This window comes from Anomalospiza imberbis, chromosome 5 (assembly GCF_031753505.1).
Source record: "Anomalospiza imberbis isolate Cuckoo-Finch-1a 21T00152 chromosome 5, ASM3175350v1, whole genome shotgun sequence".
Lineage (NCBI taxonomy): Eukaryota > Metazoa > Chordata > Aves > Passeriformes > Viduidae > Anomalospiza > Anomalospiza imberbis.
In genome coordinates, this window is record NC_089685.1 from 53,173,372 (window position 1) to 53,750,087 (window position 576,716).

The following is a 576,716-nucleotide window of genomic DNA, read 5'->3' on the forward strand; positions in this document are numbered from 1 at the left end:
CCCCTCCAGTATCTCGCACGTGGTGCAGCTGCCTGCCTGTGAACTGCAACCTTTCAGCAAAGATGAGGGCAATTAGAAAGGGCTTTTCCAGCTTTTTGGAGTTGCCCATGTTAACGGTGGTACGTATTTCGTATTTGAGATCTCATGCACCCTTCCCCCTCTCCCCGCTAAATGTAACTTCGGGAGTCCTTGTCGCTTGCTTGTGTTGTTGGACAGAGCACTGCCCTGTTATGAGAGAGCGCTTGCTCACTCGCTTATTTCCAGGTTTTACTGGTTGGTTTTATGATGTTGCACATGCTGGCTTTTAACTGTTAGATCCTCTCGTTTCGTGCGAATAAAGGTTTTATCATTTTTTAAACCGACGATGGAGTGCCGGAGTGCTGTTGGTTATTCTTCCCCTCGCGGGCTGGGGGCAGGCGCGTTTCCGCCCGGCCCCTTCCTCTTCCGGCCGGCCGCGGGCGCAGCGCGGCGGCGGCGGAGGCGCGGAGGCCGCGGGGTCGGGGGGCCGGGCCGGGGCTCCGTGGGGCGCCGCTTCAGCCCTGCTTTTCCCTCCGCAGGCTCGGCGGCAGCATGTGGCGGCGACCGGCGTGGCAGGTAGGGCCGCGCGGGGCTGCGGCCGCGGCGGCGCGCTCGGGCTGCGGCCGCGGCGGAGCGCGGGCCCGGGTGCCCTCGGGGCGGCGGGGGGAGCAGCAGCTCCAGCCCCTGTGCCCCGCCGGGAGGCTGGAGCGGCTCTGCGGCCGCGGAACTGCGCGCGGCGCTGCCCCGGGAAGGGGCGGGGCGGACGGAGCCGAGCGCCCCGGAGCCCTCGCCCGGCCGTGCCCGCTGGGCCGGGGCCTCGGCGCTGGGTCTGCTCTTCGGGAGAAAGAGTGTGAGCTCTGGAACCCCCTGTTCTAGGAAATGAGCTTTTTTTTTTCAGTTCCTGCACATGGACCTCTAGCAAAAGCGTTTCTGTCTGGGCTTCCCCCCCTCCCCCCGCTCCTTTCTTCTAGGATGGAGTATTTGCTGGAATAATGGCAGTTCCTGTACAGCTTTCTCACTTGTAGTACTAAGAATTTTGTGTCCTAGACTTGCCTTGGGAACAAGGGTGTCAGTGCATCCATTGCTCATTCCAGTGGATGGATGTACTTTTTGGGGACACCTGGTTAATCTCTGAAACGAAGCAGAACCATCAGACCTGTTTGTTTCCAAAGACTAAAGCTCAAACAACTGAACCCCCACTCTTCTACGAGCCTCCTCCCCTCTTATTTACATATTGCAGAAGAACAGTAGTTACTGCATGTCCCAAAAATAACTGCTGGAGGTATACCTTTGGGCCACACTTCTTTCTAGGCAACTCTTTAACCTTGATTTAACCAGGTGCTCTTTAAGTAATCTTACTAGCTTCATTTGGCTGAACAGATTTCTTTCCTCAGGTCCCCCATTAGTTACCTGGAAAAGAACATACTTGCAGAACCTCTGCAAGTGTTCGGAAAATGAAGTGTAAAGGCTTGTGAATGCTGTTCATAGTTTGTGTCGTGGAAACTCACATTTCTCTGTTCCTTCAGGTGCTACGCCAGTTTGTAAGACATGACTCTGATACGGTTAACTCATTGGTACTTGAAAGATGTAAGTACCTCCTGAGATGCAATTTAGTGGTAACTCATTGTGTTTATCTCAGTTTTGGAACATCTGAAATAGGGCAGGAGAGAAGCAGGTGGGAATGGTAGCTCCTCTGTGTAGCACCTAAGAATGTATTGTTTCAAGCACACATAGTCTTGAGTGGCTCCTGCCTGGTCTCTGTCAGGTGAAGCAGCACTGCAGGGGGAAAAGAAGAAAGCCCTGACAAGGACTGTCACTCTCTAGGGCAGGTAATTGTGCTTTATCTGTGGCAGTGGTTTGGGTCTGCTGTTGGCATGGTTTCTAACACCTGCCTTCAGGTGCCTTGTGTGCTTGTTTCTCAGACTTCTGGGTCCCTGGGGCACTTGTGTGTGTGCTGCTGCCCCAGCAGGATTTACTCCAGGTGTACTTCAGCCTTCACTATTCACTTGACATGCTTATTGTGCACAGGGAATACTTCCCTTACCTCTTCCAGTTCTCCTTGAACATGGAGAAGGGATAGACTGTGTCTGCCTAGGCCTGGTAATGGTGCAAAAACTGACTCTCTCATTCAGAGGATGGAGTATCGTAATGCAACTTTGTTTCAAAGGTACTGCTGTGCATTGTGTTTTAGCATTATGAAGCAAATAAAAGTCAAGATAAGTGCAGATTAGTCTCAAGTGATACATGGATGTGAAAGAGATGGAGGAGAAAGAATAAAGAACCTTTGGCTTTTAAAATCAGTTAGTTCACAGTGATAATGACAGGACAGACACCGTCTGCTGGGGCCTGAAAAAGCCAAATGTCACAAGAGCTTAAAAAGTGCTCAGGAGGTGCAGAAAGGTGTGATCCTGGCCCTTTAGAAAAGCTGCTGACTGATGGCTTGCCATGCTTAGAGGCATCATAATTCACCTGTGTGTTTGGTCTCTCTTGTTTCAGCCATGAATCGTGTTCAGCTGCTTGGTCGGGTGGGACAGGACCCTATCATGAGGCAAGTGGAAGGAAAAAATCCTGTTACCATATTTTCCCTTGCAACCAATGAGATGTGGCGGACAGGAGATAGTGAAGTGGGCCAGGGAGGTGAGTCTGCACGAGCAACGTGTCCCATGTCACGGCTGCATGGCCAGCAGCAGCACACTTGCGAACCTCTGGGGTGCAGGAAGGTTCCTTTGAGGTCAGCAGAGATGCTGGTGCGTTTGTGTGTCTCTTACTGATCCCCAGCAGCAAATACTGAAGAGAGATCTGCTGTTGACCTTCCTCAGGAGGAGAGGAGAGTGTTGAGTGGGCAGTTTGTCACTGGTGGGGTTTGTCAGAGGCATGGCAGGTTTAGAACTCTTGTATTTCAGGATGAGAAAAATAAAGAAAAGATAATTTTCTCGTTGATTCTGTCAATTCATGAAACTGTCATCAGTTTGCATCTGCAGAGATCTCATTCTCTAGATTCTATTCAGTGTAGAGTGTCTGAGGGGGAAAAAAATTAATAGCATGAGTACTGCCTTACAGAAAAAGCAATGTCTTCGTTTGAACTGTGCTTCTGCACAAGAATTTGTTTGGACACGGATGGGTGGAACATTTAGTTCCAGAGTTAAGTGGGAGATCACTTATAATTTGAAACTAATTTCTGAGTCTTGTATGACAAAGGAGATTTGGCATCCAGCGCTGTTACTTCTGTGTACCTTAGGTGATGTCAGTCAGAAGACGACATGGCACAGGATCTCTGTCTTCAGACCGGGCCTCAGGGATGTCACCTATCAGTATGTGAGGAAGGGGTAAGTGAAGAACAAATGTGGCTGAGGATTTAATGCCTTAATAATGGATTACTGTAATAATGATGGTGGCCAGGAACTGTAGTAAGTTACAGGTGCCATAAAACAAGTTAGCAGAGCAGCTACAAACAAATACAAAAGCCTATGTACTTTGAATCAGATTCTGAATTCAGCCTTTCATTAGGAAGTGTAGTGATAAGACAAAGAGTCATGGGCTCCAAGTGAAAGAGGGGAAATACAGGTTGGATATATGGATGTAAACCTTACGTCAAGGTAGTGAGGCCCTGGCACAGGTTGCCCAGAGAAGCTGTGGATGCCCCATCCCTGGAAGTGTTCGAAGTCAGGCTGCATGGGGCTTTGAGCAGCCTGATCTAGTGGGTGGTATTCCTGCCCATGGCCAGGGGTTTGGAATGTATGGTCTTAAGGATCCCATTTTAATCCAAACCATTCTATTATTACAGAGTGGAAAACAGCAGCACAGTTCTCTGACCAAAATCAAATTCTTGGTTTTTTTCAGCTCTCGAATCTTCGTTGAAGGGAAGATAGATTATGGTGAATATACAGATAAAAACAATGTGAGGCGACAGGCCACAACAATTATAGCAGGTAAGGAGCAAAGCACCAAGGTGCCCCTTGCCCTTTTAAAATGAAAAGAGGGTGGAGGACCTCTGAAATGAAGCTTGGTTAGTCTTCATCCTCAGTATCCACACTCAGGGATTTTGAGAGAATGGCTAGTGTGTACCAGAAGATTTCCTCTGGCACTCCTTGTGAACACACAGAAAATGAGAGTATCCAGTTGCAAACTGTTGGTGTCATTTGCTTACTCTACAGAATGGTTAAGGATTAGACTTGTGCCTTGGGTTGACACAACAAAGAAAACTAGAAAAATAAACTTTTTCCTTGAGCCTTTAAATAGCCTGAGCATCCTGCAGCATCTTTATTGTAGATAGAGCTGCTCCTGTGTTGCTTTTGAGTGAGGGATAAATTAATTGGGTAGTAGAGCAAACATACCTGTTACACAACTATGTCTAAAAAAACTAGGACAGAGGAGAAGGAGGAAAAAAAGGAAGAAGAACAGTCATATTCCTGGATGTTTCTGCAGCCTCTTTAAAAGCTAGCAGTGCTATAAGGAAGAAGAAAGTATCTTTTTAAATTAATATTCTCTTAATGGTTTCTTGTTCAAGAGACCCAGTCTCAAGACGCTTCAGAAATTCCTTAGTCTTGATGAAGTAGGAGCTTCCCATAGTCCTGCAGGCTGATGACCTGGTATATAGTGTAGTATATAGTGCAGAGTGAACATGACAAAAGAAAGGGAAATAAGCTGTAACTGATGGAGATTGTAGTCAAATAATTAAACCATTATTTTAAAATGTTTATAGTGTCTTTCATTGTTCATCAGCTTTATCACACTTGTTTCATAGTACATATGGCCACCTTGAATTGTCTGCTTTCAGGGGAGATAGAGAAGGAACCTTGTATTGGACACTGTTTTGTTTTATTAACTATTATTCTGTTCCAAAATCCACATCTTAGCAACTTCTTTTAACACAAATACCTGGGCTTCATGGTGTGAAGGCTTTTGCAACAAGGCAAAACAATGCTCAAGATTAATTTTTTAAATTTCTTTTCAGATAATGTGATTTTTCTGAGTGATGGCTCGGTGAGAGAAAAGGTGTGATGTCCTTAGTGCTTGGATCCAGGCCATTTCATTCCTTTGGTTTTTTCAGTGCTTCATAATTCTGTAGTCACATATATTGCTGTAGTTTCTTTAAGAAATAAATAAAATGTTTGTTACCTAGAGAGTACTTCTGTGTGTTTTGTTCTCCCATGTGCTTTCTCTCTGTTATCATCTTTTGGATTACTTTTTTTTTTTCTTCTTAAAAGAAGTACCCCAGGTAGCTGTATCAGTTCTTGAGTGAAGAATATATACATGGAGAGTCACTCTTTGCATCTTCAGCCATTTTCAATCCTTCTGGCCTTGTCTGCCTTAATCTCTCTCCTGTCTTGTGGGGCCTGCCAGCCTGATCCCCTCTCACTTTTGACATCCCTCCTCTGTTCTATAGGTGTCATTCCCTGTTTTTCCTTCTCTAAGCCTGTTGGACAGTGAGTTTAAAGCAGAACCATTGGCTATGACTAGCGCTCAGCTGGAGATTTCTGTCACAGACCCAGAGAAGGCCACCTGTGTATTTGCATCTGCCCCTCTGCTGATCCTAGGTATTGTCTTTCTCCAAACTCTGTTTAAGTCTTGTTTGTGGTGTTAGGTGTAGGATGTCATCGGCCTTCCCACCCCGTCCCTCGTTAGGGTGCTGTGCCCATGGTTTGCCATTAGGAGGAGCTGGAGGAGCGACTGCTTTGGCTTTGCCTTCGGGGAGTCGCCTGGAAAACTTGAAAAACATTCCGGGTCCGGGATTCTTAGTGTGGGAGTGGCTCTTGTTTCACTGCGTTTTGTTGTCAGAGTGAGAATGATTGATGGTATTCTTGGTAAGAAGTTGCTTAACTAAAAGGTGTTTAATTCTACTACATGAAAAAGTGAAAGTGAAATTCCCACTGTAATATGAAATGATGTGAACAGGGAAAGAAAAATATTAGAAGCGACAATTTCTGCCTTCAGAGCTGGTGGGATTTTGTATCTCATCTCTCTCTGATCCCAGTGCAGAACCCATTAATAGTGTGCAGCTCTTCCCCCTACTAAACTCTGGGGGGTTTTTTATGCCCTGTGCACATTGTACTTACAAAAACTTCAATTCTTTCAATTCAGCATCTATTTCTGATTGATGTTAAAGCTCTAACAAGTATCCAAGCCCCTGTCACTGGCATACTGGGGTGTCAGATGCATTGCAAAGGCTTAGCTACTTCAGTGAGTTGTTACCCACAGGAGAATGTCTTCTTAAACAGAAAGTCCTGACTTTAATTCCTTTAACTTCTTGTTTAATCTGAGCCTGTTGTACTGCTGTGAGAATTGTGATGTTGCTCTTGCACAGTAGTGATCCAAGTAGTTTGCGTTTGGTCCACACAAATTTTTCCTGTTTGACAAAAGCTGGGGTTTGTCTGGAGCTTTCTTCTGGAGGCCTTGAGCAAAAGTGCTGAGCTTCTGTTCATTCAATGGTCACCTTGTTTGCACTCTGCCGTGGTGGTGGAGCTCATGGCAGTGTCTGTTTTGGAGTCTGGGAGCTGCCTTTCTCCTCCAGACTCAGAGCAGAAGTGGCAGCAAGGATTCCCTTCACCACCACAATGGAGTGGCCAGAACTCTGCAGCTGCTGAATGGCTCCTGCTAATCTCTGCCCCTGGCTCAAACTGGAGACAGCAGAGCTAGCACAAGGTATTAGGATTAGGTGCCAGCAAAGAAAAATATTTACTCAAGAACTTTGGGTTTTCTTGCCCTTCCAGTTCTATTTAAAGTAGCTAGTGCACTTTTAAAGATTGACCTGCTACAAAGACAACACACACTGACTTTGAGCACACACTGGAAGCAGTGTGCTGAATGTTCAGCACAGCTTAGCAGTAGGGTAGCCCTTCCCAAATGATTCTGCATTGCCCTAGTTGCAGCAAAAATAACCAGTGGCAAAGACTTGCTGTGTGTTCATGCTATGTGTGCTCTGCTACGCTGGGGCAAAGTTAATCTGTAACTAAGTCATTTCACTTGTGAGAAAATCCTGTGTGAAATCAGCATTCCTCTAGCATCTGGTTGGTTTCAGGGTTTTTTTTTATGGATAGGTATTTGTTCTGTGAGGAAATGGAATGGGAATGGTATCACCCGAGTGAAATACAGTGATTCCTTGTTTATAACTAGGCAATTAGTGTTTTCCCACAGTGTCCCCCTGGAAAATGGCATTGTGCTTTTTCTTGTCTGTGTTAGCATCTTGTGTAAACCTGATGAGGCAAACCCTGGCTGCTTGCATCAACCAGGATATTTAGAAGTGTTTGACCTGAAGCAGGAATTTATTTTATGTATTTATGGAGATAATTACAGAAGATAAATATGGATTACTTCTTTTTAAAATGTCAGCCTGTTCACCAAGTATTTGGAGCGTTTCTGAACAGCTCTGAGGCAGGGCTATTCTGGTCTGAAAGGCAGCTCCATGGCACTCAGTTATTCCTGTCAGCCTGCTGTAAGGTGTAGGAAACACTCTTCTTCTCTGCTTGTTTTTGTGGCTGGTTTGAGGAAGACACCACGACATTGTGCCTGTGTCGCACAGCAAAGAATGCTTTCAGCTTTAATTCTTATTGCTCTGCAGTAATTGCTCTGTCCACAGAAATTAGGAGGCATGAAGAAGTAGGAGAAGATGCTTCTGCCAAAGAAATCAAGTCCCACTTCACCAAAATAGCCCTCTTGTTGTCCTCTGTGTTCTGTGGGGTTGGGGGCACTGTGCCTGTGTTCCCAAACACAGGTCACACTTCAGTTCAAGACCAGCAGTGCCTGTGGGGGCCTGGTGAAAGCCCTTGCAGAGGGGCAGGAAATGTAAAGGCAGGAAGGCTGAACTGGGGCTTAGAGAAGCCCCTGGGTACAACAGCAAAGAAGATTCTGGTAAAGGGAGCCTGTATTTCTGTCAGTGTACCAATTATGTGGGTTTAGTAACAGGCTGTCTTCAGGGTTGGCTATTCCACTTTTTTCATGAGTCAGAAAAGGAATGAAATGCCAGGATTGTGGGAAGAAAACTTTACTATTCTCAAGTTCACCTTCTATTTTTGACTCTGAAATTTCCATGGTGGAAGCCTTTTTGCCAAGTAGTTGAGCGTGTCTGAATGTACAAACTAAGACTTGGTGTCTGTTTGTCTTGGCAGTGGCGAGCTTCTCAGCACAGCAGTGTGATTTAAACCTCATTTACACAAGAAATTCGCTTTGTTAGTGCAAGTAAAGTCTTTGCACAACACACAAAGAAATAACTTTCACAGCGTTTCTCTTGAGACATCCTCTTGTGGTGAACGTGTGTCAGTGTGCGTGAGACTTTTCTTCTGCTCATTGCTTAGTCCCATGTAAAAAATACAGCTAATTACCATACCTGGCCATTTCACAAAAATCTCCAGTAGCTACTGTGATTAGAAATTGACTGTTAGTTCATTCTTTATATTCTTAGACCTGAATTTTGTGTCCCGCACTCTCTAAGAGGTGCTGAATTTGTTGAAGATATCTCTGGCTGTGGCAGTTGTCTGTTGCTTTCAAGGGGTAAGATTTTTACTGGTAGCTGGTCAGAAACTTGGCAATTTTCATCCTGTGGGCTCTGTTGCTGTTTGTTCTTTTCTTGCTGGTTGGTTTCTCAAACTGATTTGAACAGAGTGGCTGTAGAAAATGGATGGTTATCTTGATCCTGGTTGTCATAAGTCAGAAAAATGTCACCTGTAAATATTTAATGAACCTTTGTGCCGCTGACCTGATCGAGAACTGAGTAATGATGTGGTTGAAGGAGTTTTGGCTTCTGTAACCCGGATCTGCAAGGAGAAATAGAGCACCTTTCCTTTGCTGGGCTTTGTATTGTTGCTTGCTTTGTTCTTTGATATTTTAAGTAAGTGGTGCTTTTTTGGAGCTCTGCCTTAGCAGCCTCCTCCGTCTTAGCTGGTTTGGTTTCCTCTTTAGGTTTTCTATGTGTGTTTTCTGCATGGGCTCCTTGTAGAAAGAGAGCAGAATTCTCAGTAAACAAAAGCTGAGCTCTTCTCTTCCCGGTATGTGCAGACAGTAACTCCCCACCCTTTTATGTTCTCTTAGATTTTTGGTCAATTTTTGGTGCTGCAGGGTGAGTTCAAACCCACTTCAGAAGAATGGGGTGAGGAAAGGGTCTTAGACAAAAGAAATCAAAAATGCTCTCAGAATTACATGAGTTGGAACTTAATAATACTATTATTGCTGTTCAAAGAGAAAAGTAATGAAGCATGGAGAAATAGCCTTGATTTTCAGCAGGCTGGTAACTATTGAAGTCCACCATTCAATTCCTCCAGGGAGTATGGGATAAAGTTAGGATAGCTGTGTCTGTATCATGTTCTTGTAGGTTTTAAGGTGCTTTCCCCAGTGCCTGATTTCTGGTGTAGTGTCAGTCTGTGGGCAGCAACATGTGACACATTAGACTGCTGTCCCATGTGTTGTATCAGCACACTGAATAATTAATATTCTCTGGAAAAGATTCGTTTTCTCCACTTCTGTCTCTTGTTTCTTGGTGCCTTGTATGTGCTGCCAACCTCTAGCAGAACCTTGCTATTTCAGATTTCCTTTCCCAAGAAGAGCTGGTGCTGCAGCACAAACACATCAGTGTGGTCTCTGTGCCGTTGGCTGCTACCATGCAAAGCAAATTGGTCACATTTCCTTACAAAGTCTTGGGTAATTGTTTCAGAGATGTTGCAGCTCAAAACTTACATGTAGCCTTGAACACTAATTTTAATAATGTGTCAGTAACTGGGCAGGATGCCCAGTTTCCAGTATCATGTTTTATATTTATATTATAGCCCCAGAAATGGCTAGTTTTGTGTGTCAAAATATTTCAGTGGCCAAAGAAGTCTTCCAGCATACTTATGAATTCTCAGCAGCTCTGTGTCTCACAGCAGCAATTGTGCCTCAGTACCAATGATAAAGAGAGAGCTCCTGGGGAAGTGCAGAGGGGAGAGGGACACGGCTTTATTTGGTGCAGGAAGAGTGGAAACCACTGGGGAAAGCAGCGTGCTGTTTACCCAGGGTGCCTCAGTTTGTATGGGTGCTTTACCCAAGGGGCAAGGGCAGAAGTGTGTGCCCGTGCAACTTCTTCCTTAAATAAATATTTCTGCCTGAGAAATGTGTTAGGGTGAGAAAATTCAGCCCAGTATTCTTGGTCAAACACCAGTCCTTGGGAGCCCCTTGTTCTCATCATGCTCAGCAAAGGAAGCGGCACTCAGCCAGTCAGGACCGCCGCCTTCTAAGGTGGCCTTCATTTTGTTGGCTTACAAGGCAAACACGGGTCTCCCTTTAGATTTCTCATATGGGCAAAACACTAATTTAGTGCCCCAGCCCCAAGAAATTATCTAGTCACTGCAGTGATTTTAGAAGGTGCTAATCTCAGTCAGCAGGGTGATGAAGAGCCTTTTGTTAAAGGGATTAGCACAAGGCCACAAAAGCTTTGAGAGGAAGAACACATCCAATGGAAACATGGAGGCTCCTGGATCAGGAACTGACCTTTACAAATTTCACAATCTGCATCTCTGGACTGGCACAACGGAATTGCTTTGATAACAGTGCCTGGCAGTACAAACAAGAAGTTTGTACTTCTGGTTGGGCTTGCCAAAGTGGAAGGTAGCAATTCAGGTACTGGTAATTTTGTTTTAGCTGTTTTCTTTGCTGCTGAAGGTAAATATCAGGCTGACTTCTTTCACAATAATTAACTTAAAATAACTACTTTTTGCAGGAGATCTTTGGTAGTGTAGCTTCTGTTACACTTTTTTTTTCCTAATCAAACTCCAGCGGTTTAATAAACCTTAAAGGAAAAAACATGCTGAAATCACCACAATTCTTCCTATTTTTGTTGCTGTTGTGCCTATTAAATGCTGGGAAATCCTTCTGGCTATGTTTTCCTCAGAGGGCTAGTCTGGGCTCTCCTGAGCGAGGACTGGATGACTTGTGCTGCACAGGGGCTGGCTCTGTGGGTGGATGGAAGTGGCTGCCACAAGAGGTGATGTCTAGGGGAGCTGGAACACGCCAGGAAGTCAGTCCAGTTCTGGCAGCCGCACAAGGCAGCGGGGCACTGCCCATTAGTGTTGAGCTGACCCCGCAGCACCCGGCCGTGCCCGAGCTGCTGCAAGCACTGGGCAGTGCCCGGCTTTTTCAGTCCTAAGTATTTGGCAGCTTGTCGCTTTTAAAGAACAATGGAATGTCAGTGTCGCCCCGGCTTGGCAGGGACACAAGTCTTAAAATACCGTCATTTCCCTTTGCCTGGGATTATTTTTACTGCCGGTTGATGAGCGCTCTGGGACCGAGCTGAGGCAGGCACCAGCGCCCTCCGTGCGGCTGCCCAGAGCTGTGAAGTTCTGGTTTTCAGGAGGTGCGTTCTGACCTGTCTTCGCCGAACGGGAGCCCTGGGCCGCGCTGTCCCGGTCCCCCTGTCCCGGCCGCGGAGCCGGGGCCGCCGCGGGTCCCTGCCTGAGGGCGGGGCGGGGCGGGGCGGCGCGCGCCGGCCGCAGTCTTGTCGCTGCCCCATTGGCCGGCGCGCCCGCCGCTCCGCCGCGCCATTGGCCGCGCGCGCCACGCCCACCTCCGCGGCCGCGGCCTCTCGGGGCCCGCGCGCCCATTGGCCGGCGCCCGGCGGTGCTCGCCCCCGATTGGCGGGCGCGGCGGCGGGGGCGGGGCGGGGGCGCGGCGCGCGGCTGGCGGGGGTGACCCGCGCGGCCACGCCCGCGCGCTGCCGCCGGCCGAGGGAACGCGCGGGGCGGGGGCGAGCGCGCGGCTCCGCGGCCCGGGGCAGCGGCGGGGGCAGGGTCCGGCAGCGGCGCGGCGGGCGGACGGACCGACCGACAGACGGACCGACGGGCCGGCGCGGGTGCCTGCGGCCGCCATGGAGGTGTGCGAGAGCGGCGGGGAGCAGCCGCCGCTGCTGCACTGGGACCGCAAGCTGAGCGAGCTGTGCGAGCCCGCGGACCCCGACACGCTGCTGAGCCGTACGGTGAGGAGCAGCGGGGGCGGGCGGCGGCTGCTGGCGATGCCGGGAGGACGGGGGTGGGATGGCTGAGACGCCGCCGTGGGCGGCCGCGTTTCGGGGGCCGTGGCGGGATTCCTCGGGCTCCCCCGTGGGCGTCCCGGTCGGGTCGGCACCGGGCGGGTTTGGCCAACAGGTGCTCCCCGCGCCCCTCGCCGCGACTGCCGCCCCTCGGGGGCTGCACCCCCGGGGGCCGAGGTGTCCTCGGGCAGGCCTTGGGGTCCCCTGTGCGCCGGGGGGGCTCAACCCCCTCCCCTCGAGCCTGGCGGCGGCTCCCGGTGGCCGGGGTCCCGCAGCCCCCGCTCCGTCCGTCGCCGCTTCCCCCGCCCGGCTGGGGCTTCCTCAGCTCCCTCGGCGTTGCCGCTTCTGTCGGGCAACCGCTCAGGAGTCGCCGGCCGTGTCTTCTTCTTCAAGACCGGACTGTCCCGGCTCCGTCCCTCTCCCCAAGCGCAGGAAGGAAATGACACAAGTTTCGATGTTTTTGTTGTTTGTATTTTGGCTGGAATCCCCATATTTTGGCTTGCGCGAAACGCATAGTTAGGAGAGTTCCGAGGAAACGTGTCTTGTCATCTCTGCTCTGTTGGTTCACTGTTACTCAGGAGGCTTCTCGCAGGCACAGCGATACACCTCTGTAAAGCCCCGTAGGTGTGAATCCCGAGTGGAAGTGTGCCGGAGCACCTCGGGATAGCAGCACAGAGGTCTCCTCCAGTCCGCTGCCGGTGCGAGGCGCGGGGCGGCCACGCTCGGTGTGGTTGTCGAGCACGTGCTTGGATGGCGACCCAGAGTACCATGGTGGTGGCCACTGGCATGTGGCAGTGCCCCAGGGATGGCGCTTGGCAGGGGCTGCCACGGGCTCCGCGTTTCTTCCTTGCACCCAAGAGGGCGATGTGCAAATACAGCCCCGGAGCGAGGCACTCGCTCTTCCTGGGAGCAGCGGTGATCCCGCAGCCACTGCCTCAATGCTGATCTTGGCGTTAGTCTTGTAAGGCAAACAAGGAAAATCTTATTTGTTGTGTGTGGTAGTCTTACTGATCCGGGATCGTGCCCGTCACAAGCTCCAAGCCTCGTTCCAGCAGGAAGCGAGCCTGCTGCACGCCTGACGGTCTTTAAACAGTGTTTGGCTTCTTTGTCTTTGAAAGTCTTGGGCTTTCTTGCGCAATGGGTATCTTCTGGAAGATACGGGGAAAAGCAATCGTGTTATAGTGGCTCGGGCTTTTAAAAGAGCCAGCCGGAGCACTTAACAATGGAAAGCTCTTCCTTCAAACAGCTGTTTTCTTGTGGTTTTTTTTCTTGATCAACAAGAATGTTGTGAATGAAATGAGAGGCTCTTTGGAGAGTGTTCCCCTTCAGATTTTACAGTTGTGCTGGCATACTTCCTCTTGCTCTGTTTGGATCCTTGTGATAAGAATAGAGTTGCCACTCTTCACTTTTGTTTCTTACTCGGTGTTCTCATGTCTTCTTTAATTAGTGCTTTGAAGGAGATCTTACACTTGGGCTAGAAATTGTGGCTGCAGTGACATGGATATGTGTCTTTTCTGCCTTGTCTCAAGGAGCCTGAGAATTAAGTGTGTCTTGATAAAGAAAACATCCTGTTTTTCTGGTGGATAGAAATGGGATGCTTTTCCCTTTTCAGTTTTCAAGTTTTGTTGGGGATCTTCAGCTTCGAATGCTATGAAGATGAGCATTTGTAAGGGGCATTTTGCTGGATCTACGAAATCTCGGGCTGTGATGACCTTTTTTGGGAGTAACTGCGACTGATTTGTTTATGTTTGCTATCTTGCTGATTGGGTCTTTTTAGGAGTTTAAGATTTCTTCAGAGACCCTCTTGAAGCCAAATAAAAAGTATGAAATCAATTTCTCTTTTTGGTTTTTTGCGGAATTCTTCTGAAAGAAGTTTCAGGGAAAAAAGCCCAACTAAATGCTATAAATTAGCTGTAGTGAGATACTGCAATCTTTAAAGAAGAAAAGAATGTTTATGAAATTGACATTCTTTAGAGTGAAAAAACCCCACACTTGGGCCTGTTGAATTTTTTCTTTTGTGAATGTGCCCTGCCATGTGGAGGAAAATACCGTGCTTGATACCATGAAACACAAGGTCTCTATTTACCTCTGGCCAAAACTTCATAGAATCGTTTGAAAAACCCAAAACAAACAAAGCTCTCTGGATGAAACATCTGTTCTTCTCCTGGGCTGTGCTTTCCGTCTGGGAGGACTGGTTTGACTCACTCACTCTGCTGTTTGTAAACTTACTGCAGGGTTTTTCTGGAAAGATGGGGATGATGAGGAGACCCTTCCCGTGCCCCCTCTGCAGGAGTGCCCATGCCCTGTGTTGTCTGTCACCCTCACAGCCAAGCAACACGTGTCCTACAGCATCTTCTGGTCTTCATGCACTCCTGAGGTGCCCCTTAGCTGGATGGGCATGTCTGCATCCAAGGAAACCGTGGGCTTGGAAGAGTCTCTGGGACAGTGAAGCAGCCCTGGGAGCGCCAGCTGGACGGGCAGGGGAGGAGGGAGAAGATGATGATGACTGAGGAGAGAGCTCACAAGCCGGAAGAAGGGTCAGTGTCATTCCAGTCAGACCTGTGTGTACAGACTGGTGAGGGTGAGAATTCCGTGCCAGCTGCCTTTTGTGTATTTTGAGTTGAAATTTAACCTTTCTACGACCAAAAAGGCTGTTCCTGGCTCTTGTTGATTTGACGCTAGCAGACATGTGTGAAAGTATGCATACTTAAAAACTTGACCTCTATTTTAAACTGTTCCAGCCTGCCTTAATTACCAGGGCTGAAATCCAACCTCCTGGGGATTTACATTTCTCTTTAACAGCTGATGATTTCACCAGTGCCTGGAGCTGTGTGAGGAGCCCTTCCCTCACCCCACTGGTGCTGTCAGTGATATCATCAGCTGTACCTGGAGAAAGTGGGGCCTCGAGGAGCTCAGCTCTGCTATTGGCAGGCAGCAATCCTGGAGGTTAAAGTCTCCTTAAGGTCCTCACAGTGCTCACCTGCATGCCAGATAGCTTTATAGCAGTTATTTTTCCAGAGTGGTTTCCCATGGAAGCAAAGGCTGAAAGGTTTCCCAGAGGCGTGTTCACGATATGTGTCACATGTCTGCATTATATAATCTTCAGCTGTGCTGTAGCTTGTTGTGACTGTGTTGGTAGTGCCTGTGCTGGCACTGTGCAAGGCAGTGTTTTTATTATTATTAGTGATGTTATTGTTATTTGGTGTTTTTTTCTGGTGGTTCAACAGAAGGGAAACACAACACCTGGCACTGCCCGAGGGGAGCAGGAGTGTGGCCAGGTGGCAAAACCTCCAGCTTCTGGCTGCTGCTCTTACTTTCCATAACACAGAGGTGGGCCTGAAGTGGGAGAGCTCTGCTGGAGGCCCTGGGGCTCCACTGGAATTGATCTGCGGTTGGACATGGCCCAGCTGGGACCCTGTGACAAGTGTCACATCTGATGTAGATGGATAAGTCTGACACCGTGAAATGCCAGCTACCTGTCCCATTGCTGGCTGGGGGCTGAAAGGCAGGTGATTCTTTGACATTTAAAACCTCCTTATGTAATACTGAGGAGGCAGTTTTATTTTCCCCTGATTTTCATGGCCATTTTAGCACATAGGCTGCTGCTTCTAGATGGTAGCAAAATGCAGCAGAATGCAAACATGGATGTGATCTTGGCTTGGCACATGTCAAACTGCAGCTGCCCTACAGGTATGGGGGCAGCTGGCTCAGATATTTAGGACTAAATTCCTAGATGTCATGTCCTGGGTGTCTGGATGAGAGGTTAACTGGAAGGTAACTTCAAATGCCAAGTAACCCAAATGGGTTATTTGTTAAAGAGCCTGCCTATTGAACTTAGAACTCACGAAAGCATTGAAATTAGTGAAATGTCACATTGCTGCTGCTGTTGCCTGAGTGGTGTCTGAGCCCTGTGATCCTGCTTCCATGTCACTGGCGATGCTGTGGGCAGCTCAGCCCTGGGTCAGGGGTGTAGTGTAGGTTGGAATGAAAGGAGGAGGCTTCCCAGGATGCTGCTACCAAGTTTCTGTCTCCCTGTGAAAGCAAAACCAAAGGTGAGGGTTAATGGTCAGGGTTGTGATTGTCATCTAAGATGAGCTCTGGGAACTCTGAGCTGGCCTTCTTTCCTCCCCATCACAAACCTCTGAACCTCAGCTGCGCTCGCCTGGTGACTCATTTCCTCTGCCACAAAAACGATGGTTGCTGCTACTTCGTGCTTCTAATGACTTCTGCAGAAAAGCTGCTTCTGGATGAGCTGCCAGGGAGTGCCTCGAGCTTTTGGAGTACGGCAGTCGTCATTTTAATGGATGACAGGGCTTGATTTTTACAGCCTGTGCGTATTTAATTGAAAGCTGCGGTTACTGCAGCGGGTGTGAATGTGGAGCTGGCTGTATCTTATTGTGTGGTGAATCTCTGGTGTCACTATAAGTGGATCCAATTTTGTTTCATTTTGGTAGGGGGAGAACTACTTCATTTATTTGCACATGGGGTTTGGTCTGTTGCCCACAAACCATAAAGCTGAAATCCCTCATTCTTTCTTCTTTATACACCTGCAGCTGACTTCACATAAAATATTTGTACAGTCAGTACTTGCAAAGATTTTTCCAAAATTGCAGTGAGGAGGGGAAATGAGAAAGTGAGATATTTAAATAGTTGTATACAGAGCTCATACAAAGCAGTAGTGTTAAATTTTGTCAATGACTTTCCATATCAATAAAAAAGTCAACATCACAACTGCTTAACAGCAAAATTAGTTGTACATGGTGCTTTGCACTGAAAATCATTTCTCCTCCTCATTTTCTTCCCAAATTTAAATAAGAAAACTATTCCAGTTTGCCAAGAGGCATGTCATGTACTTGTAATGGGTCTAACTGATCTACAGTTCCTCTAAAAGTGGACATAAACACAAGTAGGAGACCTTGAAACTTTACCCTGCTGTTTTCTGACAGTTAAAATTAGAAAAATGGGGGTATTGAGTTGCTGGCTGTAACTGTATAGTGAAGTGCTTGATCTGCAGTGAAGACAGGAGCTGGAAAAAATGTTAGTCTGTCCTGGGACCAAGTTTGAAGCGTGGTAGATAGGAATAAGCCAGCATAACGTACAAACCCACTATTTATTCTTTTTCCTAATGGACGTGACTGATGTGCACTGTGCTCTGTAAATGTTTCCTTTGGAAAGCCAGTCCTTACACATGAGGCAGGTTGTGCACGATAGCAGGGCTGAAGGAATTTCACTTCTTACGGTGTTACCAGACAGGGCTTTCCTGTGTCTGGAGTTGTTCAGCTTATCTACAGGGGTGGTGGGAACTCGTGCTCTTTGCAGGTCTTTGTTTGCAATGTGAAGAGTCCTTCTTAGCTAGGGCTAAGTGAATTTCCCCTATCCTGGGATGGGGACTAGTTTTTAGTAAAGCAGTCTTGCTTTTTTAGGATTATCTGTGTCTGTAGAGGAGGCCAGTGTGTGCTGTGCCTTGCTGGCTACTCCTTCCTCCAAAGAGCTGGAAGTTCTGTCTCACTGTGGGCTCATTCTCTCTTGGTCCCTCAGCTCACAAGGTCCCTCTGAGGTATTTGGTTGTTTTGAAGACACTTGGAAAATAGCCCCCTGTCTCTGACTGGGCAAGTTTTACTGCTGGCTTTGCACTTGCAGATAGGTGCTGCTTTTTGGTGCTTTTTTTTCATCCAAATGTTGGTTATCAGGCCTTGCTGTCCTTACTGCTGTCTGTACACCTTCCTCCCTGCATTCCCAAAAGCTGTTTTCCAGCCACTTCATAATACTTGGTTTAAACATCCATCATCTGTATCCTCTGTCTTAGGCTGCTTCTCTCACTTTTGGAGAAGGATCATTTTGTGGGTGAGCCCTTAGCAATTACTGATAGGTGAAACTGCTGTCAGACACAGGGTGTCTGACCTGGCTCGGTGGCATTTGTCACAGGCTGTCTTGGCTGCCAACCCTGAGCTTACAAGGTCCCCCCTTTAACTCCTCTGATTCCCTACAGCATCTTGCCTTTTTCCAAGAGCAGTAGGTTCCTGGTGGGTCCCTGAGGGGTGCTCTCACAGTAGAGCTCTTAGTCTGTGTTTTCAGGAGGGCACATTCTTTTGTGCTGTTGCTCCCTATTCATCCCTCTCCAAATCATGGAGATGCCTTCTGGCTGTGCTTTTTTTTTGTGAGTGACAGGACCTGACAGTGCAGTTCTGCACCTGGATGTAACCACAGGCTGTTGTGGCAGCTGCCTGGGAGCTCATCCAATTTTGAAATGACTTTTTTTTTTGCCAGAAATTAGCTTTCAGGTTTATCAGGTCCCTGACACAGCTTGCCCTGTAGCAGCCCAGGTACTGATGCTGGTGTGAAAGGGCAGGTAGGAATATTTGGCTGGGGAAGGGACAATGGAACTGCATTTTGAGCTACAGGAATGTGCAGTGGGAATAGTCAGAGTAGATTTATGAGTTGTGCTTAGATGCAAGCCTGATGTGCATGTGTGTATTTATTTGATACCAGCAGACTCTGTTTTGGATGTCACTGGAAAGAACAGGGTTTGCCTGGAAGAGGTATTTGTTCAAGGGTCAGCAGGAAAAAGGCTTGTTTGAGAAGGATGTGGGTATGTAGCAGAAAAACAGACAGCCCTGATTTTCAAGGAAGCACTGATGTTGAGTTGGTCCATGGCCCCGCCACCCATCCGTGATGTCAAGTGCTGGTGAAAAGTGGAAGCTGCCTTGGATGCTAAATGATTTTTCTTTCATAAAAGCAAAAGGAATGTCATGCAAAGAATAAGCTTGGCTTAGGGCCACAATTTTGCTGGCAAATATGTTGTTGCCCTTTCAGCTCTCTGATGTGAGTAATAGGCAGTAGAGAAGACAGGTGAAAATGTTGGGGTTTGACAAGGCTTAGCTGAGGTGCACATTCAGTCTGAGATGCTGAGCTTTTCAGAGCAGGGACTTTTTCCTCATTCTCTCTATCTGCGAGCTGTCAGTCACAAATCACAACTGCAGAAAAGAAAGTCACTGGATTGAGTGGAGTGCTAAATGTGTGCTGGAAGAATACACAGTCTCTACCAAATAATAAGCATTCCCTCTCCTGAGGGTGAGTAAGGAAGCAGAGAAGGCAATGTGAGAAAATAAAGTGGGGTTAAATGGGATAGACCTTAATTGCTAGAGCTGTCCCCATAGGTGCCATCCATCCAAATGTGGAGCTGAATACTGCCAGTGACCTCTCCATGTCTTGAAAACTACTACCTTCTATTTTTTTTTTTGCCATCTGCTGCTAACTGGCTTTCAGTCTTCTGTATGTGATCTGGCTCCACTGAGGTGACAGGCAAAAATTTAATGGAAAAACGTGACACCCACTTCATCTCTCTCCTCTCTACCAAAGAAAAACATTCCTCTGCAGCTGTGCTGGGACTGGCTTTGTCCTTTCATGCAATCTGTCAGTCATATGGGGGGAGAAATAGAGACCAGGCTGCACTAATAACCTCTTCAGGGAGCTTTGGGTGTCTTAGGGAGCTTCAGGCCTCCTTCCTTCAGGCCAAACTGGATGTATCCTGAGCAGTGATAAAGGGCAGAAGTTGGTGGAGGCTCCTCTCCTGTAGTGTAGGGGCAAAGAGCAATATTCCTGATGGGCTTTAGTGGCTCACCTGGAGCTGGGCTCACTGCACTCCTGCAGCTCTGCTGGGATGAGCCCAGGCTGTTTGGTGACCCTGCAGCGCTCATCTCCAAGCCCTTGCTGCAGCTGAAGTTGTCTGCAGAGGTAAGGAGTGTTTTTTTGGGTGAGATGGGCTGATCTCCAGTAGACAGGAAAGAAAGACAATTTGCCCTTGTTCTGCACCAAGGATGTTGAGTGCTGCCCCTGATTTTGGATGTGAGCAGAGTCCTTGGTTGTGGCAAAATTCTTTGAAGCACATGGTGACTTATGAAGCAAAAGAAGCATCTTTCAGTTGCTGTGCTTAGGAGCACTGGTTTAATTTCTCTTCTCCAAAGTTTGGATGCTGTGATGTGAAGGTCTGTAGGAAAGAGTGGAAAAAGAGTCAGGCTCTTTACACCACAGCATGGCAGGAGGGTGAGAGGAAATGGACATAGCAGAAGTGAGAGAGCTTCAGACTGGTAAGGAAAAAGGGCTTCACAGTGAGGATAACTGAGCACTGGAGAGAGAGCTGCCCAGGGAGACTGCACCACCTCCTTCCTTAGAAGTTTTTAAGACCTGACTGGCTAAAGCCCTGAGTAAGCTGGTCTTAGCTTAGTGTTGGCCCTGTTTGGGCAGAAGGCTGGGCTAGAGATGACCTGAGCCCCGTTCCAGCTGGACCTGTGCTGTGGTTCCTTTTACAGCAGTCTGGCCTCAAGGCATTGACCTGCTCAGATGGAGGTAAGGCACTGCTGGGCAGCAGACTGGTTTATTTCAAGGCTGTTTGTCTATGCTACCTCATACCTGTGTTATTTCCTTTTTGTGGATAACCCTGAAACTGGGGGTGTGGGAAGAGACCACCTCACGGATTAGCTCATGTGAGTAGCATGGAGGAGGTTTTGTAGACCTAAAACCTGAAAAACATACCAACCAAAAAAACCCAAACTCCATTCCTTGAATACCAAGCAGATCTCTGTTCCTTCATCCTTGCGGCAAATTCTGTGCACAAGAGAATGCTTATTCCAAGGCTGCTTTATTTCCTAATCTTAAGAAAAAAATAGGTTCTTTTCTTGGTTTCAGTAATCCGCTTGCAATGTTTTGATTTTGTGGGGGTTATCTGAAGACATGTGTGTTCTCGTTTATGGAGCCTCTGGTACCCACAGGAGAGATTTGTGTCCAAAAGTCAGGAGCAGCAGAGAACTGATCTTCTCTCCTGGATTTTCTCACCACGAAGCCGTGATGGCACGGTTGCCTTAGAAAGCCTGGGATGTTACGGACACGGTGATGCCTCCAGGAGGGGCTAAGACTAAGAACTTAGAACTAAGGCTGCGGTATTTCTTGCATCCAGACACCTGGCTTTCTGGGATCTGTCCTGGCTAGCAAAGGATGTAGACTGAAGGAAAATATGATGTCTGAACTCTCCACTTTCATAACTGCTAATATGAGGCAGTGGCTGACTTTCTGCAAAACATCTGTCTTTCTCATCATGGGTGTAACTGGCCTCGTCATCAGCACTGATGGTAAGTCTTGTTTGAGCTCCTTGGTGCTGCAGCTCCCTTCCCCTCCTGTGTGCCTCCCCCCTGCACTGCTGGGTGTGTGACTCAGGCCTGGGAGTGGTGTAGGCTTTCAGGCAGGCTGGTAAGATATATTTTTTAGAAAAAGGGCATAAAGCAGAAGGGTTCTTTTTAGAAAAAGAAAAGAACGCAAACTGGCACTGCCTACATACGACTCTTATGCCTTGCGTGGTCCCTGGTGAAATGCTGCAGGGACTGAGGGCTCTCTGGGGATGTCCGTCATGGCTGGCTGTGAGCCATCTGCCCTTCCTCTCACTGCGAAGCATTTCCCCCTTGCCTCTCCAGATGGAGAGTGCCATCCACATGATTCAGTGCCTGGCTGCCCCCTTCCCTCAGGGCACCCCTGCAGGGGCTGGACCCCAGGCTCCCTGGGAGAGGGCAGGAGCTGGCAGCTGCAGGAGGGCTCCAGATGTGCGCGGGTGCTGCTCCCTCCGGATCTGCAGCCGGCTCTCTGCACCGCTCGGGCATGACTGCCTGCAGGAACAGGCATGGCAGGAATGAGCTTTGGCACTGTTCTTAAGGCATGAGCTTTCTGCATGCAGAATTGCTCTCCTCCTCGAGCCTTAGTGCTTTTGCAGTTCTTTTTCAATTCAGCTCATTTGCTCCTCATGGCTTTCAGCAGATGCTGTCGCTTGCCAGAAGACTAAAAGAGAAAAAACAGTATTTTGTACTTGCCCAGGGTGACTTGTGACTTCTCACTTGGCTGTTCTAATTCAGAACAAAATTTCAGCTAAATTTCAATCAGAAAAGTGCTTTGGGGAATCTGCTCTGTGACTTGGGACTGTTTCCCTAATGCCATTGCTTGTTTCTTGGGTTGTTAGAAATATGTTAGAAAAACCACAGGGAAAAGATGAACTTAATTTATGTTGCCAGATTTTTCTCAGCTACAAACACTGCAAGATCAAAATGAACACAAAAAGTGTCACTGACTTTCAAATATATGCAGTTAAAATCTTGATTACTTTGCTAAAAAGTTTAAAGGCATTTCGTGTCCAGAACATCTTTTTTTAGCTTTAATGAAAAAGAACCTTGCTTGAGACAGCTTGCTGGCAAGATTAGTTGGGGATGGGAAAAAACCCTGCTAGGTTTTAAGATGTGGTTTTAGTGCTCAAGAGGGACATTATATGGTGTGGCTGGGATGGAGCCACTGGAGCTACGAGGAAATTGTCTCAAATTCACAGGCATTTGATGGGGGGGAAAGGGAGCTTGGAACTGTAAGCAAGAAACAAGAGTCTGCAGAAACTTGCATTGCTGAAGAGGCTTCTGAAGCGGTTACTGAGTGCAGAAAGCTGTAAAGTCTGGGCGTAAAGGAGACTGGGTTGTGGCTGGGGATGGCCAATTAACGGTGCTGCTGCCATTGTGGTGATGAAAGCATTGAAAAGTATGGTTTGGGGAGATTGTTAAAAACCTGCGTCTTGCAGGTGTCAGTATGTCACAGTTTGGCTGAGGACTTGTCAGTTCTTGACACCTGGATATCTGAAAAAGGCTAATTTGGGAGAATTCCAAGAACAGCAGCAAAAGTAAGTGGTTGAAGTAGCAGGTTTGTGAGAAATTATTACAAACATTAAATATGTATTGCTTTGAAGGTGGACAGGTGTTTGGAGGACATTGAGGAAGTGGTGTGTTAAGAACAGTTTATATTAAGCTAACATTGCTATTCTTGAGGCATCTTTCTCAGTTTCATGCGATGTATGCAATGTCATTTTCAGTAATAGTACCAGAATAGAGTGTCTGAAAACTTTGATTTCAGCTGTGGTTCTCGTAACACACAGATAATGAATATTTCTGTACTCGCAGCAAGATCCCTTCAGAGCTTCGTGCTTAAATTGAAATTATCATAAAGGGGATTAGGAATCTTAAGCTATCATTATGCTGTGCCTTTTTTAAACTGCCAGTGTCCTCTGGTAGTACCTTTCCTCTTATTGTCTGATCTAATGCTTACAGGTTAGAGAAGGGTGAAAACAAATTGGTGTGAAGTAGAGAAGCTGATGATGATCAGCAAAGACTATCCAAGGGGAAAACACAATGTTGGCAAGTGTAAGGGTAGAAAGGAGACTTCTCTAAATGGTGTCATATGAAAATTAGCCACTGTCAGTAATCAGGTTACAAAATGTCTTGGAACCAATATATCTAGATAACTGGAAATCCAGATAGGCTGGAAGGTCCCAGAGGGGAAGTTTGGCTTGTTGACATTGATTTTTGTTGGGTCATGACATTATGAGGAAATAGCTGAAAATATTCAATTAATAGAGTAAAGGGGAGGAAATTAAAACTATGCACTGGAGATCCTGGTACCAAAGATATGTAAAAAAACTTGGATTCTTTTAGTATTCCACAGTTACAGAGTGCAATAATACAGATAGGATTTAACCCTAGTAGGTAGAATTTAGTGGAAACAGTCAGACAGATCTGGTTTCTTTGAGATGAAAAAGAATGATAGTAAATGGAGAAATTTTGCAAGGAGTTGGCTATTTATTTCATTGTATTGGCTGAAAGATTGTACCACAAAGTGTATGGAATTAAAGGACTGACTCAAAGTAGTTGTTAATGGAGAATTGGTGTCAGAGGATAGACTTATTGGGTTCTGCAATAAGGTGCCAGACAGGAGGGTTCTCAAGGTTTTCATCCATGGTCTGGAAGCAAAGTTATGTGACTAGGAATAAAAAAATGTGTCTACCTATGGGACAGGTGAATACATGTTGGAAATCAAGACTTAGCATAATAAAAAAGATGCTAAAATATGCTTGAGTTAAGAAAAATGCTCATTCCTCAATCTTTGAGGCACACCCATGTTCTCTTCTGGCAGTTATATTTCAGCAAATTATCAGATCCTATATAAGGTTACCTCATGGAAACAGTGGATTAGGATGGGGAAGATTAGAAAGGTTTCATAGACCTTTCTAGCTTGAAATGCTATAAACTTTATTGCTGGTTCTGTTGATTCTGGATACTTCAAGGCATAACATACATGACAGCATTTGGTCATTTTCCTGAACTGTTGATTTCAGTGAAGTTTAAATAAGTAATTAATTGCTTCAAGCTGTTTTTGAACTCCTTGTGTTTATCGTGACATCTCTTGGCACATATAAAGGAGGGAAATGTACAAGGCGGATGGAGAAGGATAAGATGAAAGAAGAAAAAAAGACATTAGTCCCAAAATACAGGGTGACCTTTATGTATATTCCCTCTTGAAGTTGAGTTCCAAAGGTGGCCTTGTATTCTCCAAGCCTTTGTTTGGGATTGAGTGGGTAAACACATGAGATTGTTGCCAGTGTGCCAAGGGTCTTCAACCCTGACAAGGGAAGGGCAGAGGAAAAGCAGAAAGCAAGGCTGTTAGGGTGAGGTGTGAGGAAGAAGGGAATGTGTGAGAAGATGGGATAAATATGCAGATAAAAAAGCAAAGTTTGTAGCTTTCATTTTAAAGGTATAAGTAATGGAAGGTGGTGGTTGATATGGTACCAACTTTTACCCCAGTGTTTAACAGTGGAAGATTGTTCTTGTCCCTCTGCCTCTGTGCATCAACTACACACCTGTACTTTTCTACACCATCAGCTGGAGGAAGCTTAAAATCCCCTGGCTGTGGCAGGCCTTACCTCATTAATGCCTGTCCAGAACTTCTGCAGCATTTGAACAAGCCTGCGGGTCTCTATGTGATCCAGGGTCAGTCTCCTTATACTTTATAGGGGAATAGTCTTTAATTTTGACATGCAAATTGAAACAGGAGGAGGAGAGGACATTGGATATTTGGGAAGGGGAAGTAATTTTTCTTCCTTGGCATCTCTGTATTTAGGTAGCTGGCAGACAGAAGATACTGCCTTAAACTGCTTCCATGGCATGGCATAACCTTTCGTAGTGGTAATGCTGTTTTGGTTTTTATCTGGAATATGGTAGAAGCAAAAATATTTTATTCTAGTATAGTGTGGACAGCAGATGTGGTTTGAAAGTGTCCAAAGCTGTATTGGAAACATGTCAATGACCAGGAGAGTGCCCACCTTCTCTAAAGCAGTGTTGCTTCTCCTTCTAGCATGAAGTCCCAGTGCCTGTGATGTGGGTGTCTGTGGGGGAATGTTGCTGCACTCATGGAGTGGCCCCTTCCTGACCTGCTCAGGAAGTGTCTCCTGGAGAATGTCTGGCAAGGAATGAAGCTCCTCAGCCTGATGATCCTGTCAGGCTGGTCAGGCTCCACCAGGAGAGGTTGAAGGTACATGCTGCTGGGAGTCACCTCCAGAGCCTGTCTGGGGATGGAATAAATGAGCAATGCTGGCCGTTCAGCACCACTTAATTTGTGGGGCAAGTTCTCCTCCTGTGACTGCCTTCATCATTCTGCTGTGCAAGGTAACCCGTGGCAGTGGAGGGACAGGACAAGACATGCCTGGCTTTTCAGAGTACTGCCAGAAGGCCTTGGAGGGGTCTCTCTTGACTTACGAGCCCTCTCAAGGCAGGTGTCCCAAAAATCTCAGCTGAGCCCTCTTAAGAGAGGTGTCTCAAAATCTCTTTCCAGCAGGTGTCCCAAAAATCTCAATTCCCACTTCTGCTTAGATCTCCAACAAGAGGTCTGGTGTTTGAGGCAGGCAGGCTGCATTCCATCAGTTTAGTCAAGCAACAGGGAAAAAGGGGAGTCAGAATTCTGTGGAGATGATATGAAGTGAGTGAGCAAATGCCTGAGAAAACCTGGACCAAGTAGGAGTGTGGAGGTAGGTGGGGTAAGGAAATGTGATGCATTGTGTGCAGCCCAGGCTGTGACATCACAGGTCTGCACTGTGTGCCAAAGAGAGATGGCTGTGCTGGTGCTGGGAAACAGCTCTTTGACCAGCTCAGTCACTGGCAGAGGCTGCACTGTGTGTGAGCTTTGAGGCAGTGCTGTGACAATCTGAAATGTGTCTGGGTGATGCTTTGCTTCAGAGCTCTTGCATTAAGCAGAGATATTTGACATCTCAGACTGGAGCTGTACTCATACAGGAGCTGATCTTCCCTCTAGACTTTGGAGGGGAGAGGGGACTGGTGTAGAAGCAGCCCTGAGGTTACACATGGCTTGGTGCTGTCTCATAGCAGCAGGGAGGAGGTTGTTATTTTTTGTCTCTAAACAAGGATTTCTCTGAAGTACAAGGGCACAGTTAATGTAACCAGCACATTCAGGTTCCTCACTGTGGTTATTTGCAAAACAGAGACACTTAAACCCTCTTTTCTTAGCTTAGCCAGGGACCAAGCAAAGACCAGGTTCCTTCAGCATCCTGTATCTTCCCCTGATTTGGTTTGAGGAGTGGTGCCTGTGGTTGCATTGCTCCTTTGGGCTTCTTCTTGGAATCTCCCTGCAAAGCCGCCTGTTTCCAGTTAGTGACGCAGCGCTTGAGGAAGCTGAGCCAAGCCAAACAGGGATGTTCCCCACTTAGGGAGTGAGCAGGGAACCTTAGGAGCTTATGGTCAGTGTAACTGCAGACAGTATATTTAAATGCTCGAGATCCCCGTTAACTTCTCAGAGTCCCCTTTTTAGCAAATGGTCTTTGTGTCCTGGTGGTGTTCCTTTGAAAACTAAACAGGAAAATAAAGTTGGGAGGAAGGAGAGGGTTTTTCCATCCCTCTCTGTCAGGGAGGAAAAAAAAAGGTTATAAAATGTCAATTTTTAAAATAGTTTTATGTGAGGAACATCTTTGCCTCATTTAGGTCTTCTCCACTATAGCCTAATGCTAGTCCACACTGGTGGACAGGCTCATACAAAAGGGCACAAGTGAAACCACGATGGGAGTAAAAAGGGTCTCCATTATTTTACTGGAAAAGGGTATAGCCAGAGGATCTGTTGAGGGGATCCAGGGAAGGGGCAGAGAGATGTAGAAGAGCTGAGAAATGTGTGCTCTTTCAGCCAACTCCTGCCCTAGAAACCATACCGTGTAGGAGGGTGTCACTTCTGCTCCTTACCTTGCTGGCAGGTGCTGGTGGTCTTGTGGAGCTCTCTCATTGTTGGGTTTTTGTGCATCTAACTCAGACCTGCCAGCTCCTGCTGAATATGTTCTAATAGGAAAACCTCCTCCCTTTCCAGATTAAGCTTTGGAGAACTCTTCAGGGGGTTCAGACTAAGGGATAGGGCATAGACTGAACAACAGCCAGATTGACATTAGGGAGAATTAGGGAGAATTAGGGAAGAAAAATTAACAAGAAGCTCTCTTAGCTTATAAATAAAGACTAGTTGTACCGGGAAGAGATTTAAGAAAACAGAAACTGTCTGTAATCTCACTTAAAACAAGAGTTATCAATAGAGGAGGCTGGGTTCCTCTTATTCAGTATTTCTAGTATATGCATGATGAACCTGTGACTTAGCAGCAGAATGTTTATCTGCAGACTGTGCTTTTTTATCTTTCCCTGACAGACATGATGCACTTGTGTGTATCGATGCCACTGTGGGAAGCTGGGCCTGCTGGTCAGAGGCACCTCTGGGAAGTCTGGGTCGCTTGCTTTGGTCAAAGGCTGACTGATAAAGTGTAGTGCAAGCTGGCTCAGCCACTTTGGTTTGGATTCTGGCTGGACTTGGAGGGGTAAGGAGGTTTAAAGGCAAGGAAAAAAAAAAGAAGACAAAATATGCCTTTACCAGGAAGTGATGCAAACCTCAGAAGATCCAAATTCGATTCCCTCTTCAACAGGGGAAGGAGTGTGCTCAGCCTTAGCAAGAAACTGTCATCTGTCCACTGGTGCGTTGTTTTTCTTGGAGGTGTGCAGTGTTTCGGAGACAGTTTCTGTATTTTGGGAAAAGAGTGGGAGTGCACCATCCAAAGCAGAATATATCAGAATGTGGCACTGGCACATTAGCAAAATAAAGTTTAACTAATGTAGCTTAAGTAACTTAAAGAAATTTAGGTGGAAGGTGCATGTTTTGCTTAGTTAGGGTTATGCATAACCACAGGGAAGGTAAAGATCCTGCTTGTTAATGTGGTGGGATTTTGCTAGATGGAAGCATATGTGAAGAAGAAGACATGAAAGTGTGAAACATTTTGAAATCTACTCTTGTATATGCAGTGCTTAAAATGTGCCTTGATAACTCCATAAAAATGAAATCATTCCTGTTACGAGTTTTTGATAGTTATCTGCCAGCTCTGATCCCACAATGGTCGTGGGCAACACAGGAAGTGCACTGCTCTGGAATCTGAGATGTACATGGCTTGTCCTGGTCCTTAGACTTTGCACAGGTGCTGCCTTGCACAGGAGACACAAATTTGGGAACTTGTGGTAGGGCTGGAGCACGAACAGTGCTGCAGCAAGCTGCATCCCAGGCTTGTGAGGCTGTGTAAATAGGGAGGGAGAGGTTTGTACCTCTGAGTACATCTGTGGTGTGGGTAGGTACAGGCTTGGCTGTGGGAGGGCGGCTGAGAGAATGTTTTGCTGCTGCTGTCACAGCTATATATGGAAGACCAGGAAAAAAAAAAAACAAAAAACAAACCCACTGCAGTGGTCAGGCCAAAAGAACTTCAGCTGAAGTTTATTTTCCAATTGCTAAAGCACGTCTGGATTGTTTCTGTAGTAAGAAACAAAGTCAGGTACTTTGTGTCTGGTGGATGGCAGATGGCCCAGAGTGGCATGAGTGGATTGCTCAGTTTGAGGCTGATCTGTTGCCATCCTGAAGTACGTGGCTACCTAGAGTAATCTTTCCTGGTGGGATTTGGGATTTGGGAACATTACATGCCAGAAGCAGATGTTCCCTTCAGCAGGAAGGGTTGAATAATCCTGTGTGTGCGCTGTAACAAAACTGTGCACAGGTTTTGGAGGAGGCAGCATTGCCCCCCCAGAGCTTGCAGTGGCAGCCCTGTTGGTATAGCCTGCAGGATTCTACTGATTTATGGTAACTCTGACACCTCCAGCCCGTTCGGTGACTCAGGGCTGGGGAGAGTAGCCTGCGAAATCTGCTCGGCACTTAAATTTTGTTGTTGCAACATTTGAAGAGACAGCATGTCCTGGTCAGGATGCACTGTAGCCCAAGGCATTTCAGGCTAATCCATGAGATCATAAAGATAGGCAACCACACAAACCACACATTCTTCTCTAGGAAAGAGCTGCTCACCCTGGAGATAGTACAGCTATGCAATGCAAACTTGAACAAGATATCCAGATCAATCGGCTTTCCCCCGTCCTATGATTGTGGCATGACAGTTTAGTGAAATTGGACATCAAAGTGCATCTTCATACACAGAAATTCTGTGAAGCCTTTGATAGAGCTCAAATTGCTCATTCCATGAGTTTAAGAAGAATTCTTAAAGATGTCTGTTGTCTCTCCCAGTTTTGGTTCTTGAGGCTGAAGACAGAGTATCTCTTTTCCAGACTTATACATATGGGGATTGGTAGATTTGCAGATCCCTCACAGAAATACTCAAATTTTTGTTGCATTTTCAATGCCAAATGCTGCTCTAGTTTGAGGAGGTCACTTCTTGCACTACCTTATCTGGAAAATAGATGCTAACATACCTCACTGTGTTTTATGGAATAATTATAGAAAATGAAGAGTTGCCCATATTGTTCGCAAAGATCTGCTGCAAGAATACGGGTCTTATTTTTTTAATGGAAGTGCATTTTTCACTTCAGTGAAGTTCTGTGCACTTGACCTCAGCCAGAATGGTCTAATTGTTGCAATTAAATCACCAAATTCTGTCATTCGTAATACCTGTAAAGGGAGCAGTGCTCTGTGCCACTCAGTGTGATTTAGGTGAAGCAGCCTAAACAACCTACATCATAATGTCTCATTTTATGAAAACTTACACACACCAAATGATGCAGGAAGAATATATGATTTTTTATCATGTCACTGTAAGATTTGGCATGAAAACACCGAATTACTTACATACTTCTACATTCTCTTATGTTTCCAAGAAGAAATATGCTGTCAGGTGATCTGCTGCTGTAAACAATGCAGTTCTGAGAGATGGAGAGAAAAAAGAAATCCCAATTTTGCTGGGAGAGCTTGAGTTGTACAGGGCTGAGTGCTTGGGCTGCTGCTGCTCCAAAGTTGTGGAATCTTGCTGATCTCTTAAATGAGGTCTGTCCAGATTGACCAAACAGGTAGAAATAAAGCAGAAATCACCCATGGGAAGGACAGCAAGAAATGAACCACTGGTTAGGTGTTCTGGCTGTCCACTTTAGAGCTGCTGGCATAACTGAACCTGGAGCAGTTCCCTCATATTGCTCTGCCAAGGTGGTCTTTGTTGGTTTGAATAACCCACGAATCCATCTTGGTGGAACTGGGTTGGAGCCGCTGATGTGGAGTGAAGCTGAGAGAACGGAAACCTCTGGGAAGGATGGTGCCTTCTGTTGAGTATGAGGAATAAACAAAAAAGTTTCTAGCAGAAGGGCACGTATCTCTGCAGGTTATGGCTGTTAAACATTTTTATCTCAGAATTCCAGAGACACAGCAATACTCGGATTTTCCTGGTGGTGGCCTTTTGCATGGTCTGCTGATGCTGTGGGATGCTGGCAAGAGGCTGAACAGCACCTTTTGGTGAAACAGGATGGAAAGTCAGGCTATAAGAAATTGCATATTTATGAACTCCTTCTGCATTTGCAGTCTGGTGTGATGGCTTAAATTGAGTTTTGCAGTTGGAATGTGCCTCTTTGTTGTGCTCAGCCTGAGTTTTAATGACAGAGCTGGCGTAGCTGAGTAGTTTGCATGTGACTTTGGCAGGACTTGCTCAGTTTTCAAGATGTGCTTTCATCCATTGGATATGAGCAGCATTTAGACTCTTGAGCTGTTAAAGATAGGTTGCCAAAGTATGTTTCATAGCTTGATATTGTTATAACACTCCTTCCTGCATATGGGTTTTCAGGCACATCGAGGTTTTCTCAAATGTGTTCCTTCAGCTTTGTTCACACTGGTTTGTGTCGTCTGAGATCCCTGCTTTCTTCACCACTATCAACAGAGAAAAATGGTTTCTTAGAGTTTGAAAAAACCCAAGTGTTACCCAGAAATGAGGATAAGATAAGATTGTGGTCATTTAGGCCGGAGAGCATCCCTTCAAAGTCTAGGAATAGGCAGAGGAGCATTCCATCACAACAGGCTGCCTTATAATTGCTTCCCTTGCCCCTCCCCTTCCCCATCCACTTAAAAGTAGAACTTTGGAAAGAAATAAGAAAGAAAAAAGAGAAGCCGACCCCAAAATGTACCCAGCCAGGGCAGTCTGAGACGGTGGAAGCAGAGGCATGCAATTAAAAAAAGCTGCGTGCGCCCGGTCCTAGACATTCCTGCAGCTGCAGGCTCCTGGCGCGGTGTCCGGGTGGGCTGGAGCCCCGCCAGCCCCCGCCTCGGCAGGGACTCTGCCGCGGAGTGCGCCGTGGCTGGGGGACAGGCGGGGTTATTGCTCCTTCTCCACAGGGCCGTGAAACTGCTGCTGCCTCTGCTCAGAACGTCTCACTTTCCGTCTTTATGTGCCTTGGACGAGCCGCGCTGAAGGAAGAAAGAGCCTCAGAAATGCGTGTGGAAGGCAGATGGAGCGCAGCTCCCCTGCGGCGGGAGCCCACCTCTGCTTCCCACCGTGCCTGCACAGTCCCCGCTCTGTGCGCCCGCGGGGAGCGCCTTCCCAACAAACGGCCCTGTGTTCCCTTTGGATCCGCAGGGGCAGCGCCCACAGGCAGGCTTTTGAGACCCTGGGACCACTGAGCCTTGCGTGTGTGCATCGCTGTAACCAAACCCCGCTGAACCCATGTGGTTTTATTCTGCCACGGGGATGATGTAAATCCAGGGAGGGGATAACGCGTCGGTTGCTGGTGGTTAAATATAAAGTGTGAGAGCATGGCTGGGGCGTTGGTGGGTGAAGTGTGGGGATGCTCTCGCCTCTCTCCGAGGACAACAGCTCCGTGTTTGTGCTTTGGGCTGAGGCAGGCCTGAAGCTGCTCCGAGCACATACTTGGTCTGTCTTTGCACGGGGTTGCTTTTCCATACTGCTGCCTCCGCTTGTCCCTCTCGTGTCTCTGCCGGGGACTGTCATGGGAAGAGGTGACCGGGCTTTGTGCCCCAGTGTTTTAGCTTAACCTTGCCCAGGCAGGCGAGTTAGGCGCCTTGTCCCTTCCTGAGAGCAGGAGTGGCAGGGGTGAAGGCCTGCTCCTGCCATCATGAGAGTGACGGTCCTGCAGGTGTCTGGCACGATGTTATCTTAAACCCGGGCTGTTCTTCTGGATATTTTTCTAGGACTTGTTTATCTGAGTTTTTTGGCAGTGACTAAAGGGTTCAGGTATTTTGGGGCTAGATAGGTATCTGGTACCAAAAGCACCTGGGGTGTTCTGGGTGGCTGTTGGTGACATATTGTCCCCTTCCTCAACATGCCCAGGGCTCTTCCCCATCAGAGGCTCACAAGTGTGCTCTTGTGCCACCACTGGCAGAGGCTGAACAAGGTGAATGACCACAGGACCTTTTTGCTGCTAGAGGTTATCTTGCCAAGGATGAAGCTTGTGTATATCAGTAGAGGTGGCTTGCTGGTGGTGTTCTTGCACCAGTTTCAAAAGTGTGCTCTTGTTTTTGGGAAGAAAAGTGTCATTGCTGTGGGAATTTGAGTGTTGGAAGACAAGATGGGGAACTGTGCACATTCCTCTTCTGCTCCCCAGTTGTGTCTTTGTGTCTTGTTTATTCTTGTCTTATCACTGAAGGCTTCAGAAGGTCTGTGTTGTGGTTCTTGTAAGTCCTGGTAGGGACCCTCTCTGTAGTCCTCCTCAGGTGCTGGATTTTTTTCCCTAAACAAAACACCAACTTCAGAGTGTTCCAGGAGAACACCTGAATATGTGCATGGACATCCCTTAGCAGTGAGAGATTTCACAGCCCTTGGCTGGGTCTGTAGCCCATTTGCTTATTGGCCCAGTGTCCCCTGTTGGAGGTGCAGAGTTGTGGTGTTGTCTGATAATACAATGCATTGCCTAACAATACTGTGATGTGGTGTGAAAAATAAAGCTGTCCAGCTTTTATTCCTGCAGGTATAGCACTGTGTGGAGGGCCTTTAGTTTATAAACAGAAAAGTCAGGAATACAAATTTCTACGCATCAAAAAAGGCTGATTCTCAGCATGTATCCTTGTTTACTGCTTGAACTTTTAAGAATGGATTTTTATCAGAATCAGACAAATCATCTGCTTAAATAAGAATGGCTAGAGCACTAAACCTTTAAAATCATATCAGATTGTCGCTGCTTTTATTTAATATTTTCATTTTAGTTAGGAAATATGCAGTTTGAATTGTTATTAGCATGGGAATCTGGTTTAAATCTATTTCCATGTTCTGTCCTGACCTTTTCTGGCTGGTTTAACAAGTCCTGTGAATAGGGGAGTAGGTCTAACTGCAGCTACATGTACTGGAGATTGAAGCACTGTAGGCAGGATGAGGAGATTGATGATCTTTTCTACCTCTTCCCCCCATCCCACCCACCTGGTAGCTTGTAGAATACCACATACGGGAATTATACTAAAAGCTGGATGGTCCATTTCAATTTCTATTATCTCCATCTGTTTGCAGGCTTTTCTGGGTGTGCTTGGCTGTCCCCATAAAGCTCAAACTGGAGGCTTGTGTAACAGAACCCTTTCATGGAACAAAATTATTAGGTCTTTCTGTAAAATGGTCTACTGTGTTCCTTTTACAAAATGATACCCTACTGGACCTTTTGAAATGTTACGAGATATTTTTATTTCATTATTAGAAAAATAAAGATAACTTAGTGGGGAAAAGAGGGACAGCTGCTCTTTCCAAAAGAAGAGCATTCTCTCTAAAAGAATTTCTCTCCACTGTCCTATGCTTGAGTTCCCATTGTGTGCGTGCTTGCAACTGTTACAACACAGGAGCAATTCAGCTTACAGAAATTCCAGAAATACTGAGTTCTTCTCCTTTGGCATTAGTGCCAGCCATGCTCATTTTGACTTGCCAAAGACCAGATCTTCCAAAGCCATCTGAAACCACAACTTGCTGGTAGAACAGAGCAGTGCTTTTAAATCCCTGGCTGTTTTTGCACACCCAACACTTTTCTGGGGAAGTTTGCGGACTCTGCAAACTTGAACACATTTCACGTTCTTTAGTTTCCTTTGTTAGACTTTGCAGCTCTTGCAACTAGAAAAAAAATTAAAAATAGAGGTATAGAGAGCAGGATGCTCAGCAATTCTGAAAATCTGATGGTTTTAGATTTGGTGTGTCTGAGTCTTTGTATTGTTTTTGCATAAGATGTAATTATTGTGAGCCTTGATTTATAAAATCTTCTAGTTTTTAAAACTTTAGTCTCTGGAGAAGAGAAGCTGCTGAAGGGTCTGGAGTACAGATCTTCTGAGGAGTGGCTGAGGTTGCTGGGTTATTTAGCCTAGAGAAAGGGAGGCCCAGGGGAGACCTTAGTGTTCTCTACAACTACCTGAAAGAAGGTTGGGTCAGTCTGTTCTTCCAGGTGACAAGCAATAGGAAATGGCCTGAAGGTGTACTAGGGTAGGTTTAGATTGGATAATACGATAAAAAAAATGTGGAAGAGGCTGTCAAGTATTGCAACAGTCTGCCCAGGGAAGTGGTTGAGATTATCCACACATAAACATTATGAATGTGAAGCTGTCTTGGTTAGAAGGATGCTGGAAAGCTTTACACAGGAACCATTTGTTCTTGTATGTTAGTTTAATGAATTAAAACTTGTGTGGCTTTTATGTGATTTTTTTTTTTTGACGGAAGCAAAAGACACTCTTTGCTAACCTGCTGAACGCCAGATGCCACTTTCAGTTCATTGGGCCAACATCAGTTCAGTGCTTGATCTTCTGGCACACTGATGCCTGTCCTGGCAACTTGGTTTGATTTCATTTCATGATGCCGAATCTAAGTGGTGTGAAGTCAATCTTGTCATCTGTAGTCAGCTCCAACCCCCACAGGAAGCAGCAGTTTTAGGATCACTTCTCTTTCTTTTTTTTTTTTTTTCCTTCTTTTAGTTAAAAAAGCTTCCTGATACCACACATTTGTCAGTGTCCCTTATGCAACAGCTTTCTGTGTAAAATCCACCACAAGTTTTGAATTCCTCAAGAGTCCCATGGTGTTTTGGTCTCCCTCTCTCCCAGCCCAGATGGTCTGTAGCAGATGCTCATTCGAAATGTTACGCAGGCACCGGTGCCGTGTTAAAAGAATGATCTATATTTAATACATACACAAGCACACACACATACACATGGATAATAAATCTATGTATGTATAGTCCTAGCTGGCTCTGGAGTTACACATTGGTGATAAGCAGTACAAGGTTCCCCTGATTATTTTTCTGGCTCTGTACCTGTGTTTTCCTAGAGCCCAACAGACTCATTTAGCTCTGGGAGAGTTGTCCTCCCTTTGGGTGCTCTCTGCTTGAGCTGTGTAATGCCAGGGGCTGTGCTGGGTTGGTACCTGGCAGCGGGGTCTCGTGTGGCCACGTGCCACAGGTGGTTTACAGGATGCATGGAAGAAATCACAATGCCTGAAATTCCTGAATGCAGATTTTGATTTCTGAGCTCCTGAGCTTGCACTTTACCTCTGGGTAGCCCTCTGAGTCTAAAGTTCTGTATGTGGCGTAGGTGAGGTGGCATCTTGAATCCAGTGTTTGCCCTCACAACAGGAAAGACACCGACGTGCTGGAGCAAGTCCAGGGAAAGGCAGCAGAGGTGGTGAAGGATCTGGAGCACAAATCTTATGAGGAGCAGCTGGGGAAGTTGGGGTTATTTAGTCTAGAGAAAAGGAGGCGCAGGGGTGACCTTCTTGCTCTCTGTACAGCTATCTGAAAGGAAGTCATAGCAATGTGGATTGGGTCTCTTCTCCCAAGGACAGGCAGAAATGGCCTCAAGTTGCCCCAGTGGAGGTTTTAGATTGGAAAATTTTCTTTACCAACAGGGTTGCCAAGCACTGGTACAGGCTGACTAGGGAAGGGACTGAGTCACCATCCCTGGGGATTTTTAAAAGATGTGCAGATGTGGCACTTAAAGACCAGGTTCAATGTTGGACTTGTCAGTGCTGGGTTGGACTTGATGATCTCAAAGGTATTTTCTAACTTAAACAATTGCAAGTGCTTGTGTGTGTGTCTCTCGCACCTGGTCTTTGTGCAGTGTCCAGTGCTGTGCCCTGCAACAAGGGATTTTCTCTATCTCCCAGCTGGCTTTGGTTTTCTTATGATCCTGATAATTTTGGCATTGAATGTGATGCAATCTTCCATGCCCCTACCCTTGAGATCCCTCCCTTGTGACTGGAGAGTATCGCTTCCTTACTGCCCTTGGGTGCGTGGAATGAAGAGGCAAAGGGCGCCTTTGGCTCAGGGGATGAGAGGCCCAGGCCAGCCCAGGTGGTGTGTGATGGCAGCTCCTTCCCAGCCCTCTAACCACCAGGCCATATTTCTTTCCTTAGAAGAAGGAAAATGTGTTAGTAAAGTCTGGAAAAAACACATTTTCCACCTTACTCCCCCCGCTTCTAAACTGTGGAGTAATGGTTGCACAAGCAGGGACTGAGGGGCCCCCGGAGGCACTGGCTGGGTGCTGGGACAGGTCCCGTGTCCGTCCCCAGGCACACCCCCAGGCTGGGCCTCCCCTCCCTGCTCCCCCATTCAGGCACCCAGCCACCTCTGAATAGCTGGAATAGATCTTGGCCATGGCTGGCAGGGGTCTGAGCTAGCGCTGGCCGGGATAGCGGGAATGAGCAGTGACGTGTGCCTGTGCTTATGCAATGTCTGATACTTCCCTGCGCCGTCTCTGGCCCCAGCACGCTGGCAGGCTCTTTCTGCAGCCTCGGGAGAGGCATCTTCCACGCTGCACAGCTCACTCGCTTGCTCAGTATATCCAGTTAATTCAATTTCAGTGCCACAAGTGAAAACGCCTTTGTTTGTGCATTAGGGTTTCGGAGATGTGGAGGGGGAAGATGCTGTGCAGGGCTCTGTGTGTGTGTGTTGGCTGGAGGTGTTGGCTGGAGCACCTTCTGCTGGCATTATTCTTGTAATTAATCTTTAAAACTGGATCAAACTCCTCCTTTCCTTAAATGCTCCCTCTCCTTTCGTTCTGTCAGCTGGTTGCTTTTAAAGCTTTTCTTTATCAAACTAAAAAAGCTTTAAAAACTCTTTTAAAAAAGAAGCTTATTTCTAATGTAAAATAAGAGCACAAGTAACCTTGTTCTCACTGTGTTTGAACAGGGTTGCACATTGCACACTTGTGTTTGCGCTCTTTGTCAGATTTAAAGCAAGAATAAAATTACTTGCCTTTGATTTCTGTGCTACGGGCAGCCTTCTGCTGCTGCAAACTTGGCTCTTGGAAAAGATGATAGGCCGTGAAAGAGATGCCCAGACATATGCAGCTTTACTAACTAGAAGACTTAAAACAGACTTTGAAGTGAGCAACTGCTAAATGACTTCTTTTGAAGCAAATCCCTTCAAGTGGAAGCTCCCTTTTATTTTCCTCATGCACTTCAGCATTCCTCTCGCTTGGGCTCATGGGGATCTCCCATCAGCATTGAAACTGGATGTGGAAATCAAATGTGGACTCTGAAAATTATCACAGTGCTCTGTGCTTGTGAGTCCTTGCAGCTTGTCACAACCACTTGCTTGTGGTGTGGTGTGGCTGCAGCTGCCCCTCCAATCCTGAGGAACAAATCAGTTTCAGAAGGATAGGGGATAGTTTGTGGGCATGTGTTTGCATTTTCAGTCTCTTTCATAGAGAAACCATGAAGTCCAATGCAAGCTTGCCAAATCTTTCCTCCAAGACCCTCTCCCAGCTCCCTGTTGAGCTGGGGCTCTTGCAGTGATGGCAAGTGGTAGGGGCTCCCTGTCCCAGCTAGATGGGACATGTGTTCAGCCCTCACCAGCCCTCTGGTGTGGGAAGGAAAGCTGACTCACTTGTGCAGCAGAGCTGGAGAACCCAGCCTTAAAAATAAACAAGGGAGAAGGCTCTCAGTGGGCTGATGCTGTGGGATGTGCCGGCCACTTGAAGTTCGCCGAGCGCTGTGTTTGGAGCAGGCTTGTGAGCAGGGCCTTGTGTCTGACACGAACAACCTTTGGTCTCAAACCTGCCTTCTTGAACTGTGTTCCCCAGCTGCCTTCCTGATAAGGATATCAGGTTATCTGGAATACAGGAATGCAAAGCCGCATCAGCAGGTTTCCCAGCTCTGGCTTTGCATCGGTTTCTCCAGAACATGCTGCCATTCTAGTAAACAGCCTTGTTTGGCTGCCAGAAGGCCAAAGGAAACAATTATGATGAATTATTTTGACCTTATGTAAATCAAGGGCTATAAAACTTCCCCAGATTGTTTGAATTCCTGCATATCTTTTTAGGACAACCTCTACTCTTCAATTAAGAATGGCTTGGGTCGAAAAATTCACACTGTTCCTTCGTGATTGATTGTTCTCCCTTTTTAAATATTGTGAACCACAATGAATGGATCTGGCTCCAGATGGTGAATTTAGCTGCAAGCTGTAGAGCCATCCTCTTAAGTCTTATTCCCTGTTTCATTACTTAGGAACATTCATGTTCTGCATTTGTTTCCTCTTTGATAAGCTGAATACATTGGTTTCTTCTTATTTGCTTTTATTTTGAGGCAAGATTTCCCTTTCTATAGTGATTCTTGTGATTCTCTGAACTTTCTCCAGTTGATCAACTTCCTTTTTTTTTTTTTTTTTTGAAATTTGGTGGCATAGGAGTGGAGCCGGGCTGTGGCCAGTAGCAGCTGCATCCACCATGAGCACAGAAAAATTTGTGCTTCACACCTCTCTGTCTTCTGAAGTCCTCAAACTCTGGTTTTGCAGGGAGCACAGACTTGTGCAGCAGGTTGTGTGATTGGCCTGAGGCTGTAGTACAAAGCTGTAGCTGGGGATTGAGCTTTACAGGCACACTTCTTTTAAATATGAAAGAAATTTCTAATTTAAGAAACAAACAAAAGAAGTCCTAAATTAATAAAAAGGCAAAACTTTCTGCAATACCTCCCTGCTGTTCTTTGGGTGCTGGCCCCACAGCATGGGATGGCCATGCAAGAGTTCCCAGTGCTTGGCTGCACCAGGAGCTGAGTGAAACCCCAGCACTGGCTGAGGGGCTGAACCTAAAATACAGCAGGGGTCTCTTGCATTTGGAGCATGAGCACACATGAGCAGTAATTCCTCCCCAGGACCCAGTGCTTGTGGTACCCGTCCCACAGATCTTCCTTCAGCCATGTCACAGAGTCCTAGGGTCTGGGCTTCTGATTGTCAGTCGCCCAAGTGTGACTTGGAGCCTTTTGTTTGCACCATAAGATACTTTTATTTTTATTTTTACCTTCAGCTTTACTTAAGACCTGTTTCTTGTTTATGGCTGCTTACTGAGTTCTGTGTTTTGGTTTGGTGACCTGACCTTTTTGTTACTTGCTGCCCCTGCTGAATACTGCATTATCTGCAACCTTCAGTGGTGGTGGCTTTTCCTCTCAGGTCACAGTATTGGAGTCTGGGGCCAAGAACTGATCCCTGTGGGACCCCACTGAAAACATGTGGCACAATCAGCTCATTTGTGTTTCACATCTGGAGATTTCTGATTTCCTTGTCACTCTGAAGGAGGCCTGTGGACTTATCTCACTCTGGCTTTGTTTGTATAGCACCAAGTCAATTGCTTTATGCTACAAGGGGTATTAAGCTTGTAATATTATTTCAGAGTGAGAGAGAATTTAAGCAGCTTTATTATCAGTTATTGTGGAATTATAAGCATGAATTAGATTTCTCTTCCATTTGAAAGTTCTTGGGCTCTTCACTACACTCTTCCCTTTTCCATCTCTTCTCTTCATCAGAAATGAAGTAGGTAGTTTAACTTGCTGTTACTTTGGTTGCCTTGTTTACACTTAAATATTTTTGTATTATTTCTTACAGTCCATTAGTATTGTCTCCTACTGAAAATAGTGTCAAGAGCTCCTTAGAAGCTCTATTTAGACTTTACAGATGGAAGTTTTCTAGGTCTACTAATTAAAATGGCCAACTTTGAGTAGCTGTTTTTATATTCTCTTCCATTATTGTTGGAATAAAAGTCATTTCATTACCATCCTGTGGGATGGCTGTATCATCTGGTCTTATATAAAAAGCAGTAATTCAGAACCGCCCCCTCCCAGGAATATTCAATTAAACATTTTGATCTTCTTTTTTCTCCCCCCTATAACTGCAGCCAAGCAGTCGCCTGATCTATAATTAACATTCCTTTGGATCCTGACAAACTCAGAAGCAATCTTCCTCCCTCCAAATTGCATTTTCTGTTAACTCTTTCTTGTTTTATAGATTCTGATTTACATTAATTCTTGGTAATTTTTCCTTTCTCTCAGTAGCTCAAATATGTAGTATTTATGTTCCCATGGTAAGCAGGTTTGTTTTCCCTGTGTGGTTTTCTCTTCACCTGCCATGGTGAGATGGCAGTGGTTTTGCCTTTCAGGTGGGGAGGGAAAATGAGAGAAAGTCCAGAGCAGTCACAAGAGTAACCACTGTAATACGCTGAGATTTAAATGGCAGTGCACAAAAGCCAGTGACACTTGGCAAAAATACTCAGCTGGGGATGGAGGAAGTTCTGGCACAATCTTAATATGCTGCTTATCTGTCATTGGTTTATTTTATCCCTATCCAGGTGCTGTGACTTTGACTCTTCCTGTTGTTTTCCTTCTGCTCCCTTGCTTTTCTGGCTTTGCTCCTCCGGAGTCTTTGCCTGCAGTTTGCAGCTTCATTCCCAGCTGCTCTTCTTTATGTCCTGCAAGGGGATGAGTAGTTTGGCCTCTCTTTCACCTGCTTGGGAGCAAAGGTGTGGAAATATAAGGTACAGAGAGGAGCTAGAGATGAAGGAGAGGGGTGCTCTGAGTGGGAGAGGGCTAAAAAAAGAAGCTGAAGTGTCAGGTCACAGACAAATAATGGCAACACTGGTTTGAAAGTCCCCTGTATTCCCAGGACTCATGAGGAGAGAGAGCTGCCATACCTCTTGCTAGATAACCTGTTCCACAAGTCCTTGCATCTCTGGAGGGAAGCAGAGAGGAAAAACAAGCACAGAAGTTTGTTTTTGTTTAAGACCTGGTCTTAGGATACAGATGTTTCCATCTACTGCTATCTTGGGTCCTGAACCCTAGTCTGGTACCACTCATGGTTTATTTATTTTTTTTTATAAAACTAAGTGAAGTAATGTTTACTGGCACTGGGACAAAAGGCTTGTCATAGAAAATTGCAATACCAGCTCCCAAGTGTGGGGTATCTTAAAATGATTTTTCCAGACTCATGTTTGTAAGTGTATATGTATTTGATCTTTTTCATATCCTGTCTCCTTTTTTCCTTTCTGGAGATTTCAGCAGGGCTTCAAAACAAACTTTGTTTAGCTTTGATACGAGTGAAAACCAAGTGACCCACCCACTCTCTTGTTTTGACATAAAATGAAATGTGTCTTCCCTCAGAGGAAGGGTCCCAGAGTACCAGTGCTGATGGAAGGTACTGGTCCATACAAAATGAGATGCCAAAACCATTTCTGTGGGTTCCTGTGTGAATTTCTGCAGAGTTAAGGCTGTACAAGTGCAACGTGAGTGCCTGAATATCCATCTCATGGTACAGAGGACCACTGGGGGCGGCTTTAAAATGCTAGGCTTTTTGCTGTGGGATGCATTTGGTAGGGCTGGCTCACCTGAAGCAGCTCCAGTGTCGTGGCTTCAAAAACCATGTTCTCTTTCAGGTACAGGGTAGGGATGTTCTTGGTGTTGTCATCATCAAGTACTGTCACACTGCTTTTCATTTGCTTGCTGGGGCAGTACCAGCTTTGACATTAAACTTGGTGCAAAGTTGCAAACTGGAAATGTTTTGTCAGTCAAGGATGGGAAGTCTGTGATGATAACTGCTGTTGATGAAGTCCTTGCTCTGTGTTCATCCATGGTGTCTGGGCTTAGTGCAATCGCATGGGAAGGGCAAGAGATACATCAGATCAAGCCCTAGGATGCTTCTACTGAAAGCAAGGCAGAGGACTTGTTTGGAAAGGTGTTCTTCAGTGTGGTTGTTTGTTTGACTCTCTGGTGAGATCACACACTGGAAGAGTATTAGACACACAACTGTTTTAGTGCACGGTACTTAATGTGTAACCCTCAGTTGACAGCAGCACTGAACTCAAAGTCCTGCCAGTGTGTTCCTGCTGCCCTGATAGCAGATATCTGTGTGATAGAGACACAGGTCCTGCTGGGCACGGTCTAAACCCTGTGGCAGCTCAGGTCATTGCTAGCCAAAGGCTGCTGATCCTTGAGCTCTGCAAGGGTTGGGCACTTCATCCTCCTGGATAGGGCAATATGACCTGTTGATTTCTTGATTTCTTTACATTTGTTTCACAGAACCACTCCATTTTTTATTCTCCCTCCACTGTGCTCAAACACCTGTTTCTTGAGTTTAAGAAAGGGTTATGTGTGCATGGTGTTTTTTTTTTGTTTTTTTTTTTTTTTTAACTCTACGCACATCTGCAATTTCAAGCATTATGTGTTTGAATTTTTGGTAGTTTTTATAAAAGCTAATTCATATTTTCCATAATCAACTCAGGGTGTCTGCATTTAGGCATTTGATAATCTGACTCTTCAAAACTAAAGAGTGCCTAAATAAACATTGAGGAGCTTAAATTGGTGTTTTTTCAAGCCTTAGCTTCTATTCTTAAAAACAAACAAACAATGCATAAGAACACCCCCCAACCAGTACTATAAATCTGTAAAACAGACTACTAACTCTTTTGTGAAATAAAATGCCCAATCTCTCCTTAAGCTGCTAATACTGATCGTAAAGGCTTAATTATTTTATAATAACAGACAGTTTAATTGAAGAGCAGGATTTTGATGGGTGGTGTGTGGGTTTGCAGCCAGTGTTAGGAAAAAGAAAGAACGATGGCTCCTGCAAGCTGGAACCATGCCATTTAAACTTTGCAACCATTAAAGAAGAAACGCTTTTGAAGGAAAAAATAAGGGGTTTTATTTTAAATGTCAGGTATCATGTCAGTCAGGACTAGCAAGCACTGCTGATAGAGCAGAAGTTGTTTCCTACCTACACCAGTCATACTGGTGAAAGATCCTCCTTTGAAAGATACTAATTTGGTCCTCAGGGAGGAGGCTGTTGAGAACACTTTAAACATGAAACAGCTGAACTGGAGAGCATCTGTGTTCTGCAGGAGGTCCCCTGCACTAATGGGAACCTAGATGTGAAATTATGATTTTTCTGAGGTTTCCTAACAGTATTGGTGGTTATCTTTTCCTCCTTCCTGTTATAATTCTGAAGTCATCTGGGAGTTGGACTTGATGGTCTTTACAGGTTCTTTCCAGCTTGAGATATGCTGTGATCTCTAAGATGCATGCAAGACTTGTGGATTTTGTTTAAAATACAGGAGCTGTGCTGGCTGTGCCAGCTGGGCCAGGCTCATCTGTACCCATCAACAAGGGATGCTGTTGCATGAGACCTGAGATGTATTTTCTTTGCTTTCATGCCGTCCCATTTCCATGTTGAGGGAAGATGTTAAATGAAGCCAAGTGCAGTGTGCCCAAGTGGTGTAAAACACTCCTATATTGTTAAGAACTGTCTCCTGTCAAGAAGGAACTGGAGCAACCATGTTCTTTTAAAAATGGCTGTAAGTTGAACCAACTGTGCAAGAGCAAAATGTGTTATCCCTGCTGCTGAGCTCTTGGGCAGCAGAGAAGGCCATAAATGCCCACCATTGAATTGTAAAATTTATATACACCCTGAAAACTTTCTTCACTGTTTATTTTTTGGCTTAACCCTGTGAGTTACACAGAATACACTAGGTTGATGTAAAACTTGCAGTAAATCCAAGTTCCTTCCATAGAGCCTGCAGGTGTAGCTGGGGTGTAACCAAGCAAATTAATATTACCTCACAGCAAATATTTATGACTGGCACTGCATGGCTGGAGCATGGGGGAAAAAAAACCCAAACAAACCAACCAAACATACTTTGCTTCATTACACATCTTTTAATACATAACTGGTCTCTTTAGGTGTCTTGTGTGGGTGCTAAAAATCATTGGAGACCCCAGTGAGTGAGTTTTGGAAACTGAGTTCCCCTCCCTGTGTGGTGTGAGCCACGCTAGCTGGAGGGGCAGGGATAGGCTTGCCCCTGCCCTTGGTGGCTTGGAGGCTTGTGAGATGCAGATGGGTCAGTCAGGCCTGTCCTGCAGCCTCTGCAGTCACCGGGGGAAGGAATTGTGACCCTGCTGCTCACTGGGTGAGGGGGAGGGAATGGAGACAAGTAATGGAGAGTGTTGGGTGTGCTGTGCTTCTGCTGCTCAAGCTGGCAAAAAAAAAAAAAAAAGATAGGGGGTTTGGGGGGGGAAAGGGGGAAGAACTTAGACAAAAAAGCAGCTACATCTGACCTGAGAGCTTAATCCAAATGCTTACTTGCAACACAGAATTAATAGTGTACTTTGAGGTCTCAGTCAGGGACTCACATGGGGGGAGCCTTTTTGAAGGACTTCCAGCTCACTGACTCACTGCTCTTGCCCCAGTGACTCACTCCTCTGGCTTTGCCTTTTTGGGGAGAGGGTGGGAAATAGCAAAACATGCACCCAGCCTGTTGAAAAGCTAGGCTAGATCCAAGAGCTATGCACTGGCAGAAGGGCAGGGGAGTGTGAGAAGGATTTTCCTATTTTGCATGACTCCTAAGAGGCTTGGGCTAGGAAGGAGCAATAGCATCCTTTTCTCTTCTTGCAGACAGTGGACTTAAAAGACTGAACTTGAGGGTTGTTTCTCACTCTTGCCTCTGCTGCACAAGGGTTTCTTTCTTTCTTCGATTTTTGTCTTTCTTTCTTTTAACCCATATTTAGTCCTCTCTATTTAAGAGTTTCATTCAGGTTTTAGTTATCTTTTTAAATACAAAATATTTTTTTGGTGGGGGTTGTTAAAGAAAAAAGTGAAAGAATATTTTGGAAGACAGGCAAAGGAGTAAGCATGCTTCTTGGAAAATTCCCCTGATAAGTTAAAAAAATGCATGTCTGCTTTGCTGGTTGTGGGGTGGAAATATTTGAGTGTTTGCAATGGAAATGTGTGCATACATGTGTACATAATGGGGTGGATTATAAGATTTGCTCAGCATGAACTTCAGCATTTCCAACTGTGTAACCTGAGCAAGTTGGGAAGATGTGCAGATTTAATTACCATGTAAATCTATTAGCTCTGAATTTCCTGGCATTTGTTTTGCTGATGACACAACCTGTATGTTATTCACTTAGTGGATTTTTTTTTTTTTAATCTGTCCACAATTTTTTAAAGTGCTTAAAGTGAATAAATGCTGATGTGAGAGTCCAAACAATTGTGTCTGCTCTTACAGTGGATCTCATTGCTGGTTTCAAATACCAGTTTTGTGTTATTCTTCATATTCTCCCACAAATGAGGGAATTTCAGTATAGTTACTGAGTAGACATGAAATGATTTTACAGTATAATGAAGACATAAAACCCAGGCTGTTTGTGCCTACAGGTGGATGGTTGGATTTTTTTTTTTTTTAATGAGTGCCTGTTGTGTACCTGACAGTTCCTCCTGTGGAGGGGTGACGGATCCCTTCAGGATGGGGAGATTTCGGGGTGAGCCAGGAGGGAGCCACTAACTCCCAGGAGGGTACTATCTTGAATTTGTGGGTGCTTATAACCCTGGCATGTCGCATGGCAGCCTTGCCCTGGTCTGCTGGGAGAGCTGGGCTTGTTTTGCAGTGTGCAAAAGGTGCTGTCACTGCAGCTCCCCTCTGGCATGGCTCTGCTGGAAAAGGTGGAGATGTGCTGCTACAGCTGGTGTGTGGCACTTGCAGCTGATGCAGTGCATTTTGCAGGCTCATCAAAGCCTGCTACTTGTTTAAAAATTTAAATATAATTGGAAGTGTCATTTTGGGCTCTTGACTTCTTTGCATTCCTTTCTTCATGAGTTCTCAGCAGGTGAGTTTTCTGAAGATGACTTTAATTTTCAGGCATGGTAACATCATCTTGGAACGACCAGCTGGGCTAGCGCTGCTCTCATCTGGCTTCAGGTCAGCTGATGGAGAGGCTAGCACTGCCGTGCACCTAGCAAAACCTGAGTGTTTTGCTCCACAGATCTTCATTTGATCAGACAAGAAGTAAAAAAAGCCCTGGTCCCTGAGGCAGCTGGAGAAAAGGGCCTTTGTGTGGCAGGAACAGGCAGATGCTGTGCAGAGCTGCAGCCCGCGGCACAGCTGGTGTGCAGCCAAATGCTACTTTCGAAGAGCTGTCCAAAAATCCGCTGGGCACCCGGATGTGAGAGCTTTCCTCTGTTTGCTCACTGCAACGGGATGTCTGGAGGTGTTTGTGTTCCCCAAAAACACCCAGGATGTAGGCATGAGCCAATGTCCAGCCAGATGAGTGCTGAAACTCCTCAGGTCTGCAATTTACTTTCTGTATGTAAAAAAGGAGTGCTGCTGTTTTTCTGCTTTGTTTTTCTAGTCAGGGTTCTGGGGGAAGGGGAGGTGGAAGATAAGGTTACATTTGTCCCAAATCCCTGACTTTTTAAAAAGGTTAAAATCCTAGCTGAACACATCTCTTTGCTATGTGGTGAGAACAGTTTAATAATTCAAATAGACTCCTTGTACTAACACATGTCTGCAATTAGTGCTGGGGCTGCCAGTGGGGTGTGAGGATAGCAGGAATCTGGCAGCTGAGCTGTCTACAGAGGAATTAACAACAAAAAGGGAAAAGAAGAAGAAAAAAAGGCAGATTCTTAGTGCAAGTGCTCTTTCCTCTGTTTTTTAAATTTTTGTAAAGGTGAACTCTCTGAGTGAAAGATGCCCAGCTGAAAGCCATAGACAAAAAATTTCTTTCCTTTGCAAACAGGTTCTGAGGGTCAAAGTCTCAGTTTCCTTCCCAAATTGCCCTTTCCTGTTTCTGAGTGCAGGGGTGGTTGCTACTGTGTCAAAATTGAGGGTTATTCTGGGGTTTTCCAGCTATGGAAGTGGCTGCTGACCACTGAGGTGCGTGTGGAAGCAGGGAGGGGGGGAGGAGGAGGAGGAGAGTGGTTGGCATTGGGGGAATGTGCTTTGAAAAGACAGAAGGAGCAGCTTACGTGTAGGTGGAAGTTTTGGGGAGCTGGAGGTCTGGCTGCCCCTGATTGGTTTCTGCTTTAGCTGCTGCTCTGCCTTTTCTTCTTTAGTTCTCTAAGCAAATTCAGCCACATTCAATGAGACAATTGTTTTATTTGGGTCAAAAAGTGATCTAGCTTTAGGCATTCACTGTAGTAGAGAAGTGTAGAGCATCTGAAAGATTCCTGTAAATCAAGGAGTCTGTGATTTTTTTAATCAGAGTCCAGATTCGTAAAGATCTGGACCAGATCCCTAAAATTGTCTGTTTGCTGAGTTCAGTAGCTGCACAGTCTGACCTGTGGCAGTCTCTGTTGGCCAGTGTACAATTTTACATCACAGACCATTAAAAGTAAACTTGATGATTATAGTGAAACTAGAAAATCATTTTAGAAACCAACCATTCATTTGCTCTCAGACAATTCTGTTATAAATGCATATTTTCTTGCTCACAGCTTGCTGCTTTGCAGCTGCACATGAAAAGGAGAAAGCACAAATATTGACAAAGGTGTTGAACATCCTTCCCCACCCTAAGGTCCTCTTTCTCTTTGGTTTTCTGAAGTTGTGTTTCCTCCTTTGCTTTTCCTGAAGTGGTTTTAGTAAAATATTCCTCATTCAGAAGGCAAAAAAAAAAAAAATATGATGAGCCTAAATTCAGTCAAATGGAAAAGTAAAATAACATTTGATAAGCTTTTATTCCATATCAAAACAGTGATAGAAGGCTAATAAAAATCTTTTTATGTGAATTTGCCAAAAATAGCTGAGTAGCCTGTGGCCATGTTTGTTTAAGCTGAGTCTCTTAAGTTATAACATCTAAATAGTATCAGACTAAGTCAACACGTAGGCATGATATTTTCAAGGATGATATCCTGAAATTGGATGACACTGGTGGTAAAGCAGCTGCATGTGGAACCCATGGTACAAATAATGTAGCAGCCATATTCCAGCATCTGCTACTCATCAGTCAGAATAATGCATGCAAGAATTAGAAAGAGGGAAATGCTCCAGCTTTAGAAAAATATGTAAACAAATACAATTGACTCTTGTCATTTCTCCAGATGAAAGGAGGTGTGTAGACTGGAGGGAAAGCATTGTCCCTAAGAAAGGCACTGCTTTTTTATAGGTTCATCCTTGACTTCTTTTGTGGCTGGGAAGTATTTCTGTGCCTTGTTTACACATTAATGGCTGCCTACCTGTTTTATTCAGTGTCTTTATTGATATACCAGGATGTTCAACCACTCTTGTGCATCCTTTTTCTTTTTTCTTTGCAGTGGGGTGTTGTAGTTTATACTTTTATCCTTGTTGGGATGCACCTGGTTGTGAACTGCTAGTGAGTCCTTGGGTATCAAAATTAAAATAAATGACACTTTGTAAGGTGGTCATGACCCTCTTGCAGAGTCCTCTAAGAGTTTATTAGTGTTTGATTTACAGTAAGTAAATATGAAGCTACAAATCTGTTTTGCCATTTGTAAAGGCTTTTCTTGAGCTACTTCGTTACTCCAGCATAGCAGCTGTGGTCCTCTGTTTCTTGCCTTGCATTCAGTCAGTATTTTCTTTTCCTCATTGTCGGTCAGAATTGACTCAAGACTTACTGATTTTGGAAAAAAGGTATGGTTAGCATTTGGAAGAGGTGCTTGACCATCCAGGAACTCATTGAGAGCCAGCTGTGCTCCGGGTTTTCAGCATGAGGCTTCAAGGCCACAGGTGCTGCTGGAGCTGTGAAATGTGAGGGCGTGAGCACACCGCTTCCCTTGTGGGTTTGTACAATATTGACTTGTTTAATTCTTAATTCAGCCTACAGGAAGCTGAATCTTGAATTTCAGTGTTTGTTTCTGCAGGAGAGAGCATGATGAAGAGCCAAGATCAATACTGCTTGCAAAAACTAAACAAATCAAACAAACTTAGACTTTTATAGCATCGTGCCTCAGCCGACAAAGATTCTATATAAGATGGTAGATAATGGCTCATTGTTCAGAAAATCTCATTACAATTCACTGTGCAAGTATTTTGTTACAAAAATAGAATTCTTTGTGTGAATGAGATGAACAGGAATGATTTGTTGCAGTGCAGATTTTTCATCTGTCAAAGATATAGCTTTTTGACATTGGAAAGATGATGAAGGGACAAAGTTTTTGATGGGAACTGCATTGGAGTTTGGAGGAAATAGATTGCAAGGTTTGGTTTGTGCTCATTTTGAATAACAAACAAACATGAAATTACTCCGCTGCATACAGATCTAACATGTGCTGCTGGTGTAATGAATGCAGTGCAATAGATAAAGTGTTAATTAGTACTGGCTGTCAGGAGCTTTAGCTCTGGGGCCTAGAAGCTGGATATGGGCTCTAGGTGGAATGCTACTTCTAAAATAGATACATAAATCAATCAGGAAACCCGTTTTATAGCAAATGTGTTAATTGCTTGGCTGCGGATGTGCATGGACCCATTTTCCTGGAGCACACGGAATGTTCTGCACAGCTAAAATAGTCATATGTGGTGTCAGAGTCTGTGCTGGAATGTGTTTCATTTTTCTTCTGTGCTTCAGTGAGCATTAACCCCCTATATTCTATTCCATACACAACATGTTCTGGTGATAGATCCTGCAGGATCTTTTCACTCTCTCTGAGGGAAATGTGCTTTCCCATTTTTGGTGGTGCACCATCGTGAGTACCTTTGGTGTGGCAGGAGGAGACTGCTTCAGGACATGAGTACCATGCTTCTGTTTTCCATATTTGTTGTAGTTTAATGACAGGCTCTTCTGTTGTAATGTATGCCTCTGAGAGGACTTTTGTTCTAGCTGCTGTAGCTCTTCAGCTTGAAGTAGTGATTGGAGGAGGAGGTTCTTAGACAGGGCTGGTAGATCCTGCTGCTGACTGGCACGGATGCCCAGTGCACATATAGAATTGTTCTCATCTATTCCCTCCTGTGGCTGGCATGACAGACAGGCAAGGAAATAAACTTTCCCCTGCCTTTTTGTCTCCACAGCACTTCACAGAGTTCCTGGATGAATTTTCACCTGATGTCCTAGGCCAGCTCTTGAATGATCCCTTCTTGTCTGAGAAGAATGAAATAATGGAAGTGGAATTGTCTCCGGCATCCCCAGCACCCCTCATCCAGGCTGAGCACAGCTATTCCCTCTGTGGGGACTCCCGACCCCAGTCTCCCTTGACCCACATCTCGACTGATGACAACTTTAACGAAGGTATAACACACTGAGCCATGTTCATTTGTTGTGAGGATGCAGTAACGAAATGTTCCTGGTGGAACTGTGGCTGTGGAAAATGGTGACCCATAGAAAATGATGAAAATCCATAGCATTTTTAACAGCTATCTGTAATTTAGCATTTATAAACATCTGGAGGGGAAAAAGGGGAAAGGGAAGAATGGTGGGAGGAGGAGATCCAGCCTTCTTGTTCTCCTGTGAAGTGGTTGGTGGAGGAGCGAGACCATGAATCTCTGGTAACTGTAAGGAATAATTGCAATGCCAGACTTTGACTATTAATAATTGGTTTATCTTCACCATTAGCTTTACAGTACAAAGCAGTGGAGTGTTAAGCTGCATTACAATAAAAGGGAGAGAGATTAGTGCTTTTGGCTAAGCACTGACCAGCTAAACTGTTTGTGAAGATCCACCAGAGAGGTCTTCAAAGGCTGACAGTTTTGTAGTCCAAAGTGCTCTGTTGGAACAAGATGAAATCTTTTAGAGATTTGACAACTAATAAAACCTGTGAGAAGGATTTTTCAATGTGGGACGGGATTTTCAGAAATGATTGGGAAACATCATCTACAGAAAGTCTTCAGTTTTTCTATTTCCTAGCTGTTTTGTGTGGGTATTTCTAAATTAACACATACTGGAGGTATTAATTGTGGAAGGGAAAACAAGCACAAGGAACATCAGAAACCAAGCTTTTCTGGAAGTTAATAGGACGAAGCTTCAAATTAGGCTAAAAGTGAGGGGAGTTTCCTTTGGGGAAGATTCCTGAAGAAATTCATACTGCTGAGACCACTGTAAGAGAGCTGTAGTCAAATGATGTTTTTAAAAGCCAAGAAACATTAACAAGTGGGTTTAAAAATAGAAAATGAATGGAAAACATTTCGTGTTATTTTCACTCTGCAGAGTGTTTCATAAGAAAGGAGGAGGAGTAGTTCTTGGTGTTCAGGATTTTATTTAATCCTAACCCCATAATCATGCTCATGACCTTTCTGCACCTATTGACTTCAAAACAGTGAAGCTCAGAGAAATACTTAAGGAAATTGCAGTATTAGAGTGAATAGATATTCAAAGGCATCCCCTGATGATTTTTCATTCCTTGAATCTGTGAGAGCAGGAAAAGAGGATTTTGAGGATAGCAGTACTGCAGGGTTTGACACTGGAGATCGAAAGCATCTCTGTTATTAGACAATGAAGGTACACGGTGCTCCTGACAACTCTGATGAAGGAGTAAGGGCACAGACACTGGGAGCACCAGTGTCCTTTTGGGGACCAGAAAGTACAGAGTGTGGACAGGGAGGTTGTATGCTCCAGCATAATCCTGTGCTGCTGGGGAGCTGGGAGGGTTTTGTGGAGTGGCAGGAGCTGAGACATATATGGAATGTCCAAAAAATTTGCATTCTCCAAATACCCATCCCAGTGGGGAGATTGGTGAGCACTTGCAGTGTTCTCATGTTTTTTCCGTGGTGAGCCATGGTTTTTGAGCTTCAGCATGCAGGGAGGCTGAGAAATAGGCTGGCCTTGTTCAGCACATGATCTTCAAGACAGGCTTAAGCCTTTTGGTGTCTCTTTCTGTCTTTTGTTTCCTCTCCCCCTCTTGCCCCAAGTCTTCCACCACCTTATAGGAAATGTTATTTAATGTTTCCTGTCAGCCATTATGGTGGAGTGATTGGTTGCTCTGATTCCATTTTTCTGCCTACTCCTGCAGGGGAACGAGTAATTTCTGCTGTGAGCTGTTTCTTGCTGGCCACTGCCTGCCCATTACTGTGATTTCTGCAGCTGCTGAATTGACCTATTCCTAATTGTAAATTTTATATAAAGTTTTTCTAAAAAGAGCTAGAACTGTAAAACCTAGGAAACTCTTAAGTCTGGGTTTAACTTTTCCGAGAAGTCCTGTCAAGTTCAATGTGAGAACACATTTAAGTGTCCATAAAGTCAAGGTCCAGACACTGACTTTCCCTGCTTTTCTGACTTCACTGTATTGAAGCCATTTCCCCAGCTTTATACAGAATAATTTTTTGAATACTTGCAGCCTGTTGATAGTGTGGGCTCTCTGAAGGTGTCAGTTTTAAAGCACATGTGTGCAAGACATCTGGCATTTAATGCATTATTTGGCTTCTCCCCACAACAAGAATCTATTCTTAGACTCAGTTTTGCATAAAACTAGAGGGAGAGAGATTTACAGGCTTGACCTGCCTGCTTGCAGCTGGCTGATCACTTTTGTTTGCCTGAACTGGTGAATAAGGCATATGGCCTGAGGAGGTCTTCAGGCTGGAACATGAAAACGGAGGCTCTGTCCTGTGTACAAACTATCCACACCAGCTGCACTGCCACTTCTCTCCCACCAGGTTTCTGCTTTCTAGTTTTGAGCCCTGGGGTTTTTGAAACAACTGTCGAGTGGCTGTGGAGAAGGACAGTGGGAAGAAGCTGTGGAGTGGAAAATGTTCTTGAAAGGACTTGAAGAAGCTGGGAATAGGGCTGATGGGTAAGGGAGATCTCATTGCAGCCTTTTGAGGCACAGATTCACTTCTGACAGCTGTAAAGAAATAGGGAAAGAAGCCTAATTTTCTGTTGTGGTCAGTGCAGGTTTGTCTTCAGTTTTCCAGTCTCTGCAGCCTTTTAGAAAGGGAGGGCTGTGGGTTAGGCAGCCAGGAACAAGGCAAGACCCAAGTTTCAGCAGGCACTATGGTTATTCTAGTGACTTAGTGTAGGCTCTTTCCCTGCCCTCCCATGCTTGATCTTGTTACCTGTGGGCACAAACTTTGGGATTGTGGCTGTCCCTTGTTTTGGACATGTGAGATGCATGGGTGACAGCTGAGTACAGGTAATACTGAGGGGCTGGTGTGTAGCAGGAATGTGAAGGCAGAGCCAGCAGCATCCCTGTGGGGCTCTTCATCCTCTGAGATCAGTTCAAGTGCTGGGGGTGTTTTGTGGTGAGTATGTGTTTGATTTTTCTGGTGTTTTTTCACTTTGTGAGCTTGGCAGGGCAGAGACAATGGACAGCTGGCCAGTCATTTGGATGCTGTGCCTCCCCAGATTGTGCCCAGGTTGCTGGGTGCATTCCTTTCCCAGTCCCCAAAGGGCTCTGCTTTTGAGACTAGTCTGGGTCCCCACCTGCCCCTCCTGTTGGTGCTTTCCTGCTCAGGAATGCTTTGAAGTTACTTTTGGATTTGAATAGGCTTGTCTTGGCTGAAGGTTTGACAGACTGATTGCTGAAATGGTGTGTTTCTGTTTTACTCCTAGCTGTGCCAAAACTGGGGCTGGCCCCAGACTGCAACCTGTATTGTTACTGGTTTTTTTTACTGCTGAGGTTATGATTTTCTGTAATGTGCTTTAAAAACTCGAATTTCCTTTTTCAACTTTTAAATTTCAAGTCCATCTACCTACATGGTTTGAAAAAGAAAAACGCAAACCCAAATGAACCAAACAAAACCCCCAACACTATGGCTCCCACTTTTCTCCCTTCAACAATAAATGCATCCTTCATCTCAGGCAGGGCTATGACAAACCCTTGCTTAGGTATGGAGTTCACAAGCAGTAATCAGTGTCATGTGCTGTCTCTTTGCATAGAGGCACCTCTGGGCTTGAGGCTCAGGTTGATCCTCATATATTTTATTTGTATCCATATGTATGCACACATATAATATACATGTGTATATGTGGTGTATATGTGAGTCATAAGAGTTTTATTATTTATATTAGGTTATATTACATATTCTAATTTATTTGCTATATATAGATGGGTACAATCTGTCTGTTTTTGTCCAAATACTGAATCAGTGTAATGTGAACAATGAAAATAGGAATCTCTGCTGCCCTGACTTTAAAGAAAACAGAAATTAAAGAAGAAATTCACTTGTGCTTTCAAAAGTTGCTGACAAAGCTAGACTGGTAATATTTTAGAGCATATTCCTGCGACTTTTTTTCTGCATAATTTTTTTTTTTGGTGTGTTTATTTAGGAAATGAGAAAGCCATTTAGTGTGAGTGGCCTGTATTTGAGTGATTTTTATTTCAATCCTTGTCACCATCTACAGTGTTAAAGTCATAGAATCATAGAATGCTCTTGAGTTGGAAGGGACCTATCAGGATCATCAAGTTCAGTTCCTGGCCCTGCACAGGACACCCCAAGAATCACACCATGTGCCGGAAAGCATCGCTCTGTATGAGAACAACTAAATTCATACCAGAGTACGAGAAGATTTTTGAACTTCTATATATCCAAGGTCCACAGTCTCAATAGGTCACTCTGCATCAACCCTGTAACTCCTACCTGAGCAGCAGCATGTCTGAAAAATGTTTGTTTTGATTTAGAGGTGGGCTTTTACTTATGGTTACTGTTAATAATTGTCAGCTCTATTTGCAGTCTAGCCTCCTTTAGCTTCCAGTTACACATAGATGAGATCTCATTATAGCCTTTGTTTCTTTTAAAGAACCATCTGCTCTCTGAAACCTCTTTCCCTAGGTGTTTGTAGGCTGTGATTAAGTTCCCTCTTGACTGCTGCTTGGATACAGTCTAAATGTCCTCCACTTCCTTGGTGTTTCTCCCTAGGTGGAATCTTCTAGACCTCCAGCTATTGCCATGCCTTTCTCAATACAGGGACCTTTGCAGTTTCTTTTTCAAACTCTTTGTCAAGTGACTACAGGAACTGATTTCCCAGGAATGGTTTCCCTGATGATGCATATTATGGGAATACTCCTCCCACTTCCAGTCCTGCTGTTTGTCAAACCAGTGATCTCATTTTTTCTGTAGTGCTGCACTGACAGCTTGTGCTCACTTAGTTATGTACTGTGAGCATGTGTTGAAGTCGTAATACAGATCTGCCTTCGCAGCATCTGCGTGAGGTGTGAGGAGAAAAACTGGGACCTGAGAGAGAGAACTGTTCTATTTGACAACAGTACTTCCGTGGATAACTTTCTCATACCTTAAAAGAAACAAATCATAATCTTATACAGGACATTGAATGTTATCCAACTTTAAGGCTGTAAATCCAGCTACCACCTCAGTCTGTGCCTGACTCCCATGTATATAAAGGTGATAGGTCTTTGTTTCTATCTTAGTAACTTTGATAGTGATGCAAATTGTCTGTGGGTTTTTACATGGACTCCATGCTGGTCAAAGAGGGGATGCTGGTGTGAACGATGATCATTTGTTATGAAAAAAGCTATTTCTGCTATGCATTGTAATTACTGTGTATCACTGCTGCTCATGTTTGCTCCTTTATTTAATTTTCCCTTCCTGGCACTATGAAAAGGACCCCAATGTTTGGTAGTCAAACAGTATCTCTTTTGTGGCAGCAGTTCTGAGGGCTTCGGTTTCATTATTTGCGGTGGGAGCGTGTGTGCGCGCCGGGAGGGGGAAACGCCATCTGGAAAATCTGTAAGAGGAACTGTTTGTCGATGAATGTGGGCTCTCACCTCCCGAAGGAGAGAGGGGGAGAGGTAGAGGTGTTGGAGTTCAGCATTTCAGGCATAATAAACACGGCTTGTGTCTGACAGGGAGTGTTATGTGAGCCCAGAGCTGGGCACTGAGAACCATCCAAACTCAGGGGAGTGAGAAGGAAGCAGTTATTTATCCAGAAAGGTCCAATTTGCCTTTGGGAGGCTGGAAAGGCTCAGACTGCAAAGCTGGGGATACTGAACTTCCTTCCCTGCAAGTAACATGTCCAGCAGCATGCCCAAAATGTATGCATCAGAATCCCTTTTGGGCTCATGGTGCAGAGGTGCTTCTCTGACAGATCAAGCAGATATTTTCTCCACCAACAACTTCTGAGCCTCTTCCAAGAGGGGCTTTTCCATTGCAGTTAGCTGGCTCCCAGTTGGCAGCTGTTCTGTGGTGGAGAGCTCATGAGCATCCCTAGATCCCACTGCTCAGTGTATAGAGGCACTCCCCTCAGAGGGAGGATTCAGGTGAGGGCTGAACACTTGTCCAAAGGCCAGCTTTGCACACAGGGACCCTTGGTGTAGTTTAGGCACCCTCTGCATCAGAGTGTGTCATTAACATGTGGTGAGCTGAGCCTGAGACTGCAGGTGGTCGTCCATGGCACGGCTGTGCAGAAGCCAGGTGGGCTGTGCATGCAGCCCTCTGGTGCATGGTGGCAGTGTGAGGTCTGCCATGCACCAGAAGGAAGGAATTAGTTGAAGCCCTGTTGTTCAAATCTGTAACACAGCTGAAGAGAGAGGTTATTTAAGTACACTTGGCTGGAGAACACTTTGACTCATTAGGGAACTTCTGATACCTGTGCAGAGCACTTTGACTGATAGTCTGTGGTCTTGTTTTCAGTTTTGTTTTTCTCTACCCATCACTTGAACGGGGAACTTTAGGGAGGAGGCAAAAGCTGCCTTTTCATTTTGGTGATACAGATAAGGGTATATCCTGTGGTGATTCTAGAGGTCTTATTTGCACACTGGTTTGAAATGACATTCAGTGCATGCATCTGTTCTCTGTGATGGAGATCTATAATGGTGGTATGGGCTTTTATTCTCCTTAAAGATTGGATTCAGTGGTACACCCTTCATGTGGGTTGTTTACATAGTGGTGCTATCTTACTTTTTACTGCAGGGGAAAAAAAGGTGAAACCCATGTTGTTTTTCTGGGTACTTGCATTCTCTGTACTTGAGAGGAGTGAGATGCAGAGTGCATCTCTCATTTATTTAAAAACGCACAATAAATGCACATGCAACTTAATTATCCAGCAACAGGTTTCTCTGTAAACTCTAAGAAGAATGCTGAAAAGAATGTGGGGAGCAAGGAACACCATTTTAATTATTTTTATAAGTTTTTCTGTACATTATCAGAAAGGGTGAAATTTAGTGTTGGAGAAGATCTACTTTTTCACAGGAAAAGAGGTGGTATGTTGGACAGGATTGAAGAATTAGTTGAATAAAAATTAAAAAAGGAAATCAAAACTTTCTGGGAACTCTGATGTTAGAAAACTGTACAGTTGAGGTAAGCATTTTTCACCTTGTTTTCCACTTTCCCTACCCTGCCTTTCCATATCATGTTCATGGAACAAGAAGAGAAACAAAATTTTGCAGTTCTTCTGAGAGATATGAATATCCTAGAAAGCTGCACATGCTCTTATTAAAAGACTATGTGGAATTTTTAATTTATGTGTATAAACACAGATATATTAAAATTTTTTTTACAAATACAGAAATGGTATCTATTAATTATGACATGTAAAAACACAGCTGTTGTTGGTTGTGTGCTTTTCACGTGTGCCTAAATCACACACACTGATTACAGCTACAGCTGTGATGCTTGGAGGAGCACATTTCTGTTGACAATCATCATCAAGTCTATAGGAGAAGAGGCACAAGCTTGATGACAGGATAGGCACACAAAAGCTTTCTGAAGAAATGTAATGGTAGTCTTGGACACAGGAGATTTTAGGTGCATGTGTCACAAACCCTGGGTGGCTGTAGTGAATGGGTTTTTTGGGTGGCTGAGTTGAAACTCTGATGTTTAACTTGCAGCAGTGGTAGATGCTCACAGCCCAGCCTGAAAGCTCAGTGCCTGCTGTATTTTGGTCAACTATAATAACAGGGCTAAATAATCTGAAAAATCCAATTCCAGTTGTCTCCAGTTGTTTCTAGTTGGCCATTTAAAATTATTAGTTACTTTTTTGCCTCTCTCCATGTCTCACTTGAATTTTCAGCTCCACTGTGAAACTGAATTCGGGTTGTGGAGTGTTTCCCTAGAAGGTAATTAAATAGCCCTGTGGGAACAAAGTTTGAATTATATTTGGTAAAGGAGAGGTGAGGCTGTGCATGAGACAGTACAAAGAATAAAACATGGAATATCTTCTCAATTAGTGAAGCACCATGCATTCTGCTTGTTGCAGAAATGAAAGCATGGGTTCTGTAGAGAAATTGTTTGGTTATGTTATTAAAACATTCCTATTTTTAGGTGTATTTGATGTGCAAAAGGACACCCAGTTAAACATTCATAGGTATTTCTTAATACCTGGGTGCTTTGCAACCTGAGTGTTCAGTTCACATGTGCAATTTATCAGCACGAGTGCATTGCATGTAGAAGTGTTGGCTGGGATTTTGCCAAGTACTGTGTGGACTCCCTAAATTACATATCCCATGTGCCAAAATGCCGAGCATTTATGGACTTAGGAAAGCGTAGGTAAAGGGGAATGCTACTTATCTAAACAGTCATTGCATGATAGAGTTCTGAGGTTTGTAGAAAATTTCAGCTGACAGCCAGGATCACTTATTCAACAGTGAACTGTTTTGAAGCCTGAGATTTTTCAAGAGAGCCAAAGTGACAATACTTATGATGTGTATTTTCCTAGCCATTTGGAAAGCCAAATCTCTTGTTTAGGCTTTCTTCTCTCTATATCTGAATGACTTGCAGCATATTTTGTTTCACCTTCGAGGCTGCAGTGTTGCCCTATTCATATTTGTCTAGAATTTGTACCATCTTCATGATGGCACAAATTCTAGACAAACATGAATAGGGCAATACTCTCAGCTTCTTGTTTTGGACTGTGGCTCAAAAGTTCACATGTACCTCCTGGATCATGTCAGATATAAATATAAACACCTCTAATGTCTTGACACCAGTCATTTACTCTTACCACAGCACATCTTGCTTGGTTTCCCCTCCCTTTTCCTCCAGTGGGTCTCTTGAGCCAGCTCCTGTTGTCTTTCTCATTTTAGAATTTCACATGCACCTTCTTCCTTGTTCTCATTATTCTGCAAAACCTCCTCTCGTGGTTCTTTATAACCCTCTATCAGAAATACTGTTGCCTTGGAGGGTGTGCCATATCTCTCTGTATGACCGCTGATCTATTAGCCTGCTCCATTTTTTTCCCCTTTGCCTAAGTTTTTCTCATTTTGTGTTACATTCTCAGGGGCTTTGGGAGAAGGGTTGCCACTTTGCTCTGCTAGTACAGTGCTTGGCAGGGTACACTAAGATGCTAAGTAGCTATTGTAGAAGTAAACTAAGAATGATTTTCAGATAATGTCAACCTGCTGTGCTCAGGAGGAGGAGAAAGGAGAGTGGGAAATGTCCTTGCAGGTCCCTTGGAGCAGAGGAGGGATTGTTGGTGACTTCAGAAGCTAGAATGTGTCAAAAGAAAGTAACTCGTAGCACAACACTCCCTGATCTTGGTAGGGAATGTGTAACAGCGACTTGGAAAAAGAGGGGGGGCGGAGAGGAGAGTATATCAAGGTGAGATCTGACCAGTCCTCCATCCTTTCCTTTCACGGGATTATTCATCTGGAATGACAGCTGTCACCATGCATTGTAAGAGGCAGTGTCAGAAAAGTGCCAGATGTGGTTGTTCAGAATTAGTGCTCAGTGCTAAACGCAGCGTGTTGCTGTTGCCTGAAACCGTCTGTAACCCTACAGACTGGTTAGACTGGCTTAAAGCCTCGAATAACTCTGAGCACTTTATGCAGATTTAAGTGGTGATGGCAGGGATGTCAGGTTTATCAGCAAAGTTGGCTTCCAGAGGAGTAAAACGATGGATTCCAGAGGAGTGAAGTGACCAGCCAAAGGCCAGAATATCTTGCTGTCTCAGAGCAGCTGAAAATTCCTGATGAGTCTGGGGGTTAGAGGTGATAAACATCATAAAGTGCAACCTTCGAGGACATGCCCTGTTGTGCTGGTCACCCATGGCTGAATTTCCCTTCTACTTTCATGATGATACAAATTTGAGAAAATTAAGGGCTAATTACTGGCTTCACTAATAGCTCTCATTTATCCATAGCCTTCACAATGGTGCTGCCCCAGGGGTAGATTGACCCAGAGGTGCAAGAGGCAGCAAAGAGAGGATCTGCACAAGGCAAAGTGGGGCCAATTTTGACTCAAGTTATCCAAACAGGCATTTGAAAGTTGCATTTGCCAAGGGATTCTGGATTTCCAGGCAGATACCACTTTATATGTTTTACCTGAATGATGCATACCCAGCAAGCTGGGAGGGAGCTGCGCTTTTGTGTTGTGACTAGAGAGGCTCAGGGAGGGTTGAAAAAGAGCAATGTCCTCTCTCCTGAATTAATGTTTAGACAAGCCTATCTATTTTTTTCCCATAAATATATCTATTTTTGCATTTCCTAGGCAGCTTTGGGAGTAAGCTCTCCAGAAGCTTAAATATGGTGTTTAGTCCTTGCTCTGCAGTTAACCTGGCAGAGCGCTGGCCTCGCTGTTCTTGAGCTTCTGATTACAGGATATGTATTTTTCATTTTTAATTCCTTGGTGTGTCTTTATTCAAATTACCTCCTTCCTTGCCAGTGGTGGAGGTTAGGTCCCACCACAAAGTAATTACTAGCACTGGAGATGTGCATTCTTCTCCCTTCTTCCAGGCACCCAGCTTCTGCCCAGGGCTTGTGTGCTCTGTGTGTGTGTGTGTGGTCTTAATAGCAAGGACACACAGCAACACAGGCTGTAAGTAAGCCCACTCTTATTTTTGTTACCCGTTTGCAGCTGAACTCTGTTGACATCTCACCAGCTTGATACACTCAGCTGTGAATGAAGGGTCTTGTGCAGCCTTGCAGAATGCTGGTGGCACAGCCACAGCCCCATGGCTGCCTCCCAGGATGCTGGTGCAGCACGCAGTTAATTCAGAGCTCTGTTGCTTTTACCAGCCCTACAGTGTATGGTTTTGCTCTCTCTCTTTTAATTTCATATACGCAGTAAAGAATCTGTTTGAAGACAGTAGAAAGCTTTGAAAGAAAGATCAGCACTCTTTTTCCTTTTATGTATATTTGCTTTGAGATTCCAGATGCACTATTCAATGGATATGCCTTTCACAACTACTGCTCAGTCGTGGCAGAGGACTGAGCCACATGCATCTTTCAGATGCAGTGCCCCTGGTATAGGGTATTCTCCTGCAAGAGAAAGACTAAAGTCTTTCAGTTGGACTAGGAAGTTTGCTAAGGCAGAATTGCAATTGACAAAAATGCATTTGATTATTTTGTGTTTTTAGAGGGCGTTGTTAATAGCCTTGTGGAATTGTTTCAAAGGTTGACTCTTGCTAAGTTCTTGGTACTCTATTATACTTGAGACCTGGGAAACAGGACATTTACTTCCTTTTTCAGCAAGTAAATCAGTGAATGGAAATAGGGAGCTAAACTTACCATGCCAACCTTCTTCCAGTTCTTGACAATGCTGGGCAAACCCTTCAGCTTTGTCTAGAAAAAAGTTGCATGGCTTTCTCTGGACTAGGGAGTTTTCAGTAAGTGGAGTTAGGGGATAATTCTGCCAACACGTGATGCACGTTTCATTGCTGTCAGATAAAATATGCATCCTGTACTGTGACTTCCCAGAGGCTCTGTGGAGGAAATTAGCATGATCACCATGGCACTGGTTCTCCTGTGAAACCATCAAAGCCTGTATCCTCTTTTGCACGTGCTAAATGAACCCTTGGGGGAAAAAAATGAAGTTAAGGGTGCGACAAATACTTTGTTCTTAAAAGTATAATCCCACCATTTGAGCTATTTGCTGCCTGCAAGCAGTTGAAGAAGCAGAAGTCCAGCTAAAGGCTATCTCTAGAAGGAGGAATAAACTGAGTCAGCAGGCATTAGGCTGCTTTACCCGGTGGCTTGTTTAGTCTTGTTCTGCTACGCATTAGCAGCTTTCAGCAATGTGCAGTGATTAGTGCTCCGTGTCTTTCCTCGCTGCTCCTCTCTGTATCCTGGGGCTAGGATTAGGTTACAGCCCTGAAATGGCGTGGTTGTTTGCATTGACTGAAAGCTGAATAGTAAGGGCAGAGTTTTGTTGATAGACTAAAATGTCTTCTGTGTTTGTTTCCCTTCTCTGGAGGAGGAATGGCATTATTTTCATTTGTAGTCTTTCTGTTTCTGATCTAAACATGTGGTGTCCAATTTCCTTCCCTGGCAGGTGACCTGGAAAATGAGGAATGGTGTCTGGCTGCAGAGTTGACTCCAGCTGCAATAAAGACTGAGCCAGGGCTTTGTGAGACATCAGGCCTTGCTCCCTCAGTCAGTCTCACCGTCACGGCCACGTCGCTGGAGGGGGAACAGCCCGAGCTACAGACAGATGCCCTGGTACTGCCGACTCTGTTCTCTCTGCACAGTTAGCTGCAGCTTCTCCTAAGGCTGCATATCCTTGTAGCCTCCTTGGTGCCAGAGCTTGGCAGTCCAGGGTGCACGCTGCAGTCTGTTCCAATGGTTTTTAATGTTTGCTGGTGTCCCACTGTTGCTGTAAGAGCTTGTTGTCTGCATCTTTAGCTCTTAATGGTTGGATACACAACTTTATCTTCTGTGCTAGCCCCAAAGCCTGGGGCTCTTGGGTTTCTAGAAATATTTGATTAGTTTCTAATGAACCAATTGCACCTGAACTGACTAATCCATTTGCTCTATCAAGCCTAAGCTAAGTGTCTTTCATAAGAACTTGCTTTCATGCTGCTGTGCCTTTCCTAAGCAGCACAAGACTCCTTGTTTGGATTGATTGGAGAGTTTCCCTGTTTGCCTGCAAAGTTACTTTTGCCAGATATGTGAAGCTCTGACATTTTAAGCTGCTGCTACTTCCAGACCAACCAGCCTCACACGGAGCTTTGTGATGCTTTTCTGACCACAGCTGGAGCAGCCAGCGGGCATTCTTAAGAGCTTAGTTTGGCTGTGGTTGGGTTAAGGAGAACGAACTGCAGCAGCTGTGGCTCACCAGTGTCCCCAGCCAGTAGAGGAAGAGGCATGGCTGTTGTCAGCCCCCAGGATGCAATGTCAGTCCAGGCTGGGGGGAGTTGATATATGCTGAAAATAAATATTTCTACTTGGATGTGGATCAGAAATATGCGCAACAGAAATTATTTTATGAGAAACTGAAAAAAGCTAAGCACAAGTTTCCCATAATTTTCTGCTAGCTTGAATGTGCTGTTCCCAGGACGTAGTCCTGCTGTAGCTTGGGATGCTGTGGTTTGCAGAGTATTGGGACTTGCTGGTGGCTCATTGCTGTTGCATGCATTAGTTGCACAGGTTACTGAGATTTTGGCTGCAGTTAACCTGCTGGTGTGCCAGACTGGCTTCCTCGGGCCAGCACACAGACAGGCTCCGGGCAACAGCTTGGCAGCCTGGTGTCCCAGCCTTGTCAGTGGGGCAAGCCAGGTGTCTTCCAAACTTCAGTCAGCAGTGACTGTCTCTTTTCCTGCTCCTCAGCACTCTGAAAGGAACCTGGGTCCCAAAACCTGGTGCTCAGTGAGTGGCACTTTGCTCTTGCTCCCAGATGACAATGGCCTTTAAGAGGCTCTCCCTGACTCCCAGGGGTGTTTCTGTCCTTGCTCAAACAGACCGTGCAGTCCAGCAAATCCTAGCAGCAGCTCTGTTGCTAAGAGAAGTAATTTGAGTGGGTTACATGTTAGCTGGCAGTCTGAAATGTCATCTCTGAGGCGTAATCTTTTATTTTAGCTAAATATAGTAGTAAGAAAAGCCATAGTTGGAGTAGTCAGGGCAGTATTCTCTGTAGCCTGGTTTAGCAAACTGTGTGAAGCAGTTAAAGCTTTGCCTGTGGCAGAGCAGGAAGACAGGAAACCTCTCCATTTATGGAGAAGTAATCCTTGTGTCCTTCTATTAGGATTTTTAAGATGTGTACTCCAGGTTTTCATACTGTTAATTTCTCTTTTCTAGATGAAACCACTGACCCAGAAAGTTCTTCCAGAGATTAAATTGGAGCCCCATGAAGTGGATCAGTTCCTGAACCTCTCTTCTAAGGAAGGTCTGTTAAATACCAAATGAAAATGTAGGGGTAGATGTCCAGAAAGTACAATAAATGTACTTTACCCTGATTAAATATTTGGATTTCTCATTCACCATGTTAGATTTTAGGCTGAAGCTGTTGTTTTATAGGGATTCAACTCAGGCTATTGAAAAGCCAGAGTCTCTCTAAGCCTTTATGTGAGGCTTTTTTTTCTTTCTTTCTTTTTTCCCCCCCTTTTTCATCAAAAGAAAACGATCCCTTTTTCTCTGTGCGGTATTAATAATTGTACTGAGGGGAGCTTGAATTATTCAAGTACAGGATTGTTTAGGATAGAAAAGAAATCAATTTGAGAAGACTTAGTTAAGATATAAGAAACTTCACTGTTAACCTCTGATGCAAAAGCAGGATGTGAGTTTATATGAAAATAAAGGTTAGGTGAATCTGTTTGTAGCATATTAGTTTTAAGAACAATCATTATCTCTTTGTACTTTCACTCTAATGTGAAAGGAGGAGCAAAGATCCCTACCCTGAAAGCTAAACTTTAAAGTTTTCTTTAAAGTTTTCCAAAGTTTTCTTTAAAGCCAAGAAAACTTTGGAAGAGCCAAATATTTGGTATAAGATCTGAGCAGGGAACTGCATTTCAGTTAGAAACACTTGATATTCTGTTAGTGAATTAATTTCTGTGGGTAAGTAGCACTGCTCTAGGGAGAGAAGCAAATGATGTAGCAGGTGAATAAAGAGAGGCTGTATCTCAACCCAGGTGTAGATTTGTTTGCTCACTTTGTGGGATTAAGGGCCTTTCTGGTTTTCAAATTGTTTCTTCTTCTGTCAACTGCAAGAGCTAACATGTGAGACAAAAAGAGTATTATAGGTTTTTTTATTACTATTTTTTTTTCCATCCTCCCTCACCACCCATTTGATCTTTTCAACTCAAATTTGCAAAGCATAACAGAAGTGGAAGGTGGCAAATTTGCCCTGTATCTTCCTGTTTCAGAATTCAATTGCTGTAAATTTAGCTCAGAGGAAAAGTGACTTAGTTACGGCTGTTTTGAGCATCTGCTAAATTGTCCATTTAATAAGAGTGGGTCATAAGCAGCACTTTGACTGACAATTCTAGAGCAGGTTCTTTTGGCTGCAGTTGAGGTTATCTTACGGCCCTGGATAGGCAGTGTGAAAGAAGTTCCTGTGGTGGCTGCCTGTGCTGCTCCTGCACCATCAGTGCATTGAAGCCTTTGCTGTCACTAGGTTGTCAGTCACTTCTCAGATGTGCCAAATCATGTCCTTAGGAGGCCTTTCTCTCCTTCCTGATCATGTAACTCCTTGGATGTGATCCCTTCCCTTGCAAATACTGGCAGATTGTTTAATCTAATGTTTTAAGTTAGAAAATACTATTGTTTCTGGAGAGAAAGTATGCTGGCTCAGAGCCCCTCTGTTAATGTGGTTTCCCAGGGACAGGGAACTTGTACTTTACATTATACATGAACCTCAAGGCATTTGAAGAAGGAGCAGAAGTGTAGGTAGAAGTGACTGGAGCATATGCACAGAGCCCTGTTTTGTCTGTCAAACCTAAAGATAGCTGCTGCATTTCATTCCTTCTTTGGAGACCTGCATGCTCCGAACCTCTTCCAAGTTGCCACTTCTGCTTGATCCATTTTTTAGCAGACACTCGTAGTTCTGGAAACTGTGTGGTGGTGGTGGTGGCTTTAGTGGCAATTTGAATCGACCCCTTAAACCCTTGTGTTACTTTCTGTCTCTGTTGCCATTTAGCAGTGGATCCCCTGCATTTGCCTCCCACCCCTCCGAGCAGCCATGGCAGTGACTCCGAAGGAGGGCAGAGCCCAGCTCGCTCGCTCCCTCCTTCCAGCCCAATCCAGCTCCAGGCCGCGGCGAAGGTTGCGTCGCGCACAGCTTCGATGCTCTCCAATTCCCCTCTCCTGACTGCACCACATGTGAGTTCAGCTGGCTTTCTCCACCATTTATCTGTGTGTCTTTTTTTTTTTTTAATCTTTTTTAATTACCGTTTTTGACAGAGATTTGCTAACTTTCTGTTGTTGTTTTGATGAATTCATCTCTGGTCAAAACTGCAGATCCAGTAATTCTTGCTCACTGGTCTGTTCTGTTCCCACAGGGAACAGCATGTGCCTCTCCTCCAAGTTGAGACAGGGTTCACTGGTGTTATGAGGTTTATCCCATCATGGACTGTGTTTTGCCTTAGGGCCCAGCCCTGCTGGGTTGACCTGTCTCTGGTAGATCTGCATCTGTCCTCTTGTCATGTCATGAGCAGCTGGTGATCTTTAGGGAGGGATTTTCAGGAGTGTTTCTCATGTGTCTCTTTCCCTGTTTGAGCCAAAGGCAGTTATACTGTTGGCCTCAGTGTGGACAGAGCTGGGCCAAGAACAACAGAGAATCCTCTCCCAAAGATTTGAACTCAGAATGGAAGTTACCTGAAAGGTCTTCCACACATTCCCAGTTGCAGGAAGCTGTTCTAGTAGGCCTAGTCCTGTCTGAAGTGGGAGACCTGCTGCCTCTTCTCCCTAACAACCTTTTCTTCTAGGACTGTGTGCACTTATTATTTTATTTCCTTTCATTTCTATGACCCTTGAAGAAATTACAGGGGACTGGCCCCCTCATCCTGACAGAGGAAGAGAAGAGGACACTGATAGCAGAGGGCTACCCAATCCCTACCAAACTGCCCCTGACAAAAGCGGAGGAGAAAGTTCTAAAGAAAATCCGCAGGAAAATAAAAAACAAGGTAAATGTTAGTTAGCTTTGCTGGGTGGTTCCTATTTGTCCTTCACTTTAAAAAATGCTGAAGAATTCTGCAGTAATGGTCCGTGGTACTGTTGAATGCTGTAAGTTGTCTTTTAACAAAGTGCTTTCCTTTGTTCCTAAACACATCCATCAAATTGTCTGTCAGTGTGAGTGTGCCTCAGTGTAGGTATTTACCTGACCCCACTAACAATGGAGTATTTAGCAGGCAGGGTATCAAGTTGCTGTGGCTTGGCTCCATTAAAAAAAAAAATCAGTACAATCGTACCCTTATGGCAGGCAAAGAGCTCTGTATTCTTTGCATGGTGAGGAGGGTGTTCTTTTCTGTTTCCTATTTTAAAATATGACTCTGTATTTCAGTGCACTCGTCTTTTGATCACTGAATTCAGGGACTTGTAAGGTTGATATCAAGGGTGCCAAATGCCCTACAAGTTTGGTTTTTTCTCCTTCTGGCATGGGGAAGATCCTAGTGATGGGGAAGAATGCAATTTTTCTCAGGCTTGGCCAGCTCACTCGTTCTAGAGGATTTTAGCACATATTTTGTGGTTACTATATTCTGCTACTGCTTTTGCAGATAGAAGTTTAAATTTGGACACACTAAATTGGAATTTGGTCTTGTACCGTGTTTTTAAAAAATGGTCTGAAGCGATCTGATGCATTTCATGTGCTTCTGGCATAGAATCAGAGTCATTTATATTGAGGAGAAATCTGGAGGTCCTTCGGTCAAAGCCCTGGCTTGGAAAGCAGGGTCAGCTTAGAGTAGGTTACTCAGGGTCTTGTCCAGTCACGTTTTACTGCTGCAAAGGGTGATGAGTCCTCTGTATCTCTAGGCACCATGTTCCCATATTAGGCCACTCTTGTAATGAAAACAAATAAACAGAATCCCTAATGTGTGATTGGAATTTCCTTTGCTGCAACTTGTATTTGATGCCTCTTGCCACTTTGCTGTGTGCCTTTGAGAGCTCTGACATCATGTTGGCTGAGATAATTGAAGACAGCAATAAATCAGATTCCCTTCTCAGCCTTCTCTTCTTCAATTTGAACAAGCCCATCTTTTTCTTCCTTTCTGAGATGTCCTGTGCTCTGGCATGTTTATTATAGCAGAGCTCTGCCTCTGGGCCTGCTTCTGTACATGCAGAGGATTTGTTTCTGAGCCACGGACTGCACTTCTGTACTCAGCTGTGGTTTTGCAGCCACTGAACAGAGGGGGAAGAACCACTCCTCTGGACCTGCTAACTACAATCTCCTTGATGCAGACCCACGTTTGGTTGGCTGCTATTCCAGCAGGGACACACTGCTGACAGTTGTTTGACTTGTTCATCAGGACCCCATGTCCTTGTCTGCAAAGTTGCTTTCTAATACATTTGTGGGCTTTTTCTCTCCCGGATGCATGACGTCGTCCTGGGATCATCTTTTGGTATTTGTCCTGGGATATTCTCTCCAGATGTATCTGATTTACTTTTTAAGGTTAGCAGGGGATGATCTTTTTTTGTGTGAGTGAAAGGAGGAGCCTTGCTTCAGAATGTGGATATAGATCAAGTCAGTGCTTTGCTTGCCAGGAATAGGAATGAGAATAAGACAGAATCTTGAATCCAGTAACATTCGGGCTTTTTACCAGTTTATTAATCAGTCTCTGATGCTTTTGTTTTCTGTGCAAATATTTGGTGTTTTTCATCCTTTTTCCTTAGATCTCTGCCCAGGAAAGTAGAAGAAAAAAGAAAGAATACATGGACAGCCTGGAAAAAAAGTAAGCCAGCCTCCTTCCTGTTTCAAGCAGGCCAATAGCGCTAGATGTGGGACTGGGAAGGGATCCAGCTGTGGCTGCTGGGACAGTTCCATGCACAGAGTGCCAGCTGCCATCTCGTGGCAGTGACTGAGAAAAGGCCCTGCTCCTGGCAGCTGCTTGTCGGGGTCAGGACTGTGCCTGCCTGCAGCGGGTCGCTAATGTGCCAGCAAACACTTCACACCTTAAACTAGGCAAGACCCAGCTGTATTGGCCTTCGCCTCAGGCAACTGTATTGGCCTAGTGGACCGGCAGTGTTCAGGGAAAGATGGATCCAGAGTGAGTAAACTCTGTCTTCTAGTGCAGATGAAAACAGAAATAGGAAGTGGGTGAGTCAGTCAGGACTGCCTGGGAAAAAAAGCAGGACTTGGGAAAATAGCATGTGACCCATCGACTTCCCTTAGCAAGCAGGAGCCAAACCCCCAGTTAGTGATTTATATCCCAAATTAATCTTTCTTCCAGGAGATGAATATTCTAGTATTACCCTTATGCAATTCACCAGATGGTTCTGTTAAAACCCTTGTACCATCTTTGGTGATATCCTTGATGTAATTTCCATTTTTTTCTTGTCTCTTTATAGCTCTGTCTCACTTGCTCAGAGTTACTCTTCTGAAATTCCACCTCATGCATACCAGATATCAAGGATATTTTCTTTACCTTTTTTTCTTCTTGAAGCTATTCAGGATGGTTCTATTTGTTTTCTTAGGAGTCACATACTTTACTTGGACCTCTTAAATGTTATATGACAATGTCCTTTAGTTTGGGGATTTCCAGGGACAGTTTGGAAATGGGTAGAATCTTGGGACAGTCTTGAGCACTGTCTTTAATCTCATGGCTTATTAGCCCTCATAGACTTGAAATTTTGAGGCTCTGATTTCAGAAGCATGGCATTTCCCAGACAGCTAATGCAACTTTTGCTTTGTGTTTCACACTATGAAATGTGATTAAATATTACGACTGAAGTTCATTGGTGTAATTGTTTCTTTAAATGTAGGCAAGATCATAGAGCTCTCAGTGAAAGCAAGTTTGGCTTGTTTTATAATCACTCCAATAAATAACTGATGTTTTTATATTTCTCTTTCGTTGTGCTGTCTCCAGAGTTGAGACCTGCTCAAATGAAAACAGTGAGCTGCGTAAGAAGGTTGAAGTCCTGGAGAACACTAACAGGTAAGGTATGGAGATCATCAAACAAAACTTGGTAGCGGGATATTTCCATGAAAAGTGAAAATCTGGAGGTTGAGATCAATTGAAATGTGAACAATACATCAGACAAATGTGAAACATACATCAGACAAAGCTGTATCTGATGGGGTTTATGTTAGAGATGTGGAAGGCCAGTTATTGTGACTGTAGCATGGAGGTTTTGATGTCATGTCTTAAACTGCCTCCCCAGCCTGTGGTGTGCTTGAGAAACCTTTAGGACTCTTCTCTGAGTTCCTCTGCTGCCCAAGGGAATGTAATTTGTAATACAAAACAAAAAAACCCTACAGTCTAGCTGTCCCAATTGTCTTTATTTACTGAAATTTTACCAGGAAGCCTTGAGATGTGACACTTCCAGAAATAACAGTGCTGAAACTCAAGAGTCATTATTAGTTCCTTATGTACTACTAGATGTCATTGCAATTACTGTGCACCCTTCTATCTCACACCCCAGAATTTCCTTCATTTGGAGAGGAAAATCACCTTCTTGCTTTTTCATTTCTGAAAAAAATGGGTGACTCAGTGGTGGCTTTTTCAAAGGACACATGGCAGAAGATGTTGAATAGCTAAGCTTTTAGTTCAGTGTTAACTGAGAGAGTGCAGTGTCAATCCTGGCTTATGCTCAGTGTGGCAAATTCCAGTGAGTAGGTACTAGAGGAGCCCACCCTTAACACTTCCCAGTTAGAGGCATTTGCAGTGATGGCTGAATATTGCCAAGGAGCATGATGGTGACACTGAAGTGTGGGGGGAGGCTGGGTTTTAAAGATAAGTCCCACAATCATGGAAAATGGCCCTAGAGCTCATCTGGCAGCCAGTGCATTGCTAATTGAGTGGCATGTGTTGTTTCTAATCTCTGGATCCAATCTCTAATTTCATGAAGCCAGACCCTGTAGCACTGTGATTTGCTGGAGAGTGTCTCCCACACACTGCTCATGCATAAAGACATCTGCTGCTTACTTGGAGAGAGCCAAGCCATTTCTGTGCCTCTTAACATCGTCCTCTAGGGTTTGACATAAAAGAACCAGGAACTATTCTGTAGATGTCTCACCCAGAATCTGTCCCAGAAGGTACTGAAGCCAACTTCTCTTAAGAAAAGGTGCAGCTGTAGATTATCTCCTTGGCGACATGTTATCAACCCTGGAGTTGTGCTCCCCAGTTAAGGCAAATTTGGCTAGCTGTTTTCATCTCTGATCTGTTGAGGATGCACTCAAGCTTTGTTGGTGTTGTCCATCCTTTCAAAAAGGACCTTTAGCATCTTATCTATTATTTGATTATCTTAATTCTTTCATGCTAAATGCTCTAAAAAGTTTTAGGTAAGTGATACGATCTCCAAATCCTTTGGCCATGTGGGATGGGTTGCATTGTTTCCTTCCCTCTGCAATAGCATTGATATTGATGTGTAATCTCATGCAGAGAAGCAGATGTTCATCCTTCTGTACAGAAATTTTTGTAACTCATGGCAATGCTGTTTTGGCTATTTAGATATCAACTGTGTCTAAAATCTGCTAAGGCTTATGTGTGAAGTACTGAAGAATTTGTTAAAGTGCCTGCTTTCATCAAACCTCAGTTTTGTAACATATCGTGTTATAGAGTTTTTCACCTTAACTCCAAAAAGCCACTTTTCCTATTTACTCTAGAATTGAGCAACTTTCTCATTCAGAGAATGGTTCCAGGCCCTAGTTAAATGTACATTATCCACATCCTACGATGAATTCAAAATGTCACATCTCCTCATTGGTATTTGCACAGAGCCTTGGCATGGCATCCAGAAACTGTTCACATGTTTAAGAACTTGTCTTCACAGCATCCTATAGTTGGAACTTTCATCTCCTACAGACAGTCAGGAATCTAAATTCAGAGAAGTGGTGGTCAAAGTTATTTAGTGTCAGTTTGGTGCATTGGATGCCTGATTTTATATGTTTAGGGCATTATTTCTCAAAGTACCTAGCACAGTTATGCATATATATATCTTATTTAATATAGCCAAAGTAGAGCCTAGTTGACTTTAGCTGTAACTTTGAATATTTGTTTCATTAAAAAATGAAGACATTATTGAACATACTATCTAAAATTAGATCTACAAACATCAAAGCTGTTCTCCCATTATGAAAAATTGTAAGAATGGAAGAAAGAGAACAGGAAAATAAGAGCTATGATTACATCTTAAAATGATGCTTTCAAGTGTAGATGTAGTCAAAGTTGGATTTTTACCTTGTTGAAAAGTTGGGCTATAGTTGCTTACCTAAAAGTTAATGAACATGTATTACTGTCAGTCACTATCAAGTTTGTGTAGTCTAGCTGGATTGAGAGGAACTGAAGAGCAATTTCCAAAACATACAACTATTGAACAGCAGTTTCAGTATGTGCAATCAGATTTTAAGAGTATGTTAATCTATATATAGAAAACATTTGCATAAATGCATACCTAAGACTTCAGGGAAACCCTGATTGCATTTCAAAATCTGGCTCCAAACCATGGAAACACTAGATTTATTTTTTTTTTCTGATAAAAGTGTTCCTTCGTTACTCTTAGTAACATGAAAAAATTTAGAAGCCTCTTCCTTGAAAGCCAGCCTTAGCCTGGGAATCTGGGTTTGAAAAGATGTAATGTCAAAGGTGCAGGTGTGGTCAAAAAATTGCACCCAGGAGCATCTCCCTTGGCATTCACACATCTTAAAAGACAAGGCAGGAGGCTGGGGATCAAGATGCTGGAGTTTTTAATTCTCATTACTCTGAGTGGGTGAGTGCAGCATTTTTGTCAGCTTTAGTATTAGAACACTAGCATATGTTACCACTCCTAATTTGTGTGACTCAGACCCTTAAAAGAAACCCATCCAAGTTCCTTCCTAGGCAGTTTTCTCAAAACTAAGGAAGCACATTATTACGTGTTCATCTGTTTTGTCTTATAGCCACAAGTGAGCCATTGGTTTGAGTAGCATCTAGGCATGTGGGACACTGCTCTCTCAGAAAGCAAAGGGTGTGAGAAGAAGCTAGTGCTGGGTATTGAACTAAGTTGTCCCAGTCACCAAGAAGGCTTGACCCACTCCCATTTTGGCACTGAGACCAAAGGCAGAGACTGCCAGTGATCCAGAGGGCTGCAAACATCCTCTGACACCAACGTTGTCTACCTGGGAGCCCTGTTTGGGCTTAAAAGACAATTTTGAAACATCTGGTCTGGTCTCTTCCTGGAGAAATGATAGACATAGGATCCAGTGCATGTGTAGTTGAGAGTGTCACACATGGACAATGAATGCAGGAGGCTGCCAGAGTGGCTCCCATGGAGTTGCAGTAGCCAGCTGTGTAGATCTGCACTAACAAGCACCTTAAAGGCAACGCCTTGTAAATAAAAACAGGATATTCTTCCATTTCTTCAACTCCCAGTCACCTAAAGATCAAGTTGCAGATCAGTCTGACCCACCAAGGGTTTATTAGCACCAAAGATGCCAGATTTCACTGATTTATTGGTTGCTCTTTCATTTGAGACTGAAAAAGTCATTTCAGCAAATCATTTTCAAGGAGTAAAAGATCTAGGTTTAAGTTGCAATGAGATATTGTGCACCTAACTTCAGACCAACCTTACAATAGTTGACAAAGCTTGGCAGCCCTGGAGTAACTTCTTACTTTCAGACCAAGAAGACATTGGTTTTTATGCTGAAATATCTTTTATGAAATATTGGTAGAGATTTTCTTTGTCATTCAAATGAGGGAAGGTAGTTGATTTAAGTGGTCTTTTAGTTAAAACCTTACTTTGGGATTTGTCCCCTTTCCTACAAATGGGACAGGTAGAGAAGAAATCTCTGTATGTAGAGTTAAAAGGCAGAATAACTTTTCTCTCTCCTTATCAGAATTGGTTTTGTTCCTCCACAATAGGAATAATCCTCTAAAAACTTTTGATTAAGATAAAGTATTTGGTGTCCCTTTGAAGATGTCTTGTTTGGTTGGTTTTTTGTTTGTTTGAATCAATGTTGGATTTTAAACAGAAATAATGACTTGAGGAAGTCTCCCAGGTGGTTCTGTAGTGACAAGTTTTCTCTCCTTAATTAAATTATCACTGGAAGCAGAAGGGAAGGCTTGATTTGGCCCTTTTCACTTTGGTAGTGAAAAGGCCTCTTCAGAAGATGAATATATGTGAATATGCACCAAAACCAAGACATCACAGACAGACCGAGTTTGCTGGCAGCATGTGGAAGGAAGTGCAGGAGTCTTCAGTCACTTTACAGCTTTCCTATGAGGTGCTTCCATTGGCAGGGAAAAGCGTGAAAGCACGATCACACCTCCTACGGAATTGACCCTCTAATTGAATATCCCTGGGAAATGTGTCAGACACAGTGAAAATAATCCCTGTGGGTGCAAACCCCCTTAGCATGCTGTCTTGGGATTGCATTTTCTCCTGTTAGGACTTAGCCTTAGGCAATGTATTCCACTAAAAGCATTTGTGGCCTTTCTGCTGGTACTTAGAGGGAGCATCATAGTTTAGGGAAGTCCCTTTCCTGCAAAGCACAGACGTGCTCCTTTTGCTTCTCCTGGCCCAGATCACCCTTGCAGCTGTCCAGTCACAGGCTTTTGCATGGGAATCTTTTGACCTCAGAATCCAGTCTTCCTCCATTCCAGGTTCAAACAGAGAATAAATGCACCAAGGAGTGTCCCATTTTGGCAGTGGCAGGATAAACAGATGTCATCTCTGATCAGACTTGTTTCTTGTTGTTGCCTTGGTTCTTGCTCACGGTTTGCAAGTGCACCTGTATCCTGTCAGCTCCAAACACCGAGTCCTTGTCTGTTGAGAAGGAAACAGTAGCTCTGCTCAAACAGATAAACGACCTGGGGAAGAAAGACATTTTATGTGAAGGTATTTGGTAAATAAGGTGGAGGATGAATCTTCCTCTGTCTATAGGAGACCTCAGAATACCTGCCTAATTACACTTTCCAAAGAGACTGTTTTGTAATCAGCTCTCTGGGCCCACTCTGCCCAACAGGTTTTTAAAATTGAGCATGAAAAGGCAGAGATGAACAAACTGAGGAGAATTGCCTCTTCTCTGTTGATTTCCTCACCAGCCATTAGCTGTTTTCTCGCTGACGCCTCCACAAAAAGCGGCAAGAATGATCAGCATTTCAAGGCTGCTGCTGCTGCCAGCCCCCGAGCTGAGGAGGAGGAGAGCTCCTTCCTCCTCACTCTACAGAGCTGTTCTGCATCAAGCCCAGTGAGTCAGGCCTGAAATGGGGGAAAGATTTAGCCTTCCAAAACAGCACAGAAAGTTCAGGGTTGAAAGGGCATTGCTGTCTGACACAGCTGGTGGCAGGTGGTGGGAACGCTGTGGGCAAGGTGTTCTGTGGCAGGAAATGATGTGCACAGGTCTGGTGAGCACCGTACCATGCAGTGGATGTCAGGAGGAACTGGGGAGAGATGCCAAAGGGAGCAGGGAATTAGGATGGTCTCATTTAGGTGGTGGACACTGCTTGTATCTCTTAATTTGCCTGTGGTCTCTGTATTACTGAATAAAGGATTGCATTGGGTACCGCTCTCTTTTTAAAATACTGAATTGCAGAGTAAGCCATGCTCTCAAGAGCATTCAAGATACCCTTAACAAGTTGAGAAGGATCTGCTGGCCCAGATAAATCTGTGCTGTGAGAATGCCTTGTGCTCATTTCAGAAAGTATTCCTGAAGTCCTTGAATTCATTAAACCCTAATTAGCAATGAGCATTGATGATTAAAAAAATCTATGAAAATAGGCAGACCAGTGTATATTGAGCTGTGAAGGCACCTCTGGGTCTGTCCTACAATTAGCTTTTAGCCAGTTTGGTCTTAAAATACTCCTTCTATTTTCTCTGACATCCTGACCTTGCCTCTTGCTTTAGCTTTTGACGTAACAGCCTCCAAAACTGTCATCTGGAGTTTCTATGGGGTATCCTCCACAGTAGATTGTGAAAATTACAGGAGAAGTGAAAAGTAAACTTGGGAACAAATAGAAAATTTAGCATCTTGATACAAAATTATACTACATTTGTGTTGAGGGCAGGCATTTGGGTTGCTCATAGATTGTTAAAAAAACTGCTGTAAAAACCTTGTGCCAATCATAATTTGAGATAATTTCCCATTTAAATTGCTTGTATTCTGACTGTAGTAATTGATGCTACAGCAGAAAAAGTAAAAAAAAACCCAAAAACCAAAAAACAAAAAACCAGTCAGAAAGGCTCTTTTGCTCTGGGGCTGTTGAATCCAGCCACAAGATAATTGTCATTGTGGTTGGGACCTCTGAAAGACACAATCAGAGTAGCCACTTGAAGCATCTGCAATTTTTGTCAACTCTTCAGGATTTAACAAATAGCATTAAAGTGTTTTATTTAATAAATGAATGTGAGACGTGAAGACTGTGCTTATGTCTGGTTTTAAGTTCTTGTCTTTAAAAGTCAGCTAGCATGTGTTCTAAACAAATAAATAGCAAGATTTTGGGAAAAGGGGGTTTTGATAACCAACTAGATTACCAGCTAGAGCAGTTGAAGGTTTTGATAACTAACTGAGCAGTTATAAACTTGGTTTTGCATCTTTAAAAATAATGGCAAAACTCCTCCTGAATTAATGACATAGAGTCAGGTTATATATGCAACTGGTCACTTGCATGCAGAGCAGTTTCAGTTGTTAATGTGCCATTTTGTATAGAAAAGAAACACTGAAAATACAATTTTTATTTATAAGAACTTACTGAAAGTACTAGAGAAGTAATTGTTCAGGGACATAAGCTGAGGGAAAAGCAAAAAATCTTGAACATTTCAGTGCTAATACATGTAAAAACTTTGTAAAATTAAAACCATTCCTTGCTAATAATTTTTAAGAAGACTTCAACTATCTCTACCTTATCCTGAATTCTGTAATATTGTCACGTGTGGAATTTCAAACAAAAATAAATCGACTTAACCAACACAGAGGTCAGTGTGTGTGATGCTTGTCTGTTGGCCTTGCTTTCCAGAACACTTCTGCAGCAGTTGCAGAGACTCCAAGCCGTGGTTGCTGGCAAAGTGTCCCGCTCGTGTAAGGCAGCTAGCACACAAACAGGGACCTGTCTTATGGTGAGTGTCCCTAAGGCTGGGAATTCTGAGGGAATGAGAAGCTCTTTCAAGGCACATCTCTTGTTCTGCAAAGCCTCTCAACGGCAATTTTGCAACTTAGGGAACTCCTTTTCATGATTTAACAATTTTGAGAGAGGTGAGACTTGTGCCTGATGAAGATTAATGATTGTGGGAAGGTAGTGGGTTCTGGAGGAGACTGGGCCTGTGCTTTTGCTTGGGTGCTGCAGTGATGAAAGAAGGAGCAATGCTCTTCCAAGGGACCCACTTGATTATTTCCTGCATTATTATTATATGGTGGAAATGGTGTTCTAGGGTTGTAAAATGAAAATGAGGGTGACCTTTGATGCTTGGTGCTTTTGATACCAATAAAAATAAACTTGCTCAAGCAAATCAAAATATGACTGAGGCTGTAAATCTACCTCTGTCCTTTTCAGTAGTAGTAGTCAAGATAAGAAAATGAGTAGAATGAAACATTTGCTTTTCCCTCCTTACACTCAGCTATCAAGTTCCCTTTATACCTAAAGTGCTGTAAATTGATGGAAATCATTTACAAGGCATAAGCTGTTCTTCCAATCTAGCGTCACTGTCACTTGGAAGCAAGACTGGGGCCAGCAGCAGAAATAACCTTGGAAATCCTTAGCAGTGCCTCTAAAACACACATGGCAGCTTTATCTGCATTTCAGCTTTGTGAGTAAAAAAGGCTGCTGGTCAGAATGGTGCAGACATTGAAAATGAACCCCAGCATTGAAATGTGCCCTTTAAAGCACTGAATTGTTTTTGTATAGGTGCCTCTGCTAGGTGTGCAGTGGTGAGGATGGCCTCAAGTGATTTATTTTGATAAAGTATCAGTTCTCATGTGCGCATGTGGGTCAAGTGCACTCACCTCTCCTGCATCCTCCCTTTGCCAGATGGTGGTGCTGTGCTTTGCAGTAGTTTTTGGCAGCTTCTCTCAGAGCTATGGGCCATATCCTTCTGCTACAAAGATGGTGTTGCCCAGGCAGCATTCCTCACCGGAGTCCTACACAGATTCCATTGGTAAGTGACAGCTATTCCAGTCTTGCTCTTTGCTTGGTTGTACTTAAGCACTTGTTTTCCACACCCATTCCTAACCTCCTTCTCAAGCACCTCTTGCATTTCTGCTCCTTAAATGGCCATTTTTTTATATATACCTGTGTTTTTCTAAGAAGGATAGCTTGGCAAACTATACTGATGGCACCAGACTTCATAAAAATGAGCAAAACCTTTTCCCCACTGGCCTGCTTGGTACTTCTGTTTAAAGAATTTTTTGCCTCTGTTTGTGGAACTAAAGTTAGTGGTCTGTGAAAGGTAGCAGGGTTTCTGCTTGGTAGCAAATGTTCATACTTTTAAAATGCACAAATTATTTCAGTGGCTTTTTTCTTTGCCAGTGTCACCAAAGAGTCCAAAGTTGAATGGGAAACTCTTAGTATTACATAACCATAATGAACCAATATAATATCAAAGTTATTATTTAATTTTGTTCTTGTTTTGTGAGTAATTTAGGACTTTATGATCCCTACCTGGACCATTCCTATGGTTTCTTTCTTTAGTTATCAAATTGCCAGTTAATCACTATGAAAAGAAAAGGCCTTTGCAGCTTTGGCTCTGCCCTAACAGTTTCCATTTCCTGAAATGACCAGGGCTGTTCTCTGAGCTGTCTGTTGCTCATCTCATTTTGCATTCTGTCTTTTCATGCAGTGAGGTCAAGGAGTCTACTAATTTATGAAGAGCCTCAACAACTGGAGGAGCCACCAAGCCCAATCTCCTTTGCAGATCACAATGACAGGCAAACAGACACCTCCCAGTTCACAGCACTGTCCCTGGAGGCTGTGCCAGGGACACAGCAGGATGATATCATGCAGTTCACAATAGCCAACGAGACAAGGCTAGAGAAATCAGTGCTGCTGGGCCTGCAGCAGCACAGGTGAGTGCAGGGTAGGCTGCTTGTTCTGTGTCACTCTTGTTCATGCCTGAAGGCCAGAGGTTAGACTAGCAGCTCAGCTGTGCTGGGCACCATGAAGCATGAAGTAAGAGTTTGGCTTTTATCTGGAGAGCCTGTAGGCAAAGCCACTGTTGCTCTGGAGAAGTGGTTGCAGCAGAATTGTAGTAATACAGCTACCGAACTCGGTACTTCTGCCAGAAACCTAACCCCTGTAAGCCTGTTAGTTGGGCGTACCCACTTCTTTAAAGCACTTGCTTGTGTGCTTCCCAAAGGAATAAGCTTTTGGCAGTTGTGTGGAAATGTGAGGTTGTGATTCACTGGAATTTCAATGAGGTTAGGGCATGAAGAGCTGGAGTTTCTCACAGCAGTGATTTTACCAAAGCATTACTGCGGAAAGTTTGCAGGACTCAGTCTCAAGAGACAGACATGTAAAATTTTCTGACTACTTAAGTTCCTACACTGAGTTCCCTCGCTTTTAGTAAAAATGTAAGGGATTTTTTGTTTTCTTTTTTTTAGCATAAATGTAAGTTTTGCAAGCCTCTGAAAAGAGAGTCACTGGTTTAAATACGTGTGCTTCTTTCTGTTGCACCTTTGCTTGCCTAGAGCCAAAGAGATGACTACTTCAGTATAATTCAGTATGTTACCAGACTCAGCTAACTGACAAATACCTACCTGGTAAATACTGAATGGCTCTTTAGCATTAGCCAGATCAAGCAGGATATGTACTTTAAAAAATTACTATTAGCTTTAACCTTTGGTTTTTTGTTCCCTACAGAGTCAACTCCGAACTAGAAGGAAATGAAACACTGAAGATAATTGAAATAGATAGAAGAGTCAATGCCACCTCTTAAAAATAAAAAAGGCCTTTTTTCTTGACTTCCCTCCTTCCCACATATTTTCAACCAAAGTTCCCCTGACTTGTCATCCTCAGTGAACCAAAGTACAAAAGAGAGGGAGTTCAACTTCTGCATTGACTGATGAGGCTGTGACTACAGATGGGATCTCTTGTCTTTGTAACTCCCTTCCTCACGTCGCACACAGTCCCTATCTCTGCTTTTATCCCTTTCCTGTCTAACACTGCAAGGGCAGGACTGAATTATGATGGCAGATGATGCCAGCAGCGTGCCAGTGACTGGTGGGTGTGTGTGCCTGTACATGCACACAGCCTGATCTGAGCACAAAGACGTTCTGGAGAAGGGTGAATTGTGCAAAACTGCTGGGAGCATGTGGGTGATAGGTTTTTTGGGAGAAGGTGATTGAGAGAGAGAGGAGATGCAACATGATGGTGCTTAGAGTCTCACCACAGTTCTGTGCCTACAGGTCTACAGCACTTGAGCCTTTTGGGGGGACAGAGAAGCACATGTGCAGCCTGCTGCTGAAGGGACAAGAAAGGGCCCTGACACTGCTGAGTTCACAGCAGAGGCAGGAGAGGGCTGGTCCATGATGCTGCTGAATTGTCCTCCCCATGCTCTTTCTCTTCTCCCCTCCAGTCTCTTCGTCACTTAGCAGGGTAGGTTTCTCTGTGCATTGAAAGCAGTCCCAGTAGGCTTCCCTGCTTCCACCCTTGAGAAATTAAACAAAGATCAGTCACTGTTTTACCACACACTGTGTGGGAGAATTACACTAGTTTAACTAAATCTGTTTAGAAAGCAGGTTTTGTTACATTTATGCAATATTTTAGATGGATGCCCTTTAGTCTGCTTAAGGCTAATCTATTTAGTTTAAGTCAGTTCCTTCCCAACAAACTAAATCAATGTACGGCTTAAACCAGAAGTGCCTCCTGAGAGGACTGTATGGATTTAATATATTGACTTCTAGCTGGTTGATGAAAATTCTTGCGTAGACCCGGTCTCAGATTGTCTTGTGTTTTCCTTTCCTTGCCATCTTCCTGTTACTGTTGTAAATAGTATTTATTAGCTTTGAAAAATTCTGTTCAGGTAGTTGCAAAGAGAACTGAGCTTTCCTAAACCTGCAAGTGATCTGGGTAGACCCTGAAATTAGACAGGCAAACATCACTGGATACTCATTTCCTTCCCTTAAGCTTGAATTGTCCTAAAATAAAGCCATGTGTCTTATTTTCCTCTTACCTGCTTTTCCAGAGATGTGATCTGAGACCAACTGCTTTGGGTACAGACAGGCCCAGCTCATGCCTAGAGCTGGTGGATCCTGTGTTAACTGTATGCCAAGGCAGCCTCTGATCTGAGGAGCTGATTATGTAGGCAGGAGACCTGTCAGAAGAGGAATGAGATGAGCACGTGGGGAGGTGAAGTGACTGGCCCAGGCTCACTGAGAAAGCCAAGAGCAGCATTCAGTCTGATCCTGGTCCAGTACTCTTCTCCATGCTTTGTTTCTTTGTCCCATGGTGGTGTTGTCTTCAAGTGTCCTCTCTCTCTCTCTCTCTCTCTCTCTCAGTACCCTGGTCATGCCTTTGCCTGAGCTGTGCTTCTTGCAGTTTGTCCCTGCAGGGGCATAGTTGAACTCAGTCAAGAATTTGAGCAGGGTTTTATCTGGTTCCCACAGAAGGGCACTTTTGCTCCATTGAGGATGGATCTAATGTGAAAACCCTAATTCAGCAGGCTAGCATAGCTGCTTAACAGTTTACCAGAAGAAGTCAATTAAAAAAAAAAAGTAATTTGAAGCTCTTTTTTCTTTTATTTTTTTTTCCTAATGATAAATAAGGGAAAAACTAAACTAGCCTTACAAATAATTTTTTACTATGTACAGTAGATATTTCTTGCAACTATTCTATTTTGTAAAATATTGAATTTGTATTTTATTACAGCGGCTGTCGCATCAGCTCCTTTCTTGTTCTTCATTCTCCTTAGACTTTCTTCTTTCAGCATCCTTTTTGCCACCCTCAGGCCTGGCTCAAAATTCAGTGAAATGAAGGGATTTGGTGAATTGGAGGGGACTGTGGATCAGTCCCCTCTGTGCCATTTTAAGAGGGTGTTTCACATCAGTGACAGTGAAACAGGTGCCTGACTCCATGAGCTCGTTCTGGTGTGCAGATATACACTTCTAGGTAATGCCCTATTCTTCTACCCAAGTGCCTTGTTATTTTACCTGAGGTGACAATGAGAGGAGAGGTGCTGTTGTAGTCTGTTCTGCAAGTGTTCCCATCTTGGCATGAGTCAACCTCCACCATAAAGTCTGTCTTCCTTCACAGTGGTCCTGCTGGGTTCTCTGAATCATTCCAGTATCCATGGACAACTTTTGTGTTTGAGGTTTTTTTTTTAATGGTTTAAGGCTTCACATAAACAGTGATCACTTGTGAGTACCACAGGGGGTGGCTGCATTGCTCAGCCACTTGAGGTCAGCAAAGTGACAGGAGAAAGCTGGGATTGACCCCAACTGGTCAGCCTAAGTAGGCAAGGTCATAGTTTAGAAAATTCCTTAAATGGTCTTTTTTTTCCAGAGCACCCTTGGTTTGCCGCCTTTAGAGGCATCCAAGTGGTTAAATGTTTTGCAAAAGAGGCCCCAGGGTGTGAAGCACAACACCACTTACCAGTCTTGCAGTTTGCACTGTGCATTCTGAGCTCCTGCCCATTGCCAGCTAAATGGATCACCTCCCATTTCAGATACAGCTGGCTGACTTCACTGTGTGAAAACCCAAGTGGAATTATTTCTCAGCTCTTAAAGGAGAGATGATTTTGCACAACCAAAATAGCTCCTCCTCTCTGAAACCTAATGCACTGGCCGCCATTAAAACTTTGCCTTTTTTGTTTGTTTGTTTGTTTGTTTAATTTGGGCATATTGGTTCAATTCTGATTGGAAGATAATCAATCATGTTTTCATCATGAGCATTTTAAACTGGCCATGGTCTGGGTCAGGCCTCTATAGTAATCCACCCAAGCCAGTATGGCCATACTGATTTCTTGTAAGTGTTTTTTAATCTATTGCTATAATCTTAATTTGTGTAATCCTTTAAGTTATTTTTAGGTACTCTTTTTAGGATATCTCTTGACCTAGCACACACAGTGCTTGGGGATTTATTGTATTACATGTTACTTTATAATAAGGAAAAGCTTTGCTTCACTTTGGTGTGTTTGTGATCGTTTTTCATCAGGGGCCTTAATAGAACAGGTTTCTCTGCCAAGGAATCCCCTGTCATCACCTACTCACAGGCTGTTGTGTGGCAAGGACCCAGGATCTCCAGAGGGAGTTTGTGCCCGTGTTCTGTACCTAGCAGGGGAGGGAGGGGCAGGGCAAGGTGCCACTGCACTGCCAGCCTCAGCATCCAGGGGTGACCCTGTGGGAATGTTGATGCACTGCAGACCATGTGGAGAAGCAGCTTCTGTGCTCTGAGCTAAGGGCATAGGGCAGGAGTAGTAAGGCATATTCAGGGAGGATGCCAGTAAGTGCTTTTAGTCAGTTCAGCTCAATTGCTTGAGGCCTTAGCCTTCTGCCAGTGTGCTTTTTCTGGTGATCAGTGACTTGGTGCTGTGGAAGCATATGTGTGTGTGTGTATGGACAGGGTAAGCAAAGGCCTTGTGTGCTACATAATTTCCATTTCCAGTAGAGGACTTAAGTGATAAACCTAAGGAGTCCTCAGCTGTAAGGTTATGTTGCTTACCAGCACAATTTTATACACACTAGTAAACTTACCTTTTTGCCTGTAGCTTTAAAGCATGTTTAGATCTGTTGGGTCTTTGCTTCTAGGGAGATAAGCTATGAAGGAATATAGGGCATTATTTTATATATATGTATATTTAAAAAGTCTGAATCACAGGGCATGTGATCTTTCTAACCTTATTACCGGTGTGTAGGTAATGTTGGCTTTTTCCCCCTCCAGGATATTTGTAGTTCTTTGCTGCACTTCTTCCATTTCATCTGTACCACTCAATATTTTTCAGCAGCACAGACCAATGGATTAGGCTGAGGTTCTTAGGCCAGATCCCAGCTGATACAACCAGCATGGTTGTCACACACTGCTCTTGGGGGCTGCAGGTCTGATTTATACTGACCGGGGATCTCTTCCTCCACATCTCTCTGTGTAACAGTGTATCTTGATGTGTTCTTGATTCTTCTAACATAGACCAAAAATTAATCTAAAAACTTTTTTTTTCCCTGCTAAAGAAACCAGCCCACCTGTTCACTCCCATCCCTCCCAACTATCAGTGGTGGATTCTGTCTAGACGCTTTTAGAATGTAGGTCAAGTAAGTGAATGATGCTAATTGCTACGTTGGGAGGGATTTCCACTGAGTATTTGGGCTCTAGATTCTAGCTAATGCCAAGAGGCCATTGTTCAAAACCCACGCAGCTAAGAACAGAGGAATACAGAGTATTTTTATACTCCTGGTGACTAAAATATTTCTTTTTCAAGTCACTAATTAAAAAGGGAACATTTTGTATTCTGAAGGTGAAATGATAGGTCAGTACTTTGTAGCTACTAAAGTTGTACCAGCCTACATAACAGTGTAGTGCTATGATGTGTTGCTGCTTTGCACTATCTAGCATTAAGGTTTAACAACTTTGGGGGTTACAAAGGGGAATGTACTATGTATGTGTTAAGTAAGGTCTTTACAAAGAAAATGTAAGGATTCAATCCATCTTGTAGCTTTCTCATGGCCAATAAAGTGACATTGGGCATTCAGAGAATTTGTTGAAGGTTGATCCTGATTAATACTGCATTGCTTGGGTGAGCAGCATCCATGGAGACTCCAGGATTGAGAGGGAAATTGCAATTTGGTTTTCTCATTTTTATGTCAGGCCTTTTTCTGCTTTACCGAGGTGTGTATATATATATGAATCAAATTCCTGTGTAGAAAAAAAGTGTATTATGCAGGAAACTAATTTGTGATGCTGCTTGGATTTGATGCTGAATGGAGTTTGGATATTCTTTATTAGCAGTTGTCTCTTGTCTGCCCTACAACCAATGTCCAGATTCTTCCTCCAAGAGCTGCAACTAAAGAGGTGAGAACAGAACATGGGAAAGCTGGATTTGTAGACCTGTCTTACAGAAAGAGTGAAAGAAAAGACAGGTGAAGGGACTCCTTTCATCACAGGGAAACCTTCTAGTTCTTGATTCCATAAATCAGCAGTAATAGCCTAAATCAGCAGTGATAGCCTCTTTGATTAGTCACCTGCTAGGTTTAGGTTCACTCCTATTCCCCTTGCTCTTTAATGCTATGCGGTCCTGTTTATGCATATCTGACCTTTATGTTGTATCCCACTTTACCCTCTAAACAGCAGGTAAAAATCTTTCTGAACCTTAGTAGTCCATAATGAAGGGAGTGGAAGAGAGAGAGGGAGAAGCAGAAGCAGGTACTGATTTTTTTTAAACAGAGCTCTGCTCATATCTGACTTCACCATAACAGACTTTAATTCAGTGGTGCTGATATAATGGCATCTTGCTTTCTTCATTTGTACAGTTGGTGAGAACGAGTGTGCACGTGTGCACATCTGTGAACATGTGCATGGTGAATGATCAAAAGGTATCAAAAACACAGAGTTTTCTTAATGTAGTAAGTGTTGCTAAATAAAGGCATCTACCTGAACACACAGGGCACTTCGGGCTTGGTGCAGCAGAAAGTCCAGGCATTTCTTTCTGAAACCTGTTCACATTCCACATCACTGAGCACTTGTGAAACTGTTGTGTGAATTGCTCTGAAGACTGTCCTGTGATTAATTGTCGACTAAATGTTGTTGTACTGTGTCATTTTGTGTGTGTGCATAGACTGTCTGACCTTTCTAGAGACCAGTTCTGGCTTGGTACAAAAAAATAATTATTTTATATTCTGGTATTGTTTTTGGTCTTCAGAATTATGGCGTTGATTGCTTTTGGTTTTTATTTTTTTCCTTTAAGTGGTGTAAATTAGCCTTAAAAGGAGGCCCCTGGGAGCACTGATGCCCTAACCACTCCTTGGGCACAGTGAGATGCCAGGCAGAGGAAGCAGTTTCTTCTCAGAGGGTGGTGCAAGTGCATCCCAGTTTCCCTGAGATTCACTAGGCCTTCCAAGGGTAAATTACCTGGTGGTGCTCTCTTGAAGAGAAGTATCCATGGCCAATTCCATTGCCTTGGGCCGTGCAGGACAGTCACTCTGCTGTGACACCCCTAGGGCACTTAAGCTGGTCTTTCCCTCTCCCTCTGTTCATGTGAATGCAGTATAGGTTTGTGCAAACATTTAAGACCTATCTAAGATGACAGGGACAATGATACTAGCGCAAAAGCACACCCCCCCCCCCCAAAAAAAAAAAAAAAAACCCAAAAAACCAAAAAACTCCCTGGTAAACTTCATTGGGGCCTCTTCTGACTGCAGCTATCTCTATTGCCGTGTCTATTTAACTCTGTGTCTGTGTTCAGTGACCTTTCTATTTTTGTACAAGTGCTGTCATCTGGATATGGTCCCACCTGATTGTTCACACTGCAAGCATGTCCATTGGGTGGAAAGAAATTGCTGTTTTTCCTTTTTAAATCATCTGCCTGATTCTGTGAGAGAACAGACTACCTGCTTTTTTAGCCTAAATATGTATGTAGTGAAGTATGTTATGCTTTTCATTTCTTGCAAATAAATATTTTCTGTAGAAAAAGCAATTGCTACTTGTTTGATTTCCTGATGACTGGAAAAAATCTGGGCCCTCGACTTTCCCAGGTGTGCCAGCATGTGCAATGTGTCCATCTTCAACATGGCAGAACCCTGGTAATTTAGTGATAGAAACAGAATGATGTGGGGTTTTAATGAAGCTGGCTGCCCCTTCCCTTTTTGAGGTGAGCAGAGAATTATATCTCAGTAATGGGTGGAAGTCAGGTGAAGGCCAGCAGCATTTAACAGTGATAATGACACTCAGTGCAACACTGTGCTACAGCCCCATTAACAGTAAATTCTCTGTTCAAGTGGGATCCAGGAAGGCCCTTGCCTTCCCGAGGGGGCATTGCTTCAGCCCAGTGACACCGAGGTGCTGTGTCACCTGCAGTGACAGGGCTTGCTGGGGCTGATCTGTGTGGGCCAAACAGCCCTCTGGAAGGTAAGGCCTTTCCCTGCTCTGCCTTTGCACTTGGCTTCTTTAAACTGGAATGAACTCTTAGAAGAGCACTTTCTGCTTTGCCTTTTTGGGATTGGGTCTTCTGCTGGCCTCGGCTCCTTTCCTTAGCCTCCCTCACCCCTGAGATAATTCAGGAGCTTTCTCCAGCAATTCAGAAGTTGTTCTGCCTCTGTGAGCACTCGACATTCCACCCTACAGCCCAAACCCAGCATCCAGCCAGGGCACAGAGCTGACCTCTGCTGCTTGGAGTAGACATGGAAAAGAAAATGCCTGATTGCTTTCAGTGTGGGGACTCTGTGGCTTTGCTGGTCATCCAAGGAACTTGGCAATGGATGACCTAGAGCAGGTGTAAAAATTACCCTGTGCAGAGCTGGCATCACAAATGGTACAGTAATTTGTTTTATGTCAGTTTTCTACTGGGAGGGAGACCTCGTATATGAGTACCAGGCACCCCTACAACAGCAGCCAAGAATTTGTCTTCCACAGGAAATACTAGCCATGGAAGTAATAGTTCCAGCTTAACTGAAAATGGGAGTGAGACAGATGGCTTTGGTGCATGCTTTCCAAGGCCTCTTAAAGAAGGCTGCTTTAGAGTTTGGGGAAGGCAGCATACCATGGAAATTGGAACACCATGGCCTGCACTAAATTTCTGGCTGATGTGGATTTTCAGAAATGCCTTGATTTGAGGCTAAAGAGGTTAAAGTCGCAAAAGAAATTGGCAGTGAAGGAAGAAAAAAAAGAAGCTCTTCTCCAAGGATCTACCCTCTGAGCCTCTTGCTTTCCAAAGAGGCAATTTCACTTGCCAGGACTATTGATCCAGGGCACTTGTTTGCAGCATCAAGCCACATATAGCATTTTTAGAGGAAAATCGTTAGACTGTGACTGATTGGGAAAGTTATTCTCAGTTTAGTTTTAGCTGAGCTCAGTTCCTCCAAGCAAACAAAACACAGGCTGGTGACTAGCCATCAGTTAAGAATCTCCTCGGATCTTTGTGCAACCCTTAAAGCGCCACACAGCAGGTGATGCTGCGGGGAGTCTGTGCCTGAAAAAGAAACCCCCACACAATGGGGAAATGCTGTGTGATGAGCTGTCAGCCTCCCCACCTATCCGCCTCCAGGACACGCTGTTCTTGGAAAAGCATCTTACTGTTTGAATCCAAGGCTGGATTTTGATGCTCCTTTTTCCTGTTGCAGGGCAGGAGGAAGGATGTCCAAATGCAGCTCGTGATGCCTCTCATGGCATGTTTGGGTAGAAAGTGTTCTCCTTGTGCTGGTAGCTATTGTTGGTACATATTTTACGACAGTACAGACTTCTTCCCTCCCCCCCCCCCCCTTGAAGGTATTTCATGGAAGATTCATTCCTGATGCTCCCTTTCCTGATTTGTTTGCTTTAGGATTTTTTTAGAAACGTGGGCCTCATGCTTGTGGCATGCTGGTGAATTTGGCTTGCCCTATTAATTCCATGCTTCAGATTCCTGGTCTGCAAGGACAGTGGTGGTTTCCTCCTCTCTGTAAATCACACTGAGATTAAGCAAAGCAAGGTGATCCAAAGGAGATAGCAATTGGAAACAAAAGCATATTTCCTTTCTAATGAATAGTAATGCTTGAGTGTCTTGTCTCCCTCCAGTTTGTGCCTCAAAAAGTCAAAGTGATTTATTTGATTTCTCTTTTTCTTGGTGTTGTCCCTTTGTGGGCTTCAAATGGTTACACTTTCATTATTGAATTAGTCTTACAATGTGTTTGCACGAGTTCTATACATTGCTATAAAATTACTATTTTGTGTTTCATAAGGAGGAAATTAAAGTTCTGGCCCCTATCTTTGTCCTGGTACAGCTGAGGGAAGATAAGAATAAGTCCATGACTGTTGGATTGTCTCATTTTCTCTGTCTGAAGAAATGCTTAGGGTCTGGTTAGCCCTCTTTTTTAAACCTCTTTGGTAAAAATCTGGGTTTGATCTGCTCAGCTGAGATGGGTCCCTCCTTGCTGAGCCTCAACATCCCTCAGTTTCCCAATGGATGAGCAGTGCCCTACTAGACCTTCAAATGTTGACCAAAAGGGAATGTTGTTGTGGGTGGATCCAATCTATCAACATTGGATCTGGAAAGGGAAGCTGGCCACTTATGTAACATTAAAAAAAGTATTTATAATTGGAGGAGATGTAAATACATGCATACACATGTCTATGTGTATAAATTTATTTTTATATGTTTTGTATTTTTTTCCTGAAAGTTGAGTGTTGGGGGCTAACCTGGGGATGAATTTTGTGTGGACTTAAGGAATATGGAGCATTTAAAGTAGACTGACTTCTCACTGGCTAGCCTGGCACACTGAAAAAGTAAGGTTGCCTCATACTTTTCTTCCCCAATCCCCCTTTTAATATATCCATCTCTTTTCTATTAGAAAAAGAATTTTCAGTCCCTCCCGTTCAGAATAAAACTTACTGCAGTGCACACAGTCTGTGCACACTGGAGTGTTCAAAATGGGATTTTACAGGCATGTGAGTAATGGAATAAACCTTCCCTTGGCTTTACTCCAAAAGGCTGAAATCCCTCCTTTCACTGCAGTTTCTCTCTCATTCCCACCATCCACTCTGCTATTCATGGCATGCAGTATGGTGAGAAGTTTCCACCCAGGAAAAAGAGCTCCCCACCTGCTGAACCTTGTCAGCTCTCCCAGACAATCAGGGGAGGCACCACGGAGTGGCGTGAGGTGCCCCATTTAACCTGACAGCGCTTAAGAGATGAGAACCCAGACCTGGGAATTCGGATTTTTTGCTAGCATGATAATCCCAGATACTGGCAAAACCTGCTAAAAATCTATTTTTGTGCTCATCCTTTCCCTCCTGGCCCAGTGGTATGTCTGCAGCCACACCTTGGAGCAAACGTGATACTCCTACAAAGTTTCTGCTGCTGCTGCCTTCCTGTACCCACAGGGACTGACAGCTGCACCACAGGTGTAATAGCGTAAGCAGGGCTTTCCCTCACGAGCCTCAGACTCTCTCATAATTGCTCATATTCAGAAAAAAGGCAAAGGAAGTCAATTTAGCTCTTCATGTTGCAAATGAGTCATGCAAATTGCAGCATTCAGAGGAGAAATAGGTAATCCTGGAGCAGAGTGTAAATTTGGTCATGTGGATAAAAGGGTTATTGACAAGCAGGAGCTACAGGAGGGCTTGTGCTGAAGGAGGTGGCTCAGTGGCATGGATGTTCCCTGGAGAGGGGGTAGGAAATCATGATTAGTTGTTAGGCTTTGCTCCAGATGCTCTGGGGGAGGTGGAGCCATTAGCTGGGGCACAGGCCACAGAGCTGTTCTCATGTGGACCAAAGGCTGGGAGAATGAAGCTGTGAGATGATGCACAGTGTTCTGCTCTCCAAGTGCAAAATTAATTTGCAGTTACAGGTTTTTTAGCACATGTCATTGGCATCTTCTCATAGCAACGGGCCACACGATTCTCACCAATGGCAGAACTTCAAAGACAGCACTGATAAGAGAGGGACTTATGGTGCCACTCCCCATCCTTGAAGCTGACTTTGGGCTGGCTCTGAACTGCTCTTTGACAGGTCCTCCCCAAGAAGGTTTAGTTTGGTTCTAAAAAAAAAAAAAAAAAAAAAAAAAAAAAAAAAAAGTCACATGATCTTAGACTGAATGCTTTCACAAGCAACATTTGCTGCTGATTTCCCTGGAAGTTAACCAGAGACTTTCCAGCTGAGATCCCAGCTCTCAGTGGAAAAAGACCAGTGGTTCCAGTAGAGCTCCATGCTGGTTTGTAGATGTCTCTGCACACATCTCAGAGGAGCATCCAGACCTTCCTTTTACAGTCCTGCATAAGAACCTTAGTTTTGCTTCTAATAAGCAAGGGTTCCACATTGCTATATTAAGCTTTATGTGCTTCACTAGTAATTAAAAGTAATCTGGGAATGGTATTGGAAAGGAGTGAGGATCAGGTGTAAGGAATCTGTTGACTGTCATGAGCCTGATTGCCACAGGGTTCAAACAGAAGAGGCAAGGCTGCTTAGGTAGTACAGGAGTTTCTGAAATCTCTTCCTGTAGGGTTTGCTTTTTCCGTAGAGCATAATTGTTCATGGGGCTTTTTTATTTATTTATTTTATGTCTTTCTATTTTGGATTGCATTACCTCAGGGAACTTTTGCATACAGAAAACAAAGCACTGTCTGTGCATAATTCCTGCAATAAATTCTGTATAGCTACAGACCTCAACCTTTTCTGTACTTTTTAATCTTATTGTCACTGTCAGCTCTTGTGCTGAAACATGCTGACGCTTTCCTCTGAAGTTTTCCTTAGTGTCCCCTAATGAAGAAAAGGGAGAAGCTAGGAACAAGGTGAGAGTACAGTAACTTTACGAAGGGGCACCGTGATGCTTGTCAGAAGACGTCTTTGCCGCTGGGGGCTTTGATTCTGAGCGCACCAAACTGAGATCACCGGGGGAACAGATTGGAAGCAATCGGCAGACGAGCAAGCGCGGGTGTAAGAAGACGAGGGCAGCGCTGGGTGCCGCGGGGCACCTGTGCTGGCTCGGGAAGGTGTTTGCCGGGGGCCGCGGGGCGCGGCCGCGGGGCGGGGCGCAGCCGGGCGCGGCCGCGGGGGCGCGGCGCTGCCATTGGCCGGCGGCCGGCGGGGCGTGGCGGCGGGCGTGGCCGGCCAGGAGTTTCCCACAATGCCCCGCTGCAGTGCGGCCGCCGATGGATGCTGCGCGGTCGCGCTGCCATTTGCAGCCGCCGCGGCTCGCAGCGCGCCCCGCGGCCCCGGGAGCTGCGGTCCCCCGGCCGCCGCCGCCCCCCAGCGCCTGCAGCCGCCGGCCGGCCCTCCCCTGCCCCCGCCTCCTCCTCCTTCTCGGCCCCGCTGCCCCGCCGCAATGAACCCCCCCGCCGCGGCCGGCGGGGAGGAGACGGGGGCGGCGGGCGGCGGCGGCGGCTGCCGGGGGGCCGAGGGTGGCGGGGAGGCGGCGGGCGCCGCCGGGATCCCGGAGGAGCAGGGGCTGTCAGCGGCGGACGAGTCGCTGGAGGAGAAGCTGCGGAGCCTCACCTTCAGGAAGCAGGTGTCCTACAGGTGGGTGCCGGCCGGGCGGGCGCCTCTCGGTGGGTGGGCAGGCGGGTCCGGCGGTGCTGTCCTCACGCCGCTGCCTGGCCGCAGCACCGCCGGACACGCCTGGCACCTAAAGGGCTGCTTCTTCGTTCCGAAGTCTGAAAGCTCTCCCAGATCTGCATTCCCTTAAGCTAGCGAGCGAGCGGCTCTCAGCCCTGCTGCTGCTGTCAGGTTTAGGGCGCTCCTCCGGCGCGGCAGCGCCAGGGGAGATGGGGAGCGTGACGGGGAATGTGGGTGAACTTCAGAGTTACTCCGAGCCAGAGTCGGGGCTCTTGTCCGACTGGTTAGGGATTAGGGCTTGCCCTTTTCAGTGAAAACACAGCCGCCCGTGATCCCGGCGCCTCCAAACGCTCCTTTAGGGAATGGGAAAAGCCTTTCTGGCGGCACCGCTGCTCCCGAGATGGGATTTCTCCCGGAGTGCAGTGTCCCCTCCCTCCCTGCTCCCCACCCGCGCCGCTCGCCTTTGCATAAGCCCCAGCGGGTGATAAGATAGGGGGGCTGCTGTGCCCGGCACCCCACGCGTGGCTGCGGGCTGGGGGCCACCAGCAGGCAGCCACCGGGTGCCACTTGCCCTGCTGTGGCCTGAGCAGGACGTCGCTTTCATAATCAGGGTCTTCTGTTTTTATGGCTATGCGTTTGCTTCATGTGTCTGATGTCAAATAAATGTTTTTGTTCCTCTTGTAAATACACCTGCGTGAAGGGGCAGTCGCTGGGGCTTGTCTGCTCTTCTGTTACCAGCTAGGAGCTGCTAATTGCCAGCATCTGCCAAAACGGATTGCTGTCTGAGAAGGTCTATGCCAAAAAGTTTTTGAGTCTTACCTAATTCTAGTTGCAGAGCCCCTGTGGAGGCAGCACACTATCACTAACTAATGTTCTAGTGTGCTTAGGGATGAGCCCTCTCAGCTGGGAGGACAGAAAACACAGAGCTGTTGTCCCTGCAAGAAAAGGGTGTCTCTAGCCACAGGTAAATTAGCTGAAGACTCTCCCCAGCCATGGGGATGCTTAATGTGCTGTCAATTTACAGCTGGGATAACTTAGGAGCTGGTCTAAGCTCTGCATGTGGCAGGGCTTAAAGATGATGTAATTAAACACTCTTCATAGCTGAAGTTTTATATAATACTTGATGTGTGCAGAGAGACATTCCCCATCAAGGCTGATGGTCCCAGCAGTGTGTGAAGTTTGGGATGATTCATCCTAGACTCAGTAAGGTGAGCGATGTGAAAATGAAAACTTACTGAATACCTCTGAAACAAACATTGCATCAGTCAGCTCTTGGTACTTCTGCAGCTCTACCCTGACAATTCTCTTAGCTTGTGCCATTTAGGGGCAAATCCGTTGCAGGTAAAGGCAAAGTCTGAGGTGAGCTGCTGAAACAAAGTGGCTGCTAACAAGACAGGTTTGCTCTTGGGACAGAAAGAAAGGAGTTTGCAATAAGTCTTCTGCCTTTTTGGGGGGTGGCATGGTGGTAGGGAAGAGGAGATAGTAAAATCTGTTTCTTGTGTTCTGATGTCTAGGTTGTTGAGAAATGTGTTAAAATTGTGGGTATTCTTGAAGTTTTCTGTATGGTCAATATTTGTAAGGGTTTTATATTAGATGCTTTTAGGAGGAAATGTAGGGTTTTCTTTTCCTCCTTCTCCCCTCCTTTGTCTATGCAAGCATATAACAACTCCTGAACTTTGAAAGCCTTTTCTTAAGTATCTCTTGATGCATATCAGTCGTTCTACTTGACTTGAGGGTGCAAGAAAGTGCATTTTCTTTGCACCCGTGGATTTCCACACCTTTCCTCATTTATGGCTGGTTTCCTACAGATTTCCTACACTTTATCATTTATCCATAATGAGAACAATCTGGATAGATAGAAGAGTATAAAACTTCCACAGTGGACCTCCAGTGAGTTCTCCACACCCTGCAACCCCAGTCTCTTTAAATTGCTACCATTTCCCTCAGTAAATTATGGTGCTGAAATACATTTGCAAATGTAAATGGCTATATTAGGTCCAGGAAAGCCTATTTACATTGGCACTTGGACTCCCTTACCCACTGGCACAATAGAAATTATTCAAGCTTCATAGAGCCTTTCAAACAGCTCATTTAGGGCTCTCTATGCAGGTGCATTACATTGCCATACACACCTGTAGAGCTGTTTTTATACATTCAGGAAAAAACCCCAACAGCTGGAACTTGCTTAAAATAATAAAGGTGCATGAAAATGCATATAAAATAATAAATCTATTGGTGGCGGTCGAAGGAGTGAAATGGGAGGTCAGGGTATTGTTACAGGGGAAAAAAGGAAGAAAAACTACTGCTGTACCAGTGTTATTAAACTGTAGTTTGCCTGAGTCTGGGCTTAAAGTATGATCTTCTTTTTTAATTTGTTGTTAAACAGCAAATATCCTCATCTCTAATTAGCTGACTTTGTTATTGCATGCAAATAACTTGTTAATTTCTCTAGAAATGTACCAAAACTATGAGTAACATATTCAGAAATCAATGTTTTGTACCAATGTGGCCTATAGCTTGAAATGCAGAAGCTGCTGTATTAAATATGTCATGATTTTGTGTAGCGAATACCCACGTAGGCATGTTTGTCCCCCCGTCAAACCAGCAGGAGGAAAAACTTGCTTTAAATAACACAGGTATGCCTCGTGGGGAGTTTGAGAACTCCCACGACCTTGCCATGCTCCCAGCCATATCCACCTTGCCCCTGGCAGTCCGCAGAGCTCGTTGGGCACCCAGGAGCTCGGCTCGGAGCAGATCTGTGCTCGCTGTGCTCTAACTGGGGACACACGGTGGCACGGTGGGGATGTGCCACTCTCCCGTGTTTTGCAGGAGTTAATGGCTTCAGAGTGGGGCTGTTCCCGTGTCCGTGCGCTCCAAGACCCCTTGAGCGCATCTTCCTTCGCCCCCAGTGCCGGTCCTGCCCGCCGGGACCGGGATCAGCCGGGGAAGGATGGCGGGCTGCAAACAGAACCTTCGATCCCTTGCTGAAGGGTCTCTTGCAGCGCCTGTCACTGTGCAGAGCGAGCGACAGCCAGAGACATCTCCCTTTTCAGGGAGAAATCTCCTTTTCATCTCTTAAACGAGGCCGACCCACATGATGGTTGGATGCTGATATCAGGATGCCAACAGCTAAGCAGCAATTCTTAGCCCTAATTTATTTTTTACCCTGAAGATATGGAGTTAAATATCTTAATGATGTTTTGGCTCTTCTGCTAAAAATCTGAAATATTGGCTCACAAAATGAAATATTTTTTTTTAATAAACTGATAAAACCAAAAGTTCAGTTTCCCGCCTGCTGTGAAAAGATTGGCAAATGAAAACTGAAAAGTGAATTAAATATGTACATCTGCCAGAGAGAAATGCTTTTTACAGTTTGGTTCTCAGAATAGTATTTACCCCATACATTTCTAGACCCAGCAGAATATTTACAAGATATTGGAACAGAAAGCTGTGAGGTAATTTTTTTTCCCTTTAATTTTTATTATTTTGTCATTGCAAAGTTTGTGAGGAACCTTGTGGTGTCTTTTAGATTTGGTAGAGGTTAAAGTTGCTTTCCTGAAGTAATTCTTGATATAAAGAGAAATTCAGATTATACCAAAGATGGATTCTTAGTAAGAAAATACAATAAATATACAATAAAAAACTAAGGTAAGAGGAAGCCTGGAAAATAAAGCATTATCTGGGAGTTTCCTGCAAGTATTTGCACCTCCAAAATCTAATCTGAAATAGTCTTGTCATTTAATTAAGCTTAGAGAAATAGTAAAAGTAATAAATAAATGAATAAAAACCCCAACCAAACAAAAGATCATCCCTAAAAATCAAAACAACACAACCTAAAGAGCAAGCTAACTAGAAACAATCAATAGAGCAAATGGTTTTTGTTTTCTTAATTAATTATTATTTAGAATTTTAGGGAATCTTGATTAGTGGCATTGGAAATAAAAATAAAGTTGTAATTTTTAATGTCCCTCTTGTGAGAGCTCAAGTGATGTTTGGCAAACACTTGTCACAAGAGAGTAGTTTTCCTAGAGAAATGCAGTTTCATTTTGACCAGGGTGAGAAATCCTGACTGAGGCAGTGGGTGGCAGGCTTTAGAAGTTTGGTCCTCCTTGAGCCAGGAATTTCCAAATGTGGGGCTGTAATGAACCCTCTGAGTCCTGTGCCGCTAATTGGCAGCGTCTTGGCAGCGTCTCAGTGCTCGTGCCTTGTCTTTGGCCAGACAGGGAATTCCAGCAGGGAATCGTGCACTGCTCTTTTGGTAATGAGGAGGTTGGAGGCTCTGCTTTCCTTAGCTCCCCTGGCCACCCAGCTCCACTCCTGGAGGAATGAGTCACTGTGAACGGGCACCACCTCAAGTAGGTGGTTTGAGTTTCCTTGGCTGAAGTTTCTCCCCCCGCTTGCCAAATGAATCTGTTTGGGATGTGCCTTGTGTGCTTTCCCGACCCTTTCTCTGAGAGCAGAAGCCAAGAATCGAGCTGGCCGCTCCCCCTGCACCATCAGCAAGAACTGCTTGTCTGCTGTGGCAGTAAGTAACAGGAGTTATAATTAGAGGTGGTTTTGTCACTGCGTTTGAAGGGGAAAAAGTTATGGCAAGGAAATTCTGGGAAATCCTTATTAAACAAACCCTGTCACTGTTGATGAGCATTTAAGTACCTGAGACTTCAGATGGGGGCTAAAGTAGAAATGTAAACTTGGAAACATCCTCATTTTTTTGTTCTTTTGTTTTCAGACATGATAACAGTCATAAGACACACTTCACTTCCCAGTAAATATTAAATATAGACAGGATAATAGAGGTGTCTCCTATTACTAAGGCTTAATTGTTTTATGAAATGTGACAGCATTCACTAGTGTACTGTGAAGTATTATAAATAACTTAAGCTGAATGACATTTGTAAAAATGAAAACACCCAACACAAGCCTTTGATCTTTTGATTGTGTTTTATTTTGCCTAACTTTCTTTGAATCTTAACACATTCTAATGTTATAAATGAGTGCAGCTACTCTGCATGAAAATGATGGATGGGTTTTTATTTTCTACCAAATGTCAAGGAATTAATTCTCACTCTCTGGCCTAATCTCGGAGGATCTGCATGCAACTGTCTTTGTTAGGAGTTGTGGGTAGGTACTGTGCAGTCTTCTTACCACCCACTCATGTAACAGTAACTCAATTTACTTTGTCACCCAAGACTTCCATCACCATTTTTTTGTTTCCTCCCAAAGCAGATGACTGGATGTTTTTGGTACATGAGGGGGCCTTCATGAAGCTATTTGATTTATAAAGCTTTGAGCTGGAAACTCTGTGCTGCAGCAAAATGCAGAAAAATGCTGGGATAGTCAGAAAGAAGAATCCTAACACAGGAAAATCAAGTTGACATTTAAGGTTCCCTCCTGACACTGAGATGTGGCTGCCAGTCTGGCCATCAATGACTCCATGCAGCACAAAGTAAAGGGACTGTCTTTGAATTTAGAGCGTGTCTGACCTTCTCCCTTCTGTATCTGGGCTTAGCAGCACCTCACAAAAGAGATGTTGTGAGTGGTAACTCTGACTAAAATGACACATGAGCTGCAATGGAATTATGTACATTGTCAAAATGAGATAAGTGCATCAGTGATCCGAGAGGGTGAGCCTCTGCGAGCACATAATGAAGCTGTTGTGTAGCACAGGCACGGACCTGTACACTCGGATTGCCCTGCAGGTGGAAAATTTCATTGTGTAAAAAGTGCTGAATCAGGTGCCACATAACTTTGATGAAGTGGAAAACTGATTTTGCTCTCTCTAGTCCTTTGGAATAAATGAGCAGGTAGTCAGTTCTTCTCTCCCGAGTCAGCCATGGGGCTGATGAAATTATCTTCTTGAAGCCTCACCAGAATTTTGATAGATTTGTTTTTTTTTTTTTTTTTTTTTTTTTTTTTTTTTTTTTTTTGATTGTTTGGGTGTTCTGTTTTTAATTTTTTCTTTTTTTAAAATTTGGTAACTTGGCAGAGGTTTTGGGAAGGAGATATGTATAGGCAGCAATCTTCTGTGCTCTTCCTGTTGGTTTATGGTACATGCAGCAGAGCCTGTGCATGAGATAGACACAAGACAGTCAGACAAAAGATTTCACAGATGTTAAGGAAAATAAAATGGTCAGGAATGGCAGCCTCAGATCTTTGAATCTACTTCTAGTTACAGAACTGTCAGTGAGAAACTTTGCCTTAGAATAAATTGTATGTAGGAATTTGGAGATCTTTTTTTGTCTCGCTTTGCAAAGTTCTTGTTTTGATTCTTTAAAAGCTCTTTGTAAGTGGAAGTAATGCATGAACTCAAGTATACTTGACATGCTCACCCACATGTCCAGTGTTGGCCTGGGGACATTTTTTTCTCCTGCTTCTTTTAGTTTTTGAATGATTCTATGATTTGTTTTTCTTAGCAAAGAAAAGTGGTGTGGGATGGGATATATCTGAAAAAAGTGTTAAGAGAAGCCCATGTGTGTGCAGGGAGACTAGAGGGGCCTCTTTGTGGGTTAGTGCTGGGTATTTGGTGGCTGTGTGTGGCCAAAGTGATGTCCCTTCGGTGTGAAAAGTATTTATGGTGGGACATGAGCATGAAGGACTTTGCTGTGTGTTTTAAAAGTTGCAATCATATGGTAAAACCCTCTGTGCTTTCACCAAAAATTTGCTGGGCCCTCTGTGGGCTGAGAAATGAATACCACAGTGTGCTGTGTGCTTGTGGGCCTTAGTGCATGCTCTTTATAAATATCCAGGGAAAAAGATGAAGGGATGTCATTATGTTGCTAATTCCAGTGTATTCAGTTTTCAGCCTTTTTCTGTCCTTTTCTCTAAGGTAATGTGTATTTATGCATGCAAAACATTAATGTGCTTGCTCATGGCAAAGGCCATAGGTCTGATGGAAAGGGCAGTGCCTATAGCTGTGTCCCAGGCTTTTAGGCACATTTCTCTCTCTTTAAAAGCCCCCACATCTCTCTGGTTTCACTTCTCATTTCTGTCTCTGTCTCTGGGTATGGATGTGCTGTGTGCAGCTGCTTCTCTGATGCCATGTTGTGACAGCCCCTGGATTCTCCCGTTACCCTTTCTCTGGGGATGCTGAGCTCCTGGTGAGGCTGCTGCTGATGCATGTGCAGCCCTGTTCATGCTGCCAGCAGGGAAGTTGATTGCCTCTCAGCCAGCTAGTAAAGCCTTTTTTTTTTTCCTACCTGGAAACTTGTGTTTTGCCTATAAAGGAATTCAGGGAGGATTTTGTCCATGAAGATTAAGGTGTGTGCAGCCTCACACTAGCACCACCTTGTCTAATGGGTTGGCTGCTGTGTGCCACATACTAGGACAAACTAGTCCAGTCAGTGCTTGAATTGGTCTCTGAGGAAAACCCTGGGCTTGGCATGAATGTGATTAGGAAAAAAAAAGTGGTTTTTCAAGCTTAAATTTCATCAGAGTTTTTTCACTTACAAAAGACCACAGTCCCCCATCTTAGTCTGCAGAAGAGATCCACAAACAAAGTAGGAGACTATGTAGTGTCAAGGAAGAGGCTGTTTGGTTTTAGACTCCAAAAATATCTAGTGTGCTGGTCAGAGCCTTACCTCAAATTAAAAGTGTAATTCTTGTCCATTGGATGTTGTCTCAGCTTTTTCCACCTGTAGGGCTGTAATCTGTTACAATCCATAACACAGGCAGTGTAGGGCCTGAATTTTTGTAGATACACTTTGAGAAACAGAGGGAAAGAAACATAGAGACTTATTTTCGAGTGCAGATGGAGTCTCTGGGACAAAGTGGGAACAGATCTTCAACTCTAGTGCTTAGAGCAAGACCTCTCATCCAGGCCAAAAAGAGACTGGAAGAGAAAAGGATTGAAACTGCAACTTTCAGAGAAAACCTGAAGGCTGGGGGAGAGGCAGAGGACAGCTGTGCATGAATATTATAATTTGATCTTGCTTGGAGAATAATATACCCAAATATACCTAAAAGGGGCCTGCAGGAAAGCTGGAGAGGAACTTTTTATAAAAGCATGCGGTGACAGAACAAGGGATAATGGCTGTAAGCTGAAAAAAGATGGGTTTAGATATTAGGAAGAAATTCTTTCCTACAAGGGTAGTGAGGCACTGGAACAGGTTGCTCTGAGAAGCTGTGCATGCCCCATCTCTGGAAGTGTCCAAGGCCAGGTTGGAAGGGGCTCTGAGCAACCTGGGATAGTGGAAATTGTCTCAGCCTATGGATGAGGTGTTGGATCAAGACGATTTGTAAGATCCTTTTCAAACCAAAGCATTCTTTGTTTCTGTGAAGCTTTGCCTCTGACTTATTTCATTGAGCAAGTGGGAGGGTTTATTTTTAAAGGTCTTCTGTAGCCTGAGGTTGCCACAGGGCACTAAGTGTTTCTTCTGAATGTCTCAACACCTCCAGTTAATTTAGTGAAATGGCTTAGCATAAAGTTGGGGGAGAGGCTGAGGGAAAAGGGAAGGATTTGTTAGGTGGTTCTGAGGAAGGAATTATCACTAACTACTGTGTTCATGGCAAAGAAAGCAGGTGCAGAGCTGACTTTATCTGTGCTCTGGAATTGAGCCTGGTATTTCCTAATACCTATCTATACTGCATTTTTGAGGAAGCTTGGTAGTTTGAAACACTTGTGCTAGGAAAACCTTGGTAATGAGGTCCTGAATCTTTCAGTTCTGGATTTCCATTCCAATGCAGCTCTGAATGGCACTGCCAGCATCCCTTTCCATTTAACAGCTGTTTGAAAGCTTAGCTAGGTTCAAAACTTACAGTTCCTAATGGGAAAGTGATATTTCATGATTTGGTTCATGCAATTTTTTTTTTTGGGTGGGGGAGTTATAGCATTAAAGTCTACCTATAAAGACTTCCAGCTCACCAGCCCTATGACTATCTAACACTAATCCCCATTGCTGTAGCCAAATAGCCATGCAGTCAGAGAGAAGGGAGGTGTCTAATTGTACTTGGGATTGAGGTATAATTGAGCACTTCATTGCTCCTCCTGGAGCTAAACAAGAGAGATGAGAAAATGCAGGATGCCCTTCCCTCTGCCAATAAGGTGTGAACCACCAGCAACGAGGTCACTTATTGGCAGTGGCAGTGGTGCAGCTGGCAGCCCTGTAACCTCAGCTGGGCTACAGATGCATTGCAGAGATAAATGGTTTTGATGCTTTTGGTGGTCTGACTCCGTGCAAGAGCTCTTGGAGGAGAGATGTGAGCTCTTTTTCTATGTCCAGGGACTTGGAGGAAGGTGGTTAGTGGTCCGAGGTGTGGGTAGTGGAAATGTGGTGGGTGAATACTTTGTCTTGCTTTCTAATATCCTTTTCAGATTTATTCAAAATTATCCATTCCTCCCTCGCTGTTACTAAGGAGTTTGTGTTTAATATGTACATCTAAAATATGTGCATATTAAGGCTATATGATACAGAAGTGTTTGGGGGTATGAGCTGATGCTTTTTAGAGAAGGAGTAAAAAATTATCATGTTTAATAGAGACATAATAATTAGAAGCACTATGCTTATGTAGAACTCGCTTCTGTATTTATAATTTCACCAACTTGAAAGCATTTTAAAATTGTAAAATTTGTTTCAATATTTCTCATTACTTTTAAATGTTCATGAGTTTTGCCTGTCATAAAACCAAACACGAAAGTCCTTAGTAGTCAGGTTATATTTCTTCTAAATTGTATGACTCATCAGGAAGCTTGACCCACTGGGGAGCATTTTCCAAGTGGAGCAGGGATTAAGCTTCAATTGCACAGATTCATCAAAGATGGTGAGTCGAACACCCTAGAATCCCTCTGTGCTCTGAAACTGCTCCCTGATGTTGTGTAATATGCAGGAGAGGGGACTGCCTGTGATGCTCTGAGAGGTGCCATGGGGTTTCTGGGCACCACAGGAGAGGATGAGGAAGCAAAATAGCTTTAAAGCCCGTTAGCATTAAAAGATGATGAGAAAATACCTTCCTGTCATCACTTTATTTCATTAGGTTGCTAATGAGTTTCCTCTAGGGATGACAATGGGGTGGTTCTGATGCTTTTATCCAATTAGTGAGTGATCCCAGGAGTATATCCTTTTGTTGTGAAAACATATCGAGGTTCATTCCTCCTGGAGCATTGCATCCTGCAGGTGCTCTGAAGGCAGTGAAATGCCATGTGAAGGTGCATGCTAGGCCAGGTCCTTCATTACTAATTGCTGATGGTAGCCTGATGTATGGTTTTGAGATGGAGCCCTAGAGGGCAATGGACTCTCTTGTGAAAGTAAGTGAAATGCCAAAGATGTGAATAGAGTTTCATTGTGAGTTTTGAGGTTACTTGTAAGTTGAGACACTGAGAGAATTCGCATTTTAAAAAACCCTCATGTAGATAGGAAACAAAAGATAAGTGCCTTTGATGTTACTGCCTCAAGGGATATCCAGTACCAGGGCCTTGCCAGCTGCTTGTGCTTGTAGGAATCTTTGCTTCTGGCACTGTAGTCACCTCCAGGTTTTAGCTTGATTTAAAATGACATTGAAGAAGGAATTAGCAACAGTACTGATGCAGCTGACATGTTTGGTTGTGGGTGGCCTTCCATTAGTGAAAAGAACTTAAGCTCTTCCTCGTTTTTCATTTTTGTCTCTGCAGGCAGCTGACAGTTTGCAACTGTCACTTCTCTTGCAGGCCACTGCATTTGGCTTTGCAGCAGGTAGTTTTGTCCCTGGCCAGTGTCTACCACGAGAGAATTTCTCTTTCTCTATTTTTTAGTTGCTCTCTAACCTTTTAATTCTATAATTTTCCTTTGTTGCCCTGCCTTCACCCAGACCCCTGTGCTCTGTGTTATTTATATTCCTGGGGCTGTGCAGTGTGTGGTACAATGAACGAAGAACACCGAATTACATGAATGCTGGGTTTCACATTCTACAAGGTTAGATTTAAGTAACTGAAGTTGCTCAAACATTTTTTTCCTGCCTCCAAGGTTAGTGTGAGCTTTATAGTATAGTGCTTTATCTCTGATTCTTTGCCATCAAGTTGCCCGTAAGCTGCCTCCTTCTCCCCTTTAGCGTTGCAATATGGGGAGTTTCCAAGCCCTGCAGTGGTAAGCTGTGTTGCAGAGGAGTTGCATGCTCTTTTAAGGTACAATTGGAATAGAGACTGGTTTTTGACTTCTTTCTATCAGTACAACATGAACCTATGGCAAAAAGGAAGAGGCACTAGTTACCCTCTCCAGCTTTCCAGCTTTTATTTTTTCCAGCTTTTTCAGGTATTGAAGGAATGCTGAGAGGTGTCTGACAAGCCCCACTGATGCATAACAAACAGTGCAGGAGTAGGCTCCCAGTGGGCTGGGTATAGGGTAGGGCTGTGATGCTTGCCTGGACTCTCTTTTGGCTTTGTGAATCTTGATTCATCCTGGACAGCAAACAGCAAAACAGCGTTTTTCATTTCCTTGAGTGTGATATGGACCATATCATCGTTTGATAAATGTGCCGTGTTCCAGAGCGAACAGAAAAATTACTGAGTGTCGGGTTATTTGGCCTCTGTCTTGGCAGCATTTTGTTTCTCTTTTTTCAGCAGAGAGAAGGATGAGTAATGCTGGCTGTGATGCTGGGGCAGCTACGAGTTGGATTGAGGCCAATGAAGCAGTTAAGATGCCCCCTCACAGATTTTACATATGGTGTTTATAAACTGCTACCCCGATGGCCTTCAGTCTAGTGGCCTAGGAGTGGCAGCTCTTTCCCCAAAAATCCCCTTACTGATCAAACCTTATTCCATTTGAGAGGGAGAAAAACCATAACCTTCATCAGGGATGGCTGTAGGCAGTCTGGCCTGGTGGGTTCTGGTACTCTTCAAAGGGAGGACTGGCAGAAGCACAGCTTTTCTGCTTTCCAGAGGAGATACTGCTTGTCTTTCCCTCTGGGAACAGCCTGGGCTTTTCTAGTGCAGAGCAAGCTGCTGTCCATACCCCAGACTCCCGGGGATGTGATGGACATCAACAACATGAGCCAAGCATTATGCATGTTTATCCAAGCCTCTGGGCAGTCTCAGGCCAGAAGCACTCTAAGAATTGCTGTCTGGGACAGGACAAACCCAGAGAGTGTTGTGTGAGGTCCCCTCTTAAAGAATATGTTTAGAAAAATCTCACATGTGATTAAAAAAAGAAAAAGAGATTGAGTGGAGTAAATTCTGCTAATTTTTCCTAATTTTTTTTTTTTTTAATGAAGAACACAAGGCTGAGCTATCTCTGGCTGCAACTGGGTGAGATGTTTAATATGACACACAAGTAATTTTATTTCCTCATATGTAATCTTCTAGAGTCTTCTATTCAAGAGGAAGGAATACATTCTTTCCAATTTTGACCTCATATCTGGTGAAAATGTGAGCGATCAGATAGCAGGGAATTTAAAAGGAAAGCCTAATCTGATCCCTTGGTTGGGCAATATGGTATTTTTTCCCTAATCCCTGGACTGCTCAGTTCACTCTTCTCCCCTTGCCCCCACCTCCTTAGTGCAGAAAGGAAAGCATTAAAATGTCATTCTGCCATCAGCAGATGATGGGTTGAAGCTGTCATTTTCCTGCCCTTACAATAGCTTCTTACAATACCAATTTCCCTCCTTTCTGAAGAAAGATTTTGAGTTTGGTGTTTATGTTAGTACCTGGTCCAGTGAGTCACAGCTGCTGAGCCCGAGTGTGGGGGCTCCTCTCCTTTCATGCTCATGCTATTCTGTGGGAAGAGGAGATGACTAATCTGGGGAGAGAGATGGAAGGAAGAAGGGAGCTGACCTATGGCTTTGGAAGTGCTGGGTTCATTCCTCCTCATTTCCTAACTGGCAGGGGCTGTTTTCTGTTCAGGGAGAGGTGCAGTGCAGACAGAAGCAGGGAGAGGTTCCATCACGCACTGATTATACCCCTCTTCTGACTTAGCAGAAAAAGAAGGTAATTCACTTTCTTTTCAGTCTTTGGCCTTTGTCCTAAGATTACTCAAGTCTTTTGCTTCATGAAAATTGGAGATCATCCCATTTTACATGTGAAGTGCCAAGATACCAAATGGCCTTTCCTTTCTGCCACCAGTGATTTTATTTTACTATAATTTGTGGCTGTGCATCTTATCAGTTATAAAACTGAGCCTGACTGCCTCCTGAAGGATATGGATGTGGGCCTGCTCCATGTGTCTGCTTCTTCCATCTGTTTGTACTGGGAGCTGCAGGTTATAAAAAAAGGATGTGATTATTTCAACCCAGTCTGAGTTTTGGATCCTCCAGCTGTCCAAAGATAGGCTTTTCCAGTGGGTCAGTGGCAATTATAAAATGAGAGAAGGAGAGAAAGGAAGGGTGGAAAGTTGTGTTTAGGGCACACTGCATAATACTTTATAACAAAATTTTTTCCAAGCTTGAAAGAAGCCAATAAGGCTGTGAAATAAAGAGAGAAAGAAAAGAGGGAAGAAAAAAGCTGGGGCACCACAATCAACTCCACCCAATTTGATCCAAAGGGTGAAAAAGAGAAAGATGTGAATTCCTCTCCTGCAGGAGACACAGCTTGCTGTCTCAAGAGGCAGTTCCCTGGCAGGTTAGCACTCCTGCCCACTCCTGCCTGCACCATGAGGATCATGCCCAGAAATCAAGCGTTCTCCTGGGTTTTGCTGTGTCCGAGTTGTGCCTGGACAGCAGCCCCTGTTTCCTACACGGTGGCCCCTTTCCCAGCCACCCCTACCCAAACTCGCAGTGGGAGCTTTTTTGTTTCTGATTCAGTCACTTTGCAAACAGTGTCACAATTTGTCAGGTGCTGAACATGATATTTGCTTGATGGAAATGTTGGCCCTATTGTGAATCAATCCTAACAGCTTCTCACAGCGAGGTTGTAAGACAATGAGACAAATTTACTACACAGGCAGACAAAGCAGCTTCTATTATGTGTGGAATCACAAATAATAGGAGGATAAATGAAAACCAGTGAAAATATCTTCATGATGGGTGGCTGCAGGCACAACAGTGTGCGTCAGCGGCTGACTGGAGTGGTGAAGGCGTTGGGGACAGCCAGGTGAGCCTGGAGGGCTCGTGCCTGATGTGGCTGAGCTGGGGGTGTGTGCTGAAACACAAGGGAGATTTCAAAGCCATTCTGTGAAGAGTCTGCTCAAACAGAGAGGCAGTGGGAAAAAATGTTTGTTTTTTAAAATGGTGACCTTTTACTCATTCTAAGGAAGTTGGGCAGCAAGTAACACTTGTGAAGGTACCACAATATATGCATTGCCTTGTAATTCCAGTCTTCTATAGTAGAGAAGGGTAGCTTAAAAATTCTCAGTGGAATATTCCCATTTAAAAAATATTTTTGACGTAATATTTTCCAACTGAAATCTTCTGGGAAAGATGCAGGTTTGTTTAAAAAAATCTTCCAGCTTGACCAATGTATTTATATATTAATCTTAAAAGTAAAATATAGAATTTTTGATATTATAATTCCCTTTGGTCTTCTTTTTATAATTCCTGAGTTCTTCTTTTCACCCTTATTGAGAAAAGTGATTTTGTTTTGATTTGCAATACGAAAATTTTCCAATGAATGGGAGTGCAAGCCAAAGTTGTTATTTGGTAACACTTGTGAAACTATCTTGGCCATGATTAATTTTTTTATGATAGAAACGTGTTGCAATAACCACATCTAGTGCTGGTCAGCCCTGTGACACTTAGCCTCTTCTGAGCTACCAGAGACTGAAGGAATATGGAAGATGAGTTGTCCTCTGACTGCTAGCAGGAACATCTTGATGTCATGACTAAAACATGTTATCAGAGTTATATTGGGTGGCCATCCAAATTTTTCTAGCTAAAGAGGGAGGTCATTCTCCAGGGATGTCTGAAAGCTGAATGTACATTAATGTATGGTTAATGGTTGTTTTTTTCCTTCTCCTTCTGAGAATGTTCTATATCTGGAAGGCTTCCTCTGCAGCTACTGGTGGAAGTAGCTGGTTAGTAGAAAGATGAGTAGTCACTTACTGGCAACAATTCTTGGCTTACAGAGAGGATGAAAGTGATGTCTGATGTTAGAGCTGAAACAACTTCTTCCCTGAAGAAATGTTGATCTGCTCTTTAGCCATTTCTGCTGCTCCTTTCTGAGCATGGAGCAGTGGGATCAGCAATTACTCTCTCTCAGGGAGGGGGCACCAGGGTGCTGGATCTTGGCAGGATTATAATGATCTCTCCCACCACGCTCTGCTTGCTGAGCACCACAGTGTGCTCAGCTCGACAGGGTGAGAATTTTGTACTGGCCAGATTTCTGTGAGATTTGGCTCTCTGGACTGAGGAGCTCCCATCCAACTGGTCTGGGCAGCAGAAAAGGAAGGGGAGTGTAAGACTGAAGGGTGTTGGTAACTGCAGCCTGGCAACGAATATAAGAGAGAGGTGAAATAGCAAGGAAGAGTTTGTTATAGTAAATTATGTCTGGACAAGGGATTGCTGAATTGCCAGTCACAGAACAGTGTCTGCTTGTACTGGTTTTGCTGTTCCAGACATATGTCTCCCACAGGATTTAAGAACTTTCTTGGGAAGAGACCATGTGAATGTGCAGTTCTTGCCATTAAGACTAATGCATTTCCTTCTAATGGCTCTGTTGTGATGAATCAGTCCCCACATGCACATCTTAGTGGTTGGTGTCACGCCCTGCTGGCTCTGGAAAAATTGTGAGTACTGGTATGTGTGAAAAAGTCAGTATGAGGAGAGGAGGAATTATTTCTGAAGGATAATTTCAGGCTGGGGAGACTACCCCTACTCAATGGTTGTTAGCATGTGAGAGAGTCTTCTCCAGAGGACCATTTTGCCAACATAATTCTGGCTCCAAACTGCCCTCTGGAAAAGCCCATCTCTATTGACTGTAGGCAGTACAAAGAAAGCAGTCTTAAAATTAGTTTTTATGTAGACCCTTCCTACAAACAGGATGAATAGATGTATATGTTAGTGTTTGACAAATGCTTCCAAATTAAAAAAAGGCAAAACATAGAATTTTTCTTGCAAAAAGGTTTTTTTTGGTTTTTGTGGTTTTTTTTTTTGTTTGTTTGTTTTGGTTTTTTTCAGTGTTTTTTTTTTGGTTTTTCTTTTTTTTTTTTTTTTTTGTTTTTTTTTTTTAGATTTTATTTTTGTTACTGTTTTGGGGTTTTTTTGCAAGATATAATTCTGCTTTGAAGTGGAAGTGGTGACTTCTTTTAGTGGATGCTGGCAAGTATGTCAGTTTTATGAAGTGCTGTAATATCTCTACAGCCAAATAGAGATGTTGCCATTTTGCATGCTGTGAGCTGCATCTTGAAAATGAACTACTTTGCCAGCTGCAAGGGCAGCTGGGAGCCACTTGTTCTGTGATTTGGTCCTGGTGCAGGACATGAGAGCAAATCTCTTGCCTCTCTGTGGCGTGTATATCTAGGGGGACACGTTTGTTGTGCTTTCAGTGAGCTACAATAGATTGCCTGGAAAGTAAAATGTACGGATTGCCCATGACTGCTGGTCTCTCATGATTGTTCTTTAAGGGTTCAAAGCCAGCCCTGGCTGCTGAAAGGATCATGTGCTAGAGGCAGGTGCCTCTGTGCAAGTCCTGATGTTATTCCGTGGGACAGCCCCTTTTTTGGTCAGCTTTGCACTTAGCTTAACATTTGCTGTTACTCCAATTCATTTACCTCGACAGAATGGCACAAACAAAACCCGCAGGGGGTAAGGAATGGGGACAAATCATCTTTATTGTGAATATGTGACACCTCCAGCTGTTGATGATTTGCTGAATGGCACCTGGGTGGGTGACATTTGACCTCTTTATTAGTTTTAGTCTTTTCTTCCTTTGATTTGGGAGCCTGAAAAGGTAGAGATGAAATGGAAAAGGACTGAAGAAGGGTAAATCACTTCAGGCATTCAAGTGTGTTTGTGATTATTCTGCAGGAAGAGAGATGACAGATGGTGGTTATTTGGTTTATAAGTAGAAGAAATAATGATGAAACAAGTGAGCTCAGGGGCTTTTTCTTTACTTGCCATACACGATTGTTTTGTGTGTATTTAATAGGGACTTCACTGCTGCAGCAAATCAATGAAGGGGAATATTCAGTAGAATCCAAAGAAGGATTAGTAGGCTTTTATAGGAAAATGAATTGCATTCGTAACAAGTCTGACTACTGAGTACCCACAATGTCACTGGGGCTGCCAATGATTTCTTGCTTCAGGAGCTGAGAATGTGACCTGGAGGGCTGGAAAGGGAGTGTCTGTGCACTGCAACTTTCCATCCTTCACTGGGCATGTGCCACTGCCTGTGTTTCTGTCTGCCTTGCCCTGTATTGGTGGGATATTGAGCAGAGCTCTTGAACTCATTGGGCAGTGATCTGATCAGGCGTGACAGCCGCTAAGGACCTAAACAAATGGCAGAGAAACTAATTCCGTTCCCCTATCTAAAATTCTAATCTTGTTTGTGACATCATAATTGGTTGCCATAGGGACAATTATGGTGTCATAAAAAAAGGATTAATGATGAGTTTAAGTAAAGATTAAGCAGCTGGAACAGATGAACTTTTTAATAACTCCTGCCTCCTCTGAAAGCTACTGTTTTGTGCATAAAAATATAGCTCCAAATAAAGAATGATGGGCTGCATGAAAGTAAATATGCACTGAAGGAACTATTATGCATCCAAAAGGATATTGCTCTAAGTGTCTGGGGTCTGCAGACTGCAGGATGCTGCACTGTAAAGGAAATCTCATCCATGCAGAGAAATGCTAGAATGAGCAAGAGATCTCCTGTTTCATGTGGTCCTTTCCAGGTGTGAAGCTCCACAGTTTGCTTCTCTGCATCTTTTTTTTGGTGTATTTAAACATGAAAAACTATGTGTACTTGGGGTTAATGTTCCACTGTAGTTAGCTTAGAAAATAAGTATGAGGGAAGCGATATGTAAAAGATAAATGAATATTGATGCAAATTAATATATTCACTTGTGAGGATGCTCCAAATTTTAGTGGCTTGTCTGTTTGGAATAGGTTTTGTCAAGAAAATTGGGATTTCTGGAGCTAGCATACTTCAGTATGGGTCATCTAAGCTTTTGCCTGTGCTATAAAAGCTGGGAGTGCTACTTAAGAGAGCAAATCAAGCAGACAGGATTCTTGTGCCCAAGCTGGCAGGATCTGAACTACTGCATTAAATGGTTTGTTCACACGTTTTCCATGTTGCTGATTGTATGCGATTTGTAAAGCAATGATTTGAAAAAGATCGGACTTGTTTCTGCAGCAGGAATGTCCATGCTGGCTGCTTTGTCTTGCACGTTCTCTTGGAGCTGGGCAGGCTCCGTGTGGCTCTGCAAGTCTCGCTGCCTTTGCCTGCCCTGACCCACTCTGGCAGTCAGGTATTAGCAGGAGGGCCATCAACAAGAATTATTAACATCTGACAGGGGATGGAAAAGTCGCGCTTGGGGATGGACTCAGTGGCAAGAAATTACCTGAGGGCTTGTGTGTGGTGTCAGTGCTTTGCTGTCTCTCTTGCTCTTGTTACATTTGCTTGACTCTTTCTGTCTCTCTCATCCTGGCTCTTGGTGCCTCTGTTATAAGCTGGAGAGGAAGGACTGTTTCTGCCTGCATGGGAGGGGAAACGCAGGGCACCTGAGCTTTTCTGGGGATTAGCTCTCTTGCTTATTGCCATGATGTTGGTCTTTGTTGTGACTTTTGGAGAGGTGTAAGAACAGCACTCTTTGGTTGCTGTTCCCAAGTGTTGGAGCAGAGCTGCTCTTGCATCCACTATTGAAGTGCATGGGAATCCTTACCAGAATGCTCTGTCTTGCAGACAGGGACTTGTATGCCAGGTGTTCTTGTGATGTATTCCTGCTGGGATTGCCTCCTGCCTTGGGGTGCTGCTGGCACATGAGGTTGGGTGTCTGTGGCCCTGGCCCTACTTTTGGCTGCTGCGTGCTGAGCACGAGCTTCTCTCTGAAGCATTTTTAGGGAATAATGACACACTCTGGGGACCTATAAAGTGGTCTTCAAAATCCTGTACAGGCATACATTAATCTCTGCAACATCACTGGGGTGGCAGAGGACAGGCTGTTCCCTTACCACAGGAGATGAAATTTAAGAGTAAAGGTTAAACTGTGAATTTTTCAGACGTTTGTAGAGGTGAAACAGTCCTTTCAGAATACCTGCTCAGGAACACAGGAGCTTGGGGCACCTAAGAGGCTTTCTCTGATTTTTAGCCAGGCTGAAGGTTTTACCACTATTATAAGGGATTTCTGTGGGTATAGCGCCGGTAAGTTTGGATGCTCTTCCTCTGACTGCTGCCTTCTCCTTTCATTTATCTCTTCTCTCCCAAAGTCTTTGACCTTCATTCCTCCTGGATGTAGCAGCCCAATGTACAGCATTTCAACTCAGTTTGCTGTTGTGCCTCCAGGCAAAGGATTTGCTGGCCAAGGATCCAGCCCTGCTGTTTTGCAATACTTTGGGAAGAGCAGTTTATAACTGCCATGAGCTGTACTCTGGCCAGTCCTGCCCTCTAAGGTAAATGATACTGAAATCAGCTTGAGAGCAAAAATTTAAACACAATTGGAAGTATTAGAAAGCAGGCATTTTTATTACAGTGCTGGACACCTCTGGGTGATTTTTCCCCTAACTGGATGTGCGTTGTGACATTTTACAACAGGATGTTTATTCCACCATGATTGATCATATTCATTATAACATATTTCCTAGCTAATACATGAACATCACTTTTCCTATAATTAATTTAGATGCCTCTGCCTCTTACTGGAAGTCCTCTTATACTTCTGAAGGGTAATCTAAAGGGGTCTCTGGTAGCTGTATTCACTGAGAGCCCCCAGTATTATGATGTCTTTGCCTTGAACTTCTCTTAGGGCATGTGCTGTTATTTCTTGTTGCATAACTTTGCCACAAAAGCCCCTAAGTTCCCCATTATCTGTTTATCCACTGGTTCTAGCTATGTTTTTCATCCTGTGTGCCTACTTTTACATTCTTTTATCTAATTTTCTAGTTAGTCCTTAAGTTCTATTTTGCATCTTCAAGGCAACTGAAAATTTTTATTCTCCGTGTTTTCTGTCAGTAGGAATATTACAGAGTAGGAGTGTGGCTGCTCTGAGCTGTGCAGGCAGGCTGGAGTTCTGTGCTCCCAAGTCCTGGAGCAGTAAGTGGCATGATGAGGGGCAGAGTGGCAGGATGAGCCCAGGGCAGATGGCTTGTGCCAACACAGACCTCTATAATTTGGGCTTTCGGGGGGAGCTAAACCCCTCTGCTGTCTGGATCTTGCTGGTTCCCTTCTGAAATAGATTATCTAGTTGAGTCTTTTGCTAAATCACAACAGTAATTCCTTGAGGAATGGCTAAAAAGGCACAAACAATTTTATCATCTCCTCCAGACTGAGAAGGTGTGCCCACCACCAGGTGTGGAGATTCAGGCAATTTGAGAATGTAATTCCCAAGGAACTACTTGGTTATTTTTTCCCATCTATGCTTATCCAGTAGTCTGCAAGCTCCTCCCTTCCCACATAGAGATGTGGGGCTCTGACTGCCCTGGGAACACCTTGGCTCAGTGCCAGGCTTCCTCAATATTTGTCCAGCAACCTGGTGCCACCAAGTATAGTGATGGGGACCTGCTGGTAGCTCAGAGGGGTGAATCTGGGAGAAAGCACTGCCCTGGCTTCTTCTCAGATGTGGTTTTCCCCCGTAAATCCCAAGTGCTCCTTTGTAAAATCAGTCATTCTGTTTGTTTTCAACAGGCTGCACCAGGTTCCTTCCTTCGTGGTTACAGCAAAGGCAAGGTATACAGCTGGAAGGAAAAGTGTTCTGTTCTAACTCCTGTGCTATAAAGCACTGAAATAACACTGTTGTGTCTTGGACTGTCTGTGTATGACATGTGGTCAATGAGAGGGCACAACTGTGTGCCTCTGAGCTGGGCAGGAGAACATTATTCATGAGTGATCACATGCAGCTGGCAAATGGTGGAGGCATATGAGGAATTGGACCTTTGGTACCTCGCAATGGAGAACAAACAGGCTGGATCTCCCCTGTGTGCCTGCTGTGCTGCTGGGGCTGGTGATGGAGGTGCTCCTTGTGACAGGAGAGCTTTTGATCTGCCTCTCTGTGGGTGAGGAGCAGGATAGGGCTGTTCCTCCTTTCAAACAGGGTGTGAAGTACATCTCTAGACTAGCACAACTGTTCTCAAAGTCACCTTGCCCTTGCAGAGTTCAGATGCTGCAGGGATGGACACCAGCAGCACTTTCTGCCCCCAGGCTGGGGGTTTTCTAGAGACTGGTCCTGTCTGCCTGGCTGCAAAAGTGCTCCCTGAAAGTGCAGTTCTTGTGATCTCAGGTGGCATTAAACACAGGTTAAGCTAAAAACATGTGGGAGCAGTGGGTCTGGATGCTAACATCTGCCAGAGCACAGAGGAAGTACATGAAGCAAGGGGAATTTCTCTGTCTGTTGATAGGCAAGAATTATGAGCGAGAATACTTCAATTATGTGTTTATATAGAAGTCTTGAGTTCCCTGCTGCTTACCAAAACACAGCCATAACTAAGCCTGTTTCACCTGCTGACATTTAAAACCTGTTGACATTTGCTATGTCAAAATCTCTCCCCTCTTCTCCCCCAGTATTTTTTTCTTTCTCCTAATGAATCAGAAGATTTTTAAAAGTCCCTACCCAAACCTCATAAACAACTTCTTAATTTCTAGACTGTGAGTGTATTTCACTTCAGCTGGGGATGAAGTCCTCTACCACTTATAAATTGCTGAAAAGTCTTTGATATTAGTTTGCTCACAAATGGGTGAAGACACTGTTTTGGTTTTATTAGTGATCTCCATATCAGAGAGGAGACCAGGCTCTCAGGCTAACCTGGAGGTAGGTCTTTGAAAGAAAGCTAGAGGCAAGCAACACCCCAGATCCCATTAATTTCCATAAGATCTGCTCTCCAGCTTTTTTGATTCCTCTGGAAAATTGCTACAGGTTGTTTAATTGGATCCATCTCAGAGGAGCCTTCTGTGGATCAGGGTTTCATGGCTCTAAATAGGGTGTTGATGCTGTCCTTGTTTGAAATGAGGACTTCCCATGGGTGAAGCAATAGCAGTTTATATCTCACCTAAATCTGGGCCTCACATTTTAGAGCTCCCCTTTTTACATATTTTAGAAATATTAAGTAATAAATTTCACTGCAAGATATGTGTAAATGGAAAATTATTTCTGGCTTGTTATTTAATTTCTGAAGTGCTGTTGTTCAGTCTTATGAGATTTTTGATGATGGAAAATGAAAAAAAAGAAAACCCTCTAGCCAAATATCTCTTGAACAGAGCCCCCTTTTCATCTGAATCTGGGAACATGAAAGTACAAATCCGTCTCTTGCTGAAAAATTTCAATTCTGTTCTAATTTGTAATAGGTCTCTAGGTGCTGAAACAATTTTCCTTTCTCTGCAGATTTATCCTGAGCATTTGTCAACAGTTTGGAACTGAATGGATGTTTAAAGTACATTTTTCTCTTTTCTTTCCCCTTACATGTAGTACAAAGAAAAGTCTAAGCCAATTGGTGACCAAAATGAGCCATGGAGATAAAAGTGTTAAATATGAGTCAGACGATCTTGTTTTAGCAGATGAGTCAGCTTTGGTTTTAAGAAAAACATTTAAAATATGATTGGAAAAAAATGCTGAATGGAAATATTTCAGAAGAGTCTCTCTGTCCCTGAGAGAGAAGATGGGAGATTTACTTATCTCCATGCAGAAATCATCACAAAGTGTTAAAAGTAGTAGAAGTGATGAGCTCATACTGAATTCAAGGGTCTTCTTTGGGGATATCGTGCCCAGCATCCCCATTTATGGCAGAGGAAGCAGTTATTCAAAGTGAAAATCAGGGATGCAAACCCAGGTCAGTGAGTCCCTTGATTTTCTAGGCACAGGTGCCAGGAGCATGTGGATGATGGGATTCCAGGGAAGGAGAGAGGCTGAACTACTCTGTCTGAGATGGCTTAGAGGCCTTTGGAACTGGACTTGAGGCAGTGGAGGCTGTTACTGCCCTTGGCTGGTGAAGCCTGCCTACAGAAGGTGGGATGCTGTGGCCACTTTTTGGGGAGGAGACTTCTTTGTGTGTGCACTGAAGCTCAGACATTTTGGTAAGAGGGTAGCGGGTGTTAAGGGGAAGAGAGCATTTAGAGAATGGAAAGACTAAAGAGTTGGCAGACATCTATGAAAGGTTTTTCCTCTCTGGATTTGTTATATCTGCTTCCTGTATTTCAAAGCATTACCTTTTTGAAAAAAGGATGATCGGCCCAAAGGGATAATGTTCAGCTGTAAAGCTGGAAAACACCAGCAGAGAAGAGCAGGTGATGTGTGACACAAAATAGCAAATGAACCAGCTAAAAAGCTATCCAAGTTCCCTGTAAAAAGAACATATTGACAAAAAGCATAAGAGTTGCCATTAGCATGGGATGGACTATTGCTGTGCACTGTAAATGAAGTAAATTTATTCCTGAATCCACTCTGACTTTAAGAGCTTTGCTTGTAGCCAGACAAAATGTTTATTTGAAGAACACAGTAGCTACTTCTTACTCATGGATAAAGATGAACCAGCAAACGGTGGTAATGTATTACTATTATACTTTATCACGGGGTAAGGGTTATTATGTACTCTGCCTGGCTTTGTTACTTGTTATGAAAGGCTACAGCACTCAGAGATGTTAGAAAGCCACAGTGGTTATCTGCTTGCAGCAAAAGCAAGGGATTCTTTATTTACTACTCTAACTCTCAATGCTCATCCCTGGATTTGAAATAAAATTTCAGCAGGATCTGGAAATTGCATGGGTTTTGCTTACTCTGCTTTTACTTGCTGTCATGATGTTCAAATATAGTCAGGTCCTCCATGGAAAAATATAAGCCAAGGAGGAGGGGCTTTTTTTCCCCCCCTCCTATTTTATAAGTAGCTACTCATGTTTTCACCTAAATATAAAAAATGGGAAGGGAACTGAAACCTACTCATATGACAGTTGTTCCAGTGACCTCTCAGGAACCACCTCTTCCCTCCTTCTCCCCCTCATCTTTTTTTTTTTCATTTGGCTGCCCTGGGGCATTCACAGGGTACTCCTCAAGCCTCTCTGGATCTAGTGCTTTCTTGTCTTCATGCTGGGCACCTCCTGAAGTTGACAAGAAAGTCAGACACTGGGTGTTGGGGGCAGGAGCCAGCAGGACTTCTCAGGAATGTGGGATCGGTGGAAAGACAAGCACCCTTGGAACACACGAAGGTTGGAAGCTTTCATGTGTGCTGGTGCACATAAATCTGTGTGGTGCAGGTTGTTGCACATATATCTGTGTGCTCCAGGCTGTCATGTGTGTATTTATATCTCTGTGGGCCATCTATGTGAGCCACGTTAGCTGCAGAGTGTGTGTCAACATGTTTGTGTATGTACAATATTGAGCGAAGAAACAAAGGGGCTCTTTAAAGGGCTCACCCGGTTGGTTTCTGTCAGTTGGAGTGGAGAGCTAAAGAGGAATTTTCTCCTTAAATGTCACCAAGAACCAAGTGGCTTTAGATGTATGGTGTGGAACACTTGAAGTACTGGGGTGTGACAGAGGACTTTGCAGACTCTAAATGATGTTGTGCTTTTAATAACTTCTTGTGAATTCATGCCATGAAGTGCTAGAATTTTAGAGGGGTTATGTGAAGGGTAAGAGGACTGAAATTTGACCTGCCCTCAGAACAAAGTTTGCTTGGTGCTCCTGATCTGTGTAGTTTTCATTCCTCCTGCAGTCGGGGTGTGATGTTCTGGATGATGTTGGCTCTGCTGCCGACCTGCTGGCAGCAGGCATAGAAAGCTGGACCACCTTCAGGATGCCAGGCCACTCAGGAAACCTTTCCTCAGTGCCTGCCCCTTTGGTTACCTGAGTGGATAGACTGAGCACCCATCCCTACTGGTTATCCCCACCTCAGTTTCCAGTGAATGGAATTCTTATGGGATCCCCAAGAGCTGGCTTTCCTATTATCCTCCTTCTTTTGTTGAAATTACCCTGACTTTGAGAGCTGTAAAATTAGTAGCTTCAGAACCCCTCAATTGTATTTGTAACTCTTCATGGTCAAGATGCTTCTTGGTGTGAATGCACACAAATGACAGTGATTTGGAAGACAGGATGATGTGTTTGCAACAGCCTCTGTACAGACTATATTAAATACAGAGTCATTTGGGACAAGGGAACCCCAATTATTAGTTCCTAGCTTTCCCTAATGAATCATAATATTGTGTGTAGATCTTCATAAATCTTACTTGGTTTATAGCTTCACTTGCTCCTTTGAAAGAGGCAGCCCTGCAGAAGGCACTGAACATTGCAAACCCCTCTGCACTGTTTTCTCAGCTGTGAGCCCTCATGCTGTGCAGTGGTTTTCTAACCCATCAGCTCTCTGGTTTCTACTTCTCTTATTCTAAATCTTAGACTTCATTCAACAGGCCTTTATCGAAGTATTTTCCTGTTTCTGTCTCAACAGCATCCCTCACTGACAACAAAGATGGACTTGGTATGAAAGGCTGTAGGATTGATTTGTTCAGTTTTCTGCTCATCTCATGTCTAATTTGGTATCTGTTGGAACACACAGTGACTCCCTGTGATTTCTTCTTTGGCCTGGGCTCCACTGTCCAAATGTGATTTTGAGGCATATTTTCTTGATTATTAAACAGGTGTAGATGACTGTGTGAGCTGCTGTAGCTGTGGTCCAGGACTCTCTGCCTTAATTTTGCATCTATTGTACTTATTTCTCAAGTTTCATTGATTTCTTTTTGTCTTTTTTGTCATTTTTGACAAGAGATGACATTGTAGAACATGAAGTGGTGCTACATTTTATTTCAATTTTGTTGAATGTAATACAATTTTTCTTAGTCATAGTGATTTGCCCAGATAAGTATGCAAGCTCTCAGTGTTTACATTTTGCAAGCTGGGGAGGGTCTAATGCAATCTATCAGGAAATCAGATTTTATATAACTGAATATAATACAACAAAAGTAATCTGTTTTTTTTAATATTAAGGAAAAAATCTTATTTCATGGTTATGAATTTTGAGCCCTAAACTTTAACCTTCTGATAGTATTGTCTGTGAATATATGTTTAAAATTTAATAGCTAGCTAGCAGTGAAATTTTTGGTAAATCCTTCCTGTGTATGGCTGCTTTTCCCCAGTTGTTTACAGTGCCATAAAGTGAGTTCATCTACTATGCAAATTTCTTGTTTTGGTACAAGATGAGGAAGATTTTGGTGGCTAGGCCTATATGCTTTTCTTCAAGTGTGCTGGGAATAGGAAACCTGTTTGGCTTCACCCCTGACAGGTTGTACATCAGAAATACAAATTTGCCCTCTTGCTGTGAGTTGAGTTGTGGCAGGGCTGCTGCTGGAAGTATTGGGTGTTTCAGATGCAGTGTGGTCCAGAGCAAGATCAGCAAGATTGTTTTGTTTTGTTTTCTCCTTTGGCATCTATTCATGTTACCTCAGCTCTCTGAGGAGCTGCAGTAGCTGGGGACTGATGGAGTGACAGTGAAAATTGATAATTCCTGTTTTGAAGGAAGGGAAGAGGAAAGGTGTGTTCCATAACACGCTGTATTAATTGTTTCAGGAGAGGATGTTTGTGTCTTTAGGCTTGCTGTGTCTCAGAGTCTGCTCTACAGCTGAACCTGAAGACAGAGCTGAGGCAAGGAAATGGATGTGTCACCTATTCTGTCTCTAAATAGTGGTGATGATGATAACAGCTTTCTTGGAAATTATGCATATGGGGATGAGAGGTTGAAATGCTGCTGGAGACATCAACCAGCTGATTTTGAAACTGTGGTGTACTTAACCCTCCTGCCCTCAAACACAGAACTCCTCCCCTTTCCCTGAATCCCAGATCTCCAGCTCTATTTCAGGACTTGATTGATCACAAACTTCCTGAAATAAGGGAGAAGGCTCAAGGAGGATGTTAAATTTGGATATTCAAAGATGTTAATTGCAATAGAACCAATTTCCTGATGAGAGCTCTTCTCCACAGAGAAGTCATCTCATCATTGTAGAAACACCACCATAATTAACAGAAGCTGAAGCATTTATTGGCAGCTCATCACAGAGGCCTAGGTTAGTATGTGTCCAGATATTATATCTCCTTCTCTCATTGGTGGGATATCTTCATGCTCAAAGATGAGGTGTCTTGGATCATGTCCTGCCTCTCTGTTACTGCTGATGTCTCAGTTATTCTCTGAACAGCAAATGTGTGGTTCTTTTGTCCAGTTATCCAGACTCAGAATTAGAGTGATTGAACGTCTTTTTGGGTAAAGTAGTCCAGCAACTTTCCAGAGTGTTTAAATTCAACCCAATAAAAATAAATATCCTGGAAAAGTTAAGAGGGCAACCTTTCTCTTATGTCTCTTCTCCCTAGCTCTGTTTCCCTTTGGCGTTTCACGTGTGAGGCTTATGCTGCAAATTTGGACACAGAAGACAAATGCTGTGTGCCTGGCCTCTGAGTGAGGAACAAAATGAATCCAACTCCTGTTATCCAGAAAGCAGACTAGTGCAGGGCAAAACAGAAACCTGTTCTGTGGGAGAAGGTGGCTGGAAGGGTTGCAGTGAAATTAGGGAAATCTTTTACCTGAGATGAGCCAGAGTTTATTTTTCCTTGTAGGTCTCCAGCAGGGTCGCTTGGGTATGCACATCCCAAATAGGTTAGACTTGGAAGCCTTTGGTCAGGGAAGACTCTAATGTTGGAGTAGAAGTGATGCACATGATCTACAGTTGCATGGATCAGGGAAACATCAAAAGACTGTTGCACAGAAAGCAAAGTCATTTGCCTAGCTCCAGGTGTTTCCTGCATTTTGCCAGTGGGTATGAAATGAAGACACACATAATTATGCTTCAGAAATGGGCACTGTTTCTTAACCAGTACACAAGTGCAACAGAAGACTATTTAAAGAGCATCTACATTTGGTACAAAGGATGCAGATTTCCTCATTTAATCTGATCTGTGCACTCCTTGTGCTTCAACCTTCTCCTCAGCCATTTTCCCAACTCCCACCTGATGCTGCCAGAATTAGAAGTCTGTCCCTGTTCCTACCTAAGCAACCCACGGCTCAGCAGGCCCTTTGCCTTTCCCAGTCCCTTTCTGCTCCAGGCAGACAGTTTTCCCTACACATATCCCTGAATGTCAGGAACATGTTCTCTGCTCCCACTGCATCCTCCTTCTGCATGTACATCCCACTCCTCCCCACCTGTTGCTGGTTATGGAAAAGGAACAAAAGCGAGCATGATCGAATGTGCAGAGCTCTGTACGGCAGCAGAGGTGTCAATCTGAGCAAATCCCCAGCTTCAGCAAAAGCCTTCTTTCCCCTGCAGTGCCAGTGTTGCTTTGCAGCTCATGGTCCTTCCTGTGCTGACACAGGCACTGGGACCCAGGGGCTGGAAGGGATCTTTTTGTATCTTGCCTCAGCCTCCTGCTTTATGCCCAGTGACCACTCAAACTACAGAGCATCCATAGTCTGGTAGGAAATTAGGGTACCTGATGGTGCTAAAACCTGATGAGAAGATTTTGTTGGCCTAAACATCTTAAAGCAGGGGTAAATAGTGATATACAAATCCCTCTTCTTGCATGGGACAAAATGTCACTATTCAAAGGAACCAATAGGTTCCTAAACCAGTCCATGGCACACCATGGCTGTGGTCTGCACACAGCATGTGGGTCAGAGCCAGACCCCTGTGCAGCACATGCACTGACCTGCACTGCAGCACTAAGGCCTCTCCCCACCACATGTCTGGTCATGAACGATCTTCTGTGCATGACCAAAGGCTGTACTGGTGGAAGAGGAGAGCTACCTTAGACCTTCTTGTCCTGGTGTCTTCAAGTACCAGCTCAAAATAATCTTGAGAGAAGCCAGAAGTGTAAGTAAAAAGTTGAACTAATTTGGGTGGGTTTTGACTGTCTCTGTCATCCCTGGGTGGGGGAGTGCAAGAACTGTAGGAGGAAGGTTGGATGAGAGAGGGTGGTTGGGTGAGGATTTCAAATATGTGCAGGAGTATGTGCCTTAATGCATTGAGTGTGTTGGAGGTGAGGAACTAGAAAAAGAGAAGTTATCTTAATAAGTCTGAGTCACTGTGTGAGAGGGGGTGGTGGCAGAGAAGTCTTAGTGAGGCAGGGATTCATAAACTGAGGACGACACTGGAAATTTTGCATGGGCTGAACTGTGGTGGGGAAAGGAATGAAAATTGCTGTGCCAAGCTCTTGTGGAGAAGCCTTTGAGCTCTTTGCAGAGCCCACCTATTTCTTTACAGTGTTTACCTTGTGGAGTTTGTGAAAATAGAGCATGCAAACTTTCTGAGGGATTGGAAGTCTAATCTCAAGTAAATGGTGAATGGTTAACTTAATGAATAAATCTTGGACAATTTTTCCCTTGGCCCCTAGACCACCTCTTCCTAGTTCAGGGACAAACCCAAAGGAGGCTTCAGTTGAAATAGTTTCAACTGAATATTTTTCTAAGGTTGTTGAGCTATGAATCTCTGAGCAAAACTGAAGGTAGGAGACTCATGGGGATTGATGAAGACGAAAAAGTCCCCACAATGCTTTACTGCTGACCTGTGCAGTCTGACAGCCCAGAATATACTTTACATAAGGGGGATAGCAAAGCCACTTGGGATTCCCTTGTACACCTCTTCAAAAAAAGCAGCCCCCACAGAGAAATGAAAAAAGCAAATTAGAGGGAGAGAGGAAACTTAGGTTGAATTTAAAAATGGCTTTCCTGAAGAATAAGGACCACGTTTATCAAAGAAAAGAGACTTCTGTCACGGGGCAGATTCATTTAAAGTAGGAATTTGCAACAGTTTCATCCAGAATGAATGAACCTTAGCTCAACTTAGTGTTTTATTCACTTGTCTCTTCTTTCTACTTGTGGGCCTGAGCACACATACATAAATATTCCCAGAGTTGGCTGCCTGAGTGCTGTTTCCAGCACTCTTGTAAGAAGTAATGGGCATGTCAGAAGGATCCAGATCATAAAAAATTATATTTTGGCAGAATACAGACTAGTGGGGATAAAGTTAGCCAAGTTGCACATATGAAGCTTCATCTGAATTATGCCTGAACTTTGCACTTAAAATTGAGGGCTGCTAATTTAAGAAGGTATATTTCTGAAAGAGTCTGGGGGGAAGCCTAGCTGCGTTCCTGATAAATAGAGGCATAAGAGCATCCATGTGTGCTGGGCAAGCAGGGGACCTGTGCAAAGCACAGCAATAGGACAACTAATTGTAAACCACACTGCAACAGCGACTGTTTCTCCAGCAATTTGCCATAGCAATTATTTGCCATAGCTGTTAGTTCTTTCAGTTAAACTCAGACCAGCCCAAGCCTTGAATTAGCTAGAAATCAGCAGTCCAACTGCTTTCAGAATTGTGCTTTTATCCACTGGAGGCAGGCTGAGCAATGCAAAGTCTTCCATGGGGACCATGATTCATATGCCAGTGAACAGCTGCTGCAGATCCCTGGGTATGCCCAAATGATCCTGAAATTGATGCTTCCTCTATGGTGTGAGGTTATTCCTTACAATTCCTCTATGGTGTGACGTTATTTGCTGTGGTGTGGATGAAGGATTAGCTAGTTATTAATTGCAGGTAAATAAGGTCCTCACTTGCTAACCTGCTTTAGTGTTGGGTGCAGTGGGAATTCAGCCTCTTGAAGATCCCCTTCTGCCTTTTCTTTTCTATCTTGAAATTATTAATTTTCTAGGTATTTACTTCCATGCAAATGAGTGAGATAGCATTGCTCTTTCTCTGAATGGTATTTGTTGTACTAAAAATTATGAGGGGAAGAACAACTTCAGAATCTCTGCATTTAGCATATATATATATATATATATATATATATATATATATATGTATATGTATATATGTATATGTATTCCTCCTGAGATGGAAAGCATGGTTAGACAATTAGGCATGCACACAAAGCCATGTGTCTTTAGTCCTTCACCCAGCATCTCTTGCCACTAGTTTTTTTGTTTCTGTTACAAGAAAACACATGAAGGAAAAAAATGGTGTCTCTGAGTGGGAGTTGTCAACTTCTAACTATTGGATTAAGACCAGATGAAACTAGGTTTGCTTGTGACCTACATAGTTCTGGCCTAGATCTCTGGTCCATAGAATGGAAAAAACTTACTTCATTTAAAAAGCTCTAGGCCACTGCAAACATCTTGTCTTTTTGGTGTTTCTCATATATTTAGCCTCTTTTTGTTTCTGCTTTCAGCTTTCATCTCCGAAACACCTTTTCAGGGCTGTTCCCTCACTAATGGCATTAAGATTGCATTGCTGATGTATAGTGAGGTAGGACAATGCTGATAATGCAGACTGTAGGAGAGGGGAGTTGTCATGAGAAGTGTTGGAAAGTTTCATCTAAAATAGCTGGGATTAGGTATCTCTGTTATCACAGCATGGTTCTCAGGCTGCATTATCCTACCTGGTGCTCTCTGCCTTGCTTCTGATTTCTCTCTGGGCAAATCCAGAGAACAGACAGGCCTAATGCATCCCTCTGCATCACAGTGGCTACTTCTGCCAAATTGTGGATTATTGGACTTGGAAAGCTCATAGGACCTGTGGAGAAAGGAAGAGAGGAGGAAAGGATCATTATCAAACATAGTATCTTTTTCATCTCTTTTTCAGAGAAGGAGGGAGGGGTAAAGGGAGGAGAAGGACAGAACAGCCATAAAGGAGAGTTCTGATGCTAGTTTATTTAACAAGCAAAACACAAAGATTAGGGTTCCTATGGCAACTAGCTACCAGCAGAAGCACCTCAAGGATTTGGGGAGGAGAGGGGGGAATGATGGAATGGTTAAGCACAAGGTTCTAACATTTTGGATTAGAAAGACCTTTTACCCAGCTGCAGCAGCATTCTCAGCTTATTTGCTGAAGAACAACATTTATGTATGAAAATGTTCTCAGCACCAGAGGCAGAGGACATGTTCTCCATGTTAGTTGAGTAAGGCCTTAAAGTCAACAGGAATAGCCTTATTGACAGTCCTGTCATGTTCCCTCTCTGAAGAGTCTGAAGGAGAGGAGTGGGAGATGGCAGATGATGAAGGGACATTAGAAGCTGAGTGGCAAGTGCACAAGGGATACAAGCTAAGGTTTGTGGAAATGGTCTCTTACTCTGTCCCCTATTCTGCAAGGCCATAGGAGCCACATCCCTTCTCCTAGATGTGAAAAAGGTTGTAGAGCAAATTTCTTCTCTGGCTTTCAGACCCTGCCATTTCAACAAAATCAGAGAGGATAAATGTATGTACAAACAGCAGAAATCTTTAAAATGTCAGTTTTGTCTGTCTCTTTAAAAAAATTATTTTCTCCAGTGCTGTAGTAGCTCCAAGAGCCTGGGTACTTGTATTTGTTCTCTGCTTGATGCCAGACCTCTTACTGAGAACAACATCTCTCACCAGGTATTGTGGTTTTCTCATTTGGATTTGAAATGCCAAATCATTTGAATCTGGGAGTAAGGGGAGGATGAAGGAGGTTAAGTATAGCCTCTGTTTACATCAGCACAGTACAGAGAAGAACCATCTTTATATGACCTCAATTGCTTGTAGTGAAGGTCCTACTGAACAGTCCCCTAATCAAACCCAACCCCTGGGAGCTGATTGAGTGATTTTCTTAATTGGGTTTTGTCTGTTGATCTCGCTTGTTTTTTTGTCCTTTTTAATAACTTACTATAATCATGCCCCTCTGTCTACTAAAAAAATCCCCTCCACCTCACATTGAGAAAGAATTGTATTTGTCCTTTGGCATCTGGTGGTTGGCATAGCTTTGGTTAGAGCTCGTGTTACTGCTGAGCAGTGGACACAGGGAAGTGCTCCCTGCTCATCCTGGTCTGTGCACTCACAGACATGTACCAGCTTGTGCTAGCAAGGGTGAGAGAGAGTTTGTCAGTCAATTTGCAGGTGAAATCTGAAATTAGGCTCATTTCAGTGTTCATGGAGTAAATAGCAAGTCGTGAACTTGTCCCACCAGAAAGAGCTACTGTTTGAGCTGTGTGATACAGTTCCATGAACATGGGCTATCTTAGGATGAAATCATCAGGAATGAGATGTGTGTGGGGCTTACAGACAGACAAATAGCACAGGAGGATGAAGGGGCTTTAGTTCTGATCAGAAAAAGGTATGCCCAAAATTTTAATAGGTCATAGCTATTAATAAAAGCAATGAACCCAGTACTGTTATAAATTGAGAGGGTGGATGGGGAAGGAAAAATTTAGGAGATGGGAAATATGCAGTAACATGATGAAGGGAGATAGGCTGATATGAGAACCTGAATAGAATTCAGGAAAATGAAATATGATGAGGAGGTTTGAAACTGGGGCAGGAGGAGAAAGGCACAATGGATGCTGTGTGAGTAGGAATGAAGTGGGGGAGTAGGAACTGAGCCAGATGAAAGGGGAAGGGAGGAATGGTGAGTGGAGAAAATGAACAGGGCAAGGAAGGTACAGATTTGTAAGGCAATGGGAGGGAGGAGATTAAATGGGGAAGGTGGGAGAAGGAAGGCAAGCAGAGAACACAAGTGTAACGAGGATACTGAATTAGAGAGGTGTGGGGGGTGGATCTAAAAGGTGAGAGCAGTGAAAGGAGGAGAAAATGTTCTATTACCTAGGGAAAGCAAAAGATTTGAGAGAGAGAGCATTAATTTTAAAGGTGAGATGGATTAATTTTAAAGGGGATGATGGAGAGAGCAGTGGACAACAAAAACTTCAGAAAGAAAAATAGAGCTATAAAACTAACAACAGAAACAAAAAGGTGAGAAAATAAAAGGAGAAGGGTGAAAAAGAAAGAATCTCCAGGGGTGACAGTGTGTTACTTTGCAGACACAGCACCTTCAGAAGCTTCTCAGATACACATGTTCCTGTGAGCTCCCATGTAAGCCTATTTTTATGTTTCCCCTGATCTCCCTGATGGAAGTGGGCAGCCTTTGCCAAAGGAAATAAAATCTGCACAGCTATGGGGTATGACTGTCTAGATGACCTAACAAAAACCTAAAAAAACTAACAGACCTCCACGCTGCCTCTGCCTATAAGTTTACTACGTAAATTTAGGGTGAGGACACAGTTTAATTCCAGTTTCTAATACTTTCCTGCTGTTCAGAGAATACCCTTAGTGTATGTAGCACTGGGTAGTGTGCATATTTTTGAGCAACTTCTGTAATAAAGATTTTATTTTAGTGGTAGGAGCAAATGCTGTCCTCAAGAAGCAGATGTGGTCTGTGTATCTTGAGTGGCTGACAGATGAAATAGTGCAAATAATGCTCAAAATTGTCCTGTGATCAGTACCTGAACTATATTTAAAGGGAGGCTGCTGTCATTCTCTTGCATATCTGCTCTGCCTTGGAACAGCCATGACAAATTGTGACAAGCAACATTATAGGGAAATTCCTGTTAGCTTGGAGTGCCCAGCCAGGAATGGCAAAATAACAGGAGGATGCATGGGATTCTCCTGCAAATCTGCAAATTTGTTCTTGCAGCAAGAGATGTGCCTAGAAATGCTACAACTTCTTAGCCAGAATTCCAAGTATCTTGTGCTCTGAATGAATTCATGAGCATTGCCTGCGGCACACTATTTCTCCCTTGTTCTGGTCTGCCTGCAAAACAGTGTTTTAAGGGAAGCTGGGATGCCTACCCCAGGCACTCATTTGTGGCTGAAATCTGTCAGAAAGGGAAGTGCCAAACACATGCTCCGATTTGTAAGCACCATGAAGGAATCGTTCTAGAGGGGGTTGCAGCCATTCAACCACTCTCCCTACCAGGCCTTTTATAAATTTTTCATTTACAGTCAAAGATTGAGTCAACAGACTAAGTGGTGGATGGGGTGAGGCCTCAGGGATCCTCAGTAAGACAGAAGCTGTCAGGCTGAGCTGTCTGTGAGGAGTTTAATAATAGCATGATGATGTTTCTAAGCAAGGCTTCACTTTCCTAGGCTTAGTTTCAGCCTAGCTGATAGCTCACCTTGCCTCTCTTGATCTCCAATTAGATTTCCTTCTGCAATTGTCACCATCATGAGCATCACTCCTCTGACTTATGCTTTTCCTTTAATCTGGAAACTTTCCACTCCTGTTTCCTCTGTATACTCAATGCTAAATTTCTCCATTAGTAGTAACTTCTGGGTGTTCAGCCCACTTTGAAGTAAAATAGGTTGCTATATTAAAGTTGCATCTGAAATGCAGAATTTCAGTGGTAGGCTGAACATAGGTGGAAATCAATCACATCTTTGGCTAAAGTACAGAAAAATGCTTTTCTGCCTGTGTGAGGGGTGGAGGCTTGTGTGCCTGTCAAGAAGCCCCAACTCTTCTGTAATTTTTGGAAGCGTAGGGGGAAAACATTATACGTATAAAGCCCAAAAATAAGTGGGGAGCAATAAGGAATTGGATTGGGACTATGCTGATCATTGAGTACTGTTTATGTAATTACAGGTAACCATAATTGAAAAGTCTGGATTTATAGGGGAAAAAAATTTCAAAATTTTCTTGTACCTACATTTTTAAGGAACTCTCATATCCCTGCAATAAAATCAAGCCCTCTAGCAAAGTAATTGAAAAACTCTCCTGTGCTGCAAGAAGCCATCAAGTGAGACATTGCCACCTTCCTGGATCCCTGCTGGAGTGGGAATTTGGTAGGGAAAATACCCAGGTGGTCTTGGGGAAATACACAGGGCCATCTGTTGTAAGGAAAGGTGGGAAAATCTCCAGGGTTTCTGCTAACCTGAGTTTGTGGGAAAGACATTGTTGGTCTCAGGGTGGTGATTGCTTTAGTTACAAGTGTGTGAGCAAGACATCAGTCAAGCAGCTGAGGGTTTGACCATGTGGTTAATAGTGCCAGTGCTCAAATAGTGGATATTTTTAAGGAGGTCAATCAGTACAGAAATTAAAGGAATGCAAGATGGTATTTCTAGTCTGATATCCACTACATCTATTAAAGTAAACCAAGATTTATAAAGAAGGTTAATTTGTTCTCTTGCACAATCTCAGAATAGTAGCATAATCTATTGAGACTCCAAGCACTGATCCCGACTAAATTGTCTCCCACACTTTTGGTAATGTGAACTGCTTTGTGCAAGTGTAACAAAGATGGGAAAGGTCAGTTCTCCATCTGATCCCTGTCTTTCTGCTACTGTAAAGGGAACCTGCAGCTTTTCTTCTGTGCGTGGGTTTTATCTGTCCCCAACTGGTATTAGTGCAGATAATGTAAAACCTCTATCAGCTTTATTGGGAGTGCTGCTGGTTTGTGTTGAACCAGCAGTCTTGTGGGTAAATTAGCTTGTTTTTGTTGGACATTAAGTATTTAAAGCTTTCGTTTTAGTGGGTAATTTTTTTGGCTGGTGAAAGGAAAAAATGTTTGAATAATTTTATTCTTTGTTTCATACATAGAGTGTTGAGTGTTTGCCCTCCTGTACTGACTAGGTAAGCAATTTTATAAAAGGGAGGTTTTTTTTTTTGTGGATTTTTTTATTTTTATTTTTATTTTTTTTGGTCCTGATGCAGCTTTTCTTGGTAGCTTTGAGCTACAAGTTTAAGATGAAGCCTCCACCTTATGCAGATTTCTGGAGCTTTTTTAAGAAAAAGTCCTCCTCCCACTCCTCAAAGTTGTGTGGCTTTGTACCACTGTTCTTGCTGTGTGCAGGCTGCCTGTCACAGAGCTGCATGGAGTCTTGGCTTAGGTTCTCTTCTTTTTTCCCTTCCCTGAGGTCTGAGATACTGCTGTTGTGTCGTGACTGGACACTGTCTGTGTGTGAGAACACATGGTGCCAGATTTTCTCTATTTCGGTATTCAATTGAGGATTAGGACAAACAGTTGTTTATTTTCACGCTGCTGTACTCCTGCAGTCTAAAATGGCTTTCAGAAAGAAAATGAGAGAGTCCTGAGGACATCTATGAGTTCATCAGCTCTGAAATGGGAGGTGGCTACTGCAAGGACAAAAGCATTGCAGCATTGCCAATACCTTGGCATGTGCTGGGGCAAACACTTTCCTGCAGCTGCTTTCCTCAGCAGGAAAAATTTTAAATTGCTCCTTGTCTTATTTGTACTGGTGAAGCTTAGTGAGTGAGTACTGAGCCTATATTAGTGTTTGTAGATGGAAGGCACTAAGAATTTCCAAAAATAAAAATTTTATGTTGGAAGGGAAAAAAAATCAACTTGATCTGCAAAGTCCACCTGGATACAATGAATAAGACAAAAAGAGATCAACATCTGCTTCAGTCTGGGAGCAGGTGATTTTGGAGCCTACACCATGTTGGGGTAGCTTTTTGTCATAGGAGGAGAAAATGCACTGAGTCAGGGTTGGGAAGTGGGGTAAGCTGGGCGTGGGGGTGAACCTGCCAAAAGTCTGGGTGAATCATGCACAGGTAATTTCTGTACTGCAGCACTGAAAAGGGGCTCTGGGGAGGGTCAACAGCAAGCAGGTATTCACCAAAGGGGAACTGCATGGAGTATCATACCTCCTTTGGTGATGGGCCAAGCTAACTCAGGTTTTTCCAGCTGGAAGCCTCCTTCTGGCATGTCTGGTGAAGGATAGGTCAGCAAGTTGCCCAGAAGTGTCCAGAACCAACCAGAGATGAGTCTTGAGGCTTTGCTGCTGAGTCAGTGCCTGAGGCAGCCTGAGCCTCCTGCCAGCCATGCAGAGGCAGCAGTGATTCCCCTGCACTCAGGACTGACAGCCTTCACCCTCGGAGAGTGAGCATTTGGGCTTTGCAGAGCTACCTGGGCTTAGTGCAGCTCAGAGGTTCGTGTCATCCTCTGTCCTGCTCCCACATGCTGTACTCAGCAGGGATCTGCTCATGACCCTTTACAGCCCTATTGACCAAGACCCCATCAGCAGATAAATATTTGGAGCTTCACAGTTGCTGCAAAAAAAAAAAAAAAAAAAAAGAAAAAGCTTATAAACTCTGCTTTGCAAACTGCACCAAAGGTTTAATAAAGTGAGTATTTTTAGCATGTCATAAAAATATAAAGCTCCACTCTTATTTTTATCCTTTCAATCTTTGCAAAATTAATTGAAGGCATTTTACCTTGCTTTCCTTTTCTTCCCTGACTTTGAGAAACTAGCTAACTTTAGTACCCAGGAGGGAAGGCATCATCAGATGTTGGCAAACGCTGGCCATGTTGTGTGTCTATTTATAGTAAGTGTGTGTCAAACCACCTTGTCGTTCTTTTCTTAGCATCAGCTGGACGAGCACAGCTATCAATTATCCACGAAGCTAATGATAATACAAGGAAAGCTATGTAAAGCAGGTGTTCAGAGGCCCGAGAAAAAAGGGGGAGGTAGGTGACAGGACACAGAGAATGAGGTTTTAGGAATTGAAAAAAATCCATTTGCTCAGCCTGAAAGCCCTTATTATTTGTAATAATTAGTAATAACAGGGGTGCCTGCACAAAGTCATTGTGACTGCTTTCAGCTGGTATGCCCCTCCCAAGCATGATTTCCCTCATTTATTTTCATTTTGTTGGCAATCAAGGGCAGTGAGTTTTTTCTACCCTTTTTTTTTTTTTTGTTCTTTTTTTTTTCCTCCCCTACTCACTTTGCTTTTAATAGATCTTAAGCTGAGTGTTCTGCTTCCCCCCACTCTGTCCTGGGCTCTGATATTTGGGTTGGTAATAGCAGGTTCTAATTTCTCTGTAAAAAAACTGAGCCTCTGGTATTTCTCACGCTGGGAGATTGCACACACACCTTTGTTTCCTCTTTTGTCTCCATTTCAGAGAGGATCTTTCCTGTAAGGACTCTGGAGGGAGAAGGGAGGAAGGGAAGGGATGTCGTTCCACTCTCTGCCTGTGACAGAGCTGATTGTCAGCTATTTATCAGCTTCTTTTTAATGGCTCGTCTTTGCTGTTTTCATCTCTAAGCACAGGAGAGCAGGACAGTGTGAACTCTGCTCTTGACAGCAGCTCAGGTTCTGACACCATCTGCCACCTAATCCACTTCCAAGGAAGGGGCTGGCGTTTGTGTCCATGTGTGTGCACACATGCCCTCCCCACCTCGCCATACCTCATTTCAGCAGACTCATACTTATCAGCTCACCAGCAACGTTTCTCTTCCAGGAATTAACCTTTGATGATATTACCTCTTTTCTTCCTCCTGCTTTAGATTTCCCTGTTTCAGGGCACTGGTGAGAGGAGGCACTTATCTGTTTTCTACCTAGCCTGGCTATCTCAGGTGTTGGACTTGGATAATTTTTTAAAATTTTCCTGGAAGTTATGAGATACATGGATTTCTTTTGCAAAAGCAGCAGGAAACAGAACAGGTGTACAATGTCAGTGTCAGGCTCCTTGGATAGCTGGTAAGTGGGTTCTTGCAGGAACTGTTGAATTTTAAGCATGAAAAGTTTCATGACATAATGCTTAGTGACATAATGGCCAATCTTGTCCACAAGCATTGAAGGTGTTTCAAGATTTCTGGATTCCTTTCTCTAATCCATGAGGAAAGACAGTTCTCATCACACGTGATGCTGTGGTGTATCTGCTGGTGTTTTTAGATGAGCTGTATCCAGCACAGTTCATTGATTGTACCAGATCGTGTTTGCTCCTGGTGTCCAGTGCTGTGCACATTCAGTGCTGTGGAAAATGGATTGAGAATTGAGATGGAAAGACAAGAGGGGCTTTGGGAATGATAGTGAGGGAGGGAAAAGTATGCATTTAGAAAAGCCAGTTGCTTTACTTGCAATGATTTATTGTGCCATTTTTCTGGGCTAGGGTAATGAATGTCTGAATTAACTTCTGGCAAACTGTATCTCTCTCTACTGCTGGGTGGTTATTGCACCTGAGTGTTGGGACTTCTTCCTCCTGAGTGCTCATGGAGAACCCTTTCTTCCCCCTTTGAAAGAGTCTCCATTGTACAAGAATTGGTCTTTTCCCTGGCTGAGGAGGAAGGAATAATGCTTCCTTCAAAAGTTAACACAATCTTGGGAAAGAGGTCTCTACTTTTGCTGAGCAAGGGACCAAGAATTCAACTTTCCTGCAAAGCTGAGCAGACCTCTGCTGTGTAAAGCTGATGGTTTGATACAGGGCTGCCATCATCTGCCGGGCACTTGAGATCAAGCTCCAAGCTCTCATTGATTCCTGTGAAGATCTGCTTTACATTGTGGTTGTATTTTTTTGCCCCTCCATTTGCCTTTGTAGACCCTCTCCCTCATTGTCCAGGCACATTTGCTTGGTTTGGAAAGACAGGTGTCTGATAAGGAAGGCAGGAGCCTCCCATGAAATGGAAAAAAAAAGTGTAGACTCTCTCCCTCCGAATTGTTATAAATTTGAAATTAAAGGGGGCTCAAGCAAAAATATGGGAGCAGGAATAACAGTTCTTTATTAGGGAAGAAAACAAAAAGATAAAATAAACAATGCATTGAACCAAAACAACACTGACACTCAGAATACAACCTGACACCCTGTTGGTCAGGGTGCTGGCAGCAGTCCAATTGGAATTGTGGCTGCAGTCCTCCTGAGTGTCAGGTGTGGTTCTGTTGGAGCAGTGATCCTGTAGAAAAAGGTGCAGTCTTCCTGCAGTGGAAGAGGCAGCTGTTCCTCTGGGAAATCCAGTGCAGGAAAAGCTGTGCTCGTGTTCCAGAAACTCAAGATTATATCCAGTTAGGAATGCTTGGCTCCTCCCTCTTGGCTCATCCCTCTGAGGATGCCAGCATCCTCACAATGGGATGCTGTAACTTTTATCAGTCATTCAGTGACATTCAATAGCCCATGAACAGAAAATATTTCCCAGAGGGAGGACTGGTTTGTGGAAGAGATAAAGAAAACTGCCCAGTTAAAAGAAGATAACTGCCACACCTCTAAAAATTGGCAATTGAATACATCTTGCCTTGCAATCTAGGACGCACTTACTAATGACAGGATGTTATTTGCCCATGTGAGCATCACACTGAGCTTGGAGCAGAGAAATCCTGCCATTCAGTTGTTCTTCGTTTCATCAAACACACTTAAAGCAAATTAAAAAAAAGAAAAAAGATATAACAATTTTATACTGAATAATGCTCACTAATTAAGAAAGTAGAAGAACTCTATTCAATTAATAGGAGGTAGATTTCTGTATGAAAACCTGGTTTATTGTCAATCTTTGTTAAGCGCATTTTATTTTTCTTGTAACAGAAAAAAAATATTTTTTGTTTCTGTAAGATTACTTGTGGACATGTTTGAAGAATGGTTTATAGTGAGACTGTATTGATGTCTATTGATGAAGGCTGAAAACTTTTCTCCCTTTCCTATTGACAAATTAAAGCAATTTTCTGCACTTCTAAAGGAGGTAATGCAATAATTCTCTACCTCTCTACCTCCAACTAGCAATTTAATATTGATCTGACTAGGAGAGAATATTTGAAACAATTGATTAAAGAACTTATCTTCTAACCCCAGTTTCAGATTTTGTTTGGGATAATTTTCTGTTCACAAGACAGTTGCAAGCTTTGGGTTAATTTTGAAAGTTGGCTCTCCAGAACAAAGTAAGGGGAACTGGAAGAGGTGTGTGATGCTCTGGTTTAGTTTAGAGGATGTTATCCTTCACATTTTACTCGTGTCTGTGTAGTGAAAATAGGAGTGTGCCTATGGAGGAACCTGGCTTCTGAAGTCACACTGTTCTGTTAGAAAATCGTAATTTTTCGGTGAAATATGCATCTCCAAGGCAATGGAAAACATTGTAATGAGAGCTGTGTGTGTGAGAATTGTGCTTCATTTTGAATTCAAAGTATTCAGAGGGTCCTCTTTTTCCTAGTTGGTTTATTTTTCATTGGAAAATATCTTCTAATGACTACTAATTAATCCTGATGTGTATTGGCCATCTAAGATAAAAACAAAAGCTCCTTTCCCTGCTGAGACATCTCTAAGGAATTAGAAAACTCTCACTCCCTTCTGTGCTAGAAAGTTTAGTGAATGGTTGTTTTTTAGCTCTATCTCTGCCTCTGTGCCTCTAGCATTCTGTCTCAGTATGGCAACTGTGTCTCAGAAGCATAGACCTTTTCCAGCCTTCCCTTGAGGTTTTGACAGGCTGGGGAGTTCCCTTAGGCATAGGTAGTCCCCTTGTACCTCCAGCCAAGCTGCAAGGAGCCCAGCTGCTCCTCATGGGAGGTGCAGACTGAACTTGCAGTTGAAAGCTTGGAAAATTCCAAATAAATCCCTGGGAAAACATGTTTGAACTAAATCCAAGCTTTTTGGAGTTCAGTTTCCAGAAAAATTTAATGCATGTAAGAAGAGCAGGGGTGTTCAGAAGACTCTTCAGTCAGCTTGTTGCAGTCAAGCTTATCCCACACTATTATAAATTGAAACCCTAAGGAAAAAAAAGCCCGAACAAATAAAAAAAGAGCCAAGATTCTGTCTCCTCTTACAACATTGGGAGTAAGTGTTGAGTAAAAGGGACAAAGGGGAATGCTGAGTGTGCTTCTGGATCTGGCAGTTCAGAATATTTTTGTCTGGGTTACCTGTATCACATGTTTGGAAGATTCTAGCTGGGTATGTTATTCTTTAGGGAAAGAAATGCTTTTCTTCATTTATTAACTTTATTATTGGAAAAATAATGTAGTTTCTGAATGTATAGATAATTTAAAACATGGTATACTGCCTTTATTTTTTACTTAAGAAAAAAGGAATCATGTTGGATGTCCATGCTGAGACCAATAATCTGATCTGCTGAGCATGGGTGCATGGTCATTTTTGAAAATGTCCCTTTCAAATTTGTTTATTTGTTCAACTGTTTACCTCAAATTAACTTTGAAAATGTCAGTATTAGGGAGTCACATGTTCATTCCCCTTATTTTGGAAATGGCAGATAAAACATACGCTTGCTTGTTTCCTCATCTGTAATATGAATATATATGTTAAATCTGGCTGACATTTCATAAGCTTTTTTTAGGCTGAATAGTTTTAAAAAGTTTGGTCTCCTCTGATTAAAGGTAAAATCACAGGTCAAATTATTAACTGCAACTATATAGGCAATTCAAAGGCATTTTCCCCCACCTGGTCCATAACTGGATGTCTAATGTGCCACAGCTCTTTGAACATAAGAGGCTGGAAGACTGATGTGAATCTTTAATCTATGAAAACTATTTTAACTGTTTCAGAATTTTCAGGCAGCAGTAGGATTTGGTCAGATTCAAAGTGGCAAGCTCCAAGTTGTGTGTTTGTGGTGATCTCGAGGCAAACATCTGTTTGGCAATGAGATTAAATTTAAAATCAAGTTAACCTCATAGGGAAATATTTGTTGCAAGAAAATTTGAGATTTTTACATCAGGAAAAGAACATTACTCCCTACTGCTTACTCTCAGTACTCTGGATTTCTGATCTGCAAGTGCCTATTTTATATAAAGCAACAAAAGAATGTGAGGATAGATCACCTAGACCGGATGATACTCGTCTGGGGTTACTGCAGGGAGTACAGTGTGAGAGAACACTGGTACTGATGAGGACATGTGATATATCCTGAAAAGTCAACAGCTGTTGGTGACAATTGACAAAGCACCAGTGTGGGGTCTGCCTCCAAGCTGGAGCAGCGAGGTGTCGGAAATCAGGGAATGGGCAAGCTGCCGGGTCACTGCAGGGGAACTGAATGAGACTCTTGGGATAGCAAAGGCCAGCACAGTCTGGGGTCAAATTGCCATTTCACTCAAAAGGTGCAATCTTACATCTGTTAGACTTTGCAGATATGAAGTGGCACAGGTGGGACTACATATGAACACAGAATAAGGGCAGTCCAGCATAGCTGACCTGAGTTACTTGATATTTCAGGAGACTTTTTCATTGTGTAAGTTTTCTGTCAGAATTTGGAGTATGCATCATGAAATGCTGACAATAATAATTAAGAAGTGAGTATAACTTCTGCCAGCTCTCATCTCTGCCCTATCATTTTAGTCAGTAGGTTCTTAAATTCCTGTTAGTTTTGGTCTGAAGCAGTTCATACATTTTATATCTCTCCCTGGAGGTGGATAAACACAGCTCATCAGTGTATCTTTGTTCTTTCATTTCTGGGAAATCTGCATGCAGTAGGCTGCTTCATCAAATATTCCTAATACTTGAATAGCCTCAAAAAACCCCCAATGCAACCAAATCCTCTAAGAAAAACACGGCTAGGACATTTTCTCTTAAAACTCCAGATGAGTGTTTGTGCCCATTCCGAATGCTGTAAGCACTTGTAAGCGTACGTGTCTGTGTGTCTGGAAGCATCTGTGCAGTTCACAGCTGCAACCTCCTGCTCTCCTGCTCTCAGCACTGATGTTAAATGGCAATCCAAGGGGCATCTGAACAAGGGAGATGAACAACCCTGTGGACTTTAGACCCTCAACATCCACTACCCTTTATGTGATGGTATCAATACACTGAGATGAAGCAGAATGTCTAAATTTCCATCTGTTTCTGAACCTTTATGCTCTTTGGAGAGGCAAAGTATTTCACAGGGTACTTTTTCATTTGCAGAAAATTCTTGTTTGGAAAAAAAAAAAGACAGGAGAAAATATTTGGTAGAGACAGTTAAGGAGGACAAAAAACTCCATGTAGATTTTGGTGTGCCAGGATCTTTGTATCATGGTGACACTTTAAATGTCAAGTAATGCGTGCTGGCAAAAATGGCCTGAATTCACACAGAGATATGTGCTCTGGAGCTGTGGAGCTCTCTAAGGTATAAAAGTCACTGTGGATATTTCAGTGATGATAAATAAACAGAACATTACTGCATCTGGAAAAGAAAAGGGGGAAAAAAGACAGAAGAGGGGTCTTCTAAGGACCACAGTGGAAGCTAAGTAGAAATTTAAAGTGGGTAACTGGGTTCATCCATTTCTTCTGTATTTTCTCAGGGATCAGTCTCTCCTGTAATGATCTTATTCTGCTTACAGTAGTGGATAAAAGAGGGCAATTTCACTGTAATTAATCAAAAGCAGCACTGAGGTGAGAAATCTTTGCCTAACTCCTACTCTTTCTTTGCCTGCACAGATCTTAAATGAAAATCACCAGGTGTTTCCATATTTACTGAAATTCCCTTAACTCAAGGTTTTCCCTCAGCTTCAAGATAGAAAATATTGGTCTAATCATTGTGAATTGTGAAGGAATCACTGGAGTCCTTTGGCTGGAGGGGAGCTCCTACAAGGAGCAGAGCACTCTACTGCCAAAGGTCTTTATTTTTTATGTTGTTTTAAAGAAAACATTTGAATTGCTGTATATTGTTACTTCTCTTTCCCAGTGACTATGTAGGCAATTGTGAGGAACAGAGAGCAGCTCACATAGCTCTGTGTTCAAGTAGGAAACTGCTATTTTAGATCAGGTTTGAAAAGATTATTTTAAGACTGAAGATTGCGCCCTTAGAAAAAGCATCAGAGGTGTGGGGACTTAGAGTACAGAGATTGGTACATTCAACCCTTTAAGGAGTTTTAGGTTGGGATTTGTGCCCCTCCATGGGGAAAGAAAGAGCCAGTCACCAGGATATTTTGGAAAGACTGTGATGCAGGGGTAGAGCTGTTACTCTCTGTCAAGGTCTGAGATTTTGCTTTCAAAAGATTTTGCATCTGACATCATTGTATTCACCAAGTGGTGCTGGAATGAGTGTGGCTACTTCCAATTTAGTACTAAAAGCACTCAGCAGCTCCTGATGGCAAAAACTCTGCCCAAAGGGAAAACGGTTATGGAACTGTAGTATCTCTCTCACCTTCCCCAAAATGAGGCTGGGAATCAACTCCCATGGGCTGAGCTGGAATGAGTTAAGGCAGGGAGGTGAGCCACATGAAAAGCTGTGGAAGCTCTTGTTATTCAAAAGGATGGGTTTGGTGTCTCACTAGCAATATTGGCAATTCACTGCTCTGTCTCAGGAAGGCTGTTGGATCCAGGCTTGTAACTGCAGCCCCCTGAGGTTTCTCTTCACTTGACAGACAAGGAGGCTGACTCAGTCCAGTATTTAAAGGCTGCCCGACACTTTACTGTACACTCCTGTGTATGCTTTCAGGTGAATATTGTTTCTTCAAAGCAAAATAAGCAGATGATTTTCTTCATAGCTGCTTTAGCTAATAAGGACATCTCTGGAGGATGTTCTAGGTGAAAAAATTGTCATGTAAAATGTTTAGCATAGTGGTATTATTCAAGAGTTCCTTTATTTTTCTCCTCAAGTCTTCATTTATATTACCCTGTACCCAACAGACTTTGTGCTGGGATATGACTTTGATGAAAGATGTCTAATATTGATTAGAAAAAATCTGACCTTTTTCTAGTCCCTGTTTAAGTGGTCATTTATGTTAGGGGTCAGTTCCTAACTTAGTGAACCTGTAAAAATCTGTCTCTATCCTGTATAGCATAGGAAGAGCATTACACAAACAGTGGAACTTTGAGCAGTTTAGGATTACATCCTGTCGGAAAAGACAAAACTGCTGTCATTATAAGGTCAATAAACCCTTGAACTGATCTATACTGGCATTTTTCTGGGTTGCATCCTCTTCTGCCATTCCTTACGTGGGAAGGAAATGGTTTTCTGAAAATGTTTCTGCTGATGCCAGCATTGGTGTTCCTAAACACAAAACAAATTTAAATGGCCTGGACTTCAGTGACAGCTCAGCACTTCTTGGTCCTGGTCAATATGAGGCTTAGTTCTCTTATAATTGATTTGGCATGCATTTGGACCTCTTTGTGAATTTTACTTGTTTCATGTTTGTGTTGCTTGCACTAGAAAAAGATGTGCTGGCAAAGATTTTTGCCTTTCATCCATAGGAGATGCACCTCTTTCTTTGTTTTCTAGCTATCTGGCATTGCTGTTAAAGTATTTTTCTATGAAAAAAATTTTAGTCTGCATTGTCCTTTTTACGAACAGAATTACTGACAAACAACCATAATTGTATTCTTCCTCTTAGGTCAGAGCTGTTGATGCTTTTAAGGGGAAAGGGTAAGAAAGGCTTCAGAAATGCACTTTAATTTAGAGATGCATGTGAATTTGAAGAGATTTACGGTGCTTCTCTTAAAACAATGCAGAGCTGAAGTCTACAGGGCTTGAAATTGGAAGAAGTCTGAGAAAACAAATAGAGCTATTGGACTGTATTGAAAATTATTGTCTGCACAGCTCAGTGAACTGAAGGGAATTGCAGGAATAAAAAAAATACATGCAGCTGAATTCCCAGATTTTTTTCTCCATCGTGAGTGCTTCTCATGGCAGATCACTAATAGGCTAAAATAATTTACATCTCTACAGTGTATCTATCCTCCTTAGCAACCCAGACTTATGCTGTAGAGGCTCTGAGCATTTTCACTTCTCATTTGTGATGCCATTCACAGTTTGCTGCAGACACCTGGGACATGTTGGCCTTACTGGGGAAGTGGTGTGGAGTAGTTATTGTGCAGAGTTATCTGGCAGCTGAAAGACAGCCAAAGTGTTTTAGCAGCCTGGTGGAAGCAGCTATTGAGGCAAACTTTGATTTCATTTAATCTAAAAATACTTCAATCTATTTAATCTAAAAAAAATATGGCAAAAAAACTGGGCAATGCCTGGTACCTCCATGTTTTATACAGTATTTGAGTTCTATCCGTAAGAAAGGAAGATATTTATTTTTTTATATGGTGAAGGCATGTCATTCCTGCCAACCTCGACCTCCAGAAATGCTCCAGGAATAATCCAACTACTGCCTTTGTACAGTTGCTTCTTAGCACCATCAATATCTACCCTGTGAGCAAGAGCTGTGGTATGTTACAGCTTTAGGGATGAGTGGCTAGTGCTTTATTTCCCATACATGTGAGCTTGGAGATAACTGTGAATCCTCCAGGGATTTGGATTTACTATTGATATGCAGACAAATCCCTGAGCCTGACTGGGATTTGCTTGCATTGAGTTTGGATTGCTCAAGGCTGGAGATGGGCTCAAGTGGCAGTATTTAGTCACACTACTTCTGGTCCCTCTGCCAGAGCTGTTTATTTCATGATGCAATTGACATAATGCATCTGTATCTGCTACTGGTTTATTTTTCTGAACAACATTCTTCTTAGTCTAGAAGAAACAAAATTGCATTCTGCTGGGTGAAGATTCTTAGTCTAAAAATGGGTTAAAAAGGACTCGATACGAGTGGTTTTTGGTCTGAAAGGGTGTTACCAGAGATTTATGTGGTGCTAGAACAGTTGGTGCTAAATGCACTCTTGGAAATTGTTTGGAAAGAGGAAATATACTATGGGGTGCTGAAACTTGTCTCTAAGCTATTTAAAATGAGAATTAACTGTGGAGTGGAGGGAAGATCAATTGTAGTGAATGAATGGAGTATAAAATGGGGGTTGCAATTCTGTGTTGATAAGGCTACTTTTCTCCATCTGCACTACATTGCAGTTAACTCAGGCAAGGATGGACTGTGCTTTAGTTATTACCCATTTGGAGAGAGATTTAGTAGTCACTGTAGATAAGTCTCTGAATATTTCTGCTTACTGCTCAAATAGAGCAATAGTAATTTGATCAGTGAAATGGAACAGTTTATGGCTGGGAAAAGACTGAATAGAAGAAGTTTAACCAGCTTGAATGGTTTGGAGAGCAAACAGAAGGCAGGTAGGGAAGGCTAAGTTAGTGTGAGAGCCAAATAAATTTGTCAAACAGCTTTAAAATACGAGGAATAATGTTTACTTACAATTCAATATTATGTGGTGGTTTTCATTGCCACACAGTGTCATGGAGACAAATGTACCTGTGTTAAAAATCCAGATAAATGAACACCAAGAGTCTGCTGGTGAGCAGGGAATGGGAGGATTGGATGCTTTTAAGGGGAAGGAGAACAAAACTCTGCTTTGCTAAAGGCAAGATGGATATGTGGAAGGCAACATAACTTTGGACCTGCCACATTCTCATGCTTTCTCTATTAATGCCCATCACTAATTTGCTGTGAGCAAGAGCTGCTGGCTTTGGTCTGTCTCAGTAAGATTGTTCTCTTATTCTTAGAGTCTGTCTACAGCAGACAGAGGTGAGATTATACTGCTCTTTGCATGGTACAGCTGGGAGCTTGAGTCTGAAGAACAGCTCATCTTGTTGACATGGCACTGAGACTGATCCAAAACCCAAATCCTGCTAGCAGGATTGCTGGATCCTGCTGCCTTCGAGTGGCTTCATGTGAGATCCATTCATGTGAGGTGCTACAGACATGGAGGCACTTGCTGCCACAGAGGTGTCAGGACTGTGTGGGAATTTAAAGCAGATATAGAGACCACTCTTGCTGCACTCTCCTGGCATCTTTCTACAAGCCAGCTTAGTAGCTATGTTACTTGGAACAACCTAATTTCTTTCTTCTCAATAAAATATTATGTAGGGAGCCCATATTTCTTTGTGAGGCCAGTTACCTAAAAATGTATCTACAAGACTCCACATTAAAATACATGAATCTGCTTCTGCCTCAAGCTGTTGTTCTGGAGCCTGCTTTTTTACAGACGGTTCCTGTTATGTTTCATTGTTTTTATTTGTGCTGAAAGCTGAAAATGTAGCTGTCCTCATGCATGTTTTAGTGGTCTAAAACCAGTTAGGAACTACTGAGAAAGTTTACTAAGCTTGAAATAACCCATGTTACCCACATGCTTCTAGTTTTGCTGTTGAAGGCTTAGAAAATCCTTCAAACATCATAAAACTCAGTCTGAAACAAACAATTTTGCTGAGCTGCCAGACAGGGAAATTGTTGCATTTGTCAGATCTCTGATGTGTATGCAAGGACGAAAGAACAGGAATGAAAGCTGGGTTTGCTGTCTTTTTTTCCCCACTTTCCTGATGCTCTAGTCCCAGTTGCAGAGCTGCACAGAATGGTGCTGTCCTCTGCACACTGATGTGGCTCTGTTGTGCCATTGCAGTTTTCTTCAGCTAAAAGCTGATTTATGAGACATTCAGCACTTGCTTTTTATTTTGGCCAAAACGGTAGTGAAATTTTTTGCAAGGCAGTATCATTGATTTTAGCAAGCTCAGTATATATCCACTTGTCCTTCAGCATGTGGCATCCTAGAGATCCATGCCAAAAAATGAGTATGTAGAGAAGCTGGCACATAGTTTCCAGGAAAAACAATAAAAATTTCTTTCTAGTTCTTGTATATGTGTGCAGAGTGCCCTCCATGAGTCCTCTGAGGTTTGTCTTTGATATTAAGGAAGAGTAATGTGGCTTAAAGAAAAAAAAAGACTTATTTTAAAACCTCACCTCTTTGCTACAATTTCCAGATCAAAAGTATTTTTGTTTTTTCCTTAATTTAAAAATTATTTTTCTGTTTGAACATCTTTTCTGACTGGCTGGAGCTGAGGTTAAAGTTGAAGTCAAGCTGGTGCCCCCAATCCTAGCACAAGATGTATACACCTTCCATGAAGAAAACAAAATTGTTGAGTCAAATGATTTTTTTTTTCAGATAGCTTAGTCTACCTTTGATCTCAAAGACCTCACTGTCTAGAAAACTAGAAAAAAGAATTGCTTTGTTTTGCTCATGAAAAAAAAAAAACCCAATCAAAACAAAAACCCCAAACCTCTACAAAAAACAATCCTCAAATCCAAAAACATAGGCAAAACTGACCTTACAAGAAGAAATGTGTGAGGGAGAAGAAAACAAGATGTTGAAGAACAGAATTAATTCTTAGCTGTGCATAAAGCACCAAAATTAAGGTGCATGGGATCAGATTGTATTGTCTCTGATTTTTTGCTGATTTCAGTAAGGTCTTCTGCACCCCTGGGCAGATTTTTGAGGATTATCTTTGGCCATGGAAAGCATCATTTTCTGGCACTGGTGTGTTGGGGTAAAACTGCTGTCTCCACTGTCTGTGAGGTCCAAGGCTGACCTTTCTACCCTGCAACAAATGGTTTCCCACCATCTGTGCAGACAGGGATTGTTGGGCTTGGAACATCCCCCTTCACTTGGTGTCTCCTGCCTCGCACAGACCTCAAAGGCATGTGAGTAACATGTGGGTTGAAATTAGGAGCATTGGGTCAGTGGAGGCTGGTGCTACACGAGCTGTCTCCATCCTCTTCTGTGAGCAGCTGGGAATGGTGTGGGTGGCACCCACTCAGGAGAACATGTTTGACACATTTGTGGGTGCAAATATCAGCCAAAGGAGAATCCAGTGTCCTTTGTCTTCTCTCCTGTATCTTGTCCATCTGCTTGGTACCTCTCACCTTTCTGCTCCAGCAGCAAGGACTTGGAGAACGAAGGTCTTGTTCCTTTACCTGTCTGGAGAGATGTTTTCTTGCCAGCTACCTTAGCCTAGAAAAATAAAAAGCTATAGATTTTGTTACATGTCACTCTCTTCTAAGATGCAGAAAAATAAAGTTTGGGGGATTTTACTGCTTTACTTCACAGTGGGAGTGCCAGATGAGTGGGATTTGTAGTCATTAGCACAAGTAGCAAAGATATTCTCATTTGCCTGAAATGTAAAACCTGGGGAAATCACATGGCAGATTGATTACATGGAGTGCCCTGTTTTCTTTGTTTAAAGTCTGTAAGTTCACACAGGGACCTGCCCTTCTGCCTGCTCATTTTGAGAAGACTTCGAGGTGTACCCAGTGCATAGAGCTGCCTCCAAGCACATTATGTATCATAAGGTAATGTGTCAAACTGAGAGAAAATAGATGCTTTGAAGAGAGCTCTGCGCTTAAAAAAGCAACGCTCCTCCTAGCTTCCAATCTTTTTGGTTAGTTTTTTTTTAAATTTTTTTCCCACTAAAACAATTTATTGCCAAGTCTATACCAGCAAAAGTGGAAAGTGCAATCGCTGTTTCGAATTTGAAAGGTCTGAGGGAGAATGATAGGTGGTACAATCACTGTGGTTTGTTAGCAATGACTGCCAGCAATTGTATTGTTTGATTTATTTTTGTTAAAGTGCTCAGTTCTGCTTCTTCAAGTACTACTTCAGCTCCCTTTTTCCCCTGTTTTGACTCTTTCAAATTAGGGAAAGAGAACAAAAGCTATGCTTACTGACCTTTTATTTTTTTTTTTTTTTTTTAATAAGCAATGCAGGACAAGTAGGCCTTCAGAGGGGATGTGAAAGGGAAGAAGATAATGGTTTAAACTGGTGCAGGAAGTAAACTTAAGAATCTAATCTGTGGTGGGTAACCAGGAGAATAAAGTTATAAAAGTAAGAATAATCAAGTTGCTCCTGGTTTTGGAGGGAGTAATGGTCAAGAGGCCTATGAGGAAACAAAATCATTGCTTTATCATGCCCTCTTGACATGGAAGAATGCATCACGTGCTAGAAAGACTCTATTGTCATTACAGTGTTTAATTTTAGTTTGAAGGTACTGGAAAGACTATATTTTCCATATGTGTCTCTATTAAAACTGAGAAGCCTATTTTGGAGTGAGGAAAAGACTCTTTGTACCTTTTATATGATATCTGTATTCAGTTTTGTGTGTTTAAGAAAACATTAGAGCCCCAAGTGGAAAATCAAGACTTTGTTTTCATCTCCGACCTCTCCAATGAGAATATCCTTCTCTGACCAAGCCTGTATGGAATTAACTTATTTTGTCTGAAATGGCCCAAGGGAACCACTTAGGACCACAACAGGTCTTATATATTTTAAAGTCATGAGGCATTTTTTAAAACTGTGGTAGTGCACACCTCTTTTCAAATAGTGCCTTTTATTTTAAAATGTACCAAAGGGTTCATGAGTGCTCTGCTTTGGTAGAACCAGACTTTCCTCACCAAAACCAACTGATAACAGATTCTGTGTTGCTGGAAGGGGTTTTGTAACAGTGGCTGCCAGGGTCACTTGTGTGTTGAGTCCAGCTCTTAGCATGAACTGTTAGTGCCAGGCAATGGCTGAATAAATAAATACTGAGGACACTGCCCAAAAACTCTTAAATACAGCAGGTTGAATAAATGCTGAGGGAATGGAAATCTCAGCAGCGAGGATGTACATTAGCCAGTGGATGGAACTTGGATGGAAGTTTTCTAGTTGTGCTGGGATTTTTCCAGCTGTAACAGAGGTGTCCCAGAGAATCAGATCTACGATTGCTGCTCATTTGTGTTTGCTCTGAAGCAGTTTACATGGACCAATAACAGGCACATGTTCCTAGGGAGACCCAGCCAAACTGCAGCATTGGAACTGAAGTCCCAACGTGAAGTGATAGGTCCTGTGGTGAAGGAGCTTTATATTCCTTAAGGTAATCTTTGACAAAATTGTCTTTCAGCATGGAGACATTCTTGCTGAAAGTATTTTATCATTTCTTAATCTGTTGCTCATTGTATTTACTGTTATTCCATGGAGGCTTGTTTAGCTTTTGCAACAGTGAGATGTAAATCAGACATGCTACCTGAGGAAGACTGATCAAAGAGATGAGAAGCTGGGAGTGGGAACAGAAATACAGCTATTCCTAAGGATGACATTCCATTTCTTGATATTTCTTTTCTATTCCCTCCTACTTCTCTTGCTTGAATTTGGTTCATAGATGGAGGAGGTGAAAACAATGACACTTGCTATATAGTAAGTTAATTGTTCACTTGCTATTAAATAATGCTTAATATCAAATTACTGGAAGAATTGGAAGTTTTTATATTGGTAATCCAAATGTAAAATATGACCTTCCTCCTTCCTTTCTTCTGGAAGAGGGCACAATAGAGTCAGCCCCTGGAATCCTTGAGTTGTTGGCTTTCAGTTGGAATAATTCAACCCCAAAGCTTATCTCTGCAAGAGGAGGAAACAACACATATCAGCAGCTTCTCAACTACTCATGTAATGCTTCAATTGGCAAAACCCAGATTATTGGAGTCCAATTATTCATTGTCACATGTTTTATTGGCAGGCAGGATTTATGAGGAAAAGGTGAGGAACTTTGCTGCAATGGAGGGATCGTGTCTTGTTAACAGAGTTAGTTGATGCAGTAGTTTAAGTCCTTTAAAAGAGCCTTTTAAGATCCTTTTAAAAAAAGGTCCGGTTTAATTTTTTCCTTTATTCTTCCTCCACCCCTGAACTGGTGCTGCAACAATGCTTGGCAGGTTGCTGTTGAAACATATTCACTGAGTAGTGGACTTCTCCTCTGCATTCCCTTCTTCTGAGCTGCCACAAGTTGCTCATGAGTGCTTGTCTAAGTGTTAGCTGTGTTTTTCTTTCAAAGGCTTTTTTTGGTCCATCTACAGTTCTGATGGGTTTATGATCTGTACTGTCAATCCTCCACTTGTAGAAATGGACCTGAATACCACTGCAGAGTATTTGTATAGAATAACACTGCTTTGGGTTTGGGCACCCTCCCCAGCTGCAGAACTGCAGGGTGACTCCCATCCTTGCTGTCATGCAAGGACACCAGGTGGTGGCTGTGGCTTCAAGGAAGTGGTTAAGTACAGTGCAGTCCTTCAGTTTGGGGGGAACAATGCTGAATTGCAGCCTGGAGCATTTGTTTACATACTGGACACATGTTCATGACAAAACCAGCACATATGGAAAAAGAGTGCTCATGCTCAAATCAAACATACAAAAATTAGGAAATGCCAGAATGTGGATTTTCCCACCCTCTTGCACGTATATGCCTTGTGATTCAGTCTCTAATTACATGGTTGCACATTGCTTTTCCCACAGAATTCCTGCATCTCTCTGTGCTTGGGATGCCTGCTGTTGTTTCAAGAGAAGCTATTCAGTATTTTGTTTTCTTCTCATTGCTCCTCATGACATTATTCAGGCTACACAATGAGGGAGGAATTATGGATGCCCTCATGGTTTTGTTTTGTTTTTTGCTCATCTTCATGACAGCATAAGTGTTTTATGAACATTCTTTGCAGTGGTCCTGTCTGATCCTAGATGCTATCCTGACCCCATCCATGAACCATGGGGATGCAAAAACACTGAGGATGTGCTTTTGACCAACAGTCTTACCAAGTGTTTCTGACTTCGTCTCCATTATTCTCCTCATTCCCAGTGTCTCATTTCAAATCCCAGTCCAAGGTTTTCCCTACTCTTACCTGGCTTTAAAAAATAAATTGATATGGTAATTTTTTTGTTACCTATATGTAATTTTACAATTCTTTTCAGAGATATCCTGTACCAGAATAGAGCACCAAGCCTCTTGTAAATATAATGCTTAGAGGACCACAGGGGAGAGAAAAACTAAAGAATAGGAAAGGTAAAGTTGTTTTTACACCCACACTCCATCTCTTTTCATATTATTCTTGGTCTTGTCTGATTCAGTGAAATGTCTCTATTTTTTCCCTTTAAGTAGTGCTTTGAGAAGATGCAAATATCAACCATCAGCTTTCTTTTGGTTGGTAGGTTAGCACAGCATTCTGTTGCCAATAAACAGTAATAGATGTAGAAAAGAATGTGTGGGGCTGCTGGCTTCGGGTAAGAGTCTGAGAACCCAGCTCAGATTTCCTTCAGTGCTCTTGAATTTTTGTAGGAAACTGAACAAGCCACTAGTGTAATCCTGTTACCTTTTTAATTTCTAATAGCCAAGCTATTGTTTCTCTACATTGGTGGTACCATTAGAAAAATCAATGAATGTCAGAGGATGCAGGAATACTCGTTGTGGCAAAAGCCAAATAAGTTGATTGTTTTTATACTCAGCTGGTTACATTTGAATTGATTTACCAGTATATTAGCTTCAAAGGCAATCCCAGTATAAAATATATTGACATGTAGCTGCATCACAGTGATTCATACACTTGCTGTAGTCAATATCACAGATTGTGTTTAGTGTTTACATTTTGTACGTTCAGAGTTTACCCAAAACACGGAGTTATTTCTAGTCCTGGTCTTTACGTAAAGCTGAGTTTTGGAGTCCGAGCTGGCAAAGCATTGCTGTATTTGATTAGTAAAACCTAAACCAAAACAAAGCAACTGACTGTTCTTTTTGTCTGTGTTAGGCACTCCAGTTCATCAGAGTTCCTTGAGAGCCTTAATTCAATGCCATATAATTAATTTACTGTCATTATGACTGGACTTCAGGCTGACCCACTTGCATGGTGGTCAACCCACAATCAGAGGGGTGACTAGACCTCTGTGGTCTAGTCACAGATGTATTTTGACTTGACCATATTTGAAATAGAAAGAAGAGAAACACCAAAGCTGTAAAATGAGTCACCCAAATTTCAGTTTCTCACTAAAACCTCTGTTTCAGGTTCTACTGTATGCATATATAATGCATATTACTCTGAAATTTATTCCTGTTCTTTGAATTCCATCTCTTTATACAAGAGATTTATATACTGTAAATATGTGGTTGTGAAAAATGATCATTATTTCCAGAATAATGTGTAGGATCACTGCACCATTTGGCAAATTCTGGTCTTTTTTGTCAGGTTTTTACATATATTTTCATATATTTTCTCTGTTTCTGATTCACATTTAAATCAACCAAGAATTTAATGCTTAAACAAACCTAAAAACTCTTGAATGCTTGCTAATCTTATATTTTTATCTTCACAAAAGCATCACCCTTGTCATTCCTTCTACCTTCTGGTGCTCTGAGATAGTGTGAGGTAGGGCATACACCTTGTACAGAATATATGGGGAAAAAATATTCCACACAGATCTGTTGCCCCAGACTTTCAGCATTTGGCTTTGTGGTTGTCATGGTGCAAAGGATCACAGGCTGCTCTGCTTTCTAGACTAACTAAGAGCTCCTTTCTTTTATGGATCTAAATTTGGGATAAAGAAGGGAATATTCTTTTTTCCTGTATGCAGCCTCTCTAAGGCTTTGCATGCCTAGAAGAGCATATTAATGAATCAGGCCTGATTTTCATTTCCACAATGTGACTTCTGTTTGGCAAGCCTTTTTACAGATCCAGAGTTAATTTCTCTTTATTATTATTATTTCTGAGTTAAAAATCAATGTTCAGCAGCAGTTCCCAGTGGGTTGGTCCTAGTGATTCTTCAGGAGATTCATATTCTGAGTAGCATTGAACGACAGAATCCAAAGGAGGAACAGTTACATAGAAGTAGTCAGAAAATACTGGGTTTTGGTATCCCTTTTTAATGTCCCAAAAATAATAATTTAGCTGATATTTCCCCTGCCAAATGCACTTGTCTGTATGTGATCTGTTCTTTATTTGCTCTATATATGGATCTCAAGGTGGACTGGAGTAGTTTCTCTGGTCAGAGCATGGGCATTTTCCTTGACACTTCAGCACCTGTGTAGTGTGTGATGTCTCTTTGGGCACTGTGCAAACTGTGATCGGGCACATTGTTCACTGAATCCTTTTCAAGGCTCCAGCTCTGCTCAGTGAAAAAATGATGGTGTTGCAGTTAGGACAAATGGAGAGTCAGGACACTTTGGCACAAATGAATGAAGAAACAGATATGGCTTAAGTCATCTGTGGTCAGATTGGCCAGGCTGAAAGTCTCCTCAGCACAGCATAGACTCAGGGCTATCCACTGGTGGGGGATGCAATTAATATCTTGAGGGAAGTTGACTACTCATGTCTTGGCCATGGGAAAGGTGGAATTTGGACGAGTCATTTCACACCTCTGCTTCCTTTCCACTCACCGTTGGACCAACAGCTCATACCAGCAGGGTCTGTTGCTCATGGCACACGTTCCTAGCTCAGTAAAATTTGGGTGCTTGCTGTCAGCTCATTCTGTAATGGTGATAGCCTCCAACACAGCAATCCAGAGTGATCCTTTCCAGTCTTCAGCATGCAACCATGGGTGGCAGGGCTAGATAAAACAGCTACAGACACATTGCGAGGAGGCTGGAGCGCGGCAACACATTTAGAGTGTTACTTTTATTAAAGCTGCCCTTTCTTTCTCCTACTCCTCCTCTTCCTCCCTCAGATGATGATGGCATTGATTTATTTGTTGTACTTCTATAGTTAGCAAGCATGGTTACTGAGCCAAATTAAAAATAAAGCAGCAAGCCTTCTCTGTTCTAACACCGTGAGAGCTGCTTCTGCTGAAGTTTTGCACTGCAGAAAGGGCATCAAGTCCTACCCCTAACTGGGGAGGCTGTGCTCCAGATTGACACACTCTGGAGTAGCTGGCAATTTCTGTCCTCTTTCTCTCTTTTGTGTGACTTCAGGCATATGATCATTAATGTCATCTTGGTTAAAGAGTGAAGCCCCATTTCCATGGAAACATGGGGAAATGCCTTTGGAGTTTTAAAGGACCTTTATTTCTCGGGTAGCATTTTCACCTCCTTTTTAAGCTTTTAAAACAAAGAAGTCTGCAGTGCTGGAGTCTTCTAAGAGAGGTTGAGTTAAATGAGGGGGGCAATTATACAGATGACATTTAATTTTGCTCTGCTCTGTATTGCTGTAAAAATACAACAGCTGGTGAAAAATCAACCTAGTTAGCCCGAAGCCAATGGAGCTAGACTAATTTACTACAGCCAGGACTTTGACCCAGAGGTCTGGTAGCCTGTGGATTAGATCCTTAAGGGAAGCTATGGGACTTTCATCACCTGAAAGTCATATCTAGAAAATATAAACTACTTAACAGATATGCGGAGTTTTAATTCTTCCTCAGCTCTACATGAACAGAGGAATCTAAAACTTTCTTTAGGATTTATTATTATGTTCATGGATTTCCTGATGCAAATTTTATTTATGTCTAAATGACTTAATTTTTTTGCATTGTTTAGTGTCAAAGGAAATCAGTAACTGTGCAGATATATTGTGTTTTAATGTGGTTGCATATTGTCTCCTGTTTAGTATGAGATGCATGGTATTGCAATGACTATGCAAATAGAATTCAAATCCTATGAATTCTTCACCTTGATCTTTGTTTTATTATAAGTTATTTGCAGTATGTTACTGTATAGACTAATAAAATACTTTAGAAGGTACCTGGTGCCATGAACAGTGCATGGAAAGGTGGAATGCACAAAAAGGCAAAGTAAAGGATATGTTTAAAAAGGCTTAACCAGTGATATGGGAAATGACAATCTTTAACACTGTTACTGAAGCTCAGGGATAAAATACCAGTCCAGTCAATGTTGATATTAGGGTTATTGTGTTAGATGAAACCTGGTTCAGCCAAAGGTTTTTAACATTATACATCCCCTTGCTCCACCTTAGAAATCACCAATATTTTTTTCACATATGAATCGAATCCCTGTTATGATTTTAAAAAGGTTTTCTTGCTTTCACCAGTTGAATAGAAACTGCAGAAAAAGAACAATTCTTTGTTTTTTTCCGATAACCTTCAGAAAACTCTACAATTGCAAGTGTTAAAACTTGCTTGGAATAATGACAACTACATATGTGTGTCTCTTGACAGAATGCCAAAGGAGCAGTGGAGATAATCAAACTTAAAATGTGACAAGATACCTGGATGATATATTTACCCATAAGTAGTAAAATGTGAACACAGAGGGGCTTTGGATTCAGCAATAGCCTTAATTTTTGTTGCTATCTGATTCCTCCTCTTTTATTGCAACCCTGGAAAAGCTATGTTTTGCCTTTCTGAACCTTGCTGGTGAAGGGAGGCAACGTAATTTCACTTTGAGCTCCCTGAATGTAGGACATCACATATGGAGCTGAACCAGAGGTGTCAAGTGTATTTGCATTTACTTCAGTGTCAGGCAGCTCTTAAAAATTATGAGAAGATATAGGGGTGTGTAGGTGTCTGGGGGGAATATTCCATCTGGGGGGAGTAGCACCGAACTTGTCACTTGGTCTTCAGTGCAACAGAGGAAATGCCTAAAAGTGGGCATTGCAGGGAAAGGCTCAAGGCACCTGAAATTGAATTCTTACTTTCGGGCAACCTACTTTTTCTGCAAGTTTCTAGTTAGTCTGGTTCTTTCTGTATAGGCTCTGGCCTCATGTTCTTTAGAGTGTCTCCCTGTTAGATGAAATGAAGGGGAAAGATGAGCTGATGAGCTGTACAATTAGGTGTGATAAATTCAACAGTAAGTTAATTTTCAGGGGGCTTTTTGAAGAGTGGAATGTTAGTGACAGATGATGTGCAGAAGTGTTGAATAAGTCTCCTCTCTTCTCCAAAGCAATATTTCTCAGTAAACAATTGTTAGTGCTTTCCCTTCTCATCTGAGTTTCAAGCCATTGACAATGGACACACTAAAGTGAACATGATCTCAGAACAAGATCTTGTACAGATTAGAAGATTAAAATACTGCTCTAAATTTAGGATGAAGTCATTTGGATGAGATATGATGGCAAATGCCTTTTATTTGTTTTAAAAGAAGAAAATCCAATCCTCAGCATATGTTGAAAATATTAGCTGCTCCAATCAAAGCAAAGATCCAGATCTTTGTGAAAATAAATTGTATCTGAGGAAGATGTATCTTTTGGTTTATATATACAAAATGCTGGTTTTCTCCCTGTTCTATAATGCATTTCAAAATCTGCAATATGAACCACTCTATAGAAATGGATTGTCACAATTTATACTGCTGCGAATAATTTTTTTCTTTTTACTTATGAGTTTAAAATGAAGTTACAAATAAACTGGTAGTTTGGTTAATGGTATATTTTGGAATTACAAATTAACTCTTAAGCTAGAACAAACAGCTTTTCTCAAGTTCAAATTGCTCTTTGTTTTTCTGCTGCTGTTCTGTAAAAGCTTGTGAAACATTTTATTGATGAGGTAATGCACTCCTCTCTGCATGTAGTGCTTCTGTAACTCCAGCAAAGGTTTCTGGTGACATGCTAGACCACAAGAACAAAGCTCAAATTTATTGTGTTCCCCCAGATGGAATTACAATCTTCATCAGTTAATGCAGCATCTCTCAAGTTTAGACGGCTGAATCCTGACTTGTCAAGAAAACTAGGCTTGCAGTATTGCTGCTACCATCAATTTTGTTTTAAAAGCCTGCCCAAAATGAGCAGTCACTCAAATCCTCAAATCGACTGTGTAGGTATTCACCTTCATCTCCTGCACACTTTAATTAGCTGTGCCTTTTCAACAGTGTTGAAGTAATGTCATTGGCATTTGAATCATGACCTTTTTATAACCAAAATTACTGCATCAGTTTCTCTGCAAATTCAGACAGGCTTTTCTGCATTATGGATGGGCTGTGGTTTCAGTAATCAGATGTCTTAAAAACAAAAGCAATCGCAATAACATAAGGGGACATTCCTGTAAGAATTGGAGTTGTTATTCACTGCACTGTAGATTTTTCAGTGTTTATTATTGTACACAATTTAGTTACTTAGTTTTTCCTAGAGGGCTGCTAATTGGGAAATTTGCACTTGATTGACATATCAGTGTGAAGGAGAGGCTTCAGAGCCATTGTGTCTCCTGTAGGCACTCCCTTAGCAGTGTTTTCAGGTTGTTGTAGTCTGAGGGGCTTGGCCTCAATTGCAGTAAGATGTTACTAAGTGAAAGTAATTTTCACACTCTTATTTGGACTAGTAAGAATTAAGTAGTCTAAAAATTTAAGTTGAAGCATTTGGTGTGGTATTAGCATTTGTGATGTTGTATTAGTTCCCACCATACAAAGAAGTTATCTGCTTCTGTGCCTTCCAACAGCAATGGGAATTGGAGTGTTTTTCTTGCTCTTGGAAATTTTTCCTGACAATGCCTAATTTTTTTTTTTCACTCAGTTCCTGCTGGGTTTTACTTATAAATAATTGATTCAATAGAATACTGTTAGTCTGTTAAGAACTAATTTGTGGATAATGTATCAAGTGATCCAAAGTGGTATTACTTCACTGGAATTGGAGTCAGACCATATTTGCCTGTTGGGGATGAGGGCTCTTGATCCCAGCAAGGCAGCTACTGGTTTCTACATGTTCAGAAGTGGCCACCCCTACTCAGCTCCAGGAACAGACAATATATAGAAGAAAATCTGGGGCAAAAGAATAGCAAGAGTACTTCACTTTTTTTTTTCTGTCTTGCTTTTCCACAGAAGAGATTTATTTTTCTTTCTTTTTTGTTGCCCAGAACTTTATCTGTGCAAGAGCTTTAGTGCAGCATTTGTTTTAAGAGAAGTTACCTGCCTGCATCTGGAAGGATCTTACTGAGTAGTTGCAATTGCCTCCCTGGTGGATTTTTCTCAGTAGGAACTTTTCATAACCTTTCAGTATCACTTCAGGGCTTGAAAGCCTGAATGTGGCTGTAGGGAAGAAGCATCACCTGTGGAGTTGTCAAGATAATCTGCTGTGAGGGCAGTTAGCAAGGATGGGTTTTGTGGTCATATTAGCTTCACCAGTTAGGTACTTTTTGCAAGACTTGGGAGCAGAGCATTGCCCTCCTCTTCCCTGTTGCTCATGTAAATGTGCCAGGATGTGAACTCTGTCCTACTATCAGCATGGGATGATTATGCTCACTTCTAGAGCAGCAAAAATCAATCCTAAAAAGTACATTTTAATCCTAGGTTGAGCAGAAATTGGTCGTACTCCCCTTAAAATTTCAGGATTTCTCTGTCTTTTGCTATGTGCCTTTTATTCATGTTCTCTCTTATCTATGCTCATTCTGTCCTTCTGCTCTGGTAAAGGCAGCTGGAAGAATGAAGCTGGAGCCGGGTGGGAGTGTGTAACTTCCTTCATGTCCTCCTCCTCAGTGACTCATATGCTGTGGGCCAGGTCCCCAAGCTGGATGGCTGGTTTGGCCAAGCTGTGCTGTCCCTTCTGCTAAGGAATGTCACTAGAAAGAGGGTAATGATATTATTTCAGTAGCACACTACTCAAAATATTTCTTCTCTCACTTCTCTTCGCTGCCCATTAGTATTTTGTTGAAGGCTTTATTGAAGGGATATACAGGATGGGGTTTAAGGGGAGAATTTATTCCTCCCCCTGAAGTGGATGTAGTACCAAAATCAGAATAACACCCAGTGATTCAGTCCTTTATTGAGTGTTGGGAAAGTGGCATAGTGAATAACTGTAAGTAATCTGGTCCTGCACTTGGGTGTTTTTTACATCTATATTGTGATCCCCTCTGATCAGATGATCTGAGGTAGTTTGGATTTCCATGCTAAGAAAAGGTCAGGTTTCATTTCATATTTAAGCTTCCAAAGGGTACTCTGGCCTAGCTGATTCTATGTCTGCCAGGAGCAAAAGGCAGCTGGGATATTTTTGTTCCTGTTTGATAGAACAGTGACCATTTTGTGGTCAAGGTGTGATTTCACCCAACAGATGGTTGCTATCTAAAGAAATGTTTTCTCTGTGTTTATCTTTTTTAATAGGTGATGCAGCAGTAAAATATGTGGGGAGAGACATAAATTACTGCATTTCTGTACCTTACTGTGCTTGGTGGGGCTGATGTAATGAAACAAGCAAAGTGCTACTTGGTTTTAATTCACCAGAGTTGGATTTTCTTTCTTTTAATAGTGCTGCATCTGGAGACAGTGCCAGTTAAAGGCATGATGAGCAGATCCCTCTAGCTGATTTTTAATCCAGATTAAATTCTACCTGAAACCAGCACGATTAAATGACTATTTAGTTGTGTGCCAATGTAAAATGACTCAGCATTCCCACACAGGTCACATCTTAGGGGACATGTAGTTTTATCCTGTGCATAAGACAATTGGGTCCATGTCTCCCTTCTTGAAAAAACCCAAGAAAATATGAGGTTGAAGTTGGATTGAATCTGGTGATTGACCTGCCTTCTCAGTGCTACAAGTGTTACTCCAGGGTAAAACTGGGTGGGATGGTTGTACAGGTGATACCTTTTGCTCTGGTAATTTTGTGGTAAAGGATTTTAATCTCCTGTGCTCTCAGTTATCTTCGCATCTTAGTGCTCAATGATAGAAAAGAGCCTCTGGTCTTATTCTTTCATAATAAAACCAGTGCATCAACAGGTAATATTTTCTTTCTATTGTGGTCTTATCAGTGACTTAACTTCAAATCACTATTTTGACCCCAGGGATTAAGCAATACACCAAGACAAGAGTTAAGAGTGTGGCATCACAAATCCCTGTTTTACACTCAGAATCTCTTTCAAATTAAAATAATGTCCAAGTAAAAGGGCATGTCCTGTCATAAGCTGAATGTCCAGATCTTGTCCAGGTCAAGGTAGGCTTTCAGGTCATTCTGTCTGAGGATTTATCCAACCCTGAAGGAGCACCAGCAATTTACACTGTCCTTTTCTGAAGCTATATAGGCACAACAGAAGCAGCACCCAGTATTACTGCAGCCAAAAAGAAATTAGAAGAAAAATAAGTCTCCTTCCTCCCTGCAGTTTGCCTGTTATATGCATCTGACAGTGCTTTGTATTGTGGAGGTTATTTTAGCCTGCTTGTATACAACTGACGAGTCAACAGGGAGGAAGCAGAACCACGTATGTATAACTTAAAAGAATTTAAATTAAAAAAAAAAAAGGGCATATTATGAGAAAAATGAACATTTCTTAAATTGATTCCAAAAGAAAAGAAACACAACCCAAACTCCAGTTATACCATTTGTTTAACTAGATCAACTGAGCTGCTAACGAAGGCTAAAAACCTCCACTTTCATCTCAGCCATGGAGATCACTGCCCTTGTTGATGTACTGCCTGCACTTTTCTGCCTCAATGTATCTCTGAAAGTTTCACTATTCCAAAACTGAGACCTAGGCTGAACCTTGTGACAGCTGTCCCTTGGGGTTGGGAGGGAATGCAATAATCTCTCTCCTGACTGAGAATGCCTTGGCCTCTCCCTGCAGCACAATTCAGTGTCTGCTGCACGGTGAAGGGAGAATGCCCTCACTGTGATTCTGGTGAGATTTCTAACAATGCATGACACAGGCAATGTTGTTGTCTTAATCTGATGTGAAACTTGGTGTGATTTCTCCTCCAGGCAGAAATGTTAAGGTTTGCTACAGAAAGTCTGATTTAAAAAAAAAAAAAAAAAAAAAAAAAGTTATGTGTAACTGCAAAGTTGATTACCACACGCAAGCTTCAATCGTAAGTACTTTTGGTAGGTAATTCATGCTCTGTTCAGAGCTAAACAGCTGGATAAACACACCATGCAATGGGTGAGCACTGGCTCATGGGTTGGACACAAAGGGTTACTGTGAAGGGGTGACATCAGATGGAGACCTGTCACCACTGGGGTTCCACAAGGCTTTGTCTTAGGCCCTGTGCTCTTCAGCATCTTCATTAATGACTTGGATGCAGGACTGGAAGAGATACTGAGCAAGTTTGCAGATGATACAAACTGGGAGGAGCTGTTGACTCCTTCGAAGGCAGGAAGGCCCTGCAGAAAGACCTCGACAAATTAGGAGACTGGGCAATCACCCAGTTCACTTCACCCAGTTCACTTCATGTGAAGTTCAACAAGGGAAAGTTCTGGATTCTGCACCTGGGACAGGATAACCTGGGGCATATGGACAGACTGAGGGTCCTGGTCGATGCCAAGCTGGACATGAGCCAGCAGTGCCCTGGCAGCCAGGAGGGACATCCCTGTCCTGGGGACATCAGGGACAGCATGGCCAGCCAGGCATGGAGGGGATTGTCCTGCTCTGCTCTGGGCTGGGGCAGCCTCACCTCCAGTCATGGGGGCAGTTTTGGGTGCCACAATATAAAAAAGACATGAAAGTTTTGGAGAGAGTCCAAAGGAGGGCAACAAAGATGGTGAGGAGCCTTGAGGGGAAGCTGAATGAAGAGTGGCTGAGGGCACCGGGTCTGTTCAGCCTGGAGGAGACTGAGGGGAGACCTCACTGCAGTTACAGCTTCCTCAGGAGGGGCAGGCACTGATCTCTGCTCTGTGACAGTGACAGGACCCAAGGGAATGGCCTGAAGTTGCATCAGGAGAGATGTATGTTGACTATTAGTAAAAAGTTCTTCACCCAGAGGGTGATTGGGCATTGGAAGAGGCTCCTCAGGGCATGGTCACAGTACCTGACAGAGTTCAAGAAGCATTTGGACAATGCTCTCAGGCACATGGGATGATTCTCAGGGTGTCCTGTGCAGGGCCAGGAGCTGGACTTGGTCCTGATGGGTCCCTTCCAACTCAGCATATTCTGTGATTCTGTGAGTGGGAATTCATTTTTCATAAACACACTGGGTATTCTGAGGTTAACACCTCAGAACAGGGCTTGAGTCAGATTCTCTTCCAGTTTTAGAAGTTATATTTAAGCTGTTTCTTAAGTTTTCTGCTTTCTGTGGACTGAAGGGAGAGGGGGAATCTTGTCAGGAGGTGTACTTTTTCCTCATTTCTGTATTGCCATATAGCTGTTGCTGATGAGGAGAGGGGAAGGTGGTGATTTATTGTATTTTCTACACACATGCTTCATTCCTGATTTAAGTATTTTGGATGAAATTGAATCCCTAAGCCTCTGTTCTTTGATCCTAAAACTTGTTAAAAGTAATCAAAACCTTTTGATTAGAATCTAAGCTTTGGATGGGGTCCTGCATGGATAAGTTTCTACACAGACTTGCTGTGGGGAACCGATGTTTCATCTGCCATTCACTTACTGCAGTAAATTCCCTTCCTCCACCTTCTGCTGAGCTCTTTCAGTTTACTTCAAACAGAGGGAATTGAAAGTGGTGGACACACATCTGCTTCCTTGGCATGGGTGCATAAAAACTATGCCAGAGGGAAAGGAAGAAAGTTGAGGATGGTATGGAGAGGATGAAGGTGCAGGTGCTTGGGGTGTGGTGGAGCTTGTCTCACCTGGCAGCTACCAGACCCTGAGGCATTAAGGGCTTCTTGTCCCAGGTGCTCACAACAATATTTTTTTAAGCACAGCAGTAGATGCCATCAAATTGTGTAGTCTTTTTGGTGAGGAATGAAAAGAAAAAGGCACTTGTTGCATTTTTTTTTTTTTTTGCATCAGTTTTTGTATCTCATAGGATCATGGGGAGGGAAAGGGGGAGAAAACCTTCATCTTATCTCAGTTGCTGGACTTCCTTCCTTAGGGAGAAAATACAAAAATTATTTGGTTAGTGAATTTTAGTTTTATATTTTTATCTGTCTTTCTTGAGTGTCACTCTATTGAAAAGTAAATTTCCTCTCTTTTTTTTTTTTTTTCTTTTTCCATGAACTATGCAGGCAAAGCCTGAACTCCCTTCCCTGCTCTGCTCTCTAGACTCTGTGAAGTGTGAAAGTCTAACTTGCTTTTCAGAAGAGAGGGTATTTCTCTGTCCTATGTGCTTGCAAAATCTTTTGTTAGAAAAAAATGGTTGCTTTATATTTAAAAGCTTGCTTTTATTCTGGGTCTGTCCTTGAGTCCTAGGTATTTATATATCTGGAAGGAAGAAAATTTGATTCTTATATCAATACTTGGTAATAAACTTGTTCTGGCATCCCCTATAATATTCCTTTTTTTATTAAATCCACTGTCTATAAACTGTGGAATTATTTTTGTCTAGTAAGTATGAATCTCCATTAACTTTTCAATTTTTTGTTTGCACGCTCAGAAATGGACGATTTTTATTTTTAACCCCTCTGAGACCCTTGCATGCTAAATGAACGCTTATAGTGAGGAAAAATGTGGAAATGGACAATCACAATTTTTGGTGTTTCCATTTTCAAGGAAAAGATACCACACAAAGAAAGAAAAGGACACTTAATGATTCAATGGCATGGAAAAGTTCCAAAAAGCCATATTTGAAACAACTATCTGAAGCTTACAGTGCAAAACTGCAAGGCACACATTGGATTTGTAAAAAAGGATAAAAACATAGTAAATTATTATATACTTTATGTGAGGCCATATAGTCCTTGAATCATAATGACATTTCAGCTTGTGTAAATAGCTTATGCCAATGAAGGATCCTGGTCTGATATAGAAATTACCTTAAATTAAGTTATTTTAGAAAGCACATGCTAGCATCTGAGTGGCAAGAAAACATTTCCAAGACAAATGTTAAAATGCTGCTCTAAATTCCTCCCTTCCTCCCTGTCTTGTTTTGTTTTCCTTCTCCTTATCTTCCAGATCAAATGAATATTGATTGATGCCACCAAGAAGCACCTTGAAAAAAGAGCTTAATTTTTTTAATCTGGTTGGCAGTGGTAACATAGAATATCTGCACCTTTTTTCTTTTAATTTTGGAATATAAATATTCCAAAATAAGTCACAATCATACCATAGTCATGTCCATCCAATTTGCTGTCACCTCTGTTTGTCTGCAGTTGAACTACAGAACGCAGGTCCTGTGTGTCCCAAGATTTTTGTCTGGATGAAATGTATGAAAATGTGTTATGAAAATGATTCCCATTCAGACTTCTTTTGCTTTCTGAAATAGTAAAAAAGCGTATCAATCTTCTCTAATGCTGATGTCCAGTCTGTGATGCAGCTGGAAATCATTTATGCTCAGAGTTCCCTAGAGCATTTCTTGTTGTTTGCTTGGAAAGACAGTGATTAAATTTTATCATCTTGGTTACTCGATTGATTCCAGAATCTTTGAAATGTGAGCTTCTAACTCCCTCTGCACATCTCTGCCCTACATAAACTCACTCAAAGCATTTTGATCCGAAGGTTTAAAGATTTCTGGATCAAAACTCTCAGCTGCCTTTTATTCTCTAGAAGGATCATATAAAATCATTGGTTGTCAGTTCAACTTTAACTCTTTGGTGAAAATGTGAAAATCCTAATAATATGAATTTAAGGAAGATTGTGCAGGGGCATGCGTATTGGATGGAAATTACAAAGAAAAAAAAAGGATTTTAATGATGAAAAGAGTGGAGATCTAGCGTAGCTTCTCAGTAGGAATAAGAGAGAAGCTACAACTGGGATAGATTTGAAATGGGTCTTTAACTTTGTGAATTCAAACATGTGATAAGTTTGCCTGAAATAGAGTTGACTGGATTTCATGACCTAAAAGGTCCTTTCCAGGTCTGATACATTCATAGTTTTAAAAGCTAAAGGCTAGAAAAAATTTAAACCCTTTTCTGAAACAAATTGGTTTTGACTGAAGCAAAAATAAAGCAAAATAAATCAGTTCAGAAGAAAGCTTCTGTATCTTTTTTATCCCCAGCTTTCCTAGGCCCCTTGTCTCTTTCTCAATAAATAGAGGGATAGAGAATACTCTTCATCTTTATTGCATCACCAACTGTATCACTTTTTACCCTTTCCTCCTCATGAATCTTAACGCTGGCATTTCTGTTTCTACAAGGAGTCCTCCAAAACCTGTCACTTTCTGTGGCAAGAGAAAGCACCCTATTTGTACATATCTTTTCAGAAATTTTAAACAAAATATTGGGAGAAATCCTGTTGGTCCTAAAATTTCGTTGTCTTGTACCCTAAGTCTCCTTCATGTTTTATCCTATTTGCTAAGAAATCTAGAGAATGAATTAGGAGAAAGGCAAAGAAACCCCTAAAGTGAGCAGGAAGAAGAAATGGGTGCTAACCATTGATATATGGAAATCTGAGCTCTGATAGGAGCTCAGAGAGAATTCCACGTGACTTTGACTCTTTCTTATAATTATCTTATTAACGATCCACGTCGTGAATCTAAGCCATATTCAGTTTTCAGCATTGCAGATGAGGATTGTTACAGTTTCCAGGGGAATGAGCTGGATCCAGGGTCTGGCCAATGAAAGCATGCAGGAACAAAGTCACCCTGATTTTAGTGCAATAGAGACTCTGAAGTGACTTATAGATCTGGGACAAGATATATTGGTCACCTTGATAGGAGCTGACACAAAACTGTGTGCTTTCTCTGGCTTCTGAGAAGATGAACTCTTGATGGAAGATAAGATTTAAGGGGTTGAATAATTTAGCACAGTTCAGGATCAAATTGAAACCATAAATTACTTTCCAAAAGGTAAAATTTGGTGCTTAATGTATGCCTACTGGTCAAGTGAAGCAGAGAAGAGGAAAAAATATATAGTAGAGATCTTTGGCATTTGGACTTGTACTGTTTTGACACTAAATCAAGCTCCAAATACAACCACAGGGCAGTGATGATTTGCATGTTTACATTGAAGAAACTGCAAACATATTCATGCCACAACTTGTGAATGCCTCTTGTAATGCACAACCTGTTTCATGAATCCATTTTATTCTTTTGGGATAGAAAAAGTAACCTGCCATTCTTGCACCCAGAATTTGAGGGTCAAGAATACCAAAAGGCTTCCTTTTAAAGAATGTGCAAAACACAGAAATGTCTGTGAGCTGCAGTGTTGACACAGAAAAGACATCATTGTGTCACAGAAACGTTTCCTCTGTTAACCTGATCCAACTTCCTGCAGTCCTTTTCCGCTCCCTTTGCTTTGCCTCGTCATTCCCCTTGTTGGGAGGCTTGTTGGCTCTGTTTGGTCTTGCACCTGCTCAATACAATCTGAATAAAGTGTTTATTGATGTGGTAGATCCAAATGTTCCTAGCAGAACTTACCAGGGAGTCGATGCACTGTGTTACAGCTCTGTGGTTGCTGCTGTAGGCGCTTGGGAAGATTGTTGTAGTGAGAATTTGTTTCACTCTCTTCAGGTCAGTCTCTAGTGGACATGAGCTGCTCCAGGTAGAGGAAGACTGGGCTTGAGGCTGAAAGCAAAGCTGCCCAGAGCTGCATAGAGCTGCAGTGTTTCATGGATATGTGCCAGTTTCCATGCACCTTTTTTCAGACAGCTCTGTGTGGTGAGGGGTGGAGAGAGAGGCAGGAAAGGTTTGTTTGGGGTATTGGTGATGTGGATCTTGACTGGCTGGGAAATTACCCAAATCTTGGCTTTTCCATACACTGGTTCCCTGGGCAGCAGGGAGTGACAGATGCTTAGGAAAGCATTTCATGAGGACTTTTGAAAGGTCTGTTTCTTTTAGTGCTAATTGAATTTTTTGCATCAATGTTCACTGCTGAGGTGCTTGAGAGTGTCCTAGGCTGAGCTTCTACTTGTACGGATGAACCTGAGGAAAATTAGAAGGTTAATGTAGGAGGCTTATGACCACAAAAGGGGCAGTAACTAATCACTAGGGTTTGATTTTGCCAAGTATTCTGGTGTAATTCAAATAAGAAACTGCTGAGATGGTTTTATAAATCCTCTGTTAAGGGAGCTCTACTCCTAAAGGAGTGGGGTGGTCACATGGGTTCACAGAGTGCTGATGGGGCAACCCAGCAGCAAGTTCTAATCAGAAAAACTGGTAAGGCTGCTGGTAAGATGCAGGATTAGTAAATGCACTGCTGAATGTGATGTGCTGGAGGAGAGCCAGCACAGCTTTCTCCATACCAGGACCTGTGAATCCTGCAGAGGTTGCTGTGACAGAGGAATGAAGCCTGTGAATTGGGGTGGTCTGGCCAAGGGGAGCCCCTGTGGGTCTCCACAAAGCTTTGATGGGGTAAGAGAAACAGCTTCTGGTACAGAAACCAGGGGTGGAAGGCATGGTGTCCTCATGGCTAAACAATTGTTGAATTGTATCAAGCAATAGGGTGGTGCTCAGGTTTACCTAGGTGTTTACTGGTGAGGACCACTGGGGACCTGTGATGGCACCAGTTGCAAAATGAAAGGGGGTAAAGCTTGTTTTGCACAATTAGAGTGGGCATGGTCTGATTGCAGAAATTTTCAGAAGGATCTCATGATGCTGAATGACTCTGAGGGAGATTGCAGTAGAAATGTGAGATCGGTGAAGGGAAAATAATGCATGTGCAGGATTAAAAAGCTATCAAGTTTGGACTTTGTGTTATCAATTAACACTCAGGAAAGAGATCTTTGGATAATTAAAGAGAACAGTGCAGATAGTATGATGACACCACCACTCTGGTGCAGCCAGATGTTGAATATTTTTTCTAGTTCTGGCAATTGTACCTCAAAAAAACCCATAATTGAGCTACAGAACATTGATAAAGATGGAACAGATTCAGGATTAACAGAAGACTAACTAGTCTAGGGTGCTTCCACTCGGGGTTGTGGTGTTTTAAGGGGTATATCAATAGATTCATAAAATCACAGAAGGTGTAGAGAGGCGAGTGATTACTTGCTGTTACTTAAATATGATACAGCAATTGAGTTATCAGGCAGGATTTTAAAAACAGAAGGAAGTACTTTACATTGCCCATAATTAAATTGTGGAGCTTATTACATAGCCTGCTGTGGAGACCAAGACTATAAATGGATTCAGGGAAGGACCAACACATTCCTAGAGTAAAAAGCCATTACAGGCTATTAAATGCAAAGGTCTGGAAGCAGCCTTCAGCTCAGGAAGTCCTTAAACTACTGATTACTGGAAACTGTGACTGGAGTATATCAGAGGAAGGATCACCCAATTTGTGCCAGTGCTTCTCTAAACACCTGCTACTGGCTACTGTCAGGAATGGTTTGGTGCACCAGACAGATTATTTAATTTGGCTGAAGTTGGCTCCTTTCATAGCAAATGCAAAAAATCTGGGAATTGATGTTGCAGTGAAATAATCACTGCCTAGTGGTCAGCTGAAAATAAGAAAAATACATGCCCAGAAGGCAAGCTGAGAACAGTGGGTTTCAGGGTCCTGATACAGTCAGCAGAGATGCATGGGGAAAACTTTAATAATGCCAGAGATTAGCCAGTACATTTTCTTCATAACATTCATAAGCACCAAATTGCAGGAGTGAAAACAACCTCCAAATAAACTCAGGCACATATAATTTGTTCATACAGCATACAGGTGCTGTCTGGCCTTGTACAGGGCTTTTAGAGCTCTAGTTGGCAAAGCTGAGGGCTGGAAGGTGTACAGTTTACCCACACTGAATGTGCAAAGAAATTCAGAGCTATTGTAAAGTAAATATCATTATACAAATGATTGTCCCTTTCTCTGTAAATATTTTGGTTCACTTTGAGAAAAGACTCCTAAAAAGATCTTTCCTGGCAGATGTCCTAGCCATAGGATCTGTGGAAGCCAGTCTCTCTGCATTTTTATATTCTTTCAACTTTGCAGCTGAGTGACTACCCCAATAGTAATGCTCATATAGAAAGGAGGATGATAATCCCAGCCTTGGAAAGGCAGCAACTCCAACACCAGTGACAACTAAATTGACAGTCAAAGCTGTTAACCACATGCAGCAGTAACTTACTCTTTCTATTCCAAACAGATTTTTTTCTTAGCACTTAAATAAGTTGCATGCTATTGACTAATTGTTGTGCTCTTTGAAGGTTCAGGTAAAACTGTTCAGTCTAAAGAACTCATTGGAGGATATTTATATGCCTTCAGTGGAGGAAAAGGATCAATAAAGCCAAAGGCTGGGATATAAGCTCAAATCTCCCCTGATCAAATATGTATCCTTTGATCTAATAAGTAGGTTGAGTCTCCCCTGACTTTACAGCAAGATGCAAATGTAATGCTTTTAAAAAATAAAAAAAGTCAGAGTACTTGAATGTCTTGACTGTCTGACTGCTTTTGGTTTTCAAGACAGCTGACTGCTCTGTTAAAGAATTTCCTTAGTGGTATCATCTATGGAATTAGTATCAGATATTTTTGTTGTGTATTCAATGCCATAGGCATTTATGTGTACCCATGCCTGTTCTCAGTGGTGGTGTCTTAGCTAAGTCAATAATAACATCTACTACAAATAACTGATTACTGGATGTGAAAAAGTAGTTATCAAAATACAACTCATTATTTATGATTAAATATTTCCTAGCTGTTGGCTACTACATCAGCAACTGGGCTGATTGTGCCCATTTTAGCAAAGCTTTGCCCTTCATCGTCTGAAGAATGGAATATATGATGAGACCACTGATTTTTCTGTCTCTCTTATCAGGGATCAGGGATTATTTCTATGGGAAAGGCTGACTGTCAAGCCTGTGTTTTCATTCATGCACTCAGCATAGTGGAGATGAAATTTCTGGGAAAGATAACTAAAAGCCAATCATGTTACCTTGCCATTGGAAAAGGGCCAGGTGGTGTAATTTGTCAGAGTAATATGAGATATGGTCACCTGGATACTCAGCATCTGCTCTGTTATCAGATTTGTGCTACCTTACCTTTCCCCCTTTTCCCCATCTCTTGTCTGTCTATATTTATTTGAAGGCCATGTGTTTGCTCTTTAGCTTGGCCTCCTTTTTTAATGGGAAAGGCTTCTTCAGTGCATACGGTGTGTTTTGACACTTTGTCTCTCTGCTCTGAGAGAAAATTCTGATAAGAAACTGTGCAAAGGTAGACATTTTTTCGCTTGTTCCTGGGCCTAAGGGTCACTTCTGGCTGGCTCATAAAATTTGCAATCCCTGAGATAATTTAAAGTTAAAAATGTTAAAACAGACCAGGAAAAAAAAAAGGCATTATTGTCCTGCTTGTCATGTGAAAGTACACATACACATGTGTTTTGTGTATGTGTACTTTCCAGAGAAACCATAAATCCAGCTTGGTATGCAGAGGAAGGGCAGGCTGCTGGCACAAAACTGTGCCAGGTCTCCCCCAAAAAGGTTCATCAGCCTCAGCTTGCTCTTAAAGAAATGTGGGCCAAGTCTCAGGTTCTCCTGTGGGAGGCTTGCGCATCTCTAATTCTGACTTGAAATAGTATCTGAAGCTTGCTGCTGAGATGCCTGCAACCACTCATTACACATATTTACCTTCCTCTCTTGTGAGAACCGGCCTCAGTAGGTTTGCTTTACCCCTGTCAGTGATGCAGAGTGGAAAAAGTGATACTGCCCTGTTTCCACCCAAATAAATGAGAATGTTATGAACCACAAATAGACACAAGAACGTGCTCTTGTGTTTAGGAAGCCTGAATAACTACATTGATACCAAAAACAGCATAGAAAGAAACTGCCAAATATTGGGAAGTTTTCTTGAAAAATATATTTTAAAAGCATTTCTTTAGTTTCTTGTAACTTATTTCTCTAAGGCTTTAATCGAGTTATTGAGATGTGTAGCTTATGTTGTGCTTATATATTTGGCATAAAATCTTTCTTGCTAAATTGTTCCCTCCTGATACATTGCCAGATGGTAAAAGTATTTTCCTTGGGCTTCTTCCCCTTTTTTATCAAATGCAAAATATTTGAGGAAAAAACCCTTTAATGTCAAAGTCTTGCCCACCTTAAGTAGAAAGAGGGTATTGGATGGTCAGAGGCTGATGTTAATGTTCTGAGTTGTTCATGCTGCCCACAAAAGAGGGGGTTTAAGAGATTCTGCTTCAGTTCCCTCTATTTTTCCAGACATGCACTGTGAGCAGCGAGGCTTCCAAGCTCCTTTACTGCAGATATATATTGCACTGTATATTTTCAGGACAATGAAAAGATTTATTTAGCATATGGCTGACCTGGATTGTCTCCACTGGCTCAATTGACCTTTATTGCCTTGGGACAGTGGTAAGATTAGGAGATGCTATAAATAGCTGCAGCACTGTGGGAGCAGTATCACAAAAATGCACTTTACACAAACAGCCTGTCATTTTACTTTGTGGGGGATGTGTGTATTTGACTTACAAAAGGAGAGATCTCTCTGAGATGATTTTTGTCCTCTTCTGAATCACTGCAGCTGAAGCCGTAAGATTCTCTTGGCCACTACCGTCAGGTTCTAATACCTACAATGCAATAGTGTTGGGAAGCTGTAGGAAACAGACTGCTCAGGTGCAGCTGAGCTTTGTATTGGCAGCATGCTGGGCTTCCACCTGAGGGTGGACATCCCAGGGAGGATGTCCCTTCAGCACTCTGGAGCCAGCTTCAGCAGTATTTCTGGCCACCCCCTGTGACTTCTGAGGAAGGTCGCATCTATGCTTCATGAGCTGTAAAAATTACTTTGGACCAGAAAGATAGAACTGAAATAGAAATAGAAGTGGAAAGAAGCTGTAATTCCTTGAGGGATTCTGATAAGATCAAGGAAGGTAGCAGTTTATGGCTTCCCTTCCTGGTGGTGTCCCCATGTCTTGTTTTACGTAGTTGGATGCTGAATGGACGACTTTTTCCAGCCTATAAGCTAAGTAAAAACAACAAGGGTTTGATTATTTGTATAAACTAATATTTTGTCTCCTATGAAAGGTATTTGGAATTATGTATAAATTGACTCAACAGATCTAGTTGGTGTGTAAGGGATAGGTGAAATGCATGAGGACTCCACTGACACTGGCAAACATAACCACAGATAGTCTACTGGATTTGACATTTCAGCTTAGTGCCAGCTGAGTAACTGATCTCCATTAAACAGTAATTTCCAGTGATCAGGTTGCTTTATTCTTTTCCTAAACTGCTTTAGCAGGAGGTGGCATTCAAGCACCATTTCACTGAAGTTGAAATGAAATGCATTGATACCTCCTCTGATTTCTGGGGAAGGCTGGGGAGGATGTTGGGTAATTATGTTGGAAAGAAATATTTTTAATATATGAACTTCATATATATGCTCAATTTTATTTTTCTTTTTAATTTGCAGGAAAGCAATCTCCAGGTCAGGCCTCCAGCACTTGGCTCCCGTGCATTCCCTCAACATTCCAGTCACCAATGGACCTGTGAAGGAACCAAGAGCGGCCTTAGAATGGACTGTAGGTGTTTGGTTTTTTGGCAGTTAATTTGAGCAGTATCTCTAGTTGTTGCTCTCTCCATCCTTAAATCAACATAAGACATCATGTTGCTATCAGAATTGCTGCTAGTCATTAGGAACATGCTTCTATTATGAGCTGAAGCACAAGGCAGAGACATGAAAACTTGTGGGGACTTGAGCAAAAATGGACAGATTTTCCAGCTTGGAAGCTGGTTACATTTTCCTGCCTCCTTCTTGACAAAGTCTGCCATCAAAGGTTGATCTAATTTTATCCCAGGAGGGTTTTGTGCCTCTGTTTGATGGGCTAAAATTTAAGGCTGAACACATGCATCTAGTTGTCTGCATCTGTAGAGTAGGTAATTGAAATTTTGGTCACAGCTCTTTGTAAGTATGATTAGATTTCTTCTGAGCCCAAGCTCGTGTGTAGACATGGAGACTATGTTTCCACCCCTTGTCTGGGCTGAACCACTCTAGGCCTGGCCAAAAGTTAAAGCAGATTGTTAAAGGCATGGTCCAAATGTCTTTTAAACACTGGCAAGCATGGGGCATCAACCAGCTCTCTAGGAAAACTGTTCCAGGGTTTGGCCACCTTATCTGTTTTTACTAATGGCAAGTCTGTACCTCCCCTGAACCATCCCCACACACCTTCCATGTGGTTATGCACTGGTAAGAGCTAAAAAGATGAACATAAGCCAGCAGGTCACACAAATGTCTCAATTAAAGCAAAGCATGCCGCAGATTTTACCCTTGGCTATTGGTAAAGAGGTTGATACATTGCAGTATCAAGGCACCAGCCACTCAAGCATCATTTAGTTGAAGATCACTTCTGTTTTGATGAATATGGCATATGCTTATCTTTGTTCTCTGTACCAAAACAGAATTGATTTTTAGATGGCCTACTCTTCTTAAACTCCAGGTGTTGCACTCATAGTTTAAGGGGATGAAATTTTGCAGGCTGTGTTGCGGGAAGCTGGATTAGATTCACTATGAGGGTCTGCATTTTGAAAAGTTGCATAGAATCCTCTTGGAAGTGCTCTGGAGAATACCTTGTTCTTTCATTCCAGCAACCCAGGTGCTGATTCAGCAAGGTAGTAAAAATGCCTGTCTTGAGTCATCACTGCTGCTCAGTAGAAATCTGAAGGATCACTCACATCAGTGAAAGGTTAAGCGCATCAGCTAAATTAAACACCTTTGAAAGCTGTATTTATAAAAAACAACAGCAACAATCCCTAAAAAAAAAAAAAAAAATCTGAACCCCAAGTCCGACAAGCACAGCTTCACCTTACTCAGCCAATTGTCTGCTACTCCTTTACCAGGGTGATCCGTGATCCCATGATGATTACTCCTTTTACCTCTTGTGATCCCTATAATTAAATACAGCAGGATTTGCTATAAGTTGGTAAAATTTGATTAAATATTTTGGGGTTTAATTGTGTGTGGGGTGATTTTTTTTTTTTTTTTGTAGTTTATTTCCATGGTTATGGTTTAGATTTTTGATCAGTTCAATTTCTTAGCTGTTTGCAGCCTCTCAGACTGCTGTTGCTGCTTTACTTCACACTTTGATTGGAGAAAGGAGGCAGCTCTGTGTCATGTGGGGAGAGGGACATGATAGTGAGTGGAAGACATCTGTGGCTGGGAGGAGACTGAACTGACCAGCTGTGGTAACTGCTAAAAGGGAGAAAGGTATTTCTCACATCTGAGGTATGATGGAAGTAAGGTTTGGAGATGCGGGGAGGTTGAAGTGGACCAAAGGTTTTTAATATGTAGTGAATTTCAACAAAGAAAAAAGCCCTAAGCTTTAAATTACATCCAGAGGTTCATCTGGCAGAGTGAACAGATATTTCAATTGACGTGTTGGAGTCAGACAAGAAGTTTTTGTATTTAATCACTGGAAGGCAGCATTGATCAGTATGTGTTGCATCCTCATATACATCATCCTTCTCTTTAGTATTTCTGAGGATGATTCTCCAAGGACACATGATGGGAGATCTTTTCAAAGTCTAAGTGACATGAGCATAAATCATCTCTTGACTTAAAATGGAGGAAATATTTTCCACTACAGTCTTCACAGTAATAACCGGAAAGAATTCCCTGGCTGTTGCCTCCATTTTTGAGAGTTCCTTGCAGGTGATTTGCCATTATCAGATGGACCTGTGAACAGGGCACTGAGTCAGAGAGTGGGATTCCATTCTCCACTCTGTCACTTACCTTGTGAGTGAGCTCAGAGGAGTTGTTTTTTCCCTCAGTACATCAGCCTCTCTAGCTGTAAAACACAGGTGATGATTCTCATATCCTCTAAGACTTTTTACACAACCCCCCCCCAGTATTCTTTACTATTGTTCTTGCTACTGTCTCTCTTCCCTGAGCTTTCTTTTCCCTAGCATACTTACAAATGTCCAGTTTCATCACATTTGTTACATGTATTTCAAGTTAACTTGTAGCTTTGCTGTATAATTTAAGGTTCTCTTTTCACACCAGGGCTATACAGAATACAGTGTATGGAGTAGGTGTTATAATAATCAGAGGGGAGTGCTGGGGATGCCTTACCAGAAAGGAATTTACCTAAATGGCTGCCCCTGTGATATGTTTATGCCTATACCTTTCTCCCACACACCTTCATTTCAGACATCACTCCCAAGTGTTAAATAATAAAGTAGGTAATTCTAGCCCAGATTCTCAAATGAGTACACACTGAGCCACCCAATACACTGCCTGTGTACCTTTGAGGATCCAGGTCTTTGTGTATTTTTCTATTGCCATTTTCTACTAAAGATTATAACCATAAGCTTGTACACAAAGTCCTCCTGTAATTTTCTTTTAACTACTGCCTTCTAGCTCTTGCTTTCTGTGGTGCCTACAAAACTATTGACAGCCACTAGAACAGTAGAGTGTTGAACATCCCTAAGTCTCTTTTTTTTTTTTTTTAATAGTGCATTTTTTCTGTTGATGCCCATTTCTTTCCTTCACCCATGACAAGGAGGCGCAGAATCTTTCCCCCACTTAAGAGTCATTTGAAGGTATTCAGTTTCCATTCTTGGTGGTTAATGAAAAAACTCGACTGTGCTTTCTGCTTAGTGAATGCATAATTGGAGTCCTCTGGGTGCAAGCTGAATGCTTTTTACAGGAGAAATATTACAATTTATACCATAAATTATGTGAATAAAAGACAAAGCCAGAAATCTTTTAGGTGTTAACAAGAACAGAAAACTGTGTCAGAGTAGAAGTTGAAAAATGGCATTTGGCAATATGTGGAAGCAGGCTTGGGTCAGGAGGACTGTACAAGGCACTACCTGATTCCACATGGATGGAGTAAGGAAAGCCAGACCTCATCTAGTGTAGAATCCTACAGGAACAGGAAAGGTAACAGGAATGGTTTCTGCAGGCTAATCAACAGTGATAGGAACAGCAGGAAAAATGGTGGGCTGCCACTGAATAGGGCAGAGAACATGGTGACAAAGGGCATGTAAAATCTGAATTGGGCATGTGGCCAATAGGCATGGACAAAGGTCATGTAAGATCTGTCCCTTTTTTTTTTTTAACCTCCATTTTTGCTGGTAAGAGCTGCCTTCAGCAGTTCCACATCACTTATACCAGGGTCTGAAAGAAAGCAAGCTTAGTCTTGTGGAGGATGATCAGGTTAGGGAATACTTAGACTGAACATACAGAAGTCTGTGGGAGCTGATGAGCTGCACATGAAGGTGCTGAGGGAGCTGGCTGATATCACTGCTAGGACAGTCTGTTGTCTTTGAATGGTCATGATGGTCAGAGGATGTCCTGAGGACTGCAAGAAAACAAATGTCCATTCTGCCTTCAAGAAGGATAAGTAGGATCCAGGGAACTCCAGGCTAATCAGTCTTACCCTGATTTCTGTGAAAGTTATGGAGCAAATCCTTCTGGAAGTAATTTCCAAAAATATTAAGAATAAGAAGTGACTGAGAGTATTCAGCATTGATTTATGGAGGGGAGACAGTACCTGACCAGCCTAACAGATTAAATGACTGTTTTGGTAGATGAGGGGAGAGCAATGGCCATTGTGTTGACTTTTGCAAGGCTTTTGATGCCATCTCCCATCACATCCTTGCTGACTGGGGTATGGGCTAGACATGAAGTGACCTATATCAGTGAGGTATTTAAAATTAGTGAATGTGACTTTTAAAGAAGTCTGTTGCATTATATTCTGTGCCTTTTTTGCACTAGTCAATAATTCTGTCTGCTTACTTTCACGGACAGTAAGTGTTTGGAAGTGCCTAATGATGTACTAAAGCTTGGATAATTAAGTTATGTGTTAATACAGTGGCACATGTTTTACATATGATGAAACATTTCCCTCATTCTGGATAAATTTATTTCTTTTCCCCATTAATGGTTTGGCTTCTGCATCATAACTTCCTAAAACCTATACCAACTTTTACGCTGGGGGATGGACTTCTCTTCCATTAGAGGGTCTTCAAGGCTAAGTTTTGTAATTGGGAATTAAGCATTCAGCTGAAAAAAGATGTTTATTTTTATATGTTCTCATGACAAAAGGAGAATCTCACGGTATTCCATTAGTCACATAAAAAGATGAAGAGGTGATAGGAATTCTAGTTCAAATTGCATAGTGATGAGTGCAAGCCCCATGCATATTTAAAAATTGCTGAATTTTTGTGTGCAGTTGACACTTGAAGTGCTATGCTCTGGATCAGTAGTTCTACTTTGCTACTTCTTTTTCATGAAGGTTTGAGATCTGATGTTCTTTCCAGAGACATCTAAAGAGAAAAGAGGTCTGTCATATTTCAGAATGGTGGCCATATCTTTGTATTTTTCCAGTGGTGTAGAGGATGCAGTGATTTTGCAGAAGGTGCCCATCTAGAAAATATGGGTTTTTTTCACCTTGCTGAAATGCAGCTGTTATCAGCTGAAACAGTGGTTCATGAGGACAGAGGGAATCATCATCTCAGTTGATAGCACCTGAACATTGCTGCTCCATGAAGACAAATGTTGTTCTGCTTCTGTATACAGGTGATCTCTCAGCTGAGGCTTAGGCGGATCTCAAAAGGCAATTCATGCAGAGAAGTTGGAAAGCATGGTGGAGGAAAGGAGAAACGTATCCCTATGCTGTTTTATTTTGCTCTATGTCCACGTATAACATTTGCAATAATTAAAGAATAGGTTACCTCTACATGAAATATATTCCCAAATTAAAATGTGCTAAGATGGAGTTAAAATGGAGAATATATATTCACAGGAAAATATTTGAGGCACTACTCCTATTTGCAACATGAGTATTGCAAACTTTGAAATTTCAGAGTTAAAGGTGAAACATAATCCAAACATGACAAAAAGATATCTGGGAAAGAGACATCCAAACAAATTTTTTTCTGTTCAATAGTCATCTCATAAAGAAAAGAGCCAAAATTAATAATTTTTGCTTTCAAATATATTTAATTAAGTTTAGATTGATGTCCACTGATTTTACACTAATCATAAGTATCACCCAAATGTGTATTTGCAAGAAGATTCTTCTCTCTTGCTGGAGGGTTAACAAAGGGAAAATTTTCTTACTGATCTAATTTAGAAATTTTTCTTAAATAATTTTTTGCAGAATGCCAGTCATAGTGGGAGTGGAGGAGAGTTCCATTCCTCCTGTTACAATTGGAGTTACAGCTCTTTTGAACTAGAAGTTTGGGCTGACTGCCTTATTTGTTTGGCTGAATAAGTACAGCTGCTTGACATGGCAAATTAAAACAGTCAGGTTTATCTCCACTGCTTTTGAAACCATGCTGACAGCAGTCTGAAGAACAGTGAGGTATGGAGATGGTGGGCGTTAGAAAAATGGTAACTCTTGCTCTGTCATTTACTATGCTGGAGCACTTGAAGAAATCTAGTTCAATCAATGAAATGTGCACAGCAAGTCACGAGCACATGCATGTAATTACATGGTTCCCAAATGCCTGGTTCTTGAATTCTTATTTCTCTTCCACTTCAGGGGGGATTGTGTGGTATTTGTTTGGTATGCAAGGAATGTTTGCTATACTGAAATTATTTTTGTTTGCTATTAAGGTGATAATGGATCAGGAGCAATCAAGTGGGAGGTCTCCATCTGGGAGATGGAGAGATATTGAGATGGTGTGTCCCCTGTGAGCCAGGCTGCCAGGAAAGCACTGCTGCCTCTGCTTCACTGAGCAGGGGCTCTTTTTCTTCCCAGGACGTTGAGTTCACACACTTGTGAAGGCTGGGAAGCTGGAGAGGAGAGAGAGTTCAGAGTTTTCTTTATTAGGCCACAGTCATTGCTGTTTTATCCTCAATGATGGACAGTATCCATTTTCCACATAGCAAGTCAGAGCAAAACGTGTCAGCCCAAAAGTGTGATTTGCTGGGTCAGCTGAGGTGGCACCAAAAGCATCAGTCCCACTGGAGCTATCTTTAACCCACCACTCCTTGTGGCAGATCCAACCGTTATGTGGTCACAGGGTGAGTCATTTTGTCTAGATGATTTGGTAGATAAGATATCTAGTTTTTTTCCATTAGCTGAACTGATTTTGTGTGTAGCTTTACAGCTACAACAGATTCAACATGAGGAAAATGGCAAGAGCATGAGACTGGCATCTGTGTCTTCAGGGATAAAAAGAGAACAGCTGCTTCTTTAAAAGACATTAAATCCTAAAGCCAATGTAAAGACATAAAGTACAGAATAAACCAAACTGGCAAACTTCTTATGGAAAACAAAAAAAAAATGTCTGTGTCAAAATATACAAGTGATGACAGGACCTTTACTGTGGTTTAGCTTTGTGTCAAACAGGATATCATCCTAGAGGTGATAGCAGCTTATTCCAGGGACCTCTGTCAGCTTCTGTCTTGGTACATGGGGATGAGTGCCCTTTTGTCCAGCATGTTGTGGAATATTGTCCGTAGATTTTGGAGTAGAAAATACTGCTTTGTTGAAGTCAAAATTCTTCATATAAATGCATTGATTTTTGGTAAAATTTTCTGTCAGAAGTGAATAAAAAATTTGGCTTACAAAAGGTCACTGCATTTCCTTTGATTATATCATCTTTATTTTCATAAGTGGCGAAAGAATGTCTCATCATATAAATGACAGAGCCTTGTAATATTTAAAACAGTGAAGTTCAAATAATTCCCTTTGATCTTATTGGGACACATTAACTGAGAAGGAAAGATTTTTGAGGGAGGGCATTTCATCTTGAGCAGTCGCAGCTCTTTGCTCTGAATCAGGATGAAAGATTTTCTAAAAGTCCATTTGCTAGAATTGAAATTGTGAGTTTTCACACACAGTGCTGTGAGATTTTCTGTGGTAGCAGGTGTCTGGAGGTGTGCCACTCATACTAGATCAGCTTATTTACATTTTTATTACCTAGTTGTGTTGGAACTCTATAACAACATGAACTATGAAGGTCATCCTTGTTGACTACTAAATATTTTTATTTACGTGGTGATGTAAAGTTTGACATGTAAATCTCTGATACAATCTGGAACAATAGGGAACAAACAGTTCAAACCAGGTTATGGAAATAGGCCATTTTATCTTTAGAAATCCTGATGGCAAGTTATACGGACCTGGTCCAAATGAAGGGGTGGTTAATCTATTTTTTAATATAATTTTTATTCCTTGTTAAAAATTCTGTCCCAGAAGCTGTGTGTTTTCTTACTTAGCTTTCAGGGTTGGCCTTTCCTAACAATCTTTTATATCCAATGAGATTTACCTCTTGGTTACAGTGCTGAGTTTGCACTATTTTGTCAGAAGAGAATCTTCTCTTTGGTGAGCTTGTATCCTGCTACTAAAGAGAAAATAGCTGCAATACAAGGACACACATTAGTCACAGTTTACAATCTGAATAATGTACCGTCTAAGAAAGACTTGAAGAATTTCTTAAGCTTGTGCAAGTTCTTAGAAATTGTTTTGCATTATAAAAGTGTTGAAAATCCTCACCTAAACAATTGTGCTCTGGGAATTGAAACATTTCTGATGAAGTTAAAGACCTGCAGACAGGTAGACCTCTCACCAAAACCCAGCCAGTGTTGGTCTTGTCCTCTTGTTTTACTGGAAGTGAACACCGTGGTTGTGGTAGTCACCATGTGCAGTCTTGCCTAGGTCCTGGCTGTTGTAGGTGCACTCCAGAAGGAAAAGGATTTTGCTACTTCTGCTTTTCTGCATTACCTAAGAAATTAGCATAGCAAGAGAAGCTATCTCATTTTATCACTTTGAAAGTGACAGTGGTATTTTGAAGAAATTATTTTCTCCAAGATGGCTATTTCAGAGCATCCTGCTGTCGGACGCCATCTGTTTGGTGAGCATCATAATTTTTGACTTCTGCAGTGTGGGAAGCAAATGTCAGACTGTCAAAGTGTTTTCTATCATGCTCTAATTCTGGCTGAACAGAATCCCTATTTATGCACTTTGTTCAAGTAGTGTACAGTAGAGTTTTAGGCTTTTTAGTCACATCAGGAATACAGGCAAGGGAAACCCATAGTCCATCTACAATCAAGTTTCTCTAGAACAAGAATTTGCACAGAATCAAGGTACAAATTTGGTCAAATGAGGCTGTCAAGACAAAGTTAGATGTTATCCTATGATGTTAGATGTTGATCACTCCTAATTGTCAGTGTGCTTGGTAGATTCTTTTTTTGAGAGCTTTCTCAGATGAATGTGTTGTTCTTTCATGTATAAAGTTCAAATCCAGTTTCTCTTGGTAGTGTAATGCTTTATTGAGGTATTCACAAATAGAATGTTGACCCAACTATTTCAAGGAAAGCATTTTCCCTAGTCTAGTTTATCCTATCATCCTAAAGCCATAGTCAGCATTTTGGTTTTTACTCTTGTGCCCGGTTCTTAAATTTTTTGGTTTCTCCCACTACTTGTTCATTACTTGCTCATCTCCCATTACAAAGTTCATTACTTGTGTTTTTGTTTCATCTCTCTGGATTTTCTGTTTCTTTAAAATTGTGTGTACATCTCATGCTTATGAAATCTGAATTCCCAGTTAAAGTATGCAGCATGTGGGAAGAACATCAGCAAAGTTTAATTGAATTGTGTTCAGATTGGTGACACATCATTGTATTGTCAACATCTTTCAAACTGGGATGGTCAGCCAGGGTAATACTCTTATATGCTATGGCTTTGTGTTGTAGAAAACCAAAGCAATACCTGGTGGTGTGGTAGTTGGTTTTTGTTTGGCTTTTGTTTAGTTTATTTTAGTTTTCTAAATTTGTTGAATATCAGTTTTCCCTACATGTTCACATGGCTGAATTTAACAAAACAGATTAACAACTATTTCTTTTTCCCAGGAAAATGCTGTGAATGGAGAGCATCTGTGGCTAGAGACAAATGTTTCTGGGGACCTCTGCTACCTGGGGGAGGAGAGCTGCCAAGTCAAATTCTCAGTGAGTTATTTTTGGATTTCTTTTTCTGAGGTAACAAGCCTGGCTTCAGACTGATGCAGTGCTCAGTCACTTGAGAGCTTGAATTGTTTGCCTGTGTTCCAAAAGGAGAGCAAAAAGGACAAAAGGCTTCTGGTAAAGACTTTATTTCTTCAGGAAAAAAAGCCCAAACCAGTTTTGATTGACCCAGATTATTTACACAGTGAGAATGTATGTAATGAACAGCTTTACTAACATGGTAAGGAAAAAAAAGAGTAGAATGCTGATATGTTTCAGGAATATGAAAAGACGCTAGTCTATTTTACATGAAAATATGCACAAATACATCACTTGTTGCAGCCTCTGAGAGGAGGGTCTATTCAAATTTCTGCAATTTTAATCACTGCAAGGGTTTGAATTGAATTTTCCAAACTCTTGAATGCATTCACCAGCAATGAGTGCACTCATATTTGAGTGTTTGCCTTCTCCTATTTGGGAATATTCAAGGTTAGCTTTTTCCTATTGAAGCTTTTCTGCTGTCTATGGAAACATTTCATTGGACTGATCTCAGATTCATAAGTATCTGTTATTTGACTGTTACACCTCCAGTCCACTTCAGGAGCTCTTTTTGCCTAGGGTTTCAGTTAAATTGCTTCATCAAAAGATGAAGCAATTTACCCTCTTACTTTGATATTTAGGAAGTTTGGGAAGAGAGTGGGGATCCTGTGTTCATGTCTTTGGTTTGAAACAATGCTCCAAGGGAGTATCCTAGCCCTTGGACTGAAAAGGTTAAAGGGAATTCCTTTTCTCTGGGATATTTGTGGTTACCGTCTGTGACTCTTCATGATACTGCCTTTCTGCTTTTACTACCACCCTCCCCAGTGCCCCTCCACCTTCCGAGCATTTAATTCAAATCAAAGCATGTTGATCCACTAATCACCCCCAGTTTTCAGGGCAATGTGATCCAAAATGCTAGTGCTTTCTATAGCACAAATTTAATACCCATCTCCCAAAACTTCTCAAGCAAATTGGTTACATTACGGTAAATAGCATTAAGGCCAAACCTGAGAAGCCTATTCCTCCTTCAGGGTACTGAAGCAAAGTGCCAACAACTGCTGATGGTGTGGTAATACTCAAAGGAAGTGTCACTGTCCCTGTGTGTTTGCAGTGCACTTACACTGGTCCTGAGACACTGAGTTCTGGCAAAAGCTGGACACAGGATTTGTTTGGCTGAGGGGACCTCTGTCTGCCCCAGTGTGGTGGTTCTTGTGTTCTCAGTAGATTTTTGCCTTCCTAAAACGGAGCAAGCTCTTTCTCGTGATTTAGCGCATTGAAAGTGATATGGAAATTTGATAAGATATTGTGTATGGCTTTCACAGAGATAAAAAACAAACTTGGTAAACACAGAGATAAAAACCATGAACTTAACAAGTCATGAAAGATTAACCTGCTATACAATGCCATGATTCTTCAGGTTAAACATTAGAACACCATATATATATGAACATGTACAGTTAGGGTGTATCTAGAGAATTTAGATAATTAATAAAATTATTATAATTATTCCATAATGTGAGCTGAAGATGTGTTCCCTTTCTTTTTTAAATGAGCCTTTTTAAAATATGCTGAAAATTATAAAGAAATAATTTATTAGAGATTTAAATGGACATGAATAAATTGAATGTAAAAAATCTGAAGCAAAGAAATCTCAGCTTACTGCGTATTTATAAATCTTCTGTCCCTCAAGCACAAGTCTGTAAGTTAAACTTCTATGAAAATTAATTCCATCTGGTTAATTAAATTGAGTTGAAATAAAGTAAGTAAATACATTCTCTCTTCTGGATGTATTCTCTTGCCTTTGATATGTCTTGGCCCAGGGGATTCAATAGAAAAATAGAAATGATTTCAAAAGCCCTACTGAAATTAATAAAACTAACCAGCATAACTGAGAATTTTGTCCCTGCTGTAACATTTCATAAGCATTTAACAGCATTCTATGAGAATTTTACCATTCTCTGCCAAAATGACCCAAGTACCCAAGTATTTTTTCTGCAAGGCAATGGTCAGGCCCATCAAATTAAATATTTTATTGTAAACATGAAAAGACTTTTTGCAAACTGATCCGAGTTCTCTGATTTGCATGTGCAATTTTTCTCCTCTTTGCTCATCATCTTCATAGGATGCTCACTTTTAGAGTGATGCTCTGCAGTGTTAACATGATCCCCTGCATAAAGGGAAGTATTCACTTCACGAGCTGGAGTGGTGTGGCTGTTTCTTTTTCACAAAAGTTCATGCACACACTGTCCCTTTCCTGTTGCAGAAGTCTGCCCTGCGGAGGAAGTGTGCTGCCTGCAAGATCGTGGTCCACAACGCCTGCATGGAGCAGTTAGAGAAGGTGAGACATTGCCATCTTCTGGAGCCTGATGTAGCCAACACACTTCTAATTCTTTTAGTGAGGTTTCAGCCTGGAAAACCCTCTGTGTCAAATTAAGTTTTCACAGCTGTTTTAACAATGTACTTGTGAACAAAACTTGGCTTGAAATTGCACCTTTTTTTTTTTTTAAAGTGTATTTCTTCGAACCCTGTGAACCGTAAAAAACTCCAAAACCAAACAAAGAAAAAAACTACAGAATGCTTTCACATTTATAATATTAAATAAAAGAATTTGCCCCTGCTTCTAAATTAAAAATTGAAGCTTGAAAATGGAGTATCCTGTCATGTACAAAATTGGCCTTTTACAATTCCCCAACTAAAGCCAGCATAATTCATTGTATGACAGTTATATTTATTATGAGCACTGCAGCATAAGATGCTAGTGTGAGCTTTCCCCCCTGTATTTACTAGATGATACTGTTTTCTCTTCAAAACTTCAGAATTCAAGGTTTTGTCTGTAAAATGGAAAACATCAAGCCTTTCCTTTATACTACCATTATATCTGTGAGCATCTGTTCTGCTTATCATTTCCTTCAAGGATCCTTGATCACACCCAAGCACCTACATAACATCTATCACTGACTTCAGTCTTCCCCTCAGAGATTTGTCTCCATTTTGCCTAACTGGAAATGTGCTAGAGGAATCTCCTCCCCACCCTTTTCATTCTTGGTGGGGTATGTGCAAAGAAATATGTGTGGGAATTTCCCCATTGCTTTCATTAGAGCTTTGTTTTCACTCCTATATGTTTAGAAATGTTGATCTTCATAAAGGAAGCTGATGCATAACAAATTTATAGCAGCAACCCTAAAAGGAAAGCCTATAAGGAAAGGACTTTTTCCTTTCCAATATTTGGACTCATGTTGAAAACTCCTGCAGTGATTGCCATAATACCAAGTTGGAGAGGTACCATTTCCACCCTTGATGCATTTATCCACAGTGAAATTAACATTAGCACATGCTTTCAGCACAAAATGTTACCAGTGAATTTTTCATGACTTCCTTCATCGCAGGAGTGCTGACTTTCCATAGCCCAGTGAGTTGGTGGCATTGCCAGCCAGAGAAAATGAGCACTTAGGTAAAACCCAGCTTCTCTGTGCTGTTTTGGAGACCATGAAATCCACCTCTTGGCAGAGGGCTCCTAAAAAGTCCATAAACTAGTACATCAGTCTTCTGCTTGACCCTCTCTTCCAAGGTGCTAATTTTAAGGAAAATAAATATAAGCTGGGTCTTTCCAGCCTGCCATGACTGAGCAGTGAAATAAAAAATTGCAATTCGAGGTGAAGAGCAATAGAAGAAGACTAATATTACAATGCCTTTCATTTCTTTAGATGTACTAGGTATTTTGCTTACTTTTTTTTTTTTTGTGTGTGTGTGTCTTTTTAAATTATTATTTTATTTTTCTCCCTAGAAATATTATTTTGAAAGCATCTCTTAAATGAGGGGAGAACTTATTTATTTGGGGAGGGTTGTATTTAAATTTGAAGAAACTTGGTCATTCTACCTTTGTGACAAAAGCATAGCTGTGCTTTATCTTCAAATGTTTAATTCTTTGAAGGATAGTCAACTCAAACCTGAATTTGTTTCATTTAGTGCATCCGATGCTTACTTCACATATCCTTTAGACTTTTTGCAGGTCTCTCTCTTCTTCAGTGTCTTTTTAAGTGTCTACATCTCTCTATTCTTATTTCTATTCTTCTTTTCTCAAAACTTTTATTCTTTTTTAATAGGACTACCTTCTTGTTTCTTAAATACATTTTTTCCTTTACCTTCCTCAAAATGTTTTCCATTCATGAGAACTCCTGTTGTCCTCTTTGGAGTGTCAACACCATTGCATGAGGAAATACAATGCTCCCCAAATGATTTGTGGTTGGGCAGGTGGATGCAAACATCTTTGTCTAAGGAAAAGGTAGAAATCTATGATAATTTGCATGGTTCTTTATGTAAGTGGCAACTTCTCCACAGATTTTGTTTACAAAGACATTAAGATAGGATGTGCAAAAAGGTCTTACAGAGTGAATTTTCCAGCATCTACTGACTTTTGAGACCTAAACTGAAGTCTGCACTTGTTTGCAAATGATCTTCAGAAAAACGGAACAGATACAGTGGTTTTCTTCTAGAAGGAGGAGGCAGTTGAAATATTTGAACTGAGTAGGCAGCAATAGCATTAGTGAAGACGGGGCTGTGTCGAGGTCTAGCAAGGAGAATTAATATGGCATATGAAAACAGATTTTTCTGACATCCAGGTACGTAACTTTTTTTCACCTAGTGAAGCTAATATCATAATAGATAATAAGTGCTTTGGAGGTCTAGCCTAGATCAAGATATTGGAATAAATTTTCTTTCAGCTCACTTTAAGTTCTAACAGTTTTATTTTAATGCCAGATTAATTTTCGCTGCAAACCAACTTTCCGAGAAGGAGGCTCCAGATCTCCAAGAGAAGTAAGTAATGCACAAATGACAATTTCTTTTTTTCTTTTCATTTGACATGTGTGCTGGTCCCCCCGGTGTGCAGCTGCAGAAGTGCTTTGAGATTGAGAGGAGTCTTAGACAGAGAATTGGTTCCCAGTGGAACATGTTCCACTCTCCTGAATAAATGTAAAATGAATTCTAGCTGAAGCACTCTATTACTTACACTGACAGAAAACATTTCACCTTTCTGTTGTCTTTTGCCCATTCATTCAGTTATTCTATCTTTTTTTCTTTTTCATTTTTTTTGTGGCATTTTTTTTCTTCCTGGCCTTTGAGCTAGTATTTTTATTTTTTTAAAACTATTTTCCTCTCCTTTCACTTCTTCTCTCTTAATATTTTTTTTCCCTCTAGAAGTATCTCTAAGATAAAATCAAAGATTTAAAACCTGAATACTGAGGAAGTAGTTCTGGCCTTATTTCAATGAGACTAAAGAAAACACCACCTTGTCCTTATTCCTCTTACAGTTTTGGTGGTTTTTGAGGTTTCCTGCCGTTCCTGCTACACATTTTGCTCCAGGAATTCCTCAGTTGCCTGAAGGGACTTTTCCCTTGGTGTCTTTTAACAAATTTCACATAGATGGTACCACTGAGTGCAAGGTGCCCGTGCTTCCTATAACACATCTTTTTTGCCCTTGTTTGCAGAACTTTGTGCGGCATCACTGGGTGCACCGGCGGAGGCAGGAGGGCAAATGTAAGCAGTGTGGAAAGGTGAGATTTCCTGCACAGCACAAGCACGACACAGGGCACTTAGGAGTTCAGAGTAACCAGCAGGTCCTTCTAGTGCCTGCATTTTTTTCTATCACAAACACTTGGCCTTCTTTAATACCTAATGACAAGCCTGAGATGTTGAGCTTTACCGTTCTGATTCCCATGTGGGACAAGAAAGGCAGCTGCATCTGCAGGAATGAGCACATCATTTGTCCTGGGACGTTGTGGTGTACAGGCTGCTGAAAGTGAGGAGGAGGAAAGCTGTGACTCCTTGAGCCTTAATTGCTAAGCTAACCCTATACTAATATGTTCTTGCAGTGCTGTCCTCTGTGCCAAAATTGTGATGGCCTATTTTTTAGGCTCCTGGAACAGAAAGGCTGTTGCTTTCTTTCTGCCCCAGCAGCCTCTAAGATCTGTGAGACTGCTTTGTATTTCCTCTGCTTCATAGATTGTAAAGTTTATTTCTAAAAAACTATCAAAAGGGGGAAGAAGCACTTTAGCTACTGAAGGTCTTCTGAAATATTATGAACCGCTGGAATATATTGGGAGATATTTTAAAATTAAATTAACAGGGATTTAATTTCCTTCTTTTAGCACTATATTATACTTTTGCCTCCCTGTTTACAACTAGTAAGACAGTCCAGGTCTCGTCTCCATGGCACAGCACTTCAGTCAGAGGAAAATGAGATTTGTGTCTGGATAGACATGCAGATTGTCAGCTACCAGCTGCAATAGGACAGGCAATAAAAATGTGATGCTCTTTTATAGCAAGTACCATGGGAATGGTGCAGCAAGGCAGTTTGCACACAGCATTCTTCGGTATGACTTTGCCATCAATCTCTGCCTTCTTTGCCTGGATCTTCCCTGCAGGCCTTTGGAGTTGATTTTGCAGTGAGAGTACATACTAGGTATCATACAAAACTTGTCCCGGGTATGTCCCCATGGGCAGCCTTGGTTGATATAGGTGTTCAAATCCAACCATCAAACAGAGAATATAGAAAACTTCAGAGAAAATCTCAGTTTTCTCCTTATATAAGAAATATTCACTTAAGAACAACATAAGTATGTTGTAGTAGACTTGTTCTTTGACAGGAAACAAAGAATTAGAGAAAATTATAACAAAAAAAAATCAGTTATATTTATTGGCCACACAGTCTCCTATTACAGCAAAATGCATGTGCTCTACCATAACATTTCAAAGACCTCCAAGTAAGAGCCACCTTTATTATTCTCTTGTCTTGCAAGAAAAGGGAAATTATTGAAACAGAATGACAGTACCTTTAAAGCAATAAAACAAGTATTATTCATGGAATAGTTAAAGATTCTGGTAGATCTCTTTGTTGTGTTATAGTTACTTGCTAGTGCAAATACAGCTTATAGAAATTCATCTAGGCTTTAGGTTTTTGCTCCTCTTCCCAAGGGTGATTTTACTGATTTATTGCTGAAGTACTATAGAGAGAAATTGGTACCAGGAAAGGGGGCCTGGAATGTGCAGTGTAACCAAGAAAACTATTTCTGTTTTTGTCTCGTGAATTTCCAGAATTCGTGCCTTTATAGTTAACAGTCTATGATAATCTCTTTCCTGTGGTCTTGCCTTGTCGAACCTTGGGTTCATGTAAAGTTGTAGCATTTAAAATATCCTTTAGCAAGAAATTCCTGAACTTAACTACATGCTATGAGAAGAAATACATTTGCTTGTTTCAAACTTGTCACACATTAGGTTTTTCCCCTAATGCTTCATAACTGTTGTGTTTGAAGGAATGGTAATTAAGAGTTCCCAAGCCATGGCATCCACACCATTTATGATGCTTTAAGAATCCTTTTCTTTTTCTTGAAGACGTGAAAAAAAAATACATTTTCGTAGCTGTTAGCTATTTGTCACCTGAGATCATCAGAGAAATATGGATAATTTTTTTCTTTCTTTAATATGATATAAAAATGTCCAGACCATGTGGCCCAGCATCCATTTCATAACTATGTGCAGTAATAGAAGCTTAAGGATGAATGAAAAGGGATTTTTTTCTCATATGCTTCCAGTTAGCAGTGGCTGAGGGGTTTTCTGAGACTGAGAACACATTTTGGACCATAATGCTAAACAAACACCATTTCTTTAACCTTCTATGGTGTCCAGAGTGGAGTGTCTTCTACACAGATGCAGAATGTGTCCACAGTGTCTCTGTCACTGGTCCCTTTAAAGGCCTGTGGATTGATGCAGAGCTGCATGTAAAGTTAAGACTGAAATTTCTGGTGCTTGAAAGGCCATTTTAGTTCTTTGGTCTTTTAACAGAGATTACCATCCATTTCTTCTGCTGCAGTCTGTATTCGAGTTGTAATAATACCTGGCTCTCCTACATTTATGCTGCATTCGGGTATCTCTAAGAGCACTAAAGAGAGAAAATCTTTTGTAGAAAAGTACTTGCAAAAAATATTATTAGTAGCCCTAACACTGGTGTAAAAATAGCCTTTAATAGTAAATACTTTGGTAAATATAAATAAAACATATCAGAACTAGTAATCCTTATGTGCTGTCTGTAGTGCACAGGTGTCTATATTAATTTGTACTTTAATCCAGACTAGTCAGACAGGTTGGATTACCAACACAAACTGGTTTTGTGACATTCAGGTGCTCTTTTCCTACAAGTACATTTTTTCTGCTGTGCACAACTCTTTATTTCTACAGGAGTAGCTCACAACATAAGGTTTCATGTGTTGAGGAGGGTTACTGGAGAATCAGTGCTAATCATATACTGTTAGGCTGATGTTCTCAAAAATGTGAAAGTCATTTTCTATCTCAAAATTTCTAATTTAGTGCAGAAGACCTCCTAGTATGATTGAAGACATCTGAAATTCAGTGTTTCTTCTCACTCAGAGAAGGCAGAAAATATGATTTCTATGGAGGGTCCCTATGTTTCAGTCCAGTAGTGCCTGCCAAATCTCTCTGTGACTTACAGTGCACAGTTTATTTTAGCAGTTTTATCAATTACTTTGTGTGAAGCTAGCTTTCAAATAAATGCTATCTTACCTGAAACATGTATCCTTAGGAAGAATTAGCTCACATTTGTAAAGCAATTTGAGGAAGGAAAGCGGTAGTTTATTGCTACTTATCATTAATATGTTTTTATTGCTGTATAATTTTGTTTAATGACTCCTTAAAAGACAAATGACATACTAAATAAATGCAAAATGATCCATCCAGAACCAGACAAGCTGCTCAGTCCATATGTTTAAAATGCACAGATGATGGGATGTGGAATTATTGTACTGAATTTAGACTTTTATTATTGGAGATTTTGGGAGAGAAGGGTTTTCCCACTGATGTTACGAAGCAGAAAAAAACCAAAACACTTTGTGCCCATGAGGGACTGAAATAATTATTTTTTATTTTAATGCACTTTGGAACAAGGAGTAGTGAGATATGTTAGAAACATTGTGAAGCACTAGAGTAAGTAAATGAGGAAAGAGTGTTTTGTCCAGTGACAGACCTCTGTTCCAGCACTTGTATCAAGTTAGTCACTCTGTTCTTATGCCCACACTGAATGGCAGACAAGATGTGCCCCGCCAGAAGTATCTGGCCAGCTTGTCTTTATTAAGCCACTTCACTACACTCCATTGCTAAACCTGAATATGCCAAATCACCATCATTATGAAAAAAATCTATGCTTTGAATTTCTCTGAATGTAAACCCTGAGGCATTAGGGGAAGGACTGAAACAAAACACCAAAAATCCAGCCAGAGGTGACACAAGCCTTTTCAGGAGTTGGTCTTGCTGATGAGGTCCATGTGGCAAACTGGTTTGAGTACATGCTGGGGACACATGTAGATGAAGCTGCAAGATATACTTCTGCATTCTGGGCAGGCAGGTAGAGCCTCCTCCTGTTCTGAGGATCAATGATTGTTCTCAGCCACCCTGTATAGACAGATTGTAGCTCAACCCCTCACTTCAGAAGGTCTCCTTCTTGGTGTGCTTGACCTTTTCATTTCACTGAGCACTAATAGGCTCATTTGTCCTGCAGGGAAAGAAGGACTTTAATAACACAATCAGTGAGGCAATGACCTGTTGGATGTTACTAAATAAGTTTCTAACTTTTTTTGCACTGGGTCTTGGGCATTTTCCAGCATGTAGGAGATTCAGGTATTACTCAGCTTGTTAAAAAGAAAACTGGCTCACAGATTCATCACTTGGTAGGGAGATTGAATGAGAAAATTCTGGGTGGTGATGGGCTGCTTACAGAGGTAGAAATATGACTGATGGAAGGCCATGAATAAAGGATCCAACCAACTGCAATTCTGAAATCTAAGCCATAAAGACAGCTGACACATTGTTCACTGAAATGGTGGACTTTCCATCTCTCCAGCCATCAACCCAAATAAGTTTTTTTTCTCTGACTAAAATAACCTTTAACTCAGCTCAAAATTACAGACTATATCTTATTGTTTGTTGCCTGTGTTGCATGCAGAAGGATATATATGAGTCAATTGTCTTTTCCAGCCTTAGAATTTACAGCAAAGTCATATTACATCCTATAGAAAGAAGAATCTCTCATCTCTAAGAGAATTAAATTGCATCTTCTGGTTGGGGTGGGCTTTTCTTGCTTTAAAAATGCAAAGAAATAATTTATTTTAATTGTGAGTTCTGAATCAAGCCATAGTGATTTTTTTTTTTTAACTTACTGGAAAGATTTTAATCTGAGTCAGTTCAATAAAACTATAAACCTAATTACTTCATTTTCCTGTCAGAGCATTCCCAGAGAGACATTGTAGTTAATTTTGTTCTGTCGTAAAAAAAAAAAAAAAAAAAAAAAAAAAAAAAAAAAAGGTAATTCTACTCTGTAGTAAAAAAGGAAAATTCAAATTCTTGGTTATATTTGGAACAAACAAGGCTGCAATGACAGAACACTTTGTTCAACAGAAAATCTGAAAGTCTGTAGAAATCCATTAAAAATTAAAATAGACATTTCTTCTCTATTTCTTCCAATGTTTTTAACTACAAAAAAATTTAAGAAAAAGTGAAAAATCTTGCCGAAATACTTTAAAAAGATTTTTGTGAATATACTGCAGTGGAAGAATCTTCTCAGTTACTTCCTGCAATTTGTTTGTCCCCCAAAAATTTGCTTGCCTAGCACACTCACTTGTCTAGAGTTAGAGATATATATTTTCTTATAGTCAAGAGGAATTTAATGCTTTTTTTTCCCCCTGGTTATTCTAGGGCTTTCAGCAGAAATTTACCTTCCATAGTAAAGAGATTGTGGCCATCAGTTGTTCCTGGTGCAAGCTGGCGGTAAGTGGAAAATACTTCAGGAGGCTGCATTTAACTAGGAGTGATTGTGAGGTTTGTTTGGTTTGTTGGCTCAGTGCTTTTGTTCGTCTTGGTTTGTTTTTTTTTATGTCTTTTTAGTTTTATTTATTTTTTTCTAAGAGGGCATGGCTTAGGAAGATAATCTTTAGTTACATGTCCTAAATCTCCATACGCTGAAGGACTTGAAGATGATGGAGTTGGGAATATTACTCCAGTTTTTGTACCATCACCCTCTTCTTCTTCTCCAGGCTTCCCCTTTGTCTTTCTTGACTCTACTCTTTCCCTCTCTTCCAGTTTCATAACAAAGTCACCTGTTTCATGCTACATCACATTGAGGAGCCATGTTCCCTGGGGGCTCATGCTGCTGTCATTGTGCCTCCCACCTGGATCATTAAGGTGAAGAAACCTCAGGTAACTGCATGCTGATGTCTGTTTCTGAAGCTGTCTGGCTGTGCAGGGCCTGTCTGGCTGTGCAGGGCCAGCCTGGCTTCTCTGCTTCATCCTCCTTCACCAAGGCATGCTTGTTCAACCCCGCCTCTATCCCTGAAACCCAGCATACATCCATGGTGGTTATAAACCTGTATCCTCTTTCCCTTCCATCAAGTTCTTCAGTGAATTTCCCTGTTTGGGATGATTAGCAACAAACATGACTTGTTCTGGGCTAATTCAGCTCAGAGTTGTTCCTGTAGCTGTGAGTTCGGCAAGCATACTGCAAGACATCCCCTGTGTGGTAGGCATGTTTCATTAAATAGAGCTGAGCAAATACAGGGAAAAACTTCACAAGCATTCACTTGAACTTCAGTAAGAATTGGCTGTGTCTGGACTGGCATCCCTCTGAATTTGCCTTTAGTGGACATGTAAAGAATCAGGTCTTACACCAGTGCTCACGCAGTCAGCAGTAAACAACCCCCCCCCCCCAGCCCCGCTCATCGAGTTGCGCATAACAGACATTGGACTTCAAAGCTTTTGTGTTGGATGTGGTGGGTCTTGGAGAGGGTAATTCACTGCTGAACACAACAGGGGAAAAAAGATATCCAAAAAAGAGCTGGCCAAAAATTAAAAGAGGGTTTGCGTCATGCAAGAATAATTTTTTTTCTTTGAAAGTTTGTTTTTACTCCAAGTTGAGCTGAAAGAAGCAAACACTGAACATACCAAGGAGTCAGAAATGCTGGTTAAATTTTTATTTCAGAATAATATTCTTTATTTCAGTCCATCCTTGGGAAGTGACCTGGGCTTTTTGACTCTGCCTCCTGGCTGTAAAGAAGAAGCTAAGCAGTTCAGGCTGTAGCCAAGACACTAAGACAAAAGTAGTCCATGAAACCAGAAAAAGGCCTGAGGCCTAAATTGTGCCACTGTCTTTAGTTCCAACTTAGGGATGTGACAGATTTGGGCATGAGTAGGAAGCTGGTTGTTAAAGACAAGGTGCAGAGGGAAGAGGAAATATTTGGATAGTGTTACCAAGAAGTCAACCAAAGAGGCTTCTGTTTTTCCTTTAGGTCAAAAGAGAGCATAGCAAGATTCCTAGCCACCTCCACTCTCAGAAAAAAGGCTTTTTTTGCCATTTGTAGATTTTCCCCACACTCTTCTTTCTCTGTTTGACTCAGTCTCCTCTAGAGAAATACTTTTTTCTCTTTTGTTGAGGAATGTTTGAGTCCTTGGCAGGGACTTAATATCCTTGGCTAATTTTCAGCAACTTTATTGTATTTGACAGATGTATCCATGATTGACCTTACTAAAAGAAGCTTTTCTTCAATCCTTTTAATTTTTTTAAATCTAATTTTTAGTTAAAAAAACCCCAAAAACCACAAAAAAACCCCAACAAACCCTGACATGTAATTTTCTTTTGATTTGGCTTTTGCCCAAAGCAGGGTATCTTCCTTATAATATCTGTAGATAATTTGCATTCTTGCCCATTTTTTTAAACTTCAAATTAAAAAATAAATCTAATCTAGGTAATTACAGTTTATGGAAAAAATGTCTTTTAAATAAAGGCTCAGAATGTTAAGCCAAAGAAAGTAGCTGTTAGCTTTGTGTGCCTGAGTCATGAGTGCAGAGAAAGTACTTGATTAATAACTTGCAATCACATCTCCAGTCCTTGAAATTCACGGTCAGTAGCATGCAAAACCTTATCTTGAGTAGCTGGAGCATTAAATAGATCAAAATTGTATTTAACACAGACAATGGGTGCATTTCCGTGAGACTTGCTAATAGGACCCATTGGAGTTATGGGAAATGCATAATTATTACTGTAGAAAAGTGATGCATCTTTTGGATGTGTTTTCAGACTTTTTGGCAGAAGTCTTATTTTCTTATTTATTGTTTTCTTAGGAAATATTTTTCCTCTCCTGCTGTTTCTGGCCAGCTCCACTTCTATGTATTATGACTCTCTTCACCCTATAGAAATGTTTGGTAAACACTATGAAATATTCACATCTCTTGATCCAGAGAGTACAAACACAGTATTTGCAAATTGATGTAATTTCACATTAAAAAAAATGAATGTGTAACCAACAATCTGTTTTTCACATATTCCACAGTCAGAATAAATATGGCTAGAAGCTTTTTGGTTATAAAATATTTCCTCAGCTCTAATTAACTACTTACATTGGTCACAGAGAACTCCTGAACTGAATTCCCTGCTCATATAAAATTGATTTTAGTGGTGCCTGCATCCTGTTTGTTTGTGGTTTCCTTTAAGTAAATAAGATGGCATTTTGTAGCAAAACCTTGCCCTGTTTTACAATTTTTTTTTGACTGCCACAAAAAGGGTTTTCCATGCTTATTTTGTACAACATGGGTCACCACCTTTCAAATATTAGGCTTGCACAAAAACCACACTCTGTGTCTCGTTACCAACAATGTTGTACTAGTGAAGCATCATGGTTTAATTGGTTAAGAATGAATTTATGCTGACAATCTGTGGTCTAAATGGGGAGCTTTTGCTTCTTGTAAGCAACTGATTTAAAGATGAAGAATATTCAGGATGGTTCAAACAGTTTTGGAATTGGTGGTAGCCCTATGTGTAGTGACCTCCTTACATGAATGGAAAACTCCCAATACCTCTTCCATGTTATCTGTAATGTGAGCCACTTTCTGTAACTTTTCTACTGATTTCTTTATTGTTAGCAGTGCTTTGATACCAACTCTGTTTTCCTGGGGTTCAAAACAATTCCATCTCCTAGTTTGTGAAGCAGGTCACCCTTGTTGTCTGGTGGTATTTTGATGTAGGTGAGGTTTGGTAGCCAAAGTGGTGCTAGCTCTGGCAGTGGACTTGCTGTAAGCTTGTTTTGTGAGAGAAAATTAAATGATAAGGAGGATCTGACTGATGGATTTACTGATTGTCTGTCTTCTGTTTGGGAAGACAAAGGCAGTAACTGTAAAATTCCAAGGTTTTTCTGTTCAAGGTGAGTAAACTTGGTGTTTTCTTCTCCTCCTTTGAGGACTGCGAACCAGTTCTAGTGCATACTTGCATTTCTGGGCTTATTTCTTTATTTCCTCAATTGCTGAGTGCAGCTGGCTTGTCTGAGAGTGGTTTGTGAACAACCAGAAGATGGTCAAGATTGACCTTCCCAGATGCTGTTCATTGTTAAAATAATTTGAAAATCAGTGTGCTAAAAGCCTCTGAAAACTGAGGATGAAATGTTGTGAAGAAAAGGTTGAAAGGTTTCATTGGATTTGTCTGAGGTAGTCCATGGCCTTCACACCATCCCACACCATACAAGAAGGACTCCAATTCCTCTGTTCATCTACCTGAGCTTTCTGAGAGCTATACTGACCATTCAATAATATGAAAAAATCTCTTTTTGAAGATGGACAAACTGACATCCACGAAGGAGAGGTTTCCTCTCTAGAGGGAAGTTAGGATTTCTTTATTGTGCCCTATGCTTTGCTATCAGGTACCTTGCTGAATACATTATATGTTTACAAAACACTCATTACCTTGTTCTGTGAACAAGATGGTATGTATCCATGTCTTCACTTCAGTGTGCAAAGACTGCTGATACTCTTTGGCTGTTACTCTGCTGCATGTTTGCAAAAAACCCCTGCCTATGTTTAAGCAGCTTTTTGCAGTTCATCTGCTATGGACACATGGTTGCAATTACTGTAGCAAAGCTTTAGGTTCTGTTAACACTGTAGGTGAAGGCGTGTTTGAAAAAAAAAAAAAAAAAAAGAGGTGAAATAACATTGTAGAGATGCAGCACTTAGTGCCTTTTTGAGTATGGAAATGAAAATGGTTATAATCATGAATGGAGGCTTAGCCTTAAACTGTTTCTTTAATATAGCTGTATGCCTTTTCCCACCCCACTGTTTGGTCCATTATAGTGGGACTTAATGATAACTACATTTAAACATTCTTAAAATTATTCTTTTATAATTAGTCAGAGTTTTACTGAACTGTCTTTACCCTTGGTATGCATGTGAGCTTTCAGGACACTGCTAAAAAGAGTGTGGATAGACTAGATCTCCTCTCTCTGATCTGTGTTTTGCCCACATCCAGGGAGAATCCTTCAGAGAATGCCTGAGGAACTGGGCTAAAGCCCCTATGGGAGGCAGCTTTGAATGTAATGCCCCCATATCTTTCTGTTGACATCAAGACCTTTGCCTGCAGTCAATGTGACTACTGAGGTAGGGCAGCACAAGACCATGCAGATGGGATTGCTGATACACTTGGTAGTCAGTGCAGTCTTATGGTTTATCGTGCTTTCAAGATCACTTTGTATCAAAGTAGAGAAGATTATGGACATATGAACACTTTAGGTGGTTTCTCAAAATATGGTCTAAAAGGGCAAATTCCTGATATTGCTCTACAGAGCTGTCTTCTCTTCAGTATTTTCAGTAAGCAATAAGACATGACTATTTCCTTCTCCAGGGATGCTGGGAGCTTGGGACCTTGTGCTCTATGGGAGGCTTCTCTTGGTCTATGTGATAGAGGACAATGTCTTTAGGCATTTCAGTTAGATAGCTGTTAGTTTTTCTTCTCAGGGATGTGGAAGCATTAACTTGTGTATCTGGTGTGTCATACTCAAGTCTTGAAATTCTGAAAGCGGTTGATGTGTATTAAACAAAACTTCGTAGCTATTCCTGTTGATGTTGGATAGTGAGCAGGATTAAGAATAAACATGACTTTTTACAGATTTGATGATCTCTGCTTGTTGACTTTCATTAGTGGTACACATCTGATCAAGGTCAGGACAGAAAAGAACTTTCAGATGAACTCAGTGAATCTTGCTTTCTCTCTTATATCCAGGAAAAAAAAAATCAACGAACTTTCCTCTAATTCTCATGCTACTGTATTTCCTGGTGATAGTTAGGCTAGAAGATGAAATACTGCAAAAATATTTGGAGTATTTCCCATAAGACAAAATTTCAATTATGGAAATGATTAGGGTTTCCTGCAGGTATAACTTCAATTGGTGAATTAAAATAAAAAAATAAAATTTCTTTTTTTCTGGACTGTGCTTATCACACCAGAACACCTTTTTGCTCCGTGTCACTGAGCAGACTGTCATCTGCCTGGAGAATAGCATTAACATAAGTTCTATTTTAATAGGTTCTGCAAAAATACAAGCACTTGTACCCTTTTTTCTTATGTAGTTAAGTGGTATTATTATTTAAAAACACAACAAAAAAAATTGCCCCACAAACACCTTCTTTACTTAAATCCTTAAAAATTAGCAGTTCAGTTTGTTCCTTAGCAGATGATCATACAAGTTTCTTGATAGGCTGGAAGTGACTCCACAGTGCCAGCATCATATGCCATGCCATGGTGGCCTACATTCTGTTGAGTCATAATGGTTGCCAGAGCTAAAACTTGTTCTTTTCTTTCCTTAAAAAAAAAAAAAGCTAACAAAAAAACATGAAAAATACCTTATTTATCATGTTTTTTTATTACATCTTTATGCAGGTGGTCTCCATACCAGGAGACGAGCCTGATTGGGCAGGAGACTGGAGCCCCGAAGGGGAAACGGGCGTCTCCTACCCCTTTTGGGAGGGTTGGCAGGTACAACATGTGGTGTTATGTGAGTCTACGGGAGCATCTGATCTTTTCTCCCCCCTCACAGCGTGGGAAAGTTTCTGGTTCCAAAGCACCAGTCTGGTCTCCGTGTGTGGCTTTCTCCATAAACGGTGGTGTGGAAGTGTAAAGCATGCAGCGCATGTAATTTAAATCTCGAGCATGTGCCAGACACTCTTATCATTCTCCAAGTGGACATGCATGGAAGAGCTTCGTAAAGGGGCTCTGTCTGGGCCTGTCTTCTAAATTTTGTTTTGCTTTTCATGTATTTTTTTTCTTTGGATGTAGAACTCCTTAAAGACTTCAACACGGCGAAAGAAGAGAACGTCCTTTAAAAGAAAAGCCAGCAAAAGAGGAAACGAAGTAGGTATTCCAGTGCTTTGGAAATCATGCTCTTTTTCTTGAAATGTCTAAACACAGACTTAGAAGTTCTTAGACTTTTTTTCCTTTTTTTCGCTGAAGTGTTTAATGTATTTTCCCCAGGGAAATTTCATGATATTGAATTTGTTGTTAGAAGAGAGAAAACTTGTATGAGAAGTTTTATTTTCTGAGTTGATTTTTTTTTCAAGAAACAATGTACCATACTCCAGAAGGACCAGCACCCTAGTGAAAGAGTGTTCCCTTGGGATGTAAGAGACTCAGCTCCCACCCTTTTTTTCCACTAAGCAGAACAGGGGTGTGAAACTGGGGCTGTGAAACCCACTGATGCAAGGCTGTGATCCAGATGTGATCCATTTTAGGATGTCTTCTTCAGAGCATCTCATATTAAAATTGAACCACAGAGAGAGAAAACAGTTTATTGATCTATTGGTTTATTTACCATGTGTCTATAGAAGACCTTGCTTCCATATTCTTCCTAGTGAATTAATTATATAGACAAACAGCCACATGGGAGAGGTGGAGGGAGACTCACCCCTGCATAGCCAAGGCTCTGGTTCAAGTCCTTCCTTGCATTTCTTGCAGACCAGAAACTGGAATCTGTGTCTGTAGAAGCCCAGGACAGTGCCCTCATTACTGGGCTCTTGCATGTCCTGCAGGGGCTATGGAGTAGGGAGGCAGATAGTTTTTTCATTGATGTATCATGTTGGCTCTTTGGCATTTGTTCAAAGGTGGGAAGGCAGCAAGGCCAAGAATTTGAGAGCAGATTATCTGCAAATAAGTGCTTATGTAACTTGTCTGTTAGATGGAATTAATGGAATAAGTAACTTTTGTCATTCTATTTTCCTTTGGAAAAACTGTTTGTGTTGGAAATAACACTGTCTCTGACACGTTATTAGTATTGTGTGACTAATTGTGGGGAATAGGGTCAGAAATAATCTTGAATTAATTTTGAAATAGTTGTAAGCTACCCTGAAATTATATTTTTCCCCCTCTTATTTTATTCTGTTGTCTCAGCTGGATAAATTACTCTCAGCTGGGCACTGCACTGTCTTGGCTGTACTATTTCTAGTACCTGAGGTAGTTTTGTCAGAGCTAGGTTGGATCTTCTGTGTGTGCTCTGCAAAGAAACTTACATTGCTTGTACTAAAGCTGTTTCTTGCTTCTGTTTCTCAGGATAACAAAGGCCGGCCTTTTGTGATAAAACCTATCTCCTCTCCACTCATGAAGCCACTGCTGGTTTTTGTCAATCCAAAAAGTGGAGGGAATCAGGTAAGAGTATCAGCTGGGTCTGGATTGCAAATTTTAAGTTTAACAGCAGGGTTTATGCGAATGACACTATTTCTTGGCCAGTCAGATAGAAAGGACTCTGTGCCTGAAGAAGCCAGAAGACTTTCCTCAGTAAAGGTCCTTGCTGTGGAATGACCTTTCTACTTCACTAGTGTTGGGTGACTGGAATGGATATTTGAGTATTTGAGTAGTTGTACTCCTATCTTCAGATTCTTGAAAGGAATCTAAAATGATAGTTTAGAGGTTTTCAGAAGATTTCATCTTTCCACAGAAAATATGGTTGCCAGTGAAGATTTTAGACTTTATCCAAAAAGGGGTTTAGCTTTGCTAGGAAAGGCTGTTGAAATTACTGAATGTGAAATTACAAATTCCCATGGCAACTAACAAATCATTAGTGGTCTTGTACTGTACCACAGACACCAGGTTTCTGTGACTAAAATGCAGCAGACTTCTTCCTTAGGATTCTTGGAATGAATACTTACCCAAGTGAATATTTTCCTTGTTCTGCCACTTTTTGAATATCAAAGAATCGGAGTGCCTTTCAATAAACAGGGCCCTCTAGTAGAAAAGATTGGTGTAAGATACAACAGAGGCTTAGAGAGCATGGAGAGTATAGGCACTGCTTATTTTCTCCTCTGTTAGAATTAGAGAGGATATCAAATAAAACTGTTTAGACTGATTCAAAACAAAAGGAAAAACCTGGTTCTTCTCACAGTCTGTAGTTCAGTGAAAAACTCCTTGCATTAGGATGTTGTGGATGCTAAACATTTACACAGGCTGGAGGAGATTTGGAAGTGAAATCTGTGATGTCCTGTACCTCCCTCTGGTTCAAGAGTTCTATGAACTGCACACAGCTGAGGCTGGAAGAGTACTTATGGCAAACATCACATTTATTTTCTCTCTTCTTATACCTTCTCCTAGGTACTATGACTGTTTCTTGGTTCTTTCTCGCCACAGGCCCCAGCAGGGTAATAATTAGCATTGACTCCATGCTTCTCAGAAGGCTGATCAATCACTTTATTATACTATACTTATTAAGAAACCCATCACCCTTACAGACAGTCACGATCCAGGTGGACCCAACTGGTTCTTCAATCTAAACACCATCACCCTTTGGTAAACAAATCTCCATAATACATTCCACATGTTCACAACTACAGGTGCAGCAAGTGAACATAAGAATTGTTTATCATTCTTTTCTCTGATTTTCTCACAGCCTTCCACAGGACAATGCCTGGGAAAGTTGTGCGCTGCTCTCTGTGGCCAGAGAGCTGCTGCCACAGTTCTTCACTTCAGGAAAGGTGTCAGGCAGAAGAGCCATCCCTAGGAAGGAAGAGCTATGGAAAATTCCTGATGTGTACCCTCAGGCCATGTCTGAAAGGCATTCTTGAATTAGAGTACAAGCTCAGCCCATGGAGTTCTTAGGTCTCTGCTACTAGTAAGAGATCCTGTCACTTTGTGTCTGGGCAGAATGTAAGGAAGGGATTTGAGTGGCAATATGAACCCCAGATTTTGAGAAAACAGAAATTATACCTTTAGGTGATGGGCTGGGCCACACCTAGAGTGAGGGACCATTGGGGCAGCTGTACCCTAAAAAGTCCTTGACTCCTGCTTCATTATTTGGTAGAGGTTACAATTATGAATTATCATCATGGTGATGGTGGAGGCCAGAGAACTGTCATTGCTTGGACAGTGTTCAATGTGATGAAGACTTTGGCTACAACCTTGTTCAACTTATTGCTGTAATGGATAGCTGAGGGTGAGGTGGGATAACAGAAGTTTCTTCTTGTTGCAGGTCATGAGAAGCAGGAGAACAGGTTGCTGTGGGAGATGAACCTTTGGTCTGACCCCAACTGCCTGTTCTTATGGACCATTAGTGATCTGTGTTGTTGAAATTGGTCAATATGCCTGCATGTGCACCTCGTCCTGGATTGCTATTCTACAGAGCAATCATTTGCTGTGCCACTTTCTGGCTTGTCTTCTTGTTTTATGTTGGCTTTATAAAGCACAGAAAAAAAGAAAAGCAGTTGAAATACAATGAATAATGCACACTATTATTTCCAATAATCATTAAACTGCTCATGACTTCTCTTCCTTTGATTTTTCTCTCTTGCCAGGGCACCAAGGTTCTCCAAATGTTTATGTGGTATTTGAATCCACGCCAGGTCTTTGATCTCTCTCAGGAAGGGCCAAGAGACGCGTAAGTACTGGAGCCTTCATTGCTGTGCACCCTATTTCTGGTCTGGTCAGGAAAACAGGAAAAGATCTAGCTTGGCTGGATTGGTGACCAGGTTTTTGTGGCAAGGGGAAGGGCTGCAGTGGGGGCTTTTGTGAGAAGAGGTCAGGAGCTGCCCCTGTGTCCAGACAGAGCCAGGTCCACATGGCTCCAAGGCTTGCTGAGGATCCTGTTGCCTGACCATTCCCTAATGAATGGGCATTCCAGTGGGGTGAGGCTGCCTCCAGACTGCCTCATGACAGCACTGTACAACTGTCCCTGCTCACTGAGTAACTATCTCAGCCTAGCCAGACAATAACTGAAGAGCAAACCTCTTCCAAGGGAGAGAGTACCTCTCTTTAAAGGGCTGGTTTTTGCTGCCAAGTGCTAAGAAACCATCCTTCTGTGGTTCTGGACATGGGGATACTGGCTTTACTTAACCATCTGTTCAGAACTACTTTCACATTTTGTAAATATGTTTTGTATGTTTTTGTAAATATTATTACTATAAATATTTTACTGCAATAATGTAAAATCAAATAGTTTCCTGTAGAAGAACAGTCCAAGTGTTTCCTATTCAAGGCGCCCAAGCTTTTTATTTTCCTGCAGAAACACCTGCACTGCTGTTCTTTCATGAAATTTATAAGCTTTAAGTTAGACATACATTTTTCAGAGCTGTATAATGGGGAAAAGGAGGGTTAGGTCCTCTGGTTGCTCAGCTCTCTTCATGTGAATGTTCCCCCCTTTGTTAGAAAACATTTCGTTATGGATTTCTGGGTTGCAGCAGAAAGGTGTAACTGAAGGAGCAGGACTTCAGTGGGTGGTTTTTTTGGTCTCTCCTGTTGATATTTAGATCACATATCCAGAGAAAGACTCTATTACATATTCTTGCCTTCTGTGGTGTTAAAATACAGTCAACTAGTTGAAGAAGCTGTCACATTATACAAGACTGAAAAATGGTAGCTCAACAAGTCATGATGAAGAACATTAAATATTGTTTTAAAATCTCAGAGTTTAAATTTGTTTGCTTTAGGGTAAGAGAAAAAGGAAAGAATTTGACCTCCTTAGAAGGGAATATGAAAATCTGGGAAGATGCTAAACTGATCAAACATTTGTCAGGAGGTGCTGCCTGAGATGGAGGAAGGCCTCATTTCCCATCCTTGTGGTTTCACATATCCACCTCTACTCATATTCTAGTAATGAATATTTGAAAGTGCAGTAAGTGGTGGTTACACTGTCACTCAGCAAAATGCATTAAAAATGTCTGCATTACTGTTCTTACATTTTTCTCATTTTTTTCCCCCTTTCATTCCCTGGGCAGGCTGGAGCTGTACAGAAAAGTGCCGAACCTGCGGATCCTGGCATGCGGTGGGGATGGGACGGTAGGTGGCAGGGACCTGGCAGTGCCATGATCTTTGGCCAAGGGATTAAACTCACAGTGGTGGGTTTCCCACCTCACCCTGCCTGCAGAGGCAGAGAGACAACATATCTTACACCTGTGAAATCTAATCTTTGTTTTTCAATTTTCTGTGTGGTCTGCCCTGTGAAGATATGAGGCCAGATTCTCATGTCCAAAGCCCTCTTTCCTTTATGCATAAAGATTTTGTGCAGCTTAAAAGGATAAAGACAACTTTGCTGGTTTCTCACTCTATATTAGATCTGAGGGTCTAGAAGGTTAACCTAGTGTCTGGGAGCCATCAAATCTTAATTTCTGCTCCTTCCTGCTAGATCCTGGCAGATCCAGGTTCAGTACTTTTCTTTACAACACAATTTCTGTGTTCCTGGATAAGTGAGTGGGGTCAGGTCTTGAAAGGATTTGTGCACCTTCATTTGGAGAAAAACTCTGCAGCATGGTCTGAAGGTCATGAGTGGTAATGGAGTTATTATAACTGCATTCTCTTTCCAATACTTCAAAATATTTTAAATCTCAGTCTGTGCCACTGAGTGCTAATACAATTGAAAAGCTGACCTTTAATCTCTAGGGGCCTCAGTTCCTCAATATGCATTTGATGGCAATTTTAGCAGTAAGTACGGTGAGGAGAATGCATTATTACTCACAAGATGCAGTGACTGGACGGTCTATCTATGTAGATTTAGGGCATGGAGAGGTGATTGGTTTATTTTGTAGAGAGCTGAATCCCCTCTCTTAATTCACCTGGGCTTGAATTTCTGGGGGAATTTTTCCAGCTTCTGTGGGTTATTTTAAAACCTCAGGGGTAGGGTTATTAATATCAATGATTCCTTTGCAAGAATGAAGAAAAAAATCAGTGAAAAGACCACTGCCTTGCTGCCACATGGGAAAACAAGACGTGACTGCTACTGAATTATAAACTTTCCTTAAGAAACATGAAAGGCAGTCCTTTAGCAGGAGGCATCAGCTGAGAAAAAGTGTTTCCATCTGTTTTCTTTCCCATATGAGGAAGGGGGGAAAATTTATCATCAAAATATTAAAAGAGAAAAGAATACAACTACATTGGGTCCGACCATCCTATTTCCCTTTGCTGAACTGTGCGAGAGGTGGCAGCACCTTCTCATTAGTATGAGCAGCACTCCACTGTTATCTCTGCTGCTGCTTGGTTTGAAACAAATTAATATCTAGTTATTCCCAAAGCCATTACATCTAGAAATGAAAAATCTGGCTCAAATGGACTTAATGAATATGCAATGAGACCGGATGTTACCTCTTGTTATTGAGGTGAATTAGAACTTATAGTAACTTTTCCATTGTCACTTCAGGGCAGAAGTGGAAAGCTTTGCTTTCAAAGCAGTCAGGAGCTTTCTGTTTACAGGGGAATGATAGTATGTGTCATCCTGGATTATGCTACTAATGTACAAGGTTTAGAATTGACCTCAAGTTAAATAGCAATGTTGTGTTTATAAATTGAAATTTGTTCATCAGTTAAAAGCAGTTACAAAAGTGGTGGGTATTTTGACATTACCTGTAGCAGTGGGAGGCTGAAGCACAGATGTGTTGATTAGGTCAGTGGCAATGACAATGACCAACTTCTTTAAGAAGTCCTGGCCCTACTGATGTTATCTTGACTTTTTATTCTGTCTCCTGTTATCAGTGCAGAAATATAGATATTTTGAAAGAGAGAGGATTACTTACCTCTGAAAATCCCTTTAAAGACCTCAGTATTTTTGGTGACATCCAAGGTCATGAGAGCTGTAAGTACTTGAGATGGCTGTTGTCAGAAAATGAACTCAAGTAGGGAATCGCATCCCAGATGAATGCTTTAATAATTGGACAATTGGTTATGATAAATAGCTGTCTGATAAATGCCATTTGTGCAAAATGAAATTTATTTTGAAGAGAATTGGAGAAAGAAATACCCTAGAATACTAAATAGCATGGTGGTTTCTGCATTTATCAGACCACCTCCTCTGCAGTCCTTCAAACTCCAGCTATTTTTCCTGATGGCTATGTTATACTGGGTGCCTTTTGTGAAGCTACCCTGGTTTGGATTGAAATATCTTTGAAATCACAGTAATGTTAATTGGGGCAAGAGAAATTCAGTCCAGCTGTAGTCAGGATTTAGGTTTTCTGTCCTATTTAAAAGCTCGCATTTGCAGTAGAAACTGGATCTTTGAAAACCGGCAACAGAAAAAAAAAAATCTTCTGTTAATTTATATTAATTCTTTATGTAAAAATGCAGCAGAGGTTCTTATTTTTTTTTTTTTTTTGAAGTGACAAGTAGTTTAAGGAAGAGTCATTTGTTTTTGAAGCAAGAATTTCAGTCACCAAAAGTTTGATAACATCTTTAGCAACAATTCTTTCTCCTCTTTGAAAATTACCATTTAATGAAAACAAAATAATTTACAGTAATTTGTTCCTTCTGGCTGGATTTCTATTTGAAGGCTTTATGTAGTCCAGAAGAAAGATAGAAGAAATAGCTCTCTGAAATAACTAATAGCTTAGGATACAAAAGAGACAGATTCACTGTTCCAATCCAAAGCCTCCAACCTTGAGTTGTAGTCTGCCTTTTATTCTAATCTTTTATTCTTTTATTAGATATGTATGTGTGTGTATATCTGTATATTATGTATATATATATATAGATATAATGCCTTGTGCTGGGTGAAATAATTCAGCACTAAGGTCTCTTCTATGGGAGAGGGAGACTTGTGAGCAAGTTCATGCTTGGCAGGACAAGTTCTGAGACACCATACTGTTTTAATATGTCTCTCATTTTCCTTCACAGCTTTTTGTCAAAGGTTGAGTTTCTTTTGACATAATGGTAATTAAAAAAAATTACCTTGAATTGTCCATATTATTCTTCATTCATTTTTAGATTTCTTTTATTTGATCTTTGTAAAAAAGAATATGATATGATCAAGAGATGTATTTTTCCCTTTAATATTTCTGAAGGTTCTCTTAATTTTAATTTTTATAGGTGGGCTGGATCCTGTCCATCCTCGATGAGCTGCAACTCAGCCCCCCACCTCCTGTGGCTGTCCTTCCACTTGGCACTGGGAATGACCTTGCCCGCACCCTCAACTGGGGTGGGGTAAGGACTGGCTGGGGTACCTTTATGTGGGGGTTCTCAACTTGCTGCTCAGATTTAGTTGTGTGGGGTGGAATTTCCTTTTGGCTAAAATAGTAGGCAGAGCTTTGTCCAAGGTCTGTTTCACTCTGGCAGAACAGTTTGCTTCAGTTTGCAGTCTGGGATTTTGAATTATTAATGATGTTGCATCACAACAACAAAGTGTACGTAGATATATCTTGTATTTCAGCCCAAGTGACAAGAACAGTAAACAGGCTTCTAATTTAAGCATAATTTAAACTTTCTCTTTGTTTATCCTTTACTACAGCTTATTTCAGGAAATGCAAATATTCTTTGAATTCCTCTCTTTATGACCTTATTTGCCTGCCCTAGACTTGTGCACCTCAACAGTAGCTTGTTAAAATGTTTGATCAAAAATTTATCAAGGGTCTTAGGCACGTGTGAAAGGAGGGAAGTCTGTAGATAATTGGTAACTTGATTTGTTTGCACCATCTGTGGCTGATACTCTGTTCATTCTGCTGCCAGGGTTACACAGATGAGCCAGTGTCTAAGATCCTTTGCCATGTAGAAGATGGTACCATTGTCCAGCTGGACCGTTGGAATCTCCAGGTTGAGCGCAACCCTGATTTGCCCCAAGATGAGCTGGAGGATGGGGCACGTAAGGTTAGAGCCTGCTTTTCCCCATGGAAGCTACAGAATGCTCATGGACCTCTTTGGGTTACACTTTAAGCAGCACGGGTGGGGAGTTCTGCAACTTTTAAATTTGCTATTTGGATCTCTCCCTTTGATTCTTGTCATGTGTCAGTGATTCCAGAGTTGTGTGAAAGGCATTTATTTTTTGTTTGAAACATCCTGGCATTGAACACTGATGTCAAAGATTAAATCCTGGAAAAAAATCCCTAGCATTTTATCAGAAATGTCATTGTTGCTTTTCTCTAATCACAGGAAAAGCAACCCTGTCACTGCTATGCATTCCCTAATTAGACAAAACTAAAAGCAGGATGTAAAATTTAATTCTTTAGGATTTTGCTAATGGATACCAACTGTTTCCCACTTTACAGCAAGGTGTAGTGTATTTTTGCATTTAACTTCTTTCTATGTAGGTCTCCATGTAATCTCCACTAGTGTATCTTGGTAGTTGAAGAATGGGAAAATTTTTGCAAGGAAATCACATAGTAATTTATCATTTGGACTGGAGATGTTGAAAATACTACAAAACTAAAAAAAAAACCTCCCAATTCTGTGAACCATTTTCTTCTTCTCAGTTATAATTTCCAGCTTATCTATTGGATGCTACAGTTGCCTCTCTAGAGGCCCACTGGGTGTGTGAAACAATGAAGAGGCCAGATGCATGTGCCTGCCTGCCTCCTGCATCCTCAATAGGATTAGGGCTTCTTCTCTGGGACTTGGATTGCTCCTGGTTATATATGGAGCGAGAAGAACACAGCTGGAGCTTCATTTGCCATGCTGAGCTTGAAGAGCCAGCAAAACCTTTGAAAACCTTTGTGTTGATGATACGTTCAGTGGTGCAGCCTTATGGGAAATCTAAATGACAACATAAAGAACCCTTTAATGTGTTAAAAAGACAGACATATGAAGCACTGTGGGTCTGTTTGTGTTCTTCAGGCTCTTGTATCCGACCATTTTCCACAAGCCATTGCTAACCCTCAGAGCAACCTTCTGCTTACATTTCCCTGATATGTTCCACTTTGTTCTTAGTAGGTTTCTATGATGAGCCAAGTTTAAATAGTTAAACCCTGGTGTGTCGAGAAATGTTCCATTCATGTTGGTTTAATGTCTCTTTATTATCTAATTACAGCTTCCCCTCAATGTCTTCAATAATTACTTCAGTCTTGGATTTGATGCACATGTTACACTGGAGTTCCATGAATCCAGAGGTAATAGGAACTTTTTATTTCCTTAGCCTTGTGGATGGGCTGTTATTTTATTAATTAGAAATAGAGTTGGATTTAACATCCTGTTCTTATAATTCAGAAGTAAAGCTGGAACATAAAATCTTAAGAAAAGAAAAAGTGATTGTGTTATGAGTTTCCAAGGGACTTCATGATTAAGAAATGTAAAAAGTACAAAGAAGACTGTAATGTGCTGGAGGAAAAGGACTGAAAGGGAAGCTTTACAAAGTGTTAGATCTTGTAAAGGAGATAGTATATGTCAGGTGTGAGTGTGGAAGTGGAGGGAAGAGAAGAGCCACAAGGCTGGAAATGACAGGAATATAATTGTGTTCTCAAACTGAACAGCTGTTACCTATGGATCAGTATACCACAACGTCCCTGGACTTGGTACAGACCCAGAGTGTCTCTATGCAAGTTAAAGGGTTTAATGTCTGCAGAAGTGTCAGGAATTTGAGCAGTTGTAGCACCTTGTCTGTCCCCTTGCCAGTGGCAGCTATGTCACCCTGTAGAGACTGACGGGTGGCTTAAGGACTGATATGAGGACCTTTGCACTGATATGAATGGCTCTATTTGTACGGTTTAGGCAGGTGTGCTTGTGGAAACAAACCTTGCTCAGGTGTCTGCCTTCAGCTTTTGGTCATTCCAGCTTCATATGCAGGTATTTTTTCTGAAACACAGCCTTCCATATAGTCACTGTCATACTGTCAGTGTCATTTCAAGATGAAAAGAAAGCACTCTAATGCCAGGCTAAATAAAGAGCAGGATGCATGATGGAATGAGCTAATGCATATTTTATGATGTTTAAGACTGCTTTAAGCTTTAGGAATAATAATAAGGGGCCACAAAAGGGCACAGGAATGAAATTATGACAGCTGTATGCATTTTTTTATGAGTGCATGTCACTCTGCATTGCTAATGTGACTGTGACTATACTGTATAGATTAAATGCATGGCTACTTTCTCATTTAATGGAGGCATTATTTAATAATGAAGTTATGGAGCCCTATAAAGGATGAATGTTATTCCAGACATGCCAGGGTTTTAAAAATTTACACGGGTGAAAAAGCACTTGGCAGAGAAAGCTGTGTGTCTGAGTATATATGGCCAGCAGAGCTCCTGTAGCACAAATCTTCACTGCTGGTGTAGTCCTTGTCTTTTCAAATGCTAAAATATATGAAGTGAATTCTATGTGTTTTAGAAGAGGAAAGCTTATAGCCATGCTGGTTGCTGGTGTGTGGGTTGTATTATTTTTCATGTGGAATTGGGGTTGTTCTGCCTGGAGAAGGAAAGGTTCCTGGGAGCACTTATTATAGCCTTTCAGTACTTGAAGGGGATTTATAGGAAAAATAAGTCCTGTTTCAATAGGACAAGGGATAATGGCTCTAAGAAAAAATAGTGTAAATTTGGACTAGATATAAGGAATAAGTTTTTAACGAGGGTGGTAAAACACTGGCACAGGTAGCCCAGGGGGTGGTGAGTGCCCCATCCCTGGAAACATTCAAAGTTGGATTGAATGAGGCTCTGAGCAACCTGATCTAGGTGAAGATGTCCCTGCCCATTGCAGGGGGTTGGACTAGATGGACTTTAAAGGCTCCTTCCAGCCCAAGGAACGCTGTGGCTTGGTGAATTAAGCAATGCAAAGCAGATTATGATCCTATTTACCACTGATGATAATCCAGAGAAATTCTTAGCAATGGTAGCAAAATGTTAAGTACATTTGTGCTCTTGAGGTAATTGGCTGCATACATTTGCTTATGTGGAACTATTGTAATCATATATAGTATTACAACAAATGAATATCATGCCTGAAAATCAAAATAAGATACATTGATATGAGCTCTCAGCCTAGCAGGACACTGTAAGCAGTAGATATTGCTCAGCTGTTATATTTACAATAAGCAATGATTGCAGTGTCTCAGAGGAACCTATATATTAATGTGGCCTTTTCCATGGCAACTTCCACACTTTTCTTATGACTAATCAGATTGAGACTTGAGGGTTGGATCCAAGTCTAACGTATTTAGCTCTGCTTCTTTGAGAAGTGTTCTGTGTACTGGCTCTTTACAACTTCCTCCATTGGTATCCTTATGCTTTGGTAGAGCATGGGAGATGCAATTTACTTTATCCCTGCTGACATGCCGTTTGATCCCTCAGCTGTGCAGGACTGTTCATTTGCAGGAAACTTCCCCACTGCAAACAGAGTTGAACACATTCCATTTTCTACTTCTTTGATGGTTTAGGAATGGTGAGGAAGGAGTAAGCCTTGGATATGCACTCAATAATTTACTTCTACAATCAAAGTTACACTCTAAGCAACTTAAGGCTCTATTTTACATCGCAGAGTCCTTCCTCCCTACCCATGCTCATCTGTGCTGGCAGAAGTAGGACCAGTAGGTTGAGGGACTGCTGAATCCCTGACATCAGAAAGATTCCTTTCCCTGTTCTAAACTGGGGCTTTAGTCATAAGATCCATGTAAGGTCCAGTGCTGTGGTGTCTGCTGTTTGGAACAATCAGGGATACTCACATGAGAGAATGTGCAGCACAGGCACTAAGTCTTCAGAAGCCTTCTGCTGCTTAGCATCGAGTGTTGAGACTCTCTACAAAGAGCTGTGAGCTCAATAAGTGAGATGAGATTGACTTATGCAGTTAAATTCATTGTTTGAAGTAGAAGTGGCCCTGACAGAGTTTGAGTCACCTGTGACAGAGCAACAGATATAGTAACTGAGCCAACGAGCAAATCAGAAACCTCAAGCAGCTCATTCTCACAAAATGGAGCCATATTTTGTGAGATGTAGTGGCTTTGAAGAGACCTGGAAGCATTGTTTTAAGTGGTCATTTGAGAGGTAATTTGGATGTGTCCACACTAATGTGATGCTTTAGCCAGAAGGACTGCCTTGGTAGTAGTGATGTTTTCACTAGAGAATCAATGAGCCAGGGTGAGTAGTTGGCACTAACACTGAATACGGGGTCAGAAGGGCTGCTTCTAGAATCTCTAGATGCCACAAACAGGAAAGCAGTTTCCAAGGAGGCTCAAGAATGAACTGTATTCTGGGAAATGTGCCTTATATTGAGAGCTTAAGGGAGCTCCATTTAGCTTATTGGAAAGAAGGTTAAGAAGCAATTTAATCACTGCCTATATGTATTTACTCAAGGAGAAAATGTCTGATAGTTGAAGGCTCTTTAATCTGACAGGGAAGTACAACAAGATTTAGCAGTTGGCAGTTGAAGACTGAAAACTTCAAGATTGGACACTGCCACATTTACATTAACAGTGAGAATCATTAACCATTAGATGTACATTACTACTAAACTTAAAATTATCCATCTCTTGGAGTCTAATCAAAATGAAATAGGTTTCTAAATAGGTTTTAAAGTAACCAATTTATTTTTTCATTTTTTTTTCTGCAGAAATCTTTGGGTAGAAATGTCTATTCCTTAGTAACTCTAACACATCAGAATTTAGGGGCTGTTTCATCTTGTAATTTACTAATGCTTTACTCCTGGTTCAAAGCATGGGTTATTGTTTCATAAATTTCTAATAATTCTTACAGATTTGTTCCCCATTGTTAGGAACAGAAATTCTACTAATTTTATTGAGGGATCATAAGTTGAATAGTCTGAGAGGTGTTAAATTAACTGATTGAATTCTTGTTACCTCTTTGCTCTATTTCCACTCTCTACAAGAAAAGGGATGGATTCAATATCAGTGTTTGAAATCTGATAGCAGAGAAATGCACAGATGGGGGACTCGCACATGGAAAACATATTTATGGTAATATTTTCTATGAGTGATACACTGAAAGCACTGTAGTGCTTGCAGGGAATTTGAAGGTATAATGAAGTCTACTAGTTTTATTAGGGTATTTTACTTTTATTTTTCATCCTTTCGCAGAAGCAAATCCAGAGAAATTCAACAGCCGATTTAGAAATAAAATGTTTTATGCCGGGGTAAGTACATATTTCTCTTACAGAATGATGTTAGCTTAGTTGCTTGAATGTCTTCTTAATTACCTTCCCCCTCACTTTCTCACATCAGGAGCTCATGCCATTTCATTCTGCCTGTTACAATTTCCAGTGCACTCATGCTGTTTCTGGCAGTGCCACACGCAGGTGTCTGTAGAAATGAGCCTCTAGTACTGTTATTATACAGAGCTGGGCAAGTGAGAAAAGTGCCACTCCTTTGGACACAGTCCTGGTCATATCTTGGTCCCTCTGCTTGTGGCTCATAAGCTTCTCAAGGCACAGCTCTGCTTCTTTCAGGGTTTGGGAACTGCATTGATACTGACTTTCCTAGAGGAATTCCCGAAGTTTTGGCCTGTATCTTTGTAGCTTTGAGGAGCAGTCTTGGATGTAGTGTGGTGGGGAGTGCAGGGCACAAATCAGATATTTTGAGTGATTAATGATGGATGAATATGCACGTATTTAATTACTCACTTGTGCATCCAGGAGGCAAATGGACAATACTTTATTCTAAAGCCATTAAGAGCAAAAACCAGCTTGTTAATGAATGGCGTACAATGTATTTCTGAATGATGACACCCACTGTACCCATGTCCCTTAAGTATGGAAATAAGGGAGAAAGAATTTGTGCTTAATGGTCCAGGATACTGTTGCACTTGGGTGTCCAAGGACTTTTTTTTCAGTTAAGCTCTCAAAAGCAGAAGTATCACAATTTAAAACAACAAAATCAAATCATGTCTTCTGAGAGAGTAAGTTTGACCAAAGGATGTCATTTTGGTAATTAGCTCTGTGGAGGGATAAGAACTGAGGGGGAAAAAAAAGAGAGGAAGTGTTGACAATTCCTGCACTGATTTCTGTTGCAGGCAGCCTTTACAGACTTTCTGCAAAGAAGCTCAAGAGATTTATCCAAGCATGTTAAAGTTGTGGTGAGTATAAGAAATTGTGTCATAGTATTGTGGGAAGGGGATGGAGGTGGAGGTTTGGAGAGAGAGTGAGGTGAGAGTTTAATGGCTCTGTTACTTTTCAGTTTTGAGCATGATATTTGAAACACATTCCAAGGAAAGTCTTGGGAAAGTTGTTACAAAGCAGCAACACGTCTCTTGTCTGTGGCTCCATTTAGCAATTTCTCTGTGCTCTGTCACTTTGGCTTTGCAGTGTGATGGTACAGACCTGACTCCAAAGATCCAGGAGCTGAAGTTCCAGTGTATAGTGTTTTTAAACATACCCAGGTAAGCTCAAGACAGATTCTTGAAGTTATACAAGAAAAATAACAATAGTTTCCAAGAGACACCTACCACTTGTCCTAGGCTGGGTGAATGTACAGGAAGCATTTTGCCTCTGGGCTACCTTGTTGAGAGCTGGCTGCTTATAATGCTCATAACGAGCTAAGCAGAATGGCATCAGAGCTCAGGGTGCAGCAAAACTGTTCCTTAAAAAGTTGAATATCCTGATACAGTAGAAATGCTTAACAAACACACTTTGACGAGCTGTGCATCTAACCTGCAAACAAGTTAGTAAAGGAACAGGTCTTGTGCTTAATTAGAATCAAAGTGTGGAAAAAAAGAAAAAAGGGAGGAGGGGACGGAAATGGAGAGAGGGGAAGGATAAATATTTTACCAGTTAAGGAATCCCAAACTGCTGAAAGAAGTCATAGTTTTTAACATGTTACAAGGTGTCCTTAATAAAAATATAGCTTAATTATCAAAAGTTGTTGATCTCCTGCTCTCTAGAATAGTAGTCTCCAAACTTAGATTGTTTATTTCTATCAGTCAAAAGCTTTTAAACACCACCCCAATATATGTATATTTATAAATTTTATACATGTACCTCTATTCTAGCATTACAAGCAATTTAAAGCATGCACAAATATTAATTAAGAATGTCATAAAGATGAAGCAAACAATTGATTGTTTTTAATGTTTTCTTCCTTATTGAAAGTAAAAGTAATATTTTTCTTCATACACTCTAATTGTCTTGTCAGTTGTGGATTTTTCGTGCATGCACCCCACTTTGGAGACCATTGCTTTAGACAGCCTCCTACTTTGCTCCACAGGTAGTCCCAAGCACTTAATCTTTTGAGTCCTGTAGTGCAAGCTTCTGCTTGGTGCCACCTCTCCAAAGTTCCCCCTTATATCACTTTCAGATCACTTTCACATCTATTCTTTGATGGTAGAAAAGAGAGATGCCACAGCTGTATCTGTTCCAGCTTCTTATGTCTCCCTGCCTCCTCAAACTATGCAACGTTTTGCATTCCTTGTGCTGAGCTAGCAGGGAGAGGGGGAAGAGGGGCAAAACAGCTTTATGGCTCAACAGCTTACCAGAAGGAATCAAAGCAAATAGGGAGTGCTGCTGCTCCAGGACCTGTTTCCTGGTGTTTCCCCATTTTCCTCTCAGAGAGGAACCTGATAAAATTTATGGTGGATACACCTGAGGGTATTGTATCAGCTTGGGAACAAAAAGAACAAGCAAAAATGCAGGACCCATCAGGGCAAGCTGCTTTCTCCAACTCACTCTCCAAACCTCTCTCTTGTAGGTATTGTGCTGGCACAATGCCCTGGGGGAACCCTGGTGACCACAGAGACTTTGAGCCCCAGCGTCACGACGATGGCTACATCGAAGTCATCGGGTTCACCATGGCCTCGCTGGTGAGTACAGGGGTGCTGCCAGGCTGGGAGAGCTCTGTGGGCAGCCCTGCAGAGTGCAAAATACTCCTTGATACTAAAAAACAGATGTGTTTCCCCATGGTCATATAAGGCCAAAGCGTGCTCTGCTGTTAAATGGTAGAGCCAAATAGTTATTTTCTGATAGGTGTTATTTAATAATAAAAAGAATTATTTGCAAAATATGTCTGATTTGCATGTGCAGTGCTCTGAAGTTAAATGGCAAGATTATTACAGTAAGAACAGTATAAGAGTATGAAGTCATGATTTTACTGTGGCAGTGTTCTATGATCAAATAAACACTCCTTTCTCTCTTTAGCTTTTGTATATTTCATTCTATGGCCCTCAAGTCTATTTTTAAGTATAGCTGGTATAGAAATATGAAATATTATATAAATTTATATGGACATACAATTTCCATATGCTCACTACAAATCTTGTGAAACTTTAGTAATAGCTGTGGAAGGCTTTATTCGTATTTCTTGCATGAATTTTATCTCTTCTTTTTATCTTGATAGACAAAGGAAAGTCAGCCAACAATTTTAATTTGTCAGTGCACTTTCTTCCAATGCTGTCCTTAAAGTGAACTAAATTGAGTTACCATAAAAGCAATCTTCCTCTAAATACCCTGGTGTCCTGCAATGGCAGACACTGTGACAATGTCTTCAGGGGGTGGTTAAATGCAGCCAGAGTTGGCAGTTATCCCCATATTAGCACCAGCCTACCTAAGGCACTGCAGCTTGGGCTTAGTGTGGCCAGCAGAAGGCTCTCAGCTGGACTTGCTGGCAAGTTTTTATAGCTCACACTTAGCTCCACACCTGTAGGCCTTTGCTGCTGTCTCATGTAACCCAGTTTAAAACAAAGATGGAGAAGCCTGTTTTAGCTAAACTCCTTTGTTGTGTGACCTGCCCTCAGTCCATATCACTTTCAGTAAGTACCCACAATATTGGTGTTTGTTTCGTCAAAGAGAAATTCAGGCAAATCTGATCTTCAAAGTGAGCAGCAGGCAGTCTTGGTCAATCTTTTCTTTCAAAGTTTCTCTGGGTTAAGGATACTTTCCTGGACTTTTTTTTTTTTTTTTTTATTGGGCCTGGTGGATTAGGGAAAATAAAAAAATTGTTTATTAGCCTAGTAGATGTTGTGGAATAAAAATGAAAAGGATTTTAGGACATGGTTTTGAAAATGCTGTCAAAACTATAGCATGTACAAATTGACAGTTTTCAGTCAGATGAGTTTTTTTTTTTTTGTTTGTTTTTGCCACTAATACAGTTCTAGTCAATGGAAGTGGCTAGACAGATCTAGAAAGCTACCAACAATTTCGGCTGGGGCTGAATTTAAGAAGTAGGGCCCTTTGAGCTTCTGTTTCTATTTAAAGGAGAACTGTGAGACTACAGGTGTATTTTGGTTATGATGCTGAAGAAGGATTGTAACCCTAGACTGTGTTGATATAATCCTGACTTGCCTTGTATATCTCAGACATGCTTGTTGTACCTCAGTGGGTCTGTGAAACCAAGGGAAAGAACTACTTTATAAAAAGCATTCTTATATTATTGATCACAGTCAATTGTTCCATAATATTAAGTGCACAGGCCTTGACTTGTGTTTGCACTGTTCTCTGTTAGCATTGCATTAATATGAGATTTTTTTTCTGTATCTGAGACATGTGAGTTAATTGTCACATAATACTCATATTCATTTAAAAAAAATACATTTCTGCCCAAACATGTACACCTGGAACTTGAAGGATCTACTCATTGTCTTCCTTACTTAATTTCTTTGAAGTGAATTCTTTAACATGATGTTTACTTGTTTTAACAAGGTCCTTCTGCTTGCTCTTTTCAGCCTGTCTAATGTTGAGGTTGACTTGATGTGCAAGCTTTCATAATAAAAAATTTATCTAACTCATATTAAGGACTATTCTGTTCAGGAAGGGGAAATAGTTTGTCTGTGTCCCAGATGTATCTAATTAGGGATGTTGTTTTAAAGAGCAAATAATTATTAGCATGACTGTTATTGTAAAAACAAACCAACCAAAACAAATAGAAAGCTTTAAGAATGAACACAGTTACTAATTTGTGTGTGCACACGTGTGTATATATAGATGATGAGTCCTGCAATGCACGTGGTTAGATATCTGCTTGTTGCTTTGCAGTTTTGGGGTGAAAACACTTTCATTGTGCTCTTTCAGGATAGCTTAGGTATGGGGTACTGTGTAGTGGATGCTGCCAGCAAAGTAGCATTTTGGATTTGTTAACTGCCTCAGCTGCTTCTGTTCTGAGCTATCTTTTTCCTGCTTGGTGTTTTGTTTGTTTGTGTATTTTGTTTGCTGTTTGCAGGCTGCTCTCCAGGTGGGTGGTCACGGAGAGCGCTTGCATCAGTGCCGGGAGGTGACGCTTTTGACGTACAAGTCCATCCCCATGCAAGTGGACGGTGAGCCCTGTCGGCTGGCTCCCTCCCTCATCCGGATCTCCTTAAGGAACCAAGCCAACATGGTGCAGAAAAGCAAGAGGAGAACGTCCATGCCTTTGCTGAATGAGTGAGTTGCATATGTGCATGTCCTAACGGCAGGAGGCCCGTGTGGGGCAGCATATTCTGTCACGGATTTTGCATGTACTGGACTTGCAGCGCATTTGAAAAATAAATTTAAAAAAATCACATCTTCTGAAGTCCCTTTTCACTCTATTGCAAATACTTATCTGACTTTCTTTTACTCTTTACCTTCTGAGTTACCACTGTCTTGCTTTTAGACTGGTTGTTCTATCTTTCTGTTATGTATTTATTTATTTAAAGAGGTTTCTGCAGGCTTGGCATTGTGCCCCTTGGCTTCTGATGGTTCTGCATATGTATGCCATTTGCCCTTGAAGTTTTTTTTAGTTTCTCAGCTTTATTGATCTGCCTTTTAAGCTGCATTGAAGACCCTGTAAGAAATTGCCACAATCAAGAACTAATCAGGACATATTTTAGTCTCTGCTGTGAGCACATGCTGCCTGGCAGAGTCTATGGAGAAAGATTTGAATGTCCTGAAAAAACTGTTTGTACTTTGTAGGAAATCCTTCTCCAGTACAGAAACCCAAATGAGAAATGAGTATTGAAAATATGACTAGAGAAAAGCTAAGATTGGAAACTAGTAGCTTGTAAGAGGAATGCACAGGACTAACATTCCTTTTCATGATGAAACGTTCTTTACAAGCACTGCAGGTATAATTTAATCAGAAGAGACCTAAATAGTCAATTTTTGACCTATGAGAATGGCCATCCAATAAAATAATTTAGATTATTTTTAGAGGGTATTATTGCAATTCTTGTGTAGGTCTTTATTGCTGTTAAAATAAATGTTGCAAGGGACTTTGCTGTTTTTCATCAAATATTCCAAATGTGAAACAAAACAGTCTATCCATTATCCAAAGATACTGAACTAATGCCCTAAAGTTATTAAGGATCCACATTTAATTCAAACATTCATGCACTGATGCTTTAATATTTCTGGGGAGATGGGTGGGGGAATTTTGCTATTGCAATTTTAATGGTGAGGCAGATTCTGTGAAGAGATGCAATACCTTCCAAAAGACTAACTCATATAACTGGAAAAAAAAAGGACAAGGTCTTAGGCACACCTTTTCTTTTCACCTGTCTTAAAAGTTGCCTCCCTTACAGCTGTATATCTGGAGAAAGATTCAGCCCTTAAGAGTATTTTGTCATCCTCTGGCTATCAATCTATTAATGTAATCAAAGCCACCCTGGTTACTTTCAATGTGTTCCTGTTCAATTTAGCACTCTGCTCTCTTACTGAGAGTAATGCTTCAAGTTGCAGTAGAAACCAATTCCTCTAGCATGCAATTTCTATTTGCCTGGAAAATATATAAAGTATACTCATCTTTCTTCAGCAGAGAATAGCAGACTCTTGACTATGGGCAGTAGTGCCCAATTTCACCCAACCACAACTCCTCAATCTTTAGTGAAAGCTAGAATAAAGCAAAGGGCAGCCCTGGGACATCTTTTTATGCACTGAAGGAGACTAATGCAAATGTAAAAAATGAATCCATGGTATTTCAAACTGATAATTAGCATAGCTTAGGTTTGGATTTTTACGTCTAAATTTAAACTGTGGTAGGGAAATACAGATCTGTAGTACATGCCAATTGTCAAGGGGATATTCTTCGTGGTTTAGCTTGATTTAAATGTGCCACGGTACACTAAATTGCTGTCAGAGTCCTTTGATTTGGCTGAGGTATTTTTCTGCAGATCTGTGGCTTGGGAAAATGCAAATGATCTGTCAGGAACTGTAGTCTCAGCTTCACATATCACAAAATGTGTGCGTAGATATTTACATCTATTTCTATATATATCTGTGTATGTGCTTTGCTCTGAGGTGTTAAAAAGGAAGGAGAGAGGACTTGAATCTTCTTCTACTGTGATAAAAAGTAAATGACTTGTTAAAAGTTAAAATCTAGGAAGCATATTAGTATTGTAGGAAGTTCATCAATATGATACTGATTGGTAGTATTGCATAAGTGAAGACATTTGTAATTAAACATGTTTATCTATTTTTTTAACTTGATCTCTAGGCTATAACTCCCTGTTCTTTTGGAATCTTCCAGAAGGCCTTGTATTGGATTGAACATGATAGATGAAGGTTTTTTTAATTACTATCATTTGAATGCTAGATGTGTGAGATAAGTCAGCGGGTCTGGAGCTATCCTTAATTACTGGACAGCTCTTCTTGAGCTCCTTGCCAGGACAGCAATTAGAAAATTATCTTGGTCACAGAAATACAGAGTTGTTATTATTATCAGCTTTGATATTATTGCCAGATAAGAAGTGGAAGTGAGTAGAAAAAGACTTAACTTGAAGAAGTTTTACACTGTTCTGTATCTTTTTTTTGTCCTGATCCTCTTTTTTCTGTGGGTGTTTTTTTTTTTTTTCTCCTTGGAACACTTGTTGGCTAAGTTCTCATTCCTGTTCACCACTATTGATCGTGGTAGCATGTGAAAGAGACAACACAGCTTGGTTTTCTGTGACTGAGCCAAGGATGTGGTTGTTGTGAGCTATATCAAAAATTATGGGGAATAAGAAGAGAAACTGTGGTTCAGCTTTTCCAGGAATAATTTTCTGATTAGAAACTCCTGCATAGTATATTCCCCAGTGAGTTTCAGTTAATGAACACTTCCTGAATTGCAAAATGTATTTTGCTCTCATTGACTTTTAGTTTGGGTTGAGGGAGAACATCCTGCATAATGGAAGAGAAAGAAGAGGGAAGAGCTTTTAGATAAAGCGTATTTGATACATACAAGAAAAAGAAAGGGATTATTTGAATATAAACACTAAAGGCGAATTCATATAAACACTAAAGGTGAATATAAACACTAAAGGTGAATATTAATAAAATGCAAGTTTCCCTAAGGTATGAGCGAGAGAAATGAAAACAGCAACTTGTCATTGTAGATACAAAATCTCCAGTAAGAGTACTTTTTTCTTAAACAGTAATTAGAGTTGGTCAACCCTTGAAGACAATTCCATCCATCTGGATATCAGCTTTGATATTTGTGTTTCTGGACCTGCTTCCAAAGTCTGTTGCCTTGAAAATTTTCAGTGCCTGTGGAAGAAGTTCTGGGATTCCTTGTCTTGTATATTTATGTGCTGAGCTTTTCACTGGTGCTCACTTGTGTCTTTAGCTCCTGTGCTCCACATAGCAGTGATTTTCTCCATTTGCATGTCTTCAGTTGCTCTTGGCTTCCTAGTGTGAGCTCAGAGCTCTGCATGTCCCTTCATTCAACTTTTATGTGACACATTCCTTTTGTTTCTGTTTAAATGTTGTGTGTCTTTCTCTTTCTTTCTTGTCTTCCACTCCTCTCTCTCTCTCTCACCTTTTTTTCTTGTCTGTCCTCACTGTGTGCTGTTTTTCTCCTGGCCACTCATTTCCTGCTGCCTTGTAGTATCCATAAAGTGCAGTCTGCTGACCTGAGGAGAGTCTCGGCTCCCCCTGATTCCTTCACTGTGTGAGTATCCGGCCTTTTTCTTCTCTATACGTTCCACAGCCTTTTGTTAATACCCTGTGTTATTCAGCTGAGAGATGGGGCAGTAAAATCCAGCGAAAATGGGAAGAGGGAACTCAGATGACAGCATTGACTGATGGGCACAGGATCTTGCCAGGAAGGGCACAGTTCCACAGTAGCCAAGTAAGGTGAGCAGGACTTGTCTGGTGATGGTGACCAGGTTCAGCCATGAGCCAGCTCCCCAGACATCCATAGCAACAGGCACATCTGAAGTTTAATGCCAGGTACCATTCCTGGAAAGAATTGAGATGAGATCATTCCAATCCAACACAGGAGGTTTCCTCTGAACATGAGGAAAAAATGCTTTTCATCATAAGGCTGATACAGCACTGGCACAGATTGCCAAGAGAGATTGTGGAATCTTCATCTTTAGTCACAAGCAAACCCTGCCTGGACATGGTCCTGGACAGCCTGCTTTAGGTACTCCTGCTTGAGCAGGGGTTGGACAAGATGACCTCTAGAGGTCTCTTCCAGCTTCAACCATTCTGTGATTCTGTGAAACTTCAGAAACCTGCAAGTACTTCATTGTTATTTTGGAAAAAGGAAAGATGTCCGGTTTGGTGTGCCTTTTCCGTGGGTCCAGTTTGCTGTATTCTGCTGACAAGCAAAAAGTAATGAAACCAACTTGCCTCACCAATTCAGCATCTAAATCAGCCTCTAGAAAAAAGTTGAGACAACCCTTATTTCTTACAGAGAACACTGATCTGTGTGTCTAAGAGAACAAATATTATTTCCAAGCTCAGGGATATCCCTTGGAAAATGACCTCCAAGTTTTGATGCAGCTCATTTTAATGTCCCATTTGATATCAGCTGTCAGAATAAAGCAGGGAGAGAAAGACTTGCGAGCCACAAACTAATTTGAAAGTCAAAGATGTTCTGTATCTTAAAATCAGTAAAAATAGATTAAACATGCTGCTGCACTGGGGCTGCCAGTTAATGTGTCTGGCAAATTAAAATAAGAACCCATGAGGTAACAGGGAAATTTGATTTGGATTATGATGGCTTTGAGATTCAAACACTGCTCTGTTTTTTTTCTTGTTGAACAACATAGAAGCAGACTGAGTTCCACGTAGTACTGAACAGCAGGGCAGATCCTACTGAGACCTGGTGATGGATTACAGCCTGTCTTAGATAAATGCCAGGATTTCTGCAGCAGGAGATGCATGGGAATTTGGGGCAGCTAATTTATTAGGCTCATATGGCCTTTTTTTGCAGAGACAGTAGAACTGTAGTGTGATCCATAGCAAATGTGTATACAAGGTGTGTAAGTAAATACCAGTGTTGTATTTTAGAGGGTCTTTTAAAAGGAATGTGAAAACTTGCATTTTCCTGCTGGATGTTCAGAGATGAGAACATGCATATGTGAGAGTACAATTGTCTTGTGTGGTTGATGCAAAGGAATGCTGAAAATTACCATTGAAAAAGAAGATATTTACTTGTGTAGGTCCTACAGCTCTTCTACAAGTGGGATAAACACGATGGGTAGGCTGTAATTATTTTTTCAATTACAAAATCTGCAAATATCTACAAATATCACTGTATTGGTAAATACTACTCCTTTATGGAGTTTGTGGTAATGGTTGCAGCAGAGTATGTGTATGAAACCTGTGTGAATAAGAAGAGGGTAATAGAAAATAATATTTTTGCTTTCAGAGGTTCGAATGCCAAACAAAATCAATTTTCTCAGGTCAAATATGGTTACTGTCTATAAGAGGAGAGTCTAATAAAGAACAGTAGGAGGCAAGGTGTAAGGGAGAAAGTGAGCTGTTCTCCAAATGCAGAGTTAAGGATGAAAATGCTTAGAGATACCTCCTTTTTTTTCTGAAACATGATTTATAGGGAATTGAGTTTCCTCATTTCTTCATCAGTTTTTCCTGTTTAACTTGTGGGTTTCTGAACATGAAGCTGTCCTGTGCTCTCTGGCAGCCCAGAAAACCAACCATATCTTGGGCTGCATCCAAAGCAGTGTGGCCAGCAGGTCCAGAGAGGTGATTCTGCCCCTCTCTTCTGCTCTTGTGAGATCTCACCTGTAGTGCTGCATCTACCTTCATGGTCCCCATCAAGGGAAGGATGTTGACCTGTTGAAATGAGTTCAGCAGAGGGTCCCCAAGGCAATTAGAAGGATTGATCATCTCTTCTATGAGGGAGGGCTGAAAGAATTGGGATTGTTCAACCTGAAGAAGAGAAGGCTTTGGGGTAACCTAATTGTGGCCTTCCAGTACCTGAAGGGAACCCACAAGAAACATGGAGAGGGATCAGTTACAAGAGCATGTAATGACAAGTGGAATCATTACAACCTGAAAGAGGGTAGGTTTGGATTAGATATTAGGAAGAAATTCTTTATGGTGAGGTGCTGGAACAGATTCCCCAGAGAGGTTGTGGGTGCCCCATCCCTGGAGGTATTCAAGGCCAGGCTTTGAACAACCTGGTCTTGTGAAAGGTGTCTCTGCCCATGGCAAGGGAGCTGGAACTAAGTGATCTTTAAGGTCCCTTCCAACCCCAAAAATTCTATAATTCTGTTTAGAGGGATTATTACTTATGGAGAACCCCCTGTGCTTGGAAGGGGAAAGTGTGAGAGAACCACAGTTAGCATGCAGGAGAAGAAAAGCAAGTTCCAGAATTCTACTGGGCACTTCAGAATATGTCTGTACTTTAAGAGTCTGTGTGGGTCTAGCCTCTACAAAGCTAAGTGTTTGCTGAAGCAATTGTGAGATAAGAAAGTGCCAAAGAATTAACTAACCTGGCTTATCTGGGATAACACTTATGTCCTGATTTTGGTTGTGACATGGCTGATTTTCTCCCTAGTAGCTGTACAGATATATTTTTTTTTTTTTTATGGCAAGAATAGAGTTTTGGCTGTTGCTAAGTAGTGTTTATCCCAAGTAAACACTATTTTCAGTGTCTCACACCCTGCTGCTGAGGAGCTGCACTCAGTGCTTGGACACAAACTGGCCAAGGGGATGTTTCACACCAGAGAAGGTCATGCCCAGTATGTAAACTGGAGGAGTTAGCTGGGAGGGGTCTGACTGCTGTTTGGGGATATGTTGGGTGGTGAGCAGTTGTATTGTGCATCATTTCTTTCTCTCGTGTTTGCAACTTTACCTACCCCCCACTTATCATTACTATTACTATTATTATTACACTATTTTTTTCTATTGTGAAATTCTTATTCCATCTATGCGGTTTATTTTTTCTTTCCAATGCTTCTCCTAACTAAGGGGACTGTCCTTTGGCCCAGCACTCTAGGACATGGCTGCTCATCTAGCTCAGATTCCCAAATGAAAGAAAAAAATGTACGGTAGAGCTTATAATTTCAAGGGGTTGTTTTGTTTGTTTGTTTGGTTTTTTTTAGGTAAAGAGCTTAGCAAGAGCTTCACCTTAAAATAGTAGGGAACATTTCTGAAGCATTGAAATTTGTCCATAGAAGAGACTGAATGAGTCTGCTCTGTTGTGGCAGTTCTTATGTTTCAAGTAGATAGATGCTGTCAGAAACTTATTTTTAATGTATCATTTCCAAGCTCTGTCAATGTGATCTTGAAAGTAAGGTGAATTCATTTTTCTCTTTTAGCTACAGCTTTCCTATTTCCAATTGTTCTAAACGCCAGAACACTTAATTAATTTTTCATGTTTATTTCTTCTCTAGGAGACAGGTAACTCATTAATCATTCATTTTCACTGCAAACATCACCTAAAAGACTGATTTTTTTTTTTTTTTTTTTTTTTTAACTCAAGTATGTTTTGTATGGGAGGAAGTAGATCTCCTTCTCTGTTTACTGAATCATGTTAAAATCTGTGTGTAGGATGGTGCTGGCTGTATTCTTGAATATCTACCAGAAATTTATCACTGGACTCTGTAGACTTGTTGGACTGTTCATTCTTATTATTCCTTTCTCTGTGGAGACATGAAGTGTAAGAAATGGTTCACTGGGTTCATAAATAATTGAAATAGGGATTGGGGTATTTATAATTTACAAGTCTGTCTCCCCAGCTGAATCAAGCTGGTGGCATGGCAGAAATGTAACTGTTTGCTGTGCAGGAGTGCCAGGCTTGGGCAGGACCCAAGCTTGCTCTGCCTGTGCCCTTCCCTGGGTGACTGGGGGCGGGAGCACGTGTCCTAGGAAAACCAGCTGTGCTCCAAGTGAGCTGTCTGGCATCCTCTCACTTGTTGCTGGATGATTAATAGGGGTGAGAGGAGGAAGTCACGACTTCATCAATAGCCAAGTATGTTTTCTAGATGAAAGATCTTGGAGCAGATTCATGTTTAGGTTTGTGCTTAAATGAAAACATTATAAATAATAAACATGAACAAACAGAATTATTTGACATCAATCTTTATTTGCATCCTCATGAGGCAAATGACATTTAGGATTTAATTCTGTGGATTGATGTGTTTCTGGAATGAGTTCTTAATTAGATTCTTTAGGAGGTAATGGACTTCATTCATCTGTACTTTCAAATACTTTTTGTTGACTATGTAATACACCATTTAAAAAAATAATTGTTACGAGGTAAGTAATTTAAGTAATTTAGGTTGAATTAAAGTGCAGAAATCTCCTCAGATTTATGTATAAATTTCTGCTTTATGTGGAAAGCTTTTCTTCCTCTCCTTGCTGTTAAGCAAGTTGTTTTACACAGTATTCAGAGACATCTATTTCTCTTAATACTGTACTAATGTTTGTGTTCAGTGATAAGTCATCACCCTGTTATTTGCTTTTACATGGACATGCTTATGTATTTAATCTTTCTGGTTTCTGGATATACTGAGTATGTCTGAACAAAGACAAATTGATCTATTTGTATAATAATATGGAAGTATTATTATACATTCCACTATATAATAGTGGAAGTATTCTGCTCAGCTGCCTTAAATAGTTTTGTGAATGAATGAGTTAATTAGTTTGACTGATGAGGACAATATACCCTGGTGTCAGTTGCTAGTCTGATAGCATAAGAAATGAATATTCAAATAGTGAGTTTTAGAATCAAATTTATTTCGAATAGGTAATAAAATTTAATGACACAGTGTGTCAGCCAATGACTATTATAAGAGAACAAAGAGTGTTTGCAAAGAACTGATGAACAAAACCATCAAGCTTCAGTTACTGAATAAATGTCTCTTTTGTGTATGTGTCAATACACACATGTTTTTAGGAATGTGTAGATTTGTTCATTTGTGTTATGAATATGCTACTTGTGACTGGACCTGGCTAAGTGTATAAATCTCTACCCTGTAGAAAGGAACTCCTGGCATTGTTATTTCTGGTAATAGTTAATTTTCTGTAGAAAGTTACTGTTTCCAGGTTGCATTTTTTTTCACTAAGATAGCTAAACTTTTCAAATGGACAAGAGGCCAAGTTCTCTTTCTCTCCAGTTGTATGTTTTAGCACACAACCTGTATAAGTCGTGGTTTTAGCCTGTCTTTATAAAAATGGTGTGAGAGGAGGGCAGAACAGAATACCAAGCTCTGGCACTTGCCGGTTGATGGCCCTCCTACACTGGACCTGCTCCTATTTCTCCTCAGAAAATACATCACACTTTAGATGGCGTGCTTGCTGCTCCTGCAGAAGCAAAGTCAGCGATATACAATGCACCTATGTATCAAAAATTATACTTTTGCAAAAGCATGGGAAGTGTCCTCCTAAATATTTTCTAATTAAAAGAGAATTTTGGAGAATGTGTGTGTGTGGTTCTTGGAAGAAAAAATATATTCTAGATTTGCTGTTAGTTTTGGATATTTTTCTTCCTCCAGCTGCAAGCAAAGAAAAAAAGAACTTGTTCACTTATTTTCAGGTGAAAGGACTAATTTGAAGGTGATACTCTGCATGGAGTAGATTGCCATTGGCTTCAAGAGAAGAAATAACATTTGTTTTTCTTCCTTACATGGCATTAGGTAGTGAGTCAGCAAATCTACAGAAGTCAGTGTTGTCTTTTCTCTCCCCTTGGTGTCCAAACACCATCCTGTTCTCACAGGTAGGTTGGAAGGGAGGCAATCAGCCAAGGTTTGGCAGATGTTGGTGTGAGGTCATCCTGTTTCTCTGTCTTTCCTCTCCTGCTTTCATGAGATACCCAGATTATTCATTGTGATAATGAGTTTGAAATGAGGCCCATTGTGATAGGACATAAGTCTACCACTGATTAATTGATGACATTAGTGAAGGAAATTCACGTTTGAACTGGTGTTTAGAAATGAGGTAGCACAGGTAACATTTGTGAGATGTGCCTTGTCCTTCGCTAGCAGTGCAAATGCTATAGATCAAATAGTTTAAAACTGAGACAAAGAAAGAAGCAAAACTGTATATTTATGATAGTACACAGCATTATGACTTTGAAAAGGCAGTATGTATTATATATTTATAGATATATATAATTAGTCAATATTGCTGTAGGCAGAGTCCTGGTACTACCAAGATTAAAACAGAAAATATTGACAGTCTTTTGGTAAAAGCGCAGAATGAGTAATCTACTTTTAACTGACCTGGGGCTGAGCTCCCTTAGGACAGACATTTGCTGCGTGCATTATCACACACAGATTGTCTGTCTTTCTTTAGAAATGGAAGATGCAAGTGTGGCTAAATTAATCTGCATACAATCTAGCTAAGCTTAAAAAAACAAATAATAGATTATGTTAAGGTAGAAACTAGTGTGAAATGAAAAAGAAAGCTTTTCTGGACAAATTTCTATTCATATTTATATGGATATTTCATATTAAGTATATGAACACAAAATTTCTAGATACTGACCTATTGAGTCTTTCAAAAATATCAGTAGTTGAGGTATCTAAATTGGACTAAAATCTATAGAAGTGAGGTTGCCATACTGTTACTTGCTTTTAAAAGTCCTTCTGGGTTCCCAGTCCAGTATTAGACTCACAATTTTCAAAATCTGGTTCTTAGCCACATTTTTGTTGACTGTTTCTCAGACCTGAGATGCTGGATCAGGATCCTTCAGTAATGTGGTGTAGATGCTCTCATGGGCAGAGGTTGTTCTGAGATAATTCCCAAGAAGCATCTTTCTCTGTCTTGAAATTCAGGTTGGCAGATCAATCTACTGGCTGTGGTAGGGTTCTGGGAATCTACACAGAGCCAAACTGGAGAAGGGCAGGGTAGCTACATAGGGGTGTAAGAACTCAGAAAAAACCTTTGCAGTTTCAGGTCACGCAAACAGCAAACGGGATTCTTGATCTTGCTTATTGTTTAAGGTGTAATGTCTATGCTGTTGTGCAGTAGAAAGTCATAATTTTAAATGCAGGAATAGGCCTGTGGGGACTTGGCCCACTTTTGAAGAGGCTTGTTCATTTTCTTCTTTCAGGGAAGATTGAAATCCCTTCATATCCTGTTTTCCTTTGCTCTTCCAGGGAACACTTTGTCTAAGAAGCTTTCTTCTTTTCTTGCAGCCCTCATTCCATCCCAGATCGCCTGCGGATCAGAGTGAACAGGATTAATTTACAAGAATACGAGGGGCTGCATTATGACAAGGAAAAGCTCCGGGAAGCTTGTAAGTTGGAAGAAGCCAGATTGTAGCTGCTTTTGGTAGAACATTCTGTACAAATCTTACATTGACCAAAACAACCCCTACCCCAAAAATAACAACAAAAACCACCAAACACAGAGTCAAGCATACATTTTTGGATGAGTAATATAGAAAGTGTGCTCATCTCTATGTGCATATGTAGAAATGTGTTCTCTCTAGATAAATATCCTCCATAAAGATCATGTATAGAGATTCTACCTGCTTTCCTATTTAACTATGTTTCTGCCCTCTGATTATATTTACTGTAAAATAAGTGTTTTTCACACTGAGTATTTTTTATTAATGTCTTGCTGTTGGTCCTGCTTGGTTTCTAGTATATGAAAGGGTAACAGATTTTATGAGTAGCATCAGATTTCAAACTGAGTGGGACACCATGATATATTTGATATTGAGAATGTGCACTGACCTGGAACATGGTTCTTGCACAGGTACATTTATCTTGGTGAACAAATCTGGGTTGCCCACAATCTTATTCTTTACCAGCCTTCAGTTTTTCATTTCAGAGAATAATCACGGTTTTGTTTCCTCATGTAATGGTTTAATTGCCGTGTTTAGGGGTAAGTCAAAAGCAGACAGTGGTTGCTTTGGCAACATTGATGATGACAGTCTGAACTTAAAAATGGAGTTCCTTTCCTTGGTGACACGCAGAGCCATTAATCAATGAGGGACAGGGCTGCTTGTGATAACAATTTAATAGTCTTGTGTTGCATCTGGCTCATTATTCATATTAAATTACAAGCATGAGTGTTTGTTGCGCAACAGAGCTTCAGTTCCCTCTGCAATACAGAGTGCTCTGGTAATTACAGGATGACAATCCTTTTAATTGGTTTGCTTATCTTATTGTTGGAAGATAGTTAAACTCTTTCCATTTCACTCTTCCAGTCCCACCCCTCCTCAATCTACCATCTCTCCTTACAGCAAAAGAATTGAAACAGCTTAAATTTTAATATAGGTCTTGACAGCCTTAAATGAAGTTAGTGGATTTTAGTCATATTTAAAGCAATCAAAGCCTTCTTCACTGGACTGAGAAGAATTTTAACAGGATTAGGATTATTCCTTACTGGAGGAGAACTTGCTTCAAGTTTAAATGGAGAGTTTAACATTGAGTAGATTTCAGGCCACACTGGACACACAACTCCCCAACTCTGTCAGAACAACTAGGTTCATTTGAGGGTTTCCCATCTGAGGAGAGCTATACTCATCCATCCTGAGTATGGATGAAAATTTTTTGTGTCTGTAGTTAGCATGTATTTTGTTCTTAGGAGCCATTACATGTTCTGACACAAAATATGCGACTTACATAATTGTCCCTGCAGTGGTAATTGTGTATTTATGTTATTTGTCACCTGCCAAAATTCATAATGATAACATTATAAGAAAATGCCAGCAACTGATCTAACATCTTGGTTTTAGATTTCATGTGGATTTGATCACTTACTAGGAGTGTGCTTAAGAGGTTATCATTCAAAAACCAGATCTTTGTTCATCAAGAGTTAAAATAATTGCTTTTGGTGGGCCATTTGTAATAAAACCCTTTTGTATCTTTGAAGTTAATGCATGTCTACCATGATAATATAACACAGATGGACTGGACTGTTCTCCCCAGATATTTTTCACTGAGTTGTTTTTCCTACCAGTCCTCTTTTAACTGTCCCAGTAGTGCTTGTGCATTACTGTTGTTACCTACTGTAAGAATACGAGAAAGCTAATATCCCCATTATCCTAAAAGAGACCAGAAAAGATACTTCACCTTAGCCTTTGCAGTAGGAATGTCCTGTGAGAGGGCATGTAACTTACACTATACACTGGTGGTCATAAGCCTGCTTCTCTGGTTATATAACTTTAAATGCCTCTTCTACTGGGGAGTTGTTACTGAAGAGGTGCTGGTTTCCTTCAGCAGGGACTGTAGCTTGTGTGTGTGTGGATGTCTCACTACATGCTGCCAGGAAACCAAGTTTATGTACTTGTTCAGGCTTTGGCAGAACACCTACAACTGAATCCAGAATGCTATACTTAGTATCCATTCTCCATCCACAAGGGTTAAAAACAGTTTGACCCCCAAATAATTTAAGAGCAAAGCAGAATCTCACAGAAATCTGAACAGGAAAAGGAAGCCAGTTAATAAGGACTTACCCCTGAAGGAAAAATAGCAAAGAACCTCTTATAGATTTTGCCTGTTACGTGTCTCCATAATACAGTTTTGAAAGCTCTGACCTCACTGTAATAATCTGGATCATTTTAACTCACAGTAAATACATTCATTCCCCTTGTTTGCTTGAAATACTGATTTGAATCTATCAACTATTTCACCCAAGATTGCCTTCCTGACATAGAGGAGCTCATCATACAAACTGTTCCATGAAGATTAATCTTCACTCTGCTGGAGGTAGACACCTCATTTTGAGAGCCTCCAGAACAATTAAAGAATATCATTTTGTCCTTTGAAGGGCATGACTGTCCTTAGCTCATTCTCCTTCTGTTGTTTTCTACTTTTCTTGTCAATGCAGCTGGCATTTAACCCAGATGCTGTTTCTGAATTGTCCCCTTTCTTCCTTCCCCTTGCTCCTTCTTTTCTCCTGTCAGCATCTCAGTATTGTGTGGGGGATGATTAATGATGGTACAGAGGGTGCTTATTGATCCTTCAGTGAGGAGGGATGAATGCTTTGATGCAGCATTTTAAGAAAGGCATATATGTTGGCAGTTTAGTTATGTTGTAATATTCTTCACTGCAAATGTAGTTGTCTTTTCTAACAGCTCCTTATTGATGTCCTAAACACTTGTCACTGTAGTCACAAGCTTCACCATCTCTGGCCAACATGAGAGTTGTGGTCATTACAATGACCACAACCAAGATTATCTTACTCAAGAAGTGAGGTGGACTGATGTTTCTAGGTGGACAGAATTTATTTCTGCCACTGCTGCCTGTTTGTCTTGTGTGCACTCTCTCTGGCTTCCTGTAATAGCAGGAAAATGTGAGCCAAAGCAACACTGTAGGTGAGCAATTGAGTTGTTTTTAAGACAGCAAAATCTTCCTGTGTGACACCCTATTTTCTCCTTTCCAATATAACTAAGAATTTCCTGACAAGGGAGGCATATGCAGAAACGAATAATGTTAAAAAAAAAAAAAAAAAAACAAAAAAAAAAAAAAAAAAAAACCAAAAAACAAACCAAACATAAGCTAGCTAGTGATCTTCAGTGCTTCTTAGTTGTTCCTAGCAATGCCATTCCAGATTTACACCATAAAAACATATCAGTGAAATATCTCACCATAAGCAGTAACTGAACAGTTGTGGGATTTTTAATAGGGTGTGTTAGCCCTTACTACCATTAATTTGTTGTGTGTGCCCTAGCCATGGAGAATAATCTTAGCTTTCTCAGTGCCACTAAGATTAAGGAGGAATCATAACCAGTTGCAGTGATGACAGTATCAGAAATAACTCCAGAGCTTATCAGCCCTGGGTGTCCCATACTTTCTTTTACACAGAGGCAGCTGCTCCTTATGTCCTCTAGAATAAAATAGCACCATAGACTCAAAAGAAATTTTAAGAGAAAATTTTGTTCTGTGTGTTTAATGATTGGACTGTCTGTAACCTAACAATCCTTTTCTGTGCAGCCTCCTTGCTGTGTGTGTGTGCATGATGCTGTAACAAGATGGGATCTTAACCTTGAATTCTTGTCTCTTTGATTATCTGTAGCTATATGTCTATAATGTGCGTGCCTCTAGTATGTGTGCATTACCTGAGGGTTTTGGGGTCATCCTAGGAGTTCTTATCAGATACATGGGGGTACACAGAGTGACAATATTGTGATGTGCACATGTACAGTGATACTGTAGCTTCTTCATACCAGAAATGCATTTAGAATCCTTGATCTGTCAAAGGCATTATGACTCTTTAAAACTTAGGTATGTCACAGGTGAAGCTAATTTGGAGACTAGCTCATGTGATTTTGAAGAACTAGCTAAGTAAGAAAGGGCCAACACTTAGGACTTGGTATTTATATCCTGCGTATGTAATATAAAAGTCAGCAAGGAGCAGACTTCCTGATGAGCCACGAAGGAAATGTGCTTATATTGGGAAACAATTTTGAGCTGGATGGATTCAGATGAGGCAGGTTGTGCAACTACAAGCCTTCTCCTTCATTCTGTAAAGGATGCACCAATGGGCATGTATTTGTCAGGAGATTTCCTTGGGCACATGGTAGAAGCTCCATAAATGACGACATTACCTTCACTCTGCTTAGAAGTCAGTGCCTTGCTCTAACAACTTTTTGTCAGTATGTGTTTTGTACACAGTAGCTAATTTAGGCATTTCTTCATCATGATGATTTCATAAGACCTGAAACTGAGAGGGGTTGCATGGATTGCTTAAAGCTTCCCAGTAAAGTGAAAGCAAGAGTATTAAAAGTCAGTACTGAGTTAAATATTGGAAGTTATTGTCTGAGGTTAGGGGAAGGAGTAAACCCAAGCCATTGATATTTTGTATCATGAGGTTATAGAATCATAGAATGATTTGAGTGGGAAGGGATTTTTAAAAATCATCTAGTTCCAACCCACTGTCCTGGCCAGGGACCTCCTCCACTACAGCAGGCTGCTCAAAGTCCCTGGCCTTGAACTCTCCCAGGCATGGAGAAGGCTGCTCAAAGTCCCCGGCCTTGAACTCTCCCAGGGATGGAGAAGGCTGCTCAAAGTCCCCGACCTTGAACTCTCCCATCTGCCACTTATCTGGGCTACCCATTCCACTGTCTTGCCACTCTCATTGTAGAGAATTTCCTCCTAATATCTAATCTAAATCTACCTTGTCTTGACACCTCACAGGGCATATTCAGTGCAGTGCTCTGCCTTTTGAGCTAGTGGGAAATTGTCACGTGTTAAGTTTGTCATCTTCTTTAAACTAGAAGAAATGGGCATTTTTATTTATAAAATTTATATTTATATAAAATTTATAAATTTATAAAAAGAATTATATTTAGGGAAGTGGGGAGAAGCAAGACTATTAAGTTCCTTTTTAAACTTTCCAGGAAATCACACTGTAATTTGCCTTTCTCGTGTAGGCTTTTCTGTGAGATTGTTCTGTCCATATTCTACTTGCATGTTTCCTCAGTGCTTTTCTGATTTGATTTCCTCTTACTTTTTCAGTCCTGTCTGTCCCTTTTGGATAACTCATCCCACACACATCCTTCCTGCCTTAGTGTCTCTCTGCAGACCTCACAGTGCAGATTCCTGCTCTTTCTCTTTACCCTAAATACTTTATTAATTGTTAGTCCAGATATCTGCTGTCAGCTCTTAGTCCCAATATCCATTCCCAGCCAGCTTCAATTCCCAGCTCTTCAATTTTTTTTTTTTTTTAATAATCTGTTGCTTTTTGTGTGGTGTTTGGTGCTGTTTCTCTCTTCCTTTGACTTGGGCAGCTTCCCTTTTGGCAGGATATTGGAAAAATCACTGAAAGACTGGAAGGGATGCCTGACTTTTCAAACATGGTCTGGTTTAATCTGATAACCTGTTTTACCTCCTTATATGTGAGCATTTTGCAAGTGAGCTAAAAAACCTAGTAGCCAATAAACCTAGGGAGTATTGAGTTTTCTCAGTATAATAAGCAGAAGGGATCTGAAGAGACATGTGGCTTAGATTTGTGTGGTAAGAAAATCCTTTTGTACAAACTCAATTTTATGAAAACTATACTGGTGAAAGTCAAACCTCTTAACATAAATGCCTGAATATTTTATAATTCTCTACCATGTATTTGCTTGGTCCTTCATATTCTTAATATCAATGGAAGCCCTTCAGGAAAATGGCTTTCTTATGACATATTCAGTAGTGAGGATTCTTTATTTGTTACATTAAACATTTACAGCACAATGTGTAATCTCCCCAGTCCCCTGAGGTATGTCAGAATCAGAATAAGTTTTCCTGGCATTCACATCTACTGTAATGTTCTCTCTCAAGGCTGTTTTGTTTAGGATATGAGTGGGTTAATCATGGTATAAAGATAACAAATTGAAACCTTTCATAAAAATAAACAGGTAAGTTAATTGAATTTTATAATATATATAAGTATGCTTGGGCTTCCTTCATTTGTGTCCTCAATACTATTAAAGAGCTCACTAGCTCTAGGTATTCAGCATAATGGATACTTAATAGGTGGAAGATTTGTTTGTTGTTTATAAATTCCATAGCTAATTTCATGAGGACTTAGAAAGTCACTCCTAATTTTGCAGTTAATTAGAACACCAGGCTAGCCATACTGCTGCATCTGCCTAACCTTCCTCCTGCTGATCCTTGGTTTTGGTTAGTGTTGCTAGGAACAAAAGCCTTTCTGCAGTATTGGTTCAGATTATGAAGCAACGGTCTGCCTATCTCATTTCCTGGTGTTCTTGCACTGCTGCTCATCACAACTGCCTGGAAAAAATCCTTTTTCATCATCCAGGGAGCACAAAGGAACTGGGAGATGGATGCAAGTGGCCAGAAGAGCAGGCACCTCAGGAGAAAAATATCTGGCACTTGAGTGCTGTAGCTTGGCTCATGATCTGAGACTATCCCTTATTTTTGACATTATCACATGTGTGGGTTTATCCATATAATCACAGGAGTGGACGGTGTGTGGGTACTTGGAAAGTTGTTTTGTAGCGCCCGTGCTCTTAGTGTAAGTGTTTGCACTCCCACCTCTCTCCTGGCATATCCAGCAATCCCTGTGCCCCACAGCACAGTTCTGTCCACATCCTCATCCACACAGCAAATGCAGACGCTCCTTTAGTCCTGGATGAAAGTGCCCACAATATTACTGTCTGCTATGCGTGTTGATTTGGCCTTTAACTGATTTATCATAAATTAACTCATTTTGCCTCTATTGCATGGTATTGCACTATTTGTAGAATGAGCAGCAACCCCAGAGTTTCTACCCCATTATCAATCACTAAGCATTTGCTTTTGTTTTAGAACAGCAACTATTGTGAAGCACTTTGTAAGTCTTGACTGTGCATTTTGATTGCTTGTGGTTTATGATAAAAATCAGGGCTGTGAACGTTTTCCTTGCTGAAGGCCAAATGAGCCTTGCAAAAGGAACCAACCAAGCAACAAACAAACAACAACAAAAATTGGGAAGCAACATTTTAGCATACACTATAGTGTTACCCAGTAATGACTTTAAAGGCTTTTCAAAGGCCAGGATCCATATGGAATGGGACCCTTGACACCCACCTAACACATTACACCTTAGCTAGCTATTGACCCCAAAAGCCACAGATCATGCTAATGCATGATTTCCAAAGAGTAAGGGCAGCACTTTTCTTTTTAAGGACAAAGTCACGCAGCCCAGAATTTCCGAACTGTTCTTTGACCACTAAGAACCAGTATCACATGATTTAATTAAAGCTGTGGATCAGTACTTCTTCAATCATTAGATGAGACTCACAAAGTATCACCATTAAGATACCTATTGCATGCTACTTTTTTCTTTTTAGATGGAATTGGTGGATTTCTTTAGAATTACAGATGTTTCGAGGTCCTTCTCTTTTGGTTTGTCAGGAATGGTGATAGTTAAGGATTCCAATCCTGTTATCTGTGTTTTTTTGTCCGGTCAAAGCTTTACTCCCCATTAAGTGTATAGAAGAGAGAAAAAATCTGTGGTGACAGTCTGTGAGCCAGTGCTGTAACTGTCTAGTGCTCTGTAGCTGTTGGAGGTGTAGCCATGTCTGCTACAATTCACTTTTTAATGCTATAAATGAATTTAACAAATGCTTCTTTCAGTTAGGGCTGCAAAGGGATCTGTTCAATTGAATCTAGATAGCCATTAAGAAGTCTCTGCAAAGAGCTTAAGGGGCTCCTGCCAAAACAGGTTAAGCAATAGTAAACAATAAGCAAAGAAAATCAGTCTGTAACCCAGAGCACTGGAGTGTTTGAAGCTGTTTCTGACTCTCCTTCCACTCAGTTGTGCCTCAGTCTCTGTTCTGTAGTGAAAGAAGTGAAAGAATCTCAGAGGTCTCCATGAGCACTGCTTCCACCTGGCCTTTCTGAAAATGTGCAGGGGGACTGTCATCTCTATTGGATGTCAGTGTTGTTCAGGACATGTGTGACCTCTTCCTTCCTGCCTGTTCCTTCTTTATGTTACTGTTCTTGCTCCAGCATTTTTCCCTGCCTCCCGCTTTCCTGGGTCTGTAGCTCGTCTACTGTTCAGTTTGCTTTCCAAACACAATTCTGGCAGCATTGCTGAGCCCTGTGCTGGCCTCTGAGGTCCACAGTGACCTTGACTGCAGTAGGAGCTCCCCAGCTCTTCTCCCTGCAAAGCACTGAGCTCCTCTTTGTGCTTCAGGCTTTGGTGGACCAGAAAAATAGGAGCTCTCTTCCCCAATATCTTTTAGCACTATCTTAATTTCTTATCAGAATGAAGAACTTGTAAGTATTTAAATACATCTCTCCCACTTAATCAATTTCTTTTCAACAGCAGGAAGGGTTGCAGCACCGTTGTGTTTTCTGTTTATCTCAGAAACCTTGGTGATTTTATGTTGCTGCTCATTATCCAGTTATCAAAATTGTTTATGAGTTGATATTCTGTTCTGCTGCTGGAATATTTCATGTGAGGATTTAAATATCTTTCCCGCTGCTCACATAAATCTTTTGGCCATTATTTGATTAAAGACACTTCAGGGAGAAAAAATTAACTTAATTCAGTGATTCACTTTCACAAAATCAGGCACTCAAGAGTTTTCACTTGTTTTCTTTTTATTTAATGAGATCTTAGTAGGTATCTCTCTTGGTACCTTTCTTGTGGGCTCACTTTTTTCTCTTTTATTGTATTCTTTATTATTTTTTTTTTCTTTTTGTGATTTTGTTTTGGACTCTTTTTGATGGCAAGAACAGAATGAATGTGGAAACCTCAGTCTCCTGTTATTAAAAATTTTGCCCTAACTTGAAAATTTTTGCTCTATTTTTGGAAGTTATCTTTTTTTTTTTTTCTATCTGACTAAATATGGAAATGTGTCAATTCTGTGTGTAAATGGAATAATATCTGTTTTGATTTAAAAGCAGCCTTAGATAAAAAATAACCTGGTGTTGGATAGTTTTCCCTGAAATCAGGCTGTGATTTCCGTTGCTTTAAACCTGTAGACTTTGAGTTCTGAGAATGAAATATCACTCTTATTTCAAGATACAAGGGTGCCTCCCATAACTCTTGTTCTGGGGTATGTTCCTTTGTTTTACAGATAATATTTGATGTTCAGATCTGAAAATGAAGTATTCAATTTAACTGAATATGTTTTAGCTTATTTCATGAAACCATGAAAGGTGGTTGAAAATGAAATATTTGATAATTATAAATGGGTGAAACTGATGATGAATAGTATGCTCTTGCTTTTACATAACTGTTAAGGTTTAGATAGCAGAAAACTTTCATGAGGATATGAAAAAAAAAAAAATCAGAAACCATTGCAAGTCTGTTACAGTTCAAGAGACTTCATTTAAAGAGGTTTTTCTTTGTTTTTGACTTTTTCAGCCATTCCCCTAGGAATCATAGTTGTACGAGGAGATTGTGACTTGGAGACTTGTCGTATGTACATCGACCGACTGCAAGAGGTGAGGCTTCTGTGAATTCAGGTGTCATTCACAAGCCTATTTTATGCTTTTTTCTGTTCTGAGTGCCGGGGTCTAATAATTGCAACAACCACATTTCAAGAGTATTGCAATTTGCCTACCATTTAAACCAAAATTCTAGAATTAAGATATGATAATAAAAGGACTGAAAAATAGTCCTTAAAGAGGAAATTAAAAGTCATACTGATTCCTTTTAAATGATAACAGAATTGAAGTGGATGGGTGTGTTTACTTCTCCTTAATTTATAATGGAATACCAGGACTTTCCATATACCTTGTTGAAATTACATAAATTATGGATTAGAAAGTGTGTTATGCAAGGATAAACACTGTGGCATTTGAGGGGGTCTAATTATGTAAATGCCATTCTCTAATAATGGAGCAATATGAGACACCACTAGACAAAGCAAATATCAACTAGATATTTTCAAAGACACAGAAATGGGTGTTCATGCAGCTAACAATACTTTTGCTCTTACTCTTGAACAACTTGCCCCATGAGAGTTCATTCTACAATGCACTCTGGGAAATGCAGACTCCAAATGCCTCATTACCCGAATAATTTTAAATGTGAACGCCTTTAGAGATAAAATTAATGGATTTTCATTAATGTTTTGTCTCTGATTTTTTTTTCAATCTCTTAGTGATAGCTTTCAATAACATTTTCAAGTCTGATGACATTACATTCATAAACTATATATATATATATATATATACATATATATATATATATATATATATAGACATTTATAAGAATTTATAAATTTTTGGTCTAGTTTATGTAGGAACTATGAAGCTCATCCCTTCCATTGAACTCTTTGGGTTCCATTGACTTCCAATAGATTTTGGGACTCCACACTTTCAGTCTGACTATGAAACTTAGTACCTCACTTCAGGCTTTCACATCTTTGCATTTGAATCAGGATTCCCTTCATCAAATGCATTTCTGAACATTCAGATCTGGGGTGTGGCTATTATTATCAGACATAAATCCATATTGTAAGGTGGTGCATATTTGAAGTATCCAGTACAGAAAATTACAGTGAAATAATAATGATGATCTCATTAGATTAGAAATGTGATCTCACACTGAGTTCAGGCAGTTTTAGCTACAACCCCTGAAGGAAGCACAGCTAGATATTTTGGTTGAATTACCCGTAGTGGTTGTGGAGGAACTGTGTTTCTCCAACCTTTTGCAGGGTTTCTACTAATTTTTGCATGTGTGCTTGATTTGGCTCAGTCCCATTTGCTGGGAGTAGAGATGCCAAGGTTTGCTGAGCTCTGCCAATTTGAATGCTGCTGGAGGGCAGTGGTCTGCAGGCCAGGCTCTTTAGTAGACTATGTCATGTGCTGTAACTATTTGACAAAATCTCTATTAAAATAAATGAGATGCCTGAACCCTGTTAAATGTCAGGATCATTCTGATATGACCCTCTTGGAGTGAGGTTGTCTTAAAATGGAGAGAACTGTCAGTGATTTTCTTTAGTGCATTAATCACTCAGAAATATTTGCAAAAGTGTCTTAAAGATTTTTGGCTTATTTTCATTAATTTTGTTGCTGATATTGTAAATTTAGGTAGTTCTCTTGGGACAAATAGATTTTTTTTAACCTGATAAAGATACATTAGTGTGATCTCTTCTTGAAACAATTTTTTTTGGGTCAAATGCATACAAATCTAAACTTTGAGTGAGCTTTCCTTGACTTTTTTGTGGAGTTTGCGTCATATGCTTAAAACCAGTGAAAAATATTTGCAAAATGATTTGTGTTTGCCCAACCACTTCAGATAGTAGAACTACAAACAGCTTTTGTTGTTGCTTTAATCTTTTTCATCACTGCCATGTCCTTCATTCTCCTGCTAGGACCTACAGTCAGTAACCTCTACTACACAGAGAGTTCATTACCAGGTAAGAAAAATTTTCCTTTTAGTATCAGAACAGAAAGAGGTTTAAAAATGGGAATGACACTCTTTGCATTTGAACCCATAAGTTAGAATAATTTCTGATTATCTGATTTACCCTTAAATATTGGAAGCTAGTTCTGCTTTCTCTTGGAAAAGTTTTGTGGAGTCACCTTTAAAATTAGCAAAGTTTGATGATGCTAGTGATATTGCAATAGCAGTATTTTCAATATTGAAGTGAATGAGAAAATGTGTCCTGTAGGACAAATGACAAAAGTAAAATTGTTTCTCTGTCTGAGAAACTGAATAATTACATGTTGTATTGCATAGCTGTTGTAATAAAGTCTGTCACTGAGGGGAAAAAAAGGTGTTTTGGCAGGCCCAGCCTCTTAATAATTCTGGACAGGACAGCCATCTACCTTTACTTTACATAATCTTCAGGATAATTTTTAGTCCATCCTAAGCACATATGTGTTTTCTGCATGAGATAAATAGGTTTTAGTTTGGGAGGATAGTTCTTAAAATTGGTCTCATTGTGCTTTACAACTTTATTCTACAATTTATGAAATACAGAACTTGTCTCTTCAGTTGGAAGTATGGTTGAGAGTGCATATTTCTCTCAGTAAAACAACTCATTGTAGAGTGCTTAAATTGGAAGTAAACTGAGTGAGACTAACTCTGCTGACTCCTGAAATGATTTGATATTAGCATGGAGACTTGGCACAAACCATGGTCAGTTGACATAGTGCTTAGGATCACAGGACAAGTTTGCATGGTGCTGATAGCATCTTCCTAGAAATAACAATGCAGGTCTTGTTGGATCAGCAGGAATGAGTTCACTGAGAAAGCATACAGAGACCCAGCCTACAGGAACCAATTGTGGTGAAATTGCAGATAATTTCTTTGGGGTTAATGATTACTCAGGGGATGCAGAATTCTAGTTTCACGAGAATGCCTGTAGATGCACTGACTGCAGACACTATAAGAAAATTCAATTTGGCATGTTTTCTTGGACTTGCCTTCTTTATATCAGTTGATGGCTTGTTTCTTTGTTTCCCTATCCAATGCTAACTTTGTATTTTTGACATTTCCATCAATCATTGCCCTGGAACTGGGTTTTAGAACAGTGTTAGTGTCTAGCAAATTGACTAATAAACCAGCATGTATGATTCTGTTCCACTCATTATGAATTAACCTAAGTGGCTGCTGACTGCTCCATGTGTAGGAAACTGCCTGAGGTAAAATGAAGAACAAAATCTGTGTATATGGGGAGATGTAAAAGAGAGTATGAAATGTCAGAAATCAGCTCCATACTTGGCTCTAACCTCTGCAGTTACAGCAGTATATAAATTAGTTGCCTACCCATCTTCTCTAGTGCACAGCAGTGTGAAAACCCTAACATTGCATTCATTTTTTATGATGCCACATTTGAAATGCACCCTCTCTGTGTTTTGTCTTCAGCACTTGTTTGTCTAGTATTCTTGCTTTGTTTTTTTTTCCTCAGTGGTTCATTTCTGCAAATTGTCTCATTAGGTTAATTTGAGGGTTTTTTCATATTTGTTGTTATCCCTCTACATATTACAGAAATGGGAAAAAGAGGAGGATAAAGGGCATGAATAGGGTGCTTGAGCTGATGGAAATGTCTTCATACCTCACTAATAAAGTGTCATGGGTACTTTTAAATCTCAAAAATGCAGTTTTCTTGTGTGATTCCTCTGCAGTTCAAAACATAGGCAGTCAGCAGAAATATAATCAAACCCAGGTGCAAATGAGAAAAAAAGTATACTGAAGTGTTTTCTCATTCTGTTTTGTTTCTCTAATGAGTTTAATGCTCACAAAATATTCTCTTGGGCCTGAAACTTTGCAAGCTAGTTCCACAGTTGAACCATAATGAAGTCTTGGAGGGAGTATGTCACAATGTGCAATTTGTGACTCTAGTTGGCATTTACCAGCAGTGTTCCTATCTTCATCTTCTCAGCATTTGGTACTCTATGAATTTTAATCATTTCTCCTCTTTATAGAAACTGCATTTTAGTACACACCATTGGATGTTTTCTTCCTTTTGTCCTTTGTGTTGCAGTCCCCTCCATTCGACACAGAGTAGACTAAATATTAAGATTTGTGCATGTAGATACAATGATGTCAGCAAGCCTAGTGGGTCTTGGAGATTTTTGATTTTCTGACAAGCACTCCACTGGCAATACAATCAAACCTAAAATCCCACAAATCTGTTTGCCCGTATTAGACAAAGCTGTATTTTAAATCTGATTCTATTAAATCCCTGAGATGTGTTATTTGCTCCTCACGTACAGTTATAGTTCACTTAAAGGGATGTTTTGCTGTCATTGTCTCCATCTCTGTGATGCTGGATACCATAAGCTGTATATGAGACTAAGGTTAATGGGATCAAGTAAAATCCTTCCTGTTCTTCCTTTTTCTTTTCCTGCCATGTGACTTGATATACTCTCTGTGGTCTGTTGTCTGAAAGAGGAGTAAAATTTAATCTTGAGCCAACATGAATTGACAACATTTATGGATATACTGATTGTACTGCTTAAGATGTGAATGAAGCTAGAATCTGTGTCTATACAAATTGTGTTTGCCAAAGATCCATGCTTGTGTTTTTCCTTGTGCAAATATGTTTGTGTTTAAATGTTATATGCAGCAGATTTTGGAAGTTGGCTGACCATTCACTGGCAGCATGGAGCCAGAGCCATGATCATCCTCTGATCTCTTAGATCACTTTTGATCCCTTTTGTCTCTCCAGTAAGACCTAAAAACACATGGGATAGCCTGTTTGAGTCTTTGATAAGTACAGGTCAGGAAGAAGATCTGCATTCCTCCTCAGTAATTTCATTTGGTTCCTGGGTTATATAGATTTTGCACATTGTGCAATGTCAGTAAAGCAAAATGAAAAAGTCAAAGTCTAGAAAATAGTCCTTTTCAGAGAAGAAACAGTTTGCTGGGTTTTTAAAATAACATAATTTTCATGCCTTATCCAGGACCAGGAAAGCTCTTTCCCCAGAGTACTTTCTGTTCAGAGGCTCTCTCCTAGATGGTGCTTCCTAGATGGTAAGTGCATCTCCCTTCTGCTGTGCCCAGCATGCTGCCTGCTTCTGGAGGATAGTTCTGAGTGTATTACTAGAGAGGGATAACTGTTTCTTCTTGTTATACTGAGTGGGTAAAAAAGGAGCTGAGTGCCCCCCTTTCCCCTCTAAAAAAACAAAACAGGCTCTTCATCTAACAATCAAAATGCCTGCTGTAGCTTTTTCATGCCACAGAGAGGAGTTCCCCTGAGGCAGGTTAGAAGCTTGGTTTATCAGCGCCTCTGCTGTGATGAGCAGACATTATTGCGTGCACTGCCCGCGCTCAGAGTGCAGCCAGTTGTGGCAATTCACTGCTGCTGGTAAAGGCTGAGTTCTTCACCCTGGTTTCTCTGCAGATGCTGTAGTCTTTAGGCACTACAGTGTGCAGGTGACAGAAAGGTGTACCTCCCTTTCCTTGTAACTCTGCGCTGGAGAGCTGCACTTGTATTTGACCCAGACTTTGTCAAAGCAGGTGACTTATCTGGGCCTTATATCAGGCTCCAGAGCACAGGAATTAGCAGCTGAAATGGATGGCATCTGCTTTTACAAAAGCTTCCGCATGGGGAGGCTTAAATTTTTAATGCTCAAAACAAAACCAAATTTTCCTTGGCAATTTCTAATCACCATTCCTTGTCACTCATGAGGGACATTGATAAAAGCCATAGTTAGAATCTGTTTGGTTTTTGGAGAAAGCTGGATGGGTAGATGTGTTCAGTTTTTGTCTTTAGTATTTGATATTCCTGTGAGATGCCAAAACCTCCAATCCTACATCACTGTGCTCTTGTGTCAGAACTGCAGAGTGAATGAACCTGATTTCACTCACCCAAATAAATGCAAAGCAGATACCAAAAAAAAAAATCACATCTGGTGAAGCACATTGTAGATGGTAAATACTTGTGGGTTTAGTAATATAAATTATTTGGCAATGACAAGATTCAAAATATGTGCTTTATTTAGTGAATCCCCCTATTTTCATGTGTTTTTCATGAGTAGCATAGATTTTCCTTGAGTAATTCAGAGTCAATATCTGTGGCCAAGTATTTGATTTATAAAGAGCTCCTAAGCTCCTAACTGTTCTTTAGATTCAGAATTTGAATTAATCCCATTAGACCCATCAAATTCAGTATATGCTTGCTATACTGTCATGGGAACAAGGCAGCTTTTTCTGTCACATATTTTAATGTAATCAATTCTTCTTATGAGGCTGAAATAAATTTTATACATTTAATTTTTTTTTATTTTAAGTTAATATTTTCAGTGACCACTGTTTCATTGAGCCTTATCTTTAAATCCAGCATTTAATGGGGTATGAATATTGCAAAATTGTAGAATGTTAAGGGTTGGAAGGGACCTTAAAGATCATCTAGGCCTGACCCCCCCTGCTGTGGGCAGGGACACTTCTCACTAGTTCAGATTGCTCAAGGCCTTACCCAGCCTGACCTTGAACACTGCCAGGGTTGGGGCATTCACAAGTTCCCTGGGCAATCTGTTCAACTATCTCACCACTCTCACAGTTATTTCTTCCTAATATCCAGCCGAAATTTCCCCTTTTTTCAGTTTGTACCCCTTACTTCTTGTCCTGTCACCAGAGTTAATGATGAAGAGTCCGTCTTCAGCCTCCCTGTAGACCTCTTCAGATGCTGGAATGTTTCTTTGAGGTCTCCATGCAACCTTCTGTTCTCCAGGCTGAACAGCCCCAACTTTCTCAGCCTGTCTTTGTAAGGGAGGTGCTTCAGTCCCCATATCAACTTCACAGCCCTCCTCTGGACTTGCTCTGACAATTCCAGGTCCTTCTTGTGCTGGGGGAGCAGAACTGTACACAACGCTCCAGGCGGGGTCTCACAAGAGCAGAGGCAGAGAATCCCTTCCCTAGAATCCCTTCCCTTGACCTGCTGGCCACTTTCCTTCTTACTAAAGCCCAGGACATGGCTGGCTTTCTGGGCTAAAAGCTCACCCAGCTGGCTCATGCTGAGTTTTTCACCAGCCATCACCCCCAAGTCCTTCTCTGTAGGGCTGCTCTCTATCTCTTCTCCACCCAGCTGTAGGTGTGCTGGGGTTGCCATGGCTCCTGTGTAGGACCTTGCACTTTGTTGAACTCCATGAGATTTGCACTGGCCCACCTCTCAAGCATGCCAAGGTCCCCCTGGCTGGTGTCCCTTTCCTCCAGCACGTTAACTGCTCCACCAAGGCTTGTGTGAGCAGGGAACTCGCCAAGGGCATGCTCAATCCTGCTGTCCGTGCCACTCGCAAAGATGTTGGTCACAGTACTGACCCGAGACACGCCACTCGTATAGAAATTAACTTATGTTCTTGTGGAGCCACTGTGACTTCCCTGACACAGGGGTTATTTTAGGAGCCAGTGTTGTTAGTGCAGCCCATCTTATCCATGCAGTCCTGCTCAGACTATTTTTGCTGTTGTTTCTCTGTCTTGCAGCAACTTCTGCTGATCGTTTTTACCGCATTGACAGATCTCAGGTAAATCCTTATTTGTTTTTTGTTTCTATAGATTTCATTTTTTTTAAAGCTACATCAAATGCATCTTAAAATGAATTATCTGCCATTCTTCCTGTATATTGCTAAATGTTACTCATGATGTCTCATGAGAAGTAGAGAAGAAAATTTTGGGTTGTTTTTTAATTGATCTAATTCACGTTGTTTCACTGAAGTCTTGTATCTGCTGACCATCTGCCATTCTGTTTACTACCAAACTGATACAGATCAGAATTTTCTGCAATTGTTTTCCTTATCAAGTCTTACTAGGGGCATCTGTGTGGCACTGATGTATTTTTTTTATCTTTTCACTGATATTTTTAGGCACCAGAAGTCCTCATCCTGTGTGTGCGTGTGTGTGCGCACCATGAAATAGCTATGGAAATTAAGATGCTGTTACAATTTGAGAATTATGAAAAGAGATGTACAAAATATTCACCTCAAAACAATGTGTATTTTTGCTGGATTCAAACCTGTGGCATAGATCTGACAATCTGACAGTTTTTTAAAAGACACTTAAAATTTTACACTGCTTTTGGTGTTTCTGATTTGTATCCAGAACAGGCCAACTAGCGGCCCAGCATTAAGAGCAAATTGTTGGTTTCACACTGTGGTTGTTTGTATCCGGTCCCCCTGAGAGCTGTGTAAGCTGTTTCTGAATTACATGAACATTTTGCTGTTTCTTAGCAAAAGCAGCTGGTGCTTTAGCTCAAGCAGAAGGAGCTGTGACTTTAGTTCAGAGCTCCTATGTTCAGTGTCTGCATGTAGACACCGTGGGGCTTCTTTGCACACAGTCAAATAAATGGTTTGATGTTGTAATCTAACATTGGAAGGCAGGGATGAAGAAGATGCTGCTACAGATTAAACTGGGCAATTTGACTCTGTTTGGCTTATTCTGCATTTCTCTAATCCTTGGCACTGTACTAATGGCCATTTTTAATGCCTACTCCTTCATCCTGTGATTCTGTGGGGAAAATATTAAATACTGTGTGTTGGTCCCAGCACACAAACAGTGGCACATTTTCTGCCCATTTCCCTACATAGACAGGCTTACTCACACTCAGTGGTTTTTTTTTTTTTTTTTTTTTTGAAAGACAATAAGCCTTCAGTGTCAATAACAAAAATAAAGGATTGAGAAAGAGAACTTTGGTAATGGAGATGTGAAAACAGAATGTACAACTGTTGGAGGACTGGAAGAGTACCCCCAAACAATAAAAAGTTCTCTCAACCATCATCAAAGAAGAGACCTCAGGTGTTGGTCCTCATTTCAAAATGCAAACCTCAGCTTTATGGGAAGACCTCCAGGTTTCATCAGAATGGCATAGTCATTGAGTAACAGCCTTTTAAATATTGCTGTGAGTGTGCAGCTTGCTCAGGAGGCATCTTGTTTGGCTTGAAATCAATGACATATAAATTGGTGGCTTCTGTGGCATTGATTTTAATGTGTGTGTATATATGAGTACACACTTAAATACAAAGAGTCCCTTGAATATTCTTCAGGGAACCTGACATGCACTCAACTCATTCTAGGGCAGCTGGGTACTCTGAGGGACCAGTGATGCTGCAGGTTCATTATTTGTTGCTTGTGTCACTCTGACAGGAACATTTGCACTTTGTGACGGAAATTTCGCAGGACGAGATTTTTATTCTGGACCCAGAGATGGTAATGTCTCAGCAGGCGGGGACGCCACCAGGAATGCCTGACCTGGTAGTGGAGCAGGCAACTGGGTGAGTGCTGCTGGAATCTGGTTTTCAGCAGTTGTATTACAGATGGGCATCTCTTTCTGGTTCCCTTTCTGAAGGATTAGGAGATGTGGGAGGGCAGGTATTCTGTAGGAACAAATCCAGCTGTGGTAATGACAGGAGGAAAGTAGTAGGCTTCCTGGAGCACACAGCAGGACTAGTGGACTTCAGCACCTTTTAAACACTTCACACCACCTGACCCTAAATCCTGCCATAAATGTCTAACGATTGGGTTACAAACTTCTCTGCATGGTCAGAGCTCTGATCCCGCTGTGTAAAACCCTGAAGCCCTTTGTGTCTAAGAATGATCATGAAGTGTCTCTATTTCTTATCATCCTCCTGACAGACCAGAAATGCTTCTGTTCGTCTTTAGGAACAGCACTCATAGTGAATTAATCTATTTGAACTTGCTGTGGGCTGAAAAATGCTGGCAACCAATGAGCAATGAAAGACAGCTTCCAAGTGGGGTGTGAATGCCTTTCTGTTGCTCCTTCTCTCCTTAGAATACCGGAGCGGTGGAACCCTGCGGTTCGGAAGAGGATGCTGAGTGACAGCAGCCTTGGAAAGATTTCTCCCCACTACGAGGTACCTGACAAACAAAAGGACGCCAGCCAGACACATATGCTGCAGTAAGAGCCCTCTGCATTTCTCTGCTTGATGATGCACTGTTCCTGTCACCACAGACAACTCCTAATGTCTCCTTTAAGCTTAATGGATTGTGCTGATGTGCTGAAATTATAAATACTTTTTTTCTATTTCTCTTTTGCTTCTCCCTTATGTTCCTCCTCTTTGTTCTTTATTTTATGTTCTTGCCTTTGTTTCATTCTCTGGGCATCCTCTCCTTTTTGTAAACCTAAATCCGAGTTTTTGAAAGAAAATATCTTATTTTGGATGTCTGAAGTTCCAGCTAAGAAAATCTTCTTGTCAACTGGTTTGGTGAAAGGTCAAAGCATTTACCCTCAAGGCAGCTCTGATGCATTGTGATAAAGCAGAAACCTCTAGAACTGCTGCTTGCTGTCAAAGATGTAGGCAAAGGTTTTCATATAATCTTGAACCATGTAGAGTGGCTGTACAGTGGTTTTCTTTTTGATAATTTCCCCATAAAATAAATTTTTACCTTAGTACTATCTGCTATGTTCAGAATGATTTAAAAATAACTCTTGTTCTGCTTACCTATGTTAGAAATTGTTTTCAACTTTTTGGTTATTTCACTTTAGATTTTAAAAACCATCAGTGGATCACTACCAAAGGTTAGATGGGAAATGTCTGTCAGAACTCTGTTGCTGGCTTTGAAAGTTATTTGTGTTTTGACGTCTTATTCCCCCCCATTCCCCAGCAGTTATGTATAATTGAGATTGTTGTTCTACTGTATCGGCAACCCTGTGGGCAAGTTTTAAAACTTAGTATGGAAAAATTTGGAATAGTGACAATGGGGCCTTTTTTTCAGGTTTTTTTCTTCTGTCAGGATGCGTGTGGGGTTGCAAGGGCTGCAAGGTACAGGGCAGGCAGAGCCTACAGCTTTGGGACAGGTGCAGTGTGGATGGCAGGCTGTCTAGCCATGAGGCTACCAACTGGAAACTTTCCAGCTAACTGGAAACTACTGTCAGGAGGAGATGCCATGGCAAGAAAGGCTGATCAAGGTACCACTGTCAGGAGAAAATTGCCTGGTTTTCTCCTTGAGGGGTTCTGGCTCAGTTCTTGATACTCTTTGCAAGTGAAGAATGGTGAATGTAGGTTCATTTTTCCATAGACTGGAATGGAAGGGCCCAAAATCTGAAGCTGGAAAAGCTGTGAGAAAAATTATGCTTAGACAGTTTTAGGCAGTGTGGAGAGATGGTGAGAACATGTGGACTAATTTCTTATTGATAGGAAGAATGATTTTGTTTACATCAGCATGACTGGAAATGCTTGCTTAGCCGTAGCAATTACATTTGGTGGATTTATTAAGTACAAAGTAAGCTAGTAGCATTGCTCAGAGTAGTGTCCCTGTCACTGCCTACTATGAGGAATTGTTAACTTTACAATTTCTCTAAACTTTAAATGTTTTGGCTGAAATTTTTCATGCTAAGGCTCAGTCTATGACTGATTCTTTTTCTTTTAGTAAAAACTTTAACAAAAAAGCCAGTTCTTTCTGGAGACAAAATTTGTGGGAAATGTGTTCTTTTCATGACCTTCCTTCTAATAAATAAATAAATCCAGTGGTTCTTTCCTGAGATGTGTTAGTGCTGGTAGTGGAATGAACCTCATTGGAATTAAATTTTGGAAGCTTGACATTTAGTAAAATGTCATCATAATACCAGGGAGATGCCTTTTGCTGCCTTGAAAATTACCCCTGAATTTGCCCTGCTGATGAGGTTGTTTGTACACTTTGGAGACACCTCAGATTCAAGAGCTCTGCTTTCAAACGTTTCTCTCTGTCCATGCTCACAGAGGAGTTGTGCTCCTCTGTGCTTAATTCAGGTTGCAGGCCTGCCTGCAGGGCTGAGGGAAGTGGGACTGTGCTGCTCATTAGCTGATCTCCAGCAGCAAGGAGAAAAGGGATGCATCAGTCATAGTCAGATGGAGATGGTCAGGAGAAGGTGTGTGAAGGAACAAGGAAAAGAGGTTGCAAGAGCCAAAGGAGTAGAAGCAAAAAGAGAGCATGTGCAGGAACTTGGGGAACAGGATTAAAGGATGGAGCTGCTAAGGGCACAGAGGACAACCAGGTGTCTGGGGAGTCAGAATGGGAGTAATGAAAAGGAGGAGGGCATGGGGTACAGATAGGTAAGACACGAGTGAGACAGGCTAGGGGCATGGGGGAAGGGTCTATGTCTGTTTCTCTCCAGAATACAGAATTCTGGCTTTAATCAGGTTATTACACAGGTGGGCAAGCTCTGAAATATGTTTAGACAGTGCTTCACTTGCTACCAAGGTGGAAGGTGTATGGTAAATGAGTCAGGGGAACACATTGGAGGTATTACTAAATTTAAGACAGTTGAATGATGCTCTGTGGGAGCATCTGAGAGAAGAATTTCTGAATGGAGGATTTACAACAAACTTTTTGCAAGTGGCTGGTTAGCCATGGGCTCCTCATTCTGCGCATACCCACTGTGAAGTAGGTTTGGTTACTGGGAGGCCACTACAAGGAGGTCTTGAAAGATCTTCTCAGGCTGGAAACTAAGAAATAGGATTTCTATTGCCTCACGTTGTATGACTAAAATAAATGGAAAGTTTGTGCCTGTTTTCCCAGCTGTAGAATACAGATAATATTGCAACCTCACCTTAAAGGAGCACAGTGAGGGTAAATTTCATTTTCTTAAGAAACCTGGATACTATGGGGATACTCTGTTAGAGATGCTTAGCAGGGCATGGGTCATTTTGCATTCTGTGAGCAGTTTTGGCAGTGTGAAAAAATAAATCTTGAGCCTTTGCAGTGCATGTACAGAGGATATCAAGCAGGTTTTGACTTAAACACTGAGGCAAGAGTCCAGTAGAAGAAAATAGAAAGTAACAATGTGACTAAAAGTTTTCATAACATTTGAGTGCAACAGGGTTACAGTATGATATGAGATCCCAAATTTCCAAGCTTCTAGATGTTTGACTTAACAATCTAAAAAATCTCTCTAACGTGGTGCTTTAAAGAAAAAATCAGTACTTTAGAAAAATTTATTATATTTTGGCAGCTGAAGTTGCTCACAGGTTCCTTGCAGAGATTTGTCCCTTCAGAAATTATTTTTCAATTAAAACTTGAGAAAAGTATCTCAGCAAAATTCCTAAACAAGAACATGGCAGAGAACAGAGCTGTCAATTTCTCCTGTCCACAGAGCCCTCATGGATCTTCTAAGAGTCATCAGCATCCAATGTTTTTATCTAGTCAGAAATATTGTACAGCTCAAAATGCATTATACTTTAGCCTAGGGCAAATGACAGGGGGCTAGGTGTGAGAGAAAGTGCCATAGCTGACTCACTGGGAGCGCTTTCTCAGGGGTCATTTTTTCTCCTAAACAGGGTATGACCAGAGCTGGTCATAAAATATCTTCAGGATGCTTAGAGTGTATCTGTCATCACTATATACACACATACAGATGTGTGTGTGTGTATATATATATATACATCCATATGAAACTTCTTTAAGATGAAGGTATTATTTCTGACAAGTGAGGAATGTAGCTAAAAATTCAAAGTTGAATGCTCCCTTATTTCAATAAATGAAAGCAGAGAACGGAATACGTAATCCAAAAATAACTATGATGTTAGGTGTTGCTTTTGATCACAAGCTTGTTTGGTTAAAGCATAGTGTGACTATAATGATTTTGAGGCAGGGGTCTTTCTGAGAGAAAAATTAGGCTTTTATTTTCAATTAACTGAACTTCATGTTATTTTCTGTTGGTTAATAGTATTTCATGTTTTTTTCCTTATTTGGTGGCTTTTTGATCTGTGATGGATTGGACAGGACATGAAACAGTGTCTTGATGCAGTAACTACGAGCTGGGGCAGATTGTAGTTTAATAGGAACATCAATTAGCGTGAACACTGTATTAAAAAAACCCACACTGGGAAGACGATTTACTAGGACTAGAGGTGCTTGATCTTGAAAAAAGATAAATATTCTGGTCTGACTGGACTGATGCAGGAAATTGGACTCTTCCTTTGTACATGAGTAGTTTCATTCTATGATTAAATGGTGCAGTGAGATGCAGAAGACCTCACAGCCTGCTGTGTGTTTGTTGTTGGCCATATATTTCTCTTCCTAGTTGTTTGTCACCCTGTTATATGATGAGAGCTGGAAAATTCGATAAAATAAAAACCCCAACAGCATACAGAGATGAAAAGGTGACTATATCTTGGTAGAGGTTTAATCCATATCTTTTAATTGAAGTCATTAATTTTCCCACCATTTGGGGACGTAACCAGCACTTTTCTAGCATCTGTCCAGCTGTGATGGCAATGTGTTTCCCAAGCTGCTGGCTGCCTTTTCTGAATCAAGTGCTTGGCTTGTGAAGGGTGGGCGAAGGTTGGCCAGAATGCCATCTGGTCTTGTCAGGGAGAGGAAGAAAAAATCGCCTGTAGGTGCTGGAAGATGGCTGCAGCCCTTTCCACTAAATAGGCATTAATTAGCTAGTAATACCATCCAGACGTTGCTTTATGAAGCTATAATAACCTAGAGGGAATGCTATAATAACCTAGATTCTAAGAGGGAAGAAGAAAAAGGCTAAATGCCAAGTGTTTCACTCAACCACAAGAATTTGATCATTGCCCAGGAAATCAGTGTGACAACACAGATGTTACAACGTGCTTTAGGGTATTTTTTAAAGATAAATCTTCATGTATTACAAAATGAGAGGAGCATCAGGGATACAAATTTGCATGTAGAAAGGAGAAAGAATGCTCATTTAGTAGAAGCTTAGAAACTATAAAGAGGTGATTGAGAACATGCTAGGCAGGCTGCCTGGTGACAGTGAATCTTTAAAACTTCAAAGGTTAGTAAGGACTTGGGAAATCCAAGGGTTTCCCCGAAAAATATTGTATTGGAAAACTCAGCATCAGCTCCTTAATAGGCAGAGTTGTCTACCCTGGTGTTTTTGATAGAAAAATCTGAATTAATTTTCAGGTTCAGATTTAGTTCAAGTTGCATTTATAAAATGACACTGCAAGAGTGAAGTGTGTATGTCTTAATCAGGTATTTGTACACCTGTAAGAATTGCTTTCCATTTTGCAGATGAGGCTCTATGAGTACTGATTGCTTTCAAACAAATCTTATTTTAGTGAAGGTGTAAATCACCATTACCTTTACTGTACACTTCTGTGTAGTCCATATAACAGAACGTAAATATACCAGAGTGCAGTGTCTGTTTTTTGCTCAACTCTCCCTTTTCTTTCAATTCTGTTGTCTTGGATACTCTTACAAATAGCTTGTAAGGCATCTCTCTCACTACCTAAAAGTGGAGAGATTTGCCAAAAGCAACTCTGCCTTTTGCTAGGAAAGTGACGTAAAAAAGGTGGGGTTGTCACTGGAAAGGGAGACGTAGACCCAAAGAAGGGGGAAAGTGTTTTAAAGAGGACTTGAAATTATTGAAGAAGAAGGTAAACATGGGCTAAATAGAAAAAGAAATTCAAAGAAAGCAAAGAAAAATAAATTCTAAGAATACAGCAAAGGAATAAGAAATTATTTGAAGGGAAAACAAGTTCCCTATGTGAGACTGAGCATGAAAAAAGTGATGCATTTTGGTGTGGGGTCTGATCCTGTATTTTTAAAGCTGTTGCTATTTCTCAGCATGATGAAATCAAATACTTAAAATTTTATACACATCCTACATAAAAGCTACAATTTATCCAACATTAGGCAAACCTTTCTTCAGTTCCTCTATAAATATTCCCTTACCTCCACTTATGAAGAATTCTTTGACAAGGATGGCACCTGTTAATTTTTTTTAGTCTAGTGCACAGGTGTGATAAACAATGTCATGTATTTTAAGCTTCTGTTGTGAATATGATTTATCTATACAAATCAAGTTCTTAGCAATGTTCATTGTTTTGGGAGATTTTCAGTGGGGAAAAATGCAAGAGTTCTTCAGGGACTCCTGGCCATGTCTGATTAGCAGACACACCTTGACTCAGCTGTAGAAGAAAGGCAGAGTTGGGAGAGGAAAACACTGCTGAAAAGAGAGAATGAAGAGGAATGTTCATACTGAAATATCTTTGCAAAGACTGGCCTGCATGAGATATGCTCTTGGTTTATTCTGAGTGGATAAAACATGAGAACAGATGCTCTCAACTCAGGATTCAAGAGGCTTTGTGCTATTTCAGCTGGAGTGATACCATCTCAGCAATGGTTCTGGGCATAGACAGATCCTGGCCTTCAGTTCTGGTGTCTGAAGGCACAAAAGCAGGACAAAGCAAAGTGGTGCCACACACAAGCCCTGCTAGGTCAGGGGATGAGCCATGGCTTTGTGGTGATGGCGTGCACTGCGCCTGAGGGACCTTTGCAAACAGTGAGAATCAGATGGTTCTGGAAGTTATTCAAAACAAACTTTCAGCAACTTCTGCTGTTACCTTTAAGTCATTGCATACAGGCAAAACCTCATTTAATGATCTCTTCCTCTGTTTTGATTAGTAGAAGTTTTATGTCACTACTGTCAAGTCTTGACTTATCTACAGAGAACTGGGCTGTAGAAAATTTATGGCTTTTACTTCTCAAAATTTTCTGCAACAGTCATTAGTAATTGGTACTTACATGTCATCTTGACAATGCCAGCCCAGTAATACTGAGCTTTAAGACACAGGTTTTGCTTCTGCACTTATTAACCATAATTGGGAAAAGGAGAAATCAGAAATTGGTTTAGATTTGCATATCTATAACCTTATTTGTATATGTGAATGCAACACAGAGAGTGTGTGTTTTCTTCAAGAATGAAATCTCCAGCCTCTGCTGTTGAGGCGAGGGGTTTTAGTAACAGTGGGCACAGGTGAGGTGGGTTTGTGCATCCGCCCCTTCGATAGATGGCAGAAACAGAGCACATCCTGTACTGTGTCCTGTACAATGTTCTTTTTCTCCTCAGTACTTATTACCAGTACATCTCATCATTCAGCATGTAGCTCCCCAGAGTGGATTGGGAGGGATTTTGGCTTCCTCTTTTCTCACCAAGCTGCCCCCTCTTAATGACTTTTGTGGCATCTCAACACCTGATGTGCAGCTGAGGAAATTCACCCTGCTGGCAAATTATTTTGACAGACAGTGACATGCAAAACACTCCCACACACGATGAGACTACAAATTGGCTTCTTTAGAGAGATCTTGCTTCTTGACTGGCATCCTACTTTCCAAAAGGGAAATGCAAGCAGTTCAGCTCTCCTCCTCTCCTTGGGGCAACTTCAAGCAACAGAATGCACATGTACTTGACAAAGGAACCATCTCACCTGAATGTTAAAAAGTCAACTACCACCTAGCTTGAAAATGCCTTCTGAATATTCCCAGTAGACAAAGGGACAAAGCCAGGTTTTCCACATGGAATGTAAGTTTTTTATTTTGGAGTGCATTTAAAGGATAAAAAAATCATGTTGGCAAAGTAAGGATAGCTGGGTACCTTGGTTTACCATAACAGTTATTAATCTGCTTTCCACTCTCTGGCTGATAGCCAGGACTGAAGCAGTGGAGTCTCTTTTATCTTTTTTTTTTTTTTTTTAAAGACTGTGTTCCTTTTCCCCTTTGCTTCCATCCTTGCTTGCCTACTTTAGTCCTTGGTTTGCAAAGCAGAATCTTCTCTGAGAAGTAAAACAGCTTTACAGCAAAGAAGGCAGTAATATATCAAGAGAAAAACTACTCATAATCTTGTTTTCTTTTTTTCTGGATAAAAGAAAATGACATTTGAAAATTTAATTTTAGGGCCTATGCTTTCCCTGCAAGCATTGGACATGTGGTAACTGTACCTGGCAGGAGCAGGGTAGCAATAGTGGACCTGACAATGCCACTGTAGAATGTGAATATGCCTCTCTCCAGCTTTATAGACTGGAAACAACAGACCTATGGTCCCCAGTGACATTGAAGGCGCTGGAAAAGGGGATGGATGGGTTTACTGGGGTGATAAAGGATGATTGACAGAAAGATATATTCTTCTGGGTGTACTCTAAGCACTTTTATAAATATAGGTCAAATATTCTCCAGCATAGCAGACTTAAAAGCCAATCAAAGTTGGAAAAGTTGTGTACCTTGTAGTTTTAGACATGTATGTCTGTATTTACATGCACTTCTTACTCATTTGTAAGAGTTGAAGTGAGAAAAAACCAATCAAAACACCAAAAACCAAACCCCAAACCTCCCAGTCCTAGTTTTCTGAGCGTTGCACGGGAATAGCAAGCCTGTGGCCATGTGCTCTGTCCCTGCCATAAGGAGCTGCCATCTGCTTGGATAGTAGACTGGTTCTTAATGTGTTCTCACTCAGTACCAAGCTGTCTTATCAAAGCCATAACTAGTGAGCTTCAGAGCCCGGGGAAGAAACACAGCCCTGTACATGTGTTACACACACATTGGGCTACATACTGTGTTCAAGCTTTCACACCTGGACATCTCATTACATGCATTCAGACTACATTTCTATTCCTGTTCATATCCCTAAGTTCTGGTTTAACAGGCTTTCAAAGAGAATAGAAATGTTGTTTGGTAAAATAGCTGCTCTAAACTATCACACAGAAGTACTGCTTCACCTGGGTCACCTGTATTAAACTCAAAAAAGCCAAACCTTTCCATAATTCCTCAGATAGCTTCATGTTTGTATTTCTGCTGTGGCTGAAAACTGGGAAATGTCAAAAATACCATGTGACTAAAAGATAAAGACAAAGGATAGTTGTGTGAAAAGAGGTCATCTTTTGAGGTTTGCAATGGAGTATTTTAGACCTGCAGAAATTACTTTTTTGAGTGAGGCTGGGAACGTTATTCTGACATGAGCCTTGACTTGACTCATAGAACAATAAGTGAGATTTTTTCACTGGGGCTGCTTGGAAAGTTCATTGTTTCCCAGGCTGTGTGTCTTGGCATGGCTGATCTGCAGGGACCTGCCTTTTCTGTTCCATGTCTAGTGTGAGTGTCTGAGTCCCCTGGCTCTTGCCTTATATGTCAGGGTGTAGGAGGTACAGTGCCTCTGTAACACTCCTGCCAAAGGACTTGGGTGAGCAGAGAAAATTCTGAAAGCTTAGAAACATTCAGTTTGTCCCTGCTTGCCTGCTGCTCCTCTGCACTAGGAAAGGCTCACTAAAACCCACAACTTTGTCTTGGTAGCTGAGACAGAGTGTTTAGTAGTGCTGGCACAGAGGTGTGTGCAAGGGAGGGAAATACATGGGGAGCAGGGCCATAACAGTGAGCCTTGCTGAGGTTTTGGCAGTGCTGATGCCCATGGGCAAGCAGGGACAGATGGACCTGGCTAAATTATGCCAAGAGCTGAAATCAGAGAGCCAGACATGGCTTGGAGCCAGTGTAACCCTGACTCCTAGATTCCTGTTCCTGTGCCAGGCATCTAAAAGTGCAGCACAAAAGCTGTATCTGAAGGTCCCAATAGAAGTTTTTTCTCCATCAATTAGTCTATAGCAGGAGTGCAAACAACTCAGCAGTTCTACTCTGCCTAGGATGTTACGCATATTAGCTAAGGTGATATTTTAATTTTTAGGTTATTTTTTAAAAGGTGGCAGGAAGTGAGGGTTTCTTAGTGCTCAGCACTTGTGAAAATCAGGTGACTTTTTTCAACATAATTGCAAGAATCTGTTTCTAAGAGATTAATATGTTTCAGGAACAAAATGCTGTGTCTCAAAAGTGGTTTGCATTGTCATAACAAACACACCATTTAGGGTAGCTTCTGGATTGTTTAGAAACCCCAAGTGGCCTAAAATTATTTGGGTAGTATCTCAAGAGACCAAGCTTCTGATGTGCTTCACCTCCATCTAGCCTGAGGGCCAAATAAAGATGTATCTTATGAACCAGGTTATACCTGAGGTGCCCAAAATGGGGCTGTCATGGAATTGTGCTTAGCAAAATAATTTCTTTCTCTGGGTTAAATAAAAATTGAAGTCCTAACAAAGTGACCTCTGCTTTAATCTTTTCCTGGAAGAAGTAAAAGTGCACTGATTTGTTGTTGAGGAAAAGCCAGATGTTACCTATTTTTACCTAATAGATTGCTTTTATGCTTGTGTAGAATGCTAAGGAAGTGCATAAATGTAGCCACTTTAGCTCCTGTTCCAGGTCTTCTTAACAGTGACCTGTGTCAACATCCAATCCCTTGTTGTTTCACTAAAGCATTACATGGTGTCTTTAGATCTTGCTTTCTATAGGTCAGTGAGGATTTTGAAGATTTAATTAAAGTATGGAAATGGAAGAAGAGCATTTCAAAGAAGCTGGGATAGAACCCTCTTCAAAATAATTCTCTTGCATTCCACTGAGCTATTTAGTGCCATGTGATGATAAGAGAAGGAAAGGCCAAGCATTTATAAGAAGCAAAAACAAAAAACTGAATCCAAAGAAACTGTGATTATCCTACAATGATCCTGCTGCTCATTTGGAAATACCTTCTTTTTCAAGTAAATACCAAGCCAGCTTGCTCAGGTCATGTTTTGAGGTGGAACTATCTCATCCAAGATGAATTTCATAGAACATTTCTCTATCCTTCTTCTCCTTTTAAAAAATTAATGACAGGCGTGTTTGGGTTTATATCTGATTTTTCAATAAAATCTTCTATTCCCTTTTTAAGCAGCAATTCCCAGACAACTCCTCTGGGTGTCAGTGCAGCTTCAGGTATAGCTGCACTGTGGTCTTACAAGTCTTCATTAAAACATTCCGCAGTGGACAGAGGAACGGTAAGAGATAAAAAGTTAAGCAGTAGTGCAAAAAGACACATGACAATACAGGGGACACTGACATGCCTGAGATCCAGCATGGAACACATCTGAGCTGCCCTGGTTTCCCTAAGGAAGCACCAGTTACTTTCCTGTGTGTTGGACTGCATGTGAACAGCCTGAGGCAGTGATTTCTGTGCAGGTGGACATGGAGACTGCTGAAGGAAGTGATGCCTTGTGAAGGCTGACCTAGAACAGAGACTAGACAGAGCTAAAAAATAAAGTAGGTGTTTATTAGGAGGCCTCAATAGGTACATCCTGGGCAGCACAAGAGCCCAGCCAGGGCTACACCCAAGATGAGCCCAAAGTGGTCACAAAAAATGGACGACCGGTCACGGGGTCTCACATTTTTATAAGTCTGGTCCATTTGCATATTGGAGTTAATAGTACAATTATAGCTTTAGGTTATATCCTCCTTGTTTTTCTCTCTTCAATCCACACTGTTTATGTTCTTGGGCCTGAGATTTGGATTGGTTGTCCTTGGTCCCAAGCTAGGAAAGGAATTGTTTTGTCTACCTACTCTGTGAAGAGAGCCTACCATTCCTAAATATGAAGCTCAGAAGTATGCTCTAAAGCAGTACAGAATCTGAAAAATATGAAAGCTACAACCTGAGGCATCAGAAGTTACAGATATGCTAGAAGGAATACTGAGCTTGTCCTTTAGCAGGATTAAGAAAGAATAATATCTCTAGTGTTTGTCTCTATATGGTTGTTGGAGGTTACAGGACAGGTCCAGACAGATTTCTGCAAACTGAGAAATAACTTGAATGGAATTTCTCAGATTCAGGGGACTTTGCTGGTCAGCATTTTCCCATGTGTGAGAGGCAGTATGGTCATTGTCTATAAGAAATATTTGAGAAGAAAGAATAACAGGAAGAATGAGGTAGTAAACCCAGAAAGTTTGTAGAGAGACTTAAAGAATTGCAGAGAACTTGGGTTGGGAAAAACTCTGAAGGTCATCTAATATAAATCTTCAGGATAGATCCAGCTAGATGAAGTTCAGAGCCTTTTCCAGATGAGTTTTGAATATCTGCAAAACAAGAGATTTAGCAATCTCTTTATACAGCCTGTTCTTCTCTTTGATCATCCACATGGTAGAATTTTTTTTTTCCTTAGCATCCCATCTGAATTTCCCATGTGCCAGTTTGTGACTGTTGCTTCTTTCTTCATGGAGACTCTGTCTTCTCTATCCTTTCCTGTTAAGTAGTAAAAGCCAGCAATTAGATTTTGCCCAAACCTTCTCCTCATACTGAATATACCCAGCTTCCATAGCCTGTCCTCCTATGCCCACAGCATCTCTGCAGCCCTTTCTGGAACTCAGTCCAATTTGTCAATGTCTGTCTTATTCTCAGGTCTCACAAGCATGGACTAGAGGGTCAAAAATCACTTCCATCTACTTTATGGCTCTGCTCTAGCAAATACGGCTCAGTGTGTCTTTGGACCTTTCCATTGCAAGGAACTCTGCTAACAGATGTTCAACTTGTACTCTGCTAGCATCAGGCATACTTTCTGAAAAGCTTCTTCTCAGGTGTTAGACCCCCAGCCTGTCTTGTTGCATGGTTTTAGTCCTCCTGAAGTGCAGGACTTTGCATTTGCCTTTGCTGAACTTGCTAACTTGCTGCACTTCTCCAGCCTCCGATGGTCACGCTGATCTGGGAATGTATCAGGTCAAAGTGAAAATGTGGGGAAGTTCTCAGAAATTCTTTGGTTTTTATTTTTCATCAAGTGCCATGGTAGAAAATGGTGATGCCCAGACTGAGCATTATCTAGTCGGGGACCAGGAAAGCAAGCAGTTCTGCCTTTCCACCAGTAAAATGATGTACTGTTTGCAGCTGGGACTGCAGGGAACTCACAGGGGTATTGATACAAATTGCTGAATGAGAGGGTTTCCTCACCTATATTTTAAAAATACTTGATGTGCTAAAAATTTTCTTCATTTGCAATCAGCGGATATGTGAATAAATCCCAAGAGGGATGCCACTTTTGATTCTGAAGAGATGCACTTGCAAAATGAGAAGGAATGGGTATAATTTGACAGCTCTTACTCTCCCCTCATCACAGGCAGCTGTTATCAGACTGAATTAAAAAGTTTGCAGAATTACATTCCTTAAGCAGGAAAAAAGTGGAATGGTCATAAACCCCAGTAGAATTGCTGCATAGAGATTGTTATTTGGCCTTTAAATTTTAAATGGGTGATTTTAAATAGGCCTGGTGCAGATGGTTTCTGCTACAGGTTTATTGATTAAAATAGCTGTTTTACATCACCTCCAACTTAGTTTCTCCAGAGGCCTTTGTCTTCATGAATAATGTACTCTTTTGCTGAAATTTTTTTAGAATTCATCTCCTGGAGTCTGGCTGTATATCTCTAGGTTCCTAAGTCTCAGTTGACTAGGCTCAAAATTGTGACATTCCCTGCACTTCCCTCCTTAGAAATGAATATTCCTTCTTCCACCCACCTAGTGCTGAATAAACCTAGTGCTTGCACATTGGAATGTGCACTTGGAAACAGCTCTGACTGTTTGGCTCTTTGAGAGAGGCTTGTATGATACTGAAGGCTGCCTTGCCTATACTGAGGATTAGATTTCTGCAGCCATTCATCCAAACCCTGCAAGACGGAGTGGGAAAATTCCAGTGAGCTTTGGATCAGACAGTGAACTTGGAGGCCTGTTGTGATTTCAGGTGGGCAGGTCTCATGCCTTCAATATTGTAAGTATTCCAATTTGCTGGATGCATCTAGTGTATGTATGATCAGGCTTTTTTTTACACCATTTTTATGGCTTTTTTATGCATTTCTAAAGATGTGTACCTTGATTTCTGGAAGATGCTTGAGGATTTTGCATTAAGCCCAAAGGGTATTGCTTTGCTTGCATAAGGGGTGGTGGAGCAGACCTGGCACAGCTTCCTCTTGCAGGCTGAGGCTTGCAAGTTCTGTTATCCCTCTGGATTGAGTTTGCCACTCTGCAACAGGAGAACACTGCTGCAGGACCTGTAAGAAAGGAGGACTATGAACACCATGGAAAGCAAACAGAGGTGTTAAGACCTTTCTTGACAATGTGCTTTTCGTGCTCCTCCCTTCTGATCCTCTTTCCTATCACAGAAATATGTCTTTACTCAAACTATCTGCTACAACAATAGCCATTTGTAAAACCAGAGCAGGAGGAAAGTCAGATTAAAGCCTTTGGTGAAAATATGTGAAATCAGGCTCCCCAGTTTCATTTATGCATGGGAAAATAAATATCACTGTTGGTAGAAGAGATAGTTGAATCTCATGACTCTGGAAATTTAGTCAGTCAGATAATCTGGCCTGCCTTTACTCTCTTGGGGAGATGGTGACCCTTTCTTTCTACAAGATAATTTTACACTAAGATAAAACCAGAAGAAAAACCCAGTTGATGTGTATATACATACATATAAAGAAAAAAGTTATTCCATTCTGAAATGGCCAAGAACAGGATATTGCAGTGCCTGAGCCTTTTCCTGATGATTTTTTTCTGTTTTGTTTAACCAAATGAAAATCTCTTCAAGATGTCATTTGGCAAAGTGTTTTGACCCAGGTGAGACCACAGATCTTGACAGTACATTAGTTTTCCTGAAGTATCTCTGACTTGTCTCTATTTTTTTTTAAAGACATGAAGGCTGTGAAGATGATAACTTGCTTCGTTATGACAGTAAAACACATAGCCAGGATCATACTGGGAGGGTAGCTGACAGGCACTAGACAGATGGTTCCTGTGTGGATGTTAGCAGATGAGAATCCTCCCTTCTTGGAACACCTGTCTGGTGACCAGTGCTGCCACAGCATGTCTCTCACACTTCTTACAGACCCGAGAGAAAGATGTGTGACCGGAAATATGAGCATCTACTGGATTTTTTTTTCCTGTCAGGAAAGCCCCCTGTGGCTGTGGAGTGAGTGGATGTGGTTTAGAGCAGGTCATTAGGCTTTCTCTCCTTCCTCCCTTGGAGCCTGCCATAAGCATGGGGTGGACGAGTCAGTGCACAAAATGCCCAATTCTCTTTAGTGTGGAGGTTTCTGCAGCCTCACTTCCTTCCATCGTAGCCACAAACAAGACTCCCCTTGGTGTAGTTAGGAGAGGACTTGAGCAGTTAGGAAAGCCTCCCTCCCCCTTGCTAAACTGTATGGCCTGGAATTGTAGGAGGATGCTGAAAGTCCTTTCTGCTCTTTGCCAAAATACTTCATGTCAGTAGTGGAACAAAGGAAGCCCAGTTTATTGTGGTTGACCCTTGGTATCTTCAGTGGTGGAAGCTCTCATTGAGGCTTTTCCTGTGGCTGGGATATTCAAAACCTTCCTCTGTGGCTTTGCTGCTACACCAGAAATGTCGAGCTTATGCTATTTTGTTTCCTGCTGTGTGAAAGCAAGAATTGGACTCTCTGTCAATTAACAAGGAATGAAATGAGCCAACAAGCTCAGAGTTTATCAGGGTGATACAGAAAGGTGCATATGTACACATCAAGATACTGATATAAACCTGATGAAACTGATATAAATAAGGTTATATAAACCTTATTTTCTCTGTATACCAGGCTACACAGTTACTTGATGGATCCTTTCAAATAAAACCACTGATAGTAGCATTAGTAGTATTAAATTTCTTACAAATATTGTATTTGAGACATGCAACAAAGCAAAAAGGCAATAATGTTTTGAAAAATATATAATAAATTTAGACACACAAAATATGAATAAACATATTTTTCATCCTCCCCTTCAATCAATGTTTTAATTGAGAAGGCATTGGTATTGTAATAAAATCTCTTCTGTTGTTGATGCTTTAAGGAACTAATGACATCTGTTTAACCAAGCATAAAGAAGAGCCAAATTATAGGATAATCTGTATTGTTTATTTTATTGTTTCAAATAAAGAACTGAAAGGTGATGAAACTGGGCAATTAAGAAACAAAACAAAGGAATAAATTCTGCTGATGCAGTGGAATACTGCATTAGCAATGGGTGGAGAGTCAGAATACGTGAGCCAAGGAACCTTGCATGACTCTTGTGTGTAAAAATATTTTCAAGTATCTAAAAAACTTTCACCTCTTGATATGACCCATTCTGATTTGTTTAGCCTTGTAGAAAATGCAGTGGGTTTTGATGTTCAGAAGGGGTTCTGCTAGGAGTTAAGGACAAAAGTCTGTAACTGACTGGTCAAAGCAGGACAGTTCTAGTGGTGCCTGCTAAATCCTTTGGGTTACCTGCATTCCTGTTGTGTTTCCACACACATGGCTGAAGGGTGAGGCCAGAGCTGGCCTGGCTGCAGCAGAGCAGGATACATGCTTAGGGTGTTCAGCAGCAATCAGAGCCTTTAATGAGAGCAGAGGATTAATTAATTCTGATCCATACAGACACATTGGCTTCTTGTGCAGCCAGAATCCTAATTAGGCAATCAAATTTTTTTCCTTTCACAGTGACCATTGCTCCAGCTGTGCTCTAACTCTTCCCTCTCTTTATTTGTGAATCTTTCTCTATTTTACAGAGAAAAAATTTACATACTTTGGCAGGAAAGCTTCCTTCTTTTCTTTCAGTTTTTCCTGTTTGCATCTACATATTTGCATATCTGCTTCTGATGTTCTATAATCCCTCAACCTTCATTTTCAAGCCCCTGTTATGAAATGAGATCATGGCTTCTTCCTCAGCTCATTTATTCCTCTAACCCAGGGTTCCTTCACTTCTTTTCCCCCTCCAGCCCTCAGCCCCTGCTGACTCAGTTAAATATACATGTGCTCTTTTCCCCTTTGTTCCTTCTTTTCCCTTCACCCCTCTGCGGCTGCTTTTCATATGTTGGCTTTGATCTGTTTGCTGGCAACACTAACATTTGAAAATCTTTTCTAATTTGTTATTTTTGTGCATTTTTGTGAAATTAAATATCTTGGAAAGGAAACGTGGGTTGCCCCACTCGCTGCAGGAACAAACTCATTGGGTGGGAAGACTGTGCATACAACTGAAATCTGTGCTGGGGAAGTGCTGAGGAATGGTCCAGTCCTCTGGACTGTGTGCTGTCAGTCTGGTCTGAGTAAAGAAGGTACATCCCAGATTCAGCTCCATGGTTAGCCTCAGTTTTGCTAAGCCACGGTACTGCAGCAAAGGGAAAAATGGAGGGCCAGTACTTCCATGTTCCTTTGTTCTAGGTGGTGACCAAAAACCATGAGGAGTGTGATCCTTAGTGATGGGAACTGTGACACAAATCCCGGGAATTCACTGGGGTTCTTCTCTTTGTCAGCAGGGACACAGAGAGGTCACTTGTGTTTTACAACCCTTCCCTCTCTTGGGGTATTATCAGAGTCCTAATCCACTGGCTAGGGCATCCTATAACTTTTGTGTTATAGGACATAAACACAAAAGCTAGTAGGTGCTGGTATGTTGCTTTTTTCTGTACTTACATCTGTCCAGACTTTTTTTTTTGATCTGTTGTGTTACTTTTGTGAAGATGGCATGAGTTCTTATTAATTATGACTACTGTTTTATGCTAACCACTACATTGATTTATGGCAAACAAATGGCCACTGTAATGAGTGTAAGTTCCAACCAAGATGTAATTTCCTTGATCACCCCTTGTTGTGAGGTTTTCTCCTGGCAGTGGCAGTAGCAGATGAGTTTCTGCCAAGAAACAGTCTTTGCATCAGTCCTCACAGAGATGCTTCCATATGGTCACTCTGGCCTGCAGAATCTGCTACTAGATGACCTGTTCAGCTCTATTTTATTTTTTTTTTTTTGTCGGATGCCTTTCAGTCCTCTCTTCTATGGAATAAAGAATAAAAATTTCAAATTACTCCATATCCCATTCCCCAGACTGAGACTGAACTTTATTTGTGACCTTCCTTTTACCTAAGGTTGACTGGATTTTGTTGTTTTATTCCAGGTCACCAGTTTCTTCAGAAGATCAAGGTAAGATCTGTCTTATAGATACTAACAGCATATTAAAAATGAGACCAAAGACTAGTGAGTAAGCTCTGTTTTAACACAGTTGTGGTGGAGAAAAATGTTTTTTTATAAAAATGAAACTTTGATGTTGATGAAACTTCGTTCACCCCTAGACATTAAGTGCTTGATCATTTGGTTAGTTTAATTGGGACTGACAGAAGTTGTTATTTGTAAATTGAATCTTGCTTAATCAAATGGAACTATTGCAAGAGTTTACAGTTTATTCAACCAACTGTGTAGAGCTTCACCTGTGGAAAATGTGTGGCTTAAAGGACAATACATGCTTTTTGTAAAGATAAGCAAATCTTTTATGACTCTCATAGGACAGCATCTTTGTCACTGAGAGGAGAATGCATTGTGTTTTAAAGGCTTGGGCACACATTATCTTGGGTTGCTAGTAAAGTCAGTTCAGTAGGACAGCAGGGAATTTAGCTAGGCTCTTCTACATGGAAAAATCTCATGGCTTGAGTAGCAGGAGCAGCAGGTTATAGCAATATGCTTGCTGTGAGGGAGACTTGAAGGATCTGATCTTTCCCTATGGGCTAAAGAGGGAGTTTGTGGTCACCAGCTGCTTAATAATTTGGCAAACTTAAGTCCATCTGCAGTATATCAATATATGGCTACATTGGTACTGAAATCCAGAGACAGACTGTGAAGGGGTGGTAATTGCATTGCCAGAGGTGCATAAGGAATGAGGAACAAAAAAAGGGAGACAGGGAGAGGAGAAAGTTCATCGTGTGGCTCTGAACTGGGAACGCAGTTTTGGTCCAATAAAGAAATATCTATGTTCTTCTGGCATCCAGTTTGTATTCAGTCACACAATCAGAACATTTTCTGACCATTATCATAAGCATTACTCAAGGAATGTCCAGATGGGAATAGTAAGGACTGTTGCAAATGGAGGTGTAAGGAGGTCTGAGCCTGGAAGTGTGTCACTGAACTATGTTCACTTGGAGTGTGGAGTGACTAGTTAGGTATCAACCTACATTTTCCTTGGCTCCAGCCAAGGTTTTCAGTCCACTATATGTCAAACATATTGTTATTAAAAAAACTCTCTTCCATCTCCTTGGTGAATCCTTTCTCAGTAACAGAAGTTGTAAAGAAAGCCATAAAAATGAACAAACATGCAATGATATATCTGGCCCATCTAGTCCATTCCTAGTGTCTGGTAGCAGCAGGTCCTGTGACAAATAAAAGTGTGAGACTGGCAGAAGTATACATATTTAATTTCCTGGTGTGCCCTATTAGATTTTTTTGATTTACAGCTCATTGATTTTGTGAACCAGATGGAATTTTCCTGTTTAATAGTTCATCTGCTTTTTACCATGACCACAGCTTCTAATATGCATTACAGGACTGTGAAAAGTTAACAGTATACCTCATGTCTCCAACTCTCAGAAGAGATTTGAAATCATTATGGTCTAATATACTATTTCAGGACCTGGATGCAAGGTGCATCTCAGTGCATAAACTTGTTATGGGCTGCTCTTGCTATTTCATTTCCCTTGCATTTACTCTATTGCTCCATCTTTATCTATTAATGGAGCAACAGACGGTGTATATGCATTTCCTTGTGTAACTTTAAAGGTTAGTATTTCATGCTGTCAGAATGCTTTTCTTCTTTCCACTATTTTTATACTATTTGAGTTTTTGACAAAACCTTCCTGTTTGCCATCTACCATCTGCTGCCATGGTTTGGCTTTTCAGGTTTGATCAGCATCTCTGAATAGCCTCTTCTTCTTTGCCTTTCTTCCCTTTCTCTCATAAGCAACCTCTTCTGAAATGCAGAGTGAAAGGCCTTGACCAATTAGTGATGTGATAGTGCCAGTTATTAGAACTTTTGTGACCATGGAGTTTCTACTAGGTTTGTCACCCCTATAAATATGTAGGAGCTTCTCTCAAGCACAAAAGACTTCCCATTCTCCAGTGACTTTTCAAAAAGAAGGGTCCAATACTTGGATTTCCTCTATCGCACTATGCCAGCTACCGACCCTGGTAAATGGCACAGTACAAAAAGGAAAATGTGATAAAAGTGCTGCAGCATAAACTCTTTAGAGTCTAGAAGGTTCTCAGTCCACTGAGACTGCATGTGTGGAGGCATCTCAAATTAGACTTAGATCTCAAATCTCTTATCTAAACAAAAAAGATGGTCCATGAGAAAGCTGAAAACTTATCTCTGAATTACCTGTCTTTTATAGTGTTTATGCAGATGTCTCCTGGCATATTGTTCTTGGAGTATGTATCTTGAAATCAGTTTTGAGACTTATATGTTCATTAATAATCAGTACTCAACTGTGTACCTATTCAATATGTTAAACATTTACTTTTTTTAATAAGGCAATAATGCTTTGGCCTACATAGTGAGGGAAGATCCAACAGTGGAATAGTGTACCTTCACTGTACCTACATTCTGCCCTGTGTTACAGCTGCTCTTCCCCATTATGGACACCATTCCAGTGCTGATTTTCTGATGATGTGATATGTTGATCATTACTGAGAAAAGGCTCTTTGTCTGTGTTGGATCTTTTGTCTTAACCTCCCTCTTGATTCCTGATCTGTGTTTTGTCTGCTTTAATATTCAGTTGTCACTTTTTCTTCTGTTGTTTCTCTGTGGGGTTTTTATTATTATCGTCCTCTTGCTTTTTAAATTACTCTTCCCTATGGACCACAAGGTTGCATTCTGCATAAATTTTTGCATTGTGCTCCTCACCTTGGTTTCTGAATGTCCTGCTTGTGCTCCAGTGTGGACAAACTGTCACAAGCACTAGTGGGAAACAGTAACTGTAGCATCCAACAGACTTGTACCAGAATTAGCATCTAATGTGAGTGGCACTTCCATTAATCCCTGGCAGGACAATGCATTATGCTGTCTTGACAAGAGGGTGAAGATAAAGCACTGTCTGTCAGGGACTGGGCATCTATTGAACAATTGTAACTGCACACAATGCTCCTTGTTGGGGACACGTGTTAGAGGCACCTTTATCAGTTACAAAACAGGGCCATTTTAATTGGCACAGAAAGGGAAAGTTCACTGCTAGAATATCCCAAATTTCAAAAGAAAAGTTATCCAAAACTTCTTAAAGTTTGTACCTCTTTTTTCTTGGTACAGGTAGCTAGGAAATAGATAACCACAGAGTGAAATCCATCGGCTTCTTCTCTTTTTTCTTCTCTCTCTTTTTTTTTTTTTTTTTTTTTTTTTTTTTTTTTTTTTTTTTTTTTAATTAGCAAAAGGAGTAGACAAAGCCCCTAACCCTCAAGCGCTCTGATTGACAAAGTGATACAAGCCAAGTAAATCCTAAAGAATACCACTTTAGACAGGGTTTTGATGACTCTGAAGAAGGACCTGATCGGTCAGGTACGCCCTGGTGCAGCTGCAGCCTTGGAAGTCGGTGGTGTTCTTTGGGCTTTGGGGTTAAATGAGACTCAGCAATGGCCAAGTGTCAGGCCCACAGAAGACCTGGTAGATGTCATGATGGAGGGCCAGGCAAGTCATCTTTTAGTGAAGGGTATCACCTGCTATATTTTTGCTGTATAAAAAGTCCTCATGATATGCCCAGGAGGTCTGACACTGTTGGAGGTTATTGCATCCATTGTTTCTGGAATAAGTACGATAGTGTGATGGGAATGCAGACTTCTGATAGATTGTATTACCACTACACAGTCATTGCCTGGTTATCCAGTGCACACTTGTTGTCTGGTTATGGTTAGGTGAATGGTTAAGGTTTGCCAAAACCTTCATTCACCCAGCACCTTTCAGAGCTGCACTGTATTTTGTGTGCACACTGGATCATGCCTTGCCCACCCCTATTTACAGCCACCCTGCAGAAATCTACATTAAATATTCATATCTGTAGTTTCATCTGGCCAAAATTAGGTTCTCTCTACTATTCTTTGCTTACCTTGTACGTTTGGGTTGATTCTTCATTATCACGTGAGCAATTGAAGGAAATGGCCTTAAAAAGAGTACAATGAGTTCTATTTCCATTTCAAGTATTCTGAAAAAAACCCAGCAAATTCTTGAGTGTTGCTATTAATGACATAGAAACATTGGTGTGTTATTCAACTTGGTTATTCACTGGTGTGTTATTCAACTTGGAACTGATGCTGCTCAATAATTTTCTGTCTGACTTCAAACAGAGGAACCTTGCCTTTGATGGAATTATTCAGTTTTAAGTAGCTATACTAACGCACCTCAAGTAGCAGTCAACCAGAGCTTAATCCTTACACACCTGAGTTGCATTCTGATCGGGAGACAAGAGGTTTCAAATATTTGTGTCACTGCTCTTCTATTCATTTCTCTACTGACCAATGGGACTGGGCTTTTTGCCTTGTTTGCTTCCAGCAGACATGTGGTTTTGCTGCATCAGCATAACTTCTGTGATTTAGGGTTTGTGGTTTTGGGCATTTTGTGTGTAATAGATCCAAAATTAATGAGGGAATAGGGGACAACGGAGAAATTAAGACAAGAGGGAAATACATTCAATGGAGCAATTTTGAAGACAGTTAGTTATTACAAAGTAATAATATTATACAAGAGATTAAGATAAAGGATGGGTTTTCTGCTTGAAAAGACAAATAGCAAGCAACCCTCAAAAGTCTTTCAGATTCTGCCAGCTGCTGGCTCCATGCCATGGAGTCATGCCATGACTAGGAGTCATCCAGCCTGGATAGCCTACACCTAGGAGGGATTTGTGTAGGGCCAGGAGTGCATTTAGAAGTAAAGTGAGTTTATAATGGTGACTTCTAAATTAGTCTCTATTAGAAAAAAAATTCCCACAAGGATGGCTTGGCATGGGTTCAAACTAGAAGTTTTAGGTGGGAGGTGTTATTCTGTCTCTGGATATCCCTCTGAATAGATAAGGAAGGGACTGATCAAGTGTGTGCATGGAAGGCAGTGGTGGCTCCATCCCACACAGGAAAATTATTTGCTGTGCGGTATCTGCTCCTGCCTTGGAGGCAGAATGCCCTGTACACTCTGGTATTTGCTCCAGCTCCATTCAAGAGAGGAAATCTAAATGCATGCAAGGAGGAAGATGGTTGCAGGAGTCCCAGAAAACAGCACAAGAAGGAATAACACTTCCTGGAACCTCTGATAGATGGGATTTCCTGTTGCCCATGGTGGCCTGTGGGAAAGCAGACGTCACTCTCCTGGTCTCCTTTCTTCTTTCTGGAGCCACTCTCCACTAATTTTGATAGTCACAGCCTGCAAAGGGATGTTCTCCTCCAGAGTTTTGAAGCAGTCTGCCATACTGATGAAAAGGATGAGCAGGGTACTGCAGATGAATCCAAACATCTCAGTGCTGGTAGAATTAAAAAAAAATAAAGATAAAGAAATGAATGTCTATTTTGTACACCAGAGGCCTTCCAAAGAGAGAGAGGAGACACTGTATTGTTAATGGTGATGCTGCAGCTGTTTACCCAGCAACAAATTGAGCTGTCTTGGAATGCTTTCTCTGTGCAAATTAAAGAGAGTAAGGGAGGGGTTGGAGAGAGGCTCCCGACTGCAGGTATTTATTTTGATTAATTAGCCACTTTGAGAAGAAAGCCCTCCTGGACAGTGTTTTGAAAGTGTCTGTGGCTGAGCCAATGATGCCTTGGGGATCTGCTCTGGGTTTGTTCATTTGCTTCTCAGCTCAGCAGAGGCTGGTGTTGATGCAGACCCAGGGTCCCCCTGGCAAGAGAAAGCATTCTGTGAAAGCACATGTCTAGGGCTGAGGGAGGTCCTTTCTGGATAAAACCTTTAAAAGGTGCTTACACCCCACCTCTTATCATATCCAAGCAGTCTGAGGGGTCAGCAAGCATCTGAGGGGAGATGTCTGGCAGATGTAGGCATCTGAATAAGTAAAAGATGAGAACAGAAAAACATTTATCTCATGATGTCCACTGCCATTATCCTTTTCATCTCTGGAGGAAGTATGAGTGAGGAATATGTTGTCTGAATCAGAGTGCTTGTTTTCAAGCAGAAGCTCTGGGTAACCTTGCAACCTACTTTGCTTCTGTGGTGTTTTTTTTTTTTTTTCCCTCTCTGATGGAGCTTGCTAATAATCAGATAAGAGTGGCAATCACTTCACCCACTGAAGAACATGGCTAGAAAAAATATTCTTGAACTGAATTCTGGATGATGTAGTCTTCCTGTGAAGCCATAGCTTTTTGGGGAAGTGTTACTTAGATATTGCCAGGCAAAGGCACTGCAGCTAGTGTTGCAGTGGCAAAAACCTGAAGGGAGTGTGCTAAGAGTGCCTGTGATGGGAATGGTCCACAAAGCCAGAGAAGAGGAACAGTGTGGCCCACAATGCTTCTTTATTGCTGTCCTATTTATTTTTAAATTTAAAAAAAAAACCCTTCTGCTTAATTATTTTACCTAGAATTCTCTTTCTGCCAACCTAGTGCCACTCTATTGATAAAATTACTGCATTAGTCAGCCAAAGTTTTCCTTGCCTTGCGTTCTCACTTAATCACAGACATTTTATTCCCCTGCATCACTCCTGAGAATGACATAAATTGTTGCCCTGGTTTAAAAATAAAAATGGTGGAAGGGAAAAGGAAGGCAAAAAAGTGATGATGTGAGCCAGATGGTGCTTAGTTTATCTGTGACTGTTCTTTGGGGTTATGAAGTAGTTACAAATGAAGTTGGTTTTTTTTTGGTTTTTTTTTTTTTTTACTTTTTTACCATCTTTTCCTTTTATAAATCTGAGTTAAATGGTCTTGCAGCAAAAGTTCAACATTAGGGTATGAATACTTCCACTCCTATCAACTGCACTCTCAGCTCTGACTAGTGCCACATAAACAATTCAGGTTGGACTCTAATTGGCATCAAAGTAGCTTTAAACTAGTCTGAGTGAAAATGGGGCTTTAAAGGCAGCTTGAGTGTAATTTACATCTGCTTGAAAGCCTCTTTATCCTTCCAGAGTTGTATGAAGGGACTTCTGTGTAAGTGAGAATTTAGCCTTTCTTTCCCTTCAGCAAGCATGTGTGGCTATTTTTGCCTTCCCCCCCCCCCCCCCCCAAGCTCCTTCTCTTTTACCAGTGTTTTGGTGCAGTTGTTTGAATTTTTAAATTCCTAAAAGGCAAACGTTCATAATGCTTATTTATAGCTACCTGAGTACTGATTCAAATTTTTACATGTTAAATTTTGTTCTTATTCACAAGTTAGGCAAACAGGTGCAATCAAAACTATGTCAATTCTCTAAATCTGCTTGTGATACAATGCTTTTGTAACTAAAGGACAGCCCTCAAATATTTAGAAGGGTTTTCTACCTCTTTGTCCAATCCTAGAAATAGATGTTATTGAGGCACGACTTATTCAGAGGGCCAGCAGACTTCAAAAGTGTCTCTCTCAAGCCACAAGAGGATCTGTGCTTCTGCATGTTTTCCTGTCCAGACGAAGTAGCTGAAGATAGTGTGTGAAGGCATTCCTAATATCCCTCTTGCTGAACAGGAGTGTGTGCTTGGCTGCTGCTCAGCTGATGTGCTGCTGAGCTCTTGGTTGCAGCAGGTTGCTGCACTATCAGTTTTCTTGGTCTCTTGGGAGTATTTTGAGTTCTCAGGCTCTTTATTTTGTTGTCGTTCATGGAAATAGTGCCTCACAGCAGAGCTCTTGTGACCTGCCTAGACTGGTGGCATTGCCTTCAGGTTCCATAAGAAGCCCAAGACTTTTGTGAATCTGAAAACCCATGGAGAGCCCTTGTTTAACCCCTGTTTCTTTAGGGCAGTGGTAGCAAACAGATAGATACCGGAAAAAAGTTAAAAATCAATGACTCTTTGCTTTATTCACCACAAGGGATATTATGATTTAGGCAGGAAACCTCTAAACTGCATCTATTTTTTGCTGTCATATTTCCATCATGCTTCTGCAATCTTTGGGCTCCTCTAGCAAGTTCAGGAGCCTTTTTCCATTCCCTGTGAATAGAATATAGTGAATATTTCAGTGAATATATTCACTATATTCAGTGAATTCAGTGACTATAGAATAAGTGATATGTGGTGAATATATATCAGTGAATATGTGTAGGTGAATATAGAAGAGTGAATATAGTGAATATATTTCAGTGAATATAGTGAATATATTTTCAGTGACTATAGAATAAGTGGTTTTTCCATTTATTTCTGGATTTTTTTTTTTGGCCAGCCTCTAGAAGACCCTTTAACCTGCAGGGTTTAATTTCTGTCTAATTTTTTCATGGTTTTCAGCTGTCATTTCCACTACTTGCAGGTGCATAAAATACACGAAGAAAAATTTAATTGCTCCTTTCACTCAGCTTATCTTCAAAGGAAATATTTAATCACCATCAGATTTGGTGAGACTTGAGATTGTCTGTAGATCAAAGACCTGTGGGCTCACAGTCATTCCAACAAAGCGTTATTAGTTTTGTAATTGAATTTCTCAGTTATGTAGACAGTTTGGCATGTGTATTTTATAGGTGGTTTGTGTTTCTTTCTGTAACTTTAAAAGCAGATAAAATGTTGGAGAGAGGTAAAGTTTTTGTAAAAACTTAAGTGCAGAGATTTGCAACTTCTCTTCATGGATACCTAAAATGGTTCTATGGGACTGTCAGGCCCTTCAGAAACACCAAGTAAATTCACTGCTCTGTATCTCAGGTGCCTGTTTCTCACAGTCCTCTCAGAAGGGAAGTAATCCACAAAGCAATATTCGGTGGTACTCCCCACTCCTTTCATCTGGAGGTCAAGGCTGAAGATCATGGCTAGAGTAGAAAAAAATCAGTTGTGTACATTTCTGGGTAGGTTATATTACTGTCAGTTTGTCATAAACCTTTTATGAACAAATTGTGAGAAATAGTGTATTTCTGAATGGACTCCAGTCTTTTGAGGGCATAGCTTTTGGAGTGATTGAAATAGAAGTTATTGATTTCTGTAAAACTGGTGAAAAATAAACCCCGAGGGCTTCTTTTGTTATCTTTTCTGTAATGCTGATCTTTAACAGCTCAGAAGACTCCAACTGTGTAAAAGTACTCCTCTAATCAGGGTCAGCTTTTAACATTTCAATATGTAAAGCAGTAATTACTTTAAATTTCTGACTCTATGAATTACACAAAGACTAAAACAGCAATAAAGGGTTGGAAATGTTCTGGAAGCTAATGATAGTCCAAGTTAAGTTTAATAACTCAAAAATCTGATGATGTCACCTTCTCCTATAGTTTCTTCTCCATTATCAGCTCTACAAGGTTTGAACGAGGCAGTATTTTATGAGGTATTCCTTAAGAGTTCCTTGAGCACTCTAGCAGGAGATGGTGGTGAACATTGACCCTCAAATTCTGGGCACTTCACACCAAAGATCTTATATTTTTTATTAGCTGCCTCTAACCAGTAAGAAGCATTCAGCACTGATGCTGATGGCATATGAATTCTAAATGCTGAATCAGTGCATTGGATTTGTCTTAGAAAGGGCTGGACAGATGCAGGCATTGTCTGTTAAATGGAGTTTCTGCAAGGAGCTGATCACTTCAGATTATCAACTGTCTTACTGTGTCTTTTGAAAGAGCTAAAGGTTTTATGAGCCCTAATTCTGCTTGAGATCAGAGAATCATAGAATGGTTTGGATTGGAAGAAACCTTAAAGAGCACCTAGTTCCAACTCCCCTGCTATGGGCAGGGATGCCACCCACCAAACCACTTTGGTAAAAACATCCTCCTCCAACCAGGTCTTGAGTTATAGTAGCTGAATTCTGCCATAATTCCCATGTGCTTAAATATTGTCATACTCTAATTACATGCATTGACACTCTGGTATTTTTTAACTCATTATAGGATACATTATTTCAAATATTCTGCTGTCACACTACATTTCATTCATAGGTCTATAATTGCCTGCATTTTAATCATGAATATGACAACTCCTTGGTGTGGTCCTTATACTTTATAACATAGTTTTAAATAATTCTGCTCCCTTCATTCAAAATTTTTAGATCTTCTCTAAAGAATTGCTTGTAAGTGTTGAAAACTTCAAAGTTGCTGTACATTTTTATCTGCATTCCTTGTGGCTTAGTTGGTACAGAAGTAGTGGATTCAAATATGGCATTGAAAGAGTCAGATCAGGTGTGCAATCTAACTAATAAAATCTGGAGGATACTTCTGGTTTATGAATCTTTTACTCGAGTGAAAAGACAAGTTACCCCTGAACTGCTGACAGTGGCAGGCTCTAGAACCACCCTGTTCTTTGAGATTCATTTCAGTGCAGACCATCTCCTTTTACTGTCTCACTTTTACTTAATATCTTCCATGTCAACCTACTTTAAGCAAAGAACCTTGTGATCCTGAGATGTTACTTACAAGGCTTTGTAAGAACTTTTCTCTTCATGTTCCTTCTGAAGGTGTTTTAGCAGCAAAGTTTCTGGTGTGATAGTAACCCTGCGTCTGGCCTTGGTGTTAAGGTGATCAGCAGCCTTGGGATTAGGAGGAAAATTTTCTGCAGGGCACACAGGAAGGGGTAGGTGTTTGAGGTTTTTCCTTGCTTGTGATGCTTCTGAGAAATTTCATGGCTTTTGAAGTGAGCAATGTGATGGTGATGACTTCTGCCTCTCTCCTGCTGTATTCTTCTGATGTGCTGCAGTCGTGGTCTTGGCCCTTACATTTATGAGACATTCTCATTCTGTGCCTGAACAGTATATGAAAAACTGGAATTTCCAAGACCATGAGCATTGCCTGGTGCTAGGAGTATCACACCTTGGAAAACCTTAAAAGAGGACCTCTCATTTTGCCCTTGTTTGGTTGTCATTCCTGGAGGTGATGAGACATGCCTCCTGGAGTTATGCCATTCTGAAGGATATCCTCTCTGTCTTAGTTTGACTCTTAATTTAGGTGCTGCAGGTTGGAGGTAATTTTCTCTAGAGCTTCTTTAGTCTGTGGAGCACAACATGAACTGTTGCAGGGCAAACCAGGTTATTTTCTATGGAGAGTTATTTTCACTTCTGACCAAGCAACCCTGTGAGACCTCTCAGGCATCTTGCAGCCTCTGAAGTTATGGAGTATGAATACTTCACTCCTCCTTTCTCCGATGCCCAGTGTTTAATGACTGACTTTGCAGCACTTTTTTAATGGTGCTGGCTTCACATGCAGAGCCAGAGAGCAATTGTTATTTCAGAAGTTAATTTTGTCTGTGAAACAAAAAATGTTTGTTGTAACTCAGTGACATTAACATAGATTTTTAGGATATGAAATAAAAATAGCTGTTTCCAATGGAAGCAATAGACAATAGCATAGAAATTAGATGAGTGCTATATGCTCTAGGAAAATATTGTTTTCAGCATGACAGTCTGCTAGTAGTTGTTTATCCTGTGTCTCAATCTTGCAGCATTACCACAATTCAATTAGCAGCCTTTCCCACATGGCTTTTTTTTTTCCTGTTGGTGCATTATGCACCTGTATCTGCTCAATAATAATTTATAGGAGAAGTGGAGAGGTGTGTGTGTGTGTGTGAGGGGGTTTTGGAGAGGGTGGTTTTCTGGTGTTTGTTTTGCTAGTCATTTTTTGTGTTTGCTGGAAGGCCTGGGTATGGTGGGTTTTTTTGTTTGTTTGGGTTTTGTGGTTTTTGGGATGGTTGTTTGTTTGTTTGTTGTTTGGGTTTTTTTTTTTTTGGTTGGCTTTTTTAATGAAAATTCTTTTCTAAGTTGGGTAGTTAGAGCTTTGCTGAGGAGGCAGCCTGAGGACCGAGTGCTTCCTCAATACATGAACAGAGCACTCCAGTTGGCAGTTTTGCCAAGCTGTCACATCAGCAATAAAGCTACTTGCTAAATAAGTATAAAAGGTAATAAAACACTTTTATTAGTAATGAGAAATGCTTTTCTTGGGAGAAACTGAGAAAACAATGACATGATTAAAGTATTAATTAAATCAAGTGATTTTTGACACATCTTTAAGACCTGAAGGTATATTCTATATGATAAAACAGTGGCATAGTTCATTTTATGTATTACACCAGTGTTGCTTCGAAGAAATAAATCAATTCTCACTTTAATGCTTCTAATGTTAAGCTAGCCTGGCATTGCATGTTAACAGCATTTTTGTCCAACTTCTCAGTCTGGTGTCTCTTGTCAATGCCATCTGCTTGCTTGCTTCACCCCCTCTTTAACAGCCAGGTGATTTTTGCCATCTTCACCCTCCTCCTCAGTATGCCCAGCAGCCCCATTTGGGTTTATGGGGTTAGTGTGCTAAGCAATATTCATATATTTATGTAAACATGCTTCTGATTCTAAAGAACCTTTCTCCATTTCTAGCTCAATAGCTTCTAAATCTTCCTGTGTCTGGGTGTACAGCTCTGAATTATTTTACTGGTGTCTAATCTCTTGTTATGCCAGCTGGTTTTGTTGATCTGTAATGCATTCATTTATCCAATAGGTTCTACTGTAGCAAAGCACTTAATTTTAAGAGTGCAGGTAGACTTGGCGTGAAAAGAATGTAATTAGCAAAAAGCTAAGCACTTGCCTAAATGCTTTGCTGGATTTGAGGCTTAGGAAAAGATGAGAAGATTGGTCTAATTATGTTGAATTTGTTTTAGAGCTGTTTTATCCTAATAGCCTTATCACCAGACCAGTTCTGATTATGGATATTCAGCGTAGAAGATTTTTCACATCTTGTCAGGCTTTACCTAGAATCATAGCTCTCTCCTGGTTTTTTTGAAGTGTAATCTTCAGCATGGCTTGCATAAGAAAATGTATCACTGCCTCTTAGGAAAGTGACTTCAGGGAAGCCATGTCTTAAAAAATTGGATGTTGAAGGCAATGAAAAACTCATGTCACCAGTTCATTTAATTTTCACATGCGAGGAGTGCAAAATATTTATTCTTTAGGCTTCTGCAAGTTTGGATTGCAGTAGCCTAAAGAATAAAGCTGTCGGTGAGACCAGATTGACCAAAAAAAGGGGAAATAGATAAAGCAAATTACATGAGTTAAATTCTGCTCTGCTACTAATTTGGGCTGAGAACTATTGGGAAAGAAAGAAGGATGTTAACCACTGAAAATAAAACTGAAGAATTTTCTAGCTCTTACCTGCTGATGTTTGCCTTCCATTCCTAAAATACGTATGTCCTCACTCTCACAGATGCCAGGGGTATTTTTAGGATTTGATTGAACTCATGGTCACTGAAAAACTGCTCTAAATCAAAAGTTGCAAGAATTGCTGCTACTTCTTCCTCAAGGCAGAGCTCACCTGGACTGGGGTTTTGCTTTTCCCATGTGGCGTGGCCGGGGCGCAAGGCATTACCGAGACCAGAAAGCCACAGAGTAGCCCCAGGTGTTTTCAAAGAAAAGGACATGTGTTGAGCTGCCTCTGAACATCCTTCCTCTTCTGCAGTGTTTAGCTTGGATGTTTCGTCATTTCTGAAGGCGTAGCAAGCTCATCATGGAATTCCCACTGTGCATTTTCCTGTGTGGTATTTTTCAGAGGCAGGGCTATGCTGTGGTTCTTTTTCCCCCCTTGCTCCTGCTTACATGAACTTTCGGCATCTTTATCAAGGATGGCATTTGAGCAGATGCTTAATTTGATTGCCCTGCCTAGACACAAAGATAGAAATGGGCTTAGACACTCTTGAAAAAGTGTGAGTTGCGGCAGATGTTTAGTGCTTTCTAAGATGCAAACCATGTAAGTGCTTTCTCAGAAAGATTATTCATCATTGTTTTTTACAATATATATCATGATAGGTAGAAGAAGGAGAAAAGAAGGAGACAGTCACATAGTGATAAGTTTGTAACAGCTTCTCTGGGCAATAGAGGGTCCCAGGCTTTTGCCTTCCTTCTGTTTTTTAACAGGCTCAGGACAGACAGTAGTGGTAGTGAGAAACTCCCAGCTGTTTGCGGCTCTGTCCTGGCTTGTTGTGAGCCCTTGTCCACTTTGTCTCTTTTTGCTTCTATGTCTGTTTAAAATACAAAGGCTCATGAGGTGAGGACTGGCTCTTGTTCTGTCTTTGACCCTGCCTGCCAAACCTAGGGGACTTGCTCCCCTCTGGCATCTCAAAATGTATTTGTAATACAAGTAATTGTTAAGAAATTTCTCTCTTGTCACTCAGTCACCCACAATTTGGGATTCTCTGTGTACTGGGGACTGAATGACCACTCCACCATCAATATGACAAAGTCTGACAGGTCTGTAGACAGTTCAGGTTCTCTGTGCAGACAACACTGATATTTTCAGTGATGGTTCAGGTGATGGAGATTTGACCTTGTCCACCTTGTGGACACTGTTGAAAGGTCTCAGAAGTGTCTCAAGTGAAAAATTCAGACAGAAGCCTACAGTTCCAGGAGAGCATTGGAAATGATGGCTTGATCATGCCTCTCCAATATGTGTCAGCACAGGATTTACACTGGTTTTGGTAGTACATGAGAATGCAAGTGGACTGAGGGATGTCAGTCTTAATTTGCACATGTTGTGAGCTATATCCTCAGCTGTGAAGCTGTATGCATAATGCTTTCTGCCTGACATTAATTTTCTTTTTGTCTTTTGCAGCACTTTTACAAGCAGTCATATCTGGTGATCTACTGAAGGTAGGTACAGAGCACTGAGTGTCCACTTACACCTCTGCTCAAATCATAAATAGGCTGCTGGGGGGGACTTCTGGCAAATGCCATTTTACAGCCTTTCCAGGAAACCCTGAATACTAGGGGAACACATCATTCAGCTGAGGTGTGAAATTTGCGTGAATGGGTTCTGGTGTTTGCCAGAGCCTTTTTGCCCAGGATTCAGAGCCCACTGCACAGAGCAATGTGCCAGTTACTAACAGGGAAATTACTGTATTGGCAGTGTTGAACAGCGGGGTAGCTCTGACACAGCCTTACACAGGAAAGGATATTTTATACCAGTGATCTTGGTGGCCAAGCCCCCCTCTCTCAAAGTCTACCTAGGCAACCACCAGACCAGGTAGAACAAACCTCACCTGGTTGTTTCATCACCTGATGGATGTCTCAAAACATGTAGTGCCTTGGTATAGTAAGTTTGGGAGGCAAAGCTACTCATGCAAAATTTTTTGTGCCAATGACTGAAGACCCACGTCAGACAGTTATTCAGGCTGCCTGCCTCAGTAGCCAAGTCAGGATCTGAAAACATGCTCTCGAATTTGGATGAGGACTGTGATTAATGATTGCAATTTTATCTCTGAGAAGCCAGCTTGGAGCCATTTGTAAAAATGACAGTGCTGTTAGGCCAACTTTTTGCCTGCAGGTGTTTTGCCTCCCTTCTATACCACTGCTTCAACTCTTGTGGCTGCAGCATCTAGGGAGCAGTCCTTCAAGCAGTCATAAAAATATTGTCTCCTTTGCGCTTCTTGAAAACATTTTTCCTGAGCTGGCTTTGATGGGGAAACTCCTTGCCCTTCTTCAGATGCACCGCATCATAAATGAGTCCTCACTGTCGCAATTCTCTCCTTTTCCTGCAGTGATCTGCACTGCAAATCCCACCCTTTCTCCCCCAAAGCTTGCAGCATTTCTGAGACCTGCCTGGTTGCTGCTCCCCTCTCATTCTTACTCCATGTAGTGCTTCCTCCTCGGCCAGCCCTGAACAGGGGGCACTGTGAGAAAGGAGGTCCATGACAGTCACCTCACCTCCTTTTGGAATTTTGAGTTGGACTTTTCTGATTTAGTCAGAAAATCTTTGACTCCTGTGCTGAGGAAAAATTTGAGTCTTCAGCAAAAGAGCCAGAGTTTTCTATCAAATATCCCAACAGCGTTGCCAGATGTGGTTTGCAAGAATTCCTAGCAAGCAATAAATCATCAGCAGTAGAGTAGCAATGTCTCATTGTTTAGGAAATACAGACTGTTCTCCTTAACCCATATAATTGTCAATACTTCTGGTTTCAGATGTTTTATATCAGGGCCTAAAAGATGGCTTTAAATTAATATTTTATTTTATTTTATTTGGTACTGACTTGCAATGAGAACCAGAAGAGAATTTACTGACATATTTGCTTTTCTGCTCCTCCCATCTTATCCTTCTGTATGTTTTTTTTTTTGTTTTGTTTTGTTTTGTTTTGTTTTCCAGTTCATAGAATGTTGTAAAAAAGGAGCCAATTTGTTAATCCAAGGACCTGATCACTGCTCCTTGTTGCACCACGCTGCCAAGACTGGGAACGGTGAGATTGTGAAATACATCCTGGAGCATGGTGAGTCCTGGTGGGCAAATCCACAGAGAGCTGTACCTCAGCCAAGTGTCAGCCAGGCAAAACCACACCGGGCTGCTGGAAGTGGCCTCACTCACCTGTGGTGTCCCTCAGTGAAGTGTCCACCTGCAGCATGTGTGAGCAGGAGGCTGGGAATGGGGTAGCAATGAGAGTGATGGCTCTAGATAAAGTGTGAATAGATGAATTAGAATGGCTTTTGAGGAGGATGGTGTTTTCACATTTGCAGCAGCTGGGGGGCTGTGGAGAAGCAGTGTGAAGCTTTAGTTAAAACCTCTGGCACAGGGATCCTCTGTACTGTTTTCCAATTAGAGCATATGTTGTAGAAAGCATCTAATCTCTATTAAAACATTTACAGTGACAAAGAGCCCATACAACCATTGTTATTATTTCAGCATTTAGTAACACACTGGTCAGGAATCTGCTTCCTTACTTCTAGACAAATTCATCTAGCTTCCATTCCAGCCTTAGAATACTATGTCTGTTAGATTCAAGACCACCCAACAGCAAAAACTTATGATCTCCATTTTGTATTTATGGACTGTGATCATTCTATTGCCCTTTTTTCCTTTTCACTCTTCTTATCTTTGTCAGTAGCAGAGATTGCAGGCTATGCAGCAATTTTTTTTTGTGTCTGAGGCAGTGAAATTTAGGAGCTTCTGCCTGCTGAACCACTACAACCTTGTTCCCTCACTGCTGGAGAAAAATAGTCACTGCCCTACACATAGAGCTGAAGTCACAGTTATCAGCCTCCTGCACTGTAGGAAAAGTTTTCTAGTTGTAACTCTTCTCTGACCCCACTTCAAAATATCAATGGCTATTTTGGCTTCTGAATGTCAAAATCAGCTACATTATTTCAGCAGAGGTGTTAGTGTGAACACAGAGAATTAGAATAAATAATAATTAATAATTCTGCTAATTAGAATAAGTGTTAGCTATTGCTCCAAGATATTGCACAAATTGTACAGAGAGAGGAAAAAAGCACAACTCCTAAGAAAGGAAGAAGCAGCAATGCATCTCTTCAGTCTTGACCCCTACATTAGGTATTAACATATAGGTGTCAGGTATTCTATAGGTCCAAGTTTCTGTACTGTCAGCTGCAATCTGTGACTTAATTCATTTGCTCTTCTATGACAGAGGCACTTTTGGTGGCATATGGAAGTGAGGAGGGCATCCTTAATAGCAGCAGGCTTCTAGCATGGCTAACTCAAAGGGCATCTTAGTCAAGGTAGTCATTGGAGCCCAGAAAGTGATTCAGGCAGCAGTTACCTGTGCACTTTATTCACTTAGATAAACATAAATGTCTAATGTTATTTGCCCTTGGATATCCAGGACATTTGCTTGGGTCTACAAGATAAAACACAAGGCCCAGAGGAGGCCTGACCTGCACTGACAGCCAAAGCCCAAGCAAGCATCTCTGTCATTCCAAGTGCATCCCAAGGCTTGCCCATAGGTATATCAAACAGCACAAAATATCCATGTGTGGACAGCTGAACCGTGCCCCAAAAATCTGACTGAGAGGGCCCGAATTGTTCTTTTACTCCTTTATGTATAGATACCTACATATGGATAGATCAGTGCAGTTGGCCTTATATCCAAATAATGACTGGTTTTCTCATCAGTTCTAGCAAACCTTACCAGTGCCAGCTCTACCTCCTATTTACCTGCTCTGGATTGTTGCATTAGTCACAGTGCACACATGTGCCACTGAATTCTGTAGACAGGCATAATTTTGCTTTATTTTCTTACTGGCCCCGATCTCTTCTCGCACTGCACATGGCCCGTGCCGATTCACTGTCACTGATGCCTCTCTAGGATTTTTATTGGACATATATACTTTAACCTGGCCACAGTCTGACCCAGTTACTGTTCTTTTGGTGAACATTTAAAGTGAGATAATTTAAACTGCTAAGAATGTAAGCAGGGAATCCATGGGAATTTTTGAGGTAAATAGAGAAACGTGAGGGATTACAGACTGTTAGACAAAGACAAATCAGAAGGTTGAGCAAATGTCAGCTTGGTTCCCCTCTCCCTTCTTTATCCCCAAGGATGTCAGGAAGCTTTTGCAGCTTTCCAGACATATGTCCTCTGGGCTTCTCCAAATGCATTGTTTTGGGGATCAGGGAGTGCATGGGACAATGCACAATCTAATAGAGGCCTCCTCTCTTCTCCCACCAAGCAATTAATGAAACTCATTTCTACTCTGGGCACTTCTCAGCCACAAATGAGCTCTCTTGCTGAATCATCATCATCATAATGCCCTTGTTTTTCTTTGCATTATCTTGCATTTGGCATCTTCTCAGCATTAATTACTATACATGACCTGATCCAATGCTATCAATATCTAAGGGTTTCCCTGTGTGGAACTTCTTGATTCTTCCAATATCCACCCATAAAAATGTTATAAAAATGAGTCTTACTTCTGTTCTGGCAATTACCTATGCCCAGTTACACTTCCTCTGGAGTTTGTCTGCTTCCCAATACATGGCTGAGGATAGTGAATGATAATAGGAGCTCCACTGTAAAATACCCTCAAGCACAGAGCACAGAAAATCTGTTATTAACCACTCAGGGAGAAATCTTCTGAATATCTCTAAAAAACAACAGCAACAAAAGAAGACAAAACCCATGCTTCAGGAACTTTAACTTTCTAGTCTGAAAAACAGTGGGATGAATCCAATGCAATACAAGAGTGGCACCCATAGAACTAGAATTACAAAGGAAGAAAAACAGCGTAGTGGTGCTAAAGCTGTCCTTTGTGGAGATGGCTTTCTGCAAACATGCAGGGCACATTTATATGCAAGGTTATTCTGTGATCATGATCAGAATGATTTCAGATGTTAAGGAGAGGAAAATAACCTATCTTAAATTAGAAATAGCAGGGATGAGTCACACAGGAGGACGGCTGTGCAGTGCTGCCAGATAATTCGCAGCGGCCCAGCACAAGCCTGGAATAGCAGCCGAAGCACCAATGTAGTAGGTGTCAGGACAACAGCTGCTTGCTGCTGCAAGAAGGGTTGTGCTGGCTGCTGCTCCAAGTAAAACAGTTTGTCTCTATCCCCTGTGCAGGAAGGGCAGATAAATAGAGACACAGACCTATCACTCGTTCAAGATTGCCCACCTAAATCAGGAGTCTTTTGCTTTTAGTAGGAGAGTCAGCTTTAAAAACTTGTCGGTAGCTGAGGTAAGAAATGCTTAGCTAGAAATTGAGGGGCAAACTCAGTAGGTATCACAACCACAGCCTTTTAGTGCTGCAGTCAGCAACTGCATTGCATCCTAATGCATGTACATTAGAGAAGAGTTAACTGTCTACTTGCTTAACACAAGCAGAATTAAGGAAAGCTTAAGAACATCTGTTAGAAAAGGGGCCTCCTAAATAATTTGTATTTGGTATCAAACTTGGATTGGAGTCTTTATCTGGTAGCTGTGAAAAATTTGTAATGTATAAACCTTATACAAATTCCATTTGCCTTTTGTCTTTGTCTTCTCTAGACATTCAAAAGACAAGCAAGAATGTAAAGTTCATCTATGGTATTTTGATTTTAAACAGAAGAGTGGAAAGATGTTTACAGTTGCCTTAGGAGGTTGTGGTGGGAACTTCTGCTGCAACAGACAGTACGTAGGGCATCCCATCCTTAACATTTCTGTGTCCTCAAACCTCAATGTCCTTGCTTCACTACAAAGCATCTCCTGATTAAAAAAACGATGATGCTTTCATTACTCTTAGCACTGCAATGTCCAGAGATAAGAGCCATCACTGATTTGCATCCTGACCAGATTCAGAAGTTCCTTGGAAGGCTTTGGGAAAGCAAATTTTGCTGTGACAGAGATGTGTGTCGGGGGCAAAGTTTGAATAGTCATCAGAAAGCAGGACTGAATGAGAGTGAGTTTGCATGACACTTGTTAGTATGTCTAGATTTGCAGAATGTTTTGGAGTAGTGGTCATTTGTGAGGGGCCTGAGCACAAAACAGTTTCATTTTTTCTGGAAGGCACAAGGTATAACATAGTATATTTTAATTTCAGGCATACCAAATTTTTGGGCAACGTGGCTGACGGACATGTAGGAAGGAATGCTCCCATAACCTGTCTAGCCTCTATATTATAGTGCAAATTCTGAGCTAAAAGACATTAGCAGAAAAGACCACTGTTAATTTTCCCATCAGGTAAAAAAAAAAAAAAAAAGTGTGGTGCTGGGGAAAGACTTGAAATAGTTCTGAATTTCCAGTTTACTGTTATTTTTAAAATAGTCCTACTTAGAAGGTAAGGATCCACATCCAGTTTTGTCCCCCAGATAGCAACCTCAGACAGATCATTAAACAAAGAAAGAGGGTTTTGACAGATAAACATCCAGAAATGTTGGTAATGTCTGACATTACTGCTTAAAGTAAATACCCTTCTTCCCCAGTTTTTTGAAGGACTACCAGGACATGGGACTGGCAGGGGTTAATATCTGTGGGTCTCCTGTGGGTAGCTGTAACCACATCCATTGGAGAGGGCTAAGCTGTGGGCTCAGAGGCCTTTCGAGAATGTGTGGAGCTGTATATTTTGGAAATGCCTCTGAAATATGGGCATTTAAAGTGTTGAGGGTTTTTTTTATGGTAGTGAGCTCAGTGAAAGAACAGCTGCTTTTGGGTCTCCTTGCCTTCCCTCCTCCCATACCCAGCTCAGGCAGCCTTGCCTTCTGAGAAACTGGAGAAGGGCTTTGGTGGAGCAAAAGAGGGCAAAAAGAGAGAAGGAAAAAAGTTAATAATTCTACACAGACAGTCTATGGGCAATGTTGAGGAAAGAGAGTGATCTCAGCTGGGCTTCCCCTCAGCATGTCATGCTTTTCAGCTCTTTTCAAGTGAATATCCCCCCTCACCCCGTCCCCCGTCCCCATCCTGCCATTCTTCAGCCCCCCAGTCTCTTTTTCCCTTTCTCTCTCTCTTTTTTTCCTCCCTCCACCTCTCCACACATTTCTGTCTTTTGTTTTTATTTCCCCTCCTGCTGTTTTCCTTGATAGAAATCTCACTCATGCATTTCCCTTCCGGATTTCTATTGGGTTATTTTGTCCTCTTTCTCTCCGTGCCTTGGTCCCCTTTTCTTTCTCTGTCTCTTGTCCCAGAGTGAAACAGCCGCCTCCCCGCTGGGTCAGGATGACAGTGCCGTTAGCTTTCCCAGTGCCAGCCCTTCCCACATCTGTGCAGCTTTTGTCCCCGGGCAGAGGGGGATTTGGAATGGTCGGTTGGCAGCGCCAGGGAGACTGATATAAAAATGAGGTCCAAAAAAGAGGGGAAAGGGAATTAGGAGGAGGGCGTGAGATGGTTTAAGAGAAGCACAAGTGAAAATAAAATAAAGAAGTAAAGAGCAGCGCTCCGGCTGTGAGTTGGGACATTCCAGCTTCAGAGACAGGCCAGAGAGAGTGAAATTAAAGAATCCTGGTACCATGTTGTGCAGCTAATTATTAACCCCAGTATCTGGCCCTCAGATGGACTCAGATGGAGTCAGGGCTCTCCCATGAAATGCTTAATTTGGGACAGTATCCAGGAGAGCACCCTTCACACTTAGGCAGGGTGTACTTATCTCCTCAGGTCTGTACTCACAGACTGCCCCCACACTCCTCAGGACTGAGCTCCTCTGTCCTAGCCCTGCTATTTCTTCCTGCTTCACACCAGTTGTCCTTTACCCTTGGCTTCTCTCCAGACCCACTCTGCTTCAGCTTTCTTCTCCCTCTCAGGTCATACTCTTCTGAATACTCTCTGTTTTACTACCTTTACTTACCTTTTAATAGCTTCTTCTGCTTAACTGGGCAAGTACCTCTATGTCCCATAAAGCCAGACCTGTCACTCTGCTCCACCTTGGAAATACAACCTTCCTTACTCCAACCATGAGCAGAAATAATAGGTGGCAGTGTCTTCTCTACTCCTGCTTACCTATCACTGGGATGTGGCATTGCAGGAAGCTATGGGGAGTTACCTTTATTTTTGAGAGAACATGATTTTCTCCTAGGAAATGTAAGGGACTCCTTTTCTTCATATGTATTTCTTTAATTGTCTTTTTAGTTTCTCAGGCATTATCTTTTTTCCCTCTCAACAAGAGGCTCTGCTTATCCCCCTTTATCCTTCTTCGTGGTCCTGGGAATTCAGGGGTAGTGACTGATTCTTCTTTTTGTAGGCAGGAGTGAACACACAACCGCCAAGTGTGGAGATGAGGATGTGTGGTGGTGGAGTCAGGCTGCATTAAATAATTGACAGTGGCCACTGAGTTTGGAGAACTGTCATGACAAGTGTGCAGTGGTACACAATGCCCTGTGCACTGTGGACTAAGCACCACCCTTTCTCATGATAAAAGAAGATGAAATGAAGGAGCTGCCTGCAGCTCCAGGAGCCCCAGTGATGCTCCATGTGTACATTGTAAAAGCAGTGAGGTAAAGACAGGCTGCTCTGATCCATTTTGACACACACTCAGAGTAAAAGGAGTGTAGAGAGGTTGTGTGTAGGCCTTTGTAAGCAAGTAGTGTGAAATTCCTCAGTTTCAGGTGAGATTTGCTGTAAGCTCTTGAGGACTCTTGAATTTCAAAGTCACAGTGTGTTGGAGAGAAATACTCACATACAGGAAGGAAAAGTCTTGTAACGTTTCCTGTTCCCCTTGCTAACTGCCCTATACCATCTAACACTACACTCCAGAGCAGTGGAGAGAAGAATACTAGGACAGACTGCAAAGGAAAAGTTGATTTTTTTTCAAATGATAATCCAGATCCCAGCCTTTCCATATCACTGTAATTCAGCGATGGAATTTTCTGCTATAAATATCTGCCTGAAGTGAATATCAAGGACAAAGGGACATTAACATACATGTATTATTTTTTTCTCACTTAACAAAAATCTTCTCTGTTTTTCTTAATCTTACTTTCCTGATCATTGCTAACTAGTAGAGTACAGGATTTGCATATCAATATAAAGACCGCTGGGAATATTCCACCCTGATCTACATTTTGTATAATGCTATTAAATGGAGTAGCACAGGGATGTCATTCAGGATGGAATTTGGCTAATTTCAACTTCCTAATGACATTTTCCCTCTAATACCAACAATGGATTTTAACTTGCAATATATCAGGGTTTCCAGTATATCGGCATTTTCAATGTACTGTACTTATGTGAGCCACTTAATTGAGCAAGGTGAAGAGTGAGAAAATAAACACCATGAATATTCATTCCCAGTATAATTTAGAGGCTGCTACTCCCTGTTGCTGACACTCCAGTAGTGACTGTGCATTCAGAATTTTATTAGTGCAAGGGCTCACACAAGCAAATATTACATTGAAATTTGATATATTTGTACAGGTTGAGCTTTCATTTGGCTTCTTTTATATATTTTTGCTGGGAATCTTCTTCTGGTAGACATATTTTTTAGTCATGCAGACAAATGCTTTATGACATACCTATTTTTTGCAGGTCCATCTGAATTACTGGACATGACAGACAGTGAAACGTAAGTACAACCTACTCTGTTCTTCATGTTATGTGTGTTAAACTAGCAGGCTCCTCTTGGTTTTCAAGTGCAAACTGTTAAGTAGGAAAAAACTTGTAAAAAGGCACAACTCTTTAGAAACAAACAAACAAACAGAAGGCCCCCTAAAAAATACACATCAACCACCTCATATGTGGCTTTCTTGCCTAAAACAAACATTTCTTGGATTCGCAGAGGACTTTCTCCCTATTGCTTCCCATGCTTCCTATGCTTCTTTAATCTTTCTAGAGGCATAGAAACCCACCCTTGTGTTTTGATGTTTCTGGCCTCCAGCTACTAAGGGACCAACCTGAAGAGTAAATTCCAAAAGTCAGGAAATTACTTTTCTTTCTCTACACCTTTTTTTTCAGTCCCTTCTTGATTCATCCAGGGTGTTCTGCTTAGCTCTCCCAAGTGGCCAGGACTTGTGCAATTGAAGGTTTCCATCAAGTAGTTAAAACATCAATCAGCTCTGTTCTTATTAAAAAAAAAAAAAACAGCAAAAAAACACAACCCAAACAAATTATTTTCCTTTCCAATTCCCAATTTTTTTACACCTTGTATAATTAAAGTTTCACGAAAGTATGCAAGGGAAGCATGAATAATCCTGGAAAATATGTGTAATACATATGAAATAAAAACAGTCTTTCTCATAGGGATCAAGCCTACCATTTCTCATCCCACAGTGCCCTCCTCTGCTAACAGAGAACACCTTTTGTACAAGGTGCATGAGCGAAGTCCAGAGGTGACTGGGATGGGATGGACTGCCTGGTTCTTTTCATCCAGGGATGTAGCACAACCACATAAAGTGTCAGTGAGCACAGCTACAATGGCTTCCCTTTACAGAGGTTCCTCTACCTCTAACTCTTGAAAAGGGAAGGTTCAAGCTGTAACTGGCAGTATGAATTTGTCTTTTGGCCCACAGGGGGTAATAGGATGGTATCCTATTCTGATACTGATGCTGGTGCAGCAAGGCCATATTGATTACAAGGTTGCTTCTTAATATTTCAGCATCCCCTGTCATGGATGGGGGCTGAGATTCCTTTATGTACTCTGTGTAGGTAGGTGCAAGATTTGTCCTGCTACATGTATTTCTTGTAATTTGTTCTTTCTATGTAATGGCCCTACTTGTTGGACACTGGTATTAAGGACTCCTTTTCAACCCACTCAAAGCATACTTTCCTCTTCTTCCTAGACAAATCTAGATAAATTTCTTTACTTTCAGTAAAGAATAAGTCCGTTTCAGAATCCTGTCAGACTTAGCTCCAGTCTGAGTGAGGAGCTTTGCAACAAATGTGCTCCCACCACACAGTCTTCTCTGCTGGAAAGCATGTATTTAGTCTTCCCCAGTAGCTCAGCAGTTCAGAAAACAAATGAGAGCTCTTACTCTCATACATCCAAGAGAGCAGGGTATCAGAACTGGGCCAGCAAGTGCACCAGTCATAGCTTTGATGGGTAGGATTTTTCTAGGATGACTCCGAGAATGAGGTTGAGGAAAGAAATTGCAGGAAGAAACAAAGCCTGTTGTTTCACCTGCTGTGAAATAAGAAAGTGGCTAGCTTGCCTTTGCAGCAGTTAACAGAGCTGGTGGTTGGTCAGGAATGTGACATTCGGTCCTCTGAATACGTAAAATCTGTCAATGTTTCTTTGCCATCCCTCAGAAGTTCTTCATCTGCTATTTGTGCATTGCAGGCTTTCCTACTGAGTCAAAGGATGTAGATGCTAAGGGAGAGAGTGCACAATCTACCTCTGCCAGCAAGAGGGAACCTCGCAGAGATGCAGCATCCTTCTGTGTCTATCTGCTCCTCATGCTTCGTAAATGTACATTGGTGTGATGTGTCTCACTGCTGGTTTCTGTACTTTGGTCTAGGGGTGAGACAGCATTACATAAGGCAGCCTGCCAGCGCCACCGCGCCGTCTGCCAGCTCCTGGTGGATGCGGGAGCCTCTCTGAGAAAGACAGACTCCAAGGTAACGCAGCTCCACCAGCCCCTTACAAACCCCTGCAGCCAAGCGAGACCCAGCGGCATCCGGCCCTGCTGTTTGCATGACTGAGGCTTCTGTGTGTGTGCCGAGGGCAGCTCCTTTTAAGCAAGCTATTTTTATAGAGAAAACTGTGTTGATTTAAACACAAGAGACTTCAGTTCAGTCCCCAACATGGGTCACTGTCACCATAGTGAGAGCCTGGCCTCAACCTATTTGGTGCATTGGGTGTGAATGAGACATCTCCATGGCACAGCAGTATTCTCCTCCTGTGTGGTCAAAAGAGAGGCCTGTGGGCAAGGACCACCTGCAGGAGCCTTGGTTTCTGATTGCACAGCATCTGTGAGGCTTGATTATTGTGGCTGACTTGCTTTGTGAGGATGGCTAACTATTTTCTTTTGCCTTGGCTTGCCCCTATGCTCACTGGCGTGACACTAACCACAGCACTCTCTTGGTGTAAGCTTGACTGAGAAAGAAATCTGGGAAAAATGAAATCCAGGGAATATTCTGTCATTACAACAATCTGATTGCTTAGGAACATGGTCGAGAAGCTGCCTTTCTGGAGTTTCTGAGCACAAGCACCCTGTGGTCAGCAGCTTGAGAGTGAGTTGGTTCTCTGGACCCGAGTCAGAAGCAACTTTGCTGCAGCTGGGCAATCAAAACCAATTTCTGCCTTCTTGGGCTCTATGAGGTAGCCTGTAATGGGAAAAGAGGTCATCTATGATTCTATCATCTTATGTTCAGAATTGTACATTGCAAAAAGCTTTCTGAAACATGAAATCCAGACAAGTGGCTTCTGACTTGTTAATCATCTTGTACCTAGAAATCATCTGTTGTTCTAAACGTGTTAGCACAAGACTTTCTCTTCATGTTTCCTATTACAGGGTAAGACCCCTCGTGACAGGGCTCAGCAAGCTGGTGATCCAGATCTGGCCTCCTACCTGGAGAGTCGACAAAACTATCAAATGGTTTCCCACGAGGATCTAGAGACAGCAGTCTGACGTCTGAACGTGTCCGAGAGGATCCCTGGAAATCTCGAGACTACACCTGAGGCACTCGGGCATCGTGTGAGGAAGAAACGGATGGAACCCACGTGTCTCACTCTCAAGGGAAAATACCTGAGGACATGCCACCAGTTTCTAAGGGCTACCGAGTCTTGCTGCGGAACGGTTATGTTCCATAAGTTAGCCCATGATGGATGAGGTGGGACACTCAAAGGTCTGTGGAATCCATAGGCCATGAAAATTTACCTTTATTGCTTCCAGCAAGTAGCATGAACTTCTCCCATGTTCATCTGTATAATTTATTAAAAAAAAAGAAAAAGGGAAAGAGTCAAGAGGGTGTAGGGGAACAAAATTCAAACTAACTGGTACATTGAGCCACCCAACCAGGCTCTCCTCCATCCTTACAGTTTCCTGCATTGCTTTTATTCTCCTGTTCCCCTCACTTCTCATCAGTTAAATAATACCTGTTATCTCTGTGCTGTCTTCACAAATGGTCAGGCAGTAGCAAAATGTTTGAGGAGCTCTGGATGCCCTTAAAAAATATCCAGTGTTTTTACCAGCTACATTCCCTCCCCTGCCATCCTCTCAGAAACTGTATTGTCAGTACCCAGCCCCCACAGAGTTCCCTTGCTTTTGGAGAGGATGCTGCTAATTGCCTTGTTTCGCAGGGTTTGGGGCACAGTCATATTTACAGCAGTGACAAAACCCAACCTCATCGTTGCTGGGCATACGGTTATGGTATCCTCACAAGACAGGCATTTGTGTGGAAAGGAGTTCTATGGGATTTACCATGCTGAATGGCAGAGCAGAAAGTCACCAGGAAGGTTTCTCATATCATTTTTGTGCGTGTAATGGCTGACCCAGCTCTTCTCAGGTTTCAGGCCTGCCTAGAAGTTGATAGCTGTTCTTTACTTCTGAAAAGATGGTTTTACCACTGGGGAGAGATTTGTGCAAGACTGAGAAAATTCTGATGGACTCAATGACAGACCTAGTCCCCTTTGCAGCACAGCCAGAGGGAGGAAGGAGACTTGGAACATCAGCAGCCAGCCTGGGCTCGCTGCTGCCAACAGACAAATGAGCCTGGTCACATTGGGAATGGGAAAACCTTCTTTGACTGAATCTGTAAACTATCTGATTTTTCAAGGGAACCAAGTTTTGGGGAGTCTGTCCCTGGAGAAAGACAAGCAGCAGCTCTTTGCCTTGTTAGCCACAATAGGTTTGAAATGTAAAGCTTAGCTGCTGTAAAGGCCAGCTGTGTCTTCTGTACTCATCTGTTCTCTGTCTTATAACCATAAAAGAAGAAAAAGCAAACAAATACACAGGCATAAATAAAATTTTTCATCTTTGGGTTTCCAATTGCTACAGATATCTCAGTTGACAAAATAGCAGAGCTTCCACTTCTACTTTGTCAGACCAGTGCCCATGAAGATGCTCATGGCTGACTTTTGACATAACTCTTGCATTACATTTTTGAATTTTGCTTTGTTGTTTGATTCGAAAGATCCACCAGTGTTCGTTTTCACATCCCTTGCTAGGGGTAGCTCTCTGATAGATGGTGATCATTGGGGTTACATACATATGGAAACCGTGAAAATAACTCAGGTCATTATCCAGATAAGTTTTTCTTCTTTGGTAGAAGCGGAGAAAATAAAATGAATGCAATTTTTTTTTTTAAGCACGAGTGATTGTTGTGGTAGGGAGTGGGGAGCTGAACAATATATTTTAATTTTTTTTCCTCTTTTCAAAAGTTCATTTGATATGGGCAAAATATTTCTTTAGTATTTCTTCCTCTGGAAGGAAACTATATATATTTGTAATCTATAGATCAATGGCGACATGAAATGTATTTTGTCTTACTTTCTGTCTTTACCTTTCTCATTTAAAAAATAAAATATGAAAGCCAAATTACTTCCCTTGATAATTATCATGGGGCTTGTGGAGAAAATAAGTGTGTGTATATATTAGAACAGAATTTGGCAAGTGTTAAAATAAAAACTCAGAATATAGTTTTGGTGTATGTGATATTTCCACAAGGAAAGAGCCTCACACTGTGGTTTCATGGTAGGCCTTGCATCATTTCCCAGCTGTGAGAAAAGACATTACTGTAATATTTCTATACATTTGATGAAAACAAGAATTATGTTATCATCACTTTAATCTTTTGGTTTGCTTTACTGATCTGAGAAATGGAGGAAGTTTCAATAGCACAGGAGCTTGGCTCTGTCCTGTGCTGAGGCCAAGCTGAATATGGTCACTGAGCCTGTGAGAGCTCCCTGATCCTTTAGTCCCATGAAGCAGCTTACTTTCATCACAGGTAGTCTCCAGAGGCCAGATGTGGATTATAAGGGAGCTGCTTCTGGTCCCTCTGTCCCCAGTTGTCCTCCCTTTGTCAGTTCATCCCTGGTACCCAGGAGATGCCTGCAGCTGTGGCTGGCTCTGGAGCCGCTTGGCAGGATGAGCAGATTTCCTAAGCAATTTTGTGCCATTTGGACTGCTCAGAGGATCTCGGAGCACGCGAGAGAGCATGGCTTGCCTTTTTCATGGAAAGATGGAATATGATGGTATGATCAGAGTGAGCCTGTTGTGTCTCTGGAAAGCTGCCTGTGCTGTGTGCTCAGTAGGAGACAACTACTGTATGATAACAATAGCCCCTAGCACTGGAGGTAGGGCAGGAACGGGCTGGTTGTGGTGCCTTTGACATTTGAGGTGTCCTGAAGCACTGCACACGTGGTGCACTAGGTACTGGTGGGGTTTGCAATCTGCAGGTAACAGAGCACATCTAGTGTTTCCCACAACGGCTCGTGCCTGGCAAGGAATATCAGAAGTTGGTTCACTGAGGGTAGTTTGGGACCAGGACTATTCCTTACCCTTTTCACGTGTGGTGGGATTACCAGAAGCAGGCAGACTCTGCAGCAGTTAAAGGTAACTCATATGTATCGAATCTTTGGATCACTTGGGGTCTAGATTAGTACAGTGCAACAGTGCCTGCACTGGGCAGGGCCCAAATTCCAGCATGCAGCTGGGAGTCCACTTAAATTACATGTAAAACATCTTGATTTACTAAAGCATCTGTTCAGTGGCTGTGTCTGTTAATGTGTGTATATTACTATATATATGTATATTTATAAATATCAGTATGCATGTATATAGGTGCACACATACACATGCAAACACACCTGAAACTGTGCCATTTGAATGACAAAGCCCCTAGGGATGCTCAGCTACTGAGATTGCTGGACTGACAAAATGTCATTTTCCATTTTAATGTGTTATTAAAGGGCAGCTTTTCCAGTAGGACTGAGGAGCTTCCGAATTGTTCCATTGTGCTGGTTTTACTATCTCATTTTGGAGTTAAATGGAGGGAAAGAAAGTATTTATAATGTTGATAAAATAAACTTAATTTTTTAATTTAATAGCATCAGTTACTCTTATTATTTCATGTTTCAATGCTAGAGGTATCTTTTATGTGTTATTCAAGGCATGATGATGTCATACATTTTTTACTTATTATAGCATAGAATGGCAGTGGACAGAGGCACCTTGCACTAGACCAGGCTGCTCAGAGCTCCATCTAAACTGACCCTGAACACTTCCAGACATGGGTCATCTACACCTTCTCTGGGCATCCCTCAATACTGTGTGATGTGAGGCTGAGTTTTTGCTTATGTAAAACAGGGGTTCAAGGCAAATTTTGCCTGTTACAAAACAGGTGTCAGACTCCAGTGGCTCTTTCACCATTTCATGTGGTGTCTTGCTTGTCTGTGCTTTAGCCCTGTAAGGTGTTTGTAGGTGTTTTTACTGAAAACCAAGGTGTTTTCACTCTTGCTTTTCCCCAGCAGCAGTAGAATTGCTCAGTCCCAACTCATGGTGCTGTAGCCTGGACTCAGTCTACATGAGATGTCCCCTGCTACATTAGGACTGTCATACAGAAGAATCATAGACAAATAAAATAGTATAAAATCGATATTTTGTTGCCACTGGTCTTCCCAGGTGTATTTGCTGAGCTGGTACTGTTGTGTAAGAATAGATCGGGCACATAGTTTTTTTGGTGGTGTAGCTGTGGGAGGTTTGTTTCAGCAATATTTCACAGCTCTTTGGCTCATTTTTGTCTTTGTCTTTGCTGGGACAGTGAAACATATGGTAGTGAAAGTTTCTAACACAAAGTCATCTAGAAGGGGGCTGTTTCCCTTTCAGCCATCCCAGATGCCTTCTGTGAGACATGCTTATGTGTTGACCCTTCCAGGATGACACCAGTATGTTGACATGATCTGTCTCTGAGGCATGAAATGGGCAAGATACATTGGTAGCCTCGAGTTTTCTGAGAGTTTGGTAGTGCTCAAGAAATGTATGGGCATGCTGGAAATTTGAATGCCTTGAAAAAGCCCCAAGGAAATTCTGTCTTGTACTTTATCTACTACAAGAAAAAAGCAGTTCCTTGTGCTGATCCATTTGAGGTGTGTCATTTTCCTCCTCCCACTTTTTGCTTCTTTTGCACCAAACTAACATCTATAGAGAAGTATTTTATTAGACTTGTTTTTAAGCTTGCTACAAGTAACATTTTGACCTCCATTTTACCTATTCTTTTACAGTAATAAGATAATGTTTCATCTTTTTACTTTCCTTAGTGAATCTGAGCCAAAATAACACTGGGTTATTAACTTCCTAATTAGTCTAAAGCATCAAATGTGAGTATATTTGGCTATTTCAGCAGTCCTGGAAACAGCTTATATTCCTGTGACTTTCTGGATGCATGTGAAGCTATAGGAAACAGAGTGCTCACTGTGGTACTCATAGTCTCATTTTCCTTTCTTAACTATTTTTCCTAGCAATGGGTTGCTACAGCCTTAAATTCCATGATCTACCTGCCAAAATCTGTTGATTGCAACAGCAATTCAGTGATGTGGTGCAAGCTACTCCAGGTGGCCATAGCAAGTGACCATGGCTGCTTTTAGTCCAGGTTCTGCCATGGCACTGGACTTCTCTGGAGTGCCTGCCTGAGGTCCCCTGCAGGTACCAGAGCTCAGGGGCTTCCCCTCCCCGGCGTGTTTCCAGCACCGCTGCCCGTGGTGGTGCCCACAGAGTGGTGTTCTCTCATCCCCCTGTGCCTGTGCATTGGAGCAACACCCCGCTACCTTGGCCAAGGAATTTCCTGTCCCGCGTACGGTGCCATGTGTGCAAAAGGGGAAAATTCCCTCCCTCGGGCCTTGATCACACCAGTAAATTCATTACATTTGACTTCAGTGATTAGGCAGGCTTAGAGCTGAATAACCTTACTGTATTCAGCCATCAGAGTGCATCTTGTCTCCTGCCTTATTTATAAGGTGCCACATTCCAGTCTCAGCTGCAGTTTCTTGTTTCCCTGACTGATTTAAAAAAACAACAAAAAACAAAAAAAAAAAAAAAAAAAAAAAAACAAACCAAAAGACAAAAATCAATCCATCCTATGCAGTACACATGTATCTAGTTACCCAGAGAGTGGGGAAGGCAGGCAGATCATTTAAAAATCTCCTCATTCTGAGGTAGTACCTCATGACTTCTAAAGTCTGAGCAGGGGGAAGTCTTGCAACAAGAGCATTTGTTTCAATATTAACACATCTATATTTCAGGAAATAATTTGATGCTAAGTCCTGTTAAAACAGTCAGCTTAGATCTCCTGTGTGTCAAAGATTTGGGGAATCTAAGGAGGCAGAAATTCTCTTGACAGACACATAAAGGTAGGTGAATGCCCAAAAGAGCAAAAAAACTACTTTCTTCAAAAATCTGTTTCTATTTTGCCACCCTCATGCACTAGAATCAGAGCTCTGATTTGGGAATGCTATTTCCGAGTTCGCCAATATTTTAACAGCCTCAGCATTCATATGCAAAGTATTTGGAAACTGTAGCTTTTTAAAATGCAAGGGGAAAAAAAGCACTATTTCTTTGAGCAATGTAATACTACATATATAATTGCCTCATCTCTTGCCAGCCTCCTTTTGCTGGTGAAGTGCCACACCTGGCTCTTCAATTAGTCCCTGTCTGGGAGGCTGCTTGACGTGTAGCCCAGCACTCAGTGAAGTGTGCACTGTGGCAATCCAATGCCAAAGTGCTGCTGCAATTACCTAAGTACTAGCACATGAACCATGTGAAATTCATTTCTTAGTGTTGCTCTTCATTTTAATGAGAAAAATGCCCTTCTGATTCCAGCTACCTTCAGTTTCCACTCTTTTCCTCAACCTCTGGTCAAGAAGAGGCAGAAGGTAATCTCTGTTCCTGCAGAATCCAAATCCTGTCTAGGAATTGTACAAATCACTTAGGTTTGTAGGTGTGGAGAAGAAGCTCAAGAAGCTCTTGAGTGTGATGGAGCAGACATGAGTGATTTCTACTTGGCTAATTAGGCTTTAATAAGCAGTCCCACTTTTCTAGGGCTGCTTTTCCTGTGTGACATTCACATAAAAAATGAAAGGTGACAAAATTAGAAAAGCAAAGTTAAGCTGGCCCCTGGGAGTAGGGAATTCTACAGAATGGCTTCCACATGCATTGCTCTTTTCTAGATAGGGGGTTGCAATGCTACTTCTTGAATGACACTGTAACAAGTAATTATGTATCTTAATTAGATATATCTAACTTTAATCGTGAGGTAGGTGCTCACTGTGTCCAATATTTATGTCACTCAGATGCAGAGGTATTCCTGCCCCTGTAGAGATCACCAGACAGTCTAGAGGAGGACACCCTTCTGTTTGCAAAGCTTTAGGCTTTGTGAAGTGAGACACGAGCCCTAAGGTGAGCAAGGACAGCCCTCCCTGTTCCTTAGCCATGCTGGAGGCTTTTCTTCCACATGAATGGAGGCAATGCCACATCAAAATAAATGTTTGCTGTAGGTCACAAAGTGAATAGCTGTCCTTCTTCTCCTGTTCCCTGCTTCAGCCCTTTTCCAGGACCATTTTTTTCCCCTTCATCAGAATGGGAAGTCTATTGATGTGCCTGTTTTAATAGAAGATGGGTGCAGTTGTGGTTGTTATCTGTGGTCTTGCTACCGTTGTAATACCTTATCTACATGGCATAGGGGAGGAATACATTCATGTCAAAGCTAAGGAAAAAAGTGATCTTGCTGGCAGCTAATGACAGGAAGGAAATTGAACATAATATTATTTAAATTTAATTTTAAATATTCTTCAGTGCTCTTTGCTTTTTCTTCATTTCCCCTCCCTTTTAGAGTTTCTGTACTGAGGTCTTTAATCTTTCATTACCTCTTCTTTCCTTAGTTGATTCTACCTTCATTTTTTGACTGGAAAGGTCAAAATCCTGCTCCTGTGCTTTACCCTTGGGACACTTCTGCTTGACCAGTCACAGATGGTTGGATGTCCTCTGACCATGTACAGACATGGGTAGGGAATGTTGAAATTCTCTGTACTAGGAATGAGCTGGATGTGCAGTACTGAAGACTCCTCTGAGGGCAGTAACGCCCAAGTTGTAATCTCAGAATTAAACAGATGGGAAGTATGAGGGACTTGGGTTTTTCATACCTTAGGGCTTGATTTCAGCCTTTGCAGACTTAGTTTTAATATCAATAGGAAAATTCTTATGACTATTTTTTTTTTTTTGGTCTACTCTCATGTTTCTTCCCTTTGTGATTTTCCTGTTAAAAAAATCTTTGCCTGGGCAAATGTAATTTAGTTGCTCTGTGCTTATGCTTGCAAGAAGAGGCAGCTGCTTCCAACTGGCAAGCGAGTGTGCTGGTCTCATGCAAAATGGCTGGCTTTGCTACTGTACAGTTTTCTGCTCAGCATGTACCTCACAGAAATCACAGGGAGATGGCAGGGGCTTATCAGGATTTTTTGTTCCGTTTACATGTCACTGCAGAGTGATTCTCTTCCATCTGCCTCCTTTGATCACGCAACAGCTTTGGGAGGAAAGAAAAGAAGTGGCTGAGCCTTCAAAGCACTAAGCAGCTCTTGGGAGCTTTGTCTCTTCCCTAGCTTGCTGCTGCACCTCACTGAGCTGGGAGAGGGAAAGCAGGGGATGCTTTATGTGCAGAAAGATCAATCTCACACCTCACTGGCAAAAGTAACAACTCTTTGAAGGTACCTATTCTGACACCCCACCAGTGCCAGCTAGAGTGCAAAATACATATGGACATCAGCAAGCCTGTAGGGGCTGACTTCCTTTCCTAAGGGCTCTTCCAAGCTCTTTTTGATTCTCTTACTGGTGCCTCAGGACAGGGATTCCTGCCTGTGTCTTCCCAGAGCAATCATCCCGTGGATGCCCTTTGCAATGGATGCCATCCAGCTGCCCTCACACCGTGTGGTACGTGTGCTCTGTGTCCTGCAACTCCATTGGAAAATGAAATAATCAAGAGTTAAAATCCCTTTCAAAATGGACTTCGGAGCTTGGCCACCGACCCACCAGGGTGCAGTGCAATGGGGAGGGGAATATGGAATGGAATATAACTGCCAACATTTCTCTGTAGAAATCTCCTCAAGGTGAAATGTGCTTTCACAGTGGGAAATGAAGGCTACTTTTCTCCTGCCCATATTATTTTGTGTTGCAAGCCCTGTGCCAGTCATTTTGGATGCAGACAGCTTTTTGGAAGCAGGAGGCTTTTGAAAGATTTTTGAAAGTCCAGCCAATGATGAAGCTGAGGACTTGTGTTCTGCAGCTCCCACACAAACCTTCTGGCAGTCCGTGGAGGTTTCAGTGTCCTCTCTGAGTCAGTGAGCAGAATATTTTGCTACAAGCTACAGGCCTGCCTTTGTGCCACTGCTATTGCTGCTTTGCACAGCTTTTAGAACAGCTATGGTTTTGCAGCCTTGCAATGGGAAAAAACAAAGTGGTATGGGGGAAAACATGCTTCTCCTATGGACACAAACACTCCTCAGCTGCAGTTTTGTGCAAATGAAAATGCAATGTATGTAAAGATTGAGCTCAATTTATGAGACTGTCACAGCTAGCTCGGTGAGGATTTATTTCTAGCAAGACCTGACTTCTTGTTTTGCTGCAAAACAAAGAAGATTATGCAAAAAAAGAATCACTCGGTTTAGTGGTATGCTTCTGTCTTATGATAGTTAACAAGTTTAACTGTGTGCCACATGGTCGTGTCACAGAATAGGGAAAGTGTTTGCTTTCAGAGTTTATCGGAATTCTCTCTGGAGGTACTGGGGTCGAAGAGATAGGGCCAAAGGTAGCAAATCATGGGTTTGAGGTTGTATTCCTGCTACTTCCATTGAGTCCTTTTGGGTAAATAATTTATCCTTACTGTGCCTCAGTTTTCTTATTTGTAAAATGGGGATAATATCATCTCCCCATACACAGACAAGTAAGGTGTTTTGTGTTACAAGCCTGAAATACGCTCTATATTAAATCTTTTGGAATTGTATGGGGTTTGGTTTTCTTGTTTGGTGGCTTGGGTTTTTCTTTTTTGTTTGTTTTGTGTGGGTTTTTAAATTTATTTATTTTTTTTTTTTTTGTGCCTTGTAATGTTACTCCTCTATAGCATCCTGCTTCTTCTGGAGCCATTTTTTGCTCCAGAGTAGTCCTGTCCCATGCTTTTTAGTTTAACTGGTTTAAATTGAGATAGTAAAGAGGGATGGAGAATGAGAATTTTCCAATGAGCTATTTTGCACTTTTCACACTTGATTTCCGTGTTTGAACTATCTTGTATTAAAAGTTGTAACTCAGGTAATATTTCAAGTCAATGAAAGCATTCAGGTGGTTTATCTCTCTTCAGAGAAGAGTATTTTGCTGAATTTGAGAGCAGCTTTATTCCATCGTATTGAGTTCATTGAGCACAGAATGTTTCCTTTGGGAGTGCCCATCTCAGAAATAACTCTTTCTGTCACCTCTCTGCTATTATGCTGGTATGACAGAATATTGCCTAAGAGTCCAGAAATCACCACTTTGGTTTCTTGATGTGAAAGGTTTCTGGGGAATGAAGAGAAATATTTGAGGGAACAGATTCCCTGGCCTCCATATTACCATCTCCTCTGGCCACCTGGCAAATGGGAGATGAAAATTGGTAAAGTACAAGGACAAGGGTTAGCAAAGATTTAGGGAGCTGGAAGTGTCTCATGCAAAAAGGAAGGAGGCTAGGAAGGAGTCATCAAGGCCAGGAAGGAGTGGGATAGTGATGAAGAGACTCTTGATGGAAAGGCTGAGTTTCATCAGGCTATATATAAGTGTGTGTGTATATATATATATATATATATATATATATAGGTGTTTCCTGGAGATGGTGGACAAAGGACAATGGGCAGATTTTGATCTCCTCTGCACTAGCTTCTCTTCTGGTGAACCAAGATGTGACTGAGGTCAGAACCTGGACCATTCCATAATGTGTTTGGCCCCCTGAACCGAGCAGCAAATTCAAATAAAAAATGAGCATTTTTAACCTACATTTCGTGGGCATCCAGAGTTCCAGTATTTGTATATATTCTATTATCTGAACCCACATCTGCTCCAGGAGTTGTAAAAACATCTCAAAGGGCTCTTTTATGCTGCCTGACCCCGTGCATAATGCACTGGAGCATTTTGAGGCTGCCAGCTGGCAAAAAGAACCAGAGGCATGCAGCAGTACCCATGGATGGAGGATGTATGTTTAACAGAGAATCAAGGCACAGGTGAGGGGGAATACAAGAAGGAGGAGGGGCTTTTTGTAACAAAGTAAGAAAGTATTTTCTTCCACAATTTTCTTGCATTTCCTATTTATACAAAGTATCTTGATCACTGTGTTGCTAACTAAGGAGATTTTAAACTGGGGGAAGGAAGAAATATGTATACAGTGAAAGAGCTGGTTACTGTTCCTTTTGGACACTTTTTCTGTATTGTGACTTGTGTGGAAACGTACAGAATAAAAAGTGAAGAAGCGCATGCCTTGGCTGGGCTGAGTTTTTTTGTGTTATTTGCCAGCAGAGCCGGGTTGCTGCTTCTGACAGAATGGAAAGACTGGTGTGACTTGGAAGTTGTGAAGAGTTAGGGGCAGTGGAGGAAAGGGAGCCAGGGGTCAAAATTCTGCATATGTGTGTATATATGTGCATATCTGCTGGTGTAGAGAAGGGAGTGTTAAGCCTTTGGATAAATCAGCTTCAAGCTCATGGTAAAGAAAAAGGTTTATGATACCTTTTAATATTTCCAGGAACATCTTCTCAGTCCCTTAGTAAACTCAGATTGCCAGCACAGCATTCAGTGTGTGCAGGAGAGATCCAGCAGAGATTAGCAGGACTGTAATGTAGGTGTGTAGGTCACCTCAGGATCTTAGCTAACCACCTCAGGAGAGTTTCCCAGTGCATTCTCTGCTTCACCTCCATGTTATCTTAGGACCAGCCCATAAGCATATAAAGAAACTTTGCTTGTTTCTGTCCAGCTGTGTCTGATGGAAAATTTTTGAGAATTTCATGGACATCACTTGCTATCTTGTCTTCAGCAGCTCCCCTCCCTGCCTTATTCAGGGGTTTCTGTGCCATTTCTGACACAGAAGTTTTGTAATCTCTCTTCTGTGCAAGACAATATTTCCTAACAGCTCCCCTGCCTCTGCTGTCCCACCCTGAAATTGTATTTCTGAATCATTCTGTGATGTTTCCTTTGTCCTGTCTCTCTGGGACAGTGCTTGCCCCCAAAACACCTCCCTCACACATGGTTCTGTCTCCCTCCTCCACTCTAAGCCCTTTGATGCTTGCTGCTGTTGCCAGCAGCCAGCTGTGTGCTTGTCTTTTAAAAGATGTCTTAAGCTCCCTTTTCCTGCTGTCTCAGACAGCCTAGGAGTATTATTATTATTAATAAGAGTAGTGCTAAAAGCACTGACTGTTCTGCTTGTGCAGGACTGGCTGGGGCTGGACGAGGATGTAGCCTAGTCCTTGAGTTCCCTGCACAGCAAGGAACAACTACCAAGCGCTGCTTTGACGTCCATGAGCCCTGTGGTACAAAGCACTGGCTCCTCTGGGGTCCTTCACAGCCACCAGCTGCACCAAATGGCTGCCAGCTGCTCTCTGGAAATGTCTGTGGAGAAGAGGTGCTTTTTGATGTGCTCGGGGCTGCCCCCACAGCAACCTCTGGAGGTGCTCCACCACCTGCAGGCAGAGCTGCTCAGTGGTGCACCTAAAAAAAAAGAGAAAACAGCTTTGCATCATACTGGGTTTGAACCCCAAATTCTTGCATGTGTGTGGCCTTACACATGTTCTGAAGAGAGTCCAACTGCTCTTTTCTCATCCATTGTAATTTCTCCTGTAATTTCAGCTCTGTTAACTGTTTCTAACACAGGGCTTCTTCTTGCTAACATTCCCTACAAAATTCTTTGCTAGAGCTGGTGAAATCCATAACTGTATATGTGCATACACACACACACATATATATATTAAAATATATATCTCATAGGCTAATATACTTAACTGAGGAATTCCCTTTTTTATGCAACCTTTCTTTACATATGAAATGTAATAATGTTTCTTTAAGAAGCTAAGGCTTTCATAGTAGGAATGTAACTACAATGAAAACAATAAAACCCCATTCTTGGGAAGAAAAACCCAGTCCTGACAGGAATTATTGGCTTTGAAACCTTTTCTCCCCAAAACCCCTGCAGCTTCACTGCAGCCAAGTGATTTCAGCATTTCCCTGCAGTTAAAATGTGGCTCTCCCTAACAAGGGACCTTTTAAACTAGGTAGTGATGCTTGTAAGACATGTTGCCAAGGTTGTTAAGTCTAAAAATAGGTAAATATTGGAAGCAGTCCCATAATTTCAAGGTGTTTGATCTCATGTTTTCACATTCAAGGCTTGATATTGCTACATGAGTATTGTATTTGCAGCTGTATTAGTTCACAGCAACACAAGAAAACCTTCAGAGGTGCACCCTCTCTGCTTCTGCCCCACCTATCCACAATCTAAATTGGCACCAGGGATGTGTAAAAGCGTGTTTGTCAGGAGCTGATGCCATGTGAGTATGGAGTTAAAAGTACTAGTGGGTCAAGTGCATGGATTCTGCTGCTCTCATTCAGTAAGGCACGCAGCTCTGCAGTATTAACGGTGACCTGTGATTTTCAAGATGCAGAAAAGTAAAGGGTTTGTTTCCTATGGGTAAGAAACAGGAGTTGGCTGCTAGGTGTTGATTCAGATGGACAATCTGTAGATGACAGGAAGCCAGGAGAATGGAGCACTGCCTGGTTAATGCCTATAAGCAGTTTGCTATCAGGGAACTAACAAAAATCAGTAGGACTGACTGTCAGAACTTCTGCCAGTAGCCTCCATTGTTCTCCATTTGTCTCCAAAGCTTGTAACCCCTTGACAGGGAGCCACAGAGGTTTCAGCTTTTGGATGAAACCTTCTGCTAAAATTAGAGGGAGGAAGAGGCTTCTCACCAAAGGATATGTGTAGACCTGCTCAGGAGGAAGTTCTGTTACTCTCCACAAAACATGGAGGGCACAGAGTAGGCGGAATCTGTTGTTGTTGGTTGGTTGGCTTTTTTAAGGGTGATAAGGGAATGAAGAAGTGACTTAAAAAGGAAAGAATAAGATTTAAAATGTAGTTCTGAATACTTTGGATCCCAGAGCTCATCAAACCTGAGTGACCTTGAGTCAAAAACTGTGTTAGGTGATTCAGACTAGTGTTTGGTGTCTAGATTTTGGGGGTTTTCTTCTCAATATAATCAGCCAACAGGCTGAGGACTGTGTTTGCTTTAAACAGGGTATGATTACCTTCTCTTTTTATTAATGCATGTATGTACCTCATAAATTTCTTCACTGACAGAGCTGATGATACTCTAATAAGCTCTGGTCTTTCTCAGTCCATTTATGAACACATACTTAGCTCCAGGAGTATCTGTGTTTTGCTAATGGGTCTCACTATTATCCCTGAGGTAGATTCTAATGGGATGCAAGGCTCCATATAAATATAAGGGGTTATTATTCTGGCTGCTCACTCTTTTACCTTCTTCCTCCCTTCTGCCTTTTATGAAATGCATTATGAAAGAGCAGATATGAACAGTGGTGTCCAGCTGAATGAGATGATTGTACAGTAAGGGGTCACTGGATAACCAGCAGTTTCTCCATGTAACACTGCTATTAAAAGTTCTTGTTAGTCTTTCCAGTCACTTAAAGGTTTTTTTGTAGCTTGAAGTTTTCACTAATACAAAACCAGTGAGCAGTGTCTGACTCCATAAGTCACCCTGAAATTCTTATACTGGATTTGCAGTCAAGCTGATTTTTACTTGCAGTGCCTATCTATAAGAAGTGACCTCTTAATGGGAGAGCAAGGTCAGTATTGCAGTGCTCTGGAGATCATCTATGGCTTTTCTTCACCTTTTAGTAATGAAGGAGGTCCAATCTGTAGCCAGAAATGAAGCACCTTTGTACTTATGTGGGGGAAAGAGAATAAGGGCTAATTAGGATTATGAAGCGCTGTTTGATTTAGAATGCCAATACTTTCTGGCCTTCTCATTTAAGATTTCTTTTTTTTTTTTTTTTAAGTTTCTGCAATTTCCTGTATTCTAATTTGAAAATTCAGCAATACAAGACCTGAATATCTTCTCTTTTTTTTGTTATTATTAATAACAAACACTGAGATTAATCTTTCTAGAATATTGATTCACAGGTCCTTCTAAATGGAAATCTTTTTCAGTGTCTCAAGTCAGTCATCCAATAAAAAACACATCTGTAAAAAGGGCCATATGTATGTGTAAGGTGAAGGGTCTGGAGCAAGGGTCTGAAGAGGAGCAGCTGTGGGAATTGAAGTTGTTCAGCCTGGAGGAAAGGAGGCTCATGGGAGACCCTGTTGTTCTCTACCATTACCTGAGAGCAAGTGATGGCACAAGAGGAAATAGCCTTGAGTTGTGCCTGGCGAGGTTTAGATCGGATTTTAGGAGAAGTCTCTTCATCAAAAGGGTTGGCGAGCACTGGAACAGGCTGTCCTGGGAAGTGGTTGTGTTGGAGCCACTGGAGGCATTCAAAAACTGTGTAGATGTGGCTTTTAGTGAAGTGGTTTAGTGGTGGACTTGACATTGTTTGGTTAATGGTTGGACTGACCTTAAAGGACCTTTCCAACCTAAATGATTCTGTGGTTCTATGAAGATCTTGGATCCAAGGATTTGGGAATGGTGGATAATTCAGGAAATTCATTGTCATTGGCCAAAGTTAGTTTCTCTGCTTTAGATTCTTTCTCACTACCTGTGTCTTGAGGAAACAAAACTTTCTGGTGTGAGAAACTAACATTCTGTTTCCAGTCTGTGATGTCCAGCTCTAGCTGTCTCAGATCTGAACTTTGGTCCTACCCAGGCATATTGAACTTCCTGTTGCTGCTGCCCTTTTTTCCTAACCAATGTGAGATTTTTTTGGAAGCTCTTTCTTATGTTTCCTCACTAGATTACAGAAAAAGTTTGTGCATATTATATAACCTATACATAAATATAAATTTTATAATACAAATGTAGAGTAATTTATGTTGGTGGGAACATCTGACCCAGTCTTGCACTCAAACCAGGGTCAACTTTGAGGTTAGGGCAGAATTACCAGGGCTGGATCCTCGCATGTAGGATACTTATTTAGGTCATATCAAGGCCTTCCTTGGATTTTTATCAAAGCAGAAAGAAAGAAAAAAGAATTTGCTAGAAGGAACAGGGAATATCAATTGACAAATAGAAACACAAAATGTGTATGATTTTCAGAATCAGGTGCTGAACACACCACAGACAGCTAAAGAGAGGCTCCTTTACTCAAAATCACCCAGGAAATCACTGGTGGGTGTAAAGAATAGACCTGTAAGTCCTCTGACTCCCACTGTGTTAACCTCACATCTGGCAAATTCTGTTGCACTCTGTGTCTCCTATTGAATTTTTCAGTTTCTGCACTCTCTTGTGCCAAAGGTATTTTCATGAACTTATGCACTTTTCTTTCAATTGTTAGGGTTTGTTTTTTGTTTTTTTTGGGTTTTTTTTTTTTTTGGTTTTTTTTTTTGTTCCCTGAAGCTGAAGCTGAAAGTTGCATCCCTATTGTGCAGAACATAGGAAACAGATTCGTTCTTCTCAAATGTGTTGGGTCTTTAAATGGAAACTGGGAGGAGAAGGAGGGGACAGCCTGCAGCCCTGCCACATTCTTTCCATTGATACACATGGACACCAGGAAAAAGTCTGATTCTGATCCCCTAAAACAATAGATATGGAAATGTTTTCTTTTTGTTTAGTTTTTCTTCTGTCCATCTTAAAGTGAGCATAGCAGTAAAAAGCACTACAGGGCCTGGTCTAAGACTGTTAGTCAGTGGAAAAAGAGAGAGCTGCTTTCTCCACAGGTTCAAATACCACTGCACTGGCCAACAACAACAACAACACAGTTTTATCTCAGTGTGAGCTGAACCTAACAGTTAAAAAATGATCTGTTCAGGGTACAGCTGTGTTCATGCTTACCCAAACACAGCCGTGGAGGAGCAGTGTGTTTGACTGGAAGAAGCACATAGAATTTCCAGGTAAGCAGGTAGGTAATTCCTCATCTTCCTGCCACAAGGGTGTGAGGTGGAGGCTCCCAAGGAGGTGTCATGATGTAGATACAGCTCAGCCAACTGACTCAGGCCTCAGTGACCCACTGTCTTCCAGTCCTCTTCTCGTCACCACTTTCTTCAATAACCATGAAGAAAGGGAATCTGATGAGATCTGGTGCAGCCACAAGGCAAAGAGCAACCAGTGCCAGCATGGTTTGTCCTGGAATGGGAGAGGGCAAAATACAGGGGCTGAAGCTCCAGCCAGGGGGGGCAGAGGGGCCAGTTCCTGTCTCACACATCCACACACAGAGGCCAGCCAGCATCCAGAGGCTTTAACTTATCTTAACCATTGGGATAAGCACCAGTATAGAGCATGCAGTAATACTGAGGTAGCTTTCAGTTATCAGATGAAATTTGCTACAGTTTTGAATAACAAATTAAGAAAACTAATTATCCTTATGGTAGAACTACTATTCCAAACCTTCTTTTTTTATTTGCCTCAATCTTTCAAACTTAGCTTTTGAAACAATTATGCCCATTCTTGGCTGTTGCTCTGAAATATTAATTAAGGGGGGAAAAAAAAGGCAACACAAAAAACTACACCAAAAAAACTCAAACCTTGACCAAAAGGATCTAATTTAATCCTCTTCATATTTTAATTGCACAAAGGCTTTTAAGAGTTCATAGTGAAAAATTTGGCACAAGGATGAGGTCAAAACCAGCAGTTCAGTCTTGCCCCATGTCTCAAGTATTGATGAAATGTATGAAACAAGACCTCTTTAAGCTGGAGGACATTTAGTTAATGACTTTAACAGCTATGAATGCCAGAATTATAACAGTCAAGTTGGTCAAGTAATTCTGCACAAGGGTAACAGGAAATCACTTTTCATTTTCTTTAATTCATCTTCATTTTTTAGACAGCCTGAGTTTAAAAATGGTCTGAATTCTGAAAAGGTTCCAAATCCAACACTCTTCTTCTTCTCAACCATCCCACATAAAAAACACCTGAATGTTAAAACAATATTGTTGGCCTCTCTCAAATTCTGTTCAATAATCTCAGTGGGTGGGATTTGAATTTTGAATGGCTGTAATCAGAGAAAAGTTTGAATCAGTCATGGTTTTGAGACATCTTGGGTGATACCTTGATGTCCCGGGAATTGCGATCCTGAAGTTTAATAAACATATTATTATTGCAGCCTGAGAAGGTGTAAATTCCAATGAATTTACCTACTCAACAGATCAGGTCTTGGGGTTTTTCTTGTCTTGGTTTTTTTTTTTTTTTTTTTTTTTTTTTTTTTTTTTTTTTTTTTCTTCCTTTAATAACAGTAAGCCCAGCAAAATTTGCCTTGAATCCCCTTCCTAGAACAATTCCTGTAGCAAAATACCAGGTAATATTTCAGACTCAGTCACACAGCTGGCTTATTGAGTTAGTGGGGAAACCACAGGTGAGAATTGGCTCCACAGTGAGGAGAGCCCAGATGCAGTGTGCCTGCACTGGGATCTGGGCATTCCTTAGAGGATAAATCTACCTCCTAGCCAGGCTGGGGCAGCAGGGGAATCCAGCTGCGGGGGTTCATCTAGGATTTAATAAAAATGTTATCCTTGCTAATAAACCGGGATTCCATGGAGGATGGTGTTTTCCTGTCCAGATCAGGTAGTGTATCAGTTTGCATGGATTTTACCCATCTTCACTTTTCAATTTCATGAATAAACAAACCCACAGAAGACACACTTGCTAAACAAGTTCATGGATTCCCAGCACTTCTTTCATCATCAGAACAACCAGGGGAAAAACACTATATAAAAAGCATTGAATTACATTTGTGACCCGGTCCTATGCCTATGCTTCAAAATTAGGTGTTTTTCTTTTTTTTTTTGACCAACACTGTAGGAATAATTTGAAACATAAAGGGAGTATCATTTTACAACATTCCAAAACAATATTTCATCTGGAAAACGAATGGTACCCATAGATGCTGGAGTAAAGACAGGCAACACAGCTAGGAAAGTGCTCCTCATTTCCTATCCCAGACAGCTGAAACAAAACAGATGTCACACACACAAGAAAAAAAAGGGAAAAAAATTAATCAAAATCTAAAACATGTCACCAAAGAAAGAATTCAGGCAGCAGTGATACAGGGTCACAGACTCATATGAACTCCTTGTTACAGACTCATGTTTTCTACCTCCTAAAAAGATATGACGAAGGCAGTGGAGATAGGCAAATTGTACCAAAAGCATGGGAATTTTGTAAACTATTGGGAGCATTCCAATAAATACAATATTGCCTTTAGGCAGTTAACTGTGGTTCCTAAGACAAATCTGGTGGTGTTGCAGCTTTCAACTCCTTGCAATTTCTAGATGTGCATTATTTATGCTGTCCTAATCAGATCTTATATTAGCATCATTTAGACAAAGAGAAGGATGCAGGTTATTTAAAGAGAGAGGGATGAATGCTGAAGAGAGAGACAGAACTCAACTGTTTGGAAAGGTCTACTTTGCAATATCTTAACATTTAGGCAGAATAATTAGAACAAGAGTAGTCTGGGGAGGTAAAACCAATTCTGAACAATCTCATATAGCGTTGAAAAGGAAATTGAAAAAGAAAAAATATTGCTACTGAAGTACAAGTACATATATCCTCTTAGGTTCTGAATATAATTTCATCAATAAAGTCAGATATTAATTAATTAACATTAATACTAAAGTTAGGACAAAAGGAACCTTAGCTAAGATTGCGTTCCTCTGTTTTAAACATTGCATGAATACTACTAAAAAAACATGGTATCTTCAAAAGGCCTGAAGTACCTGAGGGATGTTAGAAAGCAGGATGAGACCCTGTTCCTATCCACTTCTTGGTAGAAATAATAAGACTAATGACCAGAAGAGCTGTGCATGATACAGGATAACCCTGATTGCTCCCTCTCCTCAAAGTAGAACCATGTATCTTTGCTCAGACCTAACTCCTTTTAAAACCTCCATAATTTCTAAACTGTAGAAATGAATGGTAAAAGCAAAATTATTACGAGCAATAGCTGTAGTGGTTTTGTTGAAATGAGCCTAAAATTAGGATTTTTTAAGTGATGTCAGAAATTATTCTGCATGGGAAGATACCTTCCCCTGTGTTCTACCCCTTTCAGATTCCCAATATGCAAAGTAAGCTACTGAAGTGAAGGATGTACCAGAGGAAATAACCAAAAGAACAACATGTGTGGCTATTTTATCAAGTCTTTCTCACTATGTTGATGGTTCCAAGAATTAAAAATGTGAAAAAACTCCTACCAACTCTTGTGAGAAAGGCTCCAAGTGTTAAACATTTATATGGATTTTATATTATAATATAGAAGTTTATGATATACAGTTTGACATGTATTCTGGGAATTTTTATTGACTCTGGATTTTTTAGCAATGTTTTAACATTTATATTCTGAGATTTTCCTGTAAAGCATAAGTGGAAGAATCAGGACTTTCTCCCCTATGTTTGCACTTTTTACTATTGAAAACTGCATGTCTAAAGCAATCACATAATGCTGGGAACTAGGTCTTTGGGGAAAAAACTGACATCATTTAGCAAGAAGTGTTAGCATTCCCCACAGTAATCCCCATAATTTGATATCAGAATGAAATTTTTAATGTGGATGTTAAAAGGTTTTAATGTGCACATTTTTTTTTTAATAACAGCCAGTCCAGGTCTAGGCCTGTGGATGATGATGCCATGTTTTGTTAAACTCCTGAGCATGAAAGCCTAGATCAAGCTGGCATTGAAGCCAACAGCATCCCACAGGAGTTTCCATCAAAGATGTATTGTGCTTTATGAGGGCCATGCAACTGGCTCAAATCTCCAGCAAGAAATTGCTAGTAAGTTAAGAACAGATGTACCTAATTTTGTTCTTATGGGCAAAAAAATCCCGGCTATTGCATTAACTAATGAGGTATTGCACATGTGCAGATTATAGCTGTTCGTCCTCCAGTTCTTGTGTTTTTAACAACAGACCTTTATGTAGGTTTCTTGTTATCTCTGGATGTGATATCACCCAAATTTCCCATTTGCCGCAGCTGTTTCTAAAAACATGGTAGCAGGGAAGGAGTACTACATAACTTCAATACAATTTCACTTTTTATTTTATTCTCTTGTGAAAGTATCTATCTACTTAGCTAGCTCCTAAAGTGCTTTGCAACCCTATCATCCTCAGGAGCAACCATTTTAGGGCCTGGATTTCATTATGTCCTACTTAATTGGATGAGTTGCTGTCACTTCCACAACTGTCAGTCTCAGTACATGCTTGCCTTTGCTACAGTGACTGCCACTAACTAAAGTGAAGAGAAACCCCTCTGTTAGTATGTGCAAGCTTGTACTGTAACCACTGAAAGCTCATGAGCTCAACTGTGAACTAAGCCACCAGAGTCTTGGGAAAAACAGCTGTAAAGAACTCTCAGTAATGGTATTTCTGAATATGTTTGATAATTATTTGTCAATATTATTTTCTCAGTGTTCCTTCTATTGCTGTGATTTCACTCAGGTTCGTAATCAATGATTTAGCTGCCTGTTCTGCAGTTGCCCCAAAGGAGAACTCTTGACATTTGATTGTGCATAAGAAAGACTTGTTAAAACCACTTATATTTATCTTTAAATGTGAAGTTTAGCATCATTATAATTACACAGGTGAACTCTTTACAAATTGACAAACAAATCAGAAGGCAAGAGAACATTCTGGTAAGTAGAATTTCTTCTTTGTTCATGCATTCAGGCTCAGAATTGTGCTGGTTGCATCATATTACAGATGCAAAGGGTGTTGTAATGGTTGCTCCCAAAATACTACCAATTCACCTTAAAGGGAATATAGTAAGAAATATTTTTTGATTATATAGGCACAATTGGATTGAAAGCTAGTGGTTATGTATTTCAAAAGGTGGTTACTAGACTTTTAACTGGAAAATGCTGTGTGTCATGATTTGGCTCATAGGGAAAGGATCAGAATACTTCTAATTTTCTAATCACTTGCCTGCTAAAGAGTTAGAGCCTCTAATCTGTTATTGCTAGCTTGGCAGAGAGTAAAATTGACCATTTCAGTCCAGTGCCCAGGGCAAAGCTATTTAGTACTGTGTTTGATACTGGCTGATTGCCTTAATGAAGCATCAAGGACTGATTTGGTGGGATTATAAATGCTATCTTCCCTACTTCTAAAGCCAGTCCTTTCATAGAATAGTCAGGCACGTGGGTGTAGTGCCTTGTGAAAAAATAGGTGTTAGCAAATCAGGTTCTTCCTGGGAGAAACTGAAAGGGAAATTTGCATTCTAATTGTAGAGTAATTTTCTGCCATAAGTTTGAAATCAATTAAAAACGTCAATTTTATTGGTTCGTTTTCAAAGGAAAAACATGTTGTTTCTGCATTTTGCTTCGATTTTACAATGCATAGTGAAAAATCCCCAGAATACAGAACAGAAGTGGTAGCTGTTGCTCAGCCCTTCCTAATAAAATGCCATTTTCTTTGGGTTTAAACGTCTCCCTAAATTGCAAAACTAGAATGAAATGAACATGTTTGTTTATGGGAAAAAAAAATGGTGGTCATGTACTCAAAACAATTTTTTTTTCATCATAGCGAAGGTATTTTATTTTTAATGCAGTAGACTTCCAATCCTGGATATGTAGGACTTCCACTCTCAGGAATGCCAGCACAAACAAAAGAAGAAAGTAGTGAGAGAAGCCAACATATGAAGAGCAGCCTTTTAAATGCTGGGGATCTGGAAAGGCCTGCTGTGTCGCATTATATTTGTGGATTTCAAACTGCAGCATGCAGATGTATGCACATGAATAATTTTGAGCAGAAGAGCTTTAATCCCCTTGTAGAAAATGGAGTCAGTCAAATGTGTAAAGTTACGACATGTATTCATGGTTTGGTGACTGAAGCTTAAGATCAAGTTCTGGGCCACTGGCTTTGTTTTCAAATATCTTAAGTTTTTAGCATATGTGCATGAAAGAATAACTCTTCTGGGTTCATGCTCCTGCCGTCGTCTCCCACATGCCTCTGGGAAATCTGATTTTTTATAGTCTGGATTACTTTAATATTAATATTAGGGAGTAAGGTATGAATTAATATTTCTGAACTCCACGGATTTTTCTACTCCAATTATAAGATTGATAGTCTCTGTGATGATAGTGTGAGGGCTTGAAATGAAAGATAGAGTGAGAGGGTACACAGCTCAGAAGTAGTTGATTTCAATCCTCAATGCATTCACTAAATAATTCAGTATCACTAATGGAAATCTGATCTGAGCGCGGCAGTTGGGATGCAGGGCACTCAGTTGCCAGGGCTTGGCAGCTCAATAACTTGGGAACAACAATGGAGCAAAAGGTGAAAAAAACCTTTAAACTGTTGTGGAGTTCTCTCTGCTTTCCTGGAATCATGTTACGTTTTCCTCGTGCTGCTGTTGCTGATGGCTGGGGAGGGCAGGGAAAGAAATCGATATTTACAGTGGAGCTGAAACAAACAAGGCAAGCTCAGCTCCAGCTGACCTTCTAACCTACTCAGCAGTGGGACCAAAAACAGGGAAGCTCTTCTTGAGAAAAAATTGCATAAAGCCTTGTCTTCTGACTTGCTCTCTGAACTTTAGACAGAATTTTTAAGGCCATCTTTGGAAAAAAAAGTGCAAATTGCTGTTAGAAGTTACAACTATTTCCTTCAGGTGGATTGTGAAGTGATTACCTAAGAGTAACAAAAAACCCCAGCTTTAAAGAGAAAAGTTGGTGTTTATGTTTTTTTCAAAGGGGAAAAAACCACCTAATTCAAGGGAACTTATTATGGGGTACTATCTGTATTTTGGCAAAAACTGTATCTAAATTTGGGAGCTTCTTCCCCCAAAATTGTCATAAATTTTTACTGATTGAATTGAGATTCTAATTAGGATCTAATATTTTGGATTGTTTATGAGACCATTTGACGTGGCATCAACCAAAGGTCCTTTTACAGCTTGTTTTGGCCCGAACCCTCAGTTTTCCTCCTTAAGAGATATTTCAGATTTGGCTCACTCATTAGGTTGTACATTTTTGCTCCAGGATAGCAAAGAGGATACTTGAAAACAGAAGCTGGACTTCTACAGCTGCCAGTCCATTCCTCACCACTGCTTTTTGATCAGAGTGAAACCAACAATTATAAAAAAATGTTAAGGATTTTAAAGATAAGTAAGTATCCCTGACAATCTATGAGCAAAGTTTCTTTTCTTGGTTTCCTTTGTGTTCAGAGTAGAAAAGTAATAGCTGGAAAATATTTTTTCCAGTATGGATTTTCCTATATGTCACAAAAAATGCTGACTGGTCTGCAGTTCCAGAGATCATGCAGCAATTATATCATTGTCTGAGAAAAAAACTCAGGAGAGACAAAACAGCAGAGAAAATCTGGAGATAAGCTTCTCCAACCTTAATATCCTTTTATTAAGGAAAACAAGGCAAGCTCAGGCAAGCCTGAAAGTAACTGGTCATATCTTATCTTCCATCCATCCCTTTTCTCCATGCTGTACTGCTGTTTCCCACTGGGAACCAATGCCACAGGCACCTTTGAGGCTGTAAGTAACATAGTTGGTGACCTTTTTCTTGGCAAAAGAAGTTACATTTGTCCTCTCATGACTGCTGTATTCACTGTCTCATTGTCTTCTCTGTCTTAACTGGTTCTATCTCAATAGCAAAAGTTCAGTCAAGAAATTCAAGTGTTATGCCCCATTAATATCAAACGTATACAACACAGTGAGCAATTTCGGGCAAAGAATATTTTCCCTGTATTTGTATAGTGCTTATTGCAATGGAAACCTCAGTTAAGCCTCAAGGTGCCATTGAAACAAATAATATGAACATTAAAAAACATTTACTTTTTTGGCAATCAAAAACCGAGAAACTCTTTTTCAGTCATAGGTGCTTCGAACAATGATCTGTCCCCTAAGAAGCTCTGCTAACCTTGTTAGCAGTTTTATTTTGGAGATTCTGAGTCAAATAACACACAAAACTATTTTTTTGCATGTAAACTCAGTTTCAGGAAAATAACATCTGAGCCATGAAAAACTAGGTAGGGAGAAAATCTGGGAGCAAATGTGGTCTTGACATTGCTTCCAAATTTAGAGGTCAAAGGAGGCTTCTAACATCATGCACATCTTTGTGAAAAGCAGTTGCTTTCTGCAAAGTTTCCACTGTTTTATCAAAATGCTATGCTTGCAGTGTTTTGGCTAAGACTCAGATTTCTGTGAGGAAAGTAAGAAACCTCTTGGCCCATTCTGATGCAATCCGTTTTGGTTTCAATCAAGGTGAACTTAGAGCCATTGTTCTCTTTCCTACTTAGTTACTCAGAAAGGATTGATCATCTGACATGTGCTATAGTGGTTGTACGGAGAATTTCTTGGGTCTGCAAAGTGTCAACCACTACCAGGTGTTTTTTGATGGAAAGTTTCTTTCTCTAGATGCTTGTCGTGCTTAGCACCGTGCTGCCAGGATTTCACTGAGAAGACCTCAGGAAGGTGCGAGCTGGCTAGCAAGCATTCATTCAGCCTTGCATGCTCTGAAACACGAATGCCGTTGAGTTCTCCTTTCCACTCATCCAGCTGCTAGAAAGGATATTCTCTCCACCTCCAGCCATCACTTTACACTGCAAATCAAAATTGTTGTTTTAAATTACATCACTGTCATTAAACCTGCTGGTGGTGCAAATCCTGAACAGCCGTGCCAGGACTGAACACATAACCGTGTGATGAAAAGAAGATGTCAAGGTGTGGATGGAAAGGGTTAGTTTACTTTACTAAGAAGGACTCCAGGTGAGTGCAATTGCCTGCTCTGGGACTGGCTGTACAGTGCTTTTCATTGTCACAGATGGTAGGTGTTAGATGATGCAATGTGTTCGGTGCCAGACAAATTACTTTTTTAGCTCATTCCTCTGGAAACAGGAGGGGAATCTGAACTGGATTTCTGTGCAAACCTGGAGCAGGAGCTGCAAGCTGCAAACCCAGCTGAGACCTAAGCAGTGAATGGGCCCAGTCTTTCAAGTGAAGGCAGAGACTTGCTCTGGGGAGAGGGAATTACACAGAAATTGCCTGGAGTTTGGAACAAGTCCACGTAGTTTTAAATTAAGCTGTGGATTGGGGAACACTCTTATTCAGTGGATGTAATGAACCTAAAAGTTGGAAAAGCCTGCTACTAAATGAAAGCTCTGATACAACTCCAGCAACCGCTATGACCAAAAGTGTTGAAATGGCATGGCAAAAGTTGTTCTCATAGTGCTTTTAGGCCAAGTTGAAATTAAAAGCTGGGGGTGGGGGACTGGGGGGACAAGCGGTCGACTGAGGGTTTTTATTTTTTTATTTATTTATTTTCTTGTTTCCCACTTCCTAGCAGTATTTCCAGCCTATCACTCCCGTGGTCAAAATGGCAAGCTGGAAGTCAGTGAAGCCGAAGTTAGAGCTCCCCAAACTCTGACAGCCAAAGGCAACCGGAGCAAAAGCTGCGGTGGACGTTTGTACCTGCAAAAGCAGCTGAAGCCCCACACCGGTGGGGCTGTAGGGCGAGGTGCCTCTCCCTGGGTGATGAAAAGGAGGGCGAGTTGCCTGGGCTAGCAAGCCCGGTAGGGATCTTGGGGCGCACCGCGCTGCAGCAGCTCCCCACCGGGCTCTCCGCGGCGCGCTCCTCGCGGGGGAGCCGCAGCGGAGCGGAGAGGAGCGGAGCGGTCCCGTCCCGCCCCCGCGCCTGCCCAGCCCAGCCCAGCCCCGCGGCGGGGGCGAGGCTGCCCCGCGGGTGACCCGCCCGGCGGGCGCGCCCCCTCCGCATCACACGAGGGGGCAGCGCGGCCGCTCGCTCTGCCCCGGCGCCCGCCTGCCTTCCCTCCTCTCGCCGCCTCGCCGCAGCCCGGGCTCCGCCGAGTCAAAGCGCGGATCAGGTTCCCTGCCTCCAGTATAAAAATCTCGGCGAGAAAGCTCCGGTGGGAAAGAGATCGGAGCCGTCCGTGAGCAGCGCAGGGATAGGCGGCGGCAGAAGCAGCCGCTGCTCACCGGGGACGGTCGCGGCTCGCCCCTTTCAGCTGCGGGAGAAGAGCTTTTTGCCGCCCGAAGTAAGTCCGAGGCAGCGGCGGGCACTCCCGGGTCCGCCCGAGGGATGGTACCTCCAGTGCTTGTTCCGCCAGGGCAGGGTGGGGAGCGCTTCCCCTCGTCCCTGCCGCGGCTCCGGGACACTTGCCCCAGCAGGACGCCGCGGAGGGTGGCCGGCCAGAGGCGTCGTGGGGCTGGGTGGGAGCAGGGGTGCACCTGAGGGGGACACCTGAGCCCCCGGACACACCTGGCCGAGGCGGTGGGTGAGGTCTGGGAGTGCCCAGGAGCAGGAACGGGACCGCGCTTTGCCGGGTGGGGAGCGCTGCCGCGGTGCTTCGGTCCCTGGGAGCGTTTAAATGCCAGTGCGGGGTGAGAGGGACAGCGGTGGCGGTGGGCGACGTGACCCAGCGGGGAGGGGAGGCAGGAGTGTTCGGGCAGGTCCGTTTCGAGAGGACAAAAGGGCAGAGGAGCGGCAAGCCCCCTACGGGTCCCAGTTACCCTGTGCCGGGAACGTCCCGGCTGGAACTCGGGAGTTTAAATTGTACCTTCAGACCGAGCGCTTCGGCTGATATTTTTCTTGGGACTTTGCCTTCTTATCCCTAATTTACTCCTGGTGAAACAACTAAATCTAGCAAGTGCTGATAGATCGGTCTAAAACTGCCGTCGTTAGTTCGTGTCTTCCCCTTCCTCGGGAGGGATAGGCTGGGGGAAAATTGAGTTAACAGTGGGTGAAAACACAGTTTCCTCTTTGTTGAACGTATATGCGATTCTGCAAATGTTTCATGGTCTTCAGCCTCGGTGCTTCTAACTCCTTACGTTCCTTTCTTCTCTCCTTTTTAAAAGTACAACTTTTCTTAGGGGAGTGGTAGTCTTCATTCTGCAGGAGCTTTTACATCTTCCACTTGGCTGTCGCACCTCTCTTTCACGCTGCCAGTGGCTTTGCCTTGGTGGTGAATGGCTACTGCACTTAGTGGCACCTTCGGGAGCTGGCTCCTAGGATGTCCACCTGAGAGACTGGCTGGTTCTTGGGAGCACTGGGGAAATGTTTGTGACAGGAGTTAAATCTTTCTCTGTGACATAACCCTGGAGCTATGGATAGTGGTGTTTTAACTAGATCCTGTTTGCTTGCAATAACTTGTATTACGGTAGAGGAACATTTTACCTGTGGCTCATCAGCTCTTGAGTTGATGTCCTTTCCTTGTTTTCCCTCTGGGCACTGATTTTTTTGTGCTTTTAGCAAAGCTCAACTTTTTGAACAAAAAATAAACGATGTGTGTAACTGTATTAGGGAAAAGGAGGGAAGGGATGGAGAGAGAGACAGAAGGAAAGTAAAAGTTGTTACAAAGAAATATTTGGGTTTTTATGTGTTCTGAGCAGTGTTCTTGAGCTGATTACAAAACAAATTTAATGTTTGTGTGTTTGTTTTGTTTTGTTCGTTTCGGTTTCCTCCCTGAAAAAGAATAAGAATTTAAAAAAAAAAAAAAAGTCTGAACTGTTGATCATGAGAAATAGTTTGAAGGGAAAAAGGAACCAGTGTATTTATGACAAAATTTGTTAATTTGCTTAGGAAGGAAAATTTGGAAGTGCATGGAGAGGGTACTTCATTGAACTAAAAAAAAAAAAATCAAACCCCCATAACTGACCCCAAAAAGCAGCAAAACCAATTCCTGCTGCATATTTTAGCAACTTTTGCTAAAGAGAAGGAAAGTGGAGATTTAATATGCTCCTGTCTCCAGGCTGAGCTAAACTCTAGTGATTTTTCATATATGAAGCTTTGGGTGAAACTGAAGGACAGAAACTCACTGACTTTACTCCCACATCAGCTCTTGGGTGGGGAAAAAGAGAAGCCAGCAACAAACCTTTCTTTTACAAATGGTAAATATTCGTTTATAGTGTAGAAATAGCCTAAGAAAAACAGTTTTTTTGCAGTTATCCAGATGTCTATCCCCAGTTATTTGAGATGCAGTCTGTGGCTGATGTATCCTTGCCAGCAGAAGGGCTGTCTCACTATAGGATTACAAAACATAGTGCTGCTATCCCAGTACCATATGCCTGACACTGGGGACACTGGAGGGTTATCTTATTCCTGACACAGCTGTACTGATGGATGTTTTTTGTAGATTAATCTTTCTGCCACGAATGTGAATATTATTACTTAGTGAACTTCCAGCAGTCGTGGCTTCGGCATGGTACTTCCTTGACGTGTCCTCTATTTCTTCTTGATCATTCTGGGAATGGTTGTTCTTGGCTCCTTAGATAACAATTAAAAATAATTCTTCACAGGAGCTCTGAAAATGCACTCATTTAACGAATATTATTTTTTTTCTGTGTGTGTGTTTGTATGTGTTGGGGTTTTTTTGTCAAGGAAAATACAATTTATCTAGTGTTATGGTATAACAAGTGTTTTAGTGTAAGACTAGGGCATTAGGGATGGAGCTGGCATGGCTCATTGCTTCTGCTCTGTTCAGGCCCCCTCATTACCTACATTCCCAACTGTGGCGTTTTCTGTGGGAATTGGACTTTAACAATGTATGCTTTGCTTCGATATTTACAACCTCTTGCTGGTCAGTGTATCAAAAGCATTTTCACTTAGAGGATGCATTTCAGGACTTTAATTGAGGAAATCTCTTTGTTGTGGGGCTCCATAATAAACCATACAAAATGCTGTCTTTGAACGAACTAGGTCACTGTAACGCGTGCACACATAGAGCGATTCTCATCTGCTCAGGGTAGCGACACTCGCTTGAGCCATATCCTTGGTGAGCTTGTCCCTGATTTATCCTTCTTGGACTGGCTTGTTCACAGGGAGCTTATGCTGAAAATTCACTGCTGGAGGTCATTCTCCATTCTTGGCATCTCTGGCAGCCTTAAGCTTAAATTGCAGCCTCATTTTCTATCCAATCAATACCACTCTTATGTCGCTGAGTTTCCATGGTGCCCCCAATCTTCTGTCTACATATTGATGTCTGACAGCAGGAATAGCATTCTGTGTCACTATATATACTTACTAAACCTGTCAAAACTATTTAGGGTCTGTCGCACTAATTTATATCCATATCCTGATATTGTTTGTATCTGTTGAGCTTTGACTGATGGAACTTGCTGCACTAAGGAATCGGCCCCAACAATGCACTCCAGGGATGGCTCAAGGGATGGATGTTTTGAGAAAGGGGAAAAAGACTCTCTTCTAGAGAAGCTGGGGTAGTCTAGAATCCTTTGAGAACAATAGAGTCATTTTGAAAACATCCAAGTCTCAGTGGCTCCAAGTTAATGCTTTGGAAATTATTCTTCATTGTGCTGCTCTGAATGCACAGAGGGTCCTCTCCAGTGGAGCCGTGGAGAGGAAAATAGAAAAGTGGGCATTGTCAAGTGCTCAATGTGTATTTGAGGGAAGTTTGGGGAAATTTGAGTCAGTTGTCTGACATCAATTTCTTCAGCAGAAGCACTGTGGAAAAATGGAATTAGAGGAGCCAGCAATGTTTTCTGTAATGTGGATGTTTTTGTTTTACTGCAATAACCCACAGAGCTGAGTTGTTGTGTAAGAAATGGTATGGCAGTGTCTCTGTGGACTGACACAGCAGCAAGGAAACCAGATGAGAAAAGGCACATCTTCTATATGTCACTAAATTCCAGGGCACTGACTACTTGTTACTCATGTCAGCAGTATTAGGCACTAAAGATCAGACAGATTTTTTAAAAAAATTAAATATGCTTTGTAAGCTGTTGATTTTAGACTGAACAGAAGTGGTCATCAGCTGAAGATCTCTTTAATCCCACTGCCTTTAACGTAAGCTTGATCCAACCCATGAAATAAGAGTTGGCAGTCAGTATGGAATTTGCTTCTTAATATTTTTCTTGTTCTTAGTTGTCAGAAAAAGTGATCTTGTGATGCCAAGTTCATCAATACTTTTCAGACTCTAGGCTCCTACAGTTTTTTCCCAAGTGAAAATTAAGGACCTCAAAGACTTAAAAAGACCTGTTGCAGGTTCAGTTTGTTTTCAGCATTGGTTCACCCTACCATGGTAGAAAGGGTCAGCAGGACTCCACCTAACTAGACACTCTCTTGGCCAGCATATCTCACCTCCTTTTATTCCAAGGAACAGAATCACTGTGCCAGTTAAAGTATCTGGCTCTACCTTCTGCAGTAGCACTGTGATGATTTTCTCTTTTTCAAACTTTTTTATTTGCTTCCTTGTCTATATGTGTGGGAGTGACTTTTGAAAAACTGTAGTTGTCTTGCAGACTGCTTTTTCATGTCTTCCAGGCTGAAGATTGAGAGAACACAGCTGTAGGCAATTTGATGGGAGATGAGAAGGGGGAATGGGAATGTAATAAAAGAGAGCTGTATTACTGATAAAGCCAGGGGATTTTCACCCTCACCATCCCTCCACTCCAAAAAGCCCTTCCTAGCCTTCCCAGAATGGCACATTCTGGTTTCAATGGGGATGACCTCTGGAGGTGAGGAGATGAGCTAACTATATCTGAGGCAAAATCCAGTTCCACTACATTAAGAAAAATGTATTAATGTGTTATTTTGGGCCTTAGGAGCACATAGCTTGGCAAATGCCACTGATGGCATGGCAGCTACAACAGAGGTGTAAAGACTTTTAGAGCAGAAGAGGGTTACAGTATTTTCAGATAAAAATAGTCTTTGAAAATAAATAGTGCTTGGGTCTTCTGCACACTGCCATTTAGTAAACTGCAAAGTTTGGTTTTAACTGGGCCTTTCTCCTTTGAGGCCTGCCAGCACTATTTCAGAGCTCATTAAATGTTTCACAAGACCATTATAAAAATCTTCCTTCGTCATTAGTTTCTACACAGTTTCAGCATAGCTTGGACCTTGTAAACATCCCCTGTTTAGTTGTGGATGAAACCACCATCAAATGGCTGTGGGGAGGGAATAAAAAGAGGAGGAATTCTCTAATACCAGTCTAAATCTGTTTTTTGACACTGGTCTACAGGTAGCTGACCACATAAACAAAACAAAATTTTTGCCATCTTCAAACAATATTTTTGGAGGAATTCCCTGTCTGTACGGGAAAAAAACCATCTCCTCTCAAGAGTAAAACCAGACAGAACAACTGGGAGGGAAGACAAGACAGGATGGGCTCTGCTTTCCTTCCAAAAGCCTCATCTACGCACCTGGGCTGGTGCTCAGATATTTTAGGGAGGCTGGTCCAGCTGAGTGGAGACAGGCACAAGACTATGAGGTGAAGCTAGACTGTTTCTTAGGCTGGAGTGCAAAGTTGGTCTTGATCTTCTGAGCTTGGTAAGACACAGAGACAGCTCTGCTGTTGTCTTCATCATCTGACTTTGCTAATTGCGTCTACCCGTTGCCTTTTCTGTCCCTAAGGATTAAAAAGGCAAAAAACCAGATAATTTTACTCCATGGGTACATTGGAGTTCCTTGTGCATTGACACAAACAGTAAATATATATGTATCTGTGGAAGCCAGACTGTCCCTGCACAGATATAACTGAATTAACTTCTCAGATTCAGTTCCAGTGGATATCAGGCACAAAGCCTGTTTTTTTCTCTCTTTTTTTTTTTTCTTTTTCTCCTCAGAGCCATGCAAACAATGGCATTAGTTTTATAACCAACTAAAGATGATATGTCTCTTTGCATTTAAGGCTTCCTTGTTTCTACTGGATTACTAGAACAGCAGATTCATTTATGTATGTATTTATTTTTTTAGCTCTACTCCTCACACATCATGTATCTCGAAGTGCAAAGGATCCTTAGTAGTGGAATGCAAATGCATGCACCCATCTGTAGCCAACAACAGAAGGCTCACAGTCTGTAGCATCTTTTCTTCTGTGATAGGAGCATCCAAAATGTGCTTAATACATTGTGTAAGGGTATTTGTTGTAGCAAAAACTTTGTTTTAAAAGATAACTATTTTAGGTGTTCTGTCTTTTCTTTTAGCAGATTTATGACATGTGAGCAGTAGTGGGAAGAGTGACATTGTCTCAAAATGCCCATTTTAACATTTCTGTAATGCTCATTTAGGCACTTTGTCAGATGGTAAGGGATGGATCTCTTAAGGGACATTTGTTTCTTTGAAAGTAAGATAGGAATTGATTTAGAAATAGCCTTGGTAGAAAGATGGCAGTTCTGATATGGTGGTATCTGTGCAATGGTGCTACAAAGTCACAACTTGCTTACAGACAACCAAGCTTCTTCCATTTAAATTTTTAGTTCTTTTTCAGGTCACTAGAAATCACATTCTTCCTGTGTAGAAGAGATTAATATTTAACCAGGCACACATCCTCCAGACATGATTCAGGCAAAGTTGATGCTTCAGCAATAGCTTAATCAGAATAAGGAATATATGTTCAGTCTAAGATTTAGAAAGAGTACCTCCTCCTTTTTTTTTGGCAACAAATTCTTCAGAATAAGACACAAATGCCCTATAATGCTGCTAAATGGTTGTGACTCTTCTTGTGCTTGTTGCAGCAAAATCTCATTGCTTTCATTGAAAGTGTCTTTGGAGTGAAGAATCTTTTAGTAAATTAGAGATAATATATTGTTCTGATATTCAGCCTTAAATCTGATAGAAAAACACTTTAATTTGCACAATAAAAAATACATGTCTAAAAGTAGCCTCCCTCCACCCCTCTATCACATTGAACAGAAATAAGTTCTTTTTCTGCCTAGGATGGTTTCACCTGGAAAACCAACCTTTTCCTGTAGGGATTTAGCTTGCTTTTTGGTGCTGAAAAGCCCCTGAGATGCCATGGTTGCTTCCCAATGGCATCTGCCACCTGAGTGCCTGGTTGTTTGCTTGGATTGCTGCCTTCCCAGAGGCCGGAAAGATATTTTCCTTTGTGCAAGAGTCACTTGCTTTTATTAGAAGCCTGTCTGGCTGCAGCTGATATGCAGTAGGGACGGGTGGATGGAAAAAATCTACTAGCCAACAGATAGGATTTTCAGCAGTCTTCCAAAAATGCTGCGAGCTTTGATTCAGGAACTTCATGTCATTTCACTTAGTAAATCCTCACTTTGCTAAGCTGTCCCTTCAGCCCGTGTTTCTTGTCCGATTTGCGCGTTGTCAGACGCTTTTGCTAATCTCTCTAGTTGATGTTTGCTTAAGTGATTATTTGGCAGGAGCGTGTGAGCAGGCGTGTGTGTGTGATTGCTGTTGGCATGGCAGTTGGTATGATATGGCATTAGCATACTTGTTCCGTGCTCTGGGCCTCCTCCTCTTCTAGGCTTATTTATGCAGCAGAAGGACAAAAAAAACTGCCCACAAACCAAACCAAAAACCCCTGCAAACCAAATCAGAAACCCGTGTGGGAGCTGCTTACGGTACAATGATCCTGTGGCCTGTTTGACCAGAGATCTGCAGAGTTCAGAGGAGCCTGAAGGTTGCTCTCATTTTTCTTCTAGTACTAATCCCAAATAGACCATCCACCAGAAGAGGATTCGTAAAGAGCTGGCAGGGATTGTGGGCTGCCTAAGTAGGGGTATCTGCATTGAATCTGATCTTTGCTGTGCTTGAAAATCCCATGGGAAACTGTATTTATGGGGTGGTAAAGAAGAAAAGGCAAACTCCTCTGCCTTCATATTTGTTAGCTCAAGAGTCTGTCATTAAATTGGACATGGGTTTTAGTTTGTATTTGGGACTCATTAATATTGAGTGGTCATTTGGATTATAGGTGTATGTATTTTAAGAGGTGCTGTTCTCTTCTTTCCATCCCTTCCAACTTGAGCTGCAGCCTGTGTGTGTCTTGTGCATTGCTGGAACATCTTTATGGACTCTGAGTTACCTCACTGAAAACAGTGGGATTTACAGTGGGACAGACTAAATGTAAAAGTGCACGTGAAATCTTTGCTTGATTGTGCAAACTTCATTTATAAGTTTAACATCATTAGTGGAAATAAAGCCATCTGATGACACAGTATGTGTTCAGGTCCATGCCCTTTGTGAGTGGGTGGGATGAAAGCTCTCACGAAAAGTTTTCTAGCAATACATTTACCATGTGGCCAAACATCACTTGGTATATTTCTGGAGACCTGTTTAGGCATGAGCTGCTCTTCTATTAATTTTTTTTTTTTTTTTGGTAGAGTCAAGCTAATGATGAGCTGGGTTTCTCCTCTACTTTCCAATATGAACTGCTTCTATTAGACCATGTTACCAGCCACACCTTTCCAAAGCAGAGTCTGGGCCATATGGGTGCATACCCCCTGGCCAAACCTGTCCCTCAATGGCAAGCTGGTGCTGTGAAGGTTCTGAGTTTGTCCTGATGAGAGGTGGAGGCTGCCATCTTCCCGCTGGGATCAGCCCTTGGTTTTGTCTCTGAAGGGAGACATCTTCTGGGCTTAACATCTGAAATGTTTTGTAAAGTTGGCTGAAATCAGAAATGCAGGAGAGAAGGGAACATTTTCTCTCTCTGTTTGTAACTACCTGGAAAACTTGCCATGTTTTCATGAGGGAAAAAAAATCCGAAGTTCAAAAAGGGATGGGAATGGGAGGAGAAGTGTGTGAACTTCCTGTTCTTACTCATAATATTGATCCAGAAAAATTATTTTGAAGCTGCTTTCAGAAATATTTGTAGGCACTTCCAGTATTTTGCAACTGAGTTAACATTTAGAAGCACCTCTTCTTTCTTGGTGGTACAGTTCCTACATAGTCCTGGCCTTTGGCTGCTTCTCTGTGCCCAAATACAGCACCTCTGTACTGGTTTTCCCCAAGGGTGAGAGCTTTTGAGAGCAGTGGTAGGCTGAATACTGCCACACAAGAAAAGGACTTAAAAAATAAAGGTGGCATCTTACGGCATCTACTTTGTTAATTTAGTTGCTATGTACTATATTTTAGTTTGAATTATTTATGACTGTGTCTGCAAGTCCTTTAAATAAGAGCCCCTCTTTCCTGTGCTAACCACAACCGTAGGATGAGTGGGTATGGCAGGCGTGTGTTTTTATAGAGGAACAGAGAGAGATGTGTGGAGACTTTGCCCTGACATCATGCTTTACACACACCCCAAAAGCAGGTCTCTGCTGGGAGAAACTTAAAAAAATGTAGGGATGCATAGCAAAAATGTGTTAGATAACTTTAGACTTATCAATTGTGCAACATGTACTGTAAATGACAAGTTCACATCTTTATGCATTGACACTTACAGCATGTGCAATAACGCTCTGATTCCAGTTGGGATTTTACCAACTGACATTTCTCAAGTAATTTTGTATGGGAATTTCTTGTCTTATTTAAACTGCAACAAACAAAAAATTCAAAGCAGGAGAAGTCTGTGAAGTGTAAATTATCTGTCTTAAGTCAAGAAAAATTGAGGTTGAAATATTTCCTCTAAGGCTTATCGAAATGGAAGTTTTTGTGTTACTGAATCTGTGATTTCAGGTCAGTGGAAATCTTGTTTGTATCTGAACACTTCCAGAACTTAATGGGCATTAAGAGAATGGAAACAAGAACTTAGCCTACATATGAGACAGACACATTTGCTACAGTAAGCTCTTCATGATGCCCTGTGATGTCCAGCTCGTGCTCTTCATTAGGGCATTTTTATGATCATGGTGTCTCAGAAATATATGCTATAGAACACAGCAGTGGGCAACGAGGAGCATTTTCTCAAGTTTGTTCTTTCCTGATCCATTTAAAATTTTCTTCAAAGCATACCTTTGAGAATTAGAATCTAAGTGTAGTATTTGTAAGCATTTTAAACAGTTGTGATAATTGTAAGTTATTATAAAGTTGTCTATTTACAAAATAATTGTAAACAGTTGAAATAATTTGTAATTGTTATTTATAATTATTACTACTATTACTGTAGAATTGAACAAAAATAAAGTTTTATTTCATTTTTCCCCACCAAAACTTGTCCTTTCCCCACCAGACATGTCCTTTTCAATTGCTTCAGAGGAGAGGGTGTTTTGATATTTTTTCTTTTTTCTTTTTTATTCTCCCCATATAATCATAACTTCTGTTGCAAAAAACATTTTAGCCTTTGATTGGTGCCCTTAGCAGAGAATAAGCTTGGTTTTCACTGTCTCATGCAAAGTGTGATTGGTATGAGATGAAAGGGATATTTTTTTAATCTCATTTATATCTCTCTTGTATTCCTTCAGGTTTAAAAGATATATTCTAGGCCTAAATACTTTTTGGAGTAGCAGAACTTCCAAGCTGCAGCTGCTGATCCCAGGTGAACTCTGCTTTCCTTGCTCAGATACCTGTGTGGTCCCAGCTTTGCTGCCTTGCAGAGCTAAACCATCGAAGGCAGAAAGTGCTTCTGTTGGGGAAGGTGAAATAGGAAAACCTTATAAATATGATTGCCTGGCAAAAGATTTGGAAAATACAGACATTGAGATGAGAACTAGATTTGAAATAACAAACCTTGACTACTGAATAACTAGAAAACAATAGTATAGCCAGGTTGAAAGCAATCCCCCTTTCTGATTAAACAATGCCCTTTACTTGCAGATAGGTCCAAAGGTCAAATGGAACGCTCTGTCTCACCCCCAATGTATGGTTCATCCCACACCTGTAACCCTCCCCTGAAGTATCAGGTATCTGTGACCCCATTGGCCCAAGTCCTGTTCCAGCCCACCTTGAAGCCCCCTGATAAGGTGTGCCCGAGGGAGCGGACGCTCTCTTGGACCTTCCCCTGGGACCCTCACCTGGAACCCTCCCTCTCTCTCCTTCTCCCTATCTCCCTGGGCCTGCCACGAGTTGCGCCTGGCAACTCCAAGCAGGGCCTTTCCCCCTTTTAATAAACCACATTTTCTAAGACCTGACTTCAGAGATCTCTCATCCATCCAAACTGTCCTGGAGACTCGATCTCGCTACATGCTTCTGTAGCAGCAGCTGGGTCAGTCTGTGAATTAGGCCTGGCTTTTCCCTAGGCATGGACCACTCTCTTCAGTCCAAGTGTAAAAGATGTGAAAGTGGATGGCAGAACGTGGTTTGAATTCTGTAAAACCAAGCTTATGTGGATTTCTTAAAACTCTTTGCAAATAGTGTTCACCTTCCTTAGCTTTAAATGTGGACAGATCTGGAAGGCGTTTTCCCCTGGACAGATAAGCCGCAAGCAATCTCCTTTAGTTTTGAAGATGTATTTTCATTACTCTGAATAGCTGAGGTTTCCTGAATCTTAATTTTGAATTCATGTGTCTATAATGTCTTTATTTTCATAACCTCAACTTATCTCTGCTTTTATCTCTCTTCTATTTAAATAGTGCAGTAGGTCGCCTTTCATAAATATTACGCATTCTCTCATGTTTCTCATTTTCAGTAGCCTTTTACAGCCCCATGCCTAGTTCTAAATCAAGAGAATATTTCAATTTCTTTATTTCTAAGTGTGGTCACAATTCAGGCCCTTATTTTAGCAATCACATTTAGCTGAAATTTAACACAACATTCTATAATTTTAATTTCCACAGTGAAACTTTTTTTTTTTTTCATATTACAGCTTGCAATTTTAGAAGTGCTGCTCCAAAGTTTTGTCTGCTCTGATATGACTATTTTGCTAAGCACAGGGATGTGACATCATCTGTCTTCAGAACTTTCTTGATGTCTAGAAGTTAGTTCAGTAGTGACTGGAAGCAGATAAATACATATATATATTGTTTGATTGTGTTTTTTTTTTCCCATTAGACTTCAATATGTCTGTGGTGAAAATTATCTGGTATTTGTGTTGTCCAGTTGCCTGGATAATTGGGAGAACAAGGATCCTCATGCTGTTGGTTAACACTACATTATATGGACAGTGTGTTTTTGTGGCCTTGTTTTCCATTCTTTCTATGAGATACTTCACAAATACCTTCTGCAGCACTGATCCTAGGCAGGACTTTGGGTGCTAAAACATCTCCCTTTTGTATGAAAAAATTATTGTTATCCTGGGAGTCTCTGTTCCTTGGCGAATATTGAAAGAGTGACAGCTACCTCTTGTACCAAGATGACAAGAGCTCTCCTAACAAAGTCTTTGAAAATCTGAACAATTTACATCTGGTAAAAAATAGCCAGGATATGGTTTTGAAACCCTTTTGTAGGTTAGTGAGTTGTCATTTGTAGGTTATGATTTATCATTGTGAAAAATACGCTTTTTTAGGTTTCTCTAGTTTGTGGGGCTCTTATTTCAGGCTAGCTAGTTTACTTTTGCCTTTAACTGACTTTTCTCAGCTCTGGAAATGCAGTTTAGTGCAATCAAATTTCTCAAGTAATTTCTTTTTTTTCATTGGCTTTATTTTATTTCTCCTAGCTCTGTCAGTTCTGCCTCAAGTTCTGCACTTGTATGACCCTGGGGCATGCATCTCCCTTCCCTGCTCTGAGGTGAAAACCGAAGCAGGGGAGCCATTTAACTTCTGTGCAATCTCTCTTTTTGCCCTCACTGACTTTGCATCAGGAGAGTCTGCAGGACCCACTGGCTCTTCTGGAGTTCCAGTCTCCCGTGTGCTTAAGGAATGCCTTATTACTTGTCACAATGCATTTGCTTCCTTGTTCTTCAGCCTTGCTCTTGGACCTCTTAATCTCCACTTTACATCTCACTTGCCAAAGTTGTTCTCTCCTATTAGTTTCACTTGGGCTGCATTTCCATTTTCTTTCTCTTAAAGATATTCTGTGAGTGAATAAATTCTTAAACTGCATTTGCAAAGTAATTTTGTTTTGTTTTGGTTTTTTTTTTTTTTCTGACTGACCAGAAGTATCATCAGTGATTGCACTTTGGCATCATTTTAGAATATCTGTGCTCATTCTTGGCATACTTTTGGAAAGGACGGCTCTCAGGGAGCAGAAAGAAGCGACTCCCAGATTCTGTGATTTTTAAAACCTGGTTCTCTTAGCACTGATAGTGACCTCCCAGTCATACACCAGAATCAGGCAGTAACTGTGGTGTGAAGATTTCAAATGACTGTGAGAGAATTCTGTGTTTACATCCTGTGGAAATGTATCTGAACTGTTGCAGTCCTCACTTTAGAAATAAGTCTAGAAACAGCCCTAATTCCTGTCATGGTTTGACACTGGCGCAATGCCAGTGCCTCCATGAAAATGTACCTTTTTAAATAATTGCTGTGAGATGTGATCAGGAACAGAGCAGAGCAGGGCCAAACTTAGTAACAAAGAAAAGAATTTTATTAAACTACTACTACTATAAAAACTACAAACACTAAATCCTGGATGAAGGCTTTCCAAACCACCCCTCCTCTTCCCACTTAATTTCTAAACAAACTCAACAGTGAGACACCACCCAGGATCTTGATCAAGTTGTTACCTTTCAGATATTCAAATACTCAGTCCTTCAAGGGAGACAGGAGTCTCTCCTGTGCCACAGACCCCCCAGGAAACACAATTGCCACCCTTGTGTTTCCATGTCACACATGGCAACCGCCCGGAGAAAATCTGCCATGGTGACACTCTCCTTTCCATGTCACAGTGCTCTCACCACTGTGCATGGACAGACTGCTCATAGGGCTCCTTTAAGGATGCTTTGCCATGGACCAAAAGAGACAACAGTTCAGTTTTTCATCTTGGGACTACAGTCCCCCCCATTTTCCCCTGGGGCTGAGGGTTCAAGAACAGAGGTCCTCTTCTCCTCTTCTTCTTCCTTGAAGATAGAGGGCTTCTCCACACCTTCTCCAACTCTCTTCTGTTCTCTCTACTCCTCTGCTGGTAATCACTGAAACAAGTCTCTTGACCCACCAACACACCCCCCTAAGTGCAGCTTCTGTTAGGAGAATTTGGTTCAGTCTATGGTTAACAAGAAAAGTCCAGCCACAAGCCACTCCATCATCTCCTTCCAACTCGAGAATTTCTTCTTCTATCATCTCGGATCCCAGACTGTCTCTCTTCTACTTCAAATCAAGGAGAAGTAATATTTTACAAAGCCTTAATTTCTCAGGAAAGGGTTAAAAGCTCAGACTCCCTGGACGCCTGATATCTCTGCCCAGCAGCCGATTCCCAAGGCCAAGGCTGGGCACCTTCCCCCCCCGCTCCTTCTCCTCCGCGCCGGCAAAGTTACAGGTGCCGTCTGGACTCTCTATCTCTTCCCTCTGTGGGAGGGGATGACAAAGGCATCTCCGCTTCTCTCCACCCTTCTGTCCACAGGAGCTGGCTCGGTTCCAGTCCTTCTACCCCTCAGCTCACCTCGACCAGGGCTCATGGCTTCCCCTCCCCCACCCAGCCCCATGGCTGGGCAGGGGAGGTCTGCGCAGCACCTTGACCGGAACCAAAGAGAGCGAGCTCTTGGGAGTTCCTGCTTTTAACCCCCTGTGTTCTCAGAGGCGTATCCATACCTTCAGTGGTCACTCCAGGTGCCAATATCCAAACCTGACCACGGATTGGTTTGACCCAACTTCCTGAAAAAAATCACTTCCATGTCAAACCACGACACTTAGAATTAATAAATTCTTTTTCATTGTTTAAGGCTTACTCATTGTAGATTTCCCTTCTGCAATCTTCAAACTAACTGCCACCATGTGAGTTGGTTACACTGACAAGAAATAATTTATAAAAATTATCCCACTTTCACCTTTATGGAAAATGGTAACACCATCATTTGGTCACCAACTATTTCACATTGATCAGCCCTGGTCTCAGTTGGAGGCTTGTATATTATCATCCTCAAAACTGCAGCTCAACATTTCTAGTTGGAAACTCTCCCCTCCTGTACCTCCCTGTGAGGAAGGCCTGAAAAGTCCTATTTATCCTTCTGGCTTCTTCCTCCTTAGCTGGTATGTGTGCAATATTGTATGGTTTTGCCTTTTCAGAAGAATTCCCTCTAAGCATTTTAACTGATCTGAAATATCGGAAGGTCCACCAAAGTAAGTAAATATATATGTAAAAGTAAATGTATATATGTATATAGGCTCATTGTGATTTAGATTGGCTGTATAATTTAACAATTTTTGTGCTCCTTGTTGTGGGGGGGGTGTTTTTTGTTTTTTTTTTTTAAATTAACAGCTAGGCAAACTGTACTCCAGGAAGCTGTTTGTGATATTAGAAATGTGAGCTAATTGCACCCACGTACATCTAATTTGTTGCCCTGATGCTTTTCAGCTGTGGTAAATGGATAACTATTTGAAAACAAATATGTTGTCAGGAGTATAATGTCATGTGCAAACTACGCATTTTCCCTTAAGTCTGACTGTGTTCAGTTTATCTGATGGTGACTAAGTCTCCATGCATCTCACAGAAAATTATTTTAATATTAACTTCTCATAGTAACACTTACACTTCTAAAATGTCTTTAATTTAACTCCTAGAATTATTTATATTATTTGCAAAATTGATGTTTATTCTCTTCTCTTTTTCCCCTTTCTGATTCCTATTATGGAAAATCAAGTCTTAGTAAGTTGAGGTTGTGGGTACTTTAATGTTATTACCTTTTAAGTGTGGAATCCCAAAGCAGCTCCTTTTTGAAAGAGAGGAAGCTTTTGTTTCAGCCCTCATTTTGGAGCTATCCTGCATGCTCAGCAGTGGTGGGGAGGGCAGGGTTTGGACATCTGCCACTGTGCTTGCTCTTCAGCAGAAGGTCATGTGCAACCCTTTCCCCAGGTTGCATTCCTGTGCACAGATGGAACGAGAGAGATGGGACAGTAGTGTCTTATCACTAGCTGATGTCACAACAAGCAGTCTCAAAACATCTCTATGCATTTTTTTTTCTATTTTGATGCATGCCAGCATCTTTTTAGCAGAAGAAAATCAACTTATGCAAACATACACCAAGAGCAGGAAGGGAAGGCTATTTGATCAGGAAGTATGAAATGGGCTTGTCTTTAACAGTTGGTTTTCTTTCTTTGTGCTACTGGAACAAGATTTATAACAGTGATTAGTAATCTCAAAGGTCACCTAAGCCATTTTAAATTCAAATCTTTAGAGAAAAGCATCTGTAAAGGAATATATGAAGAGGAAAGAGGCAATTGTGAGACTGAGCTAGGCAGCCCTGACACGTTCTTCCATTTCAGCAAACTGGTGTTTGCAGGTTAGGTGCACTGCCACTTGTCAGCCCTGTCTCTCAGCATTTCCATATAAGCCTGTTAACTGGATTGGGCTGGACTTAAGAAAGAGCTCATTCCTAATCTTGATGAGCTCAAGTGGCTGTTATGGAGGGTGCTGTGCATGGGCACAAGGGCTTAGTGTTCCTTGTCATCATGTGAGTCACTAACTGCGTTATGGGTTTTGCTGTGACACACACAGCACCAGGAGAGACAGAAGCCAGCTGAGGTTGCTGATAACCTCCTGCTTCTAAAGGTGGAGCTTTTATAACATTTGTCCACCGTGCCTCTGAGTGTGGCAAATGAAGCGGTGACAACAAACAACTTTTATTTAAAGTCAGTTGTTTGGGTGGAACTTGAGGAGAAACATGCCTGATTTCAATGGTGCTCCACTGTGCAAAGGCTTTGGAAGTGAAATAAAAATAAGTCTTTCTTAATAGCACACCTGTGTTTGGCATCTAGCTGCTAATGCCACTGCACTGAACTGCATTGTTAGAGGATTTGTGAAAGAGGAAAGAACTTAAGTGCTCTGATCAGAATTCAGTGGAAATGTTGTCATATCACAGGACTGCCAGCCTCCTGGGACTGGAGTGAGCCTTCAGCTTGGTCTGGTGGGATTGGTCTGTGGGATTTGGTGGCCCTGTTAGCAGCAGTGTGTTCTCTGCTGCTCTGGTGTTCACCACAGCTCATGCAGCATCCATGATGTTGTCTTACGGTGTGCTTTCCCATGTGTGTGCTTTGCAGGCTTCCAGCAGCTCTGTGAGGTCCCAGAGAAACCTATTATTGATCCCATTTTCCTCTCTCCCTGTGTGTATGGTGGAGCACACAGCATGTGTGTGACAGGCAAATCACAGCAACTGAGGTCAAGAGAAGTCAGAATGTTCTGGACAAATCAGTTTCTCTGGAGCTGAGAGAGCTTTTCACTGTAAAATGGGACACACCGTCCTTTGGGGTTAATAAAATGTGCACATAGAAAATTTGGAAATGTATGGTAGTAGGAGACCGTCTGAGAGCAGTTCCTATTTGCTACCAAGAATGCTGAGTGTTAATCTGTTAACCCAGTCACTCCAGGACAGCTGAGCTCTAACTGTGATTTGTATGAGTTGTTTGGTGCACAGGGACTAACCTAGTTACTGTGTATTTTCAGTTATGACACGTTTTGGTGTGAGAATTTCCAAGTGGGAGTTGGGTGTAGTGGCTAAAATGTGCTTGACCCCATTTGGTGCAACTTCAGCATCTGCCTGTTTGGAGGCTGGGTTGGTTTGGAGCTGGGGACGCTCCTGAAGAGGTAGAGACCTCTCAAAACATTTGACTTTGTGATTCCTGGAACATCCAGCATAGCTGGAAAGGCAGATGAAGATGGGTGTCCAAGAAAGGACCAAAGAGGATTGATTGCAGGGTGCTTTAAACCTGAGGAGAGGACTTTGATGTGTTATGACAAACCTAGACAGGACATCCTGGGAGCTCCCAGGCCTAACGTTGATTGGAAAACAAGCTGCATTGTCCTGCTCTTAGACCCTTTTTCCAGGGCCAGTCTTGGGACAGCTGTTGGGATGGTGGAGCTGGGAAAAAGGGCTCTCACACCGTGGGGAGCAGTGGATGCTGCAGGTAGTAGTTAAGAAATAGTGCGAGTACAGGGACACCAAGGACTGCAGCAGCAATGCATCTTTTCTTTTTCATCCTTGTGGCTAGAACAGGACTGTGAATACAGAGGAAGTGCTGTAGGATAAGACAAGACCAGGGCAAGAGAAATGAAATGATGCAGTGTGAAATGCTTTGGCAGAGTTGTGTGTAGGAAGATTGCATTTTGCTTGTGTGCAGCAAACTTGGTGTAGTTAATAGTATTTAATGCTATTATTATTTTTTTTTAAGTTTTCTTTTCCATTCTTTTAAGCAATGTGTTTACCACATAAAGGAAAACAAAATGTTATTCATATATGTATATATTCATATATGTAGTACCTTCCAGGGAATTGGGAGGAGTCCAGTGCAGTTTGAAGTTGACACAGATTTATTTATTCCTGGCTGAAAAATCAGTTCCTGGGATGCTGTGGGACAGTCCCCAAGCAGACGTGTGATTGGACTTTCAAAAAATTCTAGCTTCTTGTGTCATACTGTCCCTTCAAAAGATTTCAGGACATTTTTAAAAGCTGGTCATGATCTGGGCCCATGTATGAGTGTTCTCTCCCATTCTCTTTGCTATCCTAATTACTTTTAATTTGCAGCACCTGAGCCTTGAGGAGGACTCCCATCACAAATTATGTGGAGTCTCAGGATCTTTTACTAGATACAGAGTTCAGGCTTTCTCTTGCTCTTCATTGGGAAAAATGAGGAAAAAAATCTATTGCTGAAAACATATTGGGTTAAGAAGACAAGAGATGAAATAATTACACCTTATGGTCCCTTCAGTGTAAGGATAAGTGGGGGTAGTATCAGACTGCAAGGCAAATCAGAGGCAGAGCTTCTTCAGAGACTTCCCCAGGCATGAGCTGGCTGGTGTGATGGCAGAAAGTTCGCAGACTCTTTGAGGAGGTTGATGTTGTGGTGCTCCTCAGAAGCCTGAGTGTTCAATAGCATCCCTTCCCCATTTTCCAGTCACACAGGCTGCATAAGATAAAAGCTCTGTCGAACTCCAGGACCTTGGATCGGTCTGGTGAAATCCAGCCAGCCATTGTGAGTGTGGTTAATTCACACCGTCGCCACAGAAGACAGAATGGATCTTTGAAACAAATGTGGTGGTGGGGGTAAACCCATCAATCATGTGAATGCTGCTTTACAGTAATTCACAACTGCAGCTTTTCTCCTGAGCAAGGGCTGGCCGAGTCCGATCAATCCCTTGGCTCTCAAATGGGTCTCAGCAGGCAGTAGCTTGCTCCTTGTGGGTTTGTATGTACATGAAAGCCCACTTTATATTAACTCTGTGGAATAGTATTTTTCCCTCTCTCTAAACCCCTTAGCACTAATTCAGTGTAATTATACTCACTGAATACAGTACTGACAGCCCCACTCCTCCCCCTTTCCTGTCAGGATATTTGCCTGAAAATCGCTAGATGAAGAAAATCCAAAACAATGATGGGATTCTTTGTTCTGCTCTTCTGCATTGGTTTTTTATTATTTGAATGTAACCTGATGGTCATACTTTCAAGTATTTTCTTTAAAGCTGAAGACTGAAAACACGTTTTAATATTTTTTTTTAATTTTAAAAATTAATGAAGAATTAGACTTTAATCTATAAGGAAAATGTTAACTATTGCAAAAGCCATTTCTAACTGAGCATTGGAGTAATTATTAACAGTCTGAGGCTGCTGAGGACCTCTTTCTACCTTTCTGGAAAGAAAGAAAGATGTCCAAAAAAGGCAGGGAACCACTTTCCACCTGTTCCTTTTTGTGTTTATGTCTGTGTCTTAGGGTTGGGTGACATTTTCCCTGTCATGTTTAAGTGCTGAAAAAAATTATGCAAGTGGCTTAGCACAACATATTTTAGTCCTTTCTATCTCCATATGTATGAATGAAACCTATGTAGTGGAAATATCTGGAAAACAGTGATTAAAAAGGATTTTAGGGGGTCACAGGAAGCAGGAATTGGCAGATGAGCTCTAAATGTAGTGCTGTGGAGAAAAGTCTAAAACCAAATCTTAGGCATATGCCTGAGAGGGTCAGACCATGGTGATGATGGAAATGCCAGGATAAGGCATCCTGTGTTGGTGTCAACATTTTCAAAAGATGCAAAAGAAAGAAATTAAAGGAAAGGAAAAACTCTTCAGCAAACTAGTGTCTGGAGAAAGTTTGCTCTGCAGCTTATAGAGCTTAGTCTGCCTGACAAACTCAAGAACAGATAACCACATTATAAATATCTCCAAGGAAGAAAAATTACAAGTACTGAAGGCTTCTCTTAACTTGCTGGGGAAAGCTATGATAAGAAAAATTCAATTACAAACTAATTTACTATATTACAGTGTTGATGGTGCGAGGCAGGATGATAATTTCACAAAAGCTTTCCTTAGAAGACAGTGGATCTCGCATCTTAAAAAGTGTAAATGGCAAATGTGGAGTTGTGGGTACCAGAAGATTGGTACAAGGAACTAACTTGGGGCTTTTGCATAAGAACATCCATTTTGTCTTGACAGAAGAGTTTTTCTCAGCTTCTCAGAGGTGAAATGTGGGCAGGTCAGGGAAGCAGAAGTTGTGCTTTAAAAGATAGCAAATGTGTCCTGCTTTAGCAAGTAATTGAGTTCTCTTTTTAACTGTAATATGCAAATACTGTAATTTAGGTGCCAATTTGCTTCCTACAAAGGCTGTGATATGTTGCAAGTCACACCTCTTGCCCTTTATCATATCAATTTGTAACTTGGCTCCTGTAAACCTAGAGAAATAGACTCAAACATCATGTGAAAAGCAGAGGGAACAGAGAAATATGCATCATCGAAACTAAAAGGGCCAGGTTGGGAGGTCATTTACCAGCAAAGGAGAGAGTTGCTTACTCTTTCCTTTCTAGACATATTTTGGTTGTTGGTAGTTTTTTCTGGTTTCTGTTTTTTCTCCTGCTTACTTTGTCTTTTTGGAATGCTAGCTTAAGTGCATGCTTTCCTTTCCAATCAAGAGATGTTTTCTTGACAGCAGACAGGCAGGCCACAGCCCTTATTCCTGAAACCCAGCTCCTGAGACACAAAAGGTCTCCATCCAAGCATTATCTTCCTCTCTTCAAGTCTCACCTATATGAAGTCTCTTAGAAAGGTGAATCTGAATGAGGAAAAATATGCATTTTTGAGATAAGTGGACTGTGTTTAGGTGGGGTGGAGGAGGTGTCAGCTTTATAGGCTTCCTTTGCTCATGGGAGCACCACATGCTTTTTCTGGTCATGTTGATAAGCCAGTACTGTTTCCAGAATGTAGGGAAATGCTGATTTTCCTCTCACTGAGAAGAGTGAAGAAGCTTAGCAGCTTTGAACTCCAGTTCAATCTGAGCACTGGCTATTGCTATAATAAATGTCTGGCTTCATTTAAGAAGATTCTGAAACATCAAATACCAAGCAGGATTTTCCCAAATGGGAAAATCTGTTTGTTCCTCTCTCCGAGAATATGGAACTGTGTCAGTCCTTAAATTGTGTAATACAAGTTGGGTGGGGAGGACATGGGGCAAGAAAGCCAAAGTTGTAAGCCTATGATGTGGAAGGTGATTATACATCAGTTCCACAGACCTTGGAGCAGCCTCTCTTCTCTTTGTCCTGCTTTGTTTTACACAAGGATCATTCTCCCCAGTGAGCATTAGGACCCATTAGGACCCTTTTGTTTTGTCTCTGTGATTAATTTTGCCTGTTTTGATGATTGTGTCGATCTAGTGGAACTATCTGGTGATTCAACTTCAAAAGGCTGAAACTTTAGGCTGAAAACTTTGGATAGAAGTGCCAGGATTGGACCAACCTGGGTTCTGTGGAGCAGCAGGAAAGTAATTCTGGATTTCTAGAGCCAATGAGATATTTATTCTCAAACTTTACACAGGTAGCTTCTCCTGTTGCTACAAAAAATGTTTTCAACAAGTTGTGTTGTTTAGGCCAAGGGATCTTAATTTTGAACTTTCTTCTGTGAGCAGTTGCCTAGGTAGCAAACTTCCTAGCACAGGAGAGGACAATTGTTTAAACAACACACACAATAAGTGTTACCAGAGCCAGATAACTACAGATAAGCAGGCAGCTTAATGAGATTAGAGGGACAGCAGTAGATACCACAAACAGAGGCATAATACACTACGAGCTATTCAGATTAGCTCCTAAAATCCTTAAACAGACTTTACTGAACTGTGCCTGGTTGAATTGTTCTCTTGTGGGACACTGTGTTTTGATTTGTGTTGCTGACCCAGAAGAACAATCCATGCTACCTTTTGAGTAATTGTGAGCTGCCAAGGCTGAGAGTTCAAAGCCTGGAGCACACTGAATTGGGGAAAGGCAGCCAGGAGCTGGTGCTCTTGATGAACAGATGGTGACCCAGAAAGCTGTCTGCTCAGCAGTAAGTACTTAATGACATGCAGGTGTCCTTCATGTTTGGCGCACTGAAGTTTTTAAATTTACTGTAGGAAGTTTCTTTGAAGACCAAATGAGGCTTCCCACCTCTGTGGAGCCATTTGTGGCACAATTTGCTGCTTCCAAAATCTGTCTGTTTATGTTAAACAGATGTGCAGCACAGAGCTGACCTGAACTGCCCTACAGCAGGAATCAACCAGAGACATCTTCATTCAGGACAATTCAAAGCCTTAGCCTGAGGCCACCAGACAGAAGAACCATTTAGAGGGTAGCTCTAAAATATTACTGATATCTGTTCTTAACAGTAACACAAGCTTGTTATGCCAGAGCTGTTTGTTTGCTCTGTCTGTGTGGGATAGCATCATCCATCATCAGCTTTTGTTGTGTCCTGAATAAACAGTGATTTTTTTTTTAAGAACTAGCAAAACCTTTCCTAAGTGATCTCTTTCTGTTTTCAAGCCAGATTTGAATAGGCAAAGCTACATGAAGGTGGGGAGAGAGGAAGAGGTCTGCAGGTCAGAGGCCTGGGGAAGATGAGGCAAGGTGTGAGGATGTGAGGAACATCACTGTTGGGTTTCTTGGTCGCTTTCCTATTCCCCTCAGCTGTGTTGCAGGGCTCTCTCCCTTCTGTCCTCAGCCTATGAGTCTGTAGCATTACTTGAAGCTTTTCCACCTTAGCAGAGCTGTTTCTCATGAAGGACAAGGCACAGAGGAGTAGCAGCAATTCTGCATTATGCCTTCAGTGCTGGCATCCCTCTGTAGTGAGATGTGCCTCACCAGCTTTAATAGGCAATACCTGTGGTCTTAGCAAGCCTTTGTGTGTTTGGAGGGATTGAGTCCCCAGTAACAGGGGATAAAGGCAAAAAACATCACCTCAAGAGTAGGCATTCTGGAGGTGAAAAGGAGTGGTACCTGTGCCTACTTCTGGTTTTGATAGATGTGTTTTGATAGCTGTGGAAGAGAGATTTGGAAGCAAGGGAGAATGCCAGCTTTAGTTTCAGTTAATTTGTATACAAGTTGCCAATTCTGTTTTTCTTTATTCAGAAAGCTTTGTGACTATACTGGCTCCCTCTGACTGTGATTCCCAGGCTGTATATTGTATATTCACTGAAGGGAGTGTTTCTGCTTGTGTGCCTGAATTTCCCTCCCTGAGGAATCCTCAGGGTAGCTCAGGCAGGGACAGGGTATGAGCCACCATGGAGGGTAATACAGATTAACCAAAAGCTGGAGCTTGAGTATGAGCTCTGGGTCTGAGCTCACTGGCCAGCAGAGGTGCTAACGTCATTCCCAGGAAGCTTGGCTTGGCATCCAGTTCACTGAATTAACACTGAATAAAGTTTAATGATTCCTGCCTCTCGGGTGATACCTTTTCACTCTAATGCTAAAAAAAAGGGAATTAAATTGTGGCAAAAGGATTGGAGGAATGAAAGAGAATCATGCCTGATTAGCTTTAGGAAGGAGGAAAAAGAATCTCACGGTTCAGAATGGTAATCACTCTGCAAGGGGCAGCTATCTCCTGGAGTTATCACTTAATCTCTAGGTAGGCTCTCTTCTGAGTTGTACTTAATGGGTAAGCTTTGGACTGGCCTTCACTGAAAAGGAGAACTGCATTATTATTTCTCTGTTGGGATAAGGCTGGAAGGCAGTCTTAGGTAAGAATTTGCCTCTTACTGAGATCTGCCCTTTACAGCTTTTCTCCCATAACCATCCCCAAGGGCCCTGCTGGCTTCTGCCTAATTCTTAGTATGCTTGAGATGAATTTTGACTGGATATTCTGGGAAGTCATCCATTATATAAATATCCTAGTATAATCTATGACACTTATCTAATACCTTTGCAAAAGATTCTGGGTTTAGGGAATCACTTGTCACAGCTTGTTGCCTTCCTTCTGTCCTGCTTATCTCATTTTCAAGTGGTGCAGGCAAATTAAGCTCTTTGGAGCTGCTGCATTTTAGACTTTGCTTTCTGTCCTTCTCCCTTTCTTTCTGTCACTGACATCAGCAAGCTCCCTCAGTTCTGTAAGACAGCATGCAGTAGCATGTTTTCCTTCGTCTGATGTTGGGGTATGTGGTGTCCTTTGGCTGTGTTTTTAATTATCATTGTTTCACTGTGCACCTGATTCACATGCCCTGAAAAGGAGCTCTTTGCAGTTGTAGTGAGGTGGCAAGAAATGGGGAAATTGGAGGAATGTGACAGAAAACCGGTGCTATGTCTGAGTGAATTAAGCTATTGCCTCTAGAGTGCTTTACTCCTTAGTGCTAAAAATGGCTTTGGAATTTGATTGATATCACACATGAAGACAAATCAAGCTATGTGATGCGGAGGTGATGGGGAGGAAAGGCAGGTGTATGCATCGGGAGAAAAATATTTCTCTCTAAAGCAGAAGATTTGCTGGATGGAATTTAAACACTAAAACCACAGATTTGTTCCTAATTATAGTTTTTTCCTTTCCATGAGTGGTCCATCCTTCAGGCTTTCACAGAGATTTCTTTCCAGGCATTTCTCCCTTCTCCTCTCAAATTTCTATCCTTTTCCTGGTAATCCTTTCCTGAGAAATTCTATCTTGGGAAGGGGCTGAGGAAACCACCCCTGCTCCCCAAACCAACATCTTTCTTGGTGGAATCTGTAGTTTTCGCAAGTGAACTATGTTCCCTCACACCTCCTGTGCTTTTCTTTTTCAAATCACATAACTTCCTGCATGAGGTAACCTTTTCTATCTCAGGCTGTCTCTCTCCCTTGCTTGCTCTGCCTCTGGCTTGCTCTCTGGGTCCCTTGCTCAGTGATGAATGAGTTTCATTCATCTTTCTTTTGGGGGCTCTGTGAAAAGCTTTAGACTTTGCCTGCTCCCATTTTTTCGCTCAGCTATTCATTTCCATGGCGATGGAGAAAGGAGGGGGGTGGCAGAGTGGGTGGCAGTGGGGCCAGAGGTCAAGAGTGGCCACTTTCTGAATTAAAGCTTTGAATTCCATTAAAGGTGACACGTTGTAACCTGGAGTAACTCTCCAAGAACTTGGCTGTCAAAGTCATCAAAGCAAAGAGAGAGGGAGGCAGGAGAAAGAGAGAGATCAGAGGAGGAGGAGGAAACCAAGAGCTTGGAGCTGCTGTCAGGATTACATCTGGTGACTTAATATAGGGGTAGTTCATTTGTGTTGCCATACACTGTGCTTCAGTGAGGCCATGCTCCGAAATCTGCATGTGGATGGGGTGTGTGAGCTAGGGAGGATTCCCCTCATCCTTTGATCAACAAATGTAATCTTCTAATTAAGTAAACAGCCCTTCTCCTCTGAGAAATGGGAGGAGGAAATTGAATGTAGATAAGAATCCCAGCTACTCTGGCATTTCACTAGGTTATTTTCACGTTACTTTCAAAGAGGTTCCAGGAGGACTTGGCCCACAAAGATGAGGGATGTTTTCTTGGCATCATACAAACAGTTCTTGAGTGAAAGTCTGTGTCCCAGAAGACAGCATGTGAAATAGCAAAGTGTATCTAGCTGTTTCCAAACATCCAAAATTTAGGTGTTTTAAACACATTAATTTAGGAAACTCGCCAATATTAAACCAAAAGCCAACATGCAACAACAAAAAACCAAAACTAAACCTGCAGAGTTTGGACATTTGCAGATGTTTTTTCTCTGAAGGTTGGTCATACAGGAAAGGAATTGGAAGGAGGCACCAGGACCTCATGCTGTGTTGTGTTAGATTCTCAATTCACAGCCTCTCTTTGAATGGTCTCATCATGGTGTTCATCAAGACTGTGCTAAGATTCCCCTTTTTGCACTTCTGTCTGATGAGGCAGGGGTTCAAAGCAGAATTTTCTGTTAGTTTCCAAGTGTTGTGGGGTCTTGCTTCTGATACTGTTGAGTTTCAGAACTTGTTATCCCTCCATCTCCAAGGTTTCCATTTCTTCTTGTATGATGACCTGAGCCTAATGTGAACTAGCAGGAAAGCCTGCTAATTGTGGAGTGGAAAAAATTTACATGCTTGATTTCTTGAGTTTTCTGTAAGACATGAAAAGAAAAATATTGGGTGCTAAACTCCTTGAGGAACCTGCTCGGAAACCTTGCCCCAGGGTTGTGTTTCTCAGCTTGCTACATCTATCTAGATCCCAGACTGAGCAATGCTTTTCTTACCAGTCCTGAGTACACTGCTGTCAAAAACTGTGCTGTGTGATCAGCAACCAAAGTTTATAAAAGCCTCTCTGTACTCTGAATCACACATGATATGAATCCTTCAGCATCCAGGTCAAGTTGGGATGTCTGGAAAGACTCAGTTCCTTCTTATTCAGGGTACTTTGACACTTTGTGGGAAGGTTTTCCTTGTAATTATGGTTTCTCTGCTTATTTTGCTGCTCACTAGCATCCCTGAGCTTCCCTGTGGCCCTATAATGAACAGCTTAACCTGTTAAAGGTAGAGGAGGATTCTAAGGTTTTTATTTTGCTAGAAAGGTGGACTTATTTTGCTGGAGGCTGTTAGGGTTCTTTGCTAGAAGTCGACTGTGACAGGCTCTTGCTGTTGTAATTTTTTATTATTATGCATTCCTTTGTATACAAAAATGAGTTCTGGAATCTTGTAAAATAATAATCTTAATGATTCCTTTTTATTTTCCAAGTCTGTATTTTCATGGAGTTTTTTTACTGATGTTTAGTACATAAGACAGTAGTAGCCAGTAATTGGTCTAGTAATGTAGCATATTTTTTTTAATCTTAGGCACTTCTTCAATTGTTTAAAAAACAATAATGAAGGACTTGTAGCAAAAGGAACACTGGGTTTTTCAGACTAATTTTGCACAAACCCTGCATCTTTGCAATGGAGTAAAAGTAAGAATTGAGGCTGTATATATTAACTACAGGAGGTAAAAATGAGGTACTAGGAAAGTTATTAGTAAATATTAGTAAAGTTCGACATCCATGAGCGTTTTTTTGTTTGTTTTGGGGGCTAGGGAAGATAGGGATGGAGTAGCTTGATTTGCCAGAAATTCTCTAAACTGACAAGCAAAGACTGAATGGAGGCTTGCATTACTGAATGAGTGAGAGTCCTATTAGTCAAAGGTAACTCTAGATATGTTAAAATTCTTCTAATGAGGGAGAGAATCAGCTGTAATATTCATTATTCCATGCTAAAGGAGAGACTGCTGAGAGAAAGAGCTCTAACTTTGGAGAAATGCTGCAGCTAATAAAGGCAGCTAAGCCAGGCAGGGAAGGAAAGAATCAAACCTGCAACAGCAGCCACTGGTTCAGAGGTATGCAAACTCAGGCCGAGGGCACCCCAGAAATAGGCCAGAGACAAAGTGAATGGAGAATAAAGGCACGGGAGGTCTTTTCACATGAGAGGTAGAAGGAGGCAGTGCAGGGAGTGAGAGTGTAGAGTTTCTTTGTTAATAAGGAAGATATTGGCCTACTTTAGCACACGCAGACTGTGTTTGGCAGCACATGAATAGGAGGGGAACCGCTATCGTGTTGGCAATTGTGGCATTTGATGGGAGGTCTCCCTGCATCTGCAGGATGGTGACTTTGATGCAGCATCACCTCAGAGAAAGGGTACTCTGAGCTGCCTCAGGAGCAGCACTTGTATCAAGTGCACTGGCTGGTGAACCAGGGCTATTCTCTTTTTCCTCTTAAGAGATTTGTCTCCTATTTTAATCTGCTTTTGTTGGTGAGATGTTTGTTTGGAACAAATCTGCTCCAGCAGGATTTTAGGTTCTGTTATTCCTCTATTCCACTCACCTGAAACAAACAAAAAGCTAAGACAATTGACAGAAAGCATAGAAATTTGATTTGCTGCAGAGACTGGATTTATCTATTCTGCTATCTTAGATCCTCCTCTTCCAGGTACACTTTCCTTCATGTGACAGTCTCATAGTTTCACCCTCAAGGGTGTTGCCTTGTTTGGTCTTATTAAATTTCTTTGTATTTTCGTATATGCTTGGAACACGTTCCTCCCCTCTCTGTAGCAAACCCACTTGTTAATGTTGGCTCTGCCTTGAAAAGCTAGTGCTAAGAGGAAGCTGACTTAATTGTGTGTTATCTGAGGAGTGAGAGTACACTGCCTTGCAGAAGCTGTAGTAGGATGGATTTGGGTAAAGCACAAGAAGTTTTCTTTCCTGTCAAGCCATTTTGAGAATCAAAATGAAGGAATACAGCATTTTGCAAGCTGAAATAATCATGCCTTCCATTTAGAGGTGTGTCTTGCTGAAGAGCAGACATGGCAAAACATTAAATCACAAGACTTTTGCCTCCCTACCTGGCTGGGTGTTGACTGTAAAACTTGTTAGCATGGATGAGGTGAAGAGAAGGGCATGCACTGTGTGTTATCTTAAAAAAGAAGGGGAAAAGTGGTACTAAACATCTTGAGTACTGTGTCCAGTTCTGGGCCCTCAGTTTAAGCAGGACTTTGAGATGCTTGAGCGTGTCCAGAGGAGGGCAGCAAGGTTGGTGAGGGGCTTGGAACACAAGCCCGATGAGGAACGTTTGAAGGAGCTGGGGTTGTTTAGCATGGAGAAGAGGAGGCTTAGAGGTGACCTTATTGCTCTCCACAACTTCCTGAAGGGAGGTTGTAGACAGGTGGGGGTCAGTCTCTTCCACTGGGCAGCACTGACAGAACAAGAGGACACAGTCTCAAGCTACATCAGGGAAGGCATAGGTTGGATATAAGGAAGAAATTTTTCACCAAAAGAATAATAAAGTACTGGAATTGTCTTCCCAGGGAGGTGGTAGAATCACCATCTCTGGATGTGATTAAAAAAAGACTGGACATGGCACTTGGTGCTATAGTCTAGTTGAGGTGTTAGGGCATAGGTTGGACTTGATGATCTTAGAGGTCTCTTCCAACCTCATTATTCTGTAATTCTGTGAACTAGCTTTTTGTTTGTAGGAACTAAGAGTAGCAACATTGCACTTCAGCTGTTGTCTCAGTCATGCGCAGCCACCGACATCCTGATAAAGTTCTGTGTCTGAAGGAACAATGTTCTTGCTCCTTCAAAGAGACATAATTGTTGTGGAAGACAGCCTGGAGCTGTAGGGAAATTGGTCCTCTGCTGTGGTTTATACCAGAGTAACACTTCAGACTGCAATGCTTTCTGGGCATCCTGTGTGTCTTCTTTGGTCACTGAGCCAGGAAGCCAAAGTAACCTAATAGGGGCTACATTTGGTAGGAAGCCATCTAAATCAGAATTATCTTTGCTTTGGAGGAAAGTCCAAACCTCTAGTAAACGCAGAGGAATGATTCGATGATTTGTGCAGTCTGGGTGGTGTGAAGAGTTCCTGATCACATGAACTGTTTAAATACAGCTTCCCTGATACCTGTGAAGATGAATTGCTGCTAGGAAAACTGGTAGGAGTGCCTTGGAATAGTCTGCTGTCAATTGGCCCCTGAAATGGCTTGAACTCCTGGGATGGTTTTGTTCCTTCCTGCCCCCAGTCTCCAGGCTTTTTCACTAGGAATCCTGCTTTTTATTTTGAAGGTTATTTCTGGGTCAGTGAAGATGAAGATATAATCCTTGAGCCTTGTGAGGTAGTTACCTTAATCATCCAACCTTCTTCTGGCAGAAAGCTGCTTACAGCAAGCCTATGCTGTGGCTGGGAGAGAGGTGGAGTGAGAGGAAATAGGGTGGCCTGGATCACAGACCTGGAAATAGATGCTGGAAATCCCACTCTTCTGACGTAGAACTCCCATCATTAAATCCCCTGACAGCCTCTGGCTTATGTAAATGTTTATATGAGGGGAAATCAAATTACTCCAGTCTTCTAGCGGTTGAAAGTCTGACATCTACAGGTAATTGCTTTTCACTTAAATTCTATAAGGCTTAGTAGTAACAGTTATTAAATTCTATGTTTCCATCCTTTGAAATCTTACAGGGTGCTTTTTTAAAAGTCTAACTCTTAGTAAGTTCCAGTATAATTAAGCTTTCATTGTCTTGGCTTAAGAAGACTATCTTCAGAAGGATTTATTTTTCTCCATTTACTTTGTTGAGTTTCAGGGCACACAAACTAATTGCCTGTTTGCACGTGCTCTCAGGTGAGCTACTACCTCAGTTCCAGTGTCCTCATCCCAGCTGGCTGGGCTGAGCTTCACATTCAGAAGCTTTCTGTATCAGCCTTCCTCCTCAATTCACAGCCTGCTTGTCCCTGTGTCTCCTGGCCCATCCCATTCCTGACTGTCATTTTCTTCCAAGTCCTTTCTTGTACCATCTGTTTTAGGCCTTTGCCATCTGTGACACAGTCCTCTACCCTGAAAGGGTACAGAATCTTTTCCTTGAGTGACAGAGTTGGAACTGATTTCTGTTCTCAGTGTATCTAACATACAGCTTTTGTGGCATCCCTGTCAGCTTTTGGAAACTGTTTCTCATAAGATGTATATGCAATATCTGTGTGCTAGGACTTTACTCTCCACCTGCAGGAATGAATAAGACCTCAGGTGACAGGTCATGTGCAAATGCAGTGATATATTTGCTTTTTAAATATATATTTAGAAGAATTAATAGACAAATATAAATCCAAGTCCTTGTCCACTTCTCACTGTGTTCGTTGTGACTGAGTTGTGACTTTTCTCTTTTTCTGGAAAACTGCAAAACAGGCAAATGTTGACTCTGAAAAGATGAAGCAAATGATTACTATTCTGCTTTGTGCTGTTGTAGTAGGAGGGCAGATCAATGGAGTGAATCAGAAGCTGGCTATCTGCCCTGACCCATAAGGAAACATGGTCCTAGGGGTAGAGCAGGGCAGTGACAGAAGAGGCACTGGCTTTATTCCATTCATTCCAAGGGCAGCCTGCAGTTATGGCCAGTCCTGTCCATGTGGTAGTGAGGATGCATTGCAGGTTGCTGTGCATCAGAGCATCACAGTAACCAGCAGTGCTGCTCTGGGAATCTAGGAAGAGCATCAGACTAATTTTCTCATCACTTTTGGCTGATGTGATTAGCAGTCAAGGCTAATTACCTGCAGGAACGCTCTCTCTTGCCTCCCTGAATCCATACATGAGAAAGCTGGTGTTATGATCCTTGGCATTATAAGCTGTTCTTCCTCCTTTCTGTCATAAATGAAGATATGAATATTAATGAATTTAAAACAGGGTAATGCTTCACTCTCTTTCCTCAACTTGTCTTCTTTCTGTGTTCTGTGTTGTTTTGTTTCTCCTGTTGCTAGAACAAGGAATGACTGGAATGTTCTCAGAAGAAATCTCATATGCAAACATCCATTATGCAAACAGATACAGGTTCTCTTTTTGTAGCAAAATGTAAAAGCAGAACAGAGCCAGCAGGTCTCAGTATCACAAACTACCCAGAAAGGAAAAAAAATAACATGGCAAGGTGGGATTTTGGTGTTTGAACCCTTGCCTCCTGTGCTGGCATGCGTCACTGAAGGTGCATTCAGCCTTAGTGAGCTAATTGCTCAGGAGTGGGATTGAGAATCGTTAAGATTGATGATGTACAGGGAGAATGAAGACTGTATGGCTGAGATCCTTAAAGGCTTGCTAGCTGAGAGGTAGCTTGGGTGCTGAAGATTGTGTGGCTACAGTAATGCAAAAAGGTAATGAGGTAAGTTAGCTTCTAATGAGCCCTATGAAGCCAGAGATGTCCAGTATTCTGGCTACTCAGGATGGAGCTGAGCTGCAGTGATGTTTAGCTGTGTTTAAACTTCACTGCCATCTGAGAAGTTATCAGCACTTGCTGAGCACTGAGCAGAGGTATAGAAGATACATATTTTGTGAGTCTAGGTATCTCCTACACCAGTAAAATCCCAAGTCCCTTAGGACTGAATATGCAAGCACTTGCCTCATTAACCCTATCAGTAAGTTGCCAGAAAAAAATCATGGAGTTTGTGAGATCCACACATTCATTAAGGGCAGCAAGTTCATTTAATGTGTGTTTACCTTCTAAAGTATGCAGCCTTACAGACATGGACATGTGATCTTGCAGTTTTAAATATGAGAAAAAATCCAGTGCTGGGTCCATCAAATGTTTTGGGCTTTGTTTTGTTTTGGCTTGATTTTTTTAAAAGATTATTATTATTTTTATTTTTGTAGAAACTGAGGTGGGAAGGGATGATGAATGCATGAAATTTTCCAGTACTTTAGGCTTTGTTTGTAAATGAAACAATTTTTGGCTCTGCTTTCTCTTGGCATGTGATGAACAATAACAAATAGCATAATTTTCAGAAAGTTTTGACAGTGGAAGGTTGTTCCTTGCCTGTCTGTCAGCATTACTCTTCATTTTCCAAATTTCATCAGGATTTATGGTGCCATGAGGCCTGAGTTGAATGTAAGTCTTTCTGCTTGGACTGTGCTACCTTACTCATGCCTTATTGCATTTGTAACTTGAACTCAATCCTCATAGGTATTTTCTCTGATAGGACTGAAAGTCATTCTCAGGAAAGCTTAAATAAACCGTTTCTTTCAGGCAAGATATTTTGAAAAATACACTGGGCTTTTTCTGCCTGCTTGTTGGCAATAACTTCCAAATGCAATTATCTGGTATAATTCTAAAGAGAACAAACTATTTTTTCCCCCTTTCCCTATTGGCAACATTAAACTCAAAAGGAGGCTGCATATTGTCAGAGTCCTCCCACTCCAGTCCTGTCCTGCAGGGACTCTGCATATGCTTTGGAATGTGCCAAGACCTTTTGGGACACCCACACCCTGGGAGAGAAAAGAAGATCAGCCATTTGAAAGTTTTCTTGCATTGATTTTCTGACATTGCTATGAAAAGTATCAGGGATGTACTGTCACTATTATATTTGTGGCCATCTACAGCCTTGCAAAATCTTTTTTTTTCCCCATGGTTGTTCAGGAGAGGGAAGTGGTCATATGAAGATGTTTTGCATTCTGATATATCATCATCACCAAGCATTTTCCAATATAAAACATGAATGGCTACTGTTGTGAGAAAAAAGGTCAATTTAATCAGTTAATCAAAAATACAATCAGTCATGAAGTGCAGTGTGCCCAAAGATCAAGAATAGTCTTAAGTAAAGTTTGTGTTTGTAACTTCTGTTTTAAGCAGCAATGTGTTTGGGTTTGTTTTTTAGTTTTTGTTTTTTTTTTTTTTTTTTCATTTTAATGTTTGTGCTTTAGAATGTAAAGTAGGGAATGAACCTGAGTGTGACACATTGAGAATTTTATATACATTGACTTGCACCTTGGATCACTTTGCTGAAATATGTGCATTGTGATTTATTCCCTCAGTCTTAAACTGGAGCCATCATCTGCATCACTGGCTGTAGTGACCACTGATAGTTCCAAAATAACTGATAATAGCTGGTACTGCTTTGAAATTGTTGCATATTTAGGTGTCTCCCATCATTACAAGAATGATTTTATGGTAAGGCATGTTGTCCAGTCACTGGTTCAAGGTGAGTATAAAACATTAATGGATCATTTTGCCTACTCGTTTGAATGAGGATAGATAATTAAAAATAACCCCACAAAGCAGTGAAAAATTGGGCTGATGCTGTGAATTGTGTTCTTAAATGTCTTCCTGGTCCATAAAAGTCTGTTTTGACATCTAGGTAGACTTTATATTTAAGAATTGATTTCTAGATAATATGAACCTTATCACCTTTCTTTTTTACTATGTATATAATTCTTATCTTCCATCTGTCACTCTTTCAGTACATTCTTAGCAATTTCATGTCTGAACGCTTTCATATGTAATAATGCAGACCTTTAATCAGTGTTTTCTACTTTGCACAGTTTGTAAGCTGAAATCACTAGATTATCAAACCTTGACCTGTGGTGCTAACTTCTTTCTAGAGATCAAACAATGTAGGCTTTGTTTTTTGTTTCCATTTCATGTGGCTGGGGTTGAAAAATTTTAAATTAAACCCCAGCCATTGCTCTTGGCCTGCCAGTACAGGGAGAAAAAAAAGAAGCAGGAAAAGGCCAAAGTGCAGTTTGATACTTTGGAAATGCAGCACAATGAAAAGGTGAAATGTTATGATGGCAAAATTTAATTAGCTGTAAGATAAGGGAAAACAAATCATGACATTTATTTTTAGGAAGAAGCCTCCCACAGAGAACTGTGAATATTTTTCAGGGAGAAACAGGCTAAAGGGGGCTGTTTAGAGTGCAGATATTCTCATTAAGCACTGAAGCAAGAAAGTATCTTTAGAAACTGAAGTTTTTATTGTTGTTGCTGTTATCACTATTAACAATACCACCCATGAAGAAAAGTGGGTTTCTCCCACAGCCCCTAGTGACATAACAGAGTTGGAATCCTAAGGAAACTGGGGATATAAGCAGCTGCTTTTGCAGACTAGGTATTCCAAAGAGAATATACTGCATGTGTTTGTGCTGAAAGAGGGAAAATAAGTCAAATGGTAAATTGAAATTGAAATGAGAGAACAAGGTAGAGTGGAAAGGGAAAAGAATGATAGGAAAAGCAAAGTTAGAAGATACCAAATAAAGGACCACTTAACAAGTGCTAGGATAGACTCTGGAAATTAGTATAAATGGAAAACAGCTTTCTTTTTGCGCTTCCTTTTTATCTGAAACAGTATTTTGCTAACTCTCAGCTTCCTGTGTATTAGTCTGAATTAGCAGATGTCCTAATTCTCTGGATGGGGTCCCATTCTGTACAGCATCAAGCTACAGGATGCGAAAGACCCTGCTGTGTCTTTTAGATGATCAGCAAGAATAATAGCTGAAGAAATACAGAAATGGAGTTTGCTGTTTTTATCTAGGTCATATGAGTATAATTAACCCATTGCAGGCAGCTGTGTTCAAATAAGTATTTGCATATATAGGTATGCCTATATACCTGTATATATGTGTGCATTTGGTTGGTTACACCAAAAAGTCAATTACATAGGCAGTAAATGATAAGAAAAGCAGGAATGGACAAAAAGATTTGCTTTGTATCATTGCACTGCATCCAGTTTGCTCTTTGTCATGGTTTAAACCCAGCTGGCAATTAAGTACCATGCAGCCAGTAGCTCACCTTGTCTCTGGTTGGGGAGATAGTTGGAAAGAAGGTAAGACCCATGGGTTGAGATAAAAGCAGTTTAACAACTGAAACATAATATAATACTTATAACAATAATTATAATTGTAATGAAAAAGGAGATAACACAAAAGAGAGAAACAAAACAAAGAAATAAAACCCCAAGCCATGCACAAAGCAATAGTTTATCACCTACTGACTGATGTCCATACAATCCCTGAGCAGGGATAAGCTCCTCCTGGCCATTTTCTCCAAATGTTATATACTGAGCATGATATTCTGTGGTATGGGGATAACTCTTCAGTCAGCTGGGGTCATCTGTCCTGTTTGTGTCCCCTCACAACTTCTTGTACACCTCCAGCCTGCTGGCTGGCAGGGAATGAGAGGCTGAGAAGTCCTTGACTTGGCATAAACACTACTTAGCAACAAGTAAAACATCACTGTGTTAGTAACATTATTTGCATACTGAACCCAAAAGGCAGCACTGTACCAGCTGCTAGGAAGAAAATTATCCTAGTCATAAGCAGGAGATCCTTCCTCATTCTTGTCACACTCATCCTACATCAGTCCACAGACTCTGTATTCATAGCTGTGAAGAGACTGGAAATAGCCCTTGAGTTTTCATCAGGAGATGCCCAGAAAAGTTGGTAGAAGTTGTATATAGCAGGAATGCTGTGTGTTGGGTAACACACAGTTGGATATGACAGTCACGTGTGACTGACCACTCTTTTTGGTACCAGAATTCAGCCAGAGTTCACCTACAATTCAGATTTGGATTGTTTAGATGTTGTGTATCTGTGTGCAAGTCACTCTGCAGTACTTGGGCTCTGGGGGATGCATAATAGTCTGTGACTGTTGCTGTGCTGGGGAAGGGCTGAACAAGTCAACATCGCCCCTCATCTGAATCTCTGCTGGCCCAGTGGGGAAAAAATGCTTAGGAATAAGCATTCATTCACTATTTCATTCCTTATTTGGTGGCAGGATATTCCCTTATGGTAATTAGTACAGTGTTTGTTTAAAAATCATCCTCTCTAGCTCAGCCGGAGGCAACTTTTGCATGAGTAGACAGCTTAAAATCCAGCAGAGGGCAATGCTGTATTGCACCTATACAGCAACTGCAAATGCATCTACCTCGAGGACCCTTGAGTTATCTTCCCTAATGAGAAATCATGCATTTAATTCATGGCAGATTATACCAGCCTTGTGGTTGGGATTTTGCAATAAAGTCCTGAGGCATTTCTGGAAAAATCACTCCCATTGGGGGTTGCCACTATAAGAATGGACTGATTACATTGCAGGTTTGAGCTGTGCAGAAATAAACCAGTAAAGACTTGTCATAACTTTTCACTAAAATTATCAAGAGTTAACATCCCTCACCTTTTCTTCCTTCCTTCCCCCATCCCTCCACAGTACCTGCCATTAACTTCAGCTATTGCAATTTTATTAAGGCCTTTTGCCTCCATCGGTATTTCTTGCAAATTCACAAAAAGGAAAAATGACAAAACTCAGCAGTTAAAATAGACTGTGTTCTTGGGAGACTCATTGAAACAGAATTCCTTTTTTACAGAAATTGTAAAAACCATGCATACCACGACTCTTTTCTGCTTATTAAACCTCTGGGAAGAAATTAGAAACAAAGGATCAATGGGAAGTACCATTTAGAGTTACAAATATATTCAGCTCTCTAATCCCTCATGAAGAGTATAAAGAGCAGTGGAAAGCTTACAAGGTCTGGTGCATTTCTAGACAGCTTCAATTTCAGAGGTTTATATGACACTGATTTAATTTGAGGTGGATGGCACTCCTGTTGTCTCAGGGTTCTTGTGTGTGTAATTCTGCTCTAACTGAAGAATCCAGAGCCTTCGGGAGCTCTTTGCTCTGACAAGGGTCCCTGGGCCCAGAGAGGAGCCCATGAAATTGGTCTTTCAGTCACACACTAACTCGTCTTTATTACCACTCTGGCGGCTCACAGTAGTAGCACAGTCCCTGGAAAGCTGCTTTTGCCATGCTAGTCTCCAAATTCCTCAGTCAGCAGTAGCAGAAAAGAGTTTCAGTTAAGTTTATGGGAACAGAAACAAAAAGTGTTCACAAGGGATTCTGTCTTGAGTAAAGCATCTCTTTGAGAAACCTTGTGTACTTTTCCTATCCTCCCAGGTCACACAATTCTCTGGAGTAACCTGTAGAGAGGGTTGAAGCACCAAATGGAGAAGGATTTCACTTCAGATGTCCAAAATGTGTATGTTTTTTAAATCACACTTTGTATTTTTTCTCAGTTCCTAACTCCAAAAGAAGTCATCAGTGAATTCCCCATCCTGCAAGGCAGTCTGTTGTAGGGCACTAGCCACGTTTATTAGGATGCAGGGCAGAGAATCCATTTTCTGTGGTTTGCATATTTGATTATAATTGCAGAGAGCAAAGGAGAGGAGAGGGTGGAGGGGATGAGGATTTGTTTTGCTGGTGCTTACCTCTAGGGTGGTAAGAATGGTGTGATATTGAGGGAGGATATATTGGAAGGGAAGGAACACAGTGTAAAGCCTTACTAGGTTGAACCGTGGGTGATACACCTTTATGCATTTAAATATTGTGTCTTGGAGGATCCAAAATGAACAAAGAGAACTTGCTGGAGAGGAGCAGAGAGATGCCACCCTTACTTTGTCTGAGGGATTCATGCTGCTACTCCTGTCCTGGGCAGGCACCACACAGAGACATCCAGCCTGGGACCAGTAAAACGCTGTGATTGATGGTTTATTCTTTACACCATTATTGTAAAGAATAGAAAATCAAGAACAAATTAAATTTTAAGGGGTTTAGGACAGTGGATTACATGAAGGAGGTAGTTGTGAGTTTTTCAGTGACAAACCTTACAGTCTGGGAGTTATAACTAATTTACAGGCAAACAATTTTTTTTAATTGATCTGTGCAGAAATTAAGATGACCTAAAATTCAAAGTCCGGAGCCAGTCCCCTCACGAATTCAGTGTGTGTGTTGTGCCCTGAGTGCTACAGACTGCCTGCTGCTTTCTAGGAGAACTGGGATTCCTGGATCAGAGCTGTAAATCCCATGCTGTACAGATGAGTGTCTCGAGCTACTTCCTCAGTAGGCAGCAAAGCCGTGGAGCAGCCAGGTTGTGTCGCAGGAGGAGGAGGAGCTGTCTCAGGTGCTGTCCCCAGTCTGTACCTACCCCAATGAGAGCTTCAAGGTGCTTTTGGGTTTTGGGTCCTGTCTGCCCCCACCAAATCTAGCCCCAAGAACAGGTGTTAAAAATTGATGAGAAAAAGATATTTATTTGTGTAGTAAACAACAGGCTATAGATACAAAGAAGGATGAAGGCAAAAAGACTGCCATGGCATTTCTCTTCAGCGAGAACTAAAGCCTCCAAGTGTTTATAAAACAAGTCTCAATATCCAGCTTTTCTCAAGTCTTTAAGAGTGCAAATATAGCTTGCAGCCAATGAAATTTCATTGTCTTTGCTCTGTGGCCAAGTAAGGGTTTTAGTTATATTTTTTTTAAGGACATTCGGACTGGGTTTCTGAATACCAAGTCCCGTCTGAGCATGAATTCAAATGACTGAGGCCTAAGCCCCTGATAATAAGGGATTATTAAGGAAGCACTAACAGAGCTGAACTGGAGTGGACTGAATGGCTAAACCGAAATAATGGGATGCTTGTGGCAACCAGAAAATGATTGTTTATTGGCATAATCCCAGGATAAACTTCTGCCAAGAGCACAGGGTCTTTCTTTGCCAAGTTCTTCATATGGGGAAATACAGTACTGAATTTCTGCACGTATTAGCAGTGCAGAAGTCTGGGAGGAGGAGGAGGAGGAGGCAGTTTGCATGAGGTAGGGAAAATTGTACATCCCAAATGGTATAAACACTGTGATCCCTAGAGCTCCACTCAGCAGCAGGCTCTAAAGAGACCACCTGGGTTTCAGCTTTAGGAACATGGTCTGAAAAACATGGATTTGGCTACGGAGTTTTACCACTTGAATCTCTTAAGTATCCCCGCATGCAGAAAGAGCAGAAAAATTTGGAACTTTTCCCTAAAAATCCTGCCTCTATGATTGTTGAAGTGCTTACAAGCAATTTCTTTCACTCATGACAAACAGGACAGTTTTGCAACTCTGCTGGGAGATGCATTCTGAAGAAAATTCTGTTGAATAACACTTGGCAAATATTTTATTCACTGAGAAATGCAGTTACACAGTGTAGCTATGCATGACTACAGGTTAAGTTTAAAAGTGTATGGAATATCTGCTGTTCATACAGCAGCTAGGGAGAGGCTGCTCTATATCATACTGCCTTGCCCTTTTCTAGCAGTCTTTTGAATATGATATTTAGTGAGAGAGTCCTAATTCACATTACCTCTCTGTTGGGTTGGGAAAGATTTCTCTTTTCAGCCCAAAACTGGCATATCTGAATGCCATAAATATTGTCCTCTGAGGCACTTTTTAGTGGTATTTTCCCACATCTCCTGTGCAAGCCAAACATGTGGTATAAAATACTTCAATATTCCCTAGGGCAAAATAATCTCACCTTCCAGGAAAATGCCTTGGAGGCCATCAGAAATATCTGTAGTATAAAACAAGTTCTCTATAGGGGTGATTGAGGTGCCTGCCTGAAAAATCTTTGAGCTGTAGCTAGGGCTATTTTGAGGAGTAGGAAACAGTAATCAAAACATCAGCTATCAATTACAGAAGAGAGATATTCCAAGCTTTAAAATTTTGTTTTTAAATTAAGCATAGCCATAAATGATTTTTCTCTTTCTTTTACTTTCTGCTGGCAAATTAGCACGAAGTTTGTGTGACTAACTGATTCTTCAAAGTGCCAAAGGGGTGGTTCTCAAAGAGCTTCATCAAGAGACTGGTTGCTGAAAACCAGTCTGGTTTGGAAAGATGTGGAAAATGATACTGTCTGGGAAGAAAAATCAGTCAGTAGATCATCAAGAAATCTGAGCTTTTCTCAGCCTGTATTTTTTTCCCTTTTTTACTTTTAGTTATTACTGCATTTGGATATGTAGCATAGATGCAACTTAAAAAAATTTACATTATTTATATGTTAATAAGAACTCAATTTGAATGAACCTGCCTTTCAGCAGTATTTCAACATCCTCCAGGCTGTAGTCTCCCTTTGGAGGTTAAAAATGCCAACTTCTTCCTTCCTAAATGCCATCTTATCTTTCTGGCATCTCCTGGCTGATTCTGTAATACTGTGATGATACGCTTTATCATTAGTATGACTTGTATCACACAAGTTTGTGCAGAAACTGGACACCATTCAAAAAAAAATCAAAGAAACAAAAAAGAACTAAAATATCTCTTTAGCCATTGTGGTTTGGAAAGACAACTCTGTAGAAAGCTTTTCATATGTGACCTGTTGCATTTTTATTTATGTGAATCTTGAGTAAACTGAAAAGTATTTCTTGGGTCATTTTGTTATTCTCAGCTTGCTATTGAATCTCTCCATCAAAGATAGTGGTCTTAAATGTCACTGTTCAATACTTTTTTTCTTTCTTTTTTGAGTATCTAGTTCTCCTGTTTGGACTCTCAGGGTAACAATGGGTCTGGTTCTCCCCATTAGCTGCCAAAGTCTCCTGTTGTCTCCCTCAGATTTTCTGTCTCCTACGTGCACAGTGAATACTGAGATCTGTGGCAGGTGCAAAATGAAGACAATGGGAACAGTGTGAAATGTATATTTGCCTGCCCACATTTTAAGAAGAGTTTCAACTTTGCATTGCAAATTTTGCATTAGCATTACTCAATAAAATTTCAGTTTTCTGATTATTGTTGTATGATCTTCCCATCAAAGAATTTGTTAAATGCTTAATAGCTAAATAACTCCTCCAGTTTTTTCCCCTTGTGGTGTTATGTTCTCCCAATGCTAGAAATTATTTTTAGTATCAGAGACATAGATAGAATGGAATATGTGTCTGGTTTTGGAAGATCATAACTTCCCTTAGGAGCTCTCACCTTCCAGTGGTTTGGTGAATGCTACCTTCCAGTTTAGAGAGAGCACTTTTTATCTTATTTTATTTTATTTGTTTGAAAAGGGTTGTTTTAGTAGTCTTGAGAGAACTTTGCAACCTAAAGCAGCCATAAGGTGCAGAAGAACTGATAAGGACATTCTCTTTAAAAATGTGTATACAAGGGTGAAGGACCAAAGAGGAAGGGAGGATTTTCTGTGATTGGAGAAGATGAGACTTGGAAGGGTAATTGAAAGGACAGAGTGAAATGGTGTCCCTCAGTTTAGAGCAGGGATGTCAGATGACAAGAGTTTTTAATTTGAATGGAGTTTCTTAATTTTCCCACAACTTTCTACCAGATAAGGATGATAACAGAGAGGACTAATCAGCCATGAAGACATGTTCCCACCCTGCTTGGGTAGATGAAAATAGACTTTTAAAGAATTGAATGTATTTTGACCTGTTGCATTGCTGGAATGTAGCTGAGGCACAGTGTCCTTTCAGTAGTAATACAGAGTGCAGCCTTACTCTGTAGCTACCAAAATTTTGCTGCAAGTATGCAGCTCTGTATTGACTTAAATGGAAAGGTTTTTATGGAAAGGAACAAAAATGTTCAACTGTCCAAAAGCCAAAAAGGCTGCACTGAAGTGTCATCTCAGGTAAGTTACATGCTGTACAACTTCATTCTCTGTCAGCTGAAATGACATAGCTACAGTATCATTTGACATATTTTACCTTGGATAGAAAAATGAAACTTATTCCAATGAGGTAAGAGACTCGACACGGACAACTCGGTCTTCCTGGGCATATTTGTAAGTGGGATTTTCTGTCTAGGATGTTTTCCTCATTAAGGTGAAAGACTGTTTTCTCTGAAAAAAAGTTCTCTCTGTCACACACATCTGTGGATAATTATAAGCAAGTCGATTTATATCTATAAACCTCAGTTTCTTTTCTGTCAAGTGAAGTTGATTGTACTTTCCTTTCTTCCACTGGCTTGCTTGTTTCTAGGACACAAGAAATCTCCCATGGATGGAGGCACTACCTTGTGGTGCTGACACCATCAGTGAACATCCTAAAGCTGCTTCACTGCAGCTGTCAAAAGGCTGTTCCTTTCTAGCACTGATAAGGTCATGGTGAGCGTTGGCCTGTCTCCAAGAGCTGAAAAGGAAATGGCAGTGCATCCCAACTAATTTCTGCTACTATTAAATTATAGGATGAATGCTCTTTCACTAATTCAAGGGAGGGTCCAGCTTAGTTGCTAAAATTGCACTGGAACATGTGAGGCAGTTCCTAAAGTTCTAGCTAAGTGGGAAGGGCTGTGAAGTACCTGACAGGAGGTTATGGCAAGGTCAGGGTCAGGTTCTTTTCCCTAGTAACAGGTGATAGGATGAGCAGAAATGGCCTCAAGTTGCACCAGGGAAGGTTTAGTTTGAATATTACAAAATATTTCTTCATTGAAGGGGCTGTCAAGCACAGGAATAGGCTGCCCAGGGAAGTGGTTGAATCATCATCCCTGTAGCGTGAAGATGTGACAGTGAGAGACATGGATTAGTGGTGGTCTTGGCAGTCTAGGCTGATGGTTGAACTTGATGATCTTAAAGGTATTTCCAACCTAAAATATTCTGTGTTCCTATGAATCAATTGCAGAACATGAGGTCTGGGCTCTTGGCTTTATTTGATGGCTGGTGTCACACTGGAGGGCATTTGTGCCTTGGAGATGCTGTTTGCTGACTGGCAAAGATGAGATAACATGCCACACAACTGCTGCCCTCTGCTCACTGTTTTTGGAAGAGAAGGATTTAAAAACACATTCTAGCCCTGTGTCACAACAATCTGAGACACAGATTTCATTTCACATAGCCTTTGTTTCAGTTTATTTAATTTTTTCCTAATTCATTTTTGCATAGCTGTCCCAATGCCCTGATGTTTGTCACTTGAAGCAGAGAGACTTTCTCTGAAAAAAAAAGTATACATAGAGTACCTTGGAAAGATTGATATAGAGCATTGGTGAGAGTCTCTGTGCTTTCAGGTTAGTTTTCTGACTGTACGGCATATTTTGGAATGTCATCTGAAGGGACAAACAGCAAAGGAGACAGAGTCATATTGAATAAAAGAAATAAAAAGGGTTATTTTCTTTATGAGTATGGCCTATTTCCCAGAGCCTGATTTGAAGTTAAAAACAAACAAACAAACAAGTAAAAATTCTTCAACCTGACAGTCATGTCAGGCAAATCAAAACTCAAATATTTGCCAAAGTTTGTTTACTTTTGAGGAAAGGTAGTTTATCAAAGATAAGGGGGTTTTGCTGAGTCTGGCAGCTTTCCTTTAGCAACATGCTGATCCACTGGGAGTTTTCACAGTGTTCCTGCTGCTCTCCTCTGCTTGAGGGAGTCTAGCTACCCTGCTCAAAACCTGGAACCATGCAGGCATGAGATGCAGGAAAGTAGAGCAAGCTGCAGCTGATGCTGGCTAATAAAATTATCCCCTCTTCACATAATCATTTTTATTATGGGTTTCTCAGTGTTCTTTTAAGGGAGGCAAGTGCTATTATCCCTGTTCCATAGATGCAGAAGTGAGGATAGTGACAGATGCTGTGATTTGCCTACTGCCATTGAGCTGAAAATGTCTTCATTGGGGCAGAGGGAGAAAATGAAAATAAAAATACAGTGGAGGCATCAGTTTGGCTTGTACAGTACAGCTGTTCATTATGCAAATCATGTCACAGCTTAAACAGCTCTCAAACCATGATTCTTTCGCAATGGTGGTATGGCCACTGGGACTGTGGTGACATCAAAGTATATCTTCACATGGCTTGCGTCCTCACAGTATTAGTAATACTCTTTGGCTCTGGACTCAGTTACAAAAATTGCTCCTTGATTACTCTTTTTTTTTTTTTCCTTCCTGACTGTGATACCCACAGGGCGTTGTTACAACTGCAATGGACAGGAAAATGTGGCCTCATAATCTTGCTCAGTTTCAATAAATGAATTTATATGAGTAAAGAAAACTTTCTCTTGGATAGACAGGGACAGTGAGAGGCTCTTTTCTGCATTCTGCTCAGCAAGTGAATGGGAATATGCCCCTCCTTACTCTAACATGTTTCAGGAGGTACCCAAATTAATCTCTGGTAGAAGAAAACACATTAGGTAGCCAAGGAGGTGTCAGCAATATTCTTTATATCAGAACACTCTCTGTAATAGTATTTATTTACCCTCTTCTGGTCTTGTAGTGTCATGGTAGTGGAGTAGTTGGGATCTGGTCACTTATCAGAGACTTTGAAAAACCATGAAAAAATTCTTTGCGTTCTAACAGTCTCAGGCAACCAGAAGATCATTACGTAGAGCAAAACCACTGGTAATTTGAGGTGTGAAAAGAGGCAGAAAGAATAACTACTAAGAGCTTGTTTTCCCTCTGCTATCATCAAGTAATTATATCTTCTGCACCTTGGGAGAACAGAGTTGAAAGGGACTAGAGAGAGGATTTGCCACTCACTGTGGTACTTCTGACCACAGCACAAGGAGAGGAACAGTGAGCAGAGGATGCACAGGAAAGTTCAGTCAGAAATTTGGCCTTGCTGTCACTGAGACAAAAACCTTTGGAGGGAATGGAGGTCGGTCTCCTGTGGTCTTCCTGGTGAGCAGATCCAGGAGTGTCTACTCTTTAGTCCTGGAGAAATGAAAGTCTAAGAAACCCACTGTGATTTGGTCGATACTGAGATGGCAGCCGTGATTGTTGCGGGAAGAGCAGGGAGGGGAAATAATTGAAGTAACAATTGAAAAAAATTGAAGTGGCTTAAAACGTCTTTTTCAGTTAAGATCTGGAAATATAGTAGAATGAACTGAAATATGTGTTGGTTTGGGTTTTTGTTTTGTTTCTCCAGCCTCACAGCTGGAGCAGTAGGAGTGGTAGGTCAATAGAAGAGGAAGTTGCAGAACTGTATTAGTTATCAATTCAGACTTGCTCAGACCCACAAAAAGCAAAAGAGGGGAAGAAAATGTGTGTGTTGTGGATGAGAACAAAATAAGAGCTCAGGGAATGAGGGGAACTGATTTCAACAGCAATGTTCATTTCAAAAATCTCATTTCTAAGAAATTTTTTGAAGTCCAGAGCTAAGAAAATGATCTCTGTACACTCACTGGGGACCAACAGAAAAAATAGCAACCACTCCTTTTACATTAAAGAAATGTAATTCTTTTTTTGAAAGCACAGCATGTTTTTTCATCCTTTTATAGACATGACTGGTTTTCTTAATATCAGTTTATGATATTGAATGTTTTTTTTTTTTTTTGCTGCTATGTTGTTAGTTGGGTATTTTTCCCTTCTCAATTATTACTGTTTAGAAATATTAGATGTGTTCCCTAGGCTTTCTGAAAAATAAAATCACTTTTTAAAAATCTTATGTTGGAGATCTGGGAAGAGAGAAGCATGATATTTTTAATCCCCTTGAAAGTTTTGACCATTTCCACTCCAGATTTTTAATTCTTTGGCCTTTTAATCAAGGTGCTGCCTGTTGTGTTTGTTTAGCACTAGGTTTCCACTTACTGCACTTTTCCTTTGAGGAAGAAACTATTTGCTACCATTATGTCTTGTTCATGACCATACTGCATGAATGGTAAATTTTGACCCCTGAAAATGGCACCTTTTATAAGTGATTCATTATTCTTTGATCAGATAAAAGAAGCACTAGGGTCCTCTGTGTAGCTTGTGTAAAATTATTTGCACATTTATTATTTAATTATTTATTTTTTTTTAATGTAAGGGAATGCAGTTGTATAGTAGTGAGCTTATAAAACCACACATAAATTTGTTTTAATTCATAAGAATGCTTTCAAAGACTTACTATCCTGTGGAAACTGATGCTCTCCCATGGAACATTTTGGAAAAAATGAAAGAAATGTTCCGTCTGTATTTGTACTGTCCATTTTCTTGAGTCTTGCACCAGTCTAAATTATGCTTAGCATTTAAAGGCAGAACTCATGTACTTAGGGGTGTCTGTTATCAACCTGAACTATTCATTTGTGTCTGAGGAACTAGAAATATAAAATATCCCCAATATGTGTATTGGCCTTAGCCTGATGTGAGAGACAGATATGCAATCAGCTAAGCAAATATCAAAGACTGGGCTAACCGCTATCCACAAATGAACTAATTACTTTAGTTTATTTACTTGAACAAAACTAGATGGGATGTGTTAATAGGTTGTGGTTTTTTGCCTTTTTTTTTTTTTTTTTTTTTTTTTTTTGCATGTTAGTACTTTTTATGGCATTGGCATAGTTTGCCGGCCTCATTGCTCATTTTTCTGGCCTTTAATAATGTCCATGTTGAAAAGAGAATATAGAATTGGTTATATGTTGAAAAATGTTGTCCCCGAGCTGCACACTGCAGTTTTTGAAATGAAGTGTTTGACTTGGGCTTATCAGAAGGGTCATGCTATAATTTTTTCCTTTTTAGCTAGCTGCTTAATTCTTGCTCTTTCTTCTGGTACTCTGTGCTGAAGCTGGTCATAAATGCTAGTTTAAAAAATACAGAAAGTTTGCCAAATATAATTTAAGTCTTCTAGACCTTTCTCACATCTCCCTGGCTGATCTGTAGCCACAAACAGACAGTTACACTCAATTTTATGTTTTTCAAATTTGCCACTGTACTGCAGAATAAATTGCTGCTTACCCAACTGTTTCCAGCACTGGCTCACCTTGAAGCAATTGCCTTTTCCCTGCCAGCTGCTGCTTGCCAGCTTTTCCCCTTCTGCATGGAGGGAGAGCATTACTGGAGCAGCTTCCATGTGTGGTGGCTCCTCTCTCTACCCACAAGTGGCTGCTAGTTGAAACTCCCTGATTCTCTTATCATTTTCCCAGACAGGACAACCAATCAGCTGCACTGGGTTCTGTGTTTCGAAATGGGGACCTGGAGGCTGTTGTTGGGATGCTGGCTCTGCTCCAGAGTTGAAGTGCAGGGAGCTTATTTTCAGTTTCCTACATGGCTTTGAACTGTCTTGTCAGCACACAGGTTCAGAGTACTGGCATCCAGTGTTTGGAGTTAGAGATGGAGCTGCCAAAATTTCATTACTATGGGCCAAGAGGAAACCAAGCACTCTCAGAAAAGTCACAGAAGTATGAAAAATGACCACACAGCTTTTGCTTTGGGCAGAATTGCGGTGGCTGCAGGTCTCTGAATTAATATGGGGGAGTTTTTGATACACTGACCAACCCACTCACCCCTACCCACCCAAGCAAAAAATATAATTGCATTAATTAATTTGTCCAAATAAGAAAACTCAATGTTTCATCATTATCCTAGTAGGTTTTCTTTAACAAAATCATTCTGAAAGATCACCATTGTTATAAATGAGATTAAGACATGGTTTTTCAGCCAAGGAGAGACCATTTGGCTGAACAGTCAGTTATTATAATTAAAAGTTCTTTCTTTCTTTAAACAGTGGCTCAGTCAAGGACTTAGACCACTAAGGCTATAAGTAATAGTTTGAAATGAACACAGCATTTCTTTGGTCCATGAAGGCATGATAAAATAATGGAGACTCAAGATTTTGAGCTCTGAGAAGAGTTTGGTGAGCTTTACCCTTGAGACAGTATACAGAGAAATGTATGTCATGTCTATGTCTGCTTTTCATACCCAGGAAAGGAAAAGTAAGGTAAATAAAGATTTTGCATCGGATAAAAGAATGACACTACAGTGGCAGAGTAGACAAGGCAAAGAACTAAATTAGATTACAAACCACAGTAGTCAGGATGGAAAGCAGCAAAGGAGAAGTTGGAACCTGAAACACATTAGGGTGAGAACAGAGTGAAATATCAGGTGTGGGTGGCCTGGGAAATTAGCTGGAAAAGCTGGAAAGAGGGGTAGTGCTTGCAAATGAAAATTATTGGGTTAGCCCCCACACACTCTGCAGTGGTAGTCATGACTGGTTAACAGAACTTGAAGGTCCAGAAAAGGTTCCAAAAATAGAGAAACCATGGCCAAGGAGATATAGCTGGAAATTTATTATATACACTAAATAAATAAATAAATAAAAGCAAGCTATTGGTATACTTGTTTAGTTCAGCCTGGAGAAGAAACTGAGGGGAGACCTCATTGTGGTCTTCAATGAGGGGAAGCAGAGGACCAGGTACCACTTCTCTTCGGTCTCATGATCAGGGGCAGGACTCGACAAAACAGCCTGAAGTTGCTTGGAAGAGGTTTAGGTTGGATAATCAGGAAGAAGTTTTTCCCTCAGAGGGTGGCTGGGCACTGAACAGGCTCACCAGGGAAGCAGTGTCAGCACCAAGCCTGACAGAGCTCAACAAGTGTCTGGACAATGTTCTGGGGCACACGGTGTCGTTCTTGGGGTGTCCTGTGCAGGACTGGGAGGTGGACTCGATGGTCCCGATGAGTCTTTCCAACTCAGCATACTCTGTGATACATAAGGCAGTTTTGAGTCACATGAATCTTCTCTTGCAGGAGTATGGAAAAACATCCCAAAGTTGGATGTGGATAACTTTAGTTAGAAGCCCCTGTGTGATTATGCATGGGTAAAACAGGAGATCTTTCATAACAGGAAGGTTTATCTTTCACAACTTAAATTAGAAGGTAAAAGATGCTAATAGTAATAGGTGTTAAAATTTGTTGATGTGATTTCTTTACTACCTAATATAGAACTCTAAAAAGTTGAGCTATTTTAGAATTTGATTCAGTGTGACCTTATATCTCATCTTAAAGTTTATCCCTAAAAATAACCATTTGTATCAAGTGTTGGCAAGCTGATTTGCTTTATATTGCATAGGAGCATGAATCTAGATCTGATTAAAGTTTTAAATTTTAAAAGTTGGGTTTTGTGAAACTAAGTAAACTGGTGATGTGTGTTGGACTGATGCAAGTTTTTTAATAAAGGACTGATTAAAATTTATTTCTATCAAGCTAGAAATAAAATTGAAATTTGTTTCCTCAAGAAAAAGAGTGGGGGAAAAAGCTGTAGAGCAGAATTCTGTATCTAAATGGGGACCAGCCCACTGAAGTGCTATTGTGAGCTTGCAAAAATTTAAAATATTGGCAGTGATCATCCTATAAAGTAGTGTTTTGAAAGTCCAGACGTGGAAGATTGCTGAGACTCACCAAAAATTAAGCTGGCTTAAATATTGCAAGGACAATGAAGAGCAAATCCAGCTTTTTAATTTTATTTCCCTACTAGTGCAAATAAAGACAACAAAGGAAATGTGTATGTGTGTGAAGGAAGAGGGAACATGCTACAGCTGGGAGATCATGGGTCATAAAGGTGTGGCTCCAGAAGCATGTTAGCTTTTGCCTCAGTTCTCCATATGGGTGATCAGGTGGGACACAGGGGAAGGCATTGGGTGGTGAATGAGATAAAGACCTGGAGAAACAAAAGATTCTTCAAGAGTTTCTGAGGTAAAACTCCCAAGAGCCAACTGCTCTTAATTTCTCTTTTACAGAGAAAACTTGCGTTTCTATCTCGACTACTGTTAAAATTGGCATGTGACATTTCAGATCCATTAAACCATGGATCAAATTTTATTCCCGGTTATTGTACAACTAGAGTTTAGCCAATAAAATATTTACATTTAAGAAGAGGGAAATAAACAGATCCAAGTAGCTGCAGACATCTGCCCTCAATGGACTGCAAAGTAGAGCACATTTTGAATAAGGGAATAATTTAAGAACTGGAGTTAAATATTAAGTTTCATTAAATACAGCATGTATTTACTGAAAGGAGACTGATGTCCCAAACTAGCTCATTTAAAAACTGATTTTGTAGATATGACTAATCTGGCACTAATCAAACTGTAATTTATTAAAGTATTTGTTGTGGGAATTGATGAGAAATTATTCATTCAAGCAGGAAAAAAGGAGGATTAATGCAAAAGTTAGTTCTAAAGTGGACAGGGAGTTTAAAGACGACTCAAAATGAGCAGTGTTTTGAAGAAAAATAATGGGTTGCAGGAACTTCTTAAGTCTGCACCTGGGATGCATTTTTATTTGTGGTCATGGGATGAAAATAATAGTGTGTGAAGCTGGGAGTCATAGCTCAAAATATTGTCTACTGCAAAAGAGGAACCATACCTTTTTTGTATAGTTATATTAAGCCAAAGATTTGTTGTTATTAAAATATAAATCTTAATGGTTTAATCCAAGGATTGTTATTAGTGCAGATGTAATTATTGCAGAAAAAGATTATATCTATGCAGGTGTTATAATAATGTTAACAATAATGCCACCACCACAGGTAAAATTTTTATACATACACTTAGATTCAGCTGCTTTTCCTGGTGTTTGCTGACCCTTCTCCAGCTCTTCTTAGCCCTCAGGCTGGTGATTTCATTGTGTGGGTGGTAGAGATGGTGATCTGTCATCCTCTGAGGTCTTTGTCCAGGAGGAGGTTCATGTTGCTGGTTTCTTTTTCCTTGCTCTTGGATCAGCCTGGGGTTGTTTGTTTTTTAATGCTTGCTAGCATGCTTTGATGCCTTTCTCTCTCTTCATTTGTCTGCAGTCTTGTTATATCCAAACTTTCTAGAGAGGACACCGTTTAGTTATATTGGAAACTATTTCTGCTTTCTCTTTCTTACCCCTATATCCAGTTTTTTCCAGGTCCATGTCTGAATTTCTTTATCTGACCTTGGGACAGTTGTTTATAGCAAGTGTTTGTGTCTCTGTTGATAAGCTGGTGCCCCATCTCATATCTTCCATGTCTGTATTCCTCTGCACTGTATCCTGTGTGTCCACTTCTCAAGGCCTTTGCTAACATACCAGCCCTGAATTTCTTTATAAGATATTATCATAATAGAGTCACAAACCCTGTGTGGCTCCATACAATGGCAAAGAAAAGTAAATCAAATCAGCCACAGCTGGTTGGTCAGTTAGAAGAAATGCTGTTGCAGCTGAAGCAAATGTGACAAAGCTGTGGACAGGCCAAGGAATGCTCAGAAAGGGTGAACCTCGACAAGCCTTGGTCCAGAGCCCTGTCAAACTCACTCCAAAGCCCATGGCCCATCATTAGCAATGGCAATACCTTCAGTGTTGCTATAGATGCAGTTTAACAGTATCATCAACACAGCTGGTGTTTGGCAGGTTATACTGGAAGAGCTGGAGGGTATGGGCAGGTTGTTAGAATTATGTGAGAAGACCTGATTGTTCAGAGTGGTAGATTGCACTCATATGGACTAGTAGTGAAATACTTGCTTCTGTAATCTGGGACCTTGTCTGTTGCTTTGGAAAGAACAGATGAGAGGAAAGACTTGTGCATAAAAGTTATTAACAGCAAAAAAAGCCACCTGTAAAAGGCATATGTGATCCTGGGATCTGTTACATAATGCCAGCTTCAGTCAGGCTAGGAAAAATAAACCTCACCAGTAGAGCTTCATCCAAAGTTGTCTGCTTTATTCTGAGTGCTTGTGTTCAGGAAAGACTGGTTCAGATTGAGGAGTACCTGGATGTGAATTAGTTGTGTGAGTGCAGAGTCCCTCTGGCAAGCTTGGCTTGCACTAGCAGAGATCCAAAGGTTTAAGAAGTACATGCCTGTGCTGCCTTGGGCTGTCCACTTGAGTGGGATTGTAAAATCAGGTTGGGGTAGTGTGGGATTTAGAGTGGGAGGCTCAAGCTCTGCTCAGAAGGTTCCTGAAACTGCAGCCATGGAGTGATTTCTGCCTGATTCTCTTTCTGAGGCTCAGCATGTAATTGAAACCATGGATGGATGGTTGATGAACTCATTAATTCTCTGATTGCCTGCCATTTTAAAATTTTCCTTTCATTTTTTACTCCCAAGCAGAGATTGACTGTGAAATCAACTGTAAGCCTGAAGTAATTCCTATGCCTTTTTATTGCTGCAAGAAGCTACTTGCGGTGGTATATCTCAACTGCTCTTCAGTTCTCCCTTCACTAGACACTTCATGCTTTTTTAACACTCTCTGGTTTAGTGTTTAACTGTCATTAACCACTTCTCTCTTCTCTCTTTCCTGTTATGGTGCTCTTTATGTGATTACTCACTCTCTTTTCCTCATGTTGTTCCAACTTCCAATTTAAACTGTTCTAAGCTCTCTTTCTCTCTTTACCTTTCCTCTCTTCTGAAGTTTCTTGTAGCAGCCCACACCTCAAAAATCTCTTTCCTTTCTTTCTTTCACTTTTATCTTTGTCTTTCTGTGGTTGTAAATACCCCTGTCATTTGTTTAAATGCTACCACCTTGCTCTGTTTAGGGGCTGTCATACAGGATTTTAGAGATGCTTTCCTCTCATGGTACATGATTTACTTGTTACTGTTGGTGTAGCCAGAGGGCTCATTACAAAAATCAAAATATCCAGGACGAGTCCATTTTGTATATAGTGAAACGCTTTTTATTTCATTGCTATTACCAGTTCTGGCAGTTCTTTAAATCAATGATTGAACAGAAAACGTTATCAAATAATCTAATAAAAAGGAAGAATCAACCCTTTTAATTTTGAAAAAGTAAACCAAAAAAAGACAGTTATTTTCAGTAGAATATATTGTTTGGTGAGTTTTTATCTTAATCTATCTTTTAACTGCCAACTAAAATATTTGCAAGAAGAGCTGAAGATTGAACTCATATACTTGCTGATGGCATTTTATGGCCTTTTGAAAAAATACCTACTATTTTGTGAGTACTACATGTAGGCTGCTTGTAATTTTGTGAGCTCCCACCTTTGCTGTTTACCATGCAAACTGTACAAAACAGTTAAATGGTTTTCTATGGTTATACTGGTTACATCATATTCAAGGTGTTGGTGTGGTGTGAAGCAAGGTCTCCATTTGTACAACATGGCTTTTCACTTGTAGGTATAGGAAAGGCACTTCAGGAAGCAGCCTGGGTCTCTGCAGAGAGACAAAATATCTATATCTCTGCAGGTTTAGTGTTTGCATTAGACATTTGGCAAGTGTTTTAGCTGTAGGGGAGTCTTGAGTCTTAGGAAAAGATGCTATATTAAGGCTCTGTGGGGTTTTGTTTATAGGGCTTCTGGAATGTTTCAAACTCCAAAACCTAACTATTTTCCCCATCTGTTTTGCTGAAAAGAATGTCAGTCTGATTTAAATGTGAGTCTCTTTCAACTTAGTATGAGGCAGCTTCCCTAGTAAGTTATCCATGACTCCCAGTGACTGGGGAGCCTCTGGGGTCTGTGTGACCACATCCCAGATTCCTGGGGTGGGCAGCGAGGATGTGGGAGGCAGCCCCAAAACTGACCATCTCTTGTATTTGGTGGCATCCTGCAGAGTAAAACCACTAGTGCTGCCTTTGCTCCAGCTTCTGACACCCGGCAGACAGTGACTTGAGAAAGTGTTTGTATCTCCTGCTATATGTGCTTCCATGAAATTAACTCTCTCCTTCAGCAAAGGATTCTGGAAAGCTGATTGGAAAAGATGAAGTGAGAAGACAAATTATAGTGAAAATGGGATGTTAGGGAATGTGCAGTGTGACTGGTGGGAAAGCTCCCCCGAAGGAAAGGGCCATGGGACTGAGTGTGGAAGTTGGATTATTAAATAGTATGGCAACTGTATTTGAATCATGGAATGGTTTGTATTGGAAGGGACCTTGAGGATCATTTAATTCCAACCCCCTGCCATGGGCAGGGACACCTTTTTGCTAGACCAGTTCCTCAGCACTCCATCCAACCTAGCCTTGAACATTTCCAGGGATGAGGCTTCCACAACTTCGTTGGGTAACCTGTTCCAGTGCCTCACCACAGGCGCAGTAAAGAATTTTTTCCTAATATCTAATCTAACCCTACTCTCAATTTGAATTAATTTCTCTTTGTTCTGTTACTACATGCTCTTGCAAAAAGTTTCTTTCCATCTTTCTCAGGAGCTCCCTTCAGGTACTGGAAGGCAGCAATTAGGTCACCCCAAGCCTTCTCTTTTGCAGACTGCACAAACACAATTCTCTCAGCCTTTCCTCTTGAAAGAGGTGCTCATTTGATTATGGAAAAGCAATTTAAAGTAAGCTGAGCTAAAAGGCAGGTTGCGTATTCGGTTTTTAATTGCTTATTTAATGTATTTATTTTTTTGTCTATTTTATTTATTTTATTAATTTTTCTGTGAAACGTGAGAGGCTCTGAGTGGAAACATGCAGCAGAAGAAAAGGAAAAACAAACCCAAGCTCTCTGGACTCACGTGCTCTACTCTGGGCTCTGAGTTTGCTGGAAACAATGGTGGTCTTTTCTTCTTCATGGGAAATGATACTTTCTTTTGAAGTAAATGTAACTGGTGCTAATGACAGCTCTTTCAGACGTTTGAATGCCAGGCCTCTTGCAGTCTTCAAATGAACTTTATTTCAACACAGCTATTAAGTTGTCTCATCTGACTTCTAGAATGATATTAAAGCCAGATACTTAAAAGTCTCCATGTTTGGGATTCCTCTCCTGTTTTCCATGTCAGTTATAATTATGTTGCATTTGAGCAAGAGGTTGCCAGCAGAGAATACCGGGGAGTGCCAAATTAAATTTCAAATACATTTTGTTCTTTGTTCATGTTGAGAAATATTTTTCCTCCATGGTTGCTGTGCTCAGCAAAATGAGAGCAGGCTGCCATTAAACTCTGTAAATATCAGTCTAGCTGAGTTTTAAAGACTGTCTTTAAAACTGTGGCACTGTTACTCCTCCTCTGAAGGCTGGTGTAACATGAGTGTCATGGGTCCCGGTTTGAAGAAAAACAGAACAAAAAATGGTTGAAGAAACCTTCCTTTCATCCAAGCAGTCTCTAGTCCACTATGTTGGTGGACTGGCTGCATACTGGATAGATGTCTCTAGGAAAGGGGGAGGTTGCTTATTTTTAAATTATTTATTGAAGGCCTTGTGTTCTGATAAACAGTGCCAAAATGAGATGGTACAAATTATAGAAATGGGAAAGGGAAAGCTCAGAATGACTTTTGGTGACCGGTTTGTGAATGATGCTTCAATCCCAAGCAAATTAATTTAATAAAATTTTGTATTTGAATATTTGCTTCCCAAATCCAGATTTCAGGTTTATTAGCATGCTGTGGATAGCCTCTAGCAGTGTGTGCAAGTCCTATCTCTGTGCCTACTTTGCACATCAAACAATTAGACACTAATTGGAGGGGAAGGAAGAAGTACGTAGCAACATGCCAATGACAATTAAGATAATTCATCACATATCACCTATATAAGTTTTTGTGAAAGAAGCTGTGTTCAGATGTCAGTTAAGCCTAATAAGAACTTCAACCCTTGCAAGATGGACAGTAAAGTATTCCCTACCTCATATTAATTGGTAAAGTGAAAAAGGAAGAGTATGTTTTGCTTATTTTTACATGGTTAGAGGTCAGAAAAAAAGGAGTTCCAGACCTGTCAGGATGCTTGATTCTCTAACAGGTTTCTAGAAGACAAGCAATAGTTACAGAACTTCCCATGGCAACACTCCTTCATTAACATCCATGCTGTAGATCAGGGATTTGGTACACAGGCTGGAAAATAGTTAAAAATCTCCATATTCTCTCTGGAGTGGAGATAATTGCCCCTTCTGGCAATAGCTAATTATGTTTGACCTGCTTGTGTCTTCTGGTCCTGAAGCAGAGCTTCCCAAAAATGCTTTAGTTGGAGTCCCACTTTTTACAGTCTTGCTAACCATTTTTTTTTCCTCTCTGTCATTGATCTGCAGAATGCAACAGCAACAACAGCATCGTCGAATGTTCACAGCTGCCCTCCTGGCACTCATTTTCCTTCTGGCAGCCGTGAGTACCACTGAGGCTGGCAAGAAAGAGAAACCAGGTAAGATCCAGTCTAATTCAGAGTTAATCCCCAAGATAGATTGCATGCGTGTGAGAATGTCAAATGCTTCTGGTTTTGTTATGAAATCAGGTCATTTGTTAACCTTTTAATATCAGGGTAGGATTTTTGGCTGTGACACGTTCTGTGTTAAATAGGGAAGCAGAAAGGGGCTTCCGTGTCAAGTGGCAGCTTGACAGCCCCAGAGACTGGAGAGAGACTGGAGTCCTTGGTTTATCACACAGTGGATATTGCAAAGGAGCTTAAACTGTGTTCCATGAATAGTTTCATGCTTGACTTAAGGGGAACCAAACAGGAGTGATGAAAGAGCAGTTATGTCACTTGCTCAGTGTTATATATGACAGTGCTACACGGATGCTGTGTGATGTGGAAATCCTCTGACAAAGAATTGTACTAACTTGCTGTTGCAAAGACAGCCAGACATCCAGCAGTAGTTGCTTTCTGTCAGTGATGAACTCAGACCTCATTATAAGAGAAACTGGCCCAGGGTGGAAAATTCGTATCTGTCAAACTCAGTTCTGACATTTTTTAAAGAATGTATTTTTTGGTGTTTTTCTTAAGGTCTTATTATTGTCAGGCAACGTATGTACTAGATAATATGAACTGTGAATCCATCAGAATTCGTGTTCCCAGTAAAAAAAAGGAACTTTTTTACCATTCTGGCTTTGTGGAAATATGAGAAAATGGTAGCATAAACATGCAAGACCTAGAAGAAAAAAAAAATTATATAAGTATATTTATAGTTACTTGTGATGATTTAGGTGCCTAAGTAATTATTTTTGTGAATCCCTGGGTTTGATAACATTGCTATCTTTTCTCATAAGACTTGTGTTTAAGGATCTAAATAAAGTCATGATCCTTACATTTTCCCTGAGCAACAAACCCACCTGAATTAACAGCACTTCGAGTACACTTCTCCATGTAGCTCCTTTGCCTTTGAAGTATTCTGTTATAAAATGTGACATGGTATAGCAAATCAGAAGTTTGCATCCCACAGCTGTTTCCTGGAGGTGCTCAAATCCTCTGATATGCAATTTCAGCACATACATTTATCACTGTTTAGTGTGTAGTGCTTCTGCTGGAACTGAGGATATTTGCATGCCCCAGCTAGTGGAGACAGAGCTTTCTGAGTGAGAGCCCTCCTGCATGTTTTGGTCAGTGATCCCTGGGCGTTTTTAGATTTCTGAAGATGAGAATCCACTTGAGGATATCTGAATGGACTAGTAAACATGGCAGTGGGACTGAGTTTTAATTACCATCATGCTTTGGGCTCAAATTCTGTCTCTGCAGAATTGTGAAGAGGATTTCAGACCTTTTGTTTTAAAGGCAATTGTGTTACGAATGTCTTCCTTACTTGCCCTTCCAGGTCCTGTGTCTTCGGTTAAGTTTAGGCAACTTCTCCATAGGCTTTGAGCACTGAGCGCTTCTCTTGCTTGGTTTCTTGTCTTCATCCAGAGAAAAAGGTGAAGAAGTCTGACTGTGGGGAATGGCAGTGGAGTGTCTGCGTGCCCACCAGTGGTGACTGCGGCCTGGGGACACGTGAGGGCACCCGCACTGGAGCTGAGTGCAAACAAACCACCAAGACTCAGAAGTGTAAGATTCCCTGCAACTGGAAGAAGCAATTTGGAGGTGAGCATCGCTCTCTTAAGGGGTTTACTTCGGGTTTTATTTTGATTATGGAGCAGGATGCCTGTTTTTCCTGCTTAGTTCTGCAGATGTCTTGGTGAAGGCGTTAGTCCTGTATTTCAGGCTCACCAGAGCTGGAACATGCAGGGCATCAGAAGGCAGCTTCCTCAGAGCTCCTCTGCAGACAGTCCCTATAAGCTGCTTATTATAAACTCTGCCTTCCTGCATGCTGGAATCTGCTCTCTGTGGTGTTCAGCCATGTTTAGGGCAGTAGTGCAAGCTCACAGCTGTGAACCTCTGTGATGGTTATCACAGGCTTTACAATATGTGATGTGGAGCGTGGGGGGCTGGCTACCCGTGTGTGCAGTGAAAGGAGGGAGTGAAGACCAGTGTATTTTTATCATTCCAGACCAGTGAACTTTATTTTTACTATTCAGTTCAGCAGGTTCATATGTACCAGTTTGGGAAGATATGTCAGATCTGTCCTGGACAAGATGTCTGTCCAAAACTCAAATTTGATCGCTCTTGCAAACTTGGCTTTTTTTCCTAGTAAACAGCTTGCATGATTTTGAAATTATTGTGACCTTACCAATGCAATCAGTGCTGCAGTTTCAGACTTGAGAAGTTTATGGGTGCACATACATTCTAGAAACTGTTCAAGCTTTATTTGTTAACCTCTGGCATCACACAAATGGAGAAACTACCATATGGAATGTAAATGACATTTCAAGCTGCTGTTTCTTTCTTTTTTTATTGTTGTGCTGTTCATATTCATAGCTAAATGGATTTCTCTTAATATGCCAAAAAATGCAATATCCATGCAAAAGCAAGAGGATTAAATTTTAAAGCAGTGGGGAGGGGAGGAGACTGTAATTACCACTGCAAATAATCTTTAAAGTTTTCTTGGGATTCTTTTCTTCAGTTGCACATCTTTTTGTCTGTAAGCACCAACTGTCTGTGATATCCTATTAGACTCACAACGTTTTTGTTTTCACACTCAGTCATTGTGTTTTAAATTTTGCCTTTTTCTTCCTTGCTGCAGCGGAGTGCAAATACCAGTTCCAGGCCTGGGGAGAATGTGACTTGAACACGGCCTTGAAGACTCGGACTGGGAACCTAAAGAGAGCCCTTCATAATGCTGACTGCCAGAAGACTGTCACAATCTCAAAGCCCTGTGGGAAGCTTACCAAACCCAAACCTCAAGGTAAATTCCATTTGCTGAAAGCTGCATGATAGTTCACTTAAATCACTGGGTTTATGATGTCGTGCATGCTTCAGTGGGAGCTCAGTTGTACAGGGTATTGCACTTTCATGGCCTTTCTTCAGCTCTGCACTGCTTCTGTCTGTCAGGGCTCAGGCAGGGAATATTCCTGAGCTGGATAGTCAAGGCTGTCTCACACTTGAAAGGTAAGCTGAAGATTAGAGCTCCAATTCTAACTTTAGACCACCTGTACTGTTACCAGTTTGCTTACACAACTAGACTTCCAGAGTAAAGATTCTTTCGTAACTCACTCGTCGATGGGAACGGGATAACAATAATAACATGAAAAAATATCCCTTGATAAAGACATAATTTATATAGGTTTTGGTTGGTATTGAATAATGACTAGTTGAAAAAAGGACTGTTTTCCTTCTGACACGTAGCATTGAAAGGATATTCTTCTCATTGCACACTGAAATATGAAAATACTGTACACCCTTGGGGCTGTTTATTCTTTATTCAAACATAGCAGGAAGAACAGTACAGAATGTATATGTCTTATTTAAGTGTGACTGATAGTATAATTCCTGGTACACAGAAAGACATATGCCCTGCATTTGTGTGTCCAGGTGGCCCTTAGAAAAATGTATTTTCTTTCTAATCATTAAAACATTTTAATGTACTCTATTGGTGGAATAGCAGGTGTTATGTATACAGGGTGATTTATAGTGGGAGCTAAAACTGTGAGATCTTGTTTGAGATACAAAAGTAATGTGTTTTAAGTAGATTATAAAAGCTATGCTACCCTGACATTTGTTTACTTAAAACCAGCAGGGTTTGACACATTCCAGGCTCTGAATGCTTGAATAGCAATACAAATAAATGTGATTAGGTGTGACAGGTGCACCTGGGACAAGCAATTTTCCACTTGTGGGCTGTGGTGCGCCATTGATCGGAGGAGTACCTGCAGGTGGCCTGCTCTGCTTGAGCAACCAGAGAAGTTGCAGGCACTTTGTATGTGTGTGCATGCATGCATCCATCCATCTACATGACTGGTTTTCCTTGCATACCATCCATGGAGTTATCAGATGAGTCTGGAACCCGTGCAGTCAGTGACAGGCTGTGGAGCAGCAAAGTTACAACTAGATTTTTAGAGACCACCTGAGTTGGTTGAGGTGGTGACAATAAACATCATTTAGGGATTGAAGTGATTGGATGGGAATGCAGGAAGGGCTTTGAGATGTGTGATTTTATTGTTTAGCAGTTTGGGAGGCAGGAATTTTTTCCATGTTTTTGCTGTTTTCTTTTTTTCACTGAGTTTCCATGCCTAAGTAGCCTTTGGGAGTTTACTGAATGAGGCTTCCTATTGTGCTGCCAGAAGGCCTCTGCCCCTCGAGCCTCTGCCTTGTCCTGCTTCCACTGAGTCATATATATATATTCTGTCAGTCAGTGGCTGTCAGAACAGGGGGAGAGGGGGACAAAGCAGAGCACTGATGCAGCATTGTTTTGTGAGAGCAGTGCTCTTGGGTGGTACAGGCTCATTTTCGAGCTAGAGTTTTAAAGGCAGAGCTTGAGAAATTGCTGGATTGGAGTCAACTTTAACTGATTCTAGAGTCTAGGAGTGAGTTATAGCTGAGACTGAAAATTGGATTGGGACTTACTGCAGAAGCCAGTTGTGGGGTTTGACTTAATTATGAGACCTGGCTTTATTTGATTTGAAGGAATGCAAAAAGAGAAATAGGTACAAATGTGGGTTTTTAATCATAATAACTGTGAGCAGTTCTGCTCTCCTGATCTGCCTTAGAAATCTTCCTGCATGCCACCTGCTCACTCATCTGCTCTTGGCATTAGTAGGAGCAGCAGGCATGGGAGTCACACACACACAGCCTGCCTGGGCTCAGAGCTAACTCCGTATTGCAGATCTGTGGGTATAACTACACGGGAGCTACACTGGGCAGGGTGTTGGCACCAGCAGGAGGAGCTAGAGGAAGAAATTAGGTCGAGCAGATTGGTACTGTGTGAAAAGTTTTGCCCCACTGAACTTTATTTCTGAGTTAAAAATCAGAGTGCTGGCATGTTGGCTGGAAGGAGAATATTTGTTTTTTTCCTGAGGTGAAGTAAATTACAGCTTGGAGGTAAGTCCAAACCCACAACTAAGATAAAGGAAAAGATTTAAACTGCATTCAATCTGTAGCTAGAATCTTAATGAATTTCTTTATTTGGAAATGAGAAGAACCGGGTTATGGCCTGAGCACTTCAAATGGTCTACAGTTATATGTTAGGCTCCTTTTTCAACCCTAACTTTCCATCAAGGCCTCAAGACTATAACAGAGAAGGCCCATGATGCATTATTTGGAAGCAGCAGGTCATTTTCTGAAGTGTGAGAGGTCTGTACTGGTATCCACCTAGATCTGTGGATGCTGGTCAAGGGCTGGCCATTCCTTCTGGGACTTCCAGGCCGAGCAGGGCAGGGACTTTCTGACATTTGGGTGCTCTGGCAGCAGAGCAGTCAGCCAGGGGCTCAGCAGTTCAGGAATCTGTTTTACTGTGAATGGACACCTCTCTGACTGGTCTCTCTTTCAAGGGGTGCACCAATGAATGCATCTCAGACAGCAACAGGCCGAGAGTACCAAAAGCAGGCGTGAACTGACTGAAAATATTGCACTGAAAAATACCAGTATATTTAGAAAAAAGTGTTGTTTTCCTAATTTTCCTGACTAACCCCCTTTCCAGTGAGGTGAATTTTTTATTCTATTAGGTTGTATTTGTAACCTCTCCATTATATCCGTTTTCCTTTTGATTTCATGCTGTAAATGAGGTCAGTAAAAGTCCCTATTTAGCCTCTCCAATCAATGGTACTTTTATATATCTTCTTTTAATTTTTTGTCACTTGCCATCTTTTAAAGCTTCTGACTTAAGTATTTCTTGGTGTAAGAATTTATCCACAATAAGCATACTCACTATTGGACTTACCTAAATTCCTTCTATTATTGCAAAAGAGTTTTTGTTATGGAGAGACTGGAATGTAAACAGTATTCCAAGCATGTCCTCTACAGATCTGTGATGAAAGAAGAAAATGCCATTGTAATACTATCTTTATTGTTCATTACACCCACTAAATTAGCTAAATATAATTTTAATTTTGATCATTGCTTGCATGGGCAGTATCCGAGACCTTCAAAATTCTCCCTAATTAAAAAAAAAAAAAAAAAGTGATTATTTAAGAATGCCAGGAATTGCGTGGGTAAGACAGGTTATCTTGTCTAAGCCTGACCAATGAAGCGTTGTGCATCAAATTTCACCTGTCACATTTCCTTCAGGAAATGTGTTGTCTGCAGTTCCTCCTCACCTTCTCTGTTCTTTGAGGAAAACGCCAGTTGATGGCTCTTTAGTGTAGATGTTGCTCTACTGTTGCTTATCCCCCTTTCCAGCCCGTCAGCCTATGGCAGCTTTGCTGATAGGATGAGTCTCCCTCCTCTCATTTAACGATTTCAAAAACGACTGCTGTTGATCGGAGTTGAATCTGTTCTTAACAGAAAGGAAAATCATACCTGCAAAACTATCTCAGGGTTTATAATTTTACAGATTTGTTGATAAAATATAGTTTGGTTTTCCAGGACTTCTATGATCTCTGACAAAACTTATGCTAAGTTAAAGCAGGAGATGCTCATAAACTTTGGGAATCAATTCCTTCTTCATAAAGTGGTAACCTAAGTGTTTTTATGGATTTCTTTTATCTTTAGTAAGCATCCACAGAAAAGCTTAAAACCTTTTTAAGCACTCTCCATTATTTTGGAAACAAGCAAAAAAAATTTTTCTTCTTAGCAACTGGTCTAAGTACTTGTCAGTACTTTTTATTTCTAAGCAGCTGTCTTATGGATTACAAATTAATTTAAGGATGAGAGCAGATGATGAAACAGGAATTTTAATCTTACATGGCTTCCTGACAAGCTCTTTTCTCCATAGCTTTGCTCACATGTTCTCAGACTGGAAGACAGTGGCTTGGTCCTGGGCTGTTGGGTTATAGTGTAGGTAACACAGGATGAAAAACATCTTTCCTTCTTGAATACTGTGCATTTGCACAGACAGATTGTCAGCAGTGTGATAGTGATATCCGAGGCACCATGGTTTGTTGTGTATTTAGTCCACAAATGAGGTCATGAGGAAGCCTGTCACAAAGTCTAGAAAGGATGAAAGGATGATTTTCATCAAAAAATCCCAGTGGAGGCAGGCATCTCTTCTCTAGTGCACACAGTTGCATATTCTAACCAGTGTCTGCAAGGCTGGTAATGTTGAAGATATCCCTAAACTGTCCTGACAGATGTGACCGACTCAGACACTTCTGTTGAGTGGTTGCTCTAATGGCCAGCTTGCGCTGAGGAGCACAAAACGCTTCCGACATCCTCCATCTGGCCAGCTTCACACCCACCCAAACTTGATTGATGCCTCTTCAGGTTCCAGCCAGCCAGAAAGCAGAAGAATGGAGTATTGTCAGGATTCAGGAAACGTTTTGCTTTAACTGCTAAGAGAGGGGGGATTTATTTTCATTGAGCTGGGTTGCCTGATGGGCTTTATTTCTTCTTACACTCCTTTCATCACTCTCATTCTTTCTCTCTTTCTCCCCATAATGGTTGTACTTTCAGATATTTATTCTTCTGATTAAGATAAAATTAAATAGAATAAGCTGTTTTCCTGCCCTTTCTGCAATGTACCCTTCATTTTTTTGAATTATGCGCCTTTCTGGTAACTTTTTCACCTGGCTGTATTTAGCTCTTTTTAATAAATCTCCCTTCCCAACTCTTTATCAATTTAGAGTATATCACATCTATGAGTTACTTTGTCATGTCTCAGTTCAGTCCTTGCCACACAGGAAAAATATGTGCTAAGTTTGGCAAATATTAACACTGCTCACACCACTGTTGTCTTTAGTAATTGGGGTGCCAACCAAAGAACACATCCTCCAACACGCAGTGTTTGGAAAGACTTCCCACATGAAGGCAAGACCTAACTGAGCTGTTAATGGCCGTAATCTCTTCTGTAGCATTCAGATCAGGTTTAGCATTTAGGAGTATAGCAAGGTGTCAATACACTTCCTTGTGTTTGGCACGGTGTGTATGCTACTGCATGGAGGAAATTACTGCACTCTGTATTTTTAATAATTTCATATAATTTGAAGAGTTTTACTTCAGAGCTGAGTGAAGTATAAATCATCTGCTCTACCTTGTTTCTTTTATCTGTATATCTTTACAGGCAGCAATTAGCTAATCCTGCTATCACTCCTTGGAGCTCAGGAAGTCTAATTAGAAGAAAAGTAGTAATTGAAAGTCAGAAAGACTAAATGATTTCCCAGATTGACTACGTATCAGTGGCAGGTCCAGGCATGTAGCTAGTAGCTGCTGCTCCCTTTTATAATGCAAATAAAATTATCAGAATGTTACAATTGACTTCAAGGTGAGTGTCTGAACTGCAGTCTTTAATCAGGATTCTTGGTTTTATGTCAGTCATCTCAGTGGACTCCCATCAGTGTTAAACACCATTTTGCCTTGGGTCTTCTTAGAAGGCTTCTTGTCAAATCATAGAGATGGACTTGTGTTAATGAGCAGGTCTATCCCTGTCTTTGCTTCGGTGGCAGGAACAGAAAACAGCCTGTGGTTTTTGAGCATTCCAGTGGCAGATACCTACCTGCTGGGAGAACATCTTGTAGTGTGCTGCCAGAACAGACTGACCAGCTTTGGCAGGATAGCTTGACTGCTAGTTGTTGCAAGGGGCTGACAGTGGGGTATGAGTGACTTGCTCTCCTGAGCTATTTGTTCCTCAGACAAACTGGGTGCTGCACTGATGAAATTGGACCACTTCATTTTGCATATTGGACAAATTGCTTTTTCTGGGGTTCCCTCCCTCAACTTTGCCTTTGTGCAACAGCACAAAGCAGCTGGAGGGGACACAGAGTGAGAGGAAATGACTTGTTAGGGCTGTGCTTTTCTATTGTTTGAAAGATGCTGGTGTCTCCTGTTTTGGCATCACAGTCATGCTGTATCTTCCTCTGTAGGTTTTAGAATTCCCCAGCTTTAATGTAACTCATTAGTCATGCAGGCATGCAGCTAGTGTAATAATTAGTATTACAGGAGGCAGAATAATAGAATCTGCTCAAACTAATTAGTTATAAAAATGAGGGATTTTCTCATATTAGGAAACAGCTGTGATAGTTATAGAAAAACCTGGAAGGTAAAACTGGGAGGTTTTTCTCTTGTTCTAAAGGGTGAGACAGGTTTGCTGAAGAATAGCCCCTGGCACTGACCAGGAGCCTGTAGTGAAATAGAGTGATCTGAGCTCTGTGGGATAGGACACTGGAAGTGTGTGCCCAGTGGGAAAAGCATAGCTGGCTGTTATTATTGTTGCTATCATCATGATTATTTGTATTGCATGAGTGCCCAGAGGCCCCAGCTGAAAAAGGGTGCCATTGTACTAAGCACTGCATAAACATTGTGAGAAGCAGTTTTGCCATGAATAATTTATGCCTTATGGCGCTGGGAAATGTGAAAACCAAGAGAAGAAACAGTGGTCCAGAGGGGCAAGACTGGGCACTAAATGCTTGGTCGTGTTTCCCAGTGCTGGTCTGAGGACAAGGCTCGTGTTTCAAGGTGAAGTAAAACTCACTGGAAACTTTAGCCTCTGAGACATGACTGTCATTTGGCTCCTTGCTGCCATGACAGGAGGAAATATGATGTTTCTCAGTTTCACTGGGAATGAGAATTAGCTGTATGAGAAAAACAAAACACAATGGTGCTTACAGTGTGGACCAGCCTCGAGCTGCTTATAAGCTGCCAGTGCAGCCCATAACTAATAAAGTTTGGATGTCTTTTAATGGTTGCTTTTCTGCTTCCATTTCCTTATGTTTCTTGGAGGCTTTGTGCTGTAGTTTCCCTTGAGATTGCTTTTGTACCTGTGAAATATTTTACTGTTTGGATAAATAATTTGAATGCCTTGTCAGATCATAGCATAATATCAATCTGATTGACACAACCCTAATTCCAGGGAGAAGGAAATGCATGTAGGAGAAGGAGAGAAGAAATATTTTTTTAACTAAATATTTTTCAATTTTTAGCTGTTCTGCAGCTTTCATAGGTGTTTTTGAAAAGAAAAACCTTGGGATGTTTTGTGGAAACCTAAACTTCCATGTTTTTCTGACCCCCTGGTTTGTATTTCAGATTATTTTTTCTTTTTCTATGCTGCCCCAAAAGATGAAGAACTGGCTTTGACAAATTCTCTTGTAACACTGTTGTACCTGCAGGAGTTTCTTTTAGGGTTTAATGCAGACCTTTGTGGGCGAAAGCTTAAATAGCCTTGTGTGTGTCAATTGTGTTATGTGCTCATTGCCTCGCTTTCTTGGCTCGTAAGAGCAGCCCAGCCTCCTTGGCATTAGCTAGTGCCCTTGAGCCATGAAAATTCCTTAAGCTATGGGATTTGCTGTGATAAAAGGTATGCCATCAGCAAATGTTCACCCTCATTACTGTTCTCAGCAGTGATACAGAGAGAAAGTCCTGTTCCTTCCGTTCTGTTCTTTTCTTTTTCTATTTCTTCACTTCCTTCCCTTTCAAGCTCTCTTCCCCTCCACCCCCTTTTTTATCCCTCAGTCTCATTTTCCACATTGCCATCTCTCTATCTTTCCTTCTATCTGTGCTTACTGCAAGACTTTTGCAGGTGACTCTGCAGAGTGGGGAGCACTGATCAAAGCCAGCCCCGTGTCCTGTGCCCCAGGGGTAGAGCTCATCTGGGGCAGATGCAGGAAGCACAGCTGAGAAGGGCATGTGCCTGCTTTTCAAGAGCTAACTGAATAAAATAGGTTCTCTATTGACATTATACCACAAATAACTTTCAGTATAGGTATATGCTAAAGTCCCAATGGATTATTAAAGCTTTCTGTCTCCAGCAGTCTCCTGCAGACATGTGAATGCAGCAAGCAAACTCTTAATGTATCAGCCTGTGCCTGCACCTGTCTTGCTGGCATTAAGAGGGATCTTGTGTACAGCATAGACGGGGGGGGGGGGGCTGAAAAGCCAGCTGGGACTGTGTCCCTCTTGTGCTGAGCTCAGAACATGATGAAGAGCAGTGAGAAAGTCCCTACCCTACAGAAGCAGTAGTGTGAATGTACCCGAGGCAGATGAGAAGCCATCGGAAGAGCAAAGTGAACTACTTCTGAAAGTGTTAGCCAGACCCCTGGAGCAGACTCCAGTTGCAAAACAGCCTTGGTTTGAAAAGTTTATCCATTGCAATCTTCTGAATACTTACTCTTAAGATCTAACATCTTAAGGGCTAAGCTAGATGTAAAGCAAATGAGATGAAACTTTCATGTTCTTTGCCTTCGGGCTATTAGGCCATTGAACAAAGTCAGACATTGCGTGTGTCTTTGTGGTCTTTTGAGTGCCTCTGCATAGGCGGTTTTGAAACGTTTTCTCCCAAATATTTGAAGGAAGAAAATCATCAAAGGGAAACCTTTCTGATGAAAATCCTTGGTTTCAGCAAATTATCTCTTAAATAAAAGCTCCCTGTAATTCCTGACTGGTTTAAGTTGGGATGTTAAAGGAAAGGGTTTAAAGGTCTTACATCAGTATGTCGGATTGAAGAAATGGCTTCTGACTAAGATAATTTCAGAGTTTTGTGGCTCATTTTACAACAAATTGAATTATTTTCCCATACATTTATTTCTTCTTGCAGTCCCAATGAGAAAGAAAAATTGACACATTTTCTGTGAGTGGTGACTTGATTCCATTCCTTTGTCAGATATGTTAGTTTTTGTTACAAATGTAAATCTGGCTATTCCCCATTCCTAACACACTTTTTCAGCATGACTTTGTGACTTAAATGGGGCAGCTGCAGCCTTTAGGTCTAAATCAAGTCATTCTTGTGTTCAGCTGGGAACAAATGAAAGTCTATCCTAAACAAAACTTTAACAAAGTGAGAAGCAGAACAAAACCTGATGGAGAGGAGTGAGCACAAGTGTGAAGAAATTGAGGAACACAGATAACTAGAGAAAGCTGGTAAGGAGCACAGGCTAAAATATAAGGGATGCAGTCAATTGTAATCTGTTAATGAAGTAAAAGTTAATCAGGGTCATTGATTGATTGGAGGGGTGCCTTCTGCTGCTGTTCAGCTGGTGGATTATTGCTTTTTTTCCTCCATCCAGTAGAACTGTGTTTCTCAAAGAGGTTTTTCAGAAGAATTCATTAGGGAGCAAAGTTGCTATCATAATATAGTTTTTCCTTCTTAAACCATTTGGAATTTATAAATGCTGTATATAGTACAGGAAAAAAGGAAGAAAAGGGTTTAGATAGCCATGAAAAATTCTCTTCCTCTACAAGAAAAAGAAATACTACCTTTAAAGGATTTGCAGAAATCTAGGTACTTGTTTTTACAGTCCTGGAAATCACAAAATAATACAGTTTCTGTTCCTAGACAGGAGTGTGAATCTCTGTAAGGTGAGATTTTTTTGTGCCAAGGTATAAAATCCTTGATTATACCAAAGTTAAGACTTCTCCATTCCACAGGGACAGGCATTTCATCCCCAAAATTCAGACGCTCCATGCACCCCTTGGCACTATTGCCCTTTACCATTATAGAAACCTTGTGCTTTGGAAAATTTGCTGCAATTGAGAGGTAGAGAGGCCTTTTTAAAACATGCCTTCCTCTGAGCTTGGTAAGACTGAGTGCTAGGCCCTGGGAAAATTGTACCCTGAACGTTGTATCTGATGTGGAATTTTTTTACCCTAAACTTCTATCAGCACAGCTTTTGCTATTTTGAATGATTTATATTGCTTTTGGGTATACTGCTTGATTTTTATGCACAGAAGTTCAGCAGTGCCATGAGTGAATTGTTACCTTCTTTTCAACAAATGAAAATGAAGACCTGCAAATCTTGGTTTACAAAGCTTGACTTCCATTAAAATGTAATTATCTCCCTTTTGTGCATTATACATTAAGAGTGGCTTCAAATGGTGTGTGGCTCCTGCTCAACTGAATTACTTTCATTTGCTGCTTGCATAGTAAGAATGAGACTCTGGAATAAAGATGACTGTTTAAAGAGGACTGCTGCGATTCCAGATTGCATAGAGAAAGTTCTGCTAATCAAATTAACTTGTTTACTCTCTAAGACCCTGACTGAAATTTTTGTTACTGGTCATCTTGGGCCCACAGAAAGTGGGTCCAGTGCTAGTCCATGACCAGTTTTTAATCCTGTAAATAATTCTAAGTCCTGCAACAATTCGTAGGGTTTTTCTGGTGATTAAGGATTAGATTATCCAGTGCCTGTGCATTGACACAGGGCTGTTTGGTTTTGATTTTGCTGGAGATGCAGTGGTTCCAGGAGGGGAGCAGAGTGGCTGTGCAATGCTTGGTGGTTGCACACTGCAGGGTCTATCAGGCATTTGGAATTTGATCTTTGCGTGCGCTCTGGTCCAGGATATTTAGCCTGGCTGAGCAAACAGGGTATTTAGCCTGAACTAACCAAAATCTGCTCTTCTGAAATCCAGGATTATCATCCTTCTTTTTGCTTTGCTTCTGCCTCTCTGGACCCTGAATTCTACCACAGATAGCTCATAAAGATACTGCCAACTGATGTCTAGCACAAGTGGGCCACCTGACTTGAAAGCAAATAGGGCAGTGAGTAGATTTAGATTCAAATTCTGTGTGGGCTGGTGTGAACCTGAGTTTCATCTGGTTAAGGTTTTTTACCATAATGTCTCTCTGTATTTTTGGAGGCACTTGTCTGCAGCAAACACATTCCCTGAAGGCAAAGGACAGCTGGTAGACAGCTCTGTGGCTCTGCCTGTGGAAATACTGCACTCAGTGGGGTGGGTGAGGTGAAGGAGGCTGCTGTAAGCCCAAAGCTCCTGAAAATGGCAGGGTTCTGCTCAGAACAGTCCCTGCTTACTGGGCAGCTTTTCCTGCTTCCCTCTGACTCAGTGGTGAGTGTTGCTGGGCTCGTGCTGCTTTGCAGTGCCAGGAAGATGTGGAATCAGCTTTGTGGCTTCTCCATCAGAAAGGCTGTCTCAGTGGGCTCTGCTTAGTCACTTAATTTCTGATGGGACCACGTTAAGATGCCTAGTAGGAAATGGCTGAACTGAAGGTCTTAACATTCAATCTGTGCTAACTTGAATTGAATTTTGATCATTTTCATATGTGGAACATGAAACTGAAGGGGACTGTTGGACAGTGTACCTAGGGGATCTTTCCCTCACTTAACTGGCAGGTGGCTGCAGCTGATGCTGGGGTTTGGGACTGATGAGCTGGCAGATAACTCTCATTGTTCTCTGAACTTGTCAGCCTTTTCAGCATGGTGACCCTTTCAGTCATTCCTGGATACTCTGGGGCGGGTAGCACTGGCAGGGTGATCAGGGTGATGTGGTTCCCAGTGTGGCTGTGACCCAGCAGCTTGTCATAAAAGTGGATATCGTAGCATAGGGTGAGCAAAGGTGAGGACAATAAAAGCCTGAATGACACAAATGCAAAGAATATGTAGAGAAATGAAAAAAACATAAGCAGAATGCATTTTGAAGCAACTTTATACATTGTTAGCCATGGACATACCACAGCCTGATCATAATCAAAACAGGTGGAGTGTAGCTGTGAACAGACTTGTGCATGAACATATGAACATCAACATTTTCATGGGTCAGCACATGGGTATTGGTGTCTGTGGTGGCAATTATAAAAGAGCCTAAGGGCTGGGCACTTTCCTTTTTTTCTTTTTTTCTTTTTTTCCTAATACTCCCACAATTGTGTGTATGCATGTCATTTCATGGAGCAAATATGCAGTGCATCAATCCAGATTACCTGTCTGAAAGGTGAAGCTGTAGTGATGTGAGTACTTTTAATGAGGGAGGAATTCCTCCCTCATTGAAAGTACTCACAGGACAGTTTTACTATGCTGAGGCCCAAAGCAGAGTCACTTGTCTTTGGAGGTAGACGGCAGCTTGGATGATGTGCAAATTACTACAAGGTAGACAAAGGGGAGGAATTGAGAAAGGAAGAGATGTGGACCCACAGGCATTAAGTGCAAATGAATAAACAGTGGGTTGTGTGGTACCTCAGGTCAAGTGAGGATGGGGAGCTGGTGCATTCACATGACTCTAGACCACAGTCTTCTCCTGGACTCCTCAGCCGAGTCCTGTTAGCAGTCTGCCTGCATTTATATGTCTCCTTTGCTGTTAGTGAATCTGGTTCAAGTCTGCATAGCACCCTGCTGCCTGCGCTGGGTTGAAATAAATTTTGCAGATTCCAGTGCCAGTCTGATTGATAAAATGCCACTGTTTCTTTCAGAGAAAGTGGTGTTATGTGGGGAATAAAATGTGTAAGGGAGAGTGCAATCAGTACAGAATCCAGGAGGGTCAGTCTTATAGAGTGGCAAAATTAGAGGAAGTGGAGGATGTGGGCAAAAGAGATTAAGGGGGGATACAGAAAATTTGCAGGGGTGGAGGGAAAGCTGTAGCTGAAAGCAAATTAGATACTAAGTCAATGAAAGATTGCTTTTTCTAATGACAAGTTATGAAATAGTGTCAGATTCTGTGAATTGCTCCAGACTACAGACATTCAGACACACAGGCAAGAACACGCACACATGCAAAAGTTGGGGGAGGGAATTCGTTTTCAAATTAAAAAAAAAAAAAACTTCTTTTAAATTATCTCTTTGAATTTAAATTATCATTATCCCTTTGAGATTTAAGCAAAGTTTTTAAGGGAAAGAGATTTTAGAGCAGGTTATATGACTAAATAAGTATTATGTTTTGCTTTGACTAAAGGATTATTGGAAGTAATTTTTGTTTTGTTATAACAGGTGATGAAAAAAATGTTGGTTTGAAACACTAGAAAAAAGGAAAAATAACCATCAGAGAAATGTGGTAGCCTAAATTTGCCTTCTGCTGGAGGTACCTAGCCCTATCCATACCTGAAAGAAGTCAGTGTAGTTGCCTTGGCTTTAATGAAAACAAGCTCTTTTTACCACAACTGAAGATTCCTAAACTGACTCATTATGTAAATGAGTCAGAGGGAAAAGAATCATATTCACAAATAACAGTTCCACCTTAAAGGCTAAGTGCTTTTCTTCTCATTCAAGGTGATAGTTGTTATTTAGCCAGAGGTGGTGTTCATGGCAGCAAGATTGGCAGAGTTCAAGAAGTGCTTGGACAGCCCTCTCAGGCAACATGGTGCGATTTTTTGGGTGGTCCTGTGCAGGGCCAAGAGTTGGACTCAGTGATCCTTCTGGATCCCTTCTAACTCAGCATATTCTATGATTCTTTGATAGTTTTGCTTGGTTTGATTAATGAAATCTGGGTTAAGGCAAACTGGGTTCTGCTTGCATGCTGTTCTGGTTCCAGGGAAGATGCTTCATAGAAGCTCTGTTTCCATCTCTCTGTGATACCTGTTGTGCTGTTTTGTGCTGGTATCAATAGGGATTTACTCATGTTCCCAGTGAGAGCTGTTATTTTCCCCATTACAAGGTGACATGTGACACAAGAGTACATAATCCTCTTAATTTGTTTTAATTTCCAAGGTCCCTCTGTGAATTTCCTTTACCTGTCGAATACCACACTACCCTAGAGTACAGTGAAAGTTTCTGCAGGTGGAAGTACAACACACAAATTTTCACTTGTGCCTTCCCATCCTTCCCTTATTTACCCCAAATTAATTAGAGAAGCAGGTCTCCTTAGTCCTTTGCTCATCCCATCAGTCTCAGCTGGCTGGACAAGCTGTGCTCCCAGGACCCCAGGCCAAGCTCCCATTGCCTCTCGAGTGCACATAGGTGTCTGTCCCAGGGGAACGGGGAAGGGTTGGCAGTGGAGGAGCTGGAGAAACAAGAGAGCTTTCTCCTCATGCTCTGGAGCTGCTCTCACATTCAGAGAAAGCCAAAGGCTCACAATGAGACAGAAAGGAAGCAGGGGAAGGGTATATGTGTGGGTAGTGTGTGCAATGCTTTCTTCCAGCTCTCCACTGAGCCGTGACCCGGTTTCTCCAGGAGATGCCTGCTGTTTTCTTATTTTCCAAGCAAGTTCCTGAGACAATGCTTTGCATGCCAAACAGGGTCAGCCCCTCAGATAGGGAGGGTTCTGAACTGAACATGCAACTCCCTCTCCACCTTCTCTACTTCTGCGACCCTTTCTGTTATTTTTCTTCTTTTCCTTCTCTTTTCCCTGCCTTTGATCAAAATGGGGAGACAATTCTTAGGTGCATGGAGGGAAAAAAAAAGGGGAAGTTCCACGTGTGTTAAATGAAATTTATTGCAGTGCCTGCTAGACACTAATTTTTTATTGTTTTTGTTATATCTTGACAGAATCCAAGAAGAAGAAAAAGGAAGGCAAGAAACAAGAGAAGATGCTGGATTAATGGAGTCAACTTGGGCAATGTGAGAAAGGGACATCAGCAAACATGATCAGTTAACAGTTCCATTTATACCTAGGCATTTTATCCTAAAATTATTTATAGCTTAATGTTACCATAGAAGGAAAAAAGCAAACACAGAAAAAAATCCTTTTTTTATTACTTTAGTATTTTTAATGTATAATCCTAACAACAATTTTTAGAGGCCTGTAATAAAGGACTCCAAACTCATTTAGAAAATTATGTCTATTGTATATTGAACAATATAGGGGTTTTTAATTTTTTTTAATCAAGTCCTGCCATAAGTCTCAATCTGGTAATTAGTCCATGCAAGCAGAACCTGAGTCTGTATGGGGCTCTGCTGAAGCCAGTGGTACCCTGTGTGAACATAGCACTCTGGCTGGATGCATTTATATTTCATTTTGGGACCTTATATCTGAAAAATTGAGGCCTGTTTCTTAATATCTGATTACATCTGCATAACTGTATGAAACTGTTTGTTTAAGGAAAGGATGGGGGCATTTTGTTGAGTATTTACAAGTATGAGATCTTCTTGGATGTGTGCTTTATGTTAATTCCAACATGTCACCATCTACAGGTAAAAACCAGTAACACTCCTTTCCTTAACTATATTTTGAATGCTGGCAGTAAATCTAAAATCTTTCAACAACTGGACATAAAAGAGTCCTAATTTTTCATGATTTTCTAGCAATGATTTTTCAAAGTGGACTGATGACAAAACTTTCCACTTTTCAGCATATCAGTGTTGGTGGATGGTAGTGTCCTCCATTTCACCTATCAAAGCTGAAAAATGCTGTATTTTATTTGTTCATTTTGACAGAAGGGGGAAAATAATTTTCATAAAAGATCTAGTTGAAATTGCTGCGATTCTGCCTAACCCAGCTCTCTTTTGTATCAGTGGCAATATTCCTGTTGATCTTAATTATAGCTGGTTAAAAAATAGTATATCTGGTGGGAAATAAAAGGAGAAATCTGTTAGGAAACCACTAGAGGTAGTTCATATTTTTGACCAAAAACAGGACAACTTGTGGGACCTGAAGCCAATAGGAATGAAATAATTTTTGGTTTATCTTTTAGTAAAACAGAAGGGAAATACAAAACCAGTATATTTTGTTTTCTTCCATTTTTTATATAAGCAAAAGACCTTGGGAAAACTCAGTCGACATAAAATTAGTTGTGATTTTTTTAAAATATAGTCTGCAGGGGAAAAAAGAGAAAAATTACAACCAGCTGTTTTTCAGTTTGTTCAGTTTTACCTAATTTAAATGATTCTGAATCCTGAGGGAAGTCACAAAGTAGAAAAAAGATCTGACAAATGGCTGGTCTGTCTCAATGTAAAGGGTTGTTTAAAAAGCTGACAACAAGCAGACCAAAATTTTTAGAGGAAATATAAGGGTTTTCAGTGCCCAAATTAAGTTAAAATTCATTGCTTCGGAATTCTAAATCCTAAAATTCAACAGGAAGAAATAAGCTTTGCCATTTGTGTAGGCTGCAGGCTTGCCTGCTGGTCAAGAGGAATAGTCTCCCCTGTACTCCTGCATGGTACCCACTGAGTTCAGTGAAGCTGCAGCAGGCTGTGTTCATCTGAGTAAATCACATTTCTCTCTTGGGATTAGCTTGTAGACAAGCAGAGTCTTTTTTTTTTTTTTTTTTCATACTAACATCACTCCCCTTTTCTATGCGAAGAAAGTTGTAACAATTGTAGAGCTTGCCCTCTATTTCTCATGCGGAGGGTACAACTGATCTGGACTCACGGTGAGGCAAGTGCTTCTGTTCCCAAACACTCCTGAAGCCTCCTAGCCAAGGCTGCACTTAGCTTAAGGTACACTAGCCTCACAATTATTTCCCAGATTCCTTGGGTGTGTTTTGCAGTCTGTGTTGATGTCCTTGTTATTTTGACCATGCTGTTAGACATATCTGAGTCTGTGCTATAGTTAAAAAAGTCCCCCACACATGGTGGAGGTGCAATGACCAAATCTAAAATCATAAAGGCTCATATTTAGGTGGTTCTGGGTGCTATTTGGTTTGTTCATGGTCTAATCAGGTCTACCTGTGCTTGTGCCTCAGACTTAAACTAATGGTTTGGTAGGTCTGGTTGAAAGCAAAAGGAGAAGGAAACTTTTTTTCACTCACCAAAGGTTTGTCTGTCTACATGCTGCATCAGTTCACTTGAAGTGGCTCAACTTTGAGTGCCAACACTGTTGCACCATTGTTTCACACTGGTTAATCTAGTCCATGTTTCATAGGGAGCTGGCAGGAACTGGGAATGATGTTGAGACCACCACTTTGATTGTTCTTTAGCAAACCTTAGATGTGACTTCTTATTTCCACTTCCGTGAGTATAAAGAAAATAAATTCCCCTGTGTTTCCTCTGACGCCTCGTGGTCCTTTCGTTTAACTGCCCATCTGGCTTGTTCAAGGAACATTCCTAATAGATTTTGAAGGAAGCCAGTCAGGTTCCTGTGGTGGCATAGGGCCTTCATGGAGAGAGTTTATAGAAAACAAGGAAACAAACCAAAAATATCATGTTAGGACCAGAAGAAAATTCAGCAAAGGGTGTGAAATAGGAGAACATTTCTTATGTACAACTCATCCACATATGTTTGGATCTATATTGGCATCTTATTGTTGACAGCAATTGGAATAATAGTTTATAAACCTAAAATGAAGAAAAATTCCAATAAGCCAGAAGAAAACATTCAGTGGAAAGTCTAGCTATGCAGGAGGTGATAAAGTAATTTATGGCAGAACACAGAGGAAGATTGAATAGGTCAGTCAGGTCAGCTCTAAAAGGAGTCTTGCAGTACCTAAAAGGAGCCCTTGTTTCACTAGTGACATTATCAAGAAAGCAAAAGGCAAGATTCTGAACAAAACCTCTTCCCACCCATCTTGATCAGTTTCTCCTTCAGTCATTCTGAAACTTCTCCATATTTGCTTTCTAATCTTCTACCCTCCCTGCTTTGGGAGGCCAAGCTGGTCTGACAGTGCTGTGGGAGCAGCTACTTCAGATGAAAAACGTGTTTACCCTCTTGGTGCTATCCTATTACAATAAAAAATGGCTTAGTATAGATGTGTTGCTTACCTAGTTTAATGGACAGAAATTTCCTTCATGAATGTCCCTCTTGAGGGGTGGTTTACATCTTCATTTGCTACAGCTGTAATGGAGTATGGGGAGGTGATAAAAATCCCCCAAATGACAGCCTTTTTCTGAGCACTTAAATCTATTATAAAAGAGATGGGTGAGTTGCTGAGCATCAGCTATGGATGAATCTGCATCCAGATTCTGGACTCCAGTGAGTTTAAACCTGAATATATTTGGGTGTATTTGGGTATATCTTCCTTCCCTTTCTCTAACTAAGCTGAGGCAATGCTGCTTTCAGTTAAGCCTGTCTATATCTTGATTTAAAACAGTATTTGAGGACTGGGACATTTTCTGACTTAGATATGTCTTCTGACAGAAATTCCCATAGTGAATGAGAGTCATTGCTTGTCAGCCTGGCCTATTTAACAGTCTGTTAAGTGCAGCAAAACTTCTGGGCAAGGCTCCAGGAAGGGAAAATGTTTGTTGTACATGCAGGTAGATAATAAATTGTAATTTACTGATTTTCATCTTCTAATTCCAATGCAAGAAAGAAATGAAAGAATAACAATTACACAATGTATAAACAGGCAGCTTTGGAGAGTTGGTTGAGAAGAGACAGGAAGTCAGGACCATTTTATACAAATTTGTATTTCCTGTTCCTTACATGCAGAAGGCAGAACTACTGGTTGGCACATTTGTTTTTATGCTATCCCGTATTTGTGCCTTAATTAAAATGAATCAAATGTAAAGTGTTACAGAGAAATAAAGTCCACTTCAGCCTCAAAAGAAAGTGTTCAAGTGGAGACAAAGTCAAAAGGAGAAAATAGTGTACAGGCTAATGTCAATGTTGAGGGTGAGACAACAACGTATTTTTCCCTCAAGTCTAGGAACTGCAGCAACATTAACAATGTAAACTCACCACTTTCCTAAAGCAATATATTGGTGAGGTGGAAACCATTTTGATATCCCACAGCAGTGGGATTTCATGTCTCCACATGAAAAATGTTTCCCATTTGGGAGACATTTCATGTCTCTCAAATCCTACTAAGGGGAAATTATGCCAGTGGGGGTAGGTGTCTTGTATTCAGTCAGTTTTAATTCTCTTGGACAGCACTTCTCTGAAGTTGAGACTGAGTTCTCTCCTTTGCAGAGACAGATTATAGCTGTTGCCTGCCTTCCTATACTTATCCATAATTTTGATAGCATTTATTCCGTCAATTCTGGTAAGGCACTCTATTTCTCAGTCATTCTTCTGTGGATGTTGCTGATCTTTCCTCATCCTTGAGACTGTATTTTCCATTTCTTCCTGGATTGTTGCAAAACAGCCCCAGGAAGCCCATACTATAAATCTCCTCCATCTGCATCCTTCTGAAATTAAAAGACACAGTAGCAAGTTTTTAATCACTGTATGACAATGAACAAGGAAGTATGATAATGAGCAAAAAGAGTCCCTGGATTTGCTGGGAGGATGGATTGCTGGTAAAACTTTCCTCATAACTTGACCTTGTCATGGCTTCTCAGGGGACATAAATGATCGAATGATCATCTCAAAAATTAGAGACATTGATGCAGGAGTGTCTGCCTTCAAGCAAAAAAACACAGAAAACAGAAAACCACTTCACTAGATAAATAGTGGTAAGCAATTGTATCCTTTGCATCCTTTATGTGTCCTCTTTTATCATCAAATTATTGTGGTGCATAGAGTTTCAGGGATAGTGAAAGACTTGCCTGAGCAGCTGTAGAGCATGTAGAGAGTCTCTTCCACCCAAGGGTGTTTGGATTTGGAGAAGATGTAGGTAGTCTCATTCATAGCAGCATCAAACTTTGCTTTTGGACCAAAACTAAACAATGCTGAAATCGAATAATTTTCCCAATGGCCCCTTTCTGCCACTCTTCACAAATGGCTGTCTGTCTTGTGGCCTCATCACTCTGAACTGAGCATGAGAATTCAACTATATTCAACTATTATTATCTCATTGATGAGGTTGTACTTCAGCCCTTTCTGCAGTTTGCCATTTAAATTTGGATGTCTTGGAAGTCCCAGATGACTAAAGAACTCTGTTAATATCTCCTAGTCTTTAAACCATTTGGCTTTGTGAGTGAGTTGTATAGGTAAAAGCTGTACCTACAGATTTGACTCCTTTTTTAAAAAAACCTTAAAAAAAAAAAAAAAAAACGCAACAAAATGGAAAACATGTCCAAAGACTGGATTTACTGATGAGCTAAAAATGGAGGTGCACAAGCATTCCCATTGCAGGTGGTCATTGAAAGTTAAAGACTGTACAAAACCTTTAACCCTGAATTCAGTGATGGAAAGCTAGGAAAATAGGGTAGCCTCTGTAGGGCTGTTTTACCCACAGCCAGTTTCATTCAATTAATTTTGCTGTTCGAACTCCCTTACTCTAATCTATCTGGCAACAAGATCGTATTTAACTTTTCTCATTAGATCATTCATTGCACTCCCCATATTACAATCATGTAGTTCATCTAGACTATTACAGCTGAAGGAAATGGCTGTGATGGTCCAGAATGTGTTGTGGTTGCTGAGGTGGACTGAAGCAGAGACAGGCTGCAACCTGGAGCTAGAATCCACCTAATGCAGATGTCAGCATCAGACACAGCTGCTCTCTAAATATGCACACATGCATACTGCATATATATATATACATTCATATATACATATATATATATACGCATTCATATATGGAAGAAGACTCTAGAAAGGTGCATGCATAAGTCCAAATGTAAATCACGACCAGTGCTGCCACATTTTCAGGCTGTGGTTGAAATGAAAGAGCTTTTTGTCCTGTGCTGTTGTTTAAGTGAGGATACACAAGTAGGACGAAGAGCTAGATTTCTTCCCACTTGCAAGCACTTCAGTTTAAGGATAGCTGTGTCCAAGGGAAATGCAAAACACATGCCAATGAAACGGCCAAAAGGACTTACTATCACAGTGGTGTTCTCTTCTGTCACACCAAGTACATACAAGGGCTTTGTTCAAAGCTTTGAAGTGGACGAACTGCTTCAGTTAAGTGTGAACATATAAACACAGACAAGAAAGTCTTTTTCTCTTCCAATAAAAAGTGAGGAAAATGGGTAAAATAAGATGGAAAAATAAAAGTAAGCGAGAAATCATATTAATTCTTGTAGTTTGAGTGGTAAACTGAAAGGAGAAATGAAAGTCAAAATAACAAAGCCTGAATATCACTTTCAATGGATTTCTAATTCTGTATATATCTATTAAACCAGTGCTATATGATATCTTCTTATGGGTTACTTTCTTTTCCTGTTCCTTTTTTTTTCCAGTTTGTATATTGATTTTGTAAGCTAGCAGTGTGTTACCTTTTCAATTTTTTAAAACTTGTATGAAAGCCATATATCCATATTGTAGAACGAAAGCATTAATCCTGTAACATCCCTTGATGTTTCCCTTAGCTCTGTGGGATTTTGGGGGGTTCTAGCGAATGTATATGTTTACCAATTGTATCAGCGTAATTTACTTGCTCTTAGTGGCGATAAGGAATTAAATAAACTAATACACAGACACGTGGTGTCCTCATTTGGTTGTGGAAACTGTTTCTGGAGTTTCTTAAATTAATTCTAAGTATATAATGGTATCTCTTTATTATACTAATTTTCGTTGGCTGTAGGTGTTGCTTGTCACACAAACAGATTTGTAAATGTAGAAGAAGTTTTAATGTTTAGAAAGCGGTCCGAATCTAGCAGGAAACATTTCTTTGGTTTGTGCCCACTAAAGCATGTTTGTCCCAGTTTCCTGGCACTTTTCAGTTCTTTTAAGCAGCTTGTTTCAGTATACAGTTATTTCAACCTGTGTGATATTGACACAATGATGGATTACAGATGAAGAGTTTGATTTTTTAAAAAAATTACACTATCAGGTAGGCAGTGGTACCCTTATTCCCAGCCTAGTCATGCTCAGCTGTTTAACAGCAACTATAATGTGTGTGTTTGGTGAGAGGTGATTAAGACTCAAGAGTAGAACAAAGAAGCTACATTTCAATTTCTCTGGGATTTTTTCTGTGTCCAACTATTAGTTAAAATCTTAGAATAATTAATTAATTGCTCTATGAAAAATGTTCCATCAGTCGTTTTCAAAAGAGGGAGATGCTTCACATTTTTTACAAGGTGAGGAGATTGAGATAGGCTTCTAAAATTGTTTGGAAGAAAATTAAGTATTGTAAGGTATGGAAATTGACAGTACATTCTTCAAACCACTAATGAACTCAGAAACTTACTGAGGAAGGAATCCTATCCTTAGAAAGATGAGCAAGTACTCAGTATTGTTTAATTACAAAAGAAAAATGTTAATTCCTTTTTAATATGCTGCTTGGCAGTTAGTTGCATATTTAGCTTACAGGGTAGTGAGAGACTTTTAAGATGCTCTTGGACTTCCATGTGAGGTATCTGATCCTGTCAGTAAATGTGAGCTGCTTGAGGAGTGTGTCAAGTCATGGTTAGCTTCCCTAAGCTCCATCATGCTGGAGACGCAGTTCTGGATTTCTCATGTCCTTTCCACCTCTGTCCTCAGATGCTGATTGAGCTATAAACATGGAACAGAGCTTTTACACCCGTTCTTTTTGGCTGGGTTGCTTTCCTGGAACAGGGTCTTAGGAGGCCATCTCTGTCATTACATGGCCTCTTTTTGGTTTGTTACGTATGGAGTAGATGAAGGGAGAGGACTTCATGCAGAAGAGACCGAAGTTCTGCTACCACTTTGTGCTCCAAACTTTTGGGAATGGTGGTTCATCAGGTGGGTCTGGATGGAAGGAGGACTGCCACAGGTGAGTGGGGTGAGATGTCTGCAGGCAAGTATCTTCTAGCAGCACAAAGCCACTTTGAGACCTTTAAGACCCCAGAGCTGATCTGGTGCAATACTACAGCTGAAGTTCAAAGCCTTTGCACTTTTTCATCCCTCTGGCCTTGCACAGGAAAGACTTTTAATTAAAACTCAAATGCCTGATAGTGGCCCTTGCACAGACACAGAGACACACTCCTTTCATCCCTTGCCTTGTAGATGATGCAGCAATGCCTGGTTTTCATTGAGAACAGAGAATTTTGCAAAATGAACTCCTCATGTTCAGGATGAAATCTTCTCACAAAGTAGTAATCCAGGTTTTTGTCCATTATTTTCTCTTATAGTGATATGGGAATTTGCCTACATGAGATTCTCTCTGTTTTTCTTAGTTAGCTGGTACTAATTGTATCCAGTGAAACTCAAATGGAAGAAAAAATCCCTGTAATCTTGTAGTAAAACACAATTCTGTTATAAAATCTTCACTGTGAGCATCTCTGAAAGAAAGATTATTACATTTGTGGTCAAATGAGATTTGACATTAAATATAAATATGCATACACACAGAGAGTATCTTTTACAGAAAAATATCTCCATCCTTACTGGGTACCCTGTGCTACAGAAGGCTTTGTTGCTACACATTCATCACTGAAATGATTGTCTCCATTGGCAAAGAATGTTTTTTGTTTGTGTTTATTTAGTCTCTGCTTTCTTAGTTAACACTTTTCATTTGCTGCTTTACACCTTTTCTACCACAGGTGCAAAAGATGAAATCTTCGATCTGAAAAGTTCAGTAACAATTTTTTTTGTTCTGTTCAGTACCTAAAGCCTTGCAAGACCAAAACACACACACAAAAAATCTGTCTTAAAAAGATTCTTTTCATTAAATTAACAGCTATTTAGGAGTTTTTATTACTGGTGTTTATTAGTGGAATTTCTGGAGGCAGAGTAAGAGAAAAGTGTTTTATGTTGGGAACGGAGAAAAAGCAAAGATCTTTCCATAATGATAATTAACTTGCATACCCTTGCATTTTGAGATACAGAATTTTTCCCCCCAATATACAATTTAAAAAACCCTACTGTTCCTACTAACAGCATTCTGCACCTGTATAATTATGTGGGGGCTTTCTGGCTGAAAGCTTTTTTATTACATTGATTTAAAAAAAAAAATTATTACTCATTACAATTCACTAGAGATGCTCATGGGATCTAGATGTTCAGCCTTGGTCAAGTGCAGTGGGTCCTGCTCCAGGGTGCACAGTGGGGCTCAGTAGGGTGAAGTGGCTGCCTGGGGGTGTGCTTGATGCAATGGAATCTCCAGCTGGAAGGGTGAAGCAGCTTCCAATTCCTCCTCAAAGCATTTACAGTGGAGGTGGTAGTCAAAGAGATGTAACAAATGGCAATATCATCCCTATTTCATTTTCCCTTCCTTTCTTTTAATTTCTTTCTTGTTTGCTTTCTTCCTTTCCTTCACTTTCTCTTTGGGCTTAGGACTCACGCAGCTCACCTGGAATTCAGGGTTTAAGTGATTACCTGAGAAGAAAGGTGTCCATGATATCTGCAATTACATGGAGTCGCTGTTGTAAATAGTCTTAAAACTTCAGTGGGACTAGTAGATATGGGAAGAAGTTCTGCGGAAAAGTGGTTTTGAAAAGTGGGAATAGAATCCCTGGTGTAAAGATCAACACAACAAAAAACTGGGTACATGTATTAGAAAAAGACACAAGAAGGGACACAGACTGGGGCACTGAAGAAACCTGTCCCAAATATAGGTTTACCTAGGTGGTTGCTGGAACTGGCTGCAAGGTAAGCCAAGTATATCTGACATATAAAAAGATATAGGTTATATATATACACACACACACACACACACATATATATTTAGTATATCTGACAAGATATACTAAAAAAGATTTATGTTGAATTCAGGACCTGATTTTGGATATATTCCAAATGTGAACTGGCCCATTTTCAGCATGGAAAAATGTGTTGAGACTCATGATATAATGTGCAAAGATCCTAAAATATGTAATATCTCAGTCCTGTAACAATTTACATGAGTGCTGTGCACATAGTCCTACTGACTAAACAGGACACTTCCCAGTGCCAAAAGGGGTGGCAAGACCAGGTCTCCATTTATCCTTAGCTGGGAACGAAGTGCCATGTTTGTTCTCTTTGCTGCTGTCCTCCTTTGCTGACGGGTCCATCACACCCCCTGTATAACTGAGTGTCTCAGAGACAAAACATGCACTCCCTCTGATAAACACTGTTTTATAAGTAGCTGATTTTGAACTGGGCCTGGGTTATCACAACTGCTGCTTGCTGTCTTATCAGGAAAGCTCCCTAAATAAGCTACTGCTCTATCTGCTTACATGCAAAGAAAAAAGACCAGTCAATTTTCTTTCAGTGCAGGGTGCCCTGCAACCTTTCACATAAGAGTCACAATAAACTGGTACAACAGAGTAAGAAAAAGGCAATGGAAAAGGCAGCCACATTCCTACTTTGTAGCATTTATGCTACAGGTCTCTATAGGCTTCATCAAGGGAGATGAAAAACAGTCTAATCTTAAATCCAGAAATATACTTTGTTTGCTGATGTTATTAGCAGCAGTTACAACAAGGATGTAACAGCCATTATTGTGATTTATGCTGTAGTTTAGTGATACACTCCCAGCTAACACCTTTGATTCAGAGGCTTTCATGCAGTTTGGCAGTGCTCAGCACCCACCACCCCTGTGTGTGGGGTCAGAGGTTAATCTCAGAGGCTGTCCTTAAGCTCCCTCTGTAGTCAATGGAGCATGACAAGTCCATTCAGAAGGTGATTCAGACTAGAGGGCTAGTTTAGCAAATCTGAAAGATGTCACAAAGGGCCTCTTTCCTTGCTAGATGCTGAGGGAGCTTAGGGAAATGAAGTGTTTGAGGATGACTGGAGTTTTGCTTGGTAGTTTGCCCTTCCAATAAGGTTGCAAGCTGCTAAACTGGAAGGCAGCACTTCAAAAGTGTTCAGGAATTTAAAAACTAAAGTGTCTTAACAGATCTGAATACAGGTACCCGAATATGTAAAAGGCAAGTGGACTACAGCCAGCTATTGTGGCAGTGACTGAATTTATCTGAAGTCCCAGTGCAAAACTGCCCTGCCAGATGGAAGGACTGCCATAGCGCAGCTGAGAGGGACCGGAGAATGGGAGAGAGGCGACAGTGGAGAGCTCACTGCCTCCTCCGTGGCCCTGGTTTGGTATGGAGGAGAGGGGAGAAAAAGACCCCGCTTTTGTTCACTTTGGCCCAGCTGAGGGAGGGAGGGAGGCCGAGCCGTGCCCCGGCCAGTTCCGTGGCACGCAGCAGGTGCGAGGGGATGCTCCCGTTCCTGGGCGAACGGCGGCTGGATGTGGAGCCCCCGCTCCGTTCATGACCCACTGGGAACCAGGGCGAAGCCGCATTTCTCAACAGCTGGCCACGAATTCCTGGAAACAAGCGAGCACAGGAAGGGGCCGTGGAGTGAGAATGGGGATGGTTTGGGAATAGCTCTGCAGGACCACACTCCTTATCTCGCTTTTCCCACTGACAGATTCAGGGCTTTGTCCCACAAGGCGATCAGCATCTCCTGAGGAGTTTGAGCATCTCCTAAAACTCCTCAGTTTGAGGTCCTGAGAGACCTCAAACCTGTCCCTTAACTACTTTTCTCAGTGCAAAGCTCATCTGGACACCTTTTCCATTCTTCAGTTGAAAGGGGCTACATAAACTTAAATCCAGTTATCCCAGAACCCAGAGGCCCCTCTTCTGCACACCCCAGTTCCTCACTTGCTCTCTGTTTGAGGCGGGTGTCGCCAGCCCGATGCTCTTCCCCCTGCTCCCATATCAGCAGCTGCACTGACAGGAGCCCTCAGCCAAATGCCTGGCGTGTGGGAGCCTCTGCCAGGACAAAATCACATATTTAGCTCACTGTGCCAGTGCCAGCTGGGAGGTGTGAACGCCAAGGAGAGCAGGCCTGGGGCTGCAGCTGGCTGGCTGGCCGTGCTATTGATCCAGAGGGTCAGCCAGTGTCAGAGAGCTTTGGAAAAACAGAATTAAGCACAGAGAACCAGAGAATCATTGAGGTTAGAAAAGACCTTTTATACCATCAAATCCAGCCATTTCATCTGGAAAGGCCACATCCATGAGTTAGAGCAGAAGGGTTGGGGTGCTGAATTTGCCTTGTGCTTTTAATACTTAGAGTAGATTTATAAAAAAAGAGAGAGGATAACTTTTTATGCAGACAGATAGCGATAGGTCAAGTGGGAATGATTTTAAACTAAAAGAAGCTGCCTTTAGACATGCAGAGACACCCTGTACCTATCCATGGAAAAAGAAACAACTGTGTGTATAAGAATCTGACTTTTTGTATTGCTAACCAACATGTAATTTAGGAACTACTAAACTGACATTCCTACAACTTTCCAGCAACTTTCTATTCAAAAGAAAGTCTTTGACATTGAACTACAACAATGCTGTGGGAACAGAGTTGGACAATTCATGGATGTGATTGGTCATTTTCAGTCATTCCACCTCAGTGACAGAAAGGGATAGCCACTATCTACTGTGTGAGGAAAGGACAAAATGAGAAATTACTAATAAACACAGGATAAGAATTGTAGCAGGTTCATAGTGAAGTGTGCAAAGAATATGAGCTACAAGTAAGCTGAACTTTTAAGCTTTGTTTACAGTTTGGAGGAAGTTTTGCCTGGCAAGTTGGAGAGATGACAGGATAAGTTTTCTGCCTACGTGTATCTAGTGCTTGCAGTGCACACCCTGGCCTCTTGCCAGGGAAAGAGAAGTTTTTTTTTCATAGTCTGCCAGGTAGGCTTGCAAAACAGCACTCACAAAATCAGGCAGACTACTGCTCAAACCAGTCATCAGCTCTGCTTCGAGAGATTTCAAAGGGCAGGAGAATGGATTGCAGGTACCTTTTGGCTTGGAAGGAGAGGCTGAAATAAACTCTCTTGTTTAGCATCATTCATCACTGCAAACACCCAGCAAGATGTCAACATGCCATGCTCATGTCTTGCCAAGAGCTTAGGGACTTCAGCTCACCTCTGTGGTGAGAGCTCTCTGCTCCCTGTCAAAGCACATTATGCCTTTTCAAGCCACTTTCTTTCTAATCTTCACCTCATTAGAAGGGCTGGCTCCAAAACACATATTTAACAGTCATGGGATTGAGCTAAAGGCTTTTCTCCACTCATTAGCTTTCTATGTGTGAATTCTTTTAATTAGAAACTTCCATACCTTTTTTAATTGCTTGAATGTTGGAAATATTTAGAAAGAAATCTCGACTTCTTTTCTATGCAACTGAAAGGAAACCTAGTGAAGGAAGAGCTAGTACTAGCTGCTTTTCCAAAAAGCTGGTCTGGAAGAGGCCTGAGCCCTGCTTCAGATAGATATTTTCTCTCTTGACTCTCTGGGAAATGCCTGGGTTTGACCTAATCCTGAATATTCTTTACCCAATTGCAGGATGCTCTCCAAGAGGCATCATGTTTACAAGCAGCATTTGGAACTGCTTTTATCTCCATTTCCCCCAGGCGTGGGCTGTAAAGAAATGAGGTGGGATGGTGAAGAGAAACACAGTTGATGTTCTCAGCCTGCTTTATTTCTTTATTCAGTGTTTGTGTTAATGATGCCCTGCAGAGTTCATATTCTATCTGTCCCAGGCAGAGAATGCATTGGAGATGACTGTTTTACACTATATTTATGCCAGTCATACTCCTTTAATATACATTTATAGATTTTAATATGTAGCCTCTATCTAAATATATTTTTACATGGCTTATATGTGGATTCTGTGGGTTCTCTATTAAAAACTCAGTGTATGCTTAAGCTGTGGAACTGTTTCTATTCAGGTTACCATCATTGTTAAAAATCTGAACAGGGTGAAATAGTGATTGGACAAATTAATAGGAAAAATAACCCAAAACTTTCTGGACTGATAAATACAAAGCTGCTGTCTGTAATTTAAGAAATCTCCAAGACATTGCTGCTAAGTTGACAATACAATTTAATTAGGAGTTAAGAGGTTGCCTTCCTTGCCCTGAATTTGTTCTTTCCCCTGATGCCACTGGTCACTGTCTGTATTGACAACTCGGAAGGCTGGGATGATGCTTGACCTCTAAAACTGCCTCACAGTACCAGCCCCAACAAGCAAAACAAGGCATAAATAGCAGCTAAACCTAAAGTGCTGTGGGACAATAACCAGAAAAAGAGAAAGGGATGAGAACACAAAACATTCTGGCCATGTAGAGGCTGCACACAGAGCTTGCTAGACTTCACCACCTACCTGGTTGTTTGCCCTCGTGTTTTTTGTAATGTTTCCAATGCTTAACTGTAAGACATTGAGTCTCATACTGCAACTTTTATTAAACAACATTTCCTTCTGTTTTCCTGCCACAGCAATCTGGTGTCAGTGAGCACAGTGGAACAGAGCTCAAGGAGAGCAAAGAGAGTAAAGAGCCCCAAGGGACCAGCACTCAGAGGCACTCCCAGGGAGCGTGGCAGTGTGTCCTGCTGCTGCACACCATGAAGGTGAGTGCTGCTGCCATCCTTTCATGTCTTCTGCCCTCCTCTACTCTGAAACCCTGTCACAGAATTGAGCAAAGCCTGAAATGTCATGTATCAGTCCTATATTGGTGCTTTTAAGCTGTCATGTTTATCCTATACTGACTAATATTTTTAAATGAGCAAATAATTCTCACTTTTTTTTTTCTTTTGGTCCCACTTTTCTATAAGTCTGTTGTTCCTGAACAGTTCCTACATGCTGTTCTACATGGGTGCTTTCATTACTGGAAATTAATTGCAAGCATTTTCCTGCAGGGATTTGTTGTGTGACTTCTTGGTGGCTTTTCAGCTATGCACTTGTAGTATGGCATGAACTAAGCCCCTGCCCCAAGTGAGTCTGTGAAACTATTAGAATTGCCTTGCTGGCAGAAATTATAACATTTTAAGATTCCAAAATTATCATAGATGAGCTATTTATTCTGACATTTTTTTCTGTCAGCAAACCACACTGCTGGGTTCTTTCCAGGGAGCTAACAGAAAAAGGGCATCTGTGCATTCAGGGGGAACCCACTTATAATCTGAATTACTATTAATGGAAGACATTTTACTCTTGATTTAATGAGAGTTTTTGGTTTTATCTGAGACTCCATGTCTTTTTGCTTTTGGCTAAATTTCCACTGAACTACATGGAAGCCTGACAATCAGAGGAATTGAACCATCATGCCCTCATTTTCAACAGTTACAAAATTATTTGAAGCTGGGAAATTTCAGTAACAGGTGAACACCCCTGCACAGATAATTATTTTTCATACTCTGAAACATAAATGGGAAGGTTGTCTTTCTTCCAAGGGAATGTGTTTATCTATTTTTATTTTCCTGTAGTGTAGTTGCAATTTGAAACTGTTTGTAAGGTGCTGGTGTGTACTCTGAATGCAAACCAGCCATTGCTGATGGGTTGGTGTGTGCTCTGACCCCATAAGCAGACAATAAAATTGTACTACTGTGTCCATACATTGCTTAAGAGAACAAAAGCTTTCCAGGAAAATGAAAAAAATCCAGGCAATTCAGGGGACTAGTAATAACTTGAAGCTTTTCTCTTCAGTTATGGCTAAAAATATATACAGTTGGCCTATGATGCAAGTGAACTTGCTCAAAAGACACATCATTAGCTTATGATTTCCCTTTTGAATACATGCAATTTTCAAGACAGAGTGAACTCCATTAATTTATCCTCTCTTACTGCTGTAGCTGTGAAAACACATTTTCAGCTTTTACCTGTCTCTGCTATTGGAGATGGTCTCCTTTTGCAAACAGTGACACCAATACAGTCTGCTGTGATTTCCCAGGCATCCAGCAGGAATCCTAAGAGCTGACTGGCTCTCCCAGCACAGCCATCTTCTCCTCCACAGAAGAAAAAGGCTAGAAAAGATCAGTTACTAGGTGGACTAGAGAAGATGTTTTGTTGCCAAACAGACTGTGCCTGTTGTGCAGGCACCAGACCTTTATTTTGATTTTCCAAAGGGTCCCTGCCACATGGTACAGTGCTTTTCAGGATCACTGCTCAGGGCAACTTTTAGCTGGGACAACTTCATGGTTGCTTTTATCCTTTCTGGTCCTCCCTAATCTGGCAGCACTTGTGGCCGAGCTCTTCTGCTTGACCACCCTCAGGAATTTCCTGCTGTACTTGCCATCAGGTGACGTGGAGACTTACATCCCATTTTTGCATCTGCCACAGTAATATCCCTTGCCATCTTTACTGGAAAATCAAGTGAAGATTGAGAGAGTATGATGGGGTAAAAACAGGGCTGCAAGTCATTGTATTGAGCTGATAAAACCTTAGGCAAGTGAGGGCAAATCTACCTTATGGACTATGTAAAAAAACCCACACTATCATCCTGGGCTTTTTGCTTTATTGCTTTTTCTATCCCAATGTCATTTGATTTGTCATTTATACCAGGAGAATAATGGAAAAGCTTTCTCTGTATGTATTTCTCCCTGAGTTCCATAGTCTATGAGCAGTTAGGTTGGAGACCAGACAGATTGCCCTGGGACACTAATTAATGCAGAGCATTTACTGACATTACATCACATTAAAACCAATTACACTTCCATTACACTCATCTACTTTACCCCTTCCTGTATATGTGCCTGTTGAATCCAGTCCATATATAATTTGGGAATGGATTAGCTAATGAGGTGGTAGAATCAGTTACCAGCCTGGCAGCAAAGCAGTGAAAGTCATCCATAAAACACTTTCTGATTTGGAAGTTTTCTTCTAAGAGCAGTAAAGAAAAAAGAAGCTGGAGCAGAGCCTTTTCATTACTCCAACTTCCCCTAGGAATGGTCTGACCACAGTTCCCTCATGTGGTGAATTTTATTCTTTTTTTTTTTTTTCATGATGGTGTGGGGTGACTGAAAGAAGTTACTGAGAAAAAGCATTTGTGCAATAACTGTTAAGGATAAAGGAAAGGTTTACATCTGCACAAACTGACTCCAGAAAAATCTGCTTTAGTTAAATAGCAAATGTTCTGGGATCAAAGTGATGCTCCAGAAATATTCAATCAGTGGAATTATTCTGGAATAATTCTAATTCTGTATCTAGTGCCCTGTTCTTGTAATTTTTCCACAGGGGCAGAACCAGAGGCTGCAGCATCCAGTCAAGCAAACATTCTGTGCATGAAGCACGTCAGTGTCCCACTTGCTGGGAAAGAGATCACAGTGACAACTAAAAGTGAGGCTCAGAGATCTCAACAGGGAGAAGAACTGGGCATCTCTAGGGAGGAAGGGTACTCAGTGCTGCCAGGGAGGGAACAGGAATGAGCCCGGGTCCAGGTAGAACAAAGAAATGAAGAGGGAAGAAAAAGGGTGGTGTGCGTGCTGTTACATCAGCAGTATTTTACTTTTACATCAGCAGTATTTTATTTGCTGCTTAGTGTTAGTCTTGTGTACTTCTTTGGCCAGGCTGTTGTTGGTGCCTGGCTTTTTGAACAGCGACACTGTTAGGTGCAGCTGTATCTAAAATGCACAGTCAAGAGCATTTCTAAAATTGACAGCTGATTTTAATGGCTTGTAGCTTTCAATCATGAAGGGAAGAGCAAACAAAACCTTTTTGCTAATAATGTTTACACAAGTCCCAAAGCAGGCTATTTTATCCTTTCCTACAGTCAAGACAAAATAAACCAAACTAGACTGTCCAAAGAAGGGAAGAATGAAAGAGCTTTTTATCCAGGCTCTTCCCTCCTGTTCTCCACCCCCTATTCTCTGCAACAAAAAATGGATTGAATCATGAAAGATGGGGAATCCAGCATCACAGATCACAAGGACATGCAGCACATCCACTTGCTTTATCAGACAACAGAGCTACCTTCTAATCCCAGCTCCAGCCAGCCCTTTCAGAGCCCTGTTAGCAGCAACCTGGCTGAGCATGGCAGCTGGGCAGGGCTGGGCTGGTCCCCATTGTGTGGCCATTGCTTTTCACCCCCACTGCCTCACTCTGCTGCTGTGGGTGGCAGTGGGCAAGGGTCACACTTTTAAGCAGAGAAGCCTGCTGAGGTGAAGTTGTGTGCAGCCTCACAGATGAGGATTTAAAGAAGTGGTAGACATAAAATGAAGAGATTGAAATTATAATCCTCACACCAGCCATGAATCCAAAACATGCCAGGAAATGGTGCAAAGAGGAAAATGAACCACCTTAGTAGAGAGTTCAGTCTCATGCACTTTTCAGCACATGAAATCTTTATTTTTCTTTATAGATGGACACAGCTTGCCAAGGGATGAGTATCTTCTGTTTCTGATTTAGTGTTTTTAACTTTTCAGCTCTAACATACTGAATTTTTGTTTCTAAACAAGGTACATGGGAAGGAGGGAATACGTGTGTGTGGTGATCCCTGGTAAATTAGGATTATATTTGTTTTGTACTTTGAAAATATCATATGGATATCTGAGATAGTTTTAATCATAATATCTTATAGACTGGCCAGAGAATCATGCAGCTCTTCAGCTACACTATTGCATGGATTATTTTACTCTGTTTATAATAGAAAGGCTGCTCCTGGTACCTGAACTACATGGCTTAGAGGTTACCTGAGAGATGTTATAGTCCATGTAGGTGTGAGCATGCTCTAAACAGTAGGTCACTGAATTATAGTGCAGTACCAGCCAGAAAAAGCAGTAATAAAGGGATTTGGCAGTAGGCATAGAAAGGAAAATGTGACTTTTGGATTCTGCAAAGATTTCTAAGGTGCTGGGGAAAGAGCAACAACAGCCATTAGCAACAATCTAAATACAAGTCTGTGTGAGAGATGAAAGAGAAGACAGCACAGAAGCTTCTGCTCTTATTAATCATTGTAGAGTTGGAGCAGGGAAAGCAGGGAATTCAGGGTTTGGTTTGTTGGATTTGAATGCATGGAGGAACTTGGATCTGTGACAGTTTTGGAGGGCACCCTGCCACAGTGTGCCTTACATTTTGCCCTTCCAAGGTCATATTTAAAACTGTACAGTGTGAATGCACTTGCTAGGAAGCCAATGAGATTTAAAAGCAGTCCAAAAACATTCAAGCTGCCTTCAACCCTGTCTCAGAATGGCCAGTGTGCCCAGCCCATCACCAAGGAACTCGAGGGTACACAGAGCTTTTTAATGTAAGGCATTTTAGCACAGTCCAAAGATGCTGTCATGACACATGCCAGCAGTGATTCACTGCCTCTCAGCTGCCACGTGATTACCTCCCCCCATACATTCTCTCTAATTACTGCTTCCTTAAAAAAAATAAAAAAATCATTGCGTTCTTATCTTTCCCATATAAAACCATCAACTTGTCAAAAAAGAGAGTACCTGGTAAAATTTTCCCTTTTTTTAACCTCGTCTGGCTTCTTTCAAACTGAGCTATGCAAAGCTCCATTGCAGTCTGACAAGTCCTAGCTGCTGAGATTTCACAGACACTGGGGGAATGATGGTGGGAGGGAGCAAGGGGAGTTGTTCCTGTAAGGGTTTTGCTGCAAGCTGCTGCATTCTGCAGGGGCTCTCACAGACACCTTGCAGCTGAGGCAGGGCAGGCAGCTAAAATGGAGCAGAGGGAGTCACATTCAACAGGAAAGCAGTGTAGCCATAGAAAAATATGATGGTAAGTTGCATACTTCAATGTAAGAAAGTTTTGCTGATTTAAACAGCCAAAAAAAAGGAAAACTTATTTTTGTAATGAGACTTGCCCCTGGAAAAGAAGCAGGAGGTCCTTGAGTCATTCTTTGGAGTGTTTTATTTTGAGGCAGAGGACTTATTTTACTGACTGAAACTGGATTGAAGGATTACTGTGCTACAAGCAGGCCATCTGTCCATAACTGTATTAGACATGATAATGTTCTTTTCTTCACCACTATTAATACCATGGCTCCAGTTGGCCTGCTCCTCTGCATCGTCTGCCTGGTAAACAGGCGCTACAAGAGACTGCTCTGTTCCTGAGATAAAAATATTTTAACGAGTCTAAAAACTCCCATTGCAGGGTGAGTGAAGGAAAGGGAGCTTCTCTCTTTTGCCTTGCAAGATGCAAACCCCTGGTAGCTGGAAAGTTTTGTTGGTCAGTGCTCAGCAGCAGAAGCAGACCTCTCTACACTGGTGATGTTATTCAGACATTGACTGCATCAGGAGAGCACTAAATCAGGCAGTGCCTTCTTACTTTTAACTTTTCAGATAACTTAGGCAATTCTTAACTGAAGAGATTTGGAGAGGCATTCTGGATTTGTTACTTTCTTGTGCAGGTCTCCAGCTCCCTGCCAGGTGCAATTACAACTGTTGGCGTATTTAGGATGAAAGATAGTGTTTTATGGGTTATGCAACCAAGGTGTGGAGCACAGACATGATGAAAAGAGAGATCTGCAGAAAGCAATCTGCTTTTGTAACAGCAAAATTTCAGCTTATTTGCCTCTTTGGTTCTGACACCTTTTATTTTGCCAAAGGTAGCAAGTAATAAGTAGCATTTAATCATCAGAATACCCAGGGAAAATGCACTGTGATTAAACATAAACAGACTTTCTTCTGCCACTATCTGGATATGCAATTGAGTTTACAGCCGGAAAAAATGTCTCTTATTTTATCTTTTTTCTCAGTTGGTGCCTTTCTAGATGGCAGATAGGAGCCAAGCTTATTTTCAGTAGTTGTCAAGCTCTGTTTCTTAAACAGCTGCCACAGGAACTCCTCTTTCTCCTAAGTTATAGCAGATTCACTCAGGAGCAGGAAATCACTCAGGAGTCATCTTGCTCCAGAGATTTTTTGCAGTTTTCTGGCAAACATTTACCCAGCCTTCATGTCACTAGATGAGCAGCCACCAGGGGAATTTGTTATGGCTCTTCATCAGATACAGTTTCTTCTCCCCCAGTTAGTGTCCAGATGAGCACTTACCTTCCCTTTGTCCTCTTGTCCCCAGCTCCTGAGCTCTGGTTTTCTTTTGCCAGGAGCTCAGAGCTCCTGGAGCTGCTGGTGTCAGGGCAGAAATTGTACAAGAAACAGTTCTTCCATATGCTTCTCAGAGCAAGGGACATTTCTCCCTTCTTCCTGGCCATTGTATTGAGACATTCTCATCACTTTAGTTCTTGTAAGATGCCCTGCAGTGCAGGTTGTCTTAAACCAGAGGAAGTGAGGTTTCAAAATAACAGTGCATGCAGTGGCATTATTAAAAAAAAAAAAAAAAAAAAAAAAAAGGAGCAAAGAACATTCCTTGGGCATAATGGTATCATTTTGCCAATATCCTCTAACTCAATAAACAAGTAATAGAGCATTGATTCATAGCTGGTTGAAAAAAGAACCACAATTCTCACTAATAACATTTCTGGTTTCTGATTTGACAATAGCTGATGGCAGCTTTTATAGACCAATCTCTGCTGAGCACACACCTGCAAGGAATGGACCTGTGAGTTCATGCATTATAGACACTTAGCTCAGGAATAATTTGTACAAATTGATGGCAAAGGCCAAATCAAACACACGAAGCCTGCTCTGACAGCAGCTGGTGAGGCACTGGCCTAGAGGAGGTAGGTGACTTCCCCCTGCACTTCAGCTGGAATCCACAAGGTGCCCTGCTCTTCCAGCTGAGCCTGGAGTGAACACAAATGTAAACCAACCCTTTGCCACAGCTACTTTTGGTAGTGAGTTCTTGCTTGCATGTGTAATTCCCACCTGAGTAAACGCTCTTCACTGCAAGAAAGGATTGCACAGCTTAGCACCACACTGTGGGATCAGAGGAGGAAAAATGAGTGAAGACACCATATGCTGGGAAAGTAAATATCAGTGCATTCCTGGTGCCAAAGGAGAACTTCTCAGGTTCTCCTTGACTCAGAATTGCAGGGAAAAACATCATCCTGAGGAGAGATACTTCTTGCTGGGTTTGCTCTTTCTGGTAAAATGCTTTTGTGTAGGGCTCAAGGGTAGTCAAAGCTTTATATTGAAGGCCAAATTTTAACATAAGAGGATAAATTACTGTGATCACTTCATGCTTCTTCTCCCTCCAGGTGCTCACTGAGCCTTTTAACATAGATTGAGTGGAGATGTTTCACAAAAGGTATTTCAGGTTTAGTGAGCAACTAAACCAGTTCTAAGAAAATAGAATAAAATAAAATAAAATAAAATAAAATAAAATAAAATAAAATAAAATAAAATAAAATAAAATATAAAATAATTTCCTCCCCCTGCAAATTGTTACCAGGTGATTTATAACACTAGCATGTGTGAGACTAAATAAGCTTGATTAACAGCAGAGAGTGAACTGCATGCATCAGATTATTTGAATAGAGAAACAATCTCAAGGGCTGGAGCTATTCCACCTCTGTGGATTAACTGTTTATTAGTGCAAGGAGGGCTGATTATGCCACTGCTCTGAGAATGCAAGAGCAGAGTGGATGTTGATGGACCCAGGGAAACATCTGGTATTGTGTCACCAGAGGATCAGACAGCTGTTCCTCAGTGGTCCTGCAGAGTCACAGGCTAACATATAATGTGAGGAACACTGATTTTCAAGTCATAGGGGTTGTTAAAGAATGCATGGGAGCCTCTTGGTGGTAAAGCCATGTAAGTGTATTTTCTGATGGCACAGAGGAGGCTTACTCTGTTAGGATCAAGCTCTGTTCCCTGAAAATAATCCTGGTCACTCACCAGGTTCTCATTCAGGCTTGAGGGACCTATTTTTTTAAGTTTTAATATTCTCTTTCAGGAGAAAAAAAAAGGTATGAATTTGTTTCTGGAGACATGTAAGTTTTCAGTTCTATCAAAAGGAACTGCCCTCTTGTGGATCTCAAATATTCCTTTCCCCTGCCATGACCAAACTGCAACAAAGATATGATGTGATATTGCACACTGAAGCTTTCTTGTCCTCAGGAAAAATATGTGAAAGATAGAGTGAAGCAAAAGGAGATATCTTCTAATCTAATGAAATACAATCCCCTGTGCTAAGTGAAAATAGCCTGTTTGATGTTTTTCTAGAGGAGAAAAGAAGAATGAATAAGAAAAACTGCTCTGAGGAAACATTAGGCTGTGCACAGCACAAGAGGTGGTTTGTTTTCTTTCTCATCTGAGTGCAGACTGAGCCTGGTCCCTAGAAATCTAAACTTTTTGCAACACGATATCATCAGCTATCACTCACCCGCATCCTCCTGATAGTGAAAAAATTATTCCTAAACATGCATGTAGAAACCTATGGCTAAAATAGTAGATGCTGCAAACTTTTGGTTTCAGTTTCTTCTTCTGAGGTAGCAAAAGTTATGTTGTGCATTGGGAAGGATAAAAAAAACTGATATAGACAAATGAAAATGGCAAATACTGTCTACTCTGCTGTTTCTCATCCACATTTTATTAGCCAGTTTAGTGTTCTGCTGTCACTAGTTCTTTTTGAGCATGTCTTTTTCTGTCTTCATTTTGCAGTCATCCTGAGTACATGTGCTGCAACAAGCAAGAACTCTTCAGCAGATGTTTCTGCTTTGGGGACTCTGGCATTCCAGACTTGGATGTTTCTTGAGAACTAGAAATCCTGACTGGGACATTTCATTTTTCTCACATGAGCTATGGGAGCACCACAAAATAAACTCGAATCAGTACTAATTCCTCTAGCTTGTATTAACATTAATTTCTCAACTCTGGGGACAGAACATACCCTTAGCAAATTCACAGATGATGCTGAACTGGGGGAATGCGTAACATGCCAAACAGCAAAGTTCCAATCCAAAGAAACTTGCCTGAGAAAAACTCTTCTCAACAGTGGCAAGTGGTATAAAAAGGGACAGAAGTCACATGCTGCAGCTTGGCAGGTTCAGGTTGAACATTAGGAAAAAACTTCACTGTGAGTCTGTTGCAGCACTGGAACAGGTTACCAGAGTGGTCAGGGACTCTCTGTCCTTGGAAGTTCCTGGCACTCAGCCAGGCAAAGCGACAGCTGATCTGATCTAGTGCTGGCAACAGCCCTGCCTCCTATGTGGGACAGGACCAGAGGCATCCAGAGATCTCTTCCAGCCAGCACTCCAATGCTTGTGTGAATCTGAGGGATGCAGTGAGCCAGTCTAAAAGAATCCTGTTGCAGTCAGGCTTTAATTGAACAGCCTACAGTTATGAAGTGTTACTGAGAAGTGAGCCATGTTTTCATGTACAATGGGAAATCCATTTTCCCAACACGTGTTATAAAGCTGCACCAGAGCACATGAGTCCCTGATGAGGGCAACTTTTCTTACTGGCTTTTGGCCCAGTTCTGGAAGACTTGTAGGACATGCCAACATGTAAGTATAGATTTTGTTTTAAACAATTGCATCTATTTGTTGCTTGGTTAAACTCGAAAGTATGTGTATAATTCTATAATGAATAATGAAGAGGATTTGCAAGTCCTTAGCTGGCTCCTGGTGTGGTTGTTCTGTTCCTGAGGTACCTCAGCTGTGGCTGCCTCTGAAGAATTAGGTCAGACAAACTGAATGTACATTTTACATTGAGCACATCTGTGTCCCTTATTCAGGTTACCAGTTCACAACATAGTGTATCTGCATTCCAAGTGAAACTTCCATGAAAATACAACCTGCTTCTACCTTATGAGTTCAGTTCTTCCCAGAAGGAAAATCCCCCAACATCTGCAGAAGTGATAATAATTTCAGCTGGGAGTGTTTCCTGTCCCTTGCAAAATACACCCAAAACAGCTGAGGAGACTTTTAGAAAGTAAAAAGGGCTTGCAAGTAGTCCATGACATGCTTTAGCTCTTCACCAGATTCCTGTCTTGTTCCATTAAAGCCAAGAATGTTATCACTCTGGTTGATGCATTATTCATAGGACTCATTAATTTGCTGTCACACGGCCAAAGTTATTTTTTCACAGTGTCTTGTTTCAGCATGAGTGAAAAGTGTAGAACCTAAATTCTAAGCGTGTCCCAGGCCTGTGGAAACCTTTTCTAAGGATATTTTTGAGTAACCCTGTACAAAACGTGAGGGAATGTCATTATATATTGAGACATTCTCATTTGACTGCAGTATTTGGATAATAATTTGTAAGAATGCATGCTATGTGAGTTTAAAAATCTTGACACTCAGATACCCACTGCCCAGTTCACTGCACAATTTTCCAGAACTGTTTCATGTTTCTCTACTTGTTTTCATAATTTTTATGTTCATATGCTTTTATGATACTCCTATTCCACAAAGAGAATGATTACATCTAGTGCAGAGCAAGCCCTCATTATATTCAAACCTCATTATGTGACCACTATTTTCTCATAAGTTTGAAAGGGTTGCATGATGTCATTTGCAGCTAGGAGCAGGTAAGTTAGTGAATCTTCTACTTGGCAAAGACTTCTTATCAGTAGAGAGATAACTATAGTGAACGTTACATGCATGTAATCAAAAGGGAAGTTATGGGGTGCCACTGACAGCTTGTGTAATTTCTCCCTGTCAAAAATATTGTACTTTGAGGCTTCCTGATTTGAACTTTGTCTTCTAAATATGAACAATTTATGTGTCTTATTTACTGAAAAAGGTCCTTGAAATCCTTTAGTCAGCACCTTTTTGTCTAATATTTTGTCTTTAGTATTCAACATTGACATTTGTTTAGGGTAACTTGGTTGGCATAATTTAATACAAATTACTTCACCCCGGAAAGTAAGAATAACAGTGTTCAAGTACTGTGACTTTTTGTTTGATCTTCACTCATGCTTTAATTTCTATAGAATTTATGTGTTATAGGAAGCCAGAGACAGAATTAGTGTCAAGAAAAGCCAGAAAGAAAAAATTGCTTGAACGTGCAAGATTCTCCTGGAGTCAGCTCATTCAGCCATTATACTAAATACATTTGTACAAGGTTCTTTTTGTCACATCATTTTATCCTGAAGCTGTGATTTAGTCACATGAAAGAATGGAAAAGTACAATGTGCTATAATGGACTTGTGTACTGAACACTTACTTGTGCCTTTTTTGAAGCTGTTACTTTGTCCTGTTTTCAGCCCATTGGACAATGTATGGGGCTCACAGGCTGCTTTGTACCTCTGCCAGCTGCCCTCTGTGTGGTGATAACACTCATTCATGCCTCCTCTGCTCCCAAAACACCAGTGGCCCATTGGCAGCAGGACTAGTGTGTCTCAGCAGCCACCCCTCTGGCCCTTCAGAAAGGCTGAGATCAACATTTAAAGTACATGCAGTTACCCACTTCTTTCTGGTAACCCACTTTATGAAAGACCCACAGGTTCTGAAAAGAAATTGTGCTTTAAACAGCAAGTAAGGATTTAAAAAAAATGTTTGGGCAGCGGCTTCCATTGAGCATTGCTGTTAATCTTTCTGCTCCTAATTTTTTTACACAGTTATCATTCAACCAGTATAACACCATATGCATATAAAATTAGGAGATTACTGTGTGGAATACATTTTTTTCTTTAAACAATTACTTATTATTGACATGAATACTTGATTCTGGAGATACCATTTGGTGTGTGGCCAAGGATAAAGACCCATAAGGATGTTTTAGAAAGAGAGGCTGGAAGTGAGGATATTCAGCTTGTAGATTGTAGACACCGGCACTAGGAATGTGAAAGAGAGGTCTTGTGTGAGTTGGGTGAATGAATATCCAGCCTAATCAGGTGAGAATCAGTGTTTTATTTAGCTTTTTTATAAATATCTAACCAACAGAAATTCTTTTAAGGTACCTGAATTGCACTGGCAGGTATGGCACATGACACAAAGGAGCCCTGTGCTATTCAGTACATAAATGAAAGCTGGGAAGGATACCGCAGGATAACTGAAACAAACTGTGTGGACAAATGGACAAGCCCTCCAGTGACTGTGCTGGGAGTTCAAACATCCGAACCACAGGTAAATCCATATAGGTAGTACTTCAGACATCTGAATTCGAGTGTAATGAATAATCTAAGTGACTGAAGAATAGGCTTCACTGTAGCTGAGGAGGATACAAAGCCATTTGATGTATATGCCTAATGATCCATTGAAAAAATTGTTCTAAATTGTTGGACTCATTATAGGTGAGGCTTTAATTGTTAGTTAAAGTGATCCAAAATCTCGTCTCATTATCTAGCAGCTGTGTAAGAGTAGCCCTTCTGGGCAATGACAGAGCCCAGAGGGTCCATTCATAAAAGTCCTTAACTTTTGTTCAGTGATGCCTTGATGGACACCTTGGTGACTTACTAGGCTGTCCTGACTCCTGTAGGAATAAGCCTTAGTAGTTGTAAGGTTTCTTTGGGCTCAGTAAGTTACAGAGTTGTCTTTGCTGCCCTTTGTAACTGCCCTGGGTGTAGACTCCCTTCAGAGAAGCAAGCTCCAAGGATGTAATTGCATCCTCCAGGTGTGTGGACACACAAGAGCTATTTCCCAGAGCACAATACCTGGAGGCAGTCTGTTGAGAAGTTGGTTTTCTCAGAAACTCTGAGTACTAGAAGAATCTTTTGTACTGGTAAGTTTTTTGCTTCCAACTGTGCAGAAAACTCATGGATCTAGGCAAAGCAGCAAAACATCTGAGCTTTTACCCTTGCACTGTGTTCTTTGGATTTAGTCCAGATGCTTCAAGATCTCTATAATTCCTCTTACACGTCTTCTATACAGCCCATTTTTCTCCTCCCTGAGTATTGACCTGTATATAAAACTAAATTCCTTGTCAGCTGAAACTGGTGAATTGATTTCTGTGAGATTTTGTTTGGATACCTCTAATTTTTTATAGAGGCATCTGAAAGGCTTCTTACCTTTTGGATCCCAAAGTATATTCTTACATAATTTTTCAGGGGTCTAAGGCTCCTTGCCATTATCTCCTGAACTGTTCATCACCTTTCTCTCTTGGTGTGACAGTGACATTCTGGTATTTGCATTGCTTAGTCCAAAGTTGTGCTCAGAAAGTAAATGAAAAAAGCCAGCAGTCTCACAATGAGAAAGCACAGAGGAGCCAACAGGTACAATTCAGCCTTTTCCCTGGTCCTAACCATATCTGCTCATTGAAGAATATTCTGTTAGAGCTCCAGTTTAAAGAAGCTTTCAGTATTACACTCATTTCATCAAAGTAATAGTGATTTGCAGTAGCTGACGGCGTAGTTATGTTCAGATTTTTAGAAACAGCCCAGCAGACAAATGCAATGAATGTAAAGGATTATCAAATAAGCCCTATTTTTGGTTTATTCTATTGCATATCTCACTGTTGTCAGAAATGCTTGTGTGGCTATCTTTGAGGGAATTTCCATTTCAGTTTTGGTTTCTTCATTCTACCTGGTGGGTTTTTAATTTTTTTTTCCATAAAATTACCTTGCAGCGGAAGACCATAACCTCTTGGGTGAAACACTCAATGGGCAGAAATGCAATCTGGCCATTTTCAAGGGGGGATCAAATTACACAGTTTGCTGTATAAAGCACAAACAAATTTTAGTCTGGTTGGTGCTTATCTATTTTTGCAAGTACATCACTTTGGAAAGAGACTTGCTCAGCTAATCTATGGCTGTCATGGAAATGTAATTTTTCCTTCCTCTGAACCAATGCTGGGCACCTGGCAAGCTTGCTTGTGCACCCATGCATTCAAGTCTAGCAGTTTCCATGGAAACCCATCAAACTGTCGCACCGGTTTTCTAACATGCTGCCACTTCAAAAACACAGGACAAGTTGTTTTGCACAAAATTCCTCTATAATGCAGTTCTGTTTTCTCTCCAGAGACAATTCAGCAAGACTAAATGTCTATATATTTAGGTGGCAAGAATTGCTTCTTACTGCAAGTAAACCAGCTTACCTATGTGAGAACATTTCAGAATGCTTTTGGAAACTCACTGAAAAATGCATTTTAGGCTATGGAACACACCATCTTTAGGTGAGAAAAAGGAAAACTTTCTTTTAAAATGTAAGTATATTTATACTTTGATTTCATTAATACATCACCTATCTCTCTGGTCCCTTTGGAAGATATTTGAATTCCTAACTCAAGAAGCTACACACATCTGCTTCTTTTGTGAGACTGCCATGCTAACTTTCAAGTCAGTTTGATAAAGTTGTTAAAGGAGTTTAAGAACATGAACTCTGTGACAACAGGAGATGGGAATCAGAGTTCCAAGAGGTCTTGTTCACTCTATGACTTAAGGCCCATCTAGTGGCTAAAAAAAATCCACAGCTTTTTGGTTATGAATAATTCAGGTTTCAAGCTGTATCCTAACATACCCAACAAACAAGTTTTCAGAGGAGCTTCAGAATCTCAGAGGTACGGGCTTGTCTGGTACTCTCTCATCTCTTTCCAAACGTGTAGGTTTCAGATATGGTCCGACACATACATCCCTCCTAGGTTTTCTGTTGGAGTAAAACCCATGGCATGTACCTTCCCACCATGCAACTCAATATCTATTTATTATTCAGATGGTAGAAAGTAAATAAATATCCTGACATGACCATTTTTTGATTCACACACTGCTCATTTTAAAAAATGATTCCTGAATCTTAGAAGCTACTAGTTCCTATAATGGGGGTTATATTCTGAGAAATTTTAAAATATCAAGCCTTTTTCTGCATTTGTTTCATCTCTATGCAGTACTGTTTCATTAATATCAGCAGTTGGCCCTCATCTAAACTGAAGAAGCATCAAACATGATGATTTCATTGTTCCTCATTGTGGAACAGCAAAAAGCAGTTAATGGTACGTGTGAGATGAAGCTCAAAGAAGTTCAAAACGAGGATAATTAGTTGGCAGGAGCCATAGAATTAATGCCCATCAAAATTTGCAAGAATGCCTTATCCACTGAATTTCTATAATAGAGATCAGATGAAGTTGGTAGCTGAAGGGGCATAAACTGGATAAATGCCTATTTAGCGAGAAACATCTTTCAGCTGAGGAAACAGAATAGTGGATTCCATGAAAGATTGAATACACTTAATATTGTCTTGCTTAATGGAAAACTCTGCCTACCCTATTAGCTTTAATTTAATGCTAATTTGCCCATTTAATAACAATTGATATTAAACAGTTTCCTATTTAATGTTAATTGAAAATCACTGGTCTCCTGTTCCAGACAATATTTAATGTCACTTATTTCCACTAGTGACAAAAAAAGCATTTTTATTGTGGCTTGAAAACTTTGCAGGAAATATAAGGTACAGAAGTATAGATCAGTCAGTAGAACTTTACATTTTAATTTAATTGTACTATTATTTTAAAAACTACCATCAAAGCCCTAGAAACATAATTAAATGCCACAAACCATGAAGGATACACTGGGATGAAACTGCAGTGGCTGCAAACTGAGTCATATTGTGTTTGCTTCCTTTACTTTTTTCCCTCATTTTTTTCTTTCTGGCCGAGCATGGGCATAAAATGGTTGTATTAAGGAAAGGAATTGTGGTTTGACTGACACCTTTTCCAGATTAAATCATGTACTCACCTTCTGACTTTCCAGGGCAGGTGCCACTGGCTTGCCACAAAAACTGGTGGAATAACGCCTCAATTTGCATTCACTATTTCGCTAGCTCTATGAACATAGACTGAAAAGGTGGATTATGGATTCCAGACTGTCTGTGAACTCTAAAAAGATTCTCAGCACCCAACAGCCTCTCCCTGTGAGCATTTGTTTAGGTCCAGAATGTAACTCTGGAAATTATATTGTATTTCTAATGCAGGTGTGCTTGTATTACATGGACCACATATGTAGACTGTTTATAAAATATCTGTGTCACTTTCCTCATGCATGTTCATGCCCAGACTAAACAGAATATGTAACACCTGAGGGTGGGATCAAAGGTGAAATATTTTCACATGCTATGTATGGTAAGTACATTTGCATCATTATTTATAAGTGGTCTGTCAGTCTAGTTGTCTAATCTGCTACTGATGTCAGGGTCTTTGTACCTACCTCAGTCTTGATGTATTTCTTTGCTGTAATTTTGTTTCCCAGGATTTGACTAATTTGACACAAGTTCTCACAGTTTTGTTTTCTGTGCATTGTCTCACTGGTTTATTTAAAAAATTACAATGAGTCAATTATACTATTGCCTGTTTCCTACATGCTGGGAAAAAACTCTAATTGCTTTCTGTCAATTGACCCAGGCATGGTTATTTCCTAAGTAATTTCTCTTCTCCAGAATAATCTCCCACAGAGAATACTCCCTCCTTATTGCAGAAATATGTATTTTGGTGGATTATAATTAATAATAGTGATGTTATTAATCTCCACAGCATTTTCTAACCTTTCAAACTAAAAAAAAAAAAGGAAAAAAGGAAAAAACATAATAATTTATAATGTTAAGGAATGAAATTATGTCCCACTCCTTCCCTGAGGGCAAATAGGTTTCCTGCACAATTCTCAATTCTTTCCCACAATGAATAGAGCCTGTAATAATGTTTTAAAAGCAAAGCTTATTGTAGAGGAGTGGGAGGCAACGTAGATGGCATTACTTTCCTGTGTCCCTCATTGCTCTTGCACATGGAAAGTGAAGAACGAATTCAGGGAAATGGTAATAGGTCCATTTTGGACAGGAGCTGGCATGTCTGTTGTGAGCACCACTGACAGATCACCCTCTTTTCTGGTTCTGATTTGTGCTGACATGCAAACATCCCTTCATCTGAATCAGTGAGAGGCACTGAACACATCCAGCCACTGCTCTCCCACTGCTTGCATTGATAATTCATCTTCTGCAGTAATATTTGACAAGCATAAAATTTGGAAAAGGTCAAGTTTGGGGTCTCCTGAGATTATTTTTGACCTTAGTTTTGACAACAAATGAAGGAAATCAGTAGCTATGTGCATTTTGCAAGTCCATTAAGCAAGTGAGGCCTGGCAAGTTGCTGTTATTAGTAGGATTAGTGATAGCCACCTTTCCATAGTTAATGGAAGCCAGAGTTGATATTAGAGGCTGGAAAATACAGGAAAAAAAGTGCAGAAGCCAGAGTTGACATTAGAGGCTGGTAAATACAGAAGGGCTGGCATCACTGCAGGGACAATATAAATGCACACAGCAATGGATTGTGGACAAATAGGGGCTTTCCAAAGTGGAAATCCTACTGCTTTGAAGCCATGAGACCATATCCTGGTAGGGTCTTTGATCTCTGAGGTATCAACATTTCAGAAGGAGGCACTAAGGCTTTAATGAGGTTTGTTGTATGTTCTTCATGGTGACCTGAAATGTCTGAATTCTGGTCTAAAAATTGTGGTGTCTTGTCCAGCTGGAACAGGAAAGTAATCCTCACTTCAAATATGACTTTGCAGGGTCAGATTGGAAGATTTAAGGAACTGTCCCATACCAACTTTTGCCATCTCCATAGGGAACAGTAGGGAAATAAATACTCCTCCAGGGAGTAAATCTGTGGGCTCACTCATTTGTACCAGGAATAAAATACAGCTGTGGTACTCCTACTAACACTAACAGGTGTGGTCTAAGAGGAGCCAGCCTCACTGATTAAGTTACTTGGACAGTAAATATTTTTTCATATATAAATAGTCTTTCATATATTTTTTCAAGAATCCATTTTCCATGTGCACCAGAAGAAGAAAGTCCAGTTAATTGAAGCTTAGGTAAAATGTAAGAGCTCTGTGCAAGGGAATGATCTTGCCTGGGAGACTAACCAATCCTAAATTAAATTCATAGATGTGGATCCTCTTTGCCAGTTTTACCTTGTTGATGTTAGCCTTTACAGGATAGTTACAGAAAGAAAAGGAGGAATTAATGTAGCAAGAATACTGTGAACTTGGTATTAATGAGGGAGCCCTTCTACTGAGGGCAAGAGGAAAGTTCAACAGAGAATTTATGGAGTGGCTTTTGACAATTTAGAAGCACTAATATAGGCTTTGGCCAAATCAATATAAATAATATTTATTCATGCAACTGTTCACACTTTTAGTAGTGGCTTGATTTGCTTTCATAATTTTTTTTGGTTTTACTAAATATTGCCTTCAGGGAATAGAGGAGGGTTTGCTTTAAGATCATTCCTCTCTTTCAGGTTTTGATTTAGTCTATTTAGAAAGGAAGATAAATCCTTTGCAATGAAAAAGAGAATGATGAAGGAAAAAAACAGATCTGGATTAAGACCCATAGGTTGGTCCCCCCCACCTTTTTTTTTTTTTTTTGCCAGTCAGAGACCTTCTAGCTACATTCCCTTGCTGTCAGCAGTTCTGCCTGTGTGTCCCAGCTCTACCTGATCAGTCAGCAGTTCTGGTTCCTCCTGTCTGCACACCTAGCTCCAGCACAGCACTCCCAGGGAAATACCTCATCTGCCTCTTGACACAGGCTCTTCAGCCCAGTTTTGTGATGGCTAACTAGCAGCAATGCATTTCCATGCTGTTGAAATAGTAGCAAAAAGTAATGAGGAAAGACAAGAAGCTTCAGCCACAGAGAACTGATTTCACTTCCAAAAGGGAAAAAAAATGGTGTTCGTTTAAAAAAAGTGATTTCAAGTCAGTTCAGACAATGTTGGAATTGCAGGCAATATGGTGCTGTTTTGTTCCCTACTCAATTTCTGTTTTGGCTGTACAGTATGTCAGTTTATTTTTTATTTATAATTATTTTTAAACTCTCAGCCAGCCAAGCTAAATGAGTTCATCCTTAGAAACAGGCTATCATTTATTATGACTTGTCATTTGTGCCATGGAAGCTGCCCCAGCCTCAGGCATTTGTGCCTTTTAGCACCTTGTGGCCCACAGAGCATGGTGATAAACCTTCATAGTGATACCTTCAAAGTCATGTCCTTGTTCTACATTAGCACAAAATCCTCCAGACTGAATCAATGCCAAATGTGGATAGGGAAGGGATGGAATGGAAGGAAGGAGGGGAGGAAGGAAGTTCGGAAGGAAGTTCGGAAGTTCGGAAGTTCGGAAGGAAGGGACTTTCAGAGTAGCAAGAAATATGATGAAAAGAAAAGAACACATTTAGGGAAGAAAAATAAAAAAGAAAAAAATAAAAGAATCAGTTTTAGGAGATGAAATAAAACTTGAATCTTGCGTTCTACTGTGACTATTTTCCTTTGGGGGACTTCTTTCTCTAAGGGTGATCTTCTGGTGATATCTACCTGTACAAGGAGTTTTGACAGTATACTTAAGGACTATGGGAGTGTTTAAGAGAATGGTTCAGGTTCAGAAAACAAGACATGATTCAAGCAGTGCTGGGTTTCAACACAGATATCATCTTGAGATGTTAATTAAGTCCACTTGGAAATATTGTGAAGAATATATAGTATTTTCTGTTAGAACCATGCCTTTAACATGATCCTTGGTGAATCCTCCTAGTACCCAATTTTTGGATTAAATGGGGCTATTTGTAGTCACCTGTAGCCACCACTCTTCCACTTGCTGGCATTTTCACTCACTTTACATAAAGGATGACAGTGGGTAAATAAACCTGGGAGATTTCTGTCTGACTTGTGGGCATGTGGATGTGCACTGTGCCATGAAGAGCTGTGAAAATTATGTCAGTGATGATAAAATGTTAAAAGTACATGGTGTAACATTGTAGCTCTGAGGGTTTAAAGCAATACAGCATCTGCTGGATGATTTCATTGTCACAAACAACTGTCAGTGACAGTGGGAGGTGGCAGAGAAAAACCATCAGTCTGATTTACACTGAATTCTTCTTCCAAATGTTCCTGTCTGAAAGGTTTCCAAACAATTATTAGTTCCTTGCATTAGAGATAACAATATTTTCTCTTCTGTGAAGAAGAACACAGTGACTGCATCTTGTCGGCAGCCCTTGCTCTCACAAAGGCAAAATCTTAGAGAAGCCTTGGTTGTCATTTTGTTTAAATTAATTGAATTGCTCTGGATCCTACGTGGCACTGGTCTCCTGGGCTCCCCAGGCAAAAATCTCAGCACTCAGTTTCTCTTGAGCTGGAGATACTTTCTCACAAGAACCTTTGGTGAACCAAAGCTCAGCACAACCATCAATTAGTTCTCTTATCTGTTTGAAATAACGTGTTGTCAATACCCTTGGATTGGAATCACTTTCATGGGTCATTTTTTTAATATTAGAAGGCATTGGGAGAGATAAGTCTGTTTAGTGTAATTGTTTTGCAAAAGCTATTTAGTGTTGCCACAGAGGAGTTATATTTTATTTAAAATTTTTGCAAAACCCTCATTTTTCACATTTTTTAACATGCCAAAACTTCCCTTTAAAGGGGCTTTGAAAGGCAAGCATTAAATTGGAAGAAAAATAACATGTAATGGAAAAAAGGAGGATTTTTTCCTTAGTATGGAAAATAAAACATGACAAAAAATTGTCTTTTTTAAAATCTGAAATAGATAAGTTCATGCAGTAGCTGTTGACTGCCATTTTTCAGTCTACAAAATTACTAATATCGGCTGCATTTAGTATATTTGTCCAGAGTATGGGGTGTAATATACAAAAATATACTTATGAAATGGATGGATAGGGCTGCTGCTGTGCTGTTTCATTGACTTATCATATACATAAGGAGCCCACAAATGTGTGGGCTGTGTCTGTGTCACACAGCAGGATCAATGGCTACACTAGAAACTGAAATCTTAGCTCTTTTTTAATCATAGGTCATAAACCAATTTATTTCACACTAATCTTATAGATATTTACAATTTAATTGGATCTTGCCTTCTCTGAAGCCATCTCCTCCTTTGACTGCATCTGAGCTTCTAGTGAAGAAAAATTACAATGGGCTTGTGTCATCCTTAGCAAGATTTTATGTTGACATCAAATGCAGGGTCAAACAAGGGGAAGTGCCTTATTGCAAGAAGAAGAAGAAGCAGCTTTTACTACTGTCTGGTGAGGTAAAATATTCCCATCACTCCAGGTTCCTTCAGGGGAGTGCTAGCCAGCATACATATGTTGTTGTCAGTTCCAAGTGGTGCAAAGACTAAAGGAAAAGCAAAAGTACTCTGGGCCTCTATAATACACCTCAAACACACTGAAGGTCAGACAGATCTGCCAGTTTGAGAGTTGTATTATTGAAATACTGAAAAACCCAAAATAATAAATAAAAAATATTCTAGGAAAGCTGTATGTTCTGTTCTGCAAAAAGAATATTTGCTTTTTTTTTCTGGACTTCAAGCCATTTAGTAACCTGAACATTTCAAATGGCATTTCTGAAAGATAATTCCTAAAATGCGAAGCATATTTTAAACCATGAATGAATTTCTACTGAATTGTGATGGATTCTTCATTCTTGAAAACTGCAACATTAAAAATTATAATTCTTCCACAGAGAACATGCTTGTCCAAACAGAGATAATTCAGTCCTGAAAATCATGTGATCTGTGTTGTGCTGTTGGCCAGGCTAGACTGTCACAGCAGTACTCTGGGATTATTTATGGATGTATCTGTGAGGAAATGCTCACAGAAGAATCAGACGCTCATTTTTGTTAAGGAATTTTTATTGGTGACTGGGCTTTATTTTAACTTTTTTTTTTCTTAGCGTGCCCCAAAACCAAATTCTAGTTACCACCTTGTAGGGAAGAGGCGTAGAAAAGTCTGTCTTAATTTCCTCAGGTAGGTGTTTAGATGCAAGCTAGAGGAGGGGATGAGAGAGGTGGAAAGTGGAGGGAAAGGCTATGCCAGTCTGTTCAGTGTGATATTGTGTGGTGAATGCTTCATGATGCTCACCGTGCTGGAAGTCTTGGCAGCTCCATCTGGCAGTCAGAGCCACAGACAACAGCAGCACACACTTCTTGTTTGAAGGATGAGAGAACACTTTTTGCTGCTGTTTCAGCTTTGGGTAAGTGTTTGTTTCTCTGTTCCCACATCAAGAAACTGTTGAAGGAAATGAGAGAGAGGCTGCAAATAGAACAAGGACTAGGAAAGGAAGTGCTTCAAATTGTGTTCCTGACACCAGCAACAAATTGAAATAGTGCAAAATCCTTAGTGTTGGTCCTGCTCTCTCATGTGCTACAGTCTGAGGAGAAGGGGTATTACCCAGCTTTTCTCTGCCCAGTGAGCAAAGAGCACATAGCCCTTTTCATAGGATTAGTCTGAGTTGAAAGACATTCACAAGGGTCATTGTGTCCTGCTCTTGGCTCTGCACAGGGCAAGCCCAACTCCACACTTTTGCTGAGTTATTTATGTAGACTGTAGAGAAGTTCCTGGCTTTTAAGTTACTGCAAAGTGCACCCAGGATGGTCTAAAATTTGGCTTTTCATGTTGGAGATGAAATAGATCCATACAATTCCTTTGTTTTTGTCCTATACCTCAACATTTTGCCTGGGCTACTACTCTTGAATGCTTGTAGTATTTTTGTTTGAGGAATGCTTCCAATGAAGGCATAACTTCTTTGTTAATGTTGATTTATAGTATTTTACAGCCAGAGCAATTAAACTGTTGCTGTTTAAGTTGAATATATATGGCAGGAATTTATTTGTGCATATTCAGCAAGAGCTTAAGGATGAACCCAATGGAAAAATAAATACTGGCACTTTTCTGAAATCTCAAGGAGAAAAATTCCGTGACTAAACTCATGGTGATGCTGGTTTATATAATGTCTCCTTAGTGGAAAGAAAGCATGACATATTCACATTACATTATTTTTGCCTTCCCAGATGGCCTTTCTTAGGGAAATGGAAAATTTGCTTTTTCAAGAAATGATTGCAGGATTTCTGTTTTGTTTGTTTTTCAAATTTTCGATGTTGTGGATAAAAGCAAAAATTCATGGTCAGTGTCTCCATCTTTGAAGTGCTGCATGGATAAACTAGTGGCTACACATAAACATGCTTTTTTTTCCTCATCCACCTACAACTATTTCTCCCCCAAAAAGGTGAATAATTTGAATTAACAAGAAATACAAAATAATATTTTTAAGAGTCTATTGAACAAACATCTCTTTCAATGATTTGAACTAGACTTTAACTAAGGGAATGAAGAAATAAAACAAAAAAACTCTAAGAGAGAGGAAAAAAACTAGCTATCCATTATCTGTATCAGTCTAGCTTTTATTAGAACTCTTCTAATTTGAATTAATCTCTGCAATGACTTCAATTTTCTGATTTCATAAATTCTCTTAATTAATCTTGGCACAATTACCATGCTCCCTGATTGTGATCTCTTACAAGGTGTCAGGACATGTCATTACACTGAGGGTGCATGTAACAGAGTTAGAGGGATGTGTCACAACATCCTAAATGATGTCTGTTCCTCTGTCCTTGGAAATAGACTCCTGAAACAATTACACTGGTGAGGAAAGGCTGTAACAGGCCAAAGATGCTTCTGAGACATCATCCTTGCTGTATCCTGGAGTGGTACCCACTGTTCCTTAGATTCTGCATTGAGAAAAAAATCTTGTCTCAATTGATGGGGAATTGACTTAATTTAGATGTCATGCAAAGAGACCCTGAAGGTGAAGATGGATATCGGCCACACTGTATGTTTTTACCTGATAATATTTCAGTAATTCCACCTTATTATTTCCTGTGTATCTCAAGGAAGTTGAAGTCCCCTGCAGCTCTAGTGCAAGGCAAGAATGAATACAGTTCATTTGTCAAAGTGTCACTGACCTATTTTATAATAACCTGTATAGTAGCCACAAGTTCCAGATTTATTTCTCTGGTGTGACAGTGAAAGCAGTTTTGTTGCAGATAAATTGACACTGGAAACAAGCTCTCCCTTTTCCCTGCAGTAACCTATGGGCCGTGGGCAGTTCCTACGGGCAGCAACCACAACGGGGCCATGGGAATCTTCGAAGGAGAATTTCAGTGCGCAATAAATAAACATTCATAAATTATCAGATGCCACCAGACAACCTGCTGGAAATGTAAGCCACAAAAAGAGACCCACACTCAAACCCTCACCCAGGGATCACCCAGCACACATACACAATATATGGGCACACATACACAATATATAGGCACATGTACACGTGCTCCCACACTATGTAAGAGCAAGCAAAGGTTTTCCTGTTTCACTGTAACCATAAATGTATAAAATCTTTTTACTTTCTCACCTTCAGGATTTAATATCCACACAGGGAGGAGCAATTAGGCAAGTGCTAGACTTTACCATGTCAGTGTTATTAGGGTCAACTTGTTAACATTTAGAGAGGATTTGAAAGGGGGTTATAGCATTGTATGGATTTGGCAATATCCTAAGGAGACAGGGAAAGTAAGGAAGAGCTTAGAGAGCCCTTTCCCAGAAGGCTCCTGTAATTTATGATCTCCAGGAATACAGAAGAAAGGTGTGAATGAGCTGGGACATCTGAATGTCTTTCATTTCCCCAGTAGTATGTGCCATCCCCAAGACAAGTGTACCTGTAATTATCTCACTTGCTTTAGCACCAGGGTTGTTTATCAGGAAAAATGTGTTTCCCATTCTTTCTGCATTTAGTGGAAATAAGATACTCCTATTGGCTTTGTGACATTTAACAAACTTAATTGAAAAGAGATGTTTTATTTTCTTTTCAAGTGCCTTCTCTGTTAGCTTCATACTTTTGAGACTATCCACAGAGTAACAGCATGATGATTGTTTTCTAAAATCCTCTTGAAGTTTCATTAGATTTTGTTGGACCTTGTAATAAGCTAAGAGAAGTCTCTGAGACCCATGAGTATAAGTACATTTATTTTTCTAAACTTTATTTTCCTTTCCTCTGTTGCCTAGGGCTAATATTTGTTTTGTGTGACACTTTGTAAATGTATTAAAAGACTGTGTACATACATAGAGGGAGGTGATTGCATTTATCAGTGACTGACTGCATGCAAAGAATAGTATTTGATTTCTCCCTCATATCACCAGTAAAGGAAAAAAGAAAGCTAGGGAAGAAGGTGGTGGTTTCAATCTTTCTAATTAAAACCTGGAAAGGAATTACTGCCTCCATCAGCCTTAGTGTTGACACAGTAGATGAGTTGTAGCATAAGCAGCCCAGTCAAGCCCTTCTGTCAATCTCTGTCTTGTACTGGGGCAGAAAATGGACAGGTCTGGCTGAGCAGCTCACACCTACGTGGTGTTTGGCTTCAGAAAGCCACCTGCTCACAGTGCTTTCCTATGACATGCCTGTGTTTCCAACAGAAAATAGCTCATGTTTATATTCTCAATTTATCAGCTTCCCTCTTGCAGATGTGGAGAGAAAATGCAAGGCGAGGCAGAATCAGGAGCCATGCCTGGGATCCACAACATAAAATTAAACCATTGAATCAAAGTTTGTATGCCTCTACATTTTATTTCAGCTAGTAACTTGAAAAAAATATAGAAAAAAATTATTTACAGTAACTTCTACATTGCTGTTTGGGTTTCGTGATCAGAACAGAGCTGATAACATAGGGACAGGATCAAAGACCTTTTCTGCTTCTCACACTGCCTGTCAGTGAGGAGGCACAAGAAGGTGGAAAGGATACAGTGGGGACAGCTGCCTGCAGATGGGAAGTACTGGGTGAAGTCCTTAATTTGCTTTGCTTAGGTGTGCAACTTTTGCTTTACCAAGTGAACTGTCTTTATCTTAGCCAACAAGGTTTCTCATTTTTACTCCTCAATTTTTTTCCCTATCCCACCTGGGGTGTGAGGCAGCAGGTGTGTGGAGCTGAGCTCTCCACAAGGGTTAGCAGGCAGGAGTCTTTTGTGGTGCCCCAGTGTAGGGCACGAACCACAGTCCATGTACCCCTGCCAGTAAAATGTGTCTTTTTGGGTTTAGCATTTCTGTCTTGATGCAGAATTTGTTTACAGCAGTTCAAAAAGGACACAAAAAATCCCTTTTAATACATGGCAATAATTACATCTACCTAATATAGACTTAGGTACATGTTCAGTCTAAAACAGAGGTAAGCAACTCCTTTTTTCCCAGGGTATGAGTCCTTGCTTAGTGTTATGGAGGAAATTAAAAATTGAAGCATTCTCTGCCCTTACACTGAATTAACTGGGGATCTCAGCCACGGCAATGTAAATGCATGTTCTTTTCAGGGAGGTAACATATGTACCTTGGTGATTCACTGTCAGTTCATTAATTGATAAAGAGGTGACTTCTTACCCAAAACGGAGCTTCTGAAATTGTCATGATTGCTTAATGGAAGGGACCATAGAAAAGCCAGCCAAGGACTGTGGGCTATTTGGAATTTGAATATGACTAATTTTTCATTCACAATTAATGCAGAAATGCTCTCTGCATGAAGACCAAAATCACATGAAAAGAGTGAAATTACTGAAATAGTTTTTAGATGACTTGAGGGCACACAGTTTTGTTCTTTGATTGTGTAAACTTAGGACAATAAAAGCCCCAAAGGATCCTAGAGGGGACATGGCTTGGATACTTTTTACTAACTAATTCCAAGTAAAATGTCATAGGTTCTGATTAGAAGCATTCACTAGGTTATCAAGTTGGTGCTAAAAAATTGGTGCTATTTCTGGGTTGGTGGTTTCGTTTTTTTTTTTTTTTTTTTTCTCTTGCAGGATACTGAAGGTTTGCCAAGTTGGCACATCAGACTGAGCAGACTTCTAGTCAAAGAGAATGTGTTCATTAGTAAAGCCATCAATCAATTCTAAGCCTTTTGGTAGGTCCTTCTAAAGTGTAAGACCTTCTAAAGGACAGTGTAAGAAATTATATGTGGGAATCATTATGGATGAAAGATAAAAATGGTGATAGTAATTTTGCATAAATGGGAAACAACAGTGGCCACTTATGCCAGAAGAGCTTATTATATTAGGAAGTTAGATGACTGGGACACTTTATGGACACAGGTCAGAAGAGTTTAGTCTGTTCAGAAAGCAGCTGACCAAAATTTAATAACTTGCTTCAATTAAGATAAAAGAGTACTCTGATATTTTGCCACCTTAAATAAGATATTTATTGATATAAGTTCATGCAAATAATAAAAATAAAAGAAAGACCACCATGAAGAAAATACTGTCCTTCTATTAATCCCACGCTCATTCAGCAGAGGAACAGATTCTCATCTTTTAATACCTTAAAAATACCTCTGTGACTCTAGCTCAAGAATTTAAGTTGCTTGGGTAAGGTTTCTGCCCTAGTAAATTAAATTCTTTAGAAAGAATCTTTACATTTACATTGTATAATCTTTCATATCACATGCACTTTTCAGTGTAATTGTTGGCTGCAAACCCTTTATATCTCTGTGAGACAGGATATTTATGAGGTACTATTTACTTATTTAGTCATTGCATTGCAGTTTCAAACAAAAGTTCTTTTTATCTCTTACAGTCGCTTGGGGTGGGTTACTTGAACTTTCTTGGTTCTCAGCTAGTGTCAACATGTGGGAGGAACAGAACCTGTCTGGTTCATGTTCTTTTTTGCTGAAAAGTTAATTGCTGCGTGTGCAAGGAATGTGCAGCGCTGCCAAATGGATAACCCCATGGAGACTGACATTATGGCTTACTGTGGGGTGCTTGTGCCTGGGATGAAGCAAATTCCAGAGCAGCAGGGACCTGAACATCTTTGAGCACAATCTGATTTTACTGAGTATCTCGCAGAGTTCTGGCCTTTATTCCAATGCAGAATGAAAGCAAGGTATTTTCTATAAATGGAATTCCTGTTTGATATTAATCTAGTCCCACATATTCCGCTGATCAGGAGAAGATGAACTACATCAAGGCTGGATTCCACCCCCTCCTTAGTTCAGGCTGCCCAATAATTTATGTAGTGCTTGGAAAGAGCAGCCAGGCGTTACTTTAAATGGAGGAAGACCTGCACTTGTATTCCTACTTGAAATTCATCACATTTCTCCCTAAACCACCACCTGTTTTCTGTGAAAGCTTGGAACAAGCTGTCTGAAGTAAACAGGGGTTCATTGGCTCAACTCAGCTGGAGTGCTGCTCTCCACAGACACCATAACCACTGCCAACTGCTAAACCAGTAGCTGCATGTGAGTGTTTCCACTGCTCTGCTGCCTCCCCACCTTTCACAACATTGCCAGTATTTTACCCACCTTTTGTATTCAGCCTGACTCATACACTGTTCATTTTCTGCAGCATCGTCAATACCAGTTTTGGGGTTGGTTTGTAAAGGAGTCCAAAAGGAGTAGCTCAGTAAAAAAAAGGAAAAACAAAAAAACAAGTAATTTTACATTTTTATTTGTTTTAGGAGCTGAAAATTGAGGGAAAAAGGGATGTTAGACTTGAGTTTAATGCACTTTGCTTTTTCCCAGAATAGTCTTGATGCTAGCCTTTGAAGATTTACTTCCTTTGGGGATTGCCTCTTCCCCCTTCCCCAGGAGCCTGGACCAGAGCTGTTTGCCCTTGAAGGCTGCTTCTGGTTAAGAGGAGTTGTCCTCCCACACTCTCCATAGCTGCTCCTGCTGAGGATGAGCGCATTAAAATACCAAAAGCACTGAGAATGTCAGAAATATTATTTTCCTTGTGATAGTTTAATGAGGTTACAGCTTATGGTAATCAAGAAATTCCCCACTCTGGGAAAGAGAAGGAGTTTATGCTAATCTGCTGTGATGGTGATTGTTTTGCAGAAAGGATGTTGGCCTGTGTAACAGCAGCCTCAGCCCGTGGAGCCTGGGGGTGCAGGGCTGGGGTTGTGAAAGGGGTGAGAGAGAGCCACTCTTGTTTGGTACAAGCTGTCTAGGTGTCTTTTACAGGCACTTCATCGAAGTACTTCCCTTTGACCGCCACCTCAGGGAAGGTACAACTCACTGTGTGTTCTCTTTGCATGTGCAGTGGGTTGTGAGACCAAGAACATATCACCCCTTTTAAAAGAAATTATTACATTTAGTGAAAATCTTCCTGTTGAAATATAATTTTATGGGTATGTTAGCTCCCTCTCTTAAATATTGTTTTCATAAAAGCTGTCTGTTTTCCCTGGGAATTTTATTTGCATGTATTAAGAATCTTGTAAAACCGAGAGATAGAGCTTTCACTACATTTAAAGGGTAAGAGTGTTGAGGAGGCTGAATAGAAATATTTGGGTTTTAAAAGAAAAAAATCCCAAATATCATCACTTTACTCTCTAAATTTACTCTCTAAAACTAACCAGGAACATATTTAAATGAAAAGTGTAAGAGTTTTACCAGTAGAGATTGAGATACCCTGGATTAACCTGTAATCACAACCCTTGTATATATTGTAAACACTGTCTTGGGTACTCACAGCATGCTTTTCCATGAAGGGATAAACCCTGCTCCTTCTGGCTGGGCTCTGTTGGCCCTGAAAGTCTGTTGGCTTAAGAGTGATGAACAAAAGGCAGAGGAGAAAACACAGCTGGCAAAAATGAACTTTGCAGAAGGCTACATTTCCAAGAAAAACTTTTTGGCTGTCTACAACATAAAAACCCCAACACTGAAAGTTATTGTCTTCTGAAATGGAGGGATAATGCAGGAGTCAGCAGCACAGTAAATGGTTCAGGGATTGCTTTCTTGAGAGATGGAGTTTGCTTCTTGGGAAAGAATGAGGTGTGAATAAGTCTCCTGTGCATTCAGAGATAAATTGGAAAAAGAGACACTAATGAGAGTCCTTCAAGCTGACAAAATACAAGTGTTCTACTGTGTCACAGACTCGCAGAATATTCCGTGTTGAAAGGAACCCACCAGGTTTAGCAAGCCCAGCTCTGCAGGGAATGGCTCATCCAGAGATCAATCCCACAACCTTGGTGTTGTTAGCACGATGCTCTGACAAAATGAGCCAGTGGGATTCTGTACTGAAAAGAGAAACTCCACAGAAACTTGCATGCACAAGGTATAATCCTGTAAGAAGACTTGTGTATATCCTTGAAAAGCTGCACTGCATAGAGAGAAATTGTGATTAGAATTTAACACAGTACATGCCAAACAGAAGAGATCCCTTTGTACACCTATGTTACCCGGGGTAGAGTCACTTCACTGCTTCCTAACATTTTCATGAGAAAGTTGCTCTATATTAGGAGGCTGGAACAAGTAGTGAAATAAACAGCCAAGTTGGATAGTCATTAAAAAATCCACACCAAACTTTAAATGCTACCCTGTCCTTTAGACAAATAAGAACCTGTCTCTCATGTGATTTGGGGCATGCAACAGCTGAAAAATGCCTTTACCTAGAAGAATTGTACAGGACCTATTGTACTATGTGCCTACAGGCACACATTCTTTCTCTGTCCCTCTTCCTCTTTGCCTGAGGCACAGTAATTATACCTGTATTTTGGGAAAACATAGGCAGACCCTCCTTCCAGACATATAAAATCTCTTGTCTGGACTGCTTTCTTGTTTCTTGTCACAGAAAGAGGGAGAAGGCTGTGACCGCTTTTGAAACTGCCTGCCTGTGTGAAGAACCGAAGCTGCAGGAGGAATGAATGTTGTTAATGCCAAGTTCCAGAGCAAAAGAGGACTTTAGAAGATGTGGGATGCTCCACATTTCTCAGAGGCCTAGTTTTCCTGAGTGGAAAAGATAACTGGTAGGTGATTAAGATCTAGAAATCTTCATGACAATTTTTGGGGTTGCCTTTCGATATGCAAGTAAGGGCAAATCTCCCCGGGTCTCCCTTGGTTTCCTGTTGACATGCTCTTTGTCCTGATCCCTTTCCCTTTGCACAATTCCCTCAGCCACAGCAGCTGTGGAAATCTTGTCTCCAGCTGGAAGGATGGGGTGTGTGGGAACATTCCAAAGCTGCACATTGGTGATGGCACAGGGGGCTCAGCTGAACAACTACCACCTTTTTTTTCAGTACTGCTAAATGCAAGGTTGTTCATCTAGGAATGAAAATTTTAGGCCTTACTTATATAAGATAAAGGCTGTGTTTAGAAACCACGATTGAGATCAAGGGCTGAAGGATCAGGGTGAATAATCTTTGCAACATGAGCTCTAAGGATGGTGTATTAGCAAGACAAGAGCTGCTTGAGCAGTTCTAGATTGTGTAAATAAAGATCAGTCACAAGCAGAGCCACTGTTACCACCACATGTAGCAAGACTGTACACAGCTTTTAGAAGTAAACCGGATCTGAAAAGCAGAGATTGTGTTTCTCAGGGCGTTTCCAGGCACAGTCATTGTTTCAGCCCTGGAAACCAAAGTTGTCTGATATTTGTTGTGTGAAAGCTAGAGAACTCAAAGGCATTGAAAGCAGCCTGTGCTAAGTAGTAGTTTCACTCCCCTGGGACATTGAGGACTTAAATTCAGTGGCTGGATTGAGTGTCCCAAACTCCAGGGGTGCCTCCCGGGAGCCTGGGTACACCTTGGCCCCTGGTGCATCTGAGTCTCTGTGATGGTCCCTAGCCACGGCCACCTCTTTTCCCAGCCATGGCAGAAGTCCCATCCTGTGGGAGTGCTGCAGCAGGACCTGGACATGTTTGTCCCTTTGGACAATCCCTCAGGACACCCAGGATGGTTGTCTTCCCACCTGGCCATGGGTCAAGGTTTGAGGGTATCTGCTGTGCTGGATTTGGATCAGGAATTTGAGCCAAAGACTTTCATGCCAGGAGCAGTGCCAGGAGAGCACTTGTGCAAGGCACAATGAACTGCAATGTTCTCAGTTTGGGTCCACTGAGCTTCAGTGAGTTACAAAAAGTGCAATAACTCCAAGTGGGGACAATCAATGTAGAGCACTGCTGGTATTAGGTGAATCCCTTGGATCACCAGAATTAAAAATTTGAGATCCTTGCTTTGAACTTGGATGACTTGTACACGTATCAGCCATGTTCCTAGAAAATATTTGCATTGTTGGTGTAATTCTGAGGCAGTTTGGCAATCTCCTGTAAATCCACTTGTTTCCATGGAAAGCTTTGTTTTATATTGAGAAAGGAATTTCAAATAAAACAGTGTTCCCAGTCAGCTCTGTTTCATATTTTTAAAAGCATATTGACAAACTGAGAAGTCTAGAAAAGAGCTACAAGGAATACTGGAGTCCTGGATTTTTTTTTTTTAACTGTAAAATGTCTTTTTCTTTTATCTTTAAAGGTAAATGATGCCTGTTCACTGTAGATAAGTGGCTGTGAGAGGAGCAGATTTACTAGAAGACAACATTTTAACCTTCTGAAAGTATAAAAATCTGCAAATGGCTGTCATGGCTGGGAGTTGAAGCAACTCAAATTCAGAACAGAAATAAATGGCAAATGTTTAAGCTAAGAATATTCAATCACTGAAGCATCTTTAAGAGAAATTGATTATATCTGCCAGCAAACCTGTCACTAAACCAGGATTATTTTTAAAATGTCTCAAGATCCAGGAGAAAGTTTTTCTATAAAAACAATTTTAATTCAAGTGGAATTTCTGAACTTGCAGAAGGGATCTCTGCATGATAACTCATGGTACCACTTCTACAAAGGTCAGAGTTGATGACTATTGAAGTTAAGATTTTGCAATTATTTTTTGCCTCATAAATTAATATTAATGATAATAAAAAATAAATAGGTCAAGCAAAATGTTTCTCACTAGACACTCTGTTAAAATCTACTTAAATGAAACAAGGCTTGTTTTCCTATTTCTTTCCTTAATTTTACCACTTACTAAACCATAATGTAGGCAAATTTTCAAAAATATTCCTTTCTTTTTTACATTTTCCTGAAAATATTGCAATTATTCATTTAAATATTTTACTTATTTTTTCCCCATGTGTAATTTTTGAGAAAAATTTGACAAATACCTCTGCCTGACTCAAATATGTATTTTATTTATCTCACCACTAAAAGAATCTATGTCTTATCCTCTGAGCTTAAATGTTAGGATTTTGAGAAAAGAATCTGAACTCACACTCTGCTACATTTCCCAATACTGAAGGGCATGCAAGCCCTGGGCTGACATGTCCTTTTTTTCCCTTGAGGATTTGTTAAGTAGCAGTCTTAGTTCTAGAGAGATGACAGAAAAAGATGTTGATTCTTGTTTATATGGATGTTCAGTAGTTATGGTTAATAAAGAGTAGCAAATTGCCATGATAAAGGCAGATAAGTAGCTAATGAAGGCTAATTAGTATCAGACCACCTCATTACTAAATAGGGTTATAGCTGGCTAAAAGAGAACACAAATGCTGAATTTCACCAGTATGAGTGATGATTTCAGCATAGGAAATAGATTATCCTGCCCAGTTTCACTCTTTCTAGTGAGAATTTTATAATTTTATTTTAAGGGACAGCTCCCTGTACTCATGAATATTTCCACAGAGATGAAAGGCAAAGGTTATAATAAGATCTTAACCATAAGTATTTTATTATTTACTTTCAAAATATCCACTTCTTTGTTTCCTACTAAGCATGCCATAGATGAGGAAAGCTCCCAGGGATATATAGAAGTTGTGCACCTAAAAACACAGAGATGGCATTCTGGAGTGGCATCCCTTGTGCTTTCTTACTGTGTGGTGAATCCAACAAACTGTTAAAAATGCTTGAACACTCCTTCATTTAGTGTTAAATGAGAAGCTTGCAAATGGATTAAGTTTCAAAGAAGGTTCAGTATGTGCTTTTGATTGTCTGAGCATCTGTCTGAATCGTTTTATTTCTAAAAGAAATAGTGACATCTAAAAAATATCTCAGCTGGATGACTGCAGTAATCACCTCATCTTATTACTTTCAAAAATTTGCATGTTGTGACTTCAGAAGAGAATCCACCTTCATTTGTGTTGGCATCTCATTACAGATAGTCCTAAAACTGAACAGGGTTCTAATAACCCCTGAAGCTTAGTTTCAAGGAAGATTCCTGCCTACAAGGAAAGGAGCTTATGTTCAAATGCAGCCTCTTGCACAGTGAGAGCATCACCACTGGGATCTCCAGGATTTCAGAAGCCTGTGGCCCTGAGCACAAGGCAAAGGTCCTTCCTGAAGGTGAAAGCTCAGAGGTAGAAGGAGAAGAAAGAAGAAGGGCAGGGCTGAGGAGGGTTGTGATCAGCTGAGCTGATTCATCATCTCAGCTTCCAGGCCTATTTCTGTGTGATTCTAATTAGTCTACCTTGTGTTTGTGGTCAGCTGTTGGATCAGGTTACAGAACTGCATATGTGTCCTGGTTTCAGCCAAAACAGAGTTAATTTCTTCTCATTACAGTGCTGTGTTTTGGATTCTGAATGACAATGGGGTTGATAACTGCTGATGTTTTGGGGTTTTTGCCAAGTCATGTTTATCCTAAATCAAGGATTTTTTTTTCCACTTGTCTCATGCTCTGCCCATGAGGAACTGCACAAGAGAAACTGGGAGGAAGCACAGCTGGGACAGGTGACCCAAAGTGACCAGAGGGATGTTCCATACCACAGAATGTCATGCCCAGTGTATAAACTGGGGGGTGGCTGATCCAAGCTGGGGAAGGGGGATCTTGTGGGCAACGAAGCTGGTGAGGGGCTGGGAACACAAGCCCTGTGAGGAACAGCTGAGGGAGCTGGGGTTGTTTAGCCTGGAGAAAAGGAGACTCAGAGGCGACCTTATCACTATCTACAACTCCCTGAAAGGTGGCTGTAGCCAGGTGGGGTTTGGCCTCTTTCTCCAGGCAGCACTGACAAAACCAGAGGACACAGTCTCAAGCTGCATCAAGGGAAATATGGGTTGGATATTAGGAAAAAGTTTGTTACACAAAGAGTGATAAAGTTCTGGAATGGCCTGTCTGGGGAGGTGGTGGAGTCACCATCCCTGTATGTGTTTAAAAAAAGACTGGATGTGGCACTGGGTGCCATGGTTTAGTTGAGGTGCTAGGGCATGGGTTGGACTTGATGATCTTCAAGGTCTCTTCCAACCTGGTCCTTCTGTGAATTCTGTCATCTTGCATCAGTCAGCAAGTGGTGATCTACTGCGTTGAGCAGCTCCAGAGCTGGAGAGATTAAACCTGTTTGGAACCTGATTTGAAGAGCCTGGAGCATTGGACAAGTGTCAGAGCATTGTGGGTGACAGCCTGGGGTCCCCAGCTGGAAGAGATGCCTGGGAAGCTCCTCCATGAGAATGATTTATCACTACAGTGCATTCCCCTCTGATTAAGCAGCAGGCAACCATTATCTTCAGCAAATGCATTTGTGAGGATGAGTGTGCCATGGGGAATACTCTGCCTTCTCCAAGACTGAAGGAAAGGGCAATCTGCTTTTCTATTTCTAGCCTATTGCTGTATTTATTCTGTTGTGTTTGAATTATCCTCAATATATGGGGAAAGGACCTTATCTCCTTGTTTCCAGGTGGAGAGCTGCCAAGCACCCATCTACCTCATGATCAAACTCAGAGTCACATGAGGAGCTGGGGACTCAATGCCAGGTCTTTTGCTATGCTTCCCTTCAGTGACAGGGCACTGAAAATCTCCCTTTGTAAGGAGCTGGGTGCCTTGGAGAGGAAGACATGAGAGCTGCTTGATGGGAAGGAGCTGGTTTTTTCGTTAACTGGAGGCAGTGAGGAATAAAAAAAGGCTTGAGAAGACTGAACACTTTCTTCTAGTTTGTATTTCTAGGTGCAATTTTTTCCCAGCTTGCTGCCAGTTTCTTAGACTTGAACAATACTTTAGTTGCCCAGGAATGCTTGTCTACCACTAGAAAGCCTTGGTTCATATCTCTGTCTGTCATGTCCAAGAAGATTGAAACATCAATTTTCGTTTAAATCCATAAGAGCAACAGATTCATCTAAATATCTTTTTTATTATTTTTAATTTTTTATTTAATGCTCAAAGAGTGACCACCTTCCAGTTTAAAACACTGGAGAAAAAAAAAAAAAAGGGGGGGGAAAGTCAGTGCTTGTAGCTGTCCCAGGCAATATCTGAGGCCCCCACAGGCATCTTCTGTCACAGCTAAGTATCCTAACAGCAGGTACCCAGCAGGTAAGGAGTCATTCTTTTGTTCCACCCTTGTAGTTCTTAAAAAGTAGGAAAAGTTCAGCCAGGAGATATGAGGAGACATTGCTGGCACCCCCTGCTGACAACAAGACTGGGAGAAGAACTGGAAAAAAGGGAAAACTCATGGATAAGAACAGAGAAATAATTGAAACAAAGCAAAATATGATACAAATAATACCAATGATAACAATGCTAAAAATTGTAGTGAAAAGGAGAGGGAAATTAAACCCAAGAAAGGCACAATTCAAGTGATCACCACCTGATACCTGGCCTATCCCTGAGCAGTGATTGGCCACCCCTGGCCAGTTTCCCCCTAGTTTATATACTGAGCATGATTTCTACGGTGTGGAACATGCCTTTGGTTATTTTGGGTCAGCTCTCCTGGATATGGTCCCCTCCAGCTTTTGGGCACCTGCTTTCTGAAAAGTCCTTGAGTTTGGGTAAACACTACTTAGCAACAACTTAAACATCAGTGTGTTAACAACCTTGTTCTCATACTAAATCCAAAACACAGCACTAGAACAACCACTGAGAAGAATATTAACTCTGTTCTGGTTGAAACCAGGATGGACAGGCAGAAGAATGTTTGTTTATGAGTTTTTGAATCCCAGCAGATGTTGTGGATGAACAGAGACCCTCCATGGTCAGCACTCTGCAGGCAGAGGCAGCTGTAGCAATGCAGCTGCAAGTTTTTAGGCACTGGGGGTATTTTACTGGGGGTATTCCTCTACCTCTGCTCCTGTCACTGCACAGGGAGTCTTACAAACTCAAGCTCAGCTGCCGTGTAAGTTGTTCTTAGCTCATTTAAGTGTTTTTATCTGACTTTTTGTATGGCTGCTTTTGTGTTCTTATGGCTAAGAGCTTGAGTATATGAAGAATGTTTTGTTGTCTTCCTGTGTTATAACTTTTGCTGAAACTTTTGGACTATTTATTTCTTATGTCAGAAGTGTGGGCACAAGGGAAATGGGACCTGCTAGGTATTGCTGACTTCTGCTGAAGATGTTAGCTTATTTGTCTCCTTGCTGTGGTCTAGTGACCTGAAGTCAATCACCTTTCTCTTCTACTTTGTTCACTACAATGTCAGTATGAGGGATGTCATAAAGCCAGGATGGAAGTTGCTTTACACTACAGAACATAGCTAAAACTATGAAAAAACCCCTTGTATATTATTAGGAAAAACAATCAGGAAATAAGTATTTTCTTGTTTTTTTCTGAACATAAATATTATATCTTTTTTTTTTTCCCACTGGCCTTAAAATCAGGTTTATTTGCTTTGTTTTTGCTACAATTGCCTTTTTCACATACACCAACAGCAAGCTGTTAAATTAAGCAGTGAAAATGGGATACCTCAGTCACATTTCCCTGTATTTCCCTTGGAAAGCACCCAATATTTTGGGGCTTTTTGACCATCAAACAGGATTTGCTCCTTAGTGGGAGCCAGCCACAGATAATTTTTTCTGTGCTTTGTTTTCTGTGCTCCTTTCAAGCTGTTCCAATTCCCTCTCTTATTCCCGAGGACCACAGAGCAGTCAATGCAGGTAACAGCACAGAGGGACCTGGGAAGTTGAGGGCTCTGTGCAGCAGCCACTCTGCACCAGGCAGTGCCCACGCGGGGCCCCAACCCCACTGCAAACTCCTGATTAAGACACAGCAGCATGTGACAGCTAATTGCTTTGTGTGGGAGTTTTCTGTGAAGCATCCTGAGAGCGTAATAACTTCTGCAATTGATGGCACCTCTTGGAGCCCTTCTGGTTATTTAATTGATTGCAGGCTGATGCTAAGAAAAATGCAGCTTGTGGGTGCTTGAGCTGTTTATTAGCCATTAATAACCACGTGGGTGGACAGCTGTGTTGTGCTGATCAATGCACAGAGCTCTGCTCCTGAGAAAGGGCTGTGGGGAATATGGCACCCAGGCTGTGCAGGCAGAGAAGAGTTCCCTTCTTGCCTACAAAGGTTCTTCTTGCCCTTGCTCAGCTGGCCTAAACTCTTACAAGGGTTGATCACTCCCAGGTGTCTGGAGAGACATGTTTGTTCCAGGCATGAAAGACAGGCTGTGTGCTGATGCTCACCACCTCCTCCCAGCTGAGCAACTGAACAGGACAGTAAATGCCCCCACCCAGATTTTGAAAAAGTACTGGTTTTCAGTGTTTTTTTGAGGTTTAAAATAGCAGATTTTTCTTTTCCTCTGCTCAAACCACGCTCACTGCACAATTATGTTGAATACAGATTTTAAATATTGAAAAATGTATTTGTACTGAGGAGACAGTAGTTATTTATACTTCAGCTTCTGTGCCTGATTTTGTGATATCTAGTATGTCATCATCCTGGCCTTCAGGTTTTTCAGTTGTACATCTGTGTATGTGCTCATGAGGCAGACACACAAATAGTAGGGACATTGAATACAGTTTTCCAACTCATGGAAAAAAATAGGAAATTATTATTTTGTTTAAATGATCTTGGAACAAAAACTTGTTTCTACAACTTTCCATGAAATGAGAAATCCTGAAAACGGCTTTCAATATTTTTATGTTATATGGTGCATGAATTAAATGAATTTCATTATTTATTACAGCATCATTTAGAAATGCATATAGTAATAATGAAAACCATGACATAATCAAAGAATAAATAATGGAATTGTGCTAAATGAAATTTTAATTTTTCTGACTTTTTCATTTTTAGTTTTGAATTGCTTTTCTGATGCTTATGTCACTACAGGTATAATACTACAGCCCTCCCTCCCCTTGCCACTTTCCCTCTAGAATCATTTACTGACAAATTTATGGGAGAGATGTAGTCACAAATGGCCACTGGACTTGCATTTGCTCTGAGTTGAAGATTAATTTTGAATTTATTTTCAGATAAGCTACTGACCAGATGGAAAACAGCAGAAGTTAAAGATAAAACTCATAAAGCTCATTCCCTAAATTCAACATTTCAGCTAGGTTCTTCCTTTAAGTGCTTTGCTTTGAGGCAGCAGTACCCACCACCATTAACATATTTTGTTATCAACAGGTTGGGATCACTAGATCCCAACTAGAGGTGGTTTCAAGGCACTGACCTAGAGATGAGGGGTACTTTATCTCATTAGAAGGTAATCAGCACTGTCTGGACCCCTGAGGAATTACTGTTTCATTATTAGGTCCATAACTTAATAGAAAAAATACCTCTTGGAGGAGGTTTCCTGGAACAATGGGCATAAGGCAGTAGAGCAGGAGACAGGGTGTGCAATGGAAATTACTTTAAACCAGAGTCTCAAGGCTTCTCCTGGCAAATTTACAGCCAAGGATGTCTTTTTTTATTCAGTATATTTATTGCTTATCCATCACAGTCACAACCTGTGTCCAGCATAACAGGAAGAGCAGCAACTCGTAGGCAATTGAATCCAAAACAGTTATTTTATTTGTCCCTTCTGTACAAAATGCAAACTTAGAGAGGGAGGAGTGGATGGAACTGGAAAAAGTGCATGTAAACTACTGCCTGTCCCTTCCTTGCCCTTTGGGTGATTGTCACATTGGGCCTTCGCAATCATGTTCTCAGTTCCCTTTGTAAGGCTCCTCTCATTTCAGGTTAGTATTCACGTGGGCTGATGTTATTGTGAAGTGGCTTTCCTGGCACCTTCGGTGGGGTGCATGCTAATAGGGAGTGATGGAGAGGAGAAAACGTGATGGGGATGTCAGATCCTGTTAACAGAGCCCCTGCTCTGCCCTTTCCAGCTTGCACTGCACCAGGCTGGAGCTCTCTGCCTTATTGCTTTGTTCTCTTCTCATGAAGAGCCTTTGTGGGGGATGAGAGGGGCAGGTCCATGGTAGCCATGACCATTGCACCTTACCTGGGTAAGGAAAGAAGGCTGTTCTCCTGTGCCCTCAGGAAACTTAGCTCAAAGGTGGCTCTACTGTGTTCAAGGGCATGCAAAACTGGACATAACAGTTGATGCTGTAAGGACCAAATGCTCTCCCAGAACAAAAGACATTCCTGAGTACTGAGCAAAGGGATAAGAACCAATCAGCTTTAATTTCTCCCCATACAATTTGCAGCTTTGCATAATGGATTTCTCTTCTTTCCTCCCATCTCTATTTCTTGTCTCATTTTTCCCAGCATAACACCAGTTATTATAATTATAGCTACTGCTACATCTACAAAACCTAAGAAACCCTGGGGCTGTGCACACGTGGACTAAGAAGCATCTCGTCTGACTGTAGCTGTTCAAAAGAAGGTTGTTTGAGCCTGTCACCCTGGCTCTCCCCATCATCAGTATAGGCAGAAAAACTGTGTCCAAAGAGGCCTTCAACCCATTTAAATGAGGTTCCTTAAATAAGGGAAAATTATGTTTCTACATTGCCCCTACAAGGGTGTCCTACTTTTGACAGATGAAGCGTAACGTGCCTCATCTTCATTTCTTGCTGTGGCTTCACAGTTCTTTGCAAACACCATTGACTTTCACTTTTCAGCCCTTTCCACTCTGAACTGTGTCTGCCAAGGGATTAACACATATTTTAGCATGTATCTTTTAAAGTATATATTCCTCTTTGCAGGGTCTCAGGCATAACAGGAGCACCTCTGTAAGTGTTCATAAAAGCATAATCATGCTGACTGTGTGCTCTGGATTATGACCCAAGCATGCCCAGAGCAAAAATCATGGTCATTCCTGTTCTCTGTGGAATGCTATGGAAACCTGCTTATGCTTGTTCTAGCCTGGTGCATGTCTCTGGTTGGCCACTGCTCAAGGCTGTGCATAAAATTTATCCCTCTTTTTCCTAGAGTATTTCAAAACCACAAATTCCTTTGAAATTACAGAATCAGCTGAGTTAGAAGGTACCCTCAAGGATCACTGGGTCCAGCTCCTGACCTTGCACAGCACCATCCCTAAGAGTCACACCATGTGCCCAAGAGTGTCGTTTAAAAGCTTCTTGAGCTGTGTGAGGCTGGTGCTGTGACCACTGCCCTGGGGAGCCTGTTCCAGTGTCTGACCATCCCCTCGATGAAGAATGTTTTCCTGATATCCAGCCTAAACCTTCTCTGACACAACTTCAGGCCATTCCCTCAGGTCTTGTCACTGCTCACCACAGAGCAGAGATAAGTGTCTGCCCCTCCTTTTCCCCTTATGAGGAAATTGTAACTGCTGCAGTGAGGTCTTCCCTCAGTCTCCTCTTGCTTTACCCACCCCACCTCCCACCAAAGAAAAAAAAAAAAAAAAAAAAAAAAGAGCAAATCAGCATTTTATAGCAGGAAAAAAGTTTCACTAGAAAGCTCCCCACCAACTCCATTATTTTGTAATTGTCTAATTGTCATGTCTTCTCAGCATGAACAGAAGACTTCAACCCTCCCTTTTATAAAATTATGGTGACTTTTTTCCATGCAAGGAAATATACCAATTAAAACACTTGGAAACTTTTGGTTTATTTGTTTTTCATTTTAGAAAGACAGCATAACAAAATCTGGGATTTGATGTCCATATTTGATATGTCTTGTTTATATTTTCTGTGGAACATCCTGAACATCCACTAATTTAATAACTAAGCCTGTATACACTGAATTCTGCTCTCATCCTTATCTCTTGGCTGCTGTCAGGAATGCTGAAGCCTAACCCTCCCGTTGAAAGATGTGCAACATTGGCAGAAACTTAACTCTTCTTACCCAAAATGACAACCTGGCCAGACAACCTCAGGGTAGTTTAATTTTTCCCAAAGAGTGTGACTTTTACAGAGTTCTTGCTCCTTTGGGCTCCTGGCACTGCTCCTGGCACTCCTGGCACTGCACTCCATCTGTGATGGGAGCTAAGGTAGATCTGTGCTGGAGAGATTTAACTGCTTTGACCTTGTTCCCTATTCTTTTATTAGGTTGCATTTTAGTAGGATGAATTTTGCAAAACCACAGATCCATTGTGTCTATAGTTCCAGAAAATTATTTGGTGCAGCTGCCATTGGCAATAGTTCTATTTAGGAATATTGCTCCTCTGCTATATGGATTTAATAATCTCTGCTCAGCCCTGTTTATAAGTGTTTTTCAACTGCAGACAAAATGATAGCAGTGATTATGGGGGGAGTCAGGGAAAATCTTTGGTTCCTAAACTAAATGAATTAACTCCAGAGTTTTTTGAGGCATTCCTTCTTGTCTCTTTCCCTCTTACATGGCTTTCCATTTTTAAGCCAAAGGCTTTGATTTCGTAGTGGTTTATTTAGCACCTTTAGCAAGCTGTTAATGAGACAGAGAAACCTGGAGAGGCAGATGAGACAGGCAGGGAAGAAAGGGACAGGGAGAGGGAGGAAGGACCAAAATAAGGAAGGAGAGGGTGGCAAGACAAGAACAAAGATTGAGAGCAGAAGAAAAGGGGTATTTTTGTCTCTCCAATTCTTCGATATAATTCTTGCTGATTTTATTCTTTTCCCTCATTCTGTGTGTTGGCAGAAGTGAAGTTGGCAAGCTCCATGGAGAAGGTGTCAATGTCCTGGTGCTGCCAAGTAGGTTCCCACGTCTAGACAGTGCATGTAATGCTTGGCAAAAGGCCAGAAACAGTGTTAATGGATTTACTAAATAGCAGCATTTCTCTGTATTGATTTTCTTAGGGTACTCCCAGAACTCAGGGTGAAGTAGGTAGCAACATTTTACCTAATTTTTTCTGCTAATAAATGGCCTCAAAGAGAAGCACTTAATAAAGACACTTCTGGCCTGGTGGCCATTGTCTCAAAATGTCTCTCCAGGGGGGAAATGATGTACATTATTAAGTATTACATTAACTGCAAATATTCCTGGCTGTACTTGAAGATTGGGGTGGTAATTTTTATTGTGCAAGCATGATTCTATTCTTTTAAAGATAAAGGTAACTTTGCTCACAGCCTGGTGATGAAACTGTGAGTCTGAGGGAATGGTTCAGGCAGGTAATCTGGCATATCCATGTATCTCTTCTGTGTAGAAACAACACTGACAAAAACGTTTTCAAAATATGTGTGGGAAGATAAACATAAGTTTAGCATCAGTGCTCTGAATTTACAGGTAGCCTTAGCTATATGTTTCTACAATGTGGATCTTAATAAGAAATAAGAAACATGCATGCTGAAAATAGCTGTACCTTGGGAAAAGATTTCAGGTACCTGTTTGTGTCTCTGTTGTGATTCTCACAAGTGTCTTTTGACCATCAGGGTCTACCCCTTACAATTTTCCCACCTTACAACCTACCAGTAGAGTCCCTGCTCTGCGGGGTGCAAGGGGACTGAGATACAGGACAAGAAAATAAATCTATTCTAACACATCAATTTATGATTTTTCTGAGACAAAGGCAGGTGAAAAACTGGCTTTTCTCGCTTTCTTGTGGAAAGGTGCAGGTGAAGAGGGATGGTGAAATGACTGAAGGTGAGCTTGGGCTGAAGAAATAGTAGAGCAAATGGCAGAGGCAGAAAGTCTTTGGCAGAGAGGTTGAGACAGGTATAAATTCCTGTAAATGTGGAAACAGTGAAGATCCTCAAAGTTTAGAAAGAAAAATTAGGAAAAGGAACCCAACATAGGCTACTTTATTAAAATGGCTTCTTCTCATTCTGGAGCAGCTGGACAAAAGTATCCTGACCCTGGCAGAGCTGATGCACTCACCATGCCCAAGTGACCCCCTCTTCAATCACTTGTCAAACTGATAGACTGTGCTCCAAAAGCTAGATTTACCTGGGCAGCCATGGTCCCCAGTCACCACCACTCGCTCTGCTGCTTCTGAGCCCTGTCTGCTTCTGAAGTGGGGGTGAAACAGTGTCCTGGGATCCTGAGAAGCTGAATATGCACCTTATTTCTTTATCTCTAAGAGATAAAGAAAAGAAAGGATGCTCAGAAAGCATGCCATTCTTAGAAATAAAGAAATAAGAAATTGCATGCAGACAGGTTTGCATTCATAAGGCAAAGGAAGCTCAACAAGTATTTGGTTGTTAGTGGTGCCATCTCCCCTCAAAGTTAAAAATTTATTTTACTTGGATATAAGAGGACAGCTATAAAATAATCTTACCTATTCCCTTTCAATATTTGGATGACAGAAATATCTGGAGGAATGCTTTTATTGGAGGCCCTTGTCAGAATGCTCTAGGGACATTGTGGTTAAAGGTGACATTTTCTGAAGGAGGAACAAAGATGTGGACAAAACAAGAAAAGGTGAAGTTGTACTTCAGACCACTCTTGAACTTCACACTTGCCAAGGAAGTCAGGGAAAAGAAGCTTAGAATTTTTTTTCCTGGTTACTACAGGCATTCTCAGCCTGTGGCTACTGTAGGAAAAACATTTTTCTCCATCTATCACCGTTACATTTCACAGAGTAGTTCAGTCAGGAGAAAGATTAAATAGAGATACCACATACAAACACATTTTTACTATTATAATTCTCTGTTTAATGCAATGCTTTAACTAGGAATACAACTCAGCAGAAGTACATACATATATATTGCATGTAATTTTAGTTGTCTCTTCAAAATGTTTCAAACCCTCATCATCTTATTCCTTCGTGGCTTGTTTTGATGAAATACCTTCTTTCTTCATCTTGTATAACAAATGCTGCTGAATAACACCGAAATTTTTCCTCCAAATAGAACACAACATTACATCCAAATTCCCAGTTAATATAACTTCATCAGACTTTGCTTTCACTGTATGAATGTTATGTATAATATATGTATATCTATACAGCATATATAAATATATATCTATCATGTATATGTAATCAAGTGGGTCAGCTTTACACAGCTAACCATAAACTTGTGCTTATCTTATTTATATGAGATCAAATGTATGGCATCAAGAATTTGACCAGTCCTGGTTTTACCACATGATTTTGGAGATCACATACAGGTAATGCATTCCTTCTTTCTTGCAGTAGTATTTTCTTTTGAAGAAAAGAATGCAGTTTTTTTAAATATATATGTATATATATATAAATGAATAACAAGTTTTTCATATTGTTAAGTTAAAAAAGATCTCAAGAAGAGATGAGGTTCTTCCTCATACGTAGAGCTTGAAGCATAATTTGACATTCATTGTAGATATATTTACATTATGAGCTAATCTGGATAGTGTTACACATAATGTATTATTGTTTACACTGCCAAGATATGGTGTTGGTCATGTTAAAACACACTATCTAAAGGTATTTACAAATTGCTAGTCTCTAACTTACCTACCACCTCAGCCAAGTGGCACCAGAAATAAGGGATAGGATAGAAGGATGTCTGTTGATTGGCAGTCATGGCTCTCCCACCAGTGTTTTTATTACTATTACTGCCACTACTACCAGGGTGTGCTTCAGGGAAGGGCTGTCTTTGGATAGAGGTGGAGAGACAGAGTCTCCAGTGGGGGCAGAAATCCCTACCTCTTCCCTGAAGCCTACATGAGCTGGGGGAAGCAGCAAAGCGATCCAACTGTGACTTGCTTGTCCCTTTGCCAGTTAGAACACACCAATCTTGTCCCCCTGTGCTTTCTCCAGTGCTGTCAGGTGAGTCAGTCCAGATATTAAACACCCAGTGTTTAATATCTTAAATTCTTAAATAAATTCTTCCTTCCAAGGGCACTGTGACATGGGCTGTGATCACACTGCCTCATGAACCACATAGAGCTGCTTCTGCCAGAGTCAGAGCACTTTGGGACATCTCAGAAAATGGTTTCTGTGTGCTTCTTGGCAAGTATGATACAAAGGGGAAAAAAGAAAAGAAAAGAAACTCACAGTGGAAAGATGAAAAAGAGTAGTTACTGAATGGCACTTTTCAGGTAATGCAGAACTTTGGAAGGCAAAAAGACACCAGAATTTATTTTCTTTTATTTGGTTATTACTGGAATGAAATGCATTTAACAAATCTACCCAGTACTCTGAAATATGAGGCCTGGGAGGACTGATATGCTCATGTAACCCACTAGCTCCACAGTGTAGCAAAAGAGGCCATTGCAAAAGGAGGGAAGTAAAAATATAGGAGAAATGATTGCATTGGTTGTGGTAGATGTTCAACACAGCCTTGCTATAATTACATTCTTAGGTTTGGACTGTCAGTGAATGCTCTGCTAGTAAGCTCATGAATGAAAGGGGATTTGAGGGAAGGCAGGGCTGCCTTTCTGTTGCACAGAGCAGAAAATTAGTCCATGCATGTGGCAGCATGATATCCCACTACAAGCACATTCACTCTTTGACATTATCCACCACGGTGGCTAACAGAGAGATAACACCACTGGGGAACAAAAGAACTGATTTGGCTTTGTTTCATTGGAGGGTTTATTTTATTTCCAATTTAAAACCCATGCAGAAAGGATTCATGGAACTTGCCACTCCACACAGTAGCTTGGGCTTCAGTGGAGGAGGATCTTTCATGCTAGGAAAGGCAGTTTTTGGGTGGGGTCAAAGAAGGTAAATACCAACATTCACAGTGCCTGAAAGGCAAGTGAAACTACAAGCCTGTAGCTGTAACACAGGTGACACTTGTTAAAGTAAGGAGGAAAGGTTTTTGGTAAAACTGTGGCAAAAGGGGAAAAACAGGCAGAGAGGAGAGGCCACAGAAAATAAAGACCATCTCTGAGGTTCCTTCAAGGCAAGGTTCTCTATAAACTTTAAAAAAAAAAGATTCCTTAAAAGTCTAGAGCATTTTCTAACGTACCAGAACTGAAAAAGAAATATTGTATAGAAATCATACCCTTGTGTCTGTAGTGAAGGAAAAGCTAACTTCTTTTAAGCCTCTCAATTTCTACCATTTGCACTGTTGTCATCTGGGACTATTAAAATCCAAACTCACTGTCAGCAAGCACCCCCCCCATGCACAGGGCCAGAGTTTGTTTCCCTGCCCTTTCTTGTGTAAAACTTTAGATTCTCGCCCCCAGCAACTCCACATTTTGTCAAAAAATAAAGATTTTTGAAAATATTTTAAGGGGAGAGAGAAAAAACTTCAGCATGGCTCTGCTGCATTCCTGCCCCCAAGCTGCGTTCATGTCAAGTTTTCAGCAAATTGGCTGTCAGGATGCTTTACCTATTCAGTCCTGCTAGGCCACTGCCATGATTAATTTTGGGGCATAGAAGTGGCAAGTAGAGGTACTGCCAGCAGAGGTGAAAAATTCAAAGTGTGCCACCCCAGCATCACAGGAGAAAATGGGAGCTGTGTCCTGAGGCAACACTCACTCATCCAGAGGAATGGCTCATTCATAAGAATGAAGAACAGAGAACAAAATCCATCAAAACTGGGGAAGGGGACAGTGAGTTTGCTAGCAAGTCCCACAGACAGATGGGCACATTCAAATCCATAAGGAGAAAAAATCAAAAAGAACTCTCTGCCCTCCTGCTCCTATCCCTGGATGGGAGGTCAGGAGGTGCTGGGCCACTTCAAGGGTTTCTTCAGTGGTGTGTGGGCTGTTTTCACCACAGCCACACTTCTTGAAGACACCTCTTCTCGTCAATATGTTTTCCTCCACCAGAAGAGTATAAAACAGAGGGCTGATATATTTAGCACTTGCTTTTGTCCCCTTCATGCTTTGTGTATGCCAAACAACTGATCTCTGGGGCTCACTTGGGCACTCCCATCCCCTTGAGCTTTTGTACTGCAAAAAAACAATGAAAGAAAGCAAGAAAAAGCATTCTGACCTATATAGATGTCTTTGTTGTCTTTGGACAGCCTTTCATCAGGCAACATTCAAACACTTTGCTATCTTTCAATAGACCCTATGATTCCTAAAAAATCAAATGAAAATCTCAAACAGAAAGAAGGCTGACAAGTTTTTCTTGGATTTTGTTCTCACTGTGGAAAACAGATTTTAAATATTGCTCCAACTTTCTTTCTTTCTTTCTTCCTTTTCCTTTTCCTTTCCTTTTCCTTTTCTCCTTTTCTCCTTTTCCTTTTCTCCTTTTCCTTTTTTCCTTTTCCTTTTCCTTTTCCTTTTCCTTTTCCTTTTCCTTTTCCTTTTCCTTTTCCTTTTCCTTTTCCTTTCTTTTTTTCTCTCTCTTTCATTCTTTTTCTTTCTTTCTTTCTTCCTTTCTCTTTGACCACAGACATCTTTAATACTCAGAAAAGTTGCCCACTAGATTGATGCATTTCCAAGCTGCTGTTCTCTTCCTGGAGCATGAAGGTAGGGCTGTCCCATGACAACAGAAATCACTCCCCGTGGGCTGCCTCTTTCTGGAAATAATGAAAGAGGAAGAAACGGAGGGGACAAGAAGTTCTAGCTGCAATTTTTTTGTTGTTAGTTATTGTTTTGGGGATTTTTTCTTTTTGTTTTTGTTCTCATTAGTCACCTGCACAGTGTGCTTGATTTCTATGTGAAACAGAAGTGGCCACTGCAGCACATGGTGTGGGCTTGCCACTGGGGTCCTCTGGCCAAGCACAAGGTGAAGATGAGGCAGCTCCAGCAGCAGGGCCACCTGGGACCTTGGGGACCACAGGGTGCAGGTAACAGCCAGGGAAGCCGAAGTTACCCAGGGAGAGCTGTGCTTCAAGACTGACATTTAGTTCCTGCAGAACTATCACTCAGGAGGGAAGTGAAACCTGGTGAACATGGTTTGGGACACAAAGGAAAGACATGAAAGCTCAAAGGATATTCAAGAACAAATTATATTCAGTTTTGAACCATTAGCACATTTTTGATTTACTGAGCCACAACCAGCTGAAGACCCAAGAGGTTCCCAATATCTGAGAGCACATTCTGCCTCTTCTCTGCTTTCAGGAGGGGCTAGACAGTGCAATAAGTGTTGGCTCTGCACCTCCCAGCAGCTGGCAATGCACACTAGGCAGACAAGGTTCCATGAAATATCTTGAATATCAGGTGGTTATTTTTCATGTCTATAAACCATGTAGGGTTGTGTGTTTGCATGCCTGTGGATCCATACATAGGTGCTCTATGTCATCTATTTTTACATTGTTTAATTGTCTGCAAATGTAAATGTACCATAAACTGTTACAGGGTGGAAACACAGAGGATTGTGTGTCCTGAAAGCCTTTTAAATATACTATAACACAAATCAAGGAACCTTGTCTTCTGAGATCAAAAGTGAGGGTAGCGCTAGGGACAAGACCTAGAAAACTTCAAACTGATGTTTTTCCTTTGCTTGGTTTTATTTTTTTTTTTTTTTTCTTTTTTTTTTTTCATGAATGCTGGCCCCCAAAATACTTTTCTTCCTGTGGTATTTTGAGTGTCATCATATCACATGATGAAGGACTATAATTGCAATCTATCTGTCACACTTCTTAACTTGTGGGAGTTTCCTTAGCTGTTAGATTAATTCATTATGAACAAGTGATAGCTTCAAATATGAGAATAAGGGATTTGCATATCTGCCAGAAAACCAGAGTGAAAAGATTAAGTATGTCTATACAAACCATTATTTCCCAGTTTGAGTACCTGTTAGTACCCACAGCACTTGCTGAAAGAAAGAAACAGGTGTGTCTCTTTTATGTAACTTTTCTAAAGAAGTCAGATTTAGAAATTGAACACATTTTATTTTATTTTATCTTGAGATTTTATCTGGATTTTTTGAACACTGTAAGAGAATGAACAACCTAGGAATGTGTAAGTCTTTCCTTTGACCTGTCAAGATAAACCTAGTGAATGAAGTTTTAAAAGGCAAGCAGTGCTCATTTTGGCAAGCTTTGTCATTTAGTTATTCTTCCTACAAGCAGGAAGATGAAAAGTGATAGTAGATATGACTCAAGGCAAGTGAGGGTTGCAAAATTAGATCCTTGGCTGTATAGAGACAGTTATATTAGGATGAAATCACTAGGGGTATAAATACAATGACTTCATATTAAAACATGTTAATCTGGAATTTAACGTGGCCTTAATTTATTGCAGTTTAGTCCTCCTCATTTTCACTTTCTGCTGAGAACTTGTACTGCAAAACATGAAAATTGTCATGATACCAAAGTGCTTTGACACTGTGTTCCATTAAGCTTGTCAAATGTAAAACTTAATTCTGCAAGATTAATTTCTCTGTAATCTCAGAAACTGTTATTTTGATGTGCATTTTGGAATACTCTGAAGTTGTAGCATGAAATAATCAAATGAATTGGTGTCCTGTTTTGGTGGGTGGCTTTCACTCCAGAAAAGAGGTTCTCAGGACAATATCTATGCTCTTTTTGGGTAAGAAAACATATACATGTACCTTTGTTAGGGCCTGGAAGTTAGAAGTACTAGGAAAGAGGTAAATAAAATATGCATAACTCACAGACAATCTCTGTTTTCAGTAACCTGAAGCTGTCTGACCTGTCCACAAAATGTTTAGTTTTGCTACAGTAAACATCAAATATTGGAATACTAAATTCTTTGTCAGGCAGATATGATTTAAATTTCACCTACTGTAGAGTAGCAAAAAATATTTGAACTCAACCCTTGCCAGACTCTCATCAAGACTATTTTAATATCTGTTTTTCTATAATCACAGTTTTCCTCTCTGCATTTTTATTAGTGTTACCCCTTGGCTTACAGTCAAAATATGGCTCTCAGGTAGTACAAGGCAACGTGACCAATACCTTTTCCAGAAAGCAAACATCTTGTGCAGGATTCACCCAGAAAGGACCTCAGTTTCACACTAAGGGCTTAGCAGAGCTTGATCCAGGTGGGTATGTCAGTCTATCTTATTCTTTTCCTCAATAAATTAATCATATAATCATCTTTTCAGAGGTCAAGAGCATGGTCATCCAATATTAACTATTCATTCTGTGAAGCCTCAACATACCTCTTCATCTGTACATCCAACTTTAAATGGATGTAGCCTTTCATTTTTCTAGTAATAATCTTGTTTCTGTTCTTCAGCTGAGACCCTTTGTTTGGCCACCATGGTGGCTGACTGGATGAGAACTTTAAATTTACAGCTTCTTTTGTTATTCAATCTTGCCCTGGACAAGTAAGGTACAGAAAGGAAGAAAAGGCTGATGGAGGTAAAAAACAAATAAATCCTCAGGTTTATGTTATGTGACGAACAAAGTGAACAAAATTTTTTTTTCAAAAAAAAAAAAAGCTTTGGTTTACATGGATGCTGAAGAAGTCTTGGCTTGTAGCAACCTGGACAAGACCACGTCTTTTCATTTTGCTCTTGACATGACGAAGTAGTCACGGAACAAAAGCCCCTGGGATGGGGCAAGCGGCAGACTTGGAACGATATGCAATGATTACATGTTGCACATAAGAACATTTTCAGAAATGATGTGGTTTTGGAAATGGTGGTGTCATAAACAACATAAAATCTTTCATCATTATGTACCTAACATTTAGCTTTTTACATGACAGTGGCAAAACAGCTTTGACAACTTTGAGCTCTAGAAAATTTCTGCCATGATTGATTTGGATTATGCAATGATCTTCCAAACTCCTATGCCTCTTTCACACAGTTAATATTAAAATTTGGGTTTTTTTTTTTTACCTAGATGAAGATGTAATAAACACACACAGGGAAAAACAAGAAAAAGAGAATGAAATAACAAGTATTTTACACAGAATGATCAAAAATCATAGACTTTAAAGCCCTTCTGCAGAATACTCTCAGAAAGTAAGGAACCGTGCCTCCAGTCCTCATACTTGAATAATTTCTCAAACATCCCCGTGTCCTAAAGATTTATTTTCATTTATTAAAAAATGTTTTAAAGTGTAGTCCTCAGGGGTACAGCTGATGCCCCCTTATCAGTATTTCCACTAACATCCTGGATTGCACATTCCATAGAAGAGCATAAAGTGCTATAGCATCGAGGGTTTTTTGAATTTAATTTGGAACTCCTTCACCCTTTCCACAATTATTTTCATTATTATTTTTACCTTGTAGCTCCTATATTCTTGTAATGACACATAAGAAGGTCCTTAAAGGTCTTCTTGAAGGTGGCATTGCAGAGCGCGTAGCAGGCGGGGTTGACGGTGCTGTTGATGTAACAGAGCCAGTAACCTAGGGTCCATACAGTGCCAGGGATGCAGGATGTGCAGAAGCTGTTGATGAGCACCATCACATTGTATGGGGTCCAGGTGATGATGAAGGCCAGAAGGATGGCCAAAATCGTCCTTGTCACCTTTTTCTCTCTAGAAGGGGGCAGTTTCTTTTTGGCTGGCTGCTTTGTCATCTTGACGATTTTCCGGGCTACGCTGTTCTGCTTCTCCTCCCCGTTTGTGCCTATGATCTCCACGGTAGTGTTGGTAGGGGCACAGCAGTCCCCCTTTTGGGACTTGGTGACTATCCTGATGCATGTCAGCTTGGAGTTCTCTGCTTTGACATGGTCTTGGGAGGCAGAAGCCTGTCTGGCATCTTTGGTAGCTTCATCCTCTTTCAAGTTGGAAGCGACCACACTGATGGAGGTGGAGTCGTTGGAGCTTTCCTTCTCCCCTTGAACACAGTTATTGGTTACAGTCTCTTCACTGGTTTTTCCATTCTGAATTTTGCTGTGCTCCAACCCATCCCCACTGGTCGGGATATTGTTATTGTTTGGTTTCACTATTTTACCTTGGACAAGGCTGGGGGAAACTGTTTCTTGGTTTTGGGCGGCTTCCTTTTTTCCTTTCTTTATCCGACTCTTACTGGCTCGAGAGATTTGCCAGTAAAGGACAGTCATGATGATAACAGGCAAATAGAAGGCTGCAATGGCAGTGCCAAAAGTGACAGCAGGGTTGGAAAAAAATTGGATGTAGCAGTCCCCATCTGGGACAGTCCTTCCTCCCACAATGAATTGCCAGAAGAGAATTGCAGGGGCCCAGAGGATGAAGGACAGCACCCAGGCAGCTGCAATCATCATGCCGGCCATCTTCGTGGTCCGCTTCACGGGATACGTCAGGGGCTTGGTGACACAAAAATACCTGTCAAAGCTGATAATGAGCAGGTTCATTACAGAGGCGTTGCTGACCACGTAGTCAAGAGCCAGCCAGAGGTCACACACCACGGGCCCCAAGGGCCAGTAGCCTATCACAGTGTAGAGGGTGTACAGGTTCATGGAAAAGATGCCGATGATCAAGTCAGCGCAGGCCAGGCTGAACAGGAAATAATTGTTGACAGTCTGGAGGTGCCTGTTGACTTTGATTGACACCATGACCAGGATGTTCCCAATTATGGTGACCAGGCTGAGAGACCCTGCCACCAGGACAATGAACACCACCTCGACAGTCTTATAGCGGCTCTCCAAGGCCATCAGATTTTCAGAAGAAGAGTTTATGTATGTTGAGTTATTCATTTCGCTTCTGATAACAAGATACCCAGTTACAACTTAAGCCTGCAGAGGAAATAATAGAAAAGAGATACTGTCAGGAAGTTAGTCCCTTTGCCTTTAAGGAATGGATCCCAAAAAAACTGACTTGGCAAATGTTTAAAGCTAGAAGATGTATTCAGGAAAAAACATTCAGCTTTGACTAAAGGAAACACCTTACAGTGTGCAGTTTAGGAATACCAGAACAATAGGCTAGCTCTAAATATGTGAGAAAGGCACACATTTGGACCCAAAACTATATTTTTTAGTTCTCAGATGCATTTTTCTCTTTGTTAATTTTTAAAACTAATATTGACTTGAATATTTTGGAACTGAACCTGCATAATATTTTCTTTCCTGCTAACAAAATGTTTCACTTTGCTCATTTCAAACCCTATTCCAAATCAAATGTCCAGACTGGAGGGTGTAACATTCTTGTAACCCACAGTTATAAGAATGTAATCCACTGAGAGGCAGATCACAGGAAGGAAATCTCTGCTTCTGTCTTTCTTTCATTTTCCACCTGGGCATGCTTCTGTGAGGTTTATGGAATGGGTTTTTACCATATCTCTCCCCAGTTTTCTTACCCAGCAGTTCCTTTTTTAGGCAACATATACAAAGGTTTTGGCACTTCATCAAACTAATTAGTCTGTCAATAAACAAAAGAGGGTGGGTCTGTTGAAGTTAACAGTTTGTAAACTCACCTCAGTTGATCATTTGCCTATCTAGTTAGATGCATACATATTTCAATTTCAGTAGGATGAAAGTTATTTTTTTACTTACATTTGAGTATTTGTACCTGGATAAGGCATTGTTGTTTGTTCGGGTTTTTTTAAACACGGTATTATCTTTTGATGCTTTCTTGATTGCACTTTTCCCATTATTTTTCAAATCACAATGTTTTTAATCTGCATCACATAAAGCTAAAACAAAACATCTGAAATAGATAGCAGGGTAATGCTAGATAAAGAAACAGATAAAAATCAGTTCTGTTTACACATAGCAATTCTTTTTGTGCCCCTTATACCCTACTGGCAGTGCTCAATAAATAGTAATTAAATTGCTAGCGATACACATTTGCTAGAAGACTATGAAAATAGTGCATGCTTTTGTCTTCAGGATATATTCTATCCTTTTGTGCATCCCCTGGAAGTCAATAGAATGCACTGGAATTGTACAGCATCTGAGTGCTCATTATTTATGAGCTGTGCTCAAGGGATTATTGAAGCATGAAGGCCAGATGTGACAGGGTTAGGTTTTTTTTTCTAATTACAATATTCTGCTTTTTTCCCCCTCACACATAAGGCATCACTTCTTTAAGAAAGAGTCTCTAAACATGGTGGTGCAATCAAAGGAAGACAAAAAATTATCTATGTATGGCTCCCCTATACACCAGGGATTAGAAAATTCTCCTCTGGTTCCTCTGACTAACCTGCTGATGCACAGACATATGCAGTCCACGTCACTTCAAAGGAGCAATGCATTTTTACTGTCATTTAGTACTGTGCTTTTTTATTTTTTTCCTTTTTTTTTCCAGATGCAAAAGAGAGAAGGTGACGCAAAATGTCAGCACAGTGGCAAAACCCCTTCTGAACTCTCGGAAAAATAAGCAAGCCTGTCTCCGTGGAAAAGTCAAAATGCTAAACCAGGGTAAAAGGTTTTCTGTCTGAGGAAACTTTGTAATCTTGAAATTTATACTTAGAGAAATACAACTGGCAGAGAGAGGGTGGGGCTCATGCATTTGCCTTTGCTATCAAAAACAGCTAAAATTTTTTTGCCAGTTCTATGTTGAAGTGAATACTTCAATGAATAAATAGAGGAACATAGATTATGAATAAATAGAGGAACATAAGGCTCGACAGATATTTATTTTTTTGCTATTTACAGATACAACACTGAAATCCTTGGGATCAGGTTCAAGATAACAAAATGAGGAAGAGGAATGCTTTAGTTGAGTGTGTGCTTTGTACAGTAAGAATAGGGTGAGTGGAATGTAGCACAATTTCTACTCTGTGCAAAAACATTGACGGGACACCTTTAATATATAGGACTGTCATTTCAGCAATTCCCAGTCTGTCTTTCTCCCAGAGCTTCACAGCTGAGCAGCTGGCTATCCATGTAGATGTGTAAGGCATCAATTTTTTGGACAAGTTAAGAATTTCTCCCAAGCAGAGTTGTTTATGAACATTCTTAACAGAATGCATTTTTAATGAAGAGGCAAAATCATGCATAGAGATGTATTGATTAAAAAAGAAAAATCAGATGAAGAAGGTTCATGATCTAGCGCTCTGCAACTACCTCTGGTGACAGAAAGTGAGTGGGGGAGTAAAGTGGAAATGAGTGAGGGTGGATTAGAGGTGAAAAAATTATGCTTTGTTATAAGGAAACAAGTGTTTCTCTACAATATATTTTTGAAAAACTGTTCAGAATTTCTGTTTTCATTCCACTGAAGAAAAAAATTAATTTTAAAAACTTGAAGCTTGTGAAACAAAATTGCCATCTCCCAGCTGACTTTATTCCTGAGTCTTTTCAGGTGAAATTTTGGTAATGGTAATTCAGTAACAATTTCCCTGATTTTATGGGAATCTATACGATGCAAGATGGATGAAAGCTAAAAACTAATCTTACTTGCTAGGAATAGGATTTCATGGTGTTAATATGAGTGGAAGCAAAGCAAAGCAGTCTCTTTCCCTCTTTTTGCACAAAATTTTCCTGTCCTTAAGAAGGCTGGTAGCTCTGGACTGCAAATTACAAGGGCAGTTACAGCTTTCTAAGACACAGGGAAACATCTGCTGTCACCAGCTCCAGTAAAAACTTCCCTTTGCCTGCATCAGTGTGATTGTAAAGTGAAACATATTTTACTGTGTATGTTGATGAGAGAGTGTAGGGTTGGAGAGACCAATCTGATACATGGTCACTGCTCAGAGTACTAAAATGACACATGCAGAGGCAGGGCTGTGCATGCTTCCTAACCCAAGAGCCCCTGCAATGCTCTGGGCTCCTTCCTGTGGGCTGCAGCAGTGTTGGAATCAGGTGCCCAGAGAGCGTTCTGTTTCTCATCGTGGCTGCTTGCTGGCTTACAAGACTGCTTGTAAGGACTACTTTTGTTTTTGTCTTTCCACAGAGCCCATCTCTCCAGCTGGAGAGGCAGTTGTTGTGGGAGCAGATGTTATTCATCAGGCAGACCAACGGGGCAGAGGCATTTTAAGGTAATATGACCTCCTGTGTGAGAAATACCAGATCTTATTCTTGAACAAACAGAGCTCTCCTCTGCAAGCCCATGGGTGTTTGTGTGAGTTGCACAATATGGCACTGACTCCCATGGGCTACCATAATTTATCCTTCTATACTAAGTGCATTCTTGCTAAACAGAGAATACCCAGAAAAGGCAAGGAATGTCTCTTGTGACCTTAAAAGATACCAAGATAATTTTCTGAAATATATTTCAAAATATATATGACTTTTATGGAAACACCATAATCACTGCACAGAAAATGTCCAAAGCCAAGAAATCCACATATAAAATAATTCATTGTTTGATATTTGATATGTACTTGGGAAATGTTCCCAGTGCAGTAGTTCCTCCCTGTAAAGAACTCACAGTACTGAAAATAATTTCCCTCTATTTACTGGGCAACAGTTTAGGGCAGGGTTGGGGCATATTTAAGCATTGCATCCTGCTGAGTTGTGCTTTCCACTTATCCTGACAGGAACACATCCATTTAGTGCAGGCAAATCTTGTAGCAAACATTGTAATTTTAAATTTAAAATATATCTCCAACATCTGCCACAAAACAGACTACAGAAATGTTTGGTATATTGAAAAAAATGGCTGATACATCACGCCTGTCAGAGTTTATTAGACAAATTCTTCTTCTGTATTGTGCATATTGACAAGTTAAATTTGGTAAGGATTTAATGTCTTCTTTGAATTCTCTGAGACCATATAAAGGTCAAGACATGAAAGAGGCAACAAATGATCAGCACCTGAAAGTTATATTTGTGATTTAAACAGGATTACCCAAGAATGTATGAGCATTGCCATTCTGAGGGCACATCTAAGTCTCAAGCAGAAGGAAATATACTTCCTTCACTTTCTTTTTTTGATCTAGTTCCTCTTCAGACCAAACCTATGTAAAAAAGATTTGATGTTTGCTGTAGCAATAATGGAATGTTTTTTTCCTGAAATTATTTTTATCCTGAGCTCAATTGATTTTGATTCTAAATTTCTTCCTGGTACCATTTTAAACTCACAGTGTGAAAACAAAAAGAGAGAAACAAAATCCCTTAATCTGTGACAAATATCTTAGGTCTGTTAGCCAGAATTTATTGCAGACTTTAAGAGAGAATACATTTATAGTCTGGACTTTTGGTAAAAATACATTTCAGAAAATGCCCAAACACCTGAAGACTAAAATCATCACCACATTAATTATCTTCTGCAATCCTTTTGAAACTAGAAACAGCTTTGCTTTGCTAAGTGTTACTGTCTAGGTGTGGTCTGTTGTTCTTTTTCTTTTTCATGCACTTTTGTTTATCTCAATCAGCACATGTCCTACAAAAAAGATATGCTGTTGGCCTGTTTGGATCTACTTTTCCCCACCTAATTGTGAAGGATACCTAAGGGCAAAATTAAAAATTTCTGCACAGATCTTGAAACAACAAGTAGATCAGAGTCAGAAAATATTAAAAAAGCAAACCAACAGTGTGCCACAAACAACAATTGAAACAAGACAGAAATGAAAATATTCCCCCAAAAGCAGCAGGGGACTGTACATGAGTAGGTGTCAATGCTGGCACCAAAGCTGCTGCCTCAAGGCACATTAGGGTCTGAGGATTTGTGCATTGCCATTTGTGCACTGCAAACAGATTTATGCTGTTAACTACATCTTGCACACTGCTGCTCTTGCAGTCTAAAACTATAGAAGGAAATATAGAAAAACTACATAGAAGGAAATATAGTGTCATGAGCCCAACTTGTTGATATTAAATGTGACACAAGTAGAAGTATAGACAACATAGTAAAAACAACAACAAAAACCAAAAAAAAAAAAAACAAAAAAAAAAAAACAAAAAAAAAAAAAAAAAACACAACCAAACAATAATCTCTCTAGTTTCAGGAAATAAATAAAAATAAAAAGGCAGTTTTCCCTCAAAGATCAGATAACAAAGTATTTCTAATATAATGGTACTATTATTACTATTACTACTGTTATAATAGCCACCCATCGGTACTAAGGCACATGAAATAATGCCTTTCTGTCAGTATAGGTTTGGCTGCAGATATATTTTTGTTTTTTGGGACCTGTGTTATCAAGAGAGAGTTTGCATTCTGTCTTTGGGCAGCTGATACCATTACAAGCTAAACTCTGCATCCTACTGCATTGGGCAAACCTGAAAAAATATGCTCAATACACACTGTTCCATCTAACTGGTTTTGATCCAAAAAAAAAAGGGATTTTTACCACCTGGACTAGAGAAGATACCTTTACTCATATGCCTCATTCTTGCTAGGATTATAATAAAAAACCTTGTTCCAAAACTAGTGAGAAAATAGCCAGTTCTCTCGGTGAAGTTATGGAAGGTTTTCCTCTCTGTTCTTGTGGAACTATGAGATTTATCCATATGATAAAAGTGACTGAATACAATGGTCCATGTCACTCCTTCTGAGTCCCACCTGCAATCCTGTGCACCTCAGCTTGTTAGAGGTGCTTACACAGTAGAGGGAGTTTTCAGAATGGCAGCTGTAAAGCAGAAGGTTTTAGCATTACATTTCAGGCAAAGTAAACAGTTAGGGATGCTCCTACTGTTGAAAGCTAAAACAGAAGAGCATTATTTATGTTTTGTTGCTTTTTTTCAGGTAAGGTATGAAATATGTATATTTGCTAAGATCAAAATAAATTTATTATCCAGAAATCAGGGAAAAAAAAAGTTAGTCTTTGGAGTACAAAAGGCAAAATGGAAGCATCCCCCAGCTTTCTCTAGAGGGCTGAGTTAAATGGATAGCATCTCCATCTAGAGGCACAGATAAGCAGCTGCCACATAAAACAGTCCTTTCCAGCAGTAGAATTGCTTAAAAATATTTTAAAAGCTTTTTTAACTCACAGGCAGAGGAGACCCACATTTTATTGCAATTTAAATTTTATTATAATTAATGAGCAGAGTTATAATTTGATGAAAACCCGAAGCCATTACAGTTAAATATTCCTGGTGCAAGCAGTCTGGATGAAGAGGTATATGACCTGGGATGAGCTCTATCAGTCAGAGCATGGTTCTAATAACACCACAGCTGTGGTTTTGATTCCTGGATGGGCCATTCACTTAAGAGATGGACTTGGTGATCCTTGTGGGTCCTTCCCAGTCAGAATATTCTGTGATCTAGTTAGACTGGGGCAGCCAGTGCACAGAAACATGTGCTTAGGCCTGAGTTTATTCACTGCAACCGCCATCATTTCGTCATCAATTTGGGCATGACCCAACCCAAAAAGTTGTTTCACAGAATATCATAAATGGGTTGGAAGAGTGGATGATGTCATCAAAAAGTAAAAAAACTGGAGACTAGCTCATACCACATACACATTTCGTCAGTCTACCTGTACTAATTTCTGCTGGTAGAGGTTATAGGAGAGATATGTTGGGGAAGATGAAATAGGAAAACCTTATAAATATGATTACCTGGCAAAAGATTTGGAAAATACAGACATTGAGATGAGAACTAGATTTGAAATAGCAAACCTTGACTACTGAATAACTAGAAAACAATAGTGTAGCCAGGCTGAAAGCAATCCCCCTTTCTGATTAAACAATGCCCTTTACCTGCAGATAGGTCCAAAGGTCAGATGGAATGCTCTGTTTCACCCCCCAATGTATGGTTCATCCCACACCTGTGGCCCTCCCCTAAAGTATCAGGTATCTGTGACCCCATTGGCCTAAGTCCTGTTCCAGCCCACCTTGAAGCCCCCTGATAAGGTGTGCCCGAGGGACCTGACGCTCTCTTGGTTCCTGTTCTCCCCCCCTCTCTCTTGGTCCCTGCTCCTTGCCCTGGCTCCTTTGTCCCGCTTCCCCATCCTTCTCTCTCCCTCTCCCCTTGGGCCTGCCATGAGCTGCAGCTGGCAGCTCCAAGCAGGGCCCTTGCACCCACGCCCTTTCTAATAAACAGCATGTATCAACCCGACTTCAGAGATCTCTATCTTCAACCGTCCTGGACACCTCCGATCCCCGCAAGATAGAAAAGGGACATGAAAGTGAGAGATTTCAGTAAGTGACTTCTCCTTTCTGCCTTTGCTGCACCACTGCTGCTGGAATTTGACTGAAGCTCCTCACACCCATTAACCAAACAAGTTTTATCTGACTAGAACTATCTTCTTCAAGCACTTTAGTTAAAAGAGTCGCGCTAGAACTCAGACTAAAATGATTCCTATCCTCAGCCATGAGAAAGGCTGCCTCAGCAGAAGAGTTATTTAAGTTTCTGTTCAGATTGAATTGAAGATCATTAGGTTCAAGGATATATCTTCTGAAGGAAAAGTGTGGTGAGAGTTAAGTGTCCCTCTGCAGCCCAGCACAAATTGGAGGCACAGTACTTCATTATCCTCAGATCACCCATCACACCTGTGCTGTTAAATACAAAAACCTTATGAGAGCTACTCAAAGTCCCGGAGTGACAAGTGGTGAAGCTGGTGAGAGGCGAGGGATCAGAAGGCTGACTGAAATCAACTTAATGTACAAGCAGACCTAAAAAAATCCCCCTCAAACCAAACCAAAAACTATCCAACCAACCAACTCTCCTAGACAAAAAAAAAAACAACAACAAAAAAAAAAACCACCAAAAAAAAAAAACCACAAAGCAAACAAAAAAACTCACCAAAAAAAAAAAAAAAAAAAAAAAAAAAAAAAAAAAAAAACAACCCAGTCTTTCTAGTCTTTCCTGGCTTAAGAGCCTGTAGGAATATTGGTCATAAACCCCAGAGAACTGCAGTACAGTGCAGGGAGGTTCTCTCATGGAACCATGGATTAACCCCCTCAACCTGCCAGTAAGTCCAAAAATAATTCTGTGATATTTTTGTGAATATCTGCAAATCCCTCCAAGACATAAGAAGTCCTTTTGGGATCATGAATAAACCCATGGAGGCTCTCACTCTACTCTTCAGACAGAGTCAGAGTAGGGCTTTTGACAGGAGTATTAACATATGAGAGCCCAAAGAGACTCTTACAGAAGCTATAGAAAATCTTTCTTTTTCTCTAGGTTGCAAATGGTCTAAGTACCTGGCTTTTGCATGGGATTTTCTTATTCACTCACAAAGATCTATCAGATAATCCTCAAATCTGCTTTGGAAAGTACCTTATTTTTTTACTCAGAAAATGCTTTTAATATTATTTTAAACACCATCATGGTCAGTCTTACATGAAATTCTCAAGAGCTTGAAAATCTAGTCTGCTCTTCTGTGTCCATAAAATCTGGGGATTTTTACACATCTTCCATCTTACTTAACAGCTTACCTAAGATGTAGTTTGGAAGCACAGGAAAGAATGATGACTCAGATATTACAGGGAATGGCTCAAATTCTTTGCAAGGATTTAAGCATATATTGAACAGAAGTTCAAACTTGTTTCTGAGAGGGCAGCTAAATTTTTTTTATGCCTGTATTACTGTAGACTGCATTTGAAGCAGTGATAGTGAAATACTGAAGGAACTTAATTAGGTCATTTCCTTACAGAAAGCAGTGATATCTAAATTTCCAAACCAGAATCTCTATTTCCAAACTCATTCTGCAATCTGAGAAAAGTTTGTGAAAGATGCAAAGAGAGGCAATGCCTAACAAAATACTCATGAAAACATTAAAACATCTAAAATGAAGTGTTTGCTGCAGCTAATTATAAATATATTGATCACAACCATGATTGCTTACTGTGGGTCCCCTTTTGTGAACAGAGAAACTCCAAGATCACATAGTCCTTGCCGAAGAAAGGAGAGATTTATTTAGCAGTTTTTTCATAGCTATTGATTGAGGATAGCTTCCCTAAGTCTCTGACTGTGCTGTGTTTCACTATATGACTGCTATGAACTTTAACTACACAGACTATAGCTACAGACTAATTGCGTTTTTACTTCATTACAGGTTTAACAAATCTGTGTCTAAATTTGGCTCTGATGCATGGGTCCAGATATTGGTCCTAACATGCTGCAGCTACTCTTAGCAAGGTAAAATACCTTAGCTTTGCATTAATTCACCTTTAAGAGAAGCTTCTGTTAAAAAATAATATAATGTTTAGCAAGCTTAACTTAATAACAGGAAACTAAGGGACTTGTCTCTGACCATGTACCTTCTGTAAAAATTATATTCATCGTCACTGGGCCAGGTAGACTAAAATTCATAAGCAAACACTCTCAAGCTCTCTGCACGTTTTGGTTTTTAAAGAGACATTGTTAAGTCTGCTTGCATCAGACTTTGACCACTCTTGAATATTGACCAAAATAAAATAATGGGAACATTTGATACATAGGTTTTAAAAATGATAAATTGGATTATTTGAAGACAAAAAATTAAAAACCTGAGAGGCATTTACTAGCACAAGATGGAGAAGAGCAAGCCATTACTCTGTGCACAGATCTGCAAACTTAACAAACTCACTGTTACTTTAGCAATGAAGTCTGTGTGATACAAAATTTCCACAGAGTGATGGTGATGAATACATTTGATGTCACTTGCACATTCCATTCTATGTCAAAGATGTTTTTTAATTAAAAGAGAGAATGAGGTTGATTTTGAAATTCAGAAACCGTGTCATTGTGCTTTACCACATGGGAACCTCTTTTACATCGTTGGCAGAAGCACCATGTCAGCTTCATCATAACTGCTAGTATAATGACTTGACTTGCTGATGAAGTCAGTTCTCTCCCATTTGTGGTGTTGAGGATCTCAAACTCTTTTTATTACAGTCCTGAAATTCTACAGTTATGCTGTGCATTACTCGCTGCTCTTCTTTGGCAGACTTATCTGTTACTGTCTGCAAGTTTCCTGTTTCTGCTTCTACATCTCAGACCACCTTTCCACAGCACACATGTCTAAGGACAAAAAGACTACTGACTAACATATTTCATTTTCTGAGGTCTCACTTTACCCTATTCTTCTGCAGTGGCCCACTTTTCTGAACCTAAACCCTTCTTTACATAACAACTCTTTAAATTGGGACTTCATGGTGAAACAAACTTACAGGAAGTAAAATTAAATCTAGCTAGGAACAGTGTCTAGCAGCGTACCTAGGGAACAATCTCCTCCATCAATCTGCTGTGTCCCTGAAGTGTCATGTTGGAGATTAAATCCCTCCCACTGTGCCATGCAACAGCAGCAGAACCACTCAGCAGTGATTGCTGCATTGCAACGTGCCTCCACACTGCACAAACCTATTTGAAGAGCACAAGAACATATCTAGAGAAAGACAGAAGGAGGTGTGGGGCAAGAAAAAATAATAAATGGGGTGAATGTGAGAGAGAAAAATAGGAACAAGACTGAGGTGTGAAAAATAAAGAAGTTGATTAGAAGAAGGAAGGAAAAAGAGTTCTGCAAGAGCATTCACATGGGCTCTTCAAATTGTCACCCCTTAATGCCTGTTTTCAGTCAAAATTCCTCACTGACCCTAGTTTCAGTACCTGCCTGGATTATCCTATGACAGCCCACAGAGAGACAGGGTAACATTTCTTCAAGCCTTGCACTTTGAACAGTATTGAGGAAACACTGAAGTAACTTGAAGTTCTGAAATTTCACATCAATTATCATTCAAACATTTAAGTTCTCAAATCCACTGCCATTTACTGAGACCTGGCCTACATAACCTCTTCAAAGAAGAGGATAGAAATTATTTTTTCAAAAAGTTATAGTCTTGTTTCATAATCAGAAATTCCAGTGTATTTAGTATGCTTAATTATTTCCTCATAAGCTGGTCACACCAACACAGTCACTGCCCAGAGTGGAAGTGAGATAACCCAGGTGGGAAGGTGGGATGAAGATGGGAGGTGATTTTCCCTGCTGAAATCCATGGCTCTCTGCAGTTAGAGGCTGCACAAAGCCTCAATGAGACCACACTGATTTGCAGATGTCGTGTTCCCCACTCGTACACGCCTTGTGATACTCTTTGAGAGCTCTGTGGCTCAAAGGCGCATTTCACAGCTCCTTGCTCTCAGTCACTCATGCTATAAGCCTGGGACTTCAAAGGGACAGCTGAAAGGAAATGTTTGCAGGGAAAAAAGGGAAAAAGGAAAAAGAAAAGAAAAAGATTGTCTGCTTGTCCCTTTTTTTCTGTTCATGATATAACAGGCTTAAGATGTTCTGGTATAACTGCTTCTCAGTGGGTTATTTTTCCCTTCTTACTTTACACAAACCATAAAAAAAAACCTGGCAGAGAGGAAGAAAACAGCTGTGTGATGCTTTCATCTTAGACTGGGCTTGTCAAAGAGCAGGCAAATGACTTTCCATTCTCTAAGTAGGCTCTTTGGGTCAAGCTGGACTGATGTCCAAGACAGTGACCCCCAGTTTTTTGTTTTAGACCTTTCAGCAGTAGCACATGCTAAAGTACTACTGCTCCCTGCTGCAGACCCAGTCACAGAGTAAACAGAAAAATCTCTGAGGGCTGATGGTGCCCTTTCAGGCTGTAAGCAAATCATTATCATGACATTTTCTCGTTTCTTAGTGTAAATGAGCTTCAGTTCTAAATTCAACACATTTAAGGCTTTAAACATGCTATCTACAACATCAGTGTCCTCCACATATATAAAGTCCTGAATTTCTTTCATGAAATTTCTAAAGCATTTTTTTTTTGTTTGGGTTTGGTTTTTGGTTTTTTTAGTATGCATAAAACTATATTAAAGTAGGATTAGATTTTTTTTTTTAGTTTTTAATTAGTTTGGATCTGTTTGTTGCTCTGCTCTTGATCTTTTGTGATATGCAATGCAATCTCATTGAAAATTTGTGTCACTGAAAAACATCAAATAATTAAAATGCAGACACTTATTTGTAGAAAGACATAGTGGAGGGATTTACAGTCAGGTTAATGTTTGACATCTTAGTCTTTCTAATGTTATAGTTGGAAAATGCCCTTTAAATTTAATTATCTGCTTCTGTACATTTACTCCTTTGCCAATGAGCATTTAAAAATGTAATTTTTCTTTACAGAGATCTTTCATAATTTTCTATCTACTCATAATGATTCTGGTCCTAAACAAATGCTATGAAACCCAACCTGCCACTGACATAGGCATTTAATCTCTTCCTAATTGTGTAAGGTTTGTAGATCTCAGACCTTTTAATTCAAGGGATAGTGTGCTTTCTCCTTAACCCCACGAAAAGCATTTCAATGGTAGCACATTTGTATTGCATCACCTTTGCAAAGAGGATCAAGCAAAGACATAATAATAATCCAAAAGACATATTAAATTATTAATATTAATTATTATCCAAAAGACATAATAATAATCACAAATAATTTAATTATATCTGGTAAGAAGAAAAATGGATCTTGTGATGTACTAAATTCATACCTCATACCTCTGCACAGTCTGTTTATAATTGAACATAAGAACACAGTTCATAACTATATTCAAATACAGGTATGGCAGCCTTCTTGCTGCCTTGTAATCTTCACAGGTAAAGAGGGGTTGCTTCTCTACATCAGGTAGTGAGAACCTGATGCAATTTGTGTTGTGAAAACCAGAGTCAATATGATTTCAACTTCCATGTAAGTACACATGGACTTCAAACACAAACAGAAATTTGTGTTTCAGGCATTCTAGCAAATTTGTCATGACCCTGCAGCACATGACTTGTGATACTTCCTGTTCTTTCAATACTGGTAATGTTTGAGAGCAAGTAGATGGTGATGCAGCTTGTTCTGGCATCTGGCTGAGAATAAAGATAATGTAGTAAAAAGAGGGAAAAGTCATATATTTCCTAGCTTCTCTTTCTAAATATTGTGATGCACATTGTACTTCTGTGGTCAGGAAGAGGTTCATTCTACCTGTGTTTGTTAGGGTCAGGATAAAAGTAAAGCTTATGTAGTGAATTTGGATAAGTGAGCCAGAAGTTTTGGTTTTTCAAGGCTCTATGCAGGAAGTGACAAAAGACAATTGAGATTTTTCTGTCTGAAAAGAAAATTCATGAAGTTGTTTTGACACTTATAAGCAAACTGACAAAGGTAGTACTATTAATGATGGGGAGTGTCAAGTAGTTTAATGCTTCACCCTTAGATAATTTTTTTTCCTTTTGTCCTCCTATTTTTATTTGAGAAGGTGTTATATCACCAAGAGTGACTGCAACTACTCCAGCAAACACAGAAGTTTGTTAGAGGTAATCATAACTCAAGTAATTATTCCTGCTTCCTTAAAATGGGTCTGTTCTGCAACATAGAAAATCAAAAGCTCATAATGCCTTCAGAGCATAATCTCTTTCTCCATGTGTGTATGTATAGAATATATATTTATGCTGTATTGTAGTTTTGTTATTTCTTATATTTTTCATTCTTTATTAATATATTTCTCAATATGCTTGATCTGCATTGCATTTTTTCCTTCTTTATCTGTTTTTCTTGTCATCATGTGCATGAGAGGTTTGGACAGAACTGTGACTATTAGAAAAAGAAAAATAAATCCAATATGATCAAAATTATATGTGCTAATCAAGAATAACCAGTGTTTCTGCAGAAAGTGCATACCCATTGAATGTACAGAGTGTTTATGTCTCTTCTCTATATTGTTTGGGCTTGAGATTCACAGAATTAATTTGAGCTCCCTCTGTAGCTAACAGAGCTATCTATTCATGACAAAAATACACAGATAATATTTGCTTGTGCTAGATTCACTTCATCTGCTCTGCAAACATGCTACTTTTGTGCAGGTTTTGAATAATTAAATAGCAGACTGCTCGTGAAAACAGCAATCACTGGGAGGATATTAGAGAGTGTTCATGGATTGAGTTGTGAAATTCCATACACCAGCACTGGCCCTGGAAGCTTGACTTTAGAGATTGTTGAGAGTAGGGCTCCACTGTATAAGCTATATTACTCATCCACACTCCAATTTCAGAGCCTGAAATCTCATGGTAAATTGCTCTGAAAAAAGATCAATAGGTCAAAAGCCCTGTGTATGCCAGTGGCAAAATTTCTGTTGCTTTCGGTAGGCTCATGACTTTTCTATGAAATAGGCAAAAACCAGGATTGGTGTCTGGGGACTAGTCCTAGTTCATTTTTTTTATTAGATCCAGAATCATATTCTGCTCTTCCCTGCAGTAAACTGTCCTGGGATCACCCTTGCTATTCATCACTTAGGAGAAAACAGTCTTCAGTACCCATTTGTAACATTAAGAGTGCCCGACCAAGCATTTCCTTTTCCTGAAGGACAATATTTCTCTTTTCTCTCCTTTGCACAGGGTCATGCAAAACTATCTGGGTCTGTGACTGTTGCCAGGTTATTGGCATATATATTTGAAAAAAAAACAAATCTGCAAAGTATAACATTGGGTTCAGGTGTGGAACCTAATGAGCTTCTGATGTTCTGGAGCTGTAGATACACAGCTCTGCTTTGCAGGCTGGTTTTCCAGCTGGACAGTGGTATTTGCTGGACAGTGCTCCCCTGTTTTTAAGCAACTGCTGTAGTTCACCCACCCTGTTTATGTCCAAATGCTTATGACTATTGTAAGTTCATAAAGTAACATGGAACCTTAACTGATTAAAGGACTTTGTAAACAGCAGAGACTAGCAGAATCATCATAAAAAAAGAACATACTAACTGTCCTATGAGGATTGTCATAATCAGCAGAACAACTGAGGAATAAAATATCTTCTTTTTCATTCATCTGTTCTATGGAGGAGACGTGGCTAACAGGTTTCCTTTATAAATTGGAAATTAAAATTCTGGGAAAAGGTGCAGGGAGAAGAGCTACTGGGATGTCATGGGATGGGATGAGTTGGAGGAAGCCCTGACAAAGACAAGGTCATCATAGTACAAACTGGAGGAGAGGAAGGAAATTATATGACTGCCATGGGCAAGTGTTCAATCTTTTTGTTCAAGTGAACAAAATAAAATAGACATAAGTCATGTCCATTTTTACTCAGGTCTTGTCCCTTAAGTGAATAAGACAAAGGAACAAGTAAATAACAGAAAAACAAGTTGAACTCCCTCACATCTGCCCTCCCACCTCTTAAGAAAAAAAGTTTCCTGTAGTAGAAACACTAGTACAAGACTCATCCTTTTCTGTAGCCACTCCTATGGTTTAAGGTAATAGAAAAGCTTCCAGGCAACTGAATATTTCCCTCTGCTGTAAAATCCCTGGGTGGCTTAGACCCAACATTTAAAAACACTTACAAATGTGAATAACCTCAAGATATCACAGGTGGCCTCATCTAGCAGTTTAACACAAAGGCCACTAATTAAAGCTCTCTCTGTGTAAAAGGAAAGCAAAAAGCTCTCTATATGTCTCCCTCTCAAAAGAAAATCAATGGAGACTACAGGAAATTTCTTAGAAAACTGTTGGACAGAAGATTGGTTCTTTCAGTTCAGTCACCAAACCTGCACAAAGTGGTTGAAGTGATGCAATATTCCCTAGGGCAGCTGGGCTCTGCCTGCAAGGCTGGGGATAAAAATCACTGTTGCCCTGTTCTTTTGAAAGTTTTAAAGTTCTTCTAAAAGTTTTCTATACCTTGTAATGTTTACATATTTCTACTAGAATTTCTCACGCATGTTCATGTAAATAATGATTGTTTTACATTCTTCTTTGTGAGAAGAGAGAATTGATAAACTGTTAGTTTGACCAGTGTAGTTAGAGAGGTAACAATTTAATCCTCCAATCCACTGTCACTTTTAAAATTCTATATATTGGGAGGTCAAGAATAAATTTCCTCTCTTTTCCCTCTTTTACTTCTTGCGTGAATGTGTGAGTTATTTCGTGTCGTAGTGCGACAAATCATCACTGGGATAAACATTGTGTTTTCTCCTTCTACTCACATTGCTTTCTGCCCTGATGCTCCCAAGATTTACCACTTCAGTGGCAGTGGCTCTCATCCAGCAGGGAATTGCTTTGGATATTTCCTTATTTCCCATCAGCAAAAAACAGAGGGTATGTCCAGGTTTGAGTGTGTCCAGCAGATCAGGAGTATCTCTAATATAGAGACTCCTAATTTTTTTAAAAATGCTTTTTTTCAGTACCTGATGCATCTTGGAAAGTAGTTTGAGAGCAGACCATATGTCCAAGATCAATGACAAAGGATAGACTGTGAGATAGAGTGAAGCACAGGACCTGTGAGGGAAGGCTGAGGACACTGAGAGTGTTTAGCCTGAAGAAGAGATGGCTGTGGTAGCAGCCTGCCAATACCTACAGGGAATGTAGTGAAAAGATGGAGCCAGTCTTTTTATAGTGGTGTGTAGTGGGAGGATGAAAGAAAGAAGCCAAAAGATTTTGATGATATTGAAAATAAAAAAAAAATTCACTATGAGGCCAGCAAAGCAGTGGACACAGATTTGCGTACAGACTCCATCCTTGGAAGTTTTTAAAGCCACAACAGATAAAAACCAGAGAAACATTGTCTGAGCCCAGCACTGACACTACTTTGAGTGTGAAATTGGAGTGGAGACTTCCCGAGGCTGTATTCACATGAATTTATCTATGTTTCTGTGATTCTAGCATACGCCATGAAGTTTGCAGGTGCTCTGGATCAGGAAAGCAGGAACACAAGTACCTTTGTTTAATATGGAATCAGACATGATGAAAGCAACCCATGTGATTGTGCAGAAAACAGTCTGTGAGAAAAGCACAATGGAGGAAAAAAGGAACCAGCATCATGCAGGTGCCTGGCTTCTTACTCAGAGTAAGTCAGCATCACATCTGCACCAGCATTACCTGCCCCAAAGCTTGTCCAAGAGGAGTCACCTGCCTGCAGTTTGCCATCTGCTGCTTCTCAGGAGCTGAAGCTGAGATGACCCAGGGAATCTGAAAGGGAGCCCCCTTGCCCCAATTTCCACAGCCCTGACCTGTGGTTGACCACTAGGTAGCCTTTTCAGCCAGTCTGAAAGAGACCCCGAGGATGGATGCAAGGGCCCAAAGAGAACAGCTTAAGGGGTAAAGGTCAGACTCTTACAGTTCTGCTCTGATTACAGCATTTTCCTGGAAAAAGGTTTAATGTGAGCAAAGCTGTATACTGGCAAAATTTCACCACAAGAGCAACTCCTCAGATGCATACCTCAGCTCATTCCAAAGCAAAATGGAATCAGTGGAATCATTCATGCGTGCTTCACAGTGAAGCACAAGTGAATCAGGCTCCATGTTTGCCCCTACCCCTTATTTCTATTCTTGCCTTACCACATGTTCACATTGCTGTTGTAATGAATCACATGAGGAGATCCCAAGCCCTGCAATGTTGGCCAAAAAGTGCTACCTTGTGCACAAGCAAGAGAAATGCCTGTTTTAGCAGGCCCTGGCAGAACTGTGGAATAGCAGTGAACAGGATCACACAGCAGTAAGCCTTTCCATCTCCATTACATGATACGTATTTTTTCCCTCCCCTCCAAATTGCTTTTACTGGTAATGGTGACAGCTGTCCATCTCTGATCCCAAGATTGCAGGTCTGGAAGGAGCAGCTGCTTCCTCTCTGAGCATAATAGCCCTGACATGAATGGAGTCTGCAATGATGATGCAGCTGAGATTCATTTTCCAGTGTAGAGGCTCAGCACAGAAGCATCAAGAGTGCCAACCACATACAGTTCAAACACAAAGGCTCATAGGAAGGTAGCCAGACTCTTTGGGTTATCATTTCTGCTGTCAACTTGGAGGTTCTGTTGTTCATCCATTGTTGAAGAGGATGAGGGTATAGGGATTCAGTCCATTTAGAGAATAGCCAGTTCACTGATGCTCTGTGAAGAGTTACCTCTATAACTAGTCCAGCTCTAATTACAACCCAGCCAGATCAGCATTCTCAGTTTTTTGACTGCCCTTACAGTATCAGAAATATACTTTGCAAAATACTTGAGTATGAAAAATAAAAGTAGAAGGATGTGTTGTGGCAAAACTGTTACACTAGAAGTGATAATGATATTTCACAGGATAACAGAGCTTTTGCAGGAACAGGGTTTTGGCATAAAAACAATAACTTAGATCAAGCTTTTCTGGAATCATTGTCCATCCCTGAAAAATGTGGGCACAGCACACCATCCCTGACCTCAAAGGCACGTCTGGCACCCAGAAATGCTAATGTTTATGTAATGCTTATAGCAGTCTATTTATTCATTCCAGCTTCTGTCTTTTTTGTTGTTGTTGTTGTTGTTGTTTGTTTGTTTGTTTTGTTTTGTTTGGTTTGGTTTGGTTTTGTTTTGATTTTTTTTTCTCTTTTTCCTGCTCTAACTTCATGTTGCAACTGAGAGCTCAAAGATCTACAGGTGATGTCTCACTCACCTCAGAGCAATTCTGGGCACAATAGGCAGGCCAAGACACTAGAGCTGATCTATAACTTCATGGTTTGCCACAGTTCAAGGCATGGAGGACACATGGAGGCTTGTTCACATTTTCATTCTCTTGTCTGTTTACAGACAGTGAAACAGGCAAGCACTGGGGTGTTTTTAAGCACATTTTTACACAGAGCCTGTGCTTGCTGGGAAGTGGTGGGATTTTGGGGCACATCACTGATGGCAGGCTTTTCCACGTCAACACAGAGCTTTTGCTAAGGGAGAGCTACAACAATGCTCAAAGAGAAAGGAGAAAGCAGGGCCTAAGAAAGGAAAAAGGGAAGGTAAGAGGATTCATATAAATGCAGCAGAGCTGAGCTAAAACCTGGATCAAAGCCTTGAAATGATACCATGAAGTTGGTGGAAGCCTGGTAGAACTGGCCCAAATGCGACTACTAAATAATAAGTGACTCATTCTTATAATTCTCCCTCTCTTTCATCTTTGTGTGCTGAAGGTTAGTGAATCCTTATTCCATTCCTACATTCAGTGAAACCATAAATAAGCAAGTTATTAGTATTATTACAGCTCCAGCTCTAATGATAAAACTGGCAAGGGTCTGAAAGGTTGTCAGTAGTTTCCCCAAAAATAGCAAGAATAAAAAAAGAAGCCCACCACCTCCAACTGTCATCTCTTTATATATTAAACTCTTTATATATTAAACTACTCTGGAAAGACATAATATTGCCAATTGTTATATATGATTGCCTCATGGATACCAGATAGATTGTATCATCATAACCACCTCTCTTCTGCTTTAAAAGTTCTATCAGTGAATCCAGTGACAGAAAAACTCCCTGGAATATCTATACATTCTGACTCATTAATTCATCGTTTTCCCTAACTGGTTCTCTGATGACATTTGAAATGAAAGTGCTGAAAATATTCCAAACACATTTTCTTCTTTAAAGATTGTTTGATGCATACCACAGTGTTTTCCATCACTCCTATCCACTAAGCTGTGCTCGGTCTCTCTCTCTCTGTTCTGTCGTTTGCCGTGCTCCCAGGAGATTAACAAAGATAAGTTATTTAAGTTTTCACTACTCTGCAGGGCTGCTTTCAAAGCATTTTTTTTCATGTTAATTTTTTTTCCTACTTGGAGAAAGTGTCTTTCTCCTGGAACAAACTTCTGAAAAACATTCTGCTGGGTATTTTCTTTTCCTGCTAATCTTTACCTCCAGTGGTGTAGACATTGAGGAAATAAAATGCCAATTCTGAGACCTGAAGGGGTGTGGTGCTTAGAAGGTTTTGAAGGTAGGTCTTGTCAGAGGGTTGCCCTTCTTTGGATTCAGAGTAAGTCCCCTGCGTTTGGCTGTTCCTTCTAAAAACACTCATGCAAACTTTCTAAAGGCTGTCTTGAATCCAGAAAAAAATCTTCTTTATTACACTTAGATGATTTAATTCCTTCATGGCATCATAGATAGTTGAAATACCTCTTCAAAATGTACTTTAAATGAAGAAGCTCACAGCTTTAAAGAAAATCACAGTTACCACATGCCTCACAGGAAATTGTACATTATGATAACTATTTTGAATCCTGTAAAAGAATTCAAAGTATGGGTGCTCAGAGTGGTATAATTTTTTAATTATTGTTTTTATATTTCCTGGCACATCTTATAATATTCAATAGAAAAATTACTAGATTTCTACAAAGAGTATTGGATAGGAATAAAAGAATATCCAGAATATACTGGATAGGAATAAAAGCCATGCCAGTATCAAAAGCCTTGTCATGTGTCAGTGTGCAGTTCAATACCTGGCTTCTAGTGGTGGTTACAGATTTACTGATTAATTACTGCAGAACAAACAGAGAGTGCAGGAGAGAGTTTTCATACCTATAGCAGCTAATGTTTAACAATGGTACCTAAGTTAGCACCCACCTTCAGCTCTTCAGTGAATGAGGATGGGGAGGTTCTTGCACAGTCATTTGGCTTTTCAGACCTATGAATCAGGCGCCCAAAATCTCTTTTTCTGCTCTCTCTTAGGCTCCAACCCAAGCATCTCAGCTGCAGCTGAGTGCAGCTTGAACCCTCATCCTGCCAAAAATTGTGCCATTTATTCTTTGTTATCTAGTTTATTCTTAGGGAGTCTTTCAATATCTCATCTTTGTCTCATCTCTCCTCCACAAATTATTGTGCAACCTGATGTGGAGAAAACAACAGTAAAACAGGTTATAAATACCTTGCAATGAGTGGAGCAAACAGCATGGCAATAAAGTTGACCAGCCAGCCTCCCTCATGAGTTGCTTTTTATTGTGTTCTGCTGTTCTGTCATTCCCCTAATGCTGCCCATTCGTCTTGTGCTGGGTTACAAGTCAAACCTGCCTACACCCATGTTCTTTTGGGGCTGGAGAAATCCAGCTGTGGCCTGCTCATGGCAAATAAACTGTATAATAAAAATACAAGGGTTCCCCCCATATTTTTTTTTCCTGACTTTTTGTATCATTGCTATGGAATAGATGATTGCAACTGGACAGTCCACAAATGCCTTCATTGCATATGTTGGGCAGCGAGGCATCATTTATTTGAGATGCCAGGGCAATATCAGAGGGATTCAGGGTTGAGAATAAGAGTTATGGTACAATCTAAGCAGTGTGTAGTGGCACTATAATTGAGGGAAGATACAGGGAAATGCAGTTTGCTTATGAGTAAACCAAGCAGTGTAAATTTGTTGGTGCTCCTCTAGTGTAGCAACACTCACTGGGGAAAGAAAAAGCATTTTTGTGAGGTGAGGGGGAAAAAAAGAAAAGAGAAAAATTCAAGCATGTTATTGCAGAAGATTATAGTGGTAATTTATATGAAAGAAGCTGCTCAATTTCTCACCCTGAGTCAAACTGAGACAGAAGGTCAGTGAATACAGTGATGGCAGTTCAGTATCTACTTCAATAAGCAGCAAAGTGACTTTGCCCTCTGTAATCTTTCAGCATGAAGAAAGACTGCCTTGATTTCTTTTGCACTTAAAGAAAGTAAGTCATGTCCACCTCTAGAAAGTTCAATAAACCTTTTTGGTTAACAGATTTTAGAAACTCGAGTCAAACTATCTAGTTAATCTGATATCCTAAAGCAGATGCTTTGACAACTCCACAATATTTACATCTTCTAATCCTGTTGCTACAACAAGCAGAGACTTTTTTGTGCTTCACTATAGAAATAGATTTCCTGCTTCTTGTTTTTCTGTTGAGTCATAAAAAATTCCCTCCTATAAAAGATCCAAAACCAATTTACATCCATCTTTTCATATCCTGGTTCAATTATGGGTTTTATTACCTCAAAAGTTACCTTAAATGCTCCATATTTTCCAAGAAGTAGGTAATTAATAAATAAACAATTTAACTGCAAGGGAAAGAAAACCTTCATTCCAGTATTTACCATAAAGTACCCTAGGCAACTGGTTCCAAGCTGTATAATAACTACCCTGGGTTAAGCTTCTTTCTGAACATTTCACATGGAAAGGTCTTTTACCTCTTCTGTCTCTACTAAGGTTAATTTAGCTGACCTACTGAGACATCAGAGACTGCCACTGTCTAACTCAAAGAGAAAAAGGAGAGGATGCAGTAATCACATGAAATGCATTCTTTGTCAGATAGAAATGGAACTCAATGCTTGTTTTGCCCCATTCCTGTCAAATAGGGGACTTTAGAGAAATTTGAAAGTCCACAGATGTGAATCTGGTACAAGGAGCTGGATTTTCATGCGCTGTACTTATGGCACTGTCACAAGAGTGGTTTGTGGTGTCACCATCATTTAAACAGGACTGAATGTGTGGACTCAGAAAGGTACATGTAAAATGTTCATAATAAAAGTCTGCAAGACTACATGCACAGGGAGATGGCATTCTGCTTCTGATTCGCCTGTGGCTGCATTTCGAGGACAATTTCTAAGCAGTACAACTAACTCAGACATGTTTGGCTTTTTTTTTCCTAGTAACAGCTATTCATCCTGCTGTTTGTTTAGGAGCTTACTAAATAACTGATCAGATTTGAAGCTCTGATGGACACAAGCAGAGGGAGGATTAGAAGAAACTCACTGGGCAAGTCCTGTGTTTTCATGGTCCAAATCAATTTGGCTATCACAAGGTGTGCTGAGATCAACTCTGACCATGCACATCTTTCAGCCTTTGTTAGACCTTTCGATCTCCCAAGTATGGTGGTTTTTTGAAAAAAAAAAAAAACAAACTGTGCTCCTATGTGCTCCAGGGACCTTAGCGTAGTCCTGCTCTGAGGGTAAGGCAGGAAGGCTTGGAGAAGAAAATGTATTGGCTTTTGTATCTGAAGGTACTTACACTGACATAATTGCAATTATTAATACTGCTGACAGGATGCGCCCAATCTATAATTTGAGGTAATGTTTGGCAACTTGAGCAATACGAATCATGAATCATTCATTAAGTGAGCAATGCATTTAATGAGTTAGAATTAATTTTTAGATGTCCTCTGTCATTTTGTTGTGTAATTTAAGGTCACCAGCAGTACTTTTTGTATATCCTAATTTCATTGAGGCTTATATGCAATCTTAACACTGCAAACTTTTATTTTTTAGTTGAAACATTTTTTGCTTAGGGGAAAGACTTTGGGAATGGTGCCTGCTTGATATTTCAGATCCTCTTTGGCACAGCTCCATTGAAGTTAGCAGAGCCCTACCACTACAAAAACAAAAAACAAAAAAAAAAAAAAAAAAAAAACCCAAAAAAAAAAAAAAAAAAGAAAAAAAGGACAACGTGGCTTTGAGCAGGGATTTGTTTCCTAGTCAATAGACTTCCAGGCTGCCTACCACTCAACCAGACACCAATACATTCAAATAGTTACAGTCTTTTTGATTGCTTCACCAAAAATCCTCAAAGGTTTTTGACCTCAGGATGTGGTACCATTACATTGTGTCGGCCCAAAGTGCATCTTTTCTAAGATATAAGTAAGGCATCTTTTTTTGCACTGACTTAGGCTCCATTTTTCTTCCAGTATATCCTAATAAATAACTGAGACAATCCCCTCCTTTCTGCACAGTCCTGTAGCTTACATTTTAGTTGTATATGCTCTGTCTCTGGAGACAGCCATCCTCACACTCCATCACCAGAGGAATGAAGACGAAACGCCAGCTTCCTGAGAGACCTCTGAAATGTCTTTAACTGCATAATAATTGATGTTTTTATGGAGTTCCAGATCATTTACTGATATTGAACACTTCAGTGGTTTAATCCTTCCTCACACAATGTGTAGACAAATAATAGCTTGATAGAATTCATCATTTATGGAAGGCAGACAGAGCAGGCAAGCCAGCATGAAAATATTTTAATTATACTTTGTCAGAAGTATATCACAGGAGATAAGAGTGCTCTTATTTCACCAGTTTCATTTGGAAAATTTCCCAAGTCGAAATTTATTTGCTATTAATTGCACTTGGGTTCAGATGCTGTATTTCCAGAAGGCAAGAAGAAAGTGAGACAAGATAAGAACAAAAACTAGCAGAACACAACAGAACTTAGGAGAGCAATTTTTTGCTTGAGACCAGGCTTGGAAATGAAAAAAAAACCCATTCCTAGAAAACAGCAACTAGTATAGAAAAGAGGATAGGACAAATCTCATGTTTCATTAACTCCTTGCTTTATGCAAGTTTAATATGGGACAATATTAGAGAGTACCGCTGGACACAAGTGAGCAGGGCTAACTCACTGCAGAAAACCTTCCCTTTGGTAGATGGTCTCCAGCACAGCATGTGTTCTCCAGGCATTTCTCCCGAGCTTCCCAAACTATATTTATTAAGTGTAAGTATCTAGAAATGTAAATGAATGGCATCTGGGGTTGATAAGGAACATAGAAAACTGGCTTTCTGATAAAATAAAAAGTTATGTCATAAATTATTTTTTTTCCTGGAGCTGAATCCAATCTTACTAAGCCAGAGGGAATCTTTTCCACTATGTTTCAATAATTTTGGGATGGAGCCCCAAGGAAACTCTGCAGGACAAAATAGGGTTATTGATCATTACACTGCTCAGCTTCTGTTTATGCAAGTATTATTAGTTTTATGTTGTATGAAACAGCATTTGATAAAGGTTGTCAAAATTATTTTGTCTCCTGTGCAAAAGTAGTATTGCTTTTATGTGTGACTGCTGTTATGTTACTGGTGGCTTATCTTCTAACAACATGACATGGTAGGAAATACATGAGAGAATCAAAGATAAAAAAATGGGTAAACCATATAAACAATTCTATATTTTCTTGTCAGTGTTATCACAGCATCACAGACTACAGAGTCCTCATAGTGCTGACATGGCTTATATTGAAGGACTAAAGATAAGACATAAAGTATTTACCTGGCCATTGGTGAATGCAGTGAAAAATTTTCCTGTCACCTTGGTTGCCACTTACATGTCTCAGAGTAAGAACTAAAGAAAGGAATTCCAAGAAGTAAGATTTCCAGAATTTGCTCTATTCTGCTACCATTTAAAGCCAATAACAAAATACTCTTGGCAGTCATAGTGGTGAGGTTGTAGCAGGACAGGGAATTGAAATTCTTCCCATCCTAAAAGCTCTATGCATATTACCAAGGTAATGGGATCAAGCCCCAGGTGTCCAGCCGTATAACTTGTTTACAGTGACTCCAAAACATAGGCATGTATCCAACATGTAATTCATACAAACACAAACATTTTTTAGTCTTGCCAAGCTTTTAGTGTCAGTAAAATTTCCCTGCGGTGAGGAAAAACAATTCAATTAAATGTTGCATGAAACTATTTATTTTCCCCTGCTGTACATTTGCTGACTATTAATGCATCCTGTGCTATTCAACTCAAGGTAGACAGACATATCTATTTAGCTTTCTCAATGCAATTAATTTAATTTTTATAGCTCTGTCATGATTGATATAACTATTTTCTTTGCCAAAAATATTTCCTAGCATCTTCAATTCCTTCTTGCACTGACTGATGTAAGATGTCTCCCTCAGTGGGAGGAGGGAAGATATTCCCTCAGCTTTAGACATTCATCTTTCTTTCTTTCTTTCTTTCTTTCTTTCTTTCTTTCTTTCTTTCTTTCTTTCTTTCTTTCTTTCTTTCTTTCTTTCTTCTTTCTTTCTTTCTTTCTTTCTTTCTTTCTTTCTTCTTCCTTCCCTTCCCTTCCCTTCCCTTCCCTTCCCTTCCCTTCCCTTCCCTTCCCTTCCCTTCCCTTCCCTTCCCTTCCCTTCCCCTTCCCTTCCCTTCCCTTCCCTTCCCTTCCCTTCCCTTCCCTTCCCTTCCCTTCCCTTCCCTTCCCTTCCCTTCCCTTCCCTTCCCTTCCCTTCCCTTCCCTTCCCTTCCCTTCCCTTCCCTTCCCTTCCCTTCCCTTCCCTTCCCTTCCCTTCCCTTCCCTTCCCTTCCCTTCCCTTCCTTTCCCTTCCCTTCCCTTCCCTTCCCTTCCCTTCCCTTCCCTTCCCTTCCCTTCCCTTCCCTTCCCTCCCTTCCTTTCCTTTCCTTTCCTTTCCTTTCCTTTCCTTTCCTTTCCTTTCCTTTCCTTTCCTTTCCTTTCCTTTCCTTTCCTTTCCTTTTCCCTTTCCCTTTCCCTTTCCCTTTCCCTTTCCCTTTCCCTTTCCCTTTCCTTCCCTTTCCCTTTCCCTTTCCCTTTCCCTTTCCCTTTCCCTTTCCCTTTCCCTTTCCCTTTCCCTTTCCCTTTCCCTTTCCCTTTCCCTTTCCCTTTCCCTTTCCCTTTCCCTTTCCCTTTCCCTTTCCCTTTCCTTCCCTTTCCTTCCCTTTCCTTCCCTTCCCTTCCCTTCCCTTCCCTTCCCTTCCCTTCCCTTCCCTTCCCTTCCCTTTCCTTCCCTTTCCTTCCCTTTCCTTCCCTTTCCTTCCCTTTCCTTCCCTTCCCTTTCCTTTCCTTCCCTTTCCTTCCCCTTTCCCTTTCCCTTTCCCTTTCCCTTTCCCTTTCCCTTTCCCTTTCCCTTTCCCTTTCCCTTTCCCTTTCCCTTTCCCTTTCCCTTTCCCTTTCCCTTTCCCTTTCCCTTTCCCTTTCCCTTTCCCTTTCCCTTTCCCTTTCCTTTCCTTTCCTTTCCTTTCCTTTCCTTTCCTTTCCTTTCCTTTCCTTTCCTTTCCTTCTTGAAACAAAAGAGAAGAGGGCTGAAACCGCTGTGGATGAGATGCTTAACTCTTCATTTTATTCACTTTCTCCCTCTTGAGTTTTATGTTTCTCATTACAAGAGACCATTAATTGGTTTTTTTTTTTCTTTCCCTAAAAAGGTTACTTTGATTTCAAAGCTGATGTTTGTACATGGATGCACCTGAGACAGCCCATTACATTTATTAACTTTGTGCATAATGTAATAATTTAGGAGTACATTAGAACCTTACATATTCTATCTTGGCTAACCTAACCACTTCCATCAGCTAATTTTGCCAACTCTATATTTCCCTTAGCCTATTGACTTCATTAGGGTGGTAATAATTTCAGCTAATTAAGAGCAAATATTGCAGGCAGTAGTCCATTTATCTGTTCAATCCTACACTGAGGTTTGACAGTTATTATTTCTGTTGCCTTACTATCTCTTTGGGAAAGATTTTCCTTGAAAGTGTGGGCTCTAAGAGCTGAAGGATGGAGGTGAAGAGTCTTAAAGAACATAAACCAAGCCTTAACAGGACTTGAGGGTATTCAGGTACTTCAAAGCCTGCATGCTATAAAAAAACACATTGGTCTGAATAGCTTCTCAGTCAGAGAAATATGGAAAATTGAATTGTCTCCCTGCAGGAAATATTACTAATTTGTTTTCAGCCCACACTGATGAAATTTTGACATCTCAAATATTTGCACATAAAAGAAAGTGGAAAACAATCTCAGTGTGGAAATATTGGACTGCAAAATGTTTTCTTTCTTGACCAATGAGAAGATTGTTAATCTCAAAAGGCTGATGTATTTGGCATTCAAAAATTTGTACTATACTTCTGACAACTGGATATATTAGTGTATATATTAATATTTTTTTTTATTTAAATGATTATTTAAAATGTTCTATTTGAAATATTCTATTACTAATATTATTGGGAAAACATCCTGATTTGTTTTGTGGTAGTGTTTTGATTTTTTTTTATTATTTTTGATATTCTAGACTTTTAAGGAAAAGATTCATTCAAAGGTTTTAGAAAAAAAAATAAGGAAGTAGTATCTTTGAGAGGACTCTCTCTTGGTTGGCTGAAGACATTCATGCAAGTCCATCCATGAAAATGCCCTTCCTGGAATGTGTGAGAGAAGGGGCATTTTGAAGAGATGTCCATTTTAAAAAGACACCACATTTTTCTGTAGGAACTCGGAAATTCACTTGTTTTCATATTTTTGGGCCATAGATTATGTCCGACATGCTGGTTAACATATTTTCTTAATGTCTTCTATTTTTCATTTTCATGAAAACATTTTTGATAAATTATGTGCTCTTGTATTTGCTGTAGTTGTTAATAAAATATGGGAGGAAATAGAATAGGAAAGCTTGTTTCAATGTGGAAATGGAGCCTAAAACCTAATAGAAAGAAAATCCTGGGTTTGATTTCTGGTAAACATCTGCAGAACTGGGATATCTTTTTTCTTTTTCACAACTGCCACCAAAAGAGAAATCTGATTAAACTAAATGTTCAATTAGCTTGTTTTATTTGAATTAACTTGGCTAATTTGGATGAGAGAGCTCAGTGGCAAAATGCATGCCACCTTTCAGATTTCATGAGAGCTCCGTCTCATCTGTGCCACCGCAGGCAGGGAGCCCATGGTGTTCTCCTCCTCACTGCAGGCTTGGCTCCCAGGAGTCCTTAGGAAGAATTGTCAGCCATGTCAGACATAAATGTTTCCTTTGGATTTTGTGACGACATGAAAGGGGAACCAGGGTTTTGTCAGACAGTGTCGTATGTGTTTTATCTGCCTACAAATAATAGTTTTATCCCCTATAAGTTGATGTCTGATGCCAGCACAGGCTGGGTATCTATGCATTTACAGATTCTCATTGAATCACACTGGCCTTTTGCATATGACAAAAATTTAATACTTTAATTAAACTTTTTTCACCTCCACCTCAATTTTTTCTCTCTCTAAATCTGGCCTGCACGAACCACTGAATTTCTTCATGCTGCCAGGCAACTTTGTACTGGAAGTGGCAAGTTTGTGCCGATACCAGTGGTACTGGCACCAGATGGAGTACAGGAATATGGGTACCACAGTGTTGCCCTCCTGAGCCATCTGAGACAGTGGAACTGGATTTTGCATTTTTAGTGATTAAGTATGAGGATGTCAGATCAGGGAAACTAGATCAGCAGCGACTGAAGGATGTGGCCACGGAGTAAGCTACAATTAGTATTTTGTTTTTAATTTACTTCAGATTCAGGCTGGAGCTACTGTACTTTTAGAAGTTACCAAACTGCACAGAGAAATAGCATCATGAAGCCATTTTATATTTAAATTAACATTGACCTTCCATTCACCTTTCAATCCTCTTGGGTTACCCAGCTTCATATTAGAAGTGCTCATCTGCCTTCCTTCTATCCCTCTCCATTGGTTGTGTAATTGGAAAAAGTCAGTACAACTGCACTCCTGTGGTTTGGTTTTAGCTGCTCATACTGACAACATGTGGAATATTGCAATATATTGGAGTTTAGAAAATCACTCGTATACAATGGCCTTTCATAAATATAAATTTTGAAAGCTCTTCTCAAACTGTGTGGGGTAGATAGATTTAAATTGATTTTGCAGTCAAGCTAAGGGAGCTGGTGAAGGCTATGTCAACCCATAATGGGTTAGAGGAATTTCAACAACTGTAGTGTAAACACTTCTCTGCTAAGGTCTACCCAAGCAACATGACTTTGTATTTCAAAACAAATTCCTACTCATTGTCTCTCATATTTTGTTTTGGGAATTATAGAGCATTTTTCAAGCAAACTAGACTTTTCAGTGAAAACTGGGTGAAATATAAGGTTGCAGTTTGATTTTCTGAGATATTTAATTGTTACATTTTAAATGAAAGCAATGAGAAATAGAAATTGAGAGGTTTGCCATAGCTTACAAGAGAAAAACTCAGACTTTCACAGTTCAAGTCCTGGTACCTCACTTCTTGCTATGTTAAAAGCAAACATATCTCTGGACGCTTTGCCACTTGAAGAATGTAAGTTTTACCAGAATTAATTAAAATCTATAGATACTTATGAGAAATTAATGTCCCTCTTCCCTCAAAATCAGAGCTGAACTCACAAATCTCTTTTTATTATGGTCCAAACTCAAACTAAATTCTCTTCTGTGGAAATTTACTTGAAGAAAACACTGTAAATTTGCCATCTGTTGGATTAGACAACCACAATCCCAGACCCAGAGTGCCTCATTGTCTCCTTCTCACTTGCCTTCCTGCTGTTCCTTTTTCAAAGGCTAAAAAAGCAGCTCTGAAGCCTTACCCCAGAAACCCAATCATATGTCCTGAGGAGACAGATTCTCCTTCAAGGGCATGTCCCTTTGGTTCTAATTCCCATGCAGGTTTGTTTTCCTTCTCTTCTCCTGTACTGGGACTAGAGATGGGCATCCATTGTGTCTCTCCATGGTTTGCCATTGCCTCACTCTTAAAACCTCAAGTGCTCTTCAGCAGAAGTGAGAGCTTTGGGCTCACTTGCCCACTGTGCCACAGAGAAATGCTGAATATACAGAACCTGTCAACAGCAGGCACTGTAGGATGAAGGTGTGTGCTTGACAATCAGCTACTGAACCTGTGAAGGCTTTTAACTGAATTGCTAAAACCATGCCAGGGAGGGCTGGCCTTTGCAACATAGTTCCCACAGAAGCTGTTTTTCTGCTCCTAGGGCTTCTCTTTTTAAATGTTTTCATTTTCCTGGCAGCAATTCTGTTCTCTCTATTACTGCAGTTTCTCTTCAGTGGTTATTCAGATTAAGTAGTTTGATATTCTTTGCTGTTGAGCTCTGGAATTTTCAGTTGCGCAAATGGTAGGGGATACTGAGAGAAGGGGAAACTCTGAAGTCCCTGAAGAAGTGTTGCATTCCTCAAGATGCTGATACCTCTGCTGATACCAATTTAGATCCTTTTCTTCAAAACAGCTCATTTCAACAATTGAACTGTCTGTTTTCAGAGACCATACTGGAAATAAATGTCTGCTATTCCTATTTTCTACAGCCTGTGACTACATTGATTCCAACGTCCCAGCAGTGGGCTCTGGGTACCTGCCATGCCAGGAGTGCTCTCATGGCACTCGTGGTGCCAGTCATCTGTGTGCCTGTGCATTTGACTCAGAACACAGATGTTCAGATATTCTTCCAGTTTGAATATTCAATCAGGTAAATTTAGGACAGTCTCATCACAAAACACAAATATTTGAGCTAGGTCTATAAGCCTTTCTCCCCACTTTCCTTCTGGCTTAGGATGAGAGGCGTTTGGTTCATATATGACAGTTTCAAGGGATGCTTAAAACAAGAGCTTAGTGGGAGCACTAAAGACTGTCACTTATCATAAAACCCACAGACAAAACTCCAGAAAATGTTTAACAGCAGAGTTCAGGCAGGTGTCATCTAAATTATCCTATGAAAGTCAGTGTTTCTCTGCAAGCACATTGCAAGGATGGCTTCTTATACACTTGCTGCTAATATTTTGGCTGCTGAAATCAGATTATTTTTCTTTCTTTTAATTAGGTGATGTTGTCAGCTGTCTAGGAGTGAAAATTTCACAATTGCAACTGGTACAGCCATACAAGGGAATTCAGACACTTCTGCATCCTCTCACTAGGAGCAGGGATAAGAGTGGAGTAGGACACATTGTTCTAATTGGTATTGCAGAAAATCACCTAATATCCACATTGTGTGCTCTCTTTGCCTATATCACCATAGAGAAGGACTTTATATTGCACTTATCAATAACATCCACTGTGCCTTGTTTCACACCTGCTTAGAGCCAGCTGAGATGTGTTTTATCTGCTGAGCTTTGGCTTTTGAGATCTGTGGCAGAAAATGCAGTTGAAGGGTTACATCAGACACAGTATATTTGGAGCTGTACTAAGGGGTAATATGAATTCTGTTCTTCAGCCATTCACTGCTGCCATGCCTTGGACATTTTTCCAACTCTGCTGGTGAATGAAGCTGCACTCAAACTCTATGAACACACAGCAAGCACATGCCAGCTTAACCTTCAAAATCATGGTACACAGTAATGCATCACCACAACTGAATTACAGTCTCTTTGGTTTTCATTGCTAATACTTGAATTTAAAGAGTAAATACTGCACCTTTTTTAAAAGACCAAACTGAGAATGGGATAACAAAATTTAAAAAGTTAATAATAGAATCACAGGATGGTTGAGGTTGGAAGGGACCTCTGGAGGTCATCTTGTCTACCCTCCCACTCAAGTGGGGTAACATTGAACAGGTGACCTTTATGTACCTTTAATCAACTTTTGTTTTGCAGTTTTTTGGTTGCATTTGCAGCAAGTGACCCTTCAAGTGCTTAATTGAATTTAGATAAGCATCCAAGAGCTCAAAATTCTCACTGAAGAAAAATTGAATTTCTCTGAAATTTGGTAAACAAATCCTGAATAAAAATACTGAAAATACAAGTATGAAAATACAAAATACTGGAAAAAAAACTCATGAAAATCACTTATTTTGTCACACTGAAATAAAATGGAGTAAAAATTAATTACTGGATAGATCTCCATTTGTTCACCAGAATTTGAAATCTAGCTGGCCTCATTCTTTAAACTATTAATCACCTCTTTATTTGATATTTCTAAGAATTTCTATTTATTCTGCTTTTGAACTAATTTGATTAGAACGGTCCTTATGTTGCTCTCTTGGTATTTTCAAGTACGGATAAATAACAAAAGGAAAAAAATCCCACATGAACCCAATCTTTTCATAATTGCAAGTCAAGCTTATATTATTGAGAAGGAGTTTTAGTTAATTAGTGTTCTCCTGTATTCACAACCACAACTTTCTCCAAGTTTCAATTACTTTCAGATACCAGAGTTCATAGCCAAACAGTGATTGTAATAAAGAGATTAATCTGAGTCTCCAGTGTATGTAGACAGCACACCTGCTCCAAACGTGACACAGGGGGGAGGAAAGGAACAGAAACCCACCCTACCTGAATACTGCATGATTGTCCTGACAGTGTTATTAACACTTCAGAACCTAATGGGAAGCAACAAGGTGAGGAGTACAGGGTGCCTGTAGAAAATGATATTCAACACATGTAAGACCAGGAGAGTGTAGAGGAGTGTAGAGTTTTCGACACTCTGCTTGACTGAACTGATGGCAGCACTTTTTAAATCTGTTTCAGGACAGAACGGGTATCTTCCTTGCTTTGGGATCAGGGACCCAGCAGTCCTGGAGTGTGTTCCTTTAAAGTTTTCAGGGCAAAGTCAGCTCAGATAAAACAGTATAACTGCATTGTGGCTTTAATTCAATTATGTCAGTCCCTGAGCATCTTGCCCTTGAATAGCTGAAGAAGGAAGCTCTTCTCTCTCAATAACTTTATCAACTAGATAGATAGGCTGGAAGAAAGGAAATATTACTGTCTGAATTAAAACTTAACTTATTATAGGCGAGTAATTAAGGGCTAAAATCATAGAGGGCTACATTTTCTTTCTCTCCAAGAAACCTCTGCAGCAGGGTAAGGGAAGACATCAGAGCCTGATGGCTGCAGCATTTTATTTTATGTGGTCAGCCACAGACAAGAAGTGTCTTAGAATAGCTCTTGTGCTTGGTGTCCCCTCAGAGGACTTTCCATGGCTGGAAGGCTGATATAAAAGAAATTTGTGTCTGTGCTTCCTCCTTGAAGAGGAGGAGAAAGGTGACAGATGCAGACTCCCATTACAGTTAATTTGCCTTGAGAAACTCCCTTTGAGTATAAACACCATTGAGTGAAGACACCAATCTTTTACACAAGTGGTGTGAATTAAAATAAAAATAAGAAAATTTTGCTCATAACTTTCTCCAAAGGAAAGCTTAGGAAGTCCATGACAGAGTACATTTTGGAACCCAGGTTTAAGCATGTTTCTAGCCTTCCTGTTCATGAAATTGCCCTCCCTGCATATTTAATTTCTTCTATCTTTATTTCTGGTTAAGGGAATACCTGTCAACCTTTATAGGTTACAAGAAGTATCCTATGACACATTTAGAGATTTCTTAGCCACCCTTGTATTTGTGCCCTAATATTCTTCAATGCAGTTTCCCTCTGATTTAGACCACAGGAAAATAAATTTTGATCTCCTCTCCATGCTCTTCCTTCTGATCTTTTGGTTTGTTTATATCTGCTTACACTTAAACTGTATTAAATTTTCTCTTGACTTCTTTTTTTACCTTCTACTTCCAGTCATTGACTCTGAGAGGTTACTTTATGCACTGATAAAGGCATTCCTTACAGCTATCTGAAATGCCTCCCTAGAACTAAGATATATTTTGACTATCCCACTTCTTGTACTTGATCCTGCACTTAATCACGTGCTTAAAGGATCGAAACCCATCCTAAAGCAGATAAAACTTCCTGAATTTCAGTTCACTTGCATCCATTTCTTGTGCACAGGGTCTCTATCTGGCATGATACATCCCACTTCTCAGAAGGAAACCATTCTGTTTGAGGGCAGCTTTGATAGGCTTTTTACTGGTTTTTATTCTGTGTTGAAAGTGACCTAGGACCCTTTAAATGTTCCTACAGAAGTGAAACTCTGCCAAAAAGCTATTAACAGGCCAGGATGCCTTTGATTCAGGAATTCTGCTCAGTATATTAACTATTTTCCCTCTATGATTCTAGCTGCTGACATTATAGAGCTATTATGTGACTCTGTGGAGTCACAGAAAAGAAGCATGGTGAATCACAAGGTATTGCTCATTTTCAAATGTGATCTGGTATGAGAACCATCCTACCAGAACTCCTCACTGCAGTTTGCATGGAAAATGTTAGTAACAACATCCCTGTCAGCATTCCTTGTCCAAGAAGGTAGTTTGTTTTGCTATGAATTGAGATAATCTTTACCTACCACTAAATTTCAAAATATTTTGAATCTGTTAATTGCAAAAATGAATCAGCAATTAAGTTACCCAAAGTCAGGTGTTAGTGGTTTGAGGGTGTCACAGCTGCTTGAACACCCCTGCTGTATAAGAAACTCACTTTTTAAATGACCACACCATCTAAAACAGCAAAGGAGAGAAGGAGAAGAGGATGGGAAGGAAAGCCTCTTTCCCACAGAAAAGCAATATCAGCTAAGCACAAGGATAAAATACCACAACCCTGCCAGTGACCTAAAATTGTCAGGAGCTGGCTCTGAATTGGAATGGAGTGAAGCAAGAACAGTTTTGTGTTCCACCTCATGCTGATAGTTACCACTGCAGGAAGGGGAGAGAATGTGTCCATCAAAATGTGTAGGAATCTTGTAAAAATTAAGGTTTGGACTTGTGGTATTCTCTGCAATCTGTTGTCAGGGATTTGGAACCTGTAAAACCAAAACCAGTGGGGCAGCCAAGGATGGCTGATGCTCCTGGGAAAGCTGAAGCATCCCTCTGATGCCTTCTGCCAGCTGTTGGACACTGTTTCTGCTGGAGCCCCTGGAGGCTGGGTGGATACACCAGAGGAGACAGAATGGGACATAAGACATGGAACTCTCTGTCCAGCCTTCTGGTTTGTATTTGCAGGGAAAGGACCATCTTTACCAGTCTTCCCAGGTGGTCTGTGATGGAAGAAGGATTCTTCCTGAAATGAATATGACACCTGACTGCAGTGGTTGCAATGAGAGAGAAATCCTGTGGTCAGTAAGATAACGCATTGCCTCATTTAACCACTTATGTCACTGGAAATGCCTGCTAAACTGCCATTCCTTGGGGGGAAATGAATAGCTGAGAAGGAAAATGGCCAAGCTCAACAGCACAAATGATATAATTGCAGAGCATGTTAAAGAGGCAATATTAAGTGGAGTGGGCTGCATGATTTACTTCGAATCTGCTCAGTGAAAATTTTGCACTGAGAGACATGGGGCAGTGCCAAGGTTAATCATCTGCATGGCTTGTCCATAGCAAACACTCCCTGCATAGACATCTATCTGCTCTTTAGAACAGAGAAACCACAGAGTGTAATCAGAGAGCTAAAATGAAAGATCAAAACCTCTGTATCACATATCCAATACAAAAATATATTCTTTTGCATTGCCACATGGTACTAATGAAACCACGAAGTTAACAGAGCATAAGGAGAACAGCACACCATCTCCTACATGGAGTTTGCATTTTAAAGCACCCTAGGGCATATCTTTATATGTAAGAAAATTTGTAGAACCTTAATGAGAGGTGTTTTATAAGTAAAAAGTGTTTCTGCGTGATTACACTGCTTATTAAAGATGCAAAAGTGCTCTTCCAGATTGTCTGATTTCTTAAGACAATTTGACATCACATTTATGGCTGCTTTTGTGTTTGTCAGGGAAAATACAATCAACACTTGCAAAAGTTTCTTGAATAATAAAATTCAGTACACTTCCAGAGACTTTATCTGGTCAAGAAGGGAAAATATATCAGCTGGATTCTTGACAGTGTTAGGGAAACAGAAGAGTCATGCAGCCATTTTTACAGAGGCATGTTAATTCCACTGTTTATAGTAATTGTCAAATTCCGTTCTGGTTTAGGAAGGCTTAAGCATTTGTAATTTATTACAGTTAAGGTGTATTTTGCAGGTTATCTTGTCTTCAGGAAAAATGATTGTATTAGTCACATTTCTGCATAACTGGTATTCATACTATAAGAAATGTTATCTTACAATAAATGTCTGCTTTTGAAAAATTCCTTGGTCATTAAGAACAGAAGAATGCAGGAAGGGACGAAGACCTTGGATATTGCTATGACAGAATTACTGTATACATTCAGAAAGTATTTTGAAGTAATTTTAAGTTAATCATTATTGCAGGGTTTATTTTAATGTTCTAGATGTATATAAGAATTTACAAAATTTTAATGTAAATTTCTTGTTTACAAGGGTAAAAAATACAGTTTTATTTTAAAATATATTTGAAAAAACAAATGACCATACAGAACAAAGCTATGGAGGAAAATATCCCATTGAATTTGATTGAAAATACCTTGCTTTCTGTTGCTTTTGAAACCTTCACCAAGATGCAGAATTTAGGATTTTGATAATGCAAATTATGGAGTTTGCTTGACATGTTAGGTCTGTGTATTTGAAATCCCTTTCCAGATAATACAAGGGTGAAAGAGACCTGCAAGGGGAAAATGCCTTCCCTGTGGAAAACAGAGTTCCCTGTGGAGCCTGTTTTTCCAAAAGAAATGATTCTCAGCTGTCATACCTTAAACACACATGGACTGGTCCGGCAGGGAGAAGCTACACACTTAAAGCAAGGAAACATTTGGGAATGATTTGTTCTTTCAACTTTTTGCTACTGAGGATGATAAAGAATGGATGACTGGGGAAATTTAATTTAATTAGGGATCCTTGACTATGTAATACACAGATTGAGACATATCTGAACCCTGTTTAATAACATTTCTAGCAGTGGAGGGCTGGTCCCACACACTTTAACTTTGTGCAATCCTCTCAGTTGCCTGTTTTTCCCTAAAATCCTGGTAGGTATCAGGGTTGGCATAGTTCAAACAGGTTTTTGCTTGCAATTTCTAGCATAATTCCGGCTTTTTCCTTCCATATGAATTATACAGAGGGGCTTCCTCCAGAATGTGGAGCCCTGCTGCCTTCACACATAAGCCTGATGGCCACCTCTGCCCAAAGCTCTGCCCTGTAGTGCTCTGGTGAGACAACACTATTTGAACATCAGGCTCATACTGTACATATAGCTGATAAAATGACCTTATAGAGATAGGCTTCATTATAAGCAAACTGTTGTCCCTTTATGTGTCCCCAAAAGTCATCAAAGAAAATGTGGCTGCAACCAACACCAGCTCTAAAGAAGACAAAGAATTTCCTTTTCAATAAGCAGTGATGCCTGGAAGAGGCAGCTCTTAGCCATGCCTTAAGAGGATGTGTGGGGTCCAATCATAACTGAGCTTAGTGTTTGTGGTCTCACACCCCTTCCTCTGGAAACCTGTGTGATTAAAGAGCTAATTACATTGTTTTCCCTATCCTTAGTCTGCATGCCTCGACCTGACATTAGAAGTCTCATTTGTTTAAGCAAATGAAAGATGTCTGTCCCAGCTAATTAAGATTTGGCAACACTGCAGTAGACATTTTTCAAAGAAAGCATCACTCCTGTCTTCTTGCTAGAGGCAGGTAAATGTGATGTGAGTGACAACCAGACTGCTGGTTCTGGTTTAAGAATTAAGAGAGTGAGGCTGAGCCCCTACTGTGGAAGCACAGGGGACAAAATACCTTGGCAGTGACAAGTGTGTTGCAAACTCTCTGCACCAGCAGTGCCAATGTTTCAAGGCTGCATAAAATTCAAGAAAAAAGGTCATTAAGGAACAACTGATTGCAGAATTTGAATAGTGCTATTCTGAGAAATGGAATCTCACAAAAAAAAAGTTTATATTTCGGTTTGAGAGATTGTGAGTGATATTATATTTGGCCATTTTTCTTCTCCTCTCATCTAACAATAAATACAATGAAATTCTCTTAAATTCCATGATGTTTTCCCTACCAGTTGTGGCAATCTTACTCTCTGACAAGTCTGTTGGCAAAATTCCAATATGCAACTGGGGAAATCTATCGGTTATGTGAGCAGAAATCTTGGTAATGCCAAGTCATAAATAGATGTAATTGCAATTGATGAGGTGTGCTCAAGATGAAGACAGTTATGAAAGTGCAGCACTAGAAATAGTGTGGTTATTTTAGACAGGGATTTTAACATCTTTTGTCCAGTCAAACCTAGTAGAAGTAGATAAATAAGTAGATATTTGAAATTCAGGAGCAAAAACAAAAGGGACAATCCTTCTGGTTTCATGAAATTGCACAAGACAAGGAAATCTTTTGAGAGGGAGAGGGAAGGAAATGTTAACTGTTATTAACTGAACTGTGAATTATCCCTCTTAAGAACAGAAAAGTGGCAGGTCTGAGGAAGAAGTCCTTTCAGAAGGTCCACACATGTTGAAGCATAGAATTTAGTTACAGGTTAATGCCCAGATATGTTTCAAAATGATACAGTAATAGGAAAGAAATAAAAACATCACTGAAGAAAAATGGAAAGAAAATTATTCTATAGGCCATCCGACTCTAAATTGTCCTTAGCATTTGCACTAGTAGAATGGTGCAGTAAAAAGCAACTAGATTTGGAAAGGAGTACAAAAAGAAACAAGCAAAAAACAAACTAAAAACCAGAGACCGAACAGTGAGGGTAATTCAGAATTTAGGTTTCCAAAGCTGGTAGAGTCATTCCTTGGGAATGGGAGAAAGGTGCAAATAAGAAGGAAGAAGCAGAAGATGGGTGTCTATGCTTTGTACAGGTTTTGTGTCATTGTGTCACTGTTATCTGAACACTTCACAACCTCTCCATGAGAGGAATTAGTTCATCCTATCACACTCCTGAAAATTGAATAATGAAAACTTTCCTGGACAGTGGAAAGGAAAAAAACAAAACCAAAACCAAATCAAAATCAAACAAACAAACAAGCAAAAAAAAAAAAAAAACCCCAACCAAAAAAGCCCCACAAAACCAAGGAAAGCTAGTATAATGAACTATTTATCGTCTTTTTGGGCTTTAGGTAATTAAATTTTGAAATTGTAGTGCATGGCTCAAATAAGCAGTTGGATGATAATTTACACCTGGTATTTTCTGTTGGGCTGTGTTCTACTGAGCTCAGTCTTCTGTGGAAGAATCAACAAAGAATTTTTCTCCCCTGCTTTCTAGACCTTTTCCCCAGCCCTCTGCCACTTAATAACACTCAGATTCCACATTTGGTCTCGTTATTTCTGCGGGCACAGATGAAAAACCTTTCATCTTGTGAAGGCAGTATGGAGGTGGCACAGCCTCTAGCAAAAGCAGGTGAGGGCTGGCTGCCCTGGCCTTTCCTCCTGAGACCCTGAGTGTGGGCACCCTCCCCACACACCAGCTTCGTGCCTGGTCCTACACCTCGAGTGTGTGACAGCCACACCATCCAGCGGGAGACGAGAGGGTGCCTTCCACTCTGGTGACATGGGGACACAGTGCAGTGAAGGGGAGGCTCCCAGAAATAATCCAGCTGTCTCTCAGCTCACTCCATGCCCATTTCTGACATCTCTGAGGACTAAATTGCTGGCTGGGTTGTCTGCTCCAACGGGCATGCCCTGCCCAAAGGGCTGAATGGAGTTACACACTGAAGCATATGCAGCTTATATGGAACTGGTACCTATCCCAGCTGGAATAGGAGAATTGGAAGCCATATTATCCTTGACTTTGAGGAGTGTCCCTGCATGCAGGTTTGAACCCTGCTGGTCATGTAGTGCTGCTAAATGGGTGAAATTGTCTTGCACTGACAATGCCTATGCTGTGAAGCAGAGGACTTTGTTTCTGAGAGTTATCAGTCCAATAACTTTCATCAGTCCTGAACAACCTTGAAGGAGAAGTAATTTCTTTAGCTTTTTTTAAAAAAAGAGTGTTACCTTAAGGATATTAGAAGACAATCAGTGTCTGACTGTAGTAATCATCTTTACAAGAGAAATGACATGTCCCAGTCAGACATCCTTTGGGGACATGACCTCTTTTATCAGCACACTTATTAGAGTGGACCACTGGTCTTAGAGGCTGCCTAATGAATACAAATGTCCTTGCAAAGTAAAAACATTCCTGTTGAAAGCCTCTGCAGTGCTTGGGGGGTTTGAACACGGGTTTGCTCTCCTGCAGCAAGTGCAACTTTATATTTACATCTCTGGAGGTTTGTGTGTTTATTGATTACCAAAACCCCACATCAGCATCCTGGGGTCCTTGGCTTGTACCTTGCTGGGTGACCATCAGGGACAGAGACTGAAGTGTCTGGGAGTCTCTGGGGTCTCAGACCTGAGCTGCAATGAGTAGCTCCCCAGTCCTGCCTGAACACTGGCAGCTGAGAGGTTCTCCCAAACAGCATGCTGGGTGCTTCTAATCTGCATGAAGAAATTCCTGTGAGAAAATCTGCTCCATCCATAGCACAGGACTGAAGCCCTGGCAGGAAAGAGTGAAGGCAATGGGAAGTGTCTGAAGATAGAGACGTAAAAAGAGGGACAGCAGAAGGAAGCCCAAGGGAAAAGAGAGAAAAAATGGGGAGAATGAAAGGTGAGAAAATGAAAGGCATAAGAAAAGGCAAATGAGATGTTTTGCAGCTTTTACAGAAATGGCATAGGTTTGCCCTGCAGGATGTGTTGTAGCTGGTGTAGAATGGTAGAATTACCCCATGTTTGAAGCTTCAGAAGTTTCACTTTGTTTCTGGACACATAATAGTGGGAAGCAGCCTAAGACTAGTGAATATCCTTGCTCTTTTCATGTGTAATAAGAAAAGTTTGAGCCTCTTGATAAAGTCTAATGACATTTTTCTTTAGACTTTTTTCAATCTAACAAAAATTAAAGACAAAAAATTGATGTTGCGGGCACATCATTAAATACCAGAGCTCTGTCATCTATCTGCTTTCATCAGATCACCATAAATTCTACCTTAGGAAAGGTATACAGTGAACCTTGATAGAGGATATTGAGGGAAGCATGCAATAAAATTAAAAACCTGCTTTCTCACTGTGTTTCTGGATACTTCTGCTCATCCTAATGCTTTTAAGCAAAACTGAGTGTAGTACTGTATGAATATCAGATAGTAGCTGGTAAGAGGAGACTGCCTGCTGCCCCCAGAGCACTTAGCAGTGTTGTGCTGTCTGTCTGTAAGTGATCTGAGCCAGTACATGGCACAGAAACACTGCATTATTCCGGGCTTGTTGCACCACCACCACAACGACATGCAGCCCCATGGTGTTATCATGTTGTTGAGCTTGGCCCTGAAAATAAACTCTCTAAAGGTTGCAGTTTTAAATAGACCTGGTGCACTGCCTTATCACCTCCACAGCCTGAGCTGAGGGTGGTGTCTGCTGTTGGCAACGAAATGGGGTTGGCTGCATGTCCCCAGCATGCCAGAGCACATCACAGCAGTGCCACCACGGGCCTGTGTTTTGCCACCTGTATGCAAAGCTGGATGTTTCCTCTGATGGAATCTGGGTGGTACCCTGTCTACATGAAAAGTGGTACTGTTTTAACCAGCTCAGTAAAGATCTAACAAACCTTTGGTCACAGTTGTCTTGGGGACAAGTCTTGCGATGGGCAGAAGCATCCACTGTGGGCAGTGCCAGATGAGCAGAGCAGTGACACAGCTCAGGTCTTGCTGCCTTGCTTTTGCCAACACCACAGCTCTGGCAATGCCCCCTGTGCTGTCACCAGGCACCTCAGAGCAGGCACTGCTGAAGGGATGGCTCCTGACAAAGCCAGCAGCTGCTGACTGCTTTCCCCAGGCTCTCACCCTCTGCCTCCCTTCCCTGCTTATTCCTGTTTGCTCCACCTTCTCCTGCCTCTGTGCTGGAGGCAGCAAGATTTGGTCACCACTGAGAAGCTTCAACCCAGCTCTGAATTATGTGCATCAACATCCTGGAGTTTCACTGGAAGATCACAATGTGTTTAATAAGTACCAGAGACCTCAGTTCAGTGACTGTAGGTACTAAAAATAAATACATAATAGATAGATTTATTTTAATTTGCATCCCTATCACATGCTCTATCTGCATATTAATTTTGTAGATAATGCTCTAGGAGATAGAATATCAAATAGATTTCTAAAATGATGTAATATTATATTAAAGTATGGAAGTATGTAGATTTCCATGAAATGTTGCAATCCCCAGAAACCCCAGAAATCTGAGTTTAATAGGAGCACTATTGTCTGTGAACTAAGAAAAAACAAGAGACTGCAAATAAAGATAAAAGTTCTGTGATATGTCTGATCTGGGGAGTGATATCCTCTAATGTGGCTACTGGGAGAGCTGTTTGATTTAATTTTATTTAACATATTCATTAATTCAAGAACATAAACAGCTTAGAAATGAAACAATGTGAACATATTATAAGAAATAATGGAGCAGATGGAAAATAATACAAATTAACTTGAGCTCTGATTTGGGAAAACACTCAAGCAGTCACTCAGCAAAATTCTTGGAATGAAATATCAAATGTTAGGAATATGTCTGTATTACTGGTGGCCAGAATGGTGATGGAAGACATTGCACAGTGACACCTCTTTTTGTTATATGCCCTCATGAGCGCAGGAATGAGAGGAGGGGAAGAGATTTTTCCCCTTAGCTGTGAAATATGATGCTGCAATTTTGAATTGAAACTCATGATTAGTCTTAAATGTATTCTCAAACTTTAAATACAACTGAAACTTTTTGTTCAAGGAGATATTTTTTGTGAATTGAGTCCTTAGGAGATTTGGAACCAGAGCAGGATTAAAGCTCTATCAATTGTGACATTTGAAGAAAAATTGTCAGAGTATTAATTTACAATGAAAATGAGAAAAATTAATATATTTTAATGGAGAGGTTTGAGCAATAAGGAAAAAATGGTTAGGTAGTGTAGTACACTGCAAGATGGATATCAAGGAACAGTATTAATTAAAACTTTCATTAGAAAGCTGGTTTATCAACCAAAAAGCAGCTGACATCACATCATCACATTTCCCTCAATGGGACAGGTGGACACAAACTACAGAGGGTTCCACAAAACTGATAATCTTTCCCCAAAAAATCACCCACAAACTTTGCCAATGTTAATATGTGGGTATGAATGATAAGCAACTAGCACAAGAATGAGAATCTCAAGTGATCCAGTACACTGGGAAAAAAATCAGAAATTAAAATTTGATAAAGGCAAGAACAAAGTCCTACGTGAAGGAAGTAGAAATTAGATAGATTAGCAAAAAATGGAGACTATTTTTCTTGTGGAAAAGATCTTCATATCAGTAAGATCCAATATGCAGTGTTGCTATGAAAAGATAAATATGATTATGGAATGTGCAAATCTGCAAGTTGAGGAAAATAATTATTTCAGCACCTTACAATAATTAGTATTCAGCTGGAATACCACATTCTATTTAGCACACTGCTTTTAGAAATTCCCAGATGTATTATCAGGGGTCCAGGGCAGTAGAATTAAACTGAACAGAGGTCAAGAAATCCTGCAATAGACTAAAAATTGGGAGAATTGGATTTTTTTCATTCTAAAGAAGTTTGAATTTCAGAAGGCTGTTTCAAAGGATGAGAAAATCTTCTCTACACTCATAAGCAATAGCACAAGGAATAATTACTTTGACCTGCAGAAAAAGAGATTTTGATTCCTAATTAGGTAAAGTTTCTAGCCAAAAAAGAGAGTTAAATGCTGGATCAGTGTACCAAAAGAGTTTTGTAGTATCTCCATCCCTGGAGGTCTTTAATATCAGGGTTTACAGATACCTGTCGGGAGCAATTAAGATATCCTCAGCACTGCTTCCATGGAGTAAGGGTAAAAGCATCACAGACCCCTTTCTAGCACTTTCTGGTATAATTTTTAACATGTCTAATCAGGACACCATTACAAGGCTTGCAGGATAATCCTGAAGAGGGGGCATACACCAGTGGGTGGTCTGATAGCTCTTTTCCATTTCTACTCTCTGTTATTTTCACCTTTACCTTATGGAGCTTGTTTGGCATTCTGAAGGATGACTAGCAAAGTCACATACAATTTCAGTGAAGGAAATGTCTTTGAGTGCACAGAACAGCAGTGCCATTCTGTATCAGAGTGGGATAAGTTATATTAAAAAACCAGTAATTCTTCCATATGAAGAAGGGGTTCTCTCATTAAACACCTGAACCTATGGAAAGAAGCAGAGATCTCTTTCATAATTTCAGTGTAGCTATGTAACACAATCTGCATGCACTTTTCTTTCTTGAAAATTCTGGAATGAGCTCAGAAAGAATAATTGGAGCAATCAGATGGTAAAAGACCCTCAGATGTGGTAGTGGTGATGTTGGCTGTAAAAGTAAGGAGAGGGGGGAAATAATATTCTTGCATGGGTAAAACTGAATTTTTTATTCATATTGACACAATTTGAGGAAGTTGCTTGCACCCACTTTCTAAAAGGTGAGCTAAATGACATGCATTCAAATGGAAGAATTCTCTGCACAGGGCTCCCTGTAGTTTCTGAGCTGCTGGAAATATTATGACTATACCAAATTGTCCTTCTATTGACTGTAATGAAGCTGTGTCACGTAACAGTTGCTGAGACACTGACATTAGAGCTTACTAAAGATAAAATGCCTTTTGACTTAATGGGAGTCCTATTTACAGTCATTTGTCTTTACATGCAATCTAAAAATACAAGCATTTATCTATGTATGTTTTCTAAATCAAGTCACTTCATACTTCTGCTGGGCTCCCTTAATAATTCTGCCAAGATCAAGTAAAGAATTAAATGGGTCAAAGAATACAAATAGTGGTGTAAAACATCCTGCACAGATCTTTGGAATCTGAATTCAGATTCCAGCTTCCAATACTTATAAAATGCTACAGGGCAGGGCAACAAAGGTGAGTGACCTCAGAGTAAAAGAAACCTACTCAGTACTTTTATCTTTTAGGATTCAGTTCTTTGCTGACAGAACATCTGAAAATGTATTCAGTTGGGCATTACTTTCAGATATATATCCATTTTGAAAAGGCCATCAGGAGAATTAGGAGTTCAAAGCAATCCTTCACAGCAGGACAGAAGCTGTTAGCCCCAGTAATTCTCAGTGTATGTACATTAAGAAAGTGCACAGAACCTAACTACACTATAATTGAAAATCTGCCTGGCTTTGTAACATGCAACTCACCTGTCCTGGGGTGTGCAGAAGAACTAATTTGGTAGGCTTTAGTGATTCTGCAGTATTTTATATTACAGCAATTTAATTTTGAGATAACCTAAAACCACTCAGAGAAAGAGCAATCTGAAATCGTAACACCGATGCAACTTGGGGCTGATTCAAGAAAATGGATAGATGGAAAGGAAACTACATAATGGCATTTTGAAAACTGTACACTGCAAAACGGAGAGCATTATTCACTCCTTGGTTGTGTTGCCTGGCATCAGGAAAAAAAAAAAAAAGCTAGAAATCTAAATTTAATTGCCTGAAATCTTTCTTGGATGGATTTTTTAAAATTAAAATGTGACCAAAGTAAAATACTCATGTGAGATTCAGTAATTTTGAATTAAATTTTTCTGCTGGGAAAAGAAATAATTTCACACATCAGAGAGTTTTATACATAGGTAAATAAAATAGTAATTGATAAACAGTGCAACATGTTGTAGCTTTAGAAAGTAATATGAGTTAGAAAAAGAAGGAAAAAACCTCCAAACAAACAAAATCCCCCCCCAAACAACATGAACAAAAACAAAAACTTCACAACATTTCTTCCCACTTCACATTAAAAATTGTAGAGACACAAAGAATATAAATTTAGAAAGGAAGACTAAGATCATTGATAGCAGTAACTTTCTGGAGCATTGGTTATCTACTTTTTTTTAAAATAATTTATTTATGAAACTTCAAGAATCAAGCTGTGTGGAGCTAAGTCAGAACTCACTGTTTATTCAGCATCTAGCACAAGGGGAATTTTCATGGGAACTTTGAATCCTCCTCTAGTGGCACCATTAATTAAATAGAATTAGGTATGGCAACTTTAGGCATACCTTTATTTGTTAGAAAAATCCCTAATCTACAGGAGTAGCTTGCTCTATACCTTACAGCTAAGGCAGAGCATTACAAATATTGTGCTGGGCGTTAGGGTAAGTTCCAGGCTCAGAGTCCCAGATCATAGACATTTCCTTTTTCAAAAGCAGAGGCTACTGACATGATTTGACATGATTGACACTGTGCAAATGCATAACAAGTTCTTCACAGACACACCTGCTGATAAAAATCCTGCTGAAATCAATGGATCTGCTCCCAAGAACTTCCACAGAAAAATCTGAAGTCTCAACAAAGTAGGTGGCAAGGGAGAAGAACAAGGAAAATCTCATCTTTCAAGTACCAAGGGAAAGAGGCAGCAGGTCTCTGTCACAGGGGTATTTATACCTTTGTTCCTTGTTCTTCATATTAATCAGAAGTTTTATATCAAGATCTGTAGGAAGGTTCCCCTTTCTGGTTGAAACGAATGTTCATTGGGTTTTGAGGCTGGAAAGAGGAAACAACAAGCAAAGCAGACTTCAGAAGTGATTTTCCTTCTCCTTCCATGGGATACTGTTTGCCTGATTTTAGTGTTCTGAAAGTTAGGAACCTTAAAAAAGCTATCTAGGATCCTTCTAAAGCAAAGAACATCACAGAGAAGGGAATCCAGAAGGGAATCTGCCCTCTCTTCCTTATCCCCACAGTAGAATGGAATTAAGTGCCCACATGGAACTGGGATACTTCACTGGACTGAGTAAATTTCACTTGTGAAGCTTCCCACTACAAGAAAAGACACATCATCACAACTGTGTTATGGAATTCTTGGTCCTTTAAAAAATAGTAAAGCTATTATTCATTTTCCTGCTATTATTCATTTTTATGCTTCTTTCTGGCATTAGAAAGAGCTCTTAGAGCACATAGATTTCTTTGGCTATTGTTAGGTAAAATGTCAGTCCTCTAGCCTGTGATTAGAAAGCTTTCAAGCCAAAGGTATTATTTCCTTCTTTCCATTACGTGTGTGAGACAGAGCTCACAGTTGGTGGAAATGAGCTGGAAGGGAGTTCTGAAAACAAAACAGAGTAATAATGGGATTTTTTTACCCTCACTGCAAAGATTGGTAGCAACCACAAAAGCCACACTGTGAAAGTACCAAGTAGGGTTCTAGTTCATGTTTGCTGCCTTATGTAGACTTCTCTGTCATATTAGCTCAGTGCACAAATAAAAAGTCAATCTGAGTGTCTACAAGGCCTGCAAACCCAGCCTTGTGCCTAAGCCCTCCTATAATAAAAGTGCTGTGATTAAGGCAGAGCTGAGAATTCTGCTGACAGTGCACACATCAGATCTGAGCACAGCTCATTCTTCCAGATTGTAATGGCTCTGCATTGCTAACAATAGCAAATCTTGGTCAGTAAACTAGGCAGAAATCTTCAAGGACACATACATAATGGAGATCAAGAAGTGTCTTTTTCACAGTTTAGACTGAGGCTACATTAACTGTGTAGATTTGTGCTCTGCTGCTCCTTCACAACACCCTTAATGGCATTGTTCTGCCACAGCCCATCAAAAGCACCTGCTGAGGAGTGCCTCATAATGAAAATCTTTGATGCAGAAAACAAAAAAGCTCATCCTGTTGCCTTCAAGAGGGCAGCAAGCAATGTTGACACAAGCAGCCTGATATTAGCTGGGAATTTAATGCAGGATCTCTCCTGTCACCTGGCCTTCAAAGAAGGAATCGGTGTCACAGATGTAATTAGGGGTAGGAAGGTACAAGCATGATGATCACAGTTTCTATTCTCTGAGCAGAAAACAAAGCAATGAGGTGGTTACATCCTTCAAGCAGCTATGAAAAGTAAAGGAGAGCAGTAATCCAACTGGTGAACAGGTTCTATTCATATTTAAAAATGACTTTCATCTTACTGAAATCCTTCAAGAGATTGTTAATTTCCTTATCCAATAAAATAATATTGATTAACAAGATGAAATTTTGATCTATGTTTTGGTTGTTGGGTTTTTCTTTGTAGTTTGTTCTTTTTTTGGTTGTTTTATTTTTTTGGGAGGGTCTTTTTTTTTCTAAAAATGACAATAATAATGTACTAGGAAGATTCCCCCCACCCTCAACCTAAAAGCCTCTATAAGTCAGATGCAAAATCTAGTACTGCCAGATCCTGTAATTTTAATTCCTCGTGTCTTTGGGCTTCTTTATTTTGTTTCTCTCCCTTAAAATCCCAGTTTTGTGTATCAGGTTATGACAGCATCTAGTATTTTGAAAGGAAGTAAGTTTCCAGTCCTCAAAACATTCCAACATCTGGAAGGAATTGAAAACAACCCAAGTGTTTTGCTTTAAAAGATGCTTTTTGAGGAATGATCTTCCATGAGACTGATCTGGGGAGATTTAGGGGGTTGAGGTGAAGATGATTCCATATCTGTTGTTTGTAGAAAGGAATCACAAAGGAGCCCAATGAAACCTTAACACTAAAATATAGGTTGTTGCTGTCTAGTGTCCTATATATGAATTGGTGAGGGTGGCACAACTTAAAACCTACACTCTCAGCTTACATGCTAGAAGATGAGACTTCCTTATCTCTACTCCTTTTTCTTTCCATGTGTGAATAACCAAAGAAAAAGCAAATTCCAGCTCATATTGAGGTGCACTACGCTGCATAGATTTAGAAACCCTCCCTGGTGCAATATTAAACTGGATTCGTCTGGTGGATCTTTTTTGCAGCTTGTGGTACCCAGATTCAAATAGCTGCTACATTGTTTATCCAGCCACAGCAGAATGGGAAGCATGGGTTTATAACTCTTATGAAATCAGCAGGTTGAGAAAGACAAGTTGATTAGCCAGTTTGCAGTACACTTTACACTTTGCAAAGTAAACACACCAGCTGGGAATAGCTACCCTGCTAGCAAACATCCATATGCCATGAAATTTCATAAACAAAGAAAATTGGTCATGTTTTTTCACTTTGGTTCAAAATATAATCTACTTTTTAAGTATGTTTGCATTTTCAAGAGATGTTGCAATGAGACAGAGAGCAACTGAAGTTAAAGCTACAGCTACCAACATGTGAATAAGCAACTGTCATGGTGTATCGTAATTCAGCACCAATCACAGTCTAAAAATAAGAGCCATAAACATGGGGATAAAACCCTAAACCCTTAAAAAATGGTGGAGAGTTTCTTAAGGGAACCTGAGGGAATAGGAACATATTTTCTTTTTCAGAAGACATGGGAACAACAGGGACAATGACTACACCGTACTCTCTGAGGGCATGTCCAGACACATCAGTATAGATAGTTCAGAGCCCCTTGGCCTCAACAAAGTCCCACTCTACTCCAGGAGTTGTTTGAGGACAATGAAACATGCATTACTGGGTTTGTTTTCAAAAACATCAGTGATCTGCTTGAGCATAATCCACTCACACAGCCAAAATTTAACACACTACATCACAGAACCCTTTTGAATAAGCGGGAGCATTCGTTTGTTCCCGATTCAAACTGTTTTTGCTTAGTAACAATATCTGGTGACTCCTGGTCACTTTAGAGTTCAAAAAGTTTCTTTCATGACATTAGATAACCAGCACAAAATCACACCCCATATGCTTTCTTGCTCTCTGTCTGCTGGAGGCAAATGGCACTACTGCAGATTGCTTTGAGAGGGATGTTACCCCAGTCAGCTCAGCAGTGTGATAATAGGGCACTGGAGGGGAGTAATACACTGCCTCCACTCTCCCTGATTATCAATTCCCCCCTTTTCTCAGTCATTACCAACAGCTCTAAGGGCTCAGGTAAAAAGGGTGAAACAAACAGCCCCTCAGCTGTGGGTCCTGTATCAATTTATACACATGAAACAGCCCTGGTGAAACAGAGAGCAAGGGAGCTCGTAATTCCGTGTAACTCATGGCCATGTCACAATCAATGCTGTTTAATACAGGTGCATTGTTTGTCTCCAAAAGTTATTTTATTTCCCAAAGAACTTTCACTCTCTTAATCTCCTTTCCTTTCTTTTTTCCCCAAGGAAAAGAGAAATGCCTTATGGAAAGCAAGAGGTCACTGAAAATCCCATCACTTTTAGACTGCTCGTCAGTGGCACACCAGACATAGTTAAATCATAGTTCAATGAAGCATGCGTAAGGATGCATCCCGCTTTACAGGGCTCTTGCTCATGTCTGTTCTCTTCCAACCTCCTATTCTACCCTCAGTTAGAAATCCTGTACAGTAAACAGAAAATTTCTAAACAATTAGAAGTCCTGTACAGTAAACAGTAAACAAAAATGTCCAGTAAGCAATGACCTAAGCTTTACCACTGACAATTCCTGAAAGCAAAAATTCCTGCTTTGCAACAATTCATTGTCAATATCTTTGAAGAGCCCTGGTGCTCTCAGAGGCAAAAAGCGAGTGACCCAACAGCCCCAAGGTCTTCAACCTGAGCAGCTGTCTTCTGCTCCAGGGTAATTCCCCTCTTCCAGAATGACAAGGCTTGCCTTTACCAAAATGAAACACAGAGGATTCAATATTGAATTACATCAATGTACATATAAACACATACTATCATGCAGAAGGCATGATCCTCTATAGGTATGTCTACACTTCCAGGTGTAAAGCGGGCTCAAAAAATAGATGTAAGGATGCCATTCCCCATGACCTCAAAGCTTTCCATCCACACTGGCATTTATAGCTCAAATTTCCAGGAAAAAGAAAACGCTCTCCCTCACACATGCACTGATATAGTGGGAGAGCAACATGCTCTGCCCAGCCACAGCCTGCTCTGCCTAGAATACTTCAACAAGATTTGGGCTCATGCAGAGGTTGGGAATGGGCTCAGGCTGCCCTCTCTCAGAAGAATCATAAATAACCTGAATTCAGAACTGCTACCACCACTGCAGGTATTCACTGAGCATGGAAGGCATCCGTCCACACATGTTGGAGAATGGCCTCATACATTTTTGACCGTGTAGGCATACCCCTTCAGAACATGCCTGATTTATTTGCTTTAGATAGTTACCCACTTACTATTTTAATGTTTTCACAGAGAACATCATCTGCCCATTCACCTCTCCCAGTGACAAAGAACTGAAGTTTGCAGCATTCACAGCAAGGTGAAAGAAAATCCAGTTCGGACATGTGCATGCACCCGCTCTCGCTTGCAAGAACCCAGAAATCTCCTTAACTGTGCATCAATATCGATTGTGCTTTAGTCCCCAGCAGAGAGATGGTTTGCTCCGTCTCGTCAGCGGTGCAAGGTTTTGGGTTTGCTCCATGGGGAATTTCCTCCAAAGTGAGCGCAACCAGTGCAGTCAGAAGAGCTCCGGAGACAGACAGGGAAAACAACCTGGCAGTTGAGAGGAGTTATTGCCTTCCGCTGCTTATGAACAGCTCGACAGCATGGAGTCCTCCAGGTTGGTGTATCTCTATAACCTTGACCCACCTGGAGATCCATGGTGTCGAAGCATGAACTCATGAAGACAGCACTGCTTCCAGTGTTCATCCTCAGTGCGCCGGACCGGGAATTGCTGAATCCTCTACCAGTTCTTCTACGACAGGCAAATTCCTCTGCTCCTTTTTAGTACCCCTTTTCCACCGTTGTACAGTTTAATACACATGGGTAAGAGGTCACACACACCTTTCCTTTCAGCATTTGATAAATGGAAGTCACTCTACACTTTCCATGCTCAGCACCTTCTGTATCAACTCAAAGTATCAAGGTGGAGACCTCCACCAGAAATTACAAAATCTGGGATTCCTTTCATGCCCTAACCATGTCTGAACATGCTTCTTGGGCGGCTGCTTTGTTTTGCAGCGATGCTGAAGAACGTGAGTAACAATGTGAGAAATATATTCTGGTCAGCCAAGAGAGATTTATAAAAGGAGATTCCTCAGTATTTCTCAAAGATGAGCAGAATCTGACTTGTGTTTCCAGTCTCAAATAACATGCTGCTGTCCAAGGAAGAGTAGATGCTATGATCATGGTGATAGAAATTTTTCTACCATTTCCAAATACAATGTGCAAGCACAGTGTCATAAACTGCTTTTTATCTCCACTGACTCTGTACTTCACTTTGGTGCCTCTAATGAGACCTTGCTTGCAACTTATTATTTTCAAGCTTTCTCACCTGCCCATTATTCTCCTACACTTTGGGTTTGATGTATAAGTAATAAATGGTCAGCATGGTGGCTATAGAACCTTTAGGGAAAAGTATTAAGAAATCTTCTTTCTATGAAGGTTTAGATAAATTAATTTTGCTTAAAGAGCAAATTTCAGCTGACTGCTTGACATTAATTAGCCTAGCCTTACAAAACTCCTCCAAGGTATTATATGAATTTTACAACATACTATGCATTTTACAGATAGGTATGCTGAGGTTCACAGAGAGACTAAATGCCACATTATTATTTTATGCAAACAGCTGACCAGTGTGGTGATTAAATTGTGTGGTGATATATTCTTTAGCTTGCTTCACTGGGGAGTGATAGCAGGACATTTTGAGCAAATAGGCATCTATTTTGGAACTCACCTCCCCTACTGATTTGTAACATAGCTTTCTTAATTTTTCAGTTCCTATGCAAAATCAATCTGTTTAAGTTGTGCTTGTAATTTTTTTACTGAATGATGATTTAAAAAAAAAAAAAAAAAGAAATAAGTCACTCCAAAGGATAATTTCTGGAGACTTCATACCCCATAGATATCTCTAAGATTATGAATACATGAATGGAGAAGCATTAGAGACCTAGAAGCAATGGAGAGCTAGATTTAGGATAAATTGTGCAGCTGTAAACAGAAAAGTGAGCTACACGTGGAAAAGCAGGCACTAGAAAACCCCAATACTTGTAAGTTGGCAGGTAGGATTACCATTCATTTTTCTGCCACCTAATTTTTTTTTTTTTTTCTTTTCGGGGGAAGAGGCTGTAATTATTCACTACTGATACACAATGACAGTACATGACAACATTTCTTGGCTAGAGAAGACACGAAGACAAGACTCCTGCATGCCCCACCACCCTGTCACAGGGAAGAAGCACACACAGCCACCTCACTCTGTAAAAGCCTGATAACCCAGGAAAAGCTTATGAAGAGACCTTGCACACATTTAAGCTCCTGTCCAACAGCACAGTAAAAGTTACTCTCTAATCTTTCCTTTTTCTAGAACCGTAAAAAAGGAACAAGAAAGCAGATCTAGCATTTAATATTGATATATGATACATTCCTAAAAACATATAAAGAGATGCCAATGACAACTCAGTTTTGAAAACTCCATTGCTACATGTCACAGATCATCCCTATAAAGATGTCTCACATAACTGTCATGAGTGTATTTGAATTAAATAAATCTTTGGTTTCTACAGTTGATGTATATGGTGTTTATTTTCTTCTGTAATGTATTGGAATGATTTTTTGCTCAGAGTCAAAATACATGTGCTAGAGCTGAGGGGTTTTAGGGATGTGTGTCTGTTCTTGCTGCTTTATTTTAAATTACAAAGCTGTTTGTGCCATTAAATTTACTTGCAGCAGAGATGCTGATGATGTCACGGCAGGAGCAAATAATGAGTATAAGCAGAAAGGACAAATGAAATCTTAATCTGCTTTCATGGACATGCCAACAGTCGTTACAAGTAAATATATGCACAGTAATTCAAATTATGCTGATGACATATACTTAGTTTATGGTGAATAGTACATTACTCCCTGAGTTGCTGTGGGGAAATACATGGGATTCCTGCTTAGTAAGACATTATTCCTCAAATAGCCCAGTTGGAATATATGAACTGCTGCAGAATAAACCCCTGCAAGACTGATAGGAAAACTAGCTCTTCTCAGAATGAAATAATGTTTCAAGATCTAACTGTAAGGAAAAAGTAACTAAAAGACACATAATCTGATACATAGCTAAATTACAAGACTGTATTTCAGCAAGTTCTCTACAATTTATCAGCAGCCCTTTGATCACTTTACCGTGTAATGGCACTGTAGAGTTGTTGTTTCCTGTTTCATTCCATCAAACATGTATCTGAATAAAGTTTCACTACAGCAATTGTCACGAGAAAATTTTTAAAGAACAGGAATTGGGAGCTGCCAAAAAGTACTAAGGAAGGTAACAGACAAATGAAATGTATAGTCTGACCTGCCAGTGTTCTTTTCATTTTCACTTACCTCTCCTGCCTCCTTCCCTGCTCAGGTAAGCCAATGGTGCTGCAGTGGTGACTGACAGCAATGATGCCAATATGGAAAGATAATTGATGTTATGTTCTCTCAGTCTCCCTTATGATATGACCACTATAACAGCAAATTTCACTGCACCAACAGAGACTTTTTCTTAAGAACTTCCTGACTGTCTACAACAGAGCAGACTGTTAAGTGTGTCAAAAAAAAAAAAAAAAAAAAAAAAAAAAAGTTCTTTATTGGCACAGAAAATATTTAGATTTTGTTTTTGTTTCTACTTCTGTCGAGTCCCTGGCTGGGGATCTTCTCCAAGGTTTCTTGAATGTGCCTGATTATACATAGCACCTGCTGATCACTGTCCACATCCCATCCGAGCAGAATTTGATGCAACAGAGGAGCAGACAAGTCTCTTTTGCAGGTCTCGAAAGATAAGAAGTCTCATCTCTTTATGAGGTCTCACGTCTGTGATTTCCTCTGTCCTCAGAAAGCAAAGAGGAGTTTTAAGAGAGTCAATTCCTCCCAAAGGCCATGAATACTGTTTTTTTTTTTTTTTGAAGTTCAAATTTGTTGTCATAATACTACAAAATAATATTAAAATATTATTAAGGTACAATATGTAAAGTATTAGATCTCAGCTGTATGTTATTGCAAAGTCTTTCAGTGATTGATTTAAAGGAATGTGAAAGGCATTCCTCAAAGTAGATTTTATTTTATTCCTCAATTTTTCCTTTAAACAGCTCTGATTTGGGGCCTCTTTTAACATTACAAGGGCTGGATAAAACTATCTCTAGAGACCATTGGTATCACCAGCAGTAAATTACCAGCAATTGTGCTATTCTCTGAAATGATAATGAGCTGGATTAAAGCAGATAGAGAACTGCTTCCCTAATACAACTTGGGTAATTAAATTTCAATATGTAGGATTCTATCTGGCATTGCAACGGGATACCATACTCCATTTCCTACCCTTTGATAAGGTGCAATTCTGCTAAATACTCTGAAGCAGCTGGCATATTTCAGCCCAGAAGTGTGCTGAATATGATGCAATGGAGACTTTTTAGTGTACTGGAGTTGAATCAGTTGGTAATATATTTTATTATTCCCTTAAGGTGATAGATAACATGAAAATGCAAACCATTTCCAGTAGCACTTGATTATGGAGAATCTAGCATGATTTTTGGTAGTGTTGAGTTCTAACACCTCCAAGGGAAGGCTATGAAAGCAAAGAGATTCCCAAAATCTCAGTAAATCAGCCTCACGGGCTTCCCTAAAATGCTACAGAAGACTTTCTTGTAATTACTGCTAGTAACATGAGGGAATGTAGGAGAGACAAGATTAAAGCTCTGGATAGTAATTTTTATAATTATCAAGTGAAAGTTCCTGGGTAGAAGTCATAAGATGAAAGTCCTGCCAAGTCAAGGCTTTTTCTGCCCATGTAAAGTTACTAGTCCAAGGGAAGTGTCAAAGAAATTGATTATTACTTGTATAAAGTTTATGTCAGGGTAGAACCTTTTCAAAGTGAATTTCAGTCAAAAAATTCCACTAATTTCTTTGGAGGACTTGATCAAGACAGCCTGTTTTATAAAATTGCAGGCTTCTCACAAGAATAAAAAAAAAATCATATTTCTTAGGATCTCTGGGGAAGTGTGTCTGTGTTGCTTCATTTTAATTTGGAGTAAGATGTTATCTAATACTACCTGGCCACAATGGTGTAAGATGAAATTTTGTGACAAGTGGGAGACAAAGAAGATCTACTTTGACCCCTGTGGAAACAGTATTTCTCCCAGTCCAACTGCTTGTGAGCTGAGATTTCTAGATTTTTACCTAATGGGCAGAATTAATTTGATGTGAACTGTGTGTTGTGTACTATTGAACTAATGAATAGTCACTGATGGATATGGTATCTGCAGGGCATTTCACTCTGCTGAGTCACATCGTTTTTGCAGTATGTCAAAAATGAAATGATTCTTCTAAGGGCCAGCATTTTTCTGAAGACAAATAAAGACCAACATGCAGCTAAAATCTTTTTAAGGGACAGAACAATCCATCATTTCAGACACAATTTTGACATTAGCCAATATCTTAGCAACTGACCATGCAAACTGCCTGCCCCCAAATACTGCCAGATGCCCTCTTCCATCCAAGAGTGATAATCAATACTGAAATGATGAACAGTTTACTATAATTGCTTTAATTGCCTTATAAAACCCAGCAGCTCTCTGATAAGTACAGGAGGGGATTGTCCTGCTTTACTCCCAGCTGTGCAGCCTCACCTCAAGTCTTGTGTGCAGTTTGGGGTGTCACAATATAAGGATAAAAATCTGTTGGAGAGCATCCAAAGGAGAGGAACAAAGGTGATGGAGGGCATTGAGGGGAAGCTGTATGAGGAGCAACTGAGGTCTCTTTGTCTGTTCAGCCTGGAGAAGAGGAGACTGAGGGGAGACCTCACTGCAGTTACAACTTCCACATGAGGGGAAGGGGAGAGGCAGGCACTGATCTCTGCTCTGTGGTGACCAATGACAGAACCCAAGGGAATGGCCTGAACTTGTGTCAGGGGAGGCTTAAGTTGGATATTAGAAAAAAGACTCTTCATCCAGAGGGTGGTTGGGTACTGAAACAGGCTCCCCAAAGAAGTGGTCACAGCAAGAGTTCAAAAGGGGTTTGGACAATGCTCTCAGGCACATGAGGTGATTCTTAGGGTGGCCTGTGCAGGGCCAGGAATTGGACTTCGATGATCTTTGTGGGTCCCTTCCAACTCAAAGATATTCTATGAGTCTAAGGCAACACTGTGGCAGAGAAACCAAGAGAAAGCACACAAGTCTGAAAAGGCTTCCTCTACTCCAAGGTATGCAATAAAGAGATCATCATTTTGAAACACTTGCTCATGAGATGTATCCATAAAATGGGAGAGGAGAATTTGAGTCCTGAAGAGTGTTGCATAGGACAGTATGCTAAAATATTACCAAAATTATCCACAGGAATATCAGAGGCTTCAGTCATTAGAGAAATTTTCTTGAAAACTAAGAGACCACCATTTTTTTCACCTAAGAGACAATCTTACCCCAGTCCACGGGTGGTCATTCCCATCAGGGATTTAAATCAGACAACTCTTTGAAAAAGATTCCTACTGGCTGTACCATTATACATTGAAAACAAATAGCCTGCTGAGCTTTGCCTACAAAACCTTGCCTCTTTGATGAGTTTAGCTTCTGCTGTGAGGAACAAGGGATGTTTAATCTTGATCAAATGGGACAAGGAACACCTTGATATCCCTGGCATTTTCAAAAGAGATTATCTTTCACATTCAGACTTTTAACTCCTTGCCAGCTCACTCCTCAGTGTGCTAGTCATTTGCTTAATGCCAAAGAATGAACCATCTAAGTACTGAAAAATCTCAAGCCATTTCTTGCACTAAAAGGCTGAACTTAATTCCAGATAGTCACATGGTATTTACACAAATTGCACTCAATCTCTTACAATATTAAAAAAAATTAGCCTGGCAAAAGTTGTCCTTTTTCATACTGCTGGTTTATAACTGAGCTTTAGTTAGGGCATCAATCCTCACAAACAGAGGACAACTTTTCACAGGAGTGTAACTCTGGTGTCAGAAAACCCAATATTTTCACAAGGGTTCTGGTCTATTAAGAACTGAGCACAAGCTTTAATAGAAAGCTGCATCTTGCCTGAAGAGCAAGTGGCTTCAACAAGGCTTTGGGATTTTATTTCCAATGTTACTTTTGGTGTGTGTTTGTTTGTTTCCTTGTTTGTGTAACAGGTTTGTGCAGGTTTGTGTGTTTGTGCTAAACTCATGATGCCAGAAAGAAACGGATGAGAATGAAAGGTAAGAGAGCACTTCTCATTCTCTTGTGTCCCAGTCTTGTGTTTCTGCTGCAATGCCACGCTCAGGAAATTAGATTAATTTTCAGGGAGACACTCTGCTTTGCCAGCAGGTGAAAGCTCCTAAATTCTGTAAGTCTGCTACGCATCACTCATGACAGGTCACAAAGAGAAAGAACACTCACCAAAGAGAAAGACCAATCTAAGGGGCAGAAGTACCACCCAATAAAACTCAAATGCTGCTTACTACACCATGCATTACATGAAAAATGGATATATAGAGTATGATCTCTTCTCCTCTCAATGACACTGACCAAACTAAACAAAAAACTAGACAGTTATCTTAAAGGAAAGTTGCTCTTTCAAAACAGAAATATCACCAGCAGGATGTTCTCATTTTGAGATAGTCTTGCTTAGAGACTTAACTGGAAATCCAGCTTTTTGGTTTGGTCTGTTTTTCTTTTGTTTTTCCTGCTTTGTAATAATTTTGTCTAAAAGCCAAAGGGAAAAGACAGGCAGGCAGAGAAATCTTGTAGTGAAAGGATAAACTGATTAAAATGAATAAAACAAAATTACATTAAAGGGTTGTGATGTGTTGCAGGACAAAAAGGAAAAAAAACACTACCAGCAGAAGAAAACTCTGGAAGATGAGGGGTTTATTACTTTTTGCTTTCAGAAAACGATGATTGCTCTTTTGACCAGTTGAAACATTGTTTTAGAAGAATTGATTTTTCCCAGGTAAATGGAATGAAATCTGATTTTCTCTCTCACTACTGAAGCTCACAAGAAATATGGTATTTTTGGAACAAGCTGCTGTGCATATTGGAGGTAACTGGATAGAATAGCCCAGTAAAGTACACAAAATCAGAAAAAAATTTTGAATTCAACTCAGGTCAGTGTGCACCAACATAAAAATCAGAACAGATATCAATTGCTTCTGCTATTTCATGTTAATTATTTGAAGAACTGCACTGCACAGAATCAGTTAAATAATACCAAGAAATACTTTGCATCTTGTCTGAAAGCAGGTGGTAATTGACAGCAAGCATCCTCATGGTAATACCCTGGAGAAAGAGACTCTTTAAAGGTGTTCTGTTTTTCCTTGCTTTTGTGGGGCTTTTTGCTATCCCAGGCCTTAAGCAATTTTCCAGTCTTCTTGGTTTAATAAAAGCATAATAATGTGTCATATAGAAGTGATATTTACCAGCTGCCAGGTAATTTCCCAACATAACTCAAAGCTGTTCTCCTCAGCAGAAGGCTTCCTGTAATTCTACATGGCTCTTCATATTGCCCACAAACTCCAGTTATCTTGTGAACTATTTTCCTTTTCCAATTAAAAGACCAAACTACTTTCTAAACAGTTTCAGGGTAAAGTGTAAGACTTGCTCCCACTGTACCTGGATAAAAGGATGCCAGCTGCAAGCAGCCATAGATGACAAAAAAGATTTCTATTCAAACATCAGCATTAACAAGGAAAAGTCTCCTTCTGAAGAATGCTACTGAGTTGGAACAGCAAGCAGGGCTTTCCAATTAAGTTTTTTACTTCCTCTAAGCCTTTCAGGAGCTTTTTCAGTAATACTTCAAGAAAATCCATACAGATATGTAGAATGAAAATAAGAAGAGACTAATAATAATAGCAATAAGGAGAAAGAAAAAATAATAAGATGGTTTCTTTGTGCATTTTTTTTTTTGCTGTTTTTTTTATAAATCTGCCTATAAATTATCTTCTAGTGTAGAAAAAATAAAAATTACAATTTGGAATTATAAAGAACAGAACAATCTTCCCTTTTTTTTTTTTTTTTTTTTTTTTTTTTTTAATTATTTCCAAAGCAGCCTGGGGTTTCAGAATAATTTATCTTCCATCTTTACAGCTGAAGGATTATTTTTCTTATCTCAGGGCACTGTGACTAGGACAAAAACCACCCTCTGTCAGCTGTGCTGGGGCAGGTTCTGAGCAGTCAGGTCACAGAGATGCTCAGAGAGGCATCATCAGGTGTGTGTTTTATATCCAGGGAGTCTGGAAACACCCTGGGCTCCAAAGCTCTGCTAAGGTAACATGGCACGAGTGAAGCAGACACATGTAGGCTCTCATGTCTGCTCCAGGCGCAGGCTGCCCTTCAGGGCTCATTATTAAGTGCTTAATGTAGGAGGGCTTTGAAGTCTATTTCCTGCAATTGCAGTCTCTCTTAATTCAGTGTTCCTTGTATTATTGCATTTGTGGGCACTGCTGGTAGGTGAGAGTGCAGGTGTGAGGGTGCTGGGAGCAGGCAGACAAAGGATGCTTGTCTGCTCTTTGTCTGCTGCCTCTGAAATAATTGCTGTTACTGGTGGCTGACAGCATGAAGGAGACACTGCTCTTACCCTCTTCCCATATCCAGATATTTTTTAAAGAAATACAAATGCAAGGGCTCTGACAGTAGCTGCCACAGCAGCATGGCTGGGGTGAGCCTGCTCCAAGCACTGTGGAGGTGAGAAATACCAGTGGGTTTGAGGCTGGATTCTTTTTTGCCAGCATCTACCTGTGGATATGATGGAAGGCCACAGTAAAATGCACCAAGCTGGTGCAGCATTGCTGGCAAGCAAGTCATAAATTATCCCGGGATAGGTGTCTTTCAATCACCAGTGACAGAAACTGGAATACCAACCCCTCTGTGCTGGTAGAAAAAAGGAGAGGCAGAAAATGAAAATTAAGTTGGTACTGTATCTTCAAGAGAATGCATTAAAAGTAAAATAAAAATCAAGCCCCACATTTGTGAACCAAATTCTAGCTACTTTACTCGGTTTTAGAATTCCCTCTGTGACACTCAGAGCCTGCAAAGGATTGGAGGAAAAGACTGTGCCATCTCATTTACTCTGCAAAAAAAATCTCTACAGATGAACATACAGGGAATTAGATACCAGGTGGGGAGGTGAAAAAGAGAAAGCAGAGGTAGGAAAAAAAAGAAAAAAGGGAAAATCCCTGTGTAGGCGTATTAAAACAAGCTCCTGAAACATGAAAAGGAAGAATAGAAAAGGATCATACACTAGAAATACAACAGAGAAACCAAACCAAACCAAACCAAACCAAACCAGACAAAAGTACCCAGAAAATAAAAAGCAAGAAAAAACCCCAAAACTAGTGAATTAGGTAACATAATCTGACTCTTTGTGAGCCCCAGCCAAAAATGTAATCTAGTTTGAAAAAATGGGTAAAGAGGAAGACAGCTGGAGAAGAAATGACTGACAGCTAAACAGAGTTTAAGAGACAAACAAGAGTTTGGCTTAAAGCAGTGGGATGTATCCATCCCCAATCTATTTATCTAAAACAACTATCTTTTTTTTGCTAGCATTGTTCATTTCTCAGTCAACTGATCTGTCTGTGCTTTGCTGCAAGGGTACAGTGGTTATCTCAAATTGTCTTCTAAATCCATTCTTTCATCTTTAAATTGCATTCTCCATGGGGCAGATATTGGGATACTATTGTGATACTTTTATTTATTTTCCTGTACATTTTCCATACAATAAAGATAAGACACACATTAGTGCTCACTTTAGCTCAGAACAGAGAGGCATAATTCATTTGGAATCATGTCTAAAAATTGTGTAAGCTAGATAATTTTACTGAGGTAGATTTTTTTTTTTTAATATATCTAACCAAAAAATGTTGCCTCAGTGTTATTCTCTCCAGTGCTGTGGTCTGTCCTGTCATGAATTGCCCATGCTCCTCCAAGTCTTCATGTGGTAAAAGAAACTGAACCAGGTGACCATTTGAAGAAATTGCCTGGTAATCAAAGCCCTGCCACAGTCAGGCAGTCACAAACAGCTGTGGTCATATTTCATCCCAAATAAGCACTGATGTTTTATGGTGATATTGGCAGAAAGGCAATCATCCTGCAGGACTTTTGACGGGAAAATATGGAACAAGGGTTGTTTTCAAACTCCTACTTGCCTGCTTTGCCCAGATGCATGAAGAGCCCACAGCAGGCACAAAAAAAGTATTTCTGTTCAAAGTAGCAAAAAAAGGCTGTTCTAAGAAATTCTCCTAGTGGCCAGTCACAAAAAAGAAAAAGAAAAACAAACAAACAAACCAAAACCAACCAACCAAAAAAAAATTCCAAATTTAAATTGACTCAATCCAACCAAATACCTATTCTACTCTCCTGTAAAAAAACCACAATTTTTTAGGTCACAAACTTATCATGTAGTGGGCTATATCATTGTAGTAAAAAGTATATTTTTATAAAATTACCATTATCTCCTAAGGCTTATATCTGCTCATTCTCCTTTTCTCCACGAATTAGATTTGTCATTGTATTTTGTTTCTTCACATAAACCCTGCACACTGCTGAGCTGGTAATTTGGTCCCACAAAACAATATTAAGCAAAAAAGTTCAGCAAGGTTTTTAAAACTTTGTTTTAAAATTAAATAAATTAAAGGCAAAGAATTTCAACAAGCTGTTGAAACCTGAGAATATGGATCTGCTTTTTTTTTTTTTTGCATTTCTAATGAAGCAATTAGTAGTTTTTGTTGGTTTGTTTCTTTCTAATCTAGGCAGATGTTTTCCACAAGAGTTTTTAGCTAATAGAAAGTAAAATATTTACTGAGGAAACTTCTTTACTAAATTCATTAAAACTTCCTCTCCTAACAGTTCTTTTCCTATTCTTAAGTATATTAAATTACTGAATCTGAAAAGAAATAAACCCTCTCTGTTCTAAAATACTGTTTTTCAATAGAGACAGCAGTAATTCTATAATATACATACTAATAAGAAAGTTTAATACATAAAGAAATACTATAAAGACTGAAAATCAAAGAGTTTGACTGTTTTAAAAAAAGACAGAAATTCAAAGCTCCTTGCAAATATGGTGTGAATTCAGAGTCTTAAAAATTAATTAAGGAAAGTTAGGAGAAAGGGTAAAAAAAATATTACTAAAATTGTAATACTTCATTTAATCTGGAATTTCTAAAGAGACAAGTATAGCTGAAGTCTATGAATCTATGAATCTTAAATTCCATGCAGACACTGAAAATACATCTCAGGTGGGAAACAGGTTCATGAAGAAAACCTGATGATTTTTTTTTGTTCCTGTTATTGCAATGAGACTTCAACTTAGCCTGATGTGTTCAGGACAATTATCCAGTCAATTACATGTTAACCTAAAGCAGCACTGTGACACTTGATTAAAGTACCAAAACCTGATCATTTTGGTCTCAAACATCTTATTGTAAAATATGGAGTGAATATTTTGTCTTCCACTGGCTGTGTGTTAAAAACCTGACTAATGGGACTGGGGCACCAAACTTCAGAAGTAAAGTGCAGTGCCAGCGCATAACTACAAACCCAACCAGACTGCTCACTGCCAGCTCTTACAGTGAGCCCATCCTGAATACCAGCAGATTTTGTCATGCTTGCACAGGTACCCTTACATCCTGCATGTTTCAGAAATAACAGCTCCTGTGCCATGCTACTAGCAGCCTTCCTCTGCAGATTTACAGCGCACAGGTGGGAAATCAGAGCTGGATCTCTCCCTCATTGTTTGGAGACAGTCAAGGAGAACTCCTCATTCCCAGCTCAGGACTCAAATCCTGCAGTTCTGGCTCAAAGAAATGCCTGTTACTCATCCAAATCTCCTAACTTCTTCTGAGGGAACGCTTGTGAGAGTGAAAGTGTCCAAAGTGCCAGCAGGAGAAGAACACTCACTCAGTCTCTAACTAAAAACACAGAGGCTGCTTTAGAGATGGCAGCCACTCAAAAAGTATAACCTCAAGCACTTTGGTGTTTGCAGAGTGCGGGGAGGAAAAGCCAGCCCCTGAGTTTGTGAGCAATGCTGCAAATGTTGCTCAAGCTACCTCCAAACAAAACTTCTATAAAAAAAAGCTGGGCATACTCTGCTGGCTGTGTAAATAGGAGGTCTAACAATTATAGATGTTGCTAACCAAACGATCAGTTATTGTTTTACACATAAATTTTAAAATCAGAAAGATTTCTTTATCCTAAAGAGATGACTTTGCCCCCCCATGGAAAAGTCAGTATGGAGATCTGCTCCCAACAAAAACACTTAGCAAAGAAAGATCTAGCATTCAGGCAGTAACTGTTTTTACATCTTTCTGCTCCAGGCATTTTTTTACTGTGCTTGAAATCTGAAACTCCCAATGACGTGCTGTTGAAACCCTTAGGTTTCAACCTGGTGTTACAGAATTGCTGGGAATAAGATTTTTTTTTTTTTTTTTGGATGGTTCCTTGGTTGTTTTTTTTTTTTTTCTTTTAGCTATGAAAGAAAGCTTTAAAAATTCAGTATTGCAGTATTTTGACCACTTGTATGATTAATGTCCAGACCTGATTAAGGAAGCAGTTTATGTTGAATGCACTGCACGCAAGCCCCGTCACAGTTTATCCTGCCTTTTGATCTGCCTGAGTTCATTCCCTCTCAGTCCCAATGCAGCATGGACCTGTAAGAGCTCCTCTGTAATTCTCCACCTCTCTGCTGCTGCTTTACAATAAAGATACCAAAAGTATAAAATCAGATTTTACTTGAAAAAAGTGACGGCAAGTAAATATTAAATGTGATCATGGCAAGGAGATTTATAAAATAAGTGGATGGCTGACGTTTATTTCAGATCAAGATCTTCACCAGTCAGGAGCTGGAAAATAAAAACAGTTTGTGACAGGCAATAACCTGTAGTGATGGTAGAGCGGCCCTTGTAATGAAGCTGCAATCACTCTTCTGATCTCCTGCCGTCTTGTTTCTTTCTTTTCCTTCTTGAGGAACTGGCACTTCCAATCTGTTCTAATTCTCCTGATTCTAGGCTTTGATTTATACTGCTCTGGCTATTGTACATCCTGTCAGAGGAAGGAGGAGTTAAGCCTTCGAGGTGGAAAGAGAGGCAGCAGTGACATGAGGGTGAGTAAGAACAGAGAATAATACCAGCCATTAGACAATGCTGATGGGTGACGTATGAGCCTGCCTTGCTCTGTAATTATACACAATATTTTTGCTTCAGTCTTGGCTGATGTGAACAAATACAATGTACTGCCACCCCCCAGCACCCTGGGAAAAAAAATAAAATAAAAAAGAAAGAAAGCTCCATGTAAAATTATAGTCCAATAATAAGAGCATGGTGCTGAACTCAGGGTCAGGACAGCTGGGTTCTGGCCCCCTGGCATCAGCATGAGACTAGACAGAACACATTTATTCTTCCTGCTGCCTTTGTTTACTCTGATGCATTGAAATAGATTTCTAGAAGCTCTGCTTTGCTAACAAAGTGCAACAAATGAAGAACAGACTCTTTAGAAGTGACGTCTCAAATAGAATTTATCTAACCCTGCCAGTTATCACACTTGTCTGTCTATTTACAGCTCCCTGGGGCTCTGTGAGTCTCCCATGCTCTTTCTGGTCATTTTTTTAAGGCTCTGAGACATTTTTGAAACATAAGAACCTCCAAGTAGACAAACAACACTGATGACCCTGTTCAAGAGTACAGCAATCACAAGTTGATAATAATTATTTTTGTATATATAGTAATTATAATAAATTTATAATAAACAAGTAATACTATAATAAAATTATATCACAGTTAATTATATTTAATTCTTTGAAAATCACTTTCCTCAATAATCAACAGCCTTTTATTAAGTGGAAGTATACCTCTCTGACCTCAGTAATCAATGTCAAATCAGGAACATAAGGTCTGATACCACTAGTAATTTAAATCATCCTTGAGAGTGATGTCTTTTTCCACATGACTGACCAATACTTAAAAATGCATTACATTTCTTAGTTCAGCAATTGTCTATATTCTGCTGCCTAACAGTAAGAAAGTCACTGAGTAAAATATACTTTGCAAACACTTTCAAATGTGCTGCCCTGTATTTTCAGCATGTGTGAACAGGTTTTATGTAGAAAAGAGGAGATGCTGACAAATGTGGGTGAAAAGCTAATGAAAGATTTTGCAGTCTTTGCTCAGACTAGATACTATTTCATTCCTTTAGTATTTTGTGCCAGATCCAGGGATTATCACTCACAGTATGGAGCAGTTGATGTGACAAACGTTTCTGGGGTGTTTGTTCAGTGGTGAAATACTACCCAAAGTGAATAAAAGAGCAGTTGCCTCAATCCTAAAGTGAGCTGAAGAGACAGTAGATAGTATAAAAAAAGGCAGTGCTAAAGCAGCAGAAATGTCACAAGACAGGAATTCCTTTGCTTGCTTGCTGCGCAAGCTTTTGCAAAGTTATCAAGAAAGGAGATAATGGAGCAGCCAATACTGAAGTGAAGGAGACTATGAGAGAAAAATTAACCCCCCAGGGAAGCCAAGTCTATTTTGAGATCACACATTTTCCTTGGGGCACACATGGCCAACCAGGTTTGCACTTTTGGAGTGGACTGATCTTTGTGCCACTTCCAGGATGGAGGAGACGCAGCAGAGTTTCTTTCTTGTGTGGAAGCAGTCCTGGTGTACTCAAGGAAAATGTGCCCAAAGGGAGTCTCCCCTACTACCCACTGTGTAGACCTTTAAAGGCACTTGTCTTTGAAAAGACAAGTGGGTGATGCAAAATAATGCTAAACCATAACAAATCAGTGTTATGTTCACAGGTATTGAACCAAAAGATCCTCCTGCAAGATGTGATCAAGAACAGGCTGAGGTATGGAGTCAGCCACCAGTGATTTGCAATAATTATGTGATGTGGGGAAAGGAACAATAAATACAACCCCTGCTGAACAGCCCATGCCTTTGCTTTTGTCTTTTCTCCAAGATATTTCTGGTTTGCAATCTCTCCCTTCAGCTGTGCTGCTCTGGAGCCCTTCCTAGAGCAAAAGGGAACAGCAGCTGTCCAGCCTGTCTAGTGCACCTTCAGCTTCTGCCTACAGATATCAGGCCATTAATTTACAGGTGGGAAGCTGGTTCAGTTGTGTTAAGTGAACAGTCACACACAAAAAGTACCGAGTTCTCAATACTGAATGTGAAAAGCTTTAAAGAATCTCTTGGCCTTGACATAATAATTGAAACTATTAATCAGACTGTGAAGCTTAGCCAGCACACTTGCAGATGTACAATTTAAAATATAGGGGAGAAATATCCAGTGGACAAATTAATGACAATTAACAGATTGTTCAGCATAGGTCATTTTATTTTCAGTGATCTGAAAGCAAAAGAAAGCGTCAGCTGTCTGATGAGACCAGTGACTGATGAGACCCAGGACCGAGGGAATGTCTGTGCTCAGAAAAGCCCATCCTCACACAGCCCTCTTTGAGGTTATAGGGAAGACACAAGTTTTCTCACAAGCCTAACAACTTTTTGTGTCCTTCCCTCTCTTCCTTAAGCAGATAGGGCAGAGACAACAGCCAGACAACCCCAGAGAAGGGACAGACTGCAAACTGCTCAAAACAGCAATGTGCTCCTGCAGCGAATGCGCAAGACCAAGAAAATCAGTAGCTCTGTGTGCGAATGGGGTTGGATAGGTGATCATAACTCGTTGACTCAAAGACTCAGACAGCAGACAAAGGCATTTTGTGACTGACAAGGGTGTGTCCTTGAAAAGAGTGATGAGAAGTTCATGGAAGGAAGAGGAGTATGGAGGGTGGAGGAGTACAAAGGAAACTGAACTGAAGACTTCTCTGTTTTCGATCTGCTGGATGTAGACCAAAGAAAGTTAGTTTCCTCTCTCTTCTCCCAGTCCAAAACAGAGCACTGCTTTCCATATGATAATAAATCTTTAACTTGTTTTTGTAAAAATATTCTTCTCTTCAGTTAGATGTTTAATTGGAACAATAATTATTAAAAATAAACATAGGACATCTCTGGCAAAATCTATCCTTTTAAAAAACATCAAGGAAAGAAATATTTGATTTTCAGATTATTTCCCCAATTAATCCTTTAATTCCTCACTGTGTAGAAGATAACATAATCATCTATGTATAAACAATGGTAAGAGCAACTGCGTGTACTCTGTTGTGGAGACTATGGAGGGGTTTTTTTCAGAATTTTTTTTCTTTTGCCCATGAGGGACGGTAAGTAGTCATTTCAGCAAGCAGCAAGAGAAAACAAAAAATAAATAGGTATTGTACCAAATCCTAGGTATTCCTGAGCTGAGGGAGCTAGTTCTGCTCCTGCACCATTCAGGGTACAGGACTGCACCCTGGCTGGGATGACATTACACAATTTCCTATAGGAACACAAATAGCTATGTCATTGTTTTGTTAATTTACTTGAGAATGCTTATCTAAGCAAAGATCAGCTCTCATATTCCTCACTATGCAATTCAATTCAGAGTTTAAGGAACAAGGACTGGTGGGAGATCAGACAGCAGGAAGTCCTCCTCCCTTTTCCCTGGTGGGACATACCCACCACTTTAAAGCAAAGACAGTGATGTTCTCACTTTCTAGCTAATCGATTCCACCACTAAAAAGGACTGACAGCAGCACTGAGGGGTAGCTGGAAACACACCTTGGCTGCTACCAGAGCAAAGAAGTGCATCTGAGCACTCTGAGGGGCTGTCTTCTTTTAGCACCTCTCCTCCTGCTTTTATGCCTGCCTCATAAACACTCACCAAGCCCCAGCTTGTCGAGCCCTGGTGTCAGAGAAAACGTGCTGCCAGCTGACAGGGCCTGGATTAGGCTCCTTCTGAGGCTGCACTCTAAGCACCCAGAGTGGCTCACTGCAGAGCAGCAAGAGGTCTGGCACTCAGCACACATACTAATCCTCTCACATCATGGCAGGGAGCACAGCCTTTAAAATCCCTGCCTGTACTGACTGGGTGATCCTGCGTGCCCTTTCAGTGTCCAGGATGCTGTGAAACCAGGATGGGCTATGCACAGCCTGAATCCCCCCCCCAAACCCCACCTGTGGCTGACCATTGCAGCAAAGAAGAGTGGGTTAAAGAAGACTGGGGGAGAGAGTTGGCATGACGACCCATAGGGCTTCTAGGTGGCCTGTACAATAACTAATCATTACACGGGAAAGAGTGATAATTACTCCTTAACGCTGCAGTGCAGGAACTGGCTTCATGGCAGAGCACAGGAGGTTGAAGAGATGAGGGTGTTCGTCAGCACACCAAAAATATGTTGCTGTGATCCCTAACAATGAGGTCTTAAAGAGGAATAATTTGTTTATTTTGAAGTTCTTTTATTTAGTTATCATCTCTTCTCTGGTTATGTGTTCAGCTGTAAAAAATTTCTTCCTTGCTGGTTGTTGTGCTTTTAATTTTGTTCCTTTGTTTAAGCAGCAATAATGTGCAATGAATAAAACGTTATTCTGGAGCTATTCTTGTGAAATAAATAAATTATTAAAGAAAAATTTTTAAAAAGTGAGAGCTCTTCTGGGATTTCTTCCTTGTTCTTTTTGTTGTATTGCATTAACACCACTGCCAGAGAGTTAGGAAACAGGTTTAACCACAGCTTCCTCACGCCTTGAAGGAAAGGGCTGAAGACCTTTTTGTTTGTTCCATCTACTCAAACTAGAATGAAAGTTAAATTGAGATCTTTTCACCCACTAAGATGTGCAATCAGAAGTCTCTGAGCCTCCCAGCTGACTCAACTTAAAGATATCCAGAGAATATCAGAAAATGCCAAGGATGCATTTTTCCTTTGCTGTTGTGCTGTATGCATTTGTTATGCTGTCATCCTTAGCACAAAATCAAGGCACCTTCAGCTGGTCCTGTCTACCGACCTGCACTGAGGAAACTTGATGTTCCCACTCTTAAACAGTGGTGAAAAGAAAGGTGCAGGGAGGGCAAGGGGCCCATTCTCGTTCAAGTCAGCATCACAGAACATGCTGATGGCCAGAACCAGAGAGAATGACCAGCCTGCCTGTGCCCCAGGAAAAGGTGATTTAGACAGTCTTCAGTGGGACTGAGTCTTTAGAAGCTGCACCTTTTGTCTACAGCAGCCAGATCCAATGAATCTCCCTGAAGAGCAGGGCATTTGATTTCTAGGCTGCCACTATACCCCCAAACTGGGTAAATATGCTGTCACTGGTCCAAGAAGGACAAAAAATTTCTGGTGAGCAGAAAAAGTAAAGCAGGCTAAGCATTGGCCAAAGAAGAGGGCTCACCTGATGACTCTGGGTGCAAAAGCAGCTCTCCCTAAGACAGAGTTTCCACTTTTCTCTCTCAGAAGTGTGTGGCAGGAAAGGGAATAGGCACACAGTGGTACCACCACCCCAGCAAAAATTGGGATACCATCCCATGTATATCAGCAACACCTGGGGTCAGTGGAAAGGCTCTTACTCTCCAAAGGCCCATATTATTAGATAATTTGCACATGGAATAAAAAGCAACTGAATATTTGAAAGATAATATATTTCTTTCTATGGATGCCCAAATTTAGGTTTGTTTAAGGGTAAGTGTAGTGCTGTCTGTTCCAGAAATGCTGCCAAATGCTTTAAAATCTAAACAGGAAGAGCAGACAAAGCTTGTGAGAATGCAAATGTTATTTTATACTATTTCCATGTTGGAAGCTGAGGTACAGGAGACTACTGAGTTTGTCCAAGGCCATGTCAGCAACCTGTGGTGAAACCAGGAACTCAGCCTTTGTCACTACTTTCTGAAAGTACTAACAAGAAAATGACTTCTCATCTTTTTAGCTATGTGTCATTTCCACACCCTACTTTGATTTTTAAGAGGAATTAAAGACAATAATGTGGAATATTAATTGTCAAATCTGTCATTCAGAAAGGATGGCAGTGCTTGACTTACCTGGGCTTTTTTAAACCTGATATTTTGCATTCCCCTGTGCTTCAAAGTAGGAGATAAACAATCTCACTCTTTGCTAAAGCAAGGGAGAGATTTAGTTACAGGCTTTCTTCAGACAAAACATAACAAATGCTTTTGTTCATCCTCTTTCTTTTTGCTTTCCTTACTTTTTTTCCAGTTGCGTACTTTTGGGATTTTTTTTCCCTTTACTGAAGCACATAGCAAAATAATTAATATCAGTAGAATATTTCTTGGAAAAAAAGCATCAGGAAACTGCTTCTGATGTCAAAACCTTTCAGTAAAAATCCCTACATTTACTCTCAGTAGATCAGATTGTGAAAATTACTAGCAGACATCAAACAGACATTTGTAATGAGAATGTAACAGTGCACCCTTCATGTATTCTTTCCTTGTAGTGGCAGTTAAGTGTGCTGGCTATCACAAATGTCAAAAGCAAAAGGGTAACATTTTACCTTCCTTCTTCCCCACTTTTCCTGTGTAAGAGCCTTCTATCTTTGGCTAAAGGAAGAAACTTCACAACCAAGATTCCCTATTTAAATTCTCAGTGCTAGGGCTCAAGGTCATACTGAGAAGGCTTGGCATTGCCAGGTTAAATATAGCACTTTGGTGATGGCCTCTCCTTTCATGTCACTTGTGCTCTGACAGCTTTCATCAGCTGAATATACACTGCTAGAAAAGTGAAATTAGGGTGGGTGAAAGAGGCCAGTAATGGATCAGGGGATCAGTTTGAACATGAAAAAGCAACAGCAGAGAAAACATCTCTTTTACTTACCAAGATCTGGAGCAGTTGTAACTTCAGTACCTTTTTGTTTGAGGGATACTGAACATTTTAGCTTATCCTGCTTTCCTGAACAGAAACTTTCCCAGTAAGCATCTCCAAAAGCTCAATTTTCCAACACTCCAGCGCAAAGAAAAACCCTGTGTATGGAGTGTGTCTGTTCCTTTTTTTCATTTGGCAGCACCATAGCTGAACTTCACTATATGACAATCTTCAGGAAGCAAATCCCTACAACACTCTCATGGGACCAGGAAGAATTATTGTCCCTGCCTCAGGATGCCAAGCCAAAGCCTACCCAAGGGGAACACGAGTTGGTCTCTGACCGCAGCAGGCTTTGTGTCAGGCCACAGGAATGTGTCAAAAATCATGCAGCAGGTGGGTGGCATGGTCAGGTGCTTATCTGTGATCAACTTGGTCTCAGTCCAGTGTGCTAAGTGAAAAAATATCCTTTCTACTTCAACCCTGATGCTTCCACAAAGCACTAGCAGCCTTATTCCAGGAAACGTCTGGGGTATTCATAGGGTTATTATGGGGAGAGATCAAAGAGGTATGGAAGTCTAATAAAATGGTGACCATCAGTGAGTTCACCCACCTGTGTGTTGGTCATCTGGTATAACCAGATTAAAAAACCCCATCAATTCCTAAGTGATTTCTAGAATAAGTGGAGAACATAAGAGTAAGTGCTCTTAACTAGCTGAAGACATGATACAGTCAAAATACTGAAAAATAATAAACTCATTACTACATTAAGAGTGCGAGACAAACTGCTTATAATTGGTGAACTGCTTAAAAAGTACTGAAGGCAGAAATAAAAGAAATTAAAAATAAAAAAAAAACCCCAAAGAATTAAAGAGAAAGTAAAATCCATGGATTCAAAACAACAGACAGTTTCGGATTTAGTGTGGTCATGTGGAAAGCAAACTGGAAGACAAGACAGGAAAAAAGTTATTGTGAAATGTTAAGGTCCAAGAAGTTGTTTGAGCCAAGCAACCAGGTTTGTGGAGATGACACTTCATCTCTGGTGAAGCCCATGGCTAAGGGAGGGAGTTAAAATAAAACACAAACAAAATGTCAGTTGTAAATGAAGAGGCCTGAGGATGCACAAACTGACAAGAGCTGGTGGGGGTGTGTGCAGACAGGGGAACTGCAGGACATTTCTCAAAGGTCTTAAATTCAGCCAGTTTGGGAGGGAACCAGTGCGATCTGCTGCACATCAGGGGACTATTTGGAATAATTATTGTGGAAAATTTATTAATTAATAAATAAATAATTTCAGAGGTTCTGATTTTTTTTTTTTTTAGATCTTCTCTGCAAATGATGCAGTGCCGATATCCATGTCCGACTTAATTTTTTTCAAGACAAGAAAGGTCATGAGCGGTCAGAACATGAAACTCTGAAAAGGAAAACATCGGAACAAATTGATAAACTAAACAGCAGCATATCAAAAGGACCTCATGGCTATATATGCAAGGGTTTGGAAAGCATTTGAAATAGAAGTGGCTGTGCTGATAGCAAAAATATGCAAGTTGTCGCTGAAGTCAGATACGCTGCAGAAGGACAGGAGGGTAGCAACAAGCATACCTATCTTTAGGACAGGCACAGCATTAATCTTAGGTATTATCTACTGAAAAGCCTCATTCCACTTCCACCTTAATTGTTTGAAACTAACAAAAAGCAGATTTACATATAGGAGAGGATAAAAAAGAATCATACTTTAAAAAAAAAAAGATTTTGTTCTTTGAAGCATTAAGCTAAAAGACAAAGAAAATCAAATTGACAAGTCTAAATATATAGGTATTTATATATTGTATTAAATTATTTGACAAATTTAAGTTGTATTAGAATAGGTAGATTATTATTACAAGCTGGAAGCTGGTTAAGAAAGAAAAGACAGAAGCTACACATGAATGATCCATTTTCACAATTGGATTGTCCAAGAACTTAGAACTTCTTTACAGAAATTATTGCTCTTAGAAAAAGAGAATAAGGATTGAAGTATTTCATAGTATGTTAATTAAATTGGGAGAACCTAACAATTGGGTAGCTAATGGAAATTAACGTTGGCTGAGGCAGAGCAATCACAAGCAGAGTGAAATATTTGGAAGCCTTTCTGAGTTCTAAGCCAGCTGTGGCCACTCATTATGACATTACAGTGAACAACCCTATTCTGCTCTATTACTGCAGCGGTCAGAAAAAAAAAAAAGGCCAAACCAAAACTTACATTGGCACGGGAAGAATAAGAGGTGTTAAAATGGAAATTATTTTATTGTTCTTTTCTCTCATGGGGCAGTAAAGAAGTGGCACTTATACAATGAGCTGGGGGTTCCAGTTGGTCTGTTTCATGTAACAGAGAAGTTTCAATAACACTGAAAGACAACAAATTTAAATAGATCAAAGGTTGTCTGGAATATGATTTTCCAAAGAAAATATTTAATTAATCTACTGAATTCCCCACTACATGCTATCACTAAGGTACTGAACTCACTGGGAAGCAAAACTGGATTAGTTGCTTATCTGGTCAGTGAGTACATCTGCAGCTTGTCCAAAATCTCTAGAGGTTTACATTTGGGGAAGGAGGTGAGTAGATCTTTTTGTCATTTGGAAAAGATCTCTGGTTAGCAAGCAAACACAAGCTGATGGGCATAAAAACCTTTTACCTGAGTGCAGATATCTAGGGCAGCATTTACTACACCTGCCTTTTTGGTAACCAACATTGATCAAAACACTACAGGATGAGACAAAACACCTGTCTGATCCAGTGCTGTAATCATTATGTTCTAATGCTCGGTAAGTGGATGACTGATGCCTTTTTGAACAGGAAAATAATGAGCAATGAGAACAAACAATACAAATTCTCTTAATTATTCATGCTAACATTCATGAAACTTTTGAAATGTGTGAATATTTTCATGAATAAATCATTGGTCATTGGCTGGCTTTAAAGGATTTCAGAAATAATAGCGGAATAAGCTTGTTGCCATCACTCATGAACAAAGTTATGAATAATTTTCAATATATGACTGCTCTGTTTTTTCATTGACTGAGCATGAGATAGATGAGTTTAAAATAGACATCAGTAATTCATCACAAAGCTGAGAGAAAATTTCTCAGGAATCTATGAAAATGCTATGGTCTATATCAGAAACCTAATTTTTCCCCATGTATAGTTTTTGGCAATTTTTGTTTCTCACAAGGTGGAATGGATTACAAAAGAGAAGGATCTGATCTTCATGTTTGAAGATCATCCTACCTGCACAGAAATAGAGAGATCTCTATATATTCAGGCTACCTGAAAATCCTGAGCCAGAAAAATCACTAAGCAAGAAAATTCATTTAAATTACTAGGTTTATTTTATCACCTTGGTTTCCAACACTAATTTTGACAATGATTCAGAAGAAAGACCTATAGAGATATTTTTGTCTCATTATACCTCTCTCAAAAAAAAGCCAAAAATCCCCAAACAAAACCAAACACCAAACCGTAAAGCACAAGCAACCAAATAACTAAGAAAACCCACACATGCCCACAGTTTACTCAGAGCTTTTCTAAGAGCTTGAGGGAAACCCTGGGAAATGCTGATTTACAGAATTTCTCGCCTATTTAGGTTGTGGCTTCTCACAGAGATCTTTATTGCTATCACTGCAAGAGGTGCCCCATGCCCATTATCACATTGCATTTCCCTTTCAGCAGAGTCTGATGAAACAGAGCTGCTCTATGAACAGTTGTCAAAACACTGGCATATTCTAATTACAATACTTGCTATGTTTCTGTGAAAGTCAAATTCTTAGCTCAATTGCACCAGAATAAACGAGACGCAATTAAAATCACTGGAGGCACCCCTGATTTGAAAGAATGCAATTAAGATCAAAATCTAGCCCATGGAGTCTCAAGAAATACTGGAATGACGGGAATCAAAGAATCATCTTGTCAAACAGAAAACATTCAGAAGACTCTGAGCAAAGCAGCTGGCCCTAAATGTGGTTTCATTTAATCTGTATCATATCCTTAAACCCAAATACATGAAGCACATGATCTACTGAAATCCTACTGCACATCTTAGTGCCATTGGCAATCATTCTCTAGGAAGTGCTTGATGGAAATGAGATGAAACTCACTTCTCCCTATCCTATCCTCTTGGGACTTCAAATTGTGATATATTAGAGATATTCTTTGAAAGACCTGCTGATATGTAACCCTCTCTATGGGGCATAGATGGTGCTAGACATAGGTAAAAATATAGATTATAAGGTAGGACAAGCAGTCCAAAGCAACAGGCAGCTCCACAGCCTAAAGTATTTTTACATAGCAGCAGCCTCAGGGTGTATGGGAAAAGGAGACAGCCCTTTATTGCAGCTTCAGGAGTGGTCTCAACTTTTAATTCTGCCCACTTCAGTCAGGGAAGTGTAGGAAGGTGGTGGGACACGTCAGCAAGGGATCCCTCCTCGATTTAATACGGAGAGCTAGGGAATGCAATCTGCTAGGCACAGGCGTTTGGCAGTCAGCTGGTGGGATGTGGAAGTAGGGAACTGTATTTTTTGGGCAGCTCTGACACAGGAAAAGCTGTTGAGACCCTGGCAAAAACTGAAAGATACCTTTGCCAAAATATAGAAACTGGGAAAGATGGGTAGGTGGTGTGTGTGGAGTCTCGTTTAGCTACAGGTGTTCTCAGTGCTTGGTTCTTTCTGCAGCCTGGTTCTTAGAGATGGGAATCTCTAAGATGGGTTTGACAGGGCTTGAAATGTTACCACACAATTTAATGCTACCATACATTAAATACCAGCATACAATGTAAGCTTTTTAAGATTTAAGGCTACAAACATTTGTGGAAAAGTTATCCCTGTCATTTGTATGAGCTGCATCTAAACCCCTTCAGCTTTTTTTAGCCTGATTACAATTGCCTATCCCATCCACCCACCTAAACAGCCAGTAGAAGATCAGGGCAGCAGTTTCACAAGTGAGTAAGCCTCTTCTGTGGCTCCAAATCTCTCAGAATTAGCTGAGAGTTGCTTCAAGCTACGAAGTTCAAAGCCAGAGAGATCCAAAATTTCCAAAAAAAAAAAAATGGTCAGACATAATCTGAGCTTCCCAGCTTCAATTTCTTCCCACTTTTTACTCCACAATTTAACCCACCTAAGCCATAGTCTCTGAGTGACCAAACCAGGATTAGTTGAATCAGCTGAACACTAGCTGCCCTTTTTCTCAGCTTGGGATTTAGAAGGGGGAAGATCTGACTGGCAACAGACACTGGAAAGAATGGAAGAATGTCCTTTTCTCATACCACTTGTTTCTCTCCCTCTGCTATAGTTGGCTATGAAGCCTCACATCCCTTGGTTCGGGGATGCTCTTCCTCGCCTGCCTTTGGCACTAGAGGGCGCGGAAATCTGGGCTCCGGGATGGAAATAAAACTCTCCGCGGCTTCCTACTTCGCCTCAAACTGAATTCAACTTTCAAAGAGGTCTTGATTTCACAGAAAGGGAATTGACTTCATTATTACTGGCTTGTCTGAGTTCCCCATGCTGCATTGCTATGGAAACAGGACCAGAAAATACATCTTTTGCATGTAGGTCATGATATTAGTGGAGAAGCGAAAGCTGGGTGAACGGGTGAGTGGGTTAAAGGAGTGAAGTGGGACAGAGCAACCTCCAGGGATTATATTAACAACAGTGAGGGATTTCATAGTAGGTGTCCTCAAAAGACTTTTGAATGAGACACCAAAAGGGCTGAAAGAGCCAAGTGTTTTCAGTAGCTGAGAACCATCACACACACAGGGATTCAGCCCAGAGGTGACAACCAAAGCGGCAGTGGGCACTGGGCTGAACACTTAGAAGGGAAAAAAAAAAAAAAAAAAGTTTTGTTTATAGATTCTGTTTTTAACTGATGGCCTCAGTTTCCTCCGTTCAGTGTCTGTGTCTCCACCCTGGATGATGACAGAGCACAGCCAGACTGCTGTCCCTTTCATCTCCTCAGGACATTCTTGATCACGCATGGTCCAGGTCTCCCTGAGCTCTGCCCAGATGTAGAGTTACAACCATTCGGGTAGAGGGTACTACTCAAAATCCTGGGTTTGGATGGGAGAAAAGCATGACCTCTACTTTTTATAATTTGCCCTCCATCCAAAACAAGTTGGGGATGTCCTAGAACCCCCCTCCCCATAAACTGTACCTTGTTCCCAAGGGAACTGCAATGCAAAAATCAGAGTGCTGAGGGAAGGAATGGAGGGGGCAGCTCAGTGGGGCACAAGCTCAACAGACCAGTGAGAGTACTGCACTTCTCACTCTCCTGATGTAAACCCAAACAATCCAGGCTCCTGCAGAAGGGAAGTTCAACCAAACTTACACTCCAAGAGATCCTAAAGGAAAGAGGAAGTGTATTCCGTTTAGCTTAGAAAGGTTTATAGATGAATCACTGAGAGCGGCTGGTGTCATAAACCACACAAACAAAGCTGGTGTGTATTCAGACAGGGGTTGTGATTGCAAGTGATGCAATACTACAAAGGCAGACAGCTTGCACACGTCTGCTGTCCTGTATTAACCTTCCTTATCGTTTTTTATAGTTTGTGGATTTGCTTTATCCCCCAAATAGCTGCAAGAACAGGCTGTCAAGCAGAGGCTAGACCTTCTTCTTTTGTCCTTGCCTTTTTCCTTCTGCTAAGAGAATATCTTCCTTAAGGGACAAGGACAAGCCAGTGTGTGCCAACACACTGGTTGACACATAAAAGTGGGAATAGATGTCATTCTGGCTAGATTTGCCACAAGAATTTCCAGCTGGAAATAGAGTCATCTCCTTGCCCTGGAAGGAACTTTAGCAAATGAAAATAGTAGGAATAAACAATCTTACAGGAGTGGGAAGAAGCATCCCTTGTTCTTCACCCAGCAAAGGTGTAAGGACTCATCCATGGGCCGGTGGGGATGAATTACAAGCCCTGACAGCCTCCCCTTGGAGCTGGCAGCGGGCACAGCCATTCTCCAGGAGCACCTGGCATCAGGGCCCTCCGGCTGGGCTGCCATGCAGGGGTCGAGCAGAGGAGCTCCCAGCCTGCCTTTCCCCATCACCCTGGTGCTGGGGCAGCCGCCAAGCCCGGCACGGGGCAGACTGGTGACAAGGCACAAAGCCAGGAGAAGAGCCCTTAGCTGGAGGGATGGCCAGAGTCGGCTTTTGCCCGACAAGAAGCAGAAAGCACTTTGTCCCTTCAGAGCCCCCGACACAGCCTTACTGTGGGGCTGCACCAGGACCTCGACGCCTGCCCAGAGCTGTTTCTGGGAGGCAATTTTTCTCCTACAGCTTGATCTGAGCTCCCTCTCAAAGTGACAGCTCCCTCCTTCTGGCCCTAAGCACCCAGTGGTGGCGGCGGCACGGAAGAAAGGAAAGGGAGCCCAGAGGCACGGCCGGGACCGACACAGCCCTGCCGGGGTCTCAGTCGGACAGGGGCAGAAGGACGAGCCGGACCCGGCCCTGGAGCATCCTCTCCCGCTGCACCCTGCTTCCTGCTCCGGGGAGCGAACGCCAGAGGCAAAGATGCGGGGAAGCGGGGCCGGAAATGAGCCGGGGAAAGCCCAGACCCTTCCCACCTCCGGCAGCGCCCCGAGCCCGCGCTCCCCTCCCCGAGCAGGACATGAGAGATGAGGCAGCGGGAGCTGCTCCCGGGAACAGCAGGGATTCCTGGGGCGAGGGACCGCGCCGGCACAGCGACAGCCCCCTCCCGGGTACCCCGCATCCCTCCTGGTCCCGCAGGGCAGGGATCCCGCCCGCCCCATCCCTTCCTGCCCGCCCGACAGCGAGCGCGCATCGCGGCCAGGCTCCGCTCCCCGGGGACGGCTCCGCTCCCCGCTCTCGGTGACATTTTGCAGGAGTCGTCGACAAACATGTCACAGCGAGATTTGGGAACGGTAGCCCGGCAGATTAACCTGTGTCGGAATGTAGCTTTTGTAATAAAACCCCCCGTGTATAGCGCTTGAAAAATGTGAAGGTTTCTCTAGATCAGGTTACTGTGTCTCTCCCACTATACCATGATAAACTCGGTTCTGGGATTAATATCGCAACTGAAACTCGACAGAGAATGGCTCTGTGCTGGGGACAATCGCTTTGACTAATCTCCTCTCGCTGCTTTTCACCGGTGGTCCGCTCAGCTGTGACCCATTCAGCAAAAGTTTCCCTATGGTCTGTTCTGCTTCTTCTGCAAGAAGCAAAAGCTTGTTTCTTAGACATTATTTCCTTGGCGGGAGCTTTCCTATGACAGCAGCGGATGAAATCCTAGGTGCGGCGAAGAAGGGGCGGTGGGTAGGGGACGTGAAAAAAAAGCCAAGAGAAAAAAAAATACAAAAAAAAAAAAAAAAGAAAGAAAAAAGAAAAAAAAAAAAAAAAAGAGAGAGAGAGAGAGAGGAAACGTCAGTAAAAAGCAAAGCTTTCCTACCTGTGATCCAATTAGCAGAAGTTGCATCTCATCCCGCTGCAAGCGGCTCGCTGGAGCGGTGGCTGCGGAGCGGCCCCGGCTGTGGCGGCAGAGGCATGCGGGCTGCGCGCCGTCAGCGCCCGCAGCCAGCAGCTTTATCTTCCTCTTCCATATCTTCCACGAGGAGGGAGGGGGGTTGGGCTGGGGGAAATACAGATCACTTGGTACCGTGATAGTGGGGGGAAAGGATAACAGGTTGGATGCTTTAAACAGGAGGTGGCATTGTCCGGGCTGATGGAGTTTTTGTCTCTCGCTCCCTCTCGCCCTCCCACAACCACAGGCACACATATATACACACACACCCTCGGGAGTCGCTGCTTCAGTTTAGCCAAGCTGAGCATTAAAAAAAAAAAAAAAAAAAAAAAAAAAGAGCAATAGTGCTATCAAACCTGGCATAAAGGTTTAGACAAAACTGGAGTAATTAAAAACAGATAAAGCCGGGACTCGTGAGTGAGCCGGTAATAATTTACACTTCCCCAGAGCTCGTGGGGAAATGAGGGTGAGCTGCCGCCCTCGCTGGGCTGGTGGCGAGCGAGGGAAGCGGGGTGCCTAGGTGAGCATCTCGGGTGAATGTCCTTGCCGGGTGCTGCGGCTGTGGGTCCGCTCTGACCGCCTGGAGGGCTGTGCGGGGGTGTGTGATGTGTGTGAGCGCCAAGTGGGCTCGATTAGCTGCAATGGGAAGGCAATTTCTGCAGAGCACATTTACAATTTTCTTTCAATATGACAGGATTAGTTGCTGTTGAAGGCTCTCCTCCAATAAGATCGCGCTGCTCTCTGATTTGGTGGCTTTGCTGAATAGAAATTACTGGTTCTTGTTATCTCTGAACACACTCTCCCGTCTTCCTCATCAGGCACTCCCCTCTTTCTCATCACAAGTCTTTATGTACAATTTGCACATCAGAACCTTTTTTTTTTTCAATTACCTCCTCCCCATATTTCCCTGCAATATTGTCCTCTTTATTTGTGGGGTTTTTTTTTGGTTTTTTTTTGGTTTTTTTTTTTTTTTTTTTTTTTTTAAACTCCGATAGCTGTAAGTCTAAAAGCAATGTATGGGAGGAGAGAGAAATGGATCTTGTTTTTAGATTATTGCAGTCATCGGCGGCTCTGCACATTGTGGAGGAATGTTTTTACACTAAATCCAGTTCAGTTTCTTAAACTGATTATTGTTCTGAAATTTTCATGGGGAGAGGCTTCCTTTGCACAGTGACAAATAAATTAGGGAAAACAGATACATTCTGAGAAAAAAAGATTCTCACAGGGTGTAAAGAATTTCTCTTTAACTAATAGTCATTAGGCTAAGAAGTATTCACTTTGTTTAGGAAAACTTGCCAGTTCTATGGAGGTAACCTAGATATAAAAAATCTTTAGGTTTTCTTTGGTTTTATTTGCCTCTCTCCTGGACCACAACTGATTTTGGTCCGAAGTTTGCTTTTTCCCTTGGGATAGGGCTGTCGGAGTGGGAAGCAGGAGAGCAGAACCCATCTCATCTATTGTCCAAAGAATAGTAGGGGAAAGTGCTAAGTGCAGAAAAGAGAAGTGGACTTCGTGAAGGCAATCCAGGCTTTTGGCTGCTGCCTCCCCTGACCCATCTCTCATCTTGAAAGGATGAAGGAGCACAACCACTCCCCTTCACTTCACTCCGACCTCTACTTCTTCAAATATTTCTCGGCCTGAGATTGCTCCAGGAAAAGAGCTGTCTACACGATTCACATACATTTAGCTGCTGCTCCTGGAAGGGTCTGAGGGGTAGATTTACCCCAAAAAGGGTGATGTGCCTTCGGGGTAGGGCTACTGCCTGGAAGGGTTCAAAGCCAGGCTGGATGGAGCTTTGAGCAACCTGATCTAGTGGAAGATGTCCCTGCTTATGGCAGTGGGGTTGGAACTAAATGTTCTTTTATGTTCCTTACTACCAGCAATTTTGGAGATGGGGAGCTCTGAATTTTGGAGGTACTTGTCCTTCAATGTTACACAAGGCTGTGTTTCTCTACCTGAAAGCACTTTCACATGATTTAAGGGCTGAAGTACTTGTAGTTCTTCGGGAAAATCAAGGCAACTAGGACCCGACTTCTGCCCCTTGGTTTCTCAGCTTTCATAGAAAATTTTGCCTGGACTTCACGGCAGAGTTGGAAGACACATATCCAGGCAACTCAGACACTATTTGGTATTGGGAGGCTGGAGGCATGCCATAAGCATGCCGCAGCCCCATGGTATTGATTGCTCACTTTACTTCAAGTGCCAGGGCGGGGGACAGCCACCTCCACATTCTGGGTGTCCCTTCCTTTGCCAGACAGAGCCTCAGCCCCGGCCGCCCCCTGCACCTCCCACGGCTTGTCTCTCAGACCTTGGCACTCAACACACTTTAACATTCACTAATCAGGATGATCAGCAGCCTCAAAAGTCACAGCGCCTGCTTCTTCTTTTTCTTCCCCTTATTATTATCATTATTTTTATTCTTTCCCTCCCAGCGAGTGTTTGATTGTGCACGTTGATTTCTGGAGATTTAATTAGAGTTCCGTCACTGCGAGCACGAGTCAGCCCTTCCCTCAGCGGCGAGCAGGGAGCGGGTGGCGTCCCTGCCCTGGGATGACCCCGGCAGCAACACGGCAGTCTTGGGGACTCCCCAGCCTCCCTCCCTGCATTGCAGAAAAGGACAGAGGTCCGGGGATCGCTTCCCGCAGCACGGCTGGAGTGAAGGCAGGAGGTAGCTCCGAGCTGGCTCTACCCAGCTGCAGGGGGCTCCGGAGCGCCACGCTGCTCGGCGCCGTGTGGTCGTCACGGACCGCTGGAGGGACATCCTCCGCCCGGCCAGCCTCGCCCGAGCGGGGAGAGTCTCACTTCCTCGCAAGCACTCCCCCGCGCCGTGATCTCCCATGGAAATAAAAGCCCGGTCCTGAAAACCCCTGGCGTGTGACCCTCACCTCCTCCGTGCTTTGTCTGCCGCCCGCCCGGGGAGAGCGGAGATTCCCCCCACCGACCGACACGCGTGTGAGCAGCGCTGCCTCCCCGAGCCCGCCGAGCCCGGCTCGTAATCAGGCTCGGCAGGTGCATCTTGATGGCACCCGGTGACTCCGTGGTAATTGGCACCTTTTAAGTTTGACAGAATATCCGTCATTACTGGCTCTCCTCTTTATAGATCTACGTGCTCGACACGCCTCCTGAGGGGAAAAAAATGCCGCTTCTGAGCTTAGGACGTTTAAAACACATCGCTCTGCCCCCCCCCCACCCCCCTAACTCCCCAGCCACTCCAAACCCCCTCGTCCGCGGCTCATGCAAGGAGAGGGAGGGCGAGGGAGCCGAGTCATCTACTGTGCGCCTGACCGCGGTGGAGTTAAATTCTTCGTAGAACCACAGAACAAAGCACTCAGCCCTTCGCTGGGAGGAAACAAAAAGAAGGCTCATGAGGAAGCGAGTATTTGCTCATGCTGAACTTCCCCTCCCGCAGAGGGACCGGGAGTCGCTCTCAGGGAGCGCAGGCGAACTTTCAGCGAGGCTATTTCCAGAGGAAACTGCATCCTTATCTAGAGATGCCCAATGATCTCTAGCGAGACTTTGCTGGGGGCTCTCTTTGGTTTTGGCTACACGCGTCCCAAATGGCTCCTTCTCCCGGCGTGGAGCTGCCTCGTTGGGGTTTGCTCGGGCAGGATGAGTCCCCTGTCCCCATGGATATATAGCTTGGGTGGAGAGGGAGGAGCGGTGTCTCCAGCAGCCGCTTCCAAGGGGAGCTTTTCTGTGATGTTCGTAGGGGTGAGCTCCTTCTCTGAGCTCTTACCTGCACCTGGGGGTCACAGAGATATCTGCAGAAACTCAAGGTTCCCTGAAGGGAGAGGGAGGCTACCAAGGGGCTGGGCAGGTGGTCCCCAAGCTCCACAGCTCCTATTTCCCCTTCTCAATGCAGAGAACGCCTCCTTCATGCCTTTACCACAGGGCTAGTATTAGAGAGGGTATGAGAAAGGGGCAGACTATGACTTCCCTCTCACTCCCAGAGGCTTTCATGTCCACCTAGATCCAGGGCTGTTTCCTGCTTGCCAAGTTTCCTAGGAGGAGGGAAATAGGGAGGGGGCAATGCCCAGGGTGCAAATGCCCAGTGGATGGGGATCTGATTGTTCAGCTCCCTCCCAATATGTTCTCCATGGCTTAGGTGTCTGGCTCCCCAGCCAGCACACAGCTTTCTTCGGGGACTGAGAGAGAAAGGCCAAGGAACAGCCAGCTCTGCTAACCAAAATTCTTGATTTTCCTTCGGAGCTGTGGTCCTCTCCCCGGTGCCTGCTGAAATTGGACATGTCACCTCCCAGGGGAAAAAACTGGTTCTGAGAGCCATGTTTATTGAGAGCACCTCTCCAGTGAAGTTTTGCCAGCAGTTTTAGGCAAACAGGACTGGGAAGAGCAGGACGAAGCCCTAATTTCTCTATGCAAGAAAACACCAGGCAAACAGATTCTTAGAGCAAATAGTGAAAGGCCTTTGGACTTCTACATTTATTTACTCCCAGCCTTGCAGTGGATAGCTGAGTTTAATGCAAGGGGGAGGCAGGTGCCTGAAAGATGATGGGAAAATGCTGGTGAGAGTGGGACAATGGAACTGCAAATCATCCTGACAGCATGGAACACAGAGAGAAAGAGGAAAGAAAGGAACAAATCCAAATGGAGACAAAGGCACGCCAGACTATGTGAAAATAAATTCCTAATAATGAGTAAATCAAATGAGTTAAATAAACTGATGGTCAAAGCTTTAACAGAAAATTATGCATAATCCCTGCTGCTAAAAATCCAGGAGGACAGTGCATTTCTGGGAGTGTTGTAAACCACAGTTAGATTGGCCAGGATAAGCACTGAAGCGTTGACACATGGTAGCTTGGATCTCACTAGTGCCAGGGAACTAAGAACAACTTGGTTTCTTCTCAGTTCAAACTTTAAAGTCTTCCAGAACAGCTGGCAAGGAGGGGTGTTGCTTTCACCTTCCAGCTACATTATACTGCCTTGTTAATAAAAAATCATCAAGCCATTCTTTTCCATTTCCCCTGAATTATGATACTCTTTTTTGTGTCCCGTTTGAGTCTCTAAGCACAACATACTGTGAATTATTCAAATCAGATGAAAATGGATGCAGTGGAAATTCCCAGCAGGCTTAGATGGGGCTCAGGGTCTAATTCTAAGAGCCAAACTGATCCTCTCTCTTGTGGAGCAGCTAGGTGGCGAACTGGAAAATCAAATCTACTGTTTTATTAAGGATAAGCACAGTATCTGGAGAGCATTCTGCTAGGCACAGCAAAACTGATGGAGCACTTTTTAATACAAGCATGCACGTAGTTACCATCCTTGCAATAAACCCCTATCAACTGCAGATCTCCACTGCAGTTTTTGTTGGTTTGTTTTGGTTTTTTGCATGTTTGTTCTGTCTAGGAATAATTATTCCTTGCAAATGATACAGTGAGCCAGGTGGGTGGATCTGAAACGAGCTGCAGAACAAGCTGCAAAATATGCTGAGAATCAGTGTCAATTTTGTCTAGATTTGGGAAGACAGTGACTGATAATCATGATATAGTATAAGTTCAACACTGTCAGACATACTTCAGAGTACAGACAGGAAAAAGAAAACAAGAAACAGGTATTTTGCCTCAATTTATGTGATATAGGAGTTAAAAAAAATTAAGAAGGGGACAAGAATGGATATGATTTTATTTTTAACATGGTAATTTTTATACCTGTGACACAAAGCTCTCAAAAGGCAAAGAGTTAAATAAAATTCTCTCTAAATTGTGTACAGGTGTGTGGAGTGGGTTCTCTGCCTAATAAAATCTTTACTTGGCGCTGACCAGACCCTCCTTGAGCTGAATATCAGAGGTTTATATCCTGAAGCATCTCTAAAGGGGAGAAAATGGGAAAACCCTGAAATGGCCGGAGCCGCCGGAGTAGTCCGAGCCTTCGCCTGCAGCACCCTGGAGAGCGGCCTGCCCGCACCGGCATGCCCCTGTTTCCATGTGTCCGTGTGTCCCTGTGTCCGTGTGTCCCTGTGCCCGTGTGTCTTTGCACACACACACGGACACACACGCATCCCCTTTTAAACTCCCCTTGCTTGTATTTGTGCTTGCTGCTGTTCAGGCAAGCGCAAGCCAATAATCAGTGGCACGTCCTTTGAGGTTGCATCTCTAGCTATGAATCCCACATCACCTGGAAGATGACTCTCTGCAGGAAGAGGGAGAGTGTTTCTGTGCCTTTCATGTGCCCCTGAGCTGGAGCCAGTGGCTAGAAAGAAGAAAGAGTTCAGAGGTCTTTGACAGTGTCAAAGAGTCCCAGAATGGGGAGGGTTGGAAGGAAGCAGCAGAGGACACCTAGTCCAACCTCCCAGTGTCCTCTCGAGCACGTTACTCAGGTCTGCACTCATCTGGTTTCTGAATATTTCAAGAGAAGGAGTTCAAACACACAGAAGAACACAGTAACCTGAAGCTCAGCACTAGGAAAACTCCTTTCAGTACGGGCTTAAGTAAATAGTTGTGTTATTGCAAAAGAGGAATATTTCTGCAGAGAGCCTCAGTTACTGGAAACCTGCCCACTTCACTCATGTTGTACACAAAGATGATGTGTGGACACGGGAAAGCAGGTTTCAGGCAGGCCATGCACTTCTTTTAATTTTAATTAGCTGGGCAAAAGACCAAGAGGTATTTCAAACACAATTTTTTCTCAGAGCAGCCAGATTGATGTCAGCTTTATGTGCACTCCAGTGACTCCAAAGAGGCACCAAGGACTGTTTGTTTGACAAAGAGGTTTAAAGAGGGTCAAAGTTCAGGGGGAAATTTCCCCCCCCAGTATTACTTTACAAACAGACTCAATAGTTCATCTTCCCTGGGCATGAAGTCAATGGTTCTGTCTGCTCTTTAAGCACTCAAGCCCACATATGAAGCTTTCCTGCAGAGTAACCCTATAGCCACTTCCCTTTTGAACTTTGGATTCTGCCACAGAGCTGATGCAAAATCTGATACTGATAACTGTTCACCCAAACACTCACAAGCAATGAATGGTTATCTGAAGCCCATGTGAAGTACATAAATCCAGAAACAAAATTCTTAAAATAGGAGATCCTGAAAAGTTTTTTAGTAAGCTACTTCAGCAAGCAGCTTAGATCCATCAAAAAAAAAAAAAAAACCAAAAAAAAACCAAAAAAAACCCCCAAAACCAAACAAACAACAACAAAAAAACCAAAATCAAAAACAAACAAACAAAAAAAACCAAACAAACAAACAAACAAACAAAACCCCAAGAGGAAAACAAATTCCGTTTCTTTTGGGGAGAGGGTATTGGAAACTATGCCTTCTAGCTTCCTTGCAAGCATTTTTCTTGTGAGATTTTTGTTTTCTTCTCCTCAAAATGCTGTGTTTTGTGCCTTTTGTCACTTACTGGAGCACTGATGCTTGCAGAAGAAAGACATTACCTGATTAAATGGCTTAACTTCATGTTGGTCACACTCAGCTGGGATGAGAATTCAAGCAACCATAGCAAAATCATTTCAGCCATTTCATTTAAAACCTAGCATTAACAGTGCTGGGTAGCACCTTCTCCTCAATGTCCAGGGAGCTGCTGATTTGAATCAGAGTGAAAGTAGCTTTATTTGCCCTGTGTTATGGGGCAGACATCACTCATCATGCTCAGGAATAACATGACATTATTTTAACCTTTTCCTTTCTCCCACTGCTAGTGATGGGAATGACACACTCACCAAAGGATTTGCAACACACAGTACCAGGAGTCCTGAGATGTCAGAGGTGTTTCTGCAAAGAGGCACAATATTTTATAAGTATCAGGCCTTATTGGGCTCAGATAAAGCTCCACGTTTTTGTGCCTACTCTGTTTTCAAGCCCTGAACCATTATACTCCAGTGTCCTCTGTAGATATGGCCTTAAAAACACATCTTCCTTTTGTTTATCTTACTCTTGAATCTGAGTTTCATATTCTTTTTTTCCTACATTCTTCACTTCTTCCCCTTTGCAGCTTGAATTTCTCTTGAAGTTTTTTTATCTTTGTCTCAGGCTCAGAGCATGAGGAAAGGAAAGAATTTCCAATCTGTAGGCTGGCAAATTTAGCCAAACTTTCTCCAGTGATGGCCAGATTTAGGTATTTCTGTAGAAAAATCTACCTCCACCTAGAAGGCTCCTCCTAATCAAAGAATTACAGTTGCATAAATTCTCCTGCATGTTTTTTTTTTTGTCTCTTCTCCTGTTTATCCTAGCATTAAATTCTGTAACTTAGGATATTGCTGATATGTCTAGAAACATCCTGTTCTTTGAACATTGGGAAGTTTTCAGACCCAAGGTCATCCTTGGCTTTGAGAACTACAGTATAAGTACACGTTCTACACTTCAGAGGTCGGTGAAAAAAGGTATATTCTTACATGGGTTTTGAAGTTGATACCTAGTACCTCAGCTGATGGCCCCACAATGTTTTGGTTTTTTGTCTGAAGTGGCAAAGCCAGTAATTTGCCATCTTGTAAAAGCAAACTCCCAGATTGGAATTATTCATTGTATCTTTACTTTCTCTGTATTTTTTTCTTATGTTCCTACTCTCTAAGGGTTAGAATGCCAACTTTTTTCTTCACCTTTTGTTCAGCCAAGTGTCTCTGGATTTTTTTCTTCATGGCAGTTGTTTTCTCTCCTTTCTGCTCCCCTTTTACAGTGTCTTTCTTGAGACAAGTTCATTTTATTGCAGACACTATTCTGGATGAAACCACACCACTTATAGATGGTCTGTATAACATCTGTTTAATGTTCTAATACGATTGCCCAATATTATTTCATAAATCAGCATAAACCTTGTTACTTAACATCCTTCTGCCTTATTTACTGAACTAAGCTTTCAACACACCTTTGCTAATCTGTTTTGATTTATACTTGTGTCACTAGTACGTTTAACTGAAAAACTTCAGCAAAATACAACAGCATATATATTTTTCTTCTTCAGCATCTACTGCTTTTTATTTTTCAACACTAAGCTTTATTAACTGTGCTGTTGTTCAGCCACCAAAATTTTTAAATGCATTCAACTTTCTTCACTTTTTCTATTGCTTCCAGCCCAGCACAAAACACATTCTCAATTCACTGCACTCTTCTGAACTGCTACTGGAGTCTCTTTGTCAGAACCAATTTGCAAGCTCATTTATTTATTACTAATGTTTGAGTGCTAAGTTCCCACTCTTACTTCCTTTATTACATCATTCCTCTCTTATCTGCTTATTCTTTGAAAGAGAATAAAACTCCACCAAATGGAGCTGCTTGGAATTCCCCTCCTTTCTACTTCTAGCAGTTGCACTGAAGTTGTACTGACTCAAGTCATCTGTGTGCCTACAGCTTCTCAACCTTCAGCTTATAAATCAAGATAAGATTAGTAACAGTTACCTTTACATACCCTCTAACTCAATTTTTTACTCTTAAATACTTTTTCTTGTGCAGCTTTGAACTGTAACCAGTATTGTCTTTCCATAAAAGTTAAAATCCTGCCATGTTTTTTATGTCTTCACCTTCATTATCAAGACAAAAAGAACTTTAATATATTCTTAAGCATCCTGGAGAATTTACTTGTATATTTTGCTGAAAACTACTCCCACCTATAAAGGGTGAAATGTGCCTATGAAACATGACAGTAAGAAGCCATTCTTTGCCTCTTTCTTTGGTTCTAGGTTATATCTTGTCAATGGGATATATTTAATTATGACAATACTAATAAAAACAGTAACAAAATTTTCTGATTCAGTTTGACTCAACAAACACAACATTTATAAACCCTCTTCAGTATTTCTATATTGTACTGCTTACAATTACCTGTTTTCACATTCCTCTGCATTAAGGTTTTGGTTGAATTGATTTGCATTGGAAGGAATAGACTCTCCTGAGGAAAGACATGACAATAGTTTTGTAGCTCAAGCTGGTATTAAATCAAGTATAAGCAGCCGTTCTAATAAGCTTTTAAATTAGAAGGAGAAAGCTCTCAGATGAAGTTCTACATTGCAGCAGTGATTATTAGGAGCAATGAATCATGTGGGGTCAAGCTCAACCAGCAAACTAAATTAGATTTGGAGTACTTTTAGAATGTGTCACATTTTTAATACTTAATACTGTTTGGTGATCCAGCAAGACTGTAGATCACAGCATGTGGCAATCTTACACAGGAACAGAGATTTTTATCCATGGCTGTCTGATTCCCTTGTGAATTCTTAGAATGAGAAATAGCTAAAAATCCCCTTCCTTTCATATGTTTTTTTCACATTCCAAGTTATCGGTATCTGCTAGGTCAAACACTGTTTAATCAAACAGTTCTTTCATAAAACCAACTTTTCTACCGGAAATACAAAATTATTTTAGCTTTTACTCTTCCTCATTGGACCACACATTTCAACAACTGAAGAGCATTTATTAAAACATGTTCCTTCTTGCATCACTTGCAGAGACAACAGATGATGCAGTGAAACTCTGTATATGCCTTTTCAGAAGAAGAAAGTATGTGTTTTCTTCCAGAGTGAACAGATAGAGCCTTTTTGACAATAATGACAAACATGGTGAGTAAAGTTAGTTGCATTCAATTATTCCACTTGAAATATTAGCATGTCAATGTTTTTTAGAACCTTTACAAGTCACTCTCTGGTGCCAACTTATTAAGTGCTGAGACTGTTAATATTCTGTTCCTGATTTTTCTCCTCAAGAATAAACATTCCTGAGTACCTGAACTGTCAAACCCAGTATAGTGTATTTTTAAAGATTATACTTAACATTACAGCTGAATTTGTGCACAGAAGCTGGCCCAAGTAAAAAGGCTACTTCTGTAAACCATTATAGCAGACTTTTTCATGCCTATTTCCATATGCAAGATAAATCTAGATATTGACATCTTTTGTAAAATGTTGACATCAGAATTATTATTCTGATAGTTCATGAAAATGGTTCATGAGAATGCCTAAGTGAATGCTCAGTGTTCTGCAAAAAAGTGTTGGTTTAAAGGGCCTGAGTGTGGATGTAATGTTCTCACCTGGACCTCAAGGAGTAAAGAATAAGCTCAGGAGTCAGAGTTATTACTTTGATACTCACTTGAGCGCCCGATTTCAGAACAGTTCCTTCAAGTGCAGGTTATACAGCTCTTGTGCTCCAAACACAAGGCTGCTCAGACAGAACTGCTAAATATCTACTCTGTGTGTGGCTGTTGAGTAGAGCAGCTGCTACTGAGAATCAGGGCTTTGCTTTGTAAGGTTAGTTGTTTAAAACCTGAAGAACTTAGTAAAAATATGGGCTACAATCTGTCTTTGCTTCCTTTTTTCATTTGAGAATTCACTGCAGTGATTATCCCCTGAAAGGAGTGTTTTAAGGCATTACTAACTGAAGTTTTCAAATGGAAAAGATGCTATAGCACAAATATTAAGAGAGGAGCAGAGAGGCACATACCTTTTTCATGTAATGGGTGGGCTATTCCTTCCTCCTACTCATGTCTCTCATTCAACAAAGTTAAAATTTACATGGCCAAATACTCATAAAATAACATTAGATTCATGTTCACAATTAATATTTCCTCCCTGTACATCTGTTTCATTGATTTAGGATCCATTCCCTGTACCAGTAAGCAGAAATAGATCATGTTGTTTATACAGTTCTTTAAAACGAAAGAAAAATGCATCAGAAAATATAATTTTGTTATCTGTTAGCTATGGTAGCTTGGGATTTTTTTTTATTCCTTTTTTTTCAGCACATTTTACAGAATTCCTATTGCTATCTAATGGTCCTTTCTGTCAGAGATTTCCACCTTGGATCTACACTGATCTTGATTTTATAGAAAGAAAATGGCAATACCAGAAAAAACTTCCTTATATCAATTCCAGGATTTTTGTACAAGTTGTTACCTGAGCTGAGCCCAAAAAAAGCATGCTGGAGAACAAGGACCAAAATCTTTTCAATTTCAGGCAATAATAATAAACAGGGAAACAGAAACAGTACAAAAACTCTTTTTCACCACCCCAAGCCATCCTCAGGGTCTCTGAAGAATGAGCAACTAGATCTAGTCCTGCAAAATGAACTAGTTTGTACAACATTAACTTGCAGACTGCAGAGCTTGGACCTAGGCCCTTGAGTCTTCTTGTAGAGGTTTAGGATTTTGGATTCCTAAAAGATAGTTCAGTCAGCAGGCAAGTACAACAACTGACTTAAAAGAGTCCAGGAAAAGAATGACTCTTGGTGCTCAATCTTTCTGCTTCTTTATATACCACTAGATTAAGTTTCATCCTCTGTGTGTATCTGTGGGCAAGAATATTTGGGACTTCTTGCTGGCCAGTTTCTGCCCGCATAATAATAATATTGGCTTTGTCTGTGATAAAGTTGGTTTTCCTTAGAGTAGGTTGTATAGTGCTGTATTCCGGATGTGTGATGGCAGCAGCCTTGGTAACACATGGATGTTTTAGTTATAGCTGAGCATGCTGACTCAGAATCCAGGCCTTTTCTACTCTTTATTCTGGGCAAGAATTTGGGAGAGAACACAGCCTGGACTGTTGACCCCACCTAATCAAAGGAATATTCCATATGATGTGGTGTTGTGCTCAGTAATAAATACAGTGGCAGAGGAAGTTTGCCAGGATTGGCATTGCTTGGGGGCAGACTGAGAATCTGTTGGCTGGTTGTGAGCTACTGGATTTTTTTGCACCACTTGCTTATATTGTTAGGTTTTGGCTTTTTGGCTGGTTGGTTTTCATTTTTTCCTCTTTTTTTTTTTTTTAATTTTTTTATTTGTGGTTTTAGTTTTAATTGTTGGGAAGAGTGAGATAGTGGCTCTGTGGTGCCAAACTAATTGCCAGGATAAAACCACAACAGTGGCCAGCCATAGTTTTCACAATGTGATGCAGAAATTCCAAGCTCTAGATGTCTGCTAATGCATTTTAGACCGTTGGGCTCAGGTTGTCCAGACTTTGGGTAGAACACCTGAATTGTTTTTTTTTTTCTCTTTCAATAGAGGGGACAATCAAGAGAAAATTTGCTGCATTCACAAATTCCCATTTGTTTACTTTCTTTCCCCTTTTATTACAAACAAACAAAACAAAACAAAACAAAACAAAAAAAAAAAAAAAAAAAAACAAAAGCTTATTTTCTAAGGTTTAAACTCTGGCAAAACTGTTTATTGTAAGACAAGGTGCTTGTCCAGGATTTATGATTAAGAAACTAATGTGGACTACAGGTTATCATTTCCTTTGAGAAAATGTTTGAATGTAAATACAACAGATGCCACTTGAGGTTGCCGTGTGTGTGGCAGCTCATGGAATAATGGCTACATAGGGAGTCTCAGGTAGATGAATTCACACAGGACTAAGAAGTCGGGTGTGCTCTTAACTGTGGAAATTACTACTGGCTGGAGAAGGACAATTTAATTTTGTGACACCCATCAGTGTTTCACAATTTTTTTGTTGTTGTTCCCTGTGAAGAGGAGAACGCTGAAAAAAGTTTTTTATTTCTGAGAGAAATGTCGGAACAACAACTTGTGATTCTGTGGAGTCAGCCTTAGAGGAGGAGGGCAGGGGAAAGGTTTTTCTCCATAACCAATAGACACCAGGGAGATTTCTGTTGCCAAACCAGTCTGCCTTAAAAACACCAAGAAATAAAATTCAATAAAATAGAAAAAAAAATATATTCTTCCTACAACATTTCCATTAGATCTAAATGGTAGACTCTGGCAATTAAGAGAATTGAAAATAAGGGTCGAAGAATTTAAGAGCTTTAATAATTCTTATCATTTACTATCCTCAGACATATATATATATATATATATCTAAATTAGATGTATTAGTACTTCAGAATTTGACATGTAAGAAAGTATAGCTCGGAGCTGGCAGTCCAATTCTGCCACAGACAATAAATCAAGACAGTGTTCTCAGATGTGACTTATGTAATGAAGTATGATCTGCTTAGCCACAACACCCCTGTGGAAAATAATTATTTATTTTCACAAAATCATAACAATACTGCCTATTGCATGTTCCCTTGAATGGTGCAATCAGACTCACTACCACAAAATGAAAATACATGTCTTTATTAATGACTCCTAGGATATAGGAAATGAATGCCCAAAACACGGACACACGCACAAAGGAGAAGGAAAATTACAAACAAAAAGCTAAAGAACAGTGTCTATTTTGATATAATTTGTTTCCTAAAGAAAACACCCACTACCCAAACTAAATGTGCAGTGCAGTTGCCTTCTTTATTTTACTGTGATCAGCTAATTGGCATCTTTTGAGTTATTTTGGCTCTGACACCACAGAGCAGTTTCAGGTCCTCTTATACTGTGTGGTGAGCAAGGAGGTGGGATGCCCCCAACATCAGAAGGAGTTCAGACAAGAGCCATGAAGATGGTCAGAAAGCTGGAGCATCTCTCCTATGCTGTCAGGCTGAGAGAATTTGGGTTGTTCAACCTGAAGAAGGGAGGGCTCCAAGGAGACCTTAGAGCACCTTACAGCACCTAAAGGGGCCCTACAGGAAAGCTGGAGAGGGACATGTCACAAGGTCACATAGTGATAGGACAGGGAGTGATGTCTTCAAACCAACAGCGGTAGGTTTAGATTAGATATCAGAAAGAATTCTTCACTGTGAGCATTGTGAGACTCTGGTACAGGTTTCCCAGAGAAGCTGCAGATGCTTCATCTCTGTAAATGTCCCAGGCCAGGTTGGATGGGGCTTTGAGCAACTTGGATGGTATCCCTGCCCATGACAGGGGAGTTGGATTTAGATGATCTTTCAGATCCCTTCCAGCACAGAATTTCTGTGATTCTGTGGTTCTATATGGTTCCTACAGACATGACTCACAGAAACTGATTATTCTGGGATTAACCCACAGTACAGGGCAACAAGCCCTTGCAGTGATTAAACAGTCTGTTCTTTCCTGTAAGTATTTAGGGGGCAGAGGCAGAGCTTGCCACTACTTTCCAACAGAGACAACCAATTTGAGGACATGTCAAACCTACCCAGTCTGTTCTTCCTGTTGTATAATTACTCTTTGCCTGACTGACTTACATCCTTGTTAATAGGCAGTCCCATTACAATGGCTCCCTCTCATCTCCAGTGAAAGCAGCAAGAAACAATCACCCATTGTTTTTATCAGGTTCAGCCCAGCTCTGAGAGAGCAGCAGCAGCAGAGCTATTATGTTCTCTACCAGATCTATGTATACACAGGCATATGGAACGTTTTCCCTGCGCTGATACTTTTCTGCTCAAGTGTTAGGGTTTGCTTTTCAGTTTATCAATAATAACAAGAGCAATAATAACATCAAATAAACAACAACAACAATAATAATATTAATAATAATTCTACCCTGTCAGCATCTGCACTTTCAGTAAATTTCTGTTGTATCCTTTCTTTCCACAGTTTCCTTGTTACTCGTCCTTCTTCCATATACTGCCAGGTGCCTCATGTCTAGACTGTAAGATCCTAAAGCAAAAGTTTTCCAAATTTTGTGATTTATATACCTTGAAAAAAAATCCTAATGGTGCTGCAAATATAAGACTAGTGAGTACAGACTTATTTTTGTTAGCTATATTTCCTGACTTCCCTAGAAATAGCCAAAGTACCTCCAGGGGGTTGTAGACAAACCACTGGAAAACAGAGATATAAAAGGTGAGTTTCCTGTACCTTGAAGTTAGAGTCAAACAAAATTTCACGTGTTCTGTGCAGACTTTTAGGGTTTGAGAAAGCTCCTCTGCAGCATGGATGCAGGGATGTGGTAGGAAGATGTATCTTGTGGGAGAGAGTGGATGGAGTCTGACATGCAACAAAAAGAGAGAGAAACTGTATTTTTAGACTAAGGACTATAACAGGTCTTTTGAAATCTGGCAGGAGTAGATCTCAATGTCTCAAGGTAGACAATATACAATAACAATACACAGAATTCTTCTTTATATGAAGAGCACAGGGTACCTTTGGGACTCAGCTCTTTTAGCAAAACTATATTTTCCTTTATTATTTATTCAGAAAATGCTGTGGAAGTTGCACAAATAAATGTACAGTGTTTTAAATGGTTTTAAGATCAGCACTGGTTTATCAATATAGCATATAATTTTTTTTCATTTATATATTTCAAATTTACATTACTCAATAGAATATCAGTGACAATAGTAGCTGAGAAATAATTCAATGATTGTGCCACTCTCAGAAAATGGCTTATTGCCATGGTGGAATAGATGTATGGAAAAGACAGGGCTTATTGTTCCTATTTCAGCATATGTCTGAATATAAAAAACATCACTTTTTTTTTTTTTTTTCAGAGAGAGTTCAGACTTTAAGATTTAGTATGTCTACAACTCAGTAGAAATTAAAAATTAGATTTTTAGACAGACTCAATTTTGGTTTATACCAGTAATAAAATTTAGATAAATTATTTCAGGCCTTTTTAATAATGTCTTCAGAGAGGAAAATGTATGTATTAAGGGATCCTTGGATGAAATCCTTGTGGGATCTCTATATATGAACATACATATCTATGTTTAGTTGTCTGTATGAGAAAGGATAGGTTGTTTTGGATTGTAATAATAAATGAATTTTATGGCCTAAAGTTTTCTATAGTTTTTTTCTGACTCATAAACCAGTTGCTCTCCCTGTCTGTAACTGTGACTCCAGGTGTGCTAGATATTTCCTGAATTATTTTCTCTGTGTTATAATCAAATATGCTAAAAAACTTCTGCTTTACCCTTCAGTTACTGTAACAACTTGGGTGAGTGAAGGAGAGAGATTAAAATCTATTCCTAACAACGTTGCTCCTTCATCTGCCAGCAGGGTCCTCCGCACTGATGTTATTAGGCAGCTCAGAAAACCCAGGGGAAGCTCATCTTTATCTGGTAGAAAGACTTCATTCATTGGAATGGTTATGGATTTGGAATGCCTTGGATTGCCTATTGATTATCTCTCATTGACTGCACAGAAGTAAGAGAAGGAAGAAAAAAAAGAAAAAAAAATAATATTCTGTAGAACACTCATTCTTGAGTGTCTAAAAGAGTGCTTACTTTATTTAGTAAGCACTAACCCTATTCTTGCTTCTAGATAAAAACCAAAGGTTTTTGTCTCTGAGCCAAAAATCAGCATCAAGCATTGGGCTGCTGAAGAAGAAAGTGGTTTCCACATCTCAGGTATCCTCTTGGCTTTCATTTCTCTTCCTCTGCTAAAGCTGAAAGTGTACCATTAAACAGATCAGCTTGATCTACTGCCTTCTTTTGTTTTAGCAGATGCTCTAAAAATTCTGAATTATGAGCAGTGATTTCTGAGGTCCAGAGACCTGGTCCTTCAAATCAGCTACAGGTTCTGGAGGTCTGTAGCTCCCATCTGCACACCCTGGGTGGATGAACTGCCACTGGCAAGGATGAGTGGGTTCAAATCTGCCAAGGGAGGAATGCTACAGCCCACACCCCCTGAGCAGCTCTTGGTCAACAGACTCAGCTAAGATACACCTGAAACCCATGCTGGTAAACCCTTCTTTGGCAGTACTTGAGAAAATTGTATCAAAAGGCACAATTTGAGTGTTTGACCCTCACCATACATCTCACACCAGTTCAGCACTCTTTGCTTTTGCACACAACAGATCAGAGACTTTCAGGAGCTTTCTAGGACTCCGGAACTGTGATCGTGACCAGGTGTAGAAAAGCTCATTATGGTCTCTTCCCTAGGAGGAATGTGTTTTAATTTCATGGAGCTAGAGGGGTCTTAACTAATCTCTGCTTTACTTAATTAAATGTGCTAGTAGAAATTTCCATGCCACCTCTTGAGGAAACAACAGGAGGGAATTTGAAAAGATTCTGTTGGTTAAAATGAGTAAAGATGTTATACACACCTCTTCTGCCTGCCTAATTACTCATGACATGAACACACACAGCTGTGACTAGGATGCACCAGAACAAACTGTTCTATAAATTCACAGCAGTTTCCTGTGTATTCCAGAAAATAAATAAGGGCCTGCAGAAAATGCAAAGTGCCAGTGGTCTCTTGGCAACTCTCTGTTAAGTAAACTCATATGAGGACTGTAATAGACAATAAAAGCATTCACTTACCAAAGGTTTTCATTCCTTCTAAGATGTTGGATACTTATCTCCTGAGGGATTAATTTGTTGGAGGCAGACACTGAATGTTCCCAAGGCCTCGTTGGGAATTCTCTGCCGAGTGAGTGCGAAGCTTCTGCAGCTTGAGTGAAGTGAAGATCAGTTTAAGCAGCCTGTAGCTGTGTGTCTGAGGAAACACGTTGGTTCATTTTCTTCTACCTTTGAAAACAGAATCAGAATTAAAATAAGATCAAGCAACTTTATTTTAAGGGAATGAACATAAATCTATGGAGTAGGATTTCTCTGCCAATTACACTAGTTTTGCACTAGGGCAGCTACATGTATTTCAAGGTAATTATTCTCATTTAGTGAAAGGAGAACCATGGCCCGTGGTCTAAGAAGAGAAGATTGTAATAAATTCTGGATACTTGCCATAGACAATATTTTTGTAGGTTCAAAGAAATTCCCAAGATACATCTGGTTCCATTTTAGCTTCTTCTTAACTTCTCCTGGTTACTTCAATTTGCAAGAAGGTTTTTGCAAACCCAAACACCTTTATGAAGGCTCATGAAAATAATAATTGTCATTCAGACTGAGTGATCAAAGTGATGAAAACTCTGAAGAAGAACAGGTGTTTAAAGATTTATTTAAAAAAAGAAAATATAAATACTGCTGAAGATATCATTCTGGTATCATTTTCAAACGTTATCAGAGATAATTGCATGGTGCCAGGGAACAGAGGACAAACTCCTTCTTGTACTTGCTACCATATCCTTACTTTGTACATGGAGAGGAGAACAGGTTCCACAGTGCAGAAAGTCATTTGCAAAAGAGGTGATTCCTGCCCACTTCAAAACATACTCAAAAATGAACCTGAAGAAATGATGTACTCTATTCAGAGAAAAAGAGGCAAAAAAGAGAACATGCTTTTGTAAAAAGTAATTTAAAATAATATTATTTTTTCCCTTCCTTGCCTCCTTCGTGTGTGTGTTCTGCAGGTAAGCAGGAAATTTACCACACAGCAATAATATGACAAACTTGTAATAACATTTCATGACTCTGTGGTCAGAGGGCCAAGTCGTGGCTCTGTCAACGTGACTTGCAAAAGTGTAATTGATTTATATAGAGTGGTGTTCTCAATGAGACTCATGGAAAAGATGCTCAAGTTTTTGGAAGGTTTGCAGCAAAGGATTACTTTCAGTTTTTGTTCCAAACACATGATGAGTTCACTTACCATCTTATTCCTTTGATTCACGTAGATATAGACTGGAACTTTATAAACCCAGCCCTTTTATTTTTAATCCCACAGTGTTGCTCATACAGGAGGACTTAAAATTTATGCAACCTTTTCAGCAAGTTTCATTGTGCTCAGTCTTCTCTGTTCAAAAAGACATTGCCAACTTTTCATGGAATTTGACTCATTTTTTCAGAGCAATAAGCCTACCCAGAAAACCAGTTGAATACATTCCTTAGAAAAAAAAGCATCATGTTAGGACTTTGAGTTTTTAAGTCATACTTGAGATTTCTAGAGAGACTTTCCATAGCAAATATTATTTTACACTCATACATATGCTGAGAAAAGCTGGTCAAAAATATCCATTGTACAGACGTAACAAGTGTCTGCTAGTCACAGGTCTCATCACAGTTTCTAGCAGTAAATTTCAGCATATGACAGCTGCATACATAGTTGCCTTTATTTACATGTTTGTTGCTCACAGGGGGTGAATAGTTACATCACATGACAAGGTTTCTGCTCCCCAGTTGAACTGGTAAACATTTTACAGCCAGCAAATGCTGTGAAGTATTTCAGAAATGAGAGAGTGAATGCTCTTGTTTGCACAGAAAGATCCCAGCTCTCCTGTTTGGATGGGTATTTAAGTGATGCAAGGCTAGGCCTCCAGCATCCCTATGAAATGCACCAAGGACAAGGTGAGCAAACGTGACCCAACACTCTATTTCTAATAAATGGTTTGAATAATTTGGATGCTTTTTAGACAGTCTACAGCAAGTTCTAACACAGAGCTGCATAGAACAGCAAAACTGAGCTTAGAGCCCTAGAAAGAGCCTCCCTAGAAAGCACCTCCCATCTTGCACTTGCTGAAATGGGGGTCACTAAAATAACATCTTTTTTCACAAATGTCAGAGCTTTCTGTGGGAAAAGTGGGTTTGTTGCCACTGTTGAGGGGAACAGAAACACATGGTCATTTTAATGAAGTAGCAGGCAAGCCTTTGAGAAATGTTTTTGAGAGGCCAGGAAAATGCTGTGCCAAAGCCTAAGGTTGAATAGCACCGGTACTGCTAAACTGATGGGAGAGCCCTTGTGAGGGTCAGGTTAGAGAAGCCACATGCAAGGAGGAGTACCTCAGGGTTGTTAGAATTGTGTGCCATTGCACAGTTAATGAAGGCTATGGGATTTCCATCTTTTATTAATTTTAAAGCTCAGTTGAGAGCTAAGGAGGAGTAATATTTCAAATAGGAGTCTGAGTCAAAAACCCAGATCAACATGTCCATCATCCTGAGGCAAATTTGGTTCTAGAGCCAAATGCTGCTGCCTGGGCTCAGTGCCAGAGGTGCAGTGGTGACTCATTAGCAGCATGTCCAGGGTAAATGAAGGCTTTCTGGAGGTTTGAGCATATTGACTGAAAGCCCAGTAGTGCCAGTGGAAATACTCCCTACCAAGAGCTTTAAATCAAGCTGTTAAAACTGGGTTCCTGGGGATATTATTAAAACTCCATTATACATCTTGGGCTCCTGAAGAAATGTAGCCATATGTCTACTTGATGAATCACTGAGATTTCTGATAGAAATATCTCATCTGGTACTGATCCTGCCAATTTCTATCTAGTTTAAATTCCAGAAACTAATTACAATCCAATATGCTGTGAACTGAGCCACGTTCTTGAAGGTATCTCAGACACTTCAGTATTACCATAATAAGTTTTTCTCACACTTTACATACTTTTAAAAATTGCCTCTGTTATTCAAGAGGTTGATTCAAGGATCCATGGCATCAGAAAGGCAGAAAGCATTTACAGAAACAGTCAAATTTGCTTTTGCTATTTGGGATACGAAAGACACATCCATATCACCTTTATCTTCTAATAAGTAAATAAGGCAACAGCAAAAGTGTTTAAGAGAAAACTGTTAGCAATTAATCACATGCCTAAGAGACCTCACATTCCCAATGTAGGCACAATGGAATTGAAAGTTGAATTTATCGAAGCAAATATTTAAATATGCCAATTATTAAGTTTATAATTGAAAAAGTTCCAACATGAGCAAAACACGGGAAATAAAAGTAGTTGCCTCTGCTTTGCAGTCTATGCTTCTTTACTGGGTGGGCTGCAAAGAAATTAATACAAAATACTTAGAAGGACCTGTTTATTGCTGAGTGATGCTCTGAAGCAAAAAAAAAATCTTCTGTAAATGTACATGAAAATGTTAAAGTATGTAAAAATTTTAGAAAATTAGTAGGTGAAGATAAGAAGAGTGAGGAAGGACACAACTACATGAGCTCCTTCTGACATGTTTGCATATTTACTCTGATAAGAAGGAGCATCCCTGAACCCAAGTCTTTAGGGAAAGTAAAGTATAAAGGATTAGAGAGAATTTTTTAATCAGATGTTGTACTTGCATTTTGTGACAGCTACACCTTCCAGATTTCCTTTCTGAAAAACCAATCATATTTTTTGAATAACTTTTGTATATCTTGGAAAGCCTGAGAAAAGTGTAAGAGTAGGTTTTGATGTTTTCTTGGTTTTGCTAAATGTCCCATTTTGAAGGGAAAAGAGCCGCTTAAGTTTCAAAGACATAGAAGTATTTCCCAAAAAAACTGAATTCTGAGAAGATATTAAAATTACTTCTAATTTCAAAATGTAAATTGACATAGCTATAACTACTTTTAATAAGACATCTTGGAAGCACACATGGCTGAAATGCAAGGTATCTATTAGCAACAATAAGAGCAAGTCATTGATTTGTATGACCTCATAAGGATTTATTACCCTTGAATAAATTTGTTAATAGCTTATTAAAAACAATATAAGAGACTGGGATCGGAATGGTAAAATGCAGCAAACGAAATATTCAGATTGCAAATTAAATGAGAACACAAAATGAGGCAAATCTTCAGAGAGCATGAATTAGTCAGAGTCCATTTAAGTCAGGGGAGACTGAGCAGTTAATGCCTGCTGATCACGTAGCTCCACAAACTTAAATCTGTTGTCCTCTCATAACAGTAGAGCAGCAGTGATCTTAATGCACTGGACTGTGCAAAGCCTTTGCATAATAAAAAATCATGTTGTTCTTCTGGTATCATAAATGGAATTTGGAGGTGTAAAGAGGTTAAGTGATTTTCAAAGGTCACAGGACAGATAAGTGGCAGAGCCAGGAATAGATCTGGCATGTCATGACTTCTTTCAGTAACCAGAGGACCATCTGGCTTGTCAGAATAAACTCATATTTAATTAGGTGATGTTCTAAGGGCAAAAAAAAATGCCAGCATAGGTTAAATGTCATCTAATAATTTGTCCTCACAGCAGTTCATCTGTAACAAGCCTATTTCTAATCTGTTGCATCACAACTTCTGCTACATGACTGTTAAAAAAAATATTTCATTTTTGTCCTCAGATGCAAATTCAGAAGATGTAGTGCTGATTAGGCTGTGCTTTGTCTGGAGATATAAGCAAGGAAATTTCTTGATTTATTCCATGCAACACTAAATGTAAATATCAAATCTGTGCCCTTACTGCTCTTTAATTACATGTATTAGCCTACTGGGGAAAGAAATCCCACCTGATTCTAATGAAAGCAGTTCAAAACTGAAATTTAGTTTGGGTCCTCCTTAGCAGCAGTCCAGCACTGAGTAGAGTGAGGAGAGCTGTCACCTGTAACAAATGGGGCAGCTCAGCCACATCAGAATCCAGGATTAGCCAACATGCTGGTGTGTCTCTCACTTTGGTTGAGTTTGTATTTGACCTAACAGTCCTAAATTCCTTAACATCAGTCATTCTTTCCCTTCTATTTCCCTACTTGCTGCCTCCCTAGCAGCACCAGATATAACCAGTGGGGCTGTTTTCTCCACCCTTGGCTGCAGACACAATTTTCATAGTGGATTAACTCTTAACACCTTTACATTAATACAATAAATCTCAGAGCATGTTTTACCTAGATATTCTCTTCAGCTGCAATTTAATCATTTCACATTTTACTCCTACACTCTCATTTCTAGAAATGTTACCTTGATGAGAGAATTTTTTTTAATTTTTTTTTAATTTTCCCTGAGCATCTTATAACATCTCATTTACCTGCAGAACATAAAGTGGCCATAAAATATTCTGTAGTGTTAACAGTGCAGGAAAGGCAATACATAAGAAATAGAGAGCAGAGCTTTAGACCTTGTAATTCACTTCCAGAAACCCAAAGTTGCAATAACTTACCTTAGCTAATGACTCACAACCTACAACAATAACTGGGCCATAGACTGAGATGACCTTCCTACTTTTATTGTGAATCTTTGAGAAACAATATGTCATTTCTCAGGGAAAGGAGATAACTGCAGACTCTTCTGTTGAAGCCAGCTATCATTACCTATGCCAATCATATCCTACTCCAGAGATAATTACCAGAGTGTGAGAATGTACCTGTAATCAAAAGGTAAATTAAACATATAAATAAGTTTCATGCAGGTAATTGCAAGCAAAATGAAAAGAAATAAAAAAGTAAAGAAAGTATGAGAGAGAGAGAGAGAGAAACAGAAAGGCAAAATGAAAATGGAGACTTAGAGAAATAATTTTATGAAAGACTTTCATGATCTTCTTTAACTGATGACTGATATTCATATCTATGCAATTCATGAAAAAATAATTGAAAAGGAAATTAAAATAATAAATTTAAGATATATATATATATATATATAAAAGTTATTCTGCCTGAATACCTTTGCTGTTGCTTTGTAATTATCCAGCTGGATTGTTCAGTTGACCAGAATGACAAGTTTCATTCCCAAGTTTCATTCCCACTTGGCACCTCCTTCCTTTGTGTAATACCCTTTGCCAACTTATTAAAGGCCTGACACTGCTGTGGCCAGTAATGTGACTCCACAGTTTTTAGCTGATACTCTGGACATAAAATCTGCCAGGTGGCTTTTGTACTCTGGAGACACTGGCACCTCCACCATGCTCCTCAAACACGGCCTTAGGAAGAAGGAAGAGATTCGCACTCATATTTCCTCAGCGTTTATTAGGTCTGTGACGCTGGTGTATCTGCAAGTTCACAGATCTCACTGCAGAGCCTCCTGCTGCTCTCTTCTTTCTCTGTCCCCAGGAGTGTGACCATGCACTTTGATTATCCAAGGCCATAAGACCTTGAGAATTACATTAAATAATCTTTTCCATTTTCTTTTGGTGAGCTCTGTTTCAAAGTTTCATTCTTTCTTTGAGGTGTCCTGAACAGCATTGCTTTCAGACCCTACCAATCACTCACATTTAACTCTGTGAAGTTATCACTGTTCAGTTAGCAGGAGGTGCATACTTCAGACTTACATAAAATTTCTGGGATATTTTGGGAAAGGAAGTGAAAAGACAGAAAAAAAAATAGTAAGAAAAGAGATGACAATAGTACAAGCTCATCTTAACAGACTATCAATAATTCAATGCAAGTTTATTTTTCATCACTCCTTTCATGTAAACACTTCACCTAAAATGCTTTATAAAATAAATAATACAAGACCATAGATATTATACTGTATAAATTACAGACCAACAGAGGCAGAAAGATACTGCCTGCAGAACATATTAAAGAGAGACAAAGGCCAATAACAGAGAGAAGAGAGTGGAAGAAATTAAGAGGTGCAGGCAGAGGAATGAGGAGGGGTTTGCAGATGAGATCTGATAAGGGATGGAGAGTTGATGAGTCAGAGAGATACTAGACGACTGTTGCAGATGGTAAGAGACTGTGCAGAGAGTCAGAGGAAGCTGGAGTTGAACCAGTGAAGGAAGGAGGAGGATTGACAAATGCAAGGCCTGGAAGTGTGCATTAACAGGACAGGCACCTTGCAGCCAGAGATGAATGGGATGCTCAGAGATTTCCCTGGAAACAGAGGGGTCATGAACTGGTGGGTTTGGTATGACAAGTACAAGATAGTGGACAGTATTTTGCTTGCTGCCAAGATGCAGAAAAGCCTGGGATAGGCTGTGTCATCAAGGCAAATGAACTTGGAATTTTACAGGAGGGGGAGAATAAATTAAAATGGTCTATCTTCAGATATAACTTATTTATTAAGTCCAAGTGCAGTTTACATAGGGATATGTTCAAGTGATAGTAAATTCCCCTCAGATCTTGAAGCCCACCCATCTGTGGTGGCCTTTCAAATTCCCTTGCTACACTGGCTGTGCCTCTGACCTACCCCTGCCAGTGGTTCCTCTATGAGAACACCCTGTCTAGCCAACAGTAAATTGATATTCTGGAAATGTTTTAGAAATGGCTCCATTTTAGCATCTGCACTTTAAAGTGCAAACATGTTGAACATACAAATTTAGCTGTGCACTTGACACTTGTGCTCACAAATATGATTGGGATCCTCAAACCTATTTTGTTCAATGCTAGGTTTTACCTGTGTAAAGTCAGGGAATATTAGAAGTTTTGCAGTTTCATTTTCCACCCCTGACTACTCATAATCCCTAAAACTACTTTTTGTCTTTTAACACTGTCTGTTGAACATTTGATTTCACCTTGGTTCTAAAGGTCATGATGGGGTTATATTTGAGAATGGAAGGACATTTTAGTCCTGTGATCAAAGGGTCTATGTTTGAGCCTGAGGCCTTAAGAGATTTTTTTTTTCCAGAAGTAGTGAAGAGCAAATATTCCTATGTCACTTCTTTCATTCCAGACTCCCAAATTCTACATGAAGTCATTTCTAGGCAAAAGAACAGCTTGAAAAGAATTTAAAAGCGTATTTATTTATCTAACCAAATATTTTCAGAAATAGAATGACTTCTCCAAGGGCTGATCTGTGGGCCAGTTTGATGTTCTATAAAAGTCATTAATATTAAACCAACTGGCTTTAAATTAAGCCTCTGATTTTGCTCAAAAGAGAAAAAAAAATCTATTACAGATGTAGGAAATTCTTAATAAAATACTCACTCCCTTGGTCTTCTCAAAATTTCAGGCAGCAAAACAAAACAAGACTAAGTAATCAACATATTTGTTTTTCTCCAGAGGTTTCAGAGATCACTCATGTGTCCTTCTCAGACCAATGTAAATGCAAGATAGGGAATTGTGCCAAAATGTGCTGAAAGCAGATGCAAGTAATCAAAAGGAGCTGAATTCCAACTAATCTGCAGAAGCCCCCATGATATTAGGTAGAGATATTCTGCACCAAAATACTTATTTGTTTTGTAAGAGAAGTTAATTTTAATGAGATTTTAGCTAAAATCATAAACCAGTAATTGCTGGGCCTTCTATTTGTCAAGTAATTTTGCTAACAATTGTAGTCATACTCCGGCAAAATTAATTTTCAAAATAATGGCCGAAGTGTGCTATTTTTTCAAGATCTGTAGCCCAGTTTTCCACCTTCCTTTTTTTTATGCTGCAATTGTCCATATTTTGGGCAATTAATTTTGTTTCTCAACAATATCTAAAAGTTGCATGTAGTGTGTCACTGACTGAGCTGCAATTTAATGAAGACAGTAGGGATATCAGTTGATTTTAGCAAAGAAAGAAACGAAAAAGTATCAGAAAAATTACCTAATAACTTAGGTGATTTTTTTTTCAATTTTTTTAAACCAACTTTGATAGAGTGCATATCTGAGGCAGAATTCCTGCATGTACAGGGAAATGTTTTAGTTACTATTAAGGTGCAAATGTATGCACCAGGCAGATGTCAAAGAACGTTTGCATTGCAAAATTGTGTTTCAATTGATGGTTTTTGTTGTTTTTTGTTTTTAATGACCTGAATGTGCATCTCAGGACATACGTATTATTTTTCAGCTACACTGCTCATATGAAATAACTAGACAAAAAAATCACAGAATCAACTAGGTTGGGAAATACCTTTGAGATTATGGACCCCAACCTATGACCTACCACCACCTTGTCAACCAGACCATGGCACTGAGGGCCACATTCAGTCTTTACTTAAACACCTCCAGGGACAGTGACTCCAAATAACAGCAAGCTCAAATTTTCATACCTACAGACAAGAGCTCCAGCAAGAACTATGAGTTTTGCAGGGTTCCTTAAATACCATTTGGCTTGGTTTATCACAGCCAATGGGAAAAAAAAACAAAAAACAAACAAATGGAAGAAAGTAAAGTGATCCCCAGAAGATGTTTGACTACCAGCTCTACAGTCTTAGACCAACAAGACTTCTGATCAAGATGTTGTCAGTTTTTTGATAACTGTTTCCAACATAAATATACACTAATTAAAATACTTTTGTGTCTGAATGAAGTAAATCACCTTTTTCATAAAAGAAAGCTATTAGGGTTCTGATAGGTAACTTGATTTGGCACACATAAACTAGCTAACCTGTGTGCCTGGCATAGCACTAGAAGGTTTTCAAGTATTGTCTGGTGCAGGGAACAGAGTACTCAGCCTTTGAAAGCCTGTTTTCTACTCATTAGTGGAATTAGGGCTAATATGTCCCAACCAAGCCCTTACAGAATTGTTTTGTTCTTATTTTTCTAGCCCAAGTGCATGAAGTTTAAGAAGAATACAAACCTACCTCCTTTTCTTGTGGAATGACAATCCAGCAAAAATCAATGAATGGCTCTTAATGTAGAGTACAAACAAACAGGTGGTGTATATGCTATTAGGGATTACTCCAGCCTCTGGATTGTTCTGCCTCTCTCCCCCATTTCTCACTTTAAGGAATCTTGGCATTTACTGGACTGCAGTGTGAGTGGTCAACTCATTAGCTGAAGAAAAAGAAAAATCCTTGCAAACTAACAAGAAAGAGAAACCCTTGAGCTGGGAGAGTTTTCTGCAGGATTAGTGAGTTGAATTAGATGAGAAAAAGTCTACCAAAGATGCAAAAGCAGAATTATAGACATTTATTCAGGAATATGTGAGGAAGGAAGACATTTTTATGGAGGTTGAATCTTAGTTTAGTTCTTTATCATGTAGCTTGTCTCATTCACAAATGACACTGAAAAAAACACTGACCTTGGTAGTTGTGTAGCTGCAGTTTTGAAACTCCTTCAAGGACAGAAGCAGAAGAGTTATGCTAGCAAACTCAAAGATCTTCTTGGATCCAGTTTTCAGCAAAGTTCTAATGGCCATATACAAGATCTGTGATTTATTTTTTAGTGAAAAGTCAATCCTGTTTGGGTCATTCAAAGTAGAGCATATCGACCTGAAAATAAAGGGCAGGAAGATGAAAGAAGGTGATCTATGTAATCTATAGTCTCCACATGATTGGACTGACTCAGACAGAAGTGACACATTTTTGACTCAATAGTGGAATAGTTACATTATTTATGGTGGGGATATTACAAACATCCAAACACAGTTAAACCAAGCCAGTCTGTGTTACCAGCCCTACCTGAACAGGATTCAGCTGTGAGGAACCTGTCTGACTGTGTCATCTTCAGCAACAGCAGCTCTCACTATGCAGTGATGAGCCTGGGAGAAGAACAGCTTGAAGGGGCAGAATGAATTCCAGCTCCAATCCCACATTCCTGTCCATTAAAAGCAAATATTCAACTTTAAAAATGCAAATAAAGATATGAAAGGAGGCCAAACAAAAGCAGAAGCATTAACAGCTTCTCATAGCCCTTTATAGCTCTCTGGAGTGATCACATCCTATTTACTTCCACTTCTTGAAGCTCTGTTACTGTATTCTAGCCATAGGAAAAAAACCAAACCAAACCAAACCAAACCAAACCAAACCAAAACAAAAAAAAAAAAACCCTCTTTAATTATTCTTCAATGCTTTTTTTCCAGCCAGGCCCTGTGTCCTGGATTGAAATCAATGTTAATGGCTTTTGAGACTCCAGTATAGCTATATTTTTTAATTGATGTCTCCTCTTCCTCCTGCTGACCCAATTCTCATTTTCATTAAATTCAAAAACACATTGATGATCCACTCAGATCTGATAAATTATTTTAGCTCCTTTCTGCAATAACTAAATTTAATAGTGGGTTGCTGGCACAATTTAATTACTGGCACAAATATTTGAAATTTGTGAACAACAGCTGAGCCGCAGTGACAGAAAACAGGTGGTCTGGTGGCTGTTAGGATCCCAGTAGCAAGCACACTCAGAAAATGCAGGCTCCTGGGCGGACTCATTACTACAATTTTTGTTTGAACCTCTTCCGTATCCGCCAGTTTTAATCTTTATTCCTCCTGTCAGGGCAGTTGCCATTACAGACTTCTCTGTGGGACTGTTTTTAATTATAGAGAAGGCACATACTTAAGAGTTTGCCATGCTAGGAAAGAAGGAATGGAACAAAAGCAGAAGAGGTGTTTAGAATGACTATAAAATTTTTTGGGATGCTGGAGATAAAGTGTGGAATTTTTTAACCTGTGAGCCTCACTGATGCAGCAGAGAGGCAGGGAATTCTACAGCTCAAAAAGAGTAGGCAGTTAAGGTTGGCAGAGGGAAGGCAGTAAAGTTCATTAGATGCCATACTGTGATATTTCTTAGGGTTTTGCTTCTTGCCAGAGGTGAACTTGCTGGGCTGGTACCCACTGAGTAATCACTGCATCCTGTGGTGGGAAATGTGATGTCTGCAGAGCCTCACTGCTGTGAGCACTGTGCCTGCATGTAGCAGTGCTCACAGCTAGGTCAGCAAGCTCAGGTCTGGGGATTTTTGGTGTGCCAGGCAGGAGGATAAGCTGTTTGAGGAAATGTGATTGAGCTGACCTGTCGCCCCTGTGCTCTGGGCCCAAAAAGCAAGAATATTCATAATTGTCCACCTGCTTTTTCCTGGACAATATTGCTATGAATCACATCTCTCAGGATGAGAAATACCCAAACACAAGTCCTGCAGGAATCTTATGAAACACCTTATTTGTCATCAATGCCAGACAGAAGCAGGAGCACTCCACCCCTCAGAGCCTTTCCCACGAAGTTTGCTACCTACTGTAACAATATACTTCACTTGGGGGAGAAAACAAGCTCAGTAAAAGAATTCCTTGTCTTCTGAACGACACTTTAGAGAGATTTTCATTGTACTACTATTTTAGATTCATAAGTGTGGTCTAGCATGAAATGGTAATGGAAGTTTTCTAAATACAGGGCAAACCCACCTAATTTCTGCTCCGAGCAGTTTTGTAGCCTGCAGCAAGAGACAAAAGGTGAATTCAGGAACACAAACAAGGGAAAACTGCAACAGCATCGTGTCTGTGGGGAATACTGACCAATATTCCAGAGTCAGACTGTTTTTTCCTGTTGGTCACTGGAAAGCTAACAGACAGTTGTAGGGGTGTTTGCAGATACTTCCAAGTAGGTCTGATGAAGCGCAGGTGATCATAAGGAAGGACATTTTTGTCTGAAGAATCAATCAGGAGGTCCTGTGGTTTCTAGATAAGTTTCTGCTGCCTTTAGTATTTATTACTTAAGATGGTTGTCCTGGATCTGGATTACACAGTCATACCAGTATGACTACTGGATGGAAAGGAATAATCATCAGAAAAATAAGATCCTTGATATTCTTAAAAATAAAAGCCTTGTCACAAGGCTGTACTTGAAAAAGCTGAAGGGGCATTTCCAGTAGTTGGTGTATCATTCAGAATTGCTGTTGAAGGGGAAATGTCCTTGCTTGAGGACATATTATACATCAAAGTCTTGATTCAAAACAGTCAAGATGAAGAGGTAATCAAGGGTGCTAATGGTCACAGTGAGGTGTGATAAATCTGGACAAAAGTGGTGATTGTGGGCAATAAATCCAACAACCTGCTGGGCCTGGCACAGAGCCACCTGAGACAGGCTGATTGCCAGTAGTTTTGAAGGTGAGCATAAAATGAAGCATCCTCCAAGTTAATAGCACTCACATAATGAATATAACCTTTCATTAAAGCAATAGGTCTATGACCAATGCAAAATTAGTCTGCCTGAGTGCATGAGCACATGTGTTCAGAAGCGGTTCTTGAGAGAGGCAAGCAGGGTGATGAACACACCTGCAGGCTGTTGTTTTGCCTTCCCTTTGGCTCCTCCAGTCCTTGTTCAGCAGCTGCATTCTCAGAAGGCTGTTTACTCCTGAAACTGTGGTGTCTCATCATAAGACTATGCAGTTCTACTGTGTTGGAAGTGCATGGAATCTGGCCATACTAGGATCAAACACTAGGACAGATGAGCTTCTGGGTCCTGCACTGTGACCACAACAACCCCTGCAGCACTACAGGTGGACTTCAGGATCTTAAAGGTTTTTTCAGCCTAAATGATGTTGTGATTATCCAGGTGGTAGCTGGAGACCTTTCTATTCTTTCTCTTCTCAGGGAAGCACACTGGCAGGAAGGGAGATCCAAGAAATTCTGACTGGGGAGCTGGTTGTCCTTTCTCAGTCCTGCCTCACATTGAGCTCTCTGCTGGTGATGAGGAATAGCCTCAGGGCTGAACAGCCTTTGAGGTGACAGGATCAAGCAATTCCCTTTGAAAGTATATTTCAGGATCTCTGCAGGTAGACAGACATTGCCGTAATGTATATGGAGGTGGGGGAAGCTGTTTCAAAGATGAGTCAGAAAATTACACCTGTGTCTGTGGAATAATAACACAAGACCAGCACAGGGTGCTCTTAAGTGATGCTCTGTGGCATCTGAGTCTTAGCTTCTTTTTAAATAAGACTAAACACAGCTTACTGCAAGAAGGAAATTTCCAGCAATTGGTTATCAAGAATTGATAATAACAGTGTTGATTTTTTTCTTCCACCAACCACATAGATTGATTCTTACAATAAAACCAGTACTTAGAAAGCTGAACTAGATATCAGATGAAGTAGACCCCTTGAGAAACTGTATTTTGACAGTTCATCATAGGAGGTTGTTAAGTTAATCCTGTGTTTGGGTTTTTTTTCTGGGTTTTTTTTGGTTTTTTTTTTTTTTTTTTTTTTTTTGTGTGTTTCTTTGGTGTTTGTTTTTGGTTTTGCTTTTTTCCCCTTATTCACAGAATAGGTTCCTTTTTTTTTTTTTTTTAACATCCCCAGTTGGAACTAGAAAGGCTGCTTCAGGAGCCTCATTAGGCATCCCCTTTAGCAGCATTCAATAGGATCTCACAGCTGGCCTGTCTCTGCAGTATTGCCCAAGGTGGATGCCCAAGCAGAGAGTCTCCACATCCAGCAGACTGAGAGGCAACTTTCAAGCCTATGATGTCTCTTTCAAGTCTCAATGTTTCCAGATAAACATCACTGTGCCCTAATGTACCTGTGCATTTTGCTTTGTTTGATGTGGCTTGCATTCATTTTAACCAGTCACTCTCTGTCTAACACTATTTAGGCTTCTATTTATTTCATCTCAGTTGAACAAATTATCTCTTGGTCAGAAGATAAAGAGGTCTGGCTCCACAGGCAAGGTACTTTGCAGAAAACACAAGAAACAGCTAGTGCCATTAGCTACTGCCAATTCTGCAACAGAAATAATGGGTAAAACTTACTCAGTATTTTAAATTAATCTTTCTTTTTCTTACTGGAAAAAAGCCTTGTCTACTGAAACAGAACTTTTCTAGGGGGAAGGAACTAGTTGTTCTGGTAGAACTTAGAACTTTTCTCATAAAGCTTTTGCAGATCTAGGGCATGTTACAGATGAGTTCAAGTTCAGGTCCCAGTGCTGGTTCAGCAAGCTGTGAGCACTGCATTTCCCTGTGTTATCTCAGGAGGATGCTTTGGCTGGGTATTGCACTGTGGGGGACACCTGAGAGCAATGATCCCAGAGGGAAGGATGTTCAATATGCTCACCTGAAGGCTGGGGAGATGCAAGCTCCACTCTTCTCTCTGTTGCAGAGTAGGGCTCCTTTAGGATGCCTTTTTCTCAGTCTGTTTAGTTGTTTTCTTTCTCTTTCAAGGAAAAAAAAAAAAACAACAAAAAAAAAAAAAAAAAAAAAAAAAAAAAAAACCAAACCAAAAAACTAGCCTTCACATTCTTATTTTTTCCTAGGAAAGAGGAACTTTAAAATATGTGTTAGTGAAAATTCATTTCTTATTTAATATACTAATATTCTAATATACTAATATACTAGTTTATAATAGTTCTAATATACTAGTTTCTACTCTTTTAATATACTAATATACTAGCTTATACTAGTTTCTACTATTCTAATATACTAATATACTAATTTTAATATACTAATATTCTAAATATTCTTTAATAGACTTAATTTCTTAATTAATATGCTATTAGTTTTGGATAGTGTCAGTAGTCACTTAGATGACCTCAAATTGAAGGACAGTTTCCTTTTTCTGCAGTTTATCAGCTGTGCTTATAAGTAGATGCTCTTTCATGGGCTGCAAACACATAAATTTAAAATCTGTAGGGGTAGGATTATCCTTGTATTTATGTAAACAGAGAAGAGCAGAACTGAAGCTTATGGGCACAACAGACACAAAAAAATATTTAAACGAAGCAAAGGAGATGTTTCAGCCAAAAATAAATTTTCCTGGTGTAGCTATTACATAAATGCAAGTACAAACATGTGGATCATGGCTTTCCTTACAAGATTTAGCAACCAAAATCCTACCATGAAAATTTCACAAAATAAAGCCACAGAAGACATTCATGGGAGTGAGAAGGAATAGGTATGTAGAGCTTGTCTTCCTGGGAAGAGAACAAGGATTCCCCTTCCTTTCTTCTCCCCTGCCCTCCTGCCCTGTGCTGAAGCATGAGTTTTGCAAGATGGCAGCTCCAACTTCAGCCTCTGCTTCATGTGTGGGGCCCACAGTAGGCAATGCACAAGGGATTCTCAGAAACTGTCAGAGTGCATCTCTTAGAGCTCATCATGATTGGTACTAATGTCAAATAGTCACTTGTGCAGCAACATTTCCAGCATTTAGTTCCAGTGCAATGTCTACATTTGGCTTTTTCTTATTTCCAAGGGATTCTTGCTTATACTATCCATGTGCACTCTCACGTGAGTTAAGGTGTCTGGGATGAATATTGCAAAGATGGTGTTTTCAAAAACTATGAGGAGGTTGAGGTTGGGCATTAAGAGATTTTCTCTTTGCAGGTGGTACAGTCCAAGTGCTTGACCATGTTTGAAGAAGTTTTACTGAGGACATTGGAATCACAGGAAAGGTGGAAAAAGGGGAGATAATTAATTGCTTAGGGAAACTATTCTGTGTACCTAGATGTAAATGTTCTTTCCTGGTACATTCATTTTTTTGTTTACTGGACAGGCTTCCAAGATTATTGTTGGTACCAAGAGAAAAATGAAGTGACATTTCAACTGCTAATTTCACAAGGTGCTTCAGCATTATTACCTTATCAAAAAGGATTCTAGTCTGCCATCGCAACTGATGTTTGCATCAGCAAAATACTTTTTAAAAAAATGGTAAACTTTTAGTTTTGTATTTCAGAGCTAAATCTTCTTTGGGAAGAATTTTTTAGAACTTAGATATTCTTACATTTTTGGAAAGAATTACCCATTTCAAAAATAATTTTCATAAGAAATGCTTTCTTCATAATATATGCATTTGAACTATGGCTTCTTCAGTTAGAGAAACCCACAGGATGAACACGTTCATTACTGTCCCTGCAAACAAAGTGACAGTGGGAAGACAAAGTTATGGCTTCCACTGTAATGTCCAAAACACAATGATCTGCAAAAAAATTTTCGACTGTTGGTAGTTAGGAACAAGCATCACACTCATGACAACACAATTATTCATATGCATGCACACAAACCAAAGGAAAATCTGCATAGTCTGTACAGAAAAAAATGTACATTAACTTAATGTCAGATGAGGGGTGGGTTAAATAGCTAAATATGTGCTGGAGACCAAACTCTTCTAAACACAGATGAATAGATTAAACCCATCCTCTAAAGCATATCTGAAAGAGCTTCCTCTTTGATCCTTTGGATACAATTCTATATCTTATCATGGCAGTTAAATCATTTTGAATTGAACTGAATTGAGGAATGAAGGAATCATTGGTTGCAAGCCAGCTCCCAATGTGCAGGTGTCCACTTCAAATAAAACTTCACTACAATGTTTTGGCATCATTTCATGTTCTCTTGTGTGAGTATAACCTGCCAACAGAAACCAGCTTATTTCCTCCAGGATTTTGTTTTTAGTTGAAGGAGATTAAAGCAAATATATATTTACAAAAAAAATCTGCTTCAAGCCACAAAGGTTTTATTGGATTCAATCTGATCTAACTCACATCCCACTGAAATCAGTTGGGCCATTCTATTGTCTTCAGTGTGGTTTGCAGTGTTCATCCTTAGACAGAGCCTCTGACAGTCTAACAATGCTTGCTTTTCAGAGAGATACTCACTGGAACATCCAGACAGGCAGAGTGAAATGAATATCTGAAATAGCTACAGAAGGTCAGTTCTGATAAAATAATTAATGGAAACAATATCTTTAGAGAAGCAGAATTTCCAAAGCACTCCCAGATGTGGTCTGACCTTCCCACATGGATGATTGTAACATTAGACATAGATGAAAAGCTTATGGAGTGATTGCTGACAGTGTTTCATGGGACTTTAGAGATAATCAGCACATTTACTATTCAAATCTATCAGCCACCATTTCTACTAGTGACAATATCAGTTTACAGAGTGAAAAAGGGGTTTTTTTAATAAAAAAAATTATAAAACTGTCTTTAGATGCTGCTCCAGAAGGAAAGCCAGCTACTCTAAAAGGGGAACTCTGCTAATAATCTGTAATCCTCCTTTGCAATAAAATAATTCTAAAATTAACCCTAAATTTTAGTAACATGAAAGAACAGATTAAAGTTCTAATCCACATTTCAACTATAAACAAAAACAAAATTAAAAGCTCGAAATGGTTATGACATGCTTTAAAGGCCCTAATGAGATGTAACAATGGGCTGTATGATTATACAGAAATCAAATTAAAAAAAAAAAAAAAAGAATTTCAAGAGGTGGCAGTTGATGGTTGTCAGAGGCTCTGAAGTAGGAATAGGAAGTTATCTTACATTAGCATCATTTGGGATATTCTGCATGGAGACTTCTGAGGACCTCTAGTACTGATAGCAAATATATTTGGAAGCAAACAACCAGCCATCATAGGAGTCTCAAAGGTTAGCATCAAATTCACCAAACACCACTAAGCTACAAATGGCCCTGCTCGAACCAAATCCTCTTCTATTTACTCTTCATTCAGGGTGTAAAATTTCCAGTGCCTTCAGAGATTATTTAGTAGTTGTTCTGGTGTGAGCACAGAGTTTGAATTGGGCTGTTTTTGAAGGGAAGCCCCAGTTCCACCATCCCCAGACATAATACAGCTGTAGTCCTATGAGAAGATCTTTTCATTCTGTGGAAACGGCAAGCAGCCTCACAGTGAATGTGCTGACAACCCCATATATTCTGCCATCAGTCTTTCGGTTCTGACACACCCAGGCATTTTCTCTTTAAGATAACATCATAGACTTTGGCTCTCTACACTCAAAATAAAATAAATATCAAGTAGCAAACCCACTGTGTTTGCTAAGTCATTTTTCAGGCGTCTAATAAATATTGGTTATTTGCACTTGCCACAGCCAGTGTTTCAGGTATCCGAATTGATTTCAAGTAGTCAGTGAGAGGAAGCCAGCTATTGGAGCAGAGCCAAAGCACAAACTTTGCTGAAAGTACCCAGGGAGAGACATTGAAGGGAAGCAGGACTGGAGGCCAATGGTACTGTACAACATGTCTCTTTTCATCATTACTGATGAGTCCCTGCTTATTGATGATAAGGCAATTTTTTATTTTAAAGTGAAACTTTTGCTTTTAAAAGTGTTAATTCTTCTCATTTTTTGCACAGCTACAAGTAGACTACCTCACACCTACCTGCTACCAATGCATAATTCAAATCTGTGGTTTCTTAACTGCTCAAGCAGTTGTCTGACAGCTCATAAACCAAAACTCAAGGCTTGGAGGAAGGCTTGAAGATATTGTGACAGTCTTGGGATATCTGAAAAGCAGCTGTCATTGTTTGAGCCTGACTTGAAATTAAGCACCATGCACTGCTCACTGAACCCCCCCACAGTGAAGAAACCTGTAATGATCAAGAGATGAGGTTTCTTGAGTTAGACTGGATGTAAAAAGGTTTAGGACAGCCCATCCAAGGGCATTGTTTTGCATGTAGTATGAAGCAGCACTTGCCTGGAGGGGCTGGCAGGAATCATGACAGAGTTTGCACAAGTTTCAGTTTAGGGTTTTCATCAGTGGAAGCAAAAAGGAGCTTGACTGAAGGTTCAGAAGCATTGGAATTATACAATTCCTCAATGCTGTTTTGGGCATGACTACACATTTGTTTTTATAAACAGCATGGAAAAAAAAGATCCAGGAAAACATCAAAGTATCCAAGACCATGTAAAGAAGGAACTTGTTTGTTTCAGACAAAGAAGGCAAGCATGTCTCATTTTATAGAAGGAATAGAGGAGACAAAGGGAAGCCATATACCTTACTTAATTTAGCAAGTGAATAGAAGTAATTTCCCTTTGGGTCATACTGCATTCGTAAGCCAACATATAGATATTAATTCCTATTTATGCACCTTTTCCTATCCAATATAAGAACTGCAGAAGATGTTTGCAATCTGAGCATGAGGAAAGCTGTAGGCAAAGCCTGAACAGGCAAAGTCTCTACTCATCACCCCAGAGGCAAAGCAGTGTAAAGCAGGAAGTGTGCAACACACAGGATAGAATAGGGTAAGGGCGAAACTTGCATTCTCCATTAAGGCAAGTCTGTAAAATTACCTATATACTCAGATTTTCCTCACATATTCAGCTTTTCTATCCCAATAGCAAAAAACAACAACAACAAAAAAAGATTTTACAGTAAATAAATAATAACCAATTTTGGAGTCTCTTTTTAGTGCACTGTGAGGCATTGTTTGAGGATAGGTGAAAGAAAGCTTGTGGGTCGGGGACATAGACATGGGGTACCTAGGACACCTAAGTACCTACCATAGACACTGTTCTATTAATTGGTGTCTTAATTGCTAAATAGAATTTTCTGGTCTTTTGACAAGCAAGATGCTTGCCCTGATACCTTAAGCACCAGAAAGTTTCAAAAGTGTTGGTGACATAGAGAGCTGATGAGAAAGAGTTTGTTGATCCTGTTCACTCCCAGCCCAGACAAGAGAAGGGCTCATGTTGCCTTGTTGTAATAAATCTGGCTGCCTCAAGTGCCCTGGGAAGCCAGCTGGCAGCAGGGTACTTCCTAGAGAAAGGCAGATAAGGAGAGGGGATGCTGCTCTGGGAAGGTTTCCAGAAGGAAGGATGGGGGAGTATAAATAGGAGGGGGAAAACAAAAGGAATTTTTTAAAAAAGGCAAATATGATTAGTCTTCTTTCTAATGAGAAGAGCAAGGCACGAGGCTGAATTCCCTGAAAATTATGAGTGTGTGGGTACTCCTAACTCTGTTATTTTAGTGGCTTGGATCCTAAGCAGACTGCACTAATGCATTGATACTTCAGAGAAACAGGGAAACAGCCATTTACTTAATGGCTCATGGATTAATTGAGTTCCAGACAGGTCTGGACAGTGGTCAGCAAACTTCCAGTACATCACCTACCAGCAGTATCTTTTCCTCAAGACCTTTAGAAATGGTAGTGTGCAGCTGAAAGCAGGATTTTCCTTCTCTGGGAATTGCAGGAATGCATGAGAATTCATACCATGGGGGGAATGGCAGACAGTAATGAGCAAGAGAAAAAAAAAATGGTAATTTATATAAAGATAGTGTGTCATCCTAACTCACAGATGATTTAAAATACTTGGATTCTGTTTAAAGGCCACTTTACTCTTCTCTAAATCACTTCCTTTAACACATTTCTTTGTGGGTTTTTTTTTTTTTTTGTTTGTTTGTTTGTTTTTAACTTCTCAGAGAAACAGGTCACTTCAGCTCTAACCTAAAGCATAATGAACTCAGTAGCAGCCAAATCATCAGGAAACTACCTCTGACATATAACTTTTCTGGTGTGACAGAAAAAATGATAAGATTTTTAGGCTAAGCCTGGAAATTTTCGATTTTTCCTCACTTTACCAGATATATTCAGTCAGCTATAGTCATATTCCTGCCTATGAACGTGGAGAAACGTAATGAGACAATTTTTTATGACATGCTTTAGCTTTAGTTACTAATGCTGCCTATACCAATATCAGATTTCTCTCTCTTACCTACCAATCCTCATGGAAATTGCAGTCACAAAGTTATAAATTGCTATACATTAATTTCCACCTTGACTGCATTGTGTATTGTTACCCTGAAAAAGAAGGTGGTATAAAAATGTCCATGTTGTATGAGAATATAAAAGCATAAGTAATACATTTATCATGTAAATGTAATTACTGTGATCTATAAGGTTCCACCTGCACAGTTAAGACACCTGTGTTGATTACCCCACTCAACAATATAAACTGAAGAGTTTGTCAGTGTGTTGAAATACAGGCAGCCAAATAGTTGTGGAAGAAGAAAAAAAATTAAAGTGGGGAGGGAAACTAGCCAGAGAAAGGTCCTTCTTCGTCATTTTTTAAAGGTGACAAAAACTCAGGTCGTAAACCCATACTCCAGAGACATGAGAAGGTATCCCATTGGGCATTCCCAGCTGTCCCTGCCTTCATGTCACAGTTGTACCAACACAATTGTGTGTTTATATGAAAACCAGATCATGGAATGGATTTGTATTTAAAATAACAGCTAAAAAACCCCAAACAAAACAAGGCCAAACACACATATATATCCTATAAAGACTCCTGTTTGTTAAGAACAGGTTTACCCTGTATGAACAGCCTTTGTGCCCAGTTAAGTCTTGTCTTTCTTCCCACAGCTGACATAGGAGCAGAAGGTCAGGTTGTGCTTTTGTCAGTGTTTGGGTAATTGGGCACAAACCTGACTGTGTGTTCTGATCCAGACCAAACCCGTGCCACAGCCTGATCTGATGTGACTGGAAACATGGCTTAATCTTAGAATGGAGGAAAACTTGAGAGAGGAAGATCGACAGAGGAGGAAGAGAATGTTCACATTAAATACCCCAGAGATAGTCAGTGATGAGCAACATGGGCTTGGGGGGGATCATTTAGATTTTTAAGCCCTCATTATCTTGCCCAGGAGAGCTGGTTGCACTGATAATTCTTTGGACTGTGCAGAGTGTAAAAAGTCATCATATAGGAAAGTTAACTGCTAATGGGATAAGGACTTTTAATGCTGACAGCCCTGATGAATCCTAAACTGAGAAAAACATTTTAAATTCAGCCCAAAGCGTTGGGTTTCTCAGTGTACTTGCAGGGTCATCATGACTTTTAACACATAAACAACAGCAACTTCCACACTCAAAAATTACAGAGGAGATTTTTATTTTTGTATTAGAGACAGATGGAAAGAGACGAGCCAGTTCCAAATCACAAACACACTCTCTGCTTATCTGTAATAATTCTCCTTAGCAAGGTAAAGATACCTTTGCCAGAGACAGGTGTTGTGCTAAAATGCACAAATGCTCTTTTTATTTACATGTGCAGCTGCTAATGCGTTTGGTGCCAGGTTTGAATGTACAAATGCAAAATTCAGAGGTTTTAATTATGTCCCCATGTTTGAAAAGCAGGCTTTTCATAACGTCACGTATTCTTGAAATTAACCATGGATAGGTACTTGAGGCAGGGGCTGGGATGGTGCTCAAAAGATGTATTGCTCTGGAGAGATTCACTGGAGATATGGAAGAGCATCTGTATCAGGTGGAGATATGCACTGGAGAGCTGCTCTTTTTCCATTCCCCTCAGGCCTGGAATGGACCAGCTCAAAATGCCCACGCCTACTCTATTCAAAACGTACTCATTTAGTAAGTAGCAAACAGAAATGAGGGAATTCACATGTTCTCTGCCTGGATCTCAGGAACTGTGCAGGAATTGCTCACATCTGTTGGGAATCAAGCTGCTTTGATAATACTTTTATCCCACTCATTTTAATGGCTTCAAGTCATGGTCTGCCACTGAGTCAGAGATGTCTCAGACTTTGCAGAAACTCGGGTTCATCATCTTCATGTCTCAGTCAAACTTTTCTTCCTCTTATCCTCTCATATTTTGCCTTTGCCTGGTGCAGTAAAGCTTCAGTAATCCTGTGTCTCACATTTGGAGGGACAAGATGGCAGATGGTGGTGGGGCATAGAAAAAAAAACAAGAAATATTTGAAATCCTCTTTATTCCTCTTTGAAGGAAAGTCAGGACTTCCCTAATTGAAGAATTAGAACAGAAGTTTTCTGAAACACAGAAAGAAACAGTGTGATATGGAACTTCTAAGCTCTGAAGAATTGTTTTCCTCACAGGGCTTCTTTGCAAAGGAACACA

General features: G+C 41.0%; 5 protein-coding genes and 1 long non-coding RNA gene across 15 annotated transcripts in view; 4 read left to right on the top strand and 2 right to left on the bottom strand.

The window, feature by feature from the left end:
* Positions 1-5,139, top strand: part of WEE2 (WEE2 oocyte meiosis inhibiting kinase) — a 17,708-nt gene extending 12,569 nt beyond the window's left edge. Inside the window, exons 12-17 of one of the 3 annotated variants that reach the window (XM_068190835.1) lie at positions 558-594; positions 1,545-1,605; positions 2,515-2,655; positions 3,257-3,344; positions 3,859-3,947; positions 4,973-5,139. In XM_068190835.1, coding sequence (XP_068046936.1) covers positions 558-594; positions 1,545-1,605; positions 2,515-2,655; positions 3,257-3,344; positions 3,859-3,947; positions 4,973-5,019 — 463 coding nt within the window. In that variant the 3' untranslated portion in view covers positions 5,020-5,139. Of the gene's footprint in view, positions 359-557; positions 595-1,544; positions 1,606-2,514; positions 2,677-2,708; positions 2,825-3,256; positions 3,345-3,858; positions 3,948-4,972 lie in introns of those variants that run through there. The other 2 variants (XM_068190837.1, XM_068190838.1) reach the window with 2 other exon arrangements.
* Positions 5,140-11,739: 6,600 nt separating this feature from the next.
* On the top strand, positions 11,740-81,431 carry CREB3L2 (cAMP responsive element binding protein 3 like 2). 2 transcript variants are annotated; one of them, XM_068190840.1, is made up of 12 exons: positions 11,740-11,953; positions 50,156-50,372; positions 62,237-62,403; positions 63,979-64,066; positions 65,819-65,997; positions 66,654-66,800; positions 68,506-68,564; positions 69,699-69,767; positions 76,764-76,863; positions 77,772-77,898; positions 78,580-78,805; positions 79,599-81,431. In XM_068190840.1, the coding sequence occupies exons 1-12, from the start codon at positions 11,846-11,848 to the stop codon at positions 79,672-79,674; spliced, it is 1,563 nt and encodes a 520-aa protein (XP_068046941.1). In that variant the 5' UTR covers positions 11,740-11,845; the 3' UTR covers positions 79,675-81,431. The 2 variants fall into 2 exon arrangements, with proteins under 2 accessions (XP_068046941.1, XP_068046940.1); XM_068190839.1 differs by having other exon boundaries at positions 11,741-11,953; positions 65,816-65,997.
* LOC137474356 (uncharacterized) lies at positions 61,297-61,685 on the bottom strand. The gene is made up of 2 exons (XR_010999318.1): positions 61,474-61,685; positions 61,297-61,402 (listed from the first exon to the last, which is right to left on the bottom strand). It is a non-coding gene; the product is annotated as an uncharacterized lncRNA (long non-coding RNA).
* Positions 81,432-91,458: 10,027 nt separating the features above from the next.
* On the top strand, positions 91,459-288,699 carry DGKI (diacylglycerol kinase iota). 6 transcript variants are annotated; one of them, XM_068190841.1, is made up of 35 exons: positions 91,479-91,872; positions 167,807-167,915; positions 177,200-177,295; positions 179,592-179,666; positions 182,087-182,143; positions 182,815-182,880; positions 188,087-188,158; positions 188,471-188,587; positions 194,082-194,177; positions 194,478-194,552; positions 195,744-195,839; positions 197,975-198,057; positions 199,394-199,454; positions 202,467-202,580; positions 203,103-203,240; positions 204,397-204,475; positions 208,384-208,439; positions 209,315-209,377; positions 209,607-209,680; positions 210,985-211,096; positions 213,448-213,647; positions 217,045-217,107; positions 224,558-224,658; positions 234,180-234,259; positions 236,137-236,181; positions 239,177-239,246; positions 241,695-241,735; positions 243,351-243,478; positions 243,997-244,122; positions 261,725-261,750; positions 276,240-276,277; positions 277,767-277,887; positions 285,340-285,376; positions 287,265-287,364; positions 288,261-288,699. In XM_068190841.1, the coding sequence occupies exons 1-35, from the start codon at positions 91,481-91,483 to the stop codon at positions 288,375-288,377; spliced, it is 3,324 nt and encodes a 1,107-aa protein (XP_068046942.1). In that variant the 5' UTR covers positions 91,479-91,480; the 3' UTR covers positions 288,378-288,699. The 6 variants fall into 6 exon arrangements, with proteins under 6 accessions (XP_068046944.1, XP_068046942.1, XP_068046943.1 ...); XM_068190842.1 differs by having other exon boundaries at positions 188,471-188,572; XM_068190843.1 differs by lacking the exon at positions 217,045-217,107 and having other exon boundaries at positions 91,459-91,872.
* A 25,863-nt stretch (positions 288,700-314,562) lies between these two features.
* On the top strand, positions 314,563-394,312 carry PTN (pleiotrophin). Its single transcript, XM_068190848.1, has 5 exons — positions 314,563-314,885; positions 370,341-370,450; positions 371,924-372,097; positions 373,137-373,298; positions 387,619-394,312. Exons 2-5 carry the CDS (start codon positions 370,342-370,344, stop codon positions 387,669-387,671), a joined length of 498 nt encoding a protein of 165 aa, XP_068046949.1. The 5' UTR covers positions 314,563-314,885; position 370,341; the 3' UTR covers positions 387,672-394,312.
* A 55,778-nt stretch (positions 394,313-450,090) lies between these two features.
* On the bottom strand, positions 450,091-536,089 carry CHRM2 (cholinergic receptor muscarinic 2). 2 transcript variants are annotated; one of them, XM_068190849.1, is made up of 3 exons: positions 535,212-536,089; positions 453,874-455,306; positions 450,091-450,614 (listed from the first exon to the last, which is right to left on the bottom strand). In XM_068190849.1, exons 2-3 carry the CDS (start codon positions 455,265-455,267, stop codon positions 450,593-450,595), a joined length of 1,416 nt encoding a protein of 471 aa, XP_068046950.1. In that variant the 5' UTR covers positions 455,268-455,306; positions 535,212-536,089; the 3' UTR covers positions 450,091-450,592. The 2 variants fall into 2 exon arrangements, with proteins under 2 accessions (XP_068046950.1, XP_068046951.1); XM_068190850.1 differs by lacking the exon at positions 450,091-450,614 and having other exon boundaries at positions 453,535-455,306; positions 535,212-536,088.
* Between the last annotated feature and the right edge of the window lie 40,627 nt (positions 536,090-576,716).

Coding starts and splice junctions, on each gene's coding strand:
- CREB3L2 (XM_068190839.1), top strand. CDS start 11,846: ATGGAGGTGTGCGAGAGCGGCGGGGAGCAGCCGCCGCTGCTGCACTGG. Junction 64,067..65,815: donor GAACCTCTCTTCTAAGGAAG/GTCTGTTAAATA, acceptor GTTGCCATTTAG/CAGTGGATCCCCTGCATTTG. Junction 76,864..77,771: donor AAACAGGGACCTGTCTTATG/GTGAGTGTCCCT, acceptor TCCCTTTGCCAG/ATGGTGGTGCTGTGCTTTGC.
- DGKI (XM_068190841.1), top strand. CDS start 91,481: ATGCCCCGCTGCAGTGCGGCCGCCGATGGATGCTGCGCGGTCGCGCTG. Junction 202,581..203,102: donor GCACCCTCAACTGGGGTGGG/GTAAGGACTGGC, acceptor TTCTGCTGCCAG/GGTTACACAGATGAGCCAGT. Junction 213,648..217,044: donor TCCATGCCTTTGCTGAATGA/GTGAGTTGCATA, acceptor GCTGCCTTGTAG/TATCCATAAAGTGCAGTCTG.
- CHRM2 (XM_068190849.1), bottom strand. CDS start 455,267: ATGAATAACTCAACATACATAAACTCTTCTTCTGAAAATCTGATGGCC. Junction 450,615..453,873: donor AAGAATATAGGAGCTACAAG/GTAAAAATAATA, acceptor CATGTTCACCAG/GTTTCACTTCCCTCCTGAGT.
- PTN (XM_068190848.1), top strand. CDS start 370,342: ATGCAACAGCAACAACAGCATCGTCGAATGTTCACAGCTGCCCTCCTG. Junction 370,451..371,923: donor TGGCAAGAAAGAGAAACCAG/GTAAGATCCAGT, acceptor GTCTTCATCCAG/AGAAAAAGGTGAAGAAGTCT. Junction 373,299..387,618: donor TACCAAACCCAAACCTCAAG/GTAAATTCCATT, acceptor ATATCTTGACAG/AATCCAAGAAGAAGAAAAAG.